The sequence below is a fragment of the Scleropages formosus genome, chromosome 11 (assembly GCF_900964775.1).
Source record: "Scleropages formosus chromosome 11, fSclFor1.1, whole genome shotgun sequence".
In the NCBI taxonomy this organism is placed as follows: Eukaryota; Metazoa; Chordata; class Actinopteri; order Osteoglossiformes; family Osteoglossidae; genus Scleropages; species Scleropages formosus.
In genome coordinates, this window is record NC_041816.1 from 1089484 (window position 1) to 1657916 (window position 568433).

At 45.0% G+C, this 568433-nt stretch overlaps 16 protein-coding genes and 1 non-coding gene across 39 annotated transcripts; 7 read left to right on the forward strand and 10 right to left on the reverse strand.

The window, feature by feature from the left end:
* Positions 1-3551: 3551 nt before the first annotated feature.
* Positions 3552-8003, reverse strand: senp8 (SUMO peptidase family member, NEDD8 specific). Its single transcript, XM_018752674.2, has 2 exons — positions 7933-8003; positions 3552-5295 (listed from the first exon to the last, which is right to left on the reverse strand). The coding sequence occupies exon 2, from the start codon at positions 5262-5264 to the stop codon at positions 4620-4622; it is 645 nt and encodes a 214-aa protein (XP_018608190.1). The 5' UTR covers positions 5265-5295; positions 7933-8003; the 3' UTR covers positions 3552-4619.
* A 177-nt stretch (positions 8004-8180) lies between these two features.
* myo9aa (myosin IXAa) lies at positions 8181-113546 on the forward strand. Of its 6 annotated transcripts, none has more exons than XM_018752602.2 (44): positions 8181-8484; positions 30025-30950; positions 58463-58557; positions 59235-59297; positions 60850-60949; positions 62424-62477; positions 65462-65559; positions 65749-65875; positions 70258-70347; positions 73677-73793; positions 75105-75239; positions 81939-82060; positions 85040-85181; positions 85624-85819; positions 87637-87756; positions 89892-89967; positions 92958-93098; positions 93330-93369; positions 93459-93581; positions 94817-94897; positions 95221-95331; positions 96142-96264; positions 96759-96908; positions 97780-98093; positions 98280-99800; positions 99917-100016; positions 100973-101185; positions 103088-103182; positions 103514-103644; positions 103751-103968; positions 104104-104220; positions 104477-104665; positions 104799-104846; positions 105097-105208; positions 105542-105603; positions 105865-106057; positions 106153-106281; positions 106494-106599; positions 106717-106848; positions 106961-107084; positions 107713-107766; positions 110082-110287; positions 110389-110531; positions 110837-113546. In XM_018752602.2, the coding sequence occupies exons 2-44, from the start codon at positions 30108-30110 to the stop codon at positions 111283-111285; spliced, it is 7803 nt and encodes a 2600-aa protein (XP_018608118.1). In that variant the 5' UTR covers positions 8181-8484; positions 30025-30107; the 3' UTR covers positions 111286-113546. The 6 variants fall into 6 exon arrangements, with proteins under 6 accessions (XP_018608118.1, XP_018608123.1, XP_018608121.1 ...); XM_018752603.2 differs by lacking the exon at positions 8181-8484 and adding an exon at positions 8677-9168; XM_018752607.2 differs by lacking the exon at positions 100973-101185.
* Positions 113547-114688: 1142 nt separating this feature from the next.
* Positions 114689-127559, forward strand: scamp2l (secretory carrier membrane protein 2, like). Its single transcript, XM_018752750.2, has 9 exons — positions 114689-114848; positions 118793-118870; positions 119386-119472; positions 119650-119755; positions 121263-121391; positions 121732-121891; positions 122378-122479; positions 124470-124587; positions 126637-127559. Exons 1-9 carry the CDS (start codon positions 114792-114794, stop codon positions 126781-126783), a joined length of 984 nt encoding a protein of 327 aa, XP_018608266.1. The 5' UTR covers positions 114689-114791; the 3' UTR covers positions 126784-127559.
* Positions 127560-183163: 55604 nt separating this feature from the next.
* On the forward strand, positions 183164-317577 carry neo1a (neogenin 1a). Of its 7 annotated transcripts, none has more exons than XM_029256140.1 (29): positions 183164-183831; positions 235659-235976; positions 256701-256976; positions 257979-258132; positions 269906-270042; positions 281684-281838; positions 282468-282588; positions 292590-292821; positions 293228-293382; positions 294722-294870; positions 295803-295941; positions 296936-296985; positions 299871-300015; positions 301343-301453; positions 302054-302248; positions 302559-302654; positions 306867-307099; positions 307946-308084; positions 308267-308374; positions 308516-308710; positions 309059-309091; positions 310012-310080; positions 310358-310496; positions 310630-310868; positions 311686-311778; positions 313071-313232; positions 313752-314003; positions 314610-314746; positions 315273-317577. In XM_029256140.1, exons 1-29 carry the CDS (start codon positions 183744-183746, stop codon positions 315354-315356), a joined length of 4404 nt encoding a protein of 1467 aa, XP_029111973.1. In that variant the 5' UTR covers positions 183164-183743; the 3' UTR covers positions 315357-317577. The 7 variants fall into 7 exon arrangements, with proteins under 7 accessions (XP_029111973.1, XP_029111975.1, XP_029111976.1 ...); XM_029256142.1 differs by having other exon boundaries at positions 306924-307099; positions 315273-315356; XM_029256143.1 differs by having other exon boundaries at positions 292656-292821; positions 315273-315356.
* A 269-nt stretch (positions 317578-317846) lies between these two features.
* On the reverse strand, positions 317847-322622 carry LOC108934639 (40S ribosomal protein S17-like). The gene is made up of 5 exons (XM_018752599.1): positions 322548-322622; positions 321188-321339; positions 318825-318930; positions 318255-318320; positions 317847-317967 (listed from the first exon to the last, which is right to left on the reverse strand). Exons 1-5 carry the CDS (start codon positions 322548-322550, stop codon positions 317890-317892), a joined length of 405 nt encoding a protein of 134 aa, XP_018608115.1. The 5' UTR covers positions 322551-322622; the 3' UTR covers positions 317847-317889.
* A 4462-nt stretch (positions 322623-327084) lies between these two features.
* On the reverse strand, positions 327085-355140 carry csnk1g1 (casein kinase 1, gamma 1). 5 transcript variants are annotated; one of them, XM_018752581.2, is made up of 15 exons: positions 354971-355140; positions 351992-352098; positions 346622-347000; positions 345394-345434; positions 344135-344204; positions 334575-334726; positions 334235-334469; positions 333754-333839; positions 333445-333529; positions 332932-333080; positions 332497-332604; positions 330966-331076; positions 330293-330399; positions 328600-328623; positions 327085-327448 (listed from the first exon to the last, which is right to left on the reverse strand). In XM_018752581.2, exons 3-15 carry the CDS (start codon positions 346800-346802, stop codon positions 327394-327396), a joined length of 1404 nt encoding a protein of 467 aa, XP_018608097.1. In that variant the 5' UTR covers positions 346803-347000; positions 351992-352098; positions 354971-355140; the 3' UTR covers positions 327085-327393. The 5 variants fall into 5 exon arrangements, with proteins under 5 accessions (XP_018608097.1, XP_018608098.1, XP_018608099.1 ...); XM_018752582.2 differs by having other exon boundaries at positions 354953-355140; XM_018752583.2 differs by lacking the exon at positions 328600-328623.
* Positions 344438-344588, reverse strand: LOC114911961 (small nucleolar RNA SNORA47). The gene has a single exon (XR_003798023.1). It is a non-coding gene; the product is annotated as a small nucleolar RNA SNORA47 (small nucleolar RNA).
* Positions 355141-358734: 3594 nt separating the features above from the next.
* Positions 358735-362268, forward strand: LOC108934633 (peptidyl-prolyl cis-trans isomerase B-like). Its single transcript, XM_018752587.1, has 5 exons — positions 358735-358941; positions 360961-361074; positions 361194-361287; positions 361384-361568; positions 361911-362268. Exons 1-5 carry the CDS (start codon positions 358807-358809, stop codon positions 362031-362033), a joined length of 651 nt encoding a protein of 216 aa, XP_018608103.1. The 5' UTR covers positions 358735-358806; the 3' UTR covers positions 362034-362268.
* Positions 361523-373951, reverse strand: LOC108934631 (sorting nexin-1-like). 3 transcript variants are annotated; one of them, XM_018752579.2, is made up of 16 exons: positions 373766-373951; positions 369550-369742; positions 369032-369165; positions 368720-368786; positions 368329-368372; positions 367987-368128; positions 367695-367773; positions 367467-367542; positions 367125-367238; positions 366805-366898; positions 366265-366470; positions 365276-365419; positions 364905-364985; positions 364744-364815; positions 364535-364621; positions 361523-361594 (listed from the first exon to the last, which is right to left on the reverse strand). In XM_018752579.2, the coding sequence occupies exons 1-15, from the start codon at positions 373880-373882 to the stop codon at positions 364571-364573; spliced, it is 1614 nt and encodes a 537-aa protein (XP_018608095.2). In that variant the 5' UTR covers positions 373883-373951; the 3' UTR covers positions 361523-361594; positions 364535-364570. The 3 variants fall into 3 exon arrangements, 2 of the variants coding, with proteins under 2 accessions (XP_018608095.2, XP_018608094.2); XR_001966145.2 differs by having other exon boundaries at positions 361579-361594; positions 364464-364621; XM_018752578.2 differs by lacking the exon at positions 361523-361594 and having other exon boundaries at positions 363634-364621.
* Positions 373952-377538: 3587 nt separating this feature from the next.
* Positions 377539-385521, reverse strand: LOC108934604 (cytoplasmic polyadenylation element-binding protein 1-like). The gene is made up of 10 exons (XM_029256051.1): positions 385034-385521; positions 382204-382430; positions 381699-381948; positions 380507-380620; positions 380273-380362; positions 379369-379505; positions 379059-379257; positions 378175-378269; positions 377988-378068; positions 377539-377749 (listed from the first exon to the last, which is right to left on the reverse strand). The coding sequence occupies exons 1-10, from the start codon at positions 385194-385196 to the stop codon at positions 377639-377641; spliced, it is 1467 nt and encodes a 488-aa protein (XP_029111884.1). The 5' UTR covers positions 385197-385521; the 3' UTR covers positions 377539-377638.
* Positions 385522-387549: 2028 nt separating this feature from the next.
* Positions 387550-425327, reverse strand: LOC108934675 (AP-3 complex subunit beta-2-like). Of its 3 annotated transcripts, none has more exons than XM_018752696.2 (27): positions 425141-425327; positions 412935-413010; positions 410956-411030; positions 410100-410195; positions 408002-408162; positions 407050-407116; positions 405937-406119; positions 405660-405839; positions 405092-405189; positions 403643-403697; positions 403270-403341; positions 403032-403094; positions 402773-402905; positions 402408-402517; positions 401919-402095; positions 400707-400893; positions 400241-400359; positions 396707-396821; positions 396400-396574; positions 394901-395066; positions 394475-394550; positions 393787-393896; positions 392959-393190; positions 392487-392571; positions 392113-392210; positions 389922-390060; positions 387550-389540 (listed from the first exon to the last, which is right to left on the reverse strand). In XM_018752696.2, exons 1-27 carry the CDS (start codon positions 425251-425253, stop codon positions 389390-389392), a joined length of 3312 nt encoding a protein of 1103 aa, XP_018608212.2. In that variant the 5' UTR covers positions 425254-425327; the 3' UTR covers positions 387550-389389. The 3 variants fall into 3 exon arrangements, with proteins under 3 accessions (XP_018608212.2, XP_029112071.1, XP_018608211.2); XM_029256238.1 differs by having other exon boundaries at positions 387550-389576; XM_018752695.2 differs by lacking the exon at positions 425141-425327 and adding an exon at positions 424830-424963.
* A 6125-nt stretch (positions 425328-431452) lies between these two features.
* Positions 431453-439889, reverse strand: LOC108934601 (RNA-binding protein with multiple splicing 2-like). 2 transcript variants are annotated; one of them, XM_018752537.2, is made up of 8 exons: positions 439294-439889; positions 436588-436665; positions 436100-436138; positions 435016-435078; positions 434380-434530; positions 433279-433427; positions 432281-432353; positions 431453-432103 (listed from the first exon to the last, which is right to left on the reverse strand). In XM_018752537.2, exons 1-7 carry the CDS (start codon positions 439345-439347, stop codon positions 432288-432290), a joined length of 600 nt encoding a protein of 199 aa, XP_018608053.2. In that variant the 5' UTR covers positions 439348-439889; the 3' UTR covers positions 431453-432103; positions 432281-432287. The 2 variants fall into 2 exon arrangements, with proteins under 2 accessions (XP_018608053.2, XP_018608052.2); XM_018752536.2 differs by having other exon boundaries at positions 431458-432182.
* A 25264-nt stretch (positions 439890-465153) lies between these two features.
* LOC108934534 (ornithine decarboxylase antizyme 2-like) lies at positions 465154-476551 on the forward strand. The gene is given in 6 exon segments (XM_018752436.2): positions 465154-465241; positions 472856-472922; positions 472924-473004; positions 473308-473480; positions 473996-474081; positions 474467-476551. Coding segments are annotated over 6 exon segments (621 nt in total). The 5' UTR covers positions 465154-465158; the 3' UTR covers positions 474598-476551.
* An 837-nt stretch (positions 476552-477388) lies between these two features.
* Positions 477389-481351, reverse strand: psma4 (proteasome 20S subunit alpha 4). Its single transcript, XM_018752522.2, has 9 exons — positions 481270-481351; positions 479920-479950; positions 479627-479669; positions 479175-479337; positions 478917-478994; positions 478617-478705; positions 478217-478347; positions 477791-477914; positions 477389-477655 (listed from the first exon to the last, which is right to left on the reverse strand). The coding sequence occupies exons 2-9, from the start codon at positions 479920-479922 to the stop codon at positions 477501-477503; spliced, it is 786 nt and encodes a 261-aa protein (XP_018608038.1). The 5' UTR covers positions 479923-479950; positions 481270-481351; the 3' UTR covers positions 477389-477500.
* Positions 481352-489925: 8574 nt separating this feature from the next.
* LOC108934615 (cellular retinoic acid-binding protein 1-like) lies at positions 489926-501098 on the forward strand. Its single transcript, XM_018752560.1, has 4 exons — positions 489926-490098; positions 492227-492405; positions 498434-498547; positions 500380-501098. Exons 1-4 carry the CDS (start codon positions 490029-490031, stop codon positions 500428-500430), a joined length of 414 nt encoding a protein of 137 aa, XP_018608076.1. The 5' UTR covers positions 489926-490028; the 3' UTR covers positions 500431-501098.
* Positions 501099-506087: 4989 nt separating this feature from the next.
* LOC108934674 (paired amphipathic helix protein Sin3a-like) lies at positions 506088-528153 on the reverse strand. Of its 3 annotated transcripts, XM_018752693.2 has the most exons (22): positions 525498-525729; positions 521811-522021; positions 521525-521707; positions 518585-518691; positions 518125-518416; positions 517347-517598; positions 516856-517008; positions 516414-516569; positions 515511-515600; positions 515076-515194; positions 514554-514764; positions 514123-514239; positions 513432-513670; positions 512530-512713; positions 511933-512046; positions 511476-511842; positions 510935-511104; positions 509962-510135; positions 509775-509867; positions 509486-509580; positions 508712-508916; positions 506088-508394 (listed from the first exon to the last, which is right to left on the reverse strand). In XM_018752693.2, the coding sequence occupies exons 2-22, from the start codon at positions 521988-521990 to the stop codon at positions 508164-508166; spliced, it is 3732 nt and encodes a 1243-aa protein (XP_018608209.1). In that variant the 5' UTR covers positions 521991-522021; positions 525498-525729; the 3' UTR covers positions 506088-508163. The 3 variants fall into 3 exon arrangements, with proteins under 3 accessions (XP_018608209.1, XP_018608208.1, XP_018608206.1); XM_018752692.2 differs by lacking the exon at positions 525498-525729 and adding an exon at positions 528097-528153 and having other exon boundaries at positions 511476-512046; XM_018752690.2 differs by having other exon boundaries at positions 511476-512046.
* An 8865-nt stretch (positions 528154-537018) lies between these two features.
* On the forward strand, positions 537019-546587 carry LOC108934609 (sorting nexin-33-like). The gene is made up of 2 exons (XM_018752548.2): positions 537019-539275; positions 545618-546587. The coding sequence occupies exons 1-2, from the start codon at positions 537856-537858 to the stop codon at positions 545869-545871; spliced, it is 1674 nt and encodes a 557-aa protein (XP_018608064.1). The 5' UTR covers positions 537019-537855; the 3' UTR covers positions 545872-546587.
* The last annotated feature ends 21846 nt before the right edge of the window (positions 546588-568433 follow it).

Below are 568433 nucleotides of genomic sequence, written 5' to 3' on the forward strand. Positions count from 1 at the left end.
TCTGGACGCGGTCACTTTTGTACGCGTTAGTAGGCATTTATTCTGCGGCAGAAAGTCGTTCGAGTCTTGCAGCAAAGCATTCTTTGGCTGTAACATTCCTGCTTGGATGTTGTGTACGGTGAAAGTGCTGGCCTAACTGGCACGCCTCTGCACTGTTTTATTTGGACAGTAACACTTAATGGGCTGCTGCACGTTCCCAATGTAACACTGGCACTCGGCTCAGATGGATACAGATGGCCAGGTTAAGGAGAGCAGGGAATGGCTCCAATCCAGGGGGTGTAAATCAGGGGGACGAGGATCTAAAGCCAGGAGTGGAGTGCTGGCAGGATACGATGGCTTTTTTCCCCTTTACTGGAAACATACCAAGGCCATGATGAGAGACAGAGACTCTGTTTAGTGTCCACACCTTTGCACCATCTATTAAATTCTCTCTCTTATAAATTACAGCACCGCTGGCATTTTCCTACCACCACCATTTGCAACTGTACGAAATCGCAAATGCAAAAGCCTAAATGCTTCCCGGCCATTGTCAGTTTCAAGTATTTGTTCTTTGCTTCCGTGCTAACCCTTTGTAACAAACTGACATTATTACTCGGTCTTATAGCATCGCTAGGAAAATTATACACCACCTGTCTTCACGCTGACAAATGAGGCCCCTGCAACAGAGAATTTAATGTAACCCTGCATAATTTCCATCTGCTTTCCAAGAAGAACAGCAGAACTGTGAATTGCACTAGAACAGTCATGTAGCCTGTGTTTGAGTAACACAAGAGTCCACGGAATCAGACTTTAAGTCGCATTCTGGCTCTGAAGGTACTCGACTCTTTATCTGAAAAATTTAAATAGTTTATATGCTCATTGTTTATCATGTGGGGTGGCACAGCGGGTAGCTCTGGTCCATCACAGCACCTGGGCTATGGGTTTGAACTTGGATCTGTCTGTATGAAGTTGGCATGTTCTTCCCATGTTCACATGGTTTCCTTTAACAGTCCAAAGACAAGTGTTTTAGGTGAACTGGCGAGTGCATATTGACTTCAGCGTATGTACGTGTCAGTGAATGAGTGTGTGATTGGCGAGGGAATGAATGGCTCATCCAGAATAGGCTTCAGGAATAGGCTCCAGCCCACTGCAACCCTGCATGACCACACAAACACATTCATGTTAAAATTTAAAGTACCGAGAATGTGAGATCAGTAAGGGAAGTTGCATCTCTGACAGCCTCTAATGCTGGGTGTCATGTCACATTAATGTACACATCCTCAATTTTCCTCATGCACACAGGATAGGTAACAGAATTACTGGAGGGCATTTATCTTGTCATCAAACAGAGAAGAAGCTCTGGTTACTGAGAGCGGAAGAAGTGTGCTACGTGCATTACTTATATTAAGGGCTGCTGAAAGGTGTCTTCATGCATTTACGCTCGCCTACCTATATTTATTTATAGTAGTCATAATTCCTATCTCAGCAACTTCGTATGTATTATGACAAGTGGTTTCTCCTGACCTCATCGTTGCTACATTTCTGACAACTTTGCACGAATAGTCGACCCTTTTTTTAACCAGTACTACAGAAGACAGACGTCAAAGATAAAAAAAAAAAAAAAAAAAACGATCTTAAGAAAGTTCTTCTGTACACAAGTGAAAATTTTGAGTACAATTTGAAGAAATATGTTTGATCAGGAAATGAGGGAAAATATCTTCCCGGCATCGGGAGAGAGGGTGCGATGATGCAGCCGGCTTGGCCAGGGTCCGTTCTGTGGCGGGTCTGGGGTTCGAGTCCTGTTGGGGTGACTTGCGACGGACTGGCATCTTGTCCTGGGTGTGTCCCCTCCCCCCTCGGCCCTGCGTCGCTGGGCTAGGCTGTGGCTCGCCGCGACAAGCGGTTGTACACGTTGTGTATGTGTGTGTATCTTCCCAGCTCTTTTACAGCAATTCCCACTGATGTAGAGCCCTTCGGGGTTGCTTTGCATTTACTCCTCTGTCTTGTTCGTACAATTACTGCAGTTTGCCCAGGTATACTCAAATTTTTGACTGCCACTGTGCGTTTAGATAAGTGATTACTAGCAGTGCTGATGAGAAGATAAGCAGCGTTTACAGAGCACTTAGAGGAATATAAGAGAACAGGGAGCCTTTCTGGTTAGCAGCCCTTAAAGTGAAATTTACAGCCTGCAGTTACGAAGGAGCTCAGGGGTCCATATGAGCCTATAAATATGAGCCCATCCTGAGCTGCTGTTGCACACCAAAAATCTGGTTAGTGTTAACATGGAAGTCCACAATTTCAGTCCAAACAAACAGAACTTACACTTGTATACACTTTAGCATGGTGAATCTACAGAGAGGCATCCACATGCAGATGGCGAGTACAGGTGGAACTGGACCGAAACCGTTAGTTTCACGATTCACATACGACTGCTGTGTGCATTATTCACTTACGGTGACATCTGAGTTATAATAATCTCCACCTTTCATCCAAAGTGATGTATGTCTGCTGTGAGGCCATATAAATACAGTACACCAAACATTCTGAAGGTTCTGACTGATGAATAAGGCCAAAACGTACCCTTGTACTTAATGGAAAATATACAATAATATACAAAGAAGTGCAGATGGCAAAATTATCAGGTCAGACTTAAATAGCTGTCAAAAACAGTACAAAATTCATAAGAACCTGTCTTTGTTGGAGAAGAACATCCAATCCAGTCATTTGAATCTTTTTGAAGTTTCGCAAAACACTTCCTGCAGACGTTTCCTCCAGACTCATAAAAACCCCTTGGAACTGCTGATGATCTACTTTTCAAGGCAGTCAAGGCCCCGGAGGCCTGGCTCTTCACCGGCACTGCGCGCTTTCCTGAAATAAGGAAAGTTTTTGGTTTGTCCTTATGTCTCCGTGTTTTACTCTCGAAGCATCTACAGCCAAGATGCCGCAAATGCTCGGTTTATTTATTATTTCACTGCTTGGCTTATGCTGTCATGCTAAGTGACTAGATAAAAGGGAGATTTAAACATTTATAACGCTGGATATACTAATGTAGCTTTTCAGTAGCTATTAAGTGCTTTGCTCGCAGGCAGCACAGAAGCAGGTAGCGCTGGTCTCAGCTCCTCGGTTGCGATTTGTCCCGCAATGGCCTCATGTCCTGTCCAGGTTGCACCCTGCTGCACAGCCTTTGCTTCTTGGATAGGCTCCGAACCGCCACGGCCCTGCGCTTAACAAGCTGTTGCCTTGCACTTGGAAGATCCTTCTTATGAATCCCCTGCTTTTGCACCCTTGAGCAACGTACTTACACCTTACGTTATACCGTGAACAAAGGCATTTGCTAAATACAGCGAGTGTGTGAATGAGAATAATGATCAAGGCCACTACAGCAGACCCAAGTCTGTGCCCTGCTACACTAACTGCGTTCTTTACAAATGGAAGCAGCCCAAAGTTATGCGGCGTGCAGAGACTTGCAAGGCACCAGAACACCAAAGTCTAAACTTTTTGTCCGAAGACTAGATGAGAATTTGTCCTAAGCATAGCAGCAACACTTGGATGTTCAACAGAAAGCCCTTTTTCTAGAATCCAGTTTAATTGTTTATATGCAGCCCTGAGCAGAAACACTTGTAAACATACACCACATGTTGGCTAAAAACAAAATGGCAATTCTGCAGTCAGCAGCAAAACAGTAGGTTTTACACTGTTCATCGCTTCATTTTTCAGTTATTCGTTGTTGTTCTGTGCTCCATCTCCTTTTTTCAAAGTCTCCAAGCAGTTATGGTTGCTTTTTTCAAAGGGCACTTTGCAACACAGAACGACAACATCGGACATTTCGTCATAACTACTTTAAATCAAAAGCTAATTGACTCTTCAGGCAGATCTGACATTCTTGAGCTTTTCATACATTAATGTACAAAATAATATAAAATTCACAGTAATAAAATAAATAGTTTTATGCAGATAAAGTCTCCACAAGTCATACATCTTTGAAATTCAATTTTATCAACTCATTCCGGCATGGTGAACTTACTCGGCTATGACCTCCATTTGAGAGTTCCCTCTCCAAAGTGCCAGAGAGCAATTCTGCTGTTACTTCCTTTTCCTTAGGATTCTCAGCAATATGCCTCATGTAACATATCAATATAAATGCTTTACAGATTAAATAAGTTTTTAAGCAGAACTTTGAAAATCCAGTTTTGCTAGTGAAAGTCTGAATAGCGTACGTTATCGTTCTTTGCTAGGCTATAAAGAATGTAAGTTATTACAATTTCCGTCAAACACATTCTGTAGATAAATTGTGAACATGTGGATGAATGACAGGCACATTGAATTTCCCCTTTCAGGTGTCCTTGGCTTTGGCACAAAATGTCACTGTAGAACTGAAGGTGAGGACAGTGACCAAAGATTCAGTTTTTCTGTTTCTGACATCTCTTCTGGATGCTGGCTTGAATTCATCTTCATGAGTTCTGCTAAAAAGAGCCAGCCTTCCCACCTCACTCCTTCATTAGCAAGACTGCGAGCAAACAATGCTGCGGTCACCACTGTGAAGTAAATGGATGTTTTGTGATCTATCTTGGTCTAAGTGCTCATGCTAGCTCCTTTGAAAGTGAGGATGGTGAAAATGAGCGGAGGCTGGTGCTGACACATTACTCTTTCCGACGGGAGAGTCTCTGAATCAGGCCACGCCATTCGGCCCTCTTCTGCGTGATGTACGTTGGCGTGATGATCTGAGTGAGGGCCTGCGGGGCCACCCCTTGCCCAATGCTGTCACACAATGCCTCAGTGTTGCAGATGACATACATGCCACAGTCATAGCTGTTCTGCTGGGCAGGTGCCAGCTCCTCCACAAAGAGTGGCTTTTTCGCAGCCCCTAAAAAGGACTCGAGCTTGCTGGCGATGCGGCGGGCATGCAAGGCGTTGCTGCCGCTCTGCGAGTCGTAGTGGGAGAAGCAGCCGCTGTCCCGTCGATACAGCAGCAGGCTCCAGTGAGTACCTCCAGCTGTCTGGTGGGAGTTGTCATTGACGGCTAGGAAGACCCAGCGGCAGGCTGGGAGATTTAAGGGCTCCAAGAAGAGGGCCAACTCCTCCTGGCTGGAGGTGCACTTGATGAACTGTGTGACCTCAGGGCTGATGAAACACGCTGCTTTGCTCAGGCCCTTGAAACGCTCTATGGTAAAGTACTCGAAGGCAAAACCAATCACCTGGTCATTAAGCCAGTATGGGCCCTCCAGAAGAGCCACGTCCGAGCGCCTCAAAAGACTGTCCTGGTAACTCAAGACCACTGGGTCCATTTTGCAGATCTCACAGAGGTCGCCAGAGTTCCTGGGAAACATGAGTGAGAGGAGCTTAACTGCAATTCCATTTGCAATCTTGTATTTGGTAAACATGAAATAACATTCCGACTTGATTTTAGGAATAGTTGTGGTAGCTGGAAAATTCTATTTTGTGAATGGTATTGATATTACAGGCATCTTTTGATGAATCAGTTCCTAAAACCTGTAGATATCAAAATATCAGATAGCAAAAGCCTATTTCCTTTTTATTTTAAATGGGGAAAAATGTGTTCCCAGCCCATCCAAAAACCCCAAACAAATTTTCCAGAATATCACTGGACTACTGTAAAACATCTACATGATTGCAGCACAACATAAAGCAGATTTACACACTTAGTATTCCAGGAACTTCCCTGTTTTTTAAGAGACTGCTTATCCTATGGAGAACACATCACCTAAACGCAGGTTCCACTGAGTACGATGTTTATTTTGAACAACTTTCTAAAACTGTGCACTCCTGCTACAATGCACATATATACCAGGAAAAAAAGATCAGTTTGTCTCTGCAATCACTCAAGTGAATAATACACCCAATATGGGCGACAGACACTCCTGTGGCATTTCGTAGACTTCCCGTACTGCCCCACTGTCTTAAAGCAACACACTCACATTCCTAACACACCTACAGAAAGATGTGGATGAAGCCATGCCAACTACAGTACATTACCGTACCTCCGCTTCCCTCAAGCAAGGCGTGGCTTTTATTTTTTTGGACATGATGGATAAATTGTGTTTATACTGATTTGTTTCATAAATCGTACCATTCTGTAACAAAGAACACTCCTGTTAACACTGACTGGCTTACTGTATTAGAACTTTGGAAACTTCTCGATAAGCTGATTCACAACATGTGAAATCTAGTATACCACACAAATCAACTCAACTCTACTCTGGCAAGCTTTCTGCATGACAAGTCTATTGTATTACAGAATACTCCCCAATTCTTCTACCTGGCAGACTCCCTATATAAGCAGTGTCCCTGATCCTTAACATGAACACAGCTAAGATTAAAAGTTTAACTTGATTTGTTCATACCTTTAGTCACTTTTACCACTTTTTACCAGAATCAAAAAAGTACACAAAAGACATCTATTTATTTATAATTTGCAGGTTAGGTTGTGTAAAAACCTCATATAAAGCTATAATAAATGTTCTAATACTTCCATCCATCAGTCTGTTACCCAGAATCCCATGCTGTAATGCAGGATAGCAGTGGTCTTGAACCAGTCCCAGAAGTACAGGGCATGAGGCTGGATAAAATATCCATTACAGTGTATCTTCTATTATTCTTTATTAAAATCAAAATACTTTAAATAAATTACTGAGAATAAAAATACATCCTCAATCTCCTATTCCGTCCCGACAGATCAATCGCATAAATACGTAAGCTGCTCGGCAGCTCCTGGTGCCATTTTCAACTAATTTTATAATTTACACAGTCAATGAAAGCTTAATAATAGACATCCCTTAATTTATTTAAGAGATAGGCATAACTAAGAAAAACACTTTATAAGACTTAATTTCAACATTAACTTCAAGCTTCACTAAAATTCACTAGAACTGATACTTGACAAGGGGGCATGTTGGCGCAGTGGGTTCAGCTGGTGCCCACTTTGTGGCGGGTTTGGGGTTCGAGCCCTGCTGGGAGTGCCCTGTGATGGACCGGGGTCCCATCCTACGTGTGTCCCCTCCCCCTTCGGCCTTGCGCCATGTTGCCGGGTGAGGCTCTGGCTCGCCGCGACCCCGCCTGGGACAAGTGGTTGTTGACGATGGATGGATGGATGATAGTTGACAAGTCATCCCATAAACACGTAAAATGTGTCATCTTGTTACTGATCAACACAGACAGGTACTTTAAACACCGTGCAAAGTGACTGAATCCAGTTTTCCAATCCTGCTCAGTCTGGGTGTGTTTTAGTGCACACGGAAATGTAAGGATCTGGCATATACTGAACAACACTCGTACCTATCCCCGTTTTATTACATAGATCCCTGCACGTGTAGTCCGGTGGACTGCACAAAGCTCTTCCCTGTTTTGATGAGCAAGCTCCCTGCATGAAACTAAATGCAAAACCTGTCTTGTGGGGGTGGGGGAACAACAGGAGGGCGGATCTTCTATATGCACCGCCCACAAATTTGAATGGGCGTGTCCTAAAGTCCGTAACAGGGAAATGCCACCGGAAGGGAGGTCATGCATACCGCAAAAATGATATTATCTCGCTCCTATTTCATGTCCCCCGAGCTCTGCGTGTCTTTTTGCTTGTTGCCTGCAGTAATGGTACTGACAGCACACTGAAATTTACATACATTGACATACCGTGGTCATAACGAATAATTCGTCGAATTCCTCCACAACCCACCTGCGTATCTAAGGAAAAACTGATAAATGCCATGGAAATGCTCTGCTGAATATTCGGACACATACAGCTTCGAAAATAACCATCTGGTCAAAATATATGGCAGCTATATCCATCCTAAGATCCTAGCCGTCGTCATGATTGATTTTGATTGTGACACCGCATTGTGTATAGAACTGGCTTGCTAAATTAAATTATTCGAAATCATGAGGAAATCTGTGGTGCGGATCATTTACAACAGGCAGCAGCAGCTGTGCTACCCCGCTTACCTTACTGAAAACACGGATCACGGTAGCTTCGCAGATGACCGCGGACCCTCATCGCAAGCTCAGAAACGACGAGTACCGTAAAGTGGTTTCTCAACGCTTTTACGACCTGCTTAAGTTTTGCGACAGGGCCGCTGGGAAACCGCAATTCTTCACGTCCTCTGGGCAGCCATTTTCTCACTTGCGCCCCCTAGCCGTGGACGAGCGCAGTGACCGCGAGAGCGCGCAGTGCACGACTTTGAGAGGCGGCACTGATTAGTAGAGACAGAAAGCAGGCGGACTTGTGGCAAACGTGAACGCGGGAGGAGAGACTGCTTTTATTTTTGCCGCTGAGGAGAAACAGAATTGTCAGCTCACACGTCGTGGTGAACGTTTGGAAGCCGAGAATGGGAATGATGGTGTAAAAAAAAAAAACAAAAAACCCAAACCCCACAATAACGGGGAAAAGGATATATATTTTTTACAAGATTAGGTTTTTTTTTTTCTTCTCCTCGCTCGCTCGCTGTACCATCAATCTGAGGCGCGCACGGAGCCGGATTCGGGCTGAGAGTTGAGGTGAGACTTTTCACTGTTCGTCTGCCTGACACTTTATTCTTTTTAAGGGACGGTTCGTTCGTGTAGCCGGCTACTCTGGACGTTTCCCCCCCCAATCCTGTCCGTCGCGACTTGCCTGATGGTGGCGGTGGCCTGACTGAGCTGTGTGTGCGTGCGTGCGCGCGCGGCGTCTCGCGCCCTGGGACTCTCGCGAAGCGGGGTCTCGCGCGCGGACCGCCGGCTCTCTCTGTCTCTGGCGGAGACGGCGCGTTACAGGTAGCTAATTGAGTTCCCACGACCAAATGAAAAGTACGACTCTGTAAATAAGGCGCTCGCCGCGCTTAATGTGGCAATAGTTGACAGCGGGCGTTAAAAATTCGGTCACGTCAGTGCGCGGCTGTGTGGCTTTTCTACGCTGGCTGGGAACGAAGGAGGAGAGATCATGGATGGACATGGACTGGAGCAGTAGCGCGCACGGACGCCGGAGCGGAGCCGGAGGTGCTGCTGTGTGTTCAGACTCAGCGGCCCTGAGGCGAACTGCCTGCCTGGGCTCTTCGCTTCATCACCTGGACGCTCTGAGGACAGAATAACACCCACGAGTGAGCAGCATGTGGTTGAGGAACCAGCAGAGGAGTAACAAATACATGATTCACACACACATGTGACATGATTCGCAGCGACCCTCCTCAGCCTCAGACTGAGCATGTAAGTTGCTGGGGTTTGGAGACTCGCACTGAACTGCAGGGTTTCGAGGGTTAGGGGCTCTGGGGAGTCGACTATGAATCATTCATTCATTGGGTCTCTTGGGCTCAATTGGGCTTCTTATCATTGGGGTCTTTTTGGAGTTTCTCTAGCTGTCACACACTGGGGAATCTGTGTGTCTGGGTCTGGTCTGGAGTCGAGATGGGGAATCGCCGGGGCTTCGTTCGTGGGTTCTGGCGACTGAGCGTTTCTTGAAGTAAGTATTCCGCTGATGAGTTTCGGTAGGGCCTGTTGTGATTTGGAGACTCTCGCTAGGTTTTTCTTGGAGTCTAGACTGGTATCACTTGGGTTTTTTTGAGGTTCGCACCGGTATCGGATGGGTTTGAAGAGGTATGCCACGGATATCGGAGGACAGGTATGTACAGTATCGTATGGGAGTAACTCGGAGAAGGGTATGCACTATGCACTGTATATTCAGTTAAAATGCAGGGCTTTTGGAGAGTTAAAGGGGTGGATGATGAAAGAGAATTCCAAATACATGATGTTTTGTACAATGCATGCTCCAGGATCTGCAAGTTATTTTCCTTTACTTTAGTATGCCCATGTCAACATTTACTTAATTTTTCATTTCTTTCATGTAGACTCACTTTGTTACATGATTTCATTCTCTGCTGGATAATCATCTCTCTCTACAGGTCCTATCATGAAATTTTCACCATAAATACAGTATAACCTTACAGTTGCCGTACAGGCGTGGTGACAAGATATGTTTTTTCTTAGTCTGACATGGACAGCTTGTATCCTTACAAGCAAAGATTAGAATGAGAGAGAAGTTTGAGAGGAGAAATGAGGAGCCTGTCCTTGCTTACTGTTATAAATGGAACTTAGAGGGTAACATGACAGTGATGTAGTTTTGGAGTGGTGGCATTTTTGCACAGCATGCTGAAGTGAGCTTTTCAGATGTTTTTCACCCTTGAAGTTTAGGTTTAAATTGTGGTGTTGCTATTTAAAATGCTATTTTAGCAGTCCACCAGCACTTCAAAACCAGCTGCATGCATTGTGAGTCAGAAAGGTAAACATTAAGGGTGTCAAACATGGGAGTGACTGGTGCTATAGTCATTTGTATGACAAAGTCAGAGGCCAGATGCCCTGTTTTTGCATTGTATTGCTTGAGGTTGGAGATTAATGGTGAGTTTGGGCATTTGCCTTGCTTTCCCGATTTTGGCTAGTACCAGCCTGTTTCCTTGTGAATGGATTGAAATGCTGCTGCCAAGTGGCACTGTACACAGGACTAATGTAAAGCCATGACAGTATCGTTCATAATTCTTTTTCAGTGTTAAATGAGTTCATTTGTAATGTCATATTCTTTCTGAAAAGTAGCGATTTAGCCCAAAAAGGTACCAACTGAGCAGCAGGACAGTTTGCTTCACCTCAACATTTAGTCCTGTCCATGTTGACTTCAGAAATCTTTGAGGTTGAGAATTTAGGTGATGTGCTGTAGAGTGCAAATCTGCTGTTTCCAGCAAGTACACACTGAGGTGAATTTCTAAGTACTCCAAGCATCTTGTGCTGTGTGCATTGTCACGTGCTGGAGTGTCATGGTCTGCTGCTCTGGGAAATCTTGGCCTCATGATAGGATGCTGGGTGAGTAAAGCATCTTATCAGTTTAGTATTTCTCACTTTGTGATGAGCCGAGCTCACTAAGGATTCTGCACCGGAGGCTATTGCAGAGTTTAAATATGTTTAACATTTATATGCACGTTGACTGCTGTTTGGTTTGGTTATGGGTTTCTATTAGAAGGAAAAGTCTTACATTTACATTTATGCGTTTAAATTTATTCATTTAGCAGACGCTTTTGTCCAAAGCGACGTACATCTCAGCAAAAGTACAATTTATGCATTACATTGAGAGAAGGAGACATAGCTGCAGACATGAGTCTCAAGCAAACCTAGTTTGTTCCCTACCGCTTGCTACACTGAGGTTCATCGCTCAAGTAGGTGCATAAGACAGACAAATCCTGATACCGACACCAATTTTTTTAATTAAATATTATAAGATACACAAATGAGCAGTACAATACTAGAGTGATGGTCTTAATTAAGTCTTGAAAGTCTTAATTACTTTTTAATGGTTTTGCTCTGATTCCTGAAATGGTCAAAGTTTTCCTTTATCTGCAAGGTTTTAGACATAAAGCTTCCAGTGTACTTTCTTATTGAACAATCTGTAGTTGTTAGCTTTGATATCAATCTTTCCTTTTGTTCTGCTCTCACTTCCAGAAATTCTTGCAAGACATTTTTGTCCGTTTTTAGAAGTCTTTGTGTTAACCCTTTGGCTCCTTAGTTGAGTTTTTGATTCATACCCCATTAGTGCGTTTGCTCTGTCATTTCTTTCAGCCCCGTTTTTATCTAAATAGTTGTGTGTACTGAATTTAGTTTTAAAAAAAAAATTAGGTTAAGCTTGATTAATATTTGCAAAGAATTTGCTATACAAACCACATTTTTGCTGTCTGTAAAAGATAAAAAGTTGGAAACATCTGCCATGATATTTTATGAAGAAAAATCTTGTTAGAGCAAGAGGCCAGGCAGTGCAGCTAAGAATTTTTACTTGCATTAGTTTATGACACTTACAGGTGTCCTTGAGGGTTAGTATGGTGGCCCACTGGATAGTCTTGTGATCTCACTGTTCCAGAGTTGTGGTACCAGTCTGGCTTGTGAATGGTATTTATCTTCAGAAATGGCCCACAGTTTCTCTCACGTGCCACACAGGATGGAATACCTGCAGTGCATGATGTGTTTTTGTCAGGGACGGACATGCAAGGATGAGACAGCTGGGCAGCTGACTGGCACTGACAGATGATGGCACTTCCTCTTGCTGATGCCATTCAGCTCAGGGGCCAGCTGGCTGTCCGCCCTCAGTGCTTACTATGCCAGCAGACCTCTCACCCCTTGCCCTGAGGGGAGCCACAACGCATCTTGTTAATCAGTGCAAACGTGAGGAAACAGCTGCAACCCGGCAGAGACCATCATTGCTGGTCACTTTGCACTGCTGCTGTGTCAGTCGTGGTCTAGGAACTGCTGCTTGGTTCTGCTTAACTGCATAACTTAGTTTTGAAAGAAACTTAAGTAGTCACATATTCAATTTACTTACTTTGCAGAGGCAGTTCAGGGTCCTAACTCAGTGTATGGCAGCTGTCTGTGTACAGATTTGACCCTAGTGTCTTGTCGCAAGCTTTAAAACACTACACCACTTGGACAGACTATACTTCTTCATCTACTTAGCAATTAGCCTCTCATCCTGTTTAGTTTTGAGACAAACTCTTTGGGAGAAGTGTGCAAGCAATTACTGGTGCCTGGAGGAGCATGGAGAGAAAGTCAAAGGCCACATTTTAAAAAGTTCAGTTTCTTTGTTTTATTATATCATTGCACATAATGTATTCTTTTAACTAAACAATTGAAGAAAAAGAGCTCAAAGGCCTCTCTAAATTATATATACAACTGCATAAAAGGCAAGGTTGTACAAAGACCTTTGAAAGCCCTGTGGGAGAAGGCACTGCTCTGTTTTTGTCTTGTATGGGATGGAGGTGAATAGGCTTCTGAAAAGAAGTCTGAAGTTGGTGGTGTTGATAGGATGTAGATTGTAGCATGTCGAAGCAATGTCTTAACTTGTCCCCCAACTGCAGTTTGGACTTTTCACATATGGGCGGAAATGGCAATTTAACTGAAGGGTAGACACCACCAAAGTTGTCTGTTGAAGTTGATCGCTATCCCTGCTGTGTTCTTTTGCTGAAACTGCATGTTCCATTGCTGGAAATGTAGGGAGAGCAGTAGGGCCATGCTTTTTGCTGTCCAGATGAAGTGTTTCATGTTTTGAGTTGGTATATCAATTGCTGTGGTTTTAATCTAACCAGTTAGGCACTGGGATAACCATCATTGTGGTTTAAAGTCAGTTATGCATGCTCTCAAATCTCCATTTCTTTTCCAGTCTTTCATGCAATCCAGTTCTCTTGCATCTATTGGATGCCTTTAACTATTATGGAAATGCAGACCTAAGTCAGCCTCGACTCCCAGTGACTGCTCCATGTGACAAGGTGTTAAAACTGTTGTTTGCTTTTGGCTATGAGAACAGGTTTTCTCCCTCATTTTGTTTTGATATTTGTGAAGAATGGTGGTCAGTAAACTTTAAGGTTTTTCACTTCCACAAAGGAATTGTTAAACTCTTAAGTTTTCAACTGGAATTGTTAAGCGCTAAAAAGTTTTCATCAATTTCCTTGTAGTTGTCTGTAAAATGGTTCATTGATGTTGTATTACCTAGAGTGTTTACTTGGATACGGTTGATTGTAGCCTTGATAGTCCAAGCAATTATAGTTTGTAAGAAAAGCAAGGTGTGTGGGAAAGCATGAAAAGTTCTGAACTGGATCTGGGCTACCTCAGCAGTGTTTAGGTGGGAGATTGCATTTGGAAAAAAGCTCTTGTCCCATCACAGATAAACTTTGGTCAGTTCCTATTTTCATTCAGCCCCTTTTTCCATCTTGGCACATGGGGCTCAAAGCTGAAAGCATCTGAAATTTAAGCTCCAGTGTTTGGAGTTTTCTTTGTTTTTAATGAAGAGAAAACCTTAAGTACAACATCAGAATACCAGGAAGTCAATTCTAAAATTCTAAATTACGCTCCCCAAAGAACCCCCCCCCCCCCCTTGACTGTAGATATCGTTCACAGGCAGAGTTGTCAAGCTGTGCTGAGAATTTGATGGGTTAAATGAACCTCCTTTACAGACTTCTTTAATTTCATAGTGACATCTTTATATCAGTCGTATAAAGCGGTCAATTACAGGACATACACACTCAACAGGAGCTCAGAGATAATCAAAGGAGAGCTTTCAGTTCAGATTTGTACTATGTAGTTAAGGTTTGGGCTGTAACCTGTCATTTTCAATCTGCTTTCAGACTATTTTAAAAGTGCCACCTTGTCGTATGGGTCAGTTTAAGACATCCCTAAGAATAAAGGATTGCAGAATGCACATATGATCACCAGCAGCCTTTCTGCATCTGTTTTTCTTCAGCTCTTTTAGAGGCAGAGATGGTATTGCAGAGTCATTCTTTGAGCTGGCCATTGGCTGGCCTCTTCCTGCCTTGCACGATCTACCCGAAGAGCTGACAGTAGCGGTAGTGGCTGCCCTCAGAATCTTGCAGTAACCCCCGCCCTCCTCCCCAGGGGCCCTGTGATGGACACTGGAGAAGAGAGGTGGCTAGACGGGCCTTCCAGCCATGTGTCTCAGGGGTGTTGCCTGACAAAGGGGGTGTGGCCTCCCGACCAGCTGTATGGCCTCTTGCACAGCTCTTAATTACAGGGCAGGCTAGGCCTGGCCCCACAGCTGTAAGGAAGGATTGGCCGACACACTGTGCTCAACAGCTGCAGCACTGGGCTTGCTTACAGCAGGACTTACCAGGGTTAGCTGCCATTTGCTACTTCTATCAGTTCATTTTTACTTTGATGCACTTAATTCTTACATGATTTCAAGATAAGACAGCAGTCTGGTTGTGTTATGGTAGGAGTTATGGTAACTTGCAAGTTATTACACACAGACTGTTTACATAATTTGTAATCCACTTACTGATACTTTTTGTTTTGTGTAGATTTGATAATAAAATAACCAGCATATTTTACAAAGTGTGATTGCATAAGGAAGCTGTTTACCTTGTGAAGTGAAAATGCTGTCTTTTCACCAGTCATCTTACATTGTCATTTAGCAGGCGATTTTCTTCAAAGCGATGTGATTGAAAAACACAATGAATGCATTACATCAACAGATGAGTTGTTTATTCTTTGGGTTTGATATTACAGAACAAGAAATTTCCCAAAAATTACTCTGGCTTCTTTCTTGAATATGTTTTAGATGGGTCGCATATTCTAACACAGTTTTATGAGGAGTAACAAAAAGCATTGTATACATCTTTCATCCAAAGCACTTTTCCTGTGTGCCAGAGTACATGAGAGGCCTTTTTGGAAACCGTGTCAATCAGTGAGAAAAAGCACAGCAGTCTTTGTTGTTTATCGTATAGTTGCAGCACTGATATGAGTTGTAGGGCACTGAGGAGCAGGAGGTTTATCTTACCTCCCACAATGGACGTTCTCTTGTGGATTCTAGGAGTACAGTGTTCACTGCAGGTGCCCTTACAGTTCAGGCATTCCACTGGGATGGCGATCAGAGACTGAACCAGAGGCAAGTTCCTCCTTTCTCTCTCAGCATCTGCAAAGCCTGCTCTAGCTGCTGGACTAAAACTTCAGAGGCAGGAAGGGTGGCTAAAGGGAGGGGAGCTGTAACACTCTTATCTAAGCACTGACCCTGCACCATCCTGTAAAAGCATGTTGTTCACCTGCCACTGGGGAGTTATTCATCTCCTCCAACACATTCTCAGACTGGGGTTCCTGCCAAATTGAATATCCTCTGCAGAATAAAACCCCAGTTTTCTCCTTGTGGTATTGGAGTTTTTTCTTTTTTGCTGAGTTTGCTTTTGTGGTGCATATGTGTAAAGGCAGAGGTTCCATATGAACCATGTCTTATGGTTAAGAAGAGCCCACCCAGTCTAGTACCGTGCTTGAAGTAATTTATTATTTGCTGTCGATTTGTTGTGTTGTCTTGGTACCTGCCCCAACCATTTCATCTCGAGTTCAAAGTGGGTGCGCCAAAGACACACTGAGAGGAGATGTGTTGATCAGAGACCCTCTGTGCAAATGTATTTAAATAGCATCCTGTCCTTTGCTGCTTGTTTTCCTCATTTATGTGACCAGAAGGGTTTACAGTCATGTTTTATATTTGTTTACGGGTACCATGTTTCAGTGCTGCTCTCCTAAAGTGAAGAATGGCAGTATGAATTCATGTATATCCAGGTCAAAGTCAATCTGTGTCAAAGAAAATATTACCAGTAGTTCACTCTTACATTGATTTCCCATGTTCTGACCATCAGCTGATAAGGCTGGTGATCATGTGGAAATAAAGGGCCATCAAATTGTAGCTAATGACCACAGAGTCTTCTTCACTCAAATCAATTAGGCACAATCACTCTTTTAGTTTATATTTGTTTAACTCATTGACACTCAGTGCCGGGATTAGGTCTTCTGAGAATTTATAGGAGTCAGAAATTATTATTCCAGCCCAGTTAATGGCTCTGAGGTGATTGTACATTGATTCATTTCTGGGGACAAACATGGAACTTATTGGACCTTAAAAGAAAATCTGGGATTGAATTAAACTCACATACACACACACATTTTCAGAACCGCTTGTCCCATATGAGATCACGGGGAACCGGAGCCTACCCGGTAACACAGGGCGTAAGGCCGGAGGGGGAGGGGATACACCCAGGACGGGACGCCAGTCCGTCGCAAGGAACCCCAAGCGGGACTCGAACCCCAGACCCACCGGAGAGCAGGACTGTGGTCCAACCCACTGCGCCACCGCACCCCACTGAATTAAACTTCAAGGATGTTTTTTCATTTTAATTTGTTTTTTATTATCTTGGATATCCATATTTTTCTTTCTTGAAAATTTTAAATGTTGTGCTTGATTTCTTTGTCGCTATTTAAAAAAAAAAATAATGAACATTGTTAGTGTTAATGAGTAGCTGTGTAATATTGTGTTACTTATATTGAAATGGTAATTATGAAAGGAACACATCACCTTGTCTGGGTATGTACATGTGCCATTGTGTCCTTCCATCTGCATGTCCATGCCTTTTACCCAAAGGTGTGATGATATTCTAATTCACAGTGTGACTATGCTTTCAGTATTTGTGTTTATCCCCTCCATGTTACTTAGGTGAACATGATGCTCTGACAACTGCTCTGTGGTTTGTTGTTTGTGGAATGGAGCTCGGGATAATTACTCTAGATGATTAAGACTCTACACTGCAAGGATTAAGCTTACTTGCAGCTCTCTGTGTCTGTCTGCATGTTGAGGCGTGGAGTAAATGTCTCCCTCCCAGGAGTCAGAGTACGCTCAGCCCAAGCTTCTTTGCTCAACGGTGGCATCTGCTGTCCGTCTTCTATCCATGATCTGGGGAGGGGCCGGGTCAGGGACAGTCTGGTTCCTTCGTCCCTTGGTCTGCCAGCCTCTCACGACTGGCCATGCTGAGTCCAACCGCTTGTGCCAGAATCAGACTTTCTGAAGGGTAAATGGAGTGTGTGTAATATATGCCACTGATAGCTCCAGCCTGCCAGTGTCTCTTTCCTCCCATAGATTCTCTGTCCGTGTGCCCTGCTATAAATGAGTGCAGCTTCTACAAGTATTTTAACCTGGACCAACCAGCCATTACTGGTGAGCTCTGTTGAGAATGCCTTAACATTAGGAATGATGTTGATTTCTGTACCGATGGAATATTCAGCCAGCCTCACTTAGACCTAGTGCTTAATCTCCTTTTCTAAAAGATACAAATGTCGGCAGTGTACAACATAAACATGTCATGTACTGTGTGTACCTCACAGTGTACATTATTAAACTTGTAACATTTATTTCATGCTTATTTGTGGTTTTTGTTGATTTAAGGAATCTTATGAAGCTTGCATGGAAGCAATTGTGACTTGTACAGTCTTAATTTGTGTATTTGCAAAACATTTCCTTTAATAGCTGTGCTTGCATTTGCATGCCTGTGTCAGTTTTTATTTTAATGTCCAGTGCTCTTAGCATCTTGTTCACACTACTGGAGGATGGATTAAGTGTGTGCAATGTTTCACACCCCTTCCCACCTCTAAAAGTACCTTATTATTTACTGTGTTGTGTAAAATACTGGGTAAACTGTGGCTCTCAAGTGTACCCTCTGAGCACCCTGGTTCTTTAACCACTTTACAGTTTATACTTTTGTTGTTGTTGTTAAAAAAAAAAAAAAAAAAAAAAAATATATTGTTCCACTCCTGTCAGCCAAGAACAGAAAGCTGAGGCTGCAGTGGGCACAAGCTCACCAAAACTAGACAGCTGAAGACTGAAAAAATTTAGCCTGGTGTGTTGAATCGCAATTTCTGCTGATGCACACAGATTGTAGGGTCAGAATTTGGGATCAACAATAAAAATCCATGGACTTAGCTTGCTTTGTATCAACAGTCCAGGCTGGTGTTGGTAGTGTAATGGTATGGAGATTGTTTGTTTTGGAGTATTGTTGCTGACCATGTGTATCCTTTTTTGGCCATCATTTGCCTGTATTCTAATGGCTACTTCCAGCATGATAATGCACCATGTCACAAAGCAAAAGTCATGTCAAACTAGTTGTATAAACATGACTATGAGTTCAGTTGCCTTCCTGGTCACTGCATCTAAATCCAATAGAATGCCTTTGGGATGTGGTAGAATGGGAGATTTACAGCATGAATGGGCAGCTAACAAATGTGTAGAAACTGCATGATGCAATCATGTCAACATGCACCAGAATATCTAAGGAATGTTTCCAACATCTTGTGAAATTCATGTCATGAAGAATTGAGGCTGTTTTGAGGCCCCGCCCAGTATTAGTGTAGTGTTCCTAAAAAATGCTCGGTGAGTGTATTTTTACTAGTTCGGTAACACCTGATGAAGTTGATATAAGTGGTTTTGAGACTGGGGGTGTGGCTGGTCATAAAAGGCTGTGTTGAACAAGGATACACATTTAAGCACAAAAAACATGAACGTTTGTGAAACCATGGTAACTGGAGGAAAAAAAATCTGAATAGTAATTTGAGCATCAGGAGTTAACAGGTTATTCTTTGTTTATAACACCAGGTTTTTTCCATCATAAGTGGGTTTGCACGGGATGTTGTCCACGGAGGTCCTTTCAGTAGAAAGAATTTCATGAGTAATGACATCCTTAAGCATTAGAGTAGTTCTGTGGATCCCACCTGCCACTGTTTAAGTTTGCACCTCTGTACATTTAATTTTTCTGCTTTCCACCACTATTTTACAAATTGTCCAACAATTTCACCTGTTTATAGATGTGAAAGGCTTCAGTAAAATACCCACAAGTGCCTTAGGGTGGAAATGGGGATCCTCCTGGGATTTCAGTTGGTAACCTTCAAGACCTTAAGCAGTACCCCCAACTCCTGTTTGTATGTGGTCTACTGTGAACAATTTGTTTTCAGGATTCAGCAGTATGGCTGTTGTGATCTGTTGATTTAATCCGGAGAAGATGATTGTGGGATTCCTGTAAAACATTTTTGAGATTAAAAATGAGGGAGTAGTTATTCGGAATGAGTAGAGGGCAGTGTTTGCACTGAATGGCCACTTCAAGCAGATTTATCATCTGAGTTCTGATTGTTTGACAGAAAAAAAAATCGTTTGACAGGTTTTGGATATAAAGTGTATAAATAGACAAATTTTATGTGAGGTAGAACAGTGGTTTTGAAATGTCATCGAAGCAATGTGCTTCAACTAGTTGCATCAAAACTGTGATTGGTTTTGGTTTACTTATGTGTAGTGCTAACTGGAGAGCAGGAAAAATGGAGCAGGTTTTCCTTGGAAAGGTTTGGACCCTGCAAATGTCACAGCACAGAGAGATGAAAGAAAGCAAGTTTCAAAAGAAAAGCATATGGTTATATGGGGGGTGGTGTTTAATCTATTTCTTAATAGTTCACTGATTATTGTACTGCCTTCATTTTTGGCTGCTGTTTTTGATTAGTAAAACTCCATTCCTCTTCAGCTTTCTGCTCTATTTATCATGACACAGCAGACCTAAATATCTATTTTTCTACCATTGTCTTCTGTAGCCTGCGAGTAATATACTTTTTTAGTGCCTATTAACAGTCATCTTGATGTGCGCTTAGGCTGTGAGCATCGTGTGGTAACGAAGTATAATCAAGTTGTGTTGGAGGTGTTAATAGCCTCTGTTCTTTGCACACTGCAGAATTTAAGTTTTGGGTCTCCCCCCCGTTGCTTTCTACTGTTTCAGTCCCCACTGGCATCCAGAGTTCTGCTCTGCTACAGACACTAACTGTGGCTTTCTTTTCTCTGTGGACTGATAGGGAGAATGTATTTTAAATTCAGTATGTGTGTGTCCAGTATTGGTACAGTATATTGTGATTAACAAAGCCAAGTTTGCTTTTCAAAATTGCTCTTAAGAATTTTACCCCTTTAAGGTTTGCATGGATATAATTTTGTGGATAGAATTCTGTGGTTTAGAGACCTTCTGCTACGCTGTGGACACTGCCCAGTTCCCCTGGGGTAATACACAGAACTCCTGTCCATGTCCACAGAGGATGTCCATTGTTGATGTTTTGCTAGGCTCTCCAGGAAGAGGACTAGCATGTTTCCCTTGGGGCAACCCTGGCAGGTTTGTTGCCCTTGGATGGCTCTTAAAGCAAGAGAGGCCACAGCTGACTAAATGTTTCAGCCTGTGATGTTACCCAATACAGCAGAACAATGTGCTCATTGAACGAAGGAAGGACATTCCTCTAAGCAAAGACCCCAACAGCATGGCTGTATTAAAAAAAGGTTGTTTATATTCCATTATATAAATATTATCTTTCGGCTGAGTTGCCCCGCGCCTGTCCACCTCAAAGTTTCGCAACTAGAGAGTGCGGTTGGGTCTCAGGGAGCAGACCATAGTTGGGATGTGCAAGAATGGGGTAGCAATGTTTGTGAAGCTTGAGATGAATGAGCTACTCCTATCAGGTGTCACTGGACCTTCCTGTATCGAGCCATGCTGTGTGGCCAAAATTAAATGTTTCCCTGCAATGCCAGGCCTGGTTGCTGTGGGAACTGCAGTTTCATCTCCAGTGGATGCAAGTGGCCTGCTTCTTTTGAGTCTGTCACATGCTGGCTTCCTCCTCCTGTTTGGAGTTTTGTTCCCCCCCTTTTAATACCTAATTTATTTATGTTACTGCTTCCAGTATTTCACATGTAGTGGCTCAGAGTCTGTTCTGCATTTTTTTAATCAGATGTTTGGACCTTGTCAAGCTGGTTTCCTGAGATAGACTCTCTGCCCAGGTGTGTGATGCCAGGTGTTTGGTTCTTACCAGTGTTCCTCCTCACCAGTTCCAGGTTTACCTGTGTTGTGTGTTGTTTGCCACCTAGGGTGGATTGGTACTGCCACAAGTCTTGAGTCTCATGGTTTACTGCACAGCTTTTTTTTTTCTGTCCTTGTAACTTGATGAGTGTGGCATTCCGTTCCATTCTGATTGACCACTCTGCGCAGTTTTATTTTACTTAGACCCCACTACCTCTTTTATGACAAGATCCTGTTTCTTCAGGTTATTTCTCTAGTGCTGTTGTCCATAGCTGTTTTTGTCATTGAATGCATTTGTTGTAGATTTCATTCAAATAACTGACATCTTCTGACAAGGGCAGCAGATGTATGAGGTGGGTTATATCCTCCTCTATAGATAAATCCTTATTGCTAGTAAGTAATGTGGCTGACCATTCATTTATTTAACATTTAACATACACAGGATAAGATGGTACACCCTATGCGCATATTACAACAGCTGTACACAAGGACCCAATCCAACTCACCATGAGGCCACAGAGAAAGACATCCAGCATTGCCATCTCCATTACTCAAGACCAAGCAGCTTAATCTCCTCTCCCAGTCACCACATCAACCACAGGGTCCCAAAATAACCTCCATCTTTCTTACTCCTTGCATTTTCAGTTTTGTTTTTATAGTGTACAGAAATGTAGCTTAGTTTTCACAAATTAATCTATTGAAATATTGAGGCAGCACTAATTGTGACCTGGCTGCCTGTCAACCGATTGTTTCTGAGGATCTGTTATTAAATTTAATAATACATTTTTCCGTGGTTGTGTATTCTGAATGTAGTAGTGATTGTGTGACACTTGCACCTATTCTTGCTGTGACTGAGAGCTATTTCTTTGTAATTTAATTCCTGAGATTGTGCATTTTGAGTAAACGTAAAGTATCAACTAAGAAAAGGGTTCGGTAAAACTTGGTGGATATGGAGAAAGTGTTTTTTTGGTAAACAGCTGTGTTTATTTGATCTTTTAAAAATAATGGCTTTCCCAGCTTTATTAAACTTAATATTTTTCCAGGTCTGTGTAAGTTCTTCTAAAGTCTGCTTTTGTTGTGCTAGATGTCATGACTGATTCATAAACATTTTATTTAAAGACTGAGATTACAAGTGTCTGAAGAATAAGACCTGAGAATGTAACTGGAATCTGACGGTGCTACTGCTCTCTGATTTTGGGTTTACATCCCTCTGAGGTTTTATTTGAAGGAGCTCGTCATGGTCATGGTGGCATTGTGAAGGCTTTGAGTCACCCATCCTGTTCCTCCATTGTTCTGGGGGGTGGGTGCGCCAGTAAGGGGACAGGAAGTTGAACCTCGCCTTGGTGACTGGGAGGGGGGTGCCCCTGTCTCCAGCGCTTTTCCCGTTTAACTTCATGTTGTTGATAGTAACAAGTTCTTCTAAAGCTGTCTTTTCTAAGCTTATTATGGCTGATGCTGTTGAGTGGATAATGTGTTTGGAGAATCGGTGCACTGTTGCAAGGAATACTACAGAATATTTGTAGTCATTTACAGTTTGCGTTGGTATTGTTTCCACATATTACTTATGCCATAAAAATAGACTGCTTCTGAAACATACAATCAATATATTTCCAAGTATGTTCATAGCTTTAAGTGGCTGAAGGTTTTTCACGTTCACTAATGTATACTACTAATACTGAAAACTGGCAATGTGGAATCTTGTAAAACATCTTTGCATTTCTCAGAGACCTCTTCCTGTCATATTTGGCACCATCCTTCTACTCCTGTTTTTCTCAACAAGCTTTTAAGTTGCACAAGTGAGAGCACATTTTTCATAGCTTTCAAACTTCTGTGACATCCAGGCTTAAGTAGTGGGAAGGTGACCCATCCTGGCTCAGTTCAATAAATCTGCCTTGTTCCATGACATGTCAAAGGTCAGGGCCAGGACGTTTTTCTTCTAGAGCCATAATGTTCATGAGCTTATAAAAGTGGCTATCATGGCAAAGTAGTCTGCCTGAGGTACATTTTTGACTACTACTTCCTGCAAACATAGGACTTTCCTTTCCCTGATGGGATGACTGTGAAGAACTATGACCTGTAAAAGATGTTGACCTCTTATGGTGTTTGCAGCGAGATGGCCTTCTGCGTGCTACTGTCAGCTGGGAGGTGAATGTTCAGAACTGTGGAAGTACATCCACTGACATTTGCAGTGTCCTACCACTCTTCAGCTGTGCTTTTCAGATGCACCTAAACAAAGGAATAACTCATTTTGTGATGAACCTCTACCTGTCTATTCCTTAATGACCCCGATAATGTATTTTTAAAGTGTCCTCACTTTGAAACAAATACATACTTTTGAAATTTCAGCCCTAGGATGTCCCATTAGTTACTTGTACATATGTTGAGACAGTTAAACTAAAATGGCTGTTAATGAAGTACCTTAGCTGAAAATGTGGTGAAATTAATTTTTCAGTTGCATTCAATACGTTCTAGAATACAACAGCTGCTTACTGAAAAGTAGACTTAGAGTCTACAGGTTTTCAGTTCAAGTTGCAATACTTGAATGTTTTTTAGCAGTGTACTTGCACTAGTTGAATTACTACAGTACCCCAGTCTACATTATTCCTGGAAGAAAAAGTTGAGTGTGAAAACATTTGCCCAAAAAACAAATAGCAATTTTAATGTTTTTGTGAACCAAAGAGCATCCAGCTATGTCCTGCAATTCACTTTACTACTACACCTGACATCTGACCTTTCCAACCTCTCTGGGCTTTTCCTTTTTCCTCCTCCTGTCTTGTTTCTGGTCTTTTTTTAGCTCTACTTACTGCCACTACAATAACAAATGAAGAAAAGGTCTCATGGAAGGTGGAGCATGCTGCATTCTAACAGTCCATTATAGCATACACTATTAACACACTGTGGCCTTAGTGGTAAGCTTGTAAAGTATTTCTTTTAACACACCTCTGAATTTGTGTTCTCTCTCAGCAAATAGTACTTGCAGGTTCCTGTTCAGGCAGACATGAGGACTGGGTTGCACTGTTACTGTTATCACACAGATCCTTTATGTGACATGAAGAGGAGCCGTTGTGCGTGTTTTTAACTATGTGACGTGTGAGAATGAAGAACCGCTGTCGATCTGCACAGCGCTGGCCGCAGGTAGCCAGGTTACAGCTTGTGGTTCTTCGCCATTGGTTCCATGTTTACCTTGGTCTCATCACTGTCCTTCTGCCAGTTCCCTTTGTAACTGCTGCTGCCCCCCCAATGTTTGTCAGTTTGTCTGTAGGATTTTTTTGTGTTTTCAAGAAATATAGCTGGACTGGATTTTCCAATTCATGTCCCAGAGATTTTTTTTTTCTTCTTCTTCATCAATACCATATAGGCTATAATACCATAGCAAAAGGTGTGCTTCACTGCAAGCATATGTAACCTCATGTCAGTGTGAAAATAAGTACCTTGTTGTGTATGGCTGCAAATGTCGTACAAGGTGCTACCATGTTAAATGGCAGACATTTTCCCCAGATTGAAGGAAACATGGGACAGGATTTCTGGATCACTGTAAAATCTGAAATGATTTGCAGTCATCCGTTGATTACAAAGTCATTTTTCAACAAAGCTAGCATATTGCACTTCCTGTGCTGTGTACACATGCCAAAATTATATGATGATTGCTCTCAGCAGTTTTTGCATTTTTATGTGATATTGATTCAGAGTTTGATAGTGGAGATGTCTGACTTATTGAGGGTTACCTGCTTCTAGCTGTAGTTAGTAGCACGTAGTATAGTGGTGGGAAAAAAAATCTGAGCTGCTATGAGGTTTTGGTTTGAAATCCTAAGAAAGCATATGTTTAGCAGATTTCTGTAGTTGTAATGTGACCCACTGACTTCTTTGAATGTGAATATTCTTCCATCAATGAAAGTATTTGCTTCAAAGACCATCATTGTTGAATCAACTGGAAAAAACAATTATGTAAAATCAGGCAGGTAGGGCTTTCTTCAGGAAATATTTTTGTGGTTTTGTGGTGTGATTCATATATTTAACAGCTTTTTAAATTCAATTTTTAAATGAATTTAATTTTTGTATTTTTCATTTTTACTTGAAACGGATATGATTACTCCCATATTCGTTATACAAAATCTGAGGTTATTTCATATTGTATGGCAATAGCTTAGTGAGATTCAATGATTGTATGTGAAGTATCACTTAATGGTGTGTTCAAGTGGAATTGGCTTGAGTATTTGTTAAAATAGGGAAAGTCAACTTTGAGTTGAAGCCCTTGGGCTGACTGAGGGGCCGTCTGTTACGTGAGTTGTTGGACCTAGGATGGCTGAGGGGTGGAATATCAGGTGAGTGACTAGAGCTGGTAACTGTGGGGAATGCAGCCTCTTCAGTGACCAGTGCCAGTTTGTGTGTGTGTGTGTCCCCTTTTCTACTCCCACGTAGAGGGGTATAGTGCGGTCTGATGAATGATGTTACCCCACCCCTCCCTACAGGCAAGCCTGTGGAGGGGAATGGAAGGCTGCAGTACACTGCAGGTTCCCCCTGACAGGCTGCTGATGGGAGTCCACTCTTGCTGTGGCTGCCGATCGGGTTTCAGGAAACAGCAGTACGCCCTGACCTCCCCTGCCCCGCCCCCCTGCTCCAGCACAGCTCACAACGGCTGCTTCCTTGTCATAGATCCAGGCTGAAGTCTGAAAGGGCTGAGTGTGTGAGAGAGAAAAGGGAGCGAGAGGGAGGAAAAGGGTGAAAGTGCACTAAGCAGCTGGGGAGGATGCCGGAGGAAGCATGTGTCTGTTTCATGATGGTAGAGAGTACAGCAGTGAAGCTGTGGTTGGGAGGGCACAAAGTGCCAATCTGTGGTTCACCCACAGCATACAAGGGAAGAATTTTTGTTTTTTCATCAAATCCCCTGCTAAATAGACTGTTCTGCCAGCCTTGTCTGGTAAAAGTGGATTTTGTATGATATGGGTGGGTGTTTGGGCAAAGAAATGTCACAGCTTAGCTTGGGAAACTCTTCTACACGGATGCAGCTGAATGATGGTCTGTTGAGTTTTTTTTGCCCTTTAAACTGATTAAACACAACAGATCTCATGATCTCATTCTACCCCATCCTGTGCACTCATTTGGGTCCTGAAAGAAGAGTGGTACAAGTCTTGGTGGTGCATTGGTAATAAGTTCCTGCAAGCACTCTCACCATTTCTAACCTGTGGTTCTGATCTGAATGTGCTCTGGAAGCCCTTCATGGTGCCCCTCTCTGCTCTTTCCCTTTCCCTTCACATGGTAAGCCCTTGCTTGACTGTAAGTGGACTACTTTAGTGACACCAAAACCCAGTATTGTGGATCTGAAACTTTTTCCATCCTGTTTTGTTGTTGCTGCCTCTGCAGTCCGTATTTACTTGTGCAGAACTTCAGAGGGATTGTAGTGATTATTAAAGTATTTGTGTTCCAGCCCTTTCTTTATTAAGTACACTAGTCTGTGAGAGTCCTTTCTCTGCAAGTCAGAGGGTGAGTGTTCTGTGAACTTTAGCTTTGCAGAACCTGTGGCTGATCAGGAGGTTAAAGAAAAGCAAACTGACGATTTCAGTGCCACTTATTAGTTAATGCACTGCTCCTGGTTTTTCTAGCCCACTTACAACGGAACTAGCCTGTGTTCATTTGCTTTGCAGTTCCACTGTTTGTAACTGACAAGTTGTTGAGTTCTTTGGCAGCATGCCTTGAGTTTTGACAGTCTCTGTAAATGTTCAGTGAAATGTTTTTGGTCACTCTGAAAGGGTAACAGAACCTACTGTGAAGGTATCTAGGTTTTGGTGACAGAGGAGAATGGAAGATGAACTCAGGAACTGGAGCATTTCTTGACACAGTGCAAGAGTCCTAGATGTAGTTACACTGGTAAAACTTACAATATGTTACTATTGCAAAATACAGGTGTATTTTTGTATTCTTAAAATTCATAAAACAATCTAGCTTAAGTTCAGTTTTTGGTACAATTGAAATATTCATTTATATTTAGAAAACTTAACTATCTTTTAGAACTTTGGACACTTAATTTTTTAATTTCAAAATTATTTCATTGTTTTTCATTGACAGTTCATTATTTAAATAATGCATTTCTTTGGCTTGCAGGCATTTTCTGTTGTTCTGATCAACAGGAGTATCACATTTTTGTATAATATGAAGTGTATCAGGTTGATTGGTTTCAGGAATAGATGGATGTTTTATTAATGGTTACAGGTGGTCTCCGATTTACGATGGGGTTATGTTTCGCGAAACCCATCGTAAGTCAGAAATGTCTTAAGTCCAAAATGCATTTTAATACACCTAATACACACCTGTGTGACTTGCTTGTGTTTCATCTCTCTTTCTGTGGGATAAAACTTTTTTTTTTTTTTTTTTTTTTTTCTTGTGGCTGTACATCTGGCTCTTCCCCCCTGATAAAGTGGTATTTTTCCAGGTAAAGAATAACAAAACTCCAGGAAACTGAACCTTCTGGCATTAGATGCTTCTCAGTGTTTGAAATTTTCAGCCATCCTCCATGTATGTTCATCACTGTGTGCGTGCGTGCGTGCGTGCGCGTGCGCCAAGCCTACTTATGCTCCGTCAGGCCCTTTTCCTCCAGAAATCAGCGCTTTGTTTCCTGGAGTGAGATGACATCACTATTGAAACATGCATCTCTTAAAGCATACACTGTAAATATCTAGCAACATTAATGTTTTATTGCCTTGCAGTGTTTCAGAGATTTGCAGCAACTGATGTAATAAATCAAACCAAATGTATAGTTTTATTGCATTATCTGGTTTCCATGAACCTGAAAAATTACATCCCTAATTTAGTATAACTTGTTTACCAGCTTTCAGGTGTTACAACAGTGTTTTGTTTTTCCACACGTAGGTTTCAGATTGCAAAAATACACAAGTTGGATGATATTACTGCTGAGGATGGAAATATTGTGGCGCGCAGCGCCGTGGGTTTGGATGGGGCGAAGGAGGACGCGGAGGCAGCGTTCATAACGAACGGTTTATTTGAACACCAGCACAAAGGGAATAATGCTCTCGGTCCGAGGACCTCTTTTCCTCCAGGACCTGCGCTTACAACCAGCCTGCCTTAGCGCCCCTAAGCTCTCTCAACACACCAAGAGACACGGTCACCCCACCATTTTCCCCCTAAGTGCCCCCAGTGGTTACACACATTTAACATTATTTCCCATAATGCAACTATCTACATTTAAACAGTAACGCGGGTCGTTACAATATAACTTTTGAACAAACAATTTCCAATAGCAGTTTATTTTAAACTTTTTGACTTCTGATTTACTGACACACTTCACATCATCAAGTGTCAGCCTAGACTGAATTGTATATTTATTGAATACCTTTTTAAATACATCTTTTTTTTGTCTGTTCCTCATTTAATAATAATAAAGCATAGCCCTACCTAGCTTCAGTCTACTGTTGGACAAACCGGAGATGAGACCTAAGACTTCTGGTTTCTTAGAGTAACTTTAGGTTGGGTTCAGTGGTGGTATGCTTCCCATGGAAGGTGTTCTTGTTGGTGTCTGAGTCCCAAGCCTGTCATCTGAATGCTAGAGTTTAACTCATGGGAAGCCAGAGTGGGTGAGGCATGTGGAATCTTGACTGATTTGTGACCAAGGACTACACACTCCCTATGTTCATTAAGGCCTTTACAGTTGTCACACTGATCTAATCTGTCACCTCAATCAGCTACATACCCAGTCACATTGTTTGGAATGTGCATTTCTAAATTTTTTTTATATATTGGGTTAATTAGATTTTGTACCTTAGTCAAACATCTCATTTATGTGCTCTGAGTGTGGATGGGCAGATGCTAAAGGACAGCATGTTTGCATGAGTTGGTGAACTTGGAACAGCGCTAACATCACATTGAGATCTCAAGTCTGCTCCCAACCTTTAAGTAGGGTGCGCTCCATCTGGAAACTTCTAGTGGCATCCCTGTTTGTCACGAGGTGAGCATGTCATGGACACTACGTGCAGAAACCAAGCACATGCCAACTGGGTGTCTACCAAGCAGTCACATTTATTTATTTAGGAGATGCTTTTTTCCAAAGCGACTTCCAATGAATTATCAGCCCACACACCTTATTCACCGTGGTGACTTACACTGCTAGATACACTACTTACAATGGGTCACTCATCCATACATCAGTGAAACACACTGTCACTCACACACACACACTATGGCTGAACCTGGACAGCATGTCTTTGGACTGTGAGACAAAACCTACGCAGACACAGGGAGAACATGCAAGCTCGACACAGACTGAGCAGGGATTGAACCCATGTCCTCGCGCCACTGAGGCACTGTGAGACAGCAGCGCTACTTATTGAGCAAGTTCATGAAAGACCTGTGTGACCCTCTAAATAGAAGTTTTACTGTCAGAAAAACACTTTTTTAGGTCAGTGTAACAGAAAGATGACAAGCTTAGATTGTCTTAACCTAACCTGCACTGTCCATCTTAAATAGTTTACATTTGACTGCTTTAGCTTAAGGAAAGAGCTGTTGGGTCCAACCTGGAATTTGACTTTCTAACCCCAGGGTCCACAAATTATTGCTGCTACTGTCATTTTGAAATCTAGTAGTACATTTGTCTTTTTAATTTTATTGCCATAAATAATGTGCTCTTTGTATGGTAACCTTTGCAACCTGTGAGTGTTTTGACCTCATTTCAGATGTGTTTGTGTGGGTAATATGAAAGCTATAAACATGTCACCAGAATGATTTGGCCCAGTACAGTTCTAGTTTAGAGGTCCAGTGCTTCAGTTCTGCCCTTGTACTTGGTCTACAGCTGTTGCATACAGTTGCCAGCCTGCCATCAGCTACTTTCATCCATGCTGTGCTGTCCTGTACCTGCTTATTGTTTACTGTGCTTCTCTCTTCCTAACAGCTGTGAGCTGGGATGTCTTGAGGCTGTCTCCCGGACCCTTTGAAGGAAGTGGCGCAGGTGCTGATGGGAACTACTGCTCCAATATGAGCTTTCATGATGCCGGAGGGAGACGGCGCTTCGAAGATCCAGAGTTCACCCTGCGGATATACCCAGGGGTTATTGCTGAGGGCACCATCTATTGCCCAGTTACCGCCCGAAAGACCACCACAGCTGCTGAAGCTATTGATCATGTCATTGACAGGCTACAGTTGGACCGCACTAAGTGCTATGTCCTTGCTGAGGTGAAGGAGTTTGGTGGGGAGGAATGGATACTGAACCCCACGGACTGCCCTGTGCAGCGCATGATGCTGTGGCCCCGTCTGGCACTGGAGAACCGTGTAGCCAGTGAGGACTACCGCTTCCTTCTGCGAGAGAAGAATCTGGATGGCTCCATCCACTATGGCAGCCTACAGATGTGGCTGCGTGTGACGGAGGAGCGCAGGCGCATGGTAGAGCGGGGCTTCCTGCCTCCACCATCGCAGAAGGACTATGATGACTTGTGCAGCTTGCCTGACCTCAATGAGAAGACTCTGCTGGACAACCTGCGCAGCCGCTTCAAACAGGAGAAGATCTACACATATGTGGGCAACATCCTTATTGTTATCAACCCTTTCAAGTTCCTTCCCATCTATAACCCCAAGTATGTGAAGATGTATGACAACCACCAGCTTGGTAAGCTGGAGCCACACGTGTACGCTGTGGCTGACGTGGCCTACCATGCTATGCTTCAGCGTCGGCGCAACCAGTGCATTGTAATCTCTGGTGAGAGTGGCTCCGGCAAGACGCAGAGCACCAACTTCCTCATCCATCACCTCACTGCACTCAGCCAGAAAGGCTTTGCCAGTGGTGTAGAGCAGATCATCCTGGGAGCAGGACCTGTCCTTGAGGTAAAGAGCCAGCAGGCGCTGGTAATGGGGAAGCTGTGCGCCACAAATACCACACTGTTGCTTTTTTGTGTCTTCATGGAAAATTGAAAATAACAGATTGCCATCTGGGTGAAAAATGAGCTCATCTCAACCTTCATAGACTGTAACACAAACAGGTCTTTTTCCTGAAGTTGATGATTCTTTGTTTATCATGTAGTCTTCTAATGACCGGGTATAGGAAGGGGGCGGTGTGAAAGGCTTTTACTTGTTACCCTGTTCTAGGAAATTCACACACATCTCTGCTGAAGATTTACTCTTTGCTGGCTGCATGCACCCCTTTTGTTCAGAGATATGCAGTGGTCAAGCATATGTACAATCAATTGCTGTCATTTTGGGATCCCTCAGGGATATTTTAGTTCTTTGTGCGTTAGCTTTTTTGTACTTTTTGAAGTGGGGGGTTTTGGCTCTATTTTCGGTTTTATCGGGGGTATGAAATTGCACTTGTCCATGGCACTCATGAGATTTTTGCTGCCCTTTACAAAATGTTGGTGCTGCTTGACCCATTTGGTCTCAGATTACATATAGGTCTCTTACTTTGTCTTGAGCTGTCTGATTGCTTACATGCTTGAAATTGATTAAAAAGCTTGCACAGTGAGTTGGTTTTTTGCCATTTTCAAGGGTTATGACTGTTGCCCTTTGGTAGGACTTTGACAGCACGATTGGTTTCTTTATTCTGCGAGTCCTAATATCCAAACTTTTTGCCCTTTTTTGTTACAGGCATACTGTGATCAGTGTCTCGACTTTATGGGTAATAGCTTTAGCTATATGCATTTTAACACTAAGCCTGCCTGTTACAACAGCAGTTACTTAAAGCTCTAAATGAGTTATCCCAAATTAGTGTATATATTTAAGTCTCAATCGGTTGATAACTAATTGATAACACCACACAAATGCTGTCAGGAAGAAAAATACTATGCGCTATATAAAAGATCCCAGAAAACAGTCCACTGAGTCATGGTGTTGTGATTCCCAGTGTTGCAGTCACAGTGTAGTGAAATGTACTGCACCATGCAGTGCAGTCAATAGGCACACAAGTTGAGAAGCTTCTGTACAGGACTTGCACATCTGTTTTATTGAAACAAGATAGAGAGGAATGTATAACCTGATTTTTCTGTTGGGTGATCTGACCATATGTTCTGGTTAAAAATAATTTAAAATTATCTTCAGTTATTTGGAGGCTATGTTGTGGTAAAATGTAAGGATATTTTGTTGTCTACATTAATGCTTGTTAGTGGATTGCTTTCCAGAAGTGGCCACCTGGATATGTGCCAAAATCAAGAATGGCTGAGCTTGGGTGAGGAGGCCATCACAGTTTATAGTGTTTGGTTAGCAAATCAAACTCAGAGGAATGTCACTTGGGGGCTTTTTTGGAGCTAATGTTTAAGCGTGTGGGTTAATGTCAAACTGTATGGCACAATCGAGAGGCTTTTGAGTGTGGAGGATCAACACAGGATTGTTTGCACAGCAAGATTGCCTATCTGTTCATTACTGATTAATGCTGGCTGGGAGTGTGGTGCATAGGAAGGTAGCAAAGATGAGCCGAGATGAGCATATTTCTGTCCTCCTGCTACAGTGCTTGGTGCCGTATGTACTTCTGTGCCTCTGGGTATTTGTGTCACATGAACAGACATTCTCCTAAAGCAATGTCTTGCAGCAGGAGCAGGACAGAGAGCAGGTTGCCTTTAAATAGAGAACAACAAAGGACAAGATGGGCTGAGTGGCCTCAAGGTTTTTTCTTCTCAAAGTGTCCTGTCTGATAGGTGGAATTTCGTTTCCCATTTCAGCCTGACCCTCATGCTGGAGTGCCTTTTCCCCTTTGCGGGTTAATGGAGCATCAGAGGCTTAAATCTGGTCCTGCTTCGATCTGCCCCAGTATTTATGCTAGTAGACAAATGTTATACCCGTAGTGGTGTGTGTACCACATTCTCATTGTGGAGTTTTGTAGGTGGGGAGTTAATTACTTATGAGCCAGTGGAAAATGATTTAGCCAGTGGAAACAAGCCCTTGATTTGACTCCCTGACCATGGCTGCAGTCAGTCTCCCCCCCCCCCTTTTCTGTCATGCCGGTGAATTGCACATATCGGCTTTGTGTACCTGTAGGCCTCAGTGTGAATCAACCCAAGGCAGCCCTGTGAGAACTGAATGCTGCTGTCAGACTAACAGCTTGTCTAGCCAAATGTAGTGACAGCTGTCATTATTTGCTGAGGAATGCTGGCTAGCCCCCATGTCTGTTCTATTGGACTTGAGGAGTCAGAACTGAATAGCTAACATGAGGTGATTGCAGGTCAGCTGTAGTGCTGTACTGATGGCTCATGGAAGATATCGCTTACAGGGGCTTTGCCCTACTGGAATGCTGCCAGGGCCCTTGCCTGATGGAATCCTAGCACCCATTCTGGCTCCCATCATTTGTCTAACTTGCTGTTGTGCTAGATTGAATGACCTGGAATATCATTTAATAAAGTATTTCTCCAAACCTTTAAACAAAGCATGGCTGTTTTTTCTCTCATGTCTTAAACAACATGCATTTTAATGTTGGCTTCCTGCAGTCACTCGTGTGATGTGTCTTAGTCAAATGTAGCTACGTATTTCCGGCCCCTTGGCTGTTGTCATTGGCATAAATTTCTATTTGTAAATGTCTAGCAACTTACCAGTCAATACCTAGAACATCTGATTTTTATCTTTATATCCTGCAGGGGGGTGCGGTGGCGCAGTGGGTTGGACTGGGTCCTCCTCTCTGGTGGGTCTGGGGTTCAAGTCCCGCTTGGGGTGCCTTGCGGCGGACTGGTGTCCCGTCCTGGGTGTGTCCCCTCCCCCTCCGGCCTTACGCCCTGAGTTGCCGGGTAGGCTCCGCGACCCCGTATGGGACAAGCGGTTCAGAAAGAAATATCCTGCAGTTAAAGAAAAGAATACATTTGCTGAAATGGGGATTGAGATACTTTCCAACCTAATTAGTATATGTGATTAGTTAGGCATATACAGCTATGCGCCACTTTACGACGTTTTGGGCAGCGACGGACCACATATATGGCAATGGTTACTGCTGTTACTGGTTTATGTATTTACTGTACAGTAGTTTTTATTGTTATTTTAGAGTGTACTCTTTCCACTTAAAGTTTCCTAATGTAAGACAGTACTGTACACTCCATGATGTTTGCTCAGCGATAAAGTCGAACTGTGACTGGTTTCACAGAACGTAACCCCGTCAAGTGGCGCATACCTGTAGTGGCAGTCTGCCGTGTTTTTGTGTGTAACCTTCTGTCTGCAGTGCAGGCAGCCTCAAGGTGGCCATGTCCAGCCCATCTTTGCTGCAAGGGCCTTGTCACACAGAAAAGTGATTTATGTATTTGTTTTTCTTGCCTTATGCCTGTGTTAAAGTGCTCTGTGTTACTGCATGAGAAGAGTGCTCTATAAAAATGAACTGAATCTTTGCTCGTCCTTAAGATGTTGTAGCAACTCAGTACATGAGTATGGTGAGGGAACTCAGAATCAGTGAGCCTGCTGGAGGGAAGATCTGTTCATTACAAGTTTCACATATAGACAGTCACTCGTCAGTGATAAGGATGAAGAGGAAAGCTGGGATGAAAGTTGTTTGTGGCTATCTGGAATGTTGGCGTTAAGACAATGTGTTGTTCAAGGAGCTTGCTGGAAACTCCTTTTCCTGCCTGAATGCATAAATCACAGACAATGCCTAGAAGTCTCCGTCTGCAGAGCTGAACTGTCTGAGGGTGCTCCCAATGATTACGGAGGTGTAGATCCTTTACATGTGCTCTCAGAAAAGGCCTAACTTAGTAATGTTTTTGCAGATCATGGTGTTTTGGGGATCACTCCCTGTCGTTCTTCACATGCAACAATCAAAGTGTTTTGTTCAGCAGTTGGTAGTGATGTAGATGAAGAGTGAGGGTCACAATGTCTTTACAGTTTCCCTCTGGGCTCAGTGAGGAGCACTGTGATGAACTTTGCATTGATGAGTGCAGAGAACAAGTCTGCTGTGTGGTCCAAGACCCCTCTGCTGATGTGTTGTTGTGCTGGGGTATGCGATTTCCCCTTGGCTGTCCTGAAAATAGAGCCAGAGCCATCCCAGGACACAGGGTAGCCTTCCTCCTTCCACCCTACCCTATCCCGCCCTGTTACACACTTCATCGCCACATCCACTGATGGCATGCAAATTACACAGGCGGCTGGTAATGAATATTTAATATCTGCTGTCATTAGTCCTAATGTGCTTCTGGGATTACTGGGAACTGCTCCCCCTGGGAAGCACAACTACAGAGATGGAGGAATGTTCTGTTCATAGAAAGTGGGCTCAGTCTGTCAGCAGCCATGGAGCTCAGGTGAAATGAATGAGATCTTTCCAGTTTTTCAGTATATATTGTCTCTGTGTGCCTTTAGTTTTGGAGGTCACTTTGCTGAGAAATTTTGTGTGCTTTTGAGTGGTGCTTCATGCTAAATGCAAAGTGTTGCAGTCGCTTGATGTGCAACAAGTTATTTGACGGAGACTTCTTTGTCTGAGTGTGTAAATGGCATGTCCATTTAGCTGGAATTGGTGACAGGTTTGATTCCTGCCTTTCATCTACCCCTGGCCTCAGTACTATGAAATCAATAACCTCTTTACAGAGGGCAGACTGGAACGTGCACATTTTTCCTTCCTCTTGAGGTTGTAAATACCATATGGTATTTGCTGCAATATGTAAACCAAGGTACCTATAGGTATTGTTATGGTGAAGACCTCTGCAATTGTTGTATATGCATTTCTTTTTCATTAAGAACCAATGAAGATGTTCACCTGTTTTTTTTTTTTTTTTTTTTTTTTTTTTTTTTGCACCTTATCGTTTTCAATGAGTTACACATGACAGTGGAGCTTCCCAAGCATTTAGTAGCATGCTGAGAAAGTTAGATGTGTTGTTTGCTTCAGGGTAAATTCAGTTATACAGTGATTTGCACAAGCTTTAAAAGTAGGGGACCCACAGTATACTGCTGATGTGGAAGTCAGCTTAGTAATGAAGAGGTCTGCTTCAGGAAATGACTATCTGAACTCGTCTTAATCCCATCTACTCTTGGTAATAGACAGGCAATCAAAAAAAGATGAGATTAAAAACAGAAGCTGAAATAAGATTTTAATTGCATCCATATTTCTCCCAGGATGTGTCATGGTCCCTGGGACTGAGTCTGCCCTGGAGCTTTGGCCTTATCAGGATCCATCAGCGAGGCCTTTTGTTGAGACCTTGATATATGATGAGATGGGCGTGTGTTGCATGCGTCTCTAGGGTGGATGTTAGTCACCTATCCCATTGTGTAGGGAAGTGAGTCATCACATGGCACTTTGAAAGCCTTGGTAGAGGGTGTGACTGGTCACACTATATATGTGGTGTTTGTTTGACTGAGTGAGAGGGAACAGTGTTGCTGTACATTCTGTGGCACATGCCTCCTCCCTTTTGTCTCCTTTGCCTTTTTTGGGTAGCTTGGAAAAACACAACATGCCTGCCTCAATGGGGAAAGGTTGGGCTCTTTAGGAAGTAGTTGCTAATTGTATGTGCTGATTTGCCAGTAGCAAAGTCATTGAACACTGACACTTCTCAGAAGTTTTGCCAAAAGAAGGTCCACTTTTTTTTTTTTTTTTTTTTTTTTTTTTTTTTTTAAAATTATCAGCAGTAATTTTACCGTTTGAGTTCTGGGACATGTTTCAGTTAATATTAGCACCAGATAAGTCGTCATAGTTTAGTTCTTTCCTAATGTTAATGGCCTTTCCATTTAAAGTGGTTGTGTTTCTATTTGAAGTACATCTGTACTCGTGGAATGGACTGTAGCTCTGCATTATCCACTGCTTTGCAAAGTGTCACTTAGCAGTCTTCCTAAATAGGAAATTCTCTTTGCTTAGGTGTTTGTGAAAGTTTGTTCTAAGTATGGTGAATAAAGGCATGTAAGCAGAAAGAAAATAAGCCACTAGTACCAAGCACACAGTATGTGAATGGAATCTGGTTTATAGTCCATAGGCTCAGCTTGTAACTGGCAGCAGGGGTCACCTCCTTTTGGTCTCTTCTCCCTGCTTTAGTCAAACTTTTTCCTTTTTTAGCTTTTCTCAAAACCCCAAACTTGAATACCCTTTCAACCACTCCTTCCACTGCCTTCTGGTTTATATCAGAAAGTGTCAAGCACTCAACAAGGACGTGTGATAGAGCACGTCACTGGGTACGTTGATATGGTCAGGACTGTCTCAGCTGCTCTACTTCCTTATGTTTCTTGTACAGAAATGTTGAATATTGTCAATAAACATCCTCCGTTATACTGCTTTTTAGCTGCTTTTTAGTACATAGTGATGTGCCTGACTGCTTGGTGCATTGTTAGAGAGGCTATGCCTTCTCTCTTGTGGATAGACAAGGATTTTTTGCCTTATATTGCTTTGTAATGTGGGATCTCCTTTTGAGGCCAGAAATAACCAAGAGCCCTTGTTTTGGTATTAAGCAATTTTTTACCATTCAATTCTAATTTATAAGGTCTGTTGGTATACATTCATACATAATGTACACAAGCACTTGTCCAATTTTTGTGGTATTGCATGAAGACTGATGTAGTAGGCAAGACGTGGACGCATTTAACCATAGAACATTACAACTCTTCAGTTTAAAGTTTTATGTATACTTTTGTGTTTACAAACACAATTGGGACTAAGTCTTTGTAACTTGAAGTCCAGCCACTGTGTCACAACAAATCTTAAAAGTACTCATCCTTTGATTTATTCATTGTTTTGTTTCTGTTAAAAACATCATATGAAGCTATAATAAATAATTTCTTCTAGGACTGTTCTGTTCTCATTAACAGTTTATACAGTGCAGGTCTCGGTTCTTCTCTGTCCTTCAAACATCAGGCATGAGTCAGCAAACACTGGGTGCAACACCACTCTGTCATAGGACATTTACTGATTTAAAGTAATCTTTAAAATGACACTCCTACTCAATCTGTCTGCTTTTTACATGTCAGACTGTTGTGATTCTCCTGCTCCTCTTTAATGATATTACTCTAGCATACAGGAATGAAAAATGGAGTAGTGAAAGGAGAGCAAGGTTAGAATGTAATGGAGGACTGTTTGGGGAGAAAATACCAAAAATGCTGAACCCTAAATAGTGACTGCATGCCCCATTTCTGACTGAGGACACAACAAAACTGGCAATGAGGGTGGTACTGTGTATCCTAGAAGCAGTGCCATTGAGTATCTCTTTTGAGTGCTGCAGCAAATGGTAGTACAGCCCATTCTGGCTCTGTAACAGGAGTTCTAGAAAATTGAACACTGAGGAAAATGTTAATAACCTGCGAAATGTTTGTGTCCCGAAAAATTCATAGCTCAACTGTTTGTAAAATGAGGTTCCAGTGTAGGGCCTTTTGTCCTGTAGGTATTAACATGGTTGTTTGTTTTTATTGGTTGTGTTTGCTTTAGAGCACCTTACACAGCAATGTAATAGTCATATATAGCAAAGATCATTTGGACCATTGGCACTGAATGCTCCTGACATTAAGTATAAGTGTGAAATTACATGCAGTTCCTACTGTCTGCATTGTCCTTAATTTGACAGAGATTCTAAATATCCTGAGGTGATGCCATGTGAGTTTGGTGGTGTGTTCAGTTCTGGTATCAACTTGAAGTTTTGAGCTTTGCTGTCCTCCACTCATCTCCAAGCTATACTACTACTGAGTGCCAGACTAGAACAATGTGCTAACGTGCTTTGCTGTACTTTTGTTTTTAACCAGAACGAGTGCATGGAAAATGACTGAAAATGATGACAAATGAATGGTTTGCACTAAGGCGTGGCCACAGTGCCCAGGGTGTCTGTTTGCCAGCAGCACCACCCTAGCAGTAGTTCAACTGTCTATGGATTCCCAGTATATTTAGAAATACAGACTGAATCCATTTTAGCAGCTGCCCGGCTTCCTGAGGACACACCCTGTAGTGCTCTGTTGGCTTGCAGCTTCAGCTAATGAATATCTTATCGGTTGTTCAGACATCTCTTGCTGCACTGGCTGCCCTCTGTAGTAAAAAATACCCATAAACACCTTGATATTACTCTAGCAACTTGATTATAATTAGTGCTAATAATAATTTGTACCCTCTATTACAATCCCCCAGAAACCTAAAAACTTTTATGTGCAGAAACAAATACATTTGAAAAAATAAGGCTGTTTTCGTATAAGGATTTCTCTCCAGAGTACACCCAGTCCCGTGAGAGTATGAGGAATCATCTCACAACTTCTCCCACTTATCCATGTGTTTCCTGTCCATTACATCACTTGTTCTCTGCCCTTGGAGAGCCATCTCACTGTTAGATTGAACCACACAGCAGTCCTTGCTCATTGGAGGTGTTCCATCTCAGGATGTGAGCTGTTAAAAAGCCATGCTGGACAGGGAAAGGATTTGGCAGTAAGGTGACTCTCTAGGAGGAGTTTTAGTGTCCACTTGTAGATACAGAGAAGAACTTTACTAGCCCAAAATTCCAGACCAGGGTCATTAGTGTGTTGACCCTGCACTCGTTTCTCTGGGTTCTCCAGCCTTCTGTTCAGTAACACTTGTAACGTAATAATCTGGGCCTCTTACGCCTTCGTAAGAAATTGATTTCATTCCAGGATTGTCTTCTTTTTCCCCTGTCACATTATTATTGAGAGATTTGGCATGTTTGTCTGAAATAGAACGGAATTAGTGTAATTCACATTTATTGTTTGGATACTGACTTAGTCATAGAGATATTGCTGTTAGTTTATGTGACTGTGTCTGACTGGTTTTTTTTTTTTTTTAAATTTGAAGTGAGTATTGGTGCACAAATAGAATGCACTATAATATAATCAATGCTAATTTGAATGAATGAGCTTTATTGCCAAGTATGTTTATACATACAAGGAATTCATCTTGGTGACAGGAACTTCTACAGCACAGATAGAATGACAGTGAAAAGACACAGATAATAAATGTAGAGTGGGCTAACAAAAAGATTAAAAAAAAATATATAGAGTATAAAGTACATAATATACAAAATAGACACTAGACGTATGTTTGTACGGGTATGTTATATACAATGCAAGGCAAAGTAAATAAGAGATATGATGTGAAAAATACAAATAAATAGCATTGTTTATTGCACCAGTTTACTCCCTAGGGGGCATTTAGCTGTTCACATTTTAACATTAGAGTACTTAATGTAAAAGCTGTAGTTTTCTATTTTTCATTTATTAGTGTCGATACAGACAGCACTTGCAATCTGAAATCAGTACACTTAAAAAAAAATACATATATCTTGCATATCAGTACAATATAAGAAGTACCTAACGCTTAGTGTTTGCAACTTTCAGCTGCACTAAATTTGTGAAAGTCCTTGAAGTACCATTGGTCTTCTAATTGTCGATCGCATCTTGCATGCTCTTCTATAAATGTCAGTTTGGTTGGAAATGCATTGTTTAATCCTTCATACTCATACTTACATATTTAGTTAAGGGACTCAACATTAACTTGCAATGCTTGCAGCTTTTGAGCATTTTTTTGTTCCTCCAAACTCCATTTGGTATGCTTCATTTGTGCCTAAGCTGTCCTGCAGGCAGTGTTAGACAGTAATGCAATAGTTCACCAAATATTAATACTTCATATTTCAGCTTATGAATCTTAAATCTTCCACACTAAATTATTTCTTACATTGCTGCTGCTTTTTGAGTATTATAGTCTGTAAGATGTTACCAGTCTACTAAATAAATTGTGGCATGGCTTCTGTGACTTTTTGAGCAGCAGATTTCCTTTCAAGAGTTAAGGTGAATGTTGTTTTAGCTTTAACTTTTAAATCTCTCTGTTCGGGAGGAGACAAGTTATTTCCAAAGTGGTATGATGCACACTTGTGTCTTTCTGATCCATTTCTGAAGGTACATCAGAATTTACTTTTAAAGGAGACTGCTTGAATGTTTCACAAGTGTCACGTTGGGAATTCTCTCTGGCTTTATGAGCTTTATCAAGCCAAGCCTATAGCCTTATTTCAGTCAAATTGTGCATTTGGGACGAAATTGTTCTTTGCATGGCGTCATGGGGGGGACATCTGGGTCACATCAGGACTTTACCCAGGATCCACTTTGAATGCTTTTATTTTTGTTTATTCTGTTCAAATTTGTTCAAAGTATCACTAGAGAAATATTGTCTTTGTTTCAAATCACATTGTTTGTTTCTAAATGTTAAATTCTCAAGTCTCGTTCATTTTTGAAGTAGCTAAGTTGTGCTCCATATTCCTTTTGGAATCTGAAGGTAGTGCTGAATAGGTCTTGTACTGCGCTGTGGAAGACTCTTGGGTTATAGGCAACTGTAGATTACTGACAATTTTAAAATCCATGTTTTGCTTGTTCTCAAGTGAGGGAAAAGTTTTGTTGTTTTTTTTTTTGACAAGCAGTTGTGAATCCATATGCTATGACTGTTAACCATGAACACATCACTTGCTCGGCTATTTACTTAACAGCTTGTCCAGGTTGGGGTTGTTGCTGTCCAGAACCTCTCCTGGAAGCACAGGGCACACTGCTAAGTAGGATATACTGTGGATAACATCTCAGTCCATTAGATCATGAATCCAGATGCTAATAGGGAACCAGGGCCTGCCCTGGAGTCTGTGTGTCTTTTGGCACTTTAAGTGGATTGGCCTTCTGATATAGCATCCTGACATAATGTACCTGGAGAATGGTAAGTCCTGCCTCCTCCTTGAACTCGTCCACACTGCTTCTGTGCCAGCTGATATTTTACATAGAGAAAGACCTATGTTAAGGTGTGCAGCTGATAGTACCACATGTAGTCTGGCTTTGCTCCTCAACACTGATCAGGTGATCCAGCAGGTCCATGAGCTGCAGAGATGTCTCCACCAGCTTAGGATGGCTGATATACCCAGTCAATTACTCATATTCTAGGAGATGTTTCAGTTAACACCAAGCTGGCGCATTAACTTGCTGCTGCCCAGGGAACAGGAATGTAAACAATGAAGGACTATTGCACTACAGTTCAGGGTCATATCTTGGGTCCTTGAATGTGAAATAGTTGAGGGATGAAACACAGGCAGTGTCCCAAAAGCATACTTAGCTGAAATGGGAGGAAAGGGAAAGGATTCTTAATAGATGTTGGTCAGATAGCACACTGGCCTGGAACTTTGTTCTATTTCTTCTTTACCTTCAACCTAGAGTGCTGAGAAACTTGTCCAGAGGGTGAAGAAATTTTACTAAACATTTAATGTATTAATTCAACTTTAACTCTATTGCTATGTCTTACAGTGATGTTTCCACTCAGCTTGTGTTGGTTTATAAAATACTGGAAGAAGCTGTTAAGTGATAATCCATCTGAACAGCTGTAGCTCCTTCTTGTCCAGCACATTCTGGAAGCTAATAGCCATTGTTTCTAAGGTCTCTGGAGATTGCTGGGAAACTGAATCTGTTCTTGTTAGGTTAGTGTGGACTGGCTATTAGAATGGGGTTCACCTTGGACCACCTCCTACAGGTTCCCCAGTGCGTCTGCCTGTTTGCTAACTCTGTTTTCCTGCAGTGTTTACCTCTGTACAAAATCTTGACAGGTGCCCACACATGGCTATAGCTGTATATCCATTTGGGTGGCGCAGCTTGCTGTGCAAGTCGAGCAGCACCATCTTTGGCCCTGGCCTGTCCTATCTTTGAGCCAGAGGTCACCTTTAGACCCTTGGCTGTGTTCTGAGAAATCTTTGAAGGTACGGATTTAAGAGCGTGTTCTAAAAAAGCACGAGACATTTTCCTCTTTACAGAAATCAAAACTAATGATTGATTCCCTGCCTGCATATATGGCTTTAACATTCCCAATATGTCTAAGTGGCCCCTCGGTTCTGTGCACTCTGAGGTGGTTGATTGTGAGGGGTTGAATTATTTTACATTGCCCCAATGTTTCTTTCATGTGAGGGGTAAAAATAGAGTTGACCCTTTAACAACACAGGTTTCAACTGTGCAGGTCCACTTATATGCAGATTTTTTTCAAAAATATATTGGAAAATTTTTTTGGAGACTTGCGACAATGTGGGGAAGAAACTTGCAGACAAACCGCGTAGTGTAGAAATGTTGAAAAAATTAAGAAAGTTAGGTATGTAATGAATGCATAAAATATAAGTAGATACTAGTCTATTTTGTCATTTACTACCATAAAATATACACGTATTGCGTATAACATCTAGTGTTTTGTATCATGTAAGACAATATTGATGTAGGTACTGACAGACGGACAGACAGCTGATTCATCTTGTAAAGATGACGTAAACTTACGGTATCGATAAATACAGTACAGGACTGTCAATGTAATTTATCTTCCTTTTCTTTTTTTTCTCTAGCTTACATAAATTTTAAGAATACCGTATATAATACACATTCAAAATATCTGTTAATCGACTGTTATCGGTAAGGCTTCCGGTCAACGGTAGGCGATTGGTAAAGTTTTTGGGGAGTCAAAAGTTAAACGCGGATTTTCGATTGTGTGGGGGTCGGCGTCCCTAACCCCTGCGTTGTTCAAGGGTCAACTGTAGTTTTCATTATAACAGATTAATAAAATCATTAAAGTAATCATTAATCATTACGTAATTAATTAAGCCGTAACAGTTGCAAATGATCTCATATACAAGTTTAGATACACTCCATGATGTCTCTGTGGGCAAACTGTGTGTGCAGTGCCCTTCTTGAGTAGTCAACACTGACTGATCTACACTCATTGGTGGCACCGCTGAGGGACGATATGCTTAACTTTGTGACTTGGAATGAAAGCATCGTCATGCTATGTGTGGGAAAACAGTGCTAACTGTTTCTTATACTTAGGTGTGCCTTTTTAACTAAACTTTTGTAGCGATGGATTTATTGTAATATCTCAATGGACCTTTCATTTTTTTGGAATTATGAATTGTTTCACTCTATTAGTGTGAGGACAAATCACAATGTATTTCATGTTTTGGGCGGTAATATATCATGATTGTGTCACCTCAGTGATCAGGGAAGTTACCACTGTGGGGCACCCCCCCAAAACAAATGTTGTTGCTGTGTGTAACGTTTGGAAATTAATTTGGTGTATAATGTAAACAAAGTAGGATGAGGGAATGAAGGCCACAGATTACGGGGTGCTCCCCTCCCCCCCTGCATGGTAGTGTTACATTCCAGCACTCTGTATGGCTTCCAGATTGAGAAGCTCTTCTCAGCTCGCATCATGTTTCCCGGTCTTCTGCTCCTGTCTGGTCCCTGGTTTCCTCCCCTCTTTCCTGATGGCTCTTGCCTGTGATCTACTCCTGCTTACCCTTATTGGGCCTTTGGTGCACCCTCAGTTGCAGAACACATAGCCATGTGGAAACACTCGCAGGGAATGCACGACCGGCACAAGCATGCAGCCCTCCAACCCCCTTCAGTCACATGTTACATTCATGCGCATGCTTATCGGCAGAATCTTAGCACCGTGCGCAAGTGGCTGTGGCAAATCAATGTTTCCATCTTCCGCTAAGCTAGGCCCCCCTCCAACTCCCACAAAAAGCAAAAATGTGTGTAGTCTCAGCTGTGCTTTCCTTTCCTTTCCAGTGCTGTGAAGCTTCGCTTCACCCAGAAATCTGTCAGCACTCCATAAATTCTTTAGAACATTCCTCCTCACACACCTCTGTGTGTACTGGAGCTGTCTCTAGATATGAGTTATGTGACCAGGACTGTAACGTTAAAAATACTTAAATTTAATAAGGTTAATGTTCTGTCTGTTTGTATCACAGGTCAAGCTGTGGTAGCATTCTGTACTGAAGGGAACAGGACTTGTTTAACTTTATTGTTGGCTGTAGCTGTTTAACTAGGTCCGTTCTCTTGTAATACATGTTGTGCTGTATGTGCCTTTGTCTGTATATATGGTTTTTTTTTTTTTTTGGCTGTAGTGCAGGTAATAGCCTTATCATTGTAGAATAACTTCCTGGCCCCCTGTGCATTTATAACTGAAGATGTTTAGATGGTTGTTGAACATTAAAATAGGACTCTGTGGCTTTATTTGAGATTTTTTTTTTTTTTTTTTTTTTTTTTAATAGGCTTCTAGGGATTTTTATTTTTTACATTTTAAGCTTAAGTGTTTGGTTTGCCCAGCATCAAGCTACTTGCAATGACTTGCCCATTTATACCATGTATCCATTGCAATAGATCCTGTCAGCCTTTATAGATGGTACTGCATCGCATAGGATTTAAACTGGGATGCTTCACCTTGCAAGACGACGGCCCAGGGCAATATGGCACTCACACTAAATATCCATGTATGTTAAATATCTTCTGTCCAGCATAATAAGTTCTGCAGGTCTAAAAAGGAGAATTTAAGACACAATGTGGACTGGTTTGTGCTGCGTCTCCTTTTTTCCTGAAGTTCAGAAAAATAAGAGAAATACTTTGTTTCCTTTGGTGTTGTAACTGTGCAAAGGAGTAAGTGGAGTAGTGTATTTGTCAGCAGACCCACTCTGTGGTGAATAACTGCTTGCACTTGCATTTCTAAACTGGTCCAATTTTGTATTAGTCTCGTGCAACCCTTCACTATCCTGTTAATGCCACTGAAAGCCTTTCCCTGTCACTTCTTACTAACCCTTCAAGGCACTGCTAGCAGATGTCAAAGCTCTTGGAGGGATGTTTTTAAAAATAAATGACTGCCAGTTCTAAATTTAGGTTTTTTTGATTTTGTGAAGAAAGTGTTTTCTGATATATCTAGAAATGCAGGGACTCTTGGGCAGCTCCAGGAAACTGTGTTGCAAAAGAGCTACTTTGGCATTAGGTGGCCTGACATTTGAACTGCTGCTAGGTCTTACAAAATCATGTTATGAGTGAAGTTACTGAACCAAGTGTATAAAATGTGAAATCTTGTTGATGTAAAGACAAGGCACCCAAGCATACATGTGTGCTTGCACAGTGAATATCTTAACGCATCCCGTGCATCCCATTTACATTGAACGGGGTCATTGCTCCTCAGTTAACATTAGGACAGCAGTGAATTTGGGCAGTGCCTGTCTCAGTACCATTGCTTCTCTTGTTGAATGTTTACGTTGGCCATTCTCTCCACCAGGAATGCCAGTCTGTGTGCTTTGGTGTTTGTGTATGCTTTCCTTGCTTAATGTTACAACTCAAATGAACAGTCAGCAGTTCCTGACTGAACTGGTTTGGATTTAAGGGTATTGGAGAGCACACAGTCCATTGGCTCTGTGTGTGTTTTCAGTGTAATGCCCAGTTCTGTCATCAGAGACCTTTTCAAAAAGTAGTGTGACGTTCGCAATCATTTTTTAAATTCCATATACAGTATGCTGCCTTAATGAACTCTGCCGTTCTGGCTAGTATTGCTCTTTGATGTATTGCCAAAGGTTGCTAATACCATTTTACCCCCAAGGAGTGACACAAGGGGATGTACTTACCTTATGCTGGACCTCAGCCATGTGACACTATGACCCGCACCAGAAATATGGGGTGTGCATTCTGGTCAGCCAGCCAGACACGCTGCACAATATGTGATATGTCAGTTCCTAAATGAAACTTGATATGTTTGTTAAATTGCCTGACATTTCTTAATCTAAATTCTTGAGTGTCATCTTATTCCATGATTTAGCCTCTGCAGGTTACCCAGGTGCACTCTGATCTATATGTAGAGTCTGTGTGGAAGCGATTTTCTCTCTGTTAGCTGGGCTGGTGAAGGCTATAAAAGGCTTCTGTCTGCAATGACTGCTTTGTCTTTGCAAAGTTCTGACATCTGTAATGTGGATATGCATTGTGCTGTGTTGATCATCTCATGTGGTCAGAAGTATGCTGAAAGAACTCACAGAAGCCCATTTGAAACCACATGATGCATTGCATCACGAGTACTATGCTGAACACTATATTCATAGGCATTTTCTAAATAAGAGAAAATGCAGATCCCTCAGTGGTGATTTGACACTCAAGTGGACTGTGCCACAATTGCTCCGGAGGCGGGTGATTTAGGCCTTTACTATGTTTGGAATATGCCATTGTTTACACAATGCAGTAAAAATTTTTGTCAATTCATGTTGTGCTTGATTTCATTAAAAGCCACATTTGAGGTCAGCTGTGACCAAAGGCAAGGTTAGTATCTGTTCTGGAGAGAGGACTTCAACAGGTCAATAGCAGCTAACTCCATCTTTCCAGTGTTTGTGAGGTAAAGTCCCATTTTCACGTTATTCATCTCCCACAAAATATAGATCATGCGGAAACTTTTAACTCATAAATGATTTTCATTTCAGCTGATATTGTCAGTGTTCCCTGATCAAAGAAATACATATAGCGCTCTTATTTTGAAAGAGTGTAAATGAAATTATTTCTGATAGTGTTTCTTGGCATCATGAATGGGATCTCAACATCCAGTCCCATGTGCTCCAGAGGTGACAACCTGGCTGCAAACTCTTTGAATGATCTCCTGATAGATTACTTGGTCTGGTTAGCTGTTAAGCAAATGAACCAAAAGTTTGACTTTTTTGACTTCCTGCACAACAAAATCTGTTCTAGCTTCTCATGTTACCTTTAGGATTCTAACCTGTACAATTGTATTGCTGGTCTGTTTGAAGGGTGTGCAGTTATTTAATGCTACGCTCGTTTGTTTCATCCTAAAATCTAGATAGGTTTCCTCAGTATAGTCATGTAGCTCACTGAGTTGTTTGTTCTAAAGCTGTATTGAACATTTACACCCTGTCTCTTGCTGTAATATGTGGTTTGACAGTACTGTTGTTGGGCCGCTCGTTCTTATAGTCTGCTTTTGGCTTTAGGTTCCGTTTTGCAGTTGGAGGGGTTTTAAAGCTGTAATTTTATATTCATGTTCATTCTCCACTCTCCCTGTCCCACTTGAACACAATGGAGCACTCTCTGGAAATTTATTTGGATTTTTCCAAAACCTTTATTATTCAGTTTATTGTGTGCCCAACTTCAAATAAAGATACAAAACCAAGACTGCTATTGCTGAACTGTCTGACGCACCTTCATGTTACATCATTTTTGCTTTGTATTTCTTCAAATGAATGAATCAGACTCTTGTTGAATGAAAACATTAATTTGAATGTTTTGCAAGTCAGCCAGTTCAGCAGCTTGAATGCTCATAAAAGTTCTGGGGTTCTGGCTTACTTCCTCATAATGAACATGGTGCTTTCTGTGAAGTGGCTTTTAAATCATGCTACTTTCAGAATGAAGCTAAAGTGACCGGTTCCCTGAGCATCGGCGAGCAGATCAGTATACTGTGGAATCTTGGGCTGTCTTATCTCAGAAAGCATCATTTTCAGTCCGAGAGAGTTATGTGCAGGACAAGGCCGCTCTGTTGGTTGGGGGCTGGAAGGGCGGTGCTATACGCAGACACAGCCTTATGGCAGATGCAGGAGGGAAGCTTCACGTGGGGAAAGCTGATTCACTGTAGCCCTTGGGTGGGGGATATGGGAAGTGTCAAAGGACAGCTTGAGGTTTTCAGTCTTCGACATTCTCTCTAACCCATCCTTAATCTGCCAGACCTCATGAATGATTTGCAGTCAGCTCTTTTTAAGTTTGCTTTCCTTTTGGATTTCAGGGCTGTCATAGTGACTGTGCTTCTGCCAGCGTGAGCAATGAAGGGCTGTTAATTTGTGTCCCCTGCATTGACCATGTTACTGTTTAGAAATGCAAAGCAAAAATTAAGTAAGCTGAAGGGTGCATGTGCCTATTTTTTTGACCAGTACTGTTCAACATATCCTCTAACAAGGCAGCCATTGTAGCACTTTGCCTAAGTGTGTGTGTGTCAAGAGCAGGATGCTCAGTTAAAATGTACACTGTGTTTGAGAACATGTTCTAAGTTTTAAATCTCACTGTCTTGAGAATATAGCCCTTGGCTGACCTGAATAGGTCTGAATCACTGTTTTTCTGCCACTGTTTAAGGTTATTTTAAAAAACAAAAAAAAAAAAAGGCAACACTCTCAATCTCCCAGAAAAATAGATTTAATTTGCTGTCGACAGACTCATTCTGGGTTAATACCTGCATCAGGATGCATGTATTCTAGATTTCAACACGTGTAAACTGTGTAGAGGACTTGATGTGATGTAAACAAGGCTGATGATCAGGTTGCCTGGCCAAGGATTTCTGATGTTGAAAGGCCTGCAGCACCCCATGAAATCACATTACTTCACTGGCGATGTGTCCAGGTGCATTGTAAAATTTGTAATAGAAACAATTATTACATTTACAATCCAGTGGATGCCACTTGAAGAGGAGTTCTGCATCATAGCTGGAAAAAATTATATGCATCCGAGTTTTGGTTTGTTGTAAACTTATTTTTCTGCAGGTAACATACCATGGTGCTTGTGTTGTCCATAACCACGAGTGTACTAGCAGGTTTGCAGATATCTACAAAATTTTGCTAAGGGCTGCTGTTGCAACACTGCTGTAGTACAGGTTGGCATCTAGGTCAGAAACACTTTTTACCAGTATGAAATCACCTTTAAGAAACCGCTCAGTAAGAACAGATTACATCTTTGTCAGTAAACGTTTTCACACATGCAGTATCCAGTTTGAGGAAAGCTTCATTTTGTGTCATGAAGGATGAAAGAAGATTTTTCGGGCTGTGTTTTTCATCAGGTAACCTTAAAAACAGGATTTCTCCAGGCCTTTTATGTCCTTCCTGTAGAAAATGGTACTTTTGAACTTACTCCTGCTGCAGAGCCGTGAGGAAACACTACCCTATTGTTAGCTCCGGAATGTGCTGGGAACTTGGTGTCCAGAAAAGGAAGCTTTGCACTGCCTTGACCCTGTTATTGTTTGCACATAATTCATGCTTTTTTCTTGCGTACCTCATTGTGTTTGCATGGATGTCATGTATTTTCTGCTAACAGCAGATAGTGTGTTTTTATGGTGTATTGTGGAACGTGACAGATGGTACATATAAAATAGTGAAATGTAAACTATTTTTTACAAATTTATTACATAAGAATGTTGCCAGTACATTGTTTGACATCCATACTCTTATTTATAATGTTAACTTTATTAGTGCTTATTGTGTCCGTCTCTTTAATAAATAGACTTGCTGAGGAACTAGTTTAAGAAATGTATATTGATGGCTAGTGCTTTTGTTTCAAGTACAGTTATCCCTCGGTTGAACTCTTTATCCGAAAATTTCGGTATAACGGCTCTAAGCTTTTGAGACTCAGTTTTTCATCCTGTGGAACCCTGAAGAGTCAGTGTAACAAAAGTGAAGAACGTAATAAAATTTAAATTTCTGCATCCCACAAATAAAGTGAAGTGAAGTGCAGTAACGTACTGTAACTGGTGTGGGTTCATGCTACTGCCTAGGCTTAGGGGTCCGGTAGGGACTGTGCATCTGATGAACAACTTCTTATGTCTTGCAGTACTCTGCACTTAATGAAGTTCTTTGGTGTGTGAAAAATGCTTTTTGTCACCCCAATACAGTACAGTACTTAAACGGGACAGCTTTAGGTTGAACATCTAGAACAGGGGTCGGCAACCTTCCGCATTAAAAGAGCCATTTGGGCCAGTTTCCCACCAAATAAAACCCATCTGAAGCCGCAAACCCAGTTTGATCCCTAAAATGAAGAAAACGCAGCATATATAGTTTCATTACACTTATGCTATGTATATAAAGACTATGATTTGTTACATTTATGAAATAAAGGAACTACAAAGAGAAAATGACTGACATTTTATTTCTAAATTATTTGTAACAACCAGAACAACAAATTCTTTTGAACTCTTTTTAAAAAAAAAAAAAAAAGACACTAGCACATATAAGTTTATTTATCCCTTATTTCTGGATTTTTTTTTTTTAAAGAAATCAAAAGAGTAAACAAAAAAAATGCCAGTTTATTCTAAAGGTTGCCGTCATCAGTTGATTTCCTCAATCGCGTAGCTACAGCAGTCAACCGCCAACCTGAATATAAAACATAACTACATCAGTTCAGGGTCCAATATAAAAATATATATTTGCAGAATAATAACTCATTAAATGATTTTGTTCACTTGGTTAATGTGACTTCTGCTTCTGAACCTCACTGCACAGCTGATTAATATCAGGGACGTCACTTTGATCTTCACGCAGGATTGCAAGCTGTCATCCATGAGGGGGTTAAAAGTTTAAGACAAGTCACTTGCCAGGCGGTGACAGGTGACGCATACAATGGTATCAACCAATACAGAGCTGGGACGCAAATTTTGATCGACAAAATATTACAACGTTTTATTTTAATGCTACAAGATCACCTTAATCTCCAAAATAACTATTACATTGATAAAACTAACTAACAAAATAATTTAAATAAAATAGCCATTTGTTCACATTTTTTTCAAAGCCGCAGGGAGCCACGGCAGAGGGATGAAAGAGCCGCATGCGACTCCGGAGCCACGGGTTGCCGACCCCTGTTCTAGAACAATAATCAAAACTTTCTCGTACGGGAATGTTGAACCACACAAAGTACTTTTCTGTGAGAGACTTGAGTTTGTATGAACACGGCAGCCTTTTCTGTTGTCTCCTCCATCAGTTAAGAAAAAAAAAAAAACACTGCACAAATTTAAAAGTGCTTGTGAAGACGAGAGAATATGGTACGCCTGCTGTCATGATTGGTTACTACAGGCAGCATGCAGTGAGGATGGAGGTGTCGTCAGCTTGCTATGTGACCAGACCAGTGTGACCTACGGCTTGTGGGGAGATCTGCGTTGCTGAGCCCCGTTTCACCACCCTTTCCAGTCTTATCCAGCATGCCTACTTGATACTCATACTCATTAAGTAAACTACTTTCTGAAGTGCTCCTGCCTCTTTTTCGGAAGGGTGCGGGTGCTGTGGTGCATCTTTTGAGGGTGGGCATTTCCCAGAACTGCATCCTCATCCTCACATCATGGCTCCACTGTGCTGACACTGTCTTTTTATTAAAAACATAACAGCCACCACCCACAGTCCTGCGTGCAGCTCTGCTGCATTCTCCCTGCACACTAGCAAAGATGCAACCGCAGCCCTTATCTCCTGCCGTAACCCATTACTGTCTTACTCTCACTTAGGACTGTAAGAAGACAGCTGATGTCAATTCTTGACAGATGAAGTCACACCAATGTGTAATGTATAATTTAGTTACTGTTGAGAGACAATTCTCAGCAAAAAGCAGGTGTACACTGATGAGAAAATGTTGCCATGGTTACTCCTGAGACCAGGCAAGCACTCCATTTTCCTGGACTGACCTATTCAGCATGATTGCTTTTAACTGTGATATTTTATATATCAGATTAGTGTAATGATGTGTCCCTGACTAAGTAAGTCTCGCTTCACGTGTCTGTAGAATATTGGCTAAGATGTTGCACCATGAAACCAAAAAGTGGCAATGAAACACCCAACCCCCCCGCTCAGTTTTAGCAGAAGAATCTATTTGAGGTTCTCGTGTAGCCTGCTGATGAATTCCCTGCTGTAGAAGGCGATAATGGCTGGCCACTGTGGTGTTGCCTTGCAGAATGATGAGCGTGGCGGTCCATGGGGCCAGTGCGAGCTGCAGGATATGAAACATAAGCATGGCATGCCTTATACCTTCCTGGGGGGCTCCAAGAGCCAGTAGGAGAGGCTCTTTACTGCAGTGCCTGATGCCTCATTACCTTTCTAAGGAGCCTATGAGCAACAAGAAGTGTATTGCTTCTTTCTCATGGTGCTATGTTGTCTGCATGCCAGCTTATGAGTCTCTATGTGTACATATACAGTATATACTCTGTGTGTGTGGGTGGCGTGGTGGCACGGTGAGTAGCGCTGCTGTCTCACGGCGCCTGGGTGGTGCGAGAGAACGTGGGTTTGATCCCCGCTCAGTCTGTGTGGAGTTTCCATGTTCTCCCTGTGTCTGCGTGGGTTTCCTCCGGCAGTTTCCTTGCTCCAGTTTCCTCCCACAGTCCAAACACATGCTGTTCAGGTTCCTGCTTAGTGTGTGAGTGTCACAGAGTGAGTGTGTTTCACTGATGCATGGATGAGTAACCCCTTGTAAGTAGTGTAGTCACCTTGGCTAGTAACACTACATAGTATCCGTTGTAAGTTGCTTTGGAGAAGAGCGTCTGCTAAATAAACAGATGTAAATGTGTGTGTGTTGGGGTGTGTGTATGAGCCTTACTGAGCTGGATGAGCCGCAACACTTAACGAGAAAGTCAAATCCTCAGGGAGTGTGGCACGCAAAACTAAACACACAAGGTCATGTGTGCGTCTCATGGGCTGTTACCGAGAAGGAAGAGGATGCTTGCAGACCTCATTTGACCTCACGTGTGGAACAGACTGATGCTATAAGTGCTGGCAGTGAGCACATGTTTGTTCCAAGAGAGATTGCATCTTTTATGAGACTGAAGAGCCCACCTGTGTGCTGTTAAGTGTGGAGATGGAAGTGCATGGCTCCCATGGCATGTCTGTGCCCAGCGATGGTACAGCCCCATCCAAAGGGCCAACAGGTGATTTGAGACTTAGCTCTGCTCTGAAATGCGCTTCTGCCTCTCATAACTGGAGCCCATGAATTACTGCGGTCTGTTTTTCTTTTCCTATCACTTCAACATGGAAAGAATGATGTGGCATGCCTTCCATATAGTTTATTCAGTTCTGTTCCCCCTATTTTCAGGTAGTGTTTTATTTTTCTAGATGGGAAATTAGTTTTGTTTGTCCTCTCTGGAGTTTCACATATTCTTTTGTAAATATACATAGGTTTACTTCTGTTGGACAAAAGACTTCTTGTAAAATCCACTGATTTTCATTTTTCTCCTGTTGTGCTGCAGCTGCTCTGTTTGTCTGACAGATGTTCTGACAAGTGACATGCAGTCTCCTGTACTTGAGTTCTACTTCAGCACTGCAGGCTCCACATGAAATGAAGTATGTCTGTTTTGTCTGACTCATGCTGGCCTGTAAAATAACGGGGCTGATAATTATTTTCTTGAACTCAGGCTCAGTTTCACCCTTTCTGGATGATTGCTTGGCCATGACTGCTTGAGAAGGGTACCACAATCCTGGACACTCGAGTGTTAGACTGAAGGCGATTTCTCATCTCTCTTTGGCCATCTCCCGGAACTCTGGATGCTCAGCCTTAACCCGCCAATCACCGGTTTACTCCTCTGACCACCTGGGTCCCTGTTCTTACAACACACACTGACTTATAGTAAACATCTCATAACTCAGTGTTTGCCCTGAATGTATATTGAAGCTGAATGCGTCCGAGGAACGCCAAAGTGTTGTTGCAAGTAAGTTAAACTGTAACTGTTACCTTGTTGGTGGAAGAGCGCTACACAAATACGCTTGTTTTTTAACAAGCGCCAGTGGCCGATTTCTAGACCTACAGCACAGTGCTTTTAGCTGAACAGGTCACTCTTCACTCTACCCTGTTCACTCTGTTCAGCATCATTTGCTGTGTTTATAAGCTTAATGTTTTTTCTTAATGAATATTAGCCTTTGTCACGGACTCGATTTGATTTTCTGGGTGTAGTTTTGCCATGTATCTGTCGAGGTTAGAGGATGCAGAGGGGGAGAAAAGAGCAACATCATATGCCCGGGGATAGAGGGAGGAGATGCACAGATGCGAGGAACTGCCTGGAAGGGATTGTGTTTCCTCACAGTCTGAAGCGGCTGTGTGTTAGAGGACTGTGTCTGACATAATTAGACAAAAAGGTCTTACATGCACCCAATGAGGGGGTCGATTATGTTCATATGGGGCCATGTGACTCTGGCCATGAATGGGCCGCTTGATCGTGAAAAATTTCCACTTTGCATAACTCAGAGGTATAATTAGTCCCCAGTGATAATTTCCTTTGCTGCCAGGGTCAACAGATGACTGATTCTATGTCTGTGACCTTTTCTCGAGCCCTGATACTTCTTCACACTGACGCTGGCCATAAATAGACAGGATATGGCTTAGTTCAAGCTGTGGCAGTTGTGGCTCCAATGCCTTTCTGTGCAAAGGGCACTTTTATCTGTACTCATTATAGGAAGACCAAACATCAAAAGTTAAATGATTTTGTATATAAAGTCATCTTACACGCATACACGCACAAAACAGATTACTGGAATTTAGTGCCTGTATACAGAGCATAAATGCTGTATCATCCATAGTTGCTGAACTGTTAAGGAACTTCCCAAGTCAATTAAAAAGGTAAGGTACCTTTGTGTGTGTCAGGAGTATACGTTTTCTTTTTTTAAAAGGCAAGTTCATGTCAGCTGCTTTTATGATGAAATCTGGAGCAATGCCACTTTTGCATTTCACTGTAAAAGACCTTGATTTAGCATAAGTTCTTCTCCCACCATGTATGGTGTTTTGCCTACTGAGGTGCCAAGAGCAACGTCAGCTTCCTGCACTGTCCCTGGCGCCTAAGCAGCTCTTCTGATACATTCAGAATGAAACATCAATTCCTGCTTCAATCTGTTACTTCCCAAAGTTGAGTCAAAGACCTCTCTTACTTTCACATTTATACATTTAGTAGGCACTTTTATCCAAAGCCACATACATCTCAGAAAACAATACAAAAAGTGCATTTCATCAACTGAAGGAGAGATCTGGATGCACACATGATTTATGAATACACTCAAGAAGCTTGCTTTATTTTCGAGAATCAATTCTCTTTATTTCCAAGTGCTGTTGTAACTGCAGCCACACACAGACTTTGGAAATAGGCTCAGCCTGTGAATGACCTCATACACTGTGACTCAACAGACTGTGTCATTCTGCAGCCTTTAATGGATTTGACCATAGGGTTGGACAGGCTGTGCCTGTATAATAGGCAGAAGGCATTGCATGTGGGTGGGGCCCTGCATGAGAGCAGTTAGGGTACAGGCAGGATACAGCAGGCTTTTGTTCTAGATGTCCTCAGCTGAGATGACAGTATTGACCAGGATGGGACACCCCTCACATGGGTCAGTACAGCAGTTCATATTTTCATCTGTAGCCGGTGACCGTGTCAAGGACATCACGGCACTGCGGATTGCTTAGCGTGCAAATAGGAGGCCATGGCCACAGCCTGGTGCTTGTGTTCTTGGGGGGTTTTGTGCAGCAACATATCAACTCATCTGTGTGATACCACCTGCAAAGAGAGCTATTGTGAGGGCCAAACCTCCGCTATAATTCCTCACAGTGTCACACCACCCCTAGTTTCACACCAGACATTTTTAGCTCAGCATGTGACTGTCTAGCATGAACCTTTTTTTCTCTGTGAGTGTGCAGAATATCAGCATGTAGTTGTGTGTGAAATGCCACCCTTCACAGCATAGTTGGACACATCAAGTGATAGAAGCTCAAGTTCCTATATGACTGATCAAATAAAGAAATTCATTTTGTTAACATTAGTGCATCACTTTTTTAAAAAATATAGTTTTGTATATTTTAAATGGAATGCTGCAATGAACCAATCATAGATTGGGGATTTTCTGTTGTTCACTTCAATAGCCCTAGCTTTACTGACAGGTTACTGAGACACCACTTTGCTTTTTGTATGGTAATTATATTTCTGATTTTGGTCTGGGTGAAGCCTTCTGCATCTAGGCAGAAGGAAGGGATTTTATCTTCCATTCATGATGACTTGTCTACTGGCAGTAATTTTTGTCAAATTGAATCTTGAGTCTTCACCCCAAGTCTTGTGAGCACGGACTTCTGCTCATTTCCAAACCCGTTATAATATAACTTTGTATCATGACAGACGACTTCTCCCTCTTCATACAGGCAGTGTAAAGCAGGGATACCTTTTCTGCAGAAGAGGAAATGGGTCCACTGTATGATTTCTCAAGACTGGAGACTCAGTTGAACACATCATTCTGCACCTCATTGAGCCCTGCCAGTTGTGCACGGAGTCAACCTGTAGAGCTGCTGCATCCTCTGTGTTGACTGCAGATTCAAAGAACAGAATGGAGTGGAGTGGGTGGTGGAGTGACGTTGAGCGATGTGAAGATGGAGAGCTAGTGCCTAAATAGGAAAATGACAGCAAATACATGCCTGTCTTTTGTCCTCACTGGGATAACAACATTCCTCAGCGTGCTCCAGGGCATTAAAGACATTTGTTTTCCAAATGTCCGGGACGGCTAGTTTCCTGTAGTTTTTTTTTTTTTTTTTTTTTTTTTTTTAGTTTAGTAGGTACAATCAATTTGTCACAAATTAAGCAAAATGGCTCCAGTATCTGGTGGTCTGGTGCTCTTGGAGGTTAACTGTGTTGCGGTGGCTGTGTTCCAAGTTCAGTGTTCAGCACTCTTTTTCTATTGGAAGGGTACATGTTGGACTGGGGAGAGTCTGAATTTAGGAACAGGATGCGTTTCAGGTCCTGGAGGGAAGGAAGTCCTGTCTTTTGATGGCAACTTAGCATTTTGTGACATTTTATAGCAACAAGGCTCAAGTCTGTTTTACTTCTGACTAATGTGTTTCTGTGCTAACACAGCCCTGCTTCTCCTCAGTGTTCCAGAAGTCAGACCATTAGCTCAGTGCTGATGGCTGGCCAGTAGCACTGTGGCCCTACCCTGTATGGAGAAGCCAAGGTTTCTGGTTTCCAGTGCAAGCCTCAAAGTGGCCCTAGATGCGTGACTCATAGCAGGGTGGCGTGCCTGTCTCCTGCTCCATGTTTATATTTGGGTTGCAGTGGACTGGCCTTGGCGCGGCGTGTGTAACGTGGCTCTCGGATCCCGCACACGTAATGAAGCAGTGAGCGGTGGTTTGTGGGGCAGGGAGCAGACTGGAGCAGGGCAGGCCTGGTGTTTTCGTCTGCTGTTGCACAGGCCTCTCCACATCATTCCACAGAGGAATTTGTTTACTTGTGGTGCTGCTACAAATAACTGTGTGGTTTTAAGTTTCCCCTCTAGGCAAACAGCCCCGAAGGGGAAAAAGTAACTTTTATTAAAGAATTTGCTGCCATGGCACACGCTTTATGTCCTGTTGATTCCATATGTGTCCTCCTACGTTCACAGCATTGCACAGATTCTTGCTCTTGGTAAGGGTGCTGCAGCTGTCCATTAAAATTTCTAGTAGGTTTTTTGCTTGATTCTGCACTTATGCGTCTTGATATATTTTCTATACATTCCTGTTTGAGGGATACATTGATATTATGTGCTGCAAAGTGCACATGAAGTTGAGTCATGGATACCATGAGACAAACCCAAAGGCCTATTCCAATGCACAGGGGCAACACATTCCAGGTTGCTTGTTGTGACTTAAGTTTAACTGCAAAATAATGGTCAGTTGTTCCAGGGTCTATGTTTTTCTTTAGTAATGATTCATGTGTGGGGATCGTGGAGCCCTGTGAGCTTTGCAGCATATACTGTAAATTAGCCAGAAGGCTGTATGTTAGCCTAGGGTTCTCTATTTGTCCTACGTGTGACCCATGATCATTGCTTGTTCACATTAAAATACGTTTGGCTCTGTCCTCCTCTTCAGCATGTTTGTTCTTGTGTTACCCCCCCCCCCCCCCCCAGTTTTACATTGACATTTATTCATTTAGCAGATGCCTTTCCTTATTTGCTCATCTTGATTTTTACCCGCCCCCCCAGGCATTTGGAAATGCAAAGACTGCTCACAACAACAACTCCAGTCGCTTTGGCAAGTTCATCCAAGTGAATTACCTGGAGAGTGGCACTGTCAGGGGGTAAGACAAAGCTTTGCTACTAAGCTTCCATCTCTCCGACTCTTGCTTGTTAGCTGCTTAATGATGCAATTCTCGTTGTGCGTATTGGCAGGTTCTCCGCTGACTCACAAGGCGGTGAAACTGTGAATTGACTTGATATGATTATTGTGTAGACTGAAGGCCAGAAATATGTGCAAAATGTGATTTTTTCAGGCTGCCAATTTGTATATCCCTTCTCATGAATGGCAGAACTAATAGGATTGTAGTGAAGTACATGGACTTGTAACAGGAAAGTTACTGGTTCGAGCCCCTTTCTTTGCCGTTGTTGTATTAGGATTTAGTAAAGTACTTTCCCTGAGTTACTCTGTAAAAATAATTAGAAATAAATGAAATTCAGCAAGTTACACTGGATTTAACAGCTGTGGCTTGTATGCTCATATGAAGTTTTTGCTTAATGGCTTGAGTGTATGACGTAAGTAAACTTCAGACCTTGCTTGCAATGTTTTACTGTATTCAGTGATGCATCAAGCCATCTCCTGCACTTCTGGATGAGGTGTTAGACCTGTGGCTCATGTGTCTTTAGCACAATGAGAAAGCAGCATCGTTCTGATAGTCTAGAATTCCTCCTGGATGCTGAAAAGGTACATGCACAATTTGCTGACCATCTCATACTCATTACTTGCTTTGGTCAATTCCAGAGCTTATGTTGAGAAGTACCTTCTGGAAAAATCGAGGCTGGTGTACCAGGAGCACAATGAACGGTAAGAGCATGAGAGAGTGTATGTATATGTAGTGTTAAAATTCAGGGCAGTGCTAATCATCACATCCGTTTGTATATCTGACAGGGTGCAGAGCTTGATTTCTAGGCTGCCATCTCCCTTGCTAGTGTCTTGACAGTGTGCTCTGATTATTTTTAATGTATTTATGTTTCAACTAGTATCCAAAGAGCAAGACAAAGACAGGCTGAAAGATACACATTAGCACTTTAGAAGCCTCTTGTTTTTGCAATACGTGTAAGGTCTTATTTGCAATATAGGGCTCAAGAAAAATACTTGTCAGTTAAAATTTAACATCAATAAAAGTTAACTTGCATGTCTGAGATTGTCATTGTGCATTTGCATTCCATAACTGTGGGAAGTATTGAACACAGATCAAAGTTAAGCTAAATATTTTGGTTCGTCTTTCATGTTGACTCAAACTAGACGAGAAAAATATTTCCTTCTCCGTGAAATGAAAGTGCAGTCATGATGGTAGTTCTCTATGAATAAATAAACCAGTGTTTGTGCACTGGAATATGTAGGAATGATTCACTCAGTTTGAGCACTCACCAGACCTGTAGTTCTGGTGAAATACATAGTCCTTTGCTTTCATCATTAATGTTTCTCTTGTTTAATTAAACCACTTTCCTACAAAGGCAAGAAAGTGTTAACATTAGATATGGGCATTGGAAGAAAATTATGACACACAGTTTCCACTCTGAATATGATGACAGAGCAGTGGTCTATATTTCTGAGGAATTATCTTCAGCGCAGTTTGAGCTTTTAAAGTGTATTGTGTGTTGTGCAAGTTGCTGTGATGTCAAGACTGATAATGGTTCTTTCTTCATCTTACCCAGTCTAAGGCAAGATCTGCAAAACTTTTTTAGAAGTTGCCCTGTGCAAGTGTTTTTGTGGCGAAAACTGGTATAAGTGAAAAAAAATGGCACTAGTGTATGTGTACATTTGCACACATTGTGCTTTTTCTGTTTCATTAAAATGTTAAGAACTAATTCTGTGATGCTATGTGTTAGCCACTTCGATGGAACCGTTTAGCACTTTTCTTGTGTTCTCAAAATTTGAAGGTAGCGTTTTCATTCACTGTTGGAGTGCCATACTTGTACCTCTGTCCCTTCACAAATACTTCTTTTGTAGACAGTACTTGTGTATTGCAACACCCAGGTTGGTATCATAAAACAGTGTGTTCTGAGCAGACTATTTGTTGTGGATGGGGGTGTGGTGACGCAGCAGTCTTGACCACGTCCTGCTCTCTGGCGGGTCTGTGGTTCCAGTACCACTTGGGGTGCCTTGTGGCGACCTGGCATCCCGTCCTGGGAGCGTCCCCTCCCCCTCCAACCTTGCGCCCTGTGTTGCTAGGTTAGGCTCTGGCTCGCCACGACCCCGCTTGGGATAAGCAGCTTCAGCGTGTGTGTGTGCGCGCGCGTTTATTGTGGATGTTCTTGTTGCTATTGGAATTTTCTTTTTTTTAAATGTTTTTAAAGTCTTATACAACAGTCTTAGATTGTTAACAATACATGGCTTCTGCATTGTTTTTCAGGAACTATCATGTATTTTACTACCTGCTGGCAGGAGCAAGTGAAGAAGAGAGAAATGCATTTCACCTGAAGAAGCCCGAAGAGTACCATTACCTCAATCAAGTGGGTTTCCAGTTATGCGCACCTTTCGAATCTGTGAACTTAAGAGTTTTCAGTGGTTGAATACAATTCCACACCCTGTTGCAGTTTATCTGATCCGATAAGATCTGATAGAGCACATGACATATTTGGACTGTGCATCCCCACTATCTCCAAGTACTGTGTATATCATTGTCTGCTTGTGTCCTTAGGTTGTCTTTACCCTCTTTCCATGTGTCTTGTCAATGTGTTATGTCTGCACATTGCATTTATAGTTGGGCTCTGTATCTGCACCCATTTGCAACTTTACATTGTATTTTTGTGTATGCACACCTAGCATCTGAATCTCATTTTTCACTATATCTTTGTTTTCTGTATCTGTATTTTCACGTGTCGGTGTCCCACAGTTGGCGGCTCCCAGAGGCTTATTGCTGCAGGCGCGCTCTTTCTCGCCCTGCAAACAGGAAAAAGGAAACAGATTCCATTGTTCATTCTTCCCAGCAGCCATAGCAGTGTCTGCATGCTCGATCAAACACAGGCCACTTTAAAAACACCCAGCTATGAGCTCATGGTGGCCACATGTTCCTGTGCTAATGTGCCAACTCTCCAGAACACAGCCCTGCAAAGTGTACTCATGTTGCCAGGCACCTACTCATGTCCCCGCAACATCTGGCAGCCTGTTAGCTGCAGGCCCCTCGCTCCTTCACCCAATCCCACCCAGCCCACCAGGTCTCTGAAACACATTCAGAACATTAACACTGTCCAGGGCACCTTGTTCCTTTATTATATAAGCCACAGCTTTGCAAAACATAATTTCAATGGACCAGATGAAAAAGGTGCAGTATCATCATTGTTACATAGCAAAAGGCTTGTATATGTGAAACGCCCCTGCCAAGCCCCACATGGTTCTTTGACAGATCTGAATCAACGTGGTGGGGGTGTGAATTCTTTCCACACTTGAGGACTGCATACCATCCCCCATCTTGTGCCCTATATGAAATGAGCCTTTTCCAAGTGATCCAAAAGTCTGCAGAATTTCACCTTTTAATACTGTGATACAATTTGGAGAGAAACGCAAGTCTTAAAGAAACAAATCTATAAAAAAACAAATCATTTGTTGTTTTGCATCTGCTTGGAATTAGCAGATTTGTTTTTGAAGCTAAGCTGCTTGACAGTAACTTCTCTGTCTGAAAGCATATCCCTCAAACAAGATTTTCTTCTGAATTCATTACCGTTTCACAATTCTTTAGTGCTTCGGTGTATAATTACACTGTGGATACTAAAGACAATAATGCAAACTAAAAAAAAAAACCCATTGCTCTATATCAAAGATAGTTAAAGCTCGTGACCCATACTGTTAATTTTGTGTGTGTGTGTGTGTGTGTGTGTGTGTGTATGTGTATGTGTGTCTGTGTCTGCTAGCAATCCTTATTAACATTGTGTAGTGGGTGAGTGGTGCATGTGTGGTGATGCCTAACCCCATCTACCTTACTTCCAGATGACAAAGAAACACCACAGACTGCACTGGGAAAATTACTGTGAGAGCGAGCTGGTCAGTAATTTGTCTGCTGTGTGTATGTGCTGGTGTTGGGAAAGAGAACTGCTTTTACCTCTCCCGCTCGCTGTTTCCAGTGTTCAAAATCTTGCACAGTTTTGCAGATCTACACCCTGCCCACCCTTGACCCATTCTACCCTACACCCCCCCATTTTGGACTTTATTCACTGATTTCCAGTGTATCTTGTTTCAGTGCATTTTGTCTACCCCATTCTGTACACCCTCTCCTCATTAGTCTCACTTGGTTGTTGTGGTCACTTTTGCCTTATGTCAGCTTGCTTCCAACTGACTTCCTCCTTTGTTATCCTGAGGCATGACGTCAGTCATGTTCAATTCTGTCAACTCGGCAGACATAGGTCCCTGTCTGCCAACCAGCACTCATTAACATTGGATAAAGTGGAGACAAGCTGCTGTATAAACGAACTTTTGTTTGCAGTGTTTTCCTGAGCCAATAACATGTAGCTCCTGAAGCCCTAATGGGAACAGTTCAGCCTGTTTCTACCTCTGTAGGGTGTGTGTCCTCTGAACCCATCCGTCGCGACGAACCCTAGACATCCCACACCTTCCGTGCTTAATTTCATCAGTGTTTTTAAAAGAACCCTATTTAAAGAAAAAAAAAAAAAATTCTAAAACACGTGTTGTGGAGACACAACGACTAAATGATAAAAGAGGCTGCGTCATGCCTGTCTGATCAGTAGCGTTGGTTTGGGGTTTTGCAAGGGTGGAAATGGCTGTTTGTGCTGCATGCTTGTTATGAGGTACTTCCCTGTAGCTGCTTTCTGTGCTGTCTATGAACCATGGAATGTGGGTCTGTGAATCCCCCTCCAACTTCACATTTGCAATCCGTTTGAGAAGTTCGCCTCCCCAATACCCTGAGGGGAAGGTAAACTGACCTGGATGGAAAGGAATTTGGTTAGGGGTCATGTAGTTTATTCTGTCAGTACCTCCAAAATTAATCAGCAAACACAGAGAGAATGTTACTTTTTTTGTTATTTTCATTTCTCTTTAGGCTCTTTTTGACTTTCATTTTTGATGTGTCTTAAAGATTGTGAAATGTTGCATACTCTATGTTTGAGACCCTTGGCCAGATACTGTAGGGACGTTAGTGCTTTTTTCCATTCTTTTCTTTTCCTGCACAACTCTGGCTGAAATAGTTTCATTTTGCCAACCCTGTTTTCATTTACAATTACAACTTGATATTCACATTTCCTGCAGTGGAAAAGAAAGCAGGATGTACATGAGTAGAAGTGTACTCAAACTGTGAAGAGACTGTTAATTACTGAGGTGAAATTTCAGGTCCAAGTGGTATGCTCTTCCATCATCTGCTATGCTGCAAACTAGAACAAGCTGTTAAAAGTAAGACTCATTCTTAAGAGCATTAAGGCAAGATGAGGTCTTCACCAGGAAATCTTGGCCAGCTGGATTTAGAGAGAACAGGTGCTGAGTGTTTAATAACGTGTTTTATTCAACACATCCAGTCTTCCGCTTCCCAAAAAACTTTGCAGGTTAGCTGTGTAGTTAGAGTAACTGGCTCTGCAGTTTCAGCTCATTGTGAATTCCACAGTGTGCGGGTGATGTCTCATGGACCTGATTTGACTTAAAAGGGCCTATTTTTCCATACCTTTGACGTCTGTGGGACCAGAGTCAAGTGAATATTCTTAGTAGGAAGCTTGTGGACTGCACTACAGGGGAGTATTGCTGAATCTCTGTGCTTTTGGTTCTCCTGACAGTGCAGAGTGCACCCAGAATTCCAGACCCCGTCTGTTTAAGGCAGGGACCATCTTGTCATCAGTAGTTATATTTTAACATTTATCCAATCCCCCAGGCTGAGCAAAAATAAGTGCGGATTTCTGCTTTTTTGCATTATCTTGTATGTGGGCCAGATTTCCATGACCCATATAGAAGATTACTCTAACTTTCCACTGCATAGGCAGAATTTTAGTATACAAGACAACGTTCACCAGCCCCCTACTTAAATTCATCCATAAATATGTGGAATCGCTTGTCATTCTGACCAAATCTGCTAATGACAGTTGAGTCACTGTGCCTGGTTTTGTGTTGTGTGTGTGTGTGTGTGTGTGTGTGTGTGTGTGTGTGTTGCTATTTAAGGACAAATTAATCTTGAAGTAAGAAGTGGATGTTGAGTTATTCATATTACCCAGATTAGTCAGGTTTCAAATGTGAGCATTGTGTAGTTCTTGATGATAAATTCTAGTGTGTGTGTGTGTGTGTGTGTGTAGGCATGTATTTGTGTACATATATTGTGTGTGTGTGTGTATATTTATGTATTTTATATATATATAATATATATTTATGTATGTCATGTTAAGTAGGGAAAACAGTTGGGCATTTGGGTCAATTAATGCTTGTTCCAGAGGTATCGAACATCATCTGATACAAACAAAAGTTGTATTGTTGATGAACTGTGTTTAAGTTCAAGTGCTCCTGAGTTCCAACACTAAGCAAAAATGATGGTGTTTTACGGTGCCCCCCATTTAATTATCGTCATTAAGTTATGCAGCTTGTATTAATTTATATATAGTATCAAATATTCATTCAATACTTTTTTTCCATGTTAGATCATGCAATTTAAAACATAAGCTTTTTTTTAGGATTGGAGTCATTGGCTCTTCAAAAGCATTTGCTGGGATCTGCAAAGTGTGCCTCCTGCTTTTTTCTTCATCTTTTGTGGTCTTATGTGTAAATTTCCTTAAGACCCTAAAGGCGCTCACTTGCTTGTGCCCTTTAAAATGCCACTCCCTTCCTTTTCTAGTAGTTCAATTACGTTGACGTGTCAACTTGAAAATGTTGTACATATGTCCTCAATTCTGTATAACCCTAAATAATAGGAAGCAAATCCAAGGTTTTAAGGGGCTTGAAGTGGCTCTCTGGTTAATGAGGAATATTTGCTGCAAGGAGCCCACAGAAGGTGGTAAGCTCCATACCACCTTTAACACACCATTCTGTGTTGGAACCTGCAGGACTGCTTCATCGTGGAAGGGGAAGACTTGAAACATGACTTTGAACGACTGCAGCTCGCCATGGAGATGGTGGGGTTCCTGCCGGCAACACGCAAACAGTAAGTGCCCTGAAGAAGCCTTCCAGGACACCACAGACTCAGCCAGGCACTTAAGCCTCTCGCACCCTCACATGGGAATGTTTACTCATCACAGTATAAAGGTAGAATAGGAGCAACTTCAATCCAAAACATACAGGGTTGGGAAAAGTCTGTATATGACACATTTCCCTTCTGTTTCTCCATTCCTAGAATTTTCTCCCTGCTGTCAGCAATCCTTCATTTAGGGAATATTCGCTACAAAAAGAAGACATACAGGGATGACTCCATTGACATCTGTAATCACGAAGTGCTACCCACAGTATCTGAGCTACTCGAAGTAAGTTTGCCTTTGACATGACAGAATCACTCATTGTCCAGTGTTGCGTGCCTTTATTGTTAAATGTCACCATTGCTGAACAGGGAGTAGATCTTACTGGTGTTTGTAAGTTTTTCTTTTTTTGGGTTAATCCCTTAATAGACATTGCCTTCCATCCGTGTGTTCTAGCAGTGTTAAAATGGTATGTATACATTTCTTCTTTAGGAGGTTAATGTATTCCTTAAGCCTAAAGTTTTGTTTTGAAAGTTATGTGTCCATTAAATCAGTAGTAGCTGATTGAGTAGTAGTAAGTGATTGAAAAGGAGCAAGAGTACCAGCACATTCTGAATTGACAGGCAGGGTATGTTGGTTACTTGGGCTTTCCCCTAAACAGTGGGCGTCACGGGATATGTAGAGACCCCCAATGCCCCTTTGACCGTGCTGTGGCCTTCTACCTCCTCCCTTCAGCTCAGGAGGAAGTGGTGTGTGCAGTGTTGTTTATTAGTGTTCCTTCCCAGTTCATACTCCAATAAAAAGTTTATTGTAACTGTCTGCTTGTGCTTCATATTTAAGGGGATGTTTTTGAAAGTCATTCAGTCCTCCAAAATGGGGTAAAAATGGGAACACTAGACTTCAGCTGAGTATAAAAGTACATCTTAGACCAAAAGTAGGGCATTACCATTGCCTAAGTTCTTTAATTGTCTTGAATTTTTAATGAGGCTCTCAGCTTGTCATTTATGACTCTTTTTTGTTTAGATATATTTGCACTTCACATAGAGCAGTTGTTAAATAGTTTGGAGCTCAAGATTGTGTTCCCAAAAGCTGGTTCCCAACAGAGTCCTTGCAAGGAGACATGCTCAGCACTGTGCAGAAAATGGCACGAATTGATGGAAAAGTTCATTCACAGGGAGGAATTTGGTTTGAAGGCAGCATATAATTTGAGAATTTGATGTGTGTTGGTTTGTTACTTGAGACAGAGGTTTTTCTTGTTGAACGTTTAATAGTAGCTTGAGGATGGTTGTCCCCTAAGAGAACAACACCCTCCCCAATACACACCCTGCTAATGTACATTGTTAGTTGAATTTCTTGTCAGACTTTTAACTGGTGTTTGTCCACCCCATGTTCTTCGGGCTTGTTTCCAAGCATGGGATACTGTGCAAGGTCTCTACTGTTCTTTACCTCCTCTTTGCCACTCACAAGGAAAGAGAAAACTGCCATTGTTGTGTGTATGCTATTTACTGTGCTGTGGAAGCCTGCTGTCTTTTCTAATGACACCAATTTGATGTGAGCATAATGTAATTCCCAGGACTGGGTGTTGCGGGCAGGAAATGATCTTGGGTAGGGAAGGCTTACAGGCCCACAGGCCCACAGGCCCACAGGCCCATGGCTGCAAAAGCTTGTCTCAGAAAGGATGAACAAAGAAGGATCCTGGGCCCAGAACAGTTGTTTTTTTTTTTTTTTTTTTTCCCCCCCCTCTCTGTATAAGAGCTGTCATTATGAGGAAGGTGTGACTCCATACTTTGAGGCCTCGTCATAACATAGAGCTCTCCATCTGCGCTTAGCTTGCTGTGAAGAGGGCCTGCCAAGCTCCTGTCGGCATCACCTGACAAATCTTTAAAAATGTTAAAAATAACATAGCTGTTTAGAATCTCCTTCTCTCCTTTGTTTGTAGTGCAAGAAGTGAGCTGAGGAAACAAAAAAGGCACGGCATAAAAGCGAGGTAGAGAGAATTTGCAGAAATTGTTTTCAGATGGTGTATGCTGAGAGAAGCGCGTGTATGCACTGCATTCCCAGAGGTTTTATTAAAGGTCTAATCGCGTTTAGAAATGTGGTTCTCATAGGCTGACAGCCATTCGAATTTGGACGCCAATGGAACCATCTGTAGCTCGTGCAGACCAACTCCCCAGACCCAGATCATGTCGGGATGTGTTGATAAGTGATGTACACAAGAGACCCGAGACTTGCGGTCATTGAGAGAGAGAGGCTGCAAGCTGCTCTGAACTGAATCAAAGATTCTGCCTGTTATATGCCACATTACACATGCCATATTAATTTTTGCCATTGTCTAAGTGAATGAATTTTTTTGGCTTGACACCACTTTCACAAGAATGTGCTGTGAAATGACCACAAATGCCAATGTAATAAAACAAGGTCATATAGAAAAGTCTAAGGAGATGATGTATGTTAAGTGGAAGGGTTAAATTTTTCAGTGAGAAAGTTGCTTTGAGCTATTTATATTCAGCGATACGCATAGCTGCAAAATGAAAGAAGCGCATGTAGTCCAGATGTTGAAGAGCAAAGCAAGCAGTTCTGGAACTGGCAGAGGGAAAAAGATTGAACTGTTTTATTGTTTGCGTGGTATAACAGCTCCACAGGATAGGCTGTCTTCTCGACCATTGATGTTTCCCAGAGTTACTTAGCTAGTCGTCGAGAGGCCAGGGCGTGGGGTGTAGACAGGTTTCCTGAACTTAGAGTTCACTCAATTTATTCAGCATGTAGGGATTAAAAGGACACAATTTGTATATCTGGAGTACCTGTTTATACTTAAGACACATTAAAATTCCACATGAGATCTAGTCCTGAGTATTGACTTAATGAAAGATGGATTGAAGAGAATCTTGCCAAAGTTCCTCTTCCTGTAGAAGTGAAGTGTTCGAGTATGTAAAAAGAACAGGTAGGATAATTTTTAAGTGCACAGTAATGTTTGGTTAGGTGAATGCTGATAGCAGGTATTGGTGTGACTGCCCATTCAAGATGTGGCTGAGGTCCCAGGAAACACCCACACCAGGTTGGGTTAGTGCAGGGTATATAGGATGGACCAGGCCAGCTGGCCCTGTGGGTGTGAGGTGACTGAACCTCAGCAGTCTTCTGAGGCAAGTGCAGACAGCCCAGTTTAAACAGGTTGGAAGTCCATCCTCAGATTGGTAGAGAGTGATGGTTTTCTGCCAAAAGACTCAAAACTCCCTCACACATAGTGGGATTAGGGTTTACCTCTGTCGTACCATCCTTTGTCAGCGCACGTTAAGAGCACGAGTTCAAGTGCAGCATTTAATGTGGAAAGAATGAAGTAACTGAATTTTACATTAGAACACCAATATCAAATATATCTACAGGTGGTCCCCAACTTATAATTTTTTTTTACTTTACAATGGTGAGCTGGCGATAGACATTTAGTAGAAACCCCCCCGGACAAGCCACATGCGGTGCGATACTCTCTTGCAATGATGGCCAGCGGCAGCAGTCCGCATCTCCCAGTCTGTCACGCAGAGGTATATATTAAATGCATTTTCGACTTATGATGGGTTTTATGTAACCTAACCCCATCGTAAGTCGGGGACCACCTGTAATTGTAATTTTTTTTTTTGTACATGAAGGAGGAGACATCATTTTCTAATACAACCAAAGTTTACATTTATTCATTTAGCTGACGCTTTTCTCCAAAGTGACTTACAATGTTAAGGTTACAATTATTTACCCATTTATACAGCTGGGTAATTTTTACTGGAGCAATTGAGGGTAAGTACCTTGCTCAAGGGTACTACAGCTGGAGGTGAAGCTCAAACCTGTGACCTTTGGCCCCAAAGGCAGTTGTTCTAACCACTATGCTACAGGCTGTCCCATTGCCCCCCAAGCTGTACATATCTTGATCGATTCACAGTACGGACAACAGTTTTTCTCTGTCACTCGCTTCCGCTCAACTGCTGGATGTTTACAACTACATTTGTGTACAGGGGCCTGATGTCAATAAATGAAAATAAAATATTTTTTCATGATTACCAGTGTGGTTAGGTGTATTCTGGCTTATTTTCACCCCCCTAACAAATCAAGCACCTAAATGAAAGCCTTAGCTCTGTGTTGCTCCCAAAGAAGCAGCATAGCTTTTGTTTTACTCTAACTGGTTATTAGAGGTACATTCCCTCAGTGCATCATATGACACAGCCTAAAACACTTTGGACTGTAGGTTGTTTTCATTATATTTCTTCTGCTGATTTCCTGCTCCAAGTTGTCTGGTAAATGAGTGTCAATAGTATGTAACTTCCTGCTTGAAGTCTTGGGAGGAACCCTTCTGTAGCACCATTTAGCAAAGTATGTCACCTGAGTTTCTCAGTATTAATTGGATAAAGAGATAACTAAAGTTCCTTTATGGGCCAGCATGTGGCCTAATGTTAGAGCCACCACTTCCTCTAAGGTAACCTTGAGCAAGGTTCTTACCCTGAATTACTTCAGTAAGAATGACACTGCTCTATGAATGGGTAAATCAGTGTAAGTACCTGAACATTGTAAGTCTCTTTGGAGGAAAGTATCAGCTAAATGAATAAATGTAAAGTATGGTAGCCTTAGGGGAGGGGAGAAAGAAAAAAATTCTCTCAGGAAATCAATGAGTTCTTCTTTTCTCCTAACAGGTAAAGGAAGAGATGCTGTTTGAAGCTCTGACCACAAGGAAGACTGTCACAGTGGGAGAGAGACTAATAGTGCCCTACAGACTGGCAGAGGTACAGTACTACTTTCTTAGTGGAGGTGCTACTACTAATTATAGCACAAAGAAAGTCCAACTTATACGACTTCAGATTTGTTGTCCACTCTCAGCTTAGCTTCTCTTCTAAGAGTTTTGCAATTCATTTTTGAGCCTTCTCTTTTGCTTACATATATCTTGCATTGCTTTTTGTACAACCCGAACACCCTAGTATTAGTCCTGTGAATCCTTTGCAGTGCCAGAATTTGTCTCCAAAGACAAAACAAGAGTAGTCTTGCAGGTGTCAATTCTGTCTCTCACACTGAACAGTGTGATTCATCATCAGTGATTGAACACATAGCATCTTGAATCTCCTGAGCTGTGGCTGACAAAATTATGGAAACCTGAAACATGACACTTAACTGTGGCTTTGTGGCCCAGCTAATGCTTTAGTTAAGAAGTGTGTCGTCATTGCTGTTTTGTAAGTGATACAAAGAGATCTAAATTCCTCATGTTACTGTAGATGGCCAAGCCAGCTCACAAGATTAGTCACTGCTCTGGTCAATTGTGTCTGGCATTAGGGGAGTGGGTAGGGTTTGAGCTGCATGTGGAATGAAGATGAACAGGTTCTCACAGGGTTGGTGCTGGGATCAATGTCAAGTCAATCAGAAGGAAGCTGTTCCTTGGGCTGTTTCATTTTTCTGCTACGTACTCACATCAGAAACTGTTAAATGAGAAATCAGCAGCTTGCCTAAAAAGTTTAAAACTCTACAGCGAAAGTAGTGTTTTCTGCGTCCCCCCCAGTTCTTCATTGTCAAGTTATCCACCATGAAGAGAGATTAGTTGTGTGCTCCTAACATTAACACTCTTCTTTCCAATGAATCCAAAGCCATCACAGTAGATAGGAAATAAATGGAATTCAAGCATTTTGCCTGAGAAATTTAGACTTGCCCTTGTATGAGCTGAGAAGCAGCTTTCATAATGCTTGCTAGGGTCACTTGCTTTTCAGCTGTATATTCATGCTGTGATTCACAAAGTGTGTTTGCCAGACATTTGGCCCAGTGCAGTCGCCCCATTAACCTTTTCACAAGAGTTGTCATAATTAAAATGCAGCCCATCTTGATTTGATGCTGTGTTTAATGTTAAGAAAACAATAGCGTAATTCGAATTGGCAGATGCAGGAAGTCTGAAACTTGGACACATGCGTGCCGTGTAGTCTTTGACGTAACCATTGGAAGCATGCCTGGAGATGAGTCTGGGCTGAAGGTATGTCGGATCAATAATTAATAGTAAGTACAAGGAATGATTATTTGCCGGGCTGTACTATTGATAGAAGCTAGAGGAAGAGAATGTGGTAGAATGTGGTCCTTACAGGATGGGTTGTGAAACGACTGTTTGGGCACGCGTTCTCTCTCGCTCTCTCTTTGTATATGTCCTGTGAAATCCAGACAGCATCTGTCACATCTATAGCCACAACGTGTGAATCATTGAACCTTTTTAAAAATATGTATATTTAGGAGCCGGTGGTTTTCCAGCTGACCATGGACAGGATTTCAGAAATAGCCTGTTGTTGTAAAAACAGTCCTCAAAACCAACGGGGAAGCAATTTGGGGTTGACCTGCCCGTTATCAGTCAGTGTTCCCAACCTTTGAGTGGAATTAGAGTAGGCTCTTCCTCATCACTTAGTGCACTACTGTCTGAGTCCAAGTCTCCTCATCATTAAATACTGTCTAAATAGTTGTCAAAGGAACAACCAAATGAAACAGCTTTTCAGGAATGAAGAAAAGAACAGGAATGTCCTGCTTTGCTGCAATGTAACTCGTACTTTCTTTCACAACTTTTCCTCCTTCATTAACTTGTGTCTCAGGTGCTGCCCAGCCAGCATAGCGTCACCAGTGTAGGTGTTTTCAGCAACAATGGAGCCCAACAACCGGTTCCCCTCACTGCAGATTCAGCGGCACATTTAGGCCACACTGCTGTTTTCACTTTGCTGAGCCTAAGGGCCACAGTGTCTCTGGTTCTGTGATTATGAAAAACTCTCTTGTCTGAACCATTGTGTCACTTGGCTGGACTGTTCATTTTTAACATTGTATTTACATTTACATTTATCTGACATTTTTCTGTAAAGCAGCAGTGTAAAGCTGCTTCCATTTTTTTTTTTACACATTTATACAGCTGGGTAACTAAAGCAATTTTTAAGGGTACTGCAGCTAGAGGTGGGATTTAAACTTGCCACCTTTGGATACCCAAAAGGCAGCAGCTCTAACCACTATACTACCAACTGTCTATTTTTTGTGTCTTTTATGCTGTCACCTCACTGTCCTTTGTCCCACAATGCAGCTATGCTTGGGTGCATTTTCTCTGTCAGACCTTATTGCAATCCATATTTTTTTTTAAACTTCTGTCTAAATTAAAAAATTGTTAGTCACTGGAAGCTAGTGCATTTTCATTTGTGATCAATGTACCATTGCACTTAGTGAATTAAGTAATCATAAGGGAACAAAGCAAAGCCAATTAAAAGCAAACAGTGACCCACCAACTCCATTAGTCCCCTCAGTCGAGCAAGTGTTGTGTGATGTCAGTACTTTCTGTCCTTTGATTGATGTCCTTGAGTTCTCTTGCGGTAGCCTGTCTGTCTAGACCCTTGTTCAGTCTTGCTGCTGCTTCACCAAGACAAACGAAATGCCAGCAAACTTGGAAATGGACATGAGCAACTTGTGATGTTCACTTTGACAAGTTACTGCAGAGGAGCCTCAGCTTTGGTTTCTGTACGAAACCACAATCAGATTTTGCTATGATCGTGATTGCACCCTATGCCTGAACTTATCTTTTTCATTGGCATTTCTTTCTTTATGTTCCTGTTTTTTTCATATGATTGAATTTATTTTCCCCCTTTTCATTTTTCTGTCAATTTACACAGTCATTTTTCTTTGATGCCTCACTCTACTGAAACATGGAGGCACCTGTTTGTCAAGCTCATGTTTAACAGTGTATTGGAAAGGTCCTCGTGTCAGTGCTTTACAGTTTTTTTTTTTTTTTTTTGTGTGTGTAACAAGTCTGTACCTTTGAAAATTCCTGACATTGCAGTACAGTATAACGTTGCACTGTAGCATTGTTTAACGTGACACTGATTTTCAACGGAACAGCAACAGCAGCAGCACCCATGTTGTAACATTATCTACTTGTTCAAACGAAGTATGCAGTTCTGTGAAGATTATTAATTTGTGCAATTGTGTGAACATTTCAAGATGTCCTTTTCATGCCGTTTTCATCCTGTTTGAAAGTTCTTGTGTTGTTGCATCATCTAAGAGTGGACGAGACATCTGACACCGAGCTCTGAGTGATGCATGTCAACTTTACTCTTATTAGGCTGTGACAGTGCGAGACTCCATGGCCAAATCCCTTTACAGCGCCCTGTTCGACTGGATCGTGTTCAGGATCAACCACGCACTGCTCAACATCCGAGACCTGGAGGAAAGTGCCAAGGTGAGCCACCTTTGATCCAGCCCCCGGAGAGTGTGCAGGAGTGCTATTGTCCGTAGCCCAGCATGATCACGACACATCCCGCTGAAGGTGATTTCATATATTGACCCTCAGTGGGGAAATCTGCACCAGGCACTCTTAGTGTTGAGGGCAGTAAATGCTTTCCGGTTCAGAGATTTACTGGTAAGGAAGCAGTCTCCCTCCCCTTGTAAGGGTTTGTGAAGGGTTGTGAACGGATGTACCACTCCCACTCATAGTACAAACACCATGGAGACCTTATTTGTTGTGTGGGCTTTCTGAAAAATGAACTCATACAGCACATTTAATAATCTCAAAATATGTTTGATTTCTCCAAAGGGCTTTGTGTTCACTAATGTTCTGTTGATGTTCACTGGTTTGTACCGTTATGTGAAGCTGTCCTGTTGTGCTCTGCATGGAGCATGAACACATAAAAGCAGGATGCTGTGTCCTTGCAATTATGAGCACAATAAAATATTCATGATTCCCTGGGGAACCATGTATGACAAAGATGTGACCCCGTTACATATGACCAGTGTGTTCAGCTGATCTGACGTTTCCCTGGAGAACACAAGCTCCCACCTACTTTTCCCAAAGTAAGGAAAAGGTGAAGTCTGGACAATGTACGTTGTATTCATCGATAAGTTTTGTAACAGTTTAGAATTTTCTGCGTGATCAGGAATTATAGGCAGTGTGTAGCATAGTCACCTGCTCTTAGTCCAGGGCTGCCTTCTCTTGGCCTTTGCATTCTGCATGTGTAGCAACTGTTTCGATTGAACAAAACATGGTGCTGCCTCTGAACATAATTCTTAGGATGCTATTGAAGCATCTTGTTGTCAAGACAAAAAGGTATGCAGGAAAAGGTGGCTGCTGATTTTTGGTGCCGTCGTCATGTTATGTGAAAGGGACTGTGTGGTTGTTCTCATCTTTGCATTGCTTGATGGTGACAGCTCTGTACTTTGGTGGAGTAACAACAGTTCTGGCATACAGAACAACGACTCCGGTAGGAATCTTCTGGGACCATGCAACTGCTCTCCCTTCCTTGGGATGGTCTGGCTGATTGGCATCCTGTTAGCAAGATGGGGAAGAAGACCCTAGAATCACTTCAGCCTCTGCATACATAAATAAATAGTGGTGCCACAGTGATTAAATGTGTTTGTCTCTAGATACATTTGCCTGTATCTGCTGTTTTCAAATGGCACTTTGCCAGGTAACCATGTCAGGATCAGAATTAACTGTACCAATGACTGACTTGTCCACCTCCCTTTTATTTCCTCCCTCAATCGCCCCTTTCAGATGCTCTCCATTGGAGTATTGGACATTTTTGGATTTGAGGATTATGAGAGCAACAGCTTTGAGCAGTTCTGCATCAACTTTGCCAATGAGCGCCTCCAGCACTACTTCAACCAGCACATCTTCAAGCTGGAGCAGGTAAGGGTGCTCATTCACCTCAGGGTGCTAACAAAGACCATCACTGGCTGGCCACACCTCTCTAAATGTGAAAGGTTTGCTGATGAGCCATTTTTTGCACATCATTACATTTACTTTGTGAATTACCTTAGGAGAAAGAGACACAGCTGCAGAAGTGTGATTCTTAAGTACAGTTAGTTTTCTGCACCATATGCACTGACATTCAACAGACAAGTAGCTGCATGAAACTTTACCAGAATGTTACCGATTCCTAATCACCTTCCTAGTTTTTTTTTTTTTTTTTTTTTTTTTTTGGAGATGCATATAAACATTTACGTTACATTGGTGGAGTGGCTCCTTAAAGGATTGATCCGATTATTATCAAGAACAATTATACCTTACATGAACTTAAGAGATCATAGGCAAAGTCTGGAAGAGATGAGTTTTAAGACCCTTTTTAAATGTGGGCAAAGATTCAGAAGTTCTGAGCAAGAGGGGGAGGTCGTTCCACCACAGTGGCGCCAGAACCAAGAACCTCTGTGCTTTACCTTTTGTGTATGGGACCACCAAGCGGGGCAGACGTGGAAGAGCGTAGCAGTCTGGTTGGCTGATTGATGAATGATCAAGTCTTGTAGACAGTTGAAAGCAGGTCTATTGATGCAACATGTTAGATCAGCAAGAAACATAACAAGTATGCTGGTGCTTTCAGCAACATCTTTTATAATGTTCTCTGTTGTTATGGAGTGTGCTGTATGTTGTTGTTTAGGAGCTGTTGGTATTTAAAGGCCTTTGATTTCCATCCTGAAAAGCAAAGTCCTCTTAATGGAACATTTTTCCTAAATTCTGAATTATCACCTATATGAGCTTGTCAAATATATGGTGGCAGAGAACACAAGAAGAACTGTTTAGTGCACTTGTGTTGCCTTTGTGTTGCCCTCTGTGCTATTGCAGAGTTCCTCAGACCTGCATCTAGGTAATGACTGTGAAGAAAACTCATTCCTAGAATAGCAGACTGCATTTCAGTTTCTCATTTAACATACTGTGTTACAGAAAAATTTGATCTGATGTCTCTAAGTGGATAGATTGACTGATGGAGTGAAGAACAAATTCCAGAAATGCTTTTGACACCTACTGTGTTCCATACTTTGTGCCATTCTTGCTTTTGCAGCTGTTTGGTTTCTGGTATTCATTGTGCAAATCAAGATGGTTTTTTGCTTTTTAATTATATAAAATGTTTTTGAATTTAAAAACATTTGTTTAAAGGCTGAGGTGGTTGTATTATAGTGTTGAGAAATTTAATCATTTTGTGTGTGCACTCATGAGTGCAGTGTGTATTCTGTTAATGAACTAAACTTACAGTACAGTTTACAAATGATACCACTGGCAAAATTAATTGAAATAGTCAGGCATAGTTCTCCCATGCCTTTAAGTGCAATTTTACTTGGAATCTCTGAATATTTTACTCAGATCTGTTTGGAGGTTTAACTGTTAATTTTATTTGCAAATTTAAATTTTCTGCTAGCATGTTCTTGCAGAGTGCATTCAAGTTTTAAAGTTTGTGCGTGCTTGTGTGTGTGGGTTTTTTTTTTTTTTTTTTTTTTTTTTTTTTTAAATAAATTCCTGGCTTTATAATCCACAGTTGTCACCTCAACTACAGTTCCAGGTACAAATGAAAACACGTGCAAAACCTACTAGATATAATTGGCCTCAGGGACCAGGGTTGATCATCATGTCACTTTAATTGTACATGGAAGAGTGGCCAATTTTTTGGCTTTGGCACACAGTAACTGCCTGTTTGCGATATAGTAATTCAGATGAATCAACATGGCCTGGATTCTGTTCTATTTGCTCTCTGAAGCTCTTGTTGCTCCTCTGTCGTGCCGTTTGTTTCCTCGGGCCTCCTAATGCGAAACGAAGCATGAGCCTGCTGCTCTTTTTCAGTAGGTCGATCCTCACAGGGAGCCATATTGAAACTGACATATAAGTGTGCCGCTGCCCCTGGGAATGTGCAATTCATAATTAGCGGTTGAAGGTTTTAAAGACATAAACATTTCACTCTGTCTTTCCATAACAGCATGAATTCCCTTATAGTATTAAGGCATGTATGGTAGGTGTATGTAAGTTGCAGAGAACAGTATATAAGAATTGTTGAATGTGCTTCACTGCTTCTGCTGATGACCGCTATGTTATTCACTCCGCTGGATGAGTAACAGCAGAATAAACGTCAGCTCACGTCTGGCTCACATCTCTGATTAGCTTTGCCAAATCGGCAGGAGACTTAGTTACTCACGGCAAAGTAAGAATCTTTAAATGAGTGCAGAATATGTTTTCACTCTTGGTTAACATCATGGTCATGGCTACCTGGCCATCTTCTGTGTGTGTCATCACACTCTGTTTCTCAGTTCCAATGTCCTTATGGGATGTAGGTTTTTTTTTCTTTTTTTTTTTAAATTGCAGTCGTGATGTGGATTTTATTTAGAGGTCATTTAAAGATGAACATGTGAAGCGTTTGCTAAGATACCTTTCATCACTTAAAGACTGAAAAGCGAAGCTACATTGAGAGTACGTAGGGCCTTTTCCTTCTCACCATAGTAGTTCCCCAGTTTCAGCGTGCACATGTAGTCACGCCCAGTGTGACTGTTTTAGGAGGAGTGCTCTTTGTGTCTGTGGGGATGGTGCTGTATCGATTTCCTCATGTTTGCCACCTTTGTCAACATTTAACCTGGAGGTGTGAACCTGCTTCGGCCCTTCAGGGACAAGTTTATAAGATCTCAGCGCTCACTTGTAATCACACCCAGCAGTGGTGCAAGCTTGGATTAAAAAAAAGCCTTACTTGTTACTCTGGGAGTTTCACTTAGAATATATTGTATTAGCAGTAATTGCTGAAGCAAGTAGTATATATCACCAGAGAACATGAACCTTCAGGACCGTGAAAACATTGATTATGTTTAATTAACTTTTTTGGTGGAATTGTCCAGTTTCTGTAATGCAGTTCATATCCCAGATGAGTATATTTTTAAGTGCTACTTCATTTGTATGTATCATGAAACGGGTTAATTCATTTGTTTGTTCGTTCATTCATCCATCCATACTTTCTCAATAACTGTTTGTCCACTTAAGATTTGCTCACAACCTGAGTCTATCTTGGTAGTATAGGATGGTAGGCAGGGTAAACCTTGGAGAGGAGAGCAGTCTCTTGCAGGGCTCTCTCTCTCTCTCTCTCTCTCTCTCTCTCTCTCTCTCTCTCTCTCACTGTAAGGCAATTTACAGTAACCAGTTGACTTGAAACCCTTGCAAACATGGAGAGAACATGCAAAATTTGCACAGAGCTGTGAGAATATTACTAGAATATGTAGTCAGAGGTGTTTGCTATTACAAATCATCATGGTCTAGTCTACACAAGTCAGGATTCAGTTGAATTAGTCAAATGAAGCCCTTGACTGCATGGTCACAGCAATCCTAGGTGAGTTATGAACAGAATAATATGGTTTGTGTTAAAGCTGAGCATCACAACATGTATTTTCATCATCCTGTAGTGTTTTCACTCCATGTACCTTTCCATTAGCCTCAGACACAAAAGCCAGACTCATTCACACTGCAGTGTTTTCTACCACATGGCAGCAACGAACCCCAAATGAGTAATTCGGGACCCCAGTCATCATGGACTGGGCACCCTGGCAGGATGTTGTGTTGGCTCACCCCTCTGCCATGCCTGGCATGCATGCCATCTGCTGCTCATAAATCTGCCTCCGGCTCCTCTTGCGTTCATTTTGCCCTTAATGGTATTTTTCCCCCCTTCTCTGTCTCTGTCTCTCATTCTGCCTTGCCATGTATGGAGATGTTGTAAATATTTTTATTTGCTGTGCCGCGGTTACTGGAGTTCATTTATGCCCTCGGCCAGACAAATGCTCTTAACAGGAGATGTGTCTGACGAAAGGCTTGTGGTTTGGGCCATTCTTTTTGTTACACTGTTGTTGTGTCAGCCAAGTGGAGCTGCCATAATGTTACTGAGGAGGACCTGGCAGCTTGAGTGGACATGCAGCCTGGCACCGCTGAATGTTTGTCCACCTCATTGTATCTTGAGGAATATCGTACCCCTTCTTCAGGGCAGAATATCCGAAGAGGCCAAAGCAGTGTGTCCCAGAGTTTCACAGTAGTTCAGCGTCAACATGACATGTATCATTTGTAGAGCTCTATTTTTCTGTTGATGTAATTAAAGTAGTTGAATTCTCAAGACCAGGAAACTAAATAAGTGGATATGTATATGAGGTGCTCATTTTGTGTGTGTCCCATTTTACTAATCACATTTAGTTTGGTTGGTCTCTTGGATGTGACGCTGTGCGTTTGATTGACTCGAGCCGCGCTGTGCCAGCAAGGCGTATCTCGGGGGTGAGCTGCTGATGTCTGGAAGTAGATGAGCCCCGGGACAGGCTGTAAAGCGCAAAAGCGTGTTTGTACATAGAGCTCTCTGCTGCTGACAGGTCATCTGAGGACAGCATTCAGTACAGTGTTGTCGGTGGGCTTCTGTTGAGGGGCCGTCTGTGTTAAAACCCCATGTTGTGTGCCCCTGTTGTCAGTATTAGCTGATATAAATTATCTATTTAAATCAATTTTTTAAATAAAGTTTGATTTTTTTTTCTTCAATACATTTTTCATCAAATCCTAGCTTTATTTGGTAACACATCTAGCAGCAGTTGAAGGTTCAAATTTCAAGAAACAATCTGCACAAATTGCTTCAATTAATAAAATGAATGAATTAAATGAACAAGCATGGACTTTGGGATAATCAAACCACAATGTTTCATACACAAGTCAGCTTTAAATGACTTAACGTATCAAAAAGCATGTCAACATTAAATTACACCACAACTTTTTGGCAATGATAACATTATAGTCCTCCATTCACAGAAATATGGGATACTTATGGCTCCCCCTGATCAATATCTGTTTCAGTGTCTTGAAGAAGAAACAAGTTTTGCCGCATTTTTTGTCTGTTCCTAAGTTTGCTCCTAAGTTTAGACTATGCACCAAAAGTCCATATGTGCTAAAAACACACGCTACACCTGCGGAGGATGCAGTGAAGAAGCTGGTTGACAGCAGCCATGGATTCCGTATCACTGATGTCACTTGTAAAAATTAAAATTTTAACAATTTTAAACATTTCCATGAAGGCAACAAATATTTTGCTAACATTGCTATTGCTATTGAAATAAACATTTAGTTATGGACAGTGTTTATCATTATTATTACAATCTGATTTAATTGTATTTTTAATCTGATTTAAATATATTTTTTAAAAATTATTTTTTAAAGAAATTAAACATTGCCAACCCTGCCTGTTGTCATGCTATATGGGAGATGTTTTGCTACAAACTCCTGCACATGTCAGGATTGCAGGACTGGGCTGGTTTATAACTGCTGTAAAATGTGAACTTAAAACGAAAAATGCAATGCGTTTATGTGAAACCCATCGTAAAGCAAAAATACCGTAAGTCGAAAATGCATTTAATAGACCTAACCTACCGAACATCATAGCCTACCATACAAGTGATGGACTTACGGGTTTGCTGCCTTCATGCTGGGCAATTATTTTGAGTTTCTCCTCAAAAGTAATTGCCCTCCTCTTCTTCCCACCAGTAGCGGGACACACAGATGGGCATTTCTGTGACATTATGGATGCACTAAACAACCGCGTGGCAGACTTGGAACGTGCCGATCGCTGCAGCTCCCCAGCATTGCTAAAGAGTATTGCACTGCATATCGCTTGTTCGGGGAAAAAAATAAAATTCAAATTTCAAAGTACGGTTTCTACTGAATATCTATCGCCAGCTCACCATCTTAGTTGAAAAAATTGTAAGTTTGAACCATCATAAATCGGGGACCACCTGTGTTTCCTTAAAGAAAACCGTAGCCCGCGTGTCTTTGAAGGAGTACACCTTGCAGTTACTGCCATTAAAATGCATAATGGTGGAATATAATTCAGTCAAGATGCAGCATGTGCTGCAGGGAGGTGCTGCTGCTTTTGAAACTCTATATAGAGGTATCTGAAGGACTCCTTTCTGCTCCAGTACAGAATGCTAACCAGAAATGCAACATGTCTGAGGCTTGGCCCAGCTTCTCCTGGCACAGTTTGGGAACTCCTGACACAGGGGGGCAATACAAAGATGATCATTTTTGTTGGGGTTCACTTCAGCCAAAGAGCAGAGGATGGAGCAAATAATCTTGCTGGTATTTATTAAACTTGTGATTGTTATGTCGGTTATTCCAAATTTTTAATATGGCAATACAAGGAAGCTCTCCCAACCCTCTAAAGATTTCGAAAGTCAATCGTAGGCCACGTTTCTGGTTTCAGCCATGAGAACACATTACTGGTCGATAGTTTTTGCTTTTTGGCAGCAGACCAAAGTGACAGAGACTAGATGTAAAAGCCCTGTAGCAATCAGTGAAGTCACACACTAATGGGTTTTTAAACCGCATGGGTTTCCTGAACTGTAAAGGGCAACCTTAGACACTTCTCTTTGTCTTGCAGAATTGCTTTTTCCACTGTTTTTTTTAACTCATGCAGGTGTTCTGAGGGTATGTGATATCATTATGCGTTAGCTCAGTGAAAGCTCCTGGGAAAAAGCTTTTGGTGTTGGCTGAACCCATGTTGGAATTACTTATCATTTCACTGGGGTGGCCAAGCTTGCGTTCATGTTCCCTTTATTTACCTTCCCCCAGGAGGAGTACCTGGCCGAGGGCATCACCTGGCACAACATAGACTACATCGACAACAGTGGATGCATCAACCTTATTAGCAAGAAGCCCACGGGCCTGCTCCACCTGCTGGATGAGGAGTGCAAGTGAGTGTGCGGGAAAGATTCCCCATGAGCCCCCTGCAACAACATTACTTACTGACTACTTAGATGCTCTGCTAAAGCGCTGTGATGATGTTTTGTCAATAAAGCATGTACACTGTGAATATAGTATGTCTGATCTGCAAACACATATACCTGTGACATTTAATGTAGGGGCAGCTGGTAGCGTAGTGGTTGACCTGCTGCCTTTGGACCCAATTGTCACGAGTGCGAATCTCACCTTTGGCTGTAATACCCTTGAACAAGGTGGTTACCCAAAATTTGCTCCAGTAAAAAAAAAAACGAAATTAGTCAGCTGTATGAAAGGGTAAACAATTGTAAGCAGAGTAACATTATAAGTCACTTTGGAGAAAAGCATCAGCTACATGAATAAATGTAATGGGAACACATTACCATTTATATTTATTCATTTAGCAGATGCTTTTCTCCAAAGCAATGTACATCTCAGCAAAAATACAATTTGTGCATTACATTAAGAGAAAGAGACATGGCTGCAGACATGTGATTCTTAAGTAAACCTAGTTTGCTACTATCCACAAAACGCAGGATAGATAAATCCTGATGACCTCCTACCAGATTTTATTTTTTTTTTTTAGAATAAGGTACATAGTCACATACAAATATATATTATTACATACATTACTACTATACATATATATGGCATTTGTATGATAATAATATATTATACTCCATTGCCTAGTCTTACCTCAGTATATAGTACTGGAAATTTCCATAAAAAATGCCGCCCCCCCCCCCCCCCCCCAAATAAAGCATCATGCCATATTTATTAAAAAAAAAAAAAAAAAAAAAAAACTTCGTGCTGAAGGGAAGTTTGCAGGCACGTCAGCCATAATGCTACATTGAAAAAGTGGAGCAGATCCGGCTTGCTGAACCATCTAATCAGGCTTGAGCCCTCTCCAGCTATGTGTATGTGCTCATCATGAAAAGTTGTGGATTTGAAAAAACAATTGGCTCTATTTTAAATGTTGTCCATCAGAACAGAATCTCCTTCTTTTCCATCATAAGGATTTACTGAAGACCCAGTTAGTCAAAGATTATTTCTTCAGTGTCTTTCAGTACAGCAAAAGCTTGTTTGCCTTGGAAAAAATGGTTTATATTGAAAGTAAATAGCTACGTTCTGGCACCATGGTGCACTTCTTGGTTTGGAAATGAAAACAAAAAATACCTCAGAGTTTACTGAACTTGAATTCAGCACTCCGAATGCCTTGTTTTTTCCGAACTCTTGTTCCTACCGCTGACACCTACCATTGTTCCTCCTTCCAGAGTTTGTGTTTTAGAGCTGAGAGTTGGCTGGAGCTCCTGCTGCTTTCTGTCTGAGTCTTTAGTGCCTTCCTTTACCTAAGGATAGCCTCCATCCACCCCTCTAGTGCCTACAAAAGATAGGCTATTCAGTTAGGATTCGTGGCTTGTCCTCGTAGTGGAACACTGGGTGTTATTCTTAGAGAAGATGAAGTTCTTAAGAGATGTACAATTTGCGGTAAACAAAAGTTAATGTCTCAACAGGTGAAGAGCTTTAGATACAGAGATACAATTATTGGTGTGTTAAACAGTTTTTGTCTGCTCACATTACAATAGTAGCTCCTTGTACAATTGAGTCTGACAGGGTATAAAGAGGTGATCGTGACAGTACATACATTTATGTACTTGTTAGGAAACCAGGAGGGGTCCAACAGAGATGTGGTTTGCGACCCTTTGGTGTGCAGAACTTGTGTGTCATGGGGTCTTTTTAGAAATTAATGTGCCTCTGATTTTTGGTTATCGGTTACTACCTTACTTTGGCTATAACTCAAGCCTTTTCATATATGATATCCAAGCTTTGTTTGCAATTTATAAAATTCTTCCTTACATTACCATCTTGCACTCATGATCTAATAATGTTTTCTTTTTTTAATGTCATATGAAGTTGTTTCTCTTAAGCTCATCTGCTTTCAGTTAGTTTTCTACTGGAGCGCACATTCCTTTCACACAAAAGTCATGAAGGCTTTATATAGTTTGCAGCAATTCAAATCATGATGTCTTGAAGTGTTTAGAATCTGTCATTTGGAAAAGCACTGTGCATTATTTATGTATTTATCCATCTACTTATTTATTCTTCATTTTTAATCTTTTCTCTGACATCCTTGCGTGTTTTCCATTCTTTGGTAATATCGTCCTGAAGGAGGGAGCTGCTATGATGCAAAAAAATTTCACTGAAATTCAGTTCAGTGTGTCATATGAGATACATTTACATTTGCTCGTTTAGCAGACTCTTTTGTCCAAAGCGACGTGCATCTCAGCAAAAATACAATTTGTGCATTACATTAGGAGAAAGAGACATGGCTGCAGTCATGTGACTCTTAAGCAAACCTAGTTTACCTTTCACTTGATGCACCGATGTTCATCTCCCGAGTAGGTGCATAAAACGCGGGATTGATGAATCCTGATAACCTGCTCCCAGATTCTTTTTTTTAAAAAAATCTTTTATAAGATATCCAATCACATACAATTCCGGAATAGCGGCTGTAGAAAGGCTTATTTGGGATGCTCGTAAAGTTGCGGTGCATGAACATTTACACCATACATGAGCTGGAGAGATCTTGGGCGAAATGGGTCCGGAAAAGGTGAGTTTTCAGACCCTTACGCAAATAATGTGATGCATGTGACTGTTAATTCCTCAAAAGCAATATAAAGGTTTAATAATTCATTGCTGGCATACGGACTAGGAAACTAGTAGAGCATGAATTTTGCTTGTCTGCCCTTCGTGAAGTTTGCCTGCAGGGAAACCGTTGGTGTTGCAACTTCTAAATTGGAATGGACCCTCTTAACAAATGTGCACCCTAGAGCATTGACATACTAGAGCCTGTCCAAAAGCAAGACATGCAGCAGCATACATGTGCTCTCCTGACGTCAGCTCTGAGACTTGGTGTGACTCCAGTCTGTCTTGTCCGTCTCCTTTGTCGGCAGCTTCCCTCAGGCCTCCAACCAGACATTGCTGGACAAGTTCAAGAGGCAACATGAAGGGAATAGCTATATAGAATTCCCTGCTGTCATGGAGCCCGCCTTCATCATCAGGCACTACGCTGGCAAGGTCAAGTACGGAGTGAAGGTGCGGGAACAGGCTGGTATTCCACCTCCATACACAAAGCAGCACAAAATTAGTGACAGCATGACTCCCCCCTGCTGACACATTTTGTCCACTGGCTGTCTTTTTTTATATTAAACCTAAGTAACTTAAGTATACTAAACTATCAGTCAGTTATATAATAATTTTTATTGTCTGAGCAACAGAGAAGAATATGGACAGATGGATGTAGATATCTATGCCTGAACAAAACTGTTTACCTGAGGACACTGAATACCAGACAGATGTTTGGGTCTGTACATTTATTGCACAAACAATACAGTTCTGTAGCAAAATGCTGTAGATTCATGTAGGTCAACTTCTTAACTTGTGCTTCTGGCCATACAAAGTAATTTGTCCAGGTAGCAGACACTGTAACCATGTCAGGGGAAGCGGGTCTCACTCTGTACAACCACTCAATGTGCAGGACTTCAGGGAGAAGAACACGGACCACATGAGGCCTGATATTGTGGCCCTGCTCAAGAGCAGCAAGAACGCCTTCATCTGCAGCCTGATCGGCATTGATCCTGTAGCCACATTCCGCTGGGCGGTGCTGCGAGCCTACTTTCGCGCCTTAGTGGCTTTCAGAGAGTCGGGCAAGAGGTTCGCCGAGAAGAGGGCTGGTAAGTTCACATTGCTGCCAACTCTTAAAAAGAAGGAAGGGACTACATGCCCTCAATCTTACATGTTTTTGTAACTTGAACATCCTGAGTTCTAAACATTTCATTGTACTTCATGGTGACTATATATTGCAGGAAATGTATTCTTGTGTTTCCAGTTGTGTAACTAACCTAGAATGACACATTAAGCAAGCTTCACTTCTCCAGCAGTCCTACATTATTTATGGCACTGCTTTTGCCTCCATGCACATTAAATTTATATTTTCCCAAATATGTGCCGTTGTATTGAATGTTTTGAAATCTACTCGCTGCCTCCTCATTGGCATTAGCATACATGTTATAGTCGAGTGTCATTGTCGACAGCTCTAAGCAGCACAGTGTATCAAAAGAGCACATGAACACAGTTCTGCTTATAAGCTCTACCTAATCCTGTGTGTGCTGCAACATAGTGTGGCACAACCAGGTTCAACCCCCTCTGTTGTCATATTGCTGTCTTTTGCTTTCACTGTATAACCTGAAGAACTGGAATGTGCTTCTTTTGTTGTTGTTGGTTGTATTGTTTTAGTTGCGTCAGATACTTGCACTGTTTTGTGTTTTGCCCGTTTTGCTGAAGCAGACTTGTGCTTTTCTTACCTGACTTTCTGAAACATAATTGAAAACGATTCTCTCCTGGGTTGTGAGCTACCTGCCTGTGAATAGCTGTCCAATAGCTTAACTACAGTGCCACCTCTTGTCCCTGTTTCATTGTGTCCTAGGTTAGTACAGAGCAGAGGTTATGATAATATTCCTGCTGTTAAATGGAATATTATGCCATTAGCTGGTGTCAGAATGGCTGACAGTACGCTACATTTTCTGTTTCCTAATATACATTTTTACAAAGTTGCGTTAAATCATTACACTGCAGCATACGCTGTGATGCAGTAGGTTTTTTTTGCTCTTAGATGAAGCTGCGACATTTAAAACAGTGTCTACGTGGTGTGTGAGTTTGTGTGTCTGTGTGTTGCTGCAATGCTGCCGAGGTCCTGCTCTGTGTCCACTCCGCTTACTGGCTGCCAAATGGCACGTGCCTTCTGCAGCTGTCTCTCAGTTGATGGCAGTTTTTCTGTAGCTTGTTTAATGCCACAGCAGCAGCCACTAGTGAGAAGGGAAGCCAAAGGAGACAGAAGTGTTTGAGACATTTTACAGATCGTGAAAACTGAAGCAAAGGCTACATTTCCATGCTCTGGCATTCCTGCAGCGCTAAGATTGAGTGTATCCTCTTTTTCCAAACTTTTACTTTGCTCACAGTGACTGACAAGTTGTGTTGTCCTGTAGGATGGAGGGTGTTGCCTGAGTGTGGATTGTAGTAATTCAGCTGAAGTGCAGGTCTTCATCTGCACTGGTCCATCCAGGGCAGCTCCAAGGGGTCATTGAGAGACATGGGCCGCCTTATAAAGAAGTCAGTCAGCTGTGAATGGGAGCATGCTCCTTTTCACAGCATTAGCCAGAGGATGCTTAGCCAGAGGGCCTGAAAGCTAGTTGCCGATTACATTGCGTTCCCACCTAAAACCACAGCTGTGACACACTCGCAAATAGAGGGCCGATGGGTCAACCATGCAGGGAACTGAACTGAAATTAATGGGAAGTTTAAGGCCACACCATCTGTACTGTAGCTAAGCGTGACTGTTTTCTGTAAGCCTTAGAGATATTTTTCTTGTAGACAGCTCTGTCATTCCTCCCTGTATAATCTGTCTTCTGTCTCTCTCTTTTTTGTTCCTCTTATTTTGTTTCTTTCTTTTATTTTTCCTTTTTTATTTATTTTATTTATTTTGCTTTCCAAGGGCATGATGGTGCTGCTCCCTGTACAGTTTTGAAAAGTGTGGATAGTTTTAGCTTTCTGCATCACCCTGTGCACCAGAGGAGCTTAGAGATCCTACAGAGGTGCAAGGAGGAGAAGTACAGTAAGGATCACAGTTCTGTCTGCTCACCTCACACATCATGGGGTAAAAGGGGACCGACTGCATCTCTCACTTGCCTTCCCTGACTTCATGCTTGGATGCTTCTCTCTGAAGTCAAACACAGTACAGTCTAGTACACAGAGACCATTTCACTATCACAGTTATATCGTTTCTGCCAAACAAGATTTCTGGGCATTTTAGTGCTTATCCCACAATTTCAGAATTTATTTCAGCATACAAGTAGATAAATATCATACTTAAATAGTTTATTCCCGTTACTTGATTTTGCCAAATGTAGTGAGTGACACATTTCACAACAGATTGCATAATGAATTGGCTGAGTGCATGAAACAGGAATTACAGTTGACAACTTGCCCAAAAAAGTCTTTAAAAAGCCCACATACATTCTGTCCTTCAACAGATAATGTAGTCTGGATGTTAGTTGGTCTCCACAACCTCCCTTCTCTACACGCCCCCCCCCCCCCCCCCCCCCCCAGCTTTCCCCTCCTCTCCCTCGCTTGTCCTGCCTGCGTGAGCAGTATCACCCATCATCCCTGCATGACACACAGGTTTCTCTGCCCCCCCACTAACAACATTCATCATGGGCAGTACCCATACCGCATGTCCCTTTCAGCATGGTCAGGTACCGCAGCCTCACCTGGGTTCTTATACACACACAATTGCTCCACTGAAGTCATGAGTAGGACATGAGCAAACCTGGTTGGAATGCTGTCCCTCCAGATGACCTGGAGGGACAGCGACTGAGGACAACACGGTGAGTGGCTAAGGTATCAAGGAGAGGTCAGGCTCTTCACACAACTGTAATCACCCTATAAGCACTGCTGATGGGTGTATGTGTGTCATGAAAGGTCCTTTGCCTGTGTGAGGGAGGTCATAGTGCAACATATAATATGCCATTACTTAAGCAGTTGGCAACTTAGAGGTCTTTGGTTGTGTAAAGGAATCTATTTTCCACAGTAAAGAAAATTCAGTATGAAAAGTCTGAGTTAAGACTGAGTTGTGACATTGTGCTGGGTAGACTGGAAAAAAAAGTAGGTTACATTTGGGTAGTTATGGATAAATAAACCAGCATTGTGTACGTTTTATCTTCAAGTGAAACTTACTTTTGCAACATTGTAAAGATCAAGACCTTGATGAAATGTCCCTGGACTTGCTCATGTGAGTTGAGTCAGATTTAGCCAATGTTTGCATGTTGTCTGTGATCCCACATACAGCAGTACCAGCTTTTTCAAAACCATCACCAAATGAAACTGGTTTATTGGTTATCAAAGGTAATTGTGTTTTCTTTGCTGGTCTTTAAAGACTGACAAAAGATGGTATAGAATGATTTTTGTAACCCTGTGAGAATGCTGTGATCCACACTAGGATAATGTGTTTAATTCAAATGTCATATTTGTTAGATGTAGCTCACAGGTTTGCAGTAAATCACTGTCCATATTGATGTTCCTTCTCACACACTGACATTAGCAACACCACCCTAACACTGTATACCCTGAATTAACAAATATTGCTCTCTTTGTGATTGCAAAAATAAGAGAGACTAATAATAATAAACTAACTTGATGGGAAAATTGTCTATATTTACATTTCCTATGACTGAATGGTCCCATGCTGTATTCTGAACCATTGTAGTAATTTTAGTTTGAAAACGTAAGTAGATCTGAATCTTACTCTATGTATCTCTTGTCATATTTTGTACATAAAAAACAATAGAAAATATAATTCTCACCTCTATTTTTTATCTATGTTAAATACTTGATCATCTTGGGAGCTGGTAGCATTGTGGTTAGAGCTTACTGCCTTTGGACCCAAAAGTTGCAGGTTCGATCCCTGCCTCTGGCTTTAGTACCCTTGAGCAAGGTACTTGTCCTAAATTGCTCCAGTAAAAAAATCCTGCTGTACAAATGGGTAAATAATTGTAGGTAGACTAACATTGTAAGTCGCTTTGTAGAAAAGCATCAGCTAAATGAATGTAAATGTAAATTTTAAATCCATAATTTAAGGCCAAGCAGTCATTTATGACACTTTTTGAAGTAATGTTTTTAAAAGTTTCAAGGAGCTTTTTTTTCTGTAAATGATTGTCCCCTGTAATACCCTTTCTCGCTCTGTTGATCTAGGCATTACCCGGAAGAGTCCCCGGATGCCTCTGTCAGACCTGCACAGCCCTAACACAATAAACGAGAAGCCTGCCAGGTGAGTAACCCCTGCCTCCCTGCACATGCGGGCCTCATCACTGCTGCTCTTTGTGGCCTGAGCATGAGCACAGTTGCTGCACGGCCACACTCCTCACCATACCTCCCCTCACCAGAGATCTGCCAAGAGGCATGTGGACACATACTTGGTGTTAGTTGTCCTCTGTGGAACCAATGGGCTACAGGTGGTGGCTCTTTATTGGAGGTGAAGTCCTTCCTGTGGAACAAGCCAAAACATTCTTCAAATTAAATTCTAAAAAGTAGCTATGCGCTTTGGGCCCAGTTGGATTTTTAACGCCACTTCACGCTTGTGCACTGACCATGGAGAGGCCTGCGACCCCCGGAGTCTCATTCCTCCTTAATTACCACAACAGTTGGAGGTTACCACCCTGCCTAGCCCAGGCAGGGCAACAACAACGGTTTTGTTCACGACGAGCCCTGGCCATAAAAAGTGGCCCAGCATGATTTGTGACCATGCATGCCTTTTTTGAGTTACCAAGTGACCGCAAAGCCCCATGCAGCTGCTTCCTGGGCATGACATGAAGCTGCAGATATGTGTTCGTAAGGCGACCTGGAGACTGATAAATACTCATTCTTTCCATCATCCTCTTCAGAGCAACCATTGAATTACACATAGTCTCAGCACATTACAAGAAACTACCTTTTCCTAAGAAAGAGACCCCAAAATGGCAATTAATGTTTCTACGTTAAATCACATAGTAGTGACATGTTAATTTAGACTTATTGTATGCCATCAAAAGCTGGTGTACCCATAATTACAAACTATAATGCTGCTCTGTATTTATTCTTACAACATGCATTTAGCAGTCTTAAGGAGGTGGTAATTGTTTGCAACAAGAGGGCACATTCCCCAAGGCTGGTTTATGTTCACATTTTTTTTTTTTAGTTTTTTCTCAGTGTAACAACGATGATAGTAGTAGTAATAATAGCAACATTCACAATATCTTTCCTGCATGTAAATGGATAAGGAACGAATATATTAACGTTTATGTAAATTTGTATTTCTTTTAAAGAATACAATAAAGATATTTTGTATTTAATAAACTGAAATAAAATTTTGTCTATAGTGTGCTGCCGGCAAGTCAAACTTTTTTGTGAAGTGAAGTGTTCGTTCCTTTTCATTGCAGCCAGTCTGTTTCATGATTTGCGTTGTCTGACATTTGTGTTCACTCTTTGCTGGGTGTTTCCGTTGGCCATTGTCAGGTGGCCAGTCATCAGGTGGAGTCATCGTCATCTATTGTGTTCCCACCAGGCATCCACTGTATGACATCCACTGGCCAAGTACTGTGCATTGTTCTGCAAGCCTTCTACTGTTAGTGGTGGTCAGCAATGCTCACACAGGGGAACTTATTTCTGCTGGGGAATGTGCTCTTGGCTGCTTAGATTTAAAATAAAGTTTATTCAAAATGACGGTTATGTTCTGTTGCCAGGAAATGGAGGCTGGCATGCGTAAGAGGTGTGCTGTTATTGTGCTTATGTTAACACATAAGTTGTGAGAAAGAACATGTTCACATTGCCGAGGAAAGTTCCTCATCTTTGTTCCGTTTCCTGGTTGCTGCCCAGCCCTCATTGGGCTTGCTGGACCGTACACCTGATGGAACGCTCACAATGAAGCCAGAGAGGAGATGGAAGCCAGGGCCCCCCAGTATTTATAGCCCCTGACAGGAGAAAAGCCTTGAAGGAAAGCTTGTGTATTTCCACCAGGACCTTGCGCCCACACTTCTTTAGGGAAGTGATTGTATTTATGGTTCCCACTCAGGATCGTGCAATCGGCCAAGCTTCTAAATCAGCAGAATGTATAGAACCACCTCTCCACTAATAATGGTGAGAAATTAGTGTAAAGTTTTACTGGGGGTTTAAATTAGCCTGTTTTTATTTAATACTGACAGAGTTTTGTGTGGTTTAGAGGAAGGCAGTCCTCCTGGGTGCTTTTCACACCATTTCCATAGGAAACTGCCATCCTGAGGAGACCACAAGGTCACAGGTGGAGTGGACTTCTCTGAAATGTTCCTCAGACTGTGCCGGAGGCTGAGTATGTGCAGCAGAGAGTGGAGAAAAATGTGTTAAGTCTGCTTCATTTCTCAGTTTCACCGCAAAAGAAAATATTGCAAAATCCATGGGATCAGAGTCTGGTAAATTTATTACCCCTTAGCCTTCTTGTTGCTCAGCAGTACTGATTTTACAGAATGTTTGCCGTACACAATAACAGACCCCAGGAGGAAGATGACTTTGCAAAAATTAAGTATATTACAGGTAAGGTCATTACTAAGGCTAAACGTGGAAATGGAACCTGTTTCCGAAGAAGTCTTGTCTGTTTATAAAAACAAAAGACCAGAATGGGTGTTCATTATAAAAAATTTGGCAGTATCTCTGAAATTGACATAAAACTTCTGGTTACCCACAGTTCCTCTGTATGATTCCTTTTTTGTGATATTCCCATCAAAATGGGTCACTTTAACAGGGCAGCGCTGTTATTACGCTAGTATCTGTGTGGTGTGTTTACTGCAACAGTGTGTAACTCATGTGCAGCCAGAAAAACAAACCTCAGCGTGGCAGCATGCAAAGCGTGCCCCGATGGCGGCTGAGTTCTGGTCCCTCTTCCTCTGATACCGCAGATGGCTGAAGCAAATGCCGTTTTCCCTCGGGTCTCGCTGTATCGCTGTGGAGTGACTTTGCTGGGTTTTGAGCTACCCTGTTAAACCTGCCTGTCACTCTGGGTGATGGCTTAGCCTGCAGTTTTACATAAGGGTCAGAATACTGCACTTAGAATTATAGGCATACAGTAGATGGCATATTGGTGGGTTTTGTAGGTGGCTTTCAGGAGACTGAGATTTCAAGTATTTTGAAGAATTTGATAGATTTTAAACTCTTGTAAAGCAGCCTGAGTTATGCATCTGCTCTAGATTCAGTAGGGGGATTCTGTGCTTTTCCTGCGTTCTGACGGTGGGCATCTGTTGGGTCCTCTCATAGGGACAGCTTTAACGTGGGCTGGAATGGGCACTCTGGGCGACAGAGCCGGCTCTCCTCCTCGGGCTCCGGGATAGAGGATGATGGTATCTTCCTGAACTCCACCAGTAGCAAACTCCTGGAGAGAGCACATGGCATCCTCATGTGAGTTACACGCTAATGTTACGGTTGGTCTTTTATTCCTGTGCTGGCTTTGACATGCTGTATTGTTTGGGAATGTTGCCTCCTTTCTCCCACCCTCTTACTGCGTACTTATCTCAGTGTTGTTCTTTTCCTTTCAAGGTCCTCTCATCAGGCACAGTTTAACTGTTGAACATTTAAGATGTTATTTGTCCATTTGAATTCACATCATCTGAGAAATGTTATGTTTTACAGGCGGAACAAAAACTACAAGTCAAAACCCAGTCTTCCAAAGGTAAGGCTATGTAGCTGTGGCAGTATGATGAACGAACTGTATCACTGGTCCAGACTCAGTGTGAATGTCCTACCCTCACACCCCCACAGCACCTGCTGGATGTCAAGTCTCTCAGGTACCTGAGCAGTCTGACGCTGCACGACCGCATCACCAAGTCACTGTTGCACCTGCACAAGAAAAAGAAGCCACCCAGCATCAGTGCCCAGTTCCAGGTTAGAGCAGCAGCACTGTGGTGACCCACACTCCATTCCACTCCGTCATGTGGTCAACTCGTGCTTGTCTCTCATGGTCCAGTCACATTCATCATGCAAATTCATCATTCAGGGTTTATTTTTCCCCTCCCTTCACTCTGTCTTCAGTTATTTCTCTGCTCACATTATTAATTTACCATCAGTCTTGGCTATCAACTTTAACACAGGCATTCCAGTCATTTATACCAAAGAGCTGTCAGTTGGCCCACCCCTGACTTCCCAGGTTCTCGGACTTTCTTCCCTGCGACTGAGGTGGAGCTCACTTTGTATAAGCTGCTGCACAGCGCCCCCCTAAGCCTGACTTAGTCATCTTCTAGGCAGCCATGCAGGGAGAGCCTCAGTGTTTACAGAGAGCTGTATGAGACAGGGTGTGTCTTCAGCACAGTCCAGCCAGAATCCTGTCCCACCTACTGCGTTGTTGTTCTTGGACCACTTGCCACCTCGTATTTTTAAATCCCACGAAAGAGATGAACTTTTCTCATCATAGTTGCCTAAAGGCAGGGGTTCATTCTTTGGCCGAAGTGTTATTTTTCGAACGTCCTTATGACAAAGAGTTTTACATGTGACTAGTCTGAGGCACCCAATTTTTTCTGTAATTAAAAAAAAAAAAAAAAAAAAAAAAAAGAGAGGCCTGAATGGTACATATATATGTGTTTCCAGGTTCCGTTATCTTTCCTGGCACTCACATAAACAGGCCTAAAGGCTTTGTGTTTTCCACCTCCCCCAGTGCCCGCTACAGAAATCCTTCTGAAATGTGTCAGTGACTACACCTGCAGGTAGTAACCCAGGACACATCCTGTTACCAGGTTGATTGCTTAAATCTCCTGAGTGGAGAATGTGTGTTTCTGACCATCAAAATAGCAGCATATCCCACCTGGACATCTGTAGCTCAAAGCAGCACTTCTCTAACACACTCCTTGGAGCCCAGTGTGATTGCCTCTGAAATCCCACCTTCCAGATACAGGCAGCAGTTTACTACACTTGAAGCTATTTTTTTTTTGTTGAGGGATACATGGTTATTAAAGCATGGAATGGAATTTTCACACATGAAAACAATACCATTTTATCACTCCACCCTACAACAAAAATAGACAAAACAGATCTCCAGGAAGCGGGCGGTTTTTCATGTAGCCTGTTTTTATTCCCCAGAAAATTAGCTTGTAATGTTGAAAACATTTTTCCTTCTTCTTACACAGGCTTCTCTGAATAAGCTAATGGAGACGCTTAGCCAGTCGGAGCCTTACTTTGTGAAATGTATACGCTCAAATGCTGAGAAGGTACGTGTTTCCCACCATCTGCATTCAGGAATGTGTGAAGTCTGTGCGTCCTGGAGCTAACAGAGATTGACAGTACCGCATGCGGTCATGTAGTTGAGTCTCAAAGCGCACAACAAGGATTAACTTCATAAAATCCTATCAAGAAGTGACAGCAGGATCTCTGTGATATTTCTTGTTTCTGCTGAATGTTTGTAGACCACTGTAGTACGAAGTACACGGGAGGGTCTCTTCTTGGACCTTGCATGTGGGTCTAGTTGATGTCAGTTGAAAGGAGTGGACGATTGAAACGCTAATGCCATCTTTTGTCCTCCCTCCATGCACAGCTCCCCATGCGTTTCAATGATGGTCTGGTGCTGAGGCAGCTGCGCTACACAGGCATGCTGGAGACCGTCCGCATCTGCCAATCAGGATACAGCATCAAGTACACCTTCCAGGTCATGGTCATGCACTTTTGAAGGACATTGTCAACATGTGCTCTTTAGTGTGTCTCCAGTGATTTGATTTGACAGGTGTGAAAGGTTTAGGGTTTATTTTAAGTGTGACAGTAGCATTTTAGCATCACTGTAGGTTATGGAAAGATTATACTTTTCCTTGCCATTTCACCTTACTTAACCATCTTATTTTTAGGGTTATTATTGCTACCATGTTCCTTTGTCATCTCAGCTAATCACAGGCTCGTCATCATTGATACCAGCTTTGCTGTTTGCATGGAATTGCTTTCCTGTACCACTTTGGTGCCTTGATGTTACTTTTATTGCAATACCCTAGTTGCAATTTTGAGTAGAAGATTCCATATACTATTTCTCTGTAGCCTCCATATTTCCTCTGTCATAGACATATTTGAGTAGGTTAAATTCCTTAGCAGGATATCTGCACAATACCCCATCCATTGCAGTACAGAGGAGCTTATTATTCTTAATGAAATCCCCCTCTAATAATTATATAAACACAGCAGCTGTTTTCCAAGCCGCCCCCATCGTCTTTGGCGTAGGGGAGATTGTACTGGACTATCAGGTGAAATGATGCAGTCTGTCCTGAAGCGGCGTGCACGTTGGAGGACTGCATGTTTGTCCACTGATGTCATGTACCTCAAGTATTTGTGGCTTTTGTTGCAAAACCGCATGTTTTCACAGCAAATATTAAGCACAAAGGGGCTTAATTCCTGGAAGGGGCTCTCAGTTACATAGAGCCACCATAGCTGGCTTATTAAAGTAAAAAAAAAATGTTTGTCTACTGTGATCCAGGACTTTGTTCGTCATTTCCATGTGCTGCTGCCCCACGGCTCAGGCGCCACACAACAAAGCATCAGCACCTACCTGCATCAGGTGGATCTTGATCGTGATGGATTCCAAGTGGGCTTCTCAATGGTAGGAACCTGCTCAGGCTGAATTTCTCTGCTTTGATATTGCCTTCTATTTTCTACATTCTCTGTAAAACTGAGTAAAAATTCTATCAACTGCTAACTGAACCATGAAGCTCTTTGATACAAGAAGTTCCTCTTCATAAGCTTTACTAATTTTATTCAGAAGTTAAATTTCCAGAAAATGTATTATCAGTCCAAGCTGAATAGCAGTTAGAACAGCTTACATTTTAGTCTAGCGGTACATTTCCTCTGGACATTACCAGCTAAAAGAAGCATTACAATTTACATCCATGTGTGCACCCAAATCACTAATCACACATACACACAACACAGCAATAGTCCCAGCTACAGTGGGATGGAGCACCCCTCACCCCTGTGGACTGTGGCAGGGTCTGTCATTAGTGGTCCACCTCTCCGGGGCACTTGTGTCCCATTTGTGACCCCTCTGCCCCCTCCCCAACTCCCAAACACCACAGCTGATCTCACCCTGGCCCCCAGGTGTTTCTCCGAGAGGGAGCTCGCCAGCGGCTCCAGGACCTGCTCCATCAGGAGGTTTTGTGCCGGATTGTAGCACTACAGCGGCGCTTTCGAGCTTTAGTGGAGAGGAGACGCTTCCAAAACATGAGGAAAGCAGCATGCCGCATCCAGGTGGGTCTGCGCGAGTGTGTCAGCCTCCCAAAGTCCACTAAAACTGGCAGCAGTCACTTACTGTAATGTTTGTCAGCAGTGCATAGTGAGTGGATGTAATTCTTCAATGATATCTTGTCTACCCATCTGAGCGAGAAGTCTAACTAAAGGTCCCTAAGGACAGCCTGTCTTAAAAGCTGCCGGAGAGGAAAGTGCAGGTTATGGAAGCTGGCTGTGAATCATGACTGATGAGGTCTGTTCCGTTGTTCATTTGTTTCAAGTAGCCCCCTCTTTAGCTGGAAAGTGCTGTGCAGAGGCAGTTTTTTTTGGAACTGCTGATTGAGAAAGGGAGCTCTATTATCAAGGGATTTTCCTGACTGATGGAAAAATAGGGTAAATTGAAGGAAACGCTGAACTAAAGCAGACACTCGGTGAGGAAGAGAGACTTAAATGATGAATATGAAAATAACTGGAAAGGAAGGAATATGTATACTGTTCAGTGATAGTGTGAGAAGGTCTAAAAGGTCAAGTCTATTTTAAATGTTATTGTTTTACTCTGGTCACCCGAGAGGCTCCCTGTCTCCAAGAGGAAAATAGTTGACTTTTTGTGGAATTAATTTAACTTGACGTTGATCTCCCCCATTGATGAGTCCATCATAATGGACACACAAAACAAATACAGTATGATGAAAGTTACGGTTGTATTTGCTTAATTGATGTATTTAATGTCTTGTATTTGGGTATTGGTTTAAAAAAATTATACAATAATTTGTGAAGCACAAAACTAGTTTAAAGTTTATTTACTTTTATGAATAATCACTGGTTATTTCTCAGGTCTCTACCTCAAAGAGGTTGGTTCACAAATTTGTGCTCTATCTCTGACTGTCTACAGCGGTGGTGGAGAAGGTGTCAGCAGCAGCAAGCCGATGGGGAGGCGGAGCCTGACCATGACCTCCGCAAGAGTGCTGCCCTATACCTGCAGTCTGCCTGGCGGTCCTACTGGGAGCGTCGGCGATTCCTGCTTTGGAGAGAAGCGGCCCTGGTAATTCAGAGGAGCTGGAGATTGTGCAGCGACCGCCGGGTTGTGGCGGCCTGCACTATCCAGGCTGCCTGGCGTGGCTACAAAGAGAGGGACAACTATTTGAAACTCCGAGACAGTGTGGTGCTTCTACAGGCTGCAGGAAGGGGATACCTGGCACGAAAGCGGTAATATATAGCCTCTGTCTCAAATGGGGTTTGCCACAGAATGGTGTATGATTAATACACATACACATATGCATACAGGCGTATGTGTATTAGTGTCTGCTAAATGAATAAACATACATGTAAAAAAAAACTTCCAGTAATCTGGTGCCATTACACTACGTACATTGTAAATCCTTTGTTCCACAGATTTAGAGATTTGAAAGACTGGAGATTAAAAGAGAAGCAGCTACAGAATGGACTTGTGAGCCTTATACCTGCAAATGAGGACCAGACCATCTCAGGTTTAGACCTCAGTTCATGGGAGGATCGCTTGAATGAGGAACGGGAGAAGAGCTTGCGGAGAAGGACCACCCCCCTAGAGAACTCCCAGGAGGAAGCAAGGAGGGAGGTGAAGGCTGATGATGGTGCAACTGGAGATCCATGGGCAGTGGTGGCCGGAAAAGGGAGGCCCAAAGTGCTGGATGATCCCAGCCAGAAAACGCGGGCTAAACGAGAAAGCCGAAGGAAGAGAGAATTGGAACAAGCCAAGTTTAGCCTAGAGCTTCTGAAGGTGAGATCTACAGGCGGGACGTCGCCATCGGAGGAGAAGCAGTGGCCTGCTGAAGTGGCAGGAGATGACTTCCACTCGCCCCAGGGAAGTCCAGACAGCCAGAGTTCCAAGGCAAGCTTTGAACTTGTTAACACTGACGGTCACCCTAAAGACAAGCCAAACGCTGTGGAAGCAGAAGATGACAACATTGCTCCTGGAGTTACGGAGCAGCCAGAGAGCAGCCTAAAGTTACGAAGTCCAGCAGATGTTCCGCTCTCAGATGGATTCTCCACAAAAATCCAGACAGCTTCATCAAGCCTAGTCCCTCTTCCTAAAATACAAAACAACTTCCCAACTTTCTATATCCCTCCTCAGGAGAAAAACACCGTTTCCCCTCAGCCTACTGAAGAGTCTTTGGCCATACAGTATGTCGACACAGGCAAGACTCTGAAAGAAAAGGCTGAGTCTTCTCGTAGGCCTGTGGTAGTGGTGATCAGCATGCAAAAAGAAACCACTTTAGGTAACGGTCAGCTCAATGCAGCTGAGCTCCAGGGCAGTTCTGCCAAGACAAGCGAGCTTTCTACCCCTGCGTTGCAAGACACCAGTCACGAGTCGATCCTGGCAAGGCTAGAGAAACTGAACGAGGAGAAGAAAGAACGTCAGAAGCATCAGCAGCAGCAGAATGAAAGAGAGATGATGGAGCAGATCCGCCAGCAGAAGGAGATTCTGGAGAGGCAGCGTAAGTACTTTGCACAATACGAGAGAGACCTGCTGGAGAAACAGCGTGGGGAGGCCCTGCTAAAGATTGAACAAAACAGACAAGGGAGCTTGGCACAGGAGGATGCAGGCCGAAGTGCAGAGAAGCCAGAACTTGACTCATCAGACCTCTCAGGAACCGTTCCCAAGGGTGCAGATGTGCAGATGGTTGCACATTCAAAAATGCAAGAGAAGGGGAGCACTTTGGTTGGAGCCAAAGATCAACCCATCTACACCTTACAACAGGACAGCAAAGAAGGAAGGACATTGCAAGATGGCTGGGCACCCAAAATGGCCATGGAGACACGAGAGGGTGGGCTCAAAGGAAGACACAAAAAAAACCCTATTCAGACCTTCAATGCTGACAACCAGCCAACAAACTTCTTCTTCACACCGAAGGATAACAAGTTTACGTTCTCCAAGTGAGTAGTAGATCTTGTGTATGTTCATGTATGTGTGTTTTACAAAGCATTTCTCACTTAATGTTTATTCTGTGATGGTACGGAACAGAATCAGAGCAATTCACATTGTAATGTAGGTCTGATAAGGACTTTGCCAATCAAGAAAGATCAATGGTGATGCAGAAGAATGAAGCTGCTTCAGGCTCTAGACTCTCTAAGGGGCTAAAAGGACTTGAGGTGAGTAAAAGAGAGGTGGGTGAAGCCACTCTAATGAAATTAAGAGATTTGCTTTGATTCAGTTCTACAGGGAAATAAGACTAATATGTCAATATCAAAAAAGCTTTTTTTTAAAAAAAAGCTTTTACCTGAATATATCTACCACTAATATAAAGTAAAAGTTTGTAGGAAAGTGGATGAACAATGCTGAGCAATGAAATATCACTTCTCTTTGAACTGATAGTCAGAGACATAGTCACATAGTACATTAAAACTGTACACTGGCTTCTTGTATTATGAGCTGTTGAGTTACAAATGTTTCAACACACTTTTTCCAGTTTATTTATTTATTTGTAATTGCATTTCTTCACTGATCTATTTTGTAAAATATCTAGCTGTAGTAGAGCAAATATAACCCAGTGCTACCTGCCTTGTCGATAGGTCTGAGTAAAACAGGAATATAGGACACCCTTAACTCACTTGTAGTGTTTACAGCTCGTGTGTGCTGTTTGTGAGTGTTAGTAATCAATAACAAGATGAGGAATGTTGCAGGTTTATGAATCAGTAAGCATGGAATAGGAGTTTGTAGAGAGAAGGTATTCTTCATTTTCCGTCATTTTAAATTTTGTGATTTAACTGAAAGTTTATAAAATATTAGTCTTTGAAATAATTTTTGTTGTAGCTGTATGTGAGATGTTGCACATTTAACCTGTAAATAAGTGCGATACCGGTTCTGTTTGAGTTGAGGAGCTAGTGTACTCATCAACAGCACAGAAATGATGGTTTTAATAAGATAAATGGTAACAGTGTGCACTGGTTCTGCAACCCGTTTAAGGCACCCTCCACATCCCATTCACTGTCGCACTCTGCTTTTCCCGCCACGTCTAGTCCGGTAACAAATGGGCTCAGGTGTGACCTGCAAAGAATGAATGTTGGCAGTCGGAGGTTTTCACTTGTGTTGTTATTTGGTTAATTAGGTTGCCAGACCAGGCCATAAAAAGAGAGCCCGCATGGCGCGGACACGCTCCGACTTCCTGACCCGAGGTTCATACCCTGTGGGGGAGGGCGACTCGGAGGAGGATGAGTACGATGAAGCCCTCCCCCTACCCCCCCCGTCCCCCAGCCTGCCTCTTCAGGAGCAGGGCACCGAGGGGGGCGAGGCGCAGGCTTGTCACAGTGACTCAGAAATGGTAATGGGCAAGCCGGAACGCGGCCAAACCCCAGGCCTCATCGGGGTTGCCCGGCCCGCTTGCAGGGCATCTCTCCACTGCTAACCCCTCGAGCACCACTTGGGTAGATTTGCAGTACTGACATCTGGAAATGCTTCAGCATCTCACGATCTTTGTAGTTCTTCCACTTTACTGTAGATGGGGAAACACCTTTTGACATGTTGCCTGAATTGACAATACTGCACGGAAGCAAATTCATTTTGTATGGAAATTATATCATTTTTTTAGTTAGCGTGAGAAAAATTGGATTTGCATAGTTTTTTTCAGCATACATTCATATTACATTGTGTCATTTTATTAAACTATTGGGTTTGTTGACAAACTACTGCTAAATGGCTTTCTTAAATGCATGCTCCTCAAATACTATATTTTTCATTTTCTTATATAGAAAAATCTATCAAAATTCATGTTAATTTATGCAGTGTCACCTCCGGGAAGATGTGAGTGGCATATTGTTCAGAAGCGTGTTTTCCCTGTGAGCGCGTCACTAGCCAATTCTAATCCACTCTGCTGCTGGTACCGTAGTTCAGACTCCACAACCAGGCTGGAGGTCATCACAGAGAAGCTACAGGTTGTTTTGTCTGTCCTTTTTTGCAGAACTAAGGCACAGGAGGCTGTCCTCCATGTATCCCCAGCCTGGTTAACCCACCAATCATTGCATGTTTCCACTTCCACCTACCTTTTTGGAAGGGCAGTGATATCTCCTTCCTTTCTTCAGCATCAGCACTCAGCACGCCCTCTGAGTCCCAAGCAGGCTCAGAAACCTTCACCCCTTGTCTGCGTCAGTCTGTTCACACTGTCCTCTTGGACTCAGTCTTCTGTTTAAGTGTTTCTTTCTGAAAAAACAAATTGTAGTGTCAGTGTTGACTGACTTTTTGTGATGAATAACTTAACATCCAGCTGTCATGAAGTCATGACTGAGGTTAACTTCAATGAAACTGCTCCCTTTTCTAGGTTTATAGATTTCACTACAGCTGCTTGTAGTAGGAGTGCCTACAAGCTGCAATTAGTCCTTTTTTTTTTTTTTTTAAATTTTATATTTAATTGTGGTTAATCTGTTTGAGGAATCTCTGGCACAAGAATTTCCTTTGGGATGAATAAAGTTTTATCTTATCTTATTATTGCTGATATTTTGGGTTAAAATAAACACCCTTTCTTCAGTTAGGATTCACATGGTCTGCAGAAGTACTTAATTGTTTTTTGTTTAATAAATCAGTTAATGTTTTCACCATTGCTGCTGTTTAGCGTAGGATGAGTGCTGGGAAACCATTTTTAAATGCTCTTTAGACGCATGCTGTCAGATTTGGTGAATTAGACCTTCCTTTGACAGAACATTGCTTTGAAAGTGACAGGCTAAAACTTTCTAAACTAAGTAAGCTTTAAATTGATGAATTGATGTCTACCTTCTGTATATTAAGACCATTCAAAGCTGAATGCAGAGAGCGATGCAGAGCTGCTGTTAAGCAGTGTCACAGTGCCACCTACAGTTGGAAGTATTGCTACAGAAATTACAAAGACCTTGACGCAGATATCCAATATTAAACTTTAACCTTATAATGTTGTAAAACCACTCTGACCTGTGAATGTTACAAGGCACTTGTGCACCAACGAAAGTAATATAAATACTTGAGTGTTAAGACTTGGGCTATTAGCAATCTGTGCGTTTCAAAAGGAATCCCATACGGTGCTCTGTGTGGTAAGACGGGTCTCTCCTGAGGAGGAATGATGCAAGTTAAAACAAAGCAGAACCACAGCAACTTGCAGCTGGGCTGGTGCTTCAGAACTGCTTTGTACTCACACCTCCACAGCTATGCTGGAAACCGACTCCTTACAGGAGTACTTCCCTTTCCACTTGCGTTTTAGACTCTTTATGGCCCTGAGGAACAGAAGATGACAGTGTCATCAGGGGACCTGGGCAAGGTGGATTCCCTGAGGAAGCACTCACATATGGATGGAAGGTTAGACCTACCAGTTTATCATATGAACAAACAGCATGGTAAAAAAAAAAAGGTTCTGTACGAAAGCTTTTGGTTGTTTCTCTTGTTCTTTTGTTATGCTTTTATAAGTATGCGTTTTATTTTACTTTCAGTTGTTTTCCTGACAGGTCATGTATTCATTTCTTCCAGCACCAATCTTAGCTGGATTTAGTTTTTTTTTTTGGTTTGTTTTTTTTTTTTTGTTTCAAAACACTCCTCGTATGAAGTGCTGTGGTGCAACCAATATGTCTGGAAAGACATTATATAAAAGTGAACTGGTATCCTTTTTTTTGCTTTATTCCTGTGGGAGCAGGGTTAGAGGAAAGATGCGCTTCTGGGGGAAGACCAAGCACAATGAAAAGAAGGGCCCTCGAGACAAGCTAGCCAGTGTTGGGGATCTGCCTGACGGGGACTTTGTAGACATGGGGCTGTTCCACGGAGTGGGTGAGGAGGCACGCTTGGGTCCTTGTATGGGGTTTATTTAGCATGTGTTAAGTGTGACATCTGTGTGACAGTGACTGTTTGTCCATTTGCTACGACCCACATGCAGCACCAGAGCACTCGTCACCCCCACGCAGCCCCACTCTGGCTGCCGAGCGGGGAAGAGAGAGCAAGGAGAACAAGGAGCCATCACCTAGGGTGAAGCGGAGACGCAGTCTGAAAATCAGCAGTGCAGCACTGGAGCCAGCACAGTGGCACAATGACTCGCTGCACATCCTCACTAGCGCCAGTGACCACCGGAGTATGGATGAGTTCCTCCTGAAGAAGGTCAGTTCCTCACGGCTGCTGCAGTCTCACTTTCACAGTCTCATGCCTTTTTGTCATTGGCTCCCTGTATGATTTTAACTTGCTTATCCTTGTGTTTCAATGATTGATTTGTCTTCACACATGTTTTTGCTGCAGATCCATGACCTGGACACAGAGGACAGTAAAAAAGACACTATGGTGGACGTTGTCTTTAAAAAGGCACTCAAAGAGTTCCGCTTGAACATTTTCAACTCTTATTCTACCGCCTTGGCTGTGAGTTTCTCTCTGTGAACTCCGCTGCAGCTGAGTGACACTGTCATTATTTAAACTTAGCAAAATCATGTTTCCCATATGGATAAGCAGTAAGGTTATTTTTACACCAGTAAAGCACAATGATGTTCTTTTAAGAACAAAATTCTGTTACAGCAGTGAAAATGTTTATAACTCTTTTATGAGCATTATGAACATAGTAGAAAGCATGGTACATCCCTAAATCTGGTCTCTTTCTCCTATCCCAACCCTGTACCAGATGGATGATGGAAAAAGTATCAGATACAAGGACTTGTACGCACTGTTTGAGCACATATTGGAGAAGACTATGCGGCAGGAGCAGCGGGACTGGAGTGAGTCTCCGGTCAAGGTTTGGGTCAATACCTTCAAGGTCTTCCTGGATGAATTCATGACCGAGTATAAACCACTGGACAACACTGTTGGCAAGGTATGGCAATATTTCTCTTTTCTTTCCCCAGTGGCCTTTTTGTCACTGATTTACAGTTCATTTAAACAGTCGATTAACAGACCAGTGAGGAATCCGAAAAAGGGCTCCACTCTTCTCTTGTATCATTTCTTAGGTGCCCAAGCCAGACCGCAAAAAGAGAAGAAAGAAGGAAACCGATATTGTAAGAATTTGTTTTTGATCTTGGTATTGTTGTTTGAATGAGAAATTGAACTTCTTTTGAACATAATTGTTTTCATGTGTTTTGAGTTATGTCATTTAAACATGCCCAAGGGCAGTCTGCCTTTTTTCAAGAGTGAATAGCATAATTATGAAATGGGAAAGCAATTCCCACACCACTTCTTGATCAAGAGACTTTAGCTCTAAGGACTTAGCATAGTCAAGTTTGAATGTCCTGCTCTGTAACACTGCAGGTGGAGGAACACAATGGCCACATCTTCAAGTCAACACAGTACAGTATCCCCACGTACTGTGAATTCTGCTCTTCACTCATTTGGATGATGGACAAAGCCTGCGTCTGCAAGTGTGAGTACTGCAGGTCTTGTGTAAGCGCTCTGTTTCAGCTTCAGTGAATCTTCTTCTGCCAGCAGTGCAGCATAATCAGATTGTTTACAAGTGAACTCGTGGGTTTCCTCCAATGTTATGTACTTTTCTTTGAAAAGCCAGTCAAGCCGACAGTCACCTCCCTTTCATCTGCCATTTTACAGCAAAGGGATAGCTAACATGGTTTTCAGAGGTGCCGTTACAGCCGTAAAATCTACTCCACGGATGTAAAGGGTTCAGGAAGGGAATGGTCTGTTGAAATGTCCTGTGAAGTCGAGGAAGGGAAGAACTTGACGCACTCTGTTTCCTCCATAGTGTGTCGCTATGCCTGCCACAGAAAGTGCTGCTTGAAGATGACCACCAAGTGTAGTAAAAAGGTAAAGGGTGTCCTCTGCTAAGTACATGCCTTGTATTGTAGAGAAAAAATTTGTAAAGTGTAACTTTGTTCTGACGAATACAAGCTCATAGCTGTATGCACATTCATATGAATTTGTTTAAAACTTACATTACCTACTGGTTTGTTTTCACACTGAGTTTTATTTTTCCTTTGCTACAACTTTTTCAAATGTAATTTTATACCCTTCCATCAACATAGACTGGGACACTAACACTTCTGTTTGTCTGGGTCTATGGAACAGTATGATCCTGAGCTGAGCTCCAGGCAGTTTGGTGTGGAGGTAACGCGCCTGACCAGTGACGACCGGACGGTGCCCCTGGTGGTCGAGAAGCTCATTAACTACATTGAGATGCACGGCCTCTACACTGAGGGTATCTACAGAAAGTCTGGTTCCACCAACAAGATCAAGGAACTCAAGCAGGGACTGGACACAGGTACGCTTGGAGAGTGCACAGGGAGAGTTTACAAGAATACAGCTGTCATCAGAGTGAAAGGAGTAAAAACAGCCTTCTGAACTTTTTTTGCCCAGATGTTGAGAGTATGAATCTGGACGAGTACAACATCCATGTCATCGCCAGTGTCTTCAAGCAGTGGCTCCGCGATTTGCCAAATCCCCTGATGACATTTGAGCTTTATGAAGAATTCCTCAGAGCCATGGGTACACACAAGTCCTCATGAGGCCATAACTTATTTAGGGTTTTGTAATTATTTGAAAAATTGGATAACCATAATTTAACCATTGTTTCAGTCGTGATGAAGCATAAATCTTTTTCTGAAGTTTAGATTTCAGTATGTTGAGAATATAACTTTTAAAAGTTTTTCTTCCATTTCAGCATAGATGTAGTGCTATGCTGTGCTTTGTAATTCCAGGTCTACAGGACAAGAAGGAGGTGATACGAGGTGTGTACTCTGTCATTGACCAGCTCAGCAGAACTCATTTGAACACACTTGAGCGTCTGATCTTTCATCTGGTCAGGTGAGGAGCACATCCATGCTGTCCATGGGACAAGATCCCTTTGACACCGTTACTGTTAATGCCAAAGCAGTTTGAAGAGTGCCATGCTAATAGGAATGTAACATTGGTGCTTCTCAGGATTGCCCTGCAAGAGGAAACCAATCGAATGTCTGCCAATGCCCTCGCCATTGTCTTTGCCCCCTGCATACTACGCTGCCCTGACACTATTGATCCTCTGCAGAGTGTACAGGACATCAGCAAGACCACTGCGTAAGGCTTCGCCAGTGCACTCTATGACCTGAAACATTGAACTGCTCTGTGTCAGTGCTTTGAACTTCATGTATTGTAATTTAACCTGGCACTCCACCGTCTCATTTTGCAGATGTGTAGAGCTCATCATAGTCGAACAGATGAACAAGTACAAGGCAAGGCTGAAGGATATTAGCAGCTTGGAGTTTGCGGAGAGCAAAGCCAAGAGCAGGTTGACACTGATCCGCCGATCAATGGTGAGAAACTCGTAGTAAGGAGGAGGGTAAAAGGACACAGTGGGGGTTAGGAACTGAGGATACCAATATGTAGATGTCTTTGTAATAGGCTGTGACTGGAGGTCTGTTCTGAATTACACTTTTATGTCAGATTCCTTCATTTTCCCTTAACACTAGTTCAGTTTTTTTTTTGTTCCATATATACAACAGATTCTCTGGACAGAATAACGTCTGAAACTTTTTTTTTTTTTTTTCTGAACACCTTGGCCAGCTCTTTTTTATCATAACATTTCGAGGATAGTCTGAAGTGTGTCTGTGTACAAAGAACAATATGGTTATGTTGAAATAATCACATTGAAAGAGGTATTAGTATGTCCGGTTATTTGCATCATTACCTTTACTCACTCTGTTGTTCCTAGTTCAGATATCAAACATAAAGAATATATGAACTTTAGCTTTATGATGTTTATTACTAATTGATATCAATGGTACCTAAGGACTGCCTGAAAATTTCTCATTTCACCACAATCAAATTCAAGGTAAACAGCAATTCTTTAATTGCTCTCCATTATGCTATTACTTCCTATTGTACATTTAACCCTGTTTTCTCCCCATCCTTCCTTCCCTCCTACTCCCCCTTCTAATACAGAAACCCGTATTAATCGCTGTTAGGTTTATGAGTATAACCCGCAGTGCGGTCCCGGTATGTATACTTCCTATGTCCACCAGTCCATCTCTGTGTGGCGCTGTCAAGCCGGCCATATTGGGCTTCATCTGTCTCATCCATTGTCTCACTGCCCTGCCTCTATGTGTGCCGTGCCGTGCCATGCCATGCCCTGCCCTGGTCCGTTTCCTCTGTGTTCATCTGCCGCCATTGGCTGGCCTTCAGATCCATTTGCTCAGACTAACCAAAGCACTTAACTGATAGCCTTGCTGGTCCATCAGGGTTATCATCCCCTCCTTTTTGGACAGCAATCCATTCTTTTCACAAGGACTTGGAAAAGAGTACACGCTCTGGCAGGACACTGACTTTACAGAAACAGCAGCCAACAATACAAAAAAATTATCTGTTCATGTCATTGATATTTTTACACCTTTTCCACTTGGCCAACTATATCGAATTGAGCACCGAATATAATACAGTATCTGCATTTTTTTGTAAAAGAAAAAAGTAACTAAGAAAAGTCATCCTCTGCTACATGTAACAGGATACTGGTTAACTGTGCAAAATGTTCTTGCTAATATGGATTGCTTATTTAAATATGGATTATTATTATTTTAGTTTCTGTGGTTTTGCAATATGTTTGAATTGTACATTCTGTCCTCTTAATAGTTGGAGGATATTTTATAAAATAATTCAAGCAAAGCTGATACTGACAAACACAAAACAACTCTTGCTCTGCTCCATTCTTTTCGGTTTTCTGCTGTCAGTCTTTTATTTGCAGAAGCATATATGCATTACCTGGGGTTAGTTTTACTCTATCTGTACACATGTCTCACTAGGGTGGGTGACACTTCAGCTACAGTGTGCTTCTTGCTGTTTGATTTTGGCATTTGGTGTTGTCAAGGTCATTGTCCCTGTCTTGACTGTGATGGTTTGACCTCCAAGGCTACCTGAGCATGAGGTGGCCAAAGTGTGACGTGTAGTTCCACTACACATTCTGTGGGCCATCTGTGTACCTTAGAGTAGAACCACTGACCACTACAGAGGAGTTCTGATAATTTGAGGCATTCTGGGTGCACCAGAAATTGTTACACTAACACTTACTGATTAGCGCAAATGTAATGGATGTAATTTCTGAAGCTAAATAAATAAATGTTAAATGTAATTGAATATGAGTAAAGTAGAATTATTCTTGTGGAAGTTAGTTGTGCTGAATATTTTAGTTCATATTTTTGACTTTTTTAATTACATATTTGCAGAATATACAAGTATAATGCTAATGTGATCACGGCCTTGCCTATTTTCTTTAAAGTTATTAAAATCTTGAATATACCAGACCTTTAGTTATTGTGATTTCGTATGGCTTTCTGCTTAATTGAGTTAAAGATCTGCTGATAAAACCCTGTGGGCTATATAAAGTATAGCCTTTCATGTTTTTTTCAATGCCATATACGAACTTAAAGGTTTAGGATCCTTCAGCACATTATTCAGGAGGGTGGGTCATACTTCAAGTAGACTGGGAATATTATGTCTCAGGTGAATGCAAGGGATAATGTGCATGACAGAGAACATGCTGGGTATCACTCTTCTGCCTTTTTTTTTTTTTTAAATCTTGGAGGACCTGTATGATGGAAACTGAGAGCTTATGTTTCACTATTACTGTTAACATTTTTCCATTGGTTCTTTTATTTGTTTTAATGGTTATGGACAGCCAAAGAGCCAAAATGTGTGCCTGAATGCTGCTGTATCCTTGGTTTTCATTGTGCTGATGGGACTGCATGAAGGTGGAGGTGGTGACATACAGTGGGCCATCTAGGTCCGGTCTGACGGTTTACATGGTCTAAATATGGGCATTGCGTGCCTCAGGAGGCTAGACATCACAAATGGCAGCTCTCCACCCAATCACCCCTCTAGAGAAACCGCACACGTTGAAGTGAATGTAGCCTGTAAAAACTGTTGGTATGCCTGAAACATATTACGCTGTCTAAAAGGAAGCTGTGACACTGTTGCTGCAGACTTGACTTTCCTTGCCGCCCTTGGGTGTTCTGTAAGCATTTTAAAATTGATTCATTGTCACCTTGTTTGAAAATCGTGATGTCTCCTCATCTCTGTTTTGCTTTTCTGGCCAATGAAAAGATCCCATAAAATTCCTAATTTCTCTGTACACTTATATATGTGTCTTCATGTTGAAAAATAGGACAAGTACCCAGCTTCTGTATTTCAGATCGAATGATCTGCCTGTCCCACCTTCCATTGTCAATATATGTCAGTTATCTGTCTGTCGTCTTGGCTATGAAGAACAGTCGATCTTAACAGCAGCTTTTCTAATCTGCGGATGTGTGTTTCTCTGGCAGGGCAAAGGCCGTCTGCGAAGAACAAGCCATCATCATATACCCTCGCCCCCAGTAAGCCCACGATTGCCCCCAACGTCAGACACCACAGAAGAGGCAGGTGCTGAGGAGGGGACAGGTGACCCAGATGTGTCAGAGCAGCAACAGATGGCCATGCAACAGGAGGAGAGGGTGCTAACTGAGCAGATTGAGAGCCTGCAGAAGGAAAAGTATGCCCCACCCCATGACTTGACCCATTACATTGGATTGTGCTGTATCTCTCCCCTCATTTTGCTGCCTTTGTATAAACTTGTGTGTTTTATGCTTGCAGAGAGGAACTGACCTTTGAGATGCTGACACTAGAACCCCGGGCCTCAGACGACGAGACCTTAGAGTCTGAGGCCTCTATTGGCACTGCGGACAGCTCCGAGAACCTTAACGTAGACTCCGAAGGAGCTACTTCAGATTACTCCGGTAAGGCCGCTGCATGTTGTGAAAGTGAGCAGTGTTAGACCTGCCGCCTTTGGGTTCAGTGGTATTTGAATATCACCTCCAGCTAGAATACCCTTGAGCAAGGTACTAAATTGCAGCAATTAAAAAAAAAAAAAAAAAAAAAAAACTGCTTTATACATGGGTAAATTGTAAGTAGCTTAACATAAATCACTTTGGAGGAAAAATATCAGCTAAACAAATAAAGGTAATGTAAATATAAGTGACCTGCTATTGTTTTCTGTGCATCTATACCGTGTTCTGACTTCTTCACTCTGCCTTCCTTGCAGAGAGGAGCCTGGCCCCGCCCACAACTCGGCCCAAAAAGTCTGATGGCAAAAGCAGGAGGATGCTAAAGCGGCAGCCTGACTCCTTGGACTCCATTGACTCAAGTTCTACTATTTCCACAACCTCTTCTGTCTCCTCCTCCTACCTGCACCCTACTGCCAGCACTGGCCGTCGCCTCCGCTTTCGCTCCAAGTCACCCCTGTCAGGCATGTTCCGATCCAGTCAGCCCAACGACAGCCTGGGCAGCCAGGGCCCAGAGCAGGAAAGTGACGATAGGCCACAGTTCATCAGCCATGGCACCTTCAATGCCGAGAAAGGCAAGCAGAGACTGAAAGCAGCCAAGTCCTCCCCACAAAAGCACAGAGAGCCCCCAGAAGGAGGAGGGCATCAGAAAGAACCAAGCTTGTCTAAACAGATGGTGGTGTACAGTGGCAATGAGTTCATGGTGTGATGGACCCAACCTGTGGCATGAGAGGAGGCTGGTTTATCTCATCGGTTCAACCATGTCAAACTCTCTCCCCAGCTGTCCACATCACCAGCAAGCAGAACCATCCCAGCCCATCACGCCCCACCCTGAGGCAGAAGGAGGGGGCTGGAAGACCTTGATGGTAACGGCATCTGCTGAAGACTTGTCTGTAAAGTGATCTCTAGTGAGTGACACTGCTCTGTGTCTGAGGTCCACACCCAAGTGTCGCCGAACGAGAACGGGAAGAAGGGAGTGAAAGATGCTGGGAAAGTGGCACAGCACGAAGGAGAGCCCCTCAACGGAGGATATGGCCCACGGCTCCAGGCAAAAACTAGACCACGAAGGGGTAGACCGTGGTGAAACGGAACAGACCCATCATTTGTATAAAGTCCATAAGCTGAGGCAGAAATGCCGGTTGCTTCAAAAAAGTTGTAACAAACCAATGAAGCCGTATTTATCTGTTGCTATTAAATAGATTTTAATTATGTGGAATATGTATATCTGTATAAATGTATGACAAAAAAATTGTATAAACCTGGAAAACCAGTTTCTACTGGGTAGTTAAAATCTAATGTTTATCTGTGGCAAATCAAGAGTATTTCAGAGAGAAAAATATTGGAAAATTTTTTTTCTTTTTTTTTCTTAAACATTTTTTGTCATCCAATGATTGTGCTGCTTTTTCTTTCTTTTGTGAGAAAATACCATCATCAAAGGGACCAACTTAGCTGGTGCCTGACAGCCAGATATTCCCAGCTAAATGAACGTTGAAAATCACAGCATTTATTTGTGCGGTTTAGCACAATTAATGTAATACCCGCATTTCACAAAATGCCTTTTTTCTTTGTTCCATCAGAATTCCTTACTTTTCAATACATCAGTGTTAAAGCAACCAAATAAGGACTTGAATTTTTTATATGTATTATGATTGTTATTGCTGTTATTATTGTTTTTGTTGTTGTTATTGTTGCATCTGTTTGTGTTGGTAGTGTCCATGAGTGTAGCAGTTGAACTATAAAGTCTACCCCCCCCCCCCCCAAAGGATGTGGATGTTGTCTTAGGACACACTGAAATGGGGCAGCCCTCTAGCATACTGGCTTTCTAGAAGCAGCGGGATATTCATGGCCATTACTGCATGTTCTTCTGCCTGCTGACAAATGACATTTATAATCGAGCTGTAGCTGTAGTGCCAAGGTGCTGCCTACCTGCACGTTTTGTTCACTACAAGCACATGAAGGCAGGTAACGGCACAGGGCTCATCTAAAGCAATGTCACCCCGTCCGCATCTCAGTGAGTCACTGTGGCCGATGGAGATTATTCTGCGTGTTTACGTCTGTGAAATTAAGCTAATTCAGAGTTGAAGCTATCCTGGCAGGCGTGTCGGGACCCTTGGTTTTGCATACATTGCGATCTCTGTGAGTGTGTCCACTTTACCGTCCTTTCCACTACTCGGAAAGCATGATTGGCGAGCCCAGTGGATCCTCTTTAATGTTTCTCTCAAAGCACCAACTGTGCTGCATAGTCACCTCTGCCCTTGTACTGAAGACATCTTCGTGTCACACTTGAGGACACACCACTCTGAGTGATACGATCAAATGAGCTACCAGAAAGTGACAGAACAAGGAAACACAAGTGTTACAGCTCAATCTGTTTCTGCTCTTAGAACTTGTCTTCCATGGTTAAGGCTAAAGTACCTCTGCTGTGAATAGTCCATATATACTGTCAGATAAGCATTTTCTGTCTCTGTATGCTGCACATAAGCATCCAACTCTCAATGCCTAATGTAATCTAACAATTTAAGAATTAAAATGTCTATTGCTCCTGATAGATTTTTTTTTTTCCAATGTCTCATTGAAATAATTCCATTGAGATCCAGGTGTCAAGTCAACTGTAGCCTTGAAACTGACATGTATCTCTATACTCAGTACAATATAACCTGTGCATTGCCTTGCCCCATGTCCTGCAGTTTAAAAAGGATAAAGTCACATTTTTGTAAGTTATCGTTAAAGTTTCACGCTGTAATTTCATGTTCTGTGTGTTTCCAGACATGAGTATACATGTAGTTAGTGTCCATGACTGTCAGTTGACAATGAGCACTTTAGTAGTTTGTGGTACCACCTCCAGATTGTGTTCAGGGGCATTTTATGCAAATCACTTTGACATATGGCCTTTAAACTGTAACACTTTGCATAACTGATATTTGCTGGGTCAGTTACTATGGTAAACTAATTAACTAACGTTGTATGAAATTAAGGGCAAATGATTAATCTCTATTTTTTCAGAGAAAGGAGAAATATTTATTCTTTTAAAAAGGCATGTGTGTGTGAGAAACTGCTGTGCCATGCTTATGTTTCAGCCTGTCATTTTGCGAGCTGCCAGTGGTGTGCAGCGCTGTAAGCCGTGTCATGGGCGAAGCAGAGGAATGCTGTTCTCACCTTGGTCTTCATCCACTATCACTCCTGCTTCCCTGGAGTGTGACATGAATCCCCCAGAGAGTGAGGAAGAGTTTGTCCACGCAGGTCAAACGCCACCTCCTCGTACCAGGTTAAGGACAGTTCCCTGCTATGCTTGACATCCTCCAAAAGTGAATGTACTGATCACTGGAAAAAGCATGCTCTGTGCATTATTAATTGTATATATAATTTTCTAATACATAAAATATGATAATGCTTAGGAGTGTAAATTTGGAATTCACCCTGTGTGAAAGGATATATTATCCTGTGTACAGGATATCAAGTAATCACGTTATAGTAAAGTTTTATGCCGTAGCACGTTAAGACAATGCAAAATGACAGTTTGATTCAGCTGCACTTTCAGTGTGAGTTCTCGAGGACACAGTCATATATCAAGTGCCATAATGATCAAATAATTATCAGCTTACTAAAAAGGACCTCAGAAAATATATTTTATTTCAGTCTTGACATGTTTTTTTTCCTTGCTTTTTGGGTGAATTTGATACTTATTTGAAATGGCTTCATACTAGTGTAGTGCAGTTGTAGATGAAGCAGGAGACATGTGAAAGGTTTGTGTTCATGCCTGGGTTCACCTAGAAGAGAAGGTTTGTTCAAGATTCCTGGACATGAGATTCACGAAACTTCTACAACCAGTTTGTGGCGATGAGAAGTTGTATCCATAATATATTACAAAATCAGGCAGATATATCATTTTCAAATATTTTTGTATAAAACCTATTAAGAACCAACATAAGTATATACGGCGTTTCCTTTACATTTATTGAAGTTGAGGGGAATTATAGTCCAAGTAACCTACTATGCACTCCAAACGGACACTTTAAGACCGGTTTTAAAAATATCCATTTACTGATTCAAAAGTATGGCTCAAGTATACAATAACATGAGGAAACGTGCGTCACAGCTGCGCCTGCGCACAAAGCTCGCTTTGCGGAAGTGGCCTGGAGAGAAAGCGCGCATCCGACGGGAAAGTTCATTAAAGCCACAGCAGTGTTCGAGTGAGCTGAGGACGCGCAGCGCACCATGGCGGCTCCTGACAAAAACCCCTTTGTGGATCCTGTGGATATCAATCCTTTCCAGGTAAGAAATCTCTCTCACGTTATGCTAAAAGTGGACGTAATTTCACTTTGTCAGGGAAAGAAGAAAGAAAAAAGAAAAAGAGCGCGGCATCTCAAACCTGTTGAGTTGGTTTCTCTGCCTGGTTCCGCCAACTTTGCGTTGTTGTGGCCACGTGGTGTGAGTGACAGATGCTTTACCCAATCATTTTGCACGAAAGTGATTTCGTAATGAGGAGCAAGGGCGGGAAGGAGGGGAGTCACGAAGTTAGATTGTTGGCCTTTCTCTATTTCAATATTTCAATTTTTGTTGGAATTTATTTTCGGGGGGGCGCGTGGGGATCGCACAGTTCAGCAGTGAAATGGTGTTAGTGTTGTTTCATGAGGAGTGAATGTTTTGATCTGGGACTCAGAGTGGTCGTTTGTAGCTAAGCCTAACTAACTTAAGGCTCCAGCACTGCAGCAGCAGCAGCAGGTGCACAGCTGGGTTTGTGCTCCAGTCCCACCACTGCACCGCTGCTGGTGTCCCTTTTTCGAGCAGCAAAAAAAAAAAGTGGAGGAGCAGCAGCTCCTGGCTGACGACCTTCCTCACTTTCTGAGCCTATGTTTATATAAATATAGTCCCTGAACTTTATGTCCAAGTAGTCTTGAAGGAAATGTGTCAAACTCAAAGGAAGTATCTTATGGAATGTGATATAAGGACAGTGAAATGCAACTGGAAAATAGAATGAGTGTGAAATAGTATTAAGTACACAACTGTGCATCGTCTTCCGATATTAGTTAATTGGAGAGCTTAGGGAATTTACATTTCTCCAGGAACGATACGCGAAGCGCATGATTATTACAGCAACAGAAAGAGACATTTGAATGCACACGTGTGATTCTGTCACGGAAATGACGCATTTAATGATTAAATTCAAAGCTACAGCCTCAGTCCCTTTTCAGCTGTAGTTCCAGAATAGCTACCATCCAGCTTTCAGCACCTTCTTGTCCACACTTGGCCTTTTTTTTGTATTCAAACTGTGAAATGTGTATAGCGATTATGTAGGTAGTGGGTGCGGGCGAAACAACAGGAAACGCCTAACAATATGACGCCGGGCCAAATAAGGTCGGAATAGGCGGCACTTAGTTTATTTTTTACCTTCAAAACCTCTCGGAATGCTGTCATACAAGTTCCGAGCGGTGTGGTGGGTCATTGCGCCATTCTATTCTTCAAGAAGAAGAACCTCCGCTTCCTTGAGGGGTGAATAGAAGGAGGTGGAAAGCAGCTTCCCATAAAGCCAGGTTTAGTGGTGTTTAGCTGTGATCGCTGGGGGGGGGGGAGAGAGTCCATGGAAGCAGGTATTACGTTTTTTAGCAGTGTATATGGCTGCATATGATATGGCGCCACTGTCATCCTGTAGTATGGGGACATCGTGGTGGAGCAGCGTTTTTTTTCTTAACCGCAGGGATCATCTGGTCCTATCAAATGACCTATTTCCGTGGCAGTTCTCTGTAAACGTAAAGAATTTTGCGACGACGGCTGCACATACGTCGATCATTTCAGATCCCCCACCGTGTGTCGTGTGGCAACAGAGATCATATTGTGCGTTGAAGCCTGAAGGCACCCAGCAGTTTGTCTTTCTCCACATTATATATCTGCGTGAATGTAGGAAATAGGGTGAAAGCCTAGGTGACTCTTGGGCCATATTAATATAGCTCTTATTATGCTCTTGACATCATCATCAGGTAACGAATGAACGAACGAACCAATGAATGTTTGTGCCCCGGTCCTGGATGCGACGAGCTGTTTCCGAATGGCAGCCGTGCCGTAAATTGCAGCTTTTGTCGACGCCGGCTGGGTCGCGGAGGTGCCGATTCACTTTTTGTGCTCATTTTTGAGGCTGTGCTTTTGCTTTTGTGGCATTTAGCATCTATCTATAATCTATCCTTTCGGTGAGCTCCAACTTGCGACCGTCGCTGTTCTTCTTTGTCCGTGTTTGACGTACGGCCCGCTGTCATTTTTGAGGCCCTTCCCTTTGACGCATTAAATAATTTTGCACTTAGTTTCTGAGACTGACGCGCCCACGATTGAGAAACGGAGTAGTTGGCACCTTAAAGACCTTTGCAACGCTTTTGGCTCACGTCACGTTGCTTTGAAAGCTCAGACTAAAGTGAGAATTGTCAGAGCTCTTAACAGCTGAAACGGAAGTGGCAATCATTTGTAATTGTCATTTAATCGGTACAAAGATGAACTTTTTCAGTGTGTCGCCTCCCTTTGGTCGTCCTCTCCCTGTACGTGTGTATATTTATGTGCGTTTCACCAAACGCGTTCGGTGTGTCTGTCTTCACGGGAGTCCAGAGTCATTCTTGACGTGAAATGCGAGGCATCCCTTGTCATCTCATGACTCCAGGAAAGTATATTGCCCTTTCTTTAATCTCACTTTTAAAAACAAAGATTTGATCTGAAAGTGTCCTTGGAGAGTTTCAGCAGTTGCACTTGCGGTATTGAGAAAAGAAATGTTGGTTTGCGGGGGCGCGGCGGCGCAGCGGGTTGGACCGGGTCCCGCTCTCCGGTGGGTCTGGGGTTCGAATCCCGCTTGGGGTGCCTTGCGGCGGACTGGCGTCCCTTCCTGGGTGCGTCCCCTTCCTGGGTGCGTCCCCTCCCCCTCCGGCCTCACGCCCTGCGTCGCCGGGTTAGGCTCCGGTTCCCCGCGACCCCGTACGGGACGAGCGGTTCGGAAAATGTGATGTCGGTTTGTCCTTTTCCCCAGGAGACAGTGCTGTTGGCAACTGCTGGGGACTAAAGCTTTTCATAGTGAAACACTGTTCCATCCATGTGGTGGAAAACAATGTTGTTGGTGCATGATTTGTGCAACTTTTTTGGAATAGGTTGCTTTGACTTCCCATGTGGAGTAGAGGACTAGATTCCGTTCTTCTCGCACCCGGTTACCAAATAAAGTGGCCTTTTTCACACGCGCCAAGTCATTTAATTTCGTTCAATATTCAAATGTCCCTCATAGAGCAAATCACTCGTTGATTGTTGTGAATACAATGAAATGTATAAAACGAAACAGTGGAGTGTTGACTGTCGGTTCTTTTTATGAAGTACATGTCGTATCAGAAAACACAACGTCACTGAACTGGTTGTGAAGTGTCTGAGGTGAGAGGCTTTTGAGCTGAAAAGGCACAACTGATCTGTACAAAAAAAAGAAAATCTTACAGCAGTTTAATCACTTTTTGCTGGTGGAGGTGTTGGTAAATAAACCCGTTTGAAGAAGTTTCAAACAGTTTTCGTTTTGCTTACCTTTTAACTATATTTAAATGGACATTTGCATTCTGTCACGTATGGCCATTTGAATTTTTGTAGCCCCGAGTTATCGCTTTCTAAGAGTGCATTGTGAACACGAATATACGAATGTCCCCCGTAGAGCAAAATTCCTGCACGGTGCCTCTCCTCTCTTTGTCCCACATCCTTGCGTGGGGAGATGCATCACTGTAACTTGCAACTACACTTTGAGGCGGCGGCGGACTTGTGGCATTTGGCTGTAGAAACGCACCTCAGCATTGTGGTGGTGTGTGCTGAAATGAGCTGAAATTCTCCGCTGCAGATGACACGCACCTCCTGTCAGACTTCAAGGCAATCCCGAGTGATCTGGTAGCGCTCGCCACTAAGAAGTCGAGCCAAACCTGTCTGGGGTAATTGTCTTATGACGCAAGTTACAACAAGAGCGCCAGAGCACCACAGCAGCTAACGGCGCGTGGTAAAATACATGTAGGCGGTGGCTGTGATTACGGCTCGTCGTGCAGCAGTCGGAGCCTGTTTTACTCTGGGACAGCAGTCATATCCCTTTGTTTAGAAGAGTGCACAAGCTGCGACTCTGAAAGGCCTCTTCTGACTTCTTGAAGATGGACTATTTTTTTAGCAATCCCATGTTCTTGTTTGAGAAGATATTCAACCCATCTCCCTTCATTCAATCTGCGTAACAGGATCCTTCAGTCACTCAGGTGACCGGCAGCGGCGTAGAGCGTCTCGACGAATACAACCCGTTCACCGAAAGCACCCTGGTAAGATCCTTTCTGGTTAACCCTATATGTCAGTATAATTCCATTTGGAACAGAAGAACACGGCTTCCTTTTCTCATTCTCCACATGTGGTTCACGTACCGGGGTTTCCCCAGCCCTCGCTAAGCATTGTGGTACCGCCGTGTTTGCTCCGCTGCCCGCAGAGATGCCATAACAAGGGAAAAATCTGTTTTAATAGCGGTAACTTCACATATATCGACCTACAAGTATACATTTACATTTGCTTTCTTTCATGGTATTTCTATCTGTTGGAATTGTTTTTGGAAACCACATGACACTTGTATTGTCATTTTGGCCTTTTGTTATAGATGTATGGACGGATAATTTTTTTATTTTTTTTTTTTTTTAAAGACTGTTTGATCCTAAAGGAAATGATAGACAAGTGTAGCAAATCTATTTTTTTCTGTTACAATATTTTCTTCATTTTGTGTTTAAGAGCACCTAGACCTTGGATTCAGTTCTTTCTCAAACATACAGAATTTCTCTCATCTTTTCAGAGTATCCAAAACAGCACCACCATCCCTATCTCAGCAGCGCAGTCCCAGCCAGCAGTTCTTCAGGCATCGGTGAGCCCCAGTCCACAGGTGAGTGCTACCTGCACTTTCAAAGCTCTATGTTAATTAAAACAAAGGAGTAAGTATGATGCCGAGATCTTTGTGTTGATCTTAGTGTCATTTGTACTCGTGAGCATGGTGCAGTTCACCTCCCGAGCAACCCGTTCTGATGGGGTTTTAAGGCTCATCGCTCTGCTTCTCCTGCAGGCTAGTGCCCATGCCGACCTGCTGAGACAGCAGGAGGAGCTGGAAAGGAAGGCGGCTGAGCTCGATCGTAAAGAGCAGGAGCTGCAGAATAGAGGAGCCACTACAGGTGAGCTCTTCCCACCCTTCTTCTTTTCCTCCTCCTCCCGCTTCATTTTCACTGGCAGAAGCAGTCCGCTTTTCTCAGCAGTACTACATCTTGTGATGCCTGGCATCACGTGACCTCCTTGTCGTTTGCACTGTTCATTTTGCACTCCTACAAAAGTTGCAGTATAAAATTGGGGCCAATGTGCAGGTCATACTCTACAAGCTGTGCGTGAACGTTTTCAGTTCTGAATGTGCAAACTGCACATGTGCTGCGGGCGCATGAAGGTTGACTCAGCAGGTGTCACAGGAAGTTCTGTGGAGCGACTTGGGCAGAAAGCACGGTAACAGCATGGTAAAGCACGGCTTCTTAATGAAAGATGCTGAGCTTGGGAGCTCTACGGCAGCTGTTTGGGATGTTACACCGTTGTCAGCAGACGTGTTAAATGCCCTTAAAAGTTCCAGCTTGCGTGATTCAGCTTTCAGTTTCTAGTTGTACAGTCGTGGCTGCTTGTGCACTCAAAAATGCCATGTTGAACCTAAAAGTACAGCAGAGAAGATTAAATCGTATGGCATTCACTATTTAGCTGGATGTTAAGATATTTCTTCCATGTTTCCATACACTGAATCCTCAACATGTGGATTCAATCGGGAGTAGACACCTGTTTGGAACTTCATTCGTTCCTAAGTCCAGCTGCTACATCCCAATCAGTAAAAGTTTCATACAGATATCACTCAGTTTCATCATGGGTTAGGTGCAGCATTAGTCCGTATCTGGCCACTTTGTTTTTCTTATCTGGACATTTGATAAAAGCTTAATTTCCATTATTCATTTAGCAGATGCTTTTCTCCACAGCGACGTACCTCTCAGCGAAAATAGAATGTGTGCATTACGTTAAGAGAAAGAGACATAGCTGCAGACATGTGATTCTTAAGAAAACCTAGTTTGTTACAATGTTATACCTTGCTGGGTAAGTTTTTTGTTTTTAAAAAAAAAAAAAAAAAAAGAGGTTTGGGATGCCATGAGGCTTATTTTAATGTTTTTAACCTGAATTCCTATTTGATGCCACTTGCCGACAGATTCATTTTACAAACATGTGCAATGCTCATCATCTTGTTTCTGATCACTGTGTAAGTCAGGTGAATTAACCCAGTCCCACAGTCCTACTCTGCTTGGGTGCATTTTACTGACAACTAGTTTGGATGTGGAAACTATTTGCTCCAACAAACAAATACGGTGTGGGTGGGGAGTGAAAAAATACGGCGGACTGGCGTCTCATCCTGGGTGTCCCCCCCCTCCCCCTCTAGCCTTATGCCCTGTGTTGCCGGGTTAGGCTCCGGCTCGCTGCGACCCCACTTGGGACAAGCGGTTTCAGTCAATGTGCGTGTGTGTGTGTTTTAATACCTGCAATGAGTGTTAAAAGCCATAATGTTGGATTTATAAGTCATTAAAGGCTTCTCCTGATAAATGGTTTTATTAAAGTTGTTATAAAAGTAATCAGCATTTTGTTTGTTTGAATTTCTCTCCATAGATAAAGAAAATAACTGGCCACCCCTTCCGCGGTGCTTCCCAATAAAGCCGTGCTTCTACCAGGACTTTGCTGTAGAAATTCCTCCTGAGTTCCAGAGAGTCTGCAAGATGATGTATTATCTCTGGATGTGTAGGTATCCCCGTGGTGTCAAGTGGGACAGTGCCATAGTGTTCTAGAGCAAGGTACAAAATATGAACCGAATCAGTAAAATGTGAAACTGTGTAAAGGGGTGAAACTGTGGACCACTTTGGAAAAAGTCTGACTGAACAAGAAAATAATGGGTAAATAATATGGTACTCATTACTTTACTACACTTACTGGAATTAAGTTTCTGTTTGATGCTTCGCTGTTGGTGCAGTCAGTATTAAATTATTCCTCCATTCATTGATCAATAGTACTGACATTCACGCACAAGCCCCCATTATGAGTAGTCGTTTAATTTGTAGGGTTTTTTCTGCTCACCTTGCAGTTCACTGTGTGACGCTCATCCTCAACATGCTCGCCTGCCTGGCTGCCTTCACTGTGAACTCCGCTAAAGGCGTGGACTTCGGACTGTCCATCCTCTGGTTTATTCTCTTCACCCCGTGCTCTTTCCTCTGTTGGTACAGGCCAGTGTATAAGGCCTTCAGGTGAGTTGTTCCCCAGCGACTTCAACGCTGCACTAAATTGTACTGGGATTGACCCATTTCTACAGCAAGAGCCGCATAACTCGCTCACACACCGAGGGTAAATGAGTCCCTAATTTATCTGAACCACATGTCTTTGAACTGTGGGAGGAAACCAGAGCATTCCAAAGGAAAACCAGGCAGACATGGGGAAAAAAATGTAATCTCCACACAGTGAGCCAGATTCAAACCCGTAGCTGTGAGGCACCAGCGCTACCGGCTATGCCGCTGTGTTGCCCATGCATTAGTTGTATAAATTTGGGAAAATGTGCTTTTTTTCAGGTCAAACACTGTTTAAAAGAAAATTCCCAGTCTTATCCTGAAGTTCAGGAGTTTGTTTTTTTTTTTTTTTTTTAAAAAAAAAAAATTTAGAAACTCTGGTGAAATGATGCCTTTTGTCTCTGCATTAATGTTGAACCCTGCATGTGCCCTGATTGTTGTCTTTCACAGGTCCGACAGCTCTTTCAGTTTCTTCTTCTTCTTCTTTGTCTTCTTCTTCCAAGTGGTGGTCTATATCATTCAGAGCGTGGGCATCCCCAGCTGGGGGAACAGGTGAGTCCTCAGTGTGTCTCCGTCTTGCACTCCTCTCTTACTGTCCATCTAACGGAGCGATGCCTTGTACCCGCTGCCGTGTCCTCCTTCCAGGGTGCTGTTGCTCCATTAACCCAGCCATCACATGACCAGTGGGTCTGTCTGTCTGTCTGTCTGTCTGTCTGTATTTTCCCCTCTGTTTTCTTTACAACCTGCTCCTAGGCTTTTTGTGTGAGTTTGATTGGGATTTTGCCTTGTATTCCTTAGAGAATTCACACTGTGTGTATGTGTGTTTCTTTGCTCTTGGTACATCTGAAAAGCAGGGACTCTTTTACTGTAGTAAATACTTTCTGTATTTTTTTAATAACGCAGATTCTGAAAGGAGAGAAATAAAAATTGTGTTGAACAAATACAACTAGAGGAATATGTGTAGATGGATCTTGAATTTTTTTTTTTTTTTTAATTTGGGAAGATTAAATTAAGACTCTTACATGTCTCTTTTTCCATGCTTTCTTAAATATCCCCCTTAAGGAAATATTGTTGATACTGTAGGTTTATAAAATTAGGTCTGGTATAATAAAAATGGGTAAAATTTTAATTATTCTGGATTAAATCAAATAAAAGCAAGTGCTTGGTGAACCACTTTTCTTCCCTATGATTTAGTAGGAAATATGTTTGAGTATAATTTTAATTTATTCATATGAGACTGTCTGTCTTAGTGTTTATAATGTCCCTTAAAGGACACATTTGATACAGCTTAATTTACATTTATTAGTTTAGCAGATGCTTTTCTCCAAAGCAACGTGCATCTTGGAGAACAACACAGTGTAATACATTAACAGAGGGAGAGATTTGGATGCAGACATGATTCCTGAGTACAATCTGTTTGTCTCATACCGCCATATGGACCAGTGTACTTTACACATGAGGAGATGCATATAGTTCTTTCACACACACACACACACACACATTGACTGAAACCTCTTATCCCAGGCGGGGTCGCGGCGGCTAGCCAGAGCCTAACCTGGCAACACAGGGCACAAGGCTGGAGGGGGAGGGGACACACCCAGCACGGGATGCTAGTCCGTCACAAGGCACCCCAAGCGGGACTCGAACCTCAGCTCCGCCAGAGAGCAGGACCATAGTTTTTTCAGTTCTTAAATAAATTGTGAAGAATGATTAAACAGATAACAAACATGTAAATGTTTATCTAGCTCTTAGGAGATCAGGGGAGAAGTAGGTCCGAAAGATATGACTTTTAAGTCCCTTCTCAATGTAGAGAGGGATTCAGTAGTTCTGTGTGAGAGAGGGAGATCAGTCCACCACATTGGAACCAAAAACCTGTTAGGAAATAGTTTACTTGCCAGTAAAACTTCATATCAGAATGACTGACTGCCCTTGATAAAGGTTTGAAGTGATAAATTATTCTGAGACCTGTGTAAAGGTTGTATTTATCAGGAAAAGCTCTCTTGATTTTCCTAATAGCCTCTTACCTGTATATGGTAAATTGAATTAAATAATTTAGTTATTTGTAAAGTGTCTGAGTAGGTATTGTTTAAGACAAATTTCACTCGTCTCATACTGATGTGTAATGCAATATAATGTAAGTATTAGAACGTACAGCCCACCTTACTAAGTTTCACCTAGTCAGGGGCTGCAGATATCATAGTGGTTAGAGTCATGCACAAAAAGGATCAGGGTTTGAACTCTGCTTCTGTTGTATTACCTTTGAGCAAAGTATTTATCCTGAATTCTTCTGTAGAAATTACCCAGCTGTGAAAATGGGTAGATAATTGTTATTAATGCAATACATAAACCAAAATATGTTTGAAGAAGTGTCAGCTAAATGAATTAAAAATTACTAACATCTAGATTGATCTGATGTGTGAAAAATGTATTTAATTGTTAAACGAGTGTAATTAAATTTGCTTCTTTGTAAACAGTGACTTAATTTCAAGTCATCACTGGATAGTGCCTTTTTATTGTTTCACGCTAATGTTTGTGGTTGTAGTGGTTGGATCACCTCCATATCAATGATCCGTTCAAACTTGGGCGTGGCCGTCGTGATGATGGTGGTGGCCGGATTCTTCACAATGTGTGCTGTGCTCGCCATCATCCTCCTCAAAATGGTATGTGTCTTACTTCACTGGAAGAACCTATACTGCTCTGCTCTCTGTTTTTTCTTGGTATTGAGTAGAATTGATTTCCTGACAGTGAACAGACCAGCAGTGTGTAAGATGATGCCTCTTTGACCCTCATGTGGTTTATGTGCATAGTATTCAAAGTCAGTGTGTTGTGACCAGTGTGAAAGCACACAGTACTGCTCGATATTGTAGCATTGTTATTACTGTAGTTGCACTTCATATTTAACATAGAGCAGATCAGTGGCAACAGAGGTGCATAACAGGTGAGAAGTGGTGTAAAGTGGGAGAACGGTGTTCAGCAGTGCGGACATTACCACGTACACTGCCCGGTCCAAAAAAAAAAAAAAGTCACCACCTGGATTTAAGAAAATAGGTTGGAGCCTTCCACCGGATAATTACTGCAGTGATTATTATGTTTCAGTTGGCAACAAGTTATTTAACCCTAGCTGATGCAGTGAGTAGCTTCTCATTTCTGAAACAACCGTGTCGGAAGACGTATCCTGTGGTCGTGGAAAAGATGTTACTCTGTTTCAGAAGGGTCAAATTCCTGGCCTGCATCAGGCAAAGAAAACGACTAAGGATATTGCTGAAACTACTAAAATTGGGTTAAGAACTGTCCAACGCATTATTAAAACCTGGAAGGATTGTGGTGAACCATCATCTTCGAGGAAGAAATGTGGTTGGGAAAAAATCTTGAATGATCGTGATGGGAGATCTCTTAAACGTTTGGTGAAATCAAATCGTGTATTAAAAAAAAAAAAAAAAAAGTAGAACTCACACCTATGTTTAATAGTGAAAGTAAGAGCATTTCCGCACACACAATGCAAGGAGAACTCAAGGGATTGGGACTAAACAGCTGTGTAGCCTTAGAAAGACCACTCATCAGTGAAGCTAATTGCAAAAAAGGCTTATGTTTTCTAGGGAGCATAAAGATTGGACTCTGGAGCAATGGAAAAAGGTCATGTGGTCTGACGAGTCCAGATTTACCCTGTTCCAGAGTGATGGGCACATCAGGGTAGGAAGAGAGGTGGATGAAGCGATGCACCCATCATGCCTAGTGCCTACCGTACAAGCCTGTGGGGGGCAGTGTTATGCTCTGGGGTTGCTTCAGTTGGTCAGGTCTAGGTTCAGCAATGTTATGTGCTCAAAAAATGAGGTAAACTGAGTATACTGAATGACCAGGTTTTTCCATCAATGGATTTTTTTCTTCCCTGATGGCACGGGCATATTCCAAGATGACAATGCCAGGAATCATCAGGCTCAAATTGTGAAAGAGTGGTTCAGGGAGCACGAGACATCATTTTCACACACGGATTGGCCACCACAGAGTCCAGACCTTAACCCCAATGAGAATCTTTCGGATGTGCTGGAGAAGACTACCCAGCGGTCTGACTCTCCCATCATCAATACAAGATCTTGGCAAGAAATTAATGCAACTCTGGACAGAAATAAATGTTGTGACATTGCATAAGCTTATTGAAACGATGCCACGGCGAATGCGTGCCGTAATCAAAGCAAAAGGCGGTCCAACAAAATTAGTGTGACTTTTTTTGGCCAAGCAGTGTACATTTTGTTTCATGTTTAGTGTCATGTATATTTTACAAGTATGGTGCTACCTGAGCAGGCAACATGGGACATCACCTCCATGATGGTGTAACGATTATTTGTAAATCTCTATTTATTTTGCTGGGAATAACCTTGTTTAGGTGTCATCTCTTGATGTGTTGTTTGTTTAATCCCTGCAGGGAAATTCAAGTACAGTCCTGTCCTTTATCTTGACATTTAAGATGGTAGTAACCTGATCTGCTTATTTCACTTGTTGATAGTTTTATTGTTGACTGTTTTTGTCAGTTCATAAACTTGTGTGCGTTTCTTTATTACAGTAATTCAGGTTAAGAGCAGGCTGTGTCCTTGGCCTCTAGACTGCCTTAATACCCAGATGAACTGGTGACAAATTGCTATTCGTGGCACCTGGGGCTGTACCACTGACTTCCCACAGCAAAATGCCCTGCTGACCCCTCTGTGACCCTACAGGTTCACTCCATGTACCGGCGAACGGGCGCCAGCTTCCAGAAGGCCCAGCAAGAGTTCTCAGAGGGTGTGCTGACCAACAGAACCTTCCAGACAGCCGCCGCCACTGCAGCCACTTCTGCCGCCCAAGGTGCCTTCCAGAGGAACTAGAGCCAAGCCAGCGTTCCCCTGTGGACCTTTAAGAGTGTCGTTCTGCTCGTTCTCCTCCTCTTCTGGCTCTTCCGTCAGCTCCGAGAACATCAGACGGGAGACCTTCCCAGGGTGCGTAGTACACGCTTGTGTGTTCCTTGCCTCAAACATGCTGGTCAAGGCTTGGAGTGAAGCCCTTGCTCTTTAGTCTGCATGGGTGCAATATCAAAATTTAATTTTTTTCGGGTCCCGTTAAGTGATGTGGAAAACTTGAAAGGGGTTCTTGGTTTACTTTTATTTGTGTTAAATTTCTCCTGTCTTCTATTTGCAATACGGTGGTCTTTGGGAAATGAAATGTCAAAGATAGGGCAGCTAGTCCATTAAGAAGTAACTGTTTCAGGAAAGGAAGCATAATTTACAGCATTGCTGTAAATATTGGTGATGAAGGCACTAATTTTGAAGTAAGACTTTTATAATGGTTTGGCAGTTGATAGACACTAAAATCTGAAGATGGACTGTTTTATTTGCTGTTGCCTTCCTTTAAAGCAGGAATTGGTTTTTAAACTATAATGAAAACATTACCAAAAATAAACGAACAAGTTTTCCAGCTAGGAGTATTTCTTTTCCGTAATGCAGATGCTTTTTAGTATGTCATTTATACACATTTGTGCATGTGTCACATACAGTTTTCAGCTACATGAAGTCTAACATGGAGCTTTCCCTTGTGACAATCACAAAATGAAACAAATGTGGAATAAATTTATGCTGCCTAGAATTTTAAGCGTATTGTACAGCTACCAAACATTTTAAATATGATTAGTTGTTGTTGTTGTTGTTTCATTATTGATATTTTGGTACCTCCTTATTATGAGAATAATATTTTGGGCTTAGATCAGATAAATTGTGTTGTTTTTCAGCATACTCATCTGCAGTGAGTGGTATTTTGTATCATAAAAGTTGACCTGGTGTTTTTTTTTTTTTTTTTTTTTTTTTTTAATTAAATTAATGAAGTGACCTTTCAGGTTTAACTGTCTTAAAGAAAATGTTGTTTGTGTCCAAAAGTTCAGGAGGTAACCTTTTTAAAAAGGAGGGGGGGGGGGGACAGTAACTGAATTGTTTATAGCTGTATGACTTTCAAACGCCCTTTGGTCCCCCACCTAAAATTTCTTTTAGTTCCAACTCATAACTATATTTTTTTTTTTCCCAGAAAATCACAAGAAGGCCTTAACCGTAACAAGGTATCCGGACATATTGCATAGCATTAACAGAAGTTCTATACGGATTCCTTCACGAACACACTGGTTTCAGCTACATTAAAATTATCAAGTTAAGGGCATAAAAACTCAAATCCTCTTCTAAACAGCTGTTACCCAAAATCGTGGTAATCCCTGTTTTTCACATTAATCCCCATCTCCACCCATGCTTCTTGAAAGAGACAGTGAAGACCTTAATTCTAATGAAAGACCACTGTGGATCAGCAGATTAGAAGCTCAAGATGATTTCAGCCTTTTTGTTTTGGTTTGACAACATCCCTTTTTAGGATTAAATTTATCAGAAGTCAGTCTGATAGTTTTTGGGAATACCAGCCCCTTCCTAAATTTTCTGGCAATGATTTTTAGTGTTGTAGCTGAATGCTTTCCATTTAAGTTTGGCCACGTTTCTTCTAACCTGGTATGTATTAATATGTTGCTGGTTGACATATTGCAGTGCGAGACACATTTTACCACTTCTTTGATTGCGTCTTGCCAGCAAAGTGATGCATCTCTGCATGGAGCCTTTTCTCTGTCGGCTTCGGTGGTATTTTTCACGAAAAGAAACGCGTCAAAAGTTAATGACAGCTTTGTTGGAAGAAGAAAAAAGATGAGAATGATCCATAATGGAGGGAAAGTGTGTGGCTTTGTGGTTACATGCTATAGCTGTTACACGCATAGACGTTTTTGCTCGCTGTACCCGTTTTCTTTTTTTGTCGTCTTTGTATTTATAGTTGAGTCATTTCGCTTAAGGTGGCACTGAAAAGGTGTCGCCATGGACACCAAGGCCCCACCCTTGATGCCGCAGCAATAAATAAATAAGACGTAGCTGGTATTTCTTAATCTCTCCCTTCATACATCAGCGTCATGCTGAAAGGAGTGAATGTTCACCTTTCGACGGCGCAAGACTTTTGAATGAGGGGGGGAGGCTGTGAAATTTGAGCTGTACATTTTTTTCTGTAATGTAAAATACTTTACCTGAATGTATTGAAGTGTAACTGTAACTGCTATAAAAAAGAGAACTTTGTTTCCTGAAATAATTAAATGGGTTCTTCTGTGTGCCGTGTTTTATTTGCTCCCTGCGCGTACAATGTTCGGTGTCTCACCGCTGCCCACAGAGGGCATTCTCCACCATCCGGTAAACACATCCTGTCTCTTTGTTTCTATTAACATATTGTAATGTTCTTTGTTTTAACAGTACAGTAACGATGCCGTTTAATATGGGCTGTCTTCCTTTGACAGAACTGTGTGCAGTACATTAGCTGCATCTGCAAGTGGAAGTTAACTCTCCTGAAATATAATAGTTTATACTGATATAGCAAATGTTTTTATCGGTATGAACTATATTTATACTGCATAAGATTTTTTACATCCACGTTTTATTTTGTGTGATTAAAAATAACATTTATAATAAGGTACTAGTCCTCACTGTAGGGTGTTTAGTAATTTCTACGGCCGTGCTAATGCCGTAATGTTAAGTGGATTAAGAGAGCGGATGTCGTAAGTCGGCGAGGATTGCTGTCACCTGTGTCAGCTCCTGCCTCTGTTGAAATAAACACGGGATGTGACACGCAAACTATTTTGAGTAAGCGCAAAGTCTATATTCACGGTGATTATTTTAAACGCTCTTGTATTTGTCTTTCGAGGTCCGTCCGTGCGTCTCATCTCAGCGGCCCTGTATTTAGTTCCCCTGCGTACGGCCGCGCTGATGTGTCCCCCGGGAAGCTGCCTGGGGTTTGACGGTCGGAAGGGCTTTTCCTCCTCGCCCGCTTCCTGCAGGCGGTGCGGCAGCAGACGAACGGCTTCCGGGGTGCCGGAGGTGATCTGTGGGGGTCTCGCACCCGCGAGCCCACTCTTCTGCCTCTCTCTATCATTCTTGTCCCAGCTGCCAGTGAGCTTCTTGGTCACTGCTCACCGCTCTATACATAGTCTGTGTGTTTGTGGAAAAGGCCTAAGCAAACACTCTTGAGGTTTTTAACTTTCTCCCTCTTTTTTGTTTATTGGTTATGAACAACCACCTTTCCAGCGAGTGGTCACGGTGGTCCGGAGCCTACCTGCGAAGCATGAGCCTTGAAACGGTACCACCGTGATGGGACATTGGTTCATGGCAAGGCAGTCTCTCTCTCACACACATGCAAAAGCCATGAAAACTATGGTAACCTGAGAAAAGCCAACAGTTTACAGTCAGATCTAATAAAGGAGAAAAACTGATGCATTTGATTAAATTTTCTTGCAGCGCTGGATGCGAGGAAATGGTTCACCATCTCCATATAATAAGCCTGTTACCCCAGTGTCCCTTATGCCCTGGTGATTCGGGGGTGATTCGCATCCGGCGTCGTGTCTCTCTGCCGCTGCGGGTCAGGTGGACAGATGTCGGTTCCGCTTGAGGAGATGTGGGAGCGCGTCGCGTCCCCCCCTCTGTGCGAATGAGCCTTTTTGTCGATGCGATTTGCCCGTGTGTGGTGCCTGCCTGCTGGCAGCGTACGCTCCAGCGATCCCACCTGCTCGCCCTCGGTCCGGCCCGCTCCCGCCGGCTCGGCGTTCTGTTGAAAGCCGCTACCTGCCGCGTGGGTAAAAATACAGCGGAGATGTACCCGTGGCCTCTTTATGTCACACTAAAGTGGGATTGTACCTGTATGCAAACATCTTTGGGCAGCTGCACAAACTTATATAGAAATAGTTACTGCTGCTGTTAAGTTGTGTAGCGGACGCAGTACTTCACAGCGAGTATAACCTGCGTGTGTAGAGCTGGCTCTTGTGCAGGTGAAGTGTCTTCCCGCAGGTAGGGCAGCAGCGCCCTGCAGACGCAGGCAGAATTGTGCATGCGCACTCTTCTCCCGGACTGATGCTCTTCTGCTTTTGGGAATGGGAAGTGACGCCGATGGGAAGAGCGGATACGATACGAGGACTGATTTGGTTCGAGGGCCGGGCGGTACGCGAGAGCCATTCTAACTGATCCCGCGTGAGCGGGTTCGTGTGGCCCGTGGTACGTGTTTGGCCGTGCTCCGGTGACATCTAGACCCTGTAGTCATTAATAATAAATATTATATGTCAGCTTTATAACATTCCTACAGCTCGTATTTGCCGGTCCCTTTTCGCCGTTCTTTTGTTCCCTTGCGGTTTTTGAGACGGCAGGGATGAGCCGGTGCGCCGTTTGGGCCGGGTTGGAACAGCAGTACTTTAATTGCCCCTTGGTTTTTAGGGTAGTCGACTGAAAAGTTAGTTTTTTAATAAACCTCCTGCAGCGTGCGCCGTTAGGCAGAGCCGGTCCGTTTGCTTTCCCTCAAGACGCATACGAATGTGACGTGCCCCCCCAAGTCGCCTTTGTCCCTCTAATCCTCCATCTGGAAGCGAAGATCCCGAGTTCCCTGGGGCCGAATCCCAAAAGCTCAAACGACCCGAAACGAGTAGTCGCATCTCTGGGTACGCAAGTGCGGGGGCTAAGAGGCTTTTCATTATGTACGCTCTGCCAACACCGTACGAAAATCCCCTTGTTTTTTCTTGTCGGTGGGAGAAAGGAAAACATTTTTTTTTTTTTTAAAAAAAAAAAAAAACTTGCGCGGTCTTAAAAACCTAGTTGCTTTCAGTAGGATTCGTTATGCATACACCGATTTTGATTAATTATGCTTGCATTGTATGTGTGTGCATTAGCCGGTATTTAGGGCCATCGGTGTCTCACGGTGCGGAATGTGTATCTTATCGTACATTTGTGTTCGTACGTTGCGCGTGAAACCGCATTGTTTCTCTAAGGGCCGAAAACAGGATTATCCCGTTTATTATTAATCATGCAGCGTGCCAGTCGGTGTAAAATGATTTGATCACTCTTATGCGGTGATTTCAGATAATTTCATATTCATGTCCTGTTTATTTTCACAGCTTTCATCTCAGGGAACAAAACAAGGTTCCCATTAAACTGTGCAATGATGCAGCAAGATTGAAAGTACTCTAGGAGGATGTGGTTTAAAAAAAAAAAAAAAAAAGACAAAAAAGCATGGTGAGCGCGACGCTAAACACCAGACGTTCATATGTCGCAGATTTTTAGCACAACAGACGTGTGGCTCCTATTAAGAGCTCTTGATGGACAGCATTAAGGCAGTTGCTTTTAATGAAATAATATTTACATGTGTTGAAGAAATGTGGCAGATTGTTTCCCTTATTTCCAGATATCGCTATTTCTGCCCTTTCGTACACTGTGTGACCAGTGCAGCTGTGCTGAAGCTCCTCTGACCCTGTGACTTTTGCTCCTCTGCTTCAGAGGTGTGGATTGGGTGTATTGGACCGATCTCATCAAAAATCACTTTTCCGGTGCAGGGTCACTGTGATCCAGAGCCTATCCTGGACACACAGGACACGAGCGCGGGTACACCTGGACAGTCCGTTACAGGGTAATCGCACACACACACACTAAAGGCAACTGGGAATCACCAATTCACCTGAAACGCATGTCTTTGGATTTGGGGGGTGGGGGTGCTACATGGAAAGAACGTACACACACCACGCAGACGGAGCAGGATTCAAAGCCACATCTAAACCTATAGCCCAGGAGATGCGAGGCACCGGCGCCACGCACTGTGCCACCATGTCACCCCTGGACCGATCCCCGGTGAGGCCAAGGCCTTTTGAATCGAGTATTTTGGAGTTCCGTGGAGAGCGGGGACCTTCGGAGAGGTGAGTCAGGACTTGCTTTCGGCGTCGGTCTCCCTGACGGCTGCAGCTCATGCTTTTGGTTTCCCGAGTTTCCAGGCGCCGTGCCGGAATGCCGGCGCGGACTGTGGAGACGGCCCGTACGGCCCTGCAGGTAATGACCCGGACACGTCGACTCGTGGGAAGGGCAGCTGCCGCAACCCGTGTGGCTCCGGCACAGCGGCACCGCGGACGAGCCCCTGGTCACACGAGGTCGCCGACGGAACCGACGACGTGAGCTCGAGATGCGGGGTAGCGCGAAGGATGCACGGTTTGCACAAAGGATTCGCGAATCTCCCAGCTGCACTTCTGCAGGGTGCCTTGGGGGTGTTTTATGAGCTTTTGCGTGGATGGCGTGTGCGTCGCACTCCGCTTTGCTCTGTAGGCGATGCCGCTTCCGGAAAGCACACGGTACACCGACAGCAATTACCTTTACGTTTACATGTATTCGTTTAGCAGACGCTTTTGTCCAAAGCGACGTACGTCTCGGCAAAAGTACAATTTATGCGTTACATTAAGAGAAGGAGATGTAGCTGCAGACATGTGACTCGAGCAAACCTAGTTTGTTCCCTACCGCTTGCTGCACCGAGGTTCATCGATCAAGTAGGTGCATAAAACACGGGATAGACAAATCCCAATACCCTCGCATCAAATTTTCTTTTTTTTTTTTTGCCAGAGTAGCGGTTGAATAAAGGTTGTATCCGGGGATGCTTGTGGAGTTACGACGCGTGAACGGTTACGCCGTAAATGAGCTGGAGAGATTACGTTGCTCAGTACGTACACGGCAATATTTGAACATTGCTGGATTAGCGTCGAGCTCATGGGTACGGCTGCAGGGTCCCTCCTGGGATTCAAAGTGGCCGCCTTTAGGTTAGAGGTGCGCGTCCATCGCTGCCCAGGCAGACGTTAATACCTTATTGTTAGCCTGCCGTACGAAGTACAAAGCACAAAGCGTGCGCGGTGATCGCGCGTGGAAGCCCAGGGTCGGCGTGAAGTATATGGCTCCTTTCCGTTGCGCCCGAGGCCCCTCGTCGATTCCTCCCTCGAAGGAGACCCGTGGCGGCCCGGATCCCCGCGTTTCCAGGGACGCCAGATGCGTCTGAGCTTCAGTGAAATGTGTCAGCGGTAATTAAAGCGAAGCATGACTCTGCTCTTTAATTACCTGCTGCATTTGGCATGACACACTGGCCTAAACGGGTTATTAGAGATAATAATTCCTCCGGAGGAAGTTCCGCACGCGATCTCGTCTCTCGGCCGTCGGCTGCGTGGGCACGGGGGACCGCCGGGTCACGTCACCGCGCAGTAGCGCGCATCTGCTCGTTCCGAGCCGCTCTGGGACGTGTGCCGCGGAACCACCGGTGCTTTCTTCTGGATCCTTGTTTGACGGAAGCAAAACGCTCCCGGGCGCTCGTCTTCCGCGCTGCCCGGGGGACGTGGCGGAGGAGCCGGCCTAGGGACGGCCGGTAGCGTGGCGGTTAGAGCCAGTGCCTTCGGATGCAAAGGTCGCAGGTTCGACCCCCACCTCTGGCTGGAGTCCCCTTGAGCAAGGTACTTCCAGTAAAATTACCCAGCTGTCTAAATGGGTAAATAACTTGTAAATACCTTAATGCTGTAAGTCACTTTGGAGAAATGCATCAGCCAAATGAATAAATGTAACTGTAGCCCCAGCTGGGGCTGTGACAACAGGTAACACTGAGGTTAATGCCAGCTTTCACCCAGAGGGTGCCACTTGATGAATAGATCACCCTTAGAAATGGGTTGTTCAGTTATGTGTGGACTAGGATCAAGGGATCAGTTGAGTCCACATACTTCTGTCTCATGCAATCACACACACACACTAAAGGCAATTTAGAAACATCGCTTTGCCTGAAACACACATCTTTGACTGTGAGAGGAAGCCCATACAGTACAAACACGGAGAACATGCATTTACATTGATTCACTTAGCAGATGCTTTTCTCCAAAGTGACTTCCAATGGATACTATGTAGCATTACTAGCCCACACACCTATTCACCACGGTGACTTGCGCTGCTACGCTGGGTCACTCATCCATCCATCAGTGGAACACACACACACACACACACACACTATGGGGGAACCTGCACAGCATCTCTTTGGACTGCGGGAGGAAACCGGAGCACCCGGAAGAAACGCACACAGACAAGGGGAGAACGTGCAAACTCCACACTGACCCACGTCCTCTCGCACCGCCCGGGCCCCGTGAGACGGCAGCGCTGCTCGCCGTGCCACGTGCGAAGTGCGGGCGGGCTGAGCTGGATTCGAACCCGGGAGAGATGGGGCACCGGTGCTATGCGCTACTCCACCCCACTAGCAGTTTCGCAGTCCAGCGGTTTGACGCCGCGATGAAGATGTAAGCGGAGAGCTTCATGTGACTCTTCAATAAGCCAGCGGCAGCTGCGGTAAATAAGCGGATATGAAGGCAGAGCGGTCCTGGCCTGCTCTATGTCTTTCTGAAACGCGATACTGTCGTTCAGCTTTGTGCATCAGCGTCTGACTGCAGGAAGCATTTTTATATTTGGTGTTAGTTCCACCGTTTCCCTTTCTTAGCATTAAGCAAAATGCTTGGTTTCCATAAAATGATGAAATATGCATATCTTGTTAAAGGCAGTCGGCCCCGTAATTGATCCTTGGATCGACGTTTCCTTTTCCGGTCGGGTTTTAAACAAATCGGCCGTCGCCCGTATCGGCTGCATAAAAAATTAAAATTGTAATTATCTGCGCAATCGTAAGTTTGGTTCCTTTTGACAAATGGACATTTGCAATGGAAATGTTTCATGGGGCAACAGGACTTCATAAAAATGTCTGTCGAGGCATGAATAATGAAAGGAGGCCCGCGGAACAGGCGGTCGAGGCGCTCGTTGAGTTTCGTATTCTCTCGGACGTGCGACGCGCTCCCCCGGCTCAAAACGCTCATCTCCATAATTATTTTAATCGCAGGGCCTTGTGCTCGCAGTACAGCGAATGGCACATTGTAACCGCGGTGCAGATGCGGCTCTGAATGTTCCGGTAAACCTTTACGGCGCTAGAAGCGCAAAAGTTTTCTCGAGTCGCCGGCTCCCTGATGGGAGGCAACGTGAGCGCACCTCTCTCGGCCTTCGTCCAGCTGTCGCGGAGCCGTCGAGACGCCGAGCCCCGGCGTTAAGAGCATCCCGCCGCCTGCTCTCCGCTTCCGGATCCGGCGCCGTTGCGGCCGCTTTCGCTTGAATATTCCGCCGCTTTTAAAGCTCTGCCGCTTATATTGAGCGTGCGGCTTCTCTTCAGCCCACGTTCGGGGAAACGTGTCGAAGGACCCTTTGTCGCGTGAGCCGTCCCGCTGGAGATGGACCGATGAGAGCGGTCAGCGTGTTTCTTTACGTGGGGAAGCGAAGCGACGTTGCCATTTCACTCATTCGGCCGATGCTTCTCTCCAAAGTAGCTCGCGGTGTTAAGCTGCTGGCAATTATTTACCCCTTTATACAGCTGGGTAATTTCGCCGGAGCCAATCGGGGTCAGTACCTCGATCCGCAGTACGGCAGGAAATGGGACCGAACCCCGCGGCTCCCGTCCCCGTGGCGCTTGGAGCTCGGCGAACGTGAAGAGCTCCGCTTCTCCCGGCTGCCGCGCGGCGTCGCCCCGTTTGCCTGGCGTCGGCACCGGCCCGGAAGCCCGAGGGCCTCGATCGAACCCATCGCGTCGAGGCTTTGCCGGAAGCTGCGGCGGCCCGTTGCGGACCGGGGTCCCCGCGGAAGGGCGCCTGCGAGGGGGAGCCGTCCGGCCTCCGCCCGCGAACTAAACGCGCTCCCTCAGCCAGCGCCCTCCGCAGCGGCACAGCTCAGAACGGCACGGCGAGCGCGTGGCTCACGTTGGTGCAAACGTGTGGAAAATGCATCCTCCCCGCAGGAAATGCTCCTCCGAGTTATTTCTCTCCCGGGCCTGAAAGCCATAAAGACTGCAGTAATTCTTGCCTTTGTCTCGTAGAAGAAAAACGGGACTGATTCATTATCCCTTCTGTCCGTATGATCTCACCGAAAATATTCTTTCATTTGCTGCCTCCTGCAACTCCTGAAAGCGAAGGGCGTGAAAAATGTATCGCCGTGGGGGGGGGGAGCGGCTGCACGCGGCGAGAGCTCACAAAGAGCCCGACCCGCTGCGATATTTCGGCCGGCGCCTGCGGACGGTCCCCGGCCACGGGCCTCGAGCTGATCTCCACGGCGATGCTAGGCGCTCAGGTACGAAACAATTGGCTAGAACAGCGGAGCGGTTAAGGGAGCGGAGGAGGCGCCAAATGGGGCGCCTGCAGCGTTAACCGGTCGCTGCGTGTAAAGTGCAGCGGAAGGAGGAGAATGTTGGAAAAGTGCTACTGTGCAAATACACGCACTAAAACTAGAAAGTACTAGAAAGACAAACACCAATAATTTATGCTTTGGCACTTGCTCCTGATTTATGCTTTAAGAGTTAATTATGCTTTTAATTTTTGCTTTCCTAATTGTGGCACAGCAAGTAGTGCGAAAAGGACGTGGGTTCGATCCCCACTCGGTCTGTGTGGAGTTTCATGTTCTCCTCGTGTCTGCGTGGGTTTCCTCCGGGTGCTCTGGTTTCCTCCCACACTCCAAAGACATGCTGTTCAGGTTCCCCCATAGTGTGCGTGTGTGTTCCGCTGATGGATGGATGAGTGAACCAGTGTAAGTAGTGTGTCTAGCAGTGTAAATCACTGCGGTGAATAAGGTGTGCGGGCTGATGGTAACACTACATAGAGTTCATTGCAAGTCGCTTTGGAGAAAAGCGTCTGCTAAATAAATGTAAATGTTCATTCACCGTAACTTCACGAGCATCCCCATATAAGCCTTTATACAGCCGTTACTCCGGCGTTGTACGTGATTCTTTGTTTGTGTACCTTATTATAGAAAAACATTTGGTAGGAGGTTACCAGGATTCATCTATCCTGCGTTTTATGCACCTACTCGATTGATGAACGTCGGTGCGTCCAGTGGACAGTAACTAAGTTTAATAATCACATGTCTGCTGCCATGTCTCTTTCTCTTAATGTAATGTACAAATTGTATTTTTGCTGAGATGTACGTTGCTTTGGAGAAAAGTGTCTGATAAAAAAAAAAATAGATAAATACACACACACTCAAATAAATGTAACTGCTGCTGATCAGCACCTGATAATTTTCTCTTTTTTCGGACGAACAGCAGGGGTCGCTGTTTGGCCGCATTTTTCATCTGACATTCAAATCAGCTTTTTTTCATCAATTTTATCAATTGTTACTGAATATGAGTGGCAGAGAAGGCAAGGCACGCGAAAAAGCATCCCGATGCTCGCAGACCGAGTTGTTTTTTTTAGCCGGCAGGGAAAGCCGTAATGACACCTTCTACTCCCTATCCGTTCCGGATCGCTTTTTTGCATGTGCCCAGGCCGATTTTTCTGTTCTCCCTTCCGTTCTCTGCCTTCGTACAGCCTCGCCTCGCCTCTTACCGAGCACGATCAAGTCGTTGCCGGTCCTGGGTGACAGTAAAACGGAGCACTCCGCCTTCCGGCCAATAGGCCCCTCTCATTTTCGCTGGAAGCGGAGGGTTCTGCTAAAAGCTACGGAACGAAACGAACGAACGAGAGGAGCGATTTCTGCTTCGTGCCTCTGAAAGGCAGCACACGTGAGGGAACGCTATCTGGTGCCACGCTCTTGACAGCCGACCACAGAGAAGCGGCGAACGTGGCGTCGTGTTGCCTTCCGAAGACGCGACTTGATGCTTTCTGCTAATTGAGAGAGACGGCGGTCTGGACTGCGCTTTCCGGCCCGTTTCCGCCTTGCTGGGAACTGCTTAAGTTTCAACTTCCCGCAAGTCAACATGCAGCTCATGTGTTGTTGCTGCTTGTTGCTTGTTGCTTGTTCTCGGCAGCTGGCTGGATCCCGCCGTGGGCGGAGACTCCGACGGGCAGCAGGGGGCACCGAACGGCCCTTCCGAAAGGTCCTGACGGCCGGAAGCTCCTCGCCTGCTCCAGAAAAAGCACCGGCCCGCTTATCGTGAAACGCGGTCCGAACCGGAGCCTCTGTATCCGTGCGGGAAAAGAGCGGCGCTAGGACGGGGGTCGCGTGATGCCCGACCGCGACGGAAGCTCGTCGCCGAGCCCGTTCGGGGTTCCTCCCGCTTTCTCCACGTAGTCCGCGAGCAGCGCTATGAATCCCCGTTCTGTTTGGCTCTGCCGACAGAACCTTCGGCGGTGTGTTGGCGTCGCTTCGCGGAGTCCTGGGAGCGAGGTCCTTCCCCGTCGGCGGCTCCTCGCTGTTTCTCGGTTCGAATCGAAGAGCCCCGGCGAAACGGGCCGCTCTGCGACCGAGCGCACTGGCGACAACGTGGCGGAAGCCCCGCCCCGAATAAGAGCGACGGCCCTGCCAGACCCCCGCTTCCCCAGAGAGCCCGTTTTCGAGCGACGACGTGACCGCGAACCCCACGGCGGCGGTCCGTTTGGCCCCTCCGGGGTAAAAGGGGGCCGAGTCTCTCGTTGCGGAGAGCGGCTCCCCGTCTGGCGTTTTCCTCTGACCGCAAACGGTTTCCAGAGAAACGCTTAGTAAACACCTTCGCTGCTTGTCCTTCGTTCGTCTCCATTTATTCATTTTTCATCGTTATCGTAATTTGTTTGTCGTTTACCGTCCGTAGCTCCTGACCCTCTCCGGGCAGGCGTTGCAAAGTAGCATCGGCTGCTAAAATCGGATTTTTCCTACTGCTGGCATTAATTTGGCCCCGAGAGGATTCGTCGTACGGCTGCGTCGGCGTGACTCGGCAGAGCCGTAGTCGGTCAAACGGGTCGTAGATTTCAAGCTTCCCGTTCGACACCCCGAACGCGTGTCGGATGTCGCGTCGTTCTCGTCGGACGCACCGATGACAAGCCCTTCTCCCCATCGAAGGGTAAAAAGCAGAATCGCGCTGCTGAGCCGAACGGAAGAGCGACACGCATCCTTACCGAGCGTTTAATCGGAAAAGTTGCAGGAAGAGCTTCCTAAAGACTTCGCTTGCCTGAAAACTGGGCGCAAAGTTTCCGCAGCTCCGCGGAGTCGTGCGTCGGCGGCGGAGCCGAGCTCCGACGGTTTCCCGGCGCCCCGTTTCTGCCGGCCGAGCCCCGAGACCCCCCGCTGGCTCCTTCGCGGAGGCGTTTTATCTCCTCGCCTCCCCCCTCCCTGCGCCCCTCACCGAGGTGTCAGCCGCGCGCCGCTCCGGTGCGGGTGGGGTGGCGGCGGTGCTGAGGATGGGGGCGGGGGTGGGGGGGATAACAACCTGACAGCCGCTCTCCGATGAAAGATACAGTCATTAGAGCTGTGGTGTCAGCCCCTCTTGCGCTGATTTATTCCCCTGTTTATTTATGTATCCACAGTGATGCAGAGGGCAGTCTAGATCCATGGCATCCATCCCCCCCCCTCCTCCCCCAGGATCCCCAGAGCTCAGCTAATCCGCCCCGAAAAGGACAAAACGCACTCTCGGTGAGTAGCAATAATGGACCCGCAGACAAAGCAGGTCTGATGAATGGAGTCCATTGCGAGGGAAGCGCATCCCGTCCCCCGACCAGGGAGGACCGCGCCGGATCAAGCGCTACCATCATCGCTTCCCATCTTCACCGCGTGAAATACAGCGTCGGACTCAAAGGACCGATGTGCCGTATGGTAACGCGACTCCGGGAAGCGAATGAAAAGGAAGTCGGCTTTAATCGGTGCGACTGCGGCCTCTGCGTGAATCTGCTGTTCTTATGAGGCCCCCAAGCCGCGGAAGCCAGTTTGTCACCGTCGCCTAGACAGCACCCCGCTCGGCCTACGTGCCCCCCGACCGATGGCCCTCGCCACCAGTCACCCAGCAGTGAACCCAGTACCTACATTTACTCGTCGCGCTGATGCTTTCCTCCGAAGCGACTCGCAATGTTACGGTTACAATTATTTAACAATTTATACAGCTGGGTAATTTCACTGGAGCAATTGAGGGTAAGTACCTCGCTCAAGGGTACTACAGCTGGAGGTAGGGATCAAACCCGCGACCTTTGCATCCAAAGGCAGTAGCTCTAACCGCTACATTACCGGCCGTAAACCCACGTACCTACCTGAGCAACAGCCCTTCCAGCCCAAACCCAATGCGGACGACACCCCTAAGTTGAGGGAGCTAGAGTAAATGCGCTCGCACCCGTCGCCACTTGCATCCCATGGATACGGAGCTCAGCTTCTCTGTGGTGCCCCGTGTGTGTGCGTACACGTGTCCTTTCAGCGGTGGAATGAAGACATTTCTGAAATGCTGTGTTCACCTGGCTAGATGCAGCTCAACTGGCGGAGGGAAACGGGAGCTTGGAGTCGTCCGATCGCATCGGAAGCGGAGTGCGGCGCTGGGGCGCGATGACCGCGATCGCAGGTGAGCAGATAGGCGGGGCAACGAGGGGAGTTGGAAAGCGACAAAGCGGGGAAAGAGTCCGTCGCGTGAGCGAGACGCGTACGGAAGGGCCCCGTCCCGTGAGACGCGACGACGAACTCGGAGGCTTCGGAAACGCGCGAGGAGCGCGGGCGCGACTCGCCGAACTCTGCCTCGATGCCCTCCGTGTGCTTTTCTGCGCCCTTGGAGAGTAAAGCCTAAATTAACATTCCGCCGGCGTCGCGCCGATGCGTCAGAGCGCCCCCTGCGGACGAGCGGGAGAACAGCACCGAGAGGCAGCCGAATGGCACTTTTTATTGCTCGTGTTCGCCGGAATGTAACGTGCTCCCTATTTTCTTGTTATTTTTGTCCCTTTTCTAGGTACCGGGTGCCAGATTCTTTAATAGGTTCCTGGAGCGAAGCTTCGCAAAGGGCTTTTGCTTATAAAGCAAATGGATTGGCTCAATGCTCATTACTGAAGATATAATTGAACTCAGGTTCGCGGTACTTCTCATCTTTAGGAATTAATTTGAAGTCATCCGAAATGCTGGGCGTTGCAAAATTGAAAATATACGGGGTGGGGGAGGGGCGTGCTGTGGGTTCTGGCTGATGTACGTGTTCAGTAAGTGCACCGCGTACTTTGTACCGTCTCTGTCCGTCTGCATCTAGAGAAGTTTTGCTGGTATGTGAGAAAAGAGCGTCTTAGACCACACACACACACATTTTCAGAACCGCTTGTCCCATACGGGGTCGCGGGGAACCGGAGCCTAACCCGGCAACACAGGGCGCAAGGCCGGAGGGGGAGGGGACACACCCAGGACGGGACGCCAGTCCGTCGCAAGGCACCCCAAGCGGGACTCGAACCCCAGACCCACCGGAGAGCAGGACCCGGTCCAACCCACTGCGCCACCGCGCCCCCCGCTTTAGACCATTCGTCTGCGAAACGTTCGTTGCTTTTCCACGAGTGTCGGCGGTCAGTGAGCGCTCTCATCAGGGATGTGCAAATCACTTGTTTGTCTGCTTGAACGGAAACTTCCGGAAACATCGTCCCCTCCCCAGCTCGGCTCGTACCCCTGCTCTCATCCGCTCTTGTTTGAGCAGATATAAAGCCTGGCGCAAGACCACATATTTCATAAAATACCCACAGCAAGGAGCTGTCTGGCAGTATATTTATTCTTTTTTTTTTTTTTCAGGTTTGTGCACTAAGTTACTCGGAGAGATTTGCCCATCTATACAGCAGAGGAATTTTTACTCACAAGTGCATAAGTACCTGCATCGGTGGTACTTCAGCAGGAGGTGGGACTTAAACCCAGGTCCTTCCAGCACAAGGCGACGGCTCTGACACTCGCACCTCCCGCTGCGCAGGGCTGAAATCAAATAATCCGTGCGTTCGCGCAACGTGCCAGCGTGCAATAGATGGAACCGGAGACACGTCGGCGCAGGAAGGGTCGGTGAAATGAAGGGTCCGCGAGGTGCTTTCCAGGTGGCTCCACCAGCTCTGCGCCCCACGCAGGAACCAACTGTTAGAGCTCTGCTCCCGGGGGTACGCGGGGCTTCGCCGGACGTGGCCCGATTTGCGGGGGGGTGCTTCGGTTTCCCTCGGCCGGGCGACCTTCGAGCACGACATCGTAGTGGTACGGAAAGGCTGCTTCGCGTGGGGCGACGGGCGCGATGAGGAGAGCGCTGGATTTCGAGAGCTAAGGAGGCAGCTGGAAGAATGCGTGGAGCGCGATGCTGCCGCTGCCGCTCTTCGCCATGCCGTGACGCAAGCAACGAAGGAAGGAAAGCCCCCAGGTTCCGGAGGTTCGTGCCCTTGTGCGTCCCTGCAAGTTCCCTCTCCTGAGTGAACTAAGGTAGGAAGGGATCGACGGCGAAGTAAGCCCGAGACCCAAGCACCGTGCGGCACGCGTGTTCCTGCCCATTTACTCGCCTTTCTGTCATCGTTTTAACACGTAAACCTAGTGTAAGACATGAAAATACGAACGGTATCTCCGGATTAGTGACCGGAGGAGAGGTGCTTGAGTTCATCTCCTCCGTTTACTACGGGGTGGTTTAGCATGCGGGTGGGATCCTCCCCCGTGAAACAGGTCACCTTTTTCCATCCTTGCGTCTGATGTCATTGGCCGGACGGTGACGTCGTGAAGGACCGCGGGCCGTTTCTCGGCGACATCGGTCCTTTCTGCTGCCGGATGACTCGTCTTGTGGCGGCGGCCAAATGGAAAGGTCATGTGCTACGCAGATTTGTACGTTCATGTTTCGCGCACACGCAGCCCGTTGTAGAATTTTCTTACTTACATTGAATCTCCTGAATCATTTTAGAGCGCAGTTGGCTTGGAGAGGAGGCTTCGGGAAGGAACCGTGGCCCCAGACACTGCGCGATTCATCCCATCGTAGCAGCGGACGCGTGGCGGTGAAGGACTTTGAGCCGTAACTCGAAGGAGTCTAAAGAAGTGCCTACTCTAGTACCCTTGACCAAAGCACTTATTCTAGCTCTGTAAGATTGTGTGACTGCCTTGTATGAAAGCGGCAGCCGAACTATGAAATAATAATAATTACGAGCCGGTGTCTCGGACCCATTTCCTTCTCTATTATCTTAACGCTCGTCTTGCCGCCGGCTTAATGAAAGTGCAAAATAAGCGTCGTCATTTTCTTCGTTTGATCTCCCTTTTCCAGATTCTCTCCGCGTCGAGGTCCCGTCGATGAATTATCGGGCCCGTTAAAAAGCGGGGACGGGCTCTCCGGATCGATCGCTCCGCTTCCGTGGGCTCGCTTACGCAATTACTCTTCTTTCCGGTCGCACGCGAGCTCTCGGAAGGACAGCCTAAGGACGGCGGCCTGCCGTCGATTGCTCCGTGTAAAATCCAATCTGAAAGATAGTTATGCATTCTTCGCACCTCCCGATGTGGCGCCGCGAGGGCCGCGAAGCCGAGCGACCTCTTCTTACGGAACGCGCAGGGTTCGCCGGGGAGGAAGGCTCTTTCGAGAAGCTTCGGGAACCGCCTCCTCCGGCCCGGGCGCCGCCGTCGTCTCTCGTCGTCGCTCTCTTCGCGTCCCTCTAGTTCGCTGACACGCGGCCCCTGTGGGGCGAGAGGCGAGAAGTTACGACCGCACGCGTGCACGTTCTACTGCTCTAACTCCGCCACACCGGAAAGGTGGGCTGCCTCCTCTAATTTTGGTAGATGTGATTAAATAAGGCAGCGGATGATTTAAAAGCACGCAGAGAGATGAGCCAGAGTTACCCGCTAATGCTCTTAAGCCTATCTCCCCTCTGCAGGTTGTGTACCGGGAGGTTGCGGATCGCTCGCTCACGCCGACTGCGCGGCAGATAAATGCGCCGCCGAACTGTCTCTGCCTCATCATACAGGCTTATTAATCCCGATGATACCGCTTTTACCGCTGCTGTATAAATGCCCCGTGCACTTTACCGTTGACGGAAATTATTAATTCGGCTTTTAATGTCCTAAACGCCGCTTTAAGTCCAAACGGATGGGCCGTTTCATTCTGGTCACTGATTGGAGTCCTCCTTTCTTGCCTTGTTGCTACCGAACAGCCTCTCCTTCCGCGAGTCGAGCAGGAGCGGCGATTCAGGACGTCGTACGGCGCCACCTTTCCGAGGCGTGACGCTCTAATGCTGCTCGGGCTTCCCTTAACGTCTGGCTCACCGGTGCAAATCTAAACGGGCTCCGAATTACTGCCCCCGCTGGCCTGCAGCAGAGCTCCTTTATTGGCCCGTTCTTCCGGGGTTACTGTCACCTTCCTTCCCTGGGCCCGCTCGACGTTCACGTTCAGCTGGAGCGTCGAGCGGGCACTTGGCGACCGTGTCTGCGCCGCCTGCGTGCGTCTCGACTCCTGCTCCCTGTGCGAGAACGTGGAGGACGGGCGTCTGCGCGTCCGGACTCGGAGAGCGGCGCTGGAGGTGAGTGGCCGGCCCGAACCGGCCCGAACCGACCCGGCCCGCGAATCGGCGCAAACGGGTCCCGAGCCTCAGAGCCGTCGCCGCATAGCCTTCGAGGTCCGATCACGGGGCGCGATTACGCTCCCTAACAGGTATAAAAACAGGCAAATTAAAATGCTGTAAGGGGCCTCATCGTACGGCAGGAATGAGCCAAATGGCTAAGTTTGAAATTATATTTCCCCTCTGCCGTGACATTTACACGGCTGCATTATTTTAATTAACGCAGCGGCGCTGGGACGGTATGCGCCGCCGTTTGATAAAATGTTAATTTGTTTGCGGCGCCAGTCTCTGCGGGCGCTCCATCATTCGGGGTGTAGTTGACAATAATTAATGGGCTTATACTGAGAGATTGCATGAGGAACAAAGGTTTTCAGATCCGGCGCAACAGTTTACAAGGTGCGATTAAAAACTGCCTTTTATCAATTACGTTGGAGGGTGAGGTCTTTCCTTAATAATGAAGGCGTCTTCCCTCCGAAGATCTTGTGCGCGTCTCTCGGAGATGGAGGAAGTGCAACGCGTCGGCACGTATGACCTTGACAAAATAAGAACAGGTAGTTTCAAATAAATACCTTCCAAGGTATTCTCACCTCTTGCGCTATTAACCATTGCGGCAACGGTCGTAGTATAATTGTATAATCTGCCCGTTTTAGGCTAAAAGCTTCAAATTCCTTAGTTGCTGTTGAAGTCGTCGCAGAGGCGAGTCTGTCTGCAAGGCACGAAGCACGGAAACGCTCGGCCGTTTCGATGAGCCGAGCGCATAGCGGACGGAGTCCTTGGCGGTGCAAACGCTGTAGGGACGGGGGAACCCGGAGCCGGCGCCTTCACGACGTCGGAAGATGGCCACGATTTTCAGGAAGCGTTCTGTCCCTTCGCTTGTTGGACCTCTTACCTGCTTTTTACAAGCCCGTTACCTGACATTTACCTCACCGGCAGAGCTCTCTTCCACAAAAAATGGAGAAATGACCTTTGGTGAAATGAATCCCCCGAACCACAATTAGAATCCGTCGTCCCGGTGACCCGTGAGTCCGAACGAAAGCCATAAAACGGGCACGGATTTTCCGGTCTGAGGTCGAGTTCCAGGTCCTTTAAGTTCGCATCCTGCAAGACCAGAACGGCAAACTCCAGCCGGAACCCACGTCCGGAGTCTCTTTCGCACTTCCGCACGCCTCGGGCTTATCGCGTCACCGTAGGTGCTCCGGTCCGGGAAGGCCGGCCTATCGGAGGGCCGGAGAGCGCCGTGCGTCCCCGCGCGCCCCGGTGAGAGCGAGCGGCGGAGGAGTTCCGCCACACCGCTACGTGATCGAACTCCACCTGCATCGGTGGTCGAGCGACGCTCCCAATCTTAGAATCGCACCGGGGTTTAACGCGGGCCGCGGAGAGCCCGGGTGCTGCGGGCGGCGTAGAGTTCGGAGGCATCGCTTTGCAGTCAAAGACCAGGGTTCGAATCCCCGCTGCTGTCGCGGGACCGTCGAGGTAGGCGCGCACCCTGAACCGATGTACAAAACTAAAGTAAAGGTGGAGACGAGGCCCTAGGGAAGGCGAACGAGGTGCGTCCGTCGTCCGTAAGCGGCGATGTCGAGGCGCGCAAGAGCCGCGCTCTTAATCTGCCGCAGCGAGGCTCCGAAAATGAAACAAATGAGAAGCGATAAAGATAAGGGTGAATATGAGGCCCGGGAGTAAATGGCGCGCGCTCACTTCAGTCTCATGTAATTAAGATGCGGGGAAGAGCACGGCGAAATCTGTCTTGCGGGGGGGCGCCTGAGAAGTGTTCGAGTGCAGCAGGTGGGAAACGATAAGGAGGAGGATGTTCCCTGACGAGAGCTTTAATTGAATGGGGGGTTTCGGGGGGGGGAACGAAAAGAAGACTGGCAAGTTCATTATGGCAGAAATTTGTTAAGACTGAGCGGCACGGAAAGGAGATCTGAGAAGAGCGCCGCTCGGCACAGCAGCCGTGCTCTTCTTTCAGCCCCGGGGACGTGTTTCCGCGTGAATGAAGACCGCAGTCAGATACGGTCGTGTCGCCCGGCTCTTGTTTAAAACTTAATATTTTTAAGTGTGTTCTCTTCTGGGAGGAAGGATAGAGCAGCAGGCGGTGCTGGGGCTTCGCAGCCCCTTGGCTGCTGTTTCAGATATGGGTTCAAATCCCGCTCTGTGTGTGTGTGTGAGACATTTCCATATTCTTCCTGTGTTTGCTCCTCTTGGTACTCTGGTTTCCTCCCACAGTCCGAAGACATATGTTTCGGGTTAGCTGGTCACGCTGTGCTGTCCTAAGCGTGCGTGACTGCTCCGCGGTGGGCCGGTGTCCTGTCCGCCTTCTGGTGTCTGCTGTGAACTTGTGAGATGATCAGAGCCGCCCCATCGGTGACAGGAAGCGACTGGCATCCGGATGGGATGCGACCGTCCTCCCTGGTCTGGTCCCCTTACGGGTGGGCAGGGCCTTCGGTTTCACTGAAACAGGTGACCACCTGTCAGGACCCACCTGTCTCCTACAACGTACAGAGGCGACCAAACTCGAGAAGGATATTGTCTGAAAGCAAGAGCACTTTATAGTACCGGCAATTACCTAGTGCACGGCGAGGGCCTGGCGGAGAGCATCCCGGAGCGATCAGTCAAAATGCATCGTACGCTTTGCGCCCGTAATGAACCGTGCCTCTCGAGACAAACGTACCAGAGAAGGATGCTGCCTCCAAGACCGCTGGGATGGATGGATGGAAGGAAGGAAGGAAGGAAGGAGCTCATGTCTGTGTGTGTGTGTGTTCGGGGTGGGTACCAGTTCACTGCACACACAGATCACAGGTGTCTCCCTGGAAATAGAGGAGACATCCTGTCCTTTTGACCTTCATTTATTCCTGAAACTTCTGATTGCAGATGCTGACGTTCAGTCCAATCTTAGTAAAATGACGCTGGGTACCAAACTGGTTAATGATCGGTACCACATTTTATGGCATACAGATAGATAGATACCTAAAAAAGAAAAAGCTTTACATATAACATACATCATATATAGTATAAGAAAAGTACCATTATTTAGCCGACTTCTTTCTTCACAGCTGCTTAGTGTTAGATTTGTACTAAGTGACTTACAGCAATTTACCCTTTTACTCAAATGCACCTAAATAGTTTTTCTGAAATAATTCTCAGTATGTTCCTTTCTCAAGGCTACTCCATGAGGAGAGAGGATTTGAACCCATGACCCTGTGACTGCAGCTCTATCCGTCTGCCTTCTGGCCATAATATAGACATTACAATGTAGACACCTCTACATACAAGCTTTTGCATTTTCTTCTTCTTCTTCTTCTTCTTCCTCTTGCGATGAACATTATATTATGATTACTCCTATTACTACTACCGCTAAGCTGACGTCTTTATCCACAGCAGCTTACAATAACCTTTTATATTGCCGGGTGTTAATTTGTGTTCGTTCGGGCCGCAACGGTCCCGCTCCACGTATTAATAAACAGACACGGCGCCGTTTAATTACTTTGTTTTCGCTGCTTCCGAATACAAACTCGCAGCGTTTCCGCAACAAGTTTGCATCGTTCTGCGTCGCGTAGGCCGTTTCGCTCATTAAACGGAGTCGGGGCTACCGGCTGCGGCGCGTGCGGAAATCGGAAATCGCACGACGCTCCGACTTTAATGAGCCTTTTTCCGCCGATCCCACGCGAAGGGAATACGCCCGTTTAATCGGCTCTATTAATTTCCCGGCCCCCAATTAATCGGCTCAGCGCTCGCATTGTCCTTTTGTAATCATTCGCTATACCGCGAGCCGCCACACAAGCGGGGGGCTAAACGGCGTGTCCTCCGGCCGCGGGCGGATAATCGGCCTCGAGTTCCGCGTGAGCCGAGCCGCGAACGCGCGTCCGTTCCGCTCGCTTCGAATGTTCCGTCCTTCGTCCGGAACGTGGCCGCGTTCGGAAGCGCTCCGCTCCTCGAGCTCCGGGTTTTCGCCGCCGTTTCCCGCGGGTCCGCAACGGAGTTTCGCTGCCGTGTGATGTCAAGGCCCCGCTAAGGGGCTTCGTGTCCTCATCGCATCTCGGGCGGTTTCTCTTGCAGTGTGAATGCGAGACAAAGGAGGCTCGTCGGCGGCCCTTTAATTGTGTTTTGTATTTTAAGAGTTCTGTTCCCCGGGAAGAATATAAATTATTAGGGCTTAGCGGCGATTTGAGAACGAATTCCTTCGCATCTGCAAGTCTTAAATCCGCTCACGTCGTGCAAACGCGTTCGCCGGTTTAACCCCCGCGTCATGCGCTCCTTCGCCTTCCTCACCGGGAGTTTAACGCTATGATCGGTGTTCCGCTCGCCAGGTGGGGTCTGACACTCTTTAACCACAGGGTGAGGGCGCTTGCAGAGCTGGCGCATACATTCCCGTCGCGAATCATCATCGTCGATGAGCTCTTTTGCCGAAGAGAGGCTTCAATCACAGACCAGCCTTGAGCTTCTTCATCAGCCAAGAGCTGGAGCACTTTAGCTTTTTTAAGTAATCAGAATTTACTATAAACCGATGTTGTTTCCGTCTAACAGATAATTACGACGAGTTTTAGCCAATTAAAGACATTTGCATGCGCTGATTTAGCAGACGCTTTCCTCCGAAGCGAGGCGCATCTCGCAGGGAACAAAAGTGCATTTCAGGACAGGTGAAGGGCTTCGCAAGCAGACGCGGGATCGCGAAGCGCCGTCGCTCGGTCCGACGGGACCATTTTTGCGGGAACGCGTCGCGAAGACTCCCCTCCCTTCGCCCGTCAACGTCACAATCGACGATTGCCTTCGAATAAAAACCGAGCTTTTCAAGATAAATGTGCAAAATGCATTTGCCCGACGACATAAAAGTAGAGGCGTTACCGTAAGTCGGCGGAGCGTGTGCGCCTTATCCGTCCATTACCATTAAATTGGTCCCGCCCACTCGGTTCCCATATATTTCGCCGAAGGCCCTTTCAAGGCCGCCGCCGTAAGCACCGGTTTAATGAAATTCAATTAGGAGAAATGTTTTGATTCGAGTAAAAACGCACTTGAGAGTTTAGGTTCTCCAAATCCAGGAAGTGATGAGAAGTGCATTAACGGTGCAAACACCCCGCTCTCCCTCATAGGAGATTTGGATGCTTCCTGTCCGGGGGGCCGGCGGAATAGACGGCCGTAGACCCTTGGCTCCGGGTTCGGCCTCTAACGGCTTCCTCTCGCGCTCCAGGTGTCCGCGCGCGGGTGACGCCGGAGCGGGGGGGGGGGTGCCGAAGGCAGATGGAGCCCTCGTCTGCCGGGACCCGGACAGCTGTGACATTCTCCTCCCCGTCTGTGGAGAAAATCGGGAGCGGAACGGCACCCGGTCTGCGGTATCCCTGGTGAGGCAGCGAACATCCTCTCTTGTACGCAGTACCTACAACGGGTAAAGCCTCCTCTAAAATGACACGCAAATTAATTTCGGTGCTTTTAGCATGTGATGAAAGCGTTCGCCTGTCGTGCTCGACCGTGATCCGCCCCGATTATACCGTGTTTAAGCTGAAGAAGACCTCCATTAACAGGTTGATGTAAGCCAGAAGAGCAGTTCCCTCTATTCGCCGAGCGCGAATGAGTTCCGCAACCCGGCCCAAAAGGTCATCGCCGTCAAAGCCGTCTGCCGAGAGGCGTATCCGCCGAGAGGCGTATCCGTGTTCCCCGAGACGGAGGGAAGCGATACCGAACGCGGCCCGAAAAGCGCGCCGTGACGGACGGAGAGCGGTTTGGCACGAGAGCTTCGGACCCCCGAGCGCGGCTTCGCTCGATGACCTGATGTCAAAGTCCCTTGATGGATCGCAGACTCCCGCTGCCCCTTTCCTTGGCACCGGCGTCACGTGACAGTCTTCCGGGGCACCGGCCTTAAACAACCACTTGACTCTGCTGCGCACGCTTTTTAAAAGTGCATTCTTTACCTGAGACCTTCCTTTTTCTCGCCTACTTGCGGAATGTGAAAGAGTACGTTTGTCCCATCGGGAGCCCCGAGCAAGAACACGGAGAAGAGCTCGTGCGCTTCCTCGCTGTCCCGACAACAGGTGCCGAGTCTAAATAATGGAAACGCCTGACGCGCGATTAATTTAATACCAATATTAATAGCAAAGATCAGGTAAATAGCAGGGAGCGGAACGGCTGGAATGCTGTCGTACAAGTCCTCAGCTGTGTAGCGGGATGCTGCACCGTTCCTATCTTCCTTTGCAGTTCTCTGTAAACGTAAAGAATTTTGCGACGACGGCTGCACATACAATCATTTCAGATCCCCCACCGTGTGTCGTGTGGCAACAGAGATCATATTGTGCGTTGAAGCCTGAAGGCACCCAGCAGTTTGTCTTTCTCCACATTATATATCTGCGTGAATGTAGGAAATAGGGTGAAAGCCTAGGTGACTCTTGGGCCATATTAATATAGCTCTTATTATGCTCTTGACATCATCATCAGGTAACGAACGAACGAATGAATGTTTGTGCCCTGGTCCTGGATGCGACGAGCTGTTTCCGAATGGCAGCCGTGCCGTAAATTGCAGCTTTTGTCGACGCCGGCTGGGTCGCGGAGGTGCCGATTCACTTTTTGTGCTCATTTTTGAGGCTGTGCTTTTGCTTTTGTGGCATTTAGCATCTATCTATAATCTATCCTTCCGGTGAGCTCCAACTTGCGACCACTGTTCCTCTTTCCTGATGCAGTTTGTCCCTGTTTGGCATAAATCATTTTATGTGCCATTATATCTGAGACTGTTCTCTTTGATGAATAATTCTACAGCATTTATTAGCAGTGTATCTGTAATTATGAAACCGACTATGTTGCCTCTTTAGAACTCTCAGTTGCCTCACGTTGTTTCCAAAACTCACATGGCAAAGTGCTAATTGCCGGAGCTCTTGACAGCTCACACACACCGCTGATAGGCAATGAACCTAACATGATTCACCTTTGCTGATGTGTTTGTAATTCCGATTTGGTTGCTTCAAAGTTATACTCCTTTTTCATTTGGCGTTTCCCTTATTTTGTCCACGCCCTGCAACCTCAACCAGCTTAAACTGAGGATCTGAAAGAAGGGGGTGTAATATGAGGTTTCTAAGTAACAGATTTTTTTTTTTTTTTTTTTTTGGTTGGACACTTTATGAACATTACACCTGTGAACCCGTAACGGAGCCCGAGGTGCATCTCGGTGGAAATTGCTTCATCTTGAGCCGAAATGCCTTTTCCTCTTTGCATACGGCACTGACGCCATCGACAGCTTTTCCTCTCCTTCTTGCGTCGCTGGGTTCTAATCAGTCATCTCCATGGCAACCACAAAGTAGTCACTCCAGCTCAGAGAAACCACCCTGCCTCTCAGGATGCGTCTCTGCAACATTTCAGCTCCAGTTTTCACCATTTGCCCGTTTGACCGCTTGCTTTGCTGCCGCTAAGACCCGAGAATATAAAAGGCATGAACACGGAGGTGTTCGGCAGCTCTTGGGGACGGTCGACGGTCGGTCGTTTGCTAAGGATGGTTGCGGCAGCCGGTTCGAAGGGCGTTTGGTCTGTGCGCTAAGCTGTGACGTTCAGCTGCCTTCACCTCCACAGACCTTCATAAGCGAAGAGGCGTGCAACCAGCATCTCGACCTCTGTTCTGCAGTCTGGCGTATCTGCATCTCTGCGGGGTTCCGCTCGCATAGCTGTAACCATCCAATAACCGTAATCTCTCGTCTTGTGCGTCTCTGTCGAGCACAGCTGTCTAAACGGCGCCTTTTCCCTCCCTAACGGGGGGGTAGTTGGCAAGTCGGCATTCCCCGTGACAACACTTTGTGAGTCAGAGGTGCTAAAAGGTGTCCTTCCGAGCCCTTTCTCATCGAGGCTCGTACTTTTGCCTGTTTCTTTCGAGATGTTTCGAGAGAAGAACGTAACAGATGGTGCCCCGGGGCACAAACCTTCGACGTGTGCGGAGAGGTTATAATTTGACTGTCTCGGGCCGGCAACGCGCCGCGCCGTCTCCTCCGCTCGGCTCCGTGTTCCTAGAGAAAAAGAGCACGTTTGCCGTAATATTAAGCGCCGCGCTTTTCACGCTGGAGAGCTGAGCCTGCGGCAGACTCGGACTTCCTGGAGACGAGAAGCGGGACGGACGCTTGGGCGTCGAAAGCGTAACGTGAAAACGCCGGGGTCGGGCCGGCGGGGCCGGTGCGGGGGCGCGCTTTCGGCAGGGTCGGTCTCTCTCGACCTCCGTCGTCGGCAACGAGAGCCCGAATTACAGCCCGGCGCCCCGAGAGCACGCTGGGTAACGGGCCGCCCGTCGTCGGAGGACTCCCGCGATTAAAGCCTGCTGGGGGTCCGGCCACATTTGATAGGCCTCCTTCCGCCGATGGCGCTGCGCTGCAGCGTGAGCCGCGTGCTGAAAGGGTGCTTGCGCCGGGCATCGACGCGCAGGGCTCGCGCTCTCACGCGGTGCCGTTGCCGCAGGCTTGTTAGGGTGCGAAATGCGCACGGGCGCCGTGATCCCGAATGGAAAAACCTCCCCAGAAGGACATGTGCAATATGGTGAAATACAGCAGCGGCTGCAGATTTACTCGCTGGCGCCGAAACGGTAGCGCATCGTGCGGGATGAGTCCGACTTATAAACTCGCTCGTGGATTTACACGGAAACGGAACGCTGCTATTAAAAAGACTCGTGATGATTGCTAATAACCGTCAGTTCTAGCGAAATATTGGGAGCCTCTCTGTTGAAACATTAAGACAAAATCGTATGCAAATTGGTCTCCTCAGCCCATTGCTGTTTTGTGACGGAGTTTAGTACGCTCTCGTACCCTGGTCGGAGGCGATAAACACGGGTTCGTAAAAAAAATGAATAGAAATGCTCCCCTGCCGTTCTCGCATAATCTTATGTATTTATTTATTGAAATGAGCTCTTTGAGGGAACAGATTGTTATTTGTACACGCTGCCTGTGGAGAGATTTTCCCCTGTGGCAGATCTGCGTCTCCTCCCCTGGCCCCGCGCGCTCCTGTCCCGGACGGCCGATTGAAAGCAGAGTTGGCTGGAGAGCCGCTGCCTTCTCGGCAGGGCTTGGCCCGCACGCCCTGCCTCCGTCATTCGGGCAGAGCGAGACGCAGCTGCCCGAGTGGGGTCCCGATCGCCCGCGCATCCCTTCGGGAGGCTGCGGCCCCTGCGCAGACGTGCCGAGTCGCGGCGGCGCGAAGGATGCCGATCAAAGTTGCGGTAAACGCCGAATGTGACCTTTACCTTTGTTGTTGCATTTAAACCTGCCAACAAGTCCCTACTTATAAAATACGGCATGAAAATGAGTTATGAGCTGATGGATGGACGGATGGATGGAAGGATGGACGGACGGACGGACGGACGGATGGACGGATGGATGGAAATTGTGCTGTCTTCACCAAATAGGAAAAATCATCATTTATGGCACGTTGTGCTGCCGGGGTGAGGAAGTGACACTGGGAGAAGCGTTCGTTCTGCTCTGTGACTTTATTTTAACACGTAGGGATTGAATGATTCCTCCAAGTCTGTGTTTTTCCATTTGTGCGGTCGCAGTACTCATCCGAGTTTCTCCTCCGTTCGGTCAAAGCGACCGCCCCTTTCAGTCGATCCGTCTTTCTGCACGGCCGCACCGTGAGCACGAGGCCTGTGGGGCTGCTTCGCTGAACCTGTGGTGAATGATGATTACGGCGATGATTATGATGAGGAAGATGATGACAGCGAGTCCATTCGACCGGCGTCGGCTGAGGATTGCCGCTCGCACGCTTCGAATCAGGGAAGGGCTGCTCTCCTTTTGTTTGCCGCGGTGTGTTTATTGGCCTATTCCACACGGAGACATCCATCTCCATGAACCAACCACCTGCTCCCAATCAGGCGGCCCTTCGTGGGGTGGGGGGGGGGGGCACTCCACCCAGCGCCAGGGAACAGCGCCTGGTCCCCACCTGCAACTTGAACTGCAACTTCCTTCCTTATAAATGAGTGCACTAAGTCCTGATCATTTCTCACTCTAATTATATTAAGAGCGCTAGTTATTCATCTTCATTCCGTCACCCACAATCCCCTGCGGTGTCCAGTGACTAAAGCCAGAGATCTCCGCTGAAGCAGGACGAGGGGTGAAGGAGACCGCCGAAAGCCAGTGATGGGGATCCCATGGGGAGTGTTAGGTGTAACGATGACCTGCGGTGCGTAACGGAAACAGCTTGGGCTGAATGTTCTGGCGACAGCCCGTGTGGGTGAACAAAAAAGAAACGTCTTCAAGGGGAACCGTCGAGAACCTTCCGAAGCTCCCGCTGCGGTCTCCTCGAGACGGAACGTGGGCCGCGATGCGTGTGAAGGTGCGGGGGGGGATGTCGCCCCGGGCGCGCCGGCAACTCGATCCGGCTGCGGGGGCCTTTCGTTAGGTAAGCGGACGGGACGGGGAGGTGGGACACGCCGCCCGGGAAACATCTGGGAGGCCTGAGGTTTGACACGCGGGAGATGACGACCGGAGAGCTCCGACACCGCTCCCCCGGTCGCTCCTCCTCATCCGTTCTGAGCCTCGGCAAAACGACGACGACCACGAGCGCAACGAACGATGCGCGGCTCGCTCGTGCGCCGGGAACGAATCTCTCGGGTTACCGGCCGCTCTCGAAACCCGATTTGTCCGACTTTCCATTTGGGTCACGGCTCATAATGTACATAACGGACCAGGCTCTGGAATTTTCCTCAGGCTCCACATGCGCAAACCGTCAGGCTGGAACAAGTGACGCGGTGTGTGATGGAGACACTTGTAGCTGGATGATGTTATTTATCTAGCCGTGAACGCTCATTTAACCACGTGCTGCTTTTTGGAAGCCCAGAGGCCTTGGGGCAGCTGTGCAGCACCTCATAAAGAGCTTCTTGAGCGTGACTATCTGTGCGGACAGCAGCCGCATTAAGGTGATGGAGATGCGAAAGAGTCGCTCGTTCGAGAGCGTTTGCACCCAGCCGCCTCCTGCTCTTTCCCTCGGCAGGTTTCGCTTTCAGATCGTCTCTTGTAAGGACCTCTGCTGGCCGTCAAAGAAGCCCAAGTGTAAGTGAAAGTCATTCCATAGGGTAAGAAGTCACTTTTTTCTCATGTGGCTGTTATGAAAGTGTGAGTAATGAATGCAGCCCAATTAAAGGAAAACAGGGTGAAGTGCCAGTTAGCAGGAACAAAATGCTATAGGCCGTCCGTCCGTCCGTCCGTCCATCCATCCATCAATACCTTGTCCAGAGCCTATACCGGAAGCATTGGTTATGAGGGAAGGTGCAGTCCATCACAGGGCAATCACACACACTCATTCACTCACGTGCATGCGCCCACGCACGCGCACTACAGAGCCCAGGAGCTGTGAGGCACCAGTGCTATGTGCTGTGCCCCCCCCAACTTTGTGTATTTGAACGTCGATAGTCCGGAATGTTGAACGGGTTAAAAGTATTCCATTAATCATAACTGATAAACCCCCTAACCCTAAATTTACCCCAAATTCCCTGTGGACAGTTACCGTGGAGGGTTACGAGGTAAGAACACCCCTTTGTAGACAGCAGGTTGCAGGCGCTAGGCCTGCTATCCCAAGGATGGAGCACCCTGCCGAGCACATTGCTTTGGTCCAGTGATTAACGTGATTTCTTTGAAATGTTGTATCAATTATGTTGGAATATAAACAAAGTATTTTCCATGCAGAAGCAGTGGGAGATATTAATTATGCAGGCTCTGAGATTTATTTCTGCACCTTGATCCGCTAAGCTCTCGCTATGCAACCTTGAAGCAGGTGTTGGACTAGAAAGAGAAATTGTTTTAGCACATCATGACCTGGATTTGATTGAGTCTACCCTTTGTTGTTGTTCTTCAGGACCTTCAAAAGAGGACTACTTAGCTTGTTTTCTTGGTGCAAGCTGTCCTAAATTGTAATAGATGTTCAAACATTGGTAATTGGTGCGCAGAAGGCAAAAAAATTGATGGTGGAAAAGGCTTCGTCTGATGCCATGTGTTCGCTTTGTGCTCCTCGTGGAACGTGCGTGTGCCCCGTACACCTGTCCAGCTGCACGCCTGGCTGAACCGTCTGAAAGGGGGCACGACCGGAGCAGGCGAGGACACGCCAGCGACGAACGGCGCATGATAGGGACTCATCCCGCTCCCTCCCAGCCATCCCTCGGCATACTGAGGGACGGTGGGGGCTGCGCAATGGGCGCTGGGCTAACCGTAATGGCTTTTCATCTCTGGCATTATGGGAATTCGAGGGCTTTATGAACAGAATAAATCGGCGAACAGAAAATGAAAAGTACGAAAGTTTCCTGTTTCAGGGTATTCCATTATTCAAAGGATAGAATAACATGAGGGAGTCATATTATGAAGATAATGTACAGCGGTACAAAGGAAGGGAGATGTACCCAAATCGGTCAGGCATGGACGACACAGTGAATACAGCACCTCTGAAAAGTAGCGATACCTCGCTCACCTTCAAGATGATCCTTAGTCTACAGCATTCAGTATGTTGCATGTTTTCTAGGGTAAACGCAGTGGGGCGGCAGGTGGTGCAGAGATTAGTGGCATCACCTCGCACTCAAAGGACCCATCTGCAAATCCTCACCCCCTCGTTGTACCCCTGGGCAAAACACTTAACTCGAAGGGATACGGTAAAAATAACCCAGCTGTGTAAATGGGTTAAATAATTGAAAGTAACTTAATATACTACCAAACACTGAAAGACACTCAGACGAAGGTCTAAATGAGTAAATTATAATTATAAATAGCATACAAACCTCACAGTGTGTGTCAGCTCAATGAATTACAACAAATATATGTATTCTAACCTCTGCTAATTGGTTTTATTGTCCCTTATGCAAACAGTGTTAACCAGATTAGAGCTCTGGAAAATGAAATGCAGGATGAAAGGATCACCCCCTCACACTTTACCTTCCGCTGTGTAACACATTCCTTTGTTTCCGGAGGATGTGTGTGTGTGTGTGTGTGTGTGTTGGGGGAGAGGAGCCAGGGCTCGGGTCCACACTGCAAGCGCACGCTGTCCAGTAACAATGGAGACCACGGCAGGACTCCGTTACCGACGGAGCAGCGGGCGATGCTTTTTTAATGAATGCATAATTAGCAGATTTATTGAGACGATGGGGTCTCCTGGTGGTTCATTAAGAAACAGTAATGGGTCAGTAACCACTCAGCACTGGGCTACAGGCAGTTTAGTCTAAACCGGGCTTTTTCTTTTTTTTTTTTCTTCCCCCCCTACAGAATATACCGAATGGATAATGAGCGATAAGTTAACGGCTTTACCACAATGGCCTCCTACGTATTTATACACCAAGGCTTTCTATCGGGCGTAATGTAAAGGTCATCTACGTGAAGGTGTTTCAGAGAGCAAATAATTTAAAGTCACTACCTGCATGAGGCTTCATTTGGAAGTCAACTTAGTAAGCTGCTAGGAACATGATGGATAGGGTGTAGTTAGGGAGAAGCGAATAGTGGAATGATAAAAGGCATAAAAGTCAAAGCTCAGAATAAAGCGATCTGCACAAAAGGGGGGGGGAAATTGAATAAAATAGTCAAGTGCAATGGATAAAAAGCAGCTTTTCTCTTGGCTCTCCTTGAACTACTTATTTTAGCTGTCCGATGTGGTCAATCAGCAAATGGACTTAAATGAAAAATTAGTTAATTACACTGGAAGAAGGAACACGTACTAATCGCTCCGTAGTCCTTTCTAAATGACCTGTAATCCTGAGTTGCTTCTCCCATAAACTTCACTCTGTATTTTAAACTAAAGCCCAGTATTTTAATTCAGATTAATATTTATGGTTGGGCGCGTTGGCACAGCGGGTTCTGCCGGTGCCCGCTGTGTGGCGGGTCTGGGGTTCGAGTCCCGCTTGGGGTGCCCTGCGATGGACTGGCGTCCCGTCCTGGGTGTGTCCCCTCCCACTTCGGCCTTGTGCCCCGGGTTAGGCTCCGGCTCGCCGAGACCCCGCTCGAGATAAGTGGTTGTTGACAATGGATGGAGATGAAAATGTATTGTTTAGATCCTAATCTGGATGATGAGCCCTTTCAAATGTAGTAAATTTCAAATTTGTACCAGGGGAAGTGAACACCATTTTAACCTAATTTGTGCCATGACTCCAGATTGTTTCTTTAAAAAAAAAAAAAAAAAGTGTATAATAAGTCATCAATAAAATGTGAGCAATTATCTGCCATATTTTAATTGTGATAAAACATACGTACTGGAATCATGGTAGCTATGCAATCTCTGGTGTCAAGATACATAGATATGCACATACTGTACATGCTCCTGAACATACCCAGGCATAAAGAGCTAAAACTGCACATGGTTATCAGAAGATACTTCGAATAAGCGTGTGTGTATAATTTCTATAATATAAATGATGTTCAGAATGAAGTTGCGTGAAGTAATGCACATTTTATTTAAAATGTCAGCTATAGAGATAAAACGCCCTTCGCCTGAGGTTGGAAATTCCATATATATGACTCCTACTCATCCATAACTTTAAATTATACATGCTTCATCTAGTTTTCCAGAATTATCCACTTTTTCAGACTCGCTGCAGATCTAACAATATCACCTGTACGTGTTATTACACTCCTTTAGGGCAAGGTTTTTATATCCATTCCGATAAGGAGCTGAAAGATATTTGATGTTTTTTGTGCGGAACAGAGCAGACGGGGACACGCCGCGTTTCCGATCATCAGCTAGCGGGGCCGCGTTCGGCTCCGGTCTCTTTCAGTCTCCCCTTCTTCTGCCGTCTCTCCCAGCAGCCCAAGGGCTCTGCCGCTCTCTGAGGACACGTGAGCGTAAGAACAGGTGCTTCAGAGTCACACGAGGAGGTACTGGCATTCAGGATGAAGCTTCTCTTGATGGAAGTGTCCCGTCACAGGGGACATCGGTGCCGTGGCTTCCGTGCGGCACAATGTCAGCAACGCCCATGGCGCTTCCAGCAGGTTTTCTCGCTTGGACACCGAGCGCAGAATGTGTCTGACCGCCGCCTTCGGTTCTCTCGCGTCGCCTAGCTCCGAGGGTGCTGTTGAGCAGGGTCCCCGTGTGCGCGACAGACCCCGGTAAGCTGCCGGTTCTCGATCGATGGCCGAAACCGATTCTTCCGGCGCGCTGGCCGCGTATCTCTTTGGCAGGGTCGGGGCCCCGTCGGGTCCCGTCGGGTCCCTCGCCCCATGTGCCGTGCAGATCCCAGAACTCGTCTCGATGCATCCTGAACACGCTCGCCCTCGCGTTGTCGCCACATGACCGCTGGCCCATTGTGCTCTTCCTAAATGTGTGTGACTGGAATGCTGATTGTGTAAAGTACTCACGCTCTTCTTCTCTGCTGCACTAATTAAGGTCTAGTCACAGGCGAATGAGGAACATTACAGCATGACCCACGTCATGAAGCGTCACGCTCCGTGGTTAAAATAATCTTGTATCTTGTCAAAAACGACGACGTTCTCGTGTCTGTGACACGCTCCCGCATCATTCCATATGCTCCCAGAATGTTAACTTAAATGGATTTCATTCAAAGGGTCATTTTCAGACCTCGGAGTAAATTCCTGACTGAATGAATGAGAACAAGTCACATTAACCTTACTTAGAACTTGATGATGAAATACAGCAGCCCTGGGGATTTGAAACGTCAGACTGCAAAGCAACCGCACTAAGCACTGTCCCAGTACATTGCACTGTTACTAACGGGGCAGATAATAAGATTATTCTGACTAGGGGCAGAAAAAAATGTAATTAATGTGGTTAAGTATGCAGTTTGGTGTCTTGTTTTATTCATGAATATTTTCCTTCAGTTAATAAAGAAATACCAAGGGACATAAGAGAGTAATGTGCCTATATAAACCATATCTTCATACTTCAATCAGCACCATATCAACCTAAGAGCCTCACTGAAATTAAAATGGGTCCAAATTTCGATTAAAAAATACAGTTTAAATCACATTCGAGGTAACTGTGAATTAACCCAGGTATATGAGTAAATCAGATCCAATATTAACCTTTCGCAAAAAAAATCGAGTCACCCAATAAATTCCACTTAATGGAAACCAAGAATGAAGGACTCGTTAAAAATCACCACTTAAATGAAAAAGTCGAAATGAAGCATTGATGATAGCTATTGTAAAGGGGGAAGAAAACCACAAAAGGCTGAACAGGCAAGAGTTCTTAGAGAGAAGCCGCACCAAAGCGCAAGTAGAGTAAATGCATGACGACCGAATTACTGTCGTTACGATTTATTTATCTCGCACCTTTCTGCAAGGCGAGATGCGATATTCTGTTTATATACACATACTAAGCTATTGACAATGATTTACTCATTTATATGGCATGGCAGTTTTTACTGTATCGGTTCACGGTAAGCATCCCGATCAAGGGTACCACAGAAGGAGCGGATACTCAAACTCGGGTCAATATGTTGCAAGAAGACAGCTCCAACCTCTACCTATGGTGTGAATATGTTTTTGTTTGCAAGATGTGTTTTCACTTGTGTTTTTATTTGGAAGAAAGAGAAAACAAGATTGCCGAGTTGAAAGAAGTGCTCGGAATCCCCCAGTGACAACCAGAGGATAGACTCAGTAATGTGTTACCAGCAAAGTGGGTTGTTGTTGTTATTTGTTTGTTTCTTCACATGTTTGTTCGTTCGCTATTTGTGTTTTAGCAGAGAGTTCATGCTGCGTTCTGGCATTTCTCTGCAACTGTACAGCTGAGTTCCCCTAAATTTTATAAGCAAGTCAGCCTTTAGACTCAGATTTTCTGTTTAGATTCTCATCCAAAAATAAAACATGCAGCTTTTCAAATAATCCCCCACTGTATGTGCCATTTGATCACCTGCGAACAGATTTATAACTGTAACCACAGTTACCATCCCATCACTGAGTCCTTTGTGAGAGTTGGACTTGATTTGATCTTTATGCTTCTTTATTGCATTAACCTAAATTATGCATGTTATCAGCTATTTTAGTCACTCGCGAACACACGCAGTATATGTGGTTTCTACACTAGCATTCGTGGAACTGCAATAGTGATGTCTGGAACGGTTTTGTCATGATCAGACCAGTGGAAACACAGCAGTGTTAGACAAAGGGGGATGCTGACACACGGAAGGAGAGCCATCCAAAGAACAATGGGACAAAGTAGTTAAATAAAAGTGTCTCGCAAACGCTTTTGGAGACCTGTGCCGCACATTTCCCTTTTCCTACCGAAACGGCAGCCTTTCCCTACATTCTGGCACTGGCTGCGCTCTTTGTTCCTGCCTCAGTGTGAATGTGAGCACAAACAAGGTTAATAATGGGTGCATTCAATCACAGTCAATCAGTTTTTACGCTACCGCACACGGCTTAATGGTGCTCCAAAGGAACCCAGGGCCTTTTTATCTTCTCTTAGGTTCCATCCAGGAAAGCCAGGCGAGAGCTCATCTGAAAGAGCGAGCCTCGCAATACGCGACAGAGAATCATGTCTCTGCGAACTGTAATCCAGCATCTCTAGCGAGAGCTGACAGCAGCGTGTCTCCAGCATCATTTGCACCATTCCGTGCAAAACGAACGCTTTTTACACCTTTATAAATGGCCGTGCTCTAATTGCTTCATGGCGGCCTTTGAGCTGCGTCCCTCTGCGCTGCGCCGCTCCGCTCAGCGCGCTGATCTGCAGATGATGGGTCTTCCTCAGCTCGGTGTCACTCGGTCCCCCTGCGACGGCCCCACGGGTGGAGGTGCGGAGGCCGCGCGTCGCCGCTCGCCGCGGCGCTAACAAGTGACAGTGGCGACGGAGGCGAAGCTGCCGCGAAGACGCCTCGCCGACGTGTGACTTCGCACCGCCGGGGCTGTCAACAGCAGGGATTCTCGGCCCTCTTTTTCACTTCTTCCCCCTCCGCACGAAAGTGCAGAAGAAAACCTCTGAAAAATGGATGTTGTTCATCTCAGGCTGTTGCCTTTGTTCTGATGAGCAGGTTGTTGGCGCTCACGGTGCAGGTGCTCCCGTTCCAGGGCGAAGAGCCGCTGTCGCCTGTCGACAAAATCATGTCAGACCCTCACACCTAAAACTTGCGGCTGCTCCACTGCAGCAGCACCAGTTGGTTTTGGGAGGGAAAAAGCATGAAGATGAAAAATCTGACATGTAAGGGGAAGACAATGGAAACACTGTATACAACATAATAATCACCATTTCTTATGGAGACGGCTTGTTTTAAATTAAACATTTTTCTCTGTGTTACTTTTTAACACTGCAGGTCCAGGTGCCACCAGTGGCGTCGCTGGGGGGTGCGGACGGCACCGGGTGACACCAAAATGACTGTAATATTTTTGTGCAGTGTTTCAGCAAAAAATGTATTTTTTTTTAGAAAAATATCCCGGTAGTTTGTTATAAGAACGGAAACATTTTTTGTAATAAAGCCCAGCTGACTTGTATCAATATAGCTACAAGGCTAAAACTCTATGCTAATCGACTTTCTGAATCGTCCAATCCGCTTCGCTCAGAGCTCTCATTATTACCCAATTACAGTGACGCTTCCAATCACGTGGTTTTGTTTGCAACGGCTACAAGCGCGCGCTCTTGTTTTCGTCGCTGCAGGTGTTTTTAGTCGCTGATTTTCTCGCATTTTCTCCTTTTTTAGCTACTATTGTGGTAAGTAGTATTTGTGAACCTATATCAATAACGTTGAACATAATTTTGACGTAGTTCTTGACGTTTTTACGTCGAATTTGGTAAGAAAACGATAGAATTCCACGTGAAGTCTTGAAAAGATTGAACCGCCGGTGCCGGGGCGGAAACAACTAGTCATTACTAGAGTCTAGACTAGTCACTACTAGCCTAGTGTAAATCATGTAAACTAGACATTTTATTAGACTGATATTGTGATTTAAAGGTGTAATTTTCACACACACACACATTTTCAGAACCGCTTGTCCCATACGGGGTCGCGGGTTTATTTAATTTTGCTAATTGTTTGTGTCACTCCATTACATTCAGTAGTGGTATACTACTATACACTACAGGAATTATGATTTACGAGTAACATCTACAGAAAACATTAGGATTCTATATGGTCGGGGGCGGGTGACACTACTGTGTGGGACCAAAACTTTCAAAACTCCATGATGATAGCTTTACCCGTGTGAGTTTAAATGTAGAGTGTGATGCATCATGGGCCACATGGCCTGGTCCCAGCTTCATGCTCTGTGTGGTACAGTGACTGTACTTATTTGCTCGAGGCTGAAACAGTAGTAGGGCTGTTTGGAGGAACATGATCATCATGATATTGCTAGAAAATCATGACCCGATGAGCTCTTCGTGAGCCTTCAGGGGGAGAGGAGCTCACAGGTGCCGTGGCTTCCGCAGGTTTTAGACGTAAAAAAATGCATCTTCTGTTAACACGCGAATGCGTTCGTAGACTTCGTCTCCTTGCAGAGGAGGAACTCTTCGTACTGTTTAAAAACTGCACTCTAATGCTGTGCTGTCCTTCTGCTAGAGCAGATACTCTTATTTAGAGTCTCACCATAGATGGGTTTGCTGTGAAGACAAAAACATCTCACGGTCGCTGGTGCTGCACCTTGTTTCCAGTCAGGTTCCCCACCCTCCTTTCAGATGCTCCGAACCTTCCGCATTTGGTCCAGTGGCTCTGGTGGACAGCAAATGTCACCGTGACCTTTGCTCAGTCAGCGTGAGGTGTAGTCTGGAAGGCCTGTTTCTGTCGCCTATTCACCGGGATTCACCCACGATATGTGATGCTCTGCTGGAGCTTTGGAGCCAGCGGCTCTGGTGCTCTGCAGGAATACAGCCTTGCTGCAGTGTGGAGGTTTGCTGGGTCAATATGCCTGTTTGTGCGTCTTTGTCCCCTGCTTACCGTTCTGGCATCCTCTACGCTCCTGTCTGAGCAGTGGCTGTGGCAGCAGAATGTGGGCATAAACATATTTATGAGTAAAATTTCTCCTGGAAGTGTCCGCTGAGACTGCAGCAGCCTGCTTTCATTGCTCTGTTGTGCAGTGAGAGTGCCTTAACATGTTTTTATTGTGCTTTCAGTGCGGGAAAAAACTATATTGGAGGGAAAAACATAAAAAGACTTGTCACCGAGCCAGCTAATCAATATTCTGTATGACCTATAGCAATTTAGAGACAAGATTTAGGTATTACCTCTGTCACTGCAGACTTTTTTTTTTGCCAATTTCTGCATGTTTGATGGGCAGAGTGGAGGGGTAGGGGGAAATGGGATTACTTCTTTATGAATGGTGTTCTGAAGCACATGGCCTCATTACCATGACGACGGAGAGCACACCATCTATCTAAAAGAGCGAATGTCTTGTCATGCAGTAAGCTTTGAAAGGAAAACATTTGGGAGACACTGTGGTGTTCTAAATACTCTTCAGGTTTTTTTAATCTCTTTTTACAAGATGTTTGTGTATATGTAGGTATATATGTTCCCCCCCCCCGGTCCCATTTTAGCCTAATATGCCTTGATGCCTACAAAGCATGCATTTTCTCAGTGCCCAAGATAATGATTCACTGATAATGGACACTCGTAAAGTATACCTTTTTTCTTTCTCACTGTTCTATGTATTTGCCTCTAAGAAAGTAAGTGGTAAATAAGATGGCCTTCAGAAATAGTTAAAAATAATCTTAATACTGTGAATTTTGTGTAGAATTGTCTTTCTAAATTTTGCAAGTAAACAAAACTGAAGCAAATGTGAACACACATTGTATCTAATTTGTCAAAACAGAAATATTTCAGGTGTCACAGGAGTGTCACGATCATCTAAGATAAGGATCCCCATCCACCATAAATCCTCCCTAAATTCTCAGTGTGTCAAGCTCTTTGTAATGAGGCTGTGCTTCTGACATGATATAGGAGCACATGATCTCGTACTTTCTCTGCTGGAAGGACACAGGTGGGCAGTAAATAGGCTGCATTATGAGCACTAGCTTTGGCACAAGAGTGGCTCTGTGTTGGACTGTCTGCTTTGTGAACCAGCTCTACTCTGGTAGGACATGAAACCACTGAGATCCTTGCCGTCATAGTAAATGGAACAAGCTTTTGCTCTCAATAGCTGTTAGCACAGTAGAGATGTGACAGAGCAAAAGCAAAAAAGGGAATAATTGTTTCAGTCTGTTCTACCCGACCAGATTGCAGAATCTGGCTTGCCTGCAAGAACCAAACCCTTCTTTTCCGTCTTCCCCTTCCTTCGCCACAAATGACGGATTCGGTTTCCCAGTCAATCTGCTGTACTCTTCCACAGAATGACTAATTTCTTAGGGCAGGATCTTTTGGCCTATTCCTTGGTGGAAAAACAATAATGCTGCATATTATCAATTTATACAGGGGATTTTGGGACACGGGACCTTCTCCTCTGAATTCTGTGAGATCCCTGTCCCCAATTGGGAGCAGTGGCAGTTAGTAGCAGTGCCCTACCCTTCCCCTTCCTTTACAGCATTAAAATAAAAACTATATTCTGGATCATATGTCATTCCACTACTGAGTTTGGGATAAAAACTGAATGTGGTCTGAGGATGGAGTTCCCGTTAAGCTGTCTAGGAATGTATGGTGATGTATTAGTGTGTGTTCCACTGATGTATGGATGAGTGACCCAGTGCAAGTAGTGTATCTAGCAGTGTAAGTCACCACAGTGAATAAGGTGTGTGGGCTCATAACACTACATAGAGTTCATTGGAAGTCGCTTTGGAGAAAAGCGTCTCCTAAATAAATAAATGTAAATGTATCGTTCTATGTTTTCTCTGGATGTTGTAGTCCAGCATCGTTGCTACTTGGGCTGAGTAGCTCCAGCTAAATGCCTTCTGTGATTCTGTGTGACTGGCCATCTACCTCCCCAGACAGGATGGAGTGCGGGAAGGGATTTCCTGGTCATGTGTCACTTGGTGTTTGAGTTGGATCGCTCCCTGCCTAATTCATGAAGCTGCTTAAGTCCATGAACCACAGTATAAATTCTGCTCTCTGTGACATTGTTGGGGCCATTAATTTTCCTGAGGATCATTGAAACTGAAACTGGCTATTTGAAATGAAAGCAAACATTTGTTCTTTGTTCCTTCAAAACTCTGCTTTTTTTTCCCCTCACTGCTTACAGAGCTAAAGGTTAGACCTGTCTTTTAAATTAAGTACAGGCAAAATAATTCATTCTTAATGTTAACTCTTGTAAAGCTGAGTCTGGGCCAAAGTGAAGGTATTTACCTGTTTCCTGTTTAAACCTAACCCAGGGCTTCTCTGCTTTATTTTCTAACATTTATAAGTTAAAGCATAAACCCTAAAAAGTGCTGTGAAATATAAACTGCACCACATTTGCCTAATTTGCACATGATCCCTGCTTTTGTCAGAAACAGACAAAAAATAAACCTTGCAACAAGAAAAGATTAAGAAAAGCTTAAAAGGTTAGTCCTGCCCTGCACAAATATTTCTTAAAAGAATATGATAATGCACTGTCTGCCAGTAAGTGCCTGTGAATTTTTTTTTTTTTTTTAAACAAAAATTTGTTGGGTATTAGTTTGAGGAAAACATGTAAGTACTGGAGTTGCAGGTAAAGTGGCAGCATGATCACCATAATGAGGTGGAGCAGAAAGAATGATGGGAATGTGAGTTCATTACATAGCACTATTAAGAATACATTTGAAAAGTGGCTGGTGAGAGCAGACAAACTAATTTTGCAGCTAATATTCGAATGTAATGGTAAACAATGAGTACCCTTGTTGAATATCAAATGTTAAGTGTGTTATTCTGTTAGACTTAATAAAATATGATGAATAGTTAATTTCATTGCTGAATGCAATGATAAATGGGAAGTTTTAGTCACCAGTTCACCTGAAACTTGTTTTTGTACTGGAGAGGAAACCAGAGCACCCAGACATTACACGGACTTGGCTCTTCAGCTCTGTGCATGGCCAAACTTGTCACAGAAACACAATGGGCGTGGTGTGAAACACAACAACTCTCCCCTGACTCCAGTCTGTGCATCATTACACAGTTATGAAAACCACAGTATTGGTTAGTGAACCAGTGTAAATTACAAGTGATATTTTAAGGTGCAGATAGTTTAATGCATTCACACACTAAAGACTTCTATATTTGGATGTCAGACAGTTAGAACTTCGCTAAAATCTTTAAGACATAAAATTAAGCAACAGCTCTTGTTTTTCCAAGTAAAGCTGCAAGTCAGTACATGAAGCTGCTCTTTTCATCTTCACGCAGACCCCTCTGGAGTGGATTTGTGAGAAAAGTCACTTAATGAGGCTGTCCGGGTCTCTCGACCAACTCGTCCCTCCTCTCCGAAAGCTTTCTGTCTGGGAGCGTGCTGCCATAGCACCGCTACCGAGAGCGGTTGAGTGCTACCGAAGGATGGAGAGAGTTCAAAGGCTCTCCATGCACTAGGGATTTTAACATTCGATTGAGAGTTTTTTTAAAGATGTGCTCAGACAAACTTCGGAGACAGCCTGCAGTTGGCCGTCGATGGCGTTGAATCTTCTGATTCTGCTTACTTTGAGAGTACCTTGTATTCTCTGCGATGTTATTTCTTGCCTTGTTGATGCCCTTGGCCATTGATTAGATGCACATGAGATAGCAGTTCTGGATTACACCGTCGCTGAAGTTAAAAAGGGTTAGTTCCTCTTCAGCTGCACGAAATATATCCAGCCATTGCCCTTCATCTAGTGCATATTAGCAACTGTGTTGCTTATATAAATGACCTCAATACATTAATATAAAACACATACTGTACAGGCTTTTCTACCCTTGTCTACCTCCTTAGATACTATCAGACGTTTCCATGATTTAGGGAAGTACTGTATAAGGTTCCCGACTATATAAGCGTCTGTAAGTGTCATGGCTGTGCCTTTCATGCGTGATCTGAAACACATGCAGTTTTTATTATTATATTTCAGATGAAGGCTTATCTGCGTGATCTAGCACAAGCAATCCCTTGATGAAGGCTGGAACAAAAGCCTCCGAGCCCTGTAGATGAAGTAGAATGCAAAGCAAGGCGTGCCAAATTTTAAGCCGTGCTCGTGTCTGCACATGCAGAGTGCCAGCTACAGGCAGCTGTAGATGTACTGTCATGGATGTGGGGGATCAGTCTGGGAAACACCCCCTTCTGCTCAGCGGGGTAGTGGCTCAGCAGTGAAGCCCAACATGCTCACTGGAGGTGGTGTGGGGCCTTGTCAGAGTTCAGCAGGAGACTTGAAGAGCTGGCTGAGCTTGGACACTGTCTCCATCTTGCCGTGCTGTAGGACAATTAGAGCATTCCATTTTAATACCAGCTCTCTGAGGATACTTAACTTGACTTTCTAAAAAATGATCTCATTTCAGTCTCCCAGAGTCCAAGGAAATTAAATGCATGGAGGAAGAATGGTGCAGATTTGCATCGATATTGAGTTGTTGGGTAAATTGCATAGGGCTCTTTGCATTTTCTGAGTGGATAGTTTTTAAAACATGTTGCACTGCATGTGGGTCCTTCAGGAAAAGCTCTGATCACCTTCATGACTGTGCAAACGGGTCTGTGGCTCCAAGACATCAAGGTCACCCTTATTATAGGGAAGCTTCATAATTCCTGGCAGATGAGAAAGCGACACACGCCAAGGATGCTTAATGGGTCCTGAGAGAAATGACTGGAAAATGCTTAAGTGTTCTTGGAAGAGTGACATCAAGATTATTGTGGTTAAACAATTAGTTTCACAATCTTTTGCTTTGAAACATGAATATGCACTCAAAAAATGTACCAAAATTAATTTCCTGTAGCCTAAAGTATGGGTACAGTTCATTCATCTCCAATTTGTGGTTTGGTTTTCACTTATCACATTTATGGATGTTTTTATTTTACTCAATGTTGAGCATTAAAAAAAAAACCCACAAAGTTTAGACCTGAAATGCACCCGTGTCAGTACGTGTAAAGAATTTCCATATAAAATGCGAATAAAAGGCCCACGTAGAGTCTGGCCTTGAATGATATTTTTATCAATTTGTCAAGATGAAGTATTACTTGATTTATAAATCATTATGTTTGCAATACTTGCATACTAATGTTAGGACTTTCTGTTTCTCTCAATAATGAAGTAGAATTATTGAGAAACATCTTAATTTTACAAAATAATTTATTGCTTCAAAAAAGTGGAATAAAACCCTTGGAAAAAATACAAAGAATCTTTTTTAAAATAACCAATAAATATATAAATAACTAATACAAATTTAAAATGAAATTTAAAAAGGAATCCACAATGTATTAACTGAAATATTTTTTCCCCTCCTTTTCTGTGTGGAACAGAAAATGACAGTTGATTAATTTATTGCTTTTCACATCATGAAAACGAATGTCAGATCAGCTTGCGCCCATAACGCTGTCAAACTATCAGTCCGAATCGCAGTCTTGCATCACCTTTCCCATTAAGGGAGCGTTCCCGTGGGCAGTAGTAGATGGTGACAGTCTGCCAGAGCAGTGCCCATGACCCACTTCAGGAGCTGGATGCCGACAGCAGCGGCACAGTCCCTGTTGCTTGTTGGATGTTGTGCAAACAGCAGTTTGAGATGCAGGACTCGCATCCTGCTGTATAGCGGGGGCAGCTGGTAGCATTGCAGCACGAAGGCCCTGGGTTCAAAGAGGGAAGTGTCAGCTGAACAAATAAACATCTGTGTTCATGCTAGTGCTCAGTCTGGGATGTCTTTGTGTGCGGCTACGATGCGGTGGGCAATCGATAGAGGTCAGCCATCATGCTAAAGGGCCTTCGCTGATGGTCTTATCCATGATACCAAGAAGAGCGCCAACTATCATACGAAAGCATAATCCACCCGAATCTTAATCTTTCTTCTCGTCTCAGGATTTGCTGCTTACCCCAATCATATAAATTCCCCGGTGTGTTCTAATGCAGGCGTGTTCCCTGTAATCCCCAAAGCCTGGCTCGTGATATCTTTAATCCTGTAGTCACCAGTGAGAAACGGAGAGGCTGGAAAACTGCGAGCCGCATCCCGCTGCTCCTATTCCGCTCGGGCAGGCAGTCGTTCGGCCACATCCTCTCAGCTCGTCGGCGAGCTGCGGCTCAGATCAGTTCTGCCGGTGGTCGCTGCTCGTCCGCAGGAGGAGTTGTCAGATGGTTGTGTGGTAGACGGGACACGTGTTGAAACGCGCTGAGCCGCTCTCAAAGGGATCCTGTTGGGCTGCCGCTTTGGAGTCGGCCCCTCTCCTGCTGGGGTGGGCTTTTCCGCAGGAACAGAGGAGGCCTTGTTTCCCCCCCAGCTGCCCGGCCACTCACAGTCCCCCTTTTCACAGCCCTCCATCTGTCTCTCCCCGTGCGGAATTCACTTCTGAATCAAATGCGCTCTGCAGACCGTGTGTTTTGCTCTCGGTAACATGGGGCTCCTTACAGAGTCCGAGGGCTCGTATCTCTACAGCTCTCGGTATTCAGTTTTGCTGGAAGAAATTCCATCAAGATTCCTGTAATGAAATCTGTGCCAGACAGACTTGGGCAACCTCCACATTATCCATCGTGTGTGATGTGCACATTGGCAATTGCATTTTTACCACACACTTTGTGTTCCAGCAAACCTCTGCCATTTAACATGTTTTTCAAAAATGACTTATTTACAGCAGAGCATCTTTTTACTGTTGCTTCTTTTTCTTAACCTCCTTCAATATGACAGGACACTCTTAGAAAGCATGAAAAATATGGTTTTTGCAATGAAGCCATATTTTCAGAATTTTTTCTAAGAGCATATTATGAAATCACCATAAAGAAGGTGCTTAGCTAAATTAATAAGTGTAACGGTTTTCCAGCATTGGCACTGTTCCAGATGTGTTTGATTTTGAGAATTTTTTTTTTTGTATACTTACCACTGTATATGATGTTTTTACAGGGACAAAAATGTCACGAAGAGAAGAACCAGGTTTGCCACATGCTTTTTAAGAGTATGCCTGTGACTTTTCCTGCACTGCACTAAACCTGTTGCGGAGCATAAGGTGAGTCCTTGTCAGTACCAATGGTTCATATTGTGGCTGTGCTATAATTCATCAGCTGCATAACCATGGGGCATTTCCTTTTGCAATATATGCTTTTCATCATTTCTTTTTCCCATCACTATTGGTGTGCTCACAGGAACAGAATATCTTTACAAATGCACACACACATTTTCTGAACCGCTTGTCCCATAGGGGGTCGCGGGGAACCGGAGCCTACCCGGCAACTCAGGGCGTAAGGCCGGATGGGGAGGGGACACACCCAGGACGGGACGCCAGTTCGTCACAAGGCAGCCCAAGCGGGACTCGAACCCCAGACCTACTGGAGAGCAGGACCCGGTCCAACCCACTGCGCCACCGCACCCCCTGCTCTTTACAAACATTTTATCATTTTTTTTTTCCTCCATAAAGTCATATCTCTTTGAGGACACCAAGGTCAATGCGATTCTCTTATGATTTCCTGCACCATGTGTGATGTCATAGTTTGGAGCTGTAAAGCTTAAAGAAATTACAGTGTGTTTGGACCTCAGATGGGAGCCGGGAGCCGATCTTATTTTGCCTCCCACTCAATATTTAAGCTGTCCTCGCTGATGGAGATACACGATGTGAGAACAAAGCAGTCAGACCTCATTTCAGTGTGAGTAATATTAGATTAAGGAGAACCAAATCAGGGATATGAGGGGCTTTTAAATTAGTGCTTAAATTTTGCACATAGAACGGATTTATATACTTTATGTTCAGCCTCATACATAGTTGTGTGCACACCTAAATACACTACAGTAATGCTGCCATCTCCTTTGGAACAAGTGTACATTACTGGTGTTATGACTGTTCAAACTTAAACTTTTCAAAGATTGTTTTTTTTCCCCATTTATTTTTTCATATACAGTATGTATTTGAAAAATGTAGTTTGTCGCAAAGCAAAATTCACCTCCGTTTCCGCGAGTCATTAATTGACCATACAACACACCCACACAGAGTCCTGATGCGGCACTGGACAACTGGATTGAAAACTAATTTCTACAGTGTCCGGTATTAGTGAGCACTGGTGACCAATATGAAAATGATGAACAGTTGCTTATTTATGGGAAAAATCTGTCAAAAATTAACACTGAATCAAAATTTGTTGACAAAGCATTAATTTCAGTTACTATTTTTCATTTTAAGGTAGCACAAAGTAAAGACAAAATTAAAGCCTTACGGTATGTGTTTTAAATATCTAATCTAAAAGCTTTACAGAACCTGCCCAGCAAATAGAGGTGTGTCTGCTGGATGACACTTTTTGGCTGTAGACAATCTGAAGCAAACTAAAAGTGGTGATACGCTGATAAATGCAACACATGCACATGTGATGAACTAGTAGGCACTGAATAATAATAGGTCGTGGATATCTTATTAACTTGTAGCAATTAAAATTAGAGGTAGTAAAAGTGCTGCGACCGACTGGCATCCCATCCGCGGTGTTCCCTGCCCCACACGCAGGATTTTCATGATAGCCTCTGAAACTCAGTGACCCTGCACAAGATGAGCACTTCACGGAAATGGAATAAAGTCTTGCAATGAATTTTTACTTTTTTACAAATTTATCTGGGGTTTTTTTCAGAACCTTACTCATGAATGAATTGAAGGAAGTCCATATTATCATCGATTGTGATGTCTGGGTTGAATTTTGGAACAAACAGAGGTCCGAAAAGATTTCCGATCCCAGTTGCATTCGTACTTTGAGCAGCCAGTCTGTTTGAGAAGGATTTTTCAAGTACCTATAGCATTCTGATGTTGTACTTTAGTAAAGAGGCTGAGCTGAATCAGGTGAACGCTTCTGTCTGCTCTATAGCACAATATCCCTTGCCCCTGCTATTTCCCCACGTAGCTTGGTACTCTGTGCCATTTGTGCACTTTGATTTTGGCAGATCTCATTGTGTGTGGGAATGCACAGCATATACTGTACCAGCACTGCTGCCAGACTGCCAGTGACATAAGATAAAATGCCAATGAGAAATATTGCTGTACCCATTATGGCCCGTCAAGTATTATTAGTACACAGTAGTGTATTCTTTCAGCCATCGTTGAGTATTTCAGTGCATTCCCAGGTTCTTTCCTCACAGCTCACTTTTCTTGGACTTGCACCAGGGCATTTCTCAGTGCTATAATATCTTTGTCCTTTTTATAACATACATGTAAAACTGTGTTTTGCTCTGACTTACACCCATAGCTGTTTATGGCTGAAATCAGAAAGTTGCAGAACCCTTTTTTTTTTTTTTTTTTAAAAAAGTGTCAATATACAGCCCTTTAGGTGTACAGTTCTGTGAATTAGATAGTTATTGTAAATATTTGTTTGCTCAAGAACAAGAGGAGCACTGTTTTTAGTTCCATTTTTGATACATCTTCCCCTCAGCGCAGTAGGAATTTGTACGTGAACGACTGTCGAGTTCTGTTCTAGGTGTGGAATCTCGTCTTGGGCGGTGGAAGTCTCCCCTTGTGCTGTAGATCTGCTGGAGGTTTCCCTTTGAGTTCTACTTCACTTTGCAGTGTGGTTCCGCGATTCCTGAAATTAGACCCAGCGAAGACCTTGGTCGTGATGCCTCGTCAAGGCAGCCTTTCTGTAGGCAGTAGAAAAGCTCCCTAACCCTGCAGCGCAAGTGAAAAAAGTGGAAAAGGGTCCTTCAGTGAAATATAGAGATGGAAGTTTTTATTCCCATCCCAAAGCTGGCACACACAAGCATGGTACACACTACCCAGAGGAATGATGAGCCGCAGTTAATTATGTTGACTTTGTAACACTCTATACTGTAGTAATTTTTTTGCATGTACACTCAAAATATATCTATTGAAATGTTTGTTTGCTTTGTATTTTTGCCAAAAGCGGTTGTCTGCTGACAGAATTATGCTGTTTTTGCTTTCCTAGCTAAGTGGGTAGCATGCCTTTACCCACTGTTTCAGATTTTGCCCATTTATACAGATGAATATTTTACAGACCAATTCAGTATTTTGTTCAAATACACTACAGTGGACCTCTCCCGAGATCCCGTCAGGAGTTGTGACTTTAATTACCATCATAAAGGGAGTCTACAAGGAAAATCAACAACCAACAGTTTATATTAAAAAAAGTAAATTGAGTAAAAGTGACTTATGATGTAAAGCAGGGCACACCACGGACGGGGCGCCAGTCCATCGCACGGCTACACCACATGTATTTAGCAGAGAGATGAAGGTGCAGATCAGTATGTTTTTCACCGCTACAGGAATGAGCACAAAAATGCCCCTTTCCAGCACAGCAGAACATGCTGAGCGCTGCCCGAGGTGCAGTTAACTGCTCAGGTAGACGTATTTAGTGAGCACATGTGCGCACAGCACCTGGCTCTCCTGCTGTCCTCCTTTCCCTGGAAAACCCACTTTTTCCAGCACTCTCCACTGTATGCCTCTCAGAGGTGCTTCCCCTGCGGCGAAAAAGCTGCAGCTAAACCCTGTCAGAGTAAAGCAGAGTTTCACAAAGCAGAGTCTTTGTCGCCATGGCCCTCCCTCTCCGAGGCCTTTATTTCCAGCCTTTCAGCCTCTCCGATAATTAGCTTTTAGTATTGAAAGGCAAAATTAATTTAATTATAATTTAATAACCTGCGCCATGAAGATTTTCTTTTCTCTTTAACCGTTCCATTGTGTCTACAGTAAAAAGGGAAGGCTGTACTTAGATTTGCAATACTGGCGCAGAAGGGTTTCCCAGCGGCTCCGCGAGTGCTGGAGCTTATCAGCACACAGGTGGAGCTATGCTACCCAGCACCAACATGTACCTGAGCAGTGAGATCCACTCAGCATAATTTACATTGTTCCTCCGCAAGCAGGTGGTTTAAAATACCCACTAAATCAGTTTGTCATAGTAGGAAATAACCAGCAGAAATCAATTAAGAAGTGACCGTTTACCTATTTAAAGCAACTGGTGATTAGATGGGCTTTGCAAGGTCATGGGTGCATTGTTTTGCATCTTTCTCAAGGGTTCCAGCATCAGTTCCTTTTGCTGGAAGTATTTCAGCCACATGTTTGACTTCTTAACCATCGTGCCTCTCGCTCCTGCGTAAGCACCACATATAGAACTTGGACAACTTGCAGATGTCCACCTTTCCAGTTATGACTGGCTGTAGTTACCAGTGTCGCTATGGAAACAGGCAGTTGTGGACAAACAGTCAGATTCAATAAATTCCATGAATTATTGAAATGATATGAACACATAGTTTAGAGGGGGGGAAAAAAGCACAACATTGCTGAGACAGTACACTGGAGAGCCGCACGGCACTTACGAGACTATTATGATATCCTCCGTAAGACGGCTGGCTGTTTGTTCTCAGACTGCAAACCTAAAGCCAATATTTACTCCTCATGCAAAATTCAGCTTCTTACATCGCATTGAGGAGGTGGGACATTACATGAATGACTAATACTTTGGGCCAGCAATGTAAACGCCAACTGGGATATTCTTGGAGTGTTTGAAGAGCTGACTCAAAGACTATTAATCTCTGTCGCTGATATGGCCCTCGTAGGCAGCGAGCCAAGAGTAATTACGAGATGGAAATGTCTTTTCCATAAGTTATTCAAAGTATCCAACATTTATGTTCTATGAGGAATAACTATGGGGTAAAGCCAAATATTTTATCACCAGATGTTCAGATGGAACACTGAAAAATCTTGCTGCGTTTATTATGTATGCAAACTGTATCTCCATCGCTAATTCTGGGCTTGCTTTTATTCCTCAGGCAAAAGACTTTGCAGTGCATCTCAAACTGTGGACTGCGAACGTTCTCATTAACGTGGTCATTAGTGTCTTTCCAGAGAGCACTAAAGTGCATCCGTATGAATGACTCAAAACCATTTGGAAATGGAGCTTTGGCTAAATGTTTAGAGACAAATTTGACGGACGACCTGTCTCGCTTGTGGTGGTCAGAAAAGTCTTCAAATACAGAAATAAAAATGAATGAACGTATTAGTGTTTTATCCACTGTTTGCTCCTGGGTTCTCGTGTAAAGCATAAGTTTAAACACCCTAGTCAGTTATCCCATACAGATGAGGTTTGTAGTGCCAGCCATATGCCTTTCAGCTTGTGATAGTGTTAAAACACACACTACATGTATTCATTGTGCTGAATCTCTTTGAGGACGTACAAGCTTGGGGTAGCTGGTGGCATAGCAGATAGAGCTGCAGGTTCGAGTCCCTGCTCTTTCTGGGATCTCCTTACACACTGTACCTATCCTGAATTGCAGCAGTAGGAAAGTGGGCAAATTGTTGTAAATAGCTTCGTGTACAAACCTAACATTGTAAGTTGCTTTGGACAAAAGAGTCAGCTAAATAATAGTACTATAGTAATAGTACTTATACTCTATATGATGCATACTAAATGTAAACCACTCATAGACAAAAGTGTCTGCTAAATGAATAAATGTCGATGTCCCGATGCTGGGGGATCTTTTTCTACTTTATGATTCTTACAATTTTGTGGAGAAAAGCATGTTTTCATTTGTAAAGTTCATCAGATTTGGTAAAACGTGACTACTGTGCCATTTTATTCACTTAATCGTGTTAAAGCACCAGGTAGCCGATATTGTATAGCGGGGTGGTATGGTCTCCTCCAGCTTCTGAGTTACAGTCAACACTCAGTTGCAAAGACAGGCTGGAACAAACAAACCTGAAGATCAGACTTGAGCTCCATTCTGTCTTTCCTCTGCCGAGGGCCTCCAGGAGTTAACCGCAGAACCCGAGTCGGCAGCCCATTCCGTGATCACAATGGTTCGGTGTTCCTCTATGTTTTCACTCAACAACAGTAATTAGTTTTTGATTTCAGAGCATCCATCCATCCATCCATCTTCCTCCGCTTTTATCCGGGACCGGGTCGCGGGGGCAGCAGTCCGAGCAGAGTACTCCAGACCTCCCTCTCCCCGCACACCTCCTCCAGTTCCTCTGGGGGAACCCCAAGGCGTTCCCAGGCCAGCCGGGAGACATAGTCTCTCCAACGTGTCCTGGGTCTGCCCCGAGGCCTCCTCCCAGTGGGACAAGCCCGGAGCACCTCCCCAGGGAGGCGTCCAGGAGGCATCCGGAACAGATGCCCGAGCCACCTCAACTGGCTCCTCTCGATGCGGAGGAGCAGCGGCTCTACTCCGAGCTCCTCCCGGGTGACTGAGCTCCTCACCCTATCCCTAAGGGTGCGCCCAGCCACTCTGCGGAGGAAACTCATTTCTGCCGCTTGTATCCGCGATCTCATTCTTTCGGTCATGATCCAGAGTTCATGACCATAGGTGAGGGTAGGAACGTAGATCGACCGGTAAATTGAGAGCTTCGCCTTACGACTCAGCTCCCTCTTCACCACAACAGACCGGTACAATGACCGCATTACTGCAGACGCCGCACCGATCCGTCTGTCGACCTGCCGCTCCATTTTTCCCTCACTCGTGAACAAGACCCCAAGATACTTAAACTCCTCCACTTGAGGGAGCAACTCCCCCCTAACCCGGAGGGAGCAATCCACCTTTTTCCGACTGAGAACCATGGCCTCGGATTTGGAGGTGCTGATTCTCATCCCCGCCGCTTCGCACTCGGCTGCAAACCTCCCCAGTGCACGCTGCAAGTCTTGACTTGATGAAGCCAACAGGACCACATCGTCCGCAAAAAGCAGAGACGAGATCTCGCGGCCACCAAAACAGACACCCTCCGTTCCCTGACTGCGCCTAGAAATTCTGTCCATAAAAATAATGAACAGAATCGGTGACAAAGGGCAGCCCTGGCGGAGTCCAACATGCACCGGGAACAGGTCTGACTTACTGCCGGCAATGCGAACCAAGCTCCTGCTCCGGTCATACAGGGAACGAACAGCCCGTAGCAACGAGCCCCGAACCCCATAATCCCGAAGCACCCCCCACAGGATGCCACGAGGGACACGGTCGAATGCCTTCTCCAGGTCCACAAAACACATATGGACTGGTTGGGCAAACTCCCATGAACCCTCCAACACCCTAGTGAGGGTATAGAGCTGGTCCAGTGTTCCACGGCCAGGGCGAAAACCGCATTGCTCCTCCTGAATCCGAGGTTCGACTATCGGTCGGATTCTCCTTTCCAGTACCCTGGCATAGACTTTCCCAGGGAGGCTAAGGAGTGTGATCCCCCTGTAGTTGGAACACAATCTCCGGTCCCCCTTCTTAAAAAGAGGGACCACCACCCCGGTCTGCCAGTCCAGAGGCACCGTTCCCGAACTCCACGCGATGCTGCAGAGGCGTGTCAGCCAAGACAGCCCCACAACATCCAGAGACTTGAGAAACTCGGGGCGGATCTCATCCACCCCCGGAGCCTTGCCACCGAGGAGTTTTTTGACTACCTCAGCAACTTCAGCCAGGGTAATGGACGAGTCCCCCTCCGAGTCCCCAGCCTCAGCTTCCTCTACGGAAGGCGTGTCGGAGGGATTGAGGAGATCCTCAAAGTACTCCTTCCACCGCCCGAGAACATCCTCAGCTGAGGTCAGCAGCGCACCACTTCCACTGTAAACAGTGTTCGTGGAACACCGCTTCCCCCCTCTGAGTCGCCGGACGGTTTGCCAGAATCTCTTTGAGGCCGACCGAAAGTCTTCCTCCATGGCCTCACCGAACTCCTCCCAAGCCCGAGTTTTTGCCGCGGCGACTGCCAGAGCCGCGCTCCGTTTGGCCCGTCGGTACCCGTCAGCTGCTTCAGGAGTCCCATGAGCCAGCCAGGCCCGATAGAACTCCTTCTTCAGCTTGACGGCATCCCTTACTTCCGGTGTCCACCACCGTGTTCGGGGATTGCCGCCGCGACAGGCACCGGAGACCTTATGGCCGCAGCTCCGAACAGCCGCACCGACAATGGAGGAGCGGAACATAGTCCATTCAGACTCAATGTCCCCCACCTCCCTCGGGACCTGGTTGAAGCTCTGTCGGAGGTGGGAGTTGAAGACCTCTCTGACAGGGGCCTCCGCCAAACGTTCCCAACAGACCCTCACTATGCGTTTGGGCCTGCCAGGTCTGTCCAGCTTTTTCCCCCGCCATCGAATCCAACTCACCACCAGGTGGTGATCAGTTGACAGCTCAGCCCCTCTCTTCACCCGAGTGTCCAAGACATATGGCCGAAGGTCAGAAGAAACGACTACAAAGTCGATCATCGACCTCCGACCTAGGGTGTCCTGGTGCCAAGTGCACTGGTGGACACCCTTATGCATGAACATGGTGTTCGTTATGGATAAACCGCGACTAGCACAGAAATCCAATAACTCACCGCTCGGGTTCAGATCAGGGAGGCCGTTCCTCCCAATCACGCCCCTCCAGGTATCACTGTCGCTGCCCACGTGGGCGTTAAAGTCCCCCAGTAGAACGACAGAGTCCCCAGTGGGAGCGCTTTCCAGCACGCCCCCCAGGGACTCTAAAAAGGCCGGGTACTCTACACTGCCGCTAGGCGCATAAGCACAAACGACAGTGAGAGACCGTTCCCTGACCCGAAGGCGTAGGGAGATGACCCTCTCATTCACCGGGGTAGACTCCAACACATGGCGGCTGAACTGGGGGGCTATTAATAAGCCCACACCAGCCCGCCGCCTCTCACCTTGGGCAACGCCAGAATAGTGGAGAGTCCACCCCCGGTCGAGTAGAGTGGTTCCAGAACCCAAGCTGTGAGTGGAAGTGAGCCCGACTATATCTAGACGGTATCTCTCAACTTCCCGCACCAGCTCAGGCTCCTTCCCCGCCAGTGAGGTGACATTCCAAGTCCCAAAAACCAGAGTTGGCGCCCGAGGTTTGGGTCGGCCGGGCACTCGGCCCCGACCACCGCCCAAATCACAACGCACCGGCCCCTTATGGTTTCTCCGGCAGGTGGTGAGCCCACCGAAGAGCGGCTCCACGTTGTGGCTTCGGGCTGAGCCCGGCCAGGCCCCGTGGGCATAGACCTGGCCACCAGGCGCTCGCATGCGAGCCCCCCCCCCAGGCCTGGCTCCAGGGTGGGGCCCCGGTGACCCCATACCGGGCGGGGTAAACGGACGCCTTGATTTTTTTGTCATAAGGGGTTTTTGAACCGCGCTTTGTCTCGTCTGTCATCCAGGACCTGTCTGCCATGGGAGACCCTACCAGGGGCATGTAGCCCCAGACAACATAGCTCCTGGACTCATTCAGGCACTCAAACCCCTCCACCACGATAAGGTGGCGGTTCACGGAGGAGGATTTCAGAGCATCTACAATATTTTGAATCTTTCATAACAGCATTAAAAACAGACTTGAAAAAGTCATTCGGTGAGAATTCACGATTACTGAAGGCAAATCTCATATTTTTGACAGCTGACAGTGGGTTTAAGAAATAGTTAAAATAGTATAATCAGACTTACAATGTGCATTTTAAAATATCAAAACATGAAATGACTAATTGAACAAATGTACTGACCGCTGTACATCAGTAAGGTCTTCCCAGTAATGATGAACATACAGTATTTACTGTACGCTGACAATAATGGTAAAGCTCTAAACACAGCCTCCAGTGGGTGGCGCTCTTCCCTACAGCCTACTGAAGGGGCTCGAGAGTCGAGAGGCTTTGTCATTTCGACCATGTACAGCTGGTACAGTACACAGTGAAACAAAATAATGTTCCTCCAGGACCGTGGTGCTACAGAACATGGTTACCGACACAGACTACATAAAGTGCCCGTCCGTATGCCAGATTTGTGCAAAGAGTGCTTGACGTTATAATAATTTCTAAAACGGGACAATATTTCCAGTGTCAGTCCAGTCCTGAGTGCTCGTGCTGTTTAGTGGGGCTTTCGGGAAGGATCACTACGAATATCTGGGGCAGAATTTGTGTTGGTTTTTCAACCTCAGGTTTTGCCCACTGTACTGATGTTCACCTAATGGGTTTTAAGAAATTACCCATTGTTTAATGTGAACAGTAGAAGTTTTTTTCTTCTCAAATAATTGGAAGATTCCATCAGACCATCAAGGCTTCAAAAAATGTGCAAGTAAAAAATAAAAAAAAATAAAGGGGACAGACAGATGGATTTGCAGGACTGTCAAATCTCTCAAACTTTAGAAAATAACCTGTACTGATGAGTCGTGATTTTGTACTATTATTATGAGTACAAAGGATGAAACCATGCCTTTTTGTTTCACTGTGGCGGAAATCAATTCCTGTGTTTCCCCAATAAAGGAAATGGATGCACTGAATTAAATAAGTATTAAGGCCATCTTATTGGGGACAGTTGTAAGTCTAATGGGACTTTAGAAATACAGCACTGCAAGTTGGCTAGAGAAAGGTAAAATGTGAATCTATTTAAAAAGGGTCAAACTAGATAATTCCTTTGGCTGCACAGCTCTCCAAATATTTTGCTTTATGGATTTAATTATCGGGTTGAAGCCTAAGGGAAAAAAAAAAATAAAGTGGGAGGGTGATGATCAGTCAGAATAAGACTGTAAAGGCAATACTGGACCTCAGCACCTTTAAGTTGATTGTCTGCATTGTAGGAACTGCTATAAGTGCTATTTGATTTATATTTTAACTGATTGACTTATTATTTGAACACTTTATTGGTGAGACATTCAATTTATTGTCTTTGTTACTCACACTTGAGCTATAAATTTGGGACTAAAGTTTTTCTCACTTTCCTGCGATAATTACCACTGATCAGTGTTATAAGGAAGAAGAAAAAAATATAAGGTTCTAGGTGTGCTGAATGATATGATATGAGAACTTGGAACATCACATGATTCATATTTTCAGACATTACTCCAGGCCTGATTTTAACTTGTGTATGCAGATGAGAGGATGAAAGCAACAAATCCTCATTAGTCACGTCATTACCTAGTTTTGGATTGCTATTATGGGGCGCAGTGGGTTGGACCGGGTCCTGCTCTCTGGTGGGTCTGGGGTTCGAGTCCTGCTGGGGGTGCCTTGCGGCGGACTGGCGTCCCGTCCTGGGTGTGTCCCCTCCCCCTCCGGCCTTACGCCCTGTGTTGCCGGGTAGGCTCCGGTTCCCCGTGACCCCGTATGGGACAAGCGGTTCTGAAACTGATTGCTATTATATCTAACCAGTGCCAACAGTGTGGTCTACCCGCCACATTCCTGCGGACAAAAGCTGATCAATAAGTTAATAGCCGATACGGGGCACTTCCACACACACAATTCGCCGTTTGTTTCCATGAGAAGGTGCCATTCCGGTGTGGCGCATGCCCATTCCGGGACTTCCACTCTCCCGCCGCTCCGGAATTCCAGCTCCTGGTTTTCCATGAGTCCGCGGCAGATTCCAGTCTCTCCGCTGAGCCTTAGCGAGCAGTTGGGTTCTGGAGAAGCAGGAGACGCTGCGGGGTCCGAGTCCTCCTTTAGCGCCACCTCAGCTCGCCTCGTGCCCGGAGCTTTCCTGGATCTTCCTTCTGCCCCTCCGCTCCGGACTGCGGCTGTGGGCGAATCATTCTGCGCCCAACGTTGGCCGCAATGATTTCTCCGGCCATGGATTGACTTGAGGCTCCTTCGACCCCCCCCACCCCTCCTCCTCCTCCTCCTCCTCCCCCGCGCTGAAGTGAAGACCACGGTCGTCAGAGCCCTCGTGCGTGAACCGACCCGCGGCGGCGCGCGTGCTATCTCTGCGCAAACTCCCACTCCCGCTGTCCCACCATCTCCATGTGTCCTCCTGCGGGTTCCTGTTACCATCACCGCGGGGAAACGCTCACCCTCCACCGCCGCTCTCCACCCGGGGACCACCGGCGGCTTCAGCCCAGCAGGATCTAAACTCGGATTTCTCTCGCTTTATTATATATTATTTCTCCTTTTACTACTAGCATTTTTATAGAGAGCAGATAAAGCGCAGAGAGAGATGGCGGAGCGGCGGGTCCGGCTGCTCCTCTTCCTCGCTCTCCTCACCTTCCTGCGCTCGACCACCGGCACCAAGCACGCGCACACAGGTGGGCTCCCGCGCTCCTTACCCGCACGCGCTCGAACCCGCAAAGTTAGTTTGTGGAGGAAAAATTGAGAAGAGCCGCATGAACGGTGGCTTCCCGTTTCTTCTCCCACTTTTTGCGCCGTCGCTACGGTAGACTAAGGTTCAGGTGTGTGTGTGTGCGCGTGCGCGCGCGCGCGGTGAGCTAACCCTAGTGGTGGTCAGTTGCGCGGACCCGACCCGACACGACACCTGGCCGCATTCACGAAGCACTTAATTTCTTCATGGGGGAAGAAGGTGCGAAAATGGCGCTTTTCGGCGCGTCTCATTTGTTTTCGCTCTTTATAATTGCGTTTAAACCACACTTAGCGGTAGTGCATTTTTTCCCGATTATTCATTGCTGCTTCGTCACGGGCTTCTCTCCGTTGCATCGAAACTCGGGCTGTGTCTCGAGCCCCGGCTTCTTCTTTGCAGTCGGTGCACGCGCGACAGGAGGAGGAATGATCGTCTCTCTCTCTCACACACACACACACACACACACACTTACCTGTGCGATTTGTGAAAAATGGTTCTTAAAATGTGGCTTGCGAACAGTTTTTAGAAACAAGAAAAATGAATACATCATCGTGCGAAGGTTTTGTTTTCTAGACTAAGACATGAAAAAATGCAGTTACATAAAATTGTGGCCCGTTTCGTTTGCGGCTTCACATTTATTTAACAGGAGACACGATGATTCATTTAGTGTGTGGCAAAAAAAAGAGCTGAAGAGTTTTATTTAGGAGGTTATGACTTGAGCCCATACCCCGTTTTTATACATACAGGTAGTAGCTCATGTGTAAATGTAATAGTAAAGCTGCAATAACTTCTTTTCTAGGGGCTAAAAGGAAATCATAGCGAATTATTACATATTCCCTCAGTGTGGAGCTCCTGTCTGCAGGGAGATGCTGTCTGGCCAACACACACACACACACACACCTCTTAAATGTTTACACGACTGTTATTGTGTTATACCTCTTGGTTAAAGGCCAAACAAACTACTGCACTAATTAACCATTTCATGTGGTGTCTCAGTTGTAAAAACGCACGAAACTAAAGTAGTAGTTATATAGTTTATATAGACAATTGAAGTGCAGAGCTCTTCCAAAAGTTTCTTTTACCAAACACACGGATTTATCTGAGAGCTGCATTAAATCCCGCTTGGTAAATATTGTAATATTTGATAACATACCTCAGAATTATGCTATCTGTTGGCATGTTTTCTGTTTTGTTCTCCATTTTTACTTGGATAGTGTGACTGCAACCAGTTACCACATCATCAAGTGGAAAATTTCTAGAATGTTCTGTGGTGTTCTACGTCTCCTCCTATGTGTATCTTTGGAAAATGTCACTTTCCACAAATTAAACGCAGAGGTTTTCTGTAAGCATATGCAAATTTGGCAAATTCTCCTGTTGCAAACTACTTATGTTGCTGGCAGCCATGACTTTTTTTTTTTTCTTTTTTTGCTTGGTCGTCAAGTGCATCATGAAGATGGTTGGAACTGGATTTCCCCAAACGGAGGGACTTGAGTGGGAGAAGCCGAGGCTCCCATTACGGCATGAAAAGGGGTTGGCAGTGGTACGGAAAATGCACGCGGGCAGGCAGGCAGGCAGGCAGGCATTGCTGGAGAATAGTACAAAGAGAAGGATGGGGGTAGGGTGTGGAATGGACAGACTCGGCCTGGAAACTAATAAAACCAGGAGATTAGGGGGGACGGGGCCGTTCCTCCGGGAGAAGGATTCCAGAGAGCTGCAGCAGCGGGATCTACGTGCGCAGGACTGCGTCTCAAGTTACTAATTGTAGGGTCCCCTTCTGAAAATGCCTGTTTATTTGAAACACATTTTTTCAAAACTTCTCTCTACCCAAGCCCCACCTAAAATTTCCATCAGGCAAAAGCTAGGAATTACTCATAGAAAATAACAATATACTTTCTATTTATTCACTTCAGACACCTTTCACCCCCCCCCCATGCGATGCACATCTCGGAGAACAATACAAAAAATGCATTATATCAACGTTTAAATAGAGACGTGATTCTTGAGTAACTTTTTGAACTCGTACTAGTTTAACGTTCATGCTGGGTAGGCGGTAGCATAGTGGTGGTTAGAGCTGTTGCCTTTGGACCCAGAGGTTTCAGGTTTGTATCCCACCTTTAGTACCCTTGAGCAAGGTACTTAACCTAAATTACTCCCATCACACTTCCCAGCTGTGTAAATGGGTAAATAATTGTAAGTAACTTAACATTGTAATTTGTTTTGCAGAAAAGCATCAAATGAATAAATGTCAATTTAGGGCAATCTACCATTTGGTTCGGATGAACGGCAACGAACATCAAGTTCTTCTGTTTTTAGATCACTTGCACTATTTTCAACTATCAATCATTTCTCAGATTTTCTTAACAGTAGAACTGGTCCTGTTTGTGGTGATATATTCCCGGTCTCCGAGATGCTAGCTAGCTTAGTGGTGTGTCTGGCATAATGACTCTTTTGCTTTTTCTTGTTTGCACTCCGCTCTACTTATCCTCCTGGTTTCATGCAATATGTAATGTAACATCTTATCACCAGGGTGCTGTGTTTACGTTCAGAGGGCCACTATTGGGTTGTAGTTGAGGATGTCGATGGAGTTGACCACCAGGTATAGTTCAGTTCCATAAAGTCTCTTGTTTCTTAGAATGATCCAAGCACCCCCATTCTAAGATATTTATCCTTTCTGGTTTCCTTGAACAATCAGAGTATCACTGATATGACCAGACCACTCTCAGAAATGGCTTTGCTCTTGGAACTTTGCTATGTTTTGCATTTTCTGCAGCCAGTGTGCTTTCACCAAACAAGTGTGCTACCATGCCGTGATGATCCTGGATGTTTGCTTTTGAGAAAGGGTGCGTTGGTCATTTGTAAAAGGGTTTATCATGCTTTATTATGATGAATGAAGTACATGTTAAGAAAGAAGCCTTGGGTTGGTGGAAGTGTACTCACCATGTGTCTGTTGTTGACTCTAGAGGGTTACCTCCCCCATTGTACCAATGACTTGAGCATGCCCATGTTCTGCTGGCCACCAAGGCCTTCCTTGTTCGCTGCTCTCTGCTGCGTATCTCACTGTTTACTAATGATTGATTTATGTGTCGAGTCCACTCATAATGGCAAAATGATCCCCCTGCCAGTTAGAGGGTGATAATTGCATGTGTAGCCAAGCGATTGGTTCATTAGGTTGGGTAATTAAAATCCCCAGGTTAACACTCATTTGTAGTATCTTACTGCTGGAGAATGTGAAGACTAGTAGGGTGTAAATGGGAAGAAAGGTAGAAAACATGAGACCTATTACTAATGGGGAGATTAACCGATGGTCTCACTTCCTGTGTGGTCTGTAGGATCTTGGCTGCTGCTTCAAATTTCCATTACACCTCAGCGGCTGCCCCCGGCCGTAATAACTCTGGTTATGGAAAAACCTACTTTATAAAAGGCATTGTAATTATGATTTTATTATACCTAATTCTTTGCGTTACGCTGTCTTCCAGTCTCCTTTGTTGGGTGGATGGGGGGGTGGTCCGCTGAACAAACAAATCAGTTCACCTGCCACTCACTCCTTTCATCGTAAGGGGGTGACTATAGAGTAGCAGCTGTCAGAGACTCGGCCTTTGCTTGTCAGTTTATTAATTCTCAGCGTATTTTATCCTTTGGTAATTGTCTAATGTGCAAATAAAGACTTCCGAATAGAGCTGGGTGAGAATGTGAATGCGTATGGTGACTGACTGATACCAGACACAAAGCGACACCCAAACTGTCAGAGGTTAGATTATCCGTTTAGCTCCCGCCACGATAATGAATAATGTGAGTGTTATTGAGCACTTGTCAAAATGGAGATTGTTTTCCCTGACACGTGGGATTCATTAAAAAAACAAAAGTCCTCAGGGCTCTGTCCACATGTGATACATGTGCTTGTTCTTCAGGCTGTCGCTCCCAGCGCGGAAAGTAGGGGAAAGCGATTAGGTGGACTCCGGTTCCTCAATGCAAGGGAGAAGGGGAAACATGCCAAATGCAAGGCAACCCAGCTGGGCTGCTGGGCACATGTGGAAAGTCAGCGCTCTGATTTCAGTGCCGAGTTCTCTGGATGCTTTCGCTGGGCCCTCTTGCTGGCCTCTCCAGTTTATAGAGCTCCGTGCTGGGATTCACTGGCGCTGGCGATCAACAGCAGTCTGTCTCCTCCCCTGCTCTGCACAGTTTTCATCTGTTATGAGTACAAAGCAACCTGTTTTAGTCATTAGCCTTACTACTGCATAGTGTTTTTTTGCCCCGTGGTACAAGACTCGCGAGATGCCTTCTGGATGACAAAGTGGATTACACCAAAGAAGTTTCTCTATGATGTGACAATAAAGATTTGATTTGATTGTTTTGGAACCACTTTTGGTACCCCCCTGTCTTTTGTCCTTTCCCTTATAAATCTGTCTTCCTCTTCTTAAAGGTAGAAGTGGGAGCTTGCTAGTTGTCCATGAAGAAGTAATTGTTGGGAGACTGGCTTGGGCAGCTCTCTGACCCAGTGGTCATCTTCTGCCCCGCAGTGTTAAAGTGAAAAGCCGTTGTCACTCTCTGATCCATCGGGGTGGTGGAGCGCCGCAAGGTGCAAAGCCGCACTTTGCATCCAAAGATCCTCATATATTAGGTGACTTCTAGGTCGCTAGTTGACCTCAAGGCACGAGTGGGTCCAGGTGAACAGGTGTGTGGGCTAAAAATGGTTATGCTTGGAGCTCTTTGGAAGCACTGTCGGTTAGAGCTTTGGGCAGTGGGATTGTTGCCCACTTGGCGGGGAGGAGGAGAAAGTGGAGCTTTGCTCTCACTGCTCCCTGGGAATAGCATTAAAAAGACATCAGGACTGACCGTTGTCAGCAGTACCGGAATGAAGAGCGTTTAGAAGGCAAGTTGGGCAATTAAAAACGGATGGATTATCAAGGTTGTTTGAAACTGGCTGCTGATTGCTCTGGCTTGTTGGAGAATGTGGTAATTATTCCTCAAGCATTTGCAAGTCTTGGCCCTTCCATGCCTTGTCAAGGTGGCAGAATGGGGGTCGACGTGTCCCTCGACCACGGTTGCGCTGCGCCAGCCAAACGCATCGTACCCAGCATATGGCTGTAGTTTTCCGATAGCTCGTTGGCGTTAGTATTATGTAAATGGGGGATATGACAAATGCTGGTGTTCTGCTGGAACTTTGCTAAGCAAAAGTAATTTTATTTTCCAGTAATTTTGTGCCAAGAGCTCCACCATAAGTGGGGGTGTTTTGCAGAGCCTTTGTCAACATGGATTTCCATGTCGGTGGCGCCATGGCATGAGCGTCTGAGTGTTTCTTGCGCTCGCTGCGCTGACGGCGTCACGAGCTGCAAGCTGAAGTGCCAAACTGAGTTGTCAGTTTGATGGCAGTAATTTGTAATTATGATTTTTGAAAGGGGCCGGCTTTGTTGACTAAAGGAAGTCTTGCAAGAACACCCATCTTTTATGCTGTGGAATTGCTCCCTGTCATTTTTGAGCGCTGTTATGAAATAATACTGTCATTTTTTTTTGCAACTATAGCCTTGCTAATACGCTAAACAGTGTTTGAGGAAGTTCACCTTTACTGAGCGTTTGGAAAATGAAGCGGTAAATCTAGAGTTGTATGAGAAGGGACAGATCGAGGAGAAGAATAAAGATTTAATTTGCTTTGCCTCCCAATGTTATGTAGGAATCCGTCCAGTGAAAGGGTTCTGTGTCTGTGGAGGTGCTTCCCCTGTGTTTTTAGAAGATCTGTGAAGAGCTTTGAGCTGTGGTTTCTTTCTGCTCGAGGGCTTGCAGGGAGGGGCGAGCGGCACCTACTAACCCTGGCAGCTGGGAAGGTTGGCACGTGTTGTGCCTGTGTCAGAATGCATGAGGAACTTGAAGTTTGCCCTGGGAAAGCAAGCTGCGTGCGTGCGTGCGTTCCTCTTCTCCTTCAGCAGGGCATGGTGAAAACAATGATTTCTTGATTTTGACTAATGTAGCGATCTCGTCGTCCAGCATTAAGACTATTGAGATTGTTAAAATGGCCATTTGTGAGAGGTAGCTGTGCTAGACTGAGGTTGAGACCCTTTTGTCCACAGCAACTGCAGTTTTTGTGAGGAATGTTAAGTGGTGCAGCGAGGTCTAACACTGAAAAGAACACTGAAATTAATTTTCCACCCTACATACATTTCATGTGGACTTTGCCAAACTTTCTTCTCAGCAAGAGAATAAACGTGAAACAGAAGAGCAGCGGATGCCCGAGGCCAGGGTTTCCTGGATAAACACCATCTGTCCTCTCCTACATTTAAAAATGCACACGTCCATAATTTGGAAAAACATTGGTGTCTGAAACTGAACGCTGCGGTTGTGGACAGGATGAGCTTTGATTGGTTGTTTAGGTTTGGGCATTCATGGTATTTATTTAACGTGTAGGTAATCATATATGTGTAAACAGCCTTTCTTCAAGAACAGGAGGCCTCGATATTGGGCTGAGGTTTTGTCTTCTCCCGACATTGTCAGCGTGCTGTTCCTGTTTAAATTCGCAGGGACTTGTGGAATTATTGATGCAGATGTTTCCTCTGCCTTGACTCTTTCAGTTTAAAATGCAACTGGTGCACTTTAGTAACTCTGTAAACTGAGTGTAAAACTTGACAAGGTGCCCCACCAAAGTTATTAAAATGAAACAAGAGCTGTCCTTACGGAACTCCTAATTAATTGCTTTGCTTTACTTTTTGCCGTACCTTCTCCACCTACAGCACAGAGCCCTGGGTTGTTCTTCGGCGTTCCTTGGATTATTTCCATCCACAGATTGCTGTGTGCTGGGGTTCAGTTAGCGTGCAAAGCAGACCTGGGAAGTGAGGGAAATATTTACGAATGTGTGTATGTGTTTGAAAAAGCAATATAAATGCTTTTTGACTGCTTGGTTCTAAGGAGTTCTTGAGTTCCAAATGGGACAGGCTGTAATTTGAACCCATTTTTCCCCCTTGCTGACCCACTTTGTGAATAGGACCGCTTTTGATAGGGTCTTGGCATTCTACTGTATCTCAACAATATGAGAGTTGTCTGACCTACTTCCTTCTCCAAATGGTCCTGGCCATCGTGTTCTTCCCACTTGATGAGCTGGCAGTTGAGTTCTACCCTTGTAGGGCCCTCCACCTTTGACCCTTCCCTATGCTCTCCATCCTGCATTACTCGTCAACAATTTGAGTGTTCCGGGTGAGGCTGGACAGTACTTGAGTGGGATTAACTGGACAGAAGAGTGAAACCAGAGCAACCCATGAGTGTCCATCTCTGAGCGTTACTGTAGAATGGCTGCAAACGCATGTTGGTTGACATCCCTCTTGAAACCTGTGAACTGAATCCTAGTGAACTCAGATTTTCAGATGATGTACATATGTCATATCCATTCTGGGTGTTTAAAGGCGATGACTCTTTTAAATAAAAAAGGTGGGGGAGGGGCGGCAGGTAGTTTGTTCGAATCGAAGAGGAGTTCATCCCACTTCTAGCACTATGTTGGTCACTCAACCTATTGCGGCCCCTCCAGGGATAGGGACTGATATTATGATTAAACCATAACGTTAATTTCTTTTCAAAGAGAATGTGAGATTTATTTTTAGTGGTTTTGGGGCACATTGACTTTGTTGCGCTCATTAAAAAGATGACTAATTTCCTAATCACACGGGGCCCCGCAGCACGGCTCGTGTTAGTTTTGGAAGCTTTGGCTTAGTCAGTTAATTAATTTCTGAGAAAGATCACTTACTGGTCTTGTTTTCTCTCGTTCTGTGGTTTTTTTTTTTAATAAATTGCACCTGCTGAAGGAGCAGATACAGAAAGCAAAATTCCTTTGAGGTAACCCTGTGACATTCTTGTTGCGGTTGTTGGATGTTTTAATTCCAGCTCATTCTGAGTTGCTAATGAGCAATTTATGTGTGATGAACAAGACTTGTAGGGACCAAAACATGCTTCAAGCACAATGTAAATTTTTCCTCTTCGGAATTCGATTCCCCCCCCCCCAAATCAGCGCTATGATATTTGAAATACCTTCAAGAGAGAAAAGACAGTTGTCATCCATGTGTGTAGTGTTGGGGGAACTTTTCGACAACATCGTGACTTGAGGTACATTGAGGAATACAGCACTCTGAATACCGAAAACTAAAATGTCCCTGTGCTGTGGAAACCCGAGTGTCTTGGTAATCAGTTTATAACCTCCGGTGCATCCGAGTGTGGAGGAGACTTCTTTCCAGCCCAAGTCCATCTCCGAGTTGAGTAGAAGGGAGGCCGTCGGGAGGGAGGAGATTCGCACTCGGCTCCTCCAGCACAGAGCAGCCGTGGCCGCGGTTGTTTCCCTCCCCTCCGTTCACTCAGCTCTGCTTTGCTGTATTAAGAGGTCAGAGATGTGTACAGAGGCAGCCAATTACCGCCTGGGTAACACGCAGCCGTGATATAACAGCGTTGCTCAAATGAAACGGCTCGCCCTTTACAGAACACGGTAACATTTGCCCGACTGTTTTTTTCCGTAGCAGGACCGGACGTGTTCATTCCGCTCGGTCACCGTTAGCCCTCCACGCCACAATGCGGATGAGTCTGTGTCTCATTTCCTACCTGGAAATATCGTCCCCGGTCCCGTTGCTGTGCTGACTTCCCCCGCTCCGTCATCCGATTGTGTTGTAGAGCTGAGAGAAAGCCCAGTCCCTCATTCACAGCTGCATACCCTGTGATATTAACCGTGTTTATATAACACGTTTGTCCATTATAGCCTGCTATATTAATCAACTTTACAGTGATTTACCCATTCGTGCAACACAGTATTCTTGCTGGATCAGTTCAGGGTAAGTGCCTTGATCGAGGTTGCTGTAGCCAGGGGGTTTTGGACCCAGGACCGTCCCACTGCAAGGCGAAAGCCCTAAAACCTGCGCTGTTGGCGATTGATGCCGGCCCGAGACCTCCTGAGCGAGAGCCTCAGTGTCTCTTCCCGGGTTCCTGTGCGTACCCTGTTTGTTGTCAGCGTTGAACATCCCCAGGTTCCTCTGTCACCATAACAGCTTCAAAAACATGAAACGGCCATAAGGACAAAAAGGTCGTAAGCATTTATTTGACTTTCTTGTTATGATATTTATAGTATTGCAAATATTTGCTTACTGTGGCCTTCATGAAACAGCCTTGTTTTATGTGTTTATTCATGGCAGGTCATATAACTTGTTTGTTTCGGAAAGTTGGATATTAGCTTTTCCTAATATAGTAAAGTTATGTTGTGAATTGATAAACTGTTATGAATATTTATGGCCTTTTAGATGGTCCCATGCTAGGAGAAATTTGTGTATGTGTGGGTTTTTCTTTCCTCTTCCCCTTCTCTCTCCCCTCTGTTGGCTCTGTGTGTCTGTGTGAGTGACATCTCCCATCATGCCTCAGTGCAGTGTGTGCGCTGACAACTTAGTTTCCTGTGGTTGAGGCCTGGAGCCATCAGCCGTCCTCCAGCACAGCTGCCAGTGATTGGAATGGGGGGGTGAGGCGGGTCAGTACACCTCCCAAACCTGAGGAGATACGGTTTCTCGTCTCAGGAAGCTGCCTGGCAGCGAGTGATGGAAAGCAGTCGCCGCAGACTCCTGACCCCTGAACTGTGACCTTTGACCCCCCCTTATGAATGGAAATGATCTGGCATCCCAGTGCTGGGCTGCTGGACTCTGGTTCTTTCCGGGGAGGAGGTGGAGTACGAAGGGGTGCGATGGGGCCGCAGGCTGTTGCGCTGTGTACTGGAATGCTAGTGGAGCTTCTCGCTTGGAGCCCAGAGTAGAAGAGATGCTCGGCTATAGGCCTGCTCTGTCTGTCTGTGTGCGTGTCTCTCGCATACACACGCACGCACACCCTGTGTTCCTCAACAGCTGACCTTAACTGCTGCGCACTGTGATGGTTTCCCCCGGAGTTGGAGAGCAGAGCCATATTATGCTAATACTTCAATGACCATAGTTCATACACCCTCATTATGGACATTAATGGCCACATATTACTGCTCATTAGTAAAAGTGGAGTAGTCGTTGCTGAAGGGCCTTTGGTGTCAGTTCTGCAGAACAAAACCGTTGCTTTCTCATGTAAATGGAGGAGCCTGAAGAGTGTTTTGGCATTTTTATTTGTGTGATCTTCAATGAATCATCTGCTAAATTAGTGGTTAATGTCACCCAGGGAGTCCTGGGTTTTACTGACCACGCGCTGAAGGATGTCCAGTTGGTCTTCCATGACAAATTCATGCAGCTTGGACTTAATGACTATGCATGAAGCATGGTGAGTTGGTCTGATGGAACATGAGCTTAAATCTGGCTCATTCTCTGTGGAGTTTGCGTGGGTTTTGTCCAGGTGCTCTTGTTTCCTTCCACGGTTCCAGGACGTGTTTCCAGTGAACTGGTGACTGTGCGCGTGAGTAAATGGTTGGGTGTTTGTGCCCTGCAGTGGACTCCATTCCTGTCCAGGGGGTCCTCTGCCTCATGCTTTGTGCTTCACGGGTAGACTCTGTATCACAGTGACGCTGCACTGGATTTGGGGTTGTCGATAATGGATAGAAAGTAGAAGCTGACTAAGAGGAGGACGCATTTCCTTGCATGAGGGAGTATGAAGAAGGAAGATGACACATTTGTATGCGGTTAGTAAGCCGTCTGTCAGTAGGATGCCTTGCGCGTTTCGTGAAACGGTCTATCTCTGTAGACAGAGAATGTAGAGGGATACTGAGATGTAATGTGCTTCCTTTGCACTGTATGCAGAACTCTGCTCTTCTCAGCAAACACGTTTCGAGGGAGGCGGGGTGTTTTTTCCCAGGCAGATGATTAATGTTGTACTTCCAAAGAGGAGTGTGAGTTTCCGTGCTCTGAATGGTCCTCGCTATCTTCGCTCCCCCGAGGGCCCCTCGTGCCAGGGCAGGGTCGTGCTCAGTCCCGCTTGTGCAGAGGCTCCGCTCTTGGTTAGTCCTCGTGTTTGAACGCAGCTGCTGTGTTTAGCGTGCGTGCAGGCCAAGAAGTGTGGGGAAGTGTGGTGGTTACCTGAGAGAACACCTCCACGCAGCAGAAGTTGGACATGCATTCTGAAAGTGTGTGTTTTAGGGCAGAGGGCAAACCCCCCCCCCGAGGGGGTGTGGCAGGTACACACACAATTTCCTCAATGGAGGCTCCTCTGGTACAGTGCTTGGCAGATGAGTCGGTCCTTTTAGTGAGAGGTCCTGTGGTTTAAGGCGTTAATGAAATGCCCCCTGTGGTTTGTGGTGGCCTGGGGTAACAGCTGGTGCTGGTTCTACAGGGGGTGCTGAGGAGAAGGGGGCAGGGGTTATTTGTTATGGCAGTGACAGTAGACTTGGTAACAGAGCTCTCCTCCATTCAGACCCCATGGAACTGTTGCCAGGACTCCAGCTCTGTAGCAGGGCACTATTGTAGATCAGGGTCATGGGTTCAAGTGCTCCCTGGGGTGATGTCTCGCATTTATACATAGCTTCAGGATCAGGGGTTCACGCTACCAGTGGAGGTAATTAACTTATAAGGAGAAGGAGCCGCTTCGTCTGGCCTTCCTCATGTGGCCATGGCGCAGGACTGATGAGCCAAGAACATTGATTCCCATCTTTAAGACACTGGAAATGCTGCAGAATCCGCACCGATAGCAGTAATTATCATAAATTTGAATTTAACGGATGCCTTTGTCCAGAATGACCAACAATGCTAGAGAAGATGCAAAAGAGCCCCACCCCACACGTGCATGCACGCACGCACGCACACACGGGACAGGTCATATAGTGTTCACTTCACCTGAAACATGTCTGTAGACTGTGGGAGGAAACCAGAGCATTTGGCGGAACCCCACACGAACAAAGGCAAAAAAAGTATACCCAGTCTAAGCTGGATTTGAACCCATGTCCAAACCAATAGCTTAGTAAAAGTGGGGCAACAGCAATACCTGCTGTCACTGTTTACTGTATGTAGAACTGAACTTTGTTGTGTGGTGTTTTTGAGTCAAAGTTTGATGGGTAGAATAACAGGTCCTCCAGCATGAGGTGCATGTTAACTGCCCTCAACCCTGAAACGCTGTGTGCTTTATTTGCATGCTGGGTCACCTCATGTTGCTAAAGCAGTGGATTAATAAAAAAAAAAAAAACACTTCAGTGTAAAAGCAACAGCAAAACAATTGAATAGATCATAAAAATAATGAGAGGACAACAAATCTAGCCAGGGCTGTTATAAACTACAAGTCTCATGGCTCAGTCTGTCCCATAGTGTGTGAGTGACAGAGAGTGTGTGTGTGTGTGTGTGTGTGTGTGTGTGTGTTCCACTGATGTATGGATGAGTAACCCAGTGTAAGTAGTGTGGGCTAATAACACTACATACAGTTCATTGGAAGTCGCTTTGGAGAAAAGCGTCTCCTAAATACACACGCACACACACACACACATTTTCGGAACTGCTTATCCCATACGGGGTCATGGGGAACTGGAGCCTACCCGGTAACACAGGGCGTAAGGCCAGAAGGGGAGGGGACACACCCAGGACGGGATGCCAGTCCGCCGCAAGGCACCCCAAGAGGGACTCGAACCCCAGACCCACCCGAGAGCAGGACCCGGTCCAACCCACTGCGCCACCGCGACTCCTAGGCGTGTCCTAAATAAATAAATGTAAATGTAATGGTGTAATTATTGTTGTAATTATTACCTTGTTTCTCATCTCCTGAGCAATGACAGTGGTGAAGGAACTGGTTGTTTCACGCTGATCATTTTGGGAGTAAAGGTATTTCCTGGGGGGGTTACACAGCACGTTCAGAGGAAAGGGTCTTTGGTCGCCACTTCCCCTTACCCTTGGTACACTCCTTGTCTGTTCATATCCTTCGTTGTCTTTCGCTATGGAGACTGATCACTAATTGTGTTTTGGTTGAGGGGTTCCTTTCAACTTTTTCTACTTGTACCCGGCGATGTGGTAGAGCATCGTCCCAGTGCCCAATGTCCAGTGCCTGACTCTGAGTCCGAAGCAGTTGGTCAAGCAGTAGGAGGTGAGTAGTGTCGCAGTCAAAGATAAGTGACTTGAAGGTCTACTGTTGGGATCCTGCTCCAGCCATCACCATGTACCCCGGAACAAGGTGTTTTCTCTCTAAATACACTGCTGTATAAATGCGTAAATGCTTGTAAACGGTTTCGCATAAGGGTATTGGCTGAATGCCAAATTAATTATAAATGGGGACAGCAGGTGGCACAGTGATTTGAGCTGTCTCCTTTCAGTCGGATGACCCAGGTTTGAATCCCTGCTCCCGCTGTCATACCCCCAGTTGAGGTAGTTACCCTGATCCGATACGCTCAAAATTACCCATCTGTATAAATGGGTAAATAATTGTCAGCAGCTTAATATACAAACCTGACACTCTAAATGAGTTTGGACAAGAACATAATATAAATAATAGTTAATGAGAACATAGCTTATTGTTTGGTACCACTACACAAGTGTGTTGTGTATTTTGAGGCTGCGTTTCTGTGCCGTATCAGTGTCTGGGCAGGGAGATGCTCTTGGTCTTGAGGGATCCGCTCTCTGTCTCACTCTCCCTCCCTTGGACTTGCAGCCTGTGTCTCTGGGTGACTTATGCTCTGTGTTGCCTTGGCCTCAGTTGATATTGTTTCCTGAGGGGAAATAATTGTGTTCAAAGTAGGAAGCCATTAGGAAGCGGAGACCTCATGCCTTTTGCTAAGTAAACACCCCCCACCCCCTGGGTTGGTTCGGCCTGTCTGAATGAGCCAGGTGGTTCTAGTCGTAAAACCCGCAGAGGAAGCTGGGCCCGCTGGGTCTCCCACCTCTGCCAACTGATGGGCCGGTAATCATCTCCGGCGAAAGGGACGACTCTCGTGTGTTCGCAGAGTCCATCGGTGTTAGCAGATGGAGAAGACCGAGTCTGCTGCCGGCTGTTATTCATGGAACGTTTCCATCCATCCCTCGCTCCGTTCCAGGAGAGGAGAAAGTGCTTCCTGAAGCACTTGTGCTTGAGGTGTGTGTGTGTGTGGATTCTGCTGACGTCCCTTTCCTAGGGGTGTGTCAGGCTCCATAAGGGAGAATGTCTGGGATGTAACCATGCCTTGCTCCTCTGCCCATGGCCCCATCTGCCACCGTGATCTCAGCGATTGGTTATCAGCTGTGATGATAGATTATTTTGGCTTTGATCAATAGATCATTACCACAATCTGGGCCTATTAAACGGCGCTGGGTCAGTCATGTTTCGATATAATGTGAGCGTAACGCAGCGACCGCCTCTAAAGCAGTGTGACGGCCGCACTGGAACCTGCCCGCTCAGCCCAAGCAGCCCGTTGTTCTGGTGCCCAGCTGCGACTGACCCATTGCTATTCTGCCCGCAGCCAACTGTCAGCAGTGTCACATCAAGGTGCCCTGGCGCATTGGAGATGGGCGTCCGGGAGCAGGAAAGGAAGCTGTCTGCTTCCGTTTGCGTTCCAGCGTGCCCTCTCAACAGCGCGTTTGCGCTCACCTGGGCCCCTCCCCCATGTGGCGACGCGCCGGAGCAGTGTCAGCACCGCACGTTGTGTCTGTGGTAAATTGATTATGTTGCCTTACAGCTGAGCACTGGCTCATCAGAATGAGAAAGCAGGAAAAGTGCTGAAATGTGTCTTACGCCTTTGCCATGCTGTTACCCCTCCTCCTCCTGCTTCTGTTTTTGATTGACAAGGAAAAGTACTTGTTCACAGGCTCAACATCCTACAAATTAAAGTCCTGTGGGTTTTTTTAAATAAATATTATATAAAAACACGTTTTAATAATGGCAGGTGGCGATGCTCCAGACTCTGAATACCCGCCAAAACCCGAGTAGTGTAAATTGAAGTACTTGTCCTGAATGGGTGCAGTTCTTAAAAAAAACTCAGCTCTGTAAACTGTTAAATCAATGTAAGATGCTTAGAATTGTTTGTTTTGCTAAAGAAAATCAGCTAGACGAATAAACAGGTATGGTGCGTATAAGTAAAAATACTTAATGATATACAGACTTAACAGCTCAGATCCCACCCCCCTCCAAAAAATTGCTGTTTTTTATGGAGGAACACAGTGAACGGCAGCGATGACCTGTGACCGCGCTGCTGTTTGTCACCCATCATCCGAGTCCCACGAACGACTCGACAATTATGCTCCCTAATTAAAGAGCGCCTAAGTGATTTAAGGTGTGTGATTTGTGCAGCTTCTCTCTGGGTTCTTGCCTCATCCCCCGTCTGAGTTTCTATCCACCTTGGATGCATTGTTGGCAGTGTGTTTTTGTGTGGGCGGGGTGTGTGTGGGGGCTTGTGAGAAATATTCACCGTGACCGATGGTGGCTCATTTAAGGCTAGTTTGTGTGCTCTCGGCTCCCAGGGGGTACGTCTTTAACTGCTGCCCGTGGGGCCTAGACACTCCATTCTTTACCCAGTGCTCTCCCCCTCCAGTGTGGCCGCTTCCCCCTCCCCCCCACCGGTCTCCGAGCACCGTCTCTACTATAATCAATAATGTGGCTGGTCTCCCCCCGGTGTGCTGCTCTCTGTGCTCAGCTACCCTTCCTGAGTGTGTGTGTGTGTGTGTGTGTGTGTCACGTTAGCGTTCTGCATCACTTCATCCCTCACTGTCGCCGACACTTCTGTTTGTCTAATGATATTACATTGTGCATGCTGGTGGGAGGGGCGGCACGGCTCGGGACCTGCAGGGGGCGGTCCCTCTGCACACTGATGTCTTCACCTCGCCGGGCTCCCTGCACTGACTGCACGTTCTTCAGCGGCCGTTCCAGCCCCCCCAATAGAGTGCCTAATATAGCTTCCGTTCTGCACTGTTTTGCATTGTGTTACGTTACAGCACGGGTTGTCATCGGGAGTGTGTGCGTTTCCTCTGCTTCGCTGCGTGTGACCCTGTGCACAGTGTGTTTACTGTGGAATTACCCCTTGGTTGCCTGCACTGTAATGTGTGCTCTTGCATGCAGTCGCTCGGAGATTCCAGGACAGCAAGTGGTATTGTGGTTAGTGCCATCATCTCGTGATGAAAGGAGTCGGGTTTGAATCCTACTGCCTGCTGTAGGACTCTTGATCCAAGGTACCTACCCTAAATCAATACAGTAAAAATCAGTCAGCTGTATGAATGAGTAAATCATTGAAAAGATTGGCTGTCAGACCTAATGTTGCAAGTCACCTTTGAGAGAGGCATCAGCTAAATGAATAAGTAATAATTAATGAATAAAACACAAATGAGACTTTCTGAGGATGCTGTGAATTGGGCTTTTTCATTCAGCAATATTCTGAAATATCGCACTTCTCTATCTGCCCCCTTCAGGTGTTGTGTGGCTTGCTTGTATTTCATCAAATGTTTGTTCTGCGCAAGATTATTTGAAGCAGAACTGCGGATGAAGCTGCTGGAATCCACTGCTCTGGGATTGTTGTTGGAGATTGTGTGTGTGTCTGTGAGTCTTCAGTCTGGAATCCAGGCTGGAATTCCTCCCTTTTCTCTCCCTGGAGGAGGAGCGGGGAGCGTTTGATGGCGTCTCCTTGGGCTCCAAGCGCTATGCCTGCAAGTCGTGTGACGTGGTCCAGAGATGGCAGGAGGCTGACTGATGTTGAGCCCGTGTGGGAGTGGGGGGGGGTGGGGCGGCGGCAATGGATAAAGGCGAGCGACAAGATGGAAAATGGGATGAAAATGTGGTTAGGCTCCCTTTTGTTAGCTATCCGCTGCCTAGACAGCTGTGTTACATCCTACATGGCGCGGGAATTAATAATGTATGGGGGTCTCCCGCTTATGGCAGCCCCTCATGGCACCTCCCCCTCTTCTTGACCACATCGCCCTCGGGATGAGGCCGAGGTGGAGCTGGTGTCCTGCACTGGACAAATGAGCTCTGCTGTAATGGGTTCCTGCCTCTCTCCGGGGCCAGAACTGTGTCTCCTGGGATTCGCTGCACTCGCGTATGAGCGGAACCCCGCCACACACCCTGGGTCTCGCACACCTGTTTTGTTTGCTTGTGTGTGTTCATGTGAACCATGAGTAAACAATCATGAGGAGGAGAACGAGGCCTGCCGCAGTGATGGATCAGCGCTCCGCTGTTTCTCCTCTTCCTCCTCAGTGTTTGTGATGCAGAGATTTTCTAGATCGGTGTCCATCCTGCTTACAAAGCTTCTCTGACTGAACCAGCTGAAGTCCTGTGTCCTCTGAAACTCAGTGTTTTTACATACTGTATGCACGCGCGCACACACACACGGGTGCCTCACTTGCTTTCATTGAACACTTTTTCTGTCCTGGAATCAAAGGGTGTGAGGCTGGGGGTTTTATTAACGTAGCTGACACCTTTGTCCCACGTGGCTTACCGTGTGTGTGTTTATACAGTTGTGCACGAAGCTCCTTGAAATGATTTCCAGGACTTAATACAGCGAGGTGTTTTCACTGTCAGTTCTTACTGTAGCAGGAATCGTTTTGAGGGTGCCAGATGTGCTGCCGTACACCCAGAGCACACCAAGGCCAGATGTGTTCGCCATGGGGCGACTGAGGATTAAAGGTTTTGTGCACCTGGCCCGCCCGGCAGGTGTGCTCAGCGATCATCGGGTTACTTTCGCACACAACACTCTACGCACGGGGCAGCTGGGAATGAAGCACTTTTCTCCTCTCAGAGCTGGAACAGACTGCATTTTAAAATGAAGTTATTACCAGGTTCAAATCCCTTCTCCTGCTATAGTAGTCTAATCAAAGTACTTACCTTGAATTGATACAGTAAGAATACCCTGCTCTACAAATGGATATTCTGGAGTACCTTAGTGTACAGTCCTAACATTGTAAGTAAGAAGAAAAGTGTCAGCAAAATGAATGAGGGGAAAAAAAAAACATCCTATGGAAAAAGCTGGAGTTGTTTGCCGATGTTTTTGTTGTACTGAAGGAAAGCGGATGTGTGTATCGGGGCGAGATCATGGCTCTGGCCCCTTGCCTTTGCTCTACGGTACGGACTCCCGGTGTTCCTGTCTTCCGACGAGGAGAGGAGAGACCAGCATCCGAGCCCTGGAGTGTGACATTTACATCCCATTTACTGTAGCAGGTGCCCCGTGCAGAGCCGTGTACGTGTGCGCGGTGGCTGAAATGTACTATATAATGGGTGTTGAGGGTAGCAGCGTTGCCAGTATTGAGCATTACCATACAGCTGTAGTCATCTGCACACACTGCAGTAAATGAGTGTTGCTGCCAGGTTAGTGTCGCGCCACGGTAAAAAATACCTATAACGAAAGACGCAGCCTCACGCTGTCAATGCGAGGACCGTTTCGTAATGCGTGTGTGGGGATGAAAGAGCAGCGTGCTGGAGTTGTGTACTTTTATTTATAACCCCATCCCTATCGATTGGTGTTGCTTTCTCTTTCTCGCCGCTTTTCCCGCCGTGAACTGTCCACCTTCACCCCGTTCCTGCTGCCGTGTGTAAAGATAGCGGCGTGGTGGTGTGAGCACGCAGAATTGATGTTACCGCATCAGATTTGGGTAGTGCAGTGGTTAAAGCTGTCATCTGGAAACCAAAGGACCTGGGTTCAATTCCCCACTCCTGTAGCAGTACTCCAGATCACGGTGCTTGTCCTGAGTTGATACAGCTGTAGAAATGCGTAAATCATTGCCTATAGCAAATGAGCATTCCAGGTTATTTTGGAGAGGAGCATCAGCTAAATGAGCGACGACGATGATGATGATGATGATGATGATTGAGCGTGATGCGGGGATTCCCTGCAGAGCTGTTCAGACACCTCCAAACGTTCAGCACCGGGCCACACCAGAATGTGTGGAAAACCCAGCTGCGCTGTAGGTGCAGCGGGGGGGTAATGCATGTCGCACACAGGCTGCTGAGCGGGTCAAGGGGACCAGTTGGCTCTTGTTCGTCTGGCGTGTGCCTGTACCTGACGGCAGGTGCAAGGCTCTAGGCTGCCCAAATGTCTTGGGTAGTCTCAGAATGGATTATTGGGCCAGATTTTTCATGTCCTGCTGCGTACATCGAACGGGACTTTGCCCAGAGCTGGGATTGCGCCGCATGCGGAGGGAGTCTGTGATCCGTCGTTCCCCTCGCTGTGGCTCAAGTATCTCGTTCAGGCATGTGACCCAGGTGCCCCGAGACATAGCTGTGTGGCGAAAGGGGGACAGTTTGACTCCGTTCGCTTATCGAGCTGAGCCCTGCTGTCGAATCTTGGCCCTAAACGGCTCCCCTCCTTCGAGGCCGAGAGGGTGGGGTGAACTGTTGGACTTCAGGCAACATTTTATTTTCCAGATGCTGGAAAGGTGTTGACCTTTTCTAAATGGCTCCTGGCATAGCGTGAGCTCAGCTTGCCCAGCAACCAGGCCTCTCTGTCCAAGGGTGCTGTAACCAGGGCTGTGCTGCACTGACACACACCAGCCCCGCCACCATTTGGGAACCTACCGCTCTCCCCGGCACCTCGTTGGGTTTGGGAATATGGGAAGGTGTTTCATGCGTAACATAGATACCGAGTGGGAACTTTTTAAATTTTTTTTTAAACTGGGGTTTGTATTGTACCTTGTAGGGCAGCAGGTGGGGTAGTGGTTAGAGCTGCCACCTCGCACTTGAGAGCCACGTCAAATCCCTGTTCCTCCTTTTGTAGTTCTGATCAAAGTACATAACCTGAATAGGCAGAGTGAAAGTGGCACAGCACAGTCTAAGTGGGTGAATAATTGTTTTGTGCACAAATGTTACACTGAGTCCTTTTGGAGAAACGCCACTGTTAATGGATAAGTAAATAAACCCAAAATATATAGGAGCTGCAGCTGCTCCTCTCTTGTTGCTCAAAATGTGCCCCTGATGTACCGCTCCTTTCAGCCTTTCTTGGTATCTTCTTACTGACTGTCAGCATTTCCCATCTGAACGGAGGAGCGCCCGGCAGAGGTTTTTATTACCACACCAGACGGGCCGAAGCCTGGTGCGATGTACTCCAGACAGCGAAGCCCTGCTTCCACAGGGTATGACGCGGCCGGCGTTCGTGGCGCCCGTCTGCCGCTTCGACCGCACGATGCTGGCTGAGACCCGTCACTCGTCCGTGTGCGGCTCCGGCCCGTTCTTTGGCCCCTGGCATTGCCGCGTTCCCGCCGCACTCCCGCAGACTGAACCCAGACAGCCTGATCCGATCACACATCCGTTCTGCTGGATGCTGCCCCCGCCCCCGCTGTCGGCCACTCCCCGGTCCTTTGTTTCGCTCAGTACATTGATGTAACAGCCGGAGCGCCTTGAAACCACATGGGCTGTGATGTAGGCACACTCACCCAGGGGATTCTGCGTCTTAAATTTCCCCCAATTACCCCACCCTCCCACTTAACATGTATTCGTACTGGCTGTGTGTACCATGTTCTGACACAGGCTGTGCATATGTGTCATTGTGTGTCCTTTATTGTTTTTGTGGGGGCAGTGATACCGGATGGTGTTTATAACAGCTGAATCCTCCTTTGTGTGCACGCACACACACGCTGTCCACTTTCAAGCTATATTGTACCCTCAATTATGTTCTAATTTCTATGCTGAAGGTGGGTCCTGACCAAACATGTCTGAGATTCAAATAAGTTTTGTTTATTGTATGATGATGCAAACTCTGTTTTAGGAAGACTTGCCTTGGTATCGTTTTTCTGTTAAGGGTCATGCATGTGAATCTTGTCAGCGTTTTTCCCTCCATGGCAGGAGCGCACGGAAGTTAGGGGTGTGTTGCTGCCGAGGAACAGAGCTCTGCTGTTTCTTATATAAGTTAATCAGGACTCTCCCTGGCACCCATTGTGGTCTTCGCTGACATAGCGTGCGTGCATGTGTGTACCTTGTGGGTAAGTGTTTTAGAATAGTGTGATCCCACCCCCTCTTACTGGATACACTTCCTTATAGGTCTGGCCAGTAAGCTATGGGTCACCATGGCAACGTGCCATGATTGAGGGGAGGCCAGCGCAGACAGCCATTAGCGGCCAATCTTCCTCTAATTAATAACCGCGGTGCTGGCAGCTAATTGTGTCCTGGGAACGCGGTGCGCGTCTGCTGGGGCCGAGAGTCCCGCTAATAAAATCTCCATCCGCGGTGCCTTTGTCTCGTTGCATGTGGAGAATTGAGCACCTGATCAAATTTGCCACTAAGATGCCATAACTTGTCGCAGGGTGGTGGCGTGACAGCAGACCTGGTGGAATGCGAGCGAGTGCAGCGGGGAGTCGCGGCTCAGGGCCCCTGTCCTGTGCGTGAACTTGTTTGGTCCCCCTTTAGAACTGGCACGCAAAGTAGTATTTGAGCCATTAGGAACACTACAAGTGCTCTCATTACAGAACGCAACCGGACAGTTCTGCTGCACTTCAGCCTTCGTTCCTGCCAGACTGCCCCTCCCCCAGCCCTGCCTTGAGTCCAGCAACAAAATAAATATGCGGAAGACGTTATTGGCTCCGTAATTGAATCGGAGGCCACTGCGCCCTTTTTCTCCTTTCTTTTTTTTTTTTTTTTTTTTTTCCTCTTTCTCCTCTCCTCTCCTTCTCTCCCCCCATGGTGTGCCTTTGAAAGACAGCTCTCCCAGTGTGCTGTGATGGGCAGCCCCTCCGCTGCCATCCGGTTTTACATCCATAGCCCAGGACTGCAGCTGCCAACCCTGCCGATCAGACCAGGGATCAGGGGGAGCACCCAGGGACAGGAGGCCTCATTAGCTTCAGCCATGTGTGATCTGGGTACAGCAGCGCTAGCCCCATCGGAGTCGACGCCACAACTATTGGTGTTTGGAGAAAGACCTAGAATGTGCTTTTCCATCAACATCGCTGTGAGTAGCCACATCTAAGCCAACCAGTGCTGGCTCTCTGTCCAAGGATGTGTCCAGGAGAACAGAGGCGCTGTGGTCCTCCTCCCTCTGCAAGGCCTCCTCTGAGCTGCCGGCCATTTGCTGGACACAATGGAAGTGGATCCTGAATAATTGAGGAATGGTTAGTTCTAGAAGCATATGAAATATCCCATTTATATTGTGTGAACTGTGTATACGGTTTTGGTGTTTTGTGATCTGTACCTCCTTTTGATGTAGTGATTTAACTTCTTTTTTTTGTTTGTTTTTCTTAAATGATTTCACAAGCTCTGGTTTCCCCTCTCTGTGCTTGGACCTGTGATCTGCTGACGCTGTTACTTTTGCTCATAAATGAAAAGCTCTTTTGCACCAGGTGTTTCCTTTTTTGTGGTTTCATTTTGCAAATTTGTTTAGCTTGGGTTTTGCGGGCGAGATGGCGCACCGGCGGCATCTCAGAAGAATTGTTTCTACACAGCCTTTTTGTTTCACAATAGCTCCTGGGTTCAATTAATTTTTTTTTTTTTTTTTTTTATCATTACCAAAAATCCCGTTGGCTCCAAAATGTAACTGTGCGGTATGCTGTACTCATAGAGGCAGACCATCCTGAAATCTATTTGCATTCTAATGACACAGTAATCCCCATGCAATCATCTGAGCTGTCAGTGCAAAACAAAATGGAGAGAGGCCCCCCACCTACCCCGGGCCCTGCCTGCTGCCTGCCTTGGCTCACTGGCTGTGGATGTGCAGCCAGCCGGAGATGAGGAGCGCTGGCGGGGGCGCCGCATCTTTTTCCCGGCCCCTCCCGCTCCGCCCTGTAGGAAACCCCGCTATCACCGTGCAGGAGCTGGATGCGAGGACTTTTCTTCCGCCGGCTGATATGTGACGCTTCCTTCAACTGTTTCCCGTTACACATTGCCGGATCCTTATCCACGTTGAGCTGACTTGCTGAACACCTGCTGGATCGCAACCCGAACTGAGGACAGTTTCTGCACACTCACTGCTGTGTTTGCTGTAATATTATACTTTCCCTTTGTGTGGAAGATCATTAACCTTTTTTCTGTTTCTGTTAAGTGTTTACTAGGCCTGGCTTTTAACTGACATGAAAACATATTTGCTGCGTGGGAGAAATATCTTAAGTTATTTATACTCCGTGTTGTCTCTAATTAGGTTGAGTTGGTGTGGTTTGGATATTTTTAAACGGTTAATTTGAAACTTTTCAAAGTCACTCTGCAATTTGAGACGTCGCTGTCTGTCGACTGGAACACACTGAGTCTGCAGGACGTCCCCATGGACAGGAGGCCTGAACGCCGGCCCAGTGCCCGAGGTTTACAGCGTCATTGCTGGAATGCGTCCCTGTGGCGCTGAGCTTTCACCGTTCCCTCGAAAAGCCCGGCATGGCCGCCATCTATCGCTAGCGTGAATGTGTTCAGACCATCTCCAGCTCAACGAAACATGTAATTTGCAGGGATAGACCTGCCAACACCCTCCCCCATTGAAACCCACCAAACCAAATGCATTTCTCCTTTCATTTTATGGACATTCCCATTTGTCTCTGCAGGTGTTATACTCCTGTCATCTTACTGAGCTGTGCTGCTCCATCCATAGCTCATTTCCTCTCCTTGGAGCCAGGCCAAACTTGCCTTGCATTCGTACTTCTCTCCTTGATTCCATCCCCACCAAGGGGCTCCATAAATATAATGTCACTCCTGCCGAGACCCTGACATGAAGCTAAGGGCTGAGATTAATAATTCATCCTATGGCCAGTATTCCTGTTCAGAGATTCACACTGGAAGATGGGCCTCTGCACATCGTTGTGTTTGGTTGGTTGCTTTATTTATTTATTTGGCTTGAGTTGCAAGATGCACAGCTGAGAACCCACCTGTTTAAGATACTTGTGTGGTCAAAAATCTGCTGCTTTCTTCAGTTATCAACCAGCCTTGGTGCTTCAGCTGTGTGGAGTAGATCATTTAGAGAGCAGGGGTGTGTGGCCTTCGCTAACCGACACCACCTTCAGAAGTCTGTCTTCCAAGGGATTTGTTGATGGCTGCCTTGGTTATTAGTGTCAATCACCCCCGAGGCTGCAATGATAGCAGTAGGTCTTTGGTGAAGGATTTTTTCCAATTAAATGAAAGAACCAGCTTTTCTGGCCCTCTAATATGGGATAGTGCTGAGTCTTGGTTTAGGAGGATGCTGTCGACTCATCCTTTCCAGCGCAGATTTTCCAGGAAGGATGAATGCCGTCGAGAACCTGAGATGCCTGCTGGGTCTCTCTTGCATGTGGTTCAGCCACCGTCGTGCGTTTGTGCTGAGCACATCGTGTCGGGAGGGTAAGACGGAGGATGTGATCATGATGAGGGTTGGCCGTCTTTTCTAGGGGACAGGGAGCCCCAAGCGTGCTCCAGGCTTTGGAGAAGGGATCTTGCCATGAAAGACGAGCTGGCAAAGGTAAAGAGAACCATAGTATGGAAACAAGATGTTGATTTTAAATCTGCTCAAATGTCTGGAAGCCCTGGTGGCAGCAGCAAAGCTATGAGACTTGTAGTAGGTCATTAGAGCTTCACGAATCAAGAATCTATCGGCTCTTCAAAGTTTTCATTTTGCTTTTGGAGCTCCGGGGTAGAGTTTGATTACCTAAACAAAAAAAAATTACTGCTGTTGTCAATATTGTCCCTAAATTACAGGCAGTGTTCTTGCTTTCCTTTGTGTGACATGAGTAGTAGTTAGGTTCAGAAGCTTGAAATGTTGGAGTTAAGTCAGTCCTGTGAGTTCACCATCTTATAGCTTTAAGTTACTTAATTCTGCTTAATATTTTGAGTAATTGACATGACAATCTGGGAAGATGAAAGCTGACGCTTCATACGAGTGTCTGAATTTTTTTTTTTTTTTTTTTTTTTTTTTTCCCTCTTCCTTCTCTCCCCTGGAAGAATTTGAATGAGCTGGTTGTGGCACACTAATGCAGAATCACAATGTCAGCGGTATAAATTGGTACTGGGAGCAGACAGAGGACAATTAGAGCTCATGGTGTCACTACATTCAATTATAAGTCTCAACTGTCTGTATGGAACACTTAATTATTTTACGACAGCAGTTAATCGGAAGATTAATCAACAAATGTCAAATAATTAATCAACTAATTTTCTTTCCCTTCTTGCCTCTTTGGACTCGGCCTACGATGCAGTTAATCGTTTAAGGAATACTGCAGCAGGTGGTAAACGTGGCTCAGATTTCCTCTAATATACCATGCTACGAACTCTGATTTAACCATTTCCCCTTAGCTCACTGTATATTTTTTATTAATTTAGATTAATTTGTGTGCCTTTCTGTTTGTCATCGCATTTCATTCATGAGAAATCAGCCATACTCCAGGTAGTGCACTAGTAATAGTGTCACAGTGATTTAATACTAATAGTGTGGTGTCATGGACACCGAAATAGTATTGTATCGCTCTGTGCTCCGGGAACTGATGGGGGCAGAAAAGGGTGCACAGACAGCATTTGTTACAAACGTTTATTGGAACACCGGCACACAGCGAAAAGTACCGGTCTGACCCAACAGAAATAATGCTCCCAGTTCGAGGACCCGCAGCTCAAGCCATCCTTCCCAGTCTGCTTAGCCTTCCTCAGGCTTTCTTCACCTTCCCCACTGTCCAGCAGACACTCAGCCCCTTATAATCCTTGTCAAAACCCACTGCTGTTGAACAATTCTACATTTTTTCCCCACAGTTCCCAACTATTTACAGCAAACACTTTCTCCTGCTTGAACATGACACTCAGTAATGCTGGTCATTGCAGTATAAAAAATATTGAATTGATGACTTCATCCATCCATCTTCCTCCGCTTTATCCGGGGCCGGGTCGCGGGGGCAGCAGTCCGAGCAGAGTACTCCAGACTTCCCTCTCCCCGCACACCTCCTCCAGTTCCTCTGGGGGAACCCCAAGGCGTTCCCAGGCCAGCTGGGAGATGTAGTCTCTCCAACGTGTCCTGGGTCTGCCCCGAGGCCTCCTCCCAGTGGGACAAGCCCGGAACACCTCCCCAGGGAGGCGTCCAGGAGGCATCCGGAACAGATGCCCGAGCCACCTCAACTGGCTCCTCTCGATGCGGAGGAGCAGCGGCTCTACTCCGAGCTCCTCCCGGGTGACTGAGCTCCTCACCCTATCCCTAAGGGTGCGCCCAGCCACTCTGCGGAGGAAACTCATTTCTGCCGCTTGTATCCGCGATCTCATTCTTTCGGTCATGATCCAGAGTTCATGACCATAGGTGAGGGTAGGAACGTAGATCGACCGGTAAATTGAGAGCTTCGCCTTACAACTCAGCTCCCTCTTCACCACAACAGACCGGTACAATGACCGCATTACTGCGGACGCCGCACCGATCTGCCTGTCAACCTGCCGCTCCATTTTTCCCTCACTCGTGAACAAGACCCCGAGATACTTAAACTCCTCCACTTGAGGGAGCAACTCCCCCCTAACCCGGAGGGAGCAATCCACCTTTTTCCGACTGAGAACCATGGCCTCGGATTTGGAGGTGCTGATTCTCATCCCCGCCGCTTCGCACTCGGCTGCAAACCTCCCCAGTGCACGCTGCAAGTCTTGATTCGATGAAGCCAACAGGACCACATCGTCCGCAAAAAGCAGAGACGAGATCTCGCGGCCACCAAAGCAGACACCCTCCGTTCCCTGACTGCGCCTAGAAATTCTGTCCATAAAGATAATGAACAGAATCGGTGACAAAGGGCAGCCCTGGCGGAGTCCAACATGCACCGGGAAAAGGTCTGACTTACTGCCGGCAATGCGAACCAAGCTCCTGCTCCGGTCATACAGGGAACGAACAGCCCGTAGCAACGAGCCCCGAACCCCATAATCCCGAAGCACCCCCCACAGGATGCCACGAGGGACACGGTCGAATGCCTTCTCCAGGTCCACAAAACACATATGGACTGGTTGGGCAAACTCCCACGAACCCTCCAGCACCCTAGTGAGGGTATAGAGCTGGTCCAGTGTTCCACGGCCAGGACGAAAACCGCATTGCTCCTCCTGGATCCGAGGTTCGACTATCGGTCGGATTCTCCTTTCCAGTACCCTGGCATAGACTTTCCCAGGGAGGCTAAGGAGTGTGATCCCCCTGTAGTTGGAACACAATCTCCGGTCCCCCTTCTTAAAAAGAGGGACCACCACCCCGGTCTGCCAGTCCAGAGGCACCGTTCCCGAACTCCACGCGATGCTGCAGAGGCGTGTCAGCCAAGACAGCCCCACAACATCCAGAGACTTGAGAAACTCGGGGCGGATCTCATCCACCCCCGGAGCCTTGCCACCGAGGAGTTTTTTGACTACCTCAGCAACTTCAGCCAGGGTAATGGACGAGTCCCCCTCCGAGTCCCCAGCCTCAGCTTCCTCTACGGAAGGCGTGTCGGAGGGATTGAGGAGATCCTCAAAGTACTCCTTCCACCGCCCGAGAACATCCTCAGCTGAGGTCAGCAGCGCACCACTTCCACTGTAAACAGTGTTCGTGGAACACCGCTTCCCCCCTCTGAGTCGCCGGACGGTTTGCCAGAATCTCTTTGAGGCCGACCGAAAGTCTTCCTCCATGGCCTCACCGAACTCCTCCCAAGCCCGAGTTTTTGCCGCGGCGACTGCCAGAGCCGCGCTCCGTTTGGCCCGTCGGTACCTGTCAGCTGCTTCAGGAGTCCCATGAGCCAGCCAGGCCCAATAGAACTCCTTCTTCAGCTTGACGGCATCCCTTACTTCCGGTGTCCACCACCGTGTTCGGGGATTGCCGCCGCGACAGGCACCGGAGACCTTATGGCCGCAGCTCCGAACCGCCGCACCGACAATGGAGGAGCGGAACATAGTCCAGGCGGCGGGCTGGTGTGGGCTTATTAATAGCCCCCCAGTTCAGCCGCCATGTGTTGGAGTCTACCCTGGTGAATGAGAGGGTCATGTCCCTACGCCTTCGGGTCAGGGAACGGTCTCTCACTGTCGTTTGTGCTTATGCGCCTAGCGGCAGTGTAGAGTACCCGGCCTTTTTAGAGTCCCTGGGGGGTGTGCTGGAAAGCGCTCCCACTGGGGACTCTGTCGTTCTACTGGGGGACTTTAACGCCCACGTGGGCAGCGACAGTGATACCTGGAGGGGCGTGATTGGGAGGAACGGCCTCCCTGATCTGAACCCGAGCGGTGAGTTGTTATTGGATTTCTGTGCTAGTCGCGGTTTATCCATAACGAACACCATGTTCATGCATAAGGGTGTCCACCAGTGCACTTGGCACCAGGACACCCTAGGTCGGAGGTCGATGATCGACTTTGTAGTCGTTTCTTCTGACCTTCGGCCATATGTCTTGGACACTCGGGTGAAGAGAGGGGCTGAGCTGTCAACTGATCACCACCTGGTGGTGAGTTGGATTCGATGGCGGGGGAAAAAGCTGGATAGACCTGGCAGGCCCAAACGCATAGTGAGGGTCTGTTGGGAACGTTTGGCGGAGGCCCCTGTCAGAGAGGTCTTCAACTCCCACCTCCGACAGAGCTTCAACCAGGTCCCGAGGGAGGTGGGGGACATTGAGTCCTGAATTGATGACTTAACATTGGTTATTGGTTTCCTGAATAAAAACTTTTTTAAAATTAACAAAATACAAAAACATTCTATGCGCAAATACACTGAACCAGCTTTGTGTTCATTGCTGTGTGTTTTTTTTTTTTACATTTCCATAGTACCTGAGAATTACTTTTTGATGGCTAATAGAGCAGTTTTGAGGATAGCTTTGAATCCCCTTCTGATAATGGGTGGAAGAAATGCTTGAAATTGAATTCCTGTCTACTTTATTAGATGAGTCCTGGCTCATTGACAACATCATTATATATGAATGGCACAAGGAGTTACTTTTGTTTTAATGGAGCTCGGCATGCCCATGTAGGCTATTAAATAAAGAAATATGTATGTATTTGCCAAAACTCATGTACTCTGTGTGAGAATTTGAGTAATGGAGAAGGAACAAACGATCTGATTTGCCCATCCCTGGTCGGTCTGGATATTCACGTTTGGAGTGAAGTCGCACCACCACACTTGTCGTGGTTATCGACAAACGCATATTGATGGCCATTCTTTGAGGGCCCTTCCAGGTTTAAGAAAAGCCTATAACGGCATTGTATTGTCTTGTAACTACTTAGAAATAGTGTTATCTTGATGAAGATCAACGTTGCCGACTGGCTACAGCAAGCGGTCCTGTTCTCTACCAGAAAATGTGGTTGGGCAGTGATGTCTGCACTGGTGTAAGTTTGAACATGACCTTCATTCAGATTCATGTAGATATCCACAGTACTGATGTAATAGCTCTGTTTGCATAATAAAAGACCTCTTGAAATTCATAAATATCAGTGTCTACTTTTTTCATGTTCCTGAAATATCCACCCTTTCAACTCGATGTCTTCGGATAGTGGTTTCGGCCTTCGGCAGGCATTACATTCTTGTTAACGCTTCTGCTTGGTGTATACATCTCTGATTATTAGTGTTTGGGGGGTGGTTTAATACATGCAGATGCCTCTCTAGGAATTCCTCCCCTAATGGTTTGCTAGGAGAGTGCTGGTTTTGATTACTCTCAAGCTTTCCCTAATTGCACCCTTTAACAAAGGCACCTTGGAATGATTTATTCATGGTGTGCCGGGGAGTATCCAGTGGGTGTGTTGCGCTTCTGCCCTGGGGGGCACTTTGTCCGAAGGGTTATCGGGTGTCTTGTTGCATTCCTCCTCTCAGAACGCTTGCACGAGGTGAAGAAGTCGTGTAGGAGCGCTTGAGGTGTTAACAAAAAATGCATGTAAGACATGGCTGCAAAATTTGCGTGATGGTGGTAACTTCTGTCGTATCAAGGCCCCAAGATTCAAGTAAGGCCACACTGAGGTCACGCTATAAGTTTGCGGTCTTAATGACCTGTTAAACTCATTATTGAATTTCATCCCGCTTATTAGCACTGTCTTGGAATTTGGTTATACCTAAGACTTGTCCTATCCTGCTGAGGTGACCTTCTTTCCATTTCTGACAACGGAGAGTTTGCTTGTGTCCTATCGGTCCGATTAAGCACACCCTAGTCAAAGCAGCAATTATCCTTTCAGCATGAAAGGAAGGAAATAAAATTAATCATGGCTGACCTGAATGTTTTATAAATCCTCTTTGATGTGGGACAGCACAATCCCCCAGGGTTCTCTGACCCCGTGCAGTTTCTTTCTGGAAGTGTCCTGTGATCCCCGTGCATGTTCCTATGTTCCCATGCAACGTTGTGGCCAGGCAAAAGAACAACGTAAGCTCAGGTGAAACTTCCTTGGAAGAATGTAATCTAGATCCATAGACAGCAATTCAACGCATGACACCAAGACAAAGTCAGAAGTAGTAAAGTTAAAAGCTCGAGTCACCTGGTGAACATCCACTTTTCTTAAGAGGAGCACGATTTATGGTGGCAGTCTTGTCTGAAAAGTGGGGATGACAGTCTCCGCTACTCTTATGGGTTGCCGTGGCGAAGCGGACAGGGTCCCTTCATTGAAGTATCTTCAGTGGTTCTGGAATTGAGCTGCTGCCAGCGCAGCCTTGTGAACAACCCAGAGGCCGCTTGCGTATGTCCCGAGCGACTTCATTGCTTGGGGGGCCACTCTCTCTGCAGAGTGCTTCTCTCGTTGAGGTTGCCCGAGCCCAAGTTTTGACAGCATTGTTGGCAGCGTCTGTGTGTTGGGGGAAAAAGAAAAGTAGGAAGCATCAATCAGTCATCTGGTATGACATGTGCAGCTCCCGTTCCTGTCAATTTTTACGAACTGTTGTGTAGCAAGGGAGCTGTATGGTGGACCTTTCTAACTGACAGCACCTTGGAACAGCTTGCCTTTATATCATGATTTAGGTCTATTCATGGAGAGCATTCCAGTCAGTCTCTCTATATATAAACTCCCTGTGTACTGTTATGAATATAATTCTCTCTCCTCAGAGCTGACACAAGCCCTTCTCAGGGTGTATTTTCAAACCTGGGCAAGTTTTACTGTGCAGTATTACTAACTGAAGTTGGATGCCGTGAGGTGGCGGAAGTTCCAGTGAGGTTCGGGTAGCGAGAATTTCTGCGCATCCCCTATGGTATCCACTTTGCTCCTGCGTTGACTTCAGAACCCAGATTAACCTCTCTAATCCCCCAGCCAGTGGGATTGTTTTAAGCCATGTTTGAGGTAATACACTTAGAGGATATTGAATATGAGAACAATCAACTGGTGTAATTTGACACCGACAATCTGCGTATTTAATGGTTTTATTGTATTAGGTCTTCAAGCTGTGTTTTAATGCTTGACGTTTTGAATGAATTACTATAATCTACTGTGGGATTTCTGTGTCTTCCACTACACTAAACTTTTTTTTTTAATTTTATTTTAATTTTTACTTTAAGAAGCACAAGGCACCTTGCTAGCTTAATAAAGACCAAGTGTAATGACACCGAAGCACTGTATGTGTAGCAAACACTTGATTGTCGGGATATTTATCGTTAATTCATAAGGTACCTTCTTAAATAACATGAATGTCTGAGCTTCATGCCTCAGTATAGCTGTGCATTTAACATGGCTTCAGAGATGTAGTATCATTTAGAAAGCTGAAGAGAGATGCCACACAGTAGTGGCTTTCCCTAGTGTTTTGGAGGACTCGTTGCTCACGCTATAGTGCTCTGTTCTAAACCATTAGTCACGCCCTCATTTCTCTTTTTGTGCTTTATCGCTCATTCTGTTTGCACTGTGGGCCATAGAACACATTTAATTAATAAATTCTGTGGTGTGAGGGTGTTTGGAAATGTGAAAAGGTCTCTTGTGCTGTTACCAAGGAGTTTTCCCTTTTGGCGAATTAGTCGCTGGTGGTACCTGCTGAGGAAACTGTGTTCACACAATGTTTGAGATGTTTGAGAAGCTGCAGACCTTTTTAGCTTTCTATTTCTTTGTGTGATTCAGAGGCTGTAACAGTGTTAATTTGGCATTGTTAATTTCAGACTAGAGGAAGAAGAAAAGTCAGCACCATAATGTCTGTGTTGTTAATACATAATGGGTTCATGTAAGGATTTTGCAATAAAGTCTATATACAGTTGACTTGGAATGAGATTGTGAGGCTGATGAATTATCACAAGTTATTGAATATATCTGGGGAAATATTGTGGGCTGCTCTTCAGTGTTTTCTCTGAATACACTGTGGTCCAAGACAAAGCATTTTGCGTCATCAAAATGATTTTATGTATATTATGACAAAGCCATAGCCGATGGCGTACGCCCAATGCACGGTCTGGCAGCAGATTGCCTCCCGGAAGCAGTGGGTTGGAAATAAAGAAGGCGCTCTTCGAATTCTACCATTTTCATCCCGAACCCGAGGCCTTGCCGTGGCCATCCCTCAGCCCCATTGAAGTGCACTAAGGATAAGTCACTGTGCGGTGGTTTTGCAGTCTCCCACCACCCCCATGCCCGCCAAGCAGCCAGGAGCTGGTGTCATTTACCACGCAGACAGTGCCTTCCAGGCACTTTCCTTTACCCAATTTCGCTCAGGGTTTCCTAATGAAACTGTCACTGGAGACCCTACTGTGATTTTTTTTTTTTTTTTTTTTTTTTTTTCTCCCCCTCTCCCCCCCTGTCTCCTACCTTAAGTCTTCACATTATTGATATTAAAAACAATGAAACCGTGTTGTTTGAAATGATTTCTTTCCATTGAGACATAGTGCACTGCACTGGGTAAATGGTGCCAGTTGACTGTCAGACAGTGTGTCCTGTGAATAATGGTTGCTGATGGCGGTACAAGATTCTTAGCTCAGGGATTCGGCTGACCGTGTTATTCAAAGCTGCTAAAAATGCGTCCTGTCTGTTTCGGTGGGAGCCTTAATCCGTCAGCCACCAGACTGTTCTTCATTTTCTCTGACTCTTCTGCCGGCTCCCAGTTGTGTTGCCCAGCTCTAGAATGATGTCATAACCTTGATTGAAGCGGCAGCTTCACGAAGCCACTGTGTGCGCACGCTTGCTTACAACCAACTCAACTTTTGTTACCTATTTTAACTGCACGTTTTCTTTTAAAATTTTTTTTGTCAATGTATCGTTCCACTTTTTTTTTTTTTTTTTAAAAGAATTCCCTTTTGCGGTTTAGGGAACGTGGGGTTTTTGGGTGAGTAATGGGGAGAAAAAATTGTTTTCTTTAATTCATCACACCTATGAAAGCAATGACGTGTGTGCGCTTAATCTCTCTGCACAGACATGCAAGAAGTCACAGCATGAAGCCCATGTACTACCCAAATAGGATTTTTTTAAATGGATGTCAAAATGTAAAGCGTGACAAGACTCCTTACATCATCAAACCCTTAAGTTGTGCTCCTTTTCTAATGATTTAAATTCTTCTGTGTTTATTTTTCTCACTCCATTCTTCGTGTGCTGCTCTTTGCGGTGTGACCGGATCCAGTCGTCCTTTCGGCTCAGTGTGTTTTTGTCTTTTTGAGTTTGTGCTTGCAGCTGTGTCCCCTCACTTGGCCAGATGAAGACTGCCCGTCCCCGGTACCTCCTTTCGCTTTGCGCAGCGCTCTTGGTGCCGCATGGTGATTGGTTCAACAGGACCACGGCTAACCCTACAGGTGCCCGGTGCGGCAATGAGATGCTAATGAATGTGCATGAGAAATGTGGGGACAGCCAAAATCTCTATGCAGGGCATGGCGGTGGTTGGGGGTGGAGATTTGTTTTCTTCATGCGGTATTTCCCAGATAGCGCCTGCTTCCTGCGACTGGGGGTCAGATGTCCCAGCTGGTGACATCTGGGGACTATAGCTGGGGGACATGGCTCAGGAAAGGCCACTTGACTCTCCGTGCTCGTGTCCCGTGTTTTTGCGTCCGTGACACTTGTCGACCTGTTGGCTTGCTGCCATGGCCTGCAGGGGGATCGGGGGGCAGAGGGGGTCCACGGGGAGTCGATAATGTAATTGTCTGAGCAGAATCACATATGAGGCCTGTCTTTCTGACGGGGCATTTGGTGCGTGCGTGGGGGTTGTAGTCAAATAACAGGGACAAAATTCCCGAGACGGCCTAATCTTTAAGTCAGTACTAAGCATGAATTGAAAGTATTTTTTTCCCTTTTATTCATTAGATGAGTTTTTGGGGTTGACTGTGAGACACTTGGATCTGACCAACTAACAGATCCAAAGTGTTGCTCGGTTTTCTAATGTCTGGTAATGAGTTGGCTTGTTTTTAAAAAAAAGAAAAATCTAATGGAAATTATTATTCTTATTCTTGGAATCATGCTGGAATGAGAGCCCAGTTCTGCTATTAGCATTCATCTGCTTTCTTGAAGTTGAAGTGCGATTGCAGATAGCAGCTGGCATCCTGACAGACACAGTTATGACCAGGTGTATCTTTCTCATTCCTCCGTGTGGTTTTTTTTGTGTGTGTATCAAAGATTTTTTTCCCCGCCAAGTCTTTACTCAGTGCTTTAGGTACACTATTGTCTTCCTAACTCACACCACCGCAGTGTTTTAAAAAAATCATCAACAGTTTTATATTTTTTAGCATTTCAAGCAGCTGTTGCACATCCTGGGGGGGGTGAGGGGTGGGGGTGCGTTAAACAAAAATAGATTGGAGTCATTAGAAAAGGACTGCCCTATGTACAGTCAGTCTCCTGCCTCTCTGCTGTCTAGTGTGTGTCTTCAAAGCAATTGACAACAGAATTTGTTTCCAGGTCACTGAAGGGCAAATGTCTTGGTGACTCCGGCTCGGTGCTCATTGGGTCTGGACTGGAACGGAGACCGTACAGAACCATACCTCAGCCCTCAAGCTCTTTGGGATGACTGACACTTTTAGAATATGTGTGTGCGCGCATGTGTGTGATTGAGTAGCCCAGACTCCTTGCTTTAACCACCTCCCTCCAATTTATAGCTCTTGGAGAGGGATCTGTCAGACGGCAGGCCTGTAATTACGCTGAAATGCGACTCGTCATCGAGTTCTTGGGCGAGGGAGTTAAAGGGTAGAAAAAGCTCCCTCCCCCCTTCTCCATGTCATTTATTCATCTGAAAATATGGCAACTGGGAACTACAAGCTGAAGTCTATGTGCTGTTGCGGGATCATACTGAATTCATTCTCCCGCGATTCTGCCGTACGCGATGCCGGGAGTCTTTGGAAAGGTCTTTCCCAACGCCGACGGGCGAGCGTTGTAGTTCCTCTCTTGCATGCCTGGTGGATGACAAAATTAGCAGATGCAAACAAATTGAAGTGTGCATTTGTTCAGCTTTTGGCTGCAGTGCTGGGGAGAATGTAACATAAGGCGGGAAGCTGTGAGCTTGCGAAGGCAGCTTGCCGAATTTCTTTTTCACGCCCTCTGCAGTGTGCGGCTATTCAGCAGCTTGGGGAGACCTCTGACAGCGACCGGTGCTTCAAAGTAGTCCACTTCCATCGCCATGTGCTGGAGTCTGTTGCAGCAAATAGTAGAGGTGCGGGGGAATGCTGGCAAGTGAAAGGAGAAGCAGCACCTGCGTATTGGAGCTGAGGGTCCATGTGGACAACCCAGCGCATCGTCCGCTCGAACTAATCGAGGAAGGAGCGGCTGAATGAGGAAATGTCAGCATCGTTGCAAAAAGCCAAACGGGTTATTGATTCAGACCAGCTGACCCTGACCTCTTCTCGAGTGAGGAAATTGCAACGAGTATCATAAATGTGCGTTCCGAAATACTTAGCATTTAAGACCTTGCTTACCTTTCGCTGGAAGGGTCAGCCTGTCTTCATTGTAATAGGATGGGAATATTAAGAGGAAGAAAAACAGGTGTTTTAAAACTGATTCTGATCTTACCTTCTGAAGAAACAGCACTTGAATGGGATCTAAGATGTCAATTTCCAATTACTTCCCAGCTTTGCGGTATAAAAAGTACGTTCCGCGTTCATCGAGGTGACAGCCGCATCCTGTCAGGTCATCGATTGGGACGGAGTTCTACCGTGTGGATTGATTGCACCTGTCGACCCGTTCGTCCTGTTGGGGTGTGGGATTTATGCGCTGCTCCATGCCTTTCCAAATGTTCCCTGCACGGTGACCCCAGTGTGTAGAGTCCAAGAGCGAGAATGTGGCTAATGTATCACTTGTGACCTTGATCACACATCACGGATATCATACACGGTGTTACAGCGGTGACTGTGTGAGAAGATGCCATTGGATATGCCATGTCTTGCACTTCTCCCTGGTTCTCCTTGAATGTCATGTGAACCCCACACCCCTCCCAATCTGTAGAGGTTTCCCTCTGTTTTTCCACACGGTGGAAACAAAAGGTTGCTCTGCTTCCAGTCATCCCAGAGCTCAAAGGCTCAGACAGCCAGGTGATTTCGGAACCTCCCTCTCAGGAGGGAGTCCCTGGGTTGTGCTGAAGAGGAGACTACCTGTGCAAAGGGCGACAAAAAGAGGCAGCAAAGGGCTCATCTGAAAAACCCACAACAGCGTCCGTGTGGCCCCTCGGCACCCCCAATCCATTTCTACACTCCTTCTGTGGAATAATTCAGATGAAAACCAATTAAAGACCCACCCCCAATCCCCCAGGCCCTCGGCACACTGCTTCCGTATTCTCTTTCATTTGTGCTTTGATTTGTGGCAGGAGCAGGCAACGAATGGTTAAAGTGTGTTTTGGAATGGCGTTTTCTTTCTCCAGGAGACCGAGTGCTGTTGGAGCAGGCTGAGCGCAATGATGGAGTGGGCTTGGAGGAACGCCAGGGTGGTGCAGCTCCACACACAATACCCACCTGTGTTAGTTGGAGGGCAGAGGAGGGGTGGCATCTCTACATGGTTGCTGTGCTCGAGGGGATGGACTGGACCGGACCCCTATTCCCAGTATGGAGCCAGGGTGGGCTGTCATTCGGCGGGGGCTACCTTTTGTCCCGCTCTTTGTGTGAGGCGGAGATTCTGAGGAACAAAGAGATAGCGGGCCTTTGAACAGGGAGAGGTACAGAGTAGTGATTTGTGTCCAGCCCAAGTGGAACCCCCCCTCTGCCTCTGGCAAGGAAAAGAGGGGGAGAAGGAGGAAGGAGGGGTGGAGGGACTTGTTCCTAAGGGATTGTGTATGTTGGTTACTGAGAAGGGCCTGTCACTGGTAGCTGGTTACCATAGAAACATTTGGTATATGATTCCCATGATGCTTGATCTAAGCCACCCCCCACCCCTCAAAAAAAAAAAAAAAAACACATGCACCATGCTTGCACTGTTGCATCTATCGTGTATATAGGGGCCGTTTTCTTGATGGTGGACAGGATGCGCGTGTGTGTGTGTGTGTTTGTGTTTGTGTGTGCTAGTTATTGTACTGCTCTACAAGGAGTTACATGGCCATTATTGTGTGGGCCAGATTGTTCCAGTGTAATTGTGCTCTGATTGATGGCCCTCTGTTGGACTGGAGCCAATCGTACCACAATGAGAAAGTAGGCTTGGGTGTGTGTGAGTGAGACTGTTTGCGGAAGCACACGAGTGTGTGAGTGAGAGAGCGATGGATGAAGGGGAATGGGCTTTGTGAGATGAGCCGTGTACCACTTTTCTCACACATGTCTTTACATGTTTGTCAGTAGACCAAGGCCACGATGCAGCCGCAGGAGGCAAAGTCTTTGTCTTGGGACTTCACAGCGGCCTTGTGGGTAGAAATCCACAGGCGGCTACTCTAGAGCGACACACTAAAGGGCCGTAACATTTCACTATAGGTTAGATACAAAAGCCTGAGTGCTGATGCTGTGTGGTTCTTCCTCGGTAGATATCGTCTCCCTCCAGAACAGGCTACTGGTGTTGGAAATATTTGTATTGAATTGCAGACAGACTTTAGATCTGTTGTTGCCCTTCCACATGTACATTGATAAATCATCCCTTTCTTAATTAGTACACGATCGATTTGCTCTAGCACAATATCTTAGCTTGCGCTCCAAGAAAAAGAAACTGCTCATATGGACAGCTGTGAAAATAACAGCACAAATGTTCAATGAAAGTAAAATAGAATTTCTTCATTTTAGTTCTGTGTCCATTGTTGGCCCATCAGCATTTCCTTGAGTAATCTTAAATGCCACACGTAGGTGGGCTTTGAAGAATGGTGCGATTTGGTGGGAAATCCTTTACTTGTGTACGAATATAGAGCAGAGAGTTGTTTTCTTGGGGCTGTTTTAGACTTGCATGCCTGAGGTTACACTCGCTCCACCAGTAGACAGCTGGCACAGATTACTTCACTGCTGCTGGTCATTTGAATGTGTAGTTATGGAGAGAGCTATGGATGGAGTTATGCATCCCTCAAAAGGGCAGCGATGGTCTCGGTGTGTAGGGGCAGGTAAAGGTGGAGCCACTATAGAGCGGCGCAAGCTGGGGTGTCGCAGCATGGCAGGGGGTCCGGGAGGAGGGTGCGTCCGCCGCTGGCCCAGGTAGCCGTGGTTGGCCGAGAGAGGTGGCGTTAACGTGATTATAAGGGATTACTGCGGAAAGTGTGCAGATCAAAGGAGCCAAACCAATTAGCACCCCCCACCTTTCCCTGCTGCCCATGCCGGAGCCTTGAGAGATGGGCCTGCCAGCACACGCTTTCACGTCCACTACCTTCTCCTCGTGCCAAATAAATAAGGATAGAAACAAACTGACTCTTGTACGCATTACCATAATCCCCCAAAGCAGATTTTCCGCTACCCTTCGTGCTGCTCGCGCTCCTCTGAGGACATTGAAACGAAGGGTGCTGTCTGTCACTGTTGAACATTTCTGCCAGAATTGATTGAATGCGTGAGGAAAGGTGTCCCCAGAATTTGCTTTTCATTGTCCCCCTTTTTCTTTTTTCCCCATCAGCTTGATGAAAGATGGATCTGTATAACTAGAACTGTGAGGCTCAGTGTCTGATGTAAACTGAAAATGATTGACTTGAGAACACTTTCCATTCATGGCAGTACTCATTTTCTCGCAGGAATTGATTGCCTTTTCGGTCCATGTCACTTCAAATCAGCATCGCCGTGTTCTGTCGCATGCACCTGAACCTTTTGGTGGCGTGGAGGCCGTTTACATGCTACTTCTGCGTGCTTTTACACATCCATAGTCAATGGTGGATGAACAGAAGCTGTTCTGTGTGCTTTAGGCCTTTACAGTGGCTACAGTGAGACAAAGAGATGAACCGAGATTTGCCTTTAAACACTTGCGCTCATCCTGTGGGTCGTCTGCTTTCTGTGTGCTCTGAGTGTTCCATCTGGTTCTTTTCAATTCCAAGTGTTTCCCTATGGTATCCAACAGTGCCCCTTCGTTGTCCAACCGTTTCCTTTCCAGATCCCACAGATTCCCTTGCCTTGCTGCTGCGTTTCCCAGCGTTCTGGTTGCTTTCGTTGTGCTTTCAGCGTTCCGAGTTTTCCCTTTCTCTCCGTTGCCAGTGTTCAGGGGAGGAATTGAGCAAGCATTGCGTAAAGCGTTTAGCCAGGAGCGTCTTTACAAGGAATGGGTCAAAACTGTCAAAGTTGTCTGAAAGAGAACCCTGAAGGTCATGCATTTTCAAAAAAGATGCTCCACCTCTGCTCAGAGAGTATACATATGAGCACGGCGCATCCCGAGGAGCCTGGTACGCTGCTTTACTCCTCTACAATTTGTAAACACGAGCAGAGCCAGCAGAGGAGAACCTGGCCTCAGTCGCACCCGCTGCGAAGTCGGTTAGACGTAAATAAATGAAATGCACACTCAATCGTGATGGAGAGGATGCTGGGGCAGTAAGCGAAGCACTTGAGCTGTGAAGAGACCCTTCAGCCATCCCATGTATAAATTGTTTGTTGCTGTTAATAGTATTTTGGTTTTCTAGCGCTTTTCAATCATTCCATTTCCATGCTAAATGTATTGAATTTAAAATAGCATCTTGAAAACGGAAGGTGACTCGTTCTCCCCCTCCTCCAAACATTGCCTTTCGAAATGTGCACGTCAGCATTGCGATCGCCAGAAAAGTGTTAAATTTTTATTTTTTTTTCTTAGAGCTTATTGGAATCTCTGTGAAACATAACCTAAATTCTGCCTTATAGCTGAAGTCGAGTGACACTGAAAACTCCAACTGTTGTTTGTTTTGTGAAAAGTTCATTACAATTGCTAATGCGGGACCGAAAGAAATGAGTCCCAGAAGAGACGACCGGCCCGCTCCCTGTTGAACCCCTTTCGGTTCCTGCGAGCTGTTGGTGTTCGCCGCGCCTGGCGTCGGGGACGACAGCCACTCGAGCTTTTATACGTTCGAGGGGGCAGAGCGCCATGACAGCGGGTATGCGAGGCATAAAAATAGGCTTGTAAAAGGGCTTAAGGGTTCAACGCTGCTGTGCTGTTCAGTTCGGGTGCCTTGCTGCGGAGGTGCGGTGCTTTGGGGAGGCTACACTCAACTATCATTTACTGCTCTTCGTTGGATTCATCCTGAACAATGTTAGAGCACCCAGAGCAGAGCTTCTGTCATTCGATCCCTTGGGTGTATTTGTTCACTTGCTCCGGCGATGGAACGGTTTAACTTTTTGTTTCAAAAGTTTTTCTAAAAGAAACTATAGAATCCTGAAAGTGACTCAGGGCCGGTGGAAGCAAACAAGTTGAAAGTTGAGGGATGGAGTAGGTAAATGAAAGGTGACATTGCAAATTTCACTGAAAGAATACATTTAGTTAGATTTGCTGATTGTACAAATGTGCAAACATAAGAATTCAGATGCTCTCAAAAGTATGACTGTATCTCAGACACGCGTACATACACGTGTGTGTGTGTGTGTGTGTGTGTGTGTGTGTGTGTGTGTGTGTGTGTGTATTACAGACGTATACAGACTTGTTTGTGTGGAGCCCCAAGCTGTTAAGTGTTTACACAGGAGACTTGGCTAAAAGATAAGAGTGAGCTGTGGCCTGCTGTGACTGAATCTCCCGGAAGAAGTGTGTGTGTGTGTGTGTGTGTGTGTGTGTGTGTGTGTGTGGAGATTGCTTTATCCCACCACTTTCTGCACTGCAGAGATGGCATCAGTAACTCAGTGATGAGGGTGGGGGATGTGTGCATAAGCGTGGGGGTTGGGTCCCACAAGTTGTTTTTCCTCCAAAGGCATTCTGGGCTGCCTGTTGTAGGGTTTCCGATGTCATCACACACCCCGGACACATGCTTATAAGCTGCCCAAAATGTTCCCTTTTGTTCTTTTCCTCTTCTGTGGTCCTTTATTATGAAGGCTCTGTTCCGGTTTTAAGCAGTTATAAAAGGGGTCTCGCTATCTTGTGCTGCGCCAACTGCTGAAGTCCGTTTGGACTCTCCCTCAGCCAGTCTCCGTGGCCCAAAGTAAAGATCCTGCTTTTCAGTACGCGTCGGCGCCATTCATAAAATAAGCGGAGCCGTTGCGTAAGAGAGGATGGAGCAGACGGCGAGCGGAGGCCTGTACTCTCGGTAGAGCAAAAACGGCTCTGAAAAAGAGTGAAGCCGCGGCTCTCGGCATCCAGCGGCCAGAGGACGAATTTCCAGGTGTGCAGAGCACATCGGGCACGTCGACGCTTGGTTGCAGCCGGAGTCCGCGGCGTCCGTGCCGGCCCGCTCCTGTGCGGAGCGTGGTGGCGAACGGAGAGCATCCCGCCCCGGAGGAGAACAAAGCTGAACAAAGGGTGGGGGAGGATGGCCTGAGAACGAACAGCATACCAGGGCAAGCCAGCGGAACAGCGGCCTGGCCCTCGTTCCCGGGAACCGGCAGAGATACCATCAGCGCAAATAACTCCCACTAATGACGACCGCTCCACTCGGCTGCACCGCGCCTTATCTCTGCAGCGTAGCCTGACGGTTGCACATTTGGATCCCTTCTTGTGCAGACCTTCCCTGAACGAGGTGGCAGCACTGAGCTCCTGTAGAGAACCACCAACTTTGTTTTAGATGCCATTTGGATCAAATCATTCTTCCTCACTCTTTGCAACGTTGTTTTGAGCTGCGTTGCTTTGACCGTACCTGAACTTATGACCATTGTGTAAAGTACCGTGGGCGCCAGCACTGCAGTATGGTGTCCGGCATGTGCCCGGTGAGCGGCTCCATTTCCACTGAACATGCCCTTTGTTGGGTTGTCATCTCATTAATACCAACCGTGTTCTGCAGCCACTGGTACGAGTGATTGGGGAGCTTCTGCTTTCGGTCAAATTAGTGCTATTATCCCGAGAACCTCTGATCTCCCGCTTTCCCGTTGTGCTGTCCCGGGGTCTCTCGATGCAGCGAGCTGCAACTTGGCGCTCTTTAATTAGCTTTTGCTAACAGCCCTCTCTTACGCCAGCCTGAGTCTCAGGACCACATCGCTGTTATTCTCCTCAAAGGCATGTATCTCCCCTCTTCTGGCATCCATTCCCATCTCAACGCATCTGGAAAAGGAGAATCGCATGAGCAGGAAGCTTTCTGCAGTGGAGAGTTTCGCTGTGCCGACCGATGCGTCGAGGGAACGGGCGTCGCGTCGAAAGACTGTCCTGCTGTTCAGTAGTAGCCAGGGCCCAGTAATGGCTCACTGGTCCTCTGGTATTACTGTACACATTGAAGATATGTGTTTTCCAGGAGTTGCAGAAAGTGCTTGACGTACGTATATCTGCCATTGGCAGCTTCAGCAGGAGAAAGGCGCTCAAATGCAAGTTGAGATGGACGAATAATACCATAATCGTACATATAGTGACGTTGGGTAGAAACATTCTGTAAATTTTCTAGAGTGCTCATTTTTATTGGATGATTTTTGAAGGCATCCCTCTTTTGAGAAGCACACTTCAGCCCTGGCATCTGCCACCAGAGTCTCGCTTGCAGCTTGGAGGACAGTTCAATATTCGCTTGACTGAACTGTTCTCCTGCTCCCATCTTGCTGATGGCGCAGCTTCGTCGCGTATTGATTTCTCGCGACGCTGCACCTGCCGATGATATCGGCCAGCAGGACTTTCAGGTGTTCCTTTCCGGTGCCAACCTTATTGGTGCTGGAGCACCTTCTTAATTAAGGAAGTTTAAACAGGTTCTAGTGCAGCCGGTATGGATGAACTGGGGGTTAGGGTTATTGCAGAAAATTGAAGATCGCTCGTTCTGTGTGTGTGTGTGTGTGTGTGTGTGTGTGTGTGTGTGTCCATCCATCCATGTCCATATATGTGGCTTTAAAACGTTGTTCTCTTAGGACCTATTTTAGCCAGAATGGCAGATGTTATTTTGTGATTATTGGAAACCACATGTTGCTATTTCTCTTAAGGGGGTTTAATTAAGGTGAGTTTATACTTATTTGAGGTGTACGGTAATTGGTGTCACGGTTGTGGGCAGGACTCCTCTGCACTGGTCAGCTTTAGCGGGAGCGGTGGAGATGAGTGGTAGTGCTGGAAATGATGCGTAGCCAAGAAGTCACAGTGCGGAACTTCACTGATTTTTTTTTCGCTTTGGCTCTTCATACCAGCGTTAAAGCAGCTGACATTTTGGAGCACTCCGGGTAACGTTCGTATTTATTTCTGAGCGACGTGGGGCCGGTGCGGTAAGTAAAAATGGTGGAGTATAATTGGCGGAAATGTAGCCTTTGAAATCCGATGCTGAGAAATTGCCATGCGGTTCACACCATAGGGCTCTTCAGTAGGACATTTTTGTCCTCTGTCGTTGTTTGGTGTCTCTGTGTGTGTGTTTTTTTTTTTTTTTTTTTTTAGTATCAAATTCAACTTTGAAAAAACCCAAAGGGTGTCTTATTACACAAATTGTTTGCCAGCGGCCTTTGGGAGAATAAGTGCCTGTGTCTTACCAAGTACTTCCGTGCGGCAGGTCTCGCTGCGGGAGGACAAGGCGTCTTCAGTCTTGGGACCGATTCCAGCCACTTCCAGTGGCTTTTTCAAAGTGGAAATCGGTGTTACGTTAAACGTGGTTTTCGCTCGGTGCTCTCGCTTGAAACAAAAAAATTCCCCTGCTCGTGTCAAATGCATCGGGTGGTACAGGCTATATTATGTGACATTTGGTTTATGTTAGCCTTCGCATTACTTGCTGAAGGTCCCGGAATGCACGTGCACGCACGCACGCACACACACGCACGAGGGTATTTCGGCGCCATACAGGCAGACGGGCCCATTTTCGGGTCCACTGAGCGAAGTGCTATTCGGTGAAGAATCGAGACATTTCCCAGCGGTCCCTCAGCTCCTTTGCAGCCTTCGGGGGGACATCAGTGTTGTACGCAGCTCCCGTACTGTACTCTCTCCTCTCCTCTCCTGTTCTGTGGGAGTCTTGATGATCTCAGTCATGGCCCAGCTGCCTTGGCTTTGAGCACTGCGCTATTGTTCATGGGGTTAAGTCTTTCTTTCTTATTGAAGCCGGAGTTCGCTGTCAGCGGAGCCTTCTGGGTCATAGGAAAGGAGGCGAGTTTAACTTCTAGTAAGTGTTTATGTGTATAGCTACACTTATATACGTAAGGTAAAGGGAAGTGCCCTTAAGTTAAAGTGGACTCATGGCGACCGCTCGCATGTTTTCATCGTAATGGAGTGTACGGGAGTGTTAGCCAGCGTTTTACCATCGCCTTTTTGTCTGCATGTCTTCGGACTGTGGAGGGAGATCGGAGCACCTGGAGGAAACCCCCTCTATGCACGAGGAGAACGCAGAGCGAGCTGCATTTGAACCCAGGTCCAAAACCACAGCCCAGGAGCTGAGACACCAGCATTACCTGCTTTACTTCTACATTTATGTTATTCCCCGGTGTTTTCACTTGTCTGTGTGTGTGGGTGGGTAATTACTGGATTCGCCTGTCTTTCTCTTCATGCTTTGGTAAGGGTTACACCTTTGGAAGATGAGGGAACCCACAGAACATGTTGGGTAATGTGAACGCGATTGTTTTCCTCCTGAGTGATTGCGCTCGACGGTATTCCACATTGCGGCTGCAGCGATGGCCAAGCACACGTGTGTCTCGGCAAGCGGCCTTCTCGCACACTGTTCGTTTGGACCAAAGTGGGTGGTGGGGCTAATTAAAGAGTTAAGGGACCTACGGTGTAGTTGGGCTTGACGGATAGTCCTTTGAAAGTCCCTACAAAGAGGCCGATCGGGGAGCGGAGGAGGGGTCTCCAGTGGTGGCGGGGGGTGTGCTTGAATCAAAGGGTTCGATTTCTGCTGCCTGTCAGCCCCCCTCCCCCAGAGTCGGGACCGCGCTGGCCTGGGGGGAATGTCCCTTTATTCGTTAATGGCACGAATAGAGTGAGCTCAGTCATCGTGATGGACGTGAGCCGCAGAGGTCGGGCCCTTCCGGTCGTACATTTCTGCAAGACGGCAAACAGCTTATATTTCAATTATCGTTTGCGCTTTTGCCTTCCTTCCGAGTTGTTTGTTCCCATTGCGCCTCCATGGTTTGTTTGCTCGCTGTCAATAATTTTAAATGGTGCAGTTTTACCCGATCGCCATCGCGATGCGCTGTAATTATGTGGAACGGATAATCTGTGATTTTCTTTGTGCTGCATTGTTTGTTGAAAAAGTGACTCGTTTGTCTAGAGGATGTTTCACTCTTTGAACAGATTCTTGAAATTCAGTGTTTGCTTCATTATTTAAAAAGGAAATTTTTTAGGTGTGGGCTGAATTTGGACTTCAAAGCAAATTCTGCAGTCGTCTATAATTTTGTCTCGCGCACTCGTTTGCCCCCTGCTGTGCGCTCATTTCGATGAAGCGTGGGTAGAGGAGGGTCGTGGCGTTGGGCGGGGGTCTCTCTGCTGGAGACGCTTTGATAGCGGGGATTGGAGGGGTACCGCGCAGCGTGGCATCCCGCTCCTCTCGGCTGATAGCTGCGCTCTCAGGGTTTTACCGGAGATGTGAGCCTGGGTGCTCCGGGGAAACGCTATCGCAGACAGGCAGGCGAGAGTGGCGGCTCCCGGGGCCTGCGACCTCCGACCTTACGACATCATGCACATTTGCATCGTTTTGTCCTGATGTACGGCTTCCCGGGGGGCTCCGGCAGCTACCGATCACCTGGCAGGTTGTTGCAGTGCAGTGTTGCACGAGTGGCTCCGCAGCTCCGTGTTTGTTCCTTTTGCTTCATAGCGGGGAAAACCTTTTCTTTGTCCTCGTGTAGCTAGGCGGCCGAGGTTCTCCCAGGAGGGTCGTCGCTCAGCCCTCTCTGCTCAGAGGCTCTGTGGCGATGGTGGCAGTCCGCACCGAGCCGAAGTGTCCCCTCCCTCCCCCTTGCTGTGACAGCTGTAAAACGAGTGCCTTGGCGCCCACCTAAACACGGATCCCCGGGTTCGGGGGAGCGCTGCGGCGCGCATGCCACGCTGTGCGGATTCCCTGGGCGCTGAGCAAATCAACACATCAGCAGGTTTAGCGTGATGGATGGCCTCACGGCTCGGAAGGGAAGGGACGGGGAGCAGCGCGCTCTTCCAGACGGGTTCTCTGGAGTGTTTCACCCCATTTCCCTCCAACAACCCCATATATAACTTCTTCTCATCATTAAATATTGCTATTCACCTTCATTCATCTGACTCTTTTGTTGCATATAGTTTGCAGTGTTTGGTGTGCATAATAAACTACATAAACATTTTATTCATTTATAGGGCTGTGTTGCTCACGGTAAATACCTCGAACAGGGGTACTACAACAGGAGTGGTATTCGAACCTGGCTCATTTGATTACAAGGCAATAGATGAAGCACTACTCCACCTGCTGCCCAGCGTTGTGGTGACATCGAGGTGATTGTCCTTCACCATGTTCTTCACTTCTTTGTTTCAGTAGCATCGATGCATTCTGTGACAAATTCACTACGGTATGATATTTTGTTTCCAAAGTCCCAGTTTTCGTTGGATGTCATACTCGAGTCCACCAGCCCACTGCTCAAGTGAAAAAAAACTCTTATGTCAAAATTGCACTGTTCCATTTATCCCAGGTTTATGGGATGCAATTTGCCCTTATCAGTGAGTGAGCTATAGGCAATGAAATGGTTGTTTACTTGTTGCTGTTTCATTAGCATCTTTACAGCCCCACCTATTTCAGCACTGAGATGGAGCCCAGGTTCCAGCGCAGCAGTTCGGTGCCACTGTAGGCTTTCATTGGACACCTGGGCACTGGCCCGGGGACTGTGCGGCGCCCTGTGGAGCCTGGGCTGAAGACGGAATACATCTGAAAGAAACCAGCGCTTACCGTGCTCCTTCGTTTTAAGGAGCTGGTGCGGTAGGATAAGTTATCGTTTTCTCGTGGCAGCCTTCCGCCGTTCTTCTGTTGAGAACGTTCATTCTGTAGCATTTGTACGAATAAGATGAAAAGGAACCTGTGGCAGGAGATGAAAGCAATCCCGCAGAGGACCGGTATGGCCAGGGGTGGACAGACATGAAAGGCGGAGACGTCTTCCGCTCCGGACCCTTGGAAGCCTTAACTCGGTGATGGACGAGACGGCTGAGAGCTGTCGTGCTGGGAATATATTATTATTATTATTATTTATTAATTTAGCTGATGCTTTTCTCCAAAGTCACTTACGTTAGAGTTGTATACTGAGCTACTTACAGTAATTCACCCAGTTAATTTTTGCCGTGTCAACTCAGGGTAAGTACCTTGATCAAGAGTAAAACAGCAGGAGGTGGGATTTGAACCCGGGTTCTCAAGTGTAAGGTGTTCATCGTAACTACTGAGCAAGCTGCCGCCTCAGGAATATACATCTGTACCTTAGCCAGACAGCTGTGCCGTACCTGTGACCACCTTTTCCCTGCTTTTGGCTGTGGGCACCCCACTCAGTACACATCCCATTGCCTTAGGATGCTTATTTGCTCTTCATGTCCACAAATTAAATTATAATTTGCCCAAAAAGCCTTAAGTGCAATGGCTGAATTTTAAAACCTTTTGACAAAATATTCTACAGGACTTCAAACATTTTTATTATTACTATTAATTCTCATGGGTCCTGCTTGCCTCAATGGAGTATCACTGGTAGTTGAATGGAAAGGGAGGGAGGGAGGTTGCCATTGTTTCCAGTTAGCGGTGAGAGATTGCCAAAGACCACCCATTTGGGTCAGCAATTAGTCTTATGGGAGACAAAACCAAGACCATTGTAAAGCAGGGAGTGGCTTTGTGGTCTTTCATGCTATCCTGTGACCTAGCGTCCTGCTGAAAGGGACCCCGCTGCACATGGGATGCTCTCCGTGGGGCAGGTAAGACAGGTGCCCCTTTGGTGGAACGGCTGGTCCCCTAGGATCCCCGCGGTGAGTCGTCTTCCCATACTCACTGACTGGTGCATGAGCCATGGACACCTGGTCACAGCTGGGTGGAGAGATTAGGCCTCCGTGTCTGTAATTCCTATTTGGTATTCCTTTTGGGGGGATGCGAAGGTGGCCATCAGGTCTCCGCATGGGACGCCAGTCCATCACAGGGTAGCCCCCCACACACACACTCGTCCATTAAGGGTATCGTACGGTCACGAGTTCATCAGAAGCACATGTCCCTGGATTGTGGGAGGAAACGGGAGCACTTGGAGGAAACCCAGACACTCCTGGAGGACAGGCAGACTCCACACTGACCGATCTGTATTGAAACCCACAGCCCATGAGATTTGAGGCACCAGCGCTGCCTACTCTGCTACTCTGGCACCGCCAGTTAAAGAATGGTTAATGGTGATTATTTAAAAAAAAAATAAAAAATTAATGTAAGACATTAAGATGTCTTGGATGAGCATTTTGTTGATATTATTGTTGATTCATTTGAAAAATGCATATTCCAGTTTCCATTTCAGCGCTTGTGTACTCTTTTAATCAACTTCATATCAATTATTTAATAATCACTTCAGCCTGAAAGACTGAAGCTCTGGATTATTTGTTTGTTTGGAGAAAGAGTTTCTAGTTTACTTCTACTGTGTTAATGGATAAATATTAGCAACTTTTGTGGAAATCCTCAGGGCTCTGCATACATTTCATTTAACAAAACTGTGCAAGCGATTTAAAAGTTAATTTGCCCTATTAATTAGCCTTAACGAAATACACAGCGCTGTCTAATCCGCATGGATCAAAGGAGCTTGATGAAGTTGTGGCCAAAAAGTATGTTCATCATTTCAAAGACTAGGAGATTCGGGAAATGTCGTCAGTGTTTGTCGTCACGCATTATCGTTATTTACATTACATTTAGCTGATGCTTTTCCGAAGCGACTTGTAAAGTCAAGGTTAGTTATTTACCCATTTCAACAGCTGGGTAATTTTCCTGGAGCAATTCAGGGTAAGTACCTTGCTCAAGGGTGCTATAGCCGGAGGTGGGGTTCAAACCTTTGAATCCAAATACAGGAGCTTTGACCACTACATGACCAGCTGTCCCCTGATTTGTTCATCTAGCTCACACTTTCAGCTTTTGTTATATAACCATTTGTACTGTATGAAGGTTAGTACCTTGCTCAAGGGTACTACAGCAGGAGTGGGATTCTAACCTGGAGCCTTGAGGTTTTTAGTCAACAGTTTTAATGACTATGCCACCTGCTGGCCCTACGTTTCATTTGGGTATTTAACCTGTGTCTGAATCAGGCTGAACTGTTTTAGTGGACGCTGTTGTCTGCAGAGCTGTACCACAACACACACACACACATTCCCCTGTGCTTAGTTTCAGGCACTGCTTCACATGTATCAGTACAGCAATGAAGAGGTGACTTCCTGCTATGGCCACACCTCTCCCTACTGTGCTGAACTGCCCTGCTCTGGGGGGAGTGACACTGGCACGGTCACTGTTCTACCTGCTGCTCGGCTCTGACTCCTGCAACGGGGGAAGCCATCGGCATGCAAAGCAGATGGCCAGAGTGTGTGTGTGTGTGTGTGTGTGTGTGTGTGTGTGTATGTGGGTTTTTTTTTTTTTTTTGGGTCTAGCGGCGTCCTTTGCCCGCTTGCCTCCATGCCTCTCCTGCTGGACCTGCTGGTGAGCCGTTAAAGATGCTAATGATGAAGTATGTCATTCCGCCGATGGCCCGTCCGGTGGCACGGCGCTTGCGGCTCTCCATCTGCTCACCACCCTCCCTGGAACGCCCGAAAGCCGTTCCGTGTCATGTCTTTGTCTGTTACGGTCACTACAGGCTACCATCCCGGCAGGCTGCGGGAGCCCGGCTTCCTGTAAGAATAATGGGGGTATCATTTTTGCTTGTTGTGGAATACATTAAATTGATTTCAGTTTTTTTTTTTCTCATTTCTTGGATGGCCCTGGGATGTGTCTTGCTTGGCTTGCTATGTATGGTCTCTTTGTAAACACGTGCAGCATTCCCAGCCTCCCCTGCTCTTCTAATAGCCACACGCCTGTAGCATTTGGTGGCACAGCAAGTAGCACTGGTACCTCACACCACCTGAGATGTGGTTTCAGACATAGGTTCCATTTTGGCTCAGTCTCTGTGGAGTTTACGTGTAATCGCTGTGTTTGTTTCGGTTTCCTCCATCCTGCAAGTGTGTGATCGCACTGTGATGGACTGGTGTGCCATCCACGGTGATGCAAGCCCACACCCTATTATTCGATGGTAGATCGTGGACCACCATGACCCCACAGTTACTGATAACGGATGGGTGGGTGAATTCCGTAGAGAATTCCGCTGCGGCTCCTCGATCGGCTCCAGATCAAGGCACCCTGTGCGCCGTCATCCTCGCTGGACTTTCTGTCACACCTCAGAGGGCACTGGTGCCAACAGCGGCCGGCAAAACTAGGCAAAGCGGACGTGGGCTTTTCCGGGTGACTGGAGAAGGTGAAAATGGCTCTCGGGTGCGAGACGGTGGCGTCCGCCTGTGGAGCAGATCTTGAGTGCATGGAATCCTTTCCTTCTCTGTCCACCGTCACAAGTGGAAGTGAGCGCTGAGGCTGTGCTGCGCCGGACCGACTGCAGAGGTCAATAGGAAGGGCCTTACTGGTCGGCGCCCTGCCGTTTCGGGGTAAACGCGACTCTGATTGCACCTCTCCGTCCTGTGTGTGCCGTCTTCAAAGCGCTGCAGTCGGGCTTCCTTTCCGCTCTTCCCCCTTACGTGATAAGAACATAACTGACCCGAGAGGTCCTGCTTCAACTGGCTGTGATGGGCGCGCTCAAGCAGCTCCGCGATCGGCCCGCTGCTCGATTTGTCCTCAGCTGCAGGTCACACGTGGGCTTTATTGCTGCCTATTTTTATACTAATGGCTTGTCTGATAATACATAAAATTTTGCCCGCCTTAATTGTTTTTGTGCCTTTCTGGCAGCGTCGACAATTAGCGTAATTACTGTTGACACACTATGCTTACCCTCGTGCTGAATTATTTGTTTTTACGCAGTCAGACGTTTTCCAGTTTTCGCCCTTTCTTGTCCTTGAAAACACAATATTGTTTCCTGCAAGTAAACGGGCTCTTGCTTTCATACTGCAGATTGAGCGGGACTGTGTGCTGTTCTGGAGACCTTCCGCTATGACCTGGGGTTGGGCTGGGAGGGCACCGTGAGCTGAAATTGTCCTGCGAAGTCTTAGCTTTGGGTGTAGATGTCTAGTTAATCCCCCATGTCAGTGTGTTTTACAGTACTGTCTGAAAAAAGTGAGATATTTTTCAATAAGGGGACATTTATCATGTCTGTCTAGATAATGAATGATGAATTTAGCTGATGCTTTTCTTCAAACCAGCTTCCAGTGTTAGATTTGTGCAAAAGGCTACATGCCATAATTTAGCCATTCATACCGCTGAACAGTTTTTACTCTATCAGTTGATGGTAAGTACCATGATCAAGGATGCAGTGTCGGAGTGGGTGTGTATAAAATAATATATGCAAATAATATGTTTAATTTGGAAAGAGTGCCACACTGTACTCCCGGAGAAGACCTGTTATCTTTCTGCTCTGTTAAATGAGCCACAGTTTAATTGTTGTGTAGCTTGTTCAACAAGAGCAGGTGGGTTAGAGCACCACCTTGCGCTTGAAGGACGCAGGCGTGAAGCGTGCTTCTGGTGCTCTCCATGTAGGTACTTGTACTCCTTAAATGACCCCACACTTCTAGTCTGCCTACTGTGATTTTGTTGGAAGTTTGTGGAACGTTGTTTTTTTCTGTTACAGGATGCAGTAGCGTCTGGTCACATCAGTTTGACGACGAGGCCAAAATGCGTGGTCCTGTCTTGTCTTTCCGCTGCTTGTGGTTGACAGGGTTTCCTATTAATTCGGGTTTATCTAACTACAGCCATGTCCTCCGTGTCCTTCGCAGGGCTGAACCCGAGACCCTTCGCCGCGTTTGGTTTTGCCGTGGAGCCAGCGGACACCGTAGCCATCCGCGGTGCGCCGGCTGTGCTCAACTGCTCGGTGCTGGGCGACATGCCGGCGCGGGTGGAGTGGAAGAAAGACGGAACCTTCCTGAACCTGGCGTCGGAGGAGCGGCGGCAGCTGCTGACTGACGGCTCGCTGCTCATCACCAACGTGGTACACTCGAAGCACAACAAGCCAGACGAGGGTGTCTACCAATGCGTGGCATCCATCGACAGCCTGGGCATCATCATGAGCCGCACTGCACGCCTGACTGTGGCTAGTAAGAGCCTCCCGTCACATGCACGTGCACACACACGCGCACACGTGCGTACGTGAATTCTCAAACGTCATGTAAACTGGACAGTTTCTCATACAATATCTTCTAAGGTCAGTACTTTATGCTGACTTTTGCATCTTGTCATTTCTGTAACCCTTGCTCTCACATCATCTTGGACCACTTTGTGCAGTATATGTCAGGAGGTGTATGTCTATGTCAAAAATCACACCGGCACAGAGGTACACACTGAAAACTCTGAGAGAACTCAACACCGGTGCTTCTCTTGCAGTGTAAATGTTGATGAGGTCTTATTGGCAGATCTTCACGAGATCATAAAGAAATATAAATCGAAACAAAGTGAGCAACGGTGACCCCCCACCAATCATTCTGTATACTCTAAGCAGATGGATAGATGACTGGACAGAGAGCTACCTCCGAATCGCACACGTCACCATCAAGCGGTGCGAGATGTGGCTTCGACCACTCTGAGCGTTTGAGAAGTTTTTCTGCAGGCTAAACGTGCAGGCAGTGTTTGGGAGGAGCGGCGCTTACCGCGTTTTGCTCCGAACTTCTCAACTGGACCTCTTGGGGCCTGGGAGCTCAGTGGAGTGGCAGCGACCATAAGGTGTTCTGAGTCAGGAGGGTTCCTGCCTGGAGTTGAATTTGCTGTGGGAGGAGCCGAGGGAGGCGATCTTTTCTGTGTCTGGGGGTTTCGGAGTAAAGCGGACCCTGTGCGGAATGTGCTGCTTCGCTGCTTTGAACCTTTCGATCAACCGAATCACATGATCCTCAACGTCCCTTTCTTAATCCGATTGGTCTCACTGCTACCTGCACCTGCCACATCTTTTAGTCGGCAGGTTTACGCAGGACCGCTTTTCGGAGAGCCCCTTCCTCAGCCCGTTATCAGTCCTTTGCTAGCTGCTCGCAGGGGTGATCAAGAGGTTAATTGCGGCGTCATCAGGAGTCGGCCGTCACGTTCCAATTGCGAGGGAAATTGCGACGCTGCCGCAGCCCCCGAGATGGCGCGGCGATAATGCGGCCCGGCGCGCTCGACGTGTCCGTGTAATATCTGTGATAGATGAGGGAGACTCGTGTCCTCGTTTCCATTACAGCGGCTCGCGGACGACCACCCCTGCGTCTCCGTCTCCTCCTCGCCGAGCGCCACGGGCGAACCAGCAGAGCTCCTCGCCTCGTAACGAAGCTCCCCTCCCTCTTCGCCTGCGTCGGTTTGTGTGGCCCGGGAGGCAGCCGAGATTGATGCGTTTATTGGGGAAGGGATTATCTCTCCCTTCAGCCGAGTGGGGCCATTTGTATTCAGACGACACGGCCCCAAGATGTGAGGTAGCGCTCCAGACAATGGTAATGAGGACTCTGTCTCTCCGCACCGCCGCTCGCTTTGGGCTCTTTGACCTTTGCCCTTTGGCAGCGACGGATGTGTTGCGCTGCCACTTCTTGCCGAAAATGGTGACTGATTTGAAAAGCTCAATTTAAATACCGTTCTTTGAACCCCCTCTCCCCCCAGCTGATAGTTTCCCCAACAATTATACCATAAGAACTGGAAGTCAAAATAGCTGGTTAAGGCTGCTGAGCTCCTTGCTGTTTCCTCAGCTTTGGAAATATTCCCATGATCCTCTGCTCCGTCATGATTCTTTTTCCTGGGGTATACATGTATAATTGGTTTATTATATACTCTCTGTTTTGGTGTCGTTATATGTGGAATAATTTTGTACTAAATTACTCTTCCAATTTAAGGGCCTGGAATTGTGAAAAAGTGACAGAATAAATTAGTTACTATCCATCGTTTAGACTCTCGCAACAACAGGCTGATTGTATTAGCTAAAAGAAACTGCGCTCTGCATTTTAATTTGCTGTGCGAGTAATTTAACAGGGAGCCGGATCTCTCAAAAGAATCTGTGCTTCGGAAGTGAAAAGAATCCCGGAACAACTCTACAATACCACTCATACAACTTCCGTTGTTCTATTCCTTCCTGATGGGTTGTGGACTTCAAGAAAAGGTGATTTTGAGCTGAAAGTTGAAAAGTCCGGTGTTTTATGAAATGTCTGCACTCCGCACCGGGCAATCTGACATTCCACTGCTCCGCCTTCAGTCAATCTGAACATGTCCGGCAGCACTTTGCTTTCGGAGTCGCTTCTTTCCGCTCTTCGGCCTTCGTCGGTGAGAGTAACGCGCTCCAAGGAGAGCCCAAACCTTCCTGCTCGCCGTCGGTTTTGCCACGAGCTACGAGGGGAAATGGAGCCCCACCCACTTAAGGGGTCGCAGGTTGCCTCATCTCAGATGGGCACTGTGGCACGGCAGGGGTTCGAACCAGGAACCCTGTCAGAGAGCATGGCCTGCAGGGGAGGTCCCCGCTCACACTTTCCCCGTTAGCGAAGGCGATTTCAATGCCCCAGCTGCCAGTGTAGTGAAAGTCACAGTTAAACTGTCCCGCCGGCTGTCTTGAAGATCTTTTTCATTCCGCTTTCATTTTCAGTTGATATTACCTGCCTCTTATCTGGCTCTCCTCCTATTTTACGAAAGGCCTTCCGTACGAACGCCGAGCTCCATCTTGAGGATGCCGTTATCGGCGCACCCGCAGACGCCACGGCTGTGCCGTGAGGGCTTGCTTGGCTGTTTATTTGCACAAGTACAATCCGGAGACGGCAGCTATCACCTTTTCTCAGGTACGCCGCTTAATCGCTGTTCAAAGTTATCGCACCGATGTTGGATCCCAGTAGCTCATGGCTCAATCCCCCAGGCTCCTGTTTTTTCCCCCTTGTATGAGCTGGTCTTCCCAATAAATGGACCACGCATCCCCTTATCTCCCTTTCCTTTTCGTTCTGCCTGCATTTAATTGGGTGCGGACGGCCGCCCGCTCAGGCGTGGCGGCAAGTGCGGCTTCAGAGTTAAGGATCTTGGTGTTACGGTGACGGCGGTGCCGAAGGGATCAGTCCGAGAGGAAATGCAAAGAAGCACAGGCAAAATTCAGAAGTCAAGCGCTTATTAAATACATAACACATTCTATCCTTAATTTATAATTTAAAGATTTTTTTGGAAATGAATTATAATACTTTATGGTGACTGTTGGGTAGAGATGACGGCAATCCTGATCTCGCGCCATGTCTGCGGCTTTACTCGAGCGCTGAAATTGAGACTACAGAGTGAGACGACGGGGGACCTGAGAACTGCATTAGTCTTCATCACTGTCCTCCGTGTGCTCGGTCGCCCTTGGGTGGCTTTTGGCTGCCGAAATGAAATGGCACTTTGCAACGATGCTTCGCTGTGCTCCACTGAGACGGTTAGCCTTCCTGTGACTGAAAAGTTGTGGCTTTAAGTTCCTTGCATGGACCACACTCTTGGATCCTTAGCAGAGGTGCTGAAGGCTGTTCCAGTGTGCTATCTGACTGCATGGTGGTGAGGATGATGATGATGACGATGACGACGACGCTGGCCGAGTCTCGCATTCTCACTCTGTGGGCAGCACGGAGTCACCAGGCACGTGTGTTTGAGCTGTGGGAGGAAATCGGAGAACCCGGAGGAAACCCGCATGAACACGGGGAGGACGTGCACATGGACTGTTCCACATAGACTAAAGGCCAGAACCCACACCTTGGTGTGCAGCCGAGGGGATGTGAGGCTCCGCCGCCACCGGCTGCGGTACCGTGCTGCCACTTGAGTGGGTAAAATTTTAAAATAAGATGTATATTACACTTATAAATATTGACAAGGTCCCTCCAGCCCTCCGCTAAACCCGACCAAAGGCTCTGTGTGGAAGTGCGGTACCTGGCGCCTGTGGTTTTCATCTGCACTCTGCTGCATCGTGAGAGCTTGCTGAAAATCTGCTGTAATCCCTGTAGCCTTTGACCATCTGCAGCAGTTCAAGGTCTGGTGCCCTGAGCGAGTCGATAATGCTCGACTAACTCGGCCCGTACAATTACAACGTGCTCAAACCCATTTGTTTCCAATTGCCCAGAACATACCTGGAGCGCATGGCGGAGCGAGAAAGTCATGCTAATGTAATTTGATTCAAAGCTGCAGTTCACCAAAAAATGCGTGATGTATTGATTTTTCTTTGTCAGAGTTTTGTGTCTGATCCGCTTCTACTCTAGTTTCTAGATGCAAGCGCAGAGGAATTGGGGTCTCGTGTGCCTCGTCGAACCAAGCTCCCCTCCCTCTTACCGTTATCGTTCGCCTAAAGTTTTTGCTTCTGTCACTTTTCGGTTTGCGCTGACGATCTGAGGGGCTTATGTGTCTTTATTTATACTTTCAGCTAGATTCTCTTGATGTGTGGTGGGTGTGATGGCATAAGAAATTACCCTAGGAGACATTGACAGGACGCCAGGACGGCGAAAGGTACGCAGCTGGCGTTAAATCCCTCCGTCGGAGTCTCATTTCGCTAGACACACTGCCATTTTGTGTCGCTTTGAAGCTTGTACAGTTTATCAGCTGATGTCTGTGCACATTGCCTAAGCTTATTTCAAAGCGGCGAACAGGGGCGTGCTAACTAGATGGGTCTCGCGTGTCGAGATTGCCGGAGACGCTAATTTTGTATTCAGATTTCTGCGGTGGGCGAGCGCCGCTCCCCTGTAGATCGCTGTTCCCCGTTTGCGAGATTTGCATAGCAAAGGCCTTCCGCGGCAGCGACCCCTGTGTTGCGGTCTAATCGGTGCGGGATGCGCAGGCCGCACATCATTTCACAGCTCTCCACTGTAAGATGGCTCAACACCTTGAGGCAGCGATGGAGAAGATAGCAGGCCCCGTGCTACGTGGAAATGTCCTCCTTTTCCTGGCCCATCTGCATAACAAAGAGGAGGATAATTCAAAAACACGTTGTTTACCCTCCTCTCCAGCGTCACGTTGAGACGGCGCCGCTTTCCCGCTGCGGCATCACGCGTGCCAAACCGTAGGATGGACACGCACACCTGGGCACCTCTCGCCGCGTCCCTCTGAAATTCGTCTCCTTTCCGTTTTCCTCAAAGCGTTCAGCGGGGGTTCGGAAAGTGCGACCGGAAGAGGAGCTTCTCTGAAGGAGTTTGCCTTCTCTTTGTGCGACTTCCACACCTGTAATGGGGTCTGCCTTCATCTGCAGGTCGCGCTGCTCAACTGCTTCCTCGATAAGTTCTCTGCCTTCATTCATTGAGCTCCACGGCAAGCTGTTGGTACGATCATGTAACCGCACGTCCTATATGTATTGCATATGAAATTGACTTTCTTCTTTCTCTTGAACCTCAGGGTCGGGACGATGTCTTCATTGGGTTCTTGAAATACATATTCATTTTAATTAGCGGTGATGTCTATAGTGTCCATAATGAAAAGCATTGCAGTGCTTTTAAAAAGCAATTATTGTCATTATAAACCCATCCTTCTTACATACACTTCATGTGAACTGAGAACTTTATGAAATAAGTTTGTTTTGCCGTGGGGAAAAAAGTACTATGTAGATATGTGCCTTTTGGCAAGGATGGCTGATTTGCCCTTGAATGCCCTCAGCGGCCCCGAGGAAAGCGTCGTTAAGTGATCTGATGAGCAAGTGGATATTAATGTAAACAGGAGTATGGCACAGAAATGTGTCAGAAGTGTTTATGTAGTTCTGCAGTCCTGCAGCCGGTGGTGTTTCTCTTGGGATGAGCTGAGGATGAGGTGGACCTCCTCCGTCTTTTCTCTCTCTTCTGCTCTTGGCCTTTGTCGTCATTTCGCTCAGCCATGAGTTTTTCTCTGTTTCTGATTCAGGTGATGCTTTCAAGTTACTGTGTTCTAGTCGTTCTTACCGTATTAATTCAAGCAAATAGTCTTCCTCAAGGGTGCTGCAGCAGGAGTTGGATTCGAACGGTGCTGTGGAGTCGGAGTTGGAAGCAATTATTGGATTACTGGAGTCGGAGTCGAAGATTTTGTGTACCGACTCCACAGCCCTGGATTTGAACCAGGATCATAAGACTGGACCTCCAACTTTCCGTGCTATCAACCACACCCAGTGTCCAGGGTCACTTGATGTTAGCTGCTCTCTTTGCCCGGCGTGCGTGCGTGCGTGCGCGCTGTTGGCCCAGAGGCTCCCAGTTGGCATCACCAACCTGTTCATTTACTGTGTTCCGCTTGTCCCAGCAGCACCAGTGGAAGACCCATCACCCTTACTTATGGAAATGGAAGCATGTTCCAGTTGTAAGCCCTTTTTAATCCCAGCGCTCTCTCCGCGTTCTGCACCGACACCTTTCTCGTCCTTCCGAGCACAGAAGGCTTTAATCCTCCTCGCGCTCCTCAGATCAGGTGCTGATCCACTTTTAATCACAACACCACGTCGCCCAGATGCCCCGCTGAGAAGACGGTCTGCCCAACTGTTTATGGGAGTGTGTTCCTAGAGCAAGGCAAACTGCGGGCCAAGATTTGCCTGCGAAGCCTGAGTTGGTCGGTGTGTGTCGACCGCGTCGGCGCCGCGCACAAGCTGGGCTCCGCTCGTGTGGGGAAAGGCCTCTTACTGTCTTCTGAATTGTTCCGCTCAATCGCATTTAACGCCAGCGAGACGAGCGTCTGCACGTGTGTGTGTGTGTGGCTACCTCTGTTTGACCCCAGAGAAACACCGCAGCTGCGAAGGCCAGAGGTTTGGAGTTCCTTCAGAACCTGCGTTTCTACGTTGCTGCAGAACCTTGTACTCGAATGGACCAAGGTTCGAATCCCTGCTGTCACCGCTATAGTATCTTTGAACAAGGTACTTACCCTGGACTGATAAAGCATAAGAAGCTCTGTGATTGGGTAAATGACTGTAAGGGTCTTGGTGTACAAATCTAGCGTTCTGAGCTGCTTTGGAGAAAAGTGTCAGATAAATGATGAATTAATACTAACTGTGGAGGGAAGGCACCGAAGAGGAAGAGGGCAGAGCTTCCTTGGCTTTTACTGTCTTCGCTGCACTTTGAGTCATTGCAAGCCTGAATGCGTTTCCCATCCAGAAATGTATGCAGTGAACGCATTTCCATTGCAAATAACACAAATGTGTTGAAAGGGGAATTTTAAAATATTTTTATTTATATCCAGCAGCACTCCAAATTCATTTACGCCGCAGGTGGTCTATTTCGTGTTCCGACTGGTGGGAAGGTGGGTTTTTTAAATGTTGCCTCTGTGGTCAGATTAAGCGGACTAGTCGGGCTAGTTAACTCGCTGTCACGGCAGGCCAGTAAAGCGCGCTCAAAAGGCGGCGTCCCGGAAGAGGGGAAGCGCCATTCTTTGTCTCGTCAGACGCGGTGAGCGAATAAAGGGATAAAATGAGCAGCTGAGGCGGTTTCCATACAAAATCTATCCTGTTACATAGCTGTCAGAACCTGCTTGGGCGTGTTTAAATTGCCTCCCTTGAACTGCAAAAGCGTTAAATTGAGGCGCTGGGGGGATGACTCACGCTCGGAGAGGAAAGGGAGCCGAATCCGTGTCCTCGTTTCGCTGGGCCGCCCTGAACTCTCGGTGCTCGGGCCCCTGGGAGGGCGTCGGAATTCCTCCGCCCCGCCGTTGGAAGGGCGGCGGGTGGGCAAGGTGTCATCCTGATGGAGGGAGGCTAGGAGGGGGCGGCGATGGCAGCGCAGCGAGGGGTGAGATGGAGGGCCCTTGCGCTCACGTGCCTCTCCGCTTTGCGAGGGGAGGAAGGTGCTGAGAAGGCCTTCACCCCCGGCTCAACCCCCGAGCTCACATCTTCCAGGCAACGAGGAGCAACGTGGAGTAATGGAGTAACCCTTCACAGCCCGCAGCGGTCTGACTGACTCTGAGAGGGCTGCTTCTTCCTTTAAATGTGCGATAAAGTCTTGGTGAAATATGTCAGCTTGCTTTGTTGAGTTAAGCACACTTTTCCCCTTAATAGTCCCGCTTGGTTTGAATACTAGGTTATTTACTGTTATTTACCCATTTTGGTATTACCCATGTGCGCGCGTGTGCTTCGTTTCTAGTCTCCAGTTTCATGGGTATCGAACTGGCGGAAACTGGGAACGAAGCCCGAATAAAGCAGCAAACCCGGTGCGATGCCGAGAGCACTTCGGAAATGACGGGGTGCTCCGAAACGGTAATGTCAGGTGGTGTGGTGGTTACAGCCATTGCCTTGCAATGGAAGAACCTGGGTTTCAATCCATGAGGCAAGGTTCTTACCCTGAAATGGCTTCAGTAAAATGACCAGCTGTATAAACGGGCAAGTTGTTGTAAGCTGTTTTGGAAGAATGAGGGAAATGTGAGTAAATGAACAGGGGCTTGAACTTACATTGGGCTTCTAGTTCTTCCCCAGGAGGTCAAAGGAGGCATGATTGAAAGTTCCCCCCGGTCCACGGCATGGTTCCGTCACGAGTCTCGACTCTCGACTCAGCTTTACGACTGCACAGGTGTGGAAGCGTCCGGGTGGCTGGATGCTCCTAAGTATTGAAAAACAGCAGAGAAATGATGTTTTTACGAGTGTTTCTGCTGGAGAGGGCAGAAGGTGACACGGGCTGCCGGTCCCCCACCAGGAGCACGGTGTCAGCTGTCTGTTCAAAGACTTCCCACGCGGGGTTACTGTCACCGCTCCCTACGGGGTCTTGAGCTTCGTAACTAAATACATCATAATTATGGGTGAGAATTAAAGCTTCAGGACTCGACGGACTTGAGAGGAAGGCGTTCGGTAAAACACGGTGCTAGCCGCGGAGCGAGAGCGCTACAACAGCGAGCAAAGAGAGCGAGCGCTATTTGTTGGTTGCCGAGGTGTATAATCCCTCGCGCCCGTGACCCAACGGCGCTGCCCCATCGCTGCAGCTGCGCCCGCATCTTTGGGTGCTCTTTCTCTGGCAGCGGTCTGCCGTTCTTCAGCCATTCATTAGTCTTCCTGCCTCTCCTTGCCCATTGTTTGGCTTTTTTTTTTTTTTGCTCCTTATTTCCGTCTTGCCATTGTGCCGCTTTTTCATGGCCTTACATTAAGTTGTACGCTTTGGACTGCAGTAGAAGCACTTCGTTATTATGGTTCATCCCTGCATGAATGGACCTTGGGTGACCTGACATTGCAGTAAGCGGATAATCCAGGGCAAAACAACATTTTTTATTTGTTTTTTAAAAAACATATTCTGGAATATAAAAGACTTATTAAAAAAAAAAAAAAAGAAAAAAAATCTGCAATTTGGATGAGAATAAAAACTTGTCAGTATTTGAAGTGATTTGCTTGCATAAAACCTTCAATACTAACAAATATTTAACTGTAAATACAGATTTAGTAAAGAAGTGTCATAAATGTTGCGCAAGCTTCCAATGTGGCATATGTATTTTATTTCATCATTTTATGTGGGGTTTTATAAAAATGTTGTCAAAATGATTTAAAAAACACATTATATACGCTGGAATGACCAGTCAGTTGACAGACCCCTCCATTCCTCTGTTAGTTCTTTCATGCAAGGGTATATTACTAAGAACTTATTTGGCAGATGACCTTTCTTTCAAGGCAGCTTCCAGTGTTAGTTTTGTGTACTGAACCGCTTCCCATCATTCAGCGCTTCATACAGCTAGGTGGTGTTAACCGGAACAGTTGAGCGCAGGTACCTTGTTCGTGGGTACGAGCGTATGAGCAGGGGAACGAATCCCTGCTCCTTCTCTTGCAGCGTGACGGCTCGAACCACTGCGCCATCTGCTGCCTCGTTGTTGTCGGGAGCACGACAATAAAACGTCAACACTTAGGAGGGCTTTTTCTTTTCCTGAACGTGCTAACCGTTCCGCTGGGTTTACTTCGTTCGGCCCAGATGCTTATATTCCCTTTACGGCCGTACTTAAAGAAGCGCTCCTGATCCTCGAACCTCCAGGGGCCCATGTGCACCACGCGCCGTTTACCCTGCTTCCTCTTTAATGCGATTTAGCGCTCTCTCCGCGATGCTGATCCCGTCCCGCGCCTCAGCGGTCGAGATGGCGCCGACCGAGCGGTCACACTTGGGGTGCGCTCGCTGACTCGAAAGGCCCTCTCCCCACCGTCCCCCGCCCTTCGTCTGTGTCTTGTTGGTTTCGTTTTTATTTAAGTGCGGGTCTGATTAAATTTTCATGTTTCCCCTTTTGATACTTAGTTCCATTTGTAGTTCCACGAGCTTTTTGGTGGGATGTCTATGAAAACTCCAGCCGGTAATTCAAGTTATGGAAGAACGAAGCGAGTAGCTGAGGTGTCCTGGCATTAGTCTCTTCGGAGGGGGAGCCGTGGAGGCAGTAGCAGATGTGAAGGGGAACGCCGGCGCTTGGGTGGAGATCGTTGCACGGAGAGCAAGTCCACCCATAAATACCTTCCTCTGTTGGTCCCGAGAGGTGGAACCGGGGTGTCCCGGCATCCTCGACTTTCCATCTCCCGCTGAGATGCGCCGTAGCGCCTTCTCCGCACCGCGAGCCCTTTCCATGGAGAAGGGGCGCCGTTATCGGGATAACGTGAGCCGCTTCGTCGTAACGTTTTAACGCCGTCCGGATACTCGGACGGTTTCTCGGCCCGGCCCGAGCCTAAAGCGGTCGGCCGACCGGACGTGCCGACGTGTTGCGCTCCTGATAAGAAGCAGGCGACCGCGCAGCGGGCAGCAGCGGAAATGTACAAGTTAGCATCGCGAGGGGTGGGTAATCACTTTAGCCCTCGCGTTTATCAAGCCATCCGTCATCTGTTTTGCCGAAGGGCCCATTTATCTGCCTGGTTAGCTGGCGGGAATGTGTTCCTGGGGTGAGGGGAGCTCCGGTTGGAGAAAGCGGGAGGTCGGACCAGCTCGCGTTGGTTCTAGATCCTGCTCGTGAGGATTTCTCCTTGTGGAGGGGGTCTGATTGGCAGACGGCCTGGAGCAGACCGGTTTAGGCCAGATGGGTTTGGAGGTGCTGCCTCGCGAGCCCCGATAAGGGGATATTGGGCCCTGTCAACACAGTTATCAGTGCTTTTAAAAGGGATTGTGCTCTCTTTCCCCCACCCCCACCCCCACGGCGGTGCGGTCTCCCCTGGCAACAACCCCTGCTCGGAAGGTCAGCACAAATGGGTTAAAAATGAGCTAGGTTCTTCGGAAAAAAACAAAGGCCCCGCGAATGCGATTAAGTGTAATGCAGTCGCCGTTGTCTGAGACGCAACTCGATTAGCGAAGGGGGGGGGGAGGCAGACGGCCATTTCCTCGGAGGCGCAGGCTGACAGCGGCCCGGTGGTCTACGTGTCGCACCCTGGGTGGCCTTGCTCTCTGGGCCTCACACAGCCGTCCCTTTTTCCTCCCGCGGTCTCCTGAAATGTGGGTTGGTTTGGTTTGGTTTGGGTTGGGGGGGGTTCACCAAACAGATCAGTATTACGAAAACCAGAAATGCCTGTATGAATATCCAAATATTTATTTCCGCTAACAGAGTTCAGGCCTCACACAGAACCGAACGTTCTGTCAGGGAGGTTTTTTATTTTTTAAATTTAATTTTTTTTGGGTGAATTTCAACTACATTAAAAAGAAACAGTTTAACTGAAAATTGTGCGAAATATTCTACCTGATAGCAATTTCAATTAATGTCTTCAGGAATTTAACAAAATGTTCTCCCACTATATTACATGTGCAGAGTGAGCAAAACAGTTGTATGTCTTCTGTATGTTGTTTATGCTTCCTTATATACATCTGTTGTTGTGCATTTGTATTTAGAAACATTTGGTTTAAGCGTGCAGGATGTCAGTGCCCTTTGAGTGAAGTTCCAGAACAATCCCAATGCCAGACACTCACTTTATTCTCGCTTTGGCTCTGTGCTTTGAAACAGTCCTGTCTGGGTTGTCCTCCAAGGTTATGGTGGATTCGAACACGGAGGCGTTCCTACACAAAGTCTCTTCGTTCGCTTCTGGGCTCTCGATGCGACGTGGCGCAGAGTCAGCGGGGGCCCTGAACCGCACCGGCGTCCGCGAGGCGGCCGTCCAAACCGCAGGCCGGGGGCCGGAGACGATCCGGAGGAACGCGGACCGGCAACCCAGAGGGCCGCCTCACGCGGACAGCGCGCGGCGTTTGCGACGGCAGCGTCGCGCTCTCGCTAGAGAAGGGCACCTACCTGCACTTCCTTCCTTCTTCTAAACTCGCCTTCCCGTTAGATCCAGACACTCGCGGCATCTTGGAGCTCCCTTAGCCTTGGCTCCAGACTCACGCATCCATTTCTCCAGAAAGCTGTAGCACGATGTCTTTCCTTTCTGTTTTGTTTGGACTTTAGAGAGCACCGTGGCACGGCTCACCTGACGGAACATTTCTTTTTGGAGCCGACGAGGTGTCAGCCTGTCGCCGGCATCCCTCGGCCGCGTTCTCACCCTCTGCACCCGGTCGTCTCCGTCTGTCCTCTTCTTGTGCCGCTGTTCGGACATGTTGAACCGTTCAGCCAGGTCGTATTGCTGTTATCGTTTAGCTGATGTCTTTGTCCGTGGTACCTTACCTCGACATTTATTCATTTACCTGGTGCTGTTCTCCAAAGCAACTTAACGTTAAGTAACTTAGTTATTTACCCATTTATACTGCTGGCTTATTTTTACTGGAGCGGTTCAGTGTAAAGGCTACCGCAGCTGGAAGGGGGATCTGAACCTGCAACCTTCAGGTCCGAAGGCAGCAGCTCTGACCACTATACTCCCGGCTGCTTCTTACAATATATGAGTTGGTTGAAACCAATTTAAAGAGTTCTTTTTGAAAATGAGAACTGAGTTTCATTCCATTTTTCTCCAACATCTTGTAGTCTTTAGTCACGATGTTTGGGTTCATCAGTTTATGGTTTTCATGGCAGCAGGCCAAACCACATTTCTGGCTTTCCTGTCCCATTCTGACTTTCCTACCATTGACCCTCCAGAGCTTGACTCCTTCATCCTGCCAAGCCGACGTGACGGTTATAGCTCAGAAAATGGTCAGCTGCAGTTTTGCTGGGTCATTTCCCAGAATTCGTCAGTTATTAGTTGTTCGTTGTTTATCGGAAATGGTTTTTATAATGTACGGTAGCTTCTTCGAAATATTCTTCTAAACATACTTTCTGCCTCGGTCTCTGGAGCCTCTGAGCTGAGCAGCATTCCTGGAAGTGTTTACCACTTGTTCCCCTTCCACATTTGTGCAGCACCTGAAGCACTGTGGTGGCCCTCATCTGGAGCCCCTTCGTTACCTAGGTAAAGTATGACGTCGTCTCAGCTGTCCGGAGCTGGGTGTCGCTGTGGTGCGCTCGGCTGGGGATTGACCCCAGTGTCGGTGTCAGCGTCTGAGGTCCGCTGGGATCAGTCATCCAAACTCTTTCACCCTACCAAAGGGTACCAGTGAGTAATATACCTGGGTATGGCCACTGTCAGACACACACGGACGCGATGCCAGGGTATAACAAGAAGCTCCCCATTATACAAGTAATATTAATGATTATACAAGTAATAGTCAAGGCAGCTGGAAGCATATTGGTTAGAACTCCTGCCTTTGCCCCCATAGTCACATGCTCAAATCCCACCTTTTAGATGTAGTACCCTTGAACAAGGTACTTACCCTAAATTGCTCCAGTAGAAACAACCCAGCTCTATAAATGGGTAAATAATTGTAAGCAGCTTCACATAAGTGTAATGTACATGGGTGTTGTTCATGTTTTGCAGTGTTCTTCTAGGTGCGGTGACCCGTCGGCAGCAGTAAGAGGCGACGGAACTGTAAAGCCCATGGATGGGCAGCTTCCAGTCTCACAAGCCTCTTGGTTTTGCAGGTTTTGGTTCCACCAGAGCTGCTAATTGGCTTTGAGCGAGTTCTTGATTTAAAGAATGACACAATTCACAGTTTGCTCAATGGAATACGTTAGTGGCTGAGTTTGTAATGTTTTTCTCAGTTTTTTTTTTTTTTCTCTTCTTCATCCTCCTCCAGTTCAGCTGGAAGGAAGTCCAGCGTTCCCTGCGGCCCGCGAGGCTTGTCGTCTCGCAGCGCTGCCGGAGCTCCAGTGACAGACACGTGCGATGGATGTTTAGCCTGGGTCCGCCTCAGACACAGTGTTGTTATTTCAGGTTTATGTGCTTTTCTTCCCACCTCCATTCGACTATGATCGGGAAATCAAACAGATCTAAGCCTCTGAATTTTTCACCATCTGTATTCCAGCAGTTCAGCTCGTCATTGTTATCGATCCATCTTACGTGCGACTCTGTACGACACGTTTGTTTTTTAAGCACACGTAGCTTGTGTTTGTTTTAGAGAGCCTGCCGTACGTCTGACATTATACATCCCCATCTTCCAGGGATGTCCTGTCGTCATTTAAGGGGTTTCGTCGCTGCGTAGTAGTTGAAGTGATGATATTAACGCTACGGTCCGTTCACTATTACTGTTTGAATGTGCAGCTGGACTGGAAGGGCGTTCGAGCTCGTCCGTCTCCGTTCATACATCTGGCTTCCAGCATCACAAATAGCGGTAAGACTGCAGTCGTGATGTGGATTCCTGTTTAACGAGTCCCGCTCAGTTCAGCTTCAGCTACCACGTCGCGACAAGCAACCCCGTACGTGCGCTAACCCCGGGAAAAATAGAGAAACGCTAAGCGGTAGCGTTTAACGCACGTACGGGGAACTTGTCATCGCAGTAGAAAATACAGGTAGCGCTACGCTCCGGTGGTCCTCTGCTTGCACCTTCTAGGCCTTGTCAATTAAAATGCGTACATGAAACAGATGGAGGTAGCATGACGAAAGGCTGGTGTCGGATCACTTCCCTAAACGCGGAGACGAAATGAGCCTTTGTGCCGAGCTGCCATTAGCCGGTGACGGCACTCTCCCAAAAGAGTACGTTTTGACATCGCTCACTTGTTTCGTTGTCGGAGTGGCCCGTTATCAGTTTACCCCAAGTGCCGCGCTCCACCATAATGGAAATTATGCCGCCGCTGCAACACCACGAATAAATAGTTAGCAGTTCCGCCATCAAATGGCTTTTCCCATTTACAGAGACCGCTGTTCTCGGGTTTGGGTGTCGGGTCGTGAAATGAGCTCGAGCGAGTGCAGCACGTACGTTCATAAACAACTGTGCAAATGAAGCACATCTGTATCTGTTTCTGTGAGGCATTCCGCTGACGATGCGCTGGCATCGTGGAGCTGTAGGTTCGAGAGATGTTCACGGCTCTTAGCCGCTTGTCAGACATCCTGCAATTTGTCACACTCATCGCTGGCACCTCGCTGGGCTGCCCTTCCTTCGTACAGAGAAGACAAAAGGCGTCTTTTCACACGTGCAAATATGTTTTGGCAGGGAAGGTAGGAGTGCCTGTGCAGCACAGGATACGCAGCAATGAAGTGTGTTGCTGCTGCTGCTGCTGCTGCTATTAAATTTCATGTTTTATGCATAACATTGATTGTAATGATTTTTATCCATAGCCAGTTTATTTGTTGAGGTTGTTGCCGTTTTCAAATATTTGACACTTCTCTGAAGTCACTTGAAATACCTGGTTTATAGACTAAACTACCTAGTTTATACAGCTGGGGTTTTTTACTCTGTGCGTTCAGGTAAAGTTCCTGTACAATAGTCCTGCTGGAGCAGGAATTCGGACCTGGGGCCTTCGACTGCGAGACAATGCCGCCAGTTGTTTTTACTAAAGTAATTCAAGTAAAGTACCTTGCTCAAGGGTGCTATGGCAGGGTCCTCCAGGAGGCCGAACCGGGAGTATTGAGGTTACGAGTCCTTGGCCTCGAGCCATACGCGACTCGGTGCGCTGTGAGGGCGTTCTGTGGATGTTCAGCAACCTACCTTTCCCTCTCGCTCTTATTTACTCAAGGCCATTGGAGGAGAGTAAAAATAAAACCCACGTCGTCCTCATGCAGTATTAATTGCCAAATGTAACAGTCATACAATATGCACAACTCCTGAAAGTTTACATGATGGTCTTGCCTTGCTGACTTTGCAGTGAACTCTGTCATGGAACAGACTGGGCTTTTTTTGTTTTTTTTAAATCTGGTTATTTGTTCAATTTCACTGCCGATTAATTGCTGTTAAAGGCTTAAACAGTGCTCTCTTTAGGTTTGTGCGGTAAGAATGTAAAGGGAAGAGCGAAACCTTGAGCACTTTTCCGTGGTCAGTGGGAATGGATTATTTATTAGAGTGAAGGTAACCAGCCCTGGTGGAGAGAACCGGAGTCCCCGTAGACCGGTTTCTGTTTTACGGTTAGAGATGAGGTGCCGCGTTCGGATTGGCTGCTTCCGTTGTTTCCATGTCCCAGAATTCCCTGCTTCCCCCAATCCTGCAGAGCATAATAACATCACTGTATGGAGTCGTCAGGTCCCTCTAAAGAAAACATCGCCAGCCTGACGCCAGTCCCCCTGTAAATGCTCGAGCCTCCGGGCCCGTTGGACTCGGCCGCTTCAAAGGGGGCAGCTGTGTGAGCGCTTGGGCGGAACGTGTGCGTCTGCCGCAGCCGCCCACCTGCTGGGCCCTGCTTGGGAGAGCGAGGACCTTCTTGCGTGCAGGGGTCTTCTAGATCCCTCTTGATTCTTTTTGAGAAGGAGTTTCCCCGGTTGCCTGCTGGTCTCAGCTCGACGCATTAGAGGAGAACGTGTTGATTTACGTTGGACCTGCGAGCAGTACGTACAGATCCCCTCGCAGATGGCGGTCCTGACGCTCCTCTGTTTGTGATTCAGCTGTCACTGGTTTTAACTCCAGGGTTCCCAGTGAGCTCTGCGAAGGTGTGGTCCGGAGCCAGTGGTGCGAACGGTCATCGAGCGGCCTCCTCTGCCTGCAACCGTGTGAGGTCCTGCACCCCTTGCATCTCCACCCCCCCAGTAAATGAGTAGGAAAGTGTTGGTGTTGGATCCTCCTGGCCAGGGAGATGCCGGACTGGCCAAGGATTTAACAGTGGGGTAAAATAGACCGCCTGCACCCGGAGAGAAATGCTGCTTATTTCTCCGGGAGTGCCCTCCCCGCAACCCAGAGAACTGCGGCTGTTCTTTGACACGGAGCCGGGGAACCGAAGCTGCTCGCCGGTGGAAAAGCAGGCGGGATAACCTTTAAAAATGTTTTTGCTTCTCTGAAAAGGGCATGTGAGCTGCGGCGTAGCCGAAAGCCGGGGATGTGGAGATTTGATGAGGAGCTTTGAAAGGCTGCAGTGTGCTCTGCGGGGCCCCGAACGCTGCGGCTCAAGGGCCTCAGCCTGCGCTCCGCTGGCGGAAACACACCGGGCTTGGGAACCTGCATAGCACCGGATGGGCTAGTTTTTGAGTGGAATCTCAGGTCACAACGACAGAGATTTAACAGCCTTGCGCGATAAAGTACAGCCCCCCCCCCCCCCCCCCACATTGGTAATGCGTTCCTGAAAAGCCCTTTGTAAGGGGAACTCAGATGTAATTCCTTCTAGTTTCAGTGGTTATAAAAGTATGCATTCCTGAGCCCCACAATTGGCACCCAGTTATGCTAAAATATCACCAAATCCCAGTGAAATGGACGAAGTTACTTCGATACGTGACGCTATTTGCGAGAATCCGGCCGTTAACGCGGAGAGACCGAACGGGAGGGTGCGAACGAGACACGGATGAAAAGAAAGGAAACGGGTTCGCGCTCACCGAACAAGTTATTGTCGTTCGGACGGTAACGGGATTAGTGACGCTAACAGGTGATGCTGAACGACGTGTGACGGAGGGTGAGAACCTAACGCAACACACGCCAACTGTAACTACGAAGAAGGCCTCGTGGCGGGTCTGTCCCTGCGTTGCTCAGCTCTCGGGAAGTGTGCAATATCGAAATTCGGTCCTCGTAAATGTAAAAAAATGCCCCGTAAGCCAAAGTAAGGGACTTAAGTGACCCAGGTACCAAATTTTGATTCTTGTACCCCAGGTGGACATGCTCGGGGTTTGATTGCATGTCCTTGCAAAGTATTGTGTGACTAATATGACAGTGGGGTGCGGTTAGTGCAGTCAGGTTGACGTTGACTCCCGTTCTGTGACCAGTCGCTCGCTCGCTCCCTTTTCGTGCTGGGCGAGTGCACTGTAGTGAATTACTGTCTCCTCCTGTTTCCCGTGTCTTTGGACTGTGGGAGCAAATCGATGCAAACTCTGCACGAACCGATCCCGTGTCCGAAGTTGCGTCCCAGGAGCTGCAGGGCCGTGGCGTTATCCGCCGTGCTGCAGTGTACGCGGTACCGTCCCATCTTTGCCGAACGGCTCGGATGCGGCCAAGCGACGATTGGCAGCGCGCCGCTTCTTAATGGATATTACTCTGGACGACATGGAAAATGAGGAGCTGCCCTGTCACCTAGGTGCCAATGGAGATTAACAGCAGCCAATTGTATCAGCAGAGGCTCTTGGTGTTTCCCATTTATAACGTTGCTTCGCGTATAAAATGACATGAAGAATTCAGCCTCCCAGTCGCCAATCAGGCAAAAACTAGAGCGCCGTCGCTTCGGTGTCGTCAAATGGCGAGACGAGCTCGGCGAACGTCCCCATCCCTTCGGCCCCCCTCCCTGCACACGCTCCTCGTACGCTTAATTACGTTTCCGTAATTACATTTCAACTTATTGGCTATTGGGTTTTCACGGTCAGATTTGATAGAGATTACAGGCAGTATTTTGCATGTGTTTGTAATGCTCCACGGCGGTCCTTTCGCTCACTCGCCCAAGTGCCTGCGTCTCCACGCATGACTTCCTGTCTGTTTTCTTTACAGATATTATTCTCTTTCGTCTGCAGCGATACATAACCCTACGTATCTGAAATGAAAGCGACGTTTCTACTCTGTGTACCATTCTTATTATTTGATTGCCTTCCTCTTATCCAAGTAGTGGCTTTACAACTGAAGTGGCACATGGTTCCATCAGTTTACAAAGCAGGATAATATTTGCTGGTGTAACTCAGCAGTTTGAACATGACATGTGGGCTTCTGCAGCACTCTGGGGTCTCTGTGACTAGCTGCTACGTTGCCTGCTCTTGACTCTTTTCATTGCTGTGCTCTTATCGTTGGCTGTGGTCCCCTCTCTGACGCTGCACTGTTGCGACGGATTTCTGTCTACAACGCGTGATGTGCTCCTGAGTGCACATGGGAGCAATCGGGACCTTGTCCATAGATTCGGACCTCTAACTTTTCCCACTGCTCGCATCCTCAGCCCTGCTTGAGATGCTTGGGTGCAGAGTAGGGGTGTGAACCAGTGGTACTGTATCTCTCCTCGTCCCTCTTAACTGCTGAATCCCATCCATGTTTGAAGAAAGCTCTCCATTCCATCCTCCTCTTTTGCGCTCACTTCTCGTCTGACCTCCCAACAGCTGTGTGAATTTGCACGACACCCTCTGTATGCACAGCTCCTTGTGGGTGAAATGCACAAATGGTTACTCAAGTTTTAAAGGAAAGCTTCTGCTAAATGAATAAGTGTATAGTGCCCCTCCAATCTGCCGATGACAGTTCCAAACATCGGTGTTGGGTCCTGCCGTGCTGCACCCACCAGGCTAGACGGAGCTCCGGAAGTGTTGGTCGCGGCCTCGTTCACGAGACGCGTGTTCCTGTCTCGCTGCCGAATACAGCATGCTTTTGTGTGCTTGTTGTGCGTTGCGGAAGGAGTGCACCCCGCCCCACTCGTGTTAAAGTAACTGTTACAAACACACAAAATAACCTTGAAGTGAAAGAACAGAAAGAATGTGAAGCAGCCCAAGGATTTACTTTTATAATGAGTGTTTGGCACATTCAGCACATAGTCTTGTGTTGGTAAGGTGCCCTTGAGATTTAGAAGAACAGAATCAAATCGTGCGGATTGTTGGTTTTATAATTGGGTTCAGCTCTGTGCAGCAACCCTGTTTCCGGAGCTACGTAATCTTCCCATTTCTCTGCTCCCTGGGTCTTCCTTCCTTCCTTCCTTCCTTGGCAGTCAATCACAGGGCACCTCTTCCACCTGAGTAAATTCAGCCTGATTGTTCATTTAGATGTGTAATTATGGGATTGGATAGAACAAAAAGAAAAAAAAAAAAAATGAGCAGCATCGCTGACATTTCAAAGTCTGGGTTGCCCATCCTGTGCATAAGGGCAGTTCCTTCAGCATTTCCCATGTGATTGTCCACGTAGAGCCATTTCCTGGCGATCTGTGATCTGGGCTCTCCCCTTTAATTTCAATGAGAGACATTATCAATCAGTAAAAACATTAAAGTGGTCGTTTCTTATGTGGTGGAGGATTACAGCTTGTCTCTGTGCACTGCCTTCCTGTCGCTCTGTGCTTCCAGTTCAAGAGCCTGGTTGCGGCTTGTCACATGGTCAAAGGTTCGGGACCCTGATACCTACAGGACCTGATCACTCGCTGATCCCCAGCTAGAGTGCTACACTCCTCCACCTCTGGCAGCTTGGTGGTCCCACTCATAAGGGGCTTTGACATGGAGTAATAAGGACTGTCTGTTCCTCACAACTGCTGAATTCTTTCCAGCGGTCACGAAGGGACTAAACATATCTTGACCCTCCTCCCTTCTGATCTGCAAACAGCTCCATATAGTCAGAGGACATCTGTCATGATCACCTTTCTGTTTCCTCTCTGACTGTAAATTGTGTAGGCGGGCAGGCACCTGGGTAATGTGCTGCGGCAGAAATGGTGGCATCGGAGAAACGAGCTCCATTTATCACGTGTCTGTATGCGAAGTACTTTGTTGTGAAATGCGCTTTTGTTTACCCTGAATTGTATGGTTTTTTTTTTTTTTTTTTTGAGAAAAGTGACTGCAAAATGAATAGATGTAAGTGTCACGTCTCATCAAAGTGAACTGGTACCTGCTTTGCCTTTTCCTCTGTGTCTAGTCCTTCTGGGGGCAAACAGCTTGTTGTGGGAGTGCGATCGTGTTCATTGGCTTAGTTTTGGAACGGATGCCATTTCTCTTCCAGGTCTGCCCAGGTTCTCCAGCCAACCGGCAGCGTCCGTGGTCCACCAGGGGGACAGCGCCGTGATGAGCTGTGAGGTGAACCCTGACCTGGTGCCCTTCACTCGCTGGGAGCGAAACAAAGAGCCATTGATCCTAGACGAGAGGCTCGTCCAGCTGCCCGGTGCCGCCCTGGTCATCAGCAACGCCACGGAAGCGGATGCGGGACTGTACCGCTGCGTGGTGGAGAACGTGGGCCCTGCGAAGGCTAGCGAGGAAGCTGAGCTCCAGGTGCTACCAGGTAGAGACCTCGAGGTGCTGCGGATTATCATCTCCGTAGCCCACCGCAGTAACCAGAGTCCGAAAGGTTATACTGTGCTCTTGACCCCCGCCAAGAGTTGCATGTGCATCCTTCCAAGACTTATGTGCTAGTTTGTCATTCACATGAGTTGAAACAGATCCTGCTGTGTGTGAGCAGCATATAAAGCTGAATATGATACTTCAAGGATAGATGAGTTAGAGGGGCCGTAGGGTTTCTGTTGCTGCGCCGCATAAATGATTTGTCTGGTTCCTTCCAGCAAGATCAGAGGAAGCAGCTCTGGACTCCTAGTGACACGGCACCGTTTGGGTTTGTTTGGGCTGTAATTCAGTAGCGACAAGACTAACTCAGCACTGGCTCAGCCTGCGGATGCCAGAACGTCCGTTATTTTCCATGGCACTTTTATGAACACAAACTGTTCAGCTCTTAGCCTGAGAGTTGAGAAAAATATGTAAAAGAAAGTTGTGCGTTTCTTTTTGCCCCTTACTGTGTTGGAGGCACCATGGTTGCAGTTTTTTTTCTCAATTTCTTGTGATCTAGTGACATCAGTGTGAGGAATTAGATATTTACTTGTTCACGGTAACATAAATATATTATTCATCGGCAGGGACTTCAAGGTTCTGTGGGAATTGGTGGCTGTAGGAGTGTACTGAGGAGAGGGCCTTGATGAAAATGAAATAGAAAAACAGCTCTTTTGGAGCCTGATGACACAGAGCCCAAAGCAGCCTTCAAAACGTGCTCCTTTTTTCTTTATTTATAGTGTAGTCATTACTGGAGGGGGGAAAAAACGTGCGTGTGTGTCTGTGTATGTATGTATGAGAACAGCATGTGGTGCGTTGGTTAAGGGGACACACTCATAACGAGTTCAGATCCAGCTGTGACTGCGCTGTACTGCAACTGTGAGTTTTTCCAGCAAAACATGGCTTTGTATAAATGGGTACAGTTGCTGGCGCAATACTAAATCAAGGAATATTCCGCAAACAGAGCCGGAGGTGGTGGAGAGGAAGCCGGTGTTTCTCCGGCAGCCGCAGGCCGTGACCAGGACGGCGGGCGAGAACGTGCTGCTGCCCTGCGTGGTGATGGGATACCCTACCCCCTCTGTCCGCTGGATGCTCGGGGACAAGCCTGTACAGGACAGGTGAGTGTCGCGGCCAGTCCGGCTCGCCATTCCATACGCAGCGCTAACCACACCTTCGTACGGACTTACGGTAACTACGGTTGGTACTTCCTCGGTGCCGGACCTGCGGGTACACAGCCCTTCTTACACACAACAGTAAGCGAGCGCTTAAGGACAATACCTCGTTTCATGTTTGATTCGGTTGGCTTTCTTTCATTAATGGCAGAATCTGTCGAGTTGCTTAGAATGCTGTCATCTCTCTAGTCAGTTCTTTATTAGCTTACTCAGTTAATTAAGCCCTGGTGAACTAAAGAGAGACCCTCTTTTCACCATGATAATTTGAAGTGCTAGTTCAATGGCATGCGCACCGTTCATTTCAAAGGAAGTTCTTGTGCTGTAAATCGCATTGGCAACGGGAACCGCCTACACACGCTCGCGCACTGGGACAGGTAGTCCTTGTTCGCCTGCACTGTGTCGCTCTGGGTCCCACTGAGTTGGCCTTCAGAAGAACAAGATCTGTCAAGCAGTAATTGGACCAGCAATGAGGGACAGACAGGGGAGGTCTGTTGGGAGACGCTAATTAGCACGGCGCGGCAAAACGACTCCGCTTCTCTCCCGGATGCCGTGTCGGAAATGGCTTTTATGGAGACGCATTCGGACGGCCGTGCGCTCCGGGGACTCGCAGCGGTCCCTCGGTCTTCTGCATGTTTTTTGCTCACTTGCTGTTGGAGAAGGAGCGGGGTGAAGCCAGGTGGGAAAAAGGGGTGAACGCGTGGAGAGGTAGAGGAAGGTGACATGCAAAGTGTGACGGATTGAACCGGACAGCAGGAGTTGGGACACCTGCCCACCGCTTTGGAGGCTGTTGATGAAATAGTCGGCTCACCCGCAGCGGTGTGGTGCCCAGGAGCTACTGCTTGCTCTTTGTTTCTCGCTTCTCTCTGTTAATCCTCATGCTCTGGCTTGCACGTCATCCTGTATTTTTGCGCCGTCCTGTGTCAGGCGCCCCGAGGCAGCGTGTTGGGGAGGGTGCAGTGCAAAAGTAAATAAAGCTGAAATTGAATGGAATTGAATTGTGGCGCTCTGGGCTCTGGATTATTGCGTACGCAGAGCGGGCTCTCGAAGCGTGTCGTACGGTCACGCGGTTTCCTCCGAGGGCCTCATCACATACACTTCTACTTGGAACGGAGGAACTGTTTCATATTGTCTTAACAAGGAAGACAGGTTGTCCATCGATGGTGCGTCTCACAAACAGAACGGTGTTATTGAAGCCATCTTTCAGTTAAGCGCTCCGTTCTCCTCCCGTGGTGGATTGTCTGTTGGGAAGCACTAGCTTAAGGAATTTTCCCTCCGATGGACTCTTACTTATCATGTTCCTCCTTAGCTGACGCTTTCCTCCACGGCAAAATAGTTCCCCCCCCCCCCAGCTTATACAGCCGGATGTTTTACTGCAGAAATGTACACTAGAATTTTGCTGAAGGACTTAAGTATATGAAAGCAGGGTTTCTGCTGGGACTTCATATGGAAGCCCTCTGCGTAGAGCTCTTTGTCTTTCAGCACTTTGCTGGCTGTTGCGGTGACCTGTGTTCTCAGAGCAGAGCGGTGCCCATGCAGCTGGCATCTCCCTGCCCTGCATCCCTCTAATGGAAGGCAGCAGTGTTCCTGAGCGCACCGTCCAGCCCAATCTCTCCCTGCCAGAGATCTCGTTCTACAGCACCGAGCAGGAGAACAGGAGACCCCCCGTCCGGGGGGCTTTCTCATCACAGCCTGGAATCGTGTCTCCCTACGAGACAGGTCTGACCCCCCTCAAAGGACCGGAATGTAGAGCGCCTGCAGGGCTGTGGGTTCGATTGCAGAGACAGCCTTGGGGTCTTTGATGTGTCGTGCACCCGGTAACACGTTCTTTGTTTACTGCCTATTGTCATCACAAACTGAGACTGTGGTTTGAACGTGGTGGTGGAGGAACATTACGGCGCACCGTGTCCTTTTATTGCGCTTGTAAGTTGAAGGTACTTTTATGCTGAATAAACTGGTGGAGAGGCTGCGGTGCTTTGAAAGCATAAAAATAATGTGTGTGATGTCAAATTTTTTGGTTAATCACGATTTGGTTAATAAATGAGTTCAAAAGGTAGCACTTACATTAACTGGAGAACTCCTCAGAGAAATACACCGGAACCTCATGTTACGAATGGTTGAGTTACGCATTTTTGAAGGTTGCGAGTATTTCCAAGTTTCATTTTTAATTGTATCTTCAGTTTCTGTGAAGCCTGTGAGTTTAAAGTGACTTGTTTTTGCAGCGAAACACACCCAAATGAAAGGGGCTTTTGGGACCGTATTAATTCAGCTCACTCCTACTTCGTGTACATTTACACGTGTTCGCTTAGCAGACGCTTTTCTCCGAAGCGACGCACACCTCATAGAAAGTACAGTGTGTGCATTACATTAGCAGAAAGAGACTTAAATGCAGACGTGATTGTAAAGTACAGTTAATTTTCCACCAAATGAGCCAATGTAATCATATGAGTAGTTGCATAAAATCTGAATATTGACAATTCCTAATCGTCTTCCTGTTAATTAAAAAAAATATATATGTATAAACATTTATGTTACACATAATTAGCTGCATGAAGGTTTAGCCATTGTTTAACAGGCATGGTCTCAAAGTTATGGTGCGTGAACATTTACACATTATGTGAACTTAATGGATCACGGGAGAAGTGAGTTTTCAGGCCCTTTTTAAATGTGGACAGAGATTCGGCAGTTCTGAGTGAGAAGCCTGAACCGAGAACCTTTGTGCTTTTGTTTTTCGACCTTTCGTGCGTCGGACCACCAGGCGGGCAGAGGTAGAGGAGCGTAGCGGTCTGGTTGGGTTCTAGCAGCTGATCAGGCCTTGTAGACTTGCAGTGAACGCTGTATAGTGTTACTATCAGCCCACACCTTACTCACCCAAGGTGACTTACGCTGTTAGAGAGACACTACTTACAATGGGTCACTCATCCACACAGCGATGAAACACACTTTTCTCTCTTTCTCTTACGCTATGGATGACTTAGTCACCAGTCTGCCTGAACAGCATATTTTTGAACCGATGATTTCAAAATGATATTTTATACATGTCTATGGGATGAATCGGTCAACAACTGGCGTTAAATCGGAGTCTGTAGCAAAAATTGTTATTCTAGCCAGTCAATAAATTGAGCAAGGACTTAACCTAAACTTTTAGAGACTGTGATTTAGTGGCAAAAGGACTTTGGATTTACAACTTCTTAACAGTGTAACAGACTTTGTACCGGTCGAGTTACAGTCAGACCTCTGGTGGCAGCTGTGTTTGTAAGGTGAGGGCCCGGCGCATTGATGTTTGCCTTTGGCCGTAGCAGTTGGAAGAAGGGTTCGAATCCACCTCCTGCCGTAATACCGTTGATCAGGGCCAGTCATAGTTAGTTACTTGGTGTGCAGACGGAACGCTGTGTGTCAGCTGAGAAAGCGGAAGCGGGCGGCTAAATGAATTAATGTGCACATGTTAACAGCCTGAGCTCACCCTCCCATTATGTCACCGGAAAGCGCGCAGGCAATTAACGTAGTCGTGAGTCCCCAGTCGATCTGTTGTCTGTCGTGTTGTTGGGTTGAAGCCCTAGAACACCGTAAATGTTAATCGTGCACTGAGAATTGGATGGCTGATTTTCACTTGGCAAGTTTCAGTGTCTACAATTGTTCGATACCATGTAGGATTATTGGGTTTTAGACTAGGCTCTGTTTTGATTTTGTGATTTGTGAAACATCCACGGTGTCCTCGGGTATAAGCCACTCTTTTGTCATCCCCGATATTAGAAAATGCAGGATTAGCACGCGCTAATGTGGAGCAGTCGCTAGCGGAGAGCATTAGTCATAATGAGATTCCGCAGTGGTCATGTAGAAGCATGAATAATACATGGCTGAATTAGCACCGCATGTAAATCAACCTGGAGTCTGCAGCTCCATCCCTCTCTGTCCTCTGTTCTCCAGCGTTTAAACGCTGCCATGCTGTTGACAGTTTGTGATGTTGGGGAGACTCGGTAGGTGCCTGCGTGCTTCCTGGAGTCGGCGTGGAGGAGATGCACTCCGGCCTCATGCCTCCTGGCACCGGGAGGTTTGTTCCGAGGAGGGTAAAGGTGACGCCGTTGCTGCCGCAGCCCTGGAGTTGGAAGCTCGGCTGCGAGATCACGGCTCCGTCTCCTAGTTCTCAAGGTGCTCCTCCGAGGGCTGCTCCTCTGACAGCTCTATTAGCGTGAACTCGATGATGCCGTTTTATCTGCCTGCCTTTGAGGGATACGTCTCTGCTCCTTTTCTGCAGGAGACGCATGTTCGCGTGGCAGCTGCGGCTTCCCGTTCACAAATATTTGGCCTGGTGTATGTATTTAATGTGAATTATTTCCCCTTGCTAGCAGAAAGGAGGAGCCCCGCTGTTTCTGTATGTCGTATCTGATTCTCGATTCTACAGGCTAGCAGCAAAAAACGGTGCTTTGATACGTGTGTTTGTGTGTGTCTACGGCTCTTCAGCTGTTTTGTTTACATTTATCATTTTGCTGTTGCTTTTATCGAAAGCGACAAGCGGAATTTGGCTGCTTACAACAATTTACCTAAGTACCTTGCTCAGTGGTACTACAGCAGGAGGTGGGACTTGAACCTGGGTTCTGAGTCCAAAGGCAGAAGCTCAGACCACTGTGTGTGTGTGTGTGTGTGTGTGTGTGTGTGTGTGCGCGCGCGTTCTCTGAGTTGTGCAGCGCTTTGGCCGAAAGGCTCTTCTCAGTGAGTAAATGTAATATGTGATTGCAGTTTGTGTCCCAGCATGCTCCAGCGCTGCTGTGTTTCTGGCCTCTGCTTGCTTGTGGTCTTCCAGCAAGGTGTCAGAGTTCCTAAAATCCCCGTTTCCCCGAACTGAGCATTTGAGGCTAATAATTGCAGGAGAGGGAATTGCGGCAATAAGCGGCTCCTCCACAGGGCGCGGCAATCAGCGGGGCTCTGTCTGCTCTGCGCCCCTCTTTGACCCCAAGCCCACCCGCATGGCACCTGCCCTCTCCTGAGCCGGCACTGATTACCCAGCTTCCCCACGCTGCGGGGCCCCCCCCGGGGCGCGATCCGCTTGGAGACGGCACAGCGTTCGCTCTCAGCACAATTTCAGGTTAAACGCATTATTTTTCCCCACCGTGCTCTGAGTAAATGCAGTCTAAACGGGTCCAAAAATCTTCCATTGGGGAAATACGGGTGGCAGACAGCACTTTTCTGGAGTTATTCAAAGAAATCCACGGAAGGCCCTTATCAGCGTTAACGGCATGTGATTTTTGCTGCGCTTTGTGCGGTACTGGTATTAACAAGATTAATGGCGAGTCCTCGCCTCAGACAACCCGCAGTTTCCCCATTTAAAATTTATAGTCTTTTTTTCCCCCCTGAAGATTTCATTTTTCGAGGGGTACTGAAGAAGAAGGAGGAGGAATGGTGGCGTTCCACAGAGAGCTGGGCCGCAGCGAGGCTCAATCAGACGTTCATCTGAAGAATGCCTGGAAGTTCTTCCTGCACGCGGTTGGCATGGGGAGCGAGAGAGGGGAGCACTGTACCCCGAGGGCACCCCTGAATGGCGACGCACAGTATCTTGTTTGTTCTGTCTGATCACATCCCTTTGAGTTGTGGATGCTTTATGCTAACTGTTAATATCCAGTTTTACTGCAGTAATGCAGTAAAAAGGGGCAGCAGGTGGTGTAGTGATTAGAGCTGTCTCCCTCCAGTCACGGGACCTCCTCCTGTTGTACCCTTAAGAAAGGTACCGTTGATCAGGGTACTAACCCTCAATTGGTAGAGTAAAAATGATCATTCTGTATAAATGCGTAAGTTGCCGTGAGTTGCTTAGCACAGTAACCTAACCTTGTAGAAAAGCATCAACTAAATGGATAAATAACAGTGAAAGCGGCGGAGTGAATCGCAGTTTCGACCTATCGAACATATGGTTTACTCCGCTTTCACCATGGAAATATTGTAAGACATGGGCAAAAAAACTGTGGTGTAACTGAAATATTGTAATAACGCATTTTTTGTGCCGATTAACAGTAACGTTACACCAGTTGGGTGTCATAATTTTGCTTGGTGATGCTTATGCTCCCAGCTTCCCTTGCAGCAACCAGCATCGCGTCGCTTGAACTGTTGGGATGCGGGTAGGTGCTGTGGTCACAGGTAGAGCAACTGGCTTTGCGTTCTCCTAAAGAATCACGGAAGGGCTTGAGTGCAGCTGTTGGCCTCGGGCTGACGCCGAGTGCAGCCCGCGGGCAGAGGGCCAGGGTGGTGCCCGTGGGGCGGGAGCAAAGCCTTCGAATGTTTCCCTTGGCTGTGGGCTGGAACGGCTGCTGGGCTTCAGATGCTTGAGATGATATCTGCGAGAGCATTAGTAATAAATGCATGTATGGGGGAGGGCGACGGGGGCTTTTACCTGTCGGTTTTGATGGAAATCACTCGCAGGCTGCTGCCATTTAGGTCTGAAATTGTCCGTACAGTTGGATCGTAATAAAGTGGGCTCTCGGTGCTAAGAGCAGAGAAAACACACAAGGCATCTGTTCTCCTTCACCGGAGCACATCTCCCTGTGACCCGGGACGGGCCTCCTTGAGCTGCCCCCCTCGGGATCCGAGCCCGTCCGCAGGTCCTCGCCGTACGCAAGTGCCGTTCAGCCCCGCTCCAAATATGATCTGTGGCAGAACAGGCGTGGCGTTGCGCGCGCTGCCGTTCCTTCCTTGCCCACGCGAGTTTCCATTAGTGACCGAAGGAACAAGAGGCCTTTTCACAGCCGCCGCAGTTGGGTTTCCGCGCTTATCTGAACCCTGCTGCTGTTTGTGTTCCGTTCGCATGAGCTGGGAGGGTTTCGGCGAGGCTGCGGTTTCTCGGTCTGCCAGTGTGGTCGTCCCGCACCGGGGTTTCGCAGCTCAGGACTTCAGCGGCATGCTGGACACTGTGCTGGAGGACATTTCTAGAAGGCGGCACAAATCCAGAAGTGCTGCGCTTACTTTGGTCCATATACCCTGCTGACAGAGCAGGAGTTGCCAGTAAACAGCTTGGACTCGAAAGGGAGCACCCTGTTTTTTTACATAATATTTATCTTTTTTTATTATTTATTCTTTTGTCTAAAGCAGTGTACAAAGTGTATATGCTAAACTTCAGCAGGGTAATTTTTTTTTTTAGCAGTTTATGGTAAGTGCATTGCTCAGGGTTATGGTAAAAGCAGCAGGGGTGCAAATCCAGGTCCTTCAGTTGCAAGGCAGTGAATGTAACCACTACGCCCCCTGCTGCCCATATGTGTACTTTGAGTAGACACATAATGCTTTGTGATGCATGTAGCAGGTAACTGCTGGTTTTTATCTGTTCAGATGCTGCTCTTCCGTGTTTTTACTGCACTTTTACACCACAGGAAAGGTGTCTAACAGATACAGACCGTTGTAGTGTTTTTACAGGTATTGCGTTACATGCATTGTGTTTATCCACACAATATAGGTGCGTGTACACACTCACGCACACTGTAAAGAGAAGCGAACAGGCTTGGGCGCCACTCGCACAGAAACCCGGGCCAGGAGTTCCTCACTCCAACAGGTGAGGCCGACATCTGGCATGCGTGTAACCTCTGATCCGTCCCGGTTTCAGAAACAGAGTGGGATGGCTGAGCAGCTGGCGCTTCGGTTCCTCTTCCCTCTTGCGCTGCTTATATTACGTTTAAATTACATTTACGTTTATTTATTTAGCAGACACTTTTGTCCAAAGCGACTTCCAATGAACTCTATGTAGTGTTATGAGCCCACACACCTTATTCACCGCGGTGACTTACACTGCTAGATACACTCCTTACAATGGGTCGCTTACATGCTAATATAGATAGGTGCACCCTAACTTTTTGATCATCCCCAGATAAGCCTTTACACAGCCGCTACTCCTGTATTATATGTAAATGTTTGTGTACCTTATAAAAAAAAGCTCTTGAGCGATGATGCACCGATGTTCAAGTGGAAACTAACACACCAGGTCACACATCTCTCTGTCGCTCACACATTCGGGTGAACCCGAACAGCACGTCTTTGGACTGTGGGAGGAAACCGGAGCACCCGGCGGACACCCACGTAGACACGGGGAGAACACGCAAACTCCACACAGACTGAGTGGAGATCAAACCCATGTCCTCTTGCACCACCTTGGTACTTGCCGTGCCACCGTGCCGCCCACCACCGTGCTGCTGATGGCGCATTGGTTGCCGCGGCGGTTGCTGACCTGCGTTGCGGCTGTTAAATGACCTGCGCCGTGAACGTGTACGGTCACAGCGGACACAGATGCGCGTTGTCCTGAGTCGCACCGAGAAAACCGCAACCTTGTACACCCTCATACGCAAAGTGCCCAGGGTGGGTGTTGTGTGTCTTTTTCGGGTCAATGTAATTAAAAGCTCTCTCTCTTCACACTCACCTGTTTGTGTTGCTGCAGAGACGAGATCCCAATTTTCAATTATCTTCACGAATGAAGTTCTTTGTGTCGTCGTTTGCGTGCAGAAAATCCCCAGGGTTTTTAAAATGTAGCTTATCAACAAAGGCGCTTGGAATATTCCGTTTTATCTGGAGCAACTCAGTTCATTCATTTGGGCAGTTTTGCTGTTGTTGTTCAGCTTGGAGTTTTACCTGGCAAAACATCATAATGGGAGTTTTGCCAGGAATCACAGTCACTTGTTCTTTATGCTCACGTTGGATTGAAGTTGCTCGGCAGACTTCGTACGGCAGCCCTTCCAAGGAAGCCTGGTTTCATAGCGAGTCGCGTCACTGCGCGGGAGAAGAGGAGGAGGCGGAACAATGGAGAGAACTGATCAAGGTCTCTTTGTCGCCGAGTCGCGTCACCCCGCTCCCCGAAACGGAGCACCATGGCTTCACTCGCTGTTTTTACATTTAAACACAGAACCTTGTCACGACGACAGAGACAAAATCGGCAAACTGAGAAAAGCCAACTCCGTCCAAGTGGTACAGCACCAGGGCAGAAGGTCAGTGTTTAGAACAGGTGTTGTTGTAGCGCCACCTGAAAAGGTGGTCGGATGTTCGAGAATTCACTCGCATTACGGTGCGCTTTGAATGTTCGCTTTTCTAGCGGAAGGAAATGACACCCTGGAGTCGACCGCACGTTTGTCGAGGGAGCTCCTGGTGTGGACCGTAGTAATAAAATCCGTCTCATGGCAAATGTGTAAGAATGGTCCAGATGGGTTCTGTATCGTCACCAGGAACAAGGCTGGGGCTGTAGCGTAGACCAACTTTTTGTTGAACTTCCTTTGAGTAGTTGAGTAAATGTGATTCCTCTAAGCTTGTGCCCTTCATCTCCCCATAATAAATGTACCAAGTGGCTCGACTTTGTGTTTACAAATATAAAGGAGCACTGAGCACCAGGACAGGCAGGCACAAGAAAAGTTTCTTTCCTCAGGCCATCTACCTCATGAACAGCTAAATGCCCCCTAGAGAGTAAATCAGTGCAATACACAATGCTATTTATATTTATATCTATTTATCACATCATATGTCTTACTCACATTCCCTTGCATTTGTATAGAACATACATATAATGTCTAGTGACTATTTTTTGTATATTGTGTACTTTATATTTTTTATATATTTTTGATCCTTTATTCACACATTCTATCTTCTCATCTCTGTCTTGTCACTGTCATTCTCTCTGTGCTGTGGAAGTTTCTGTCGCCAAGACAAATTCCTTGTATGTGTGAGCATACCTGGCGATAAAGCTTGTTCTGATTCTGATAAAGGATTAATGCTGATGCCATGAAGCTTGTTTCAAAGGTCTGCATTTAAGGTGCACCACAGGGTATTTTCTTCATTTGTTCTCCAGATGTTTTACTGGCCACGTAAGGGCTCAGAGAGGAATGAATCAAGCCCAAGTCCCTGAGCGTCGTCTTTCTCACGCATTCGGTGTACCGTGGTGTCCGTTTAGCTCCGCGCACCCGTGCTTTGCTCCCACAACAACGTCTCTCTGTTGCTATGAAGGAGCTCAGTGCTCCAGCATCCTGTCCAGATAAGATGTTAGCCACAGGGGGCGCCCCGGAGTCCTGGCGACACACCGGGGGACGCTTCAGAGGTCAGGGTTCCGGCGGGCGGGAGCGACATTGTAAAAGGGCAGCTTTACCTCTTGTACCATGTTTCCGTTGAGCTCTTGTTGGGTTTTGTGACCTCTCCACCAAGCCTGCGCCTGTCAGCAATTGAAAGAAGACAGGGTGCTTGGGGTATAAGCTGGACAGAAAGCTGCGATTGTTGCGTGCGTGCGAGACGGGGTGAGCGAAGGGCCGAGTGCGTTGGACTGAGCCCCAGACCAGCGGAAAACCCGCTCTCGTTCTCAGCGATCCTTCCACCCATGTTTCATTCCGCTTGTTTTAGTCCAACTCCCACTTCGATCTGCTCGTCCATTTCTTTTTCTCAGCTGAGGCGCGATCCGCTCACACGTTCATTGTAGTCTTCGCTTATGGGAAACGTCTCTCAAACTCTCCTGTTTCAGCACGGAGGAGAAAATGCAGCGAAGCGGCTCTGCAGCAACGGCCTCGTCCGATTGCTCGTACAGGGTGTCCGGAGCCGAATACCCTGATCGTACCACGCGGCAACGTCGTAGTTAACACTGCTAATCGTAAGCAGTTTTGCCTGGAAGGAGAACGAAACGAAAAGTTTCAGTGAATTTTTGGCTCTTATTGCTGCCACGAAGCTTGTCCTGCTGATTTTGTTGCCGACCACATGAAAGCAGTTCTACTGTTTACCGCCGTTTCCTTGGAAACCAGTGGTGTGCCATTGTTCTCTCAAAGAATGTACCGATCCACAGCTTAACGTCACATCAGGTGGATTCTTTCGATACTTTGTCCTGCACAGTCGCCGACTGCTCGAAGGAGATGGACGCCATCTTTCATTAACCGCTGCTGTATGAGTCAAGCGCTCATACGTAAGCGCTGTGTGTCGCTGCAGATACCTGCAGAAAGAAAACATATGTTAGACTGTACTGTGTTCTCCTGTCAGCATCATACAACTTTTTCACATCCAGCTGTTAAAAATACTGTAGTATTGGTTTTGTCAATTTGTCAGTGTTACATTAATCGTATTTTTGTATACATGTACAGTAGTGTGCAAAAGTCTTAGGCACTTAGATGTTTCATTTGTTTTAATGTGTTCTGAATTGGTGTCAGTGGGAAAGAGCATATTTTAGATTTCCAGGCATTCCTTTTGCAAAAAGTTACAGTATTAAAGTTAGGGTTTTTTATGTCGTTGAAGTTTGCGCACACACACCGTCTGAAACCACTTATTCCAAGCGAGGGCACAATGAACGGGAGCCTAATTCAGCAACACAGGAAGCAAGGCTCGGGGGGGCGGGGGGCACACACCGAGGATGGGATGCCAGTCCATCACAAGGTACCCCAAGAAGGACTCGAACCCTAGACCCGCCAGAGAGCGGAACCCGGCCGAGCCCGCCTCGCCAAGCGTTTGTTGACGAAGGATGGTTACTAAGCTTTGTACGAAGTTTATTAAGAGCATTATTTTTGGAAATATTATCACTTTACACCTTTTTTTTTTCCCCAAGCGCCTAAAAGCTACCGCCAAGTACACAGTGCTGTATATATGTATATAAAAATACCGTATGTCCACAGTGTGACACTGAGCAACGGACGACTCTTTTCTTCCACAGGGTCTCTTCAAGAGTCCATGTAACACATTTCTGAATGCCTTTTGGGAAATATGATTATTGGCGTTCACCATTGTCCCTGTTTCTCTTCAACAGCGAGGGTCGCTTGGAGGTGGTGGGGGGTGGCAGTCTGCAGATTTTCAACCTCACTGAAAAGGATGCTGGGATATACAGCTGCGTGGCTGACAATGAGAACGGGACCACGGAGGCGCGGGCGGAGCTCACCGTCCAAGGTACGGCTCGCGTTCGGTTCGGGTCGGCTCGGGCCTCTTTGTGCTTCTCGATCACCTCGTTCGAGTCGCACAGCTGCGGTGGGCCCCACCGTAATTTTCTGGCACGAGAAGAATGTGCTTGACGTTTTTTGGCTCTAATGAGCAATCATTGAATGAATTGCATACAAGTGATGCAAATGTGCCAGAAATGTATATGTTGTTAAGTAGCTCCACATACATTCCGCACACTATTAATTGCAACCAGCAGCTTCCCGGGTTTGTTCCATTCAGATGTTCCATCAGCGATGTGAGGGGCATGTGTGATGGTTTAGAATTATAAATGTACCACACTGTTTTGGAATTTTTTTTTTAATTTTAGAAACCATTTTTGTTGAATAAGCTATTGTTCAAGCTGTATTATTTTGTTCACTGCAATATATTCGCACTGTTTATTTTGTGCTGCAATTATTACTGCATTATTCACCTTAAAGTGGTGTACAGTAGGTCCCCTACTTATGAACTTGAGTGGGAACGAGAGCCGGTTCGCCACCCAAAGTGTGTAAGCTGAACGTATCACAGGGTTCCTCACTCTATACGGGGACTCGTCTGATGTGCTCCAGCATGAATGGTCGCGCGGCACTGAGCGACTGTCGCCAAGAGCGCTCTCTCTCTCTCTCTGTTGGTCAAATGTACTGCGTTGTCAGTCACCTTGATGGAAAATTTTCCTCTAAATGAGTGTACAGTGTACATTTCTGTCATGTCCTCACAGCTCTGCCTTTGCGATGGGAACACAGCAGCGCTCTTTTTCTCCCCCCCCCCCCCACCTCCTTCCTTCGCTCTCTCTCTCTCTCTCTCTCTCTCTCTGTCCCTCTCTCTCCCTCTTTCTCCCACTCTCTCCGTCTCCCTGAACAGCTCTCGGAGACCGGGTCGAGAACACAGCCCCTATGTCTTGTGAGCTGGGGTGCCTCGTGCTCACGCCTGTGCGTTCTGACTCCCTTGGATAGGTATCCACAGCGGTGCTAACTTGTTTTAATTAACTGTACTTCAAATATCTTTGACTTTACCTCCTTCGACTGGGTGTAGGAAAGAAAGCGCAACGAAATGCCGTGGCCACAAGTAGAGCAGGGTGTTGACAAACGTAAGGCAAATTTTCCGTTTGTGATCACCGTCTGTCAGCACATCAGGTGAACTTTGGCACAGAATTTCAGCTGGTATGCTAAGTCTTTTTCAGAAAAATGAAATACTTCTCTAAAAAGTTAAGAACAGAAAAAAGTTTGTCAAACACATTAAGAGCGGAGACAAATACTTAAAACCAGTTGTTGAGTGCAGGGTCACGATGGTCCACACCCTATCCCAGAAGCGTGGGGTGCGAAGCAGGATACATCCAGGGTAGAACGTCAGACTATCACAGGGCATCGATGTTATTATTGTTGTTGTTATTAATCTATTGTATCAGGTGAAATTGTTGTGTGATGGAGGTTCTAAAATTCAGCTGGTCTCTTGTCTTCCTGTATTTTGATGAAGTTTTTATTTAACCCAAAGGAACTGAGTATTTTCGATGTACAATAATTGTGACAATTCAGCTTTTGCAGATGACCATGCAATTACCCCCACAACTAAATGCTGTCAGCCTTTCTTTGTCCGAGGGATGATGCGATTGGCACGAGATGAATCGCGGCGCGAGCGCTCCTCCTGCGTGTCTTTGCGGCAACAGGGACAGCTTGTTAGGAGCGCCGACGAGCGCCTGTTTCCTCGCAGCCTTGCGGCTCGCTGCGGCGGCACCGGGGGCCGAGAAACGGCAGCAAAGCATCGCGATCCAGGAGCGTGGCTGGCGTAACACGCGGTAGCACGGCAGTGGAAATATTTCCTTTTGTAATGGTTTTAGACGCAGCATCTGTATTTTTTTCAGAGGATCAGAAAAGTAAAAATAAGCGAATTGTGGGGTGAGAGCCAGTAGTTAAGGGATTCCTCAGTTATGCTGCCAGAAAGGTCTCCGTTGTAAGTCGTTACATTTTTGTTTTTTAAACGTTTCCCTTTTTTTCGGACCGCCCGCAGGCTTTGAGTTTCGCCCTCGATTTGTATCGATCGGCTGAAGTCTTTCAGGACTCCCTCTGTGGGCGGAAGTGCCGATCTGCTCTGTTGCATGAAGTGCGGAAGGAGAAGCGTTCGACCTCACCTCGGGGCCTTCGGGGACTGACTGACCACCCCAGGCGGGGAAATCCTCACCGACACCCTCAAACACACAACTACAGTCTACAGTCTGGCACTGCAGGGGACTTTAGGCACCGCACGGGCGGGGGGCAGCTTGCTCAGTGCTGAAAACGGTCACCTTGCAGCTGGAATCCGTGGGTTCGCATCTTCCTCCTGCTGTAGCGCCCTTGATCAAGGGTCTCGCACTGAACTGCCGCAGTAAAAATAACCTGCTGTGTACTCTCACTCACACACAGTATATGTAACTATATATAGTTAATTCATTGTGACCAGCTTAGTTTACAAAGCAAACCGAACAATTTTTACCTTGGGATAAACTGTCAGCTGAATGAATGTATGAGAATAATATTAAATTATTAAATTTATGCACAGCTGGCAGTGTAGTGATTAGTGCTGCTGCCTTTGGACCCAAAGGTCACAGGTTTGAGCCTCACCTCTGGCTGTAGTACCCTTGAGCAAGGTACTTTCCCTAAATTGCTCCAGTAAAAATGACCCAGCTGTGTAGATGGGTAAATAATCGCAAGTACCTTAACATTATAAGCTGCTTTGGAGAAAATCATCGGCTAAATGAATGAATGTAAATTTTAGTGAGTTCAGTGAGCTCTCTCTTGAAACAAGATGAACGGTTTCCCCTGCTGCACGGCACTGTGGGCCAACCTGCCGCACACGGGTCCAGTGGTCCTGTTGCTTTGTTCACAGTTTTTACACCATGACCAATTCTGTTCCTGAGTTTCAAGGCCCTTCATCGTACCTCTCTTTACATTTACTTTTTTTTTTTTTTTATTTTATTTAGCAGGCACTCTTTTCCAAAGTGAATTCCAACAAACTCTGCGTAGCGTTATCGGCTCACACGCCTTATTCACCAAGGTGACTTTATAGCAACGTAACACGGTATTTGTGCGCAGTATAAATTGAAGTCAGCTGTTTTTGATGCAAGGATGACGGACAAGGAATTTCATGTTCATGTAATAAAAATCTACTTTGTAAAGATGGCCAGAACTGCATCCTGATTGAAGACCTCTTTTATAGCCAAAGCGCCCTGTGCTCCTCCTGTTTTTTGCAAGGCGCCATGGTGCTATTTCCATCTTGTGTTCTTCTCTGCTCTCCCACCCCTGGGACCTGGGCAGCAGGATCAGCAGGCGCTGGTCCACTTTTGTCCTAGATATTTCGTGTAGCTCTGTGCAGCCAGTCTGCGCATGCGCCACAGCTGCTGTCACCGCGATGGCCGTGCCGATGAAGCGCAAGCTTCGAACAAAGACAACGCATCAAGAGCTTTGTTTGGGAGAGCACCGTAGACGCCTGCGATATAAATCAACCTGATGGGGGATCGGCAGAGTAATGAATGATGGCTGCAGCTGTGAGCAGCGATCAAAATGTTTTTGAAATCCCACACACACGCGCGCACTCAATCTGTAGCTCTTCCCCCTACAGTCGGCCGATTTACAATAGGCCCACTGCCCAGACAGGTGTCGCCAATACCCTTCCCACCCCTTGGAGTTTTCCTTGTTTACCCACAGGACCCTCCTCATCCCACCTTGGAGAAACACACATGTGGGTGCCCCCCCGCCATGCATCGCCCGGGTCTCTCAGTGAGATGGATTGCACCTCCATCTCATTAAGAAGATCAGAGACTAGCAGTGGTGACACGGTGTCGAGATGTGTGATGCCCCCCCGCTTGGTGTGTAACGTTGCACTCGCTGCACATCACAAGAGAACAGGTGGACATGGCCCATGGAGATGTCTTTGCACCTCCCCGCCATATATCTGACAGCCAGGGGTGGGATTAAAGAGGTGGAACGGCACCCCAACTGTAGTTGTCACCTACGCTGCTGTGGCCCTCCGCAGACGAGGCCCGTTTAATCTCCATGGAAACGGCAGTCCTGAGGGCGTCGGTGGGTCGGTCGCCACAGCACGGTTCGGTAAACAAGCTGTACACTCGCATCTCCTTGCACGCGCGTATCTGTCTGCGGGTGACTGCTTACAGCAGGGAGCCTCTGAGTCCGACATGCTCCCCGTACCCCTTAATAGGCACAGTGAGATCTGTTTTAGGCTCTACGGTTCCTGTGTCTCACTTGTTTGCTTTGCAGCTGTGTTTATGTAGCTGGCCTGTGGCATTTACAAGCTGGCTTCCAGGAGAAGGGTCAGGCTGCATTGACTCAGGGTCTCCGGTGCTTTGCGGCGATCCGGGGAACCGTGTCATTGGCAGAAAGGAAAATAACCTGGGTCGTGTTCCCGGAGTCCCAGATTTCACGCACATCTGCTTTTTATAATAAGCTCCGGCCGCTGTATTTGTCTCCTCAAAATGAATCCGCTGCTCTGAACCTGCGTAACAAAAGGATGAAAGATGGAGCTGGTGTCTGCGGCGCCCTCCTCCATCTCCTCGAGGGTCACATGGCTAATTGCGGAGTAGCGGGTGTCACCGTGTCTCCGGCAGAGCGCTGAGAGTCTGATCGCGGCAGGGTCTGTGTACTCCAGATGCCCGTTCTGTCACCTCACAGCATGTGGCCCCTGGTCGTCCTCCTCCTCCTTCCCATCCACCTTTTTATTCACATCCAACACCGAACAGTGGGACGCTGTCCCTCAAAGACCGATGTGAACGTTTCTCCACAACCATCGCCCGCTGCAGGTGCTTGTCTGTCGACGTGCTCTGTTCAGTTAGAGTACCACCTGGGCAACCTGGTTGACACCTATGTAAAACAGACAGAAGAGTGACAGCAAAGCAACACACAGGTGTCCTACATCTCTGGGAACTGCTGTAGAAGAGCTGGGAAGACATGGCACCGCAATTCCTCATCAAACTTGTAATGGAAAGCAAACCAGCGCCTAGCAAGTATACTCAAACTTCTGACTGGTGGTCAGTGGTTAGATCTCACCGCATAACTATCGCTCTTGTCCCCCATTTGCCGTATTTCTTTAACGCAACGGGCTGCTTTAGGCATGCAGGTGGCGTCGGAGAAGCTACGTTGCAGATATGATTCCGCTGATGTGCGATACATCTTCCTTCTCGTCTCCACTTATCTCTCGCAGAGATGCAGAAGCCTGTTGGAATTTCTTTCATGATGAATTAGAAAGGCACTCTCGGTATCTCCTGACTGCAGCACCAGACGCGATACGTTTACCTCGGCCGCTGGCCAGAGATGTAAAATTTGACTTTCTGCACATATCACTTTTTTTAGTAACGCTGTTTCATTAAAAATGGCTTTGTCATTTTTGCGCCGCTAATGTTTCTCTGCTTGTCCGACTGACGAGACAGCGTGTCACAGATGGATCCGGCTTACATGATGGCGGTCCTGAGCTGGGTTTGCCTGTCCACATCTGGAGGAGGTGTGGTGTTTGTGTCCCCTGCAACACCAGGACCCCGCTAGGCCTGCCTGGTAACACTGCGTGGCGTACGGTGGGCAGAAAGGATGCATGTGGTTCTCGTCTACGGAGGAAACTCAGGGCCCAATAAAAGTTTAATCGCCAGGCTGTGCCAGAGAGTGAAATTTTGATGAGTTCGGTGAGGCCTTGGTCATTCGCCGCTGCCTTTATGGATGGCGGGTTGGGTGGGAGGGCCGCGGTGCTGAGGTTAAATGCGATTTAAAGCCCTATTTTGCATTTGCCTGGAGCGTTTACTGGAAAACCTCATGGAGGGAGATCCAGCCTGTGGAGAAGTGTGTCGGGTTACATGGATTCGACTGGTTTGGACGGAGAACACCAACGGCCCGGTCCAGGAGTGACGTTGCTGGAACCGGCCTCCTCCACCGTAATGAAATGTGCAGCCGCGCTTTTTCCACTCGACGTAGCGGCTTTGCATGTCCTCGTGGACTAACGGTGCAGATCTCCTAATCCCAGTGTCTGTGTGTGAGGCACGTGCTGCTCTCCAGACCCACGTTCTCCCCAAGACGTGCTCCGTCCCTGCGATGCGGCGCAGCCGCGGAGCCTCCGGCACCAACCCCCCAGTCCCACCCTTTCCCCGCCGCCGTGCCATATCCAGTGCTGCGTGACAGAGTGTTACTCAGCAGGTTCCTGGTGCAGCCCTCCGAAGACCGCAGGTGAAGATTTGAGAACCCATTCATCATGCTGTTTTTTTTCCCCCTGTCGTCTTTGCACCCCGAGGGCGATAACTTAAGAGCGTTCGAAGTGTGAGTGGCTGAGCGACCTGCGCCAAATCAGCCTGGACAGCAGCCAACGCCCGACTTGGCAGATCACGCCCGACTAAGCCGGCCAGCCGACGCAGGGGCCGGATTACCAACACGCTTCCCGTGTTTTGCGGAAGCGCCTATTGTTTTATTCATGCGTCAGGAGCTCTGATACAGATGAGACGGCGTCCCGCCATATCGAGAGCCAATAGAACGACGGAGCAAAAATCTTAATTGCATCGCTTGACTGGATGGCAATCAGATTGTACGGCTGACAGCGGAGAGCCTTATCTCATGGACCTGAGCTCACTTAAAGTATGAATATTGATTATATATCGATTGTTTTTGTGTTTACACTGCAGTAACCTCTATCGATTTCCCCTTTTCCTCTGCAAAAATAAATTTAATCTCCCACACTTATTTTTTCTAATGCAAAGATATCAAAGAGATTGGCTGAGCAACGAGCAACAAACGTACCTGCGAGTCTGACTTTGCCTAAGAGTCCTTTCCTTCGTGAGACTTAGACTTCTAACATTGGGAGCTGGATTTTTTTCCGTTTTTTGCTGCACAGGATGTGCCTGTTTTACATAAATTCCCGGGTTTTTGCCACGGTTTAATGTGAACCACATTGCCGAGGTGCCTCTCATTCGCTGTCATCAGTTCCTTTGTCCGGAGGCCAACGCAAAATCAAGTCGGATGATTAAAATGCTGGAACACCTTCATTCCCGCGTGGTTCGTAAATACAAGTCTTTGCGTTTGACGGGTTCCAGGCTGCCGTAAGCAAGGGTTCGTGGTGAACGGGCGGAACGGAGCCCCTGCGAGCCAGCCTTTCCGGCCCGGGGCCCCCGGCGCTCCCCTCTCCGGCAGTCTGGAGCTCGGCCAAAGGGCCCGCTCCCCAGCCGGCCCCTCGTGTCGAACGGGGTAAATCCATCTGTCGGAGAACAAGCTGGCAAATCGGTCTCCGCGGGCTTCCGCCGTTCGCCCTGGACCTCCAGGAAGGTGGCATCTCAAACATTTGACCGCATCACGGTGCAGGCTTTGCAGAGAAATGCCTCGCGTTGGCTCCTTCTGGTGCAAACACAGAGGCGACTGGAGTTCTGTTTGACCCCCATTCTCCCAAATCCAAAGTCTTAAATCACTTAGTCAAAGTGTAATAAAACAGATGTTGCTCGATTATTCGGACAATTGGGTCGTACGTTGCTAAGTCAGAAATGCTCCGAAAATGCCGTTACAAATATTCCCGCTTTGTGTATTTTTCCGTGGAAAAGTTTGCGACTTGACCATTTGTAATCCGAGGTGCCAGCGGGCTTCTCGGTCACTTTTACTTCTCTCCCTGGTATCGGTGAACGGGAGCAGAAGGCCGCCTTGTCGAAAAACAAAGCGCACAGCTACCAGGGGACAGTCTTGAGCAAAGCCGCTTCTTGGCTGTCAAAGTAATGGCGCAGAGGACAGGAAATTATCCCATTATGAAGGGCTGCATTACACACAATGGACGATCCGGGCCCTTCATTTAGTAAATAGAGAAATGAAGTTACAGTCCATAAAAGCTGCCTATTAGGCCCAGAACATTAGGGGCACAATGGAGGACCTTGTTAACCAGCCTGCAAGCTGATGGGACACATTTCCTCCATAAAAAATCTCCTCTATTTACTGTCTGAGGAAGAGCCCAATAAATTGCGCTGAGATTAGCGGCGTCGCCGGTTCTTACGTGGATGTAACATTCATTCTGTTTCAATGCAGTATGTGCTTCGAGCACCCAAGACAACGCATTGCACCGATGCATCAAATAAATGTTTAATGACACAATAGGTAAACGATTTTGTTTTCGTCACACATCGTGTAATCGGGGATTTATTTTGCGTGAAATTCACGTTCAATTGAGCAGGTAAGTGGACACGCGTGTAATTATGGTGCATTAATAAGCAACGTTGGGGATCAGGATGTTTCGGGTGAATAAGGTAGTGAGGAGGCCTCTTCTTCTCCAAGAAGAGGCAGTTCGTCAGCTTCCACACCGGACCCTCTCCACCTCAAGGGGCAGGGTGGGATGCGGCCCACGACATGCTGGTGTGGTCAGTGAGTTCTCCTGGCTCTTCCCGCACCCTCCTCGTGACCGTGCCCTCGTGTTGCTGCCTACTGCTGATATTGATGGCGTTAGAAACTCGGTACAAGAAAGTAATAAGTCAGCAGTCTCTTCTCCTTTTCAGACACTTCCGTGAGCTTGAGCTCCGCAGCAAAGCAACAAAGCGACGGCGGTGCACCCGTTCATGTGGTAACAGTGCAGATCGCAGCGCTGCCGTACCGTCGTTCTGCGCATTGGAGCCTTTGAAAGACACGCTTCCCCTTAGTGCCGTGTTGCTGTGCTTGGGATGAGAGCAAGTTTCGTGTGCAGTTGGGTGGTGCGTGTGTTACTGGGTGGGACGGAGGGCGGTGGGTGTGGAACAAGATGGGCGGCGATGCGTATCTCACTGCGCGAAGGCACGCGGGGCTCTTTGTGAGGGTCCCGATTCTGCTGCTAGGGGATAGTGCGGATGGGGGGGGTGTTCGGGAGCAGGCTGCCGAGGGGCTCGTAAAGCGGATGGAGAGTTGAAGTGCTGAAGTCACCAGAATGGAATTCGCTGCGGTTGCTGGCGAAGAAAACACGGTTCAGAGAAATTCAGCAATCGCAAACAATTTCTCTTTTGGAGTTCTTTCCTACTTGCAAGGGGAAGCCAAAGAAAAGTAAGTTATCATAAAAATAATGAGTGTAATTATGCAAAACTGGGCTGCTGGCCCCCCCGAGGGGTGGTGGCGTGGGCTCCTATTTGGCCGCCGGCGCTGCGGGGCTCGCCGGGAGCCGGCTCGGTCGCCACTCAACGCTCCGCTGATGAATTCCAGCTCTTTCGCGGCGTTGAACCCGCGCCGGATTGGTCTGCGCCACGCTGTGCCTTGATGAGGTGCGCTTTGGCGCTCGCCGTCACTTGCCCCAGATTCAAAATGCAAGGCGTTCCACTTGCTTAGCGCCCCCCAGTGTGTAAGACAATCCTGTTTGCCGCTAGCACTCGGCGCTTCGAGATGCCCAGATGGACGACCTTGCGGTGTCCTTCTCAATAAGACCAGACCGGAGGAGAGGTGTGAGCCAAAGCCTGCTCTTCCACAGCTTCTTTGGGACATAATGGACAGAAGAAATCGATTGCCATCTGTGTACGTTTTAGGGCTTCTGAGCGGCCCCTTGTCCTGCCCTGGTCCTCTTGCGTCCACTCCGTCTCTCTCGACATGCTTCCATGTTTAATAAGGGTTGTGTTTTTACGACCAGCGAAGCAGGGATGGTCTAGACTGCAGCACACTTGATAGATCGATGGTCCACACGAGGAGAGTGATAATGGGTTTCTTTGCTTGTTTTTGAGCTTTTCATTGGTGTTTCCGTAAAATGCTGTTGCGTTTGCAACGGGCCCTCGGCTCAAAATTTAACTGGTCCCGCACGTGGACCGTTACGAGTTACGATGAGATCCGGTAAACAGGCCCGTTTAACTAGGAACCTGGCAGCTCCTTGGATGCCGCTCAGGGGGCCATTAACTGCCTTCGGCCCCTCCCGTCTCCCGACGGGACAGGACCGCAGCACAGCTCGCGTTCGGCGTCGCCGGATGACGGCCCGAGTTGTAGAAGTCAGGCTGGGGTGCTGTCGAGCCGCTCGCGGGCCCACGCGTTCCGCCTCCGCGGCCTCATGGGTCCTGGCAGGCCGGAGTCACGGCTCCCAGGGGCGTCGCCTTCTCCGCTGCGTTTACCGGCCCTTTTCTTTGTTTTGCTGCCCGCTGCCCAGCCGAATGGCTTCAGATTGTTTGAAACTCATTTGGGGTAAATGGTGCGTGTCGGCACCGGGAGCGCAGGGAGCACAGAGAGCAGGATCACCTCCGGCACGAGAAGGAGGAAGGCTGCTGTTAGCACCGTCGCGTTCCTGCTAGCGGCTCCCGTGGCTGCGGTACGAGGGTGGCTGAGCTCTGGCAGCATTCACGCTTGCAACAGGGCCTCCGATGGACTGCAAAGGGCCCCTCCGGTCTGGAAATGTGGCCCCCGGGTTTGCGGACATGAACTCTGAGATGACGCCCTCGACCAACAATGCTGCCCTTCTGAGTGAACGACACTGTGATCCCCTTGCTGGAGGTCGCGGCTCATTCTCATACCCAGAGCAGTAATTACTGCGTTTAGTCATTCCCCACACCGCTAGCTTGGGGGTGGGGGGCACACAAGCATGCTGTTTATCTAAAGATTAAATAGTTTCAGTAATTACACGAAGGAAAATAATTTGGACCGGTCTTATCTTCATTCATGAAAGGGTTTGCATCTGCGGCGCGGAGGAGAGCGCCGGGTGCGAGTGCGTTACGCAGGCGGGGTTTCCATGAGCTTCAGTGCCACAAAAGTGCAGCTAAACGCAGGAAGTGATGCCAAGTGGGCACTTTTCTCCTGTTTGTGCCCCATTTTGTGCTACTCGAGTTGTGCTGATGGAGTCGGAATCCCAGTGTGTCCGGTGGCAATTTTTGCCATAATGGGAGATGACCACGTAAGAACAGAATAAGGGTGACGGGACAAAGGGTTGGAGACGCTGCCTTTGTGCCTGGAGGCCACGGCTTTCGATCCCAATTCCTGCTGTAGTACCCTTCAGACAGGTACTTACCATCAAGTGACACAGTAAAAATGACCCTCTGTCTAAAATATGTAAATAATTGTTGGTAGCAAGTCACTTTGGAGAGAAGCGTCCGCTGAATGTAAATTAGTCAGTTTCAGAAGCTGGGTGTCTGTGCCGAGAATCGATTGCAGAGACTGCAGTTGGGATATGATGTGGAAAGAATGAAACTGTTGGAATCCACACCAAAGGCACCGTCCTTAGAGGGGATTGCCGGTCGAGTGGACGAGTATTGCCACGATATTTCAGCTTTCTGTTTCGAAGACTTGTTTAGACTGCAGAACCAGTGAAATGTGTGAATCTACCTGGACAAATTGGGCTATACGTATGTGGGACAAAGTGGACAGAAGAGTGAAAGCAAAGTAGCACACAAGTATCCTACATCCCTGGGAACTGCTGCAGAAAACTGTTGTTAAAAACACGGCACCTTTTTTCTTCATCAGACTTGTTAGTTGAATGATTTATAGGAAAACTAGTTTTTTAGTAAGTATACTCAGCCTGTTAAACACAGCAAATATACAGTACTAATTAACCGGCTTAATGGCCGATGCCCCCGCGATCTGAAATAAAAGTGAGCTTTGGAGGCGTTACCATGCTCATGCACGCACGTCTTTCTGATGACGTATTGCTTTGAGGCCAGAAGAGCTATGACGACGTGTTCTGTGTCTTTCAGCCCCTCCTCGCTTCCTGAAGAAGCCATCCAACCTTTACGCCCGGGAATCCATGGATATCGTCTTCGAGTGTGAGGTCACCGGTTCCCCGCCCCCTACGGTCAAGTGGGTGAAAAACGGAGATGCCGTCATACCCAGCGACTACTTCAGAATCGTCGTAAGTCCTTTCCGTAGGTTGGTGCTTTGGTGAAAGTCATTAAGGTGTGAAGCAAGGTTGTACCCTTGAGCCAGCATACCGCCCCCTGCTGGACCGTGCTCAGAACTGAAGCGAACTCGTGAAACGCACGTGGGAATCACGAGGGATCGAGCAGCGGCTTCCACAAGACAGTCAGTGGTTTGCTTGACTAATTAGCGTACTCCCGCGTTTGACCTTTCTCGGCTCCGGCGGATTCAGCGGATATTGCGATAATTACCACGGTGCAGCATTGCAGGCCCGTGATGGATGAGTTTGTAGTAACCCCTTCCTGTCCTCCTCTGGGCCTTACCACCAGCGTACAGGAGAGGGGACACCCTGAGATTACACACAGAACAAAGATGTATCTCTGAAGCTCCCAGGCTTTGTTTTTTCTACAGGCAATGGGAAGGTTCGCGTAGTCAACGTGTCGTATTAGGTCGAAGGTTTTGTTTTAATTTTGTATTCTCTCTTCTGGACAAGGTGGTTCTGAGGGAGCAGGGCTCTCCTCTCCCTGCAGGTAGTATGATCTGTCTGGTGGCGGAAGGCTGCAGGTGATCGAAAGAAGCATAACGGCCCCGTGTCGTGTTGCCCTCCTACCCTCAATTCCACAGAAGGAGCACAACCTGCAGGTGCTGGGCCTCGTCAAGTCGGACGAGGGCTTCTACCAGTGCATGGCCGAGAACGACGCGGGGAACGTGCAGGCCGGCGCGCAGCTCGTCATCCTGGAGCACGGTACGCACCACAGCCCTCGCTCCGCACCACGTCGGTCCTGTCGCTGGTCTGCTTTTCAGGTCTGCTCCTTCAAGGAATCGCAATGTACCAAAAACACGGACTTCGTGTCTCGCAGCAGGAATGGACTTGAGTGACTTTAGATTTCAGTAGAATCAAGTGAACTTGAAAAATGACTTAAGGTTATTTAAAAATATATGACAGACTTTTATGAGACCGGGTGGATCCCAGAGGCCGCTAGCCGGAAGGAGCCTCTGTAAGATTGGAGAAAATTGCAGTTAAGGTTCATTTTCGCTGCGGAACTTGATACGGTTTGCTTACAGGATCTCTACAAATCACTTTAACAAGTCCTAGGGAATGTGAGAGACACAACAGGCTTTATATGTGTCTTTTTAAAATGCCACTGGATGGAATTGAAACCAGTCATGTTGCCACTGCCTTCTAAAAACACACTGACACATTGCAGCGGAATCGGTAGGTGCGTATTTCATGAATAAGGTTCCTGAACAAAGCATGCTGGGAGAAATGGTATAAACGGGATGCTTGTCACCCGTCGGCGCTCCCCGTGACCGATGGCTCCGCAGCTGGCTGGCGCGATCCGGAGCCCGTTTCCCAAGACGCGTCTCTCTCACGTGCGGCCGAGCCGTCGGCAAGCACCTGTCTGGCTGCTGATTTCCAGTCGCGCACGAATGTGCAGACGGTTCGAGCGCACGGCTTTTTCCGCATTAGCTGCCGCCTCTCCCACCCAGCAGCTGCCCAACTGCAACTCTCGCATCTGTCTTGCGCTGGGATCTCGGCTAATGACGGGATCCAGGTCTCTGCTTTCACAGTCAAATTTCCATTCATCGCTCTGAAGTGGCTTTTCAATTAAACCGTCGCTCGCTTGTGTCATAAATGGCCCATTATTTACCCCTTTCAGTGCTAATAGGTTGCAATCTGTGGTCCTTGCGAGCATACCAATAAAACAAGATGAAAATTGTCATTTTGGGGGGTTAATTTCCGCTCTTTCCTCCTCCTCTTACTCAGAAACATTTTCAGTTGAAGCCATATGGTGGGAAGAGTGAGTTTAGATTGCAGGAAACACCCCCGATGGTTCATACGCAGTTTGGGCTGTGAAGTAGTTGTGCTGACGCTAGGTTTGGTTCTCCCTCTGTCAGGGATGTGAGGTGCCATCTGTCCCCCTCTCCACTGTAGCCACCTGTCCAGTGCTGGTGTCCACTGTGCCCAGCCTGCCTCCCCTCCGTCCCGCCGGCTGTCTCCTGTTGGCACGGCCGGACAACAGGACCCACATCCGGCCCTCGCCCCTCCGGCTGGGTGCCCCCCCCCATTGTCCCATTGGAGTCCTGTTCCTTCTCCTCCCTCGTGGTCCATTTGAGCAGCTGAGGGCAATCTGTGCCTCACATGTTGGGGATGATGAGGGAGGGGAAGGGGCGTGAGCAGACCTGGCCGAACCCGAGCAGAGTGTCCTTCGGACTCCTCGCCAGCACTGTCGTTATACGCAAGGTCCTCACCAACCCTGACCGGTTGTCTTCTACACACCGAAAGGTGGAGGGGGTCGTTTCCTTTTCCCATCGGCATCCCCATCGGTCGAACCCCTTCCCTGTGGTGTGGGATCGCACGGTAATTCACCGCAGTGAGGCACACAGTGTGTCTGTCAGGAGTTGGTCACTCTTTGTTGTTAATTTTTCCTTCAGTTTCAGTGCTGCCTGCGGAGGAAAGTTTCTGACGAATGTGGCACGTTTTTCCCAAGATGTACGAACCTGTATTCTTTGAAGAACAAGTCCATTTGATAGAGAGCGAAGCAGTTCCAGTTATTGAGGAATATGATGTTAAAAGACACTGACAGAATTGAAAGGCAGTTTTGTGATGACTCGATATGCGAGTCGGAGGCTATCTATACACACCTGTGGGGACAGCAGTGGCGGTCACAGCGTACCTTCTTTTACACTGATCACGTTTATGTGCGTCACGTGAAATTTCTTCTCCCCCTTTTTTGGTTGGGACAGGAAGAATTTAGCGCACACTTCATACAGTTGCGCACAGCAATCTGCCTTCACCTGCCTGTGAAATACCTCACATTATTCCCAGCAGCTCTTTATTTGCGAATACCTGGAACACAAGTGCCGTACTTCTGAGGGTAATTATGCTCCTGTGAAGAAAGCGTGGTTTTTTTTTTTTTCCCCTTCTCCAGCCTTTGGAAGCGCAAAGGGATTGCAGCAAGCTTTCGGCTCTTTTGTTATTGCTGTGTTTGTGCGCCTGGCAGAAAAGAAGAATGAAAGTAATAAACACAGATAACAATGGGGGAAATTAGTCCGACTCTGCGTGCTTTGATGCTAAAGGGAAAATTAGATGAGCTCTGTTTTCAAATTGAAAGTGGACATATTGATGTATTAATTTTAATTTTTGCTCAGGGACACATTGCATTGCTGGATTGAGGTGCACATTGACATGCTTAGAGCACTGAAGCACATGTGGGTTCTCTGGTTCGCTGAAGGTGGGAGGACTCCGTGGGAGGACTCCATTCCCTCTCCATTCCACCTCCGTTCCTCCTCCACTCTGATTTTCTGTGAGCGTTATCATCCAAGTATGTAGTCGGTGTGTCGGATGGAGCAGCGGGATAACAACACTGGTTTATATGTAGATTAGCCCCCCATCGCTACCCTGAGGCCAGAAATGGGGAGAGCGCGGTGGCTCAGCAGGTAGTACCGGTGCCCCGCCCTCCTGGGCGGTGGGTTCAGATTTGGGTTTGAATCCTGCGTAGTTGGTGTGTACTTGCATTTTCTCCTCGTGTGCTTCCTCCTCTTCCGTCCCATTCTCCAAAGACTTGTGCGTTTCTGTTTTAGGAAGCACATTTCTCTTAGTGACGTACAGCTCAGGGTAAACATACAGTACTGTGCAAAAGTTTTAGGCACTTGGGGAAAAAAGCTGTAACGTGAGAATGATTCCAGAAATAATGCACTTCATTAATAAACTTCCTGCGAGGCTCAGTAACCATCCATCGTCGTCAAGCGCTTGTCCCGAGGACGACCGCCTTGTGTCTTGTTGCTCTACTCGCTCTTAGCATAGTGTAAGATCTGAGCGTTAAACTGCCACATCTGACAAAACCTCACGCTTTCAGTATGGTTGTCCCTCGCCCAGTTTTATTGCCTTTATGCAGCTCTTTCTGCTTCAGTTCATCGGTGTGCCGTACAAAGACCTCAAGTTCTGTATTTGGAAAGTGCTTTATTACTATTTTACTTTCTTTCCTTAACGACATACAAAACCCTTCCTGTAACACTGTAACTTTTTGCAAAAGGAATGCTTGGAAATATAAAATCTGATCTTTCCCACTGACACTAATGCAGAAGACATTAAATAACCGTGTAAAACAAATATTTTTGTGAAACATCTAAGTGCCCGAGACTTCTGCACAGTACTATATATAAAGATATACATGATTATTGAAGCACAGCTTGTTTGCTCAATACAGCTGTTGTCAGGGTGCACATATTACCGCGGCCGCCTTTTGAAGTGACAAATGAGTGGGGAAAATAGATCCAAAAAAAAGAGAAAAAGTAGCAGGCGGTGAGGGACTAAGTCGTGGAGGTTTTAGGAACTCAGGAGGAAAGTGTCTCTGAAAGAGATGCGTTTTGATATCCTTCTTGAATGCTGGAGAGGATTCAGATCTCTGATCCTGGATCAGGAGCTGGGTACAAGTACATTTACATTGATTCATTTAGCTGATGCTTTTCTCCAAAGTGACTTGCAATGTAACGTTACAACTATTTACCCATTTATATAGCTGGGTAATTTTACTGGAGCAATTTAGGGTAAGTACCTCGCTCAAGCGTACAACAACTGGAGGTGGGGATCAAACCTGTGACCTTTGGATCCAACGGCAGCAGTTCTAACCACTACACTAGTAGGGAGGAAAATTACCCAGCTGTGTAAATAAGTGAACACTTGTAAGTAGATTAACATTGTAAGCTCCTTTGGAGAAGTGTTAGATAAATGTAAGAATGCGCACAGCGGTCAGGAGAGCCCACTATGGACCGTGTTCCGGGTCCACTTCACTTCCAGCCTGTTTCTCACACCCACGGTGAACAGCGCTGTGTCTATTTAAGCAGCGCTTCCTCGAGCTCCTTTGTTGTACAGGCACTGACTTCATGACCTGATTAATACCTGATCGTTGCAGTGTGATGTCTGCGTGTCTGGGCTCCAGTCATGTGAAGGTATGAAGGCACTCACTCAGTGCGCCTGAGACATGGAGCGCTCTCTCTCCCTCGATTTTCCTCGCTGTTCCTCGCTGTCCTGCGGCGCCCAGGGACCCGCACGTCCACGGGGGGCGCGCCGCTGCTGCTAGCCCCTCCCCCATCACCCCGGGGCACCAGTTAATTAGAAATGTTAACGGCGCGAGGCCGTGTGTTCCGTTTATGGGAGTCTCTCCGAGCACCAGGCTGGAAACCCTAATCACCTGTTTTTACTCTGCCGTAAAAGCGACAGGAAGCGAGGAACGCCGCCTGTGCCTATAAATTATACGTTTAATTAATTATTGATTGTATTAATTAGGGCCCGCATTGATTGTTGGTAGCAGGAAAGGAGGCCACGTTCCCTACGCGGTCTCTCGCTCGTCTTTGGCAATGTGGCGTCCTTATTAAAGGACAGTTTGTCCCAGGAAGGAGCAGGACAGCAATGAGGAACGCGCCGTCCCCATCAGAGCCGCTGTTAATTGGCCGGAGTAGCGTTCACCAGGATGGGGCGGCAGTGCCCGTTTTGATCGTGGCAGGTCAAGCGTAAGCGCTCATTACTCTCATCTGCGCACAGGACAATGATATGGATGTTTCTGCGGTGCGGCCGTCGCATTGTAGAGGACCGTCGTGCGCAGCCACTCGAACTCTGCCTTCGGGAGGACGTCGAGGAAGAGGCCCGATGAATTAACCGGAGTATAAATAATTTAGCGTCTTCCAGGGAGAAGCACTGGAACTACTTCTGAGGGATTGCGTAATCCCAGCAATGGCGGCGCCTCGTTGAAGCTGTGGGATCGCCGCCACAGGGACCCGTGCTGCACGCGTTTTATGCTGCGTGAGATGATGTAAATGAGGGGAAAGCTGGTGTACGGAGAGCAGAGTTGAGTGTCTGTCTACGTTACATTTACATTAATTTAGCAGATGCTTTACTATACTAAGTGTCCACCCATTACTCACCCAAGGTGACTTACGCTGCTAATACACTACACTACTTAACAATGAGTTCCTCATCTATACATCAGTGAAACACACCTCTCTGTCACTCACACACACTATGGGGGACTTAGTCACCAATCCACCTGAACAGCATGTCTTTGGACGGTGGGTGGAAACCAGAGCACTTGGAGGAAACTCACGCAGACATGGATAGAACATACAAACTCTACGCAGCCTGAGTGGGGATCAAACCCATGTCCTCTTGCACCACCAGCTGCTGTGAGATAGTAGTGCTACGCACCGGGAGATGGCAGCGCTGCTCGCTGCGCCCCCGTGCCGCCCAGTAGGATGAAAGGACCGGAAGTGGCTCTGGTGGAGCTCAAGACGATGGGGTGGATGGGCGTCCGTTGAGCCGAAATGTAGCGTGACGCCACCGCTTGGGCTCCGGTGCTCACCTGCGCCTTTTTCGGCAACGGCCCCGATCCCCCTCGTGTGGCGCGGCTGTGTCTGCGGCCCCTTTCTTCCAAAGAAACTTTTCTGAGCAGAGTTTTCCGCGAGGTCACGTGGAGAGTTACCGCGATTCCGGCGTCATCGTTCCTCCATAAGTTACCCTGACCCAGTTTCCCAGCGGAACAAACTTCCCGGCGTTGCACTTCGAGATAAAGAGCTGCTAAACTGCATTTGTTACCTCCAGCTTCAAAGAGTTTTATGTGTTCTTGCCAAGGATCTCCAGCACGACTCTCTGATAATTGCCTTTTGCAGACAAAAGCCAATATGATGCTGTAGATACAGGAGTCTCCTGTAGCGGCGGCGTTATCAGTTGAAAAAGTAGCTGCTCGCAAGTTCGGAACTCATAGCAGACATTTCGTGGGGTGTGTGGATTTACTCTTCATCCTGAGCATCGCTTACGGTCATCGTTTGTCCCCGTCCCTCCTGTTGATGTGATGCACTCTTTGCATTGTTCGCTGACGTTGTAAGTTGCTAAAGGAACAAATGTAAATGTAACGTTTTGTGGTTGTTCGTTCATTCATTCAGCTGGTGCTGTTCTCGAGAGCAGCTTCGTTTTGGGTTCGTGCGCTAAACCCCTTTTATACGGCTGGGAAACTTCTACTGTGTCAATCGGGGGTACGTACCATGTTCGAGGGCACAACAGCACGAGGGGTTTGAACAATTCGTGCTCTTCAGCTCCCTGTTTTCAAGCTCATTTGTGCACAAACCCATTTGTGTTTTTTTATGATCACGTAAATGATGAGTGCAGATTTCATGTTTGTGTTAAGTCTTTTTCCTTTGCACTTATTCTAACTTCAGGGAGAAGTGAGTCGCTCAGCGGTTGGAGCCATTGTCTTACTGTCTGAACGTCCTGGGTTTCAGTTCCTGGTCAAAATGTGTGTGTGTATATGTGTAATACACAAACATATGTAATAATTATATGTAAGAATGTGTACCTCATCTCTTGACTATTTCGGGTCTCTGTTTCCTCCACAGCCACTATTTAAATGAACATCTGTCGCTCAAAAGGACCCTTGATGTTGCTTTAGCACAATCAGCTCCTTATGTTCCCAGGCGTCGTTTCTCACTCATCCTCACTCGTCATGCCCATTGACCACCGAAGCTCCTTTCCGGTGTATTCTGTCGCCGCGGAAACCATTGAGCGGTATGAAATAAGAGTTTCTGCCTGCTTGCAGTAAATGGGGCTGGAAAGTTGGTCTCTTGGAGCAAAAATCTCTGCTGCTAATATTCAGCGAGTCAGGGGGATTGTGTAACTCGGAGAGAGATCCTTAATGTTGCTTCCCTCCCAAAGCACTCGTCTCGCTTTCTAAATATGCGCCTTTCATTCGACATCAAGAACTTCTCTCGCTGTTAGAACCTGACAGATTTCTCAATAGAGGGTGTCACTTCGCTCAGTGAGTTTCCTGTAGTCTCCGCTTGGGGGTCCGCTGCTGTTCGTAGAGCCGTTTGTCACGACGTGATTAATCTGGAACATTCTTTGTGTGGATGGCCCTTCTCCTTCACCGGAGGATTATGGGAAAGGCATATGCTAGGACAATAGTAGGAGACGCCGTGAGACAGCAGCTTTTCCGCAGCTTGGCTCGGTAACCGTGCGGCCTGAGGCCATGCCACACTGTTCGGGTGATGGCCACTCTGTCTCCGTCCATGTTTGAGGTGCACAGGTCTTGATGGCGTAAAGGCCCGCATCACCAGCCCAGCGCGAGCGCGTCCACGCTGAGAAGTGTGACGGGGCCGGTCGGGTCCCTGGAGTCCATCGGGTCATCAGACCAAAATGGGAAAACATGTAAGAGGTCACGTGGGGCGCATCGGCTAAGAGAGGCTAGAATACGGTATGGGAGGGGGTCAGTCGTTCATCTCCCCGAGGCTCCGTGCTTTATTCGCTAAACACGGAGTCTTCGCTCGGGGTGATGCTGCGGTGACTCCCTGAAGCTCCTTTCAGCCTCGTAAGATCCGCTCGACTGCAGCGAGGATGGGGGGTGGTCACCAGGAGGAGCTTCGGGAGGCTGCTGCTCGGGATCCGTGCCTGGTTTAGGGGCAAGATGTACGGAGGGACATCGGAGCGCCGGCAGCCGGCGTCCGGTTTCGGCCCCGTTAGCGGTTAAAGGTTTGGTTGAGGGAGAGCGTCGAAGCCTTCTGTGCCGGAAAGGCGGCTGCGATACTACATTTATAACTGCTGCCCACACCGTTCCTCTCACCTCTCTTCATTCTGGTAGCCCAGAGAGTGGTATTTGCCCCCCCACCCCCCTTCCTGGTTCTTCACAGTTGCTCCGCTTGCTTGAATGCATACTTAATTTAAATTAATTTGAATAGTAATATGTGGCATTGCTTTGGGGAAAACATATTAGAAATGGAAAACTACTGTAGGATTCCCATTAATACCGTTTATTATTTCACTGGAAATTGACGCATTGAATTTTAACTTTACACTTCAAGCAAACTACAACTATACTTAATGTGTATTTTTTGCTGATAAACTTAATAATTAAAAGTATAATCTATTATTAATATGTGGGAAAGGCTAGTCTGGAGACCATGATCAATAAACAGGTTTTTATAATCACGGGTTATGTTTTCATCACTGGAAAAGTATGTAATGTGTGAAGCCTGGTGGTGTGTACTGCTCAGTTGTGCTGTTAATAAGAGTTTTTGCATCAGCAATTTCTCCATATCAATGTACTGCAGCCTGTGCCCACTATAAATACCAGTCTTGAGCTGGAGATGAGCTATAAAGCAGCTTTCTCTCTTCTCTACCTGTGCTGCTGTTCTCCTGTTCAGGAAGGTCTTTCTGTAAAGACATCAGGGTGCTTTTCACAGGGTCTTTCGGGGCTAACAGGTAATTATATCCACTAAGAAATATATCCCCACACACACACACACCATCAAAAACGGCTCTTCCGGTATACAGTCACAGTGGTCTGGTACCTATCCAGGAAGCGCAGGGTGTGAGCCAGGGTCACAAGTCTATCACTGGACGATGACGCACACCTTTGGACTCTGGGAGAAAACCAGAGCACCTGGGGGAAACGCCTGAACCTAGAGCCCCGGAGCGGCGAGGCACCGGCACCGGCACCGCCATGCCTCCCGCATCCAGCAGTACGTGTCCATGTGTGTTATTTTGTACCGTTTGGCTGACCCTGCGTCCATTTACTCAGCTGGGGGCTGTAGGACCCCGTGTGTTTGCTATTTTAGTACTCTTTGTTTGTATCTCTGGCATGACTGCTGGTCACCTTCGCTCTCATGCATGATGGGTCCGTGCGGAGGTGAGACCCGGCTTGGGCATCTCGCTGTGGTTCGGAGGTCGGCGCAGAGTGTCCCGCTGAGCCCAGCCATGGTGTGTTGCACTGAAATAGTTTAAATAAATGTTAATTTTCTTTCTTTCTTTAAACATTAAAATTACAAAACAGCGATTCTTCCAAAAAACATTTTTAATGATCAAAAACGGAACGTAGTCCGTAGTCTTGACACGGAATTCGTGTGAGAGGAGCGACGGGATGGAGCGAGAGACACGTCTTGAGGCCACGGAGGCGGGTTTTAGTGGCAGCCGTGCGCCGATGGGCTGAGAGTGTGTACTTTTACTCTCTCGAAGAACTGGTGAATACAAAAAATACATATATTCCCCGTAAGTAAATCTGTCCGCACATTCGCTTAAGTGCAGCACATTTCTCCTGCCTATAATGTGCTCTTTCCAACAAAGTGACACAGAGTGCTGAATCAGCTGCGCACACACACACAAATATTCGAGCGTACAGGGTTCATGCCGAAGGTGAAACACGTCCATCCTTTAGACTGCATGCTGAACGGCGGAGTGGAATATTTACGAACCTGTGCTGGCGATGACGAAGTCGCTGTGGAAATAAGGCGGGGTGCTGGGTTGGGTTCGAGGGTGCGCTAAATGAGCGGCGTTGTCTGAATTGCCCCTTCTGCCATGTCGTGACGTGTGTTATGAGAATACACCCCTCCCCCCCCCCCCCCCCCCCCCCCCCCCCCCTTGGCCAGCGTCCTGTTTCTGTGAAGGTCCCACCGACACCCATCGTCTCGTCCCTTACAGCTGGTTTTGCATGTCGTCCTGCTCTTCCAAAGGCTTTTTTTTTTTTTTTTTTTTTTTTTTTTTTTTTTTTTTTTTGTCTTCGCGTGGTTATTTCATTGTGATCTCGGTGTTTTTCTTTTTCTGTTGTGGCTGCAGTTTTGTTACGTTACGTGTTTTTCTTTCCCCCTTTGTTTTCCTTTGTTTCGCTTTCCTCTCTGTGCATATTTTTTTGTTTTTGCCCCTTCCTGCCCCTGCTCGCCCTCCTCTCCGGCTCTCCCCCTCCCCCCACTTCCTCTGCACCCAAGATGTTGCCATGCCCACTCTCCCGTCCACCTCACTGACCAGTGCCACTGCTGACCGTGTAACGCCAGGCTCCGGCAGCGGAGGAGGAGGCGGTCCTACGCCTTCCGCCCCCCGCGACGTCGTGGCATCGCTCGTCTCCACCCGCTTCATCAAGCTGACGTGGCGCCTGCCGGCCGAGCCCCACGGCGACAATATCGCCTACTCCGTGTTCTACGGCCTGGAGGGCACCGCCAGGTCAGAGTGTGCGCGTGGCGCTCTGCTCCTCGACTGCCTTTGTCTTTGCCACGTGCCCCGCCAGGTGGCGCTGTGCAGTGCTCGCGCTGTCGCCTTGACGCGGGTTCAAATGCCCCCTCCTGCTGTAGTAATCTCGATGAAGGCACTTACCCTGAATTACTACAGTAACAATTACCCCGCTGTGTAAATGGCTGGAAAAACTAACTGTACGTTTATTTTGGAGGAAACTGTCCCATAAATGAATAGACAGTATCAATTAATAATGAATAATTAATAAGCTAACAGTGATTTAAGTATTTTACCTTCTTGAAGCAGTACTGCAGTAAGCACCCTTCTTTCAGGTTGACTAGTGTAAACACAGCCTTGTCGAACCCTGAAGCTGGACTCAGTTTCTGTCCCGTTCCAGGGAGCGCACGGTCAACACGACCCGCCCCGGAGAACTGCAGGTCACCATCCAGAACCTGATGCCGGACACCAAGTACGTGTTCCGTGTGGTTGCGCACAACCGCAACGGCCTGGGGGAGAGCTCCACCCCGCTGCGGGTGGCCACTCAGGCTGAAGGTGAGGCCCGTCCTCTGGCTCGCACCCCACCGCGCCGCTTCCTGACCGTTCCTGCAGTCACACGCTGCTGTGCAGCGTGTGGGGGGGAGAAGCAGCTTAGTACGGAGTGATACAGACACATGTAGTGACCATCTTTTCTGGTTTGTCAGTCACATGGTAGGAGCAGTAGGTGGCGTAGCGGTTAGAGCTGTCGCACTGTACTCCACGGAGCTGGGGTTCGACTCCCCACTCCTGCTGTAGTACCCTTGATCAAGGTACGTACTTTGAAATGATACAGTAAAAATTACCCAGTTGTACAAACAGGTAAATAATTAGCTTGAAGCTCAAGCTTTTTGAGTCTCATTGTGGACAAAGGTGTTGCTATATTAATAAACAATAAGCAGAAGTGCCGCTTCATGAGTGCACTGAGGATGTTTTGGTACTAAGTGCGTCCTCCACCACTCTGATGTGTAACGCTACAGTGCCGCTGAAGTAATACAGCATTACTGAAAATGCAGAAGCAGATGGCGTGAACCGGAACCGTACGCTAAATTCATTCAATCATCTGAGCTTCGTGCAGGTGTCGGTGCCGTGGAAGAAAAAGATGGGTCCGAGGCGTAACTCGATGCGACTAAGCTTCGGTGGGCCTCGGGGCAGGGAGGGGGTGCCAAGTTGGCGGTGAATTCGTAACCGGGCCTGAACACCTGATGCGTGGCGCTGCGTTGTCAGCTGCCGTCTGAGCCGCTAATTGAATGTAAAGATTCATGACCCTGGTGAGCAAACGGGAGCCGAGCACCGTAAACCCGCTCCGTAACCCTCCCTGCTCTGCAGTCCACCGCGAATTGAATTAATGCCTCGGCCGAACGTCGTCTAGAAAGCAGGCGAGCGTCTGCCCCCCTGGATGCGCGCGTTTCCTGTAAGTCTCTGGAAAGGACCTTAATACGGCCTTTGCAAAGCTGAAGATCTCTTAATTTGCGCAACTCGGTTAGACTTAGCCGTGCAGTTTTGCAGAAAGAAAACCATTAGCTGTGGACGGGCAGGCGGCGCAGTGTGGTGCCGCTCGCTGCGATCCGTTCCCGACCGCTGAGCTTGGGAGCCGCCTTGTAATAATGGATCAATCAGTGCCTCCTGAGAGTGCCCCGTGGGACATTAGCTCCTAGACAGAAATCAAGATTGATAAGACAATTATGAGGACATTAGCATCATATATTTAAAATTCAGATGATTTAGCAACAGCTTTTGGCCGCCGTCGTGTCTCTCTGCCACGATTCACAGGAAGCTCTTTAGTCAGAGAGTTATTAGGGGATACGGCGCATCTGTCTGGGGCAGTAAAGGTCTCCTCTGTCCCTTGACCTTCTAGTCCAAGTGCCGGGGCCAGCACCAGGTCTCCAGGCCGTGTCCGCTTCCCCGACCTCCATCACGGTCAGCTGGGAGGTTCCGTTGATGGGCAACGGTGAGATCCAGAATTACAAGCTCTACTACATGGAGAAGGGCATGGACACTGAACAGGTGAGGCTGTGTGCTCGGGGGTCCCAGGTCAGCAAAGGGTTGCGATGACTGTGTTTCAGGTGTTAGAGAAGAAATAGAAGAGATGACCTGAAACCAGCACTTTTGGACCATTCTGGTCCCTTTTGGGCCACCCAAGCAAAACCACGTAGCACATCAAGTAGCGCTGGTGCCCCACAGTGCTGTGGGTTTGAATGCAGCTCGGTCTGTGTGGCGTTTGCACGTTTTCCCCGTGTGGGTAAAGTGGACAGTAACCTTCTGTACCCTCCCGTCTTGGACCACACGCGTGGCCGCCAAGAGTCCACTTCAGCTGGAAGGCACTAACCTCAAAACCCTAGGTGAGACAACAGAGAAGAAGCAGCGTGTCTCCACCCTCCGTGTCTAGTGGACACCATGCCATGGGATGGAGTGCAGACAGACATTTGTTGCTGAAGTGAAATGAAGGAGCACCACCGAGCTGCCGGCCGTTCACGTCACGTCACGTCCCTTCGCCCTCAATAAGACGAAGCTATGTGGCGATAAAGAGTGCTTAATATGATAATGGATGAAATGTCAAGGAAAAATGGAGCAATAATGTCTCAGGCTCCCTGGGGGGAAGGTTTCAAGGGGCAGGAAACAGGGAGCAGGGATCAGAGAGTAATTGACTTTGTACATGCAAAGTGGTGGGGGTGCAGTATTCGCGAACTTCCATGGCATCTTGGGAATTGGAGAGGTGGGTGCACAAACATAGCCTAAATAATTCAGGAGAAATTAATAGATTCGGGTGGGCGCGGTCACATGTGTAATGTGGCAGAGGACAAGCTCGCTGGCGGGAACATCTAATGGGCCTTTAAGTGCCGTCCTGCACGTCCGCAGCGAAAGCGCATCCTCAGCGGAGGGATGTTTTCACAGAAGTGCTCATGCGGGCTTCCTCTGTGTCTCCCTTCCCCCGACAGGACATCGACGTGGGGGGTCTCTCCTACACCTTGACCGGGCTCAAGAAGTTCACGGAGTACAGCTTCCGGGTGGTGGCGTACAACCGGCACGGACCGGGGGTGTCCACGGACGACGTGGCTGCGCAGACGCTGTCGGACGGTGGGGTGGCCGAAGGCCTTTCGGAGAGCGGTCGCGCTTGTGGGACTCGTGGGCGAGGAACGTTGGCAAAAAGTTTCAGTGTCTCCTCTCCCTGTGCGTTCGTCATAGATACGCGATGGTTCTCTTTCGCGCCTTATTTTGCGAGATGACAACCTCTGATGTGATTTCCTGAAAGTGAGAGAGATGCAGAGGATTGGGGGCTGTGCGAACACAAGATGCTGTCCCAGATAAGCTTCAAGACCTATTAAACGACATCCTTATCTTATTGTCTAAATGGGTACGAGAATTTGCGGGAAGCCTCATTATTTTTTATGAGGACCCCCCCCCCCCCCCCATATCGAACCGCCGCACGACCGCTCCCCATTCGTTCTCCCGGAGTGACAAGATTGGTTTTCTCTCTCTGATGATGGAGTATCAGGTTTTGGTTCAGAGGCTGCTGTCAGATCTCAGATAACTTGAGGGCACAAAGACAGACGAGAGTGGTGGGGGGAGGCGGGCAGCGCACGCCGGTGATACGCCGCTCAAACACTTGGCTGATCCGGTGCCACTCATCTTTATCAGTTTTGCAGGGGGAACGAAAGGAGTGTAAACAGTTTAATGAGGGAAATCTTTATTAATCAGCGGCCTTGACAGGCAGCCGCCAGCTGCTGTGGCGTCGCGATGGAGCCGCATGGCTCTCTGCGCATGGCCCCACACGCACGGGACCGTCGTTCGCGCACATCGCACACCTTTTCTTAAACTTAGCCGTGAACCCACACGATGAACATATCGGTACTATCAATTCTTACCGAATGTTGCAGGTGAGGTAAAATGCGGTGACTTAGCGGAAGGGAAGGTGGATGTGGGCTGGCGCTCTGCTTGCTCTCTGATTCACACACCTGTAATTAAGATGCAAGTGTCGCACTTTACTAACCACATTTATTGACATGTCTGGGCTTCTCTGTGTTTGAGAGTCACTCATCTCCCTGCTATATTTATGTTCTGAACCCCTCAGTTCCAAGTGCTCCACCTCAGAACCTGACCCTGGAGGTACAGAACTCAAAGGTAAGATTTGTTTAGATATTCTCAGCTAATACTCTGGTAAACAGTACTGGTGAAGCGGTTGGCACACGTCTGTGTTCCTATATTATTTATTCACGAATTTTTCCAATGGTTTTCGCCAGTGATACAGATTGTAAGCTTTGGGTTCGGCGCGTGGTTATAGCTTCCACCTTCAGATCAGAAGGCCACAGGTTTGAATCCCATTCAGTGCTGTAGTACTCATGATAAATGTATTTACCCTAAATTGCTCCAGTAAAAATGACCCAGCTGTTATAACGAAGGGAAACAACTGTAAGTAGATCAACACTGTAATTCACTTAGGAGAAAAGCATCAGCTAAGTGAATTAATGTAAGTAAAGTTTGTACACTTAGGGTGCTTACAGTTGTTTACTTGTTTATACAGCTATGTGTTTTTTTACTGCATGAATTCGGGCCAAGTACTGTGATCAAGGGTACTATAGTAGGAATGGGAACCTGGACCCGAGATCTTCGGCTGCAAGGCGGTGGCTCTAACTGCTACGCCACCTGCTGCCCTGTTGTGAGTAGTACAGTGTCCAGAGGCAGCTTCCGTAACAGCAGCACATCAATCTCTCACTGTCACCGACACACACTCATACACACAAGCCCACAGTACAGTGGTCAGTACCTCAAGTCGTTGTGTTATCAATTATCATGCTTTAAGTCCATCTCAGGTCTCCAGTGGCTGTCAAAGCGCTTTCTCTCCTCGCGTTTTGTTCCTCCGGTTTTGTTAATGACCCCACCGGCCCCTCTTCTCACACCAGTGCTGGGTGGAGGATGGAGCGCAGGCGTCTGACAGCAGATATTGAGAATTATTCTCACAGCGCATGGCGGGAGCGGCGCCGGTCAAATATCGACTGCGGTGTTATAGCCAATATTGTGTTGGACGCAGAAGATAACTTGTGGTCATTTCCTCTGCTGCTTTCATCGGGAAGCGATGGCCAGGTGGCCTGAGAAGGTCTCGGTTTCTCTCCTTTGCAGCGTGGAAGGGTGCAGAGATTCTCATGGACGTCCAGATTTTTTCTACCACTTCGTGTAATGTCAGGCGTAAATAATTTTTGAATATGCAGTGTACATTTTAGTACCTTTTGAGTCAAATCTGGTGGTGCAGTGGTCCAAGCGCCTGCATTGCACTTGAAGGACCTGGGTTCAAATCCCCTTTCCCGCTGTAGTACCTGTTACCAAGGTAGCGGTGTTGTCCACGGTGACCCTGTGGATAGTTTTCCTCAACTGCGATTGGTCTTCACCCAGACGGCGAGTCACTGATAAAGGTGCGCCCAAAAGCGAAGTTATTGTCTCCATCCATCGCAGTGCTGGTCTTCCTGTTTTGCACTGACCTTCGGCCTTGCCCAGCATTCGTACGTTTCTCCGCATGATGTGTCTAAAGTATGAAAGTTGTAGCTTCATCATTTCAGCTGCGAGGGCGAATCTAGGTTTGACCATCTGCAGTAGCGATGGATTTGTTTTTCGGGCAGCATGAAGAGTTCAGTTCTTCATCTGACCCAGTATTTAACCCACTAACATGGTGTTGTCCTACACTGACTAATTCCCCACCTCTGTAAATGGGTAAGTTATTTTATGTAACTTGGTATGCAATCCTCATTAAAAATTGCTTTTGAGGGAAGCTGCAAGGATTGATAATAAATAATCGGTGTATAGTTTATTGAGCTTTATGTTTACAGAGTATCCCAAAGCATTTTCATGTTGGCTTTTTGTTCATGTGATACTCTGAATACATTCTGTCATCATATTTCCCATCCAGCTCCCCTTTTCGCAAGTCTTAAAAAAGCAATTAAATTCAGTTTTCTCAGATTGGGGGAAAATGCTAAATACTTAATGGGTTAATCTGGAAAGGGGGACAGGAATGGAAATAAAGTAATTGCTCACAGTTATGGCAGATTTAATAAGTTGTATTCCCATGGTGTGGGAAGGTGGTAGATACCATTAATTATATCCTCTCCTGCACTGCAGCTCCTGCCCGCCTGCCCCTCCGCCCAACACCCACAATGCACGGTCAGACGCACCACTAAAGGCCGTCTTCCATTTATTAATTACGCCTGCAGGGAGCGCTGTCTGCACCAGGCTGGCCCCAGCAGTGTTATTTGTTGTTCATTTATTTACTTATGCCCACTTTTACGGCTCCCGCGGTGCTCTTTGTTAGCGTCACCCAAATAAACACGTGTCCCCGTTATGAGAACACGGGTCGTGGTAATGGAAACACCGAGGGGGGTGTGGCAGTGCGCGGTTTCATTGGCCACTGCCACCTCGACCTGTAACTCTCATTGGCTGGGGAGAGGCCAGGCTCTACCTGGTCCTTGGCGAATCTCGGGGATTAGGCATGCGTGCAGCGTGAACAGACGGACTGCCAAAACAAAGGACGTTCTGTCCTTTTCCTCCCTGTGCTGCTGGATTTGCCGTTTTGCAAAAGTTTATAGTGTTGTGGAATGAGCTGGTTTGTTTGGATACGCTTCCAGTGAGTCGGGTTCCCCCTACATCACTTTTTTGTTGACGTTTGTCATTTAGCAGACATTTTCCTCCAAAGCGACGTGCAGTTCAGGGTAAACAGAAATGCATCGTCTGCAGATGAAGAGCTTTAACATTTCACACGTGACTGTATTTAGAACTGATGAGAGGTAAGGATCATCAGGAAAGGTGATGTGATGCAAACTGATGCAGACAGGAAAGCAGGAGAGAAGTGAGTCTGAAAGGTGTGGGTTTTGATAACCTTTAGTGCTGGAGGGGATTCAGCCGTTCTGAGGGACACAGGGAACTCTTCATCTAGATTTGATCATTCATTCTGGTTAGCTGGGGAACACCAGTTCGGTAGGGTCTCCATCCCAAATGTCCTGTTTTTTCTTCTACCCTCTAAGAGCATCATGGTGAGGTGGCAACCCCCACCGCCAGGCACCCACAATGGGGAGATCATCAGCTACAAGATCCGCTACAGGAAGGGGCTGAGGAAGAGCGAGGCGACCGAGATCACGGCCGGTACGCAGCTCTTCCAGCTCATTGACGGTGAGTGTCCGCGTGCCCGTCGGTTGTGGTGCTGTTCAGGGCTTCGTTTTCACCGGGACTGAGCTTCCACGCTGCAGGTCACCCTACACACACACACACACACACACAGCCACACACTCCTGCGCTGGTGTCGGAAGTGAGCAGTACAGTTTTCGAACGAGAGAACTCGGTCCAATTTTAATTGCCGTTCCTGCAAATTTTGTCTCTATCACGCTGTGTCTGGCATCAAAGAGAATATGCGCCCAACAGTTGACTCATTATATTTTGTTCAAAAAACAGAGATGTTTGTTTGTTCAAAGCCATTTAGCCCGTAGAGCCTCGTGTTTTCTTTAGTGGTCGCCATGGGGACGCCGAAGAGGGGAAATGGCCGATTTGCATCACAAACAGAAGCCAGTAGTCACATTTCCATTGACTGCGTGAAGAATCGCGGCCACTTCGCCTCATCTGAAGACCTTCTCGAGGGCTTTGAGTTTGCAAAGGGGCCTCTGGAAGGATCCGAACTGGTGGATGTTTCCGATTTTGGATCTCGCCAGGGTTTGTGCCGTTTAGCTATCAAAGCCATGTGTGAGATCTGCCGCGCGCCACTCGTTTCCTTTGCGGTGGCGTCTTGATCAATTACCGTCAATTAATCTGTTTTAAGTAGAAGTTACATTGCTCTGATCTTTTTTGAAGCTCCATCTCCTGACAGAATAGCAGATTTCTTCCTCGCTCGCATGAATATTATAAGAAAGGAGTGTCCTTTCGCAGGGTTGCCGTCTGAAAAATTTATCGAAAGCGCGCACAGCGATGGCAGACGTGCGAAGAAGCGAGTGATGAGCCAGCATCGGTGCCGGGGCCTCGCGGAGAGACGTATTTATTGATGACCCTTGCGGTCGAAGGGATCCGACGATCGCCGCCTCGTCGGATTGCGAGGACGGCGGCGTACGTTGGAACGGCGCTGCGGTTTAGCGCTCTTTACAGAGGAGCTTCTTACTCTTGACTCTCATTAAAAAGAAAAGGGGGACCCGCTTGTGTTCCTGGAGCATGTCCCACCGCCTGTGTCGGGGCCCAAACGTGGGATGTCACCCTTTCAAAGTCAATTTTTCAGTGGGTTCGTTAGACAGACGATTCATTTTCACCGGCAACCAAAATGGGAATCAATAAAAAGGACTAAGGAGTCACAAGTGTTGCACGTGCACATTCGAGTTTTTCTCATTAGTGTTGCTTTTCATTTTTCTGACTCCTGTGCGATTAGTGATGTAACGAGCGTTTGGTGCTGCAGTGATCACAGAGACGAATGTTTTTTCACTGGAAAACTTAATGGAGCTGGGTGCGCTTTGTTCCGCAGGTCTGGAGCGCGGGACCGAGTACGCGTTCCGGGTGTTGGCCATGACGGTGAACGGCACAGGCCCTGCCACCGACTGGCTCACTGCGGAGACCTTTAAGAGTGACCTGGACGGTAAGTCCCTGGTGGACGCGGTGCTGACGTTTCAGTCCGGGATATTTGTCAGAGCAGCAGAGCAGCGTTTTCCAAAAAAAAAGAGAAAAGGAAAAAAAAAAAAAAAGCGTAAGACTGAACCAGTCAGTCGCTTTCACCAGCACTCCTGTGTCTGCAGATGCCAAAAGATCCAAAAACAGAGAGAACTTACGAAACGTAAGTCTTGAGCAAATGCAGCGCTATGTTTTCATTGTGTTTTCTTAGAAAACACCAAAATGTCAGATACGTGGTTCAGGCGAAGCGCTGAGCTCTGATTTGCGGCGCCCGTGCGGCTGCCGCAAAGATTTAGTGGCTGTTAACGTACACAGATGTTTACTCGGAAATGCCTTTCGCGCTCGGAACGCAGCGTTACCAGGCAGCCTTTCCCTCCTTATATATATATCTATCCGTGGACCTCTGGGTCACCCTGTAATGCGAGATGGCGCAGGGCAGAGGCTTTGGGCGCAGGAAACGTCTAGCTTTGCTAAGGGGGTGTCGTTCTAATGCTCCACCGCCCAGGAGATGTCATTTTCATACTCTCCCGTGTGTGTGTGTGTGTGTGTGTGTGTGTTCGCACTTCAGAGACACGTGTGCCGGACATGCCCAGCTCGCTGCAGGTGCGACCCCTGGTCAACAGCATCGTGGTGAGCTGGACCCCCCCGGAGAACCAGGACATCGTGGTGCGCGGCTACACCATCGGCTACGGCATCGGCAGCCCGCACGCTCAGACCATCAAGGTGGACCACAAGCAGCGCTACTACAGCATCGAGAACCTGGGTGAGGGAGGATAGGGGACGCCTCTCGTGGACGCGTGGGGATGCTCGCGGGTCCCGGTTCTCGCCGTTCCCCAGGGCTAAGGGAGGGGGCGCCACAATAGCCCCTGGCAAACTTCCGCAGAGAGAACACTGACGGGGAACAAAGACACCTAATTGCGGTTCCTCCGTAATTCCTTTCATTGTGCAGGAAAGGAAGTAAATAATGGTGTTTAAATATGCACCTTTGTCGAGATAATTAATTTGAAAACGTGAGTCCCTGTGGAGCAAGTCTCTGATTAGCAGGATAATTTCCTTTTTTCCACCCCCTCCAGACCCGAGCTCGCACTACGTCATCACGCTGAAGGCCTTCAACAATGTGGGAGAGGGGATCCCGGTGTACGAGAGCGCCATCACCAGGCCCCAGTCGGGTAAGGCGGGCAGTCTCGAGGCGGTGCTGGGCCGTGATGTACGAGTCTGCAAGTAACACCGTCGTACTAGCGTTAGCGCGGAAACTGATCTCGCTGGTTTTTTAAAGCTTTCGTGAATCGCAACAAGCTGGCGCCGCAACAGTTTTGGTCCGGTCTTAAAGACGTACCATTCGTCTGACTTATGCAAATGTTTGTGCGTAGCGTGTCTTAACAGCTGGGGTACACGCAGGCTGGGCGGGAATCGACCGGCTGCAGCACCAACATGGATAATCCAGTTAACGTAAATATTTAATAGCAAGTCCCTTCCTAATCCTTTGTGTTCCTCGGAATGCGAAAGGCCTCGATGTGCGCATTTCACGCGCCGAGACATCCGGGCATGCCGCGTGAGTCACGCTCGGAGTTACGGGTTCGAATGAAGGAGCCCCGAGAACACTCCGACGTACTTACAGGGGGAGCATGGATGGAAACCCACTTACTTTGATCGCAAGGTGACGGCTCTAACCACTGCGCCACCTGCTGGACACGTCTTGCTGCGACGAGAGAGCGTTTGGAGCTTTGTGACCCGAGTTCTTTGCGATGCCTTAGGTATGTGGATCAGTATCACCATCTCAGAATTCCTATTAAACCCACTTGGCAGCGCTACACACACACGTGTATTACATTTCAGTGCTCACAGCACAACAAAGTGTATTAGATCCTCAGGTCTGGGGAGTTTTTTTTTTTTTTTTTTGTGCTGCGCCTCTTTGTGATAAAAAAAAAAAAACGTTTGGCTCTTTGTTCATCTTGGCTTCTTGATGAGAGCAGGAGAAATGAATCAATATTTAGAGGAGAGAGACTGATTGGATTTGCAGAGCTCTGCTCCAGTGGCTCCTCTATTAGATCACAGAGTATTTGTGCAGCACAGCTGAAGTCTGCATCATGGCGATGTGGATTTCATTACAGTTCCGCGTTTGCGCGACAATTGTGTGTGTGCGCGGCTGTGACGCCAGCTGCATCGCCCTGACTCTCAATCCGTATTTATACTGCAAACAAAACATCTTCGCGTCGGCCGTCGGCGGAGCGCGGATTCAATCCGGAGCGCTTGTTGGCGAAGCGGTGGAAAAGCACGCTTGTTTTGGAGACACGCCGGTGACGCGAGACGCTGCGCGCGGCCCGGACGGGTTCGGACGAATCGCACGGTTCGAGCCCCGCCGACTGCTTTCTCCATCTCTCTTTGAGGCATCCCCACGTTGCTGCTGCACTGCTCCCCCATCTTCATGAAGTTCTGTTTTTTTTGTTTGTTTGTTCTTTTAATTCCTCGCTTTGTCTCCTCAGCGCTCTCAGCTTCCTTGGGATGGGATGATCCTTCCGTACCGCTTAGCGGATGGAAAAAAAAAAATCCCATCATGCCGAAGGTTGTCCAAGACCCCCTGCTGCTCTGGCAAACGCAGCTGTGCGAGACCCCTCCCCAGCCCTCTCGACGTGCCGCGGTATCTGGGCCAAGTAGGGCGAGGAGGAGCCGAGCGAAGGCTCGTCTTGTTTTTTGTTTAAAGTTAGCTATAGCAGAGCACGTGAAACTCCCCTTTGTTCGCGAGAGGGGAGGACGACCTGGAAAAGACACTCGCGTGCGGTAACTCGCGTAACTTTGCACGACACTGGAACCTCGTTCGGGGACGCGCACGTTTCGCTGCGCTGTACTCATTTCTGCAATAGGACACGTGTTCCTTCCTTGTCTTCTGCTGCTTTCAATCCTAATACCATTCTAGCTCAGGCTGCAGGAGAAAACTGTCGCTGTGGACCTATTCCTGATATTAACCCTTACACATGTGTCTCCAGCCAAGGAGCTGCCTTTATGGCTGTGGCTCGTGGGGCGTACCGGGTTCGAGGAGTGAGCGGGCGGGAGGCGGAGTTTAAATTAGCAGCACAACGGTGTGAAAAACACAGCATGAAACACAAAGAGGAGGTTTCTTTTGTGAGCAGGCCAGTGGGCCTGTGGAGAGGTTGTGGAGCTCAGGCCCGCATCCTCGTAGCTGCTTGATTCTGTTGCTTTACTGCAGTAAACCTTGGGTGGGGCGCCAGTGCGTACGGTAATCCGGTGCACGCCTTTGGCCGGTAAACCAACACACGAGCCTTCGTCAGCATCCGCATCGTTTGAGGAACATCTCGGCAGTGCGGCACGCTCCCGTCCTCCAGCAGTCCGTGAAATACCGTTTCTCCGCCTCGCCCTCGTCGCATCTTCGAGTGTGGCTGATCGTTGCGGAGGTGGGCGTGGCCTCGCTCCCGCGCGCCACGGAGGTGTCGCCCCCGCAGGCGTCCTCCTCAAAGTCACCCGAAAGAGCACGTCGGATGAGATAGGGGCGTGGAGGGGAGAGGATTTTCCTGCCGTTCTCAGGACAGCTCTGCGCCCATTAGCCCATTAGCGCTCCCGGCACGCACGCACGTGTCACCCAGAGGAGCGCAGCTGTCGACAATAGCTGGTACCGTATGTTCTGGCTGTTGATAAATGAGGCCCTTTCTGATTGCTTCTCTTCACAGGAACTTTTTAAGACCTTTCAAGTAATGAGAATGTGTGATCCGTCAAGCAGCAGTCACATCAGAGCTGATCCGCTACAGTCGCGCTCTTCGTTCTCTCCTGGAAGGTTCCAGAAGGCATTTCCTGCCATGTTGACACGCTCCCCGTGCGACACGCTTCTTCGGTTGCCGCTCGCTCGTTTTTGTTTTTCGCCAGCGTTTATGAACCAGTAACAAGCGTGTTCTCCCTCCACACGGGTGCCGCTCGCTCCCCGAACGGTCCTGAAGCTGAGCGCAGGGTTCTGCGATGCAGACAGCGAGCGATCCGGTGCCGCTTCTCTCCGACAAGGCGCGGCGGTCAGAGCGGAATCGGACGCGGCGACATCCTCGCTTCGGTGCGACGCCCTGGTCTCGTAGTCTTGGAGGATTCGGGGAAGTCGCTTGAGCAGCAGCGATGGTTGGCGGGAAGTGGGCGGGTCGGGGCCGTTTGACGCTGCGCTCGGCTCCTCGGAGCCTTTCGACGCCGCGGTTCCTACAACTGCGGACGGACGGCGAACGCAGCGCCGTCTCGGGTCTCGACGCGTGAGCGAGCAGAGTGAAGGCGCGGCGCCGCTGAGGGGCCTCCTCCTCCTCCTCGCCCTTCAGCTGCGTTCGCGAGCGTCCGTCGTGCTGCACGGTGCCACTTTCTCTTCCGCTTTTTGTTAGTGAAGATGACAAAGGTCTGTAATTGGACGCTAATTACAGGAAAGTGTTGGATGGTCTGATCTGGCTGAGTGCGTCAGATGTTTTGCTTGCAAGCGCTTGTTATGAAGATGTAGTTGTGAAAAATAGTTTTTATTCACTGAATTGTTGCATTGATCGGGAAAATGTGTCTTTGCTGCTACAAGCATGTCCTCTCTCTGTGTGTTTCCAGTTGAAGCACAAAGGCCAAAGTCACCTATTAATAATGCTCTCGTCTGTTACACGCTGCCTCTTTGTTTTACAAACGCTCCTTACGAGTTTTATTTATTTATTTACTTTATTTTCGTGTCTGTGTGTGTCAGTAATAACACGAGAAACCGCTCTCATGGAATGACTCCCTCCATAATTGGCAATAAATGGGAGTTTGTGGAGGCAAAGCATTTTCATTTAGTCGTTATAAATTAGTTGTAACGTCGATGAAGCTCAAAGCTACAAAAATTATACAAAGTCTTACAAAGTGTATTTAGTCAATATATCCAAGACTTGAGTGAACCGAAGCCATAAATACACCGAGGGACGTATGTATGGTTAGGGTTTTGCATTTATTTGCTTGGATTTGGGAAGAAATCCGGTGCCAGCTGCGTTTGTAAGACGAGGAGCCGGTGTACTTAGTTCTGCTCGTGGTGCTCGCGTGATTCGCTCTGGATGTTGGCGTCGTCCGTAGCGACGCAGCGCTGCGGTCTAGATGCCGGTACATCTTTCTGCGCTGCGGTGTTTCTTTCAGTCCTGTAGTCTAGTCTCCTGATGCTCTGTGCTAACATGATTTTCTCTCTTTCTTCTCACCCTTTTCCCATCCCCTGCCCTCTGTCCACCTCCATCGTAACCCATTAACACGGTTTGGTTCCTCCGGATCTCTTCGCACCCATTAACGCCGTTTTTTGGCTCCCCGAACCTGCATGGCTTCTGTTTGCGATGTTCTCATTCCGTTGGCCCTCCCACACTTCCGTTTGGTCACGTGACATGATTGGTAACTGCTCGCAGACCCCGTAGACCCTGCCGTTGATTTGTACGAACTGTTCCATGCTCCATACACACCAGTTCCCGACCCCACTCCCATGCTGCCGCCCGTGGGCGTTCAGGCCTCCGTCCTGAGCCACGACACCATCAAGGTCACCTGGGCGGACAACTCGCTGCCGAAGAACCAGAAGATAACCGACGCACGCTACTACACGGTCCGCTGGAAGACCAACATCCCCGCCAACGCCAAGTACAAGGTAGGGCGAGGCCTGCTCTCGGAGCCTCGGCGTCGGTCAGTGCTCGTTCGGCTCATCTTGCCGCTCTGTCCTCGGAGGTCATTGTCGCAGCGAGCGGAAATGAGGACGTGAACACGTGATGCTCAGAGAAAGGCCCTGGTGGCTTCAGGAGATTTGCTCAGTCCTGGTGCGTGGCGGCAGGGCGACGGAGCTCGGTCCGGGTTCCCTGACGGAGCCGACGCTCGCTGTGCCCGTTGAACACCGGGAGGAAGACGAGGAGCCACCAGCCTCGTGAGGGAAAGGAAGCTCCTAGTGTGTGATGTGGCGTGATGCGATTGGAGCGCTTCGATGTACGCTATGGTTTATCGATCGCTCGGCGGGGCCTGCCACCGTACGGTGCGGCGGGACGCGGACTCGCCGCCGTCCGCATCTCAACGGCGAAGTGTGCGCCGACGAGGCGGCGCCCTCATTCTGCGGTCTTTGTTCGAACAGGACGCGATGCGGTCGGGGTCCTTCGGCTGAGCGCGGTCGTTTCCGAAGCCACGTGGCAGCTCTCATAAACATATTGCCCTTGAGCAGGTCGAAAAATTTCTGCGTCGCAAGCCTCGGCACCTTTATTTGTTGCGGAGGTTCTAACGCGGTGCTTGTTGACCGCCTCGGATGCCGAAGTGTTATTCGTCTTTGTCTTACTGCGCTGATAATTGTAGCTTTGCCGCGTCGCTGCTGTAACGCTTTGCCGAACGTTCGTGGCTGCTGTTGTCGCGTTGCGTATCTAAGAGGAGAGCGAGTTTACAGCGGTCAGCTTTCCCATGTTAAAGGACCTTTGTGCGGGGGAGGGGTCTGCACTCACTGCGCTGCCCTTTGCAGATGGCCAACACCACAAACCTGAGCCACGTGGTGACGGGTCTGAAGCCCAACACCCTGTACGAGTTCTCCGTCATGGTGACCAAGGGCCGCCGGACGAGCACCTGGAGCATGACTGCGCACGGGACCACCTTCGAGACCAGTATGTCCCGTCCCGTCCCCCCGTTTTCTGCCCTACGTCACGACTCTTAGCCGCTCTCCGAGCGCTCGCAGCGTGTGTCTGTGCACCGTGACGGCTTCCCAGCGCGCCCGAGCGATCGCAGCTTAAGCTGTTGAGAGCTGGTGTTTGGGTTCTTTAAGCGCCCTACGTTTCATCACCTGCAGTTCCCAGCTCGTCTCCCAAAGACGTCACCGTGGTGAGCAAGGAGGAAAGGCCGCGCACCATCATTGTCAACTGGCAGCCCCCCACCGAGGCCAACGGCAAAATCACAGGTAGGGCGGCGTCCGCGCACCTCGCCGAAGGGCGCTTCGGGCGCTCCGTGGTCGAGACCCCTCCCGCCGTACGTGCGCGCGGCTCTTGGTGTCGTACGGTCGGCGCTCACCGTCTCCGCGCCGCCCGGCTCCGCTCCCCAGGCTACATCATCTACTACAGCACGGACGTGAACGCGGAGGTGCACGACTGGGTCATCGAGCCCGTGGTGGGCAACCGGCTCACGCACCAGATCCAGGACCTCACCCTGGACACGACGTACTACTTCAAGATCCAGGCGCGCAACTCCAAGGGCATGGGCCCCATGTCGGAGGCCGTGCACTTCCGCACCCCCAAAGGTCAGCGTGAATCCGCACGTCCTTCGCTCGGCGTCGGTTCCCATTTTAGGTGCCTTTCGTAGAGGATGTTGGCGGTTCGTTCGGATGCGCGGGGGGAGGGTGGCTTACCGCACTTTTATGCCTGCTGTGTTTTTGTGGGGGAGGGAGGGGGTCTTTGCGGCTCTCTAGGGCTCTCTGAGCCTGCTGCTCCCGAGGCTAAAACCCTGTACCCTGCCCCCCCGCCATGCTCCCTCCCCACTGCCCTGAAGAACCTTAAGCACCAGTGACCCCCATCTCCTCCCCGCTCTCCCCCTCTAACTGCTTTGCTTTGTGTTTTCTCTCCCCTGCTCTGTGTGTTTGGCCTCTTAGCCGAATCTTCTGACAAAATGGCTAATGACCAAGGTAAAGGCACTTTTCATTTCCTCTTCTCCTTGTCCTTCTGCTGTCGTCTTCCTCTCGCCTCCGGTAGCCGATAACGTTTTGCGCTCGAAGCCGCACAGTAGTGTAGAAAGTGAGCGCGTGCCCAGCAATTTTATGGTAAGTACCTTGCTCAGGGGTACTACAGCCGGAGGTGGGGATCGAACCTGTGACTTTTGGTCCGAAGGCGGTAGCTCTAACCGCTACGCTACCGGCTGTCCCCGGCTGTAATTATTATAATTATTATTATCGCTTCTCTCCAGGAAACTTCCACTGTGGGCCTTGTACATGTAGCTGTTTACACTGCTTCATACAGCTACAGTGTAGGTCACTTTTACTGTACCAGTTGAGGGACAGTACCTTGTTCAAGGGTACATCAGCAGGACAGGCATGCAAACCTGGGTCTTTTGATGGTAGGGCAACAGTTCTAACCGCTACGCCACCTGCTGCCCATATTTTTCCCATGGAAAAGCCCTAGAATAGACTCTGTCCTGTAAGTTCCGTTACATAATGAGGGATTGTTTCGTATATAAAAGTAAAAAAATTACAAGAGTGACCCGTCTCCTGACAAGCTGACATGAGTGTGTGTCCTGCAGGGTCACCCGAGTGATGCTCTTTGTGCTGCATGCGGAGTCTCTCCTGTGCGCCTCCTCCGCACTCAATACTCAGCTCTCTCACTCTCTCTCACACACACACACACACACACACTCTCGTCCCACCAGCCAGGTGTTAACGTGGGCTTTATTCTCTGCGTATCCCATCTGGAGACGCTTGTCATCTTTGCGTGTGTTGCGTCTCGGCCCTGCCTCGGTTCCTCCGTTTGTCTCCGGCACGGTCGCGGTCCGGGACCCCCCGCCCCGTGCGTGTCTGAGCCGTCATTAAAAACGGCCCTTCCTCCTTCGCAGCCTCGGGAGGACCCGTGAAGCCAGGGAGTCGACCCCCTCCGCAGAACTACGGCTTCGGATCTCCAGTCGGTAATGTCCCCGTCTTCCCGCCGCGTAAAAGGCTTCTCCCGTAAAAGGCTTCTCCCTACGGCTCTGTGCCCCCCGGTTATAACGCGGCTACTTCCCATCTCTCTTCAAAGACGCACACGGCGAAATGACTGTACGTACATGTTCGTGTTACTGTGCTGCCCCAGAGCACGTCAAGCTGTTTTCTGGAAAGGCCCGTCGAACCCGCCGGCACATGTGCTCTGCTCGGTGGCCGAGGCTTCCGAACTCACCGTGTCACTTCTCTCTCTCTGTGTCCCAGGTAAACCAGGCATGAGCGGCAGCAGTGACAACCACATCCTGGTCATCGTCATCATCGTGTCAGTGGGAGCCTTCACCATAATCCTGGTGGTGGTGGGGGCCTTTCTGTGCACGCGCCGCACCACCTCCCAGCAGAAGAAGTAAGTCGGCCCAGACCCTCCCGATGGGGCCCGTAGACCTCCCGCTTTGTGCCGTTCTTTGCGTTCCGCACTCTACGACTTTCCACCTCGGCCTGTCATTCTCGCTCTCCCTCCGGTTCGTCGTCGTGCGCAGAAAGCGAGCGGCGTGCAAGTCCACCAACGGCTCTCACAAGTACAAGGGCAACTCGAAGGACCTGAAGCCTCCGGACCTCTGGATCCACCACGAGCGGCTGGAGCTCAAGCCCATGGACAAGTCCCCGGAGCCGAACCCGGTGATGACGGACACTCCCATCCCCCGCACGTCGCAGGACATCACGCCCATGGACGGCGCCTCGGACAACCCCATGCATCAGAGACGCAACTCGTACCGCGGTGAGAGACCCGTCCGGCCCTCTTCGGTACGAGAACGAGCCGCGGCCACCCGAAGAGAACGCCGCTCTGTGGTGGGGGGAGGGGGGTGCCGAAGAGCACCGATCTCTTATCCGGGAAGCGCGCGTCATCTTGCGTTCACGCATCCGTTTTCCATCGCTGATTTCATACCCCTCGCTGTCCAGCGTGTCCAGTGTCGTCCTCCCATCTTCTGGGTTCCGCTACAACTGTAGACAGTTTACAAAACCATCGTTTCCCCGCCAATCTTTAATTTGGGATATAAGGAAGGGATAACAGCGACACCGTGAATACATTTCTTCTTTTAGCTGATGTTTTTCTCTAAAGCGAGTTGCGCGCTTCAGTTACCTAGTTTTTTTTTTTTACCCATTTATACTGCTGGGTCTTACTTGACTTAAAGTACCTTTCTCAAGGGTACTGCAGCTAGAGATGAGACTCAAACCAGCAACCTTTGGATTCAAAGGCAGCGGCTCCGAGTGCTACGCTGTGACGCGTGTGTAGACTTCGTATGAACGGTGTCATTATACCGGCCGAACTCCTTCGGCGCTTCTCTGCTGTGGGCGGAAACCGAGCAGCTCCTTTCTGCCCTCTGCCGGAGAGAAGATGACGGCGTCGCGCTGGGGCGACTCGTGACGTGACGAGGCATCGAGGCGGAGGAGCCCTTTTCGTCCGTTCCCGCTCCGTGGCTCCCGAGCTCCTCCTCCTTTCCTCGCTAAGCACAGGTCTGCCGCAGGGCTCGCGTTCGGAGCCCCGCGCCCCCGGCGCTCCATGTCTGACCGGCCGCTCCCCGTGTGATTCGCAGGCCACGAGTCTGAGGACAGCTTGTCTACGCTGGCCGGACGCCGGGGGATGAGGCCCAAAATGATGATGCCCTTTGACACGCAGCCCCCGCAGCGTAAGTCCCCTCCCCCCCAACGCGTGACCCGGCTCCCCGCGGTCATAACGCCGAGCTCAGAATACACTCTCTGTCGTGGCTGTTACTCCGCCGAAGGCCTCACCGGCTTAGTCCTCTTGGAGAGGTTTGGAGAACCTCCCCCCTGATGGGTTCATACTCGGCCTGGGGGGGATTTGATCGCAATAGTTGACGTGGGGCAAGAAGCAGTCTGTTACGTTTCGGTCGCGCTGGTAGTGTAACGATACGGCAATAAGCTTTATTTATGCGACACCCGTGTCCAAGGTGACTTACAGTACTGGGTAACTTGGTTATCGCACAGCGATTTACGCACGTCAACGGTATCGCTACAGCAGAAGTGGGATTTGACCCAATAACCTTCAGGTCGCTTTGGAGGAGATGGTCCTGACCACTACGCCAGCCACCTTCTGCCCTGGTGGAGGGTCTGCTGTTCTCCTCCACGCAGCCCTTCGCTGCGTTTTTGCAGTTGAACGAAAATTTTCCCGCTGAACTTTCATAGATTTTCTTGCAAACTTTCAGGGCTGAAACTTGAGCCAGAGCTGCGGTTTGATCTGTACCTGTTGTGCGCGTCCCCGATGTGTCCGGATATTATTTATGAATGATGAAATGTGGGGAAAAAGACAAAAGACTGCAGTGCAGTGAGTTACGCGCTGAAATTCTGACCGCTTTGGTTCAGAGGCTCCATGTTCACAGTAAATACCTTTGAGAGGACTGGGAGAACAGGGTAAACGACTAAATTGGGCCGAAAATGAAGCGCAGAGATAAATTTTTTTTCTTTAATTATGGCGACTGTGTGATACATCATCTGCATTTAATACGTTCTTTATTTTACATCCTTGGGATAGATATGAGAGGAGCTTTTTATTTTTCCAGATAATGTAGCGCGTGTTTCGGGGGCACCCAGGAGCCCTTTCCTCCCGTCCCTCACACCCTCTGCAGTCGTCTCGCTCGTTTTGAGAACTCGCTGTACGGTTAACCTCCCCAGCAAGTTCACCACATCACTTACTACTTTTAAACCATGTTGTGCACTTAGCAACAGCACAGTTATTAGAGAATAATGTTCCATGTTGAAAGAAATTAATGTTAAACTAATCATTACTAATCCCGTTTCTTAACTCTGCGTTAGATGAATGTGTCGGGTGTCACCGTGCACCCTGCTTGCTGGACTGCTGAGTGCGTGTGTGTGCGTGCGTGCGTGCTGCCTCTGTGCATCTCCCCCCGCTGTGTTTTTCCCCCTGTAAACGTGGCCTCTCTGTGCTGTTGTTCATCCACAGCCGTGGTTAGCGCTCACCCCATCCATTCCCTCGATACCCATCACCACCATTATCACTCGGGCAGCCCGGCCTCCTCGGCTCGCAGCTTCCTCCTCCAGCAGCAGGGCGGCGCTCGGCCCACCGCTTCCCCCACCTCCCACCTAGACAGGGCCCGGTCCCAAGGTGAGCGCCGCGGGGTCCGACGGGGCCCCCGAACGAGGCTTCGGTCGAGAGCAGAAGTTCCGTCGTCGTGGACGAAACACACCGGGGTCTCCCATCCGCCTTGTGTGGACGCCGAGCGGGTGGCCTGCTGGGACCGTCTGATTCTGTGTGTCTGTGGAGGGGAGGGAGGGAGTGTGTGTGTGTGTGTGTGTGTGTGTGTGTGTGTGTGTGTGTGTGAGACGGTCTACGAGAGCCCACATTTGTGTTAGAGCGCCCCCTGGTGGTGGTTTTTGTGCAGTTCCTCTTTGCACCTCTGACAGGAACACATCTAGAATGACTGTGTTGTTCAATCATCGTGAAGCTCTGCTCCGTCATGAAACGCACAGTCCGATCGCTGAGCTGTGTGCGTGCGTGCGTGCGTGCGTCGGGGGACAGACGTTCCTTTCGACCCCAGTTTCCACAGCGCTCGTTCGCACAGCAGCAGCGCCATCGGTGTCCAGTGTCTGTTCGCACCCTGACCTTTGTGCCGCTGCATTGCAGAGTCGGTGAGGAACGCGCCCGGCGTGGACGCCCCGCCCCCCCCGGGGCCCCCCGGCTCCTCAGCCGACCGCGCCGAGCCCGACGGCGGCTTCTTGAGCTCCGGGGCCGAGGACGAGCCGGGCTACAACCCCCCCGCGGCGCACGTCCGCCCCTCGCACCCCCTGAAGAGCTTCGCGGTGCCCGCGGTGCTGCCCCACAACCCCCCGTTCGAGAGCCCCGCCCTGCCCAGCACCCCTCTGCTCTCCCAGTCAGGTGGGCGGGGCCTCCTGTCCTCACACCACTCCTGTGTGAGCGTCGCAGCGCGCCAGGGAACGGGTAGCACGCACTAAGCGGTGGGCAGAGGTGCTCGGAGCAACTCCTGCTTTCTCTTTACGTTCACTGTGCACAACGTAAACACGCAGCAACTGCTCGTACCAGGAGCCGCCGAGTCCCCGGAAGCACTCGCTATTAATAATAATAATCTGTATCGAACTCATGGGATGCGATATGCGTTTTCTGCACCGCTTCTCAACAATTGCTGTTTGTGCTCCACTTGCGTTTCCCCGCCGAGCCTTTAGATAGCAGTAAGATGCACCCAAACGCAGGTGACGTATTCGACTCACTTCCACGGGGTTTATAGCTCCTCGGCGCACTGTCAGCGATCGATACAAAATGAGGAGCGTCGCGTGTGTCAGCAGGTCACATCGGACACCACATGCTTTTTTTTTTTTTTTTTTTTAAAACTTTAGTGTCACTCAAAGTCCATTGAAACTATAAGATCCAGAACCGATGTTTTACTCAATTTTGGAATCGACCCAATAGTGCCCATGACCTTTTGGGCCATTTTGCACTGGCGGTCATCGTGTGCTGCCGTTTCAGGGCTGCCCCCCCCGCTGCACTCGGTGAAGACGGCGGCCATCAGCACCCTGGGCAGGACCCGCCCCCCCTTGCCCGTCCTGATGCCCAGCGCCCCGGACATGGCGGAGGCCGGAAAGATGCTGGAGGACGCGGAGAGCGTGAGTCGAACCCGACCCCGGTGACCGAGCTGAGAGTGTGCGGATCGTGGGGCGGGGGGGGGCGGATTGTGGGGGTCAGTCGTACTCGGACGGCACTTTTCTGCCTTGATCATTCCTGGTGCTGTATGAACGTTGTGTTTAATTGGTTAAAAGCTCAAGCAATGTCTCTTTAATTTTATTATCAGTGATGTAGAAAAATTAATTTCGGTTTATAATTTATTTTCTAATCAATATTTTGTTTTTCTCTCTTCTATGCATTTTTATTTTCCTTTCTTTTTTTTCTGCCTCATTGCTTTAACCGAACTGGCGTGAATGTTTTAATATTCGCTTTGCTTTGCATGGACGCTGCTCCCATTGCTCCGGCTGCGTTCTGCCTCTGTCTCCCGTGTGCGTGCGACCACAGTGCCACTGACCAGCCTGTGTCATCCTGCCTGCCCCCTTGTGCCCAACCCAACCCAACATCGGCTCGTACCCCTCACCCCCCACCCCACCCCACCCCGGCAGTAACCCTGTTCCTTTCCTCCAGGCCTATGAGCCGGATGAGCTCTCAGAGGAGATGGCTCACCTGGAGGGCTTGATGAAGGACCTGAACGCCATCACCACAGCCTGAGCGCGGCGCTCTGCCGGCGCTTCTAACGGAGGAAGTTGAAAGAAAAGAAGAGGAAACGAAGACACTCAAACTCTCGGCTCACCTCGCTCACTCTCAGGAAGGAGACGGACACTTTCAGCAGTTTAAGCTGTTCACATGTTTAAAGATCGCCGACGTTCTGTAGCTCGTCTGCCGGAAGGATGACTTCACCCGGGAGATGGTGTCTGCAAAAAGAGTTTCCTCCGCTCGCTCTGGAAACGTTCCAAAAGACACCGTTTTATAATTCTACGCAAAAGGAATAATTCTGTAAGAAGTATGTCTGTACTCTCGTTCGTGCTCTTTTGGCACAAGCCCACAGTGTTTGGACATTTGCATAGGTGTCATTTCTTTGTGTTTCCCTTTGTGTTCCAGTGAAGGGACCATTGCGACTCGTCCCTCTCACATCCCTCCCCCCCAGCACTCATTGTCACTGAATGTCTGCACGGCACCGCCGCCTCCGCCTCCGCCTCCGCCTCTCCTTCCTTTCTCCTCTGTTTGTTTTTATGCATTTGCTATTCATATATGTTATGTACATATGTTTCTAAACTGCCTCGTTATCTTCCTACCATAACAATGTTGGATGAGAGAGAAAGTGACTCATTCTCATTCAGCTCTCACACTCTGGAACATGCTGTGATTTTTTTTTCCAATGTTTCATGGTGCCATTCTTCCCTCTTGTTCATCGTAACGATACGGTTGCGTTATGAAGTTCTGTGCAAAGACCAACTGTTTCTGCAACATCGTTGGACCTGGACCTCAGGAGGTTACTTGAAGGTGGATGCTGGACCCCAAATGTCCGTCTCTTATGGGATTTACTTCAAAGAGCTGTTAACCCTCTCCCTTCCTCTGTTCTAGGAGCCAGTGCTGGTTGTTGTGTTGCAGCTCGTGGGGTCCCAGCACTGGTGCGTATGAAATGGCTAAAAAGCCGAGTGTAGAAACAGAGAGAGAGCTGAATTAGCAGAGCCATGGAAAGGACGAGTGAGTGACCTGGAGTCGTAGGAGTTCCCCCTCATTCATTCACACCAGGACCGAGCACTTCTGGTGCGGGCTCAAGGGCTCTCAGGTTGATCTGACTGCGTTCCACGGTTCTGCCCGAGCGCCACTCTGTAGATTCAAAACGCGCCGCTTCTCTCACCTCCCGAGTCGAGAGCGAAAGGGACTCGAGTCCGAGGCTCCCGTCGGGCAGTTGGTGCTTTTTCTTTAGAATGGAACTCGCAGAATTTCATTTCTGGTTATTTCACGCGGTTTAAGATGAAGAAAAAAGTATGTAAGGAACTCCAATGTAAAAACAGGAAAATTATGTTCATGTTACTTTACCCAAAGAGATCATCACAATCATTTTTTGCTCTACTTTTGTGATTATCATGTTTCTCTATGTATGTTGTCATGAATGTTAATATTACTGTAAGGAATTCTGCTTATGGGTACAAAAAAATGTTAGGAAACTTTGAGCAAAGTCGAGCAAAAAATTACAAAAAGAAAACAGCCCGCTAAGGGATAAACTAAGTTGTCGTCAAACCTGTATTGCACTTTTTCCACGTTTTTCAAAAATACATTTCTTACATATCCTGTGTTAAAAATGTTAAAGTACGTTTTGTGTAACTTTAGTGTCATAGGTTTGCAGTTGGCAGCTGGTCTTGATTTTGGTTCTGTTGTAGCCTCTGAGATGAAATGGAGCTGCGGGTCTTGTGTTGCAGATGAGAAATTCTGTTGCTTCTGTCTGTACAAAGAACCCTTTTGCTTTCTGTAGAAAAATCTGTGGCTTTTTTAAGAAAAAGAAAAACAATGGAGGGGAAAAAAATACAAAAATCTTTCATGTTCTTATTTTGTATTGGTGCCCCAATACATTTTTTATTCAACAACTGTCTTTAGTGTCACTTTTCTGGTCTTTGATGCATTTGTATTTCTTATTCCAGTTAGAAAACTGAAAATCCAGAGTGCCGGCATACAGATAACCAGGCAGGCGCTGCATTGCTAAGCTTCTGAAAGAAGGTCAAAAGGTGGGAGAACAAAAGTGTTCCTTGAGGGGATTTTAAATACAGTTTCCATTGCATTTGGGGGCAACGTGGAAGTGAACTGTAGTTCGTCCTCGATTTATGAGGGGGTTCCCTTCCCATGACCCATTTTAAGATGCAAATCCCCGTAATGAGTTAAGGATATATAACATGCCAGAATGGTATATTGTGTAGTAGGGCTTTGTGGCTGTTTTAAAAAAACCAACCAAATGGCAGGACTCAAACATAAGGTTATGATGACATTTGTAAGTCCAGGACCACCTGTAAGGAATTTTGCCATGCCCTTGGCCCAAGTTTCTCAGTAGGTTCTTGCCTAACTTATGGGACTCAACATTCCAGTTCCGTGGTTACATGGCCTTACAGCAGCTAAAGATTATGGTACCCCATACCTGTGGAAATATTCATTTCCAAAAGCACAAAATGCTGCTACAGCTCAGTCAAGCAGGTCCACCAGACATCTCTTTTGCGCTCTTTATTAGAGTAGAATATATTACAATTATTTAAACTCCTCGAGGTGTTCTGAAGTTCATTCCAACGGTAGGCTGTGTGACCTGCAAGTTTGACAAGCTACCAAAGTCCTGGAAGGAGGAAAGAAAGACATCACCAAGAGTCCAGTCACTTGCCACACTATCAGTCTGATTACTTTACTTTCTGCTTAGAAAACTAAAGGCCCCATTTAAGTGCCCAAAACATATTAGGTCTGTAAGTGACACAAAAGTGAAAAAATGTACACGGCAGCAGGATATTTACACTTGTTGAACTATCAATCACATTAAATATTACCTTTTTGTGGGGCTTCCATCACAGGATTGTACCAGGCATTTGTTGCACTTCATTTTAGGAAAGACATATATAAAACACATACCAGTAACTTCAGCATTTCCTTGGTGTCAGGATCCACTTCAATAATTTCCTGGTCCAATGCAGACACCTGGAAGAACATCCCATCATGGAATGACATATTAGTGAACTGAAGCTGCAGCAAGAAGTACTTAGTCTTTTAATGGCAATTCTGATAAGATGGAAAGTTTTGCTTTTGCCCAAAGCAACTTAATATGTGGTGTTACTAGCCCACACACCTTACTCATCCATGCATCAGTGAAATAAACTCACACACTATCGGGGAACTTGAACTGTAGAAGGAAACCCACGTTCTCTCGCGCTACTTGCTGTGCCACCCAATCGCAGCAGTTGATTAAATGTCTACATTTTTTATTAGCGCCAAAATTTTTCCAGTGCTTAATCTCTGTACTACATTGCAGAATAACTGGTCTATTTGATCCTGATTTATACTTTTGTGAAAACCCCTACAGCTTCCTTAAAAGTCTGTTTGTTTTTTTTTTTTAACTGAAAGTACAGACAAGCAACAGGAAAAGGATCATTTTCAGTGGTGAGAACCAGTTGCTGCAATCCCCTGAGCTAAATGGAGACTGACCTCAGGAACGTAGTTGTCCCTGCGCTCTCTCTCCTCCTCCTGCAGCTTGATGGAGATGCCTCGCACAGGGCCCCTCTGAATGCGCTTCATCAGATGGGTGACATACCTGGGGAGGTGAAGAACGGACGAAGCGGGGAGGTTCACTTCCTCTCATCACATCTTAGCAAATTCCCACAATACATATCACTATCTGTATTTTCTCTTTATGCCAAGTGACAAAGAGGTGTCTACAGCTGCAGGGTGATTTAAGTGTTCAAATATCTGTGGTACAAGAGTGTAACACACACAAACAAGCATCTAGTAAGAGAAAGAGCAGATATGAAAGCATCAGAAGATTCTTCAGCTACTAGACATCCTGTCCATCAGCAATATGAGCTGAACAGAAAAGGACACAATTCTGCACAATGACATGACAAATTATAATTTGCAAGATAAAGGCTTAGCATATTGTCCTTTCCTTTGTACCCCAAACAACTTATCACTACAGCAGACAACAATGTAAAATATGAGCTCAAATCCACTGCTCCAGTTATGACCAGCGCCTTTCAAAGCGGCACACAATTATTCTTTACGTTAACTGCTACTTATGAAACTTCTGTAACTTGTGTGATGACAATAAACAAGCCACTGGTGCCAGTGCTGCATTTTACTCAACCTACAAACAGAAATATTTTACGGCACCAATTTTCATACCCAGGCTGACTTTATGCCATGTATTATTATGAGACTCGAGCTCTTAACACAATCCCACCAACAGCGAATTTAACAAAAAAAAAAAACATCCCCAAATAAAAGTGCATGTACACCTTGTCACATAATCATTGGTTACATGATTATCTTCAACAGTGCAAACTATATATACACTAGGTCACATACCATAAACTTTGTCCTACAAGGCAGACCGAAACCATGAAGAGTCTGTCAGATTCCTCCACCATCAGGAGATGGTATCTTCCACCAGGGGGTTTTCAAACTTACTTATTAATCCCAAGGACCCCCAGATATGATGATTCCATGCAGGGGACCCCCTTGCCCAAAATACAAAGGCAACTATATATTTTTATGTGTTAAGACTTTAAAGACATATTGCAACTCACTATAGCCAAAAATTATTCTCACAATTAACTTTCTGTGGCTTCTGTGAGTTTTTGTATTCCTGAAGAATATTTACATAACTGAACAGGGTACCTTTTTTTTTTCCATAGTATTAAGGCACTGATAGATGAAAAGTTAAACCTGAAGGGCAGCATCTATATTTATTACCAACACATGAATCAAACCAAACACCACATTCACTGATTCAAGAAATCCTAATAGGATGGATGGGCCTGGTGGATTTTTGCGCGCACCTCATCTCGGGCATTCACTGCGACTTAACGCTCCCCCGCTGGAAAGCCAGCGTACCGCTGAGTGAGTGGAGCAGCAAGCCCTTGTAGTCAGCACCCATTTCTTTGTAGAGTCATCCGAACTGTCTGTGTCTCAACACAGTTCACAATTTGAACTGCATCCCTCCGCATGTGGCAACAGCATTGGGGGCTTTCTCTTTGATCAGAGTCGCAGTACCGTACACTCCGACACACCGAGACCAGTCGATTGAATTGACCGTCATCAATTGATCCGTCATATTTAATGTGTCCTGACCGAGGAAACGAATGTAGACCGTGAGCTGTGCTCGATTTGCAACATCAGTACTTTCATCCAACTGCAGCGCTTTAAAATATTCACTGGCTCTCACTTGTTCTAAAAGCTGCGAAGCAATATCGCTGGCCATGTCACCTACGCGTCTGCTCGCTGCGTTATTGACCGACAAAGGCACACGATCTACTTTTCGTGCCGCTTTCTCTAAAAAACTCCCCGACATGTCTTTAACAGCTGCTAATAATAATGCTTCGCCAGTCGCGTGCGGCTTCTTAGCACGCGCCATGTGTGCAAAATGTAAAGAGCGCAAAGCATTTTGGGATAAACACATTACAAGAAACCACTCATAAAACACAAAACTATATGTAGATTTAGTTATTAACATCTTTATAAATTATCTTACTGTAAATTTTTTTATGTCAAGTTTTTTGTGGACCCCCTAGCTTCATCTTGTGGACACCAGTTTGAAAACCCCTGTCTTACACCACTGAGCTCTTTGTGTACCTCTGTTAAAAGAGTCAGCCTGTGTCGCTCTCTCACACACACACACCTCTGTGACTCAGGCCAGCTGGTCAGAAATGTACACCGCCGTTACAAGAGACAGTTGGTCCCACATGCCTCCATTGGAAGCGCAACCCAGTATCACACACCTTGCAGAAGTACAAACTGGGCAGTTTTTCCCCCTCCCTTCCTCCCTCCTGCTCTCTTCCACACACACAGCTCACCCAGCTATCTTGTTGCGAAGCTTCTTGCTGGGGATGATGGCTATCTCCTCACACACTCTCTTGTTGGTATGGAAGTCATTGCCCAGACGGGTGTAGTACTTCTCAATGATGACCCGGGCAGCCTTCTTCACTGTTTTAGTCCTCACTCGTCCCTGCACATAGAGGGGGAACAGAAGCAGGCACTGTTACAGTGGCCATGGTAAAGGGTTTTTTTTTTTTTTTTTTTTTAAAAACTGTTTCTGAGTGTGACATGAGGTGACATCTACGGAGCTCCACGCACGCGTAATGTCAGATACCCATCGACATTCCGCATTGACTGCAAACACTGTCAGAGAAATCACGTAGAACAAATCCGTGTATGTTGCGTTCATTCGTTGTTCGATTCGAAATTGAAAAACAAAATGTGAATTACGATGCCTTCGTTCGTTCTTTTCAATACCGAGAGCAGAAAAATGGCCTTTTTGTCATTTCTGAGCACGCAAATATGACGAATGCCCTGAAGTGCACGATATTTCCGGTCTAACAAGTAGCCTAACCTAGAACTAGAACCTAGAACTTCAAGGTGCTTTTAACACCTGCGCTTATTAGTAATGAGACTCTTAAGAAACAGCATCTGAAATATAAATCCTGCCAATTTTCTCGGTGGACATGTCGTCCTCCCTTAAGGTCACTCTCTTGCTGCTGTTGAAAAAAGCACCTACCTAATGATCCATATTAACTTAGGATCAGTAATAACTCAGAGAAGGCAGCATGTTCCATAACATAAAGCCACTGATGGATTGTAGGTGGTTTCAATTCGTTTACATCCGGGTTCCTTGAAGAACACCACAAAACGAAATAACTCAAAGTCAAAAAACAAGAAGACGACAGCAAGAAACTATGAGGCATATTTTAAATATTTTACATCTGAGCAAAAAATCATGGTTTTAAAACATCGTTAATTCGTAATTTATTTTTCATTTTTAAAACGAAAAACGAATGCAAGCATCGTCGTAATTCGCATGATGACGAACGAAGGAATGTAATGAACGAACGTACCCGCCACGGACCGACGGGAATCACGGAACGCGAAGCGGACTGCAGCCCTTAATCGACACGACTGTACCTGGAGCAAAGATAAATATTCATTCAAACTAAAAATCCACAGAAAGTGCTCGGGAGGACGGGGAACACTTGCTGCACTCCGTTTTTATATACACACACACGTCACTAAACTTTATGCAGGATGCTTCGACAACACTTGCACAGGGGTTTGGGATATATTCGACTTTATAGTGAGATTTTTACAAATTGGCTGAAACCAACAAGCAGGCGGGATTACAACGGATATTAAACAGATCAGCATTCTACTTTTACCCACCATGCTGGACCGGCTGGTAGGAAAGAATCGCTATACTGGACACCGGAAGTTCTACCGTCGAGAACCGGAAGCACATCTTGTAACCACGGAAGTAAAAGCCGTTAGGCGCAAATTAATTATTTCTGTTTTTTCCATTTGGTTTTCAGTGAAATCAGAGGTTCAGTTAGCGGCGGCCGTAATTCTACGTATGATTACGCCCTATAAAATAACAGCTTTAGATATAAGAATTACAATTGTTAAACTATGCAATAAGACTAAGTGCCATAAAGCATATTCACTCATCTTTGAGAAACACAAGCTCATTTCATTTGTTTTTTCAAGTCTGAGAAGAGAACTCCACACCAGGCAGGACTCAGGGCTGCTCTGATTCTTTGTAGGTTGAAGAAGTTCGTGCACAACATTAAGAGACTAAACATATACTCACAAGAAAGGTTGAGAGTTTTATTTTACATAAAAAGGGTGCAAACAAGGTTCCTTTGTGTGAGGGAATAAAAAGTGAAATTCTGAAATGTACATAGATGAACTTCAACTTTATGCAAAAAGGCTGTTCATAACTTAATGCCTGAAGATTAACTGTTGAATACATTTTGAAGCAACATTCATTTTTAAACAATATATTTTTAAATCATTGCTTAAACAAGAAAAAAATCTTGTACTGTACATGTCTGCCGATCAGTTGACAGTTCTGAATGAAAATTGCTTCTACAAAAATCTCACTTTTAATATAAAACAAAAACAATGCTAAACTTCACAATCAAAAGTAATATTGCAGTCATGTTTCTTAACCATGTTCTTCCCATTTTAAATTTAGACTAGTGTATAATGACTCAGAAGTGTAAAGTCCACAAAAAACCTCTTGATCTTTCCTACTTGTCCCTGCAGTTTTCTGGAAATGTTCTGCACATCGACTAACACGTGCAATTAATTTAACCGGAGCAGACTGATGATGCCCACTGTTCACAAAAGCCAAAAAGCTTTTTTTTTTTTTTTTTATAAAAGAAATGACACTCAAAGAACAGCAGTAATGTGGTATGTAAGCAATGCATCAAACCTCAGCAACCCTATAGGAAATTTTTCTCCAAGCTGGAGCAGCACCTGTAGAGCTTGTCCAATTGCGCAGTTCCTCCCAGAGAGAACAGCAGTTTGACTGCCACAGGTCACAACATGACAGCCTTGTGTAATGAATGAAATGACCAACAACTTCCATATCCAAATAAGCACACAAATACAACCTTTGCAAAATGTTTTCAGATCAGATCTTCATTGGCTGAGAAGAGGGCATCATAAAAGGCCTACTACAGCATCTTATGAAAACCAGCAACTTAGTGTATTTATTTACATCTGTGACATCAAAAAAATAAAATGGCTGTTACTAATTACAGGAAGTGAAATACAAAATTCACTATCCTTCACTGATATTTCAACTTGTCCCTCGAAAGCTACATATTTGTCATCTCACTGGGGTGTTTCATTCAGTCAGCATGAAACACAGAAATGCACGTTTCTTTCCAGTTAAACACATTACATCCAATATCTTCAAATGTACTGAGAATTAAGGTGGATTACACTATATTGGGTTACAAAAAGGGCTGGTTGTCATTAGGATTGCATCAGGACACCTGGCCAGAAAACAAACACTGTTCAGGAGTGATCAGTTTAGTTTTTAAGTAATAAAACCATATTATCTATCCGTTACAATATATTACATTGTGTAGTGCAGCCAGGAAATCAAAGTTTCAAGTTCCAATTGATGACTTAAGGTCATAGACCATCAGGAGCTGACGGATACCTCTCCCCCTCCCAGAACTGGCCATTCCCAGTAGCCAGCCCAGTAACCTGCATCTGATAGTCAGCTCAGGAACCAGCTGGATACAATGAGTCACTAAACAGAATCTGACTGTAACTGCATCCTAAATGCAGTCAGAGGCACATGATGTGTTTCAGCAGTGGAATACCATTCAATCAAGACATTTGCTATTTACATCAACATTGTTTGCTCATTTTTTGACTCAACAAAACAGACAAAACCTAAAAGAAAACCTCCTGTTTTTCTTTTGTATTCAAGTATGTTTTAAATAATTCAGACCCCAGCATGATCAATGCCTCACAAAAAAGGAAATTAAGCCCACATTTAAAGAGTTCGCACATAAATAAATAGCACTGTACTACAAGAATATTTGTATGCACTCACTCAACTGGAGCCCTTAGGCAACAGCACTGTTGCATCTATAAGCGCAGGACACCAGTTCCAACAGCTCACCTCAGGATGATTTTCACAGACTAGTGTTACAACAAGGATTAGGTTAAAAACAAATATGAACATACAGACACATGATGGTTTAGTTCATATTTACACTTATAAATCATGAATGGAATATTGAAAAGGATTTTGGTAAACAGAATTACAACCTTGACCATTAGGGTTCTGTTTAAATGTTATATTGCCACGGCAAAATACTAATGATATCTTAACCAAGTCTCAATGTCAGCTGTATAGAAGAAGGCCGGTAACTCACCAGGTAAACAAAAGGCAGAGGAAAATGTAGTGCAGTCAGAAATGAGAGCTGTTCCTCCTCTCATTACTAAGAAATACCAAACATCAATATCTGGATAAAATAATACAGTATGTTTTCAAGATTCACATTTAGTAAATGTTATGAAATAATATTAAAAAACAACCTGTAGTTTAAGCAGCACACAGGTAAGGACTGAAAAGGAAGGCATCATTAAAACTGCTCACACCTGAGGCAGTGGGGAGGGGTTGTCAGAACACTTCCACTTTTGACTCCACTCCTTTTCAATGCAAATTTAGGAAAAAAATCTAAACACTTTTCTGCTGCTGCCTCCCTCAAACACAAGGAATTGATATCCCAAATTCAAACAGCTTTGTTAACATGCAAAATTTCACATGAAAGAGGAAAAAAAAAAAAAAAAACCTGTTCCTGACCATTCACTGTCCTGAAAGCATGACTGGTATCATTAGCTTTAATTTACCATTTTCTGACCAGATGGGGGGGGCTTAACGGCTTATTGGGGTTTACATTCAAGACTGTTGCTCTGCACAAAGGAGCACAGCCTCTCACAGCAGGCTCTGCTGAACGGTGATCTGTTTAAGGCATTGAGCAGCAGAGCTATCTAATAGTTTGTTTCTTCCCAATATCTCCATTAGATAAAACTCCCTCCTATTGACCTCTCCCCACAGCTCAATGGTAAACACGCACATGCCATCTGTTAGCATGTGATGAGTCCTGAATAGTAATATCAGTTTTTATTTTAAAGCATGTCAGAGTGGAACAGGTACTTGCTGGAGCAGAAAGGAAGTTGTAGACATCTGGCAAAAACAGAAGACATGTTCTGTCATTGCCTGGGGAACTTTCAAAAGTCAATGGCAAAAATTTGAGGCTAGTGTGTGAAATAAATCCACTTTTACAGTAACAGGCATTTCACAGTGCAGACTAGCCGTGAGCAATTTGGGTGGATAAATTTCTGTAAATGGCATTATCTAAATCAGAACAAGCATCAATGATTTAGTCATGATACACCGAGACTCATTACAGCATATATAAGTATTGCGATTGTCAGGAAGTCTGTTTTTGTGTGTGAGAAAAGGAGATGAAGAAAGGCGGAGGGGGGGGGGAAAAAAAAAAAATCTCCCTCTCGAACAGCCAAGTGTCTGAGTTTTACATCACATAAAAAGGTACAAAGGTCAAGGCAGCAGGATGGGCTCGTCGTTTGTGAAGTTAAAGGACTGGGAGTGTTTAAGCAGCAAGGAAAGAAACATAGCCCAGCACACCCATTTTCTGTGTGTCTGCACCCAACCTGCTGGCTTTCAGGAGTCCCTCTGTGATTCTTGTGTGGTTTTCAGGCTTTCTGGCATGTGGCGGCTCCAAAGGTCAGTATGTGAAAGACATACTTACACCCACTGTTGGAATTCCTTTCATGGACAGTCCACAACAGTAACCATCTCATGCAGAACAAAGAACCATGGCCAACAACAAGGTCAGGAGTTCCACAAACCACATGTGCCAGGAGATACAGTCTCACTGCAAGGAGCACATTCATTGTGACAGCCATTCTTTTCCCTTTGTCCAGAAGTATGGAAATGAAACAATATAAAGCTATAGGACAGACAAGAGCAGTCATTTCTAAAATAAGCCATGCTGCCTCGATATTTTACATCTGTTTGACAAGGAGGGGCCAAAGGAATGTACAACTGTAACACCACAGGCTGTATAACCATTATTTGAAAGAGCATATTTCAATCAAACTGCAGGATGCCAATGTTGGGTGAGGAGAATAAAAAAGCACAAATTGGAACATATACCAGAAGTAACAGGGAGAAGGTTAAGGTACAAAAATAAACATCACTGTGACACTTACTGGGATGACAATGGATGTGAATTGGGGATGGTGACGGCAAAGAAAGCTCTTACAACAGCACTCTAGTCTAGGAGTCGTTGGACCGGCAGGGCACCCACAGCCGGCGAGCCCCCTGCTCGCAAGGGCCTGCCAAGCGAGTCACACAGAGGCAGAGAACATGTGGAGCTTTCACAAGTACCCTGCTGTTCCCTTCCCTGGTAGGAAAGACCAAACCAGGAAAGCGGACAGAAATAGGACACTGAGTGAAGTACAAAGCTATCGGAACACCTGCCAGCTCTTTTTCATCCCAGCTGAGGGTCCTGTTGATTGTGCCATGAGGCCATTCCCAAGGATGATGATGACAAAAATAGAGACTGCACGTGCATGCCTCTTATGTGCAGGTCCTCTCGTGGTTATCCAATTCAGATACTGCCGTTTTCATTTATGGAGCTCCTTATAAACAAAGAAAGATGGAAAGGAGAAAGGATCACTTGTGCCGTGGAGTGTTCTTCTTTCGTTTCCGTTTAAAAAAGCAGCAACACCTGCAGAGAGAAAGAAAGAGAGAGAGAGAGAGAGAGAGAGAGAGAGAGAGAGAGAGAGAGAGAGAGAGAGTGATGATCATAACACACATCTTTAAATTCCACTAGGCCAAATGCAGGAGCGGCACACACCTGTTCAACATGACACTGCATATTCTGGCAAAAAAGTTAAGAGGAAAGCACATACCCCATGAATGTTACTATATTTCAAACTGGAATACACGAAACTTCGCATCTTAACTACAGTTAAAGAATAACTAATAAACATTGCAAAACACTTTTGCAATGGATGGATAAAACATAAAAGAAAATAAAATAAAGGCAGTACAGATTTAACTGGAATACAGGTAGTCTGTTGCCTCATTCTGTTCCCAAAATAGGTGGGAGTTTCCCCTCCATTTAATTTTACAAGCATATTTTATTGAACAGTAAAGTAACAAGAAACACACTGTGTTAAAATAAGTCCACAAAACCAAAACAGGTTTGTTAAAAGATAAAAAATATGAATTTGAAATGATTAACACCATAAAAGGGTGAGAGAACAGCTCCACACTTACATGAAAGAAAAAGATTTCCTAGGTTTTGTGAAACATGTACTAGCAAACTCTGATGAGTTATGTCTATACCATCACATTAAAGGTAGGTGTTATGTTTTCTATACACCTACCAGAAAATGAAGATATTAATTTAATCGGTGATGGTCTTTCTGTTGGTTTCAGATGGAGGTTGCTATGATTGCAGCAGGTGTACTGTGCTCCTGGAGAACAGACACCTCTCATCCACCAGCTCAGGCCTTTTCCTACCTCCTGTCTGAACCACAGCATGCTCACACCTGGAGAGCTGTATATATGTTTAAAGACAAATGTTTGCAGAGAAGGTCTTCTTGAAACTTATACTGAGATCACAGATGTTTGGGACAGAAACTTGTGTAGTAGTGAGCATATTTTAATTCAAACTAAATCTTGCAAGGAGATTGAAGATTATTGCATCCGCTAACACCGCAATTCAAATTCTGCTGCTTTTCACCCAACTGTGTAACTGCGGAGCTGTATGTGCCCCTTCAGTAGTTCCCAAAATCCCTGCACAGCACTTTGCCTATGAGTTCTAGTCCGGTCTGCTCTCTTGGGTTTGACATAGACTGTAGAGACACTCACCACAGGTTGAGCATTTTCACGCAGCTACAGAAAGAGTGTAAAGAGAAAAGACAGAGATTAATACACCAAAGTGAAATGGCAATACCGCCAATACTGGCACATGGGGCAGGGGGTTCACAGTTGGACTCGTCCAGAGTAGACACCTCAGGTAACCCAAACTATTGCTATAGCTAATGCACCTTTTGTTAAGACTTTTATTCACCTGAAGTAGAGAACGTGGCCGGTCGGACTGAAACCAATCTAAAGAGACAGTGGTCACACGACACCATACATCGATACTGTACAAAATTTTCTTCAATAGCCCACACTTCTGATTTTAACAAGGTGTATACACATTCTCATTGCAGAGAGCCTATACTGGTGTTTTAAGAGGTATTTCCAACATGGAATGTTTACAGGTTTGCTTCATGATCACTGAAACTACCCACTCTACTTGGCAAGGTTTTTAGTAAAACATGCCACAGGACTCAATCTACTGAGATCTTGCCTTGACATTACTTCATCTGATTATGTCCTTTAACTACTCTAAATGCCAGAGGGCAGCCTGATTCAATGTTGAAAACAACATTTGTGGCAGCAGTTTAAGTATTGCTGCACAGTAACACTTTTCTTTTGTATAAGGAGATGCTTTCTTGATCTTTGTGACAACTGTTTAAAACTTGTGATTTATTGAAGTGCTGGTAACTTAGTTTAAATGGCAATAAAACCATGAAATCAGAAAATCTAGTTTTACAAGTGTAAACAGCAACATATTCAATAATCTTCTGGACTAGTCCAGAAAAATCAGGAAACAGGGAAAAAGAAAACGAGGAAAAGAATAAACTGGGACAAGGTACGAAAAGTGGATGCACACAAACACACTTAAAATACCTAACACATCTAAAGCAGAAAACACATCATGAACACACATACTCTGGTGAAGCAGAATGCTGTTTCAATAAGACACCCAACAGGCAATATCTTGTGTCATAATTTCTGGAACGATGAGAACAGCTGTTGTAGTTTGTTTTAGTACAAACTGAATGAACATCAGTGGTAGAAACTTATGTAATGAAGAGGCTGTATTTAACACAGCTGCAGAAACCATTGCATGCTTTTCTGTTTAATATTCTGTTCTACCAGCCTCTGCTGGAGTCTTTTCTTTCCAAATGAAGTGCAAACAAACCAAGCCTGCAGTTAAGATATCAAAGGGCCAGATGAAAATGTGCGCATCATCATTTCAAACAAGCCAGCCAATACACCTGATGGGTAACCAGCCCCTTCTCAGTAGTAAATTGAACGGAGGGAAATGGGCAACAAATACAATTTAGCAAGGACATAAAATGACAAAAAGGTAAATTTGCTCTTTCACTGCATGATGGCAGCTTGCCTTTACAAATCTTTCAACTTAATAGAAGCAAAAACATGGAAAAAATGACACTGAAGTGAATCTGAACAACGGATGCCGTTGAGAACCTGAAAGTGTTGAAACTTGGGGGGGGGGGGGGATTGCCATGTACTTTTATCCTGTTTTTCAAACCTACAAGACAGTCATGTGTCCAGAGCCTGATTATCAGATTGTGATGTATGGCAGCCTGTACACAGAGCAAGTTGGACAATTGAGATGGGGTTAATTCCCATACATTTTCAGTTACACACATACACGACTACACTGCAGAACCCTGAATGTGGGTACAGTGGAAGGATCACGTACTTGGCTTCATCCACTACTTCCACTTCTGCCTGCGCTGTGATTGGAGCGTTGGAATGAGCCGCCAATGGATCGTCTGCATTGAGCTCCCCATTGGTTGAGCTGACCACCTAAAAGACAGTGAATTATAATTACCTAACAAATGGAAAACAAGACCACAGTCTGAGAGGACATGGCTATAGGTTTTCCCAGATTCCAATATTACTTACCTGAAGTATAGTGATGCTATACAATGTGAATATTAAAATGCTATACAAGTTCAAAAAGCCCCTGAGCACATAGCTGTCTACCTTATCTTACCTGTTCTGTGAAATGAAACCACGTGTTTTATTTTACTTAGTAATGTACATCTGGTAAATTACAAACATCTTCAAACTGCCCCTGACATCTTGAATTTCAAGAATTCCTACAAAAAGACAGAAGGGTCTTCCTGTCTGTTCAGGAAAAGAAGTTTGTTGTATCAACCTTGAGTAATGGTGGGACCCCCACGTCATCTTATGAGCTCCCCCGGGGAGGTGCAGGTTAGGAAACACTAAGGAATAACAATTCAACCATAAAGCAAAGGAGAGCCAGGGTGATGCAAATCAACAGCTCATGCTCAATACAGCGCTTACATCCATCTTATGGAAAACAGGCCAATCAGAGCCCAGGAGGGCAGTGCGAGACAGGGACGTACCTGAACAGATCCTCCGTGCCTGTCCGCTGCCAGGTGGGAGGCCAGGTAAGAGGAGTTTGTCTGTCGGTTGGGCTGTACCTCCCATGCTCCGCGGCGGTCAGAGGATGCAGTCTGTTCAAGGGGAGTGAGGCACGCAGAGCGAGGCAAGGCCAAACGGGGGTTAGAGTGGGTGGGAACCATGCAATGTGGTTCGGTAGAGGAAATCCACACAGTGAAATGAGAAAACAGAAGCAGTAGGGCAAAGGCAGGTTAGTGATACAGAGCAAAACAGGCCATGAAGGGGCAAACAGAAAAAGCAAATATAAAACCAGAAAAAAAAATGCACACATATACACAAACAAATACAGACCTAAATTTGCCTGTGATCTATAGCTGTACTGGGCATGGTGTATTGTTTCCATAAAACACACAGATAACAATCTTGTACTCTTCTTTTTTATGGTCAGTTGCTATTGCGGAATGCCAAACAACAAAGATATTTGCTGCAGTGGTCTTACAGCTCCTTCACTCATTTCAAGTTTAAGCAACAACAACAGATGACCTGTGGATAAACTAGCTTTAAAAGCAGTGGAATGCAAGACTAGGTGCTGCACACATTGACTTCCTTTATTTATAAAAGTTATGAACCAATTCTCAAAGTGGCCTTCATCATTTGTGCTGAAAATCCCCAGTGCTGCAGACCTGTCTGCACTCCAGCACAGTAACCCTGGAGAGACCATACTCATTTATCTTAAAGAAGTTTGGCAGTACAAGGGGAGGAAAAAAACACCATTAGTGCATTGCAATAGCTGCAAAAGAGGACCAACAGCTCCTGACCTTTCCCCCTTATTATTTAAGTAAAGTTCTTACTCTGCAACCCATTAGTTGTGGCACATCATCACAACCTAAGTTCAAGCTGTAGAAGAGCATGCTGATTGCCAGCAGCCCACAATGAAGAGAATCACATTATTCTATTCACAAATCACAAAGTCAAAGCTGCTCCTTGGCTTGGCTGGTCATATTTACTTTTTCCATTACAGACTGAATTATTATTATTATTTTGCTATTGACTAAAACCATCCCTCGTTTAGACAGCATAATACCAACCACTGCAAAGGCAAGTAATACACTAGGATATAAAGGAAGCAGGAACTGTAAAATGAAGCAGCATGGAACAAAATAATAAAGGCAGCTGCTGCTTTTAAATGTCAGGCAACACATAAGCATGCACTTTAGTCATACTTTGTATCAGCTTGGTGCTGCTAGTGCACATGCTTCATGGGGATCGTTGGGGTGTGGCCAGAACTCATACTTTCAGGCAGGGAAAAGACTGGTGCAGCAGCGTAGGACCCTCAATTTGGTGAATTTGAAATACTAAACTGCATAGCAGCAGACATAAATAACATCCACAAACTAAAATACTTCAAAAGAAAGTGAAATATTGCAGCAATGATAGCATGTCATATCTTTGCTGGTGGAAACCTTTAAGTGAATGACTTAACTAAATACAGATATGACAGAAGGGCCATCGTGAAGGCAAAGAAGTGTTCACCTGGTTCCGCAGAGGCTGGTGCTGTGAAGGCCGGTCCCGGTGGGCATGGCTCTCACGGGTTACAGCAGATGCCCCTGAATCCACGTGAATGGATCCAACCGGCGTAGGCTAAGGGAATGCACAAAAAAAAAAAAAAAAACCTCTGTTGAAGAGTATGGGGCCAAATATAATTTGAGATTCCATGCCCAAGCAGAAGGCAAAAGCACCCAAAGCATCCATTTAATCAAAAGTTTTCATAGACTGTTCAGCAGAACGTCAACTCGTGTGAAGCCCGGAACACAGATGACTCAGTGGTAACTAACAGCTCTTTTCAACTCCTCTGAATTGTCTCAGTGGAAGCAGATGAATGAACCATTCAGCACTATGGTCAATACAGAGGACTTTGAGTAAACCATGAAACCTTAGCCATTACTAGCACAGCTGCACGGTACTCACAATTTGCCTGCCGACCCAGTCATAGGTGTAGTCAAAGGTGTACCCTTTCCGCTCAAACAACTCTGTGAACAGCGTCCTCAGGTAGTCGTAATCAGGTTTCTCGAAGAAGTCCAGCCGTCGCACATAGCGCAAGTAGGTTGCCATCTCCTCTGGAGAAACCACACAGACGCGTGAAACCCCATACCTTTACTTGGTAGATACCAGACACAAAGCTTATTCCCTACTGTTTGAATTCAGCTGAAACAAAAGCACCAGAACAAAACCCTGTGGTAGCTTAAAAATAAGTAAATGCCCTGTAGCAAAGGTCAATAAAATCCAAATGATGTGACTAAACCCAGGAAGAGTCATGACTGCCTCCAAAAATTTCCTCTGTGAAATAGGAAATTAACATATGCTACTGAAAATGAAGAAGAAGAAAAAAAAAAAAAGAAACAGTGCAGGAAAATAATGCACAAGAGACTGAAAAGGAAAAAGAGAAAGAAGAGTCAAGAGTTGACCACTGCTTCAATGTACCTGGAAAGCTCTCACAGAGAACCTCAATAGGAGTGTTGCGTTTTGTGTCCCCAATCTTCTGGTAGCGTTCTTTCAGAGTGTCTGCCTGCAGTTCGAGGACAGACAGTGCAACATCGCTGGACCCTATTAACAGTCTATATGTTTTATATGCTTAGTTGCTTAGCTCACAATTCCTGCCAGAAGTAACTTAATTTCTCAGACTTATATATCTGGACATTTCACTTCACCTGTTGAGGCTGACTGCCAAATTTATGTATTTAACCAATACGCTACTAAGTACTGCCTTACTTATTTACCACCTTCCCTTACCTTGAGGCCCTGCCAGGGCAAACTACCCCGAAGAAAGTACATGAACATATGACCCAAGGCCTCCAGGTCATCTCGTCGACTTTGCTCTGCAACATAAAAGGAGGTTCAGTTCAGCTGGCAGTACGCAGGAGAGAAGGTTTTCAGACAATTTCACACGACAAACAACATTCATGAAAAAATTTACTCAAAACATTTTTTCCTTTTTCTTTCTTCCCCTAAGCAGCTTGTTCCTTAATACAACTTCCATTTAACTCAAGTAGACTAGTTCAATTGATTCAACAAAACAGCTGACGGTACTCCAGCAGACAGGGCCACATCTTCAAAGACCATGAAAACTTAATGTATGACTGAACATGAAAAGAACACAGCCTCGTATCAGCTGAACTGAAACGGTAGCTTAGAACTGCTTGAAAAATAATCTATTACCTACAACTTGTGAGGGCGAGGTAAAGAGAGAAACAGTATTATAACACAGATATACCTTTCCCCAGATGTGTGTTGATGGACATGTAGCGAGCTGTGCCAGTTAGACTCTTATGCTCCCGGTAGGGAATGTGTTTTTTGGTCTCAGGGTCAATATACTCCTTGGCTAGACCAAAGTCAATTATGTGAATGATGTGCTCCTTCTTGTTGCCCTGTCGCCCAATGAGAAAGTTTTCCGGTTTAACGTCCCTGTAGATGAGGTTCTTGGAGTGCACATACTCCATCCGGGAGATCTGAGCACAAAATGGGGGGAAAGGGTGAAAGAAGAGAGCATCATAAAATGTAGGTGGAGAGGTTTTATTTGAACATAGAAGCAATGGATTGCTGGAGCAACTAACCAACTGGATAGCAATCATAAGGACAGTCTTAAGGGAAAAGGTCCTGTCACACAGGTCAAAGAGGTCCTCCAGACTAGGGCCCAACAGCTCCAGCACCATGGCGTTGTATTTGCCACACGGCCCAAAGTAGTACACCTGCGGCAGGCCCTCAGCTGGGAAGCAGAGAGAAACAGTGTGAGACAAACAGGAAACTGGATACAGGCAATGCAACACATAAACAAAACAACATTTTCTGGTCACTTAAAGAACATTTGATTTACTTCAGCAATATGTTAAATACACTGACACATACTGTACTGTAGAAACACTGTGGCAGAAATATGCTACTCCCAGTACCCTTATTAAATCAGCTTTGATGTCAGCCTCCTGTGTCATAATGTGGTGAAATACAAAATGTTTAACCGTCTTTACAAAAATCAGAAGAGCAATGAAAGCAGTGCCCAACTCAAGAATCTTCTCAAAACCTATGATGAATTTTATTTCTTCTTATTCTTTGTTTTCTCTAACATCCTTGCATGTTGCCTTGGTCTGCAGTGTGCCATTGCCCTGAAGGATACAGCTGCTGCAAGGCAAATTTCAGGGAAATCTGAAAATAAAGTTAAACTTTATTGTATGAAAATTAGTCGAGAGGGGCACAAGATATGAATAATAAGGTGATAAATATGGATTATTTCAAACAGTGAAATACTTCCCAAGTATCAAGTCAAAAAACTGTCACCAGATGGAGATATACATGTATGACAAGAGTGGAATAATGGGAACTGCTGCTTAGACTTCACTCACGACTAGAAGCACTGTTACTGCTGCTGCCTATCTGAGGTCTACTTTATCAAAAAACAAAATTAATTCAACAAGACATAAAAGGCAAAAAGAAACCAGATTAAAGAATATACAGGCACACCGAAGGAGCTATTAACACTGGACCAACTATTCAGTACTAGAGAACATGCATTGAGACAAAGGTTTTTTTTTATGTCATAGGTTTTAACAGCTTGCAGCTGCATCCCTTAAACAGTGGCATTTTATGGGTTCACTGGCATAGCTTAAGGCTGCATGCCTTAAACACAAAAGGGGTAACGACAGGAAAGCAAACGGGCCTTTGCGCTCCAGGCAAAACACTCAATTTTTCAAAAACTACAGAAATGTTAAAGCAGTGGATATATTCCAAAGTTCCAAATCGAAACATCAAATACTGCATCATTACTGATCCATATCCTTATTGCTCCTACAAATCCAATTATTTTGATGGCGAACAGGCAAAAGGAAATGGAGCAACCAGAGCAGACACAGCGTGCATTCTATGAAATATGCTCAGTATTACACTGTTAAGTCCAATACTGTTTATGAGCAAAGTTTGATTTGCATCACGTATACATCATTGCAATGTCAAACCATATAACTTTTATCTGAAGCGCATTTAAAATATACAGAATGTACAGGCTCAGACAGATTCTCCATGCAAAATCTGCAGATGGCTCAACTGGTAGCTTCACTTTGTAAAGTTGTGGGCCGTTACAGATTTTCTGTGCACCCACAAAACACCATCTGCTGCAAAACAGATTCAAACGGTTGCACAAAGCTGTGGCAGAGGGGTGAGACTTTGTATTGGTGGGGGAAGGTATTTGGACTATGCAGAGCAATACAGCGAGCAACGTGACCCTAGATGTCCTAGCTCCCTCTACCCACCATCCACAGATCAACAGGCTGACAAGCAAAGCAGCTTTGTTGGGCAGGTCGATCTTGATCTGAGTTTGCTGTCAAGTGATATCTACACCAACTGTCAGTACCAGCCACAAGCACAGTGCCACTGGGCAGGAGGTGGGGTATAACCCACGTGCCAGGTGCACATTAACTAAGAACAGCAGTGAACACCCAGGTTCAGTGGAGTGGGAAACTGTACCCACACTTCCAGCTGTCACTCTGTGCTTGTGGGGTGGGAGCTCCCTTCTGTAAATATAAAATGTCGGTCTGAGAGACAATATGTTAACTGTTTCTAACCACTAATTAAAAGCGTAAACCCTGATGTTAACAGTAACCTGTATTTCATTCAATTCAATTCCAAGAGAGAAAGCATTACATATTAGTGGCCATTAATTCCATTATAGGCAAAATGGGATGTGATAACTCATAGTTTTACTTTTGAAAAGGAGGAAAATTACAACAACAAAGTCCAGTGCCCGCTAGATGTCTGCTCACTGTCACGGAAAGATTCTGACATTGCAACTCTAATAAAACAACATGATCTGCACCAGAGCTGAAAGGATGGAGACTGTTCATAGTAGAATAAAATGTTTCATGTCTTACAACTGACAGCAGTGTAGTTAAATCAGGTCTGCACTGTGTGTGTAGAAACAGATATACTGTATATTGAGGGTGAAACAAGCAGAATGAGAACAAAGCATTCTTAGCTGTGTATCTGGAGCAAGGTTAGCATCTGTTACTCAACAGCTTGCTGGAAAGGATTGCCAACATGAGCCACATCACTGTCCTCTCTGCACTACAGTAGTGTATGCATCCTTCTAAGCTGGAGACTTCTTAATGCTGACACTATGTCACATGATCTGCATCACCAATTCATGTGCAGAACTGAACGTTAAGTGTTGGAGAGCAGAAAGTAATAATCAGAGAAGCTTTTCAAGCTGCCAGAGCTAATGCTGAACGAAAAAATAAAAAAGACACTACTTAACCACTGTCTAGATTTAATCTCTAACAGATACAGACTGTGGGGAGCATGGATTGAATCTGTGGGGACAATGTCACACTGACAGTCAGCCCAAACTATGTCTGTTCTAAAGCACATTGACCATGATTTAGCCATCAACAGGACCAGCCAGCACAGCTATGTCCCTGAATCGGGTTAGTGCTGCCACAGCTTGATATGAGGAAAGGGGTGGGGGCACTGGGGAGGCAAACCAGAAGGAGTAGAGATACTTTGAGCCAAGCAGGGGCCGACATCAGTACTGGTGACTCATGCCAACGTCACAAAAGGCAGCGAGGGAGAGCACCACAGCAACGTGGAGGAAGGCCGGGTAACACACATGCACTGCAGTTTTTGCTGAGAAATCATTGGTCTCTAGACATTCCAGCAACTGAGTTACTCCCTCTCCTGCCCCCCTTTAAACCAGGAGTCAGACAGGTCTGCACAAATTATATTTGCAATCTTAATATCTATTAAATAATGAAAAGTATAACATGCAACATGTTCACCATTCTGAGGTAGGGTACTGTTTTTAAAATGTTTTCTGCCAAAAACTGGTTCTTAGTTGTTGGATTTTACTTTTTATTAGAAAAGAAAAAGTACATAGGTCACCAGAGTCTAATGATTGAAGGTGCTTTTGAAAGCGTTGATCACTACATATAACAAATAGGTAAAAAAAGAAAAGTAAATTTCTAAATTAAGCAATATTCCTCCAGGCTTCGAAATATATTCCTAAATGCTGGCAATGTTTGGTTAAATCACAGAAAGGATGCACTGTAATGGAGCCAAAACGTTGTCCTGGACTGGCAAGCACCTAGAAAAGTAACTGCTTACATAAAGTCTAATGAGGTACTCAACTGGGGAACACTGTACGATTGTAAAAATTTATTACTTTCCACGGTGAGAAATGGGAAAATAATCACAATTTTCCCTGTCGATGAATAAGATGGACAAGACGGGAGAGAGGAGGACAGAATTCTGACATCTCTGGAGCCAACGCTCTGTGGGACCTACTTACATATCAATAATGTTTCTCAGGGAAACTCCTGTTTACACTTTCTCATTTTCTCTTTTTGGATTCTCTTCAAACAAGACAGCCAAGTTCATCATGTGAGCCACTATTTACTCTTGCAAATTTTAAATTGTATCAAATACCAACAGATAATACATGGACAGTTTTCAATGTCACTCCATGAATAATTAATACTTAAATTTATGGAACATTCCTACACACTGTTTTTATATCAAATGTTTGTGGTATTCAAAGTAGATTAGTTTTTCCACCACCTGTATCTTTCAGAATATCACAGAATTAAATTCTGGCTGTAGCATTTGTTGGTATTCAACACAATACACCACATACCATGATACATCATTTTAATTGTACATATACAAGGTACCATGTAATTCATCCTGAATAACAAATCTGGTGATTGTTTCATAATCTATTTTATCAGATGTACCATCACAGATCTAGACAGAATGGATTTTAATTTAAATTGAATTGACAGAAGAAAAAAATAGAAAAGCACAACTACAAGAGATGCTCAGCTTCCCCTCTTGAAAAAGCAAAAAGATGGAGAAATAATGTAAAAACGGGCAGCACTGCATAGCTGGAAAGAGAGCTTTGGAGCGTTCCAGAGACAAGTCTGGGCATGTGCACCCGGGTTTTTCAGTCCCTCTGGAAGCTGCTGCACACTGGCATGATTTTACACTGTTTATTTCCCAGCCAAGTCTTCAAACTGTGTAGGGAGCAGCAGACTGTATCAAGAACATTACTGAACAATGTGAGAAGCATTAACTTTCCTCTGCATGAAGCAACTACTCCAAAGTGCTGCAAGGGGAAGAAAAGAACACAGCAGCTGTAGAGTTGTTTTGTTCAAGATGACATTTCACACCCTGGTGTGCCACTCTGGGCCAAATTCATCTAATTGCCCTGCAAAACATTCACAGAAATATTGTTCAGATGACCCTTGTTAAATACACCAAAATAAAGCAATACTGCAACTGGGCAGTACACTGAAGTAAGGTACGTGAACCCGAACTTCCTCAGTTGAATAAACAGGTAAAACATTTGGAATGAAATCCTGGACTAAGTGATAAAGTAATGTTAGAGCCCCTAATCTGATCCCCATGTTACAAGTTCATTTCATGTAGTGCCTACGGTTTATATGAGCTCAAATTGGTGCTTCCTGCATTCCCATTTGTTCTTCATCCTGTTCTTCTTCACTATGATGTCAGCTGCTGTTGCCATTAATTGTCCAACAGTTTTGCAGAAGATTTAAAATTACTCTGAATTATGCAGAATGAGTTACAGAGAGGACTTAAAGAGAAACTGAAGATATACTGGAAAACAAGGTGGTTTTCCTCTGTATGCAGTGTACAAATTCCAGTAATACAAAGGTTTCATTTTCCTTAGTGAGTTTAAAGCAGTTACAGCTTGCCATTCCTTATGTGACTGTGTTTGAGAGCATATTTGCTTAAAGACAAAATGGGAAGGAAAAAAAAAAACTATCTTGTTGCATTTGTACTTTCCAGACTTCTGTGCTATAGTTATGCCAGATTTAGGAACACTAAAAATGTCTAAGGATAACAGCAATGCTAGCATAATGTTTTTTTTTTTTTTTTTTTTTTAAAAAAAGGAAAAAAAAAAAAGACATTAAATGGCACAAAATTCCCCATACTGAATACAGTTGCACAGGACAAGACTCAGCAATATTTACAGCACCCGACTGAATACACATTAACTGCTCACTGCTCCAGGTCTGACAGCCTGTGACACTATATACCATCCACATCAGAACAACCGCACTAGCTCCTATGAAAAGAGCAAACATTTATTTGTCAGAAACCTTTCAGAGAACTGCTTAAATGGCAGAGAGATCGACTGTGCCAACTTTGAGAATCTCCACAGTAAAACACTGGATCTAATCTCAGGAAATGAATGGTTATATTGTCCTGTAAAGCCATGTACAACTGGGCGAAATATCATTACTTTTAAAAAATGAATAATCAACACCTGTACCTTAGTGGGGAAGGGTTGTAAAGCAAAATCATACCAAATAAAAGTGTTTGTTTCTAGATTTACATTTATTGATTTAGATGATGCTGTTCTCCTAAGCCACTTACAATATTAAACTACCTATAGTGATTTACCCAGCAGGATAAAAGGGCAATTTTTACTGAAGTAACTTTACGGTAAAAACCTTGTTCAAGGGAATTGCAGCAATAGGAGGAATTTGAACCCGTGACCTTCGGACCCAAAGAAAACAGCTCTAACCACTATGATCCCAGCTGTCCCTATCCCATTTTACATGTTTCATACATATTATTCTCACCTTGAAAACATCAGTACCTGACTTTATTGCTCCATGTCTTATTCATCACAGCTGAGAAGCAAAGCAACCCAGTACATCACCCATCCATGTGGCTTCTGCTGAGTGACCCACTAAAGAGTGAGTGTGCAATTCCAGTAAGGCCTTGACCAGTTTCAGCAACCACCCTGCCACTATACCTCTTAACCAGGAACCCAGTTCACCACTGCAGCCTTGCTGCTGCTAGTCATTTATTCGCTTCACCCATTCCCAGATGGCATGCTTCAGCTGTGCACAGTATGCATCCTGGAAACGTACTTGCATCTATTGTAGTATTCATTTAACACCTGCTTTCAAAACAAAGCAATGTGCATAGCTTAAAAGGTCTTGCACATTTACCCTTCTACAAATTTCTATAGGAGCACTTTTCCTCAAAAGATCTCATTTTTGGATTTGAACCTGCCATTCCCTAAACATGAGTTTGGTAGGCCAGCAGGCCCCATCATTTCCAAGAACAGTCTTGTGCTATTCACCATGGTCACAGCTCACAGGGATCACACTGGAGAAACACAGCCTTAAAAATGTACCCTGTAGGGTAATACAGTTTAATGAATTATCAGGGATCCTGCCGTTAGTCTCACAAACAAAAATGGCAACAGGTCATCAAGACGAGCTGCGGTGTATGTACCTTTCTTGATTAAATGCCATCAGATTTAAAGTGTATTCAAATGAAAAACTTCTGAAATAGAATCTCAAATTGTGAGAGACAAAAAACAGCAACCGAAAAGAAACTGTTTTATACATGTTTGTGTACTTATTCCTTCCATCTGTTGACTAATAAAAAATAGTGATACCACTACTAAGGAGAACTAGTACAAAAATAAAAAAGAAAAAAGTAAATTCAAAGAGTAAACTGCCAAGCTTTTCTTGCCAAAAAGATTTTGCTCTGAAACCTGTACTATATCTGCATATATACACACTGCAGAGAGACACACAAAGTGGACATTAATGTGCAAGAATGGTATGAGATACAGAATAAAGATTACCCATGAAACCCATCCATTAATGGGCTTTTATCCCAGGTATTCTGGGTCAGGACCCCATTCCACAAAGGCACACTGGCCTGGAATGGGGTCATCTTACCTCAGCTGAAGCAGCAGTGAGTTTACTGCCCACAGTGCTGAACTCTAAATAATTGATCAGTTTCAGCATGACTGGATAAGATGTTGCCTGTCTGGGCTTCCCATCCCAGGTCCCCTTCTTCCTGAACACCCCAACACCCCCTTCAGACTACAGCAAACTACTAAACCCCCTTTGCCTGTGTCAGAAACTATTACCTCAAAACAAATTTATGAATTATTAGTCAAAATAAGAGCAATCCTACAGTCCAGTACTGTTGGGAGATCACAATGCATTTATGAAAATAATCTCCTGCTCACTAAGAGATAAAGGGATGTTTAAGAAATTTAGAATGGGCTGCATTTTAGCTGCATTCAGAAAAACCTAACTCTCGAGACTGCTTACTACATTTTAAGAAATGAATTGATAAAAATAAACAAAAGCCATCTGATTAAGACTTAAAGGTCCAGCATTCATACACACAAAGACGATAACCTTGGGTACGGAGAGCTACAGTAGTATCAGTCACCACTGGTCAGCAATGTCGGAAGATCACATTAACATAAGTGAGAAAGTACATCAAATGTAAATAAAGATTAACTGCAAAAAAACCGAGTGGCCTCAAACAGAAGGAAACAAACACCTCTCAGCACTTTCCCCAATTACAAGTTAAATCAAACAAGCAGTTCAAAGACAAATCTGTCAAGCTTCTTAATGTTCCAGGAAGTCAATCAATCAAGAAGCTTTCATAGGATCTCGTGAACATAGCGCATTAAAAAAAATGGTGTGAGGGTAGGAGTTTGCAAAAACCTAACAGATTTACTCACTTTTTCTATTGCATGTTTATGGAAGCAGGAAGTTGTGCTCCAGCTCAATACATCCAATTATTTCACAAAATTTTTCAAAATGGTTTTAAAAAAAAAAATTGGAATTGAAACTAAAAGGTCTTAATTTGTCAGAAGCTCCAGAGAATGCAGAATTGGGCTTCAGATCAATATGCTGCACACTTACAGACAAACTAGCAGGATAGTCCCAGCACTTAGAACAAGTCTCGTATACCAGACAATCAGCAAGCTATTCTTAATTTCAAGTTAAGTTATTGGAAACCTGCTCAGTGGGGTCAGCGTTAAAAATGCTTTAAAATAACAATTGATTAAAAACAACGAATATTATGGTAGATACAACAGTGGATACAGAGTTGATTTAATGCTTACTATAAGAAATTATATTACAGGAAAAGCATCAATTTTTTGAAAAGTAGGATTTCACTCTGAAATTTCTATGCACATCAAATTTTAGAAGCTCACAGGAAAAGACATCCAACACCATTCCCAAAGGAAAGTTTTACAAACATAAACAGCTAAAATATTTAATGTGCAAAGACATACAAGAGAAGAAATACTACATGAAAATTACATTTTTAACCAGTTAGAATAATCCAAGTTATATAAAATTTTGATCTGATCTTACTACCTTCTGGTCATGAGCTCAACATTGCCAATGACAGCCGGATTACGACGACAAGAACAGCAAAACCCCTATACCGACAGAGTGATGAGTCTACCACCATTCCACTCCAGCAGAGGATGGAAATCTTAACAGCCCATTTCATATAGAGTATCGTATTGGCCCTTTCAGTTGCCAAAGAGGGTAGCTTTCAGTCCAGCAACCTGCCACTAGAAATAAAGAGGCAAAAAGAGCCACCTGGTCAAAACAGTCTTTTGCAGTAGATATGCAATACTGTATACACACACACACACACACACACACACACTACAATATTAATGAGAATGGTCTGTAGCTCTAAGAACATTCAGAAGGTTCAGTCGATGTATGAAAGGTTGTACATGGGTTTCACATTAACAGAGAAACTGCGTACTACGTGAGGACAGCGTGTCACTCGATTCACATTACAGCATATTTCCACAGGACAATCCATGCAGCTGACAATGCACATAGACAAAATTAAGAATGACAACTTGCTTTGTACCTCCATAAATTACAAGCCCTGCAATTGCAGCAGTTACCTAAAACATCCTATGAATGCTAAAGATAAAGCCTTTATTCTGAATTTGCTCATTTTCTGAAAATGTGTTTACACATTGTTTGATCCCATGTTCTTGAGAATGAAAGAAAATCCTTAAAAACAAGCAGAAGGGCAGAAGAGCATTTTAACACACATTAATTACTTCCAATATCATCTATGTCACTTAGCCATGCTCCCTGCAAACATGACATGTCAATGTTATTAATATAATGTACCTATAATTAAAAGCATCTTCACACTTCAATGCAACTGTAAATAACAATGAGAACAAGAAGTATTTCTAACTTGTGACAATGTAATTTTGGTCTTTTTTAGAAGCAGACTGACTATACAGCACATATTCAATGAGTGGAGAGAGTAGAGCATGCTGGGAAACCCTTACCTGTACTTCCTAATGTTTTGTAGAACCTGTACTCCAGGTGCAGTTGGGGTGCTCTTGACTTAATTGGTTCCTATGTGAAACAAAAAGGTTAGTTTCTGTTAAGTTACCTGTTATCACTGATACTATACATTTTCCAAAATCACATGAAACTAGTAATTTAAACTAGTGAAACAAACACTGGTCAAACCTGACTAAGCAAGTAATGGTATAGACAGAAACAATTTGTAAGGGCAGTGCTGGATAAATTGGTGTCATCAAAATAAGCCTTAGAGAACTGCAATGGAATAGCATTTCTCACAGTAGTATGTGTAGACAAACTCATCTGTGGGGCAAACAGCACCTGCTCAAGGCAGACACCCTGGAACCAGCTACTCTGTCTGTCCAATTCATTTTGGAGGCTATAACCAGTTGTAAAAGCACCATGTTCAAGCCTTTACACCTTCTCAGACCTCCAACCAGCAGATGTCAGATTTCAAAAACCAGCCTTAGAACCCTTCCTCCTATGATGGAGAAAATGCAATGTTAAAGTTGCTCTTTATGTGGGTGAGTCTCAGTGCTTGTAATTTCATATTTAAGAAAAACAACAAGCTAAGGTACACTCCAGCTGCTACAGCAGCTTCTCATTATACATTGATACAACATGTATTCCTCCTTAAAACACTGTAAGAACAAGGAGCCATCAACAGCTTAAACAAGGCATCTGAACTCTTATCAGCACCTTGAGCACAAAGGCAAACAGGCTTGTTGTGTATACTTTGTGTCTGTTGCAGTTACCTTTCAGAAACACAGCCAATGGCTAACCATCCTTTATCAGAACACACTTAATAATCTTGTGTCATGCAAATCAGACCTGTGCATATGACATTTTAGATCTCATAAATCAGTTGACTCAGGTTAACATTAACGCACACAAATTCCAAACAAGTATTACTGAAAATGTCACTTGCTGGCTTTATGATAGTCCAGTTTCAGAAGCTTTACAGATACAAACTGTACAGAGAATTACTACTGAAAATGCAGTCACTATGCACTGTAATAACTACTTTGAATGCCCTTAGGTTGTCGACTCAGGTCTGAAAGGGAAACGAGAAATGTCAAAATTCTCATTCCAAGAAATCTATCTTCAAACAATGCTATGAACCGATGCAGCTTTTTATTACAACTCAAGTATTTTTAATCTCCATACATGAGAGAATTTGAATTATGGAGGTATGAGTCAACTTTTTGTAGAAACCTTGAAGAGTTAATGTAATACTTACCAGTTTAATGGCTACATATTCATTGGTGTAGAGGTTTTTACCTGGAACAAAATATAGGGAGAAAAGAACATTAGGAGCAGAAGCCTTTTCAACAGACAAGATTGGTGTAGGCATTTTAAAACTTGCATAATACTCTAAAATATTGTGTTCCCCTTGGAACAAGGAATGAATTCAATTATGTAATAATTCAGCACCCAAGGCTTTTTACAGAACAAAGTATCTCAGTGTCTTCAAAGTAAGGGATGCCAAAAAACATCAGCCAGTTAATCTCAACGGTGAAGAAGGATTTCAATACATCAGAGAAAAATAACCTATTCAATTGATTTTAAGATGACATTCAGCTGTCACTAGTAAGACCTTTTATGTAAGCATCATAAAGAGTAAGATCCTGGATGTTCTGAATTAGTTCTCACTTTGTTTCAAACATACAAGTATAGACACATAGCGCCTCAAGAACTGGAGTGATAAAAGTTGCATTTTTTCAGTCACAGAATTTTTGTGGCCATGTATGATGTGGAGTCATACATGCCAGTTAACTATATACTTTTGTATATATTTTTCAGCAGTTCTCAGTTTACACTGTTCAATGTTTCAGAACAGCTTGGTATACGGCAATTAAGGAACTTGTCTTGTGGGTCTGGGTGGAAGTCAGCTGCAGTTCCCGTAACCTTGAAGCACTTATAAAAATACTGAAATACTGGTACAGAACACTGGAAATATTTCTGTAAAACATTAATGATATGTATCCAAGGCACAGTAAAAAACCAATAGTACATATGTGTTAAGGGTTTTGCTTTGAAGGCTAAGTATGAACCATACAGAAAGGGACCAATGAATGAAGCTTGAGCAGTGTGAGATGAACATCATTTCCCAGAGCACCCTTCCTACTGGGGCATGATAGCACAGAGAGCAGAATATTCAGAGGGTGAGAGAGAGTGCAGTTGCAGAATCAACGCCCACACAACACGCACAGTCACAAAGAGTTCCTCAGGCAAGATGATATTTACAGTCATTTGCAATCTTATTTAAAGCTAAAAATGACAGCAAATGAACCCAACATTAAATCCCATCAGCTCTGTCAAAGAGAATAAACAGCATTACAGACATTACTGTCAAAAAAGAGAACTGTTCATTCAGCACAGTGATATTAATGCTGTTAGCTTAGAGAGACCATGTGCACACACTGTGGGCCACATCAGGCAGACATGCAGGTCAAGGCGGGACATACCCAGCTTCAACTCCCCGAAGTTGCCACATCCAATCTTCTTGCCTACACGGAAATTGGGCCCCACCATTAGAACACCAGAGGAGGTCGAGGAGCTGGAGGGCCGCGAATGGCTGCTGCGTGCCTGTGATGGTTTGCTGCCCCGCATCGGTCGCTCTCCCTCTTTATCTCTCAGGGGATCCATGGCACAAGCGACCAGTGTCACCAAGGGCTCGGGGACTTAACAGGGCTGTGTCCCGCAGAAAACGCCCGGGGCACCCTAAACATTCATTGGGCGAGCCCCGCCACTGTTAGTGATGTGCCCACCACTAGGACCACACCAGCAGTATTCCCCTTAAAGCCCTCTGCATTGGGGTGGGGCAGACGACAAGAGACCGGACACCTGGAAAAAGAAGAAATGACAAGGGATCTTCGTCAGCATAAATCTCAGTTAAGTGATATTCTAAGAGGTCAGAGAGTGATCACAGTACAGTATGAGACCAACACCATTGATGTTTTGGGTGGTACCATGCTATGACTTTTGCTCTGCTAAGAAGAACAGGAAAACAAAATACTGTGTGCTTCTTTCTTCTTTTAAAAACAATTCAGGCTGCTCCAAGGTATTGGCAGATTTGGACTAACCTGAAACTAAATGTTAAAACTGAGACCATCTGTCTAGTAAACAAAACAGCTAAATTAGCACCATCCTGTAAACCAAGCAACCACTTATTAGCTTGTAGAAACATATGTAGTAAACCTACATGCAGAAACATTCTGTTGCGAAGGTGGTGCTGTAAAGAACACTTAAAATAGGTACATATCTGGGCTAGCACTTTATAACTTCTGACAGTGAATGCCAAACAATGAAAATATAATTAATGCATTATGTTTATCAAGCATGGAACCTGACATAAAAAAAGCAACCAGCCTCTTAGCTGAAGTAATGGGACTGAAGACAAGACCACTGAACAAAACCTGCATATGAAACACATACATGTATATACTGCATACATATGAGTAGGGGTTTAAACAAAAATTTCGCTCAATCTCCAGATCATAAAAGTGAGGAAAATCAATAAACTGTTCCAAATAAATCATAGCCTATAGCATTTTCCAACAGGAAAACACCAAACGCTGAGGTACTGCATCAGAGAGGCCTCATGAATAATTGAAACCTTTAAAAGGCTTAGCTGGGATGAGGGAAGGCTGGCAGGTCATTTCAATGGCGAAGAGCGCAACAGGAACCCCTCCCCATCCTCTGTCCTCCTGCTTTGTTTGATCAGGCGCCGGCCTCAACTGCCCTATGCTAAGACAGCAGCCATTGCCCTCTCTAAGTTCTGTTGAGGAGCAAAGCTGGGTGGGTACAGCTAAAATGAATCACGAGATCAGGAAACTGCTATTTGCAGACACAAAGGCAAGGCTATAATGTGGGGGAGGGGGTACGCTGTAGGTCAGGTACTTGGAGGGAATGCAGCTAGTTGTTTTTCCGTATGCCGGTCGTGTGCCAATGCAGATGTCTAGACATGGTGCATCTCCATTTCTGTTTCGCAGAATGAGCGTAAGTGTAAAGCAGACTGCTGAGAATATTGGGGACCCCTCAACACACTGTGGTTAGTAATAAAGTAACTTTTTTTTTTTTTTTTTAAAATACATGGCAGGTCTGAGTTTCCCCAATGCAGTGATTGTCCTAGAGAATCACCATTTACTTTCACCATCTGTGAACAAGGTGGAAAAATTCAGTTTCAATATTCAGATATTAATTTTACTTTTCCACTTTCTCTCAGAATTTACATAATGTTTTTTAACCCAAGATGTAGATTTCCCATTTCTACATCTATTCAGAAAAAAACTACTTAAAGTGTAGAGTGCACTACTGACTTGGGGAAATATCAAACTGCCTAAAAAAAAAAAAAAAAAAAAAAAAAATCATTGGTGAGAGCCCTGTGACTGATATCTACAGCCTGTGAATAAATCTTCTTCACACATTTGGAGCCATGGAAGGAAGCCAGGCCCTGTAGGGCTGCTCTTCGGAACTTGAGTTACATGACACTAGGCACCGCATGCTACATGTCGGATGGGGAGTGAAGGGTAACGCACCCTGCTATACCTGTTACAAAATCCACTATACTGCTCAGATGACTGACTATTTCACAGCTTTCAAAAAAAAACATTTGCATTTAAAAGAGCTTTCTAATTTTATACTGTACTTAAGATATGGATCTTCTGCTTATGTAAATAAGTGCATTGCCACAGCAGCAGTCTATATACTGTTCTGAATTGGGCACAGTTCTTCAAAACCAGAGAAGTGTAACAAGCAACTCTTTTTGCTCCAAATCAAGTCAAAACCAGTTCCATTTATATCACTTCCAGCTCTTCTTTCCCCAGCGCCCCTGGCACACAATGTGACCACCTGAGCAAAACAGACAACAGGAGTACAGCACAGAGCAGAAGCACCAAGGCATGTATAGATCCAGGAGGGCATTCATCTCCCTAGGAAAGACTGTAGTAACAAAGCACAGCAACAGTTTACACTTGTCTTATAGAAAAATACTGCATGAAAGTATTACGCATATATAAGTAGCACTTCAATTCTTTAGGCTACGGAAGAACCAGCAGATGCTCCAGAAATCCATTTTAGGTAAAACAAAAACCCAAAATACAAATTTGCAGCCTGTTTAGGTACTAAGTGAAGACCAAAGTCTTGTGTATCTCTGCAAACACAGCACTGAGTCCATTTGCCACCTGAAGAGTAAAACAAATGTGTTAAACTCAGAAGTTCATGAGTTAAACAGAGAATATTAAAAGAGAACAATGAAATCTTAATTCTCTTTCGCTCATAACACACACATACTCTTGTTGTGGTTTCTGGTTGACTTTTCATGGCAGCACAGTGTCTATCAATTCTGCAATGACAGGGACATTCAAAGTGCTGTGAAGCTGCACTCGAAGTCATTAACCTTTACCGAAAAGAGCAGCACAGGAGGGGGCCCGCTGAGCCTCCCCACCTAGCCTCACCCGGTCCTGCAGCAGCTCCTCTCACAGCCCTGCAGTCTGACCAGGTCCCAGCTTTTTATCCATCACATTCCTCCAAAGTGACTCACACAGCTTCCTTTTATATACTTTTATCCATTTAGACAGCTGGACTATTTTCACTGAAGCAATTCTGGTTAAGAATCCCTCTCAGGCCCAACAACAGGACACCACCTGGGACCTTATGTCACTTTTATTTTACTAACCACCAGGATACCTGCTATGTTACACAGCCTGCATGCAAATTATTGCATGGGACTACTTATGTTCTCTTGATAAGCAAAAAAGAAACTGCAGCAAAATGCTCTCCTCATCCCTTTACTATTTGCCATTATCATATTGATTATCCAACATGAGTCAGACCTTTTCCAATGTAAAATATTTATTAAACTCAAAAAAAAAAAAAAAAAAAAAAAAGCCAGTCCACAGCTTACTACTTATCTGGTAGTATGATGTACAAAGATCAGGAAACGTGAAAAAGTATGCAAAAATGTTGCAGATACTGTTGTGATGTTGTTATAATATAATTACCGGAGTTTGGTAAGACAGACAGACAGACAGACAATGATGCTATACTTGCCATCACTATGATAAATGTGTCATCCACAAGGATCACGCCAAGCCCAGGTTGTTCCAAGAACATGCTGAACACACTATTTGGCAGAGGTTACAAGTTGTGATATTAGTCTCGTAAACAAGTGAGTCAATTCACACAGGTTATCACGAATCTCTGCAACCAATGAATGCTGTCCAGATCACAACACAAACACATGGAACCACCAAAGACACCAGAGCATGAACTTGACAGAGAAAGACGATCCCAACCTGTTGGGGCAGAGACTGAAGTTGAGAGGAAGCCCAAAAGTACCACTTAAACCTTGAAAGATCAGTTGAATACAGCATAATATTTATAATGATATTCCTTCTCAAAAAGCCCATAACAGGAAAAAAAAAGCAGAAAAAAAATAATATTTATTCCTTTATATGTAGCAGTCCTGGAGCATGGTGCAAGAAGGACTGTGTAGTGAAGAGTGTCAAAAGCATATGTGATTTAGATCATAAGGAATTGCCAAGCTGTTGGAGAGCTGAAGGAGATTACAATGGTGGACGACAGGAATCATTCAGCAAAACACAATTCAACCAATGTTGACATTTTAATATTTAACTAAGTAACAAGGAAATGGAAAAATTAACTGAGGTCACTCTGATCTAAAAGGTGGTATTTCTTCAAACATGCTGAAATCCAGCAAGCCAAAAATCAAAATAGCAGACACAAATTACCCTAATACCTCAAATACTATTTCTTCCTTGATAATTATTTCCTTCCAAAAAAAAAAAAAAAAATATCGCAATTGCCACCATAATTTCCTTGCTTAGCTGACACATTCATCTAGATGCCTTTAGAATCTGTAAACTTTAACCTCTTACAACAGTTCTATGAAAAGCTACATTGTCCCACATATCACAAGTTCCAGGACCTTCATTAACATTCCTGCCTAACCTGACTCAATCTTGAGGAAGCGAGTCTCTTGCATACAGTAAAAACAGGTTTTGATTCCCATGACTTGATGTGTTCAAACACCAAAACTATTATCCACCATACTGAAACTGAAATACTCAGTAGAGAATGCTGTGTTATGTAGGTGACAACCTGTAGCCCAAAATGAAAGATAATTTACTTGTAAACTGGCTTAGAATTGTTACTTAATCTAGAATGCCCAGGATGGGTGGGCAACCACTGGCCCTTGGACCCCCAGACATTTTTTTCTCCTTTGATTTTCCGTTTGGAGTTTTTGTTCCTTTCCCCTGTGGCCAGTAGGCATACTTACAGCTTCATAAAAGGATTATATCATGATAATCGGTAGTCAACTGTCTTCTTTGTTTCTTTATCTGATGTGTTTGTTTTTCTTGCCTTATGTCTGTATTAAAGCGCTGTGTCACTGCGTGAGAAGAGAGCTCTATGAAAATAAATTGAATTTCTCCTCTTATTTTCATATGACTCCAAACTTCTAGGTATCAGGCAACCAGTGACTCATTACAAGAAACAACACTTTAGGTAGCATTCAGAACACTTTCATGCAACATCTGTATAACCACACAAACACAACAGATAAAAGCTATGACTATGAGGCTGAGTAAAGGGCAAGACAGCAAGCTTTTTATAAATAAATTAAAAAAAGCTGTTATTTTTCCCCATATCACAATGTAGCCTCACTACAAAATTAATGACATTGTAAGACAAAAAAATTACAAAATACAATTAAAAAAACTAAATTAATGTGTCAGTCAGTCAATGCGACCAATTAGGGAATTATGAAAACATGCAGACTGAAGTGAGCTGGTGCCAGACAGCACTTCACCCACCTATGAGTTGCCGACAGTCCACAGACAGGCTCAGTGGCGAGTCATCAAGGCCAGCGTCAACATGCCTCCACACTCTGCCAGTGACTCTCCTCCAGCTGAATGTAAACCTGCAAAGAAACGGTAAACACATTGGCCTCCACCTAGGAACATCCCACAAGAGCTTCCTCCCACCTAGGCCAACAAAAGAGCTAAAAAGAGCTTGTTGTGCACAATTCTGAATACAAACATCCACCAACACTACCTATTTACTGAGTCACAAAGCCTAAAACGTACATCAAAAAAAAATCTTCACAGAAAAATAATTCCTTCTCTGCCCAATTTTTGTAATACAAGATAAACAGCTGGACTTTGTTACACGTCTTTATTACTCCTCTTTACATGAGCCAGACCACTACTGCACAAGGATTTTCTCTTTCTAAAATCAGACACTTTTTTTTTTTTTTGCCCTTCACTAATGAATAAATAAAATGATGAAATCTCTGACTCGAACTGACCACAACTGAATGGTAAGTTTCTAAATTAGGCTCAGTGTCCTCAAGACAAATGTGCAATGGGTCATTATAAGCTCACTTCAGTTAACTGCCATTATTGCATCTCCAGTGCTGATTATATTTTTTCAAAAGAGACACAACCTACAAAAGAAATCTCACTGCATCAATTGAATCTTTTAAAATTTCACTGTTTCATCTTAGGGACTGACAGCTTCCTAAAAGGAAGAAAACCCTAAGTGGTTTTCAAACATTTTTTTGCAGTGGAAACACGATACATACATACATACACACACACACACACACACACAACATGCAGATGCAACATTTCTGAGATTTTCTCAAACAGAAAAAGGCACCTTTAAGATTTCCTAAAATTCTAGTATTTTTCCATAGGTTCAAATGTAGTGCTTCATAAAATATTTTTATAAGCTAAAGCATCACAAGTAAAAAAAAAAACTCAATAAGGACATATTGTAAGCAAGCTGAAAGCAAAGGATAAAGTTTGTCTGAAAAATATATATAAGCATGAAGTTCAACTTGCTACTACACAATGCTATGTCAAGATACCTGATGAATCTGTGTACATGGAAAAAATGTCACTTTTTTCCTATGGAAACACTTGAAATATGAAACATGGCTGAAACTCTAAATGATGGACACCCAACTACAATACTTGAAGCAGCACATCCTTGCATGTTTTCCCAGGATATGTATTTTAATTATCACTTGACTCACACCTAAAGCACATGGTAAGGAGATTAATTATCCAACTAATTATTTCAGTAGAGCAACTAAGAGCAAGTATTACATGAAGACCAGCTTAAGAACTGGAGATGTAAGCACATGACAAGTGGATAATATTAACAGCAATTTAAACTACTGGAATAGAACAGATGGAATATGGAATTAATATCATAAACTACCTTAATATGTTCATCCAGGTGTATTGTTGTTCAAGTTAAGAACAAGTTGAAAAAAATATATAGAATTCTAAAGATTTACTTTTTGAATACTGAATTCAAAGCAATGCCAAATATTTGTGTATGCCTCAAAAATGAAGATTTCATTTCAAACAGAAAACATCATTTGCCTAGCAGAGGTCATTATCTGACCCTGCCCATGTGTCACGTCTCACGCCATAAACCTGATCACGGGGGGAGATTCCTTATACCCGCTACTTTGACAGTGCTGGAGAACAGGAGAAGGAAGCAACGTGAATGAGGCCAAACCAACAGCCACACCACCCAATGGGAATTACAGGGACTTAACTTATCAAAACGCAAATACACAAATACAAAAACTACAACTGTCGACACACAGCTGCCATCACGCGGAAGGTGGAACGAACACCCGGGCATTACCATGAGCATTAGAGTGGCTTACTAGTGTCGGTGATCACAAACTAACTAAATTAGGTGAGCGGTAATAAGAGCACTCTGCCAGTTACCTGTTTGTGTATCTTATAATATTTAAAACATAAAAAAAAAAAAAAAAAAAAAAAAATTGCTGTCGGTATTGGGATTTGTCTGTGTCTTATGCACCTACTTGAGCGATGAACCTCAGTGTAGCAAGCGGTAGGGAACAAACTAGGTTTGCTTGAGACTTTCATGTCTGCAGCTATGTCTCCTTCTCTCAATGTAATGCATAAACTGTACTTCTGCTGAGATGTATGTCGCTTTGGACAAAACAAAGCGTCTGCTAAATGAAGAAATGTAAATGTACCTACACAGACCTCGAGCAGTCACTCAACCAGTCAGTCCCATCTGGAAAATGAACCAACAAAAGCAACTGAAAACCTACAAGTGGCCCGGGCCTACAATTGGATTGAGAGCTGTTTTGCCCAGTAAAATAAAATGACACATATTAATATACTCAGCTGGGCAATACTGACGACAGCAGTATATTCTAAGCGTGAGAGACACTTTTTCCAAACGAATAACTTTCCTCAGTGATGAAAAAACTGTGCAGCTGGTAGTTAACCAACCAGTGTCCCAATGAGTGGTCCAAGCTCCCCCCCCTGTCCTGTATGGACATGATCATGATGATCATGGTCAGCTCAGCAGTTAGTTGAGCAGGTCCTGCTGCTGGCTGTCTTCTTCAGGACCTGTGCTGCTGTGTGTGTGACAGAGGTGGTAACGACGCGCGCAGTCTCACTCATACTCACACTCTCTCACACACACACACACACACACACACACACACACACACACACACACACACACACACACGAGCTGTCCAACAAGCAAGGCTTGGCAACAAGCGGAGAGGACGACAACAGCTCCTTGTGAAAAGCGTGCTCTCTCTGTCTGTCTGTGGCCTGTGTGTTTGCCCTCGTGCTGCGAACCAGCTTAAACCAGTACTGCCTTACTGACTCGTACTCACTCCTTTTCTTTCTCTTCATCACGCGGCCAAGGAAGGAGGAAACGGCCATACCCATACAACACACAAATCATATTAATTTCCAAATTACCTCACTGCTCACACTCACGTTTGGCTACGCTGTCAGAAGCGACGGCTCACTTCTTCTCCCTTGTGGCCTCTCTCCTCTGTTCCCGCTCCGACGCGTTTCTCATACGCTACAAAAAGCTTTATTTTTTTCCTTGATTCTTTTCGCCCTTTTTTCTCGCTCCCAGGCTTCGTCCGTTGCTCTGAATGGCTCACGCGATCCCGGAAGTCCTGCCTCGGCTCCACCCGCCCAGCGATAAAACTGCTTCCGGGTGACTGAGGGCGGTTAGGTTCTCGCGCGTGCAGCCTCCTATTGTAATATTTCACGTTTACTTGGTGACATGTTATGTCAGTATAGTTATATTAGCATATATTGATTGCGCTTCATTTTCATTGCCCATACCAATATGTATATTAACATTGCTAATGTGTTTGAATAACTGTTAGCTGTTCTGACTATTTTTCTATATTGGCTAATTTATATTTTTATATATTTTTTATCCTTCATTCACATATTCTACCTTCTCATCTCTGTCTTGTCACTGTCATTCTGTCTGTGCTGTGGAAGTTTCTGTCACCAAGACAAATTCCTTGTGTGTGTGAACCTACTTGGCAATAAAACTCGTTCTGATTCTGAATATAGTTCCATTCTCGTAATAATAGCATATTAATGTTATATTATTATGTTATTTTATTATTATATATATTTTTAAATTTATTTTTATTTATTGTATATATATTAATATTTTTTATGTTATATATTTATATATATATATTTCTATCTATTAATCTTATATTATTATATATTATTATATTATTTTTGTTTGACCCCGAAGAGATCATTCATTCCACCTCAGTTTTCTTAATATCAATATCATAATTAAGTAATGTCATAATTGAATATGTAAATCTATGTAAATACATTACTTTAAAAAAAAACTGTAATCTGTATGTCTTTAGCGGCGAAGTGCCTGATTTACTTATAATATACAGTATGTAGTGTACATTTCACGTAAACTTTATTAGTCGGCAGTCAGTCAGTCCGACAAAACAGCGCCGATCGCGCTCAAAGTGCAATAAATGTGAAGTGTTACAACTGTTCACCACCAGCGAGTGGTGTATTGTTCTCTTTGAGGAACACTGGTGATCCTTTTTACAAGCATTCGGTACCCTCCGTTTATTCTTCCAGCGTTTTAATCTTGTTATACATTTCGTTGGGCTTCAGCGCGTCTTTCCTTCTTTCAGTCCCCTGCGCATTAACGTCCCTCGACGCTATTAAACCAACCATCTGAGACCTCTCAGTGTCACGTGCACTGCTCCGCGTGCCTCCTGTCAGCCCTCTTTGTTGTGAGAGAGCACGTTGGCGTTGGCCACCCTCGGAGAAAGTTCCCGAAAGCTTCCAGAAGAGGGAGCCAGCAGCAAAGGTGTCATATCCCGTTTTTTTTCATCTGGGAGCAGGACTAAACGGTTTAAATCGTTCGTACAGGTTCATACAAATTATGCACTGCCACGTGAAATCATTATGGGATAAAAATGCAAAGTAGGCCTAACAGATCAACATTAATGTGTGAGCTTAAGGCTAAAAGAAAGTGTATTCAACTGAAGGGTTATTAATGATGACACTGATCATTTGGATGCTGGACAGCACAAGGCCCATCAGTCACAAAATATCTCAGGTGGCCACATGGCTCGAGGCTTCATTATTAGAATTTGACCTTCGCGCCATCTTTGCAAAGTTTTCACTGTCTCTTCTTCCTGTGGGGGGGGAACGGGAGCGCGGTGGCACGGTGGCGCAGTGGGTTGGACCAGGTCCTGCTCTCCGGTGGGCCTGGGGTTCAAGTCTTGCTTGGGGTGCCTTGTGATGGAGTGGCATCCTGTCCTGGGTGTGTCCCCTCCCCCTCCGGCCTTACGCCCTGTGTTGCCAGGTGGACTCTGGTTCCCTGTGACCCCGTATGGGACAAGCAGGTCAGAAAGTGTGTGTGTGTGTTCTTTCTGTATTTGTGTGTGTATCCTCTGAATGTTACAGCTTCCTGCCACAGTCAAGAAACATCAAAAAACTATTATAAAGCTACTCATCTAACATTGTAAGTGATCTTGAGCAAATGTGTCAGCTAGGGAATGGTTAATGATTATGAAAGCAAAAGCAAGCATAGCGTGTTTGAATAACCATGATGATTTATTACTGACGTACACCAACCTGTTTGTACAGACAGACGATGAGCCTGTTTATGATTTCCTGGCCAATCTGACACATTCTCAGCGAGGTTTTTTCCTGCTCTTGTAAAGCTGCGTGGGAGAGCTCCTCAGTGTCAGTATGAGAACAATAAACTCAAACAGCCGTACAAGTCCATCACAAAACATATATAATTCCTCCTGAAATGTACTTAAAATCACTCTTAGTACATGCACAGTCTGAACCGCTTGTCCCATACAGGGGTTGTAGGGAGCCAGAGCCTAACCCAGCAACACAGGGCATAAGGCTGGAGGGGGAGGGGACACACCCAGGACGGGACACCAGTCCATCACAAGGCCCCCCAAGCAAGACTCGAACCCTAGACCCACTGGAGAGCAGGACCTGGTCCAACCCACTGCGTCACTGCGCCACCACACCCCCCTATCAGTTTTAGTAGCGAGTTTAAATTGAAAAATAAAAAGAAATAAACAGAAATAAAAACAAGGATATGTTTTTATCATTATAATAACAAAGTCCAAGAAAGTGCATGTACAATAAACAAGTGACCTGTTCTGAAGACCACTATAAGCCACAGCATCACAATTTCAGTTTGGTAACGGAACAGGCCTCAGAACTCATGAATGTATTTCAAGCCGCTAGAAAAAAAAAAAATACAAGAATCCTTCATTATTGTTAGCATACATGGGGGGGTGCAGTGGCGCGGTGGGTTGGACCGGGTCCTGCTCTTCAGTGGGTCTGGGGTTCGAGTCCCGCTTGGGGTGCCTTGCGACGGACTGGCGTCCCGTCCTGGGTGTGTCCCTTCCGCCCTGTGTTACCGGGTTGGCTCCGGTTCCCCGTGACCCCGTATGGGACAAGTGGTTCTGAAAGTGTGTGTGTGTGTGTGTGTGTGTGTGTATTATTAGCATGACCTTAAACTGTAATTACTGAAAATATTTCTTCAATAAACAATGTAATTAATAGAGTCAGTTTACAATATTGCTAAAAATTATATTTATCCTGTTTCCAATCATGCAATTACTTAATACATTGTTTACATCATGTAACATGAAGTAAAACCTATCTGTATCTGTAATATGCATGTGTGAGATCCCCCTCTTGTCCTGTTTGGGATCAAAAAATCCCCATTCGTCAGAGATGATCGTGTCCTTTTCCTTTGTGATCAGCTGTGTGGCTTGTTGCGTAAATTACATTTAATGCCTTACTAAATACCTATTCCCCAGCACTTTACATTAGTGCATATAATTTCTGAAAACATGCCTTTGACTGATGTTTTCATCTTTACTGGAAAAGGTGAACACCCCGATGGATTTTGTTCATTATCTGATAGTGTAATGTGATAAAACTACAAGTATATTTACACTCAGTACCTGGTCCAGTCTACTCTAGTGGGTGGTGACAAGGGCCTTTGACGGCAGGTCCCAGTCTCCTCACAGTCTCCCCGTCCAGTCACCTCCTCGCGTCCTCCTAGTCCCCGCCCCGTCCCCACCCCGTCTCCGCCCAGTCCTGGCAATTCCCCGCCTCTTTCCGCCCAATCCCGACAAGTCTCCGCCCAGTCCCCGCCCAGTCCCCGCCCAATCTCGGCGAATCCCCGCCCCGTTCCTCTCGCTGTCCTTGCAGTCTCCTCCCCGTTCCTTCTTCGGCCCGCTCCAATCTAGGGCCGCCACGGCCGTCCTCCTCTCCGTCTCATGGTTCGGATCTGCGACAGGAAGATGAAGGTGCTCTTTGCCGTGACTCTCATCGTCGGCTCGGCGATGTTCCTCCTTTTCCCGAGCGGATCGGAGGCTGAGGAGAAGAAGAAGGGCCCCAAAGTGACGGTCAAGGTAGGAGGAGAAACGACGGCGGCGAAGCCAGGCGAGCGACGTCTCTGTGTAGCGCTGTCGACGTCGTAACACAGGCAGGACTGATGAAAGGAAAAGTCGTCACGACGGATGTTGCGGTGCGGGTTTCGGTGTCGACACCGTCGCGCTTCGCTAGCCAGCCTAGCTAGTAGTAGTAGTGTCAGTGTGTTCTGCACGTCTGACGTCGTTTGGACGGACGGACGGACGGAGAACGCATGCGATTCATTGCAGAGACGAGACCCCCATGCCGCGGCATGTAGTACTTTGTTTGTTTGCGCTGTGACAGTGCGGTAAAGCCCGGCGGTGTTCATGATGTGTGTTCATCGTTGCGGACTCAAGCCACAAAAACTCAAAGACCCTCGGTCGGAGGGCAGGGCTGTCAGATCACCTTCATAAATTATAACGGCATAATCATAATCATTTACTGTGGCCGCTCGAGCTGAGAGTGTGTGAGCGTGTTGTTGCACATCATCATCATCATCATCATCATCATCATGTCATGATGTCACACACACAGAGAGAGTGTGTGTGTGTGGTCTCCCTGGATCTGCCTCTCCGTCCTTGGTGGCATCACTAGTGACTAGTAGTGGGCACCATCCATGTCGGAACAGAGGAGTGAACTTTAGCTGTTATAGAGTAACAGTAACAAAAAGGTAGAGGAACAGTAGGTCGCTCACACATGATCTCCTGGCTTTTCCAGTGTGTGTCATGCTGGAATTGGTTGTTCGCCGGAAGACAATGACAAAAATGCAATACTACAAAACAGTGTCCATGTGCAGGTAATAAACAGGATTGCAGACATAATCAGCAGTGCAAATAATATACAACAGCGCAAAGCAGAATGCAGGTAAGACAAGTATTGCAAATATAGACAAGAATGCAGTGTTATTTTAATTGCACTTCATCTTTGGGCTCATGTTGATTTCAGTTTGATATGTCAATACCAAAGGATTGTCCTTTTTTCCATTTAGCTGGCCATGCATCCATCCATCAGTTATTCTCCAATGCAGGGTCGAGGTACTGTAGAGTGTATTCTGGAAACGTAGTCCATAACATTCTTTGACCAAAACATACGGCACGAAGCAGGGTGCAATCCAGATGGGACACCAGTCCATCACAAGGCAGTCGCACACCCTAAAGTCAGTTTAGAGTCAACAGCTGACATGAAAAATGTCTCTGAACTGTGGGAGGAAACATGGATGGATGGATGAATGGATGAGGAATTTATTAAATCATTAAGAAAGACATTTCCGGAGGAAATGGAACAAATCTACAAACTGCTGTAGTGAGTGAAAGAGAAACTAGAGTAAAACAGGAAGGCTGGAATCACAGTAGAAATAATGAGCACATTTAGACAAACATATTGTAAAACAAGGAGGAACTGAGGTTGCACAGGGAGAAGATGCATCTACTGCACCATCTTTCCGTCCTATTTAGTTGATCTCTGTCAGTTTGACTCAAAGTGTGAGATAATCCACTTTACAAAGGTTTACTCATTTACACATCAGGGTATTTTTACTGTGTCAATTCAGGGCAAGTGGCTCGATGAAAGGTACAACATTAGGAGTGGAATTCAAGCCAAGAATCTTAAGACTCTCAGAAGTAGGGAACCAACTGCTGAATTTCATCATAGAGCTTGTACCATGTTCCTGTCTAAGGGGTCATTATTACCACAACGTTACATCTCGGCAACTAAGGCCTGCATTGTATTTTCCCCAAATAAAACCATGTACGTACATAGACACACACACACACACATTTTCTGAACCGCTTGTCCCATACGGGGTCGTGGGGAACCGGAGCCTAACCCGGCAACACAGGGCATAAGGCTGGAGGGGGAGGGGACACACCCAGGACGGGACGCCAGGCCATCGCAAGGCACCCCAAGCAGAGCTTGAACCCCAGACCCACCAGAGAGCAGGACCCGGTCCAACCCACTGCGCCACCGCGCGCCCTACCATGTACATATTACCCATGAAAATGTTTCCTTGTTCTTTTTAGGTTTATTTTGACATTAAAATTGGAGACGAGGATGTTGGCAGGATTATCGTCGGCCTGTTTGGCAAAACCGTACCTAAAACAGTAGAAAACTTCGTTACGTTGGCAACTGGAGAGGTAAGTGCGCAGATGCTTGTTGTGTGTGCTTTGTCACATAACTTCCAAAGAAGAACAGCTCTTATGCCTTTGGAACAATTATAATAAACTGCTTGAACTCGTACAATATTTCCCAACAGAAAGGGTTTGGTTACAAAGGCAGCAAGTTCCATCGTGTCATCAAGGATTTCATGATTCAAGGTGGTGATTTTACCAGAGGAGATGGCACTGGAGGTTAGCAAAGGCTCTTCTCTCTGTATGGTGCTAAGGACAGCTTTTGCAGTAAATTCCTAGTCTTGCACTGAATGCCCTCTTCTTCTCTTTCTGAAGGAAAGAGCATCTTTGGAGACCGTTTCTCAGACGAGAACTTCAAGCTGAAGCACTATGGCCCAGGGTGGCTGAGCATGGCCAATGCTGGAAAAGACACAAATGGCTCTCAGTTCTTTATCACCACTGTGAAGACACCGTGGCTGGACGGAAGGCATGTCGTATTTGGGAAGATCCTGGAAGGCATGGTAAGCTCTGACTTATCTCCATGTTCCTGTAGAGACACAAACCAACACAAACAAGTGTGGACTAGACTGCTTACGATGTCATTTCTCTTTATAAGGACCCTTGACACATGGATGTTTACTTTTCTGGACTTTGAGAATTTAATCTCATAAGGGATTCATATTTTTCTCATAATTGCTGTAGCTTGTTTTATATTGAGGTTTGCATTACAGATGCAATTTTGCAAACAAGTTAGGTTTATATCACAGAGAAAAGGCCTACTTGTAATGACCCTTTCTGTTTAGTATGTTTAGAAAAAGGTCTTACAGCAAACTTCAGTCAATATTGTTTTGTTCTTCTTACAGGATGTTGTTAAAAAAATTGAGGGCACAAAGACGGATGGAAGGGATAGACCTCTTAGCAACGTGGTCATTTATGACTGTGGCAAGATTGAAGTAACAAAGCCATTTGCAGTTCCAAAGGAATAATTTGGTGTTGCATAATTAATACTGGATGACTTGGGAAGACACCCAAATGATGTCACCATGACGCTCATGGGAACTGCGGTTCTCAAAGGGTTCCTTACACTGGAGTGGTTACTGCCAATGGGCAGTCTTAGCCTTCTGTCAGCATTAGCACTTCACTGCAGAGCAATACACTTTGGGTACATGCCAAGAATATTTTTTATATCAAACAAATCTTCAATAAAGGCCATTTTTTTTCCCCTGTTGTTCTTTTTTTCCAGCAAGGTTTTAAGACAGTATAGATGTTCCCTGCTCCATACTGACATTCCTCTCTTTGCAGAGATGCATCTCCTTATTTGTGACCTTGTCATCCTATAAGACACTTATCCTGCAGCTACAGTGATAGACCCCCAGATGGACACAATGTATCACACTAGCATTTTAACTGGGAGCTTTCAAAAACAGAACTGGTGATCAGGTAAATGACCCTTGGCACATTACAGTGTTTTGTGGCTCAGACATAGACCCAATTTGTTGGAACAAAGCAGGAAGTGGCTTTTTTCTCTGAAGAGTGGGTGTTAAATGATGTCTGTGCTCTTACGGCAACCACTCCTGAAAAGAGGATAAATCACCCACGCACTCTTGAACAAAATGACAATGGACAAGCAATTCTTGACAGACCCATATCCCGGTGCCTACTTTTCCCAAGAAAGTAATTACTAAGGAGGTAATTTTACATTTTAGCCATTTGTAGTCCCTACACGAGCTATGCTGTGACTATGTTGTCCCAAAGCCCAATAAAATAACTCAGCTGAAAAAAAATGACTACACATCAATCTGTGAAAGCACACCTGGATCTGACATGCCACAAGGTCTAAGGAGTTAAGTTCTCGCAGGCTAACCCTGACGAAATTTTAAATATGATCAATTAAACATATTAATCATCTATTCAAAATGAGGCTTAAGACAATTTTCTTAAACATCTTTATTTTCAGTAACTCGTAGTAGCTAAAAACGGTCTTGTGTCCAGGTGAATATGAAGTGCTTCAACAAACATCCCTGAAGTATGTTTACAGGCCACCGGCATGCAGCCACAGATACTTATTTTAAAAGCTGAAGTCCAACAGGATGTTGAAAATAAATGCCAAAAGTCATACTCTTCCTTAAGTAAATGAACAGTGACAACTGTTGAGAGTAGTAAACAAAATGTCTTGGCTTCATCCGCAACTGTACCTTTTGTAGGTACCTTTGCATTTTACAAAAAATGTAACATTACCTTGTGCTATACACTAAACAATGTTTTACACAAGAACAGGAATGTTGAGCCAGGGGTCTTTATCGTACCTTCCTATCGTACCCTATGAGTTGGGCTTACAGGTGTTAGATATGAAGCTTCATGTTGAAAAGACAAGTTGGAAATTTGACTTCGCAAAGAAATAATGATTCCTGAAACATGAGAACTAAAAATTTATGATATGGGGGGGGTCATTGCATCTTAACATGCGTGCTCCATTTTGGAATTTTGAACAGCAATATGCACAATGGGGAGGATGTACCAAATATTAAATGTTTTATAGATACATGGCATCACTATAAACCCTTTAGTGCCCATTTCAAAATTGTCTGTGTAAACAGACAGGTCCCTTTCCAAGACAAAACTTTTTTTCACAGCAATTTCTACTGCTAAAGTGCAAAAGCTAAAAATATCTTGAACCATCTTTCCCTTGAAAGCCTTGCTGTCAACCACCTAATTACTAATGGGGATCCTGCTGCGTAGCGCTTGTGTGTTCCGTTCCCTAGAGAATTGACCACTGCCCATATTTTCAGCACATTTTGGGGAATAATGTACACAAAACACTTTTCAATTGCAATAAGCCTACAACATACCACTCCGAAGACTATCCTGAACTGTGTAAGGTGTAGCTAACTTATGATCCCGAAACCCCCATGGTGTACAATAGCCTCGATTGTCCTCATTCTCTGTGGTGAAGCATGACTGCTCTAAAACTGGATTAACCACTACTAATCGACAGGTAACTCTACTCCCTCCGGCAACAGCTGAACAGAGGCATAAGTCAGCCCACGTTTAACGATTCCATGACTTGCCACTTTTCAGCCAAACATCTGCTTTCTAAAATGGACAGTACAAAAACCAAACAATACAATAACGACCCAGATCAGTGGCACTGTGTGGGCAGACAAATGAACGATTTGCTAGATGTAAAGAAACCTCTACGGTCCCATCAGTGAGAGAGAGAACAACTCTTTTCCACACAGCAGTTAAAATGAACACATATTAGATAGGCCTGCCAGTCATTTCCCCAAAACATTTCCTACATAAATTAAATGAAGTCTGCCAAATAAGAAAGGTAAATGAAACGTAACGAACGTTATACTGGCACACAATGATTGTGATGGTTTTTATAAAAAAAAAAAAAAAAAAAAAAAAAACACCTTTAGATTGTATTCATTTCCTTTTTAGCACACTTCTTTATCTTGGTTTATAGGCAAGAGGTAAGGTATACATATAAAAAAGGCAGCCTTTTCCCTTCTGTTTGTAATCAAGCAATTGACTTTGCTTCAGGCAGGAAAGCTTCCCAGTATTTCAGGACCTAGGGTGGAGAGAGGGGAAAAAGCGCATTTCACATATTTAGAGAATTTTTTTAGAACACTAACCATCCATTATGCTAGTCATAATATAACATGTAAATTCCAAATTGTAGAAACTGTATACCTTTTGTTGCAAGTGTAGAAGGGCCTCTAAATACTTCATGATCTGGATCTGGAAATCTCTGGCTTTCTCTTTCTGTTGAAAACAAACATTTAAATACATCTTTCCTTCCCTGTTGCAAGTTTGAGTGTTTAAGTACACTTATTACAGCTAACACATCATACCTCAAACCTGAGAACTTCTTTGCGAATGGTTGCAGAGATCCTCTCAAAGTCCCTCTCGTACCGACTCACTTTGGCCTCCCACTGAGGATTGGAGAAAAAAAGTCATATGGGATGCTAGCATGTAGTAGTGGCTAATTCATGGTTAAAATAATATTGCTAAATTCTATACTAATATTGTACAGTCACTGGGTGATCCGAAGATCAGGATCAAAATAAAAAGACAAAGCAGGATACTATATACGTATAATAAACCGATTTTTAATGGTGAAAAACTGCTTTAATACATAGCAATGCAAAACGCCACACACAACACATACGAACTTTTGTTTTAAGCAGTCAAATCCCTGATATGCTAAAGAGATGTCCAGTACCTCTACGATCTCATCCTTAGCCTGCTGTGACCTCTCTGGCTTGTTAGCCCACAGCATCCTGGCCTCGTTCTCTCGCTTCTTCTGCAAGACAACCTGGGCATCTTGCCACCGCTGCCATGCCTTAACGCGCTGGTCGAAGCAGCCCTGGGTAACACATCCAACAATGAGTCCGGTCTCACTCGCTACATTGCATTGCATGCTAGTTGGCACAGAGAAGCTCTTCACTATCTAAATGGGTACAGGAAATTAACTTGCAAATCACCCATTCATGTTCCCAGTACTTAAAATGCAAACTGGTGCATGTGTACAGAAATGATGTCCCTTAATGAGCATAAGCTAGGACATATATAATAAAATATATTTGCAAACTTATAGCCTTTTTTTAGTAAGGTCTGCTGAGCAATATCAAAAAATATGCTCTTTTGTGGTTCTGACTTTGGGATACACACAAGCATAAGTAGAGACAGTGAAATAATTTCTTTAATCAGAAAGAAAAAAAAAAAAAGTTTTAAACTGGCCAAGTCAGTCTCCTCCTTTAATCTAACTGAGCATGTATTTTACTTGCTGAAGAAGAAATTGAAGTAAGAACCCTCCCCTCTAAACAAGCAAAAACTAAGAGGCTGACCATCTCAGAGGAAGAGTCTGTTTATGTCGACGGATCGCAGACACTACGGAATTACTACATGTTAAGAGGTAAGCGGACAGATACTTTACACAGCTTTAATTTGCTTCAACAAATATGTTCCTCAAATTGGAGGGGACTAAATACACAAAAAAATGACATCTTTCCAACTTTGGTTAACCTGCATAGAAAGAATTACCAAGAAATAGAAGTTGGAATTCTGTAATTCAGCCTTATATTCATCCTTGGATGAGAAATACAAAATTTCAGGAGTAGCTAATTTTACTTCACTGTCCCAATACTTATGCTTCCCACTGGTAAGCATAAGGTAAGGTGAGAGAGCATGTGGGCTTTAGGGGCTCCATACACGGACAGCTCCCAGCAGGCGGATGTAGTCGGCAAGCAGCTCAGCAAAGATGAAGAAGTCATAGCCAGCTTGCTCCTGCTGCAGCTGCTCCATCTTCTCCTCCACCTCTGCCAACTGGCACAGCGCCCGGGAGAGGGCAGTGTTGTCCTCTGAGCTGGCCAGCATGGCCACGCTTTTTGCTAGCACTCCAGTATTTCCGGAGAGTTCTGCATGAAAAATAACCCAGCAAGGTGGGTTGTCAAGGCGTTTCCAATGGTCACCAGTCAAAATACTCAGTTAAAAGAACTCAGAGGTATTCCTCTAACCCAGGAAAAAGAGGGATGCATTTAAATAAATAATAATAAAAAAAGGCTTGACACATATCACACATCCTCATGACGTTCCTTTCAACGGGAACACTAAAATTTGACAAAAATCTGTAGAGACAGGTGATGGTCAGCTACTATTGCTAGGCAATATTATAAACATTAACACACACTACTTTCTATGAAGTCACTGGAATAGTGACTGAATCTGCTGTAGTCTATTTGAAACATTTACCTTTTCTGTGGACAACCAGTGAGTCAATGACAGCATGGAGCTTCCTTAGCTGCTGGTCCTCATTTTCCAGCTCCTGAAGCTTCTCTTCAAACCACTGAAGAATTGGACAACATGGGGAGACTTTCACTGGGAATTTGTAATCATTCTCAGACAATGGTCTGGCAGTACCCTGACTCAACTCAGTCAAGGCTAATAATGTGATGACACACCCTGGAAAAACAGTTGCTACACGTACAGCATTTGGAAAAATACAAAAACAGTACTCGGAAAAGGAAACAAGTCTAGCTATTTTCTGTTCAGAAACAATTACATAGACATACGATGTCTGATTCATCCATCCTGATGGTCATCTTGTTAACAGCATCGGTGGCTCTGTTGATTATCTTCATAAGGCCAGCCCCACTCAGTGTCTGTGTGTTTACTGCCCTGGGTAACTGATGAGAACACACGCAAAAAAAAAAAAAAAAATATTTAAGCAAGTTTTACAAAACAAAATTTACTGGAAATAAAGACATCCAAAACTGGTTAAAAAAAAAAAAAAAAAAAAAAAAAAACAAGCAGCTGAAGCTAAATATTGCTTGTATACTCCATGACACCAAGCCTTCAAATCAGTTTCCAGCAGCTACTTCAGAAAAGACACTAAAACAGTCAGGTGATCTTACCTCATCTTTTTCCAAGAACTCCCGAAGATCTGGGTCTTGTAAAAGGTGTGGGTGACAGACCAACCTTTGTAGATATCTGCAGAGTCAGTGTATCTATAGGTCAACACAGCTTTGAATGCACTGCAGCACAGAAAATGTCTCAGTAAAAGTCTACAGTGCATCTGGTCTGTGTGGTAGTAACTGGTGACTTTCACAACCTGCACTCTGGAGATCCTGCCAGGGATTTACCTTTCCAGAGCTGCTCGCCTCCTCTCCACAAACTCTACAGAGGATGAGTCTTCCTTTCCAACCTTCACTTTAGTCATCCCTGTGAAACCAAAGAGTTTTCATAAGCAAAAATTTACATGATCAGTATACGTTTGGCAAGACTGCACACGTGCTCTACACAAAATGCCTATTATGATAGTAATACAAGGGAATATGATGACAGAAAAAAAATCGTTCTGGTCAATTATTTTCAGACTCACTCCCCTATCTTTAATCCTCATTAAAAAAAAATAAATCTTGTAAAAGCTCTTACCCACAATACTTTTCTCTGGTGGTGAGGGAACAATGTAACCATTCTGTGAGTGCTTCTCAGAGAGCTTCTCATACAATCCCAGAAAATCACTGAACCTTCTGCTCACTGTGAACGCCTTGCTCCTGAACATTGGGATTGTGGTCTGAAAAAGCCAGGAGTGGCAGGAAACAAGCCTTTCAGATATTTGCAGTTGTATCCCTGTTACACAAAGGTGTTGTTACAAATACACACATCTGTTAGTGCGCCAACAATTGTCAGCATATATTAATATTGGATACATAAGTGAATTTTAAAGGGAACAAAGAGTTTACTCTCACCACATTCAAATTTTGACCAACCCACCTGTGTGGACACTTTGTAGACCATATAAGCATTCATGCCATCACCTACAAATAGGGGGGAGAGAAGAAAAAAAAAAAGAGAAAAAAGTCCAGCAACCGAATAGAAGTTTCAAATGAACAACTCAATTAAATTCGTGATTTTTTTTCCTTTCATCAGCTATGAAATGAGTTTGTAAATAAGATGTTCTACATTAGCAGGCAGCCAGTCTGACAAACAGGATATTCAGCTATCGGCAGAATAAAAGAGCCTGTCAGACTAATTAATGCGCGCAGTTCCAAGTCCCTTCAGCTTCAGTAGCAGCTGCAGGGCATAGTTTTTCTCCTTGAACTGCAGCAAAAGCACACAGCAAATCATAAATAAAATGGGGCAGCTTGGCGTAAAAAGACCTTACCAACTTTTTTAGGGTTGGTGACTCCAATGTGGAGCTCAAACTTGTCCCCACTCTCCTCTTCTTCAAGCTGCATTAAATTGAACACAGCATCATCATACGGTGCCATTCACTATCCTTAGTTACATCCCCTAAGGCACAACTGTGGCAATTTGGAGGCTAGGCAGGGTATGCCACAGACAGGATGCCAGACCACTGATGGGTGGTACTATTGCACACTTCGGGGGGGGGGATATCCAAGCAACATGAAGCATGCTCATGGACTGCAATCAATTTAACCCGCCTCCTAGTGTCTTGTGCCACCGATAGTCATACCTCCTCCAGTGTCTGGGGTTGTCTCTTTGATGCTTTTGGCACATTTGAAAAGGATGGAGTGGACACAGAAGGTGTGGACACTTCATTTCTCCAGGAGTTCTGTTGGCTGTCCACGGAAAACTCCACATTGGCCTCTTAAAAGAAGAGAGAGAAGAGCTGACCACAGCACACAAGTAAATCTGAACATTACATTTAAATCACTGACAATTAAAAAACATTTTTTTTTTTAAAACATACAGCAGCACATCTTGTTTTTAAATTTGTTTGCGTCTGCATTTTCAACAATATAAGCTGTGATGGTGAGCAGTTACATATTTATGTTAAAAATAAAAGGATGGGTCTTACGTACTAATACTTGGAGAACTAAACAACAAAAGGTACCGGGAAACAGCTCAAAGTGAGGTCAACAGGAGCAATAAGCCATCTAGAAATACAGCAGAGACATACCAAATGTTTTCTGAGCACATAATTCCTGGAGCATATTATCAATATAATAAAAATAAAAAAAAACCATTTACCTGAGAACAGGTCTTGGTCGTCATCTGAACATACACCGTTCAACCTGGATGTGGCGTTGCTGACAGTGTTTTTGCAGAAAGCGTTGCTCTTGGCCCCAGAACTCATTGGTTTCTCACTGACATTAACTTCTGGTTCACCAAAAAGATCTGCTGGCTGCACATGGGCTCCTGACTTGGCCATTTTAGGATTGCTCTAAGAGAAATAGAAATAATAGGTCGGAATTATGCTTGTCCACACTGGGGTGGTAAATGATGGGGTGGTAATCTTTGTATGCTCAAGCACTACCACAGACAGCAGTGTACCACATCAGTTCACAATGCATTTTACTGAGTATTGCTTTTCTCAGGAGGGGGGCTGCAGTGGCGCAGTGGGTTGAACCACAGTCCTGCTGTCCGGTGGGTCTGGGGTTCGAGTCCCGCTTGGGGTGCCTTGCGATGGACTGGCGTCCCGTCCTGGGTGTGTCCCCTCCCCCTCCGGCCTTACGCCCTGTGTTGCCGGGTAGGCTCCGGTTCCCCGTGACCCCGTATGGGACAAGCGGTTCTGAAAATGTGTGTGTGTTAAGGACAAACTATAGCAGAAAGCCACCTTCAAAATACACAGGTGGAGTACAAGAAACTACATCAGATGACAACAGCATGAATGCAAAGCATGTGAGTGCAGCATACACTCATTGTGGAATATGCAAATCTCCTCATAGAAGAGAAATTGATAATTTACATTATGTATATTAATTACATTATTGTAAAAGTTAATGTAAAATCAAAAATAAATCATACTAACAGCAAGTAACACTCCTATTTTAGAACCCTTCACCAAGATACACTAGACCAGGGGTTTTCAAACTGGAGTCCGCAAGAGGGAGCTAAAAGGTCCGTGGAAAACTTGACAAAAAAAAGATAGAAATTATTTCCAGTAAGAATTTATTTTTTAACCTAAAGATGTTGTTAACCAAATCTACATATAGTTTTGTGATTTATAAGAGTAGTTCCTTGTAACGTGTTTATCCCAAAATGCTTCGCGCTCTTTACGTTTGGTACTTACAATAATGTGAACGGAGCAATTAGTGGCTAAGTACATGCTGGAAAGATGATGATGGAAAGATTTAAGAATCCCGCGAGTCCCGCAAGCAGTTTGTGTCAATCTGACTTGGGGAATGCTAAACAAAAAAAAAAAAAAAAGAAAAGGAAAAAAAAAAGTGACAAATCTTACATTTGGTTTTACCTGTATGTCAAAGCAGGGAGTTAAGAGACCCCAGTGTGTTCTCTGTCAAGAGATTCTCTCCAATGAGTGCATGAGACCATGCAAACTCAAACACCATCTACAGCAGAAACATCCCAGTGAGGCAGGAAAGTCCATTGACTATTTCAGACATCAGGAGTTGTGTTTGGGTCCGGCAGACCAGTACTTTTCGGCAGCAAGGAACGGTCCCCGAGAGGAGTTTAAAAGCATCGTATTTGGCATCACTCCACATGGCGCGTGCTAAGAAGCCGCACGCGACTGGCGAAGCATTATTATTAGCAGCTGCTAAAGACATGTCGGGGAGTTTTTTAGAGAGAAAGCGGCACGAAAAGTAGATCGTGTGCCTTTGTCAATAACGCAGCGAGCAGACGCGTAGGTGACATGGCCAGCGATATTGCTTCGCAGCTTTTAGAACAAGTGAGAGCCAGTGAATATTTTAAAGCGCTGCAGTTGGATGAAAGTACTGATGTTGCAAATCGAGCACAGCTCACGGTCTACATTCGTTTCCTCGGTCAGGACACATTAAATATGACGGATCAATTGATGACGGTCAATTCAATCGACTGGTCTCGGTGTGTCGGAGTGTACGGTACTGCGACTCTGATCAAAGAGAAAGCCCCCAATGCTGTTGCCACATGCTGAGGGATGCAGTTCAAATTGTGAACTGTGTTGAGACACAGACAGTTCGGATGACTCTACAAAGAAATGGGTGCTGATTACAAGGGCTTGCTGCTCCACTCACTCAGAGGCACGCTGGCTTTCCCGCCATGCAGGGGATTACTAAGTTAAGTCACATGTACGCGCTGTGCAAAGAGCTCAGAGAGTTTCTCTCTGTTGAAAAATCAGAGATTGCCAACTGTTTTGAAAATGACTCATGGCTACTGAAGTTGTCATACATGGCATATTTTTTCCAGCATCTCAATGTCATTAATGAGAGCATGCAAGGGCACAATGTTCACATACTCAACACACAACATAAGGTGCGCACATTCACGCAAAAATTCTCTGCATGTGGGAAAGCAAACAAAGAGGGAGTTACAGAAATGTTTCCTCTCTATAACCAGGAGTGCATATCCTCCACTGCTGACATCACCACGCCCATGATCCAGTCTCACCCGTCACATCTTCAGGGCTACTTTAAAAGTGAAAGTACTTCAGTCCAAGCACCGGGCCTGTCTGGAGGTCCAAAGTGACACGCGCTTGCATGGCTCTCACTAAAATGAAACCATGCTTTGACAAATGTGTAAAAGGCACCAGGCTCAACCACCCCATTAGGATTTGCTGAATCAGTGAATGTGGTGTTTGGTTTGATTCACATGTTTGTAACAGATACAAACGCTGCCCTTCAGGTTTAACTTTTCATCTACCAGTGCCTTAACGCTGAAAAAAGGTACCCTTTTCAGTTAACGTAAATATTTTTCAGGAATACAAAAACCCACAGAAGCTACAGAAAATTGAGAGAATTATTTTTGGCTATAGCGAGCTGCCAAATAATAAAAGAAAACTGTTACTGAAACAGCATTTCAGATGTACGTTGATTGTAAGACGAACTGCAATATGTCTTTACATTATTATAAAAGTCCGTGCACATAAAAATATATTGCTGCCTTTATGTTTTACGGGGTTCCCTGAATGGACTCATCATATCTGGGGGGTCCCTTGGGATTAAAAAGTTTGAAAAACACTGCACTAGACTGATACGATAAGTCATCCTGCTGTATAAGCGGTTGAATAAGTGTAAAATTGATTACTTAACCCCGTAAGCCACCATGCATAAAGGTATCTGACAAAGCAAGGTAAGTGATGAAGCGATAGACATTTGGGCAATGGAGGAATGTCACTCCGCAGGGCTGCAGTCCATGACGAGAAGATCAGCGTGAAGATCTGACAGTTCATACCCTTTGTGAGAGGCCTACAGGAGCACAGTGGTACTTCAAGGAAACACAACTGGCTGGTTTGTGTCGCAATTTGGAGATTCACACATCAGGGCTTCATTTTCAGTCAGTAATACTGAATGAATTATTCTCATTCATTTTGCAGAATCTATTTCCCAAAAGCAGGAGATAATGTTAGCTTTGTATTACCAGATACAGCTGGGAATTTTTTATTTATTTATTTTTTTTTTAACTGCATCAATTCTAGGTGAGTATCTTGACCAAGGGTACTAGAGCAGGAGCAGGGATTGAAGCTCTAACCACTGCACCACCTGCTGGACTCTGCTGTAGTTTCCATATTTCTGTCAGCAGTGATGTCGCAAAGCGCTCACCGGTAGGGGATTTTTTTTTTTTTCTTTTTTTATTCCCTTATAACATGCACAATGTTCTGAGGAAAACTGCACTGATGAAAACAAGACAGATGACAAGACCACCCTTGATTTATTTTACTATGTTTGGATAGATTAGGTCCTAAAAAAAAAGTATTACAGCTGCAGAACAGAAGTGCCAGAGAATTACTCAGTAATTTACTGAACTAACAGAAGATGTTCCACTATGACTAAAGCTACGAAAGCGGGGGGGGGGGGGCAGCCCTGTAGGCCAGCAGGTGTCCTAGTGGTTAAAAACAACAAGGCGACCTCTGTACAGTGTGTGTAATGTCATGTCCAAAAAGGATTCAGACAGAATATGAACAGCAGTACTTGACCGTGGACGGTTAGCTGAATGCAAGACCAATTCTTCTACTGACTGGTCAAAGCGTATCCTTAAGTGTTCTTAAACTGAAAGACGGAATTATGAAAAAAGCCGTGCAGACCTCTGCGGGAACGCCGTGCGAGTCGTGAGGAAAGTCCGAGGCTTGCGGCGCGGCCTACAAGAGGAGCGTGCCTGCCGAGCGCCGAGCGAGCCGCTCACTAACGCCAGCCGGTTCGACGAACCGCAGTGCTGGAACTGGAAGCCGTCGCGCCCCGCGCCGCCTCCTCCTCCTCACGAAAAGCCCGCACTTACCAAGCAAACACAAAGTGACACATGAAAGGGCACTCACCCGGCCCGTGAAGAAATCTTCCCCTTCGTCACTGTCCCCATCCCGCAGCTCGGCCGTCGGCTCTTGGCTCCCAAACTGGGAAAAGGGAGGGGGGCTGCGCTCCGAGCTGGTCGCCATTTTTACCCAGTGGAGCCGCGCGAGAGCTACGCTTGAGCGCGCGCACCACGGCCCAGACGTGCAGCGGAGGCCGGACTACGTCACACGGCAGGTGTAGCGACATCTGGTGGCCACAGACGGAGTGAAGTCGCGTTGAGCAATGGCAATCGATCGATCGATCGATCGATCAATCAGTCAGTCAGTCAGTCGATCAGCAGCCCTGACAAGGGCGGGGAAGCCGTTCAAAGAAAGAAGTCGGCTTCAGAAAACGGTATGATACGATTCGATACGTATTATGAACTTTTTTGCGCAACATCCAGATTTCTCTGAAATATTTGTTTTCCATTTTTCTTTTTTAAATAATTAGCATCTTAGATGGATGCAGCTGCTGTGATTCGAAGGTAATTCACAATCAGCCAGTCAATCAATCAGTAATAAAGGAGAAATCAAGTTAAACACTAGCAGCCACATAAGGGCAGCCTGGTGGCGTGCGGGTGCTCTGGTTTCCTCCCATAGTTCAGACCCGTGTTTTGGAGGAACAGGTGACTCTATACTGCCTGTAGTGTCTGAATGAGTGAATTCAGCAGCTCTGTGACGGATCGGCCTCCTGTCCGGGGTGGAGCCTCAATCGTGTCCTGTGCTTCTGGGACAGACTCTGGAGCACTGTGTCCCTGCGCTGGACAAGCAGTTAAGAGAGGAGTGCCGGAGATCTGTTTCACCGCCTACTGGTACGGCTTCCCGTGCTAGTTGTAGTGAAGGTCGGGGACCGTTCAGCGCAACAATAATACTTCAATGAAGTTTGCACTTTGTTAGAAGGTTTGCCTGAGGTTACTCTTCAGAGAGCAGCAGAAAAGATTTTATTTATTTATTTTAAGTGAGGGGGCATGGTGGTGCAGCAGGTTTGGTCTGTGCCTGCTCTCTGGCGGGTCTGAGGTTCAAGTCCTGCTTGGGGTGCCTTGTGATGGACCGGCATCCCATCCTGGGTGTGCCCCCTCCTCCCCATCCTTGTGCCGTATGTTGCCAGGTCAGGCTCCGGTTTGCCAAAACCCTGTTTTGGATAATGGTTTTGTACGTGCGTGTGCATTTTAAGTGACCGGGATCATAAATAACTATTGAACCAGGCACTGAAAGTTCTAATGTTCCTTATATGTGAATATTACATATAAAAGAACCTGGGATGGGGTAAACCATACTGTTTGTTTTTTCCTACTTGTCTTCACCACCCTGGGCACTACAATATATTGCCAGAAAACTGTGCATGACAGGAAACTTAATGAGAAATAGGTTGATCTAAAATTTAGAGCATATATGTACCCATAAACTGATTATCTTATTTTTTATATCTATATTTTTTATTGTAGGGATGGCTGGTAGTGTAGTGGTTAGAGCTACTGCCTCCGAATCCAAAGGTTGCAGGTTTGATCCTCACCTCCTGCTGTAGTAGTAGTTGAGCAAAGTACTTACCCTAAAATTGCTCCAGTAAAAAATTACCCAACTGTACAAATGGGTAACTAATTGTAACCTTAACATTGTTAGTTGCTTTAGAGTAAAGCATTAGCTAAATGAATGAATGTAAAAGACAGCAGAATATCTGGATTGTTGGACTAAGTGAAATGTGTAACGACCAGATAGGGATGGATGCTGCGGCCCCATGACAACACCATATTAGCGTATTGATCCCCCCGACGTGCAGAATTGCTACCCTCTATGGGGACAGATGACGTTAAACAGTGTCGGTGAGAGCTGTGAAAGTAGGTTAAATGAAACGACATACTTGCGAGAACAGTGCACGAATCGAGCGGTGTTCACCAGTCACCCCCTCCCTTTAACACGACCCTCCGCCGCCTCCTACGCGGCCGAAAAATATCTCGACCAGTTTGGCTGCTGCGTAAATCGCTTTGGATTTTCATTCTCCTTTAGTTTCCATGCGAACGACTAGCTCGTTCTTTCACTCGCTGGATCATCGCTACACAACTCATTCAATATAGTCAGTTTTTCACATTTTTGCTGCCTGTTGGTAAACTGGATATTCCACATAAAGTTACCGTGCTGTCAGCTCCTTCTATTTCTGCAGTCGCTGTGTAATAGGGTGAAGAGTTCTGTCCGTAGGTACGGGGTGGGTGGAAAATGAATGGAGTCGTTCCTATTTTAAAGCCATTAAATTTAATATTTTAACTTTCCGAAAAGTCACGCTCGTACTGCAAACCTTTTCACTGTAAGCTCACTTCTTGTGTCAATTCCGTCGGTCCTTTTTGGGTCTCGGTCACTTTTTACCCTCGACTGAGAGCTGTGGAGGCGTTACCAAGCAGTTTGTTTCAGGATGAAAAGCCACGGCCTCACGCTCAGATGACGTTTTTGGAAAAAAGGAACAATAAGAAAGATCGTCAAGCATTTCCAATGCGGCGGTTCAAGGATCCAGCAAAGGGGAAAAGGAGAAACGCAAACCCAATGCTTCCACACTTTTATTTGTGCCAAATCGGATCGTCGCTCTCCAGATCTGTAGGTTAATGCAGCAAAGGTAGCGGACAACAATGAGGTAGAGACTTTCAAAACTCTAAAAAGCAGCTGGGCTGGGCGACGAGCAATGGGAAGTACACGGGTGAAAAGAAAGGACGACACTCGGTCTTTGGCACACCGCTTCGGAGATACGAAAAGGAGCGGGGGGAGGAAGAAGCTGCATAAGGCCTACTCTGGCTCTTTGTTCATCCTAGGTACAGTATGTTAGAGTTCTGTATATTAAACAGGAGGAAAAAAGCTTCATGACCAGGGCTGTGCCCATAACGATACCTGCCTTTCTGCTGATTTATAAAAAGGAAAAGTGATTAAAAACGTCCGTCACCCCTTTCCGAAGTGCAAATTAAAAGTGCAACAGTTTAAAACTATGTACAGTCCCAAAGATTAACATCCATTCTTGTTTATAGTCACAATTTCAGTAATAGCTTAAAACTTGAGGGCCACCCCTGGGATATGGTGCCCAACAAAGACCTTTTGTCATTATTTCTTAACTGGACAAATCATGTAAGCAAAAAAAGACTCATTTGTTCTGGATAAAACACAACTGCATAATTAAAAACTAATAACAGTAGCTTCAGACCAATACACGGAGGGGGGGGGGGGAATTTAAAAGCCACCTCTGTTCCAGTTTCCACGTCCCGACTTAAAACTTCTCTATTTAAAAATTAGTTAAAAACTGCATTAAAATGCCTGAAATGCAACTGGTTAAATGAAGCATAACTCATTGTTCCAAAGTAAAAAACACCAGCTGGCTGCTCAGAAACAGCCGGCCAGCTAGCGAGGGGAAAATAATGGAAAGGCACTGTATGGCATCTGCCAACGTGAAAGGCAATGAGACTTGCAAGCTTGGTCACCAGCTTGCAAGGCATGTGAAACTAAAATCACTGGAAGAATCTTTAAAAATCAAGGAGAAGGCATTTTTTTTTCTTTTTTCCCATCAACACCTTCGGAGCCCTGACCTGAATCGCCTCTCTGGCCGTAGCCACAAATCTGTGAACTGCATAATCGGCGGGATCCGGTCATCCCGACACCTCGCTGTGCATAGTGCCATTGTGGACGAGTAAACAGCAAAAAATAGCAAGTGCATTCGTGAACTCTCTGCAGTACCGCCCCCTTCCCCTCCCCCTTCCCCTCCCCCTCCCCCCTCCCTTTCTCATGTGGAAGTGTCGCTTCTGGGTGGGGTGAATCCGCTTTCCTCCTCCGCTCCTCTGAGAGGCGCTGCGGGGCAGTGGCTCGGGTCAGCCGTGGCCGCGCCGCTGCCGCTTAGCTGGAGTCGCGGTTCTTCTGGTTGCGCATCAGGGGCCGGTGGCTGCTGAGGACGTCCATGGAGTGCTGCCAACGCCAGCAGGAGCGGCAGTAGTACCTGAAACAGGCCTGAAGATCGCAGCGGCTCAGGGACCTTGTCTGCTTACAGATTTCCCGCAGTCTGGTTCACAGTCACGACTGCTGTGCTTACCAGCCTTAATTATTCTTGCCGATATTATTAGGCGCGGTGTTTGATTCTGATTCGTTTCAACGGCAGGGTCTTGTTCCGGGGCAACTGAGGCCGTGCAGCCTACTTTGCTCGGGTATCAGCTATTCGGGATCAGAATGATAACGAGGATGCACGCACCTGGTCTCTGCAGAAGAATGGTCCTGGCTGGCGTTTGCACACATGACACATGGAATCCTCCAGATATGGGTCAATCTGAACCTGAAGGATGGACAAACCCACTGCCTTTCACTGGTTCCCCAAAGAGTCTACATCTGCATTTATATATATTAGCTGCTTGGACCACATCTTTACAATTTGTTCGCACCTTTTTCGTAAACTTGGGCGTTTTTATCTCCACGAATGCTGCACCCACTGCCTTAAGGTAGCTGCGCTGATTATTGAAGGTCACGCGGCCAGACCCTGTCATGACAAACCCAACTCTGAAATATGCTAAAACATGCATTTGAAAATTACATAAGATCGACTATATATGAAGGATACTTTACAATATGTATAAGTTACACACGCAGTGTGTCAGAAGCAAACAACACAATTGTTCTGTTCCCATAGCACATTTCTCAGCTATTATCATACCCAGAGTGGCTCACTTCCTTAGTGTTATTATATGCAAAAGCTGTTTGAGTATAATGGAGCTGGAGCAGATAGAATGCGTTACAGTAGAAGAAACCTGCATTTGCATTAAAAAGTTGTTGACGCTCATTAACTCCACATAACCAATCTGGCTTCTCATGCCACCTCTCACTCAATAAGATGCACCATGCTCCTTTCTGACACTACCTGTGACAAAGTCTGGCATTGCTCACTGTGCCCTCACTCTCATCCTTGATTAGATATGATGGATAGCTTTTTTTGGGTGATTTTCTTCCTATCTGTCAAAGCAATTGTAACATTGCCAGTTTACACGCCCTTAAGAGGGGTTCCACAAAGCTCTGTTTCGGGACCCTCTCTTTTTTGTGATTTGTTCTATTGCTTTATCATTTTTTTACACTCCTGGCGAGAACATCCACATTATTTTGAGAATATTAGCGACGAACTGCTGCAGGATGCAGTTTTCATTTTATAGACGGGGGGGAAACATATCACGTAAGAGTCATTTGTCTAAAAAAGTGGAGAAACGTGCCTCAGCCCCTTTCTGCATCCGTGCAACAGCAATAAGCACAGCACTAAATGGACGTGAATGCTCCTTACCTATTGGATACTTGTGCTTGTCTGTGTCAATCCCAGCATAAACCACTCCTCCAAACAGGTCGTTCATGATGTTGGCCAGTGCTTCAGCGTTGAGCATGCCGTGAAGAGCGCCCACAAATACTGTCTTACTAGGGTCCAGGCGCTGTGAGGGGCAGCGCACATAATTGCTGTCTGAGATTGCCCATGGAATCACCTGCACCTGTTGTGAAGAACTTTAGAGTAAGACCTTCAGAAGGAGAGCCTCAGCTGTCCAGTTGCTGTACTCTGTAACTAACAGTTATTCCAGATCTTGCCGATGATCCACACTCACGTCTTTGCAGCGCATCCTTCGGCTGGACATCTTGAAGTAGTACTCGCTGTGATCTTCCGGGTGGAGAAGGTCCTGAGTGCAGGCCTGCAGCAGCCCTCGCACCGACTTCTCAGACTCAAACACCAGGTACACATAGCCTGCAAACAAGTGAAGCAACATTCCACATGACCTTATTCAAGCAATTTTTTACCTAGTTTCCAAATTTTGCTCTAATTTTAATGACTTAATACTGTGTATTAGCAACACCTTGACGCTTGACAGGAAGCACTGGACAACTGTCCCAGGGATACAACAGCAAGTCCTTCCCGCATCCTTTCAATCTTTGTACATCGAGGGCAAAAGTCCAGTTCCTCAACAAACAACCCAACCAATATGGATTTCATGAAAGTTTGTATCTGAGAAAATTAAAAATGTCCAAATTTGTCTCGGGGGGGGGAGGATCAGTCTATAGAATAATCACACAAAGGTGCAGTCTGGTACAAAATATGACTTTCAAATATATCCGAAATCCTACTTCCATCCAGCAATCCGTAATTTTTAACACAGCTTCATTGCTTTGCCGACTTTACTTTGTAAGGAAATATTTTTTACAATACATTTAATGTAAAATGTCTGCAGTACAGGTTAAATATCTTACGGAAGGACACCACAGAGGCTACCCTGTGACGAACTAGCGTCCCATCCAGGGTGTACCTCCAGCCTTGCTCCCAATGCTTCCCGGAAAGGCTCTAGATCGGTGCGACCCTGCTCAGGACAAGCGATTATTGAAACTGGACAGATGGAGACTACAGAAGGACTCCCCTGACACTTGTACCAGCCATGCTCAAGTTACAAGTTTTCAATCACTCTTCTGCCTTAGTGGTTGTGAATAAAAATATCCTGAGCCCACCTTTTGGAGCATTACCTTTTGGAGGGCATCTGGGATGTTTGCCATCCTTCCCAGGCCACTCGACATGGAGCGGACCATAACCGTTGAACGTGTTTATCAACCCAGCTGGGGAAAGAGAACAAGAGTCTAAAATAAGACACATTGCCTAACCAGCACTGATATCCTGCACATTGAAAAGACGTTGCAGTGAAAGATAGTTAACTTGTTTCAGATAACCGAAACCGTGCACGAGATAGACAGTTTGCTCACCTTCAGTGATGTCCCACGGAACACCGCCAAGAAAAACCTTACAGGAGTACAGGGGATTCTTGTTGGTTCTGGACGGCAGTTGTCCGTTCCATGTGAAGGTAGCTTCATTCACGGCTGAAGGAAAGGCATACATATATATATATATATATATTATACGGAGGAGGACAATTAATGTGCAGAATCGAGGGGCAATCATGAAACAAATTTCTACGGAAACGTATAAATGAGCCGGATGCATTAATGCTGAAATGCATGAATAAAACACCTGACATCCATGGTAACGTTAAGACCTCAGCAAAGCAGAGAGACTTTTAATATTACCTAATGTTTCTCAATGAATTAAACATTAAAGTTCACCTGCAGTCATTCTGTGAGAAAAATTTGGATTTTTAGTTAATTACTTATTTATGCATTTAGCTGACTCTTTTCTCTAAAGTGATTTACAAGGATTTACCCATTTAACAGCTAGATTATTTTTACTGGAGCAATGTAGGGTAAGTACTTTGCTCAAGGGTGCTACAGCAGGAGTGGGGATTCAAACCTGCATCCTTCTTGTTCGAAAGCGTCAGCTATAACCACTACACAACCTAATTATTATTATTATTATTATTATTATTATTATTAAACCTCTACCCTTATTACCCTCAGTAAATGCTTTTATTCAAGGCAACTTACCATTTTTTACCAATTTATATAGTACCTTGTTGAAAGATGCTTTAACAGTACCAGGGGTAACGGTTGAAACCAGCAGCTTTCACACTGCAAGCTCGTTTTCTTAAGTGCTTTGTTAGCTCTCATATTACACTTACATTTATTCATTTAGCAGACGCTTTTCTCCAAAGCGACGCACATCTCACAGAAAATACAATGTGTTCGTTACATTAGCAGAAAGAGACTTAGATGCAGACACGTGATTGTAAAGTAGTTTATTTTCCACCATATAAACCAATTATTTTTATATATATGTACATATATAATTATGCACATATATATATATATAATTGTCTCTTTAAGAGTCTTATAAAGACATTGTTTGTGTCATGTTGCATAAGTGAGGTAAAGCCTTAATGTTACAAATCTGTGGAATCCGTCGGGATTTAAAGCAAAACGAAGCGAAAGAACTACGTCTAATGTAGCGTATGTGATGGTGTGAACTGTGAGGTGGGAAGGACTGGCGCAAAAGCCACTTTACCAGCAGCCTGCCTGTGGAGCTGAGCTTCCCTCTCGATGTTGTATGGATCGTTGGGCGTCTCCTGGAGGTCCAAACCGGGCCACACGGAGGCCCCTGGCCAGCGCTTGAGCGGAGCATTGCTGCGGCCAGCATTGTGCGAGGGCGTGGGAAGAGGGCTGTCCTGGTCCATGGCAGATCCCATGCCCAGCTTCAAGGCATCCTTCTGCATGCTGGACATGAGGAAGGGCAGTGGGGAGATCCTCAGGGAGGACTGAGAGGAGAGGAAATAACGTGCAGGCAAGAGGCTTCTTTAGTCATATTTTTAGGGTTAGATTAAATATTTAAGACAAACTGCATTCTGCAGACACGTGTAGGCTACCTGCACCACAGACAGCTGAAGTGAACGCCAAATCTTAGTGACCGTAGACAAGAATTTTGGAACATACTTTGGTAAGATATGACTCGGCAGCTAAAGAAGTGTAGCCGACAAATGAAGCGAGGAAAGCGTCGAGAATCCTGCGTTTACCAGCAAATCGCAGAGGTGGTCAGAGCCGGAGCTCAGTCCGCTGGTCTCGGAGTCTACGGGGCTGCTCGACCGCGAGTCCAGCAAGGAGCGGGAGTCCAGCCGCATGTTGAGGCGGGACATGCCAGGAAACCTGTCCTGGAAGTCCGCAGCGCTCACAGGTGCGTGGGAGGGAAAACTCAGCGGTTTCCCCAGGATATTACACAAAGAGCTGCCCGGAAGGCCCAATACTGGAAGAGAACAACATGGCACGATTAATTGTCTGGATTGTTCCGAAGGAAGTGTACCACAGCAGAAATGCCCTTTCAGCGGATCAGGAAAAACCCACAGAGTTTGACCAAGCTGATGTGCACCGTGGGGTAAGCTCATCGGGTAGCGCCTGGGATCTGAGTTAGGGTTAGATTTGACTTTGAATCTGACCAAATCTGTGTGAAGCTTGCACACTTTCCCCGCGTTTGTGTGGGTTTCCACCAGGTGCTCTTGTTGCCTCACACAGTCCAAAGTCCAAAATCAACTGCTGACTGTAAATAAATAACCCTTAGGGTAAGTTGTGCAAGAGTGGATCAGTGCATGACTGTCCTGTTGTGGACTGGCATCTCCGTCCAGCGAGCACCCATGTTCTACACTTCTGGGATAGGCTCCCGGCCATCGTGACCCTACGTTGGACAAGCGGTTACCGATAACGCATCGACGGGTAGATGGACATTCACCAACTCATTATATGCTGTCTGAGCAGCAATGTATTTACCTGAGGATCACACTGAATTTGAAGAGTAGGTCACACGCACACATCACTTGAAACCGCTTGTCCCATGCGGGGTCGCGGCGAACCGGAGCCTAACCCCGCAACACGGGGCGCGCGCAAGGCCGGAGGGGGAGGGGACACGCCCAGGAAGGGACGCCAGCCCGTCGCAAGGCACCCCAAGCGGGACCCGAACCCCAGACCCACCGGAGGGCAGGACCCGGTCCAACCCACCGTGCCGCCGCGCCCCCCCGGAGTAGGTCACTTCAAACACAAAAGTACGATTTTCACTGAACCATCTAGAAAGCGTTTCGACTCGGTGACAAAATGCAAGGCATCGGTGAATAATGACAATCTTCCGAAAGACGGAGCGGTCCAGAGGAACCGAAGAGTAACGTCCTTCTCCGAACGATCGGATTCAGTCTAGCCGACCGCGTCTCTCACCTACGCGGTGCTCAGCTGCCGTCTCTGCGCCGGACTCATGGAACAGGGAGGCCTGTATGCCGGGTCAGCTTCGGGGAGCTGCCGACCGAACGCCACGGGGCCGGGCTGCCCATGCCGTGCTCTCAGACGACAACAATGCCTGGCATTTTACTGCGGGGCCGTAGCTAGGGCCGTTATCTCACCCTCGGCAGTCCCTGGAAATCTCACCCCTCTTAGACAAATCCAAACCAAAAATCCCTGGCCGGAGCAGCGGGGAAATACGATCAGATTAGACGGCAGGGCGGTTTTGTGATGCGGCGTACGGCAAGAACTGGGTCAGAACGTAGGGGAAGCGGCGCAGCCTCGCGCCGAGACTCGTCTCGCTGATTTGAGCCGACAAAAGTAATAGAAGAAGCGGTATGAGCGCGCCGCACCCGCACCCGCGCTCGCTGACCGTCGAAGGAGAGAAGAACGCGGCTCTAGTATTCCAGATCTACAGCCGCCCTTGTAGTCTCCGTTTGAAAAGCATGACTCCGAGATCGTACTTGAGACAATGGACAGAATACTTGGTTCAAGAAAACATTTTTGACTTCGGGAGAAGCCATTTCCTTCTGGATGGCATTTAGCGTAAGGTTTTTTTTTTTTAAAAAAAAAAAAAAAAACTTGCCAAATTACCTTGTCGACACTGAGAACTAGAGGAGGACTTAAACCGAACGCTGACCAAGTTAGAAAAGGCGCCGGTGCCAGCGGGACGGCTTGATGCCGCAAAAAAGCTGAAGGATCGAAAGCTTAACACGTGACCTAATGCAACCTGCGGTAGAAGCTTCAACTCGATGAGGTGTAAAAGTCACTACATTTTACATTTCCTTGGGACACAAGGTGCTTTTTCACGTCCTAAAATATTAATTAGGTCAGCCATTTTGCAGCATCTCTCCTTCCAGTGGAAGGAATGACAAACGAGTTATAATAGCTTTTCACGCACCTCCTGTGCACCCTTGCCGAGGTCGTGTTACTCAATGTTCTCTGTAAATTAGGACAACCATGTTCCATGTCTGGTGATTATATAATGTAGGAGTTAAGAGGATATAAGGCAGATTTTTTTGTTTTTTTTTTAAAAAAATGCACATACGCATTTTTTTAAAAGTTTCAATCGAATAAATAATTCCTGTATTTATTTAAAAAGAAAAAAAAAAACTCACTGTCATTGTGTACTTAAGCTGGAACGGAGATATTTTATAGGAGAGATTGGTACCACCAGTCCTCATCTTCGAAAAATCTATAAAGGCTCTTTTAGTGAAGGTAACATAGTCCAGTATTGAACCCCACCAATCAGTGCAGTTTTGTAAATGATTTGCGTAGAATGTACATTTCGAACCACGATCGGGAGCAAAGCTGACTGATTGACCCCGTACAAGGCTCGGAGAAGCCAAGACACAGTCCAGACGTACGAGACCGGCCCCGTCCACACACTTTACTTGAAAGCTCTCTTGTAACGTGGAGTCTTGTTAAAGGACGGGCATGGCCCGCTATTTTCTAGAAAAAGGGCAACGCGGACAAGCGAAGCCCTCAGCGCACATCTGCGTACAGCGAAGTGCGCAATACAGACATTTTCATAATAGCCGTTTATATGACTGTCTTCACAAGGTCCAACCAGAAAAGTTCACTCACTGGAAGGGGCGCCGGTCTGAGCTGCGGTCTCTGCGCTGGCGATGCTCGGGGATCCGTCCACCCCGGGCAGGCTGAGGGAGAGCAGGCCCACGGCCGAGTCATCGGCGTCGGGCAGGACCCGGGAGGAGCCCAGCGAGTCCAGCGCGCCGCTTGGGAAAAGCATCCCGCCCCTGACTGCAGCAGCGTCCGAATCCCGCAGGTCCGCTGGAGGCTGGGCTGGGCTCGGCTCGGCTAGGTGAGACGAGCGCTCGGGGATTCTGCCGTAACCAAGGGAGCTGGAGAGCAGCTCCTTTAAATGTGGAGCGTGATAAGGAGCACACGGCCGCCCTCCTCCTCCTCCTCCTCCTCCTCCTCCTCCTCCTCCTGCTGCTGCTGCTGCTGCTGCTGCTGCTGCTGCTCAGGTATGCCTGCAAAGTCTGCGAGCGAACCTGCGTCTGGAACGGCTGCCACGCATCTCCATTTGCATCACTGACCCACCTAACATGTGACTGGGGTGCTGATGCACTCACATCCTCCTGTTAATGACATCACCCCCCCCCCCCCACCTCCCGCCGCCCCCTCTGTCACGAACCCCCCCCCCCCCCCAAACCCTTCCACTCCGCACCGGCAAATGTTTGAAGAAAGAAACGAAAATTCCGGCTGGAAAATTCCCAGGCTCGACGGAGGCGCAGCGTGGCTCACGGGCTTGAGGACCCGCCTAGTCCGGAGAGGAGTGCTGGCTCCGGGCTGCTGGGGGTGGGGATGGGGGGAGTGGGAGGAGAAGTCCCCGGCATGCCGTGCTGGGTGCCGCCTGCCCATGTCACAGCCGCATACAACAGACAGCAGCGGTCACTGAGCGAGCGAGCGAGCGAGCGAGCGGGCAGGCGGCGGGAAGCAGGCCATCTGCGCCGCCAGCTCCCGTCGCTCCCCCGCAGCTGGACGGCCTCCAACCGCCGGCAGCAGCCCTGATTCAGCAACTCCGGCAGGCGCGGAGCAGGGGAGGTGCAAAAGGGCTGGCGTAGTCACTTTCAGCCCGCGTGTCAGTGCTCCTCTGACTGCGCATTGTTTACCGGCCATGGCTACACCCCTCTCGGGGAGGGTTAGGGCCGCCACTTCCATCGAGCTCGGTGGGAAAAGGTGACCGGATCAGTGGGACGTCACTAACTGCTCCTGAAATAACTTTGTACAAAAACGACCAAACTAAGAGAGCGCTCCAGTTCAGAAGCATGGAAGCCATTTGTTTTAGCTGCTGCCTCTTCCTTCCAGCAATAAGGGATGAACGTTTCTCCACTGTACATGTGCTGTAAAATAACTGGTTCTCCTTACGGTAAATTTCCACACTTGATTTTTTTCACCAGGTAGAGCGTTAGTCTCCCACTGGAAGGCAGCAGCAATGTACAGCTCAGAGATTATAGAGTGATACACTACTGCATAGCTCACCAATTCTAAGGCTGATGAGACAGGTTTAGTTAAATAAGATTATTATGGGCAGCACCTTTGATATGGCTCACGGTGTACGTGTGTGTAAATTCCAAAATGTTTAGAAATACCATGCGTCATCATAAACTTTTTAACCATCGTTGTAAACATTTCGCGATATATTTATCAGATGATCCCTTAATATTTTCAGATCAAATCCCGATCACATATTTATCCGCAATACTGGTGGCGACATTAATTTTGGAAGTCCATTTAGCCAAGATAAATGGGACTCACTGTACATCCAGCACCAGAATTTCTTACCATGTTATAACTATTTCAGTCCATTTTGTGGCCATTAAAATTGCACCTTTATTCGGTCTGCAAAAAGCATGGAATAAAATAGAAAGGAAAGCGAAAGCAGAAACATATACAATTACTGACACTTTTATACTACGCATCAACTTCAGTCCAATTTTTTACAATTTTCGTTTGAATTTTAAATCTGCTTAAAGACGTACAGGCTTAGGGTGTAGGAATTCTGGGTCGTCCCAGGTTTTTTTGCAGGATAATGACTCAGCTCTTTCAGTTACAGCCCGTTTGCAGAGCCTTCAGGCTGAATATAATCAATGCAATTGTGACGGCGATAAAAGACAAGTGTCACAGGGCTCTAGAGAGCAGATGGAGCTGCCCGTGAAAGAGACGCAACGCAGCATTAGGCAGGCATGCAGGGAGAGCAGCATTCTGGGTAAACATGAGCTATTTTCACTACTCAAACAGAGAGCCGTGAGAGGAGCGTTAGAAGCTCGGGGCCGGATAACGGAGGTGCGTCTGTTGGACACGAAGAATGGAGAGGGACGGACTCGTGCGCTCCTACTCAGGTGTGCGTGAAGCGCCGGGTAGAAACGTGGCAAATTTTACAACGAGAAGAGGTTGCTCAGGAAAAGCGGCGAGTGCTTCGGATGAAGAGGGGGAGCCTTTCGCTTTGTTGCCTTGGAGGGTTTATTTCTCTCCCTTCAGCGGTCTTCAACCAACATTCTCAGTACTGGGGCATTACGAATAACCCCATGCAGTACATAACAATAACAGTACGAAGCATTCATGCCGAAACGTTCACGTTCTGTCCATCTTCTGCTTTTATTAATACACTCCATCTTCTAATCAGGCAGTAGTATTCAAACGGGATTTTTTCCCCACAACCACACAGGAGTCAACGGACACACGTTACTTGTAGTTGCCTGAAATTGAAGAAATTCTCTTTGTAACGCTGTAAAACCTCTCACACATGACATGGCCCAAAACAACAAGTACCACACACAGCAGTGAATAAACACAAATATAATACAGTCTGATGCTCACCTAATTACGCTTCCACTTTTGTATGTTTATCTTCCTAAGGTGGCTTTTTTATTATTAAGCTTGGTTAGACCAGAGGTGATTGAGTGACACAAAGGCAGTTTAAAATATTTCCAAGACAAATGAACCCCAGATTAATGCTTCAGCAGATACTATCCTCTCAGTTTGCCTTTTCAGCACAGACGTCAGCATTCGCAGCATCGCAAACCACAGTAATTACAATTATAGGACTACATTCTACATATCTGATCCAAAGAAACATAATTCCCTTGTATTTTTCGATTTTTGACACCAATATACATAATGCAGGGTTTTCTAGAGCATCTATAAAAACAACAATAAAATAAATAAGACAGACACCCAGTCAATGCATATAGATACAAATCTATATTCTATTAATAACGTAATTAGTGACAACCTAGTCACAAAGATCAATGCAAATAATTAAACAGAGCATTACCAGTTACCAAAACCAGTTATAAAACCTACCAGAAAATAATTTATTCATGCATTCAAGCATTCATGAAAAAGTGACATTAAAAAAACTTTTGGAAAATGTGTTGCATGAGCACATTGGGAAGAAAAAAAAAAAATAGTTTGAGTAAAACGTGAATCTCCGGCAACAAAAAGCACAGTTGTATCACAGGTGTTTGCTGCAGACGTGCTTTGGACATTATCTGTGATAGGTTAATGCATTACTTAGAAGAGTTTTAACTTGCAGTTCTGTTAAATTAATCTATCCTTCATAAAATATGCACACAATAACCCACCTGCTGCACTCTCACTGGGCAGAGATGATTACGATGAGACACTGAAGCAACCGCACAAGGCGAACAACCTCAGCGTTCAGCTGCTATAGAGCACTGGTGTACACAAATTCCACTCTGTTCTTTTTTAAACCATTTATATATAACACAACAGTCTACTGCAGATTAGATGAATCTAAATATAGATGTATTGCAGTCGCTATAATTTACAAATATTTATATACTGAATGAATATGACGCGAACATCAATATACCCATAAAGTATTTGTTCTCTCAGTTTTCCCCGTTTTTACCGTGCAGTACTTTGCAAAATAGGAAATTACAACTGTTACAAATTCATTGCCCATATAGTTTTTTCACACCTTCTCTGGCTTTTAAAATTATTCTAAAATATTTATCGTTCTGCTGGTAGTATGAGTCCAGTGGGTACTTGCTGTATAGTCATCTGAGGTATATTTTTTTTACGGTATTTGTGTTCTAAAAGACTGATAAAAGATGGAACAATAATTCTGTAATAAATAATGAGCCTTTTTTGCCAAACCTTCCCATTATAATACATCAGAAATTAAATAATTTGTTTTGAAAGACAAAGGAAAAAATACATGCACTATGTCATAAAAAATCCAGACACTGTGGTATTGTACCTTACCAGATCTAATTCTCAAGAGCATCAAAATGTCTGCGGGCATATTTTAAACTATTTCCAGTGCACTAGTGTGATGGTAGTAAGTGTCAGGTGAACAGTACATGTCTGGGCCATGGGCGAGATGAACAAGAGAAGGCTCGTGGAAAGGAGGACATGAAGCAGATAACTCAGCTGTCCCTGAGAGATCCGTTACTGAGACAAGGCTTGGAGGATGTCCTTCACTAGCATTGTGCCTATCAGCATCTTCTCGCAGTTGACCGTCACCTGGGCTGCTCGCTCCTCCTTTGTTACCACGGTGACCAGCACCAAGCTGCCGCTAGTCACCGTCTTTCCTGCAAACCTGGAGGCCAGCATGCGAGAGCAAGGAAGAGGAAGGCTGAGATCAGGTCAGAAGCATCAAAGATTGGAAGTGAACGAGAAGCCACACCGAGAGCAGACAGACAACATCAAATGTAAAAAGAATCCATATTTAAAACATTAACTGAACTTACATAAATAATATAAGAAGACTATATTGTGGGACCATGATAAAAGCAGTCTAACAATGCTCAATCAACACAGATAAGCAGGTAAAAACAGTGTAACAATGCTTGCTAATCACAGAATGTATTTTGCTTCTTGTGTTGAGCTTCAGGGTTGCCTCCAAGGAGCAGCTCTGGGCAAACCCTGAATGAATGAAGAAGCCCAGAAGCTGAGAAGAGGAGGCAACAGACCCACCCACCTGCACTCCATCGCTGATCCACAGGGCACTCGGCTCAGGTTGGCTGTGGAGATGACCCTCTGAATGATGACGTGGTCTCCCCGGCACCCCTCGCCTAAGGTCAGCTTCTCCGTGATCTCGTTCATACCCATAAGCTGTCCTGTACGCGAAGGGAACCTCACAGTCCATATGCAGCTCTCCGGGTCAGCGGCTTGTCATATTCATATTGCGAATGAGCTCAAGGGTCAGCCAAACTGGTACACACCAATTAAGAGCAGCAGCAGCATCTAATTCTAAATGTACAGAATACATACATACCCTCTACAGCTATGTAGAGCTTTGCCTGTATTAATGTTATGGCAAGTGTAAACGGACACTGTCCCCCTCAGGAAAGTCTTACTAATTTAATAAATTTACTTGGTTTACTGAAGCTAGGAGCTCGCCTCTTTGCAAAGACATCTAAACTATGGGTAGTTTGGTTTTGTTTGAACTGTGACGTTTACTGGCGAAAACAAACCTAGAACATACAGTACAATAATGTACGCTGCTTGCGCTGCATTCACAGTCAAGGGATTCCTCTGAATACTAGTGTTTAAATTAGCCTTTCCCCTGTTTTAATTAATTGGATTAACATTTATTCATTTATTCATTTAGCTGACGCTTTTCTCCTAAGTGACTTACAATGTTAAGCTACTTACAGTTATGTACCCATTTATACAGCGGGGTAATTTTAATGGCGCAATTTAGGATACGTACCTTGCTCAAAGGTACTACAGCTAGAAGTGGGATATGAATCAGTGACCTTCGGTTCTAACGGTAGCAGCTCTAACCATTATGCTCCCAGCTGCTACTGGTATTTCTATTTACACTGAACCCAAAAAAAATAACGGAGCTTGTATTTCTGTGATACACTAGGAAATTGTTGCAGTCTTCAAATGTACTGTATCCTTCCAAGTATGAAAATAATGGGAGTAACTAAAGAGAAGGCTGGAGCTAAAACATGAATATAGTATGTAAACCCACTAAGAAATTGGGTTTGATATTCCAGCTCTAAATGTAAAAATATAAAGTTACGCTGGCAGTAATAGTGACAATTTTATCGTGTAGAATGTGAGTGCTATGCTAAGGCATTGAGTGTAATAACAGCACCCCCCTTGTAATTTTCACATAATTAAGAACAACACTGCGAGTTTCTTTCTGATAAGGCATTTCTGGCTCTCTGCACTTCCCACTCCCCAGCACAGTAATACAGCTCAAATAAATGCAAAGATATGCTGCAAAATCCTGGCAGAATTGCTTTTTGGAGCACATATTTACCATTGCTCAAGTGTTCAGGTTAATCAAAGCCTTCATTTGTGCACAGTACCCTTAATATTAACCTGTATATGTCATAAATGAGGGAAATTCACTGGCCAGCTTTGAGGAACAGCTACGGTTAGTGTAGGATTTCTTGTGGCGAACTGTTACACTATAGGCTACGTTTACATGCTATTTTCTGTGCAGGCTGAAGCACGTACAGCAGGTTATGCAACTTGCACATTGACACTGTGCATGGCGTTTAGTGTAGAGAAGGTGTAAAATAACGAAACGAAGACAGACGACAGTGCGGGCGACTAAAAGCACAGGACACACTAAAGGTTGAGGCTGTGGGGGCAGTAATGCAGGGTGGACATAGGCAGCTGAAAAATATCTATGAGAAACATCTATAAGACCAACTTACCAACACTCACTTGTAATAGCTTCTCTATTAGGGTTGAGCAGAATTTATACAAAGAGAAAAATGAACTGGGTAACATAGGCCTATAAATATTTCAGATTATTTGCAACAATAGCTTAGAATTTGTTATATTTGTCGTGAACAAGTGTTATTTTCTGGCAGTATTGCTTGTCGGTCAAAATAATCTTGGGTATGAATGTGATTTGCTTACTGTAGCACAGATATTTCAGCTGCAATAAATCAAAGGAATAATAACACTTTATTATAGGGGCCTAATCAATGGTAACTTATTCATGATCAGGCAAGTCTAATGCAGGTCTGGTGAAGAAATTCTGCCTGTTATGGTAAGACATGCCTGAAAAGCAATGTATAAGTTCTAATAATTGTTCAGCCATTGTGTTTGGGGCATATGGATAAATCTCCCCCATTGGTAAGGACCAAGCACCTTTGCTGCTAGACCCATGAACACAGGAGCCTGTCTGGTTCCCAGCTCACCTTGCTCCTTCTTGAACTCATTCTCAGTCATGAAGATTGGCATCATCAGCTCCCCAACAGGCGGCTGGATTGTCACAAAGAACTTCTTGGTGTGCGTACTACAATGCACGAGAAACAAGGTAAATAATTTTTCGGCATTTGAGCGAATGATGCTAGAATGACATTCATTAAATGTGTATGGTTAGTACTCTGACACTAACAGTACTGTAGTATATATGTATGTATGTATGCATGTATGCCATCATAGTGTATGCAATAGTGAAAATGTAATAGGATTTGTATCCCTTGAACCATATACTGTAAAAAATGAAACTGTAAAAACAGGAGTGAAAGAGAAACAATTAATTAATTTGTTGAAAAGACCATGCTGTTACCAGAGCTGAAAGTTGGCTGCCTGTGTGGAATCACAGAAATCAATACCCATAACCACAGTGGAAATCTCGCCTGGGGGCAACACATCTGAAAGGAGCAACACAGTGGCACTGTCATGCAAGATGAAAGAAAAACGCAATTTTTAAAGGCGCTAGAGTTGCAATTCAATAGTTCAATAAACATATCTATTCTGAATGAACCCTTCACTGCAGCTTCTTTCCAGTGTTGGTGCATCATATTTCACTTGTTCATGATTCTAAGCAAAATTATTAATCAACAAGAATTAGTTACTATGTAACATGAATAACACAGTGTGGAGCTTGGTCAAAACAATTTATATATAAATTCAGCATATTTTTATGATTTGGGGCATATCCTGCACAACAGCTTATATGGAAGAAGAGGGGCTCGAGATTGAAGCAGCCAGCTTGAGACTGAAGAGACTCAAGCAGCCAGTGCGGCCACTTGACTGACCAATCTCCGGGAACTCTGCGATGCGCATGCCGGACTGCAGCTTGGGCTCCAGCACCCGCAGACTGCGTGCCTCCACCTCTGTGTTGTTGGTGAACTGGATCTGCACAGACACCATATGCGGGTCCCCTGTGAACGGCCGGCGACTGAAACAGTAGGTCACCGCCAGGCCCTCGCCAGTGATTCGGTGCAGCAGTTCATATGTCTTCAGCGGGCCGCACGTGGGGCTGGCAGCCTGCGGGGATGGGAAGGAGCACTTAAGCAATAAAGCAACACAAAAGCTGACGTAAATCCTCCACTTTTTCACTGTTTTCTAAGCTCAAGTGTCACTGGCAGTTATGCCAACATGTAAGATTTGCAAACGAAATGGACGCTTTCATCGAGGGACACAGAACCGGTGGCTCAGTCCATAGACGACCAAGTGGTGAAGTGTTTCCTACCTTTCAGCTGATTCAGTCATCACTACTTTCATTTCATAGGCAAATGTACTGTCTTGGAAAATTTTATTTGCACACGTGAATAAATTCCTGATTTGCAGTGACTCAAGAACGGTATGGCTAATGCCGTACGCCACAGCGGCTAGAAAGCGCTTTTCCACACTCGGAGGCAGGGAGGCTCAGTACATTTCCTTGAGGCCTAGAGTGCAGCTGCTTACACAGCTTTCATTGCACAGTTAAGAACTCGGATTACACATGAATTCATTCTAGACTGTATTGCCCTGCTGATGGTCAACTGACGAAGCAGAAAGAAACTATCTGGACCATGGACACCCTAGAACCGGGCCTCAAGACACCCGCTCTGAAGGGGGGCCCTTTGGCATATGTGACTTACTGAGGGAGAGAGGGCTGTGTCGGTCAGGGACAGCCCCTCTAGATCTGTCGCCAGGCTGCTGGACACGAAGTTAGACACAGGAGTGACCTGAGGGGAAGGGGTTGGCTCAACTGGACCATGAACACAAAGCAGAGCAAAATTGTTACGGGGACAGAAGCAGAAAACAATACCATGACTTGCACGGTTCACAGGACTGTCATTTTAAACAGACAAGGCCACTGTAAATATATAGGTGGGACTTGTAACCTTAAGTTTTTTGGTTCACATCCCAGCGAGGGCTTGTTGTAGCACTTAAGCCTGACTTGTGAAACTAACACATCTATAAAACTGGTAAAAAAATAAATAGCAAGTGCGTTTAAATAAAAATAATGACACTGGGGTAAAATGATTACCTTGATTACAACTAACAACATGGGAACATTAATTGATCCACCACCTAAAACCCTGAAATATGTATATATAACAATGAACCTCAGTGCAGCAAGCGGTAGGGAACAAACTAGGTTTGCTTGAGACTTTCATGTCTGCAGCTATGTCTCCTTCTCTCAATGTAATGCATAAATTGTACTTTTGCTGAGACGTACGTCGCTTTGGACAAAAGCGTCTGCTAAATGAATAAATGTAAATGTAAATACCTGGACTCGAGATTTTTTTTATAAATGATATTCTACAATTCATATATGCTTACAGTCATCAAGGTCAAGAAGGGACATCTCTTTCTTCTCTTTCTTGGCTTGTTTAGGTGGAGGTTTGGATGGAATTGTCTTAAAGAAAAGTTTAAAGGTGACTTAGAAATAAAATATTTTGTGATCAAGTCCAGCCTATCAGTTGAAGCAGAATTGAGAAAAGAACTGTTTGGTCTGTCGTTGTATTTGCTGGCTTTAAATTTGTTTACAACCGTTTTATTCTTCATTGACATTGTTTTAAAATTGACCATACTAACATTACAACTCATAAACAGCTTATAAGCATCATATATTTGTAAATCAGATGAAGGAAGTCAAGAAGTCAAGTATCAGCATCCTAATTTGAAACATTTAAAAGCTCAGGAACATATGTAATATCGCAGACTTGTGCCCTGGAGTGTGTGGTTTATTGAGATAGACAGTAGCACCTTTTTCTTCTTCTTGGCATCCGTGTCAGACTCGGATTCTTCCTCAGACTCGGACTCGCTGCTCTCTGTGGAGCTCTCCTCCTCATCTTCAGACTCTGAGTCTGATCTGTCCTTAGGCTCCTTGCTCTTTGTTGACTTCTTCTGCTCCTCTGTGCTGCTTTGCTCACTGTAGGGGGTGACATGGTGGCTCAGACGCTGCTGAAATATCACTGTGTTTCCAAAGATAATCTAAAAAAAAAAAAAATGCTTTACCAGTGAATGGGTGGCCCTCGAGTTACATATCGACCCCACAGTCACTTGGATTTGTGACAGCCATTCCATTAACTTTCTATTATTTTTGAGTCTGGAAGTTTGGTCATAACATCTAACAGTAAACGCTCCATCTGATGTACGATAACATCGGCTGACCGAGCTGCTGCAAGACACCCATATTACTTATTGTTCAGGTCTCTGACAGTGCTTGGCAGTCTAGCAGTGATTGCATTTTGTCTACAAAACTTGTTTCTTGTGATTCCTTTCAAGTTAGATTTTATTTAAACACTACCAAGGGAAAAAGTGAGTCTTCTGGATGTGTTCAAAATAAATTGGAAAGACAACAGATTTAGAAATGAAAGTGAAAAAAACAGTGTAGCGCGCACACACACACACACACACACACACACACACACACACACACACACACACACACACAGAAACCGCTTGTCCCGAGCAGGGTTGTGGCGAGCCGGAGCCTAACCCGGCAACACAGGGCGCAAGGCTGGAGGGGGAGGGGACACACCCAGGACGGGATGCCAGTCCGTCGCAAGGCACCCCAAGTGGGACTTGAACCTCATGTTCACCAGAGAGCAGGCACAGGCCAAACCCACTGCACCACCACGACCCCCAAGTGTAGCATGAGAATACAATAATAATACTGTACTGTATTTATATTATGATTCTATATTTGTATTGTTTTAACTAGAATAATGTGTGTAATTAGTGAAAAAATACAACAAAATTCTTTTATGCAAAGCAGCATTCATGTAGATTAACTGTTTATAAATGTATATCCCTATGGTTCACAGTAGGGGATGCTCGACATACAAAGGAGCGAAACCGTCTTAAATTAGGGACCGCCTGTACTGTACTAGCCACTCCTGGAATTAAAACATTGACTTATTTGAACTATTTTAACACACAACAGCACAAAGCAGGAGACAGTACTGCAAATTAAAAATGAATAGTGATACGTAATACAACGGCAAAAAGTTACAATATTTATCTGTATTACATGTATTCATTCAGCTGATGCTTTTCTCCAAAGCAACTTACAATGTTAATCTATCTAGAATTACTTACCCATTTGTACAGCTGGGTAATTTGTAAAAAATTTTTTTTTTTTTACTGAAGCACTTTTTTGTAGGATGAATACCTTGCTCAAGGTATTTCAACTATTTCCATTAATGGTTTTATTCATTGCTGTTTTGTTCAGGTTTCATGTCATTCCCAGCACTTCTCACCTTTCCTCACTTTCTGGGGCAGTTTTCTTGGCCTTCTTCTTGCCACTCTTCCTCTTGTCCTTCTCGTCCTTCTCGGAGTCAGACTCCCCCTCGCTCTCCTCGCTGCCCGACTCGGAGCCACTGTCTTCGCTGCCGCTGTCACTGCCACTTCCTGACCCGCTGCCCGTATCTGAGTCTGGAGAGGAATTCACAGGCTGAGACAAACAAACGCACCCAGATCTCACAGGACACACACACACGCATACATAGAGTCTGCCACTCAGTGGTCACACTTTAATGGAGACTATGCAGAGACAGTACTGATTACCGCTGTCTGCAGACTCTGTGGGTCCGGACTCCCCCTCTGAGTCCGAGTAAAATGGCTTCTCCACCTTCTTCTCCTTTCTCTTTTCACGGCTGCTGCACTTGGTCCATTCAGGAACCTGGGGGGATCAAAGATCCCGTTAGCCTCTCCACACGTGCTGCAATAGTGTTAATCACAATTATTAGATTTTCGAATAAAGCAGAAGAAAGCCATGAAGGTTTGACCTAGGATTACCATGGCACAGTGGTGTCAAACTCAGTCCACGAAGCGCTGCTATGTATGCAGGGTTTTGCTTCAGCAACGTTAGCACGTTCACCCCTCCAGTGGGAGGACACCATAGTGTGTAAATATTTTTGGAAATGTAGATAATTATCGAAAATTAATTTCTGTGAATTAATTGGACTAATTTGAGCAATTAAAGTAAGTATAAAGAGTAGAAACAAGCACTGGCCCTTCATGAAGTGAGCGTCACACCATCACTTAAATGGATCAGAGTTTCAGCTTGTGAACAATTAGATGCGACTCCTTCAGCCGGTTTAACTGGTCTTTTTGGGGGGTCGGGGTGGGAGGGAATGCGCTGTTCTAGTAGCACTTCATCAGGGAGGATAAACAAGGTAGCCAGGTACTGCCCTCATGGCCAGGGAGAGATCCACTGGAGAGAGGGGTTTCAGTGAAAAGTACTTAAAGTTCTCTAACAGGCAGAAAAGGATAAAATCAAATGCAGAGTTAAAAATGAAACCAAACTTTGGCCATACTGTACAGACCAGAAATGTATAAGTCACTTTTAAATGACTTTCTATTTTGGAATCAGGTCATTGATTAGTACAATTTCTTTTTTTTTTTTCCCAAAAGTAGAAATGTTCATTAAGAGAACACTAAATACTTTCAAAGGATCAACTCTTTGGAAATAAAAGCAGGAGGGTTACTGTGGTAGGTGTTCTACACTGAGGTATGCACAGTACAGGTTCCACACTGGGCATCGTCTACGCTTAGTTTAGTGCTACTGGTTGTAGCTCAAAAAGACTCGCTCTTTGTCACTGACTGACTCACTCTGGTCAAGGCTGTGACTCTTTCAAGCAGCACAATAACCTGCCAGGCGGGAAAGAAAAAAAATGGCATGGTGGTGAAATGAATAGTCAAAGAAAGAAGACAGTACAGAATAGTACAGTATAGTGGTACAGTAAAGAGAGAGAACTGGGGGACAGTGCTCAACAGATTCAGGGACAGGGAAAGATGCAAAAGTCCAGTCATAACTACACACACTGAAGCTACAGCCTTCAACATAGGTTCACCAGGAAGTTCTCCAACTCTTCAACGTTGTATGTTGTCATGTGAAGACATGGTGCTGTGCTAAGCTACAAGGTCACGATTACTGAAAGAAAAACAGAGTGGAGTGAATGTAGTTACCTTGTGCTATACAATACAGGTGCCTACGGAGGATCTGGAAGCAAATATCTAAATGAGATTTGGGCCTGCACACTGTGACTCAAATACCTAACGCAGGGGTCCTCAGCCACAGTCCTCCTAGACACATGTCCTGGGGGTGCTAGTTCCAGTTCTGTCCAAAACTGTCTGATTCTGCTAACTGTCCCACCTCTCGAACCAAAGCAAAAAGACCATTACTGGAGAACACCCTGACTTAACGCACTTCACGTGCAAAGCATTTAGAGGACTGCTCATATACACCAAAAGCAATGCCACATGCTGCCACCACTCATGCCCTCGAAGTGGTTGAAATTCCCAGAATAAACATTTAATGCTGTCACTGTAATCAACATAATTTGTGTTTAAGGACTGTTACATAACACTCAAATACTTTGGATGAAAACAACATCCAGAGGTATGTGCTGCATCTTAAAAACAGAATCCACCAGCTCCTTAACTTACAAGCGCAACTTGAGACCGGATGCCTTATAGTAATTTATAAGTACAAAAATTAGAAATAATATAGCTAAACTACATAAAAATACTTCATATTACTTTTGATTTTAATATTCTGATTAACTTTGTGATACATTAGCACTCATTCAAAATGACACAATATCTTAAGCACCTATTTGGTTTGAGTTTAACTGACACCTATTGCTTTCCTTCCAGCAGACAAAAAAATTAGAAAGACAAGCAAGTCCTCAAAAAAATGCAATCAAAAACAAATAAACTAGAAAAGGTCACTATAAGAAACTTTAACAATCATTCATAAAACAAATCACTGTACAAATTTTTAGCTCTGTAAACTAGCAACCATAGGTTTCTACGAATCCATCCACTGTACCGAATACTCCATCTTCAAAAGCCACTGACAAACATCCGGTTGTAATTATACTTCTAATCATCTAAATGGACCTTTGTGTCAGAATAAAGTCAGGCAAGTGTTTGCTAAAAGCACGTATTAGATACATAACCTGGACATTTATAACACTGATTTCATTAACAGTTAAAAATTTTTAAAGTGGACAGGTATGCTCTCTTATCCACTATATCATGTGAAGGTTCCGAGCCTGCCTGCTTGCCGTAGGTTAAAGAGGAAGAATGACACAAGTGCACAGCACTCTGTGGGGCACCTCTTGCCAGTCTCCTAGCAAGCCGATCCGCCCCACGCTGCTGGAAATGACTTCCTGTGGCCGGGGCAAAGAGAGAGGAGGTCAGAGATGGAGGAACTGGACATGGGGAAGGAAGGGGTTTCGCACCAGACACAGCGTTCACCGCATCCCCTGACCTCAGAGGGTAGATCTGCATCAGTCACAGACAAGACAACAGCACACATGGATGGAAAAAATGAAAACCAGTGCACAGGTCATAGGATGTGAAGCAACAGTGAGAAATTTTTATTAAAGAAGCTATTTAAAGCAGAGTTTGTGCCAGAATGTTGATTTGATCTTACTTTTCGAGTTGTTACCTTAAAAATCGAGGAAAATTACATGGGGCTATAGATGGGCCTATAATGGTGTTCCTCTCCAAAGCTCATGTGCCATTTTCCAAAGAATGTACACACAGTGCACAAGGAAGGCTGTGGTGTCACGGAGAACTTTGTGGAAGTGAAGGCCAAGACCTGGGTGAACCCTGATATATAGGAACCTGACCACATGTAGAGAATGGTTCCAAAGGCAGGCTCCATTGGTCAAGTGTGTACTGTCTCAGGTTTCAAAAGATAAACAATTCCTCAGCATGCTGCCATGGAAACCACTTCCTTTCAGTGCAGGAAAGCAGCTGAAAGATACAGTCCATGCACCTATGAGTTTTGATACAAAGCGATTATTAGTAAATTCAAGATGTGCTAGATTATCTTTATGTATGGGCACTGAAATCTGGTCACTTTCTTTTACAAAAGCATGGGGGAAACCAGGATATGATATGCATATCATGGCCTGCTTTCAGTTTGGGGCACATAAACATTTTTTATTCGTCAGCGCTAAGAAGGTAATTTGGAGGAGGTTTTGGATTCATCCAGAAATTCCTTGCGGCAGTACTGACAATGCAGTCTTTCAGGTCACGGCTTCTGCCTGCCTGCATGTTCATGGAGCACGTTGGATACTTTACCTCGACGTTGCGCACAGAGGGGTCAGGGGCGGACTCCGGCCAATCGGGCAGCTCCTGGTAGCCCCCAGCCTTGGCATTGAGGAGATGAGAGAGGGAGCCGAGCTGGAAGTGATCTCTGTCTGCAGTACAAACATATGATGCACCTCTGATCACCTGGCTACTCCATTTCCTAAGTGGAGCACTAAATCATATCACAATATACCCATTTTACAGTGCACATTGACTATTATCGTCAATAACCGCAAGCCACCTTTGCAGATTTTCAAGAAGTTTGTTGAAAACTGCAATGCACTTGCATCCTTAACTGACACAGGGTAAAATTATTTTTGTTCTTTCGACATAACTTCATAAGTTTGAGAAAACAATTCTCAAGATAAATGCCTTCAATTAAATATTCTCCTCTCTGATGTTTCTGTAAAATTTTTAGCTCTGCATTGGTATCCAGTAACTGGGGTGTTCCTCCTACCTTTAAATGGAGACTCTAGTACTGGAGCTGGCTTCAATGCCAGGAAGAGCTTCTTGGCATACTTGCTGAGGGCACCACTCTTGTCTGTGGGCACAATAAGCTGGCGGATGAACCGTGCCCGGTCCCTGATGTCGTAGTTCTGGTCATACTTGGCCAGGTTGAGCACATACTGAGTGAGCAGCTTGGTCTGGAAGGTAGAGAGAGACGGGATAGTTCATGGCCTGGAGGATCAGACTGATTGGCAGTGACACTGGTAGTGTGTGTGTGTTATCGCCCCAGGCCTTTGCCTTCATGAAACCTAGTAAATTCCCTAACAAATTCAAACCACGCGAAGAGACCTGATACCTTTTCAATGCATATTCATGGCATCAGATGGGATTAAAAGAGAATTACTCACACCAAACCTACACTTTCATCTGCCATACCCTGGTGCTTATAGAATAATTATCCTCACCCTGAAGTTCACAACAACGCTCCCTTGTGAAGAAAATGCGCTGTTGTTCTACAAGTTGAAGAATTAGGAGGCTTTTTTATGAGTGATTCACTTTCAGCACAATGGACAGCGACCCTCAACACCAGAACAAAGCACTGTATCTTATTGAAATTACTGTGATAAAAATTGCTTGGCTTTCTGTTACATGTACAACAGGTAGGCTTTTGAATCATAGAACCTGCCATTTTGCCTTTTCTCAGTTTTAAATCAGTCTGAATTCCCCTTAAGCAACACATCACTATGACAGTAAAGTGAGCTTGTGATGGTGCAATGCAGCGGCTTGTGAAAACATGGTTGGCTACATCGTTAATGCTCCATTAGTATATACGGCAAGGCCGGCAAATTCCAGAAATGCTCACCACATGGCTGTGAGAGCAAGCACTCTGATTGCACGCAAGGTTTACCCAGTTGTTGGAATTCACATCACTGCGATTTAAAAGGAAAATGGAGAGGCACCATCTGTGATGCAAGTTGGTGGCATAGCAACTAAATGCACCGCAGTATGAGAAGCACCACACAGAGCTGGCTGATAGGCCATAAAACTGACAAATAAATATAACTCGTCCAGCTGCCACGATACACCATTCAAACTTATGCTGAGAATGTAACAGCTTGGTTTCTGAAGGACTAAAATTCAATTCATAGTCTTTTAAACTGGTTTGTAAAGGGACAGCCAAGCAAAGATGAATGTTATATGGATCTAATGGATATAGTATTACCTGTTTGGAGTTGGTAAGGTACAGCTTGGCTGCCAGGTTGAGGATCTGAAGCTTGACTATGTCTTCCTCATTGGTGAAGGACTTAGCCATCTTCCTCAGGACATCGGGAGCAATCTTTGGAACATGCTCGCAGTACTCGCCGATGAGCCACAGGATGCTCGCTCGTGCCATGGGCACCTGAGAATGAAGCAAAAAAAAATAGTCAGTGATCAGAATCTGGGCACACAGTAAGCTGGTTTTCAAAATAACTCACCTGTTGAATGACATTCAATATTACTCCAGAATTAATATCACGTCAATGTTCTGGGTATACATCAATGGCTATTGGAATGATAACTCAAAAAAGTGCACACACTCTAGCTCTTGTGACAGTTTGTCACAATGAAGCTCTGCACTTCATTCTATCCTGTAAAAATGTGCAGCAAATTCAGTGTGGTATATAAAGAGACAGAGGTCATTTTGCACAAGGTGCTCATGAAACTGTTTCACCTGGATGTTGTCAGTGAGTTTGGCCATGTGTTTGATGATGTCGCTGTGCTTTTCAGGCTGCATCTGGAGAAGCTTCTTAATCACCACAACTGACTCAGCAACAACCAGCTCTGGAGCATGGAATTGTGAAAAAGAGGGGTCCAAAAGTGTGAAGGGGTCAGAAATTAAAATAAGAGAACCACAAAAAAATTACTGTATCATCAACATATGGATTTTAACTCAACTGAAGGGTGTTTGGGGACCCAGTTCATGTGTACGTATTGGTCTTAATGAAGTATTGAGACGTGAAAGAAATAAATGAAGAGACAGAGTAACAAGCTAAAACTAAATGCCGTATCTTGGTGAACTCGGCCAGGTATACTCACCATCGCGGTTGGACAGCAGCTGGACTAGTCCATTCAGACAGGTGTCCCTCACCTCTCCAATGTTGGTGGCACAACGGCCGATGGCTTGGATGGTGGCAGCAACAAAATCTTTGTCCATACTTTTAATGTAGGTCTGAATCATGGAAGGAAGGAACACATTACACTTTTTAACTGAACATTACATCATTAACAAGGACTTAATTAAACATTTTTGAGAAAGGGAAACAAAAGTTGGAGGCTTTAAAAATATCCACTCTACCTGAAATTCTCTTAAAATTGTAGATATGTTAGTCTCATTTGCCAAGTTGGTCAGTACCTCCAACTGTATAAGCGTCAAAAAAAATTTTGATCAGCAATAAAAGTAACAAGCACAGAAGCAAACCTTAATTTAAGAAATTCAGATAAATTCATCTACTCACAAAAAAGATAATGGAGCAAATTAGTTCACCACTGGCAAGACCAAAAATGGTTATGATAGAAAGAGCATCCTGGATTACCTTTAGGACTTTGATTTGGGTGGGGTCTGTTGAGCGGATATAGAAACTCTTTAGGTATGGCTCAAACATCCCCTTCAAAGGCAAAGATGCAGAAATTATTTAATTTCATACTCACAGTTCAAACACGAAGGCACAGAATCCTAAAAATTAGGACAGGAATATTTTCATTTTAATGCAAAAAAAAATTCTCTGTCTAGAAAGAGCAATTTACATATATTGTGCAATCGTAGATCAGACCCATCTGTCCTTTTTCAGATTTTAAAGTGAATTTTTGTACGAAAAAAACATGAATAGATTTGAGTGGGGAATCAGACTCATTAGACTAACTAATGGACCAAAACATGAACAGACGCCAGAGATGTGAAGCACTTACTCTTCGCTTGATGGTCATTGTCGCCACATTCTGTAGCACAACATACTGGACTTCGCTGTCGAGAGAAGGACAGCATATTTGCTATGTCTCAGTTAATTCAAGGCCAATGTACTTTATCTATGAAAGTAATGTTTGCTGCACTGATTACGCTGGTGACAGAAAAACACAACAGTAATCAGAACACAGGCATCCCTCGCATCAGGCATCTGTTCCTGAAAATAGTACGGGTGTCGGGAAAAATAATTCCCAGCCCATCTGAAAATCCCAAACAAATTGTCCCAAATACCATTAGAACACTGAAAAACATCTATATACTATAAGTGTCAACCTATGTTCTCAGCACAAGAGAAAACATCTACATGTACACTGACATTTGTTTAACAGATGCTTTTCTTCAATGTGACACACATCTCTGAAAACAATACAAAAGTGCATGACACCTGTTACCTTTGCTTTCATGCTTCCAGACCATGCTTGTAAAACCCAGGGCAGTTTTCTAGAGTTTGTGTATGTGTGTGTGTGTGTGTGTGTGTGTGTGTGTGTGTGTGTGTGTGTATACTGCTGTGGGATAATTCCCACTTTTTTTTTAAATTATCTGTTTTCCACAGGATGAGCAATAAACCAAGCAGGATTTCACTGAGCACACTGCGGTTATTAACAACTTTCAGAAACTGCGCACTATTGCCAAAATGCACATGCACACCTGAAAAACTATCAGTTCAACTTTTACTGCGAATTTCTCTGCTGTCTCTACAATCATTCAATTTAATAACATACCTAATATGGCTGACAGACATTCCTATGGAACTTCACACACTTCCCATAATGTTCCATACTCTCACGGTAACACTCTCACATTGCTAACACACCAACAGACAGAGACCTGTATGGGGGTAATTCAAAATTCCACATTGATTCCATTCTTTTGGTCATAAGTATTGTGTTAAATGTGGAACATCTGCACTAAACCATACATATTTTGCATGGTCCAGCAAAAGCAAAGGAGGGTGTCTTAGGGTTGCCCCAGGGACAGATGCTGCAGGCCGAAAGATTTTACAGAACTGCATACCAGCCACAAAACCAATTACAAAACCCATCCCAGTGAGCAGCAAAAAAGCCATTTTCTTCTGCTCTTTAATTCCAGCAACAAGCCAACAAGCATTCAAAAACCCAGACCTCTAAGCTCGCTGCTCGCTTTCAGCAGAATTGAATTTAGGTCCAAACTGCAGTAAGAACACATAGCCAATACTGTCCACACAGTGCACTACAAAAAGATACTCAAAACAAAGTTGTTTGATGATGTTATCTATCTTCTCTAAAGGTGTATTACATTTTGGTATAAGGTACCCTAACATTCCCTTCTACTTCCGCATTGTCGTGAACAGTGCAGTTTTAAGCAGATCTCTGACTGGCTGCTCACCATCCCTGGGATGGCCAATGGCAACACACCTGTGACTCCTCATGAGTCGAACCAGGGCCTTGGCGATGACCCCAACTTCTGCTTTGGGGGCCAGATGGAAGTACAACTGGGCAACAGCCATTACCACCTAGAGGGAGAGGAGGATGGGGAAGGGTCATGTTTTGTTTTTTCTACAGCTCTCCACCCTTGTCGTAACGACAAAACTATTAAAATGCGCCCACTTCTTATGTATACAGATGTGCTCTTTCAGAGTAAATATCTCATTTTCTTGTTGTCTCTACCTGAATTACATTTATTCACGTAGCTGACACTTTTCTCCAAAGCGCCTTATAATGTTAATCTACTTAAAATTATTCACCCATTTATACAGCTGGGTAATTTTTTACTGGAGCAATTTTAGGGTAAGCACCTTGCTCAAAGCTACTAGAGCTGGAAGTGAGGCTCGAACCTGCAACCTTTAGATCCAAAAACAGCTCTAACCACTACACTACCAGGTGTCCTTGAGAATTATAGTTGTTTGTAAAATTTCTCTGTGTGACCTATGTTAGAAATATTCACATGTGGTTACACGTCACTCAGGGTTGTGGGGAAACTCACTGCTGCGTTGCGGCTCTGCAGCAGGGGCTTGGTGTTGCGCAGCAACAGCCTGTGGTCTGGGTCCATCACATAGGGCTTCCTCTTGACTACCAGGGCGGCAGCCTCCACCTTGTCCTCCTTCCCTTCCTCCTCGTCAGAGCCATAGAAGGTCTTTTCCCCACCTTCTTCCAGGAGGGACTCCTGTGAGGGGGGTTACAGATGGAACGGGGTTCAGAGACCAGCATGTGATTTTAGGCATGTATGGCAAGGCAGGGTGGGGTGCGGCGGACACACTCACGTTGGCATTGGGGTTGAGGAACTGAGTACGTGCGTAGCGTGTCAGCATGTTGATGATGACCACCTGGCCCCACTCCTCCACATCGATCAGCAGGTTGCACAATTTGCGGTAGTTCTTGTGGATCAGGTCTATGCGTTCGGGACACACCTCCTCAAAAGCCATCACCACGCTGCCGGCCACCAGCTGCACGTGAGGAGCACAACCATCCCTTTCACAAAACATATTTTATTGGCTTCTCACAGCTTTGTGATCTGACACAGAAGAAGCAAAGAATCTTAATGCAGAATTGGACATTGAATTAAAACCTCTATAGCTTAGCTGTGCAAATTAGACATATCCACACAGGTCCTCTGGCTCCACAGTTGAATCTCCAAGAGGAGTGGGCAGCCACTGGTATTTGAACCCCCGGAGGACCTGCAGAGGTTCTACTGTTGCTAGCTGGCTTACTCTGCTGTTAATTATTTATATGTGTTATACATATCCCTGTTTAGCACTCTAACCTTGTTCGACGCTCTGTATCACTCTGGTGAGAAGAGCATTCGGTGCAAATAAACTGATTTGAACTGAGTTGAACTGAAATGGAACTGAATAGACCACTTTAAGGTCTAAGTTGACATATTTATTCTGAGCAAGAAACCGAAAATTATGAATGCATGTCAGAAACATATATGTTTCAAGGGGAAATTAAGATACACCAAAATATAACGAATAAAACAAAAAGGAGAAAACATATCAATAGTGTAAGTGTCGAAGTCCAAAAATACACACACACACACACACACACACACACATTTTCAGAACCGCTTGTCCCATACGGGGTCACGGGGAACCGGAGCCTACCCGGCAACACAGGGCGTAAGGCCGGAGGGGGAGGGGACACACCCAGGACGGGACGCCGGTCCATCGCAAGGCACCCCAAGCGGGACTCGAACCCCAGACCCACCGGAGAGCAGGACTGTGGTCCAACCCACTGCGCCACCGCACCCCCGCAGTCCAAAAATATTTTTCTTGATATTGTCATGTACATGTGATGTAGAAGCATATGCAGTGTGTTGTGTGTAAATGTGTCAGAGAAGATTGATCTTGAGGAGCGTCACTGTGAAACCTTCTCACCGTTGTTTTGTCGGCCAGGAGTTTTTCGATGACTTCAATCAACTGGTCCTTCTGGTCTGGGTCCAAGCTGCACAAACACAAGTTTAAGTCGAGAGCACACAGGACAGAGACTGACTGTCAGCCAATAGGCCAACGAGGGAAAAACAGATCCAGGGAGCCCTAAATGGGACGGTCCGATGTGCTGCAGGGACACACACTGCATGCTATAAGTGTTTGAGGATTATGGATTTCTGCCGTCTCTTTAGTAATCATTGGTTTCTATTTTAGGAAGACTGTGTGCTTCTGTCAGTAAGGCTTTTTACCCCTCTCTCTCTCTAACCCTAACCCTAGTGTCATCCATCCATCCATCCATGCATCCATTCATCCACCCACCCACCGCTGGTTCTCGGTGGTTCAGAACCTTTCCTAGAAACATATGCCAGGAAGCATTGTACACTCTGGATGAGGCATCACACATACAAACAAAAAGCAATTTAGACACTGGTAGATGTGTGCTTGAGAAATGCAGACATCTAAAAAAAGACAAAAGTGGTGTTAATGGGGCTTACTGCACGATTTGTTACTGCCAGAAACTGTCGTTTTCCAGTGGGACTTTTTTGATTTATAAGCACTGCATTAAGAAGCTTGACACCTTCACAAGTGCTGAAAAAAGTTCACACTAAGTCCATTTTTAGCTCATCCGCCAAGAAGCTACTGCAGATGAAAAAAAGCCGCCAGTGACAGAGTAGAAAGAGCAGAGTCGTCACTCATTAAAAAAACTTCAGCTGCGCAAAGAAGTTGATCACACCCGTTTCAGAATATTTGCCCAAAAAGAAGATGTGAGGTGGGAGCTGTATAATAAGTATAAGTCCTGTGATCCTACCCCAGTGATGTCATAGTCAGGTCTTTCAGGTGGCGTAGCTATGGATTGCTGAATGAGGAACGTAACAACCTGCCCAACCCTCACGCATACCTGTAGAGCTTGGGGATGGCGTGGGCAGCAGTCTTGCGGACGTAGGGGGACATGTCCGAGGCGGCCTCCTTGATGGCGAGCATCATAATAGGTACAATGATGGTCACTCTGATGCTGGAGAGGACCCGCAAGGCGCTGGCTCGGATCAGCTGGTTTGGGTCCTGAAGGAGGGAACAGCCAGATGAATGAGTTCAGATGAATGCTGTTTGGCTGATATCCCTATAACTCGTAAGGATGACGGGAATACAAGCAGGAGTTGAGACATGGCAAACACGGTTATTTTCACACAGTCACCCTGCAGTAATTCACATAAGGATATATATATATATATATTTATTTTATTAAGCTCAAATGATTAAGATCTGGAGAGCGGGAGCTGAGAGATTATGCATTAGGTGCAGAGGTGAGCAAACTGTCAAAGATAAAGACTGAAACAAGACAAACACTGAGACCTTTTTCCGTTCACATTAGGTTTTTTTGCAATGCTCTACAATAGTTGAATTTTTTGCATTTAATTTACAAATCACAACATGTTTTATTAGTTTGCAATGATTAATCACTTCATTGTAAATGCCCTTTAGTGCCTTGAGAATATATTATTTTCTTGCTGATTATGTGGTTTCATTATCTGTGAAAAGAACAAAAATCATCCGTAAATTTGTATTGTACCTCTGCGCTCCAGAATCTGACTATTTATGCAAATTTAAAAACGCAAAAAATAGTAGACTGCACTTACATGGGTTTGACATTTATAGATGATCTAATTTACTCTGTGATTAATGTTTTAATTATGTTGCTTCAATGTGACTTTGCACTACACAAAGTATTTTCTGTCTGTCCCTCAAGATAGCACTCATCCTTTAATGAGTAGAATAAAACCCTACTTTTCCTTTTTCAAAGCCCATGGCGGAAAAACAGCAAATGTTATTTTCTGTGTAAACTGGCTGAAGTCTGCATTTTTAAACTGTGAAAATGTCAGAAGTTTAAGTAATTCTGTCACAATAATAATGCTTTCATTCTGTCACAGTAATAAATTACAACATTCTTAAACTGTAGACAAATAATTATGTAGCAGCGTCTCGAAATTGGTCACAAGCACAGTTGTAGCCCAAAATGACAGCTTGTCAGGACATCACCGAGCATTTCTGGTGTTGACAGTTCACACATTCCTCCTCTCCCAGGTCACAGCTTTCACATGACCTGTGTGGCTCCTTATTCTCCCCGGCACATGGTACAATCACAGTGTGGCACTTGATCTTTCTTTGTTTTCAGCAAGGGGATGAATGTCCTAAGTTTCAACATGGCCAAACAAAGTAAATGAAAATAAATGTGTAAATCTGACTTGTGGCTGAAAAGAACCTCTGGTATGGTGAACAGCAGATGACAGATCTTCCATAACCTTCTAAAAGAACTTCAAAGGGAAGCAATGAAAATGTGATTGTGTTATTTGAGGTGTCATTGTGTAAATGTCACATCATCGTTATGTACATCTATTAAACTTGTATGACAAATATGATTAATAAAACATTGCATTGTGAGGGAGGGACCCTGCTTTTAATAGCTAAAGACAAAATCTAGAGTTGGTTCCAGTAGTCGGAACGAGTCAATATAACGGTATTACTCGTAGACCTCTCCCGGAGATTGCATGTCCTTTCCAGCGTGTCAAACACTATAAATATCATCAGCTTCATAGCTTTCTTCTGCTGGTCACTGGGTGATCTCCCAATGCAGATGCTTCTCAAAGGTTCCTTCTGAACAAGCACACAAAAACTGCACTGGTAGTGGAGGAGACCTAAGGATCCCCTTAAATGTCATTCCTATTCACAACAATACTATGGGTACACAAAACCACATGAATATGGAGGTAGCGATTATACAGATCTCACAATATTGTATGACATAATCGAAGCCCATGGAAAAATATATTTTTGTTCTATAGCTCTAGTGAGGGGGTTAGAAGGACAGGAAAAGAGTTATGTCTACATGACTAGTACTCCTTTACTTTGTCCCATTTGTCACTCAAAACGATTTATTGTGGAGCCATTGAAATGTTAGAATATATGTATATGATCAGCCAGTTCCCCTGATTGACACTAACCTTCAGCCCCCTCTGGAAGGTGGAAATTGACAGCAGAGCGAGGTCCTGCTGTTCTTCTGCGTAGCGCACCAAGTACACATAGACCAGCTTCTTCACCTGGGGGCAGAAATGTTTATTGTGAACTCAAGCATAACTTAACCCAAGTGGTGTTCGCCTGGAGAGAAAAACCAGCAAAAACTAAAACACACGCAGTAATCTTTTCATGTAATACGAAAAAAGTTGCTAAAGCTGACATATATAGAAACAATAATCATCACAGGACAATCTGCACTTCCAAGCCTTTCTTTCCCTACATTTACATTTATTTATTTAGCAGACACTTTTCTCCAAAGCAAATTCCAATGAACTCTATGTAGTGTTATGAACCCACACACCTTATTCACCAAGGTGACTTACACTGCTAGATACACTACTTGCACTGGGTCACTCATCTATACACCAGTGAATACACTCTTTGTCACTCACACACTACAGATGAACCTGAACAGCATATCTTTTGACTGTGGGAGGAAACCAGAGCACCCGGAGGAAACCCACACAGACACATGGAGAACAAGCAAACTCCATACAGACTGAGCAGGGATTGAACCCACGCCCTCACAGACCACCCAAGCACTGTGAGACAGCAGCGCTACTCACTGTGCCACCCCTCCTTGAAATAGCTAAAGGCAAAGACTGAACATATCAAAACAGGAGCACCTCTTACAAATTCCTCTGGTGCCTTTTCTCTAGCACTGGCTGCACATCAACTCAGCAGAATCCTACTAATATCGAACAGACCGAATGGCCGCGTGTGAGGTGTACTGTCGAGTCTTTTGGGAGCGTACCGCTACCGTGAGGGGCGTGGGGGACTCACCTCAATGTTCTTACAGGCCACGTTCTTCACCACTGCGGGGAACAGGTCTGAAGCATTTTTACCCCTGGCAATCATCTGAAGGAGACACAGGACTTAAGTGGGAATCATTAAGCTACGTAACTTCTGGAGTTCATGGCAATGCTGCTCATTTTATATCTTGGACACAAAAAAGTGCTACACATTTTTTTCTTTCAACTGTAATGTAATATTATTTCCACATATATTTGAAAACAGGTATTTCTGAATTTAAATCCCTTATATAAATATGACTATGATATGAAAGTAGCAGTGTGCAATGTCAGAGAACGTATCCATTTCACAGTGTGATGTACTCTGGTGAAACTTCTTTGTGGAGGGACCACTGGACTGAACCATGATGGGCGTGAATATAGGCCTCAGACCTTGTCTGTGCTCAACACCATCATCCCAGCTGTAAGAGCATCCTGACTCCCTTACCACTTCGACGCCAATGACTAATTGAGATAACAACGAATTAACCTTGTGTGCACTTTCAGTTGATAATTAACAATTCAGCGCAGGGCTCCTGTGCAGAAATCTCATAAAATGATGCACTTAATAAATATGTAACACCTGACTTAACATCCTCTGCGTTACAGCTGAGCAGAAGTAGGCAGGTAGCAAGTAGGCAGAAGTTGTAGGGATCACCCTTAGCCTATCAAGTCTTACAGAAGAGCTATCAGCATGATGCCCCAGTCAGAACAAATATCAAGCTTTGTACTATCATCTAGTATAAAGAAAATGTAGCTAAAGTAAAACATAAAGTAATCAACAAATTCATGAATAGAAGTTACATAATACAGATGTCCCTCGCTTTATTTACAGGTCAAGTTCTTTAAAGAACTTCATATTAACCTTAAATAAAGAGAAAAATACTGTAAAACTTTTGCATTTACATTTATTCATTTAGCAGACGCTGCTGTTCTCGAAAATTGCATGCATCTCAGAGAATAATACATATAGTGCATTTCATTAACACGAGGAGAGATTTGGAAGCAGACGAATGATTCTATTCTACCATATGAACCAGTATACATTAACTGAGTAGCTGCATACCGGCTTTTGATAAACCAAATTATTCAAAATTATACAGATAACAAGCATCTACACATTTATGAAACACTTAAGAGATCAAGGCAGAAGTGTGTCCAAAAGAGGTGACTTTTGAGACCCTTTTTAAATATCGACAGAGATTCAGCAGTTCTGTGTAAGAGTGGAGCCAGAACCAAAAACTTTTGTGCTTTCGATTTTGCACCTCATTTAAAGTTACTGAGAATATAAATATACCATCTTCACAACCTATCTGGTTCTGATTGAAACCTGCTTTATCACATAGGCATATCAAATATTTTTCAGTATTCTGGTCTCAACCAACATTAATTATAACCTACCAATAAAAGCTTAAAAGTACGGATGCCTCTCGATTCATTTACAGGTTAGGTTCCATAAAAATGTCAGGTACGACTATAACGGATAAACAGGCATTATGTTTTAACGTACAAATGTTTAAACATTTTTATTCATTCAGCGCTACATTAAAACAAAAATGAATTTAAAATGACAAATTAATAACAGCATCTGTCCTATTCAACACTTACAGCTGACCGATTCATCCCATAAACATGTACACTATTTTTCACCATGTTATTGATCACCAACACAGCCACATGCCAGACATGAGGTCCAAATACTGTGGAAGTCAGTTGAATGAAGATGGTATTGCATTCCTATTCCATCATTCTACCAGCTGCCAACTAACTGATTTTGCTCCGCAACACACAAATTCAAGAAAGTGAGGAAGAATAAAATGAAGCAGAAGATGTCTGTATATAAGAAAATTAATAACCTGAAAATGCAGCGTATTTGATACATGACGCTTCTAATCATTCATATTTCATGAGTTTTGCAGCTTGGTTGCCTGTGTTTATGTGTCCTGTTGGTCTTTTGTGGTTGCTACTCACTGCTACAATTCTCTTCATGGCCTCCAGCTTCAGTGAGTCCTTGTTGCTGTCCAGCATCTCCTTCAGGTCATCATGTCTACAAGAAAGAGATATTTTAACACAGATGTTCTTAGAGGCACTAACCCTCAGCGCTTAATTCCCACTGTGATAAAATGGAAATGGGAGTTTTCAGGGTCTTAAAAATGCAGGAAAAGTGGAATGAATTTCAAATTTAATCTGTTGTGTAATTAATACATGTAATTCTATATCCAGTTCGAAATATCCAAATATGCTCCATGGTCTTGGTGTTTTGGTTTACTCCCACGTCAAATTTCTGTGTAGTTTGGTGTATGCAACAGTACTTCAAGGGAACATGCAGGACATAACCTTGGAGATCAACGTGTCTTCGGCTTCACACATTAGGAAAACCTCTGCATAGCTTTATATTAAACACAGCAATGTGAAAATCCCCAGAAAGCATGGTAAAAGCACAACTTGGGACTTTTGAACACCGAGCCTTGTTAAGAGTAATGGACCACGTGTACTTTACTTTTTGTAAAAGCAGAGTTACCATGGTAACTGTCAATAGTTGAAAAGAGGGTGATCACTGAAAGAGTGAGGCCATTAGAGAGGTCTTCTTTTCAGCTGTAAGTAATAAATGCCAAAATGTTTGTGCATTACTCTGCCTCCTGGTAGCACCAGGGTCCACTGTGAAATTGCCTGTTATCCCACAAATGCTCCATCTACCTCTATGCTCAGCTCTTGCTGTGCTAGATGTATTGTTGTAGACTAATGGTTATATTCTGGCAAGGAACTGTGGCCAACAGCATATTCAGCTGTCTGGCATAGCTCTGTCTGACAGCGACTATTAAATTTACTGTCCGAAACAAGGTGCGTCATTAAGAAAGCAGCTGAAAGAAAACCACCTTATTGTATCTGTAAAAAAGTTCTTCAAATCAGTTGCACCGGCTCCTCAACTTACAAATGAAGGACCAGTCTTTCCGTGTGTAACTCACTTTGTTCATAACTCCAAAGTCACCTCTTTTCCCTAAATCATAATAAACAAAAGCATAAGAATAAAGATGTCCCTTGATTTGCTTGAGACTTTCATGTTTGCAGCTAAGTCTCCTTCTCTTAATGTAATGCATAAATTGTACGTTGCTTTGGACAAAAGCGTCTGATAAATGAATAAATGTAAATGTAAATGATTTATTCAAAGGTTAGGCTCTACAAAAACCTCAGATGTAGCTATAATATCTAACACACACACTTAAGGGGAGCCCATATTCTAGTTTTGCTTAGTGCACTTACTGATATCTATTAACTGGGTGGGTAAACATGAGTCATGTTCACTCGCCTGCAGACATTTTATAAAACGGACAAGTAAAGAAAATGTCATTCAAAAGACTGAAAAATGTGTAAAAATTTGCAAGTCAGCCATCAGTAACATGAGGAGCCAGTGTAGCTTTAACCGTCATTCTCTCTTGGAACCCCAGACAATTTTTACTAGACAACAGTAACCAGGTGTCTCATAAATTATTAGCTAATCTGATATGAAAAGAAAGCAGATGAGACCTGTTCAGCATTCACCCATGACTGCCTCAGTTCAAAATGACTGCGTGTCAGGAGTGTGGGTGTAGCGGCAATCTCAACAAAAAACACCTGTTGACCTTTCCTTGTGCGAGATCCATGGGTTACAGCAGCCTTTGCTCATTAACCAGCGACTGTTGTGAGGCAACATTTATCATGCAACTAATAAAGCGGCAGTCAATCCTACAGCACTTTGATGAGTCCCGAGTCACCAGAAAATGTCATTAAATAGGATGTTACTGCAAAATAGACAAGGTATTACAATATGAGAAAATTAGGACACGAGGCCAACCCATTGTTCAGGACCACATCTATCTGTCCATCTATTATAAATAACTGCTGCCCCAGAGCAGGGTTGCAGTGGTCTGGAGCCTAAGGACCACAGTCATTACAATTTGTATGTTGACTGATGTCAAACTTGGGCTGGCATGATGGTGCAGCAAGTAGCACTGCTGCCTCACAGCACTTGGGTGGTGCAAGACGATGGGGTTTTGATCCCAGCTCAGCCTGTGTGAAGTTTGCATGTTCTCCCCATGTCTGTGCGGGTTTCCTCCAAGTGCTCCGGTGTTCTGATACAAACCAAAGATGTGCTAATTAGGTGAATTGGTGATGCTAAATTGTTCATCGTCTGTGAGCATGTGTGTGTATGGCTACCCTGCGATGGACTTGCATCCTGTCCAAGGTGTACTCCCCTTAGCCTTGTAACCAATGATTCTGGGTTAGGCTCTGGATCACCGCACCCCTCATCAGATCAAGTGGTTGTTGAAACTGGATGGTTGGATGATGTCAAACTCATTCCAAGCCCAGAGCCGAAAGACATTTTGACTCATTGCTTCTCCATAACTCATTTTCATAGCATTATTCACCATTAATTTGTTAGGTATAAGCTTCCACTTTAATAACAGGGAAATGTAAATAATGCTATTAAGGAAATAGTGATGCCATTAACAAAAAGGCTGAATTAACTGAATTAAAACAACTATACTTTAAAGTAAGAATTCAGCAAGCTGATTAAAAACTGACACTACTCACACGTGTGAAATCAGTTGTAATAAAACAATGTTCACCACTGAATTTTCTATTTTCTATTATAGTCTATTGTGGAAATACAAAAATACTTCTTGCAAAGTTGAACATTAACAGTTTAGACATTAATATTTTGACAATGCTTGGGATTCCTTTTGAACATGGCAGAGCAGAGAAAAACCGTCATTTCTTACAGGACTGAAAGAACAAATATCGTTCCTTTACATTCTGTTTAAATTCCATATAAACTCTATTTGAGTTAACATGCTCCCCTTGTTAATCGCTAATTAATCTCTTTCCAGAAATTCAAATTGTTTTTAGACATCAGGAGATTTCTAAAAAAAAAAAATTTGATTCATATCACACCCTGAATGCCCATACTAATTTAATGCTTAATATCAGCCAATGTTTTTTTATGTATATAAAGGAACAACTTCTGCCTTCATTCATTACCTCTTAAGCCAGGTGGTTTTAAAGGCTCTGCCAGAGTGGCAATGAGAAACAGCCTCGCCAACAGTATGTATGATCATATACACTTCCAAAAACCAGAAACAGTGGAAAAACATGCTATCAAAACATGAAACTGTCCTCACTATGAACGCTTGTGTTGGACGTAGAAAGAAGTAACATAATTAAAAAATTCCCCTGGATCCTGGAATTCCATTACGGCCTAAATTAACTGTGTATAATGTCTTGTTGCAACTACAGATGCACAAAGGTTTCCAAGGCAACAAAAAATTGAAATAAAACAAATTAAAACCGATTTCCACTCCCCCGGCAGTTCATGGAGTAATTGTTTCAGGAAGCAGAAACTGTGGATGCACCGAGTGAAGCTTTCGATGCCAACGACTTCCCAAGCGCTGCCTGTTAAAAATCCTTCTTTTCTTGTCACGTGTGCATTGCGATCACTTGGGGAGCATATCTGATACGCATGTCCCCTCACGCCACATGGGGTTTTCGAAACGTACACAAGACGTTCAGAAAATATGTGGAAAATGACTTGCCATCTATGACAACAGAATGGAAAAACTGGAAAAACACTGACTCTATCTGGAAATTTGACAAGTTTACAGCATTACAAGCATAGGTGTAACAAGGCGGAGGGAGGTGTGTCACCTCAAGCAAGACTTAATGTCCCCCCCCCACCTCAATATTTGTGCACAGCTTCCTTGAGAACTGCTGCTAATATGTATTTGTTGGGCTGTCCCAATAACAAGTTGTTCTGATAAATTGTTTACAATGATCATGGTCATTGCAAAGCTTTCAAAAATGCTATGAAACAGAAAAGTACCATAAAAGTGGATTCGCAGCCAGAAATCAGCTGTTTTCCCTCCCATTCCACCCTCTTCAGACACTAAATTCTTTTAAAGTGTGCTGTTCGAAAAAAAGTTGTCTTCACTCAAAGAGGAATTTCATGCCAGCCTGTTTTGCCAATGTAACATAGAGCTTTGGCTGTGCTAAACACATTAGTGTGGGCCAGAGGACCATTAAGTCATGTAAATTAAATCAGTGTACAGCCGTTTTCTTGCTGAAGCTCAGCCGGACCAGTAACAGTGTGCAGACACATGGGTGCATGAGAGAGGCCCTCTTCCAAGGTGTTCACTGCAAACTTCAGCCTTCACCCAAACACAGATGTGGAGTATTAAAAAGACAGCATGACTGGAGGGTATTTACACAACACCTTCCCCAACACACACACAAAGCTTTCAAACATGTATAGTGGGACATTTCGAGAGAAACTGCACAATTTACCGCAAAACTACACGGTAATGACACGGTTTATCTTACAATGATGTACAATGCATGCATAATGCATGCATAAAGCTGACAGTATGTTGAGTCCAGTGCTCATAAGATGTGACTACATTGTATATCATTGTAAGATAAACCGTGTCATTACCGTGTAGTTTTGTGGTAAATTGTGCAGTTTCTCTCGAAATGTCCCACTATACATGTTTGAAAGCTTTGTGTGTGTGTTGGGGGGGTGTTGTGTAAATACCCTCCAGTCATGCTGTCTTTTTAATACTCCACATCTGTGTTTGGGTGAAGGCTGAAGTTTGCAGTGGACATGCAAAATTTTTGACAAATGGAGGGTGGTAAATATGCAAGAAACAGACTTCCACACACAAATGACAGTGCCAAACTCATGACAACTGGAGTAGCGAGCTGCATCAAACCTCTCCTGGATGACTCCTGATACCCCAGATACCTCCTGGGCACCTCTCTTCCACTTGATTCTGTTCTCCTGTGCTATTGTCTGTCTGTTCTTCATTCATGTTCTCTTGTATTAGAATTACTATTGTGAGTGGAAGTGTCTAGTACAGTGTACATACATTCGTGTATACTTGTCTTTTTTTAATAATTTGAAATATTATTTTAAAAATTGTAAATATTGTTTATTATGTATTTTCATTAGAACAAAATTGTAACGAACACACTTATTATACAGCTTGTGGTACCCCATTTAAGTTTTATAGTGAACCACTTCTATACAATTTTTATGTGCATGTGCCATGTCAACCCGCAAAGCCCCTTGTCAGCTGCAACTTCACTTAAATGTAATCAGCTGAATTTAAAAATAAACTGGCAACATTATCTCACCAATAGAAATCACCATGGTTATTTGTATCTTCCGAATACATTCAGCGACTATGAGAAACAATTTCACATTTTTTAAATTTTTCTTGTCAATATGCAGACATTCTCCAGTCTTTAATTTAGAGGGGATACAGAGCACCTCTGTTGGTTTCATCTGTTGGAAAATACAAATGCTGCTGAAGACGAGTGTCAGGGCAGCGCCTTGAAGTGGCGGAGAAGCGGAACGTGACCCGAGATGCCGAGGCGGACAGCGCGTACTCCTACCCGAGAGAACCCGAGCCAGCCAGCAGGGATTCTGATTCTGCCCAGCAGTTCTTCAGCTTCCTGTGCCACAGGCGTTACAATAACTGTAAATAAGTGTTCCAGGCTGTTATTGAATGTGCAGTGTGTGGCATTCGTCTTGGCGTGAGTCACACTGCTTGCAGACTGTCTATCAATCCCATTCACAACCCACAAATATAACGGAGCCCAAAATAATAACAGTGATGCTCAGCGGAGTGGGGAATTCAGTCAGCATGCAATCACTGCTGCTGGCAAACAAAACAACCCTGTTAATAGAAGACTTTATCACATGGAGCCATTGCCACCTGATTACTGGAGAAGGCCGTGTGGCGTGCGCTTCACATCGCTGTGTGCCTGGCGTCTTTATGGCAGGCAATCTCATCCAGCAACGGATGGGTGTGAGCTCCCCATTTCTGCTAGAAAATCACACTGCGCATCAAGAACTACAATAAATATAGGCAAAATGCTATATTCTCCAATGTTTTTGACCCGCACAGTCTTCTGAGGATGAATATTAAAGCAATTGTGCGTAATTTCATTCACCTCTTGCAAGATTCTGTGAAGGCAGCGCTGTTTGACTGGTGCTGCTCTGCTTCAGTGTGATAAAGTCAATCAGGATTTTCCCAGCACTTCTTAATTCTCCCCTCCGTGTGCAAATGTGTCACCGAAAGCCTTTCGCAGCTAACATCAACCTGCATGTTTATTTAGCGCTTTCCTAAAGGCAAAGAGCCAGTCAGGCAGGGTAAGTAAGCACCGGGAAAGCAAAGAATAATCAGAAGATGGGTTGTGTTAACCCATTTAATAGACTGTATGTGATGAATAATATTCCCAAGAAAATTTGTGAAAATATTTAATGAAAGTCAGGAGTTCGCGTAATGAAACTTGTTAAGCCCTACTCACCTTCAAAAAAGGCTAAAATATCAAACATTCAGTTAAGAGCTTCAATCTCCTGTGACTTCATTGGCAAGTGCAACAAACAGAGAGCAGGCACAAACCACATGCCTCCAACACACACACAACATAAATTATTCAAATCACTGGGGCTGAAAGAAAAGTTTAAAAAAATCCTAAAATGTCAAAGGCTCCACTAAGAGTTTAAACCATGTGTGATCTCATGGCAAGGTAAAACAAACGATGACAATGGTGGCACCAAGGTCTGTCTTTCCAGGTTGTTTACTCTGGTATTCTCAAAGAGCACCCATCCATGGACGCACATCTACGGACACAATTAGCACGGCAGGATCACGACTGCTGCTCACTAAGTGTGAGTCTGGAGACCCAGGCTGCGCAGGGTGTGCGTTGCCCTACCGCAGAGGCTGCATCTGGGCATCCTCCGATGAGCCCGGTTCCTCCTGCTCCCCTCCAGGCCGGATGTGCCTGCTCTCCTCCGGCGGCACCGCGTTGTACCAGGCCGGCTGCCCGTTGTCCGGAGTCAACACGGGGCTCCTGGCCTCTTCCTGGCCCTGCGCCGTCTTCACCATGCTGACCGCATTGGCCGGCAGCTGCAACAGCCTCTGCATGGGTTTCATCCCCCTGGCACGTGTGAGACCACCTGTTGGCGCGAGCGATCCCGACTTTTCCCAGCTGCTCTCCGACACGCAGGACTACAGCTGAGAAGGGTGTAATTCCATGAGGACGAGGGTGCGAGGGTTAGCTGTGAATAAGCGTTCACTTGTGGAGGTTTAGCAGGTGGAGGTGCGCTCCTCCCGTGCTCTTCTGTGGGGGATCCCTTCCTCGGCCGGCGACTCACCCTCTGCTCTCGGCTCACGGCTCTCTTCTCCTGCTGCTCTTTGTTGTGCAGCACGGTACGTCCCCCCCCCAGCCACGTTTGCAGCCCCCCTTCCCCTCCTCATGCCTCCGTCTCTCGTTTTCTTCTCCTCTCCCCAGCTCTCTCTCCCTCCCTTGCTCCTCCCCCAACCCCTCCAAACAGCTTCCTGACATGACTCAGCTATCAGTGGCATCACTGAAATTAAGGAACCCCAGCCAGCTTCCCTTTTACCATGGCAACAGAATGTAACTACGCAGCTTCTCTTCCTTTAACCTATGACACCTGTCAGAGGAACCTAGAGGCGGGCTTGATGACAGCCAGGGGTGTGGTCAAGGTACTGTCCTAACCCCTTAAGCTGAGGATTGGTCTCAGAAGCTTTCACACAAAAGGCATTGCCTATTACAGCTGCACTTCTTTTACAGCTGCTTGTCTAGAGGCTACGCAATGATAGATAAAAGTGGTTTGAATCAAATTAATATAATACTTAACTACAGGTGGGGGCCATAGTGGACAACGCTGGTCCTTTACATCCCTTAGCAGTAAGTTCAGACATGGGTTCAAATCCCGCTCAGTTTGTGCAGAGTTGGCATGTTCTCCCTCATGTTTGTGGTGGTTCCTCTTGGTGTTCTGGTTTCCTCCCACAGTCCAAAGACATGATTTGGGTGAACTGGAACTCTAAATAACACGTAGTGTGTATATGTGTGAGAGAATAAGTGTATGCAATTGCCCTGTGATAGACTGGCATCCTTTCCGCAGTGTAGCCTACCTCATCCGCTAAGTCTCTGGGATAGACTCTAGACCACCATAACTGCGCGTTGACCAAGTGGATTGTGATAATGAATGAGTGAATGAATGGTCAACATCTCGCAGCTCTTAGCGTGTGTGGGCTTCAAAGTTGGTCTTTATTGGAATCTTAAAAACGTTTTTCATTTTTGGTTGTACCCATTTTTAAAATCTGCCTTCGGAAATCCCACACCCCTGCCCTTCACTAGGCTGTGCTCACAATTTCACACCAAGATGCCAAGAACTGTGTCTCATACCACAGACTGACCACCCTCACAAACAGCCGAGCACTTGTCATTCTTAGCTCCAGGAAGACTGAGCTCTCCTCCTGTCAACCACGCGGGTTGAATGGGGCACCAGATAAGCCTCTCCTCCACAACTGATCCCTGGAGTTAATTCTAGCGTCATTCTCCAAGCCAAATGTAGGGAACAGAGAGAGCCTGCTGGAAGGGGAACTGCCAGAAAAGATGTGAGCAGCGAGGGGTGCTCTGAGTCGCGGTGACGGCAGCAGGAATGTGACTTCTTCGCACTCAAGCCCAGCTTTTGATGCAGAAGCGGTATATTTATAGAGATTCACCAGCATCACACAAGAAACAGAGATAATGAGAGAGTAAAACAGAAACAGATGACATGCTTTAAGTATATAAACAAAGAAATCTTCCACTGAGAAAGGGTAGGTCCATAAAAGCAAACCGAGGGGAGGAAAGATGCCTTCGGCTTTGCAAAAAAAGAAACACAGGACACACAAAAAGCAGTCTTTTTCAGAGAATTAATTCCTTGGCACAATTACTGATGATAAATCAAAGTGAACTACCAATAAAAATGTGCTTCATGCAAAAACAAAGCAAAGACTCAGCAAAACTTATTATAGATAATATCATAAATATTTAGCGTTAAAACTTAAGTAAAGGATAATCCCATGCTGTAGCGCCTTTGATCGCGGTACTTTCTCTGAATTACTTGAGTTAAAAAACACATTTATTCCTTTTGCTGACAATTTTTGTCTAAAAGCAACTTAGTGTTAAGTTACTTGCAATTTTTTTACCCAGTTATACAGCTGGGTCATTGGACCCAGGAGGAGCTCAGCGTAAGCACCTTCCTCAAGGGTACTACAGCAGGAAGTGAGATTCCAATGTGGCTCCTTCAAGTCCAAAGGTTAGTCAGCTGCTCCGCTTACCTGGTGCCACCACCTGTGCTAATAGCTGATTCATTGTAGTAGGTTCATTGTAATGTTACATTTACATTTATTTATTTAGCAGATGCTTTTCTCCAAAGTGACTTCCAATGTACTCTATGTAGTGTTATGAGCCCACACACCTTATTCACCGTGGTGACTTACACTGCTAGATACACTACTTACACTGGATCACTCATCCATACATCAGTGGAACACACACACACCCTCTCTCTCTCTCTCTCTCTCTCTCTCTCTCTCTCAAGTAACAATTAAAGATTGTAAGTTGCTTTGGAGAAAAGCGCCAGGTAAACAAATGAATAATAATGGCATCAAAATGTGAAAAAATCTAACATATATTCAGTACTGGAGTCACAGCATTAATTTCTGGGCAGACTAATACCGTAAAGAACTGCCTAATAATTACCTCTCTTAGAGGGAAACATGAAATCAAAAGAGATACATATTGCACCGGAATAAAAAGGTGACCTATCCATTTTACGAAGCATTATGAACCACAAATTATGTATCACCACACTCCCGGATAAAAATGACCAAGCGATGTTAAACGTGTTTATAGTTGGAGTAGCTGTGTACAGTTGTGTCAGTTGCGCTGTTGTGCAATAGCGCCCCATGTTGGTCCTCTTTTGTTATTACAAATATTCATCCCGCCCAGATTAGTCTGTTCCAAATCGCCGGCCATTTCTGTTAGTTGTGGATCTAATTACAATTAAACTAACAATAAAACATAAAGTATATGTATGAAATAATAAGTAGCACCGAACAGGAGACACAATAAATATTTAACAGTTCGGTTCTGATGTACATTCCAATTTTGGGCGGAGCCCGGGCTGGCGCGTGCGTGCGTGCATGCGTGCAGGTGCACGCGCGCCATTGACGCACATCGACCTCATTCGCTAACAGACCCACGGGGTCAAGGAAAGGGCGGTGGAAAGAGACGCGCAGAACATTCAGTTCCTACGTCAGAGCATAAATATAGGGTGGCCGATAGATGTTTATCACGGAGTTGGACATCAATCACACAGCTTCATTAATAATTTTCATATGTCGTAACATAAATTTAAATACAGTGCAACCAAAGTGGTTCAGAAGCTCGAAAGCTGAGATGAAAGGTGTGGGCTTTCGCAAATAAGCTCCAGAAAATTATTTTGATGTGTTTTACAGACTATTCGCGGAATTATAGTTACAATTTAGTCTCATGATGATGAAGAAGGAAAGAAGAACCACCCGCTGCAGGCAGATGTAATATCGATATGGACTGAAGAGCGGCGGGACGTAATGTGTTCAAATATGAGTCACTAAATTAATAGGCTGACTGACATAAGATAAGAATTGTAAAAAAGTAAAAACGCATTAACCTGCAGTCCAGCTGTTGACAGCACAAAACTGGAACCGAGCGCTAACATGTCCACTGATCCCATACCATAGTGCCATAGCCTAGGTCCTGTGGTGAGAGGATCCCACAGGACATGATGACCCCCAAAATAAGGATAAAAGCATTGACTCATCCAGGCTTTGGGGATGTGACACCCTTGTCCCTTTACGGATGTGACAATGAATGCTTCCATTTGTGACTGACGAGACAGCCTAAAACAGAAGATCAGTGAGTCACAGAAATATTTATTTTGTCCTGGGGAAAAATGTTTGTACCTTTAATTATTCGCAACCCCATCATTTGCAACCCGAGGAGCAAGTGTACAGTATATGGTACACATGACAATGCTGTGATAGAAAACAAGTGTGAGCCTGCTGGGTTAAAACAGAAATAAAAACACCTCAGTAGACCCCACCCCCGCACACACACTTTGCAGTTTCTAAGAATAGCAGCAGCTCTGAAACAGACTGCAGGAAGCAGTGCGCGCGTGAACCAGAACCAGTAGCTTCAACAGGCACCACAGGGCTGCTACCACCACGGGAACCCAACAGAACTTCCCAACTCTGCACACTCTTCCAGAATGCTCTGCACTGACTCACGGAGAACCCCGAGAGGCCTCTCTGTATACATGATAGTTTCCAAGACAGATCACAGAGAAGGCCAACATTTGCTACAATTCAGTGCGCTGCGTATTTCACACGCTGAAATTTTACATCTCAAAATGCACACAATGCTGGTACAAACTCTCATACTTGACAAGGCAGTGAAAAATGAAGTCGACCGATGCTGCGATGGAAAGAAAGAGGAATAGAACTGAACAGATTACATTGATATGCGATGTTTTAAACCGAACCCCGAATTTAAATGCAAGAGGCGAGAGGGCCAAAGAGAACACCCGCTCCCGCGCGTGCGATCCGAAACGCAATCTGTGCGCGAGCGCGCTTCCGCCGCGCGACACACGCCGGGCCTCGTGCAGCACCACTGCGCTGTCCAGTCGGGGGTTCTGAACGCGGCGTCATGTCGCCGAAACAAAACGCATCGCCACGCACGTGAACGATTAAACATCCACGCGACTTAACGGGTTCAGGTACAAGGCGTCGTTGATTTTACTGCCTGGAAACAACGTTTTAGCACATTTTATATCCATTTTATTAGCGACCCCTTGAGAAAATAACTACAAAAACACTTTATTGGACACATTTCATATTTACACAAATCAAAAACTTCACGACCCACACTTTATTAATAATACAGAGCACAATACTATACTTATATGCAAATAAACGACATTATACTTACAGTCAGTGTGAGGTTGTTTTGGCCTAGTGTTGGGGGATAAAACCGAAGACACGAATTATGAGGTGTGCGATCGCAGTGTGGCCATTGTGACCCCCAAAGTACAGCACTCCAAACTGCATTTGTGGTTTTATTGATATATCATGAATATAGAATAGTGTATACATGACATGCCCACTGCTCCCCACGCACCGGCAGGGAATCGCACCCCCCTTGGCTTGTACCCCCAATCAGCGACCCGGCGTCGTGATCCCGAATTGACCGAATAAAAACAGGCCCGGCGTCACAACAACGCGCGATGTCTTTTTACTTACCTCTTGTAATCGGAGGAGAAGATCCCCCCGCTCGCAGGATCGTGGCCGTATTCGGGTTCCCCGACGCTCGAGGACCCCCCCTTTTCATCGTTGAAAGCAGAGCTGGAAGACATGGCCACAGCTTTCCTACGGAGAGCGACGATAGTGATTTAGTGGGGAGATCGGGGCTCTTCTTAAAGGCACACTCACGTCTTTCTCCGGACAGGAAGAGGGCTCCTCAATGATGCTCGGGTCACGTGATACCTGCATGTTTCCCCATTATTATTATTATTATTATTATTATTATTATTATGCTCTTGTCCAGGGTGACTTGCTGTTAGGTTTGTACAAAGCAAGTGCTTACAAGGGAGGGGACAAGATAGCATGATGGCAATCCAAGATTAAGGGTAGGTCTAGTGCTGCCCCATCCAGTCACTTAAGAGAAGAAAATTTTAAACAAGGCAAGGATGACACCATATTAGCTGTCTGATATGGGTGTAATGTCCCTGCTGCAGGACACCTTGATAAGCATTGTTTTACGGACACACTGCTCCTTTATTTTTTACTGTCTCATCGTAACATATTTATACTGTGTATACATTGGCAGACCCACAGAAGGAACAGCATAGTTTTATGTGTATTGTAAATGGTACATGAAGGAAATCCTCTACTAGTACATGTTTTACAGTACAATATTGTATGGGTTTTCAGCCTCAGTGAATGTTTTTCAGTAATTTTACACATACACCATCTGAAACCGCTTGTCCCATACAGGGTCACAGTGAGTCAGAGCCTAACCCAGCAACACAGGGCGAAAGGCTGGAGAGGGAGGGGACACACTCAGGATGGGATGCCACTCCGCTGCAAGGCACCCCAAGCGGGACTCAAACCCCAGACCCACCCCAGAGCAGGACCTGGTTCAACCCACTGTGCCACTGCACCCCCCAGTAATTTTACATCAGTTTTATTTTTAAGATACCTCAAAATGAATGAAACACACATGCCATCAGAACCGCTTGTCCCATACGGGGTTGCGGGACACTGGAGCCTAACCTGGCAACACGGGGCATAAGGCCAGAGGGGGAGGGGACACACCCAGAACGGGACACCAGTCCATCACAAGGCACCCCAAGCGGGACTTGAACCCCAGACCCACCGGAGAGGAGGACCCGGTCCAACCCACTGCGCCACTGCGCCCCCACACAAATGAAACATTAAAATGAAAAGTCTGGAAGGCATTTTTTAAATTTATAATGGCAATGTCCAAGGTTTTTACAGAACCCAAGCTTTTACTAATTGTGATTTAGGGGGTAAAATTGACTTTGGAACAAACCTGTCCCAGTTGTGTTGAGCAGCCACTCTATTTACATTCACTAGCAGATGTGTGTGATGGTCTGCCTTTGATTTTAAGAAGTTCCATATTATGTCAGCTTATCTGTCAAAAAACTACATGTTCTCATGTATTTTAAATAATTAGTTATTGTAATGTCCGGAAAAAAAAAAAAAACACTAGAATATTGTACAAATTCCTAAAATGTTGTTAAACAAATTTAATATTATAGTGCTTCTGTGCGGGGGGTGCGGTGGCGCAGTGGGTTGGACCAGGTCCTCCTCTCTGGTGGGTCTGGGGTTCAAGTCCTGCTTGGGGTGCCTTGCGGTGGACTGGCGTCCCGTCCTGGGTGTGTCCCCTCCCCCTCCGGCCCTACGCCCTGTGTTACCCGGTAGGCTCCGGTTCCCCGCATGGGACAAGCGGTTTGGAAAATGTGTGTGTGTGTGTGTTTCTGTGTGTAACTGTGAAATTTTCGCTTGGCAAGAATTCTGCATTAGAGTGAAAAGAGTTTAGAGTGCATGGTTTTAATTTCTATACAGATAAATACAGAATGCCTTCTTCAGCAGTGAGTACCACTGAAACATGCAAGCCCAGGGTTTGAAAGTGCCTGCCTGCTGTTTTCATTTTTTGTGCAATACTGGTGTCTGCTGTTTTTCTTTACTCTTTTGATTTGTATTGATCTCTCATTTTCCAGCTAGTCTTGTACACGTTCTAGAGTTACGACCCCTTCTTATTGTTAAGTGCCATAGACTTTGTGTTACCTCCTTTGTCAATGCGACTGAGGACCCGTCTGGTTGCTGGTCATCCTCCTCTTCAGCTGTTCCAGGCATTACTGTCTTTGAGAAAGTCTTTTCATGACATGTCCAAAATATAATTACTTCAGTGCTAACATTTGAACACCCAATGAGACTTAGATTTTTCCATATTCAATCTATTCATATTCCAAGCTGTTCATGATCTCCTTGGCTTCGGTCTTCTCCAGTACCATAATTGTCAGGATGTCTGCACATTTGAGGACCTTTTCCAGATCTTTCATTGGTACTCTGTCAAGTGATAATATTTGGTAGATCTCTTAACTGCACTATCCCTTCATGTTGATTTTTGACCCCAACAGCAAAAGCTGTCAACTATTTCCACATCTTCACCATCAAACCTAAACTAACCTTACTTCTGTTCCACTGGTCACGACTTATAGCTACTTCAGATTTAAAGTATTTTTTTCTCTCTGATCTGACTTTTTAAATAGGATTTTGAGCACTTCTTCATCTTTTTTCTATCAATGCATTAATCCCACTATTCAGACATCATTGATGTTCTTTCCACCAGTTTTGAATACACGTTCATCTTCTTCTTGTCCAGTTTCTCTCATGTGTTTGGTTTACAAATTGTGAAGGATAGCAGAAAGTGTGAAGCTTCGCCTTGCTCCGTTCACACCCAAAAACCATTGTCTCTCTGTGTCCCGAATATAACTCCTTTCCGGTGTACAAGTTATTTATCGGGAAAATGTGCTATCCTAGTAGCCTACACCTATTTTCACGGACACAAAAGGCCTAGTTGAAGTCAATAAACACGCACAAAGGCCTGTCTGTGGTGTTCTCCATCTTGTTTGAGTATCCCTCGTACAACAGTGAAGATATCTCCCTCCTCCTGTTCTTTCCGCAAACTAGCAGGTAGGTCAGGCGATTCTTTTTTCATGTGTGAAAACTGTAAGAGTATATTTTATAAATGAACAAAAAGCCACATCGAGAGAGCCAGACTGAACCGGTGTAAGCCAGTACAAGTCGTAGCGAACCGGTCGAAACCTACGGGAACCGGTCTGAACCGGTCAGGAGGCGTCACTTTCTCCTGCCCGCGATGCTACCTCTGATCTAAGCACTTAAGTTTGAGTCACAATGCCCACTTTTAACTGTTACGGGTTTGTTGCATGTTTTAATTTGTCAAGTGATATATTTGCATGTTCTCTCCTCTCCTGTTCGCGTCCGTTTTGTCACGTTTCCTCCTGCAGTCCTTAGACATGTTTTAGGTGAACTGGTGACACATCTGAGTCTGTCTGTCTGTTTGTGTGGGGTCTGTCTGGGACGCTTCTACTGAGAAATTATCTGGTACAGCGAAATTATTTCGCTTTATTTGGTAGCTTCTGTCATTTTTACTTGACCAAACAGTGATTAAAATAAATATGACTCTAAGTACTTACGAATACACAACATATATTTAAGCCGGCTTCACTAAAAAAAAGAATAAAAATCACATTTACTTTTTTTGCTTCACTACTACTATTTTTATTTGTAATCTAGCAAAAGGGAGAAGATAACGGAATAGCTTCATCTCGAGTCAATAGATTCATAACCTGGACATGATGTGTACCGGCATCATCAATTCTGCACTCCTTCATTTATTTTGTAATGAAACTTGTTGAACGGCTTTCATTAGGCTGTTATTTTTTTTATTGCCTTATCGGGCTTTGCTGAAGATGTTACCTGAGGTGACTTACAGCATTTCTGCAGCAAGGTATTTTACTGCAGTAATTTAATTCGGGCAGGAACATTAAGTGCAGTGGGATCTACTGCCTTCATTCAACTATGATTAATGAATTTAACTCACAACGGGATATCTGTCAAATCGTTTTTAAAGCAATTTCTGGTAAGATAAATTGACAAATTCCTTCCATATCATATGTCACTTTCCGTAATCGGCTCTGGCAAAATTATTTAAAAATTTAAATCATTGGAACACGAAGGGTAAAACGGATGTCGTCAAACTTGGATCCTTCATCTTTTATCCAGTAGATGGCGTGTTTGTTCCCAAGAAAACGGCCATGGCTACGTAGTAGAGTTTGTCCCGCGCTTCGCTCCGGATCTGTTGCCTTCTCGCGTAATTTCTCCTTAATCGCGTTCACTTAAGATGGAATTGCGATTTATTACACAACATTCCTAATGAGGCAGACTACCTATGAGTTGAGCAGCAGAACACGTTTATTAGCAACCGAGTCACATTCATTGTATTCTTTTTCTGTTATGAATTGTTATAAATTGTGCCAGTTTTGTGTTCTAAAATGTGCATTGTTGTGGAGCAGTAGGTGAACGGTTGTGTCAAAATCATGTTTTCCACCAAGGGCCCTGTTCTAATTACATGAAACATGTTTCACTAGCAGTTTGAGAAAATTGTTTAAAATATTACAGAAAGTTTACCACAACAGCTGTTCTTAAAATACTGCTTCTGCATACAGCACACAGTGATACTATAGCAAGGAAATCTGGACTTACCTGCAATATGACATGCCCAGCATGTTATCAAATTCCAAAGTACCAGTAGAGTATCTGAATGTAACAAAGGTCTTTCAGGCGCATTGACCTATTACTCCAGTGCCTTTGTTCAAAGTTGCAGTGCAAGAGAATTAACTTCAGGATACCCATTTATACCACAGTATAGAAGTGGCAGCTGATAGCACAGCAAATACAACCGGTCTACAGGTTCCAGGTTTGAATCCTTCCTGCCAGCTGTAATACCCTTAAGCGAGGCACTTAAACTACTCTAGTAAAGGTGACCCAGCTGTATTAATGGGTAAGTTATAAGTGTTGTTTCTTTAGAGAAAACCATCAGCTACATAGACATTTACTTCTTTCACTATATTTGTACAGAATCAGTTCAGGCTAAATACCTTGATCAAGAGTACTCTGTCCTTACCCCTAACTCTGTAATTGTAACCCAGAACTCTGAATACTTGAAATTTGACTAGAGCAATCTAGGGCTTTGAACAAATAGTGCTTTGTATATAAACATCTTACACAAAATGACATGACTTGTTAACCAGATGACTTCAGTGAAATGGTCAAACATCCAGCCTTCCACCTGGCTTGCGGACCAGGAGTACTGAACCCTTGCTTAACTGGTTACCGCTGTAAAACTGAGTTAATCCAGTGTGGGAGGACTGAGTTCAGGTGGGTTCTGGTTCTGAGTACTTCCTGACTGAACTTACAATTGTTAAACCCAGCAGTGAAGAGTGGCTACAGCTCTTGTCTTGCACCCAGGAGCAGAGTTTAGTCTCATACCTTGAACAAAGTACTTATCCTTAATTCCTCTGCTATAAAACACCCAGATCTATAATGTAATTTTAGAGCCAAATTAAGTTGGAGAGAAAACCATCAGTTAAGTGCAAGTTCTACTTTTGTTAAACAAATGTGTTCCAAATTTCTTGCATTTTATGGATAGGCAAAAACCTGCTGGCTAGAGCATCCTTAATGCTCTCCTACAACTGGACTACCTTCCCTACCATTACTCTTTGTCCCATCCCATTTTTGATAGAGGGGGGGAGGGAGAGGAAAACCCCCCCCCACACACACACACACACACACACACACACACACACACACCCGTGTTACAAGGTACCCTCTGCTGCAATAAGGTTTTTCCCCCCCATTCTACCTCACTGTAGAGGAACTACATTGTCAGTAACCTAGCCTTTGCATTTCAAGCCTTCATAAGCAAAGTGCAGAAAGTCATCTATCCCTTTGCCCCAGCCAACTGCAGCTTTAACTGTGCAATAATGGTTTGCCCACACAATTGCATTAAATTGCTTTGAAATCAGCTGCATTACAAGATCCTGGCTCTACAGGAATGCTTGGCCCTGGTCTGTGGTTCTCTGGACATTGCAAAAATAAAGTACCATAAGCAAATTAGAATATAGAAATACGTTATCTGGAATGAAAGGTTGAGCAAGTATGGAATCATGAATTTATTCATGCAAGTTTTTGCCAAAGGAACTTTGTATTGAGAACCATTTCATCCATTTATAGTGAGTCATTTTTACTTAATTCAAGGTAAAATACCTTGTCAGGTGCTGCAGCAGGAATCCAAACCTGGGGAAAGCAGCTTTAATAACTTCTAGCTAGCCAGCCCTTGCATTTGTACCACAGCAATTCAGGAACTAAATCAGGGTTTCACTCAAGTTTTCACAGAAGGCAAGTCATTTTAGGGATATCTTTATTACCATTTTCACATTCAGCAAGATTCATTTCATTCTACAATATTCTTATATTTAATAAGAAACCAACTTCATGAAATACAAATTGCACTTTTAGACTCATACATGAAATAGAATCAGCATAAAAATACAAGACTAACATTTACTTATTTAATTGCACAAATGCATAAATACTTGAATAGAGAAACTTGTTTCCTTCAAGCATAACAAGACATTTTGGGGAAAAAAAAATATCAGGTCAAAACATAAGGATGCAGTCTCCTGGTCTGTGGGAGCTGGGTCAGATGCTCATCTGAGCTTTACATTTACAACCAAATACTGTAGGAGAACTTACCACAAGTTGTCCGTTCCAAACAAAAAAGCTTTAAAGCTGGCATCTACTTTGTATCTAACATCACAAGCAAAACAGAGGCAATACCACACAAGAAATATAGGTCAGTTGACCAGCCCAAGACCTATCTCTATGGTAAACTACAACTGGATACACAACACTTCATTCCAATTCATGCCAGATCCCACTGCATGCAAGACAGTTAAACCCAGAGACCCAGCAGTTCACAGAAGCCATTTTTATGGTAAAGTGGTCCATTTCTGAAGCAGCTTGGTATGCACAGGGTGGTGAAGTGCCAAACCATACTGCTTGCAGGCCATGGGGTGTTTTCAGTTCAGTGTCCTTCAGGAAAGATCCAAAGGACCGAAAGAAACGCAACTGTCCATTACATGACCCTTGCTGTAGAGTTCAGCACATGCCACTAGTAAAGGAAATGTACAAAAACTGAGTTCAAATGGAGAATTTGCACCTAGTATACATGGTCAACAAGATGTTTATGTAGACGCAGACAATACTTACTAAACACTTAACAGAACTGACGAGACTTCCACCCTGGCTGTGACGCTTCAGATGGTGAAGGATACCAACGCATCTATCACACAAGATGTAATAGACATTAGTTATGCATATTTAAGTGCTCTGATGTATAGATGCCATTGGTTAAAGCACAGATCATTTGAGGGGGGAGGGGAAAAAAAAAAGTACCTTCAATCTCCAAAGGTATAACATTGAGCAGTTATCAGTATGACCTGTTGAGCATCAATCTCACACACTCGCATGTTTAGGTACGCATTCCCTAGGTTAACAGTGGTGGGTTCCTACCTTTTGAGCAAGGCAATAAGGGACAGTTACGATCCTAGCTCATCTGAAGCAGAAATATCCACTGAATACAGTCTAGTGCTTCAGATATGTAAACTTCAGTTAACTTGACCCTTTGAGAGCACTGACAGGTCTTTCACAGTACAGTTATGTATTCCTCTTATCCTCCTACAGACTGACCCCCCCAGAGAATGTCTGGGTAGGGACAGGAATTGTGGAGGGCCAGTTCCAGTCATTTTGCATATGAAAGCATGTTTTGTTTAGGAATGACTGCACTCTTTTCCAGCATCACTGAGAAGCATGTTTATCACTGAACAGCAGCATTTAGTTGCTCTTAATATCACATGTGGATAAAGGGAGGGGGGAAATAAAAAAAAAAAAAATCCAACTTTAGTTGAATCCTTCCAAGGTTAACCAGCAGCACTCATGACCTGCCTTGGCAATATGTTGACCCATGACCTTGGAGGAAGATGGGAGGTCATATTCCTTTTAAAGCTCAAGTTACACTTCAGTTTTTCCAGTTCATCTGCTACAGATACACAGCATACAGGTTTTGATGTGTGAACTAATGGAGGACATTGAGTATGATGTGTGGGGAATGTGTTTGGATACAAGGTTCCTGTATATTAGACTGAAGTAGAAATCAGTCTGATTCAGATGTGACTGATCTGCCAAATTTACCAAGCCCCTGGGCTTACCTGAGCATGGAGGGCAGCGGCTGCAGCAGCCGCCGCAGGGTACGTGAAGGCAGCATGGGGAAGGCCAGGGGTCAGCTCAGCTGTGTATAGTGGATAGGGGGCCCAAGCCTCGGGGGAGGTGGGGATCAGAGCCGCTCCAGTCAGATCATCTACAGGACGCACAAGCCCCACATGCACCCCCCAAATGCCGAGAGTTCAGTCATGCTCTTGCAGGCAACTGCTGGAGGGGAGGAACAGCACTGCCCCGTACCCGAGTCAACAACTGAAAAGACAGCTGATCAACTGCACCGGTTAACACGGTGCTTTCAGCTGACCAGTGCTCCCAAGACCTCTCCTTGGGGATCTTTCTCCATGTGAAGCAGTATAGTATTTCATTCTACCAAACAGACCATTTGGTCAGTGAAAGCAGGGCATGTTAATTATCTTCAGGAGTTGCAAATGTAGTAGAACAGAGCATGTATGGAATAGTTGAGAATTTCCAATGAGTTTTTTTTTAAAAATTGATGGAAGTAGGTCACATGTACTACCATACTCATTCAGCATGTTCTCAGGACTCTTGTGCTTTGGACAAATGGAAGATAACATTACCTCTGTTACTGACCAGCATTTACCTTCCAAAATCCAGAGAGAACCCTTTAACCAATATGCCCTTCTAAACACTTGAGGGGCTTAGCCTACAATTTAGACACCATAAGGAACATCACAATTAAACAGGAGCCTTCTTAAACATTGAAAACTGCTCAGCCTCACCAAGAATGCCAATATTCAGCACAATATCCCTGATGCCAAATCCTGTAAGCTAAACCGTGAATTCTTTTCCATGAACTAGCTCCACACAAGACACCGTCAGTTTAATTGGCCACCAGTAGTTTAAGATCCTGTGGGTGCAAGCAAGTGCAAAGGCAATAACTGGACAGCAGTCAGCTGCTCAGCCAGTGATCTGGTGGATATTCAGGGCAGGGGATAAGGCCTCCAACTACTGTAGGGCATGCATGCAGCAGTGAACCAGTCCCTTCATCACTGGGAAGTCTACCTTACTACCTGACCAAAGGGGCTCAGTGTCACAGCAGTGCGAGTGGCAAGTCTAGGTGCTGCACTTACATGGGTCCCGTGCAATGAGGTGAGCTCCTAGAGCTGGGTGGATGTTGGTGGGGTTCGGCGTGGCCAGCAGCTTACTCTTTGCCATTTTCGTGTTGGCTTTAGCGAACTCTAAGCGCAGGGTCTGCGGGCTCTCGGGGTCAAAGCGGATCCCCTAGGGAGAAACGGACAGGGTGAAGGGGCCATGGTGGAGCCAGCCCAGGATTACCACTGGCCTTGCTTGGTGTCCTCATGCAGCTAGACATCTTGTTTGTGCTGTCCTTGTATGGTTTGTGGCGGTGTTCAGACTGAGACTTCCGAGTGTGCTGGTTGCATGGAGTGTAGGTGGAAGGGAATAAGTGCATTGCCTCCAATTGCATATCTTTCAGTAGGTATTATAGGTAAAATACTGTTAGATGGCATTTCATAAATTATACCATTACAAGATAGGAGCAGGGCTTCTCAGCTGGAAAATTGCCCCTTTGCCTAAAGGTCAAAGCAGACTTTTACAACGATAGAACCACACCTGAGAGAAAAACATTTTAAGGTGATGAGGATATAACCACAACATTTTGCAAGATAATGCAAGATGTGCTTTTTCAGAAATATGCACTGAATTGCTTCCTTTACACCTGATCATGTCAGTTTCCTGTAGCTTACATTTAGAGCATTTTTCGCTGCTTCAGCACCAGACCGGCAGTCAAAGGTAACAAACCCAACAGGCTGTAAGAGAATGAAGAAAACATTAAGGGAATAAGAGGCACGATTTCCAAACATTAAAATAGTTTCAGTATAAAGTAATCCTGCAGGGGAGGGTCCCCACCAGTAAATTTCATGCACGGAAAAGCCTTAGGATGCTGGATATAGTCAATGTATACTGGTTTCTGCTCAACTTGTGCACCATTTTAGGTCACTTTTGTAAGTTTTCCCTCCCATCAAGAGGGAAATATTTTCAGGGAGATTTGACATAAGACTGATGTAAGTATAGGGTAAACCAACATGCACAGCCTTCTAGGTACCACTATTTGGTTAAAGACCAAATCAGTTTAAATCTAGAATCTCACCAAGTAAAAGCCGTTAGGAAGGTAGTACAATAAGCAACTGAAGGTTAAGCCAGTTCCTTCTTCCCTCATCACCTAAATACTTTAATGGCTCAATGTTCTTAACCTATGCAAGAGCCCTCAAGTCACATTAGGAAAGGAGTCTGTTCAAGACACGCAAATGAACCAGTAGTCAAGTTGACTGGGGAGGCCAAGCATCCTTTGTTTGGGGGAAAAACAAAAATTTAGCCATCTCAGCATTTTAGTCTGAGCAATTAAAGGGCAGTCAAAAGCTGAACATATGGAAAACTTGTCACAGAAGAAAAGCAGGCTGCACTAAACCTGATGAAAAAGGAACAGTAGTCAACCAGTCCCTTCCAGTGAACTACTGAATCAGATTGACAGCAACTCAAAAAGGAATATGCATTCAACTATGAAAGCTGAAGTTCCAAGAGAACAGCATGAAGTATTTCTGCTAACTATTCAAGAGCCACATTTCATAAAAATTGATTACCAGGGCAGTTAACCCCTTTCTTAAAGGAATGAAGGACAGTTCAGCAACAGGCATTTCCCTACCAGTAATATTGTACACAAGCATTCTGTGAGGGTGGAAAAATTGTTCCCCCACTAGTTTCAGGAAAACCATGTCAGCATTTTTTCCAAAAAAGAAAAAAAAAAAAAAAAAAAAAAAGACAAAAACTCACCTGCTTTGATGTTAACTTTATCAGTGAACCTTCATAACCCTGTAGAAAAATAGGGGGGAATGCATGGGGAACTTGATACTGGTGAAATTAGAAGCTGTAAGCATACTTAGAAGGCCTCTGTACAAAAACTTCCCCTTAGTGAGAAGAAAACCCTGTGCTGAAGGGTATTTTGTTAAATTTTTCACAAGGACAATTTAGAAGTATGCCATCAGAGTTTGAAGCAATTCAAGTTAAGTGCAGTAGTAAGTATATTTAAGACCTGTTTGCCAAATCAAAACGTTACTTTGCGGTTCTATAGACAACGGAAGACATGTACCATCTTAACACTACAGTGGACCTCTGTACACACACTTCTACATTACTGTGCTGTCCTCAGAAACTAACGAAGGTATGTAAAGTTTGTAAAAGAGGGAGGTGGTCAGATTTGATGTACTTCTACTGAACACATGGAAGTGGCATAGCAGAAGATGTAATGGCGAAGGGCCTACCTTGAAAGGTCTGAAAAGCAGGTACAGTTCACGAGGTTTGATGTCAACAGGAAGACCACTGACAAACAATGTTCTCACCTTAAAAAAAAAAATTCAGCTTAAGTCAAATGGATGCAATACACTATATGGAAAAATATTTCCATATCCATTCAAATGGAAAAATGTATATTCTGTTGTCCCCCCCAAAACATTTACTAGGAATATCTTTTTTTTTTTTTTTTAGAAAAAAAACTGGACCCATGGAAGCATGAAATATGACCACAATATCAAGGCAGTGCTGCACACATTATGCATTTGTATAGCAGAATGTTAAGGCTGAAAGCCAAGGTGTTGCCACTGGGGGGGGGAAAAAAAAAAAAAAAAAAAAAAAGCATTTACAGTGCTGGAGGTACTGCATTGTGATTGTATTCAAGCATGAATGTACACATTGAGTACCTTCTTTACAGTAAAGTAGCAGAAGTTTGCCTAGGCTAATGTACAGTAATAAATCCAGTCAGGTATACTGAAGCATAGTATAATATAGTATTTAGTAGCTAGTTAGCTACTCCAAAAGCCAGTGTCATTTCAAAGCTGGTGCCTTTGAAAGTTTCCATAACCATTCCCTTCAGCCTAATGAGCCTTACCTTTAAGGTTAAACTAAACAGATGACTCTCCCACTAGACTGCAGCAATGCCAGTCATTAAATGGCTAACAAAAGGTTGGATAACAGCAGATGTAGCTGCCTGGAAGGTGTATTAGACCACAATACTAGATTTCAGATATATTAACACAGCAGCAAAACAAAGCAGCAGTACTCAGGTATATTTAAAAAAAAAAAAAAAAAAAAAAAAAAAAAGTGATCTAATAAGTCAGCCAGAAGTGACCAGGCATGTCAGTACAAGACCTCTTCCTGTCATTGGTCTGGCAACCTAAACATTACTCACATCTCATCTCCCTCCCACCCCACACAGACACACATGTTAGAAGACAGCAGATGCTTGAGTGAGATGCCATGCCATCTGTGCATATTAGAGCAATGCCCAAAGTAATCATGATGTAAAGAATTCCTTCCACTTTATAAATCCATTTCATTGCTGAAAGTCACTGCCAAGAGTTGCTAACAGTTAAAAGCCAGTTAAAGTCAGAGAGCACAAGAAAACTTAATGCAGTACTTCCAGATCTCAAGTGTTGCAACCACTTCTTACAGAGTTGGGTGGCAAAGAGTTTAATCAATATCCTTCTGTAAGGACAGAAGATGCAACAGTATGGGGTCCGAGTAGTAAAGGACCATGGAAAAGTGTACAAAGGTTGAAGTATAAGGACACCTTAACTATACCAAAAAGGTAAAATTTTAACTGATCAAAAAGACTCCATCTACTTTGGTAGTATCAGAAGCACTCAGTCATTCAAGAAACCTTTAACATGAAGATCTTGCTCCTCTACTCCCCCCTCCCCCCCCCCATTCTCTTGGGGAATCACAACTCAAAGTCCTGTGTTGATGATGTCATGTTAAGTAGGCCAACTACCTGCATATTTGGCAAAGAAATGGAATTTCTGGTGAAGGCTACAACATGAAAATACTTCAGTTATCCACATATTTACAGAAGTCTTGAATTTCTTCCTCTTGGGGTGGGGATATATTCCTTCCTGATATGACCTTTTGTTCCTAAGCCCTCGAATTTGAAATTCCTATGAAATCCGTATGCTGCTATAACCTTGTTCTGTTTATAAAACTAACAACAATCATTGACACTAGTTCTCCATGGAGAAGGGGGAATTACAGTGAAAGCAAAGCTGAGAAAGTACTCACTGCAGAGTAAAAATATTGAAAGTGTTTTAGTCCCCATGCTTTTGAGCTGGGTTATCACCCGAAATCATTACACATTTCACTTTACCACCTTAAGCACATAATGGATACTGTGGAACTGAGAAGTGTGTGTAAAAGCTGGTATACACACACACACACACACACACACACACACACACCAGCTATGTGAAACCTGAGTATTCTCCCCCTCTCACACACACACACACACACACACACAACCCTGTTCTAGACTCTAGAAACACGAAACAAGACAGACGTTACTCAGGAAAGGCCCTCCAACGCAGTAGCTTCACACACACACACACACACACACACACACACACACACACGAGGAAGGTAGTATGTGAGAGTAGCAGCGGCCCGAAACACCTTTAACCGGCAGGAGGAAACGCGCCTCAGCGGACGGTGGGGCCGCTCGGCGAAGCGCTGGAAGGACACGCAGTCACTTCCAGTGTAAATCGCCAATATTCGCAGTGTGTCCGGCGCTGAAGCGAAAGACACGATGGATGTTTCGCTGGAATCACTTTCAAAGAATGCAGTAAAATCCCGCGCAACTGAAAGGAATCTGCGCCACTGTGACGAATTAAAACCCCGTTACGGAGCGTCGCCGACTGAAGTGGTACACGACCTGGTTAGAAGTAGCTGTATTTCTACGAAATAATACTAATTGGGGGGGGGGGAGATTGTCCGTTTAATTCAATTGCGTAGAAGACTCCTGATTTACAAAAAAAAATCAAAAAAAAAAAAAAAAAACCCAAACTTAAATCCTACGAAACTCGCGTTAGTCGACTGGACTCAGACAACACCTTTTTTTTTTTTTTTTTTAAAAAATATATATACACACTGGGTGCAGAATGAGAAAGGTGTAATAAAAGCCACTTGAGACGTGGGGCTCCTACCTCCTCCTCCATGGACACGTTGTTGCTCGTCTCAGAATCGGATTTCAGACTCATTGTTGAGACGCGCTTCTCTCACAGGAGGTGGGAGGGAAAAAAAAAAAAAAGAAAAAAAACTTTTACTTTCCCTTTGGAGTTTTAAATTCCCCGAAGCGCCTTTAAATCACAGAAGCACCAAACTAAAACGAGAACAGTTCTGTGTCGCTCCACAACAGGCTTGAGGAGAGAGGAGAATCCGAGTGGGAACCATGAAGCGAGAAGGACTGAGAAGAACCTGAGCTGCTCTCTCTCAAGGTGAAGGAAAGGAGGGAAGCGGAACCGCTCTTGAGTCTTGCTCCCCTTAGTAAAGGCTTTATTCACGCCGAACACCCTTGGAAGCAGTTTTTATTAGGAAATAAAAGCCGCAAACGCCTGCGAGATGCGCCGTCGTAGAGCTTCCCCCAATTTGGAGCCGCGCGCTGTGGAAGTGCGTGGGAAGCGGAGGCCACTGAGACACTGACTCGTGATGGAGATGGGAGTCAGCTGGGAAAAGCCCTGCCCCTCATCACTGCATCAGCAGCCCCGCGCCAGGCCACTCACCTCTGGGCCAAGAGGCCCGCAGCAACAACAACAACAATCACAATAATAATAAAAATAATAATAATAATAATAATAATAATGGCCTTTACCTGGCTTGTTGTTGTTGTTGTTGTTGTTGTTGTTTCTGCATGACTGAGGACACAACAGGTGACCCATGTGAAACACTTCCTGACTGACTGATCACGGCTATTTATTAATTGCATCGCTAATTGAAGCCTCGTTTAAAACGGACGCGTTTCCGTCACGGACCCGTTTACTGTGCAATTTAATATCCGAAAGACTGAAAGAGCCCACGACATTGATACTTGTGGCAGTTATTAATCACTAATACGTGATGAAATAATAACGTCAAATGTTAACTTAATGGGCTTCGGTATATAGCAATAGTAATAATTTGCTAAGTAAGTGTACTGCAGTTTTCGAGGATAATACATCACGAAAAGCAAATTGTCAAAGCACATTTTCTAAAATTCTGGTATTTTTCTTATATTTGCGACAAGGGGATTAAGCCAGAAATAACAAAATTACACTCGTTTACACAATATGTATTTTTTTTTACAAATATCATGATGACAACTTTAAAGATGCAACGAAAAACTAAACACTGGTAATAATGATCACATGAGAATTTTACTTCAAAGGACGGAACTGACACTGGAAAAAAAATTGGTTCATGTGAGCTAAAATTTTAATATTTGAAATAAAATACAAACAAAATTAAACATTTTTAGTGAATACATAATTTCAAGCATCGGAAAAAATCCTGAAATAATTCGCTCATTTAAAAGTCCTTTCGTCAGAAGGAATGAAGTCTATTAATTATCACTTATCAACAATTCATCACCTATTATTATTATTATTATTATTATTATGTTGTTATTGTTGTTGTTGTTTTTACACAACAAAACTGCTTACAAATGAAAAACAAGTAAATAATTTTGTCCTGGGGTTCCCGGCCTGAATTCCTTGGACCCCTTGGTGGTCCGTATAGCTTCATAGGATCTGTGAAGAGCAATTTTGCTTTTGAAGACAATAACGACTGAATTAAAAAAATACATGAAAAATATTAGTATTATATGTGACTTAATTTGAAGTGAATTTGTTCAGTTTTCAGTGCAATATTTCAACGTAATTATTAACGGGCATTATTCTAGGAAAGGTACTTAGCTTTCATTAGATTGGTTTTTTTTTTTTTTTTAAAAGGGCTCGTGGCCTTGAAAATGCCAAGTACCTCAGAATTAGACCAGTCAGACACAGGGTATTTAAGTGTCCTGATAATTTATCAGGTATACAACATGCTGCCTTACTGTGAGGAAGAGAAGAAAGCCGGACTGTAAGAGTTTGCTGGTATACGAAATTATTCCTAGGGACAACAAATAGAGGGCAAGTCGGCTTAACTGGTTAAATGAAAAAAAGCACAAGTACTGCTCCGTTAGTAAAGCTCCTTTATTCCACCAACAGGTCCAATATAATCCACCTGAGGGCTATTTAATGGACAGTTGAGCTGGAGAAAATGTGAAAGACCTTGCAGCTTTCGGAAGGCTATATATAAAGCCCACATTCACCAGCTGCCGGCGTGTTTAATAATTTTGTTTAGTAACATCTGTTGATTTTTGAAGTGATGTCATAAACATCCACTGATACATGATCCACAAACTCCGCTGATAATGTATATTTTCTCGTTTCACCTGCTGGAAGTGGATGTCACGATGATGATCATGATCATGCCGTATTTTCGCTTTTAACGGGCTCTGTGTGTGGAACTCGATGGTAATTTGAACACATTAATGTGAGTATTGTTTATAGTGGATATAGATCATCGTTAAAGTCCTTAGGTGATTAAATGACATGATGGTGAAGTGACAGTGCCAGGCTGGGGTGATGATGACAATGAGCGACAATGAATGTGAATGTTCACTGCGATGTCCGACGCAGACGCGGACTTTGACAGCAAATTTTACATGTGTTCTTTTGTCTTATGTAAACCTGTAAAAGAAGAAAAAAAAAGAAGAGCCCGTTTCCAAACAATGATGGGATTTTTTTTTTGGGAGCAAAGTCTCTAGTTCAGTAGAAACCCGCGATGAATACAAATAAAACAGTTAAAACCACATCACAAAATGGTTTAAACCACATTTAAAATTATGGTATAGTAACTAATTGTATTTGGTTTACTTATAATGTAAACTTGTAAATATCCTCTTTTCGTTTTTAACATCTAAAAGAAAATAGAGGATATCTTTGAAGAGATTTCTTTATTTTTTAAATAACAGATAGTGGTTTAAAACTGACGAACTGTTTAAATTGATTACAGTAAAACGTACCACGGTTATTTTAAATGATGTATTCTCAGGTAAAACAATTAGAAAACCAGTATCGCAAATAAACCTTTGGAGCCATTTTAGTACTTGTTTTTTTGTTTTTTTTTTTTTGTTTATTTTGCAAGATGATTTCAAAGAGCACATAAAGTATAAATCTAAACGACGAAATAATGCATAAATAAAAGAGAGTTTTCCTGCATAACATTCCACATTTCATGTTACGATTTCCTTCATCCTTGTTGAATTCAAAATAATTTACGGAAAATTTGCAGGTGCCTCTTATACAAAATGCGACCTGTCCCTCATTTCTCCCCCAGGTTTGATTATTTGTCTTTTTGGACATGTGTCTCAAGAATGCAAATTCAGAAGCCCCAGATTATTCCCAGCTACTCACAATAAACAAGAGAAACATACACGCAAAAGTAAAAAGCACATGGGAGGCACAATGATTCTAAAGGGAGATAAACTGAATTTTTAAGCACAAGGTCTTTGTCACGATTCCCTCAGGGTACAATCCCTGCTTCAAACTCAAAGTACACACCTTTTCTTGGAATTGCCTCCTGGAACACAGCGAAGACTAAATATTCAAAAGGGAAAGAGGAAAGGCACTGACACCAATGCTGCTCTTTCTGCTCTTTTTAATTCTCAGCATTTATGTTTTGCCAAACGTCCAAACATGACAACCTGAACAGCGGCTGTTCTATTGTTTCTCAGAATGAGAACTTACAGTCCTACTGATAACAATGAACTATGAAAGAAATACTTACAACAGAAAGATGGGAGAGACAACCAGAATTGGGTCTCCGCTGAAGAGCAGGGTACTGATTTTATTTCTGTAATTTTAGCACAGTCAGGTGGACGTGTAGAGCATAGTGAGGAGAGAATGGGTGAGGTATGGCTCTTTGGGACTGGCAATGTATGGAAGGTGGGGAAGGACGGGGTATGGTACAGCCAAGTGGGAATGGAGTACATGCTCCAGATAGGAATGGAGGTGTTATGGTACTAGAATGTGGGAAGAGAGAAGGTACGTTGCACTCCAGGAGGCCGATTTCACTCTCATGGTGTAAGAGGTCCGGAAGTTAATTATTAATTCCAAACACTGTGAAGTGTGAATGTCATACAGGTGAACTTGCTAATTTTTGTCAGGTTTGTATAGAATTTGCTTAATAATATTACTTTTACATGGCTAATACTGGAAATTAAAAAGTTAAAGAATAACAGCTGATAGATATAATGATGAGTTTTTATTTACCTGATACCTTGTGCAAGGCAACTTACAGCGCTATGTTTGCATAATAATGTACTTTCAAACATTTACCCATTTATACAAAAGGATTTTCTTACCCTTACACTTTAGAGTGAGTATCTTGGTCAGCAACAGTGAGGATTTGAACCTTCTAAATGCAAGGAAAGGGATCCTACCAATATGCTACCTGCACTTTTGTTCCCAAACACATTTTTTGTTTCAACTCTCAGATATTTCAAATGTCTGATGCAAAATATTTATAAATGCATGCTGAACTATTGTACATCATTTTAGACCAGGGTGGCACAGCGAGTAGCACTGCTGTCTCACAGCACCTGGGTGGTGTGAGAGGGTGTGGGTTCGAACCCCACTCAGTCTGTGTGGAGTTTGCATGTTCTCCCCGTGTCTGATTGGGTTTCCTCCCACAGTCCAAAGACGTGCTGTTCAGGCTAATATACAACCAACAGTTCAACATGGGAAAAAGTGTTAAGGGGGCAATGTATGTCTCGCTAGCCTACATACGCCCACCAGGTCGATGCTGAGATTGTCTTGCAATAACAACCTTATAGAAGCTGCAACTGTATATGATAAACATTTCAACATTCAGGCTTGTCTGACAGGACTTTTCAAATGGATGTTCCTCAGAAGACGCAAAAGAAGCATTTTAATAATCTTGCTGTGTCGCCTCTGTGCTGTTAGGTTTGCTGGGGATCTCTGCATGTGAGGGACGGAAGCCGCAGAAAAGAGCAAATGCTGACTTCCAGTGGTTCTCCGAGGACCTTCCGCCTCACTGCTCTGCTTGCACACAGTCAGTTCTTCAGCTTCATTACTCCTGCAGAAGTAGAAAAGCACATCACTGCGCCACCCATATGCCTGCTCTCAGAGAGGATAATATGATGGGATAGAAATGAAAAATAAATGGTAGTAACAGCATGGTGAAATGAATTAGAAGCATGGGAAAAGGGTGCCATGTTAGAATCTGGAACTCTATGCTGTGATATACATTTTATAATTAAAAGTCATTTTAAAACACAGAGAGCGTATCGTACAGTGGTTAAAGGTCTGTGCTGAACTGGTGTTGATGACCTACTGTAGTCACAGACTGGCCAAATAAAGGGTATCCCATGCAACTTCTACAACTTACTCTTGGAAAGCTTTAAAACCTCAGTATATATTTAAAAAAAATATATACAAATCTTTCAATTTATAAAGTAATGTCAAAATCCTGGGACAAAGTAATCATTTAGTCAGCTTGTATTAAAAATAAAAACATAAGACACTGGTATATACTTTTTTTCTATATGTGCTTTTAAGTTTAACATGCTATAAAATTTTGGTCAGAATTGCATAACTTTAAAATAATGCCACCTTTTCCATCATGTAGTGACATGTTCTTCTCCCTGCAGGAGAGTCTTGATCAATGGACATCTCACAAGCCCCACGTGTATCGCATGCGGAGAGAACTGATACCCTCAGGATTTAGTGACTGCTTTAATCTGATAATTACATTTTCCCATTTGCATGTAATAGCAATCACCAAAGTCATAACTTGCCTTGAGTAACAGAAAAACAAACAGAACCTTACACATTTCTACTAAAAGAACACATCACCATGTTTCACAGTAGTAAATTCTCAGCTGAATCACCCAGTAGCACTAGCAGGGGAAAACAACAGGGCTGTAACACTATTTCGGAGGAAAGATAGCGTAATGCAATATCTTATTAATGCCCATTCCCTGTTCAATGCTCATCTAAGAGGACATCTGCAGCAGCCCACAAAAGCTGTATAAATCATGATCCTCTGCACTAACTACTTGCAGGTGTCCCTCTTGTTTTTGTTCAACACCAGCATCAGCATAAGGATTTTAAATGATTCAGGAAGTGAGGATATGGTCACTGAGCAAAAAAGTTTCTTCTTCATAAAGTAGGACATCAGTTTTATTTGTGAGACCGGATTACTGTATATTGAGTACCTTCCCATGTTCTTCACATCACAGGACACGTAATTTCATACATTGAGAATCTGGGACCGGTTTCAGTTCCTTCTTTTGACCGATACCTTGCTTCAGGATAAGAGTTTTGTTTAGTTACTGATTCCTTGAAGAGATGTTTGTCTTTTTTTCAATGCGATTGACAGTAATTATTAGCTTTTTCTGATGAAACTCCCCCCAAAACTGATACACTTCCAGTAAAAAAGGGGAAGTCACTCACTATCAAGCTGTTGGTTATGGCGTGACCTCCTGGTGTGTGTTCGGCTTGAGGAGCGGTCAGGTGTGGGGCAACAACTTCCACATTTACAAAACCAAAACTTAAAACTCTTTCCATATCGAACAGAACAGAACAGAAATGCCTTTTGAGCCGTAGAAGAAGAAAAGAACAAAACCGTCAAACATTTCCTTAAAAACAAAGGTAAACATGCAGTCAAATATATTTTGCTATTCCAGCTGAAAACTCTGCACAATTGACATCAGTCCAGTCTCTCTCTTTCTAAATCCAAACTTTCCAATGTTCTCTTTTGCGCTTTTTTTTTTTTTCTATAAGACTCTGCTAATCTTGGGTTTCCTTCCACAGTCCAAAGACATGCTGTTCAGGCTAATATTCAGCTAACAGTTCGACATGGGAAAAAAAATGCTGAAGGGGGCAATATATGTGTCACTATCCTTCATCTGGCTGCGCCTGGTACTTTTTTTATCCCAAAGAAGCCTTTTCTAGGCCCAGCTGTCAGACAGTGAGTGCGATTCAACCTCATCGTATGCCTAACTAACATTAATTTTGATCCTAAAACCAAGTCTCATCATGTTTCCGGTCAGTTACAGCAGTACATTTAGTGCTACCATGGTAATAGAGGACCTTATTTACTGTAAGGCATACAATAGCTGTGATAGTGGTTAGGAACTTGGGAGCCACTAGGTTACAAGTTGAAGGTCAATATGGTCACCCGTTGGTGCAAAAACAACCAGCTTTGTGAGAGAGTAACAACGGTCGTATATTAGCAGTAAAGTGCATGTCCAGAACTGCCTTAGTGTGAGCCTTATGATTTTTAATGAAAGTGCAGCATTTATTGGATTACTGATTATGAGGGTTACAATATCATTGCACGAGAAAGCAAGAGTTTCCATGAGGTACAACGGCGGCTCAGCTCTGGGGAGGGAAGCGGCAGGCCTCCATCAGCCAGCTGTCGCGATCGTCTTCATGGGCGAAGCCCAGACGACGTCTGAGCAGACGAGCAACGGACCGGTGCTGGACCTTATGTTTTATTGGGGAGAGCAAAGCCCCTTGTCCCAGAGGACCCCTCGCGCAGCACTCATCCTCCAGCATGCCCGGCCGGAGACGTCGGACCGCATCAGCGTCGCCCGCCCCCAGAGCTCTTCTCCTGTTCTCCCTGTCTGAGCGGAACATCCATTTCGGAAGTGCGGGGGGAACTTTCAAGTCTTCAGCCTCTAGAACAAGTGGTTGCTGAGAATATATCTGAGTGTACATGTCAAATAGCATGAGCACCTCTGGTTTGTAGGGAAATGTGGTCACCAGTTATGGCTGTATGTTTGCTGCTCAAGTCCAGGTCTGAATGAGTCTGTTCGGAAAGAAGCCATCGGGTTACTGGTACCTTCTCAGCTTTAGCAGACAAGCGATCTCTCCTCTTAATAACCGAGTTGACAGTTTTTGTCTTTATGGCATGCTATTCATGGATAGAGGTCATGATGACAGGGTGCTCATAGAGTGGTGGTGGTTATTGGGTCACTCTGATTTGAATCTCATGGTCACCTCTACAGCTCTGCACCACTTTCCTTCACAAGAGAATACAACTTCTCTGAAGAATAACTAATATATTGACATTAACCATTATCAAACATTATGGATGAGATTTGTCAATTCCCAGAGCAACTGTGTGCTAATGAAGTTTGTCTCAAGCAAAAGATCCAAAGCCAAAATCCTCATTTCTGTGTGAGCTAAATCTCTTTGGTCTTCTCCCTGAAGCTGCTCTGTCACAGGGGCTGAAATTGCAAGTAAAAACACAAACATGAGGAGTGCACAGGAAATTCTGCTTGAGATGGGCCTTCCCTTGGGGCGATTAAATAGGAAATCATTTACACGTGATCTCAGAGGCCCAATTCAGAAAGGACAAGCTTGCGCTGGCCATAATGAGAGACCTCTGGCTCGCCTCTTTCATCTGGAATTTTATCAATCCCATATTTAATCGGTGTCTCTTTTTATAAATGCAGAGAAAGGTGTTAGCGTCACACAGCAAACCTCCATGGCTATTTGTACTTTTGATTTGAAATGCAAGGGAGGACTAATAATGGTTTATAATTTCATTTTCACATAGGAGCAAACCACCAATATTGTAGTATTTCACAATGCCCTTACATGTCAATTAATTTTCCTTGAAAGATTACAATAGACCAAGAGCAGCCATGTGCACACAAACTTTATGCATAGTTAGATTTATTAATTTGACAATCAGACCTTGTCACACAGAGCAGACCGGAGGGGCAGGTGTGGACCCACTTGCAGGATTTTTTTTTTTATTAGAAAGATACTTGGGGCTAAGCAATACTCTGAGTCGGGGGCAAGCGTGGGTCAATCCGAGGCACAAACGGGGTCCAAGGGGGGAACCTGAAGACGTGGTCGAAGACGTGAAACAAGGTTCGATGACGTGGGAAACAGGAACTCATAGGAGGCCAGGTAAGGCGCTGAGGAAGCACCATGAATGCTGGAGGAGCAGTTGTCTCAAAGAGATTCCAAGACTAGGAAGGAGTCAAGGATGGTTTTTATAACTGACTGCTCTGATTGCCTTCAGGTGCTTAATTGGAGTCAGGTGCTGCTGGTTGTGGTGCGGACGTGGGTGTGACGCTATTAAGCCTACCAGAATGATTAAGGTATAAAAAATACAGAGGTGCACTGCTCTCTTCTTAAAGATTTAGTGTGTGGTCATGAAAGTCCATAGCGGGACTATATGAATGACTGTGCTCCTAAATTTGTCAACAAAGGAACAGTGCCATGCCTTCAGGACAGCCTCTCGGACCGTTCACATAAAAAACTGTGCTTTACAATCGAAAGGGCAACACATTCCCAGAACAGGAAAAGAAAATAACAAAAAATAGAAACAGATTAACCAAGACAGCAGACAGCAGGCCTACTCAGCGTGGGACAGTAACGCCCGAGAGGGGAGGAGTGTAACAGAGCACGTGGAGCAATTCAAATTAAATGGTGGTGCTTTGGGAACCTGATATTTAAGGAGCAAGGGGTCTTTCGCTGAGGGTCAAGAGAAAACGCAAACAAGCCACAAACAACTTTCCAGTCGCAGACATAAATAACACCAACCTGATCTGCGAATTCAGCTCCAATAACACGCGTGCTGCGCTGTCCTCTAAATATAGGACCATATGATACTGCAAGGGAATCGGAACACATGTCTTTCAGCCTCTTGGGTGATGTGGCCCATTCTTGTGGCAAACGTGCACGTCTACAAATCAGCTTCTCTCTGGAATGGGAACCGTGGAAACTCTGCTTCCTAGCATACAGCTCAAGATCATCCGCATGAAAATCAAGCTCATCCAGCAGTGCCAGTTTCGCTTACTAAACGCAGCCCACCAGGACACGGTTAGATGGGTTCGTTACCCATTTCTACTGTGGGAACAGAACCAGCTCCTTTCTGCCCCATGACCCCAGACTGTTGACTTTATCATTCTATACACCTCAGGTCCTGCAATCTCAGCAGTGCCCAGTCCCAACCCTGGTACGGCCCTCTGTTTGCTGGTTTTTACTTAACTGATTATTAACAAAGCTTGTAAATAGTTAGTCTGGACTGATGAACACTGCACCCGTGATCATGTCAATCTGAAACATTAACTCTGAATTTCAAATAATCTGTTTTGTCCATGAGTGCCTGTAATGGTGAAGAGATAACGTATAGGTAACATACAGATAAAAAAATGAATGTGCACTGAAACCTCGTATAACCTGCTGCTGCAACACCTTACTGGCATTGATACCCTTACAATAGTATAAATACGTATAAGTATTAAATAGAAGCTTTAATCTCGAAAACAAAGATCATCTACCGTCAAACAGTTGTTTGTAAAGCCACGCAGCACATCTAGCTGCACATTGTGTGTATACTTGGCATAGATGAAAGACATAGGAAATGACCTGTCAGCTTTATTTCTTTATGTCATAAATATCCAAGAGACAAATGATCAGAATCTTTCCACCCAGAGTGTATTTTTTTCTCAAACATTATGCTTGCTGGGTAGATGCCGGACCATCGAAATCCTACAAGCAGCTTTTGATGGTGAATGGATTAATAAATGTAAATATAACATTAGAAGAATACAAGGCAGTAATAACTTTTATTAGAAATATTTATTTTAATATTTAACATAGTCATGCAGGAAAATATTCTGGCATTTTGTTTTTAATTGTAGGGGAGTGATCTGGAAAACTCCCCCCATAGGAAATAATGGTACTTTGACTCCCACTCAGTGTTATTTCACCCAATTGGGGTGATTTCACTGAATGAAGGAACGAACCCTGTTACTTGAGGAATAGGTGTCTATAGATTCCTTCTTTTCCTTAACATAAATTCTTCAGGGACTATATCAAAATCTTGGGCTTTTGATAAATTTGGTAATGAAATGAGTGAACATAGCTCAGATTTTTGCATTATTAAAAAAAAGACTTCAATACTGTACCAGAAAAGCAAAGCCTTTCTAGGGCCAGCTCAGAAAGGGATTTCACCAGGACCAGCCCTGATAACCACTGAACCAGCTCAGTGTCAGTAAGAGAAACAAGTGGAGATGGTCTGGCGGCCATAGGTCTGTTGGACCTTCATTTGCTCGTATGCTGGTGTCATGGGACTGCCCAAAAACAAGAATATGGACAATGTACCCAAGACTCACTCACTCAATACTGTTAACTACCTGTCCAAGGCAGGGTTTCGATGGTCTACTGCCTATTCCAAAACCATAGGGCGCGAAGCAGGGTATGTCCTGGGTGGGATGCCAAGCCATCATAAGGCAACTAAACACACACGTTCACTCATGCCACCCTTCACCCCAGATATATTTCATGAGCAAACACAATCCTTATAAAGCTTTCACAGGTGTGAATAAATCCAATTCAATATCCTACATCCAGGGTGTGCTTTTCAGACAAAGTTTCTCCTTGCCAAATTGCAGTATTTCATTTAACATTACTCCATGCACAAGGGGAAAAAGCATCAAAGACCAAATTTAGGGACTACATCTTTGTTTGTAATTTTGTCCAAACTAACTGTATTTTGGCCACTATACAATGATGACACAGTTGTTATCTTGAAATTTCAGGAAGCGCGAGCTGGAATTTCAAAAGGAGGAAGTGGATTAGATAAAAATCAGACAACCTCACGCTACAATACCCTCCGCAGTCCTACTGTGTCTCACAGAAAGATTTCAGTCTCTCCGATCTCCCTAAAGATGCAGATATTCTAAGACACTACTAAGGTTTAATATGTGAAGCGCAGGTAGGAGTGCATGCCGACAATCCGTGTTTGTGTTAGGGTTTCATCCCATGGCGCAGTGTTTTAGGTGTGTTGCTGATTGTATTGCCGTGCTGCGTGGATGAGTCAATATGTGTGTGTCTAGATACCCTGCGAGAACCTGCTATCCTGTCCATGGTGTACCCTGCCTAGTCCAGCCTAGCATCTATGCTTCTGAGATGGGCTATGGACTACTATGACTCACCACTGGACAAAAGGTTGCATAAATAATGGGTAAATTAAAAACATATGTGAGCACATTTTTTCTTTTGCCATCACTTGTCCCGAACATGAATGGATTCCTTTGTAAGTGAAGGAGAGACAAAACTTTGCAATAAACCAGTTGGTCAGTAATAAACAGCTGCCAGTGAAAACCAAAGAAGACAGTGAGGAGGTGTTACAGTTAGGGTTATGGTAAAATTGACAATTTTTTTTTTTTAGGAGAAAACTGAGTGACGTCTAATGCCGGCAAATGACATCTGACAAATGACGATGACACAGAATAACCGAGCTGACCATGTGGAGGAGCTACTTATGGTTTATGTTAGAAGTAACTTGATCCATTTTCAGGAAAGATAAAACACTAAATGAGAAAAATTCAAAAGTAAGTGAGAATAAGGTGAAATGAAATGGAACTGAGTAAAATAATGTTTTTTTTTTCGTTCCGTGAGTGAAAGTAAAAAACATTAATGCTAGAAACTACTCTGGAAAGAACAGGTGCAAAAACTCAGTTAAAAAAATCCATCCATCATTCACAACCTCTTGTCCAGTTTCCTGCAAAATGTGTCCTTTCAGGGCCCGTGGTTAAATGTGCTGATTAAGTTGGCCTTTCATTTTCTGTTGCAGTATAACATGACTTAGAGCATCCTGCACCTTCATACTTCGTTATATCAAAAAGCACAACAAAACTACATTTAAAAGTCTGTATAAGGTAAATTATTTATTGACGGTTATGACCATCGACTGGAAAAGTTTTTCCTCTGCAGTGCCGTTTAGTAATGTTATGTTGAGTGGGAATGTGCGCTGCTGCAAAAGTCACCATAAATCCAGAATGTGGAAATGCCAAGAAAAACTGCACAGCAGGTAATGCTGGTGCCTTGGAGTGCTTGAGTTGTGTGTCTAGGTGGAGGTTCAAATCTAGCTGGAGTTTATATGTTCAAGATCCAAGGACAGGTGCAAAAGTAAACCTCTTCCTTACTAAAAACCATGCAAGTCAGCGGCATGGTTCCATTAAGGTGGAAGAATGTCCACGCATTCCAGAATTAATCTGAATTATCATGCAGACTAAAAGTTAATTTTACTAGCAGAAGGAAGCTAAACACTTCTGTCATCCGCATTTAAAGGGGTAACTTCCGGCATAGCAGTAGAAATAAAGTACATTTCCTCGCTATATATGGAAGAGAAATAAGCCTACGTTCCATATATTCATAAGAAAAAGAATTTGGGTGGTGTTTTAACCAAAAGACAGAAGGGGACAAATCAAAATTCTCAAAAAGATGTTTGGAATGGTTCGGTGCACCCCGTTCCAGTGAGCTTGTATCTAATTCTTGGAGTAATTGTGTGAACGATTCGGGACAGCCTTACATTTAAAGTACACCTGGTAGGTAGATTCCGTGAATGAGCTTGACATTTTGTTCTAGGATGGATAGGGAGATACAGGCTGGGAAGTCTTTAGCACATATACATGAATATTCACACACACACAGTCTGCACCACTTGTCCCATAGAGGGTCACAGGGAGCCAGAGCCTAACCTGACAACACAGGGCATAAGGCCGGAGGGGGAGGGGGCACACCCAGGATGGGACGCCAGTCCATCGCAAGGCACCCCAAGCGGGACTCGAACCCCAGACCCACCAGAGAGCAGGACTGCAGTCCAACCCACTGCACCCCCACACCCCCACATGAATATTCATCTTAGCTTTTTGAAAGCCAGTTGTTGTTTAATCCTAGGCTCACTTTGCTGTCGAATAACATCAAAACCACTTTTACCAAATGCACAGATTTCTAAGGTTCCGTGTGACTCTTCCCTGCTGGCTGGGGAATTACTGCGTATTCCTCCTAGGCTTCATCAGACCGTAAATCAGGAGGCCCCAAATCCAAACACATCGTCTCTATTTAGATCATTTACACTACGTTGATGGTGGAGAACATCCGTGGCCCTTGACTAATGGACACTAGCAGGAACCTGCTGGTGACAGGACACAGGTCTGCTTTCTTTCTCGGGGAGTGGATCTGAGTTCCAAAGGCACAGTCTTCTCTCCCAGAGTACCATTCCGAAAACATTCTCTGCAGGAGGATAAATCCGCCCAGGAGGTCATTGCTCTGCGTCAAACTAGTGCAAGAGCTTTTAAAATGGTCCACACCTCTCAGACTGTACAATATGAGCATGCTTGTGTAAACACTATAACATATTAAAGAACCTCAGAGTTGCCTTTCTGAAAGTGAACAAATCTGCATTTGAATTTGGGTGCAATGAAAATTAATACGCAATGTACTCTTAGACAATAGGTGGACATGTTGGCACGATGGGTTTGGCCCGGTCTCGCTCTCTGGGGGGTCTGGGGTTCGAGTCCTGCTTTGGGTGCCCTGCGACAGACCGGCGTCCCGTCCGGGGCGCGTCCTCTCCCCCTTATGCCCCGTGTTGCCGCGCTAGGCTCCGGTTTGCCATGACACTGCTTGGGACAAGCAGTTGTAGCCAGTGAGTGTCTTAGACAACATCAGAACCCGATGAAGAATCACAAAGAACTGCATTGTTTCACACTTATGTTAAAAACATCTGCACCACCACACCCCAAGACAACTGATATGAAAATTAGACTTTACAATGAGTTTCATTCAATACCCCCGAGGTCATCTTACAAAGGACTTTTTTGAATTCACCGAATTTCGAATTTTGCACACTTCCCGAGAGCTGAGCAACGCAGGGACAGACCCGCCACGAGGCCTTCTTCGTAGTTACAGTTGGCGTGTGTTGCGTTAGGTTCTCACCCTCCGTCACACGTCGTTCAGCATCACCTGTTAGCGTCACTAATCCCGTTACCGTCCGAACGACAATAACTTGTTCGGTGAGCGCGAACCCGTTTCCTTTCTTTTCATCCGTGTCTCGTTCGCACCCTCCCGTTCGGTCTCTCCGCGTTAACGGCCGAATTCTCGCAAATAGCGTCACGTATCGAAGTAACTTCGTCCATTTCACTGGGATTTGGTGATATTTTAGCATAACTGGGTGCCAATTGTGGGGCTCAGGAATGCATACTTTTATAACCACTGAAACTAGAAGGAATTACGTCTGAGTTACGAGAGTTCCCCTTAAAAAAGGTTTTCTCATGAAGAAATGAACTTCGGAAGGCAGGGAGAGACTGTATATCGATGGAGGGAGTGCTGTAGGTGGCAAAGATGCCCTCGACGCTACAGAATGGTAACGCGTAGACGTTTCACGTGGGACCAGAATGTCGGTGGAGTTACGACGACAGGAGGGCAGTAGAGGCCCGGTCTGGCCGTGTCTGCTGACGTGATGTAAGAAGGATGTGGACCAGGTCCTTTATTGTACTGGCGGCTACCGCTTTGGCAAACCGTGGTTTCTCTGTTCAGGTCTTCGGAATACTCCGCAGCGCTAAAACTGCCGAGCCAGTGAGCAGAACTAATTTCATAAAAAATGAAAGAACCAAGTCTGAGTCAGTGCGTGGGGGTGGCGGAGCGAGTGCCCGGCCTGTTTGCTGCGTGCAGATCGGTGTGTGTGTGTGTGTGTGTGTGTGTGTGTGTGTGTGTGTGTGTTTGTGTGTGTGTGTGTGTGTGTGTGTGTGAGAGAGCGAAGCTGACATATTTATGCTTTTTAAGGGTTTATCATTAATGCCTGTTGATGGCTTCAATTTGAAGAGCAAATAGCACATGATCTAAATGCTATTTCCTGTTTGGATGGGAGACAGTTGCACGAGGGCTGGGTGGAGACGTTGCCACAGTGGTAGCACATGCTGAGAAATATAGCGAAAGAGTCACAGCGAATGATGCACTGAATATGACTAACTATTCCAAAAGTTGGGGCAACGCTTCACTGTTCTTACGCAGGTAACTCTAAACATTTACATTAGCCTGCTATTTTTATCGCTGTTATTTTCCATTTCCTCTGACATTCACAGCAGTTTGTCAGAATTTTGAGTGAATGCCAGATGCTTTAAAATGCACCCAAAGCTAAACTTAACCATGTTGCAAGATTTGGGACTTGACTGTGTTACAGAAGGGGGCGCGACGGTGGAGCACGTTTGGCCGGATCCTGCTCTCCGGTGGGTCTGGGGTTCGAGTCCCGCTTGGGGTGCGTTGTGATGGACTGCCGTCCTGTCCTGGGTGTGTCCCCTCCCCCTCGTGCCCTGTGTTGCCGGGTTAGGCTCCGGCTTGCCGCGTTCCTGCTTGGGATGAGCGGTTTCAGACAGTGTGTGTGTGTTAACTGTGTACTGAATACTGAGTTGAGAGTCCCTTTCTCACAGTGTTTGTATGCTGTTAGTAGCGATATGACTCTTTCATTCAAACTCTCAAGTACAAGCTAAGCCATCAGACTCATGAAGTTTCTGCGTGTGTTATATTAGGATGGAAAAATCAAATCAGCCTGGACAAAAACCAAAAGAAATATCTAATATCCTTGTTCCTGCAGACCTTTTCGCCCTAATTCCCAGGCAACTGCAGATAATACGAAAGAGCACGGAACTTGCTGCCAAGTTCTTTCGCATTCAGTTTGGTTTCATACCCAGGCTTCACTCCAAATTATTTTTATTTACTGTACTTCTAAGAGCTTCACATACACAGCTGGAGATTAAGTGGGTTTTTGTAGTTCAGCTCCATGAGACTTTTGTCTCATACCGATGAGAAATGCTGGAGTCCTATAATATATCAGTGGCTTATTTCACACAACAACAATACAGCACATTAAAACCCTACAAATATATTAGAGCAGTCAGAGTCATTTCCTTGCACTTGAAGAACCCAGGTTTGCAAACAATTCAGAAATAATAATAATAATAATAATAATAATAATAATAATAATAATGACGATTGGGGGGAATGGTGGTGCAGTGGGTTTGGCCAGGGCCTGATCTTCAGTGGGTCTGGGGTTCGAGTCCCGCTTGGGGTGCCTTGTGATGGACTGGTGTCCCGTCCTGGGTGTGTCTCTTCCTCCTCCAGCCTTGCACCCTATGTTGCCGGGTTAGGCTCCGGTTCTCCACGACCCCACTTGGGACAAGCGGCTTCAGACAGTGTGTGTGTGTGTGTGATAATAATAACAGATAGATGAAAAATACCTGTGCCAGGGTATGCACTTGTCTGCTAGGTAAATTGAATGATTTACCTGCAAGAACAAGTGAATGAAGTGGCTGAATTGTAGAAAAGCTATGAGGTACAGTAGTTTCAATTCTCTTTTGTCGTTTTTTCATATCTTCCACTTTTTTTCAGATGTGCAAACAGGAACCCCAAATAACTTTGGCAGTTTTACAGAAAAAAAGAATAATTCAATTCCAGCTCAGTATCAGGAGATTCATTCTTGTCTTTTTAAAGAGTGGCCCAAGTCCAAACTCTGAGACGGGCCGGTGAGAAAGTTTTGCTGCACTCTGAGCCTTGGGGGTGAGATGAGCGGGACCGAGCAGTTCCTCAGCCGCAGCGCAGAGTCTGACGGAGGTCCGCCCGTGGGGACCGGCTCCTAACGGGGGCGTCCGTCGCTTCTAATCAGCTCAGACGCTGCTCAGGCCTACTTAGCAGCGTGAATATTTCATGTAGGCCGTCCCCCTCGTGCAGGCCTGTCGCTTTCAGTCCGCTTCTGCTGCTTCCCAGCGCCCTGCCTCCAGCCTTTTGGCTTTGCATAATTCAGTTGCCACCCACTCAGTGCATTTCCCTCCTCTTATGAAATATGTAACAATTTTGGGCTGTGAGCCTCGGCGAGCCGCCGCACTCGCGCTCGTTCGTCTTTTGGGAGGGGGGCGGATTGCCGCATGCGTTGCTGTAAAGATGAAGCCCTTCACTTTACACTCGGGAGGCACTGCTTCTACCCCACCTGCTCTCTGTATAAGCTCCTATGGCCCAAAATGCACGACGCATCATCTCTGAGGCTCAGTTCCCACTGATTTGTGGAGTTCTTTTGGTTACAGAACAGGTACGAATCCGTCTACAGCCTGGTATCCAAATACCAGCACCTTACAATATCGAAAAAGACTGACTGAAGTATGATTGTTTCCGCTCGGGGGGGGGGGGGGGCAAGGTGGTGCAGCGGGTTTGGCCGGGTCCTGCTCTCTGACGGGTCTGGGGTTCGAGTCCCGCTTGGGATGCCTTGCGACGGACTGGCGTCCCGTCCTGGGTGTGTCCCCTCCCCTCCGGCCTTGCGCCCCGTGTTGTCGGGTTAGGTTCCGGTTCGCTGAATATGTAATAATGTGCTATTTTTACATATGCTGCTATTAAACTGCTAGTATTTCTGCCACTCACTATAAATTTATTCTCACAATAGTCTGCACTCATCTTTTAATGACAGTTAAGTATATGAAATTACATCTGTATAACATTAGTAGTTAAACCTGCACTAAAAGGAATAAAAATGGCTTTTTAAAATAAAAACTCAAGACATTTGTTGATGCAATGCACTCATCGTACATCGCTTTGCGGAAAAGCGCCTGCTAAATGAATAAAGGCAAACGTAAAGTAATGTGAAGACCGTATGTTGTGTCGTATCATAAGTTCTTTAAAAACAAGGCTATTGTTTAAGTAGCAACAAAACCTGAAGGATATTATAAAGCAAAGCCCTCATCATTTACATTGGCTCAGACGTGCGTTTTCCACAATAGCGAAAATTCTCATTTTCGCTTAGAGGCATCGAGGCCATTTCTGCGCTCTTGGATCATTTGTTTTGATTGACAGGTGTCAATACTCTCCGTCTCTCTCTCTACCTTTCATTAATCACTTGTTCAAGTCAGGATCACGGTGGAAGCTGGGTCCGCGTTCCTGAATCGCTCCTTTTCATTGACGGCTGCCGAAGCTGTGACTCGGCTCTCGAATCATTTGATCTCTTGAATCGGAGGCCACGTCTGCGCTGTCGCAAGCTGCGGTCAGTTACCTGCACGGCCGCGGGAGGGAGACGCCGGCGTTCGGGTCCTCGCTCGATTCGTCGGACTCGTGCCGACGAAGGACAAACCGCCTCGCGAGCGTTTTCGCGACGGGGTCAGGACCCTGGGTAACTCACAGCCGAGGTCATAAGGGGACCAGGGACTTCTGGGATGTCAAAAGGGAAAGGATCCCTCCGAAGGGGCTCGGAGAGGGAGGATCGGCGAGCTCATTCCTCCGACGTGTTATGACTGCACGAGTCAACAGACGCTCCCTCCTGACTGGACACAATTGTGTTGTTCCTCTTCCTTTACATCTCTACGGGAGGGCTGCACCGATGAGCTCCCACACGCAATTACCGTCATTTACACATGTGCACCGGAATACACCAGCAGTTGATTTCCTTCTTCGCTGGTCACTTCCTCCATACAACCGTTTAATTATACACACGCGATTCCCGGAATCCGGTCGAGTCCGAAGGGGACAGGAGAGCATTAAGCGGCTCGCAGCGGCCAAGCATTCAGCGTTCGGTGGGAGAGCGGGGACCGGGTGACTCAGCTTCCTCTGGAGTTATTCGCTCGGGCAAAATTCCAGCTGCTGTTTTTCTCTGCTGTGGATGCATGCATTTCTATCCTCTGTTTCCTTTTCCTTTCAAGGAAGCAGAGTAAATCCAGCCAGAATCATTCGCGTACATTAGTATAGCAGGGAAGTGTATATTGGTGTCACACGGCGGTCAGGATGTTCATGTCCCGGCTTCGCGTTTTTGCTTTCCGCTCCACTGCAAAGGGGTTCTTTAAAACTCTGTTTCCTGCATTCAGATGCGTAAATACAAGCAAGTCCGTTATTCTGAAAAACAAACCTTTGGAGAAAGATGTCAGCTGTATAAATATTGTGATAAGAATAATTGGTTAATGAATTTGCAGAACTATTTGCAAGTGCTGGAGCAGGAACAGCTGGAATGGATGGATGTGCTTTGGCCTTCGAGAAAACCTGGAGCAAAGCTTCCTAGAGATTCCTCCCACTCTGAACCGCTTCCGCCGGCCTCCCGAACCTCAGCACCTCCCACAGCCTCCCGTGGGCCCAAAGGGAATGCAGGGCACCGGGGACGAGGGATATGTTTATACCCGATCTGTCACAGTCCTTAATAAGCCAGGCCATTCAGAGTTTGTGCATTTGTGTATTGAAACGGTTGTGCTTACATGCGGGAAAGTGTAAATTTCATAAGCCGAAAAGAGGTTCACTTAACTGCTTTCACGAAGCAATGTCTTTGGTATTTATGAGACGAACAGGAAACATAACATCTGAAAATATTTCCTCTCTAAAGGTAGTTTTTTGCCACTAGGAGTTTACTTTATTTCCATCCTCTTTCTTAGTTTGCTAATTGCTATTTATTTTCCGAATTAAAAATTTCAGGAAAATCCCTCCACCCATTATCATAGATCTCTTGTCCTGGTCAGGGTCGTGGAGGTCCGGACCCTATTCAGGAATCACCGAGCGCAAGGATGAGGAGGGTACAGTATGTGACCTGGGGTGTCAAAGTTTTGCACACGATTATAGCAGCTCCTGCCGTGGCACCCAGGGACGGAGACGGAGACGGAGAGCAATTACTGCAATCGCTCTGCATGTGCGTGAGCTCTGGTGCGAAGTGCCTCGGATGCCCCGACACCCTTCGATCAGCGGTTCGATCGGTGCTGTACGGCTTCGAAGAAAAACTGGGGCAGCATTTCAACAGCAAGGAGGGTGCCAGGGAAGAGCGGAAAGGAGAAAATTCCTGCAGCTTAGCTCACCTCCCAGAACACACACACACACACACACACACACACACACAAGCCCTCCTTCACCAGTCACCCAGCGCATAGCCTGTCTCCTGTTTGGATAAGTAAGTGGGAGCACGTCAGCGGAGCGCTGATGGATCCCACCTGCCTCGGCCTCACGGTGACCCCAGGCAGCTCCCGGCGTCTCGGTGCGGAGGCATTCCAGTATCCTACCTCGGAGAGCGCGTTACCACTGCGGACGCCTCGCACACGTGTAGTAGAAACACAATCGGCTCCGCTCCCTGCACCTTGGCTCCATCCAGCATACAACATCCCAGGATTCCTTATTATGTCATTTCTTTACCTTAAACCGTCACCTGATTCCCAGTATAATCAATGGAAAAATAATTAGAACGTGGGACAGTTTCAGCTCCCGGGTGGTGAAGGAATGTTTCCCCTCCATCGCATAACTTTGACAATTGCAATAAGATCACTGCATCCAGCTTCTCCTGTGTCGTCTGCAAGGTGCGCCTTTTGAGCGAATGCCAAGCGCATCAGTGATGCACTGCGACATTCGGTGTACGAATGTTTCGATGACCTTGACGGAGTAAGAGAGGGGAAGGAGCACTCGCTGCAGGAATTCTTGGAGTCAAATGAAATGCCGTGGAGAATGATGAGACTCCGTGCAACAGAGACATCTTGTGGATAAAAAGCCAGGTTATCGCTTCATCCTGCAGCTGTCTCATGCGCGTGTGTCATGTGTCGTGAACCTGAGCAGAAGAAAAATAGCGGTTAATGCCGATGCCTCACTCTCCTGGGCTGTGCGTTCTGACTCGGGTTCGAATCCGGCTCAGTCTGTGAGGAGCTTTACACGTTGTCCCTGTGTTTGTGCCGATTTCCTCTGTGCTCTGGTTTCCTCCCACAGTCCAAATGCATGTTTCAGGTGGATGGGAGACTCTAAATTTCCCTTAGGGTGTGTGTGAGTGTGTTACATTGCTCTGTTATGTCAACTAGTAGATGCTTATAAGCAGTTTAGTGTAGTGTGTCTTGTTTTGTCAAGCACCTTGGACAAAGGAAAGAGGGAAATTCCAATAAACGATTATAATAAAAAGCAACTCTTGAGGGGCCAAAGACGAATATAGTGAACACATGGCTGAAAGTTCTCAGGATGCTCTTTGGTTATTTACTGTTCTTCTTGCATTGTGTATACTGTAATTTTCTTTTGTTGAATTGAATGATTCAATTCCTGGTTGATCGTGTGTAGCTGCAGCACAATATTTCAACCCATACTGTCATTATCCTCATAAGCACTTAGTAAAGACATATCAAGCTGCCTTGAAGAGATCTTTCACCTCTATAAAACAACATAATAATCATACTCATGCTGTACATTTTTCAATCATAAGTGATTAGTCTTGATGGGAAATGAGAAGGAAAAGGGTGTATATTTACTTGGGCTCATCCGGCGGTTTCACACTAGTTTTCATTAAAAAGTCCGCAACAGATGAATACAAAAACACAGGAAAGTTGTTCTCATGCACAGCAGAGCAGAGCAGTGAGAAATGTGACAGTAGGGACGATAACAAAAGCCACCAGCCGGTGGCGCTGTAGGCCGCCAAGAGTAAGAAAAGCCACGTGTTCCACAGAAGCGCACAGTCTAAAAAGTTCAGTCTGTACTCTTCTTAAAATCAATATATTATTTGTGAAGAGCCAAGACTGGGTGTAAAGACTAAACCAAAACAGTTAGTGAAAGTTTTGATATTGTTGCATATGGGCTCTGGCTTGGGGTGAAGAAAGACGCACAGGAAGCATTCACCTCGAACGTTTTATTTCAACGTCGGCACACATGCAAATAAACCTCTCAGTTCAATGAACCAATATCCTCCAGCTTTCTTTCCCAACCTCTCTAACACCTCCCGGTTCCATCATCTCCCACCTCCAAACACGGTCCACCCATCATTTTGCCCGTAAGTCCCCCTAGCGGTTGCACACCTATTATACTAATTTTTCCCATAATGCAACTAATTACAACGTATTTGATTCCCGCTTGAACTGCCGGTGAGGCGGTCGTTACAATATGACTACGGCGCCACATTTTGGCTCATGAACATTTCTTTGTAAAATGTATTAAACATGCGTGAACCGTGAACTTGTAGCTTATGTAAAACCTTCATATAGACACATTATTATTACACTACACCGTTATACTGAATAAGGAGAATGAACATTTATTGTAATAATAATAATAATAAACATTACACTGACCAGAGCCATTTTCAATATCTCCATTGACTCCAAATGATCTATAGTGTTACAGATCTATACAGCTGGGTGACTGAAGGAATTCTGGAGAACTCAGGGGAGACCAGACCAACACCCTCCTGGGGATTTGAACCCATTCCCTGGTTAAAGAAATGGTTTCCAGACCTGTGGCCCCATTTGAATTTATATTTTTTCTCTAAACATCTGAACTTGTAATGAAGGACCTCAGCAGGCAGTTCCTGCAGCACAAAGAAGATGGTTGGAGCACAACGGAATAAAGAAGTTAAAGGACGTTATGACAGATGTTTTACACACGATCAGAACCTCATACACACCGACACTTTTTTACTGCGTCACATTTGGCTTGAGACAAATTCCATAAATCCATATGAAATATGATCCACCCAACGCAAATCCCCACTGCGACCCCCTGCTCTTGAGGTGAACAGGGTACGTTGTACAAGGTCCACAGCTGTTTTGATATTAAAGACACAAACGCTCACTGCCTTGAGAGATTTCCTACTACAGCCATAGCTTGTTCTGCTTGCCATCAATTTCAATGTAACTGAAGAAAATTTCAGTGTAATTACTGTACAATTTTAATGTAACTGCAATATGAAAGGAGAGGTGTTACACCGTTAAAGGACGTTTAATGACACTGCGGGCCATACACTTTGCCCCCTCATTACTCATAGATTTTCATGATTTCGCTCTAGCTTTTTACCGCAGCCTAGTGTGTCCCTTGAAAATCTATTGCTGCTATTTTTTGTTCACCCCCAAACCCGACTAGCTGTCGGACCAGAACTATTCATGACACCGCAGGCTACTTCCAGCCCCTCTCATGAGCTCTACTTTCACATACCTGCTCTACACGTACAGCTCTGCTTGTGCAAGCATGTGAACCCTATGGGGATGGTCATTATTCTTGCATAAAGCATTAAAATAAAGGTATAACTTCAAACTCTTCAATCTTAAACTCCTAAAATGAACAAATAATTGCGATGTACACACCTGATTCTAATTATCTGCTTGGTTTATTATTCGATTTCTGCACCTGCGCTACTTGTGCGTTTCTACCGCACATTCGATTCCCTCCAAGGCAACATACGGAATCGTTCGTCACACACCCACTCCGTGACATGAGGAAGGCTGCTGGTTCCGTGAAACAGCCGTTTGGTGGTAAAACTAAGGGACGCAAGGGGTTCACATACTTTGATGCAGCCCCGTGTAGTCGAAGAACCTTAAAATAAAATGCTTTGTTCTTTCTTGTTGCACATTCAGCTCTCCGCCTGCTCCGAATTGTTCGGATTCCGCAGATCTATGGCGCACCTAACAGGTGCGATCACGTGGCTCTCGTTCTCAAACACACTTCACACATTCCCGCAGGGCATGTCAAAGGCACACCGCAACTTACACAAATTTTAAAGCCCATTCCCTACGCTTTTTTCCTGCACGTGCTGGGGACCACTTTTCAGCGAAGCAGATGCGTCTGCTTTCCCCAGAGACGATGGACTAAAATTGGCTTGGAATACTTTGGAGTCAGCTGTATTCGCCCACGGTCCTGACCTGGTTTCTGGGGAATTTGGATCCCAACAGCTCAACACAGTGCGATGCACTGTTATTGTACAATTCCGGCGAGCGCAGGGATGAGCACGGCACAATGGACATATCTCGCATAACTTCCAGCGCTGGCATTGTTCACTGCAAAACCACAGATTAAGGTGCTAGAAGAAATAAAAACAGACGGTTAAAAAGGTTCGGTAAGAAGCCTATTCAATGACAGGCTTTGCAAAGGCACCATGCCCCAGCTCCATTGTGTCGTACGGGCTCCGCTCTTTCGTTCGTGACACGTGGGAGCCGAGCGAATGTAGAGAAGCTACGAAAAACAAATCTCCACATGCCAGTGATCCTCTGAACCTAAGACTACACACCACGTACACCCGCTGCTGACCCTAGCGCTCAAATACAAGGCGCATGTAAACGACAAAAGCAGCGCACATGTCGCACAAAAAGGCGTACCTTTACCCCCCACAGTACTCGGCCCCGAGCAAAGGTACTTACCCGAAATTGCTTCGTTACAAAATTGCCCAACTGTGCAAAGTAGCTCAGTGTGCACAAGAAACCTAATACCTTGGAGATGGAGAAAGTATGAGTTAAATAAATAATTAACAATAATGACGACATGAGACTGCACTCCCACAATTACTGCTCTTCTCAGTAAACCTTGCGGTCTATCAAAAGAATTGAGACCGATGAGGAACAAACCATTATTCTCTTCTGCGGACTGCCTGCCTACGTGAAGCGTGACTGCTCGGAGCATCGCTTGCCTTACTTGTAGGGCGGCGTTAAAATTATCGAGGGCAATTTTGGACATTCAGATCAAGCCGCTGCTGGTCACAAGAGCTCCTCTGTATGCAGCACCAAATCGCCTAATGCTCTGCAAACAGCTCTTTCAGAGAAGGCAAATCAAGGAGAGACATGAAAATATTAAAATCACACAGAATTCCTGGAAATCCTTAGAAAGTTTGCTGTTCTGCTGAGAAAAAAGGGCTTAAAATCATGACAGCTGCGGAAGAGTGCACCACAATCCTCGGCAGCGGTAGTGCCGGACAGACAAAGGCTTCGCGCACAGAAAACGAGCTCTCGAAGGACCGTGCCGTGAAGTCTAATAAACTAGTGGAAAGAGAAAAATCAAATGTGAGAACAGACGCCGCATGTTCATCAGGGCCACAAAACACAAACAGTGAGTATTTTTAAACAGCTGATGTCCAGCGGCGGAGGAAGCACACAGCACGAGATAAGCGGAGGAAATTTATATCTGGGAATCACTTACCATGGGAAACCCGTTATGCCCAGGAACAGGTTTCCCACGAGCCGAGGGGAGCCTGGGAACTGGATGTTTTTTTTTTGTTTTCTTTTGTTTCTTCCATTGCGATTCAGCGTCCAAACACCTGGGTTTACTGCAGCGGCAACCTCCACCTCCACCCCCCCCAGTCACTGGTGGTGTGAGATTTACATTGTTCTCCCGCTTCCTGTCTGTTGTTTTCCCCCGCTCTCTACGTTTCGAATATGTATACGTCTTTTTTGCTCCAGGACTCACAGTGGAGGCTGCGCTGAGTTCCCATGACCCCTTGCACTTCCTTCACCTTCACAGCTCACGAAGGGTACATCCTTCAAAAGAAGCAGGATGCCAATTCCCCGGAGAGGTGACGTATTTCGAAACAAACAGCTTACAGGACAACGTGTGACATTTCAGACGAGCACTTTACAGTCACTCATTGTGATGATATTAGTTTCTATTGAATGGGTATAAATATGGAAATGACAGCGGTGGGAAAGTGGGAAGGGAAACGTAAGAGATGTCAGCGAGGGCCCGACAGCCACCGTTCACATGCTCACAACAGTAACAGTGCGGCGATCTGGCGGGTGTCCTGTTGTGGAAATTTCAAAAGCTGTGAAAACTTTTAATGCCTTATAGGCCTGCAGTTTTTCTGGACCTGATTCTGACCTGGGGGGCCTTTTGCTTTCACACACACACACGCACACGCACACACACACTGTCTCGGGGCGCTTGTCCCGAGCACGGTCGCGGTGGGCCGGGGCCTAGCCTGGACGCCGGGAGAGGGCCGCCAGCCCGCTGCAGGGCGCCCCAAGCAGGACTCGAGCCTCAGACCCACCACGTGGTAGGCCCTGGCCAAACCTGCTGCGCCACCGCACCCCCCGACCCCGTTGCTTTCATTGCCTCTCAAAACACATAAAAATATATTGTAGGGATGACTATAAAAGACTTCACACATCTCTCCGTTATATTATGTTTAGTCTATCTGTTGATTGAGAGCAAATGTGCTGCTGCAGGTATAAAACATGCCTGTTTGCTCAATTGTCGGCTCAGGGTTTACACTGATTATTATTGTACCGAACAGAGCCTGAAGAGATGTCGGCAGTAACACTGAGTAGAGGAGCATGTGGAGGGGAATAGACATTTGTGATGGAAAGGACACCCATCAGCAGTGCCACAGTCTAGAGATTCAAAATAGTTCACTTTCCAGTGCAGGGAAATGCTTTCTTAATCCGCTTATGTAAATTCCCAAGCCAGAAATAAGTGTGCAGCCCAATTAATGGAACGCATCTTCCGCCTGAAACATACAAGGCAGGACATGTTATGTAATGAAACTATGACCACATAAAAACAACACAATGGTCAAGGAGGCTTTTTTTTTTCTTAAAATAAGAGTGATAAAATTCAAGTTTTCCACGTGGATATTTGTGGGATCTGGTATGACGTTAAAAATATTATAACATGGATTAAGAATAGATGCAAAAAACAATTTTAGCAGGCAGTTTTTGTTGAGAACAGCAACTACACTTTCACCTTAATGTGGCTTAAGGAACAACAAAAAAACAAATTTAAAAAAAAAATGCAATTCCAACACGCAAGTCGGGCAAGTGTGCTGAAACACAAACCCAGTAGAATATGTCCCCAATACATTGATTGTTTTAGCAAGACTTCAACATCACAGTTAGAACAGACACACGCAGAGCTTATGCCAGGCAGGGGTTGCGGCAAGCCGGAGCCTAACCTAGCAACACAGGGTGTAAGGCTGGGGAGGACACACCGAGGATAGGACGCCAGTCTGTCACAAGGCTGCACCCCAAGCAGGGCTCGAACCCCAGACCCACCAGAGAGCAGGACCCGGTCCAATCCGCTGCACCACCTCACCCCTCGACCAGAACAGACCCTAAATCTCTAAATAATCTGGCCACACTAAATAATTTCATTACATTCAAAACCATTATTAATAGCCATATTATATTATGCGCTGTGCTTATACTGTAGCCCAAAAGAGTTGAAACGATACAAAAAAGGTTTCGTAGGGGAATCGTCGATGTGCGATTCATCCTCCGGGACTGCGGGGGCGCTGTGGCGCTCTTCTCCTTCAGAGCCAAAGTGTCGCCGAAGAAAAGCGCGCCGCGGTTATTTAAAGGGCGCTCAGCGGCCACGGGCGGTACTGCAGCGTCTCCGTGAAGGAATAAAGTGCGGACGGGCGACGCTTCCTCGCACTGGACTGATGCCCAAGTGCTGTCCGGAGTTCACAGCGCGATCTCTCGGACACTATTTCGTCTTTCATTTTATTCCCCTCCAGTGATCATGCTGAACGGCGAAGAAAGGTAGGAATATTATTAAATGTGACATTATTACCGCATATTGAATTGTTACGCTGCATGATTAAATACAAATAATTTTTATAACCGGATCGATCATGCTTTTAATTTTGTGATCCTCACCATGAAATGCAGAGTCTGGCAGGTTTTTTTTTTTTTTTTTTTTTTTTTAATTATTTAAAGATGTAAGGCTCTTAAAAAATCATGATTTTCTGCACTTTCCTGAAACTTCTAATATTATATTTTTCAAGTGTTGCGTGCAAACCCTTAGACTAGTTAACGGCGATAATAACTCTGGTTCCTAATATGATACAACTGCTTTGTGTTCAATCTTAGTCTCTCATTTCTACATGTGTCACCGAATGCTCCTTTTCCACTTTTGCCTGCTGGTGTCTTCTGTTTCTCCATCAAAATTTTACTTAACCGGTTTATAATTGTTCCATCCGCTATTTATTGCGCAATATAATAATAGCAACATAACCTTTGAAGTGAGTGTTCAGTTGTTATTATTATTATTATTATTACTGGCAGCCTAAAGTTTCTTTAACTGACGCCTGTTTGTCCAAGACAAAATACAGTGTTCTGAAAAAGGTTTAGAACAGTGTTGACTGGGTTGTACTGTATTTGTTTTTACACTAACTGTGCCGCTTTTGAGTGAACGTTTGGTATATGTAGGTAACACAGACGTGACTCTGTCTGCGCTCCTGCTCCAATGTGCTTTTCCATCCCTGATGTGCTTCACCACAGAAAACAGAAAGGAGAGCATCCCATGTTCTCCTGCTCCTTCGGTGGATTTCACAGTCGGCGTGTGCCTCCAAAAATCACAGATGGCTGCTTCAATCCCCTCTTTTTTCCATTTCTCTTTTCCCCAAGAATTGCTATAAAATTGGGTTAACTATCAGCATGTAGACGGACTGGTCAAAAGAGGAGTGGAGAAGAGATCATGTCCCCAGTGACGATGGACTGAAATGTCCACTGTGGCTGTGAACAGCTTTCTATGTAAATGAGATCTGCGAATGACCGTTTCATTTCTCGCGGTGGAACAAACTCGGGTGGTGGTGTCTCCTCGATCGACATCACGCGTGCTCGGAGCGGTACCACCTTGTTGTTGTGTAAGCGAAGGCCATCAGAGCTCTGAGATGCAGAGGCACCGGGGGCCACTCAGCTGAGTGCGTCACGGAGGACCGTGGCTCTTAGTTCGCCCCGGACACACAGCCATTACATAATCACTCTGGCACAGTCACTGTAGTCTGGGCAAGGGCACCAGCATGAGTCACTTGGTGATTGTTTTATTTTTATATATAAATATATAGAATTTTTTCCCTCATTATTTACAGAGTAATAAATTGACTATTATTTGTCAAGCATGGAAAGATAACAATCATACACTTTCCCCTAAGTTAATAAAGTAGATATAATATATATATTATACTGTATTGTACTATACACACATTGACTGAGACCATTTGTCCCGAGTGGGGTCACGGCAAGCCGGAGCCCAACCTGGCAACACAGGGCGCAGGGCTGGAGGGGGAGGGGACACCAGTCCGTCGCAAGGCACCCCAAGCAGGACTCGAACCCCAGACCCACCAGAGAGCAGGCACAGGCCAAACGTGCTGCGCCATCGCAGCCCCAATGCTATATACAATGGAGTATCCATTATATATTGCCAATGCCATTAGCTGCTTGTCCAGTGGAGGGTCACTGTGGTCCACAGCCTAGCTCAGAAACATGGGGCATGAGACAGGGTACATCCTGGACTGGAACCCAGTTCATCAAAAGGCAATCGCGCACATTCATACACTGAGGGTGATTTACATTTCCATTTCACCTTAAACACATCTTTGGACTGTGGGAGGAAACCAGAGCCCCTGGAGGAAACCCATGCGAATACAGAGAACATGCGGACTCCACACAAACCGAGCTGAATTCGGACCCTCATCTGCACCCACTGTCCAGGAGATGGGAGGCACCAGCTCTAGCCACGCTATTGTGCCACCCATGTTTAAAACAAACAAATAACAGATAAAAAAAAGACTAAATCTGTTTTATGATCAGAAAGCACAAGTTACAGGATTGCTTTGGGCTCCTGCTCACACATCATGTGCACAGTCCTCCATTTATTACTGGCATATTGTGTAAGGATAGAAAATTCTTTTTTATGTCTTGAATTTTCACAGTTAGAACACTGAGCTCATGCAGTGCTTCATTATTCAGTTTCACACCAAAAGGTCCTGGACAATAATTCAAGAGGCAGTGTGCGTTGATTAAGACAATCGGTATCCTTGTTTTGAATTGGTAAATGGCGCGTGAACGTTGTCAGGATGGAAATCTGCCTGTTACACAGATGTGTTGCGGATTATGGAATAACAGCGGCCTTTTCTCAGTGTGCAAAGACTGAAATGCTTGTGCGTGACATATTTTCATCTGAAGGGCAGATTTTGCCGTCGATTGCTGTGTCTGCTGCACTCAGCAAAAAGGCCTTTTCACAGCATCTGTGTGGCTTGCAGCACAAATACGCGTGATCACAAAATGAACAGCTCTCCTTTAAATGGAAAGTGCAAAAAAATCCATTTTTGCCACTGAATAACTGCAACTGACTGTGACATTAGTGCAGTCTGTGTGTGTAAGGAACGGGGGCGCAGTGGCGCAGTGGGTTGGACCTGGTCCTGCTCTTCAGTGGGTCTGGGGTTCGAGTCCCGCTTGGGGTGCCTTGTGACGGACTGGCGTCCCGTCCTGGGTGTGTCCCTTCCCCCTCCGGCCTTACGCCCTGTGTTACCGGGTAGGCTCCGTGACCCCGTATGGGACAAGCGGTTCTGAAAATGTGTGTGTGTGTGTGTGTGTGTGTAAGTGCAATAAAACGATGTGCCTGCTGCTCAAGTCAGCTGATTGCAGCGTGGCCTACTCTTCTGCTTCTTGACTCAGTTCCCTCTTTACATCTAGGAGCCTTCATCGAACCCTCAGTTCAGATGGGGGGTCGGCTGTGGGTCTTGTAAACACACGAGACGTAGCGTGTGGGGATTCGAGTACCCGAATAACGGTCCAGGGGAAAGTATCGCTTTTCGATACAAGATGCCATCTCGCAATAGTCTTGTATAACACAGAAGCTGTAGAAGAGGAAAACAAGAGTAGCACTGAGCCGCAATTGTTCTGTTTTAGCGATATCATCTATAATGGATCATAGCGACTGATATATAATCTACTCTGATCTGTGTCGTAATTTTAGCACAGCTTTCATTTTCATAGCAAAATTCGTTAACAAAAGAAAGGCTCACACAAGCAAACCACTTCTAAAAGGAGAGCCTGGAGTTCAGAACATTATTATGATCCTGTTTCCCAAAATGATTATAATATAAATGGTCATTTTAATAGTGTGTATTCAGTAATCACCGCATTCGTTTGGTCAAAACTGTAGCACAAGGTTCAGTTACCAGATTAAGAACTGGTTATAAAAGAAAAGCTCATCTAAAACTACTTCCAAAAGAAGAATTTGTGTAAACATTAAGAACGTTATTCTGCTCTCGCTATCAAAGTGACTATTCTAAAAGAATTGCAAGTGAGATTCCACTGCTCAAAATATTTTCAAAACACACTAATCTCAGAATATTATTATAGGATCTTGAACACTGAAAGGTGTACTGATATTTGGATTAGTCCAGGTGACCCAGCTCACAACTGTCTTATTGTCGAGGTTCAAGGAATGCCAATAAGAGAAGGTCATGTGAAGAGAGCAACACGTGCGATGAATGAATGAATGAATGAATGAATGAATCCGCATCTTTGAGGAACATTCAACTCCGTAGCAGCAGCATATATATTCACATGACACGGGTAAACGTATACTTAACAGTGACAAATGAGCTTGCTGGTCAACTGCAAGATGAGCCATACTGTAATTTACGGCTCATTAAACGCATCTAAAGTTGAGTCAACACTGTTCCGCTTCAAGTATCAAGAATGGGTCAGGGCTCTATGAAGAGAGCTGTGCTATAGTGATTCTGCAAATGTATTCCCTGCAAAATTATTATTTGATTTAGTAGAACTTAAGTATTGTAGGAATAACACTTGCCATTCTACATACTGCAGAATAGCGTTAGAGATGGAGAGTTGGGTGGCTCCCTAGGACTATTGCTCTATTTTGTATTAGCACAGGGTTCTGTATGAAGGGGTTGAAGGTGGCAATATTGGCCTTAGGACCAAAGCAAATCGAAATTCTGAGCACTGCTACAGTCCACTGCTACTTAGCAGTCACACTTGGACTTGCCTCTTGTCTGAGCCAAAGTTACGGGGAGCCTCGTGGGCTATCTTCACTGATCACGATCTTTGAACTGTAACTCAAAACCCACATAAGCTTGTTTCCAGGAGTCAAGCTATTTAGAGCCATGTTTACAGAAAAGGCACAAACATGTGCTTGTTTATGATACATAACTCCTGCAGAGCCAAGACAACATTTAGCTTCTCCTTATGTCCCACTGGCCCCTGCGGCATTCAGGGGCGGTTTCTAGCATTAGTAGTGCTCAAAACCCAGCAGCTCAGGACTGCTCCTCTTCATTTGTGTTGCTGGTTTTTTGGAATGGAAATGGAATCCACTACCTAAACATGTTAATGAGAAGCTGGCAATGGCTTTGGCCAAAAAAGGGAAACAAATTTTTTGTCAAAATTGATTTCAATAGCTTAGAACTGGTTCTTGCTCGGTGATCTTTCGTTATCCAAAGTGCGTCCGAAACTTCCGTTACGGCAGAACGCAACTGGTGTCATTCTGCCCAAAAGTGTAAAGGCAGGCCAGGGCTGTGAAGTGAACAGTGCTGCATTCATTGTCTCCTGGCAGGGACCGAGGGGTATTGTGGACAGATGAACAGGAGTTGATCTAGGAGAGGTGGCAGCAACCGAAAAACCAAAAAAAAATCACGTTAACACAAGTCGATTGCTAACGTTGTCCATTGCTTATCTCATGTGTTCAGATTAGTTCAGTCCAATTTATTTTTGTATTGCTCCGTCCCCAACTTGCTCTTAACATATGATCTGTCAACAGATGCCTCAACACGTTCCAAAATATTTCAGTGTTTCACAACCCATTCCATATGTCCGTGATATGTGCAGCAATATGCAACAGCCCAAGACTGACTGTATTTCTCTATAAAATATGATTATTCGGATCTTCAGTTTCCCCTGAGTTCTTGAAGACCCTGCACTGACCTCAGTATTACATCACATGTCAGTGTGAAAAGAGGTGGTGAAAGTTGACAGCATGTCCCTCTGGGAGAAAGTGTGACATTAGCGCAGCGAGGACAAGTTATTTGTGGATGCGTGATAGCAGGGAGCAGAGACCCAATAGTGAAAGGCAGCTTATTTGCAGCTACATTGGCTCAACAATTTTTACGTTTTTGATAGTTACAATGTACAGCAAATTAAACTGAACCGAGTTTGTATAATGTACACAAGTACTTGGATGTATAGGTTACGCATCTATTCTTTATAGAGTAGGAATGAACCTAGATGCTGGGGAAAGTTGTCAGCTAGGACAGTTTTGTGCTTTGAAATCCCACCACACTGATCCTTTTACCTCTGAAATGTAATCCGAAGTTTTCCTTTTGATCACCCTTTTGAATGAAAGTTGAGCAGCACTGAATAAGTTCTTTCACTGTGTCCCCAAATAGCTCTCTGCCCATGGGCTCCATGGCTAACTGCTCCGGCCGCAAGATCCCATGGCCTCGGTGGTGCTCCTGATGCCCCTCACCCACTGCTGAAGATCCCCGGTGGGCGAGGGTCAGGCAGGGATCACCTCCTCAGTGTGCTCCTTTACAAGGTAGGTTCATGTATCTCTGTAGGGTTATACTCTACCTCCACTTCTCTTATTCGCTCAATGCACTTCCACAAGATGAATTGCTAACCTATACATAGTATTATACTGCTCAGCTGCACCCATCGAACTCCGCTTTTTAGTGCAAACATTTCGGCAGGAGTTCCTTAATAAGTAGTGGATCTCATATCCCAGATGACTTGAAGGACTTGTACTTTGATATTTGGATATGCTATTCCATCTAGAAATCAATCAATCGAATGACATTTACCAGTCATTGTATTTCATTTTCTCTCTTACCTTCTCCAGGATGAGAGGCTGACGGTAACACAGGCCACCCCAGCAAATGGGACAACCTGCTTCCTGTACTTCAGGCACCAGTTGACCGAGTGTCGGACATCCTGCTGGGAAAGCGTGCTGGTGGCCGACAGCCTCTTTCTGCAGATCCCAGAGGGGCACCTTCCAGAGGGGAGCAAAGAGGGGTGTGTGTGTCATCCTCCATACCCTCTCACAACCTTTAGCGCTTAACACACACAGCATTAAATGTATATTAAAGTACAGCTTCAATAGGTATTCTTAGCATGTTCATTATGAGACTATATTGTGCATTGATGAGGCATTCATTGTGTGTTACAGACTGCAGGAATAAGAAGCCAAAGTCAGTAGATTATAGATTACTAGAAAGAAAAAAAACTGTGCCAGTCAAAAGTTTGAATACATACTGGCAATTTGTATGTAGAACACTTATGAGATGCATTGCTTTTAGTCCTCCATCCAGTTTGTCCCATACCGGTATTGCTCAGGTGTGCTCAAACTTCTGACCAGTACTGTACTTAAGTTCTTCCAAACAGTGTGACTCTGAAAGCATTGCTTACCTGAGTAGGTGTGCTCCATGGAACTGTTCTGTGTCGCAGTACCTTTGTCTTGAGTATAATGTGCTGAATCAGGAGACTCCATTGTCATACTCACTGCACTCTACCCTCCTTCTATCTTACAGTCTCATCCTTCTCCTTCAGTTTGCTGAAGAGAATCTCAAAGTCCGCTATGTCTTTGCATGGTTTTCAAAAAACAGAGAGGATCGATGTAAGCCACCACCTTGTTGCTGACTTATTCAAACCCCTGAAACTGCCAATGAATGGACATTGAAACAGAATTTAAAACTAAGATTGCTGAAAATATGTGTGATGATAAGCTTCTGGTGAAGGCTTCATTCATAATTTCCCCAAACTGCACAAGTTTAACTTTACTTGCCTGGCACTTAAGGTCATTGGTTTTGCCCATTTTGGGCGTAAAAATGTAAGAAATATACTAACATAAGCACTGACTGAAGAGCATTGACTATAGAAGGTTAAAATGATGCTTGGCTCTGAAAAGGCTGCGATTGTAACACGTTGCTGCATTTGGATGTGTTCTTCCACAGGGGGCAGTGCTAGGGTGGTAATGTCCCATGTCTGTCTGTGTCATTCAGTGTCCATCACAAAGACTTTCCACTACATGGGGTTCGAGATGGTGAAGCCAGGTCATCCACTGGTGCCCAATCAGACCAACTGGCTATTCATGCTTTACTCGCTGGATCCCAGCAGCTCAGAGGAAGCCTGAAGACATCATGGCCTTCGGGTTTCTCCCGTTGTCCCTCGCCCAACCTGGCAGCCTCGGCATGCAACTCGATCAAGGCAATCCCTCTGTGTGGGGCTGCTTGCGGGAGACCTGTTAGTCATTCAGTGATTCAGGCATCCTGAGGTGTGCATTGAGATCAAGCTGGGCTGAGAGATCATCCCATTAGCTGGTTTCCATTCTTTGCCTGTGCCAGTAAGCAGTCCCTTGCCAAGGAAGATTTCACAACTGGGTCATTTGGTGCTATAAATACTCATATCCCCCGAAAACCTTGCACCAAATATCACTGTATACAGGTTTATGCATTACTGAAATAAGAAACTGTCTTTAAAGAAGACCAAAAAGTAAATGTATGGAGAGTGATATTTAGAAGCTATTGACCTACTATACCAGTCAAAAGTTTGAGTGCATTTACCGAAAGCTTTCACAAGTCATTCATTCTTTACCAGTAACCATTTACAGAGTTTGGGGTCCTGACAGTCCTCAGCCTATCCAGGAAACATGAGGTGTGAGGCAAGGTACACCCTGGATAAGACACCAGTCTATCGCAGGACATTCACTCAAACATTCACACATTGTGGCCAATGTGGAGTCACCGATTCACCTGAAATGTCTTCGGACTGTGGGAGATAATAGAGCACCTGGGACAAACATGGGGAAAACATTCAAACCTACTTGCTTAACAGGTCTGATCACAAAATGTGATCTTGTGACTCTTGTCCAATTCTTCACATGCAAACTTTGGACTGGTAATGTAGATTCTCTAGTGATTATAGTTAAACTGTATTTCTGTTTTATATGATACCTGGCAACTTTTTGGTGATATAGAGCAATAACTTGTATATCCTTAGTGACTTGCAGTACATCTGTTTTTGTCCAGTTTTCTGGGTGTTAAAATCTTTCAGCTCAGGTCAGCTATTTTCTACCATCTACTGCCAAAGGAAAACAGGTAAAAGTCTTTATCCCTTTTGTCTGTTGTCACTGTTTTACTGTAGGTATTCATATTCTTACTGCTGACTTTGTGTTGCTGTTTGCCTGAGTGTTCCTAAGAGCAAGTTAATCAATTAGGTTGCATGAGGAGATGGTTATGATGAAGCAACACAGAAAGTGTCATTGTGATAAAAGAGCAAGCCCATTCACTCAGGAGCTGAGACTCGGTGACTGCTCAGGATCGTTGAGGTCGCAGTCACTTTAGACATGAATTGAAAAACACTGAAATGAAATTAAGAATATTCTATACAACTATAATGCTATATTCCACACAACTACATGTAGTGGCCACTGATTTTCCACTAAAGGCCTTAGTAAAGCCACCACCTGTCCTGGTCATGTGACTTATTTAAAACATGTACAGGGCTCTTACATGCCTGTGAAAGTGTGTAAAGTTAACATGCTTTTCAGTCTTACTGTAAAATGTCAATCTTCATTCTTAATGAAAATATATGTAAAAGAAATGGCAGAAAGATTTGACACAAGGAATGTATATCAGGAAAGTTATATAACAGGTACATGATATCCAGTAGTATGTAGCTGTTCTTCCCGTTTTTACCAGCTTAACCAGAGTCTCAGTGACCCTTGAATAATGACAGCCTCCATGAAGGTTGGCTTACAAGGCAAATTAAGGACACACACTACACTGTTTGCCTGGGTGCTCACACTTTGAACTGAACACTACCTGGCGGAATCAAAGAAGCTATAGTGATACATAATTAAATGCATATGCAATAAGTGACATCAGCACTTGATATTGCATTCTTCAGTACATCTTAAACAGGATATAGCTAGCATATATGGAGCACTGCTATTCAATCTGTAATTAGTTTTTTTTTTTTTTTTACTTTAAGAAATGCTTAAAGCTATACTAAAGTGGTGCATGTACATATTTACTTTTAAGTTTTTGCAAATTAAAATAAATTTGAGCTCATCTCTTATTCCATTGCCATAGATTAATCAATATTTTTATTGTACATTTTGATATATGCTGTGCGTAATATGTAACAGCAATCTTTTGTTGCTAGTATATTCATATTAAAGACCTCATCTGTCTTACTGATATATATGTATACATACTTATGTTTAATAAAAATATAAACCCAAAGTTCAACATATTTTAAGCATATTTAAGTACATCATAATTGCTTTATGTATTTTACTGTAGCAGCAGTTCTGAAGTGCTTTTGGAATTAGCAGCAATGTTTCATGGAACAGGATTTATTTACATCAACATCATGACTTGAGTTAAATTTAGATTTGGCAAAGGAGTTCTTTTCAGACTACAGAGCCCTGACTGACACAATGTCCTGCTTATCAGTCATCTCTTGGTAGAGTATCATATTGCATCCAGTCAATGACAAATCAGAAATCAAACCCTGCTTGTTCCACTGCCAGCTCACGGTGGCACATAGCCTATTCCAGAAGCACAGGTTGCAAAGCTAGGCAGGGTACACCAGTCCAACACATGGCAGTCACATGCTAAGAGCAATTTAGAATCGCCAGTTCACCTGAAACTCACCTTTGGACTGTGGGAGAAAACTGGAGGAGAACATGCAAAGTTCCTGAACCTACACCCAAACAGAGCGACCCTCTGTGCCACCGTGCCGGCCTACAAACGAGAGTCAAACAGATCCATATTCAATCATTTATTCCTACAGGTAACATATTACCACCTTCAAATATTTCTGCTCCACTTCTAACTCAAACCTTTGATTTGCTGTGATTTGGGGTTCACGGAATAATTCCATTAAAGGCTTGAGACTGAAGAAATACAACAATGAAAAAAAAATCAAAATCACCAGGCAAGTTTGTGTGTGGAAGTTTTATTTAAGAAAAAGACAAAGGACATAAAGGTAAACTGGGGGATTCTGTACGGAAATGAGACGGCCGGCTACTCATTTCTCCTTCTCCTTTTGCTCCTTCTCTTTCTTGTCCTTCTCGGCCTTGGCCTCCTCTGCCTCATGCTTTTTGATGAGCTCCTCTACCTCTTTTTGTTTCAGGACCTTGATCTTGGTCTTCCCGTTCTCTCGGGTCAGAGTGGCAATTTCCACTGCAATGGACAAGGCAGAAGTCACACCATGTACAATTTTTTTCCTGTATCTGTCCCTGAGGTTTTTTCTCCAGTGTGTTAATGAGATCACTGTCACAGCCTACTTTCAACACCAGGACTGACTTTGACACTGACCTTTCTCAGCAGAGAGCTTGCTGACATCCATGGTTTTATTCAGCACTTTGATGGCTAATGCAAGTGCAGATGACAAAGTCATTTCTCCCTCTTTAAAGTCCTGCTTCAGCATGGAAACTGCAGCCTGTGGAGAGGACATACGGTCACATAGTGACAATGTAGTTAGGCAGAACTAAAAGCAATCAATCATTAAATATACAAAGGCCCAGTGCATACAGAAGCCTTTTTCTGATTCCATGCAATCCATTTCAGTTTTAGAAAGAGCTGCCAAAACTGTGCAATCTTGCTGTCATAAACGTGCAGTATTTCCACAAGTACAACAGCGCCCTCTAGTACCAAACCCTTGTCACGTTTTCAGTACAAGTTGTGTGACACATTCTGCACACTTTATCTCAAAAATGACTTTTTCTGAATTTTAGCACTTACTGCACTGTTGTTTCCTATGCAGGTGGCCTTCCATCCACCATAGTTTCCACTGGGATCGCTTTGGTACAGCTGAAAGCCGTAGTGTTTGTCCCATCCCATGTAGAGTAGAGACACTCCGAATGGTCTCTTCCCTTTACATTAACACACAATCATCACATAAATTTCCTTGCATTCACAACACATACTGTAAAAGATTTCAGACTGCATGTACAAAACCTGTCATGTGCTGCATCACTAATTATGTTTTCTCACAAAGTCTAACAGTGACAGAAAAAAAACCTGAAAATTTTACAGTGATTGTGTCTATGAAAAAACAATACGTTAACTCCAAGATCCAACCAAACTTTCTTTATGCACAGGGCACTCATTCATTTGAGGGACCCTTTTCATGGTACCGTACCTCCAAACTGCGTGTAGGCTTGCTTAATGTCACACAAAGCCGTTACCAGCTGTTCACAAGGGATTGGTTCCTGGTACTGCAGCAAATACCTGAGTACAGTAACATAATTTTCACTCGCAAATATTAAACAGAGCAGAAAAACCATCTAAAATAGAAAGACTGTGTCTGAGGGACAAACTGAACATCTGTAAAATGTGAAGTGTTACTGATTACATTTCCCCAGCCTTCAAGAATTATATAGAAAAAGTCTGAAGCCTGAGTCTTGCCATTGACCTCTGCTGCTGCACAGTCCCTGCTTACCTCTGTGCTATTAGCCTTAGTTCGTTAGTCAGCACATTTGCATCTGACGTAATCCCAGCAACACTGCACGCCATGTCTCTGCAACAGAAAGCAACATGACATTATGGCCCTTACACTCGACCAGCTATTTGTCCCTAAATAGTAAACCAATATTGCACCCAGAAAAAAAACATTCAGAGATAACAAGGAACAGGCAGTAACTTCTAATTGCTGGGGGGAAAGTAAATTTTCATTAGTCTTGTCTATTAATAGACTTACTCGTTCAGTTTGTAGATTTTTTCTGAAAAGAAAACTTCATCAAGAAGTTTGTGGATGTTTCGCCTCTCAGCTGCCAGTAACACACCATCGTTGGCCAGAATGCCGAGGCACGTTCCAGCGTGTCCTATGGCTTCCATGGCATACTCCACCTGGTACAAGCGACCTTTCAATGAATATAAAAAGAAAGTTATGCTGACAGCAGAGTCATTCAATATTTAACAGGATTTAAATTATGGTATTTATCTCAGGATAAATAGTTTTTTAAAAAAAAAGATACTGGAAAAGAACTTCCTTAAAGGTATGCATCTACTCAAGAAGAAATTGGAGCTCAACATAGGGACACTTCTGTTTGGTTAATACAGGGTTAAAATTCAGATACTAATCTTCGGAATGAATTAATTATCAAAACAATTTTTAATTCTGATTTTAAAATAAATAAATAAAACTCTTGCCTTCAGGAGAGAAGATAGTTGTCCGTGAATCATATCTTCGAGACTGGAATAGAAGGTGTAATACACAGGATTGTTTTTCATTTCACAATGATGGTCTAGATTCAACTATTATGACATGGGTCATCCTTAAAATATTTGTATTAACACATATTATATGCTTAGCTATTTAAAACTTGGTACAATGCAAAAGGGATCTAAAAAAGCAAACTGATTAATAAAAACAAGATGTGAAACTGCATTTAGAGGCCTTAAGAAACTTAAATTTCAAATGTAATTTCTAAATACCTACTTACCATGATTAAGGGTTCCCTTAAAAGAAAGAACCTGCAAAAAATAAACAACAGTCAGTCTGTAATATTTACATGTGGCAGCAGGTGGCACAGTGGTTAGAGCTGTCACCTGCCAATTGGAAGGACCTGGATTCAAATTCCTGCTTTAACTAAAGTACCCTTAAAAAGGTACTTACCTTTTTACCCTGAATTCTTCCAATAAAAATCATCTACTAGCGGTACAAACAAGGCAGTAATTTTAAGATCCATATACACCTCACAATCTAAGTCACTTGGGAGAGAAGTATCATCTACATTAATAAACAATAATAATATTATTCAAAGACAATTTGAAATGTAGTTATCTGGCAGCTTAAAACAAAATTTGATACTATTATTTATCCAGTCAGATGATAGCTGCAAAACTTAAAAGTTTCCTTCATAAGACAGATGTTTGTATGTTTTACAGCAGCTGTGTGTGTGATCACAGCACAGTCAGTGTCCCATTCAATTCAGAAATAAAGGTGAAGAAAAGAGTGCAGGAGAGACTTCACACACACTGACACTCACAGTCACTGCGGAGCAAATTATGAGACGCATGATGATGTAATGGAGCTACAAACCCTGAAGGAAGTGGGTTCGAGTCGCACACCCCACTCTTGTTGTGGTACCACTAACAAAGTTTCTAGCCGATTCAATAAAAAAGATCCTGCTTCATAAACGGGTAATATTGTCCATGATCATGTTGAATATAAGCATCATCAGCTAAGCAAACTTAAGTGAGTAAACAGTGTAAGAGTGACGAATGAATATTCCCCAACCAGCATCAAACAAAATGAAGAAGTGAACGCAAACACCGCACATACCTAGCATAATACTTGAGTTGGACTAAGTAAACCAGTCGTGTCATGCGACGGATAACTGAGCTTATTGTGAAGACAACAAGGTTGTGGTAGAACTGAAAGTGAAATCAACACTCAGCTAGCTAAGCCGGCTAACACACACATTACGTAATTTACGGTTGCCACTCTAGCTTTTGTTTTTTGCTGAACCACATTTTTAGACAATCTACACTGATAACGTGTAGACCTCCTGGAGTCCCACTATGGAAATTATCCTGGGCCTGGCAAAACGCATAAGCTACAACATGATTTCCAACCGCTCCGGCTTGTTGGTGGAGGATGAAGCAGCAACTTTTTTCGCGCATCGCATCGACGTCGTCGGCCGGGCCAGAAAAGCCGGAAAAAGTCACCCGTTACACCTCAATGCAGAGACGTTCACAGTGAGCACAGCGAGGTACCGAACACATTACTTTTAAAATACGTCCAGTGCTGTTCAAGAGTGAGAGATGCGGATATAAATGTGTGTTATTACCTTGTAACTGATGTCCTGTCAGTGTTAATAGAGAGAGTCGAGCGGATACTGAGAACAGAGGAAAACTGCAGGAAAGGAGCCGCGCGAAAGGAAGTGAAAGAAATGAAGACGCGCGGGGATGTTTAGCGCCCCTATCGAGCAGGAGGACACACTACACACCGGGGTTTCGGACACTGGGGGGCGGGGGGTGACCGGGGGCGGGAGGTGACCTGGGGGGTGGGTGACGGGGGTCACAGTCCTTTTCTGGGCAAGGGCCCCAATCATTATTGTAATCTGCTTTAAAGAATCATAGTAAGTCACATGCAGACTCTTAAAGCTCTCTCTCTATATACACACACACACACATTTTCAGAACCGCTTGTCCCATACGGGGTCACGGGAAACCGGAGCCTGACCCGGTAACACAGGGCGTAAGGCCAGAAGGGGAGGGGGACACACCCAGGACGGGACGCCAGTCCGTCTCAAGGCACCCCAAGCGGGACTCGAACCCCAGACCCACCAGAGAGCAGGACTGTGGTTCAACCCACTGCACCACCGCACCCCCTCCTCTCTCTATATAATATATATATATTCATATATAGGAAAAGATTTATTCAGAGTTTTTTATATAAGATTTTTTTAAATAACATATTTTGTATGTTTATTTTTATTTTATAAAATATAATATATAATATGAAATAAATAAATAAATATATATAAAATGATACACATATATTTTTTCTATTTAATATTTACATTAGGGGGTGCGGTGCAGCAGTGGGTTGGACTGGGTCCTGCTCTTCAGTGGGTCTTGGGTTCAAGTCCCGCTTGGGGTGCCTTGCGATGGACTGGTGTCCCGTCCTGGGTGTGTCCCCTCCCCCTCCGGCCTTACGCCCTGAGTTGCCAGGTAGGCTCTGGCTCCCCACGACCCTGTATGGATCAAGCAGTTCAAAAAATGTGTGTGTGTGTGTGTGTGTGTGTGTGTGTGTGTGTGTGTGTGTTTACACTATGGGGGGTGCAGTGGCGCAGACCGGGTCCTGCTCTCCGGTGGGTCTGGGGTTTGAATCCCGCTTAGGGTGCCTTGCGACGGACTGGTGTTCCGTCCTGGGTGCGTCCCCTCCCCCTCCAGCCTTACGCCCTGAGTTGCCAGGTTAGGCTCTGGTTCCCCATGACCCTGTATGGGACAAGCGGTTCAGAAAATGTGTGTGTGTGTGTGTGTGTGTGTGTGTGTATTTACATTATATTTATTTTTAATAAATAAAGAGGGGGCATAGTGGCACAGCAGATTTGGCCTGTGCCTGCTCTCTGGTGGGTCTGGGGTTTGAGTTCTGCTTGGGGCGCCTTGTGGCAGACTGGTGTCCCGTCCTGGGTGTGTCCCTCCCCCCCAGCCTTGCGCCCTGTGTTGTCGAGTTAGGCTCCAGCTTGCTGCGACCCTGCTCCGGACAAGCGGTTGTAGACATTGTATGTGTGTATAATAAATTAATAAATATTTTTGTTAGATTTTTATATAGAGAGATTTATTCATTTTACTTAGATGCTGTGTGTTCAGGTATGTGTCTACATGTAATTATTTTACCAAAGAAATCAATAGAATTCATAGTATTTATGGTTAGTTTATATTAATCGTTTTACTAAATGTTTTTGCATTCATAAAGTGAAGAATTATCATTTCATTCAGCTGGTATTTTGGTTAGAACCACTGGTTTTTGACACAGAGGTTGTAGGTTTGAATCCCACACCTGGTAAAAGGTACTTACCCAGAATTACTTAGCTCTGTAAATGGATTAAATAAGTGCCGGTATCTTAACATCTCAAGATGTATTGGAGAGAAGTATCAGCCACATAAGTAAATGAAGCATTCATTTGCTCCACAGTATTTGGTTTCAGAAGAACTTATAGGAAAATGTGTGCTGTAGAGGGCGCGCTGCACTCTAGTAAAATCTGTCTTGGCCAGGGTACACTCATTGTAAGGCATACAGTACTCGACAGTAAACTATATTCACACAAATTCATTACCTTGTACAGAGTTGCCTTTATGATTCACGGACTGTGAATTTAAATATTTGAAGAATAATAGCCAAGTACGTAAAGGACTAATTTTACCATAAGCTCCCCACAAGGTGTATAAGTAGTTTACATTTTGCTGGTTAAGACAATTCATCAAGTAACCAAACAGAATGAAATAATCTTTATAAAAATACTACACTGGAATGGGCAAATTTAACAGTTATTTAGTTGAGAGGAATTGTCTCGGCATTTTTTGCAAATTAGAATGAGCCTCAACGAGTGATTCTCAGGCCCAAACGTGCCAAAACAATTTTTATCGGCATCAAATCATCAGATTTAAAACAACTGGAACCGAAGGCCACGTATGGCGTCAAAAGAGAGTTATTAACAATTTCAGTGTAATAAAAAGCTATGGGCAGAGCCAAAATACTTCAGTTTTTACTTTCACCTTTTTCCCACATCTAGATGGATTGTGTGCAGTAATTGGCCCTGTCTGCATTGTAAAGGCTTTGTAGAGAAAGTGAAATTGAATGCCTCTAGTTCAAACTCTGGGCAAGCACGTGGCCCCCTGCAATGATTTTCTCTGAAGTCCCTAATCTACCCCCCCGACCCCCCCAGGCAGTACCTTTTGTTTGTCATTCCCTCTGATTTAGTGCCCAATCACTGCCATAGAGACACAGGGATGCCGCTTTTCAGGGGTCATGAAAAATGCGCCAGAACATTAGGACACATGGGCACATGGCGGGTGCTGATCCACCTCCAAACACACCCCAGCTCACTGCAAGGCTTTCAGTTATTGTAATGGCAGTAGCACAATGCCAGGGTAAAGACTAAAATAAGGTAAAGAGTGCTGATCAGCCTCTGCTGGTTTGGAAGACTGTCAGTCACAGTCCTTCCAACGGTCCAAATGGAACATGTTGCTTATAGAGCAACTTCATTGTAAAGAAACACATGACTCCTAGTGACTGATTTAAAATTTAAATGTCGACGTTTCTCTCTGTCCAAACACCAACGGAAAGAATGATAAAACAGCAAAATTATAGTAAAAATGGCTGGGGTGAACAGAAACTTCCATCATAGGTTTCAACATAAAGCAGTGCAGCATCTCCAAGCCAACCCACACATAAGTAAAATTCCTCCGAGTTCAAAAACTGAGTTTACAGTTAATAAATCGCAGCTCATCCACTGCCTAGAGCGCTTGCGTGGAGCCGAAGATGTGGCAAGAACGCCGGTGATCTAAAGAGCACACAATAGCCTCAAAGATGCGATAACTCACTAAACCTGTCTTTTAAAAGTGAACTCTAAGATTCACTCAACCTCAGTATCTCAAAATTAGTACAGGAAAGAACAATGAGAAAAAAATTATGCATAAAAATTGAGAAATGAAAAGCTCTTAAAATGTACAGCAAAAATTTCTCATTCAGTTGATTAGCTGTTAACGTCGCAATTAACAAATCAGCACCTCTGTCAGATGACATGTATATATGATTTATGGAATAAATTAACAGAACACAGAGGGCGCATTGTCTGTCTGTGGAAATAACACAAGATGAATTGCACTTTTCTGTGTACTAAACAGATACTGATGGGTAAAACAGAAGGTCCGTCGGGGGTGAGGCCAAAAGCAATAACGGCAGTGCCATCTGTGAAGAGGAACAAGACAGAAGACTGAAATATGGAGTGTATGGAGGAAATACTCAGTTCACAGTGAATACAACCATTGTTGTTCAGCCCCCCTCCGTTAGTTCTTTGAAGACACTCATTTTAAAACACTTTATGTCTTTAACAGATTCATCCTCAGACTCATTTTATTAAAGTACTTTTAAAGTGGTCCTTTGTGTTTTGTTTTTTTTTTTTTTACTGTTTAAATATCATTATAGTTAAAAATACTGGCCTGATTCCACAGAGTGGAAATGCTTTCCAGACTCTGCATCTTAGCGCTATACCTGAGCATCCAGACACCACTGCAGCTGGTGACCTCCCAGAGTCCAGTGCCGCTCCCGTCTCCCTCCAGATCAAGGCGGATCTAAAGTCCTACAAACCCTTTAAACTGAACATAATTCTTATTTGCTAAGACTTCGTAGGGAGAAGAAACACTGAGCAAAATCCTAAAAAAAACTACAAGCAGGAGGCACAGAATTATGCTTGGTTCTTCATAAGGGTGTCAAACGGAGTGTGAAACTGCTTCATCTTATTAATTCAGTTTTCTGAAGACTTTATCCAAGAAAGCTTACAAGGTTACATTTGCATACTGCATACAGCAGTATTTGGGATCGGAGTCCTTCAGCTGTAGGGCATCAGCTCAAACCACTACTGTTTGTCCTGCTCCTGAGACAAATTCTTACTTTTTTCAGATGCAACGGCTTCTTCGGTATGTGTGGACTGGACGCCTTTAAAATTAATGGACGTCTTTCAAATGATTAATATTTTTAATAATATCAAAGAGGAATCTTTAGCAGGCTCTCAGTGTTTGAAGAGTTTATTGCCCTCATGCAAAACACATCGCTCTCTCAAAATTTCTGCAAAATATGAATCCTCGAGACTGAAGCTTAAACGTTTTACAGCTTTTTCCTCCGGAGTCCGTTAATGTTGTAAAAATGTTTTAATCATGCTGTCAAAGAATTAAAAAAAAAAACGCATGCCTGTTTCAGATCAGGATTTTTAACTTGACCAAAAAAGCCCAATTACATATTGCTCACAAAAACTGATAAAATCTATTAAAAGGATAAGGGTAGTAATTCCTCCTGCAGACTTAAAAATGTCACAAAGGTTACAAAATGGATTTGAATACATTTATAAAACACATACTGAAAAACATTCATACTGGATACTGTGTACCTGACAAGTAAATGAAGACCGTAATGTAAGTATGAAAGCGTAAAATGTGAGTATGGCTTTTAATCTCTCATTTTATACTCCAGAACCAGCAGTGATCTTTGGAATGTATGGCACGAGGTTTTATTTAATTTTGAAAGGGCAAGTAAAAAGATTATCAAAACTATAATGAATATGAAGGAAACAATACTATCATCTTACTGTATCATAACGGGGACACACGGGCACGACTGAGCCGCGAAAATCCACCGTGGCCTTCAAGCCTTTGTAGTCAGCGTTGATGCATGAGCCAGGGGAGAGCAGCCATAAAGCCCTTGGCATTTAACTAAGACCCCCTCAGAGCAACTGCAAAAGCATGGCTTTACATATTATAAATATAAATTCATTCTTGTAGTAAATGTAATCATTTCACTGAGGTATTGGTCTATTCATTATATTTCAATGTGTCTTTTTTCTTTTATTTGTTCTGAATTTCTGCATTCCAGCTCGTAGTTAACCCCAGGCCCATTTACTGAAATTTGGGAGCTCTTCTGAAAATGAAACACACATGGATTTTCACTTGGAATTTTACACAAGTATGGAGTATACCACTTAATTACCCTATGGAGACGTTTATATATTTCAGAACGCTGAACTGGAACATTATGTGTTGCTTAAGGAAATAGCTGGAATGGTCCATACCGTTCCTCGGTAATTATGGTGTAATTATTGGGGTGTAAGATGACTGCGCTATTAGGACTAATGCAGCCCTTGCAAAAAATTGAAAAATTTCTCAGAAAATGATGAAAGATCTCTAAAATGAGATCCCTTCTCGGATGATTTTGTGTTGCTGCGGATGATGAATTGCAGTTTCCCGGAGACGTGCCTTCGCATTCAGACCATTGTATTAAACTGCATCATTATAAACCGCTCCCTTTATATGCACAAATTTTGGCTTTAGTCTCCTTTTCCAGATTTCCCCTGACAGCAAGCTGGGTGCTCTGCTAACAAGATCGAATAACAGTCATCCTTGAGGAATCAGGCCATCATATCCCGGGCAGTAAAATCCGCATATAATGTCCAGGTAGGTTCCGCAGCTTTAAGGTGGTCACGGCTCTAAGACCCGAGGGAGTGTCTTTCGTCCGTCTCCTTTCTCTTTGCCGTGAATCCACCCGTCACATCTTGGTGCTGAGGGAAGCCAGCAGGCAGTGATAGGGAAAGGCCTGCATTCCTCACAGCAACACTTCCCTGGGAAGCAATGACAAAGCTCTACAGTAATCGTCAGGCGTCTGATGGGGCCCCTGATCAAGAGCCGTCAGAACAAGAACTAATTATTCCTAATGGGCAGTGGGCATGAAAAACAGCCCCCCTAGAGAAGCTGACGTCTGTGTGAATGGGTCCTCGCAGATGACATGTAGTTTTTGAGTGCTCCTTAACTTCTTCCAAGCCAGGAAGAATGGCCTTCTCAGAGTGTGTCAATGGTGGCTTTCTCTTCTGGGAAACGGAATGTTTTTCTTTCACGAGAAGCCATACTTCGGGGCAGCAGCACGCACCCTATTTACCTAAAATGTCCATAAAGCGTAATGAATCACGTACTTGCTCTAATTTCAGTTGAAAAAAGGAAATGAGGCAGAATGAGCAAGACTTGCAAGTCACTTTCCAGACAACTCTGCCACTAATACTATTACTAATACTTCTTTTTCCCCCAACTACAAAATGCTACATTTCAAAAAGTTCAGAGCAGTTTCATTTTAAAAAATAGAGCAGTTTACTTGTATCATCCCAGTCGTCACAAAAGGACTACTCTCGGGAGTATTCCTTAAAAATAATTTTCTCAGCTAAAAACGTTACACCGTTATTATTTTTTTAAAGTAACGTGTAACAGCACAATAATAGTTGTATTATGCTGCAGTACATGTATTGAAGGCACAAATTTCAAGTGTCATATAAAATATTGCTGACACCCTAACATGGCAGGTGCAATAAAAATCTGTAAAGAAAGTGCGATACCTCACTAGGGTGAAAGGTGAACACACACATCTATTGGTTTTTTAAGAATAACTGTACAGTTCAAAAATGCTAATAATGCTTATTTGCATCTTTCACAGCCATTTTCATATTCCCTGGAATGGTCTTAATTTGGAATCCTTGGTTCCTGAAAGGGGGAATAAATATGAAAGAGGTCAAACAATTGCAAGACAATAAAGGCATGATTTAAACATATAAAGGATAAGGCTAAAAGCAACAGGTGCAAGTGAAAATCCCCCAGCTGCTGTACAACTCACACAATGTACAACGCGGAACATAAAGTCCAATAATGGGTTTTCTCAAAATGCCACTGTTACGTCCACAGGGGTGTCTATTTTGTTTTTTCTTTCCGGTTTCCCCACCCGCTGACTTGCTTTTGGAGGTGACACCTGTCCGTCAACATTAATTCAGGATTGATGCACGTGATTTGCCGGACAGGAAAGGCGGGACTTCCCACAAGTTCGAAAGCAACTTCCCGGAGGCCTTTTGGAGAGCTTGTTTGTGGATTAATACAACAGCTAGTTATTCTGTGATTTTGATAGTGCTCTCTGTTTTCCTGTTTATCGTCGCACAATTAGTTTCATATTTTTCCTTGTTTGTGTCACTTATACACTGCTTGTAAACCTGTTTTGTTGTTTGTTTTTCTTTCTTTAGCTAGTTTGAAAGTAGTGTAGTTATGAGGTGGTGGAAAACTTTGTTTTGGGTTTTGACCCCCTTTTCTTTCCGAGCTTTGAGGTTGAAAGTTGCTTGTCTTAAATGGTTAGTTCAGCTGGACTTTTGTCACAACCACGCACGCACCGCAACCAGCAGCGCCTGCCTCCAATTAAGCACCTGTCAGCAATCAGAACATTCATCTATAAAAACCGTCCCCGGCTCCTTCTCCTCATTTTCTTAGAATACAACCGTCCCTCCAGGATTCACGACTCCTCTTCAGTTCCTTGTCCGTCCTCTTCTGACTCCCTCACTCCCTCGCCCGTCTCCTGTCTTCCACGGTATCGAACCTCGCTTGGCGTCCTCGACCACGTCTTCGGATTCTCCTCTCGAACCACGCTTTCCCTTGACTCAGGGTATTTCCTAGCCCCGAGCATCTTTATAACAAATGATCCCGCAATTGGGTCCACACCCTGGTCTCCGGGCAGCCCTGTGCGACAGCTTTTCTTTGTTTCCGAATGATCTTTGCTTTCAGTTCACTTTTGTAAGGTTTTTGTGCTGGCCCTTTATTTTGTGTACTTAGACTATTTGCTCTTTAACAAAAACATTAAACACACACTTCTGTTTGTACTCACTATTTGTTGTCTCGTCAATTCATAACCCATAACTTGGGGCGAAACTTTGTAACACCCCTCTACACCCCTAAAGAGCCTTGGGATCGTAGCAAAAATTGTCCTTCAAAACGTGCTCTGCTTCAGTTTTTGCAACATATACACAGACACACACAGACACACACACACAGTTTGTATTTAACAGAATTTAACATTTCCTCACCAGTCCAGTAAGGGGGCTGTAGGCAAGGCCCCGTCCCACCACTTAACTAGACATGCTTTTAACCATTTCCATGGTTACCTGAATAATGTTCAAAACTGTCTAAAGCCAAAGTGCACATGAGAAAATATGATCTCTTGCTTAAAAGTGCACATAGGACATTCCAGTCATAATGAATTAATGGTGATAGATGTGAAGGTTTGCTTTTACATTACAGGTCCTAGTTTGAATAATATGATAATGGTATGGCTTTCGGGGGAGGGAGCTCGGTGACTCGCGTTCAAGACACTTGCTATGGCCAGTGGCAGTGCAGGGGCTGAGGCAAACAGAGGGAGAGTAACAGCCGTGTAAGAGACAGAGTGAGAGAGAAGCAGAGAAGGGAAGCTGCAAGTAGAGACCAAGACACCCAGCGCACGGAGGCAGGTTCACCCACAGACCCACCTGGGAAAATGCCCAACTTTGCAGGCACCTGGAAAATGAAGAGCAGCGAGAATTTCGACGAACTTCTGAAAGCCCTCAGTAAGTCTCTTATTTTCCCCCACTTTCAGAAAATCCTTTAGTACAATATTACAATACATACCTAAGTGACCTTTAAAACTGCACGAAAATACTTAATTGCTTGGTGTTTTCTCTATTAATGGTACAAAGAAAGTCCTCTTGTTTAAAAAATGGAAATCATTAAAAAAAGAATTCCAATTAACCGGATGTCTTTGGTTATGGGCACAGTCCAGGAATGTATAAGAAAAAAAATTTATAAAATTTCTCGTTTGATCGAAAAATATGCTGCTGAATGTCTGAAACATTTGGCAAACTGTCAAGATTCTGCATCGACTTGTTTTGGTATGAGAGCGCACGCAAAATATCTGCATTGGAAATGAATGAACGTGCTGTGGCAATAGTGACCACAAACAATCCAACACTGATGCACAGCGTCAGAGAAGCATTGTCAGCTTTGATGGCCTGGTTCTTCTCCCGGGAAACAAAGGCACGCAAGTGTTGCAAGAAAGACAGAACTTTTCCGCTGGCAAAATTCTCCAATACAAACTTTTTGATTGCGCCAACAACAATAAGCTACATAAAGCTTTCCAGGAATGGGAGGAAGCAAACTTTCAGATCTCATCTGATCTCTAAACCCATAGGACAACTGAGCTTTTAGTGAAAAATCTATGGATAGCACACAACTTATTCTCTGCCGTCCTACTACAGACTGATTGATTTTGAATGACATTTTGTGATCAGTCTTTCTCCGATCCTTTCTTGTGCACCATTCCCACAGATAGAAACACTGAGATACCATACAAGTCAAATGTTTGAGCACAACTGCTAGAATGTCGTTCTTTCCGAAAGGCATTTCGTTAACATATCGGATCAGGAAATGAGGTGCCATGTCTTCCCAGCTCCGCTGCAGCACTTCCCAGAGATGTACGACAACTGTGTCTTGCTCTGCTTTCACTCTCCTGTCCAGTTTGTCCCACACAGATATTGCCAGGTTCTCCCAAGCACAGTATGAATATAAAAGCATTGTTTGACACGAGTTGGTGTTCCTCATGTGACTATTCTGTGTCCCATATCATTTATCTTGTGAATAAATTACTCAGATGGCCCCATTGTTGTAGTGACTGCACTATAATCTCCCTTCTATATTATAGCCTCACCTTTCTCCTTCAGTTTGCTGAAGGGAATTTGTACTCAAACTTTTGACTGGTACTGCAGATGCAACTACTGTACTATAACCACAAATTCTGACACGCAACAGAAGATGTCACACGGGCCCTGACATTTCACTTCATACCGATACGAATCAACATCTGCTGAAACGACGGTTTCACTGCACTCAAGCCTAACTCCACAGACCAGCCCGTATGTAGGACTTGTGTGAACCCACAATCAGTGAGAAAGGGAATATTACTTCTCCCTGGTCCAGGAAAGACCCCCAGGTCCATTGTGGAACTTTCCTTTTTGAAATCCACCCAACGCAGCCTGGAGATTCGGGACAAATCCTTCTCCTAGAAAACGATGCCAGCAGAAACAAAAAGAGATGTAACTTTATCCTTCCTGGGACAGAAGCAGAGGCTGGAGGGGAGATAGGGTGGTCCCTTCTGTGCCCAGCACTCCCCTTCCCATGAAGTCAATGCTGTACTGCTGCACTTCAGGACATAATCCAGACAAATATCTCAAATCTCATTTCAGATATGTTATTTTTTGGATTAGTTTTAATTCACATAACATAGCTAAGTATATATCCAGAGCTACTCAGCGCCAAGTCAGGCTATATAATATATCATTTGCCGCTTTTGATTGGATTGTGTGCCCTATAGGCAGGATTAAGAAAAGTATTCTTCTTTTGTACTTTTATACAATAGATTTTAACAGGGGATCAAATGAAACTTACTACATAGGCATTTTATTTCTCACAGTAAAATAAAAAATCCTAATTTTATTTGCACAACTACAGCTACAAGTTAATTAATAGGCCAATGACTTATCGTGAAAGCTCAGAGACTATGAATTCTCCTAGAGTGGCCTATAACTGAATATGATTGCAGCGAAGGAAATCAGTAGAGAAGAGTATCTAAAACAGTCCTAACTGGAGTGAGGTGTGTTGATGCAAACTGGGTGAGGATCTTAACCTCAGTTCATTCTTCAGGTGTGAATGCCATGCTGCGGAAAGTGGCCGGAGCAGCCGCCTCCAAGCCCCACGTGGAGATCCGGCAGGATGGCGAGCAGTTCTATATCAAGACTTCCACCACCGTGCGCACCACTGAGATCAACTTCCGCATCGGGGAGGAGTTTGATGAAGAAACAGTGGATGGGAGGAAGTGCAAGGTGAGCGTTCAGGTCAGAGGAGGTGAAACCTAGCATGAGATGTAAGAAGAAATGACGGGATGGTTGACTGCGTAGGGTAAATGCTGTCTGTAGAAAGGCAGACAGTGGACGAAGATGCCGAGTGAGTGGCATAAAATGCTAATATTTTGCTTTGACTTCTGTGTTAAAAAAATAGGTCAATTTCTGTTGACCCACGAGTATCACCATCATAAACAAGGAACATAAAAATCCATCAAGAGCAGCTGTATGATGCAAGATCAGTGTAAGAAATCTTACAGCTTGCAGTTGAATTAAAGAAAAGGACAAAGCTAATCGGAGACCGTAATCCCACACAGCCTTTCATCAAATTAACTTGCACCTTTCTTGTAAAATATTCCGCTGTGCCCAACAGCAAGCAACACTAATGAAGGAAGCTCGAAAAATTTCACATAATGATATACGAAGTCAGAGCAACTTACAGAACAGAATGGGTGAAAGGAAAGGAGTGCCAGCAAAGACATTTTACATGGCCTCTCACTTATTAGAATAAACCCTGAGTGTAACATGATTATGCTTCACTGATGTAAAGGAATATTGGAATCCAGCACATGGCATTACTACTTATAGAGCTGTACAGAAATAAAAGAGGAACTAAATGAGAATCACAATAATTAAAGCATTCCAAATTCATTCATCATCAGCCATAAACCAGTTTCTTCCACACATGCAAAAAATAAATATCACAGTAGATATGTAGGTTTACGGATGCGTATGTGAAATGGTAGGCAGTGGGTAGTGCTGATGACTCCCAGCTCCTGAGCTCTGTGTTTGGGTTTAGGTGGGAATCTGGCTCAGGTTGTATGGAGTTTACATGTTCTCCTTGTGCTAGCAATCTGTACGCATCTGTGGAAAAAGACAATAACAAACCACTTCTGTAACCTCCCTTACCCCGAAAACCATGTGAGTGCTTACTGTGAGTTGAATTTGCTCAACAGCACCTACTTTACCCATAGACACTGAAGATGTACAGAAGAAAACTAAATTCAACTTCTGAGACCATTTTAGACAAAATCCAGTGTAATAACTCAATTAATTCAAGCTAGGATAAAAGTAAATAAACGGATGTGAACCCAGATGAGTATTCCATGCTTGACTTATTTGAGGAAAAGCTCAGAACGGTCAGTCGAGATAAATCAGTACATACTTGTATGGTTAGTTAGTTACGCAAACAGGGCCAGAATGTTTCCGCCTTTTTGCGTGTGTGTTAAAATGCCTGTAAAAATGTTGTAACCCATGTATTTTCTCATATCACAATACCCAACCAGCCACTCTGCCAGACACATCCTATCCTTCGAGGGCTCTAACCCTAAGAATGTTTAACTGTAGCCCATGCCAGTTTGAGAGTTTGGACTTAGGTTTCCATCGCTGTCCTCAGCGAGGACAAGCGTTAATGGCTCAACACTATCCTACTTATTGCAATCCCTACCACACCTTGCAGTCGACCCATACCGTCCCAGGTTGAAATACCTCCAATGCCTGTTTCTGGCCTCTCACTGGAGGAGTGTGCCCAGTAGAGCCTAGTCATTAGCCGGTTACTAATGCATTGTGGGAGAACTCACTTTAAACTTTACTGTGCTGACACTCAGAAATCAGTGCTGAACCTTGGCATTAATGGTTTTAAATTAGACTGGAATGTTTTGCTGAAACCTAGTCAGATTTTGTAGATTTAAGTTTACCATTGGCTACCATAGTAAGTATTCAGTGACACACAAGGCAACCAAACGATCTGACTGCCAGCTGCCTCTGCTAAGTTATATATTAAAATAAGCACATTTTTTAAACCCACAAAAGTAATATTTCAGTCGCACACAGTTTTAGACCACAATGGTAAGCTGTGGTTTTCTAATTGCACAAGAGGCTACTTATTTTATTTGGTAGTATTAAGTTTATGCATATGATACACATTATGGTGGCATTAATTAGGAAAAGAAAAATGTGCTCCTCTGGCAGAATATTGTTTTAAAAATATTTTTTATTTCCATAATTATAAAGCTTCCATGCAATAAAGGGACCTCATAGAGAGTTTGACTGAGGTGACATACCTGCAGACTTGACCCCAGTGGTCCCTCCACTTTTACTCCACCAGACAAATTAAAGAGTGTAAGGGGATCATCGCACTTGAAGGCACAGATTCAGAGAAAGAATATCACATCTGTCCCTAGGCTTGCCTGATGTCATCATTATTTTGCTGCCAAGCCACCTGGATGGACTTACAAAGTTTTGGTACCAGTCTCAAAGGCATATGTTTCCAATCCATTTGCAGATTTTCTGAGGGACTGGGAGAAAAGCTGGAGTTAGAGTCTGCCCAAAATAAAAATGAATCTTTCACAACTCCTGAGGAAGCACAAGACAAATTGAAAAAAAACTGACTGATGTTATGAATTGTGTTCTTATGAAAAAGTTATTGGGACATTATAGAACATGAATACAGCATATTAAATGCTGTATAGTGCTTATGCAAATTTTTTGAGAAACTCAGAGAAAAGCTGAAGTTAAGGCTCATCCAAAATACAAATGAATCTCAGAGGATTCGTGAAGGATTGCTTTATGAATAGAAAAACTGGCTGACGTTCTAAATTATGTGCTCTTATGAAAAAGTATTGAAAGCATTATAGAAAAGTAAAATTACTCTGACGAAAACTGTTTCTTAGTACTCTATAATCAAAGCCTTCGCTAACCACTGGCCCTGGTTGCGGCTGTCCAGAGCCTATCCCAGAATCAATGGGTACAGGGCTGGGGGGGGCTACACCCTCAACAGAACACCAGTCCATTACAGGGTAACCACAAAGGCACACACTCACGCATTCATACACACTGTGGTCAACTTAATGTCACCGATCCACAGGAACTACATGGCTTTGGACGATTGGAGGAAACCAGAGCACCCAGAGAAAGCAGATGCAGATATGTGGCGAATGGCCCAGGCGCTGTGATGCTGCAGTGCTACTCACAGTGCCACCATGAGGCCAAATAATTTGCTACAGCAAATATTGTGTATAAATATCGTATAAATTATAGTCACCTACAAGATGTTATTCTAGAAAGAACAGCAATTCATTAGGAAATGTAAAATAGACATTTACTGAGGTCACATGTTGACACAAATCTTCTCTTACTTTATTTCTTTATATTTTTTGTTGGTTTATGAACAGCACAAGGTCACAACAGCATACAGACAGACAATACACTGATAAATTGCAACTATGTTCACATAAATAGCCCAAGGGCTCAGGGTCAAAAGATGAGAATACATTACAGTTAAGATCATGCAGCACTTTTTAATAAGTTTCAGAAGGGTTTCCAGGCATTCCCTTCTCTTACTTTAATAATTATCTCATTGTTTAAACTAGGAAAAAATTATGATATTTGTCAAGCTCAAGATTTAAAAATGAACTGCAAAGCAACTTAATTGTGGGGTGTGGTGGCGCAGCAGGTTTGGCTGTGGCCTGCTGTGTGATGGGTCTGGGGTTCGAGCCCTGTCTGGGGTGCCTTGCGGTGGACTGGGGTCCCATCTGGGGTGTGTCCCCTCCTCTGTCAGCCTTGCGACCTGTGTGGCCGAGTAAGGCTCCAGTTTGCCGTGAGAAACGGTTGTAGACTTTGTGTCTGCAAATGAATTGTATTATGAAATCACATTTAAACAGTGAAACTGTATTGATACAGCATACTACTGAAGTTATGGCTATGATGATATAAAAAATATATGACACTGTCTAGCCCCTGACCATGTATTTCACCTTCAGATCTGCAACTGACATCACACTGGATCCTTAGTTACAATGACATATGTGTCCGATTCTGTTTTAATGAGTAAATGAGTTAAGGATAATAAACCTCCTTGATGTCTCTGTCCAGAGTGTATCCATGGGGGGAGGAAGTGGAAATAACACAGCTGCACTGCTCTCTAAAACTGTACAATACGCAACCCTGCGATTCTGAGCCCTAAGGTTACTGTTACACTGGGTGTAACAATGGGAGGCCACAGCTGGAGGGAAGTGCAGTGCAGCCAGACTGTGCAGCCGGTCCGGGTTCGAGTGTGGCTCCATTCCAGTGGCCCCTGTACCTGCCTGGATCGTCTTTGCGGGGCCAGGGGCCCTGCAGCAAGGATAACATGGAGCAAAGCCCTGCGCATAGAGCCTGTGGCCTTAGCAACACTGGCACGAGGTTAAAACTGCACCTTAATCTGGGAGATTTTGACAGATCAAGGGGGTTTCTCGTTTTTAAAGACTTTCAAGGGGGGTGAGGGGTTGATATGAAAGCACCACTGAGTTTGTTGCTCGGAGATGGATAGTGAACTCCTGCTGTGAGCTCCCTTGTGAATCAAAGCTTTGCAAGCACCAGCATGTTGGAGTACAGAGAGAAAGGGGAGAGAAGGCTGTGTGACGCCGGTCCCTGACAGCGAGACTAAAAGACTGCCCAGGTCAACCAAGCCTTTCGTGCCCAATAGCGGCTGTCTAGCGACAATTTATAGACGAGTAACGCTATTTCTCCTTTTCCTACATAAGCAAGCCTCAGATTAATGAATCGAGTTTCCCCTTCTTTGGAAAGCGTCAGAACCACAAGAGCAACACATTGGATTGAAATGATTCTTTTTGGTAAAGCCATATAATGAATTCCGCAGAGAAAAACTAAATGACGTTCTACCAGTAAAAGTGTTAATCCAGGAAGATACAGCACAGCTTGAAAGCATATGAACCCTACAGGGATGGCCATTATTGTTGTATGAAATATTAAAATAAATGTCTAAAATCTAAATCTTACATGTTAAACTTGTAAAATGAATAAATGATTACACACCTGATTCTACTTCTGTTTTTCTTCTTTCGACATTTGGAATTGATCATTACACACCTATGATGTCAGATGAGAAAGACTGCTTCTCGTTAAATAACAATTTTGTGGAAAAACTAAGGGCCTCAAGGGGTTCACATATTTTCAAGCAGCAGCACTGTGTACAGTCTCTGTTATGAGAAGCACAGCATAACTGTGCGTTTTCTCACTTCTCTTAAAGACACTCTTGTTGTGCACTTCAGGGCATAAAATGGTGTGCAAAATGACATCATGAAATATTGTAAATGTATAAAAATAAATAAACCGCTGAAATAAATTTCACTGACCAAGCAGATCACTTTTGGTATCCAGGAGATCTAACTAGTTAAGCATAAACATATAATATCTAGCAAACCAAGATGTGATCTCAAGCTTTCATGGCTAACTTCATGGGAAGAGGCATTGCTGAAGAGGGGGTGGGTTAAAGAGGAGGAAACAATGAACTCCATTTACACTCTGCCTTTCATGTGCTAATTAATATGATGAACTTGCATGATAAGAGGTAAACTAATGGACGCAAACTGTGCTCCGAGGTCCTCTCTAAAACGGAACAAAATGCCCTTTTGTCCGAATGAGGTCAAGTTCTTCCATGGCCTTGCCGCTCATGCGGCTGAAACCTGCACCTGGTCAACATGAAAAGCTCACAGAGAAGACTCCCACCTTGTGCATCAAAACGATATTATTTTTTATATATTTATTGTTTTTGTATATATAATGTAATGAATATAGAAAATCCTAAGGAAATTCTAACAGTAGAATGCTCATAACTATTTGTATGAGCTGAACACAGGCTCTTTAAATACCTGATGTACTGCAACAGAATGGGGATTTCAGTTATATTTTGATCAAATTAAGTTCACAAGTGAAGCAAAGCAAAACTCTCTTTTCAGAAACACAATGAAATGTTAAGCTCTTTCAAGTTTCATATGCGAGATGTAATAAAGTACAAAGTGAAAGTAGGGAAATATAATCTGGGAGGTCCCAGCTTTGCAGTCTCGTAAAGATTCTGGGCTTTTAGCTAAACGGCTAGTAGTAGTATCCAAAATAATGTGTTCAGGACTGAATGCACCGTGTTTGTACTGTACACTGGGGAGGAAACGATGCCATATCATATGTTTGTCAGCATCCCTGTGAGCCTTTGCCCTTCTTCTTTGCCCCTAAGAGTCTGGCCACATGGGAGAACGAGAACAAGATGTACTGCACTCAGAGGCTACTGGCCGGGGATGGACCCAAGACCTACTGGAGCAGAGAGCTTAAGGGCGACGAGCTCATCCTGGTGAGGAGCCCGGCAAACACCGACACATGAGTCACTTTCTTTCCCCGAAACACAGCCGGAAAGCAAGAGCGGGGAGATGACGTGGAGGAAAGAACGAAAATGTGTCCACACACTAGTCTAGACTAGTACCGCGGCTATCAGTATCACCACAGCCGCCGGAGCGCTGGAGCTCGTTCACTAAGGAAACTATGGTACGGGAACGAACCTCAGAAAAATAAATATTCGCTGCTGTGACGCGTGATTTAATGCTGCGATTTGTATAGAACGCGATGGTTAAACTGAATAACGCAATTTATGTGGCAGGATGTTTGTCCAGTGCGATTTAGGGTTGAGGCGATTATTATGTTCCGCAAACTGGGAATGAAGGCGCGTATCCGACGTGCGGGTTCTCGCGCTCGCCTCAGTTAGTTAATGGCTGTTTAGCCCCCTTCCTGTTTTTTTTCTGCACTTGGTCTGTCACTTTGAGTTTGATATACTACACTGAAGTTAAGCGTGGTTGTCCAACGTGATAAGAATGTGATGAAGCATTTTAACGGTTTAGCGCGTGGACAGAAATAAATAAATCTTCCGAAGCTCTTTGAAAGGCACGTACGTGTCCCAAGCTGCACATTCTTTCATTATTATTTCACGCGCTGCCATGATTCATGTACTTGCAGTAGACCAAGGCTTTTTGGTTGGTTTTGCACTGTCACTGTGTTCTAACTGAACGTGAGGTAACCGGGTATGAGTTTTCAGTAGGTAATGATTACTTTATTAATGAGCTCTGCTCTGTTTGCACATTTGAAGCGGCTATTTTTATTACGCGAATTGTCATAACAATAGCGGAACCGACATTTTAATAACATAGAAAAATGTTATTAAACAACTTATTAGACAACGGCAGCGATCCTGCGCTTCGAGGACCAGTAACTAAGGCTCGTGGCGAACGTTCGCGGCGAAGGCTCGTGCCGGCTGCGCTCCCGCCTCTTTTCCGGCTGGGCAGCGCCAGTTGAACCGCGCGACTCGCTGCCACGTGCTTCGTAACGCTCCTCACTCCCCCCCCCCCCCCCCCCCGCAGTGGAACAGCGGATCCTCGAGTCATTTTACACTGCGAGGCCACCGCGTCGTTTGGACGGAGGGGTAAAACACTGCAGTGTGAAGAGTGGCGCGTGTTTTCTTTCATTCGTACAGTTACGGAAGCCTGTAGACTAGTCTATAATTTTATGTCGCTTTCGTGGGCTGAACTGTACTGTAACACGTGACACCCTTAGCTGATGTGAACCCTGGTGGCCTGTCCTCATACTGTAGGTCCTGCACATACTCTGCTCTACTCTGCTCTACTCTACTCTACTCTACTGTGCGCTTGTTTCTCTTTTAACAGTTTTTAAAACGTGGTGCAAAACATTTCCTCACTTTTACAGTTTGTGATTTTCCCGCAGGGATGAATAAAGTACCTTCTTACCCTTTAATATACAAAGAAGTGATAAATACTGTATATTTACTACATTATTTACATTTATCCAAGTGAATGTACAGTCCAGAGTAAAGAAAAGTGCATTTCACCAACAGATAGAGGTTCACACGTAGACACGAGATTCTCAAAGTACAGAGTTTGATCATTTAGTCCAATGCCTCCTTTTTTTTGCCAGCAAACATTACACAAGTATCTGTACATAGAATCGAGTACATTTTTTGGGCACGTTACACACGGATGCCTGAAAAAAGAATAATCATCATTCTTTACCTTGATGTATTGGCCCTGCTCTGTTGTACGCACTGGGCATACTGACTTTCAAAGGTAAAGGGGCGCAAAGTGAGGTGGCAATAATGGAAATGTGATTTTTTTGTTTTAGATCATCGGGGCGGGTGATGCTGTGTGCAGAAGGGTTTACGTACGAGAGTGAAGAACCTGCGGTAGCCATTGGAATGAGGAAATAGACTCTGCTTTTTCGTTTCGAGTCTCATGGTTATCCTGCAACATGCAACAATGGAGTCTGCATTCCTAGTTAAATGTGTCTAAGTCTGTGTTACTTTCCCCTTCTAATCCCCCATACCCAGCCCTTTCTTTTTTGTGTATCAGATTTGTCACTGAAGAAAATTAAATGAAGCAAAGCAACAGTGGTGATGCAGAGGGTTATATAAGGATGTAACTTTATAACCAGTTGTTTTTGCTGTGGTTGATATTGTTCCTGTACATGAACTCTGACAGTTATTACAAAACTATGCCCTTGTGTGACGTATCTTGGGAAAACGATATCAAATGTCAGGTTCCACACAGCTCTCCTGGTGTTGCTTTGGTCAGTGTTTCATCACACCAGAGAGGGGCTGGGACTGGGGCTCGAACCACTAACGCTGCTGGGCCAGTTCAGCACGGAGAAATTTTTTCATTTTTTTTTTATTCGCATTATTTAGTTCATTATAGAGCTGGAGATTTTTTCACAAGAGCAACTCCAGCACTTTTCTGAAGAGTGTTCCAGCAGGACTTCTCTTGGAATCAGCCTTGGCAACCAGCTTACAAATCCATGCTCTTAACCGCTATGCAGCCTGTTGCTACTTGTGAAAATAACCTAAATAAAAAAAGTGATCCTGATGAATGCTTGTCCTCTGTGGAAAAAACCTGCAAGGTCTCCTTTTTCTCTTTGGAATATTGCTGCGGTTAATAGAGTACAGACTTCCAGAGCTTCCAGTCATCAGCAGATCTGCTGGAGCACATGTGGAGGAAACCACAGGACCACAGAGTTGAAGAATCTTCTGGGGGTGGGGATGCTGCTTTTCCATTTGTTCACATCATCTGTCAAAGTGTTTATTGGAATTTCCTTACATGACGCAAAACAAAACCTGAGCACATCTTATTGTTCATCTCTAACTATTCTACAACGGTACCAGTGTTTTCACTGGTCATCACTATCCATAAAATTCACAGCAGAAGCTCATCAATTCTAAATAGAAGTATCAGGTAATAGTTTGGGGGTTTGATCCTTGCTCAGTCTATGTGGAGTTTTCATATTCTCCCAGGGTCTGTGTGGGTTTCCTCTGGGTGCTCTGGTTTCTTCCCACACTCCAAAGACATGGAGTTCAGATGGTGTGTGAATAGGTCAGTGGGTGTGTGCGCATGTGTGGCTACCCTGCAGTGGACTGCTGTTCCATCTAGGGTGCAAAATGCCTTGTGCCCAAATGCTTCCAGGATAGGCTCTGGATCACTATGACCCTGCTCAGGAGCAGCAGTTTTTGAAATTAGATGAATTAGAAGATTCAGAGAAGTAGGTTAGCTGAAGCTAATTATGGGTAGTCTTTGTCTTACAACACGAACAACTAACGCACAACCCCCCGGACTCACAATGACCATTACATTAACTTCAATATATATATTTAATTATTTCAAGGTGTTATTGACCATATTTCATACTGACTCAATCCATGTGTCCACCAGCCAGCATTGTTTTACTTACAGAACGTTGCCTTTTTGATTCCACTCAAGTTAATTTTTTAAATGACTAGCAAGTGAAAACACGTGTTGTGGAGGTACAGAAAAAAAGTGGAAAAACAAAACAAGTTCAGAAAATGTAAATAGAGCAATATGAAAACACAACTGTACCGCATATTGTTTTATATTTGCATTATTTCAGCCCAAATAGTGTGCGAAAGTAGTGGAAAAAATTAACCCCATTATACAATGGAGCATTCGTGCATGATCATTGTCTATATACGACTGTCTTTATGTTTATACATGTAGTTATGGTTTATACAGTAGAGTTGAAGGGAAACTGACTTATGCCAAAGTGGTCGGAGCAGAACCCCTCCGAAAGTAGAGGACTGTGTACATATACCAGGAGGGTTGCTCTTGCTCTACGTCTGAAAAGCTCTACTTTTCACTGCGTTAAGCACCAGAGTGATTTACCGCCCTGCGTGCGAGCGGTAACCTCATCACACCCATAGCAAACGAGAAGTCCAGCCCCCACTAAATCTATCTCTACGTCTGCTAAAGAACAACCAACAAAAAGAGTAAATCGGTCTAAGTCATCGTGGCTGCCAAGCACAAAGGGCCGCGGTGTTGCCACACTCCACGGGTAGCGCGCCACGCTGCCGTGCCGCAGCTCCCGTCCCTCAGCGCCCGCTGTCCGTTAGAGAGCAGGATTTCTTTGCTTTGTGACCCGATATTGAAGGAAAGAATGCACTACCTCTTGAATAATGACCAACGATGCGCTGGGGCCCGGGTCGAACGGAGGAGCGCTCCGGCTCGTTAATTAAGTGGCAAATCATGGGTCCCGAGTGCTGCTCAAATATATGAATACAGTCTTTGTGGTTTTGCCCAGTCCGTGGCGAGCCCCCGCTGCGGGCCTTTGGGTGGGGGTGCGCCGTGGGCCCTCCGTCAGTGACCTCATTGCCAGCTCTACACTATCTGCTCTCATCTCCCAGGCAGCTTTTCCTTTGGGTTTTGGCTGAAAATTACAATCAGTGCTTTACTGTCATGGAATATATCAAGCTAGGTGCACAAGGGAGAAGACCGAATTAAATAATACACTTCTTCAAGATCTGAACCTCAGCGCCAGCGTTTGGTTACCATTCTGCTCCTTGGTCAACCTGCAGACAAACTGTGCAGCAATATCAGTGGTATGACTTGGGCTGTACGCACGCTGGAGAAAGAATAAATTCTGATGTCTAGGCCTGTAGTGGAAAACTGGAATTATATCACATTGTTTTAGAAGCGCAGTCCATTAAGAAACCAGTAAAGAAACCATCAAGAGTGGAGTGGTTGCAGTCCAGGTCTGGTGGTGTATCCTGCTCCCACTGTAGTACCCTTGAGCAAAGTACTTACCTGAGTTAAGAAAGTAAAAAATACCCATCTGTATAAATACGTAAAAATTGTAACTGGCATAGAACACAAACATTGCAAGCCACTTCGGAGAAAAATGTCAGATAAATAAAAATCTCATGTCCTCGCCCAATTGGCAGCGGAAATATGACCAGAAGTGACATACCTCATTTCCTCGAATGAGCCTCTGTGCCTCCTAATGTCAGTGTAAAATATTGGAAACTGGTTAACATACCGGTATTAATGCTCAGCTAAAATCTTACTGATATTTTGTTCAATGCCACAAATGTTAATGCAAAAACAAGATCATTATAAACCAGCCTAAACAAACATTTATGCGACAATGGCTTAAAAGAAGGGCGGGGGGGAAAAAAAAAAAAAAAGGTCAGCTGTGTAACAGTGGCTTCGGCCACACATCAGTTTCCTTCCTCTTGGACAACTTGAGCATCATGAATAAAAAATTGCCCCAAAAGGCTTAAGATGACATTTCCATGAATTTATCCATCCTGAACCTTTGTAGAAGTCCCCTGATCTCAGTTGTGCGAGGGAAGGAGAGCTTGCAGTTCCAGACCTGAACTGGGTTTCAGCGCCCCCTGCTGCTAGAGAAGGGAAATACACATTCATATTCATTATGAAGTATGAAAGAATGGTCAATATGAAGAACAATAATCACATCAGCTGTTAACTGTACTACTTGATTGCAAATTGCACATCTGCTCCTCCCCCCCATAGTGGCCTATAAAAAGTGTCTATGAAGATGTACACAAAAGGTGGCCTTCACCATTTACTGGACATTTACATGAGTTTGCTTTATTCACACTCACTATCCCTCCACCCTGCTCAGTAATGAAGTGGCTCCAACTACACCTGGCCATTCCAAAAGTCACTAGGGCCCAGGCAGACGAGATCGAAAAGTAAATTATTGCAGGACCTAAACCGGGGGGAAAAAAAAGTTCATAAAACACCATAGTAAGATGGCGAAGGATTAAATAACATGGAACACCCACTCGACACAATTCAGTAATATTTTAATGACAAATACTGCACTACACTCAAGTATACAACATTGTATATAAATCATGTAGAGAGGTGGCAAAGGGGACACAGAAAATGCAATACAAAAAGTCTTTACAAGCCAGTGCCCCATCCATCTTTCACTTTTTATATCTTGTACAGTAAATATAAAAATAAAATCAGTCCCGGGCACAAAAACTGTCCAATCTTTTTTTTTTGTCCAAGATTGTCTCTAGCTGGTGGCAGTAGTCAGAGCTAGCCTGTGGGGGCTAGATACTCCCCCAGCTCAGGTGGAATGTTCCCTCTCTCACTGGGGGTCCGTACACGCACACACACGCACACACACGCACGCACCTCCTACAGAGCTCAGACTTGCCTCCAAGCAGACCCAGCTCCCCCACGCAGACAACCCTCTCTGCAGTGGTCTGGCCAACTGGAAGTTAGAGAATACTGACCAGACGTGGTTTGCGTTCGGTTGCGCTGCAGTTCAGTGAACGGTCTCGTACTAAAAAGATTTTATTGCAGTTGAGTTTCTCCACTTGTAAAGGCTTAGCCTTGCTCAGAAAACATCTCACAGAGCAGGCTTTGACAAAAGCAACACAGCTTGGCAGCAAATCTGTAGCACCATTTTTAATTTTGTTTTGAAAAGTCTATTCGCCATAAGGTAAGGAAACAAGTATTTTATGGTGCAATGTAATCTTGGATTGGAAGCCACAGAGTTCTTTCTGAACAGAAAGGAAACATTTTGGCTGGTGACAATGCATAAATTTGACAGGTGCGTGATCCAGGGTGAGCATTCCTCACCTCCTGGGCAGTCTGCAACAAAACGGCCACTACAATATTAAAACTGTCTGCCAATTACAATTCAGTCCTAACTCACGTGGCAACTGTGACAACAGCCCCCCCCCCCCCCAGTTAACAAACACGAGAATAAACCACAGTGGTTTATTGTACCACCAGCAGTGTGACCCAGCATTCCTCATTAGCATCCATCTCTGCTACTTCATATTCATACATGAATGATTTGGAAATGATATTAAAAATACAGTTAAACATATATAGAAGAGCTTAAACTACAGGTCTAAGCAGTGAGATAAACCAAGAAATAAAAACTACAACAGGAGGGGAAAAAATAACCACTTAAAAATCTAAGACTACCGATAGTGTGACATAGTGCCTACTGCGTATCTGCTTCATTTACTACATTCTAATAACATATTTGTACAAAAACAGGTGATCAACACAGCACTTGGGCCAGTGGTTTCTTCAACTTAAATACAGCCAAAAAAAAAAAAAAAAAAAAAAAAAAAATTCCACAAACTGTGGGTGTTTACAGAGGGAGTATTGCTTTTGCGTACAAGAACAAGACTGAGGAAATCTGAACTCACAAACCATTCTGCACATTTCTTCCAAGCACATTAAAAACAAGGACAAAAAGCATAAGTTTTAAAATGGGGCTATAAAACAAAGTTGTGTGGACCACATTAGACAAAACGAGTCTCATCTCTGCTTTAGTGGAATGGGTTTGTAAAGCAGCTTTTACACCTAGAAGCCCAAAGAGGAAGGCACAAACATGCCAAAAGAGCATGTCATGGGGTCATGAGCCCAGACGGACCATCATATAACGAGTCAGTGACCACTGATGAAAACCATCAATGCTGTAGAACAAAACTTTTCTGAAAGTGACTGCATTATTATGGCAATTCATTATAATAGTACAATTGGGGGGGGGGGGGGGGGCTGTACTGCAGTGCCATATTCACACATGTGGCTATGAAACGGGAACAAGAAAGGGCCCATAAATGCAGTTTTCGTATGGGACGCAATTCCAAGTGATCCTTGGTGATATTTAGTTTTTGCACTGCATGGTCAGAACCAGATACAGGTTCAGATTTTGTGGAGATTTACAGCAGCATCTCCATTAGGGTTGTGTGTGGAAGGCAGATGAGAAATTAACTCCGAACTCCACGACTTCCAAGCAATTTAATAAAATTGGGGGTGGATGTTTAAAAATAAAAAATTCTAAAAATATCCAATTCCCACTTTCTCCGTGCAACTAAACTGATTAAAAACACAGTGAAGATGGCAGTCTAAAAAAAAATTCAGCATAAACACAAGATATATGCAAAACGTGGGCTGGGCAGGAAACTGGACAACCGGCCGAACACACAGGATGAATGAGCTGCAAGTGTCCTTTTTATTAGAAATATTGAATACTATTGAAATAAAGGGGCTATACTGATCCACAAAAAGACATGCTTTTCTAATTTGTTTTACAAATTCTCATGTATACTTTCAGCAAAAATTGTAACCACAGTGTACACACAACACTTTTTGCTCTTGTCAAGTTTCATGGTGTAATCCTTCCAAGGGTAAAATGAGTCTTTCTTGTTCTTTTCCGACATGTAATAAAGATATCCAAATGGGCAGTGATACTACAGTCTGAAACTGAAGCAAAATTTACACTTGTAAATTCACGAAAGGATGTTTTTATAAAAACCTCCATTTCAAAAATTCTGGACATTTCTCCTTTCAAATGAAACTTTTTTGTATTTTTTTCTACTAAAAAATAAAGTAACAGAAGAAGCTATAACTTTAATAAACTCCCTTTGGTAAAAACTGTAATAAACTGTCTTGTAAATCTGTTTTTTTTATATGTACTAACCTTAGCCACCTCTCACTAAAGTTCACTGAAAGCTTTTTGATGCAGGCTAACAAACCAATGCAGATTTGTCATAAAAAAGGTTGCACTATTTACAGTTAATTTACAAAGAGTCTGCAATGTGTGGGTCGTACACATTATCAACCATTTCTATCGTTCTGAGTGTTCTAGCTGGATGTGCTGGTATAGGGTAATGCCGGAAACTCGAGTACTGCACCACAGAGGTCAGAGTTAGTTTTGATTATACATACCAGTATACATAAATGTCAAACTGACATTCACAAGCTATACAACTTTACAGTGTGTTGCCAGAAACCACACAAGTGTCTGACTAAATTAAGTATATGTTTTCACATTAATTGTTCTGATAACTTCTCTCCATAAACCACAATCTGCAGCTGTGGCTGAAATATAGATCTGTTAATGCTGCCTCAGATAAACAGGCAATATATTGTGTTTACCATTTTCCTTGCGAAAGGAAATGCGAATTAAATCGCTCAAACAGAGATACTGCAAATCATGACTTCAATCATCTGTTGTGAAAATGAACTCATTGAACACAACGCATCAATGAGGGGAATATGAAAATAAGATGGGGACAAAAAGTTAAGGGCATATTTCAACCACTCCTGGCAAGAAATGTACAGTTCTTGCAGAAAGTAAATCCCTCTTACCTTTACGCTTGTGCATATCACTTCACATTTAAGAACATTCAGTTTAGGATGGATTTAGACATTTACAAGCCTATCAATTCCTAACCACCCAAATGTACAACCACCTGACAAAAGTGCACTTGACATTGTGTCAGAAGGTATCTAGTAGCCCCATCTATCAGTGGCTCTCCGAGGTGTCACTGATGCAAACCAAAGCTCCTGAGAAGTTATTTATACTGGTGAATCCGGTGATTTCAATTTACTGAGCAGCTGATTGGAGCTGCACTAAGAGTGGGCAGGTGTTTCGTTGAATGGGATGACTCAGTTTTGGCACCAAGGGCCTGCAGCATGCAGGTACAGCTAAAATGTTAAAAACAAAGAGAAACAAAAAGGTGATCAGCTGGCAATATGATGAGGTGACACTTTGTCACCCTGTTCTTCTGAAAAATAACTGTCCCTTCGTCTCTCTCCCCCTTCCACCCCTTCCCCGGCAGGCTATGGTGCTTTGCTCGCTGCGCTGTACTTGACACGGTATTTGTTGATGCTCATAAAGTGTACAATTTCAGGCTCCCTGGTGGTGGTGCAGGGCAGCAGTCCTTCTCGACCCTCTCCCATGAGCCACTTGGTGCAGCTGGTAGTCATCTCTGGTGTCACATGCTCCTTGAGCCAGTCATCCACCCAGGCCTGGAAGCGCCGATGCAGCCGTGTGCTCACCCTCTGGTGCGACTGTAATGAGACTGGTACTCAGTACTGGGCACATGTAACCTCCATCACAAAGGAAAATTCTTATGGACTCTTGCTCAATAGAAATTAACAGCAGAAACCATGCCTACGAATTTTTTTTTAAAATCACAAAAAAAAAATCTAGTTTACTGAAAGTCACATAGTGGGGGACTACAGAACATCTGTTTCTCAAGGTTTGCCATTCTTGACGAAGAAGTTTTCATTCAAAAAAGATGCAAACTCCAACAGACCTAACACACATAAATAAATACGCACCACTAGAGAGAGAACACAGCATGCACCAAAGTCACTCTGCTCACCTGGTGGGCTCGCAGCAGGGCAGTGCGTCTGTACATGTAGTCCTCTGACTTGAAGACATATACCATCTTGTAGGAGTTGAGCTTGAACATGCATTCCATCTTTGCGAGATTGTCTGCTCTGTCTGCCGACTTCCTCCCACCTTCCTTGGCCTCCTTTTCTTGCTGTTCTCGCCCTCGCTGGCACTTGCGTATTCGCCGCAGGTTCCTAATGGGGAGTGACATGCAAATAGCTGACATAATGCTGCCACATCCAGAAATGCCAGCCCCCCACCCCACTAGTGTGCCACACTAATTTGAAGAAAACTCTTTCCAGACTACAACACTTAATTTTTTCTTAATACAGATGAGAGGGAGGATCAATCATTTACAGTGTACTTCAGCACAAAGGGGGAAAGCTTAAAATTTTGACCCCGCAAACAGGAACAAGTAAAATAAGAGAAAAGTGTAAACTTCTCAGATCTTAGACTAAGCATGGACCTGAAACCAGCAATATCAGATTATCAGAAGTACTAACCCTTTCTAGTGCTTTATATGTTGTATAAACATGCAAAATTACTGCAGCCAATAATTCATCAATTAAAAGCACAAAAGTCACTTATTAATATTACATAGATCTTGAGATGCACATTTTAGAATAACCTGTAGCTTGCAGGGTCACAGGTTTTAGAAATTCTTTACTAAAATATATGTTTTTTTTACTCAAAGGAGGAGGATTTTCATAAAGTCACTGGAGGGCCTCTAAACATATGACCACAGGGACAGCAGGACTCTCACCTGGGGAGAAAGACTGGCTTCTGTGCCAGGTGCTCACGCAGCTCTGGAGAGGTGGAGTCTGAGTTCAAGTACCGCTCCACGTAATCTGACCAGCGCTGCAGCATTACACACGTAAACAGACACCAAGACATCTTAATTTCTGGCAAAACTGAAATAAAACTTAAATATTCAGTGATGTCAAGTGTGGTTCTCCAGAGCATTTATGAACATTGGCATTTTAGTGTGACATGCAAGACAAAACTGCGATGAGACAGATATAGGGAGAGACTTATAAGGCACACATGCACACCTCTGCTTCAGCAGGCTCGTCAGAGGTCTCCTCCTCTGTGTCAAGAAGCTCCACTGTCAACTGCACTTGCCCCCTAGCCTTTATGAACATCAGCTATGTAGACAACAGAAATAAGAAACATGGCACTGAACATTTCCTCCTGTGAAAGACCTCAAAGTCTACCTCCCCTCCTATAACTACTACATACCTTGAAGCAGTTTTCATCAGACATGAGCTGCTCCGCCTTACGTTGGTAGGACATCTCGCTCGCTGTCCTAGAGGCTTGAGTCGACAGGGTGCCTCCTGTGGCACCGTTTTGGCTCTCAGACAGGTACAGATCAGTCACCTGAACACAGATCTCGTCGCTTACGATATGCTGGAGCTGCAGAAACAAGACAGTGACAAAATAGGTATAAACATGTAAATATGAAAGCTCCAACCATGTGAACCAGATCACAAGAGAAATTCCTGCAAGCAATGTACTGGTGTCCTGAATTCCATGACTACTTAATGAGACTTTGGATCCAAAGGTTGCATGTTCAAATCCCACCTACAGCTGTAGTACCCTTGAGCAAGGTACTTGCCCTAAATTACTTCAGTAAAAATTACCCAGTTGTATAAATGAGTAAATAATTGTAAGTAGCGTAACACTGTAAGCCACTTTGGAAAAAAACATATCAGCTAAATGGGTAAATGCAAATCTTCATACACAAACCTGAGTGTAACACAGTCTGGAACATTTTACTATCTTGTAAAAATGCTTGAATTATAAAGACAGGTTGCATCGAGGGAACTACCTATTCATAATCGGTTTTGTTGTGTATGCATACAAGAGAAAACATCTGTTTGTACATAGAATGGAATGTACTCACATGACTGATATGTTCATGTATGTGCAGCTAAGTTACATGGCCACATGAACTTTGCTATAGAGAATGACTAGTAGTTTAAATTTAATGTTCACCAAGAGAAACTACTTGCTGTGAGTCAAGCGAAGGCTCTACCAAACAAATGGGATTAGCAGACTTATCCAGATCTATAAGCACACCAAACATACATACAGCCTAAGTCAGAAGCAAGCACAGCAAACTACTGAAGTAATCAACCATACTAAACTGTACATGAAGGAGTAAGAGGGATGAACGGAAACAAACCATCTACCCCTTGTGTAGTGGACCCACCTGTCTGACAATGCTCTGGATAAGCTTGTCCATGGTAAATGCAATGTAGGCGTGGATTGTGAACATTTCACGTAGAGAGTCCTCATACTGGGAAGCATCCATGTTGCCATCCAGAAGGTTGCGCACCATTTCCAGAAAGGCGGAGTAGTAGTCATCTACCTCGATGTCCACTATAGGTAGACAAGATGGTGTGTGCAAAACATTTATGCAAGGAAGCACAAGTGTACAGCATCAACAGGAGTTTGATGATCCCACAATGATTTCTAGAGCAGTGTCAACTTTTGAATGGCTCATGTCATGCTAAAGTATGTGCTATTCCTAAATCTACATCAGTAATAAGAATTTTATACACAGAAGGGAAAGGGATGTTTTCCACTACCAACTGAGGTGTGGAAAAACCACCAGACAAAGAATCTAGGTAAGAAATTGAACTGTACAAAGTTTTATGTGAAAAATAACTAAGTGAGCCTCATGGCATAAATTCAGCAGCTTCTGTGAGTTCTCAAGTCTCAATGTTCATTATCAATTGTTTGATACATACTAGGCTCCTTGAGTCGGAGCTGAACAGCAGGGTTGTCGTTCTTGTCCCGCTGGAGGCCAAGCACCTCCCGTTCCCAGTCACGCTCCCGACACTCCTCTTCAATCTGCCGCTCTGCCTGCGAGTAGATGCGCAGCAGCCGCGAGCACAGCGTCTGGTGCAGACGCAATAAGATGTACCAGTTGTTGTTCACAAAAAAAAGGTTGTAGGTGTCCTCCAATCCGCGTAGTTTTTGTGCAGCTGTATTGCTGAACAGCAGCCTTGACTTGGCTGGGCTTCCGCCAGCTGCCATGCCATTGTGCTTCTTGATGCCACCCTCATCTAGTTCTGCCCCCTCCTCTTCCTCCTCCAGGTCAGACAGCTCCCCTCGCTGGGCAAACAGCATATCGGGAATGAAATGGTGAACCACCTGTTTGATCTTGTATTTGTCATCTTTTTGGATGCCAGCCTGTCGCTTAACGTGATGGATGATCAAGGCGGCAGCATCTTCCAGGATCTGGCTGTCCTCATAGGTCAGTGTCAGATGAGGACCAGCTGGAGGGGCACCGTTCTCTTCTGATGCCTGTTCCTGTCGCTGCAAGGCAACAAAGAAAGGGTCAGCCACCACAGCAAGTAAAACCACCATTATACTTCACAATCAGTTCCTTATATTGAATAAAAAGCACAGGTGTAAGTATCTTACTCGTACCTGAGAGCACTAATTAAATTACGCTTTCCCAGGATACATCAATTTGAGGGAGAGGCACATTTTTAATGCAACTGCATGTAGAGGATTATGGCTTTCTAGTATAATGATCCCTTCTTCCTCCTCAAAAGAAGATCATCAGATTTGTATTTTTCTAACTTTGCCTATGTACACAGAATTAATTCTTAAAGTATGAGGCCATTTCCTCAAGAGCAGACCTCCTCTTTCTTCTGCCCACAGTAGTGCTGGTACAGGTCGAAATGCTGTCAGTGCAATAAAAACAAACAATTTACAGTTGCATCTTGCAAAAGAATGCTTTTACCTTAGGATACTGAATTATTGACATTGTCTGCAGTTTCTGATATCCCTTACCTCATCATATATACTCTCAATCTCATTGAGCAAAGACTTTGAGCGCAAGACTTTGGTGTCATTCTGTTTGAAGTTGATGCCCTGGTGGTCCAATGACTTCAGGTAATACTTTTCGTTCTGCTCCCTCCAGATCTTGTTGAAGCCTCTCTGGGCTTCCCTCCATTCCTCATCCTTGACCTTTAACCTGTATATAAGAAAAAAAAGAAGGTGGATAATTGGGGAGGAAAGAATTCATAGAAAAGAAAGCCAGGTAACAAAATGTAGGAAATTACTGGAACAAAAGCAGACACTCTGTCCATCCATGGAATCACCAAGAGTTATGTGTATGCAGGTTTTCATTCCCAACCTATCATAGAATTACAAAACAAGCGCAGTAAGTCTGATTTTGGAAGCATTTTCCCCACAAGATAAGGACATGTGATAACTGTGCTACAATGCTAATAAGAGCTATATTGTGTTCAACTTATTTTTATGAACTATTGGTTGCATATAATATTACTAGCTATGTTGAACAATTAAAACAGGTGAAGACAAAGGAATGAAAAGAGACATACCATCACCTACAAGCTTGAAAAACATTAACAACTTAAAAGGCATCTTAAATGAGTATCAGAGAGGGGGAAAAAAAAAAAAAAAAAAAAAAAGACTATCTAGATATCAAAACTTTTTTTATAGCTTAGAAAAAGCATGTGCCAATGTGATAAACAAGTTACAGGTATAGAAAGAAATGTTAACTTCTGGTACATTAAAAGAAATTTAGTTTTTTTGGTGCTGATTAAACACACAATTAGATCTGAGCTCAATTAACCTCCATTTGGGGTCCTTACTGTGACTGTAGAAGGCTTTACCATTCTGGGAAAGCACGTAATGCACATTGACAGCCACGACAGTTAAAAGCTCACCTCTTCAGCACGATAGGGACGGACACAGCAGGATTTTTCTTCAGACCGTCAATGATATCGGGGGCTTTGTCCCCATATATCCTGTGTATAGCCTTGCGATGGATGACCTCAGAGGAGCCGCCCAGGCAATTGTCCAGCCGGAACCTGGCTTGCTCTTCAGCTGACATGCGGGACAACCGCTTCTGCACCATCTCTAGTACACGGATTGTGGCTAGATTCGTCTCTAGGACGACATCCAACTGGGGGGAGAAATTTCCTCCATTTTACTGCTATGCACAGACAAGAATGTTATTTGACTTTTTCAAATCAGTATTTTAATGAACAACTAAGAAAGGCACCAAATTTACTGTGGAATAAATTTTCTGGGGTGGCAGTTAATGTAGTAGTTAGGGTTGTTGCCTTGAAATCATAGCATCCGCGAATAAAATGCCCAAACAGGCTGTCCTACCGCTGATTAAGGTACAAAACTATTATACTGACTTTACTGACAATTAATACAGCTAAATCTACAAACTGGTAAATCACTGTAAAGTGGCTTTTATAACTTGGTTGGCATGGACAAAGGTTTAATCGAAATAAAGGTTACTTTAAGGCACCAAAATAGGCTAACATTTCTTAGCAATCTCATTTCTTCAATTTGACTGTTTAAACTCAGCTTATCTCTGTGACAATTAGGAAGGCCTTTGCATACCTCAAACCGCTCATCTTCACATCTGTAAATGTGCTCTTCGTATTGCGTTTTTTTGGAACTGACAAAGGTGGAATCCTCAGACCACGAAGGAAATGACACCCATGTATCATTCAGAACCTGAGGAAGATACATTTGCGCATTTATGAGCTCTCAGGATACAGAGATCAGGTGTGTTGTGGTTGCAAAAGTACCCTGCACAAGAATCCTAGAGAAAGGTATTTAATTTGACTTTTTCAACTAAAAATATCTAGCTTATCAGCAAAATCAAGTCAGCTAAAAAAAACAGTTAAGACAATAATGAGAGACAGGTTGAAAAGAAACCATGAAAGGCCAAACAGTTTTAATTCAGGGAGGAAAAAACAAAAAAAAAAAATTAACAAGATGAATTTTACAGTCTAAAACAGTCTTATTAGGAGCAGAAAGGTCCTCACCTCTTTACAAAGCGGTGTTCTCCCAGTGCACTTGGGCTGCTGGTAACTCTTGGGAAGTGCCCTGTAGCTAGAGCCAAGCCTCTTGCAAGAGGCATAGTCTATCTCCATTGCAATACCTTCAGTGGCCCGCTCCTTAGGGAAGCTCTCGATGTGAGATGACTCCCTGTATCCCAGGAAGTTCTTAAACCAGTTAAATAACTCTGGGAATTTTCTACAGGAATGAACAAAAAGAGAACCCATTTCATTACAATTATGATAACCCCCAATTTCACTACCATGGACAAAGCAATTAATTCATTACAAAAACAAATGGCTTCTTTTACAAACTCTAAAAACAAAAGCTAAAACAACCTGAGAAAGCTTTCATTTTCAACTGAAAAGTTAGGTGCAAGTGGTTCTAAATTACTCTTCAAAACAATGTATGCTAAAGGTACAGCTAGTTGGATCAGTTACTTTTTGCACTGCAAATTTGCTTAGGTTTCTGTTTTTCTGTCTTGGCACTATGCATTTTCTGATACTCACCCCAGGAAAGGCAGCACTAGCTGTACCAGCTCTGCACGAGAAATCACCTCCTGGTTGAAGATATCCAGGCACCGAAGAAAGTTCTCATAAGCCTCGGAGCTCCGGAGGGCCTTTCGCACCTGCAACCAAAAACACAGGTCAGAGCAGCCATACAATCCAGACTGCTCTCCAGGCCTGCCTGATCTGCTGAACCACACCCTCAAATATTAGGCTTGTGTTCCAGAAAGTGACACTTTTCAAATTTTCTCATGACCAATATCTGCATGGAATGCACACCTATTACATACACTATTTTCAACTGGACCTCTCAAGCAGACAGTTGCAGACTTTGAGTATAGCAAAAGTCCTGAGTCAAGTGGATCCGCTTAGTCAATCGGGCAATAGTGAACTATATTAAAAAACTGACACAACTGGTGGGTGGTGAATCCCGCTCACCTTTTCAAAAAACAGTGACTCACTGCCAATGCCATGTTTACTGACTTCTGCCAGCGACTGGTCTTTCAAGCCTGATATCTTGGGTTTCTTCTGCAAAATAAAAAAAAGAAATCAAACAGGATATAGACTGACTTGTCAGATTATAAATGATACATAAGCATACCAACTCTGACCTTTTTAAAAAGGAAACAGACTTTCTATGGAGATACAAGCAAGGTTTTGTGACATCCTCTACCTTATTATTTGATTCAAATGTGATGAGCTGTAAAGGAACTTGAAAGGATGACAAGTCCCAATAAAAAACACTTTTGATGCAGGTTTAGGTTAAGGTTCATCATTACTTAAATGACTATGTCGTCAACTGCTCCACTATAGAGTCAACATCCTTCTTCCAGATAAAGTAGGCAAACCACATTATAAGCTGCTCTAATATTACACTGAGTTTTGTGAAGTGTAGACAGACTTCACTGGATTAAAAAAAAAAGTATGGGTGCCATACTTGATGCTTGGAAATGTTTATTTTTTAGAAAAAAAGCATTTCTTGGACACATGAAACTCAAAGGTCTTGGGGGTATGTTAATGTACCATAATGTAATCTAGTTAATTTCTAAATTTTGTTTCAACTAGTCAAAAAGTCAAACTAGATGACTTATCGAATCAGATGTGTTAGCACTAGGGTACTTCAAAAGTGTGCAGAACCTTGGATTACTAGGAATGGGATGAGGCAAGAAAAAAACCCATTACAGCAAGGTCTTTACATCAAAATTCAAGTCACTATGTGTCACCACAATGGTACTACTTCTCCAGCAAGTGTACTGAACAGTCATCATGTTAATTAGATTATTGTAAAAGCCATAAAGATGATGATGATACATGCTCTATAGGGCAAGTGACAACAGCCACCTTGACAGGGGGCGTGGCCCCAGAGCTGGGGTGCCTGCGGATCTGACAGCCGTTCTGACTGGGCCTCTGCTTGTTGTTGAGCTGTGGCTTCTTCACTGTGCCGCCATGGTCATTGCGCACAGAATCTACTTTCTCCGCTGTTGTCTTGCTTAACAGCTGGGGAAGCAGTTAGGGAAGTGATCGCTTATTTGGGAAGGGAATTCACAGTTTTCACAAATTACTGACCTCTAACTAAGAGCCACACTGAAAATAAGATATGATACAAATTATTCAGCTAGTGTAATCTTTAATGAATGGATACAGCAATTTATTTGTACTTTGCTTTCCTATACAAAATCAACCAACAATGCCTGGAGAAAATGATTAAATCAGTCTAGATTTCAATGTGCAGAGATGGAGATTAGTAATCTAATCTTTCTATGCATGCCACAATTCAACTCACCACAGAACTGTTTGCATCTGGTAGGAACTGACCAAACTCTGAGAGCAGGTCCTCCTGATTCTTGAAGAGACGGGCTACTTGTGCATACACTTCCTGCTCTGTAAGTGCAGGTGTGTAGTTCCCCCCGGCCTCCTTGGCATTCCGTTGTTCCTTCTGCACAGGAAGCCACATATCAATGGAGGATTCGCGCCAAGCCAAGCACATGAGTGCGTAAGGAAACATGACATAGTAGGGAGATTGAAATGATGCAACAACTTCCAATGTCTCTTTCCCGTCAACATGAGGTTAATGAGAAAATACTTGGAATCTACAACACGGCCTATCACAGTTAGATGAGGCAAATACCGCAACTGCTTTAAAGATGAGTCCATGTGATTGGGTAAAACCTGGGTAGTAAAAAGTAGCCCCTTATTTATTCTAAATTCCTACATAATGTATACTTTAAAACTAGGGAAAAGGTGTATACTGTGAAAAGTGTCAGTATACTCCACCTGGTAGGTGTGCAAGATCTCCAGGAAGGCCTTGTAAATGTCAGGCTGGCCCTGGAAGCGATTCTTGATCTTGTTGACATAGTTGATGGCATGGTTGAACTCCACAGGCTGGTTATTCTGCAGTACAGGAGCCCCTGAGGGGGTGGTGCTTGCCGGGGTATGGGGCTGCACTGGCGGGGAACGTGGGGAGGCATATGGAGGGATGGACGGGTTGGGCTGGCTGCTGGGGGTCAAGGCTGGGGACTGCAGCGGCTAGAAGAAAATTAACCACAGATAGAATTTCCATACTAATGCTTTTCCATTAAGAGAGAGGGCTAAAAAATTTCAGCTGATAAAATGTAAAACAAAAAAATGATTAAATATTATGGTCATTCTCTCACTGACAAACTTCACATTTTCCTTCCTGTACATTATGTCAATACCCATGCCATTTTGTGAAGTCACCAGTTATTTACATCTGACACCCACAAGGATGTTTAAATGTATTCAGTGTATAACTGTATCACAGTCCACTATTTCATAAGCCACATACTGCACAAACACACTAGAGGAATCACAACAAGTCCGAATTCATTTTAAAAACAGTGCTTAGTAGGGTGAGAGGTGACTGAGTTCCCACTACAAAAAAAAGAAAGCAGCAAAAGTAACCAATGAAAGAGGAAACATATAAATACATTTTTTTTTTAAAGACGAAGAGGAACTCTAAACCACGGGAACTTTGTGAAGTGAAAAATAAGCTGAAGGCTTTGCAGACAATACGCAAACTGATTAGTCTTACCTTGCTCATCTTGGCTGGTGTAGGCTGAACAGGTGCAGCCAGGGCTGCAGTGGAAGGGGAGGATCCGAGGTGAGACTGATGCTGTGGGGTCGTAACTGTGGGAATGTTCTGAACGGAAATTCCATGAGGAGTTATGTGGTGGATCTGGCCAGGTGTGGTGACATTCACCAGGTCGTTGGTCTGCACCTCGATCTTGTAGCCAGGTGGCAGGAAGGTGTTGAAACCCATGATGAGATCAGGGTGTCCTTTGAAGAGCTGAGAGACCCTACTGATCACTCCAGGGGTGTCAATGCTGCAGAAAAACCCACATTCAGAACCCTGAGTTGAGTGCACACTTTGAAACTCTAACAATCATAACTTTAGCATACTATTTCACTGATCATCCACTGCACACTTCTGGTAAAATGAGGGAAACACATATATCAAGCAAATCTAAATGCTACCAAAAGAACCAATCTACCTTTGAGACTTGAACTCTTTCATGATGTCAAGGAAGTCATTGTAAACTTGAGGCTGACTTCCAAACTGTAGCTTCACTTGATCCAAGTAGGACAATGCATCTTCTACCTGCAAAAGGAGGGACAACCACCATACTCTAAAGCAGGGCTGTGGAGTTGATACACAAAACCTTCAACTCCAGCTCCAGTAAACCAATAATTACTTCTGACTCTGACTCTACAGCACTACTCAAAAGTTGCACAGTATTTTGAGCATCCACTTATCTGGCGAATATAAGCCTAAACCTATATTACACCTCTAATTTTTGGGGGTCGACATACACTGGCACATGTGGTACATTTACTCAGAACATTTTTACAGACTCCAACTCCGGTAACCCAATAATTACTTCCGACTCTGACTCTACAGCACTGCTCTAAAGCCCCATTTAAGGACTGACATATTTAACCCCAACATTAGTATTTTTGACTTTGTGTGTCAGAAAAGGGTCACATCACACAACAGCCCTGTACTGACACCCTTACAGATCAGTACAAAAATACAACTGGGAAACTGTATCCTAGATATACCTTTAATTGACCAGCTGTTGGTTATAGTTAGACTACAATAGAAATTGTTACCAGTTTTTCCATCATTACATGTGAAACACAGATTTACAATTAAGTCTCATTTAGGAGGCTAATTAAGATCATTTTAAATTACTTTACGTAGTAAGGGATCCTTGGTTTAATATACAATCATGTGCCGCTTAACGATGTTTCACTTAACAACTGACTGTACATACTATGGTGGTGCCATAAAATAAGGGAGCTGAAAAATTCTTCCACTAGTAGCATCGTAGCTGTCGTAACTTCGTAGCGCATTATGTTCCTCGTGTGGTTGTGCACTCTAAAACAACAAACCTACCACACTGCCAGTCATATAAAAGTAGTATAGCACAAACACTTATGTACAATACAAAATACTTGATAATGACAATACCTGTTACTTGTTTATGCATTTACTATAATTTTTAATCATTCTTTTAGAGTGCATTCTTTCTACTTATAAAAAAGTTTACTATAAAACACTATGCTGTGTTATGCCAGCAGCAGCAGCATCATAATTTTGTGTTCACCATGTCTCTTCCCTGCATCGAGGCTATACCATCAAGGTTTATATAAGTAGTCTATGATGTTTACACAATGACAAAATCACCTAACGAGGCATTTCTCATGATGTAGCCCTGTTGTTATGCGACGCATGTATGTACTACATACACAGCATTTGCAGAAGTTAATTCTGAACTTCAGGCATTTTAGCAGTTGCTGTAGTACTAGTTATGCCTAAAAACTTAGACAACATATAAGCTTTCCAAAATTTGTAGAGATGAATTAAACAATAAAATAAAACCTGAAGTAAACTGCAGAAGAGACTGCTTTCAAAAGGCCCTAACAGAGCAGCAACAAGTATAAGTGTTGCTAAATAAAATCTAATTTTTGCCAATTCTTACTCTCCTCCAGTTCCAGGCCTCCTCCTGGAGATTTCTTATTCACTAGTGTCAAGGACAGATTGTGGAAATATACCTTCCCAGGTGGCATTCCATTAAAATGCAGCATTTCAATGCCAGACAAATTTATGGCTTTCAGCTTTATTACATTAGTTTTGGTTCCTTTTCTCATCCGCCATATTCACACCCATTTAATGTCTCTAAAGATTAAATCCTCAGTCCTTCAGCAACAATTAAAGGAATCTAGATCCATTAAAAAATATTAGAAAAATTAAAATAAATTCATAGTGGATACTGAATGTAGGAAAAACATGGCATTGCTCTATCAAATTAAGTTGTCACTTATTTACATAAATGCAACACTCAATTTCCTGAATGAAGTGAATTATATTTAGCTATGATAAATGAAGGTTCTAAACAGCACCTTACACAATCACATTATTCATGCCACTGTCAGGTCAACACAATATCAAAGTGAAGATCATGGTTACTGATTTTATGTCATTATATGGTAAATGCTCTTTCCTGACTCAACCATCTAGCATCATTTGGGAATTTATAAAGATTAATCTGTAATCACACAGAACTTGGGACAGCAACATTTCCCAAGTGCCTCAAGTGGAATTTTATATCAAGATATTATACTGCAAAATATAAGTGATTCTACTAGACTATTTGATTTAACACAGTTACTACAGGACAAAAAGAAAGTGAATCTGAGGGGCGCACATGTATGTGCGTGCGCACACACACACTGTGGCTGAAGCCGCTCATCCCGAGTGGGGTCGCGGCGAGCCGGAGCCTAACCCGGCAACACAGGGCGTAAGGTTGGAGGGGGGGAGACGACACACCTAGGACGGGACGCCAGCCCGTCACAAGGCACCCCAAGCAGGACTCAAACCCCAGACCTGCCAGAGAGCAGGCCCGTTGCGCCACCGCACCCCCTATATTCTGAAGGGCACAAACCACAAAAAAGTCTAATAGCGGTTCTGGTAGGTCACAAATACTAAGAAGGATATATGTACTCCTGTACTGTTCAGTCTTACAAAAATCACCAGTTAATTTCTTTGGGTTGGCTGTGCAATGCTATGAATCAACACTTACTTAAATGATTCTGGACATGAACTGGAAATATGAACTCTGAATATGTCCTTTTGTGCTACAGTAGACTTTGTGGGCCATACACCATTACACTTCTGCATCAATAAAAGATGTAACTGGATAATATTTGACTGTAAATCAACTTGAAATTATAGCGGTCTTGGTGCGACACACTGCTATACTTGTGGGATAATGCCATTTGAATTTGATCTATACCTCACCTCCCTAAAAAAAAATATGAATTTTCTAAATGAAGATTATAATCCTATCACTAGAAGGAGACTTGCAAACACAGTCATCCATTAATGAAATTAAGAACACCAGACTTTAAAAGCCAACACTGTCCCTCACCTTGAGCCTCTGGAATTGCTGCTGGCCCTGTGTGGGGGCAGAGGGTGCTGGAGGATGCGGGTGGTTTTGCGCTCCTTGGGGCCCATGGGGGTTGGCAGCAGGGCTGTGGTGGTGACCTCCACTATGCGCAGCTGGGCCTGGGGGGTGCCCATGGCTGCTGGAACTCTGGGCCACAGTGGGAACCTGCAGAACAGAAGATGATGATAAAGCTACAACATAGCACAATTTTTCAGAGTCAAAGTTTCTGAACAAAGCGGTAGGATGACTGCTCATTTCTCATCTGTACCTGGTAGCTTTGTGGGACGGAGTACTGGATGCTGGCGGTAGGCTGCATGCCGTCCGCCACGGCCTCATATACAGCTGGCGCCGGGGCCAGGACACGGTGCTGGAAACCTTCTGTTCCTCCTGGGAGACGACGCTGCTGAGATGCAAAGATCGCTTCCTGTTCCTCCAGCCTCCTCTTCATCGTGGATTCATAATCGAGAGGGCCTCAATGTCTGTGCAAAGGTAAAGTAAAACTAGCAGCACGTTCCGGAGGTTCATCTGCCCTGGAATTCAGCTGAAGCAAGTTTGTGAAAACAGCTGACAGGTTGTTCTGAAGATTATCCATTTAAAAATATATATATGCGCAGCAGGTTTGGCCCAGTCCTGCACTCTGGTGGGTCTAGGGTTCAAGTCCCGGTTGGGGTGCCTTGTGACGGACTGGTGTCTCATCCTGGGTGTGCCCCCCCCTCCCTCCAGCCCTGCGCCCTGTGCTGTCGGGTTAGGTGCCGGTTCACTGTGACCCCACTCGGGACAAGCGGTTTCAGACAATGTGTGTATGTGCGTATATTTTTTATATATATATATATATATATATGTATATAATACACACACACATTTCTGAATCACTGCCTCAGTGCAATTCTAGATTTGGACTTCAAGCAGCACAATTGTTTTGCAAACACTCATGTCAACCCAGAAATGTAAGCAATGGCAAAAAGAGGGCGTAAAGAAGGTGTTATGGGGATAGAGGGTGAAGTTAAAAGGAGAAACTTGTACTTATTCTTCAATTGCTCCAGTAAATTAAGTATACACATAAATGGGTAAAAATATAGGTTGCTATGGACAAGTGCTGGCTATGCAACAAAATTTTTCTTTCCTTGTTCCCCCATCATTAAATTTCAATACAACATATGTTGTACCCAAAGTGCTATTAAAACAAGGAAAACAAGTTAAAAACTGTAAACCACAAATCACTGTCACATGTGAAAATAATTTAAAGTACAACCGATACAATGGGTATTGTAAACTGTAATTAAATTCATATTTATTAATTTAGCTCATGCTTTTCTCCAAAGTGACTTACAACAATTACATACCCATACAGTATGTAGGGTAGGGTAGGGTAGGGTAGGGTAGGGTAGGGTAGGGTAGGGGGTGCAGTGGGTTGGACCACAGTCCTGCTCTCCGGTGGGTCTGGGGTTCGAGTCCCGCTTGGGGTGCCTTGCGACGGACTGGCGTCCCGTCCTGGGTGTGTCCCCTCCCCCTCTGGCCTTACGCCCTGTGTTGCCGGGTAGGCTCCGGTTCCCCGCGACCCCGTATGGGACAAGCGGTTCTGACAATGTGTGTGTATTTTAGGGTAAGTACCTTGCTTCAGTTAACCTTTGAACTTAGTGTTTCTGTAAAATGCTGATTGGAATATAACAGACACATTTAAATCTTTAATGTTAGACTGGAATTTTACACATCTGTTTGACATGACTTTCTCTAATTTACACTAGTGTCCTTGAGACAGAAAAGCACTTTAAGTAACTCAGTTAACAGCACAAAACAGGACACTGATTATGAGAGCCATAGCAGACAGGAACTGTGATGTCCTCAGCAATCCACTGATGCTCTGCACCTTGTCTAATGGAGCACTGCTGTCCTGGGAAACCCTACTACAGAGAGGGATGAGATAATTCACCATGCAGTGCTGTAACAACTTGTCAGGTATTGGGAAAATGAAAAAATATTAGCAGGAGCATTCAATGAATTTAAGCTAAAAACATGCTTGCAAACTGGGAGGAAAGTGAATCTTGCACTTATGTCAATATGTATGCAGCAGCTTGTGACTGTAACACATAGCACTGCTGACGACTAACAGCATGCTTCCCCAGAATAACCAAAATCAAAATTTGAGAAACCATGCACTCAAGACTGCAACCATCCATAAATGCATTTATTCAGTGACCAAAGTACACAGCACTGGGTGTTAGCACCATCAAAAATTCTGGCAGCTGTCTGGCACATATGGATGACCCAAGATCAGGCTTTCCTAATGTAATCCCACTGCTATTTCTGCTACAATGTTGCAGCAGATAGTGTAGTAGATGAGGCTGTTGACTTACAACATGAATTCAATTTCGACTGCCGTTGTACTATCATCTTACACAAAGTAGTCACCTAGTTAATAATTATAATGACAATGAATAACAAAATCTCACTAAATGAACTTGTGACGCCTTTTTTAATTAATAATCAAACTGTCACTGACCGATCATTGTGCGTTAGAAGAGCCCGCACCTTATTGACTCTGCGACACTTCATTCATACGACCACGGGACACGGCCGTGTGGGGAGGAGGTTCATCGCGTACCACAAAAAAAGAAGAAAACATCTACTAGCAGCCCGTGGCGAGCGAACCACGAGCCGCCGACTGCCGGCCCACGCTGCAGAGCCCGATGACGTCATCGAGACACCGCTGGCGCGTGCAGATCTGGGGAGGGAGACTCAGACACGCTTAGCCGTTTAACAGTACAGACGTCGAAAAAATTAAGTAAAATATACTTATCTTTTTGGAAAATGTTTAACCGTAATTCAATGCGCTGCAACGACGCACAGTTTAATACAAAAACTTGTCACGTCACTCACTGAACGCAACGAGGCTCTCGTCAGTCAGTGATCGAGTCGGACTCGAAGTCGGTGAAAAAGAAATGTTAGTGGTCTATTTTAAATATCTTTTAGTCCGATTCAAAATGTAACGTGCTGTTTTTATTACAGTCGGTGAGCTTTTCATCATCGTGGACGGGTGTGAAGAACACGCACAGCCTAGCGCGAACCTCTCTCGACTCAGATCAGATGTCTGTCACAATGACACAAACCTCAACGACTACAAAAACTGGCTTATGACGAATCCTCATGCCAAACTATAAAAAATAACGTTAACAAATTAATAACCCCTCATTACTGTGTTAACTGCTACTCGGCACTTCTCTCGATCAGCTCTCCGGTACGAACTCGTATGGAACTTGAACCACGATTCTAGGAATTCGCGGTCAGCTCACGAATACCTAACACCGACAAAATAATTAACCATCTGTTTTCACACACAGAAATGGACATCAAAGAACAAATAGCAGACCTGCTATTCACCAAGTTCTGAACTGCAATACCAGCACCAGCAATCGTATGTTACGATTAGGGAGTAGCGGTAGCATTAGCTCGGTGGCTAACAGCAGTTATTTGCAGAGCCCCTTCCGCCACCCCCTCGCTTTGCGGCCTGTTACTAAAGCCAATCCACGGTCTCGAGTAGCCGCGCTACAGGCTGGAGAAGAGACCACTGCGGCCAAAGGAAAAGCCTACGCAGCATCAAGCGGGACGAACAGCAAACAGGTAGGAGTTCAGGAAATGGAAACTAAACAAAAAGAAGCCTCCGCATCGCGTTAACTAAGCAGGAAAATAAAAAAACCAAAGAAGGGTACAGTCAACGACCGCGGCTGCTCACGCAACGTTTACAAACAAGCAGGGAACTACACTGCAATAACTTACCGCGGAGAGTCGGATACGAGCGAACGGCGAAAGCCCCACATATTGCTTTTTTTGTTTTTTTTTTTTTTTTCTTAAACAGCAGGAGTCAGTGGATCAGCATGACTGGAGAGGAAACCCATTCTCCCAGTTAGACACTTTGTTTTTTCCATTTCTACAACTCTCATCAATGAGGCGAACTCACCTCCTCCTCGCAACACTTGTGAACTGCAGGCGACTCGTTGTCTATTTACAATCTTCTTTTTGATGTACAATCTTATGGGTTTAAAAAGGAAACGTAGCCGAAAGGAACCTCTCAAAGCTAAAACAAGGCTGGTAAAATAATTTAACAGCTTAAAAATATAAACAACAAAACGCCAGAGCGCTAAAAGAAAATTCTCCTCAGAAAACAACCTCCGTTCGCTTCTTGTCGGGAGGCGTGGCCCCGACAAGTTGGGGTAGTCCCCGCCCAATTTCAGAAAGCCTATTGGAGCGGAGCCGGAAAGGGGGGGCATGGTAGTGGAATACCATTGGACGCTTCTCCCGTCCCTCAAAGTGAAAAGACTAGCGACATAGAAGCTTTTATCCGCCACTTAGTCGCGTAGATTCGGTGTTTAGGAAACGGCCTCCTAGAGTAGAAGCTGATAACACAGATACGCAGCAAACACAGACAAAAGCGAAGCGGACTGGCAAAACCTCCGTCGATCAATTCGAATTGATTACTAAATTATGTCGTCAGTGAAAGCTGTTGCTTTCTCCCTTGCTCCGACGTTGCTGGTCTACAGACACAAAACGACTAAAATGCATATCGTTATGGTTGTTTACTGCAAGGCAGCGTGGCCGTGGAACACACTGACACGGGAAAGATTTAATTAATCTCTGACGCATTTAGTTCGATCTGGAATGTTGTGTTTTAATGACATAAACACAGAGAGCCATAAATTTGCCAGATTATCTGTCGTTCGTCGTATTCAGGAGGAGTTTAACTTAAAATATCTTAAGTGGGCTGTGAAACAATTTCAGTTCATTTTTACAGAACACTCTTCGCAACACAAAGGGCCGATCCAGCTTAGGAACAACGAAAATGGATTCATCCGAGTCGCAAATAAACACTGCTGGCTGTATACTTGCACACACATGTACACAACACAATGAAGCGCGTACGCACGGACTTCCTCAAGTTCACGTGTCACGTGATCCGACAGTCGCAGCTCGCGGCGGCCTAGTACGTCGGAAGCAGCTCTTTTCCTCGCTCCACCCCGTTATCTATAGTAACCAATCATTTGAGGATGTCTGCCTAAAGGCGTGGCGATTTTAAGGTTGCGTCATCAGAGGAGAGGCGGGGCCCTGAATGTCGACCGGGAATCCCATCTTGTTCTGATCGAACGTCCCCCTTACAGTCGATCAGTTGTAGCTGCAAACGACCATCATCTGCGCGCCCCGCATTTCATTCGTAGGGCACGTTGTGAATGGGAATTCGGCAAGCTTCGACACAGGCAGTCACCTCATTAATGTTTGGGCTGGAAAAAAGGATCGAGTCAAAAAAGGCGCCATAATAGCCGTTTTCCATTGAAATGAAAACGAAAGTTCGCACAGCGGCGCACTGGCGCGTCCCTTGAAAAAGCTCCCGGAGATTAAAACGACCCATTGTAAACGCAGTAAAGGTGTGGCTTACAAATTATTTAGGTGAGAACATGCCAGTTTCCTTCGCACACAACGCGGAGACGAGACACTTAATGCGCATGATTTCCCGGACCTTTAACCATATTCTTGACGGTCACATTTACATGCAAACTTAAACACATCGTAATATTACACATTTACAAGCGGAATCGCATTTTACAATCACACGCAAACACGAAAAAACCTATCATCAAAATTGGACGTAGACTACTTTAATTACGATGTGTAGCTACACGGTGTTCTCCTCTGATGTACACCGAATTACATACAATGCACAGTTGGTTAATACGAATACTACTAGCAGGAGGATCTCCGCGAAAGACTAGATCTTCTATGCATTTTCTAAAAACGGTGCACTGGCCAAAAGGGCATTCAGCCGTATTTATATGCAGTCACACAGCAATGAATGATTTGGAGAAAGAGCGTTCAGTTCAGTCGCTCGCTGTCACGCATTTTGAAGCCCAACTGTCCATCCAAAAATGTACATTTCCATAATAGTTTATTTCAAATAAGGGAGGACAGGGCTTCTACTTTTTCCAGGTTAAGGTTTCCTGTCCTGCTTTATTTCTTCCACACATGTCATTGTCCTTTAGTTTTCACGCCACTAACGAACCTGCAATCCCCGATGAACAAAACAAAAACGCACAAAAATGGCCAGATCTACGCCGCGAATGGGAACATCAAAACTGCAACAAACAACGGCTTCTTTTGAAGCAATCTGATTTTTTATAGAGAAGTGTAGATTTCTCATCTTTTCAACTACGGACCCCTCTCGTCTTACCGTTACACACACACACACACACTCACCCAGGTGCACACAATGCGCTTGCTTTCGACGTCAACACAACACAACAACACGGTAAGTTGCAGCTGCTGGGATCCTGCATCAAAACATCGACATTTTTTGTGCAAATAAAACACAAACGCAGTTCACTGGCACAGCTAACTGCCCCTGCCTTCCTGATTCTGCAGAAATCACAAAGACCAAAACAAGCCAGCAAGACCACGATCGAGATGCATTTCCACCTTCCTAGCATTTCACACAGGCTGTGCAATAATATACTGTTGCATCTCTGGCATTTTTGTCATGTTTTTTGTTCAACCAGTTGTTAGGTACATACCCAGGAAAAAACACTGCTCCTCACTCCAGATTCGTGTTTGTAACAGAAGAGTTGAATACGCCCCCTTTCTTTACCATTGGCCCACAGGGCTTCTGACGTAAGCATATTTAAATATAACCCGCCAAGCACCCAGGCTTCGACCTATATTGTCAGACCTAAAGACGACTTTAGTGCATCTATAAAAGCACTCTTTGTTCAGAAAGCAGATGTTACGAAGAAATAAGTCTTGAAAGTGGGCGGCTGTCTACACAACACTCACTTCGAACAATGCTACGATAAACTAATCTGGATTTTAATATATAATATTTTATGATTCTATGTGTGAAGGGGGTGTAGGGGTGCGGTGGTGCAGTCCTGCTCTCCGGTGGGTCTGGGGTTCGAGTTCCGCTTGGGGTGCCTTGCAACGGACTGGCGTCCCGTCCTGGGTGTGTCCCCTCCCCCTTCGGCCTTGCGCCCTGTGCTGCCGGGTAGGCTCCGGTTCCCCGTGACCCCGTATGGGACAAGCGGTTCTGAAGATGTGTGTGTGTGTGTGTGAAGGGTGCTCTTTGCTTATAACTGAGCATTTACAAATATTACAAATCAAACATTTACATAACACTAATTATAATTATTTTTATTATGCTAATTGCAATTATCATTAAAATAATTCCTTTAAATATTGTACAGTAACAACTGTAATAATTCACTAATATTCATCTGGCGTGATTTAGTCAACCTAAGAAGTATTACAAAGCAACCATCCCCAGGTGAGCAAGCTCACTTTCAACTTCATTTGTTTTACGGATAAATAAATATTTAATCTGACATTTCTTTTAATTCTAAAACAGAAATGTTTCACTAAAGGATCAAACTGGCCTTATCACTTCCAACTATGGGATTGGTTAGTGGCCCTTCTGCTGGGGAGTGACAGCATTCACAGCTTCCTGCTTTCATAATTTGATGGTCACCAGTAAGTGTATGAGTACTGCATGGGAAGCAGGAGCTCTGCAAGTGATGCAGCTCATGTAATGAAAGTGGATCAAAGCCAAGGGCATGGACCTTCAGCCTACCCATGATTTCATACACATTGTCTAAAGCTGTTTCTGCATCACTGACAAGGTATAGATCAGCAAAGCGAAATTAATAGATTAAAAAACAGAGAACACCCCAAACCCACTGCATTTAGCTGATGCGTTTCTACAAAGTTGGGTGGCGCGGTGGTGCGGCGGGCTTGGCTGGGTCTCGCTCTCTGGTGGGTCTGGGGTTTGAGTGCTGCATAGGGTGCCTTGCAGTGGACTGGATTGTCCCGTCCTGGGTGTGTCCCTCCAGCCTTGTGCCCTGTGTTGTCGAGTTAGGCCCTGGTTCACCTCGACCCCTGTTTCAGACAGTGTGTGTCTGTGCTTCTACAAAGCAACTTACCACCTAAAGGTATTTACAATTATTTACCCCTTTATACAGCTGGGTAATTATACAGGAGCAATTTTTTTAGGGTAAGGACCTTGCTCGAGGGGGGTGCGGTGGCGCAGTGGGTTGGACCGCAGTCCTGCTCTCCAGTGGGTGTGGGGTTTGAGTCCCGCTTGGGGTGCCTTGCGACGGACTGGCGTCCCGTCCTGGGTGTGTCCCCTCCCCCTCCGGCCTTATGCCCTGTGTTACCGGGTAGGCTCCGGTTCCCCGCGACCCCGTGTGGGACAAGCGGTTATGAAAAAAAAGGACCTTGCTCAAGGGTAGTACAGCGGGAAGTGGAAATCAAACTTGTGACCTTTAGGCCCAAAGGCAGTAGCAGTAACCACTACACTACAAGTGTGTCCCATGTAGTACTGGACTGCTGCATGTAATGATAACTTAATGATTAAAATAAATGTGTTTCCCTTTAATTTATTGTGACTGGAAAATAGGCCGAGAAACAGCCGATTATTGTACAACACTTCTGTGTTGTTTCTAGTGTAGTTCAGTTCTGTTGTTGAAGTGGACATCCTTGTCCCGTTGCTGAAGGGTCCCGTCCAATTTGGTGCCCTGTACGAATAACAGATATACGTGTCTCTCAGATTCCAGCTGTCATTTCAGAAATCTGTCACCAATGGCCTCATTATATGTACAGGCAACAGAAAAGAAGGAGTGATCTGGAATTCCATAGAAGAAATTAGTGTCAGTTCTTCACTCACTCCACCACTGTTGTTGCCTGTGATGAGCTGCAGTTTTAACAATGTAACATGTTGGGAATGTAAAATTGCTTTTAACAAATTCTACGTTTTTCCATAAACAAAATAAAAGGAAACAAATGTTGCTTAATATCCAGCATTGTACAATTACCCATCTCTACAGATGTTGGGTCCTGTTCTCCTGTTCTCCCTTATACATTCTGTCCTTGAGAAACCTCATCTCCTCCCACAGCTTTTCTTATCATCTTTATTTAGATGGTGCCCAAATTTACATCTGTTTTCCTTCCTTTGCTTCTGTTTCAATTTCTGTACAATTGCAGGCAAGGTTTAGTGAAAGAGTGCTGCAGCTCAGGTGTGTAAAGGACCTCACAGACGCCTGGATGGGTCATGGCTCAAGTGATGAGTAGGGAGTTTTCAGAGAGCACTCTCCACAGCAAGACACCAAAGATGCCTACTCACCCCTTTCCTAGAAATAAAGCAACAATGTCTGAGGCATGCAAAGTCAAGAAAAAAATTCTGTCAGGATAAAGATGTGGATGCAATGGCTGCCCTTTCATGTATTATAACACTTTTTGCCTATTTCTTACATTAACATTTATTCATTTAGCTGAAGCATATAGATGGTTCCCTCCTCTAGATGCAATTCTTTGACGAAAACAGCTGAAGCAAATGACAAATAGTTGTAAAAATTAAAACACACACACACACGCACACACACACACACACACACACACACACACACAAAACCCAAAACCCATATGACTTAAGTTTTTAAGCATGCTGACATTACGAGGCACTTTTTGGATATTTGTCTCACCATATAGGATGTATATGAGGTCAAAATAAATTAAAGCTGTGTACCTAATTCTTTCATATTTTTTCACGTTTAAGCAACCAAAAATTAACCATTGAGGGATAAGGAAATTTTACAAAGCTGTTTACTTCATGGTCTGTGACTACATAAAGCTGCTTTGGAAAGTGAATTGCACAGTGTGGAAATTACACTGTATATCAGCAAGTCTGATAATGGAGGAAAAACTTTTAAACAGTTTGATGAAGTCAAGATGATTGTATCTACACAAAAGTCAGAATCAAAATTTAAGGAATGCACTTTCAAGCAGAAATATGTTTATGCAGTTATGTGCAGTATTGCTCACAAGATTTGTATGTATTGTTTTTGATTATTTCCCCTTTTGCAGAAGCTTGCGCTTTTCTAGTCCATTGCAGTCCATGCTGAGTTCTCCTACCAAAACACTGCTTTGGTCTGGCACGCAGATCAATATTCCGTAAAATTCTCACAATTCCACGAGAAGTCTGTTATGATCCCTGGTAAGCACCTTCTGCGCAGATATTTTATATTACCATGAAATAGCTAGCATGTGCTGTATGTTGTTGTTAAAAACTGAGATTAATTGTTTCATTTCAGTCTTTAATAGTTAAATCACTGAGACAAAAACAACCAAAAACCTCTCTTGGCCAGGAGGAAACATGGGGCTGATGTATTTTTTCCCAAACTTCATCAAGAAATAATAAAGTGTTTGAAACACATCAAAAACAACAAACAATTACAAATCAGTGGCATGGTGGCCCAGTTAGTAGCGCTGCTGTTTCACAGTACCTGGGTGGTGTGAGAGGACATGGGTTTGATCCCCGCTCAGTCTGTATGGAGTTTGCATCTTCTCCCCACGTCTGTGTGGGTTTCCTCTGGGTGATCTGGTTTCTTCCCACAGTCCAAAGACATGCTGTTCAGGTTCCCCATAGTGTGTAACTGACAGAGAGAGAGAGAGTCTGTGTGTGTGTGTGTGTGTGTGTGTGTGTGTGGATGAGTGACCCATTGTAAGTAGTGTATCTAGCAGTGTAAGTCATCACGGTGAATAAGGTGTGTGGGCTGATAATGCTACATAAAGTTCATTAGAAGTCGCTTTGGAGAAAAGTGTCTGCTAGGTAAATAAATGTAAAAGAAATGTCATATGCAACACAAAAAACTTGAAAATGAAAATATTCAAAGTTCTTCTCTCCTTAAAATGATAGACACCTGAAATGTAAACGTGAAAATATCACTTTCATATGACTGTATATAAAGCCACAGGCCATTAATGATATGCAGAAAATATTAAATACATAATGCTGACAGCAAGCCTTCAGCATGAAATCTGTCTATATACCATCATCTCTACATTTCATAAACAGTCTATGCCAATTTCATTTTTAAACACATCCAACATTCATAAATGAAAAATAATGTCAACTGTTAAATTATTATTAAATATCAGATATTTAAAATGATTAAACTCCATTCAAACCAACAATGAAACAACTTTTCCTGAGCAAAACCCCTTTGCTCCCCAGCTCCCAGGCTAGACCCCTCACTAGATCTTTTTGGACTGGTGAGTTTCCCTTTCTTGCCCTCATCCAAGGCTGATCAAGCAGGATTTTCCTGCCAGTGCAAATAACCTTGCTTTAGAGAAGTCCTCCCTCGACCCAAGACTTTCCGCAAAGGCTTTTAGAGATTCATTCCTAAAGAGGGGATCTTCTGTATGAGAAATGCCAGATTATTCTTGTTTTCAGGGTAGATGTGTGATGTTCAGTCCTATGAAATCAGTGCCTGGAATGGAAAGCAATCACCTTATTGCCCTTTTGTAACGTCCAGTACCATTCACACATTTGTCAATGTGTCTATAGCAACTAACTTGAAAAAGCAAGCAATAGATAGAGAGTTGTATGATTTACAGGTCTACGGAGGTGATTTTTAAATAAACATTCTTTTTGATTATTGCTATAGTAAATCCCACATGGAGGAGGTGCGCTGGCGTAGCGGGTTTGGTCGGGTCTTGCTCTCTGGTGGGTCTAGGGTTCGAGTTCTGCTTGGGGTGCCTTGAGACAGACTGGCGTCCCGTCCTGGGTGTGTCCCCTTCCCCTACAGCCCTACGCCCTGTGTTTCCGGGTTAGGCTCTGGCTCGCCGTGACCCCCGCTTGGGACAAGTGGTTTCAGCCTGTGTGTGTGTGTGTATGTGTGTTATTCATTATCAGTAACTGCTTGTCCAGTGCAGGGCCCCTGTGGTCCAAAGCCTATCCCAGTGTCATAGGATGGACGGCAGGGTTCACCCTGGACAGGATGCCAGTCCATCCCAGCACAGGGGGGTAAACTTCAGAGACTGAGCTGGATATAAACCCATGTTTAAACCTGCAGCCCAGGAACTGTAAGGCACCACTGCTACCAGATGTGCCACTGTGTCATCCCCTTTTTAAATAATGTTTTTCTGAGTTTCTAATTAGTAGAACATATCCATTACATTTTTAATTGTGTTGCTGAGACAACAGGAGTTTGTGGCACTCACAGATGTTTGCTAGTGTAAAGAATATAAAGTTGTGAAATGCTTAACTTTCAGTTTTTTCCTTGTTCGCATCTGTTTTCCACCTACTGAGCCCCCTCAGAACCATCTCAAAAATGGCAAATGAAAAAGTGAAAGACAATCTTCCTTCACATCGTGCTTCCCACAGTGGTCTGTATATAGAATAAGGCAAAGTTGCTGCTGACTGAAGAGTGACCTGGTCCATTTTATAGTTTAAATAACCAAATCCAATGTTTATCCCAGAAGCACAGGATGTTAAGCAGAGCACATCCCAGACAGACCGCCAGTCCATCGCAGGGGGACCTCAGTAGTTATGAATGCTGAAAAATAGATATGCTTTGAAAATGTTCCATGTGGTGAAGCGTGCATCAAATAAAATTGTATTTAAACACTTTTTTCCAGCCAGACATCATCTGCTCTTCTGATGGTGGCAGCTTGGCTTCAGTTCCAAAGTTTTTTAGTCTGACTGATTCCAAAATGTTTTTAAAAATGTTCTCTTGTTTTTTAAATAATGTTATTACTGTAAAATGTTAGCAATTGATGCTGCAATATATGAGTGAACTGAATTCATCCTTGGTAGATAGATAGATAGATACTTTATTGATCCCCAGGGGGATATTCAGGTTGATGACAGATAATACCAACAAAGTCAAATAGTAATGACATTTTTTTATTTGGTCTTCTCTTAACTGATGTACTACTTAGAGCAAACAAAAATGCATTTCATAAAGATTTTAGATGCAGAATTATCGAAGCAGTGCTACTTTCTTCAACACCATCGTTTTTTGCCTGTACATATTACATCAGTAGCTGTATATAGAATTGACAGGAAATACTATTTACATTAAATCAGATTTCACTGACCTCTTTACAGTGTTTGACCTGATTCCAACATTAATAATTTTGTGATAAAAGCATTAATAATTAATTCTCTGGTACACAACTGTTAATTACATGTTACTGAGTGGTTATGAAAATAGAAATGATTACACAGTTTCAGAATTAAAATATTAGGAACCTTCTAAGAAGTTCACTGGGTTGTAAAACAACAACAATAATAATAACAATAATAATAATAATTTTATTAATAATAATAATAATAATAATAATAATAATAATAAAAGAGAGGGAATGAGAACTTTATGTATCATAAAGGAAACTGTGCAATAAAAAATTCCCCCCATTTTCAGTGAAGCTGTGCATAAAAAGTAAGTAAGATTTAAAAAATCAATGTGAAAATGCACTAATAAGGGTGTGAACCAGCTATCCTGCCTGCTGGTTTAGTTCCTGTACTACGTGACAGTATACTGGACAGAAGAGGCTTGTGAGTGGCCCACCTTGCAGACCAGGCACAGCTCCATTGTCCCTGTCATCAATGGGCCACAAAGTCTAGGCTGACATCACTCAGGAAAAATCCTGAACCACGCAGGCTTTTTACAAGGAGGAAATAAAACGACCTGTCCAGGCCAACAAGAGGTCCCTGACACACCGCCAGACCCCCAGTAAGAGCCACTGTAATTAAGAGGGCCCATTTGTAGCTAATTAAAGACGTGATTCAGGGATTTCCTCGCTGGGATTCCCTTTCGCCAACTCTCTTTCTCACACCAAGCTGTGGTTAATAAAGGAAGCACAATTCCGAAAACTGTTTAACCACATAATCCACAACAACTCATTTGACTATTCACCTTTTTTTTTAGTTTGACCTTTTATTAATTCTTGCATGCCCATGATGTTTCATATACGCATTGCATTTAGTGTTTTTTAAATTTTTTTAAGAGCGTCTGTAATAAACCTCTCCTGTGCAGTTGTATCTTTACTGAAGCAATCCATGTTAAGTGTAATGTCATCATGACTACTCAAAAATACATTGCTTGTGAAGATATATAAGGGAGAACTGAAGATATATTAGGGAGAACGGCCTTTATTGTGCACAGTCTGTATCTATGATGAACTTTCTGTTCTCTCTCATAGTGGACAAAGTCTATGTGTTGTTCTGTGCATTTATGTACTGGTCTTCTGAGCTGATCGAATCGGCTACACCCTGAAAAAGGAAAAAACACCCTCTCGTTTGGATCTTTGTGGAGGAGGATTCATACTTTACAAAAACTATTTGAAGACCAAAGAAGAGCGAGGAGTGACTGTCGTGGACTTTCCTCTACAGTCACCTGACATCAACACCATTAAACATTTATGGGGTGCTTGAAGACCGAGAAAGCCGAGCATTCAGTAGCATCACAAGATGCTCTTTGGTACGTTCTCAGATCATGCTGGGGTAACATGAATCATTTTGCACAAACTTGCGGAGCCCACGGCTGCTCGAGTGCATGCTGTCATAACCTAAAGCGAAAGAGGGACTTAACAAAGAACTTCGGAAATCCGTGTCATTTTTTTTCAAAGATTCTACTTTGCACTTAAAATGTTATGCTGATATTATGACTTGTAATGAGAATTTTTGTATTAAATCAGAAAATAATGTGAAACAAATGCATTTTCACGTGTGGCCTCAGACTTTCAAACCCCGCTGTGTGTATGTATATATACAGCATACGAGCTATTAATGTGCAGTATGAAGGGGGGGGGGGTGCTCTGTGGCGGGGCTGGGGTTCGAGCCTTGTTTGGGGTGCCTTGCGATGGACTGGCATCCTGTCCTGGGTGTGTCCCCTCAGCCTTGCGCTCTGTGTTGCTGGGTTAAGCTCTGGTTTGCCGCGACCCCTCTTGGGCTAAGTGGCTTCAAACGGTGTGTGTGTGTGTGTGTGTGTGTGTGTGTGTGTGTGTGTGTGTGTGTGTGTGATGTGCAGTATAACATACTTATCTGACACCTCCCCTCCCCCCAAAAGCACCTTGCAATGTTAATCTGCTTAGAGTCATTTACCCATTTATGCAGGTAGGCTATTCTACTGGCGCAATCAGGGTGAGGAGTACCATGCTCAAAGGTACCCTGTGCAGAAGTGGGATTTCAACCTGTGAACTTTGGGTCCAAAGGCAGCATCTCTGACCACTACACTACCAGCTGTGCTCTCTATGTGTGTCTATATATTCGAATGGTATGTATGAGATATACTGTATGTGCTACGCTATACGCGGTGTATTCGATGAAACGACGCTGTTGCCACAAGGAGCAGCACCCGCCGGCTCCGCGTGCCGAGACTCGCGCGCTGCAGTGCGACTGCGGCCACTAGGAGGCGCTGTGGAGGCGCTGTGGAGGCGCCCATTGACTGCAATGCCCCCGAAAGCAGGACGGACGAGTCCGCTCGCATCCCCACAGCTGGACGTGGATTCCCACGAGTGTTAGTGCGACGCGCTGCTCGGAAACGCTGCCGCGAGAGACGCCGCGAAAGCTGCCGCACTTTCTTTCGCAAACCGTGAAGGAGCGTCGAGCGGCTGGAGGAGAAAGAAGGACGTCGCCAAACGTAGAGCCGCGGCTCAAAATCTTCTGCGAATTATTAATAATTAATTCGTCATCATGTAGCTACTAATGATTCAGTTATTAATTACTGATCTGTCTTTATCGGAAAAGTTACGGATCAGATTGGGGATTTTTTTATTTATTTATTTATTTTTTTACACACACAGTTTTGCGGCTGTTTATCGGTCTTCGGTGAAGTTTAAGAAGACAAAGAAAGTGCCGGATTTACGGGAGCTATATTGTTTCTCAGGGGTTTGTTCTCGGGATCATTTAGACGATTGACGAGATACAGTCAGTGTTGCTGTTTATGAAAATTCTAGTAACTTCCCTTGAAATGAACAGTTAATGGGAAAAATTCCTATGGATGTCGAGGCGATTACAAATCTTGCAGCGAACTGTTATGATAAATACGCTTTATAATACGGGTACGTTCATATTTATTTAAATAACTTTATTTATTTAGTTTTTCATTTGGTTATTTTTTCTATTAACATTTGTCGGAAAATAGCTGGAAATACGCACTTATGACGTCACCACCTGTTAAATTATGGCAAATATGGTCGTTCCATGATGACACGTGACGTGGCACTTTGGGGACTGATTTATGACTTTATTGAATGAATAAAACCCAAGTATGAGATTTACCAGTTTGTTTTCCAACTAGAGAGATACAGACAGACTTACTTGGTCGGAGAGTAAGTATTCATAGCTATAGGAGCTGAAGCTAAAAGATCAAAGGCACCGACTTCATTCACTGGTTTATCTATTTGACATCAGATTTTGAGATGAAAGTCAGGCGGCTTTGAGAAGACGCTCGTGCAACAAGAGCTACTTTCGGATCTGAGGTGGTAACTCTGCCAACATGCTGCTGAGAGCCAGGGTTCTCTACCCTTTTCAAAGTGAAAATGCAACAGCGATCAGCATAGAGAAGGACGAAGAGCTGCTTGTTTTTGACGAGCATCCCGTACAAGGATGGATGTTGGGGGAGAACAGCCGAGGGGAACGAGGGCTCTTCCCAGCCTCGTACGTGGAAGTAATCGGGGCCCCTTTAGAGTCAGAGCCCACAGAGTGCGTCCTTCGCTCGGCCGCCTCTCCCGACTTCCCATCCGCTTGCCACACACCCGCTCAAGATCAGCAGAGCTGTGACGATACCCAAGATTACTGGGATGACTGGGACGACTGGGATGACAGTTTGTCGGTGGAACAAGATGGACAACCTGGAAACATTTCTTGGGCCAATGGATGTGGAAGTCAGAGTCCCTACAACAGCCCCGCCGTGTCCTACTGCGCCAAACTTGACTCGGAGGGTCACAGCAGCCTGTCCGTTTCACACAAGAGCAGCACGGTGGCCAAGAATCTCAACCGCTTCTCAAGCTTTGTGCGCTCGGGGGTGGAGGCCTTCATCCTGGGTGATGTTCCTATGATGGCGAAGATAGCGGAGTTCTACACGATTGAAACGGGCCGTCGTGGGCCGCAGTGGAAGGAAAACCCTCACCCTTTCACTTGCACAATTGAGGACCCCACCAAGCAGACGAAGTTCAAAGGTATAAAGACATTCATCTCATACCGTGTGACGCCGAGCCACACGGGCCATCCGGTGTACCGCCGCTATAAACACTTTGACTGGCTTTATAACAGGCTGCTGCAGAAGTTCACTATCATATGCCTGCCCCACCTGCCGGAGAAGCAGGCCACAGGTCGCTTTGAGGAGGACTTCATTGAGAAGCGCCAGCGGCAGCTGACCCTCTGGATGGACCACATCTCCAGCCACCCGGTGCTGTCGCAGTACGAGGGCTTCAAACACTTCCTGCTATGCACCGACCATCGGCAGTGGAAGCTGGGCAAGCGGCTGGCAGAGCGCGACACCTTGGTGGGCGCCCACTTCATGCTCACCTTGCGGATCCCCGATGAGCTCCAGGAACTGCGGGACGTGGAGGAGCAGGTAGACACCTTCAAGGCCTATGTGAGGAAGATGGACGACAGTGTCATGCAGCTTAGCCAGGTGGCCACCGATCTGGCGCACAAACACGTGGGCACCTTCTGCAAGGACTTCCAGAGGCTAGGCTCGGCATTTTGGTCCGTGGGTCATGCCTTCACCATGGATCCCCTTCACGGGTCGGCCACCCTGAACAGCGCCATCGCCCACACCGGCCGCACTTACGAAATTATTGGGGAGATGTTTGCAGAGCAACCAAAACGTGATCTCTTCCTCATGTTGGACAAACTCTTGCTCTACCAGGGCTTGTTGGCTAACTTCAAGGACATGATTCACCAACAGAAAGGTAAAACTTTTCACTTACCTTTGAAAGCTGAATTGGGGGGAAATTTTCCAGGAAGAAATATTTTTAAGAGGTGTATACTTCATTAACTAATGAATTAGCTGCGTGTCCACTGCAAGGTCGCGGAGGTGAAGAACCTGTCCAGAGGTGCACTTTTTCTCAATGTGGAAAAATAATAGTGTTGAACAGAAAGAGACATTTACATTAATTCATTTCACACATTCAAAGAACATTAAAATAAATTCAGTTAAACGGAGAATTAGCAAAAAACTTTTCTTTGGACAAAAGCAATACTGGGCCTCCAAGCTAGGATTGCAAGGAAAACTGAGAACTAAGTTAAACGCCGCCTCCGCTGGGAGTCAGATATTATTTGCAAAGTGAATGAGAGGATAATTCATTTTCATATTGCCATGCAGGCATAACTTTACACTGATACACATCTTTAACATATTACCCACAATGAATCTCCAACCCTCAGGAGTTGTGCTGTTTATTGGATTTTGTCCCTTTCTTAGCTGCTAGGTGAAAGGTAGCTGAAAACTATGGTATAGTCACAATGTGTGAAACCTCTTGTCTTTTCAAATCGCAGTAAGACACCCCGATTTTCAATGCCGAACTGGTAAAATTTGGACTCAACAAAACAGACATCAGGTTGTTGTTGCCACCTGCTGGCTCTCTGGAGCCTCACAGCCTCATCTCCTCTTCGAGAGTGATGGTGCTCCTGCTGTTAACCTTTGTCTAGCTCATACTTTTCTCATCGGCAAATTACCATTGCAGGCAAACAACTTTACAGTGATTTACCGATTTATAAAGCAGAGTATTCTAACTGGAGCAATTTAGGGTGTGTTCTTTGATCGAAAGTTCTAAAGTAGGAGTGGGATGCAAACCAAGCACCTTCTGATGATAAGATGAAGATCCCGGCCAACTGCTGCCAGGCATTTAAAGATGAAAAGTTGTTAGATCTAAATCCTGGCCTGACTATGTGCAGTTTTACTGGGGATGTGGGTAGTGCAGTGGATGGAGTCTGTCGCCTTGCAGTTTGAAGGTTCTTGGTTTGAATCCCGCTGATGCTGCAGTGCCCTTCAATGAGGTTCTTAACTCCAAATTGATAAGGTAAAAATACCCTGCTGAATTGGTACGTAACTGTGAGAAGCTTGCTGTTGTCAAAACCCAACTCTTTATTTCGTTCTGGAGCAGATGTCGGCTAAAGAAACATTAATTATTTCACTCACACACACACACACGCACACACTGCCTACAACCGCTTGTCCCAAGCAGGGTCGCGGTAGGTGGGAGCCTAACCTGGCCACACAGGGCGCAGGGCAGGAGGGGGAGAGGACGCGCCCAGGATGGGACACCAGTCTGGTGCAAGGCACCCCAAGCGGGACTCGAACCCCAAGCCTACCGGAGGGCAGGCCCCGGCCAAACCCGCTGCGCCATCGCGCCCCCCACATTAATTATTTTCTTATTGAAAATGGGGAATTTTCCTGGGTCATGCTTACAGGTAAATTTTGCACCATCAGCATTAAAGCTCTGTGTTTTGACACACATCGTTTTTTTCAAAGAGTTCTACTGGATTGTGGAACATTAAAAACTTTTTTTCTGAAAGGTAGAAAATGGCCTTTGGGATGTTTCTCCTATATCTGGTGCGTGATATTAAGATAGGTGTATGTGCAGTGACTGTACTGTCATTATAAACTCATGTAGGCACCTTGTTGTATCCGCTGAGCGCAATCACTTCTTTTCTCTTCGCTTTCATTTTGACAGACTTACAAAAGCGCCGTCTACACGGCTCACATGCATAGTCTGGTCTCTTTCTCTGGTTTACCGCGTAACATCCGCTCACCTACAGCATTAAAAATGTTCATAGCTCTGGTCCCCTTGTCATGCTGGTGATACAAAGAGAAATTTATATTCACATTTATTTATTATATACATTATACATTTAATTTAGTGCATCACAGCAACAGAAGGAGAGACTTGGATGCAGACACGTAGTTCTAAAGTACGGTCAATTTGTCACATTCCACCGTATGAACCAGTGCACATTACATACAAGTAGGTTTTTTCGTATGGAGTTTTTTTCAGTTAGGAAACAAATCGGTGCTAAAAGTGGTTCAGGATAACAAACACGTACGCGTTTATCGATCACTTCCGAGATCAGAGGAGAAGTGAATTCGATAGAGATGAGTTCTGAGACTCTTCTGAGTGTAGAGAGGGATTCTGCAGCTGTCAGTGAGAGAAGAAGGCCAAGTCACCACGTTGGAACCAGAACCAAAAACCTTTGTGCCTTTAATTTTGGAGAAATTATAGTGAAGTGTGTATAGAAGGCAGTCCAGTCACTATCTCTCTCACACACACACACACACACACACACACACACACACACCCCATCTGAGCCACTTTCCCATACGGGGTCACGGGGCCTAGCCCGGCAGCGCAGGGTGTGGGCACACCCCAGATGGGACGCCAGTCCATTGCAAGGCACCCCAAGCAGGACTCGAACCCCAGACCCACCAGAGAGCAGGACCCAGTCCAACCCACTGTGCCACCGCACCCCCCCCGGTCACTATTAGCTACTGATAAAGTTGTATTTTGGGCCATGAACTCAAAGTGGCTTTAAAGTGTCAATTATTGTGAGATATCGAGAAGTACAGGGGAGGAAAGAGCCCTGAAAGTCCTTCAAGGACTGCTTATATTTCTCAAAGTTTGCCACTGGTATTCATCCTCTCGGTCTGGTTCTGAAAATGCTTTCCTCGCTATGGTCTAAACTAGTACTGTGCGATTTGGTAAAAAAAAGAGTAGTTTTAATTTGATTCGTGCTGGTGAATCAATTTTTTTCCACATGTCTCTTATGATGCCATATAAAGTAAATAGACACAGAATGGATTTTAAGAAGACACATTAGTGCTGGTTATGGCCTTCCCTCCCATGTAAAATCAAAATTTAGGTGGACCCCTTGGAAAAAATCACAGCTGTATAATAATAATTCACTGCATGAGTGCACTGTTGTGGAAAGGGGAGGAAAGTTGTGGATATAGTATAATTAAGATTATTTAATATTTTTTCCCCCTTTAAGTTCAAATCCATTTCTTAAGGCAAAGTGGAATCCATTTGAGTTGTGAGTCGCGAACACTACTGCAAACTGTTGCTGACCTTCCCTGCTGTTGGGCTGTTCTACATCTTTGGTTGTTGAGGAATTGGAGGGCCTACTTGTAGCCTGAAGGATGTTGGTTCGTGCCTCTTGTTGTACCTGTGAGCAACGAAAAATCCAGCTATGAAAGTACATAAAATTTTGCGTTTCGTGAGATAACAGTGTAAGAGGGTTCAATTTATTTCCAGAAGTATGGATAGAATCTACTGTTTTAGTTGAGATTTATGTTTTTCTTGATCAGTTGTTGTGATTCTTAGTGATGGAAGAAGTATGACTACCTTAATACATTTATTTATCAGAAACTTCTCTCCAAAGCAACTTTCAATGAACTCTATATAGTGTTTTGAGCCCACACACCTTATTCACCGCGGTGACTTACGCTGCTAGATACACTACTTACACTGCGTCACTCATCCATACATCAGTGGAACACACACACACACTCTCTTTCTGTCACTCACACACTATGGGGGAACCTGAACAGCATGTCTTTGGACTGTGGGAGGAAACCAGAGCACCCGGAGAAAACCCACACAGACACGGGGAGGACATGCGAACTCCATACAGACTGAGCAGGGATTGGACCCACGTTCTTCCCGCACCACCCAGGCGCCGTGAGACAACAGCTCTACTTGCTGTTCCACCACCGTTAATAAATTGCTTAAACGAATATTAGCCTCCATCCGGTGCCTATATTAAAAGACAGGAGTCCAACCACCACCATTTGAACCCTACTTGTCTGACAACAACAGTAAATCCATTAACAGGAACAACGTTTTTTTTTTTAATCTTTAAAAACCAATGCAGCATCACGAATCCAAGTCAGTTGTAAACAGCATTTCCGAGCAACTCCGTTTTTTTGTGACCGTGATTCCAACATTCTTGAGCGAAACAAAACTAATTGGCCAGCGGATTGGTCTGAACTGGCACAGGACAGACAAACAATGACGCACAAACAGCAAACCCAGCAGCTCTGTTAAAATACAGTGCGCGTTTTTTAATCGTAAAGCAATAGCATAAACCTGTCTGGTAAACACAGCTCAGTTGGTAAATTACGAGCTGAGAAAGTCTTGAACTTTTGTTTGTAATTTTTACGGTGTCCATGGTTACAGCCCTCGCAGTAATGAATCATAGACTGATTTCATAGTTGAGGATTTTTTATTGCTTTCGATCTCGTTTCGCTGAAGTATACCAGCAATTTCAGCAGGGCCCCTTGCAGCTTTATTTTCTCCAACAGGATGTTTCTCCTGCAATCAGCTGAACCCACTGAGAAAATATGTTATGGACCCCTGTGAAGATTTGTGGAACCACCATGCTGTCTGCTCTCTTATGCATATTCATAGCTTCTTCTTAATCACCATTTATTAATTATATTTAACTGTTTATGATGAACAATAAAATGGCGTGGAGCAGAAGGCACCGCTAGCTGATAGTATTTTATCTTGATCTTGGGTACCTTGTGGCTGGTAAGGGAAGTGAAGATGAATGTTCTCATACCCGTGGCTTTTCAATAACCGCCTTGTGCTCGAGAGCTGACGTCAGAACTGGAGGGTGACCATCCCCCAGGTCCGGTTCTTTGCAGCGCTTGGCACGGACGCCTCCTCTCGTGATAGACTCTCCCGCACCCGACTTCCCCGCACCCCTGTGCCCGGGCACATAAGGCTCTCCCATCTGTCATCGACTGTTAGATTACAACTCGCGAGTTCCGTTCAAATGAAAATTACTTTTTTCTTTTGTGGTTGCATTTCGGGGCAGCGCAGCGGTGCGACGGGCAGCACCGGTGCCTCACGGCACCTCGGCTGCGGGTTCACATGTGGTTTGGAATCAAGCTCAGTTTGTGTGGGAGTTCCCATGTTCTCCCTGTAGGTTTCCCCTGGGTGCTCTGGTTTCCTACCACAGTCCAAAGATGCGTGTTTCAGGATGAACTTGTGACTCTAAATTCCGTGTAGCCTGCATAAGTGTGAGTTAAATAGAGTGTGAGATTGCCCTAAGACACCCCATCTAGGTTATAGCTTGTTTTGTGGCCCGTGCTTCCAGGATACACTCTGGAGCGCCGAGAACCTGCAGATGACGAATGGTTAATTTACATTTACATTTATTTATTTGCATTACTGATAAGGGATAATGTTAATGATAGTGGAAAGATGGATGAGCTGCTACATAGACAAGATAAACATGGTTATGTCGTAGCTGTTAAATTAGCTGCTGAAGAGGGAAGTGATGCTATGCACGGCTCCTATATTTTAGGCGCATTTCGTGTGGACCTTTACCTTTCCATGCAATGTACTGGGTCTTTCCGAAGCCTTCCCATTAATAGCGTCATCTCACATGTCCAGAAGGTATCGTCTGTGGAAGAAAGAGGGTCATTACAGAGCTATGGGGAAATGGTCCCCATGTTTAATACATTCCTCCACCCCAGTTAGAGCGACTTGCGGTTCCGTTCCCTCGGCTGTGAATTTCCAGGCCATTGGAAATGTGCGGCTAAGCCTCAGCCCGAGGGCACAAAGCATTTGTCCTCTAAAAGCACTTAAAATAAGGTTGGACGTCTGGAAACGATGCGCGTTTCAGTGTACCGGACAGGATAATTGCATAATAACATTTCCCGTGAATTCATACTTTTGAGTCACAGGAGAAGGTGAAGCGGATGTACAATATCTATTTTCGCCCGTGTACTGTCTCTCCTCTTGATGTGGAAACCAAAATGTTAAACTAGGTTAAAGGCACGGCTCGCAGTAAAACTCTGCCCCGGGACATCGTCCAGCTCTTTTACCGCCAGACCAGAACACACTGGTGACCTGCAGAGAATGTCAAGACACACCAAGGACAGCCTTGGTTTAGACTCCCATTTTTACTGTTATGTGTTATAAGTAATTAGATGCATGTCACTAAATATCTGCCCATCCACACAACAGAGCAATGACACACACTCTGTGTAACTTATAGTAATCAGTTCACATGAAATGCATGTCTTTGGACTGAGTGCGGAAACCAGAGCACCTGGATTAAACCTCTGTGAACACAGTGATTGATTGAAACAAAGATTCAAACTCTTGGCCTAGAAGTTGTGAGGCACCAGTGCTACTTGCTGTTCTGCTGCGCTACCCATACATGTGGTATGTTGTGAGCTCCATTTGATATTCAGAGCAAATGCAGTGAAATTCACCCTGCCCTATATTGTCCTGTGCACCCAGGTGCTTTTGCCAAGGTAAAGGAGAGCCAGCGGATGAGCAGCGAGGGCCGTTTGGAGCAGGAGAAGACGGACGGCATGCTGAAGCGATGTCTGACACTGTGCTTCGTCCTCCAAGCAGAGATGGACCACTTCCGCAAGCGGAGAGCGGAGAGCTTTCGGGAGATGATGCAGACCTACCTGAGGGAGCAGCTCTCCTTCTACCGGAGTGTCGTCGTACAGCTGGAGAACACCCTGCTCATGTACGACCGTCTGTAGGCTCGCTTGTACCACGGGCCGTTGCCACAAGCACCTCCTGAGACACCACCTTCTCCCTTTTCCTCCGTCCCCTCTGAATTTTCATAGAATACTTTCCATAGATAGTTTTAAGAGTTTTCTTCTTTAAACCCCCTTCGAGTATCTAAGATGCACCCTAAATTATTCTTCGCGTGAGACGTCCTCCAATTTTTTATTTCTTTGGCCAAGAACGCACCATCACCAAATTTTTCCGAACAAGTCAGGCACTTTTTTAATATTCACAGAGCGTAACTAAAGATATCTAATTTCAATGACATAACACGCTGTATGACCGCATGCATTTTTTTTTTTTTTTTAAATCAACACCTGAAGCTCTTGGAATTCTAAAAATATCCAGTGGTTGCCATGGTTTAGATGATACAAAGCCTACACTTAGTGCACGCTCGTGTTTGCAGAACATCACATATTGGTGAAGGAGGAGCAGTTCGTGACAGATGGAAACTCTTGTGTGAAGAGGAGGCTCAACCATCACACCGCAGGATGTCCTTTAAACAGGGTTACTTAAACAGTAAGATGTTTGATTCGGCATCATAATGTTTCATCTCGAGTAAATGCCCACACTGTGCAGATTTTATCCTCTCTTAGTTACGTTTAGGGCTCCTCGTGGAGGGCGGAATTTTACTATGATAACAATACAAAGTTAAGTCAAAAAGTATCCGCAACAATGGTTACAGAAAAGTGCAGACATTGCAGAGATTTTTTGACTTACCCCAGTATTCAGTAAAAACCATTGTATATAACTGCATATATGTATTTCACTGTTTTAAGGTTTATCCTTGTTTCATCTCGAAAGAATCCATGGATTTTTTTTTTTTTTTGTTATTTCAGCTTTGATTACCAAATGTAATATTTGCACGGTTTTAATCGTGAAATAGTAGTAACAGGAGCAAAGGTGTTTCATGCTGTCATTTCTTGAGTTTTTTAAGACTCCCTCTGTAATTAGGATGGGAAGTTTAAAGTCATAAATCAATGTAATTACATGTTTGCTTTAAAAACAAAAATAAAATTTGAAAAATGTGACAGCTATCCTGTACTTTCATACTGAAACTGATACTAAATTCCTCTGTTTGTAACAGGGTTTGGAGCACATGTGTTCCCTAAATGTGAATCTATAAATGAAAACATTGTACAAACGCAGCAGGTCACATATTTAATATGTAAATATTATGTTTGTTAAGAAAAATGCTATTTGTGGAGCTGAGATGTTAAGAGAAAAGAATGTCGTACTCAAGTGAGCTGAGTGTTGTGAGCTAAAAATTAAACATGCTCACCCCAAACACATGAAGCTTGCTAAAAAATTATGTATTTGCTTTTTATTATAGAAATATTCACCTTTTATTTTGAATTGACCATGTTTTTTTACAGTTTATCTAATCTGGATGTTTACAATTTAATACCACGTATCTGACTGCCTGTGGATGTTCAGCAGAAGGAAAGGGGTGTAACTCAGTCATTTCCATCCATCCATCCATCCATCCATCAGCAGCAGTGGCAGCAGTAATGTGCTCGCTGTACCAGACTGTAGTAGTGAAGGGGGAGCTGAGCCATAAGGCGAAGTGCTCCATTTGCCGGTCAATCTACGTCCCTACCCTCACCTATGGTCGTGAACTTTGGATAATGACCACAAGAATAAGATCACGGATACAGGCGGCCGAAATGAGTTTTCTCCGCAGGGTGCTGGGACTCACTCTCTGTGACAGGATGAGGAGTTCGGACATCCGGGAGGAACTCGGAGTAGAGCCGCTACTCCTTCACATTGAGAGGAGCCAGTTGAGGTGGTTCGGGCAATCTGATAAGGATGCCCTCTGGCCGCCTCTCTTTGAAGGTACACCGGGCACGGCCAACTGGGACGAGGCCCCGAGGTCGGCCCAGGACCCGCTGGAGGGATTATATCTCACAGTTGGCCTGGGAACGGCTGGGGATCCCCCGGGCTGAGCTGGAGGAAGTCGCGGGGGACAGGGGCGGCTGGGCCTCTCTGTTCTCCCTGCTGCCACCGCGACCCTATTAAGACAAGAGGGATGGACGATGGATGGATGGACGGATTTTTCTTAGCTGTTGCCTTATCCAAAGTAACACCCTAGATTTTTTCATCCACTTCGGCAGCTTGAAGCTTCCCTTCAAATCCTCCTGTGTCAGGTGTGTGTGTAGGGTTGCCACATTCAGTCCCTACCCCGGATATTTTATTCAGTGAACAGCCACTTAGTAAGGAAAAACACAATTTAAACTCAAGATAACTGCATCATGTATGTGTAGCTTTCACATGTAGTTACTCATAGACCCTAACTTCACAAACACAGAACTTACCACATTTATTCATTGAGCTGATGCATTTCTCTAAAGCAACTTACATTGTTAAGATACCTACAACTATATGCCTATTTATACAGCTGGGTAATTCTTACTACAGCAGTTGATGGTAAGTATTGCTCCAGGGTACTGCAGCTGGAAGGGGATTCAAACCTGTAACCTTTGGGTCTAACAGCAGCAGCTCTAACCCTTACACCAGCAGCTGTTGAACTGTAGGTGCTGTTACTCCTGCTAATATAAACAATTCTTGATGGGTTTTTGCTAGTTATCTCATTTTGGAGAGTGTGACTAATCATTGGCCAGCACCAGAGCGCAGTGAGTAGCACTGCGGTGTCACAACACCTGTGTGGTGTGAGAAGGCTGTGGGTTTGATCCCTGCTCAGTCTGTGTGGCATTCACATGTTCTCCCTGTGTCTGTGTGGGTTTCCTCCGGGTGCTCTTGTTTCCTCCCACACGCCAAAGACAGGCTGTTCAGGTTCCCCCATAGTGTGTGAATGACACAGAGAGAGTGTGTGTGTGTTCCACTGATGTATGGATGAGTGACCCAGCGTAAGTAGTGTATCTAGCAGCGTAAGTCACCGCGGTGAATAAGGTGTGTGGGCTCATAACACTACAGAGAGTTCACTGGGAGTCGCTTTGGAGAAAAGCGTCTGCTCAGTGAATAAATGTGAATTGTCTGATGCTCTATAAAGAAAGAACATTGGTTAAGATTGCTGATAACTAGCACTCGGAGTTATATGCATATCACTAAGAGCTGAACAGATGCAGTGTTTTATCTCTTCGACGAAAGAGATAAAGGCTACTTTGTGGGAATGTAGACAGATTAAATACCGTACAGCTTTGTGTGTGAGTGTTTTACAAATGTACCGTGTTGAAAAGTGTTATTAAAAAGGTGTAAATACACAGAATTGTGTGACAAAGTTAATGAAAACCATGCGACAGCCCCAGGGAAGGGCTGACTCGGGACAGCAGTGCTCAGGCTATTGTTATCCTGCCAGTGAAAGAGAAACTGCTAAGCTTTTGCAGAAGAACTGGGAAGTTTTATTTACTCCACATCTCATATTAGGCAAGAAAAATGGTTTAAAGTGGTTCCAGATGAATTTCACGTTACAGTGGCTTCTTCAGGGAACAAGCAGTGAAGGTGAAGGTTAATGCTTTTTAAATGGTGCAGAATGACGCCAAACTGAAAGTTATTATTCTTATCCTTCTTCTTCTTCTTCTTCTTCTTCTTATTATTATTATTGATATTATTATTACTATTATATTTTTTCTTGTTGCGTTTCACTGGTCCACTTTTGTTATTTTCCCATCCAGAATATGAACACACAAGCTAATTATTTAAATGATGTAATGCTCTGTAATGATGTCCCTCTTTCATGCTATTAATGTTATATTGGAAACGCAACACTTTCTGGAAGCAGATAGAACACAGGTGAATAATTAGTTAAAATTAGAATTACACTAATTCTGTGTTATGGGATTTAACAATGCCCATAGAATATATTTTATTCAGTTTGTAAAAGAAGCCTTGCTTGAGAATAAGTAAAGTTCATTGCCAGAATCGAGACAATATGTAAAACCGGTGTATTTCTGTACAGGGGAAGCTCACATCTGCTGGTTCCACCCACTCAGCCTCAATATTCTTACAGTAACTGGTTCCACCTCCTCAACCTTCAGTTATGCTACAGGCAAAGGCCAAGTTCTTCCTGGAGATGATGAAAGAAACCCAGCTGCTGAAGTACACAATGTGTATTTCTCCCACTCTGAGTAACCCACTGTAACCACCATTAAGGCTTAGGAAGACCATCTCACTCACACAGTCAGTCTGAAGCACTTATCCCGTATGGGGTTGCCGAAGCCTAACCCGGTGACACAGGGCATGAGGCTGGAGGGGGAGGGGACACACCCAGGACAGGGCACCAGTCCATCACAAGGCACCCCAAGCAGGACTTAAACCCCAGGCCCACCAGAAAGCAGGACCTGGTCCAACTCACTGCACCACCATGCCTCCCCATACCCTAATACACACATTTTAAAAGTAGATGTCAGGTCCAGTCCTCATATTCCTATTGTTGCCCCATTTCCTTTCTAACCATAATGTAAAACCATGACATGAGGGAGAGGGTAGTGTAGTAGCTAGAGCTGCTGCCTTTGTGCCAGAAGGTTGCAGGTTCAAATCCTACCTTTGGCTGTCGTAGCCTTGAATAAGTTACTTACCCTGAAATTGCTTTGGTAAAATTACCCGGATGTATAAAGAGGTAATAGTCATATAGCAGAGGGGCGCGGTGGCGCAGTGGGTTGGACCGCAGTCCTGCTCTCCGGTGGGTCTGGGGTTCAAGTCCCGCTTGGGGTGCCTTGCGACGGACTGGCGTCCCGTCCTGGGTGTGTCCCCTCCCTCTCTCCAGCCTTACGCCCTGTGTTGCCGGGTAGGCTCCGGTTCCCCGTGACCCCGTATATAGGACAAGCGGTTCTGAAAATGTGTGTGTGTGTGTGTGTGTGTGTGTGTGTGTGTGTAGTCATATAGCAGCTTGATGTTTTAGGTCACTTTGGAGAAAAGCATCAGTGAAACTAATAAATGTAAACCTAATATGATTTAAAAAATATAGTACTGTTGGCTTCAATAGGAAGAAGTAGGGGAGTGACATCACAGACGGCCTTTGCAGGTAAAAGGATAATCATATAAGCTTTCAGTGCAACCGTTGATACTTTTCAATGTAACCATGATGTTCGAATTCCACAATGCCATGCGGAAGCTTGCCGTGTGTCGCTGTTCATTTGGGAAAGCGTGTCGGGTCACTCTGTTTTCCTTTTCAAACGCTTTGCATGGAATGAGAGCAAGAATAAGCAACGACAAGTATGATAAAAATAAACCGACATCATCGTTGCCGAGAGAGAAAGTGTGCAGGGCTGAGGGGTGCAGCGGTACGGCGAGAGAAGCACAGCTTTGTCACAAACTGCACTACTGTCCCATATTCATATCCCTTCCATGACCCCACAGTATGGGAAACACGCAGCAGAATAGCAACCAATATTGCAAAATTAAAGTACCACAGTACGTAGAGCTGTGCGGGTTTGATATGTCCTATGAATTTTCTGTATAGGGGTAGACTTTCATAGAGCGCCAAGAGATGCTTTTCAATAGAAATATATGAATTCTGCCATTGCTTCACTTTCTTAACAAAGTATTCCCACTCCTACTATAGTACTCTTGTAGTTTTTACCTTGAACTGATACAATAAAAATTACCCAGGTGTTTAAATGGCGAAATCCCTGTAAGTGGTGGGATGGTGGTACACTGAGTAGTGCTGCTGTCTTACAGTACCTGTGTGGGGTGAGAGAATGTGGGTTTGATCCCCGCTCAGTCTGTCTGTGTTGGTTTCTGCTGGATGCTCTGGTTTCCTCCCACAGTCCAAAGATATGCTGTTCAGGTCCCCCCATTGTGTGTGTGTGTGTGTGTGTGTGTGTGTGTGTGTGTGTGTGTGTGTGTGTGTGTGTTCGTTCCAGTGATATATGGATGAGTGACCCAGTGTATCTAGCAGTGTAAGTCACTTTGGCGAATATGAGGTATGGGCTACTAACACTACATAGAGTTCATTGGAAGTTGCTTTGGAGGAAAGTGTCTACTAAATAAATAAATGTAAGTAATTTCATATGTGAACAGTTGCTGTGCAGAAAGGTGTCTAAATGAATAAAGGTAAATGACACCGGTGTTGTGCGGTGAACCTGGCAGAGTTTTATGCTCGTTCACGATCAATGTCCCAGCTGGTCAGACAGAGGTCTGTCACTAGACCAACACTGAATAGAAAGGGAGGAAAGCCAGGCAACATAGCAGCAACAGATCAGCAACTCCCTGTAGCGCCACCATGTGGTGGGCTCTTGAATTGCAGCTCTGTTGAACTCACAGCTGAGGTCAAAGACCGCAAATCCAAATTTGGAACCCAAGGCACATTCTGTCCAGGCATCCTAAGGAGAGATGGGTTGCACTGTGCTGTCTGTGAGCACACTTTGTCAGTGTGACAGTCGTTGGGCCCATGCAGGAAGGTGAATGGACAACAGCTGGCAGTACAGTCATCACAGTTCATATCAGTCTATATAAAGTGTGGAGATGAACTCCAAAAGATGGAACGGGTGTGAATTGGGCTCCTCCACACCTTGCAGCAGGGGACATGCTGTCTTTTCTACTCACATACAAGTTATCAGCAGTCTGCACTTGGCAGCAACAGTGTAATTTACTGAAGTCAATGCATATGTCACACCTCCAAGTAGTAAAACTGCGAAAAAAATGCTCTGTGTAGTACAATAAATATATTTACAGCAAAGGAAGGCAGCAGCACACACACACACACACACACACACACACACACAGAGACACACACATCGTCAGAAACCGCTTGTCCCAAGTGTGGTCGCGGCGGACCAGAGCCTAACCCGGCAACACAGGGCGCAAGGCTGGTGGGGGGGGGGGGGACGCACACCCAGGAGGCGACGCCAGTCCGTCACCAGGCACCCCAAGCGGGACTCAAACCCCAGACACACCGGAGAGCAGGACCCGGCCAAGCCCACAAGGCAGCAGTAATGATGTTTAATAATTACGGAGAGGAAAAGTAATAAGGTTACCGGGCATATAATGGTTATTGCAGTCTTGGCAAAGTAATGTCAGGTGGGCAACAAGGTTCACACTGAAGTGGCCGGTTTTATTATGCTGAATTGTATTTTGCAGCCTAATGCAACGTAAAATATGACATTGTTACATTAAAATAGCGCCAGAGGATATAATGATCACCGATGAAAGACTGATTCATGCAGGCAGTTTTTTTTTAATTGCACTTGGTGCCATTTGCTGTTGGATTTAACACATTGCCTCGAAAGAGTGGCAGACTGTATTACCAGTGCTCCGTCTCTGTTCGCCTTAGGTGTTCATAAATTACTGATAATGTGTAATTTATATGTATTGATTTTTGTTTGTGGAGTGGTAAGGCTGGGATGTGGCGGGAGGAAAACAAAGTGTATGGATGTGTTTCATGTTTAAAAGGAAATATTGAATATTTCTCGTCCAGAGTGTGACAAGTTTGGTTAATGACTCACTCCGAGAGAACGAAAAGCGCTGGGACCAAAAATGACTGTGTATGAGGGCTGTGGGTGAGATGTTTGCCGAGCTGAGTCATGCTAAGGATGCCAACTTAGAGCTAAGTGAAATGCCTTACAGTCATTTTGTTACTCTGTTCCTACGAAGGCGATACCTTTGATGGCCCCGGCTGGGATAAGTGATCCATCTCTTTTTATTGCCTGTGTGTCCAGCTTGTCATTTCCTCTTTAAAGAATGAAATTCTCTGTCCAAGGTGAAAGCAAAATGAATCACCATTCATTACCGCTGATAGACACTGCCTTCACCAGCATGGCTATAAAATAAAAGCAACTGAGAGAACAAACATCCAATTTACCATTACTCTATCAAATATATGCTTAAATGTGGTTAAACTGATTGTGAGAGATGAACTGGTCTCGTGATTCATTCATATCCGGTGACAGAGCAGTCTGTTCTTCGTACCGTTAGTGATGATGTCCATGTGAACGGTTAGAGGTTGCTTAATGCACAAGTACAGTGCACTACAGTAAAGTACTCATTCTGCGCATACAGATATTCTGCTCCAAACTGGGGTTTACACAACTGTGCAAAAATGGTACTGAGACATGTGAAACTCTTTTACACACACACACTGTCTGAAGCCGCTTGCCCCATGCGGGGTTGTGGCGAGCCGGAGCCAAACCCAGCAACACAGGGCATAAGGCCAGGGGTGGAGGGGGACACCCTGGACGGGACGCCAGTCCATCGCAAGGCACCCCGAGCGGGACTCGACCCTCAGACCCACCAGAAAGCAGGACCCCACCAAACCCGCTGCACCACCGCACACCCTCAAAACTCTTTTAGAGAATGCTTAATATACTTAAGTTACACACACACACACACACACACACACATTTTCAGAACCGCTTGTCCCATACGGGGTCACGGGGAACCGGAGCCTAACCCAGCAGCTCAGGGCGCAAGGCTGGAGGGGGAGGGGACACACCCAGGACGGGATGCCAGTCCATTGCAAGGCACCCCAAGCGGGACTTGAACCCCAGACCCACCGGAGAGCAGGACTGTGGTCCAACCCACTGCGCCACTGTGCCACCTACTTAAGCTACACTTGATTACAATTTGTTCATCTATGTTGCTCCTTGCTTCAGCTGTTCATGCCAAAGAAATGTACGAGAACGAGGGAATTATCCATCTCGGAACCCGGAAAAAAGGTGCTCGCATCAAGGGTGCTGAGCAGGAACTTATAGCTGTTGAGACAGCAGTTTTTATGGTTTATTCCTTTAGCTGCTGTTTGTCTGCAAAGGAAATTAAAATTTGCCCATTTATACAGGTAGGCGATTCTATCAGTTCAGGGTAAGCACCTTGATCAGTGGACACTAACTTCTACACTACCTGCTGTCTGCTTAAGGAATAATTTCCTTGTGACTAAACTTTAATGTGAACCACGCTGCACTTCAGAAAGGAGTTTACAGGCGGTCCCCGGATTACGAACGAGTTCCGTTCCTAAGCGTGTCTTTAAGTCGGATTTGTACGTAAGTGGGAACAGTTCGGTAAGGTTTGTGTCTAACATCAGTTAGTCAAATGTTTGTCTTAGTGTATAGTATATTGTGTGCCTTTCTATGCATAAAAAACATTAAAGAAACACTTCTGAATACACACTAATAATAATGTAATGATAATAATAACAACAACAACGATAAATAGATCTACAGTATTTATAATAGAGAGAGAAATAGAAAGAGATAATAATAATGTTATGACAGTATTTATAATAGAAAGAGAGGAGGAGAGAGAATGTGTGTGTGCATTGGTATAAAAAACATCGAATGAACATAAACGTTTGCTTTTCCAATGTTCGTTGGCATTTCACCTTTTTCTGATCGCCTTATTATTTCCGCTTTAGTTTCAGTCGTGACCATTTTCCTTTTCTTTCATGCATCACCATCACTTGCATCACATTTACGCTTTTTGGTGCCATAGTTAGGAGGGTAAAAACAAAAAATCAAAGGCAAATGCAGTAACACACGAGACGCTGTTACAGCAACGTGGTCCGACCGAAAAGAACCGTCTTAGTCCATCCTCGGGTTCACGCTCCTCGCCGACGAACCGCTGCAGACATGCAATGTCGTGATGCGCGTCGCAAAGTAGCGCCTGTTTGTTATTACGAATCGTCGCACATAACTCAAATTTTTAACGCAATAGGCTTTAGGGGGGTGGTTCGTATCTACGGGTTGTACGTAAGCCAAGTAACCCGGGGAGCGCGTGTACACGCCGTAGTCAGTTAATTATTGCTGGACAACATCCGATCGGATGCTTAGGTGAGAAGCCTCGGGGCACCGACTCCTGCAGACCTGCCCGCAGCAGCCTTTCTGCATACAGTGCGTCCCTGAGCCTTGATCTCAGCAGAGGAATAGTTGAGCTGCGTGTCGTAGCTGTGCGGAAAAGAGCGCGCTATGCCGTCTTGTATGACGCGCGAGTGTGGTGAGGCCGGGCCCGCGGCGCTTAGCAGCAGCGCAGCAGCCGGATCCTGTAATACACTTCGGGTGGCCAAGGTCGCTTAACAAAACAGGCTGCCTAATGAGGCCAAGCGGAAGACTAATAGACAACCGTTGTTGCCCTTCACCTCCCAGACTCATCATCTCTCTTCCAAACGCTGTAAACCCTCGAGTTTGGATGGGAAGGACATTCGGGGAAAGACAGATTGCCGTCTCATCCAAGTGTACACAAGAATGTCTCCCCGGTCCATACCGTAAGTCTGCTTGCCTTCACGCCTTTTCTATTCCCTTTGCCATTCGCTGTCTTCTATTTTAATAGCTGGACAATAAACGATTCCTTCTTTGGGATCCCAAGTTCCTCCGCGTGGAAATATGTTAAGAGATTTCTTTGAGTGCACTTCTTGTCGGGTTTGTTTGAAGAGCGGCTGCTTTCGCATTTGAACCGGGGTCCTCTTCTGGGGAATCTCTTCAAACCTGGTTTTCGTTTCAGCTTTTCTCATCACAAGTTTGCCGTTCCCGTTCCAGCTGACCAAGTTTGTTCAAACAACTTTTCAGGGTCCGGTGGACGCCGTGTTAAATGAGCGGCGAGGATGGCCGGAAACCCTGCTGCCTTCTGCTCGAATTAACGTGATCGGGCCGCTTAAGTACGGCTTATTTAAAAAAAAAAAAAAAGAAAAAACAACTATTTCTTGCTCATCTGAGAAGCCGCTACAAGATTTGTGAGTCCCCTTTCTATAGAATTATCGCTATTCAGAAATATGTAGAAATATGAAGGCTGGGTAGAAATACCTTTAGCTGTTTTGCTGCGGCAGTAGCACCGAGTGTCAGCAATAGATTGGAGCGCGGAAGCGCGTGCCGCCGCCTCGTCCGCAGGGGGCGCTGCCGCACGACTTTGGCCGCGTGGACATGAGCCGCGTGCCGCCGAGCTGTAGCGACGGCTCTAAAATGGCTGTCAGAGCGCAGCTCGCGGGGAGCAGGCACCTCATTTCCAATGACGCTGAATTCACTCAGTCCCGGCGCAGTACAGTTCAGCTCATTGCTGTACGCCTGTCAGCCCCCCATTGTCTCTCTTTGTATAACAGTCAGGATTGTTATAATCCGTCACAATTACATCTCTTTTTATTTTGTTTGCATAGTAATGCTAAACAACCTCGTATTCGTAGCGGGGAAGAGTTTTCCGTGTATTACCGCTCGCTAGTCATAAAATGATGTGACAGTGAAAGATTACAAGTGCTTATGAACGTCTGAAAATGCGGAGGCTGATCTGGATATCACAACACGTCCTTTTCGGCGACTCTGACTCCATCTGAACAAGCGATGAACCTCAGAGCAAACTACGGGTTTGCTGAGGTCTCCGTGCGGTTTAATACAAGATACGCGACTGCGAGGGCTGCGTGTGGGACCGCCGCTGCAACGTCTCGCTCCGCGTTGACAACGATGCCAGTGACAGTTTTACCCACATCATCTGTCTGTTTAAAGGATGATACCGTATGACATTGATAGAGCGGCCTATTGTCTTGGCCGTAACCTCATTCGCACCCGTTGGTTCCCGCGATCAGCTCTGGATCAGCGCCACCCTGAAAGGATGGATAGGTGGTTACGCAAACCGTGGACGGAAAGATACTGACCGAGCGGGATGCCGTCACACCGCTCTGCACCTGAGCCTAGGAAGTTATGAACACGTGCAATGCTCGAGTGGGATTTTCCTCACCAAATCGATGTCTTTTTGCCACATGCTTAATTCATGGCTTCTTTGACAGTCTGCACGTCGGCATTTTACACATGAAAGAAGGTTACTTTCAGCATCTAAGGTGACGCGCTAATGCAAACGTGAGGATGTGCTTTGAAAGAGCCGTTCGGCATCTGCAGAGATTTAGGCGAAGCCGCAGAACTATTTGGTTTTCCTTGGTGCCTTCTGTCCCGTCTGCAGAAGAATATATTCCAAAATTTATTTTCGGAATATGTAATAATATTTATAACAATATTAATCTTACGTACTCCCTTTAAAAGAGGCTTCTCTAAAGAAAAATGGTATATGAGTCAAATTATATGGCAAAGAAGTTAAAACCAGACGCACCCATTTGAAAACTGCAAGAATAAAATGACACTGAGAAGAACATTACAGCAGTCAATCATGGAGAACAAAAATGTGTTGGGTAGCTTTTCAGCACCACAAAAAGACAACAGGGAGCACAATCTGGCAAGGGTTCTTAGGTGAAAGAAAGGTTCATACAGTATCTTACAAAACATCAAAATATACTGAGAAATATATATATATATATATATATATATCTTTTTCAATATTTTTTTCCCAAAATATTAGAGAGAACTCAAACGATTGCTTCAGAGCAAATTATTATTCATGCTGTAGTGATGGAGCTTTCAAAATTATTATGGAATGTCATATATACCCAGACATTTTTGAGAGGTTTAGACATGGATTTGGCAACATAACCCAACCCTGTATCCATGATGTCTTTCAAAATTCAGCATTGAGAGTCACAGCAAATTAGAGTCAAAAAACAGCAAAACAAACTCATTTCCTCTGATGAAGAGGGCTGAAACATATTAAAAATTACTTCTGACAGCTATTTGAACCAAACGTAAACTGAAAAATAAACCTTGTGCAAACTTAAGTTATTTTTAAGTATCTAGCGGTATAATAATGTTTGCAATGTTTGCAAAATCAGTGCCTGTCACTGTATCTCAAGTGAAACCAGGGGTTGTTCAACTGGCTTTTGGCTCACAGGCAAGACACGGAAATGACAGACTGTGCGCTGTCAGAGTGGCCGACAGCAGGTGAACAGCGCTGAGCCGTATGCGCGCCCGTGTGTGTGTTTCCTAGGCGGTTTGTCAGCACTGCTGCCCAGGGCTGAGCTGACCTTCCTGCTGCCGCTGACATCACCAGGTGGCCTGCCCGCTCGGCTGAACGTAACGCTGGAACCGGTGACCCGGCTGTGCGGACGGCGGGAAACGCGGTGGTTCGGCGCACGGAAAAGACAGCGCCGGATGAGGGCAGAAGCTCGGCGGCGGCGATCTCTCTCCGTGGTCGCCCATTACAGGTCTCGCAGCAGAGGCTAATGTGCTGATGCAGCCCCATAAAACACAAAGCGGTGTGGCATGCAGAAGGGAAGCAGTCCAGCAGGAGCACCTGCGATGACGATGACTACACGATTTTAGCCTGGTTTCGGGTGGGTGGAGGTTATCCTCACAACAGTGCTTGCAACATACGAGCGTTGAGGTACGAGCTGCTGTAGTACCCTCTAGCAAGGTACTTCACCATAATTGCTGCGGTATAATAAACAACTACATAAATATTTAAAAGCGCAGGACGATGATCCTTGATGAAATACTGACGAACAAAAAACAATAGTAAAATTCTCATTTTCACCTCCCAATGTCCTCAACAGAAGTAAAGGACTGGCCTTAAAACAGGTCCCTTCCCTTCCCTTCCCTCCCCTCCTCTTCCCTTCCCTCCCCTCCTCTTCCCTTCCCTTCCCTTCCCTCCCCCCTCTTTCCTTTCCTTTCCTTTCCTTTCCTTTCCTTTCCTTTCCTTCCCTCCCCTCCCCTCCTCTTTCCTTTCCTTTCCTTTCCTTTCCTTTCCTTTCCTTTCCTTCCCTTCCCTTCCCTCCCCCCTCTCCTTTCCTTTCCTTTCCTTTCCTTTCCTTTCCTTTCCTTTCCTTCCCTTCCCTTCCCTTCCCTCCCCCCTCTTTCCTTTCCTTTCCTTCCCTCCCCTCCCCTCCTCTTTCCTTTCCTTTCCTTTCCTTCCCTTCCCTTCCCTCCCCCCCCTCTTTCCTTTCCTTTCCTTTCCTTCCCTTCCCTCCCCTCCCCTCCTCTTTCCTTTCCTTTCCTTTCCTTCCCTTCCCTTCCCTCCCCCCTCTTCCCTTTCCTTTCCTTTCCTTTCCTTCCCTCCCCTCCCTCCTCTTTCCTTTCCTTTCCTTTCCTTCCCTTCCCTTCCCTCCCCCCTCTTTCCTTTCCTTTCCTTCCCTTCCCTTCCCTCCCCCCTCTTCCCTTTCCTTTCCTTTCCTTTCCTTCCCTCCCCTCCCCTCCTCTTCCCTTCCCTTCCCTTCCCTTCCCTTCCCTTCCCTTCCCTTCCCTTCCCTTCCCTTCCCTTCCTCCAGCCCAGGCCCACAAAATGTAAACCTATGTAAGTGGTGAGTGTGATTATTTATGAATCGCCTCCTGGCCAGTACCTTGCACCACCTATGCTGGTGTTACAGCTCACAAACTGACATAGTGTGAGAGTTCAATACAGGCAGCCTAACGGATAATGAGGCATTTTAATGAACTGCCTGACTAACATTAACTGGGAGTCATAAGGGTACGTATCAATATATGTCTTAATTGGCCTCTTTGTTCGAGTCAGCACGGGTAATCCGGATTTTCCCCCAGTAATTAGGCTGCCTCATTTACCAGACTGCTAGTTAAGAAGAACGGCACCCGGTGGGAGGAGATCCGGCTCACGTCGGGACTTTTTTGGGACGTTCCTCCTCTGCCTCTGTGTGCCGCACACAATATTCCTCTTAAAATTACTTTCTATAAGCGGATGACAAAAAGCAGGGCGGTGCCTCTGAGCGTAAGGATGTTCACAGCCCGCGAGCCGTGGGTGACAGCGTTTGCTCCGTCTTTCCCGTTCCTAAATAATTCTTCTTTACCGTTCCTGAAAAGCGATTATTAGAAGGAAAATTGTTCTCGTGGCTGCCGAGGGCATTTATTTTCATCTGGACTCAGAGCACAGCTTGACCTTTGCCCTTACAGCAATGCGTTCGGGGACTTTATTTCCGCGCCTGGCATATAAAGCGTATGTGTGTAAGATGTTGCAATACCAGCGCATACTTCTTTGTGCTGAGACGGTGTTTTTTTTTTTCCCTGTTACAGATGGGGTGGAGTGCAGGGAAGAGCAGAGAGGCGGGGCTCCTCGGTTTTTGAGTGCATTCTGGGTAAAGGACACCAGAGGCCTGGATTCCAGCACTCAGCAGGACCAAAAACGACGCCAGATCAAAGTCGGCCCTGTAATTGACAGAGAAATAGGGGAGCGAGGGCCAATTAGGGGGACTCATGGTGAATGAAGGCAAGGCAGATTCCAGCTCGGCTACTAATGAAGAGACGCAGCCCGGGAGGGGACGTCTTCGTCCTAGAGGACAGGAAGTCCAAATGAAAGCCTTTCACAGATGTTTGGTGGAAGTACTTCGCAGAACCTTCACAGCAGCAAGGAGGGCTTTTGTTTCGGCGCTCCGCTGTTTGTAACAAGCACTTCCAGAGACCTTTTTATTGTGCATGATATGTGGCACGCAGATGAGAAGGGAGGAGAAGCGACAACATGTGGTGACACAGTAGAGTCCTCTGGGAATTCTAACAGTTGCTCGGCTGATGCAGTGTTGTAACAAAAAATCACTTTGTTACATGAAACCAGTGTTGCGGAAGAGAAGAAAATTTCACTGAGAGGCGGCGCTTTGTCGGATCCAAGGTTACGGGCCCTTTGCATTGCGACTAGCAAATACAGTACAGTACTGACCTGGTATTCCACACAAATTCAGGTTTTCTTGCAAAACAAACCACCCATCCTGCTATCCACTTATCCATTACTGATAACTGCTGGTCCAGTGCGCGTTCGCTGTGGTCCGGAGCCTATCCTAGAAGCACAGGGTGTGAAGCAGGGAAGCAGGAGCTTTGAATCGCAGGCCAATCACACACGCTGATTTAATCCCACATACGCACGAACCTGAAGGAAATCCACATGGATATGTGAAGAACATACAAACTCTACACAGAAAGAGTAGGATTTGAATCCAAGTTCAAACCTACAGCCCAAGAGCGGTACAATAGAATACATTTATTTATTTAGCAGACACTTTTCTCCAAAGCGACTTCTAATGAACTCTGTGTAGGGTTATGAGTCCACACACCTTAGTCACCAAGGTGACTTACACTGCTAGATACACTACTTACACTGGGTCACTCATCCATACACCAGCACTACCTGCTGTGCAACCCTGCCACCTTGCTGAACGGACCCTACGATGAAATTACACTTCCCCCAGGCTTCACCCACGTCATACTGAATGTCATTTAGTAATTACTAGGTATTGTAAAAGCCGTGGTAGACACCAAGTTACTTGAGCATCCAGCGTGTTGTCAATCCCGATCTCGGGCTGCTGCGACCAGCCTAGGTCCCTGTTCCCTCCTGTGGACCAGCCCAGCTGCAGGGATGGCAGAGTAACAGGGTAGAGCTCACTGCGAAATGACAGCGGTCATCCATCAGCCCCGTGCTCCCAGCAGGTCGGGGGAAGGGGATCGGTCCACCTGGGACAAAACCTCTGTCACCGTCTCTGTCCTCCACTTACCCAGTGCATCAATCAGTCAATTACACCACAGGGTCGGCTCCAACTTCCGAGCCCCATTTCACAGGCGCTCTCCGGCAAAGTGAGCCGGACGTGCGACGACCCTCTCGCTGATGCATTTTCACCTGAGCTCCTTTCTTTGTTTCCTTCGCAATCCCCAGAGAGGTGTTCCAACACAAGATCCACCAAACGAAGTCAGAACAACAGTTTGGATCCAGATCCGTATCGAACGGATTCACACGGACTGAATGACTGTCTCAAGGGTACAACGGCGTTGCCTGCAGATATTTCGCTGAACTCCATATCCGCAAGCAGAAGATCCCCGCGGTAAGACGGCTCCCGCGCTGCAACCGAAAGCCATCGTTTTGGAATATAAGCGGCAGGAAACTCGGGGGTGTGGTGGTGTGGCAGGTTCGGCCTGTCCCCGCCACGCAGCGCGTGTGGGGTCCAAGCCCCGCTTGGAGTGCCTTGCGGTGGACTGGCATCCCATCCAGCTCGCGTCCCCTCCCTTTTCAGCCTTGCACCCTGTGTTGACGGGCGGGCTCCGGCTCACCGCAACCCTGCTCGGGACAAGCGGTTGCAGGAAATGCAGCCAGTTTTAACGGTCACTTCTGCTGTGACACAAAGCGGCGTGTGTAACCAACAGAGATTATTTGCTGTCTGCCCCACACGCTCGCTGATTTGAGACAACAGTCGTGCTCAGGAAAACAAGAAACGCAAATTTGCGGGACTGCATTCCTAGTTTCCAAATTAGGAGCTCATTTAAATTCTTGCATCACACACACGAATGCTTTTACTACACAGCCAATTACAAGAATCGTACTTATTTCTGAGACCAGTGTCAGATTGTTTTAAGCAGGAGAAAGCTTTCCTTTGCAATAAAGAAACACGTCTTATCGTTCAATTTCAGCACAAACAGGGAGCACACGAGCTATTTTGCAGAAACAGGTATAAGAGGCTGATTATGACAAAGCATTTAAATTGCTGTCTTAATCATAATTGCGTGGCATTAAATTTATTATGGATGATTGGTGGTGAGAACAATACAGGAGAAAAATATTTGGCACACTCTTTGTTTCAGTCATAATGAAAACACATTATGCACCTGCAGCTGACTACAAGGGAAAATGACAAAATCCAAATGGTGCTCATCAGAAGAAAAACTAGGCCATTTGACAGAACCGGGGTATATCTTAAAATCGCCAGCAACAAAAATGTGACATTTTTTCGGAGCGTTGACGTTTCAGATCCATCTCCTCGCTTGGAACGTTTTTTCACACAAAATGCCTTATGGGTGAAAAAACGGGCCTGAAGAGATGACATTATGAGTTATTTTTTAAAAAATTTGTTTTGCTGAGATTTCTTTGCTCCTACATCATTGATTTCACCGAGTCCCCCGCCACCCCCGGAGTTTAACGGATCAGCTCCCGCCTCATTTCGACCGGGGGGAGCAAACGCTCTCGGCTTTCCCTGTGACGTGCTCAACTCGACGCACGGATGAATAGTCAGACTGCAGCCCTACAGCTACGCAACTCCCCTGACCCCCTCACGTCCCCTCTTTCCCTAATGGATCACCGTGAAGCTATGGAAGTCTGGAAACAAACAAGAATTCATGATCATAATGAATGAACACACAGCTTCAGAATGAGGCACTGAGTTTGCTGTGTTCTAGCCTCAAGATCTTCCCACCAATCAGCACATTTTTTTCATATCCACTTCCATCAGTCAGCCAAAACCGACCTCCTTTCATGCGATTGTTCACGCTTGGATAATATTGTATTCAGAGTGATTTATAAATTGTGCTGTGCATATTCTCTTAAAAACACACAATATATAAAGAAAGTGTCCCGAAACCTTGATGTTTCTAGTAACTGATCTACGATATCACCACTTCAAGTTTGCGAGCGCCATACGAAAACTTTGTTCGGCATATAAAATATATTTTCCAGAGTCTCAGCCACAGCGTTCCTTAGACTACAGAGCACAGCAAATTGGAATCTCTTAAAAAATTAAGCATTCCACAATTTTTCTTGTGTGCCCATAGTATATTTGGAACTGTCTACTAATTTTGACACTTTTATACATAAGCTTTTTATATTTTAGCACCTCTAACCAGCTGTCTCGTGTCCCGATAGCCCTGTACCTTAAAGGTAGAAGAAAGGCACATTGCTGGCTTTAAGCACAAGCTGTGTGTGTCAGAGACATGCCGTAGTTCCCTTCCCCCACCTCACGTGTTCGGCATCCTGCTGGGCTCGCGAGGAGACGACGAACACCTGCGTGGCTCGCGAGCTGGACGCGTACCTTCATCTGGCCTCAGGCGCGGCAGCCTGAGAGAGACCGGCCGCTGGCCGTGGTGCTGGCTTTCTCCTGGCCCCGCCGGCCCTGCCGGCCCTGAAGGGACAGCGGCTCCACTCCCTTCTCGCCACCTCAACAGCCCAACAGAAGGCTCTTCTGCCGTGTATTAGTATTAGTATTTAGTATGTAATCTATCTGATAAATAAGCACGCATACAAAACATTGAATTCAGAAAAAAAAGCTTCTCACGAAAATGTACAGCGACTGAATCCCCCAAAAATGACCATGTCCATTTTCACATACTTTTTCAGAATTCACAGACAGTTGTGAGTCAGACATATTTTTAACAGTTAGGGGCTGTCATTGTCCTGTCATCATCATAAGGTCTGAGGAATTATGATTTACACAGCTGCTGAATTCCATTTTTCTTTTATTAAGTGTAAATTTATTATAGGGAGCATGATGTATAACTTCACTGTAGGCAGGCAGACAGCAGAAAAAAAGACTTCTTTTATGATTTTTATTTATCAAACTGGAAAAAAAAAAAAAAAAAAAACACAGTTTTTACAAGGTTTTCTGTTTGCTTCTCTGAGTTGACACAATAATTTATTAGCGAAGACAGAAGGGAGTTTCAATTAAAACAGCCGAACCTGCTTTGCGATGAAAGGTATTTCAGGTATGTAAAAACTATGCAAACATGACAGCTATATACACCGACTGGTCCACAGCAAGGTTTATTATGTTTATTGCAGGGTGAGATAGGATACAGTATCTTACACCTCTTCAGTATTCCCTTTTAAGTTTCTTTTTCTTGAACATATTCAGCGTAGGGGTGGATTTGAGCTGTAGATCTCGGCTATGATAGTTATTGTGTCCCAGAGTGATTTCTCTGTGACTTGTACTCAAGATTTCTTTTCATGTTTCACCCTGCAGCAAGAGTGTAAATTTTGTTTTAGCTCTTTCTAACCCTCTTCTGTAAAATGTCCCGGAACTTTACATTTACCAAGTATTGGAGTTTATGCACCATTAGCGACGTTATATGCTTAGTGTCAGTGAAGTCTATGGTCCATTAGTGAGATAAGGCTATGTTTAGTATCAGTATGTTCTGATGACAGCATCCATTTTCCTGGGACACCATTAATGCTTTTTTCTTGTCGGGAGAGCTGAGTGATGTTTCACCTTGTTTGTCTTGTGGAGTGCCTTCAGGCATAGCCGTCGAAAAAAAACCCTACAGAAGCCTCTTGATGCCTGGGAGATTACAAACAAGTCATTGTACTATAACACTGCAGACCGTACACTGTTGGCGATTGAAGCGTGATGGAGATTTAAATGGTTGTCTCCAGGGAATCCAAATTAAATGTTTCTGTTTTACAATATACATCTGGCATAAGGTTGCAAGATCAGTTGTGTGCCTTTTCTTGCAAATTAGCTAGGAAAAAGGGCGATGGCCAGCAGTCTAAAATGCATTAGCTGTATTAGTTCATCAGATATCATGACCCATGAGACATCTGATATGTGTTGTTCTCCAGAAGATATTCCTTCTATATGCTAATCTGCCCATTATTAGATATGCACCACATCACAGAACATAAATTACTAATGAGTTTTGATTGTATTGTCATGATATAACTGAATATTAATTGCGCATTTCTTTTCTCTTTTTGCCTGGCAAGGACCCTTTGACATAACATTCATTTACATGTGATAAATACACATCAAAATTTCACTGCTCTTTCACTACTGCTTCTCTCTGCCATTTTGTTGCATTACTTAATGCAGCTCAAAATATTATCCATTTATGCTGGATATTTTACTGGAGTGATGTAGGTTAATGGTCGTGCGCAGGGAAGGGCCCCTCTTGAGACCCATGCCAGCAACCATGGGGGATACAAGTCCATGATTTCAGCCGCTGCCCCACCTGCTTCAGTTCTCTGTTTCAGAAGGTCTTTGTCATTCTGACCACTGTGGCATTTCCTGCCTCTCTCTTTGCCATTGATTTTTAATGTGAGATCCTGGTGAAGTGACAGAGGAGTCTCTCAAGGACAGAGGGATGATAGGACCTGGCTTTCTGGTATGTCTATTGATCAGTCTCAACCCCACACACATTCTCCACATGCTCTCAAGTGTAGCTGCAAGAACAGTAATTACATTTACTTGAATGAAATTGCATTCTACGTCTTATTCATTTAGCACGCTATCATATGTTTATTATGCTCCTGGAGTTGACCAGTGTAATGGCTATATTAATACAGATCAAGGTCAATGGTCAATATATTTAAGAACTGAGTTCTTATTGCCATATAATATATCAGTCACTGCTAATGGAATATTAAAAAGGTTTACCAAAACATGGAGACCAATATCTTGTGCGTAGCATCAAAAAAGTATTGTATGTCTTATTCCCAGAATATAATCAGTGATGCTTTTGACTGAATACAGAGAAAGAAACAGACTTATGTCCTGTACTGCTTTTTTCTTTAAAATAAGATTCCATGTTTCTTATGAAAAGGTTATAAAGTTGGAATTTATTATTCTTTTTCTATAAGTACGGCTATGAAGTTTCAAGGTCCAAGAATTTATAAGTTTGAGGGAGATACTGTATATTCTTGGCTTTGGGACTTGTCTCTAAATGTTCATCTTGTTCCTTGATTTCTTAGTTCGTTCAAAGTGAAGGCTGACATTGAATTGCGAGTCCTCTGGTTCCCGAAGGAGCAGCAAGATTCCTGCAATTGAAAGTTTAGTTCAGGGCATGATGGTGCAGTGTATTCTTTCTTCTTCACTGGGCAGCTGAGGACTGCAAAGAGAAAATGGGAGTAAGGCATATTCGCTACGGCCATCACTATGATATCAAAAACGCATATATATGGCTAAATGACGGAAGAGATGGACGAAAGTGCAGCACATTGATCATGGTCCTGACATTGCATAGGGATCAGCTGCTACATGGCTTGCTGTTAAATCATGAGAAGTAGATTTTTTCACCTGACATAATGAAAGACAAATATACGATACCGTTTTTACCAGAAACGTGAGAGTCAAAACTTCGGCTCATTTTCCGCTCTATGAATATATACCGTAACCAGTTCCGAGAAATCTGATGCACAACGAATGTTATTTTGTTTACGTTTCGAGTCATTCTTGAGTTCCTTTACAGCACGGAGAGCAAAAGACAGGATACACTGCTGACAGAACAGGACAGGACAGGATAGCACAGGAAGCAATACTGACAGCACAGTTCAGGATTTACATCTCACGTCAGGAATAGGCTTCGGATGGGATAGCAAAATTTTGACAGGACAGCGAAGGATTCAGTTTTATACGTTGTGTCACTCTAATGCATTGCAGTGGATCTCAGCCTGGGGCACTTGTACCTGGATACAGGAATGTTTCTTAAGCAGTATGTGAGGTACAAATTCCAGGGTTGGATAGCAACATAAATTGTACATAAATGCACCAATTTTCTTTTACACTGTAAATGTAGGGCAATGAATGGGCTAAAGTTTTAATATCACGTAGTCACTCTTCCACTCATCTTTACTACAGCAAGCATTTTAAACGATGACATTAAGGTGGTACCAAAAATATGGTATAGTAATAGGAAGAGTTGGTCTAAATGGCATTCCAGCTTGTCTGGCCTTGGCAAGGCTGGTGGTGAATACAAATGGAAAAAAGGCAATAAAGAATAGCGAACGTTGAGCGTAGTTATACGGACGAGCACTGATTCAATAAAACCAAAATAACTTCTACTCGTAAGTCCAACTTGTCATGTCCACGCCCACAACTCAATCGACAGCACCTGACTCTGGTCAAACACCTGACTAACTGCTCACCCTTTAAAAGACCCTCCTCAGCTCCCATACCTTTGTGGAATCTCATCAGAGACAACTGCCCTCCTTCGTGACGTCCAGTTCACACGCAACCCTTGCTCTCAGTTCTCGTCCTCCGGTTTTCGTCCCTTCGCTTTGTCTCCCGACCACGTCCACGGATCTTCGTTTCAATGCT

Bases quoted from the DNA above. Each gene is read 5' to 3' on its own strand.
- myo9aa (XM_018752602.2), top strand. From the start codon at position 30,108: ATGAGCTTTCATGATGCCGGAGGGAGACGGCGCTTCGAAGATCCAGAG. The intron at 104,847-105,096 runs GTAAGAATTTGT...GTAACACTGCAG, and splicing joins GAAAGAAGGAAACCGATATT to GTGGAGGAACACAATGGCCA. The intron at 110,288-110,388 runs GTATGCCCCACC...TTATGCTTGCAG, and splicing joins GAGAGCCTGCAGAAGGAAAA to AGAGGAACTGACCTTTGAGA.
- LOC108934604 (XM_029256051.1), bottom strand. From the start codon at position 385,196: ATGCTTTTCCCAAGCGGCGCGCTGGACTCGCTGGGCTCCTCCCGGGTC. The intron at 380,621-381,698 runs GTAAAGTGGCTT...CCTTTCCTTCAG, and splicing joins GCTCCACAGGCAGGCTGCTG to CCGTGAATGAAGCTACCTTC. The intron at 379,258-379,368 runs GTGAGTGTGGAT...TCTTCACAACAG, and splicing joins GAAGGATGCGCTGCAAAGAC to GTGCAGGTGATTCCATGGGC.
- scamp2l (XM_018752750.2), top strand. From the start codon at position 114,792: ATGGCGGCTCCTGACAAAAACCCCTTTGTGGATCCTGTGGATATCAAT. The intron at 119,756-121,262 runs GTGAGCTCTTCC...TTCTCTCCATAG, and splicing joins GAATAGAGGAGCCACTACAG to ATAAAGAAAATAACTGGCCA. The intron at 124,588-126,636 runs GTATGTGTCTTA...GTGACCCTACAG, and splicing joins CCATCATCCTCCTCAAAATG to GTTCACTCCATGTACCGGCG.
- LOC108934633 (XM_018752587.1), top strand. From the start codon at position 358,807: ATGGTTCGGATCTGCGACAGGAAGATGAAGGTGCTCTTTGCCGTGACT. The intron at 358,942-360,960 runs GTAGGAGGAGAA...TGTTCTTTTTAG, and splicing joins GCCCCAAAGTGACGGTCAAG to GTTTATTTTGACATTAAAAT. The intron at 361,569-361,910 runs GTAAGCTCTGAC...TTCTTCTTACAG, and splicing joins GGAAGATCCTGGAAGGCATG to GATGTTGTTAAAAAAATTGA.
- psma4 (XM_018752522.2), bottom strand. The intron at 478,995-479,174 runs GTAAGTCTATTA...TTTCTGTTGCAG, and splicing joins AAAATCTACAAACTGAACGA to AGACATGGCGTGCAGTGTTG. The intron at 477,656-477,790 runs GTCAGTGTCAAA...TGTCCATTGCAG, and splicing joins CAAGCTCTCTGCTGAGAAAG to TGGAAATTGCCACTCTGACC.
- LOC108934609 (XM_018752548.2), top strand. From the start codon at position 537,856: ATGCTGCTGAGAGCCAGGGTTCTCTACCCTTTTCAAAGTGAAAATGCA. The intron at 539,276-545,617 runs GTAAAACTTTTC...CTGTGCACCCAG, and splicing joins CATGATTCACCAACAGAAAG to GTGCTTTTGCCAAGGTAAAG.
- LOC108934639 (XM_018752599.1), bottom strand. The intron at 318,931-321,187 runs GTGAGCTGTGTG...TCACCTCCCCAG, and splicing joins CTTCGCAACAAGATAGCTGG to GTATGTCACCCATCTGATGA. The intron at 317,968-318,254 runs GTATGTGTTTTA...TCCTCCTTCCAG, and splicing joins AGGAAATGCTGAAGTTACTG to GACTTTGGTAGCTTGTCAAA.
- csnk1g1 (XM_018752581.2), bottom strand. From the start codon at position 346,802: ATGGATCCCCTGAGAGATAAAGAGGGAGAGCGACCGATGCGGGGCAGC. The intron at 333,840-334,234 runs GTATATCTGTGT...TTTATGTTGCAG, and splicing joins CAACACACATCTGGGGAAAG to AGCAAAGTCGACGAGATGAC. The intron at 332,605-332,931 runs GTGAGTACCGTG...GCATTCCCTTAG, and splicing joins ACTGGGTCGGCAGGCAAATT to CCTACGCCGGTTGGATCCAT.
- senp8 (XM_018752674.2), bottom strand. From the start codon at position 5,264: ATGGACCCAGTGGTCTTGAGTTACCAGGACAGTCTTTTGAGGCGCTCG.
- LOC108934631 (XM_018752579.2), bottom strand. From the start codon at position 373,882: ATGGCGACCAGCTCGGAGCGCAGCCCCCCTCCCTTTTCCCAGTTTGGG. The intron at 369,743-373,765 runs GTGAGTGCCCTT...TATTTCTCTTAG, and splicing joins AAGATTTCTTCACGGGCCGG to AGCAATCCTAAAATGGCCAA. The intron at 364,622-364,743 runs GTATACAGTTTC...TCTCCACCCTAG, and splicing joins TTCTACACTTGCAACAAAAG to GTCCTGAAATACTGGGAAGC.
- neo1a (XM_029256140.1), top strand. From the start codon at position 183,744: ATGGCGGAGCGGCGGGTCCGGCTGCTCCTCTTCCTCGCTCTCCTCACC. The intron at 258,133-269,905 runs GTGAGTGTCGCG...TCTCTTCAACAG, and splicing joins GACAAGCCTGTACAGGACAG to CGAGGGTCGCTTGGAGGTGG. The intron at 270,043-281,683 runs GTACGGCTCGCG...TGTGTCTTTCAG, and splicing joins GGCGGAGCTCACCGTCCAAG to CCCCTCCTCGCTTCCTGAAG.
- LOC108934601 (XM_018752537.2), bottom strand. From the start codon at position 439,347: ATGAGTCTGAAATCCGATTCTGAGACGAGCAACAACGTGTCCATGGAG. The intron at 434,531-435,015 runs GTAAGCTACAGG...GTTTCTCCCTAG, and splicing joins CAGCGAAAAATGCTCTAAAT to GGGATCCGCTTTGACCCCGA. The intron at 433,428-434,379 runs GTAAGTGCAGCA...TGCGTCCTGTAG, and splicing joins CCTCATTGCACGGGACCCAT to ATGATCTGACTGGAGCGGCT.
- LOC108934675 (XM_029256238.1), bottom strand. From the start codon at position 425,253: ATGTCTTCCAGCTCTGCTTTCAACGATGAAAAGGGGGGGTCCTCGAGC. The intron at 406,120-407,049 runs GTGAGAAGGTTT...CCTCACGTGCAG, and splicing joins TCCTGGCCGACAAAACAACG to CTGGTGGCCGGCAGCGTGGT. The intron at 395,067-396,399 runs GTGAGAAGTGCT...CACCCCCTACAG, and splicing joins GCCCCAGAAAGTGAGGAAAG to TGAGCAAAGCAGCACAGAGG.
- LOC108934674 (XM_018752692.2), bottom strand. From the start codon at position 521,990: ATGAAGAGGAGGCTGGAGGAACAGGAAGCGATCTTTGCATCTCAGCAG. The intron at 515,601-516,413 runs GTGGCTGTTGTC...TTTATTTTGCAG, and splicing joins GGGCCACGCCCCCTGTCAAG to AAGAAACCCAAGATATCAGG. The intron at 509,868-509,961 runs GTATGTAGTAGT...TTGTCTACATAG, and splicing joins CTGATGAAAACTGCTTCAAG to CTGATGTTCATAAAGGCTAG.
- LOC108934615 (XM_018752560.1), top strand. From the start codon at position 490,029: ATGCCCAACTTTGCAGGCACCTGGAAAATGAAGAGCAGCGAGAATTTC. The intron at 492,406-498,433 runs GTGAGCGTTCAG...TTTGCCCCTAAG, and splicing joins TGGATGGGAGGAAGTGCAAG to AGTCTGGCCACATGGGAGAA. The intron at 498,548-500,379 runs GTGAGGAGCCCG...TTTTTGTTTTAG, and splicing joins AGGGCGACGAGCTCATCCTG to ATCATCGGGGCGGGTGATGC.